This window comes from Carcharodon carcharias, chromosome 16 (genome assembly GCF_017639515.1).
Source record: "Carcharodon carcharias isolate sCarCar2 chromosome 16, sCarCar2.pri, whole genome shotgun sequence".
Taxonomy (NCBI): Eukaryota; Metazoa; Chordata; class Chondrichthyes; order Lamniformes; family Lamnidae; genus Carcharodon; species Carcharodon carcharias.
Genome location: NC_054482.1, coordinates 93,380,743 through 93,888,464, shown reverse-complemented (window position 1 = coordinate 93,888,464; position 507,722 = coordinate 93,380,743). Strand labels below are relative to the sequence as shown.

Genomic DNA, 507,722 nt, shown 5'->3' with positions numbered 1-507,722 from the left:
AAGAATGCACAGGGAAAAATGGGCTTAAAAAGCTAGCTGCAGAGCTGTGCTAGTGTGCTGTCACTCAGTTGCAAATGAAGTCTCTCCCTCTTTCCACTGGAGGTAAGGCTCAGCAAAGCCATATTGTAAAAGGAAATACAACAGCTTCTTCAACTAACCTGCAGAACCAATTATCTCCAACTGCTAAACTGACGAAGTCAGCTCTACCATAATCACCCAAATTAACAGCTGCAACATTTTGCCATCTACCCTTCACATTCAAGCCAAAGACTGATTTTGATTTTTTTTTAAACTTTTATTTGGACTCAACTTATCATTTCTGAATGTGTTGCATTTTTATTACCTTTTCTCTGGTTTTTAATAATAAACTTGCTCTTTGGGCTCAAAGCCTGGTTAAATTGATTTGCAAAAAGACATTTGGACTCTGAAAAGGTATCCAGAGGAGGAAGGGATTCCATTTAAATTAGCCTTGTTTGGTTGTAATAGTGTTGAATAAAGGTAAGTCAGCTCATTCCTCCTCCACCCAGGAGCATAAAAAACTTCCAACCCTATTTGGAATGTTAACAAATTGGGGGACCTCATCCAAGGACCAATGTGCATTTGTCTTTCTAAGTGTTGGAACATCAGATGAATAAGCTGTCCTTCAGTATTAAGCCAATGGGTTAATAAGACAAACCGCATCATGGAAATAAGTTGTAACGTAAGATATAAGACCAACCCCCAGATATGATCTAGATGAGAAGGGCACACCAATTCTGGGTTCTTGATCAATTCTGACCTACAAGGTATGGACTTGCATTCTTTAGTTAAGTCAGTTTATTAAGTGTCTCAAATGCAAATTTAATACGTAATAACAACAGCAAGACTCTGCTCTAATGCTAATGGTTCCTGCTTCTGAGCTTGGGTACATTCTTTCCTTGCTGTGTTCTGTTGACTATAGTCTGTTGTTTTCTAGATGTGTTTTAATGGTGCCTTGCAGCTCCTTTCTTTTCTCCCCATTGAGACCCTTGCTATACCATATTAGACCATAGTTTGTCCTGGCCAATAGGATTGGATCAAATTGATTACCTCATGAGCTTATCAAATACCTTTTTAATTCCCTCCAGATGCTGGGGGCATGCGTTGAAGTAGTCACAAAAGCAACTAATCTTAATTTCATTGATAGTCCATGTTGTTTTCTAGATCTGTTTCCCTATGTCCCAACACTTGCAGGTGCTTCCTGTTTCTCCAAAGGTTGTAAGATTCACATTTCTGTTAATAGCTCAATTTCTGAAATTCTGCAGTTTCACATTCATCTTACCTGCATTTCAGTTAAGGTCTCCATCTTATCTCTCCCCTTGTTCTTACGCAGCTTTGAATGGGTGTAGCCTTGAAAATCAATTTCATAATGAAGCAAGCATTAACTCAAGCTTCAACATACTGGTGCACGTAACGTGATTATTTCAATTAGTGTAACTATTCTATCTTTCAGAAGCATAAATGTTATAGACGACTGGAATGACCTGTATGAGTTGGTGTCGGGGGGGCCCTTGCATCTGCATAACTTCCTTTTTCAGGGTGAGCTACGTGCAGTTTTATATACATTTTGACAAGTTGATAGTTCAGTGACGCTAACCATCATGCTTTGCAGTCCAGCCTTGACATTACAGTTTCTTAATGTTACAGAATTATTATAGACAACCCGTAAAAATCTACTAAAACCCAGAGTGGGTAAGCTGGTAAAAGATGGATGCTAGCTGCAAACAAGAACATGGTATGTGCATACCAGATGCTAAGGTTAACTGCCTGAATAGAATGAGGTAAAAAGCATAGTCATCTGAGAAGGATACTATAATAACTAGCTCATGAGAAGCACCTATGTTTTCTAGGTTGGAAAGTATGGTTTTGGCATAGTTGCCCCGATAAGGGAGGTCAGATATCCAAAAGAAATGTGCAAGAGGTCATAAGACTGACACTTTTAAACAATTAGAGGCCTGTGTGCATGATAACTGGATGATGGCATTTTGATGGCAAGTCAGTGATTAGTTACTGGATTTGACAGTTTCTGATATACAGTAAAGATGATGAATGCTGTAGCCACCTGGTCTCTATACCTGTTTGTGTCAGATCAATTCTGTACTCTGAAGAAATAAAGGATTTTGCTTGAAATAAAGATTATTTGTGTGTGTGACTACTTCAACGCATACACTCCAGCATCTGGACGGAGTAGAAACATTAAAAAGGCATTTGATAAGTTGCATAAAGAGGTTTCCAGACAAGATGAGGCTCATCAGGTTATAGGAACATTGGCCTTGGGAACAGGAGTAGGCTATTTGGCCCTTTGAGCCTGTTCCACTACCAGTTAATAAGATCATGGCTGATCTAGTGCTGGTCTCACCTACACTATCCCTTCTGCCCCTCCCTTGCCTATCAAAAATCTGCCCAACTCTGCCTTGAATAAATTAAATGACCTAACCTCCACTGCTCTCTGGGGAAGAGAATTCCACATACAACCCCATGAGAGAAAAAAATTCTCCTAATCTCAGTTTTAAAGGGAAGACCTCTTATTCTTAAACTGTGTCCCTTAATTCCTGTCTCCCTCATGAATGGAAACATCTAACCAAGTCTGCTCAGGATCTTAAATGTTTTAATAAGATCACTTTTCATTCTTCTAAATTTCAATGGGTATAGGCCCAGCCTGTTCAACCTTTCTTCATAGGATAACCCTTCATCCCAGGCCTTTTTCAAATAAAATGGCCAAAAGTGTACACAATATTCCAGATGTGGTCTCACCAATGCCCTGTACAGTACAGCAAAACTTACCCATTTTTATGTTGTATTCTCCTTGCTATAAACAATGTTCCATTTGCCCTCCTAAATCACTGGCTGTATCTGCATACTAATTTTTTGTGACATGTACACCAGGACATCCAGATCCCTCTCTACCATCTCTTACTATTTAAATAATATACTGCTTTTCCATTCTTCCTGCCAAAGTGGACAAGTTCACATTTTCCCACATTATTCTCCATCTGCCAAATTTTTGCCCACTCACATATCTAAATCACTTCACAGACTCTCTACCTCCTCTTGACTACTTACTTTCCTACCTATCTTGGTGTCATCAGCAAATATAGCTACCAAACATTCATCCAAATCATTGATGTAGATTGTAAGCAGTTGAGACCCAGCGTTGATCCCTGTGCACTCCACTATTTGCAGCTTAGCAACTGAAAATGACCCATTTATGCTTCCTCGCTGTGTCCTGTTAGCTAACCAATCCTTTGTCCAAGATAATTTGTTACCCCGTACACTGTGTTCTTGTGTAGTAACCTTTGATGTGGGACCTTATCAAATGTGTTGGAAATCCAAGTATACCACATCTACAGATTCTCTTTCATCCACTTTGCTTGTTACTTTCTCAAAAAATATCCAATAAATTAATTAAACACGATTTCCCTTTCACAAAACCATGTTGACTCTTCTTGATCACGTTATTATTTTTAAAGTATCCTGCTATAACATTATTGATGGATTCTAGCAATTTCCTCTGACAGATATTAGACTAACCAGCCCGTAGTTTCCCGCTTTCTGTCTTCCTCCTTTCTTGAATAAGGGTGTTACATTAACTATTTCCCAATCCACTGGGACCCATGCAGAATATAAGGAATTTTGGAAGATAATAATGAATGTAACTACTATCTCTGCAGCACTCTTCTAAAATCCTAGGATGCAGGCCCACAGGTCTTGGGAACTTGTCAGCCTTTAGGTCTAATAGTTTTCCCAGCATCTTTTACCTAGTGATGGTGATTGTTTTAACTTCCTCCCTTCTGTTCACCTTTTGATTTTCAAGTATCTTTGGGAAGTTTTCTAATTCTTCTACAGTGAAGATGAACACAAAATGCACGTTCAACGCCTCTGCCATTCCACTATTTTCCATTACCAATTCCCCAGACTAAAAAACCAATACTAGCTTTAGTCACTCTTTTCCTATTTAAATACTTGTAGAAACTCTTACTATCTGTTTTTATATTACCAGCTAGTTTTCTCTCGCACTCAACTTCTCTCGCTATTATTTTTTCAGTCATTCTTTGCTGTTCTTAAAATCTGACCCATGGAGTTATACAGCACAGAAACAGGCCCTTTGGCCCATCGTGTCTGTGCCAGCCATCAAGCACCTATCTATTCTAATCCTATTTTCCAGCACTTGCCTATAGCCCTGTATACTTAGGAGTTTCATGTTAGTCCTCCCAAAATGCATCACCTCACACTTCTCAGGGTTAAATTCCATTTGCCGCTGCTCTGCCCATCTTACCAGCCCATCTATATCGTCCTGTAATCCAAAGCTTTCCTCCTCACTATTTACGACAGCACCAATTTCGTGTCATCTGCGAACTAACTGATCATACCTCCTATATTCACATCTAAATCATTAATGTACACTACAAACAGCAAGCGTCCCTGTGGTACACCACTCATGACAGGCTTCCAATTGCAAAAACAATCTTCGACCATTATCCTCTGCCTCCTGCCACTAAGCCAATTTTGGATCCAATTTGCCAAATTGCCCTGGATCCCATGGGCTCTTACCTTCTTGACCATTCTCCCAAGCAGAACCTTGTCAAAAGCCTTACTGAAGTCCATATAGACTACATCAACTGCACTACCTTCATTTACACAGCTAGTCACTTCCTTGAAAAATTCAATCAAATTTGTTAGACATGATCTCCCCCTGACAAAGCCATGCTGACTATCCCTGATTAATGCTTGCCACTCCAAGTGGAGGTTAATCCTGTCCCTCAGAATTTTTTTCCAATAGTTTCCTTACCACTGATGTTAGACTCACTGGCCTGCAATTACCTGTTTTATCCCTACCACCCTTCTTGAATAATGGTACCACATTCGCTGTCCTCCAGTCCTCTAGCACCTCTCCTGTGGCCAGAGAGGATTTGAAAATTAGTGTCAGATCCCCTGCAACCTCCTCCCTTGCCTCACATAGCAGCCTGGGATATAACTCAACTGGGCCTGGGGATTTATCCACTGTTAAGCCTGCTAAAACCACTAATACCTCCTCCCTTCTGATGCTAATTTGTTCAAGTATATCACAGTCCCCCTCCCTGATTTTACACCTACATTGTCATTGTCCAAAGTGAACACAGATGAAAAGTAATCATTTAAAACCTCACCTACGTCCTCTGGCTTCACGCACAGATTGCCACTTTGGTCCCTCGTGGGCCCTACTCTTTCCCTGGTTATCCTCTTGCCCTTAATATATTTATAAAATGCCTTGGGATTTTCCTTTATCTTGCCTGCCAGTGTTTTTTCGCTCTCCTAATTACTTTTTTAAGTATCCCCTACACTTTCTATACTCCTCCAGGGTTTCTGCTGTTTTCAGCACTCTGTATCTGCCTTTTGTTTTCCTGATCCAATCCTCTATATCCTTTGAAATCCAGGGTTCCCTAGACTTATTGGTCCTACCCTTCACCTTTACGAGAACATATTGGCCCTAAACTCTCAGTATTTCCTTTTGAATGACTCCCATTGGTCTGATGTAGGCTTTCCTACAAGTAGCTGCTCCCAGTCCACTTTGGCCAGATCCTGTCTTATTGTATTGAAATCGGCCTCCCCCATATCAGGACCTTCATTTCCAGTCCATCTTTGTCCTTTTCCATAACGACCTTAAATCTTACAGAGTTATGGTTACTATCCCCAAAATACTCCCCCACAGACACTTCTACCACTTGCCCGGCCTCATTCCCTAAGATTAGATCCAGTACTGCCCCTTCTGTTGTAGGACTTTCTACGTGCTGGCTCAAAAAGTTCTCCTGGATGTACATTAAGAATTCTGCTCCCTTTAAGCCTTTCACACTAAGACAATCCAAGTTAATATTAGGGACGTTGAAATCCCCTTATATTATTATTCGATTCTTTTTATACTTCTCTGAGATTTTCCTACATATCTGCTCCTCTATCTCCCCCTGACAGTTTGGAGGCCTTTTGTACACTCAATCTTCTAACCTACCATTAATCTTTGCAAATTTGTACAGGGTTTCTTTCATTCTGATACAACCTTTAACTTCCTTATTCAGCCACGGATGATACATCCTACTCAAAAAGTCTTTCTTTCTTACTGGGATAAATCTTTGCTGCAAGTTATTAAACATATCCTTAAGAGTTTGCCACTGCATCTCTGCTTTCCTACTTTTTAAACTAGTTTCCCAGTTCATTTTAGCTAGCTTTGCTTTCATACCCTTAAAATTGCCTTTATTCAGATTTGAAACATTAGTTTTAGACCCACACTTCACCCCTTCGAACTGAACATGAAATTCTATCATGTTATAATCTCTGTCACCTAAAGGCTCATTTACCACAAGGTTATTGATTAATCCTGTCTCATTGCTCATTACCAGGTTTAGAATAGCCTGCTCTCTGGTTGGCTCTAGAGCATATTGCTCTAAGAAATTGTCGCACATACACACTATGAACTCTTTTTCTAATTTGATTCACTCAATCTACATGTAAATTAAAGTCACCCATGATTATTGCATACCTTTCTTACATGCCCCATTTATTTCTTCCTGTATACTCTGTCCTACAGTGTAACTACTATTAGGGGGCCTATAAACCACTCCCACAAGTGACGTCTTGCCTTTCCTATTTCTTATCTCTATTCAAACCGATTCTACATCTTGCTCTTTTAAGCTAAGTTTATCTCTCACTACTGTACTAATGACATCCTTAATTAACAGAGCTACCCCACCACCTTTTCCTAGCTTCCTATCTTTTTGAAATGTCAAATACCCTTCAATATTCAGGTCACAGTCTTGCTCACCTTGCAACCATGTCTCTGTGATGGATATCAGGTTATACCTATTTATTCATCCATTTTATTATGAAATGTGTGCATTCAGATACAGAGCTTTTAACTTTGTCTTTTTACAATTTGTGTAATCTCTGGTCATATCTGCTGGTGGACTCTTAAGTTTGTACTCTGTGCCTTCCTGCCACATGCTGGTTATCTTTACCCAAATCACTGCTCCAGTGCCTCATTGTTACCTTTGATTTACCACATCTCTCACACGATTCCTTCCCCCCACTATTTATTTTAAAGCCCTCTCTACCACCCTAGTTATACAACTCACCATAACACTGGTCCCAGCAGTGTTCAGGTAAAGCCAATCCCAACGGTACATCTCCCACTTTCCCTAGTACTGGTCCCCATGAATCGAAATCCATTTCTCCCACATCAGTATCTTTGGGAAGTTTTCTAATTCTTCTACAGAAGATGGACACAAAATGCCCATTCAATGCCTCTGCCATTCTGTTGTTTTCCATTATCAATCCCCCAGACTAAAGTATTAATTTCTCGAATCTTATTTACCCTACGTCAATTTGCTCATGGCTCAGGTAATAATCCAGATATTACTATCTTTAAGGTTCACTTTTTAATTTAGCCCCTAGCTGCTCAAAATTCCTAAGCAGAACCTGTTCCTAGTCCTACCTATGTCATTGATATCAACATGGACCACAACTGGATCTTCCCCCTCCCACTGCAAGTTCCTCTCCAGCCTCGAGTAGATGTCACAAACTATGGCACCAGGCAGGTAACACAGCCATGTGGACCCATGCTCTCAACTGCAGAGAACTGTACCAATTCCACTGTCCTCTGCTACCACTGCATTCCTATTAACTCCCTGCACTTGAATGGCTTCCTGTGCCACGGTGCCATGGTGAGTTTGTTTAACCACCCTGCAGCCCCACTTTTGGCTCCACAAGCTGCAAGGATCTAGACAATTGCAAGGGGTGAGTCTCCTGCACACCTACTGTCATGATCCCCTTACCTGCCTCACTCACAGTCAAAACCCCCTGTCCCTGACCACTGACCAAATCAGAAGACCCTAACCTAAGGGGTGTGACCACCTCCTGGAACAAAACGTCCTGGTAAATTTCCCTCTTCCTGATGCATCGCAGTGTCTGCAGCTTGGCCTCCAGCTCAATGACGCTGAGCTGAAGCTCCTCAAGCCGCTGACACTTATTACAGACATATTTGACCAGGCTCACACTGGTGTCCAGGAACTCCCACATTCTGCCGTCACAATATATCACTTGCCCTGCCATCTTTATTATGTCTTAATTAATTTATTGTTAATGCCTTAATTAATTTATAATTAGTAAACCCTAGAACTCCCAAAGTTCTCTACTACTGCTAGTAAACCTTACTAATACTAATAAAACCTTATAATTACTGGAAAAAGAGACACATCTAAGCTTTTCATCTTGCACTCATTGGAACACTCACAAGAATACCAATATAAGGGGAAAACTACAATGTATGCGCAAGCAGATAGTGATGGCATGGTATCCCCTTTAGGCCCATTCTTGCAAACATCTTTGTTAGGTTCCATGAGAAACGTGTCTTCAATGGAATGACACCTAACCTCCTACCCCTCACATATTTCCGATATGTGGATGATACGATTGAAACATAGAAAATAGGAGCAGGAGTAGGCCATTCGGCCCTTCGAGCCTGCTAAGCCATTCATCATGATCATGGCTGATCATCCAGCTCAATAGCCTGCTCCTGCTTTCTCCCCATATCCCTTTAACCCCTTTTGCCCCAAGAGCTGTATCTAACTCCTTCTTGAAAACATACAATGTTTTGGCCTCAACTACTTTCTGTGGTGGTTTGGGTATATTTAAATTTGCAGCTATGTGTAACAATTTCCTTACATGTCTTAATGGGCTCCATCCTGCGCTCAAATTCACCTATGAAATGAAGTCGTTAAATAAACTCCCCTTCCTTGACATACTTGTTGAGATATCTGCCAGGAGATTCTCTACCACAGTTTACCGCAAGACTACCTTCGCTGGTCAATATACGCATTGGGATTCTCACAGTTCCACACGTTATAAGATTGGGCATTTTGGCAACCTTGTGAGTCATTTTCTCACAATGCAAGCTTGATGCTGAAATAGAATGCATCAAAGGTATCCTGCAGGATAATGGCTACCCTGATCAGATCATTTCATGCTGTATATGACAGAAAATCACGAACGGGACTAAGATTGTTACTTTCGGCCCTGAAAAGTGCCCAGTCTACCTCAGATTACCCTGGAAGGGTAAAAGTATCTCAAAAATTTGAGCAACAGGTGAAACTAGCTGTTTCATATTGTTACTATACAGTAGCAACCGAGTGGTATTGGCCACTAACAGGATGCTGCCGTCAAGCCAAAAAAATGTTCTGCTTATCACACAAATGAGTAATGTGGTATATGAATTTCAGTGCCAGTGTGATGCTAGGTATGCAGGCTGTATCTCCCAAAGACTGGCGGATCGTGTCAAACAGCAATTCCCAGCCGCTGTTCACAACATGCAGGGTACAGACTGTACCCAACCAGCCTGTGCTTGCAAAATTCAAAAACACAGTGTCCAACATTAGATGTGATTACACGATTGGACAACATTTACTAGATAATCCTCAATGTGCTAAGAATTATGCTGACAACCAATTTAAGATTGTCAGTTAGGCTCACAATGTGGCGCATTTGCATGTACTGGAAGCTACATATACTAATACACTTGCAAGAATACCAATACATGGGGAAAACAACAATGTATGCCCAAATAGATGGTGTTGCCATGGGATCCCCTCTAGGCACTATTCTTTGCAGACAGAAATAACATGGACATACGTTATGCATGTTTCAGCTAAACAAAATAACTGACAGCCATTCGCTGACTCATTCCTCAGGCAATGTCTTGATCAATCAGGGCCAAGCTGCCTGGTTTAAATTTCAAACAATGCTTGGCAGTTAACTGTCAGTCACCATCAATGATGCATGCTCCATGGCATTGCCACTTTCCAAGCAATCAGCACCTTCTTCACATACAGTATAAGTTGCTGTTTTCCCCTTACATTGGTATTTTTGCGAGTGTCCTGATGAGTGCAAGACAAAAAGCTTAGACGTCTCTTTTTCAACAATACTCAAGTTCTGTACTACCAAAGGACTATTTATAATTTCTAATAAATTACCTGAGTTTTGAAAGATAAATGGACAAATTACTCACCAATCACTTACTCGCTTCCCTCCTCCCTCACTGCATCAAATTCCCCTATTGTCAAATTCCCAAGTTCACACACTGTAACTAACTGCACTCAGTGATGAGCTGCTGTCTTTGCGCTTGCTTACTTGAGGTTAGGTGTAATAACATAGAGGATTGGTTAGAGGGCAGAAAATGAGGAATATTCCAAATGGGGTGCTAAGGATCAATGCTGAGGCCTTGGCTATTTTCAATCTGTATACTGACTTGGATAAAAGGACTGAGTACAATGTATGCATGTTTGCTGTTGATACTAGGTGGGAAGATAATTTGAGGAGGACGTCGGGCTGCAAAGGAACATATACAGCTTAAGTGAGTAGGCAAGAAGAAGGATAACATGAGGTTGTTCACTTTGGTAGGAAGAGTAGGAAAGCTTTAAACGTTGAACTATTAAATAGTGTTCAGAGGAATTTGTGTGCCCTTGTACACAATCCATTCAATATGCAGAGGCAGCAAGCAATTAAGAAAGCAAATGGTATGTTGGCTTTTATTGCAAGGAAGTTGAATGACATGATTACGGAAGTCTTCCTGCAGTTGTACAGGGTGAGACCACACCAGCAGTACCATATAATTTCAATCTCTGTACCTAAAGAAGCATATGTTTGGCTTCTAAGCAAAATTCTGTGAATGCGGGAAATCTAAAGTAAAACAAAATACAGAAAGAGAAACAAAGTTAATGTTTCAGGTTAGTGATTTTTCATCAGAATTGTGTCATTGACCTAAAACATTAACTCTGTTTCTTTCTCTCCACAGATGCTGCCAGACCTCTTGAGTATTTCCAGCTATTTTTATTTCTGTTTCCATTTTAGGTGAGTTCTCTAGCTGTCCTGGTCACTATTTAGATCTCATTGAACGTCCCTAAAACAGATTATCTCACCATTCATATCATCATCGTTTGTGGGACTTTGCTCTGCCCAAATTGAATGCTGCTCTTGCCTATAAAAATGAGTACTTCAAAAGTAATTAATTGGCTGTAAGGATTTGTTGGATATGCTAGAAAGGTGAAAAGTACAATTTAAATGCAAGCTGTCTTATTTTATTCATGTACTTTTAGATAGTGTTTAATGTAGTTTTTAAATCTATTAATGTTATTTTTTGCCAGTTCATGTTCCATGTATTTTTCCTATGTTTCTTGGCTCAGACCATGGAGGGGATGTTTATGTAAAGAGTGTAGCAGCTGAATCACTGTTGCCATTATCACAGAGAAGCTAACTGTACAGTAACTCTTTCCAAGAGCTCTGCAGATCAGGAAGATCCTTAAAGTAGATGGACTCTGTAATCTCTTGTTCACAGAGCCAATGTTCATTCTGTGCTTTTATAGCTTCTAACTGAAAAATACATCAAATGCACGTCCTTTGAAAAATTCCTATTGTCATAATAAAAAGAAAAACTTGCATTTATCGAACATTTTCACAAACCACACGAGTTGGTGGTTATGTTTGACCTCTTCAGGGTTTGACGACATTCCTAAAGTGTTTCCACTGTCCTCCTGGGAGTCTGCTGCCACGACTGAGATCCGAGTAGTTTGGGAGTCTGGTGTCAGGCATACAATCAACATGTCCTGTCCAGCTGAGCTGGTTTTCAGTGATTAGTGTCTCGATGCTGGGCATGTTGTGCCAAAAGTGTATCTCTGCTGTGTTTCAGAATTTCAGCAGGGACCCCATCTGCCCTGGAGGTCTTGTTCATTCAATTGTCGACTGGTATTTTCAACCTCGCTTGCAGCCAGAGTAGTACCAAGTCTGAGCCAGGTATGGTATTGAACATGCAAAGACACAAGAGACAGGGGCAAGAATAAACCATATGGCCCATTGAGCCTGCTCTGACATTCAATACGTTCATTGCTGATCTTGGGCTTCAACTCCACTTTCCCGCCTGCTCCCCATATACTTCGATTCTCTGAGAGATCAAAAATCTGTAGGAGGAATGGAGTTGAGGTCATTCAAGTTGAAGGCAGAATCTCTGTTGAGGAGTTCTTCAAATGTTCTTTCACTGCCCCTCTTATCCTTGATGAGCTTCCTTCCATGCTTGGCTCTCTGTAGTGTGGGCCCTTGAGTGCTTGGGTCATAGGTCATCTTGACAGCACTGAAGAAACTGCACAAGTCTATGGAATAATCCACAGGATGGAGATCAGCAGATTATTTCAGTTGCACCCAGCATGGTGCCAATTATCATAGCTGGCTGGCATGCTTACCTGGCAATGATTTTTTTTAAAAACTGGCTCTACAAACATATTCTAACTATTGCAAGGATAACTGCAGCCAACCTGAGCCAAATATTCAACCTTGGTAGGCACAAGAAAGGTTCCTAATATACTCATTGTTTCCTTCTTTGCTTTCTTACAGTGAAGCACATGAATCATTGCTGCAAAGCAATCAGTGAAACAAATAACTTCGCTTGATGTAGAAGTAGTACTGCCCATCACTGGGTGAGAAAAATGAGTTAAAGCCCCACTCCAGGACTATATTGTCTAGGCTGACGCTTCAGTTCAGTACAGAGGAAGTGCTGTGTTGTCTTTAAAACTTGACATTAACCTGAAGGCCTGATTTGGGCTATTGTAAAACATCCCATGGGTCAGAATCTTGAGGTCAACGAGGCGGGCGCAGTCATCGGGCCTGGAAGCAGCTGGGAAACAGCTCGCCACCCGCGATCGGCCCCCGACAGATTTCACGCCGGCGGGCCAATTAAGGCCCGCCCAGCATGAAACACGGCTCCTCACTGGTCGAGAAGGGGTGGGCGGGGGCAGGTGCCTGTCAGCCGCAGCGTCCAATGGCAGCCTGGTGGCCTGTTTAAAAGCGGCCCAGGCAACCCCTGGAAGGCCTCAACAGAAGAATGTCTCCTCTGCGTCTTTAACATTCAAGTTATAGAGTCGAATGCAGCTGGACACAGTAGGCTGGAGGGCAGATCGGGTGGGCACTCGGCCCCCCCGGCTTTTTGGATGAGCGCCTTGCTGTCCTGCTGGAGGAGGTGGCTGCCAGGAGGGACACCCTTGTCCCCAGAGATGGGAAGAGGAGGCCAGCGTACCTCACAAAGAGGGCAGGGGAGGAGATGGCAGGGCTAGTTAACAGCCATGACGTGGTGTGGTGCACGTGGGTGCAGTGCCAGAAGAGTTGCAATGCCCTCTGCGCTCGGGAAGGGTGAGTACCTTGTTGGCATGGGTCAGTGTGCACTAGTGTTAAGGTATGGCCATGCCCCCGTGTATCTCAGGGTGCTAGCTGACACCAGAGCTGGCCAAGGGGTGAGCCCTGATTGCTCAGACTGAGTGCCTTGAAGCTTGAGGGCCATGACTTGGATGTGCTCTGCAAAGTTTTCCTCAGCTGGTGTTGGCCAGGCTGCAATGGCGCTGCAGGTAGAGAGTGGACTAATCAATGCTCCTCTATCCTTTCAGGTGAAGACAAGCCTTAACCAGTTGGAGAGGTCATGGACAGGTGGAGGCCCGCAAAACCTGCTGTTGCTCACCAGGTTTGAACATGATGTGCTTGAGCTGGAGAGCTCGCACGCTTCATTTGGAGAGGTAGGGTTGCCAGACGAAGGTAAGAGTGCAGTGCACAGAGGTAAGAGTTTCTACTAGTTTCTAGTTTAGTGTCCTCATTGATGGGAACCTCAAAACTGGAGTCCCCATTGATCATTGAAAGACGATTGCACAGTGATGCAGATCTCCATTGTCTCACCAGGGTAGCTGGAATGCACGGACAGTGTGATGACTTTAACTAATGACATGTCCTTGTTCTCTCCTTTTGATAGACCAGCACGCACTCGCTCTCTGGACCCCGAAGGGCCACCCTTGACGCTGGAGGACCACCGGGCTTCATTTGCACCTGCTTCACACCCGTTCTCTGAGCCAGGCATCAGCACAGATACCTCGTTCGTCATTAGATCAGTGGCTAGAATGTCGGTGCACATTGTTGAGGACACTTCACACTTGCTTGAGATGCAGGCAGAGGAGCGAGTGCCCAGGGCGCCTGCAGTTGGAGGACTGCTGCAGACCAGGATGATGTTGGGTTGAAGGCAGATGAGCCTCTGGAGTCATTCATTAGGTGGCAGATGCTGGATGTCCAGCGGGATGTGCAGGAGGATCAGCGGAAATCCATGAGTGTCTCCGTGACATGGTCTCCATTGTGGAGGAGTCCATGCAGAGCATGAGCACTGAATTGACCCTCATGACCGAGCGCGCTATCTCCTCCGTTGAGAGAGTGGCGACTCTCATGGAGAGGCAGCTCCAGGGACAGAATGAGGGGGTCCTGGTGTTGCACCTAGACGTGCAAGCTCACACACAGGCAATGACCTCAAGTGGTCAGTGCCGTTGTGGGAGATGGGTGAGGCACCCAGTGTCCCAGCTAGGTGCCCGTCCATCAATGGTGAGCAGGGAAGTCCAGAATGACATCATGTTGGTGCACAAGCTGCCTGTCATCTCTGCACGCTCCCCTCAGCTCCTCCGCCAGAGGCCTCTGATGAAGCTGGGCTGACCCACTGGCGCCTTGATGGCCACATGTGTGCAGTCGATGGCACCCTGATCGTGGGGGAACTCAGCAATCGCTGCAAAGCCTCTGGCTCGCTCAGCCTGGCTGGCCTTGTCGTACGGTAAAAAATAAAGGTCAGTGCCCACCTGAACAGAGCTTCTGTCACCAGTTTGACCCAACTGTGGACAGCTGATTCGGGCACTCCACACAGATCTCCCACTAACCCCTGGAAAGATCTGGAGGTATAGAAGTTGAGGGCCACTGTGATCTTCAGAACCATTGGCATGGGGTATCCACCCACACAGTCAGAGCTGATCTCAGGCCCAATCACCTGACAAATGTATTGCACAGTCTCCCTTGAGAGGTGGAGCCTTCTTTGGCACTGTACCTCAGACATATTGAGGTAGCTGCATCTCCACCTGTAAACCCTGGCAGCAGGATAGTGGTATCTTCTGTGGCACCTTTTGCCTTGGACTACCTGCTGGCCCTGTGCCCCTTGTGCCTGCGCCCCTCCTCCCACAGCTCCCTCCCCTGGAAGCTGCATTGGGACACCTGGTCTCCTCTCCCTTCTGCCCTTCTCTTCCTCCGCAGAGGAGGTACCACCAGCAGAGACCAAAAACCTCATTACCAGGGTAAAGGAAAGCTGTCTGATACTTAGAAGGGTCCACACTGTCTGAATCCACCGGGGGCCTTACAGACACCAAAAGCCCTGAAATGAAGCCTGGAAATACTAAGAATGAAGCCCCGAACAGAGAAGAAGCTGCCAAGTACCAGCAAACTATCTCCAAAACTCCTCACTATTCACACTGGCAATGCTGCTGACCCATTTTATCCCGCCCATGGATGAGGTTTTTGAAATCGTCAGTTGCCCACCTGCCTGTTTTGCTTTTGTGACGAGCACAGGATCGCATATACAACGTAAATTATAGCTTAATTGCCTTTTTAATGGCCTTAACTGGCCTTGTAATTGATGGCGGGCGTGGCTCTGACTCCTGCTCGTGCCCAACGAGCGAAATATCGCGCTCTTTTAAGCTCGTGCATGTTAGGTGCTCGCCCGCACACCGAGTGAAAAATTCTGGCCATGGTCTTATTTGAAGAAATGAGGGGAGGTGTTATGGCCAACAGTTAATCTTCAACACTACCAAAAGTATAAATAACTGGACATGTATTTCATTCACTGTGTTTGGGCCTTAACTGTGAATATAAACAAACTAACTACAATTCACAAGTAATTAGTTGGCTGTGTAACACTTTAAATTATCCTAAGGACATCCAGGGCACTGGATGATGCATTAATCACAATAGCCAACTATTAGTGTCTGTAGTATATTCTGGCTGTAGTTTCACCAGGATAAATGAGATTACGTTAAAGTTAGAACAAGAAAAACTGCTCAGACAAACAAGGAATACAGGTATCTTGAACTTTACATTGATTAAATGACTGTACTAACTAAACTGGATCATTTGAACATTGAACAAACTTGTTGAGAGAGTCTGATGAAATCTATATGATTGTTTTTCTTTGTGTTTTTCAGGGAGTGGCAGTAGGTGCAGGCATTTGCTAACATACCACAGATGGGTGAGTTACACAGGCATTTCTTAAGGGACTTAGTTTCAGTAAGAATGAATATAAAGCCATTTGAAAAGCTTGTAGTGATAAAAAGAAACGATAGAATTTTGTTCACACCCAAGTAGAGATTAGATTGACTAGAACTCAGCAAGGAGTCACAGTGTGTCCACTCCTCTGCCACAACTGCCTGCTGTGCTGGAAATCCTCATCTTCCTTTCTCCCTTACAACTATTTTCTTAATTCTCTCATCCCTGCTCTCTCCACCCTCACATTTTCAAGAAGCTTATTTGACCTCTTTGGATGGTCTTACGCTTGATGACATTTAGCTGCCTCTGGTTCCCCTCTCTCTCAAACCCTTTCTGTTGCTCACCTAGCTAAATGTCTCTCCTACCCTAACCCTATATACCTGCAGGTGTGGGCTTTCTCTTTCATCTCCCCTCATGCCCTCTCCAAGTTTACTTTGTCCATGAGACCCAGGTGCTGCTCACTTGACCCCATTCTAATTAAGCTGGTGATGATCCAACTTTCTTTCTAGGTCCAAATTGGAAATGGTTCCCACACTTTAGGTAATCCTTCCCTTTCAAAATGATCACTGTCACTCCCGTTCTTAAAGAAAAAACATAATTTCAAACCACTGCCCCATCTTCAATCTCCCATTCCGACCCAAAATCTTTAAATGCTCATTGCTTCTCAAATCTCTACCCAGCTTTCTTGCAACTCCCTGTTTAAAGCACCAGGCAGCTCCTCCCATTGCACTGAAACTATCTTAACCAAAGTCACAAATGAAATCCTCAACTTCTTTGCAGTCTTTGACACAATGGACTACAAAGTCTTCCTGTGATGCTTGTCCTTTGTCCTGCTAAGTGGGACTACACCCATTCTTACTCATTCAATCATAGCCAGGTCATCCCTGGAATGGCTTCTCTTTTTCCCACTGCACAATCCCCCAAAGATCTGACCTTAGCTCCCTCCTTGGCCTCAACTACACACTGAGCCTTTGCAACATCATCTGGAGACATGAGGTGAGATTCTACTATTGCATTGTTGATACCCAGCTCTACCCCTCCATTGCTTCTCTCAATCCTCTACAGCCTGTATGTTATCAGACTGCTTTCCCTAACCTTATTCTTTTCCTTATTCTTTCATATGATGTGGGCATCCCTGACTGCCATTGAAACGAAGGCAGTTAAGAGTCAACCACATTGCTGTGGGTTTGGAGTCACATGTAGGCCAGACCATATAAGGATGGCAGATTTCCTTCCCTAAAGGACATTAGTGAACCAGATGGGTTTTTATGGCAATCGACAAGAGTATCATGCACCATCACTATCTTTAAATTCCATATTTATTAACTGAATTTATATTCCACCAGCTGCCATGGTGGGATTTGAACCCCTGTCCCCAGAGCATTAACCTGAGCCTCTGGATTATTAGTCCAGTGAGTGGCATTCCCACACCCTTGAACTCTCCATTCCTCTGACTCTGGCCTCTTGTGCATCCTCCTCTCTCCTTGCTTCACAATTGGTGGATCTGACTTCAGATGCATAGGTCCCAGGTTCTGAAATTCTTTCACTAAACTACTCCACCTCCCTTTCATCCTTAAACTCCATCTTTTCAAAGTTGTTGATCCTTGGAACATAAGAAATAGTAGCAGGAGTAGGCCATTCAGTCCTTCAAGCTTTATGCACTGCGATAATTTCGAACCTTCCATCTCAGCTACACCTTCCTGCACTATCCCCATATCCTTGATTACCTATCACCCCTCCTGAGGAGATATTCCTCTGTGACTCTGCAACCTGTTTAGATTATATATTTGCAAAGTGTCTTTGCAATGTTTTTCAACATTAAACATGCAATATAAATGCACATTGTGTTCTTCTTGTTTAGTCTCTGTATTTACTGCAAGTATTCAGTCTTCAACCCTCCTCAAACAGGCTCAGCAAACAGGTCCTTGCAGTCAAATTAAGGAACAATTCAGCATTAAATCTGAAAGCTGCCAACACAAACTGAACATTAAATATACAGCAAAACTTGTTTTTTGCAAAGTCAAAATGTTCAGTAAAATATTTTTTATTAGATTCAATTTATTTTAGTAATGTTCTGACCTCACGTGAGGAATTTAAAATGAAATGTAAACTAACCTGCTCACTTTGAGCACCACCTACTTTAATTCTTACAGCAGAGTGCAACAATTCCTTGTTTATCTACTCTCCAACTTTTCTATGTGATTTTTCTTCCCTCACCTCCTGTTCTGAAGGTGATGAAACACGATGCTGAATAGCTGATAGGCCATGGTAGCTTACCCAAGTGACCATTCATTGTATGGTAGTCTAGTGTGAACAGTGTCAGATAGCTATTTGACACTGGAGTCATCACAGCACCATGGTTCAGGTTGTACCGCTATTCATCAGAGCCAAACAAGACAAGAAATATTCCTCCTTCATTAGCAGTAATGTTACTTCCCTAATGGCTCAGATAGTAAATGCACTGCATGGCCTGGTGCTGAATCATACCATCAGGAAGATTTCAGATTCAAGCTCTGTTGACTTAGTTGATCTCAACTGAAATAACATCACGACCACTACAATTGACAGTACTTCGGGGACGGGTAAGCTCTGGTAGCAGTCAGGATGGATAGCTGGTTCATCTGCCAACTCATGCATAGATTAAAAAAAGCTTAGGAGGAGACTCTGAAGGTCGGGAGAGTTTATTAAGTCTGGGATGTGGTTGAACTGAGGATGGAAAGTTGCTCAAGTCAAGGAGGGCAACTCCTAGGAAGGGGTCAGGAGAGGTTATGGCAGCACAAAGGAAGTCCAGAGGAAACACTGAATATATGCAGAATCCTTGAGAATGGAGCTTTGGAACAATAGAGGTGGTGTGTTGTAGTTGACAAGACGTGCTGAACAATGGTTAGAGGTATGAGATGGGTACAAGGGTGCTTAAAAATACAGCAATTATGTCCCCGAGTGGCTCAGTATTTGTAGGGGTAGACACAATAATTTTGTTGAAGCAAAATCTGGAAGCTCTAGGGTTTCATTTGCACAGAACGTTGGTCAAATTCCATCAGGAATTTTTTTTTTATTCATTCATGAGACGTGGGCTTTGCTGGCTAGGTGAGCATTTATTGCCCATCCCTCATTGCCCTTAAGAAGGCAGTGCTGAGCTGCCTCTGCAGTCCATGTGGTGTAGGAACATGCAGAGTGCTGTTAGGGAGAGAGTTCTAGGATTTTGATCCAGCAAAAGTGAAGGAACAGCAATATATTTCCAAGTCAGGATAGTGAGAGGCTTGGAGGGGAACTTGTAGTTGGTGGTGTTCCCTTGTCCTTCTAGGTGGTAGAGATTGCAGTTTTGAAACGTGCCCTCTAAGGAACGTTGGTGAGTTCCTGCAGTGCATTTTGTTAACGATACACACTGCTGCCACTGTACATTGGTGGTGGAGTGAGTGAATGTTTGTGGCTGGGATGCCAATCAAGTAGGTTGCTTTGTCCTGGATGGTGATAAGCTTCTTGAGAGTTTTTGGAGGTGCACTCATCCAAGCAAGTGGAGAGTATTCCATCACACTCCTGACTTGTGCCTTGTAGATGGTGGACAGGCTTTGGGAAGTCAGGAGGTGAGTTATTCACCACAGGATTCCTAGCCTCTGACCTGCTGTTGTATCCACAGTAATTATATGGCTAGTCCAGCTCATTTTCTGGTCAATGGTAACCCCCAGGATACTGATAATAGGGAATTCTGTGATGGTAATGCTAATGAATGTCAATGGATGATGGTTAGCTTCTCTCTTGTTGGAGGTGGTCATTGCCTGACACTTGTGTGGCATGAATGTTGCTTGCCACTTGTCAGCCCAAGCCTGAATATTTTCCAGGTCTTGTTGCGTTTGGATATCGACTGCTTCAATATCTGAAGAGTTGCGCATAGTGCTGAACGTTGTGCAATCATTTGAGAACATCCCCAATTCTTACCTTATGATGGAAGGAAGCTCATTGAAGAAGTAGCTGAAAATGGTTGGCCCTAAGAAACTGACATGATTGACCTCCAACAACCACAACCATCTTCCTTTGTGTTAGGTAAAACTCCAACCAGTGGAGATTTTTCCCGCTGACTTCCATTGACTCTAGTTTTGCTAGGACTCCTTGCTGCCACACTCTATCTAATGTGACATTGACGTCAAGGGCAGTCACTCTCATCTCACCTTGGGAGTTCAGCTCTTTTGTCCATGTTTAAACGAAGGCTGGAATGAGGTAAGGAGCTGAGTAGCCTTGGCGGAACCCGAAGTGAGCATCAGTGAGCAGGTTATTGCTAAGCAAGTGCTGCTTGATTTCACTGTTGATTCATAGATGGCCCCTTCCATCATTTTCCTCATGATTGAGAGTAGACTGGTGGGATGGTAATCTGTCGGATTGGATTTGACCTGCTTTTTGTGTGCAAGACATAGCTGGGCAATTTTCTACATTGCTGGGCAGCCAGTGTTGAGCTGCTGTGGAAAAGGTTGACCAGGAGCACAAGTTTTCAGTCCTATTGCTGGAATATTGTCAGGGCCCATAGCCTTTGCAGTATCCAATGTCTTCAGTTGTCTCTTGATATCACGTGGAGTGAATCAAATTGGCTGAAGACTGGCACCTGTGATGCTGGGGACCTCAGAAGCAGGCTGAATGGATCATCCAAGCAGCACTTCTGGCTGAAGATTTTTATAAGCGCGTCTGCCTTATCTATTGCACTGATGTGCCGAGCTCCCCCATCATTGAGGATGGGGATATTTGTGGAGACTCCTCTCCCAGTGAATTTTTAAATTGTCCACCACAATTCATGACTGGGTGTGGCGGGACTGCAAGCTTAGATTTGATCCACTGCTTGTGGAATTGCTTAACTCTTTCAATTGCTTGCTGCTTAAGCTGTTTGGCACACATGTAGTCCTGTGTTGTAGCTTCACCAGGTTGACACCTCATTTTTGGTGTGCCTGGTGCTCTCCTTCACACTTCTTTGATCCAGAGTTGATCCCCTGGCTTGGTGGTAATTGTAGAGTGGGGGATATGCTGGGCCATGAGGTTACAGATTGTGGTTGAGTACAATTCTGCTGCTGCTGATAGCCTACAGTGCCTTATGGATGCCTAGTCTTGCGTTGCTAGATGTGTTCAAGATCTATCCCATTTAGCAAGGTGGTAGTGCCACACAACACGTCACTCCATTACTTAAGAAAGGTAGTAGAGATAAATTAGGAAATTATAAGTCTAGTATCTGTTGCCAAGAAGTTACTAGAATCTGTTATTCAAGATACTATGGACTGGGCACTCTAAACATGAACTGCTCAGAGTGTGTGTGGATTTGTAAGGGTACGTCAAATCTAAAGAATGAGTTGAATTTCTTGAGGATATAACTAACATATTGGATAAGGGAATATCTATGCATGTTATTGATATAAACTTCCAGAAGGGATTTGATAAGGTTCCAGGTAAGAGACTGTTCACAAAAATGAGAACAGACTGAATTGTAGACAATCTATTTACATGGGCTGGGAATTGGTTAAGAGGGTGGAGACAGGTTGGGAATAATGTGTATGACTTGTGTTATCCTCAGGATCTGTGCTGAGGTCTCTACTTTTCATCATATTTACAAATAAAGCTATATACCCAAGTTTACTGATGACACTAAGTTGGGTGGCACAATAAGTGGTGTAGATGGGAGCAGAAAGGACATTGATAGATTAAATGAACGGGCAAAACTGTGGTAAATGGAGTTCAATGTGGGGAAATGCAAAGTCACCCACCTTTGACCTAAGAAAACAACAAGGGCAATGTCTAAATGGTGAGAAGCTAGGAACTCTGAAGGAGCAGAGACATTCAGCTGTCCAGAATTACACCAGGGCTAAAAAGATTAAATTATAAGGACAAGTTGCATAGAGTTGTCTTTTGTTCCCTTAAATATAGAAGATTAAGTAGTTATTGAATTGAGTGCTTTAAGGTGATGAAATAATTTGATGCAGAAGATAGACAGAAAACATTTTTTTCTGACGGGAGAGTCCAGAACAAGAGGGCATAATCTTAATATTAGAGCTCCATTCAGGGGTGATATCAGGAAACACATCTTCATACAAAGGATAGTTAAAATCTGGAATTCTCTCCCCAGAAAAACTGTTCAGTCCAGGTCAATTGAATGTTAAGGGGATATGCAACCAAGGCAAATTAATGGCGATCCATCCTTATTTGGAACTATATCGCCGTACATTCACTTAGTGGAGTCAAAATCCTGGCACTCTCTCCTGTGGGTGTACCTACACCACACGAACTACAATGGTTCAAGAAACAAAAACAGGATTACCTGGAAAAACTCAGCAGGTCTGGCAGCATCAGCAAAGAAGAAATGAGTTGACGTTTCGAGTCCTCATGACCCTTCAACAGAACTGAGGTTCAAGAAGTCAGTTCACCACCACCTTCTCAAGGGCAATGAATGCTGGTTGCCAACAAAGCCCACATCCTGTGAAAGAATATATAAAAAGGATACACATTAACCGTGATCTAATTGAATGGTACAGGCTTTAAGGGCTGAGGAGGCTACTCCTTTTTCCTTCATCAGAGCATCATCCTCCTGCGATTGGTTGCCATCCTCACAGTGCACTGCTTTCCTATGCTTATTGAAAAGTAAACAGGCTCTTAATTACCCCAATTGGGTGGCACTTGACTGTCAAACAGTCTTTTAATCCCATCTCCAACATATTCCATTACTAATAAATGTTCAAAAAAATACAAGAAATACCACACAAATTATTTAAAGCACCTAGGCTTTTGTCACCATGTTTCTTGTCGCAGTGTTCTGGAGATTAATCTTTAATTGCCAAAGCCAGAACAACTCTGGAGCACTGAAAACCATAGTGAAGGATTTGAGTACAACGGAAAAGATTGGGCAAGCATGTGAGCAAATTGAAAGGATCCTGAAAGATGCCTGACCATTTTCAGCTGCTTCATCTATGACCTTCCCTCCAACATAAGGTCAGAAGTGGTACTGATGGTTACACAATCTTCAGCACTATTCACAACTCCTCAGATATTGATACAGTCCATGTCTGCACGCAGCAAGATCTGGACAACAGTGAGGCTTGGGCAGATAAGGGGCAAGTAACATTTGCGCCACACAAGTGCCAGTCAATGACCGTCTCCAACAAGGCAGAATCTAACCATCTCCCCTTGATATTAAATGGCATTACTATTGTTGAATCTCCCCACCGTCAACATCCTGGGGCTTTATATTGCCCAAAAACTTAACTGGACCAGCCATATAAATTGTGTGGCTACAACAGCAGGTGAGGGACTTGGAATTTTGCAGTGAATAACTCACCTCCTGACTTCCCAAAGCCTGTGCGTCATCTACAAGGCACAAATCAGGAGTGTGAAAGGATACTCTCTACTTGCCTGGAAGAGTGCAGCTCCAACAACACTCAAGAAGCTTAACACCATCCAGGACAAAGCAGCCTGCTTGATTGGCACCACATCCATAAACATTCACTCCTTCCACCTCCGATGTACTTTGGCAGCAGTGTGTACCATCTACAAGATGCCCTGCAGTAGCTTGCCAAGGCTCTTTTGACAGCACTGTGCAACATCGTGACCTCTGTCACCTAGAAGGGTAAGGGTAGCAGATGTATTGGAACACCACCACCTGCAAATTGCCCTCCAAGTCACTCAGCATCCTGCCTTGGAAGTATATCACCATTCCTTCATTGTTGCTGAGTCAAAACTCTGGAACTCCCTTTGTACTGTGGGTATATCTACATCAGATAGAGTGCAGCAATTCAAGAAGGAAGCTCACCCACCACCAACTTCTCAAGGGCAGTTAGGGTTGGGCAGCAAATGCTGGCCTAGCTGGCGACGCCCACACCCCAAGAATAAAAAAATGTAAGATTGCTGGGGTGGTCTGACTGTTAGAATTCCAGCAGAGCTGATTGGTGGAGCCAAAGGTAACCGGCTGCCCTGATTGCAGCAGGTTAGGACAGAGAAAACCCAGCAAGTTGGGGTTTTGTTCTCACGGATACGGAAGTAGGTCTTTTTAAGTGAATGTTTTCCATGGCTATATGAAACTGTAAGGGCAACTGAGTAAAAGTAAGTTATTTTCTTCAAAATAGTTTAATTGTTTTATGGCTTTCAATTATTACTTTTAATGACTTTTTTTTAGCTGGGTCATATTTCAACATGTCACAATTATTAACGATTTTAATTGGCCTTTTCTTACTACTTGCCAGTTGGAGATTAATGGTATCTTTTAAAGAAAGCAAAAAACAGCAACAGCACATTGTTCTGTGTTGGTCGGTACTGACTAAATCTAGCGGTTTTTCACGTTTATTTGTAGCCTTATTTCAGCTAATTTAATTTTTTTTGCTCAAAGCAAATATCTCTTTTTAAGGGTGATGTAATGATGTATGGCAGACACGAACATTTTACGAAATAGATAATTTCATACTTAGTGCTACTTTACATAGCCATTGATAACCCATCTTCTTCACTTGTTACTCCACGTGTGCGAGAGCTTTTATACATACCTTTCCAACTCTGCTGTGTTACTAGAATTGTAATGTGTGCTTGTAATAAAGTTAGTGGTTAGTAACCTTGAAGCAAACAGCTTTTGAGCTGAATCACTTCCGTACTTGAAACATGTATTTTTCTATACATACATAAGAAGCAGGAATAGACTACCCAAAGATCATGGAAATGCCGTGAATTTTAAGGAAACTACATATTTTGGTCGAGTGATGCATCTTCGAAGCGAGGGGAATATTAGGCGCTGTTACAAACTTCAGCTTAATATTGAGCTTGCTCTCTGACGAGAGAGCTCCTTGCTCTTGAGCAAACCCTTTCTTTTTTTTTGCGCGGCAGTTAGTCACAAGTTGTCGATTATCCGGTGGTTTTTTGAGGTCGGTTTCCCCCACCCTCCTTCCCTGTTAACAAATGAATGTTCGGATTGCCATCACTTCCACCTCCCCTCCTCCTGATCTCATCTCTCCATCCAACCGGCAACTCCCTGCCCTAGGCTCAGGGGCTGGCTCTCCATCAGCTGATCGAAGGGTTGGGCGAGACAAGTTAACTTTGGGGCTGTCTTCCTGTTCAGAAACTGCGGCAAGTGCAAGAGTCTCGGTGAGTGATTCTACAGTAAGAACCGAGTCCGCTTGCCTCCCCTCTCCAAGTTACACTCGGTTTCAGCCCCTCTCTTTTCCGCCGGGGTGGGGGGGGTGGTTTGGGTTGGATGTTGAGCAGGGCTTGTGTTCATTTTACTCGCTTCAAGTGTGGAGAGCCGGCCGGTTTCGCCTCGGGCCGATCAGATATTCGCCAATGAGCAACAAGTAGCGCGTTCAAAACCCTTTTTAAGAATTATTATTTCGCTCTTGCCCTTAAACTTAAGCGCGGTTGTCTGGGCTCGGTGTCGCCCCGAACTCGCCGGCCCTGTCCCAAGTCTTGAGTATGTAACTTGGGTCTTGACTTCCATGTGTTTCTTTTAGTGGACTGGACTGTCTTTTTGTCTCTCCAATGTCATTTGGAAGCATTAGGGTTTCCCGACTGGCTTCGCAGCATTTTATGTTTTATTTATCATGGGGGGACGGGGACGTCTCCACAATGGCCGAAGGGGCTTGAGGGAAACTTTTTAAAAATGTCATCTGTCATTCATTTCCGGCCTCTCCTATCCCAACAGAACTTTCTATTGAAGACACTCACTCATTCATTTCGAAGCACCCACCCTTCCTTCATGCGGCAAATATGATAAAAGACTGATCCTCGGACGTGGGATTGGCGGGGCCGCACCAGACTGGTTTGGAAATAGTGGTGTGGGGCTAGTGAGGCAAGAAATACCTCCTGTGGGGGGTGGGGAGAGAGAATATTTACAATGACAGCTTTAGCAGCCCTATCTCTATCTCTCTTTTTCACTCCCTCTCTCTTTCCCCCCTTGCTTGACAGAATTGGAGGGAGAGTTTAAAACACACTCCCCCTGCACACGCCACAAGGTTAACGATATTTGCCAAGTCGAAAACCTGGCAGAGGTTCGGGAGTTCGATCATGCAACGACTTTCTTTGCTAAAAGATCATTTGAATGCCTTGATGCTCTTGACTAATATTCCTAGATCATTGGACGCCACTAGTGTGGGATTGGGTAACAGTAGGCCTGAATGGGTTAGCAAGATGTGATGAGTGGTGTGCCACAGGGATCAGTGCTGGGGCCTCCACTCTTTACAGTTTATGTCAATGACTTGGATGAAGGGACTGAAGGTATGGTTGCTAAATTTGCTGTGACAATACAGATGAGTAGTAAAGTAAGTTGTGAGAAGGATATGAGGATTCTGCAAAGGGACATAGATAACGTAAGTCGGCAAACATTTGGCAGAAGGAGTATAATGTGGGAAAATGTGAACTTCTTGGCAGGAATAATGGAAAAGCAATATAATAAATGGAGAGAAATCACAGAACTCTATAGTATGGAGGGATCTGAGTGCCCTGGTACATGAATCACAAACTTAGTATGTAGGTACAGCAAGTGATTAGAAAGGCAAATGGAATGTTGTTTATTGCAAGGGGGATGGAATATAAAAGTAAGGATGTTTTTCCACAGTTGTATAGGGTATTGGTGAGACCACACCTGGAGTACTGTGTACACCCATTTTGGTCTCCTTATTTGAGAAGACATAGTTGCATTAGAAGGAGTTCAGAGAAGGTCCATTCAATTGATTCCTGAGATGAGGGGTTATCTTTTGAGGAAAGGTTGGGCTTTTATCCATTGGAGTTTAGCAGAATGAGAGGTGATCTCATTGAAATATATAATATCCTGAGGGGACTTGACAGGATGCTGAAAGGATGTTTTCCCCGTGTGGGAGAGATTAGAATTAGGGAGCATGGTTTAAAAATAAGGGGCCTTTCATTTAAGATGGAGATGAGGAGAAACCTGAAGGTCATTAATCTGTGGAATTCTCTTCTCTAGAAAGCAGTAGAGACAAGGTCATTGAGTACTTTAAGGTCAAGTTAGATTCTTGATTGACAAGGGAGTCAAAGGTTATGGGGGTAGACTGGAAAGTAGTGTTGAGGCCACTGCCATGATCTTATCAAATGGCAGAGTGGGCTCGAAGGGCCAAATGGCCTATCCTGCTCCTAATTCCTATTTTTGTATGTCTGGTTGATAACCAGAGAGCAGACTTAAGGTGATTGGCAAAAGAACCAGAGGTGACATGAGGAAAAACCTTTTTTTACGTGAGTGATTAGGATTTGGAATGTATGCTGCCTAATGGGGTGGTGGAGAGAGATTCAATAGTAGCCTTCAAAAGTAAATGGCACTTTTTTTCTTCTATATTTGAGGTACATGGGGAAAGAGCCCATTGTGAATGACAATAGAGCACCATCGTTGCAAAGTCCAGGCTGTAACAATTGAAACCATCTTCAGCCTGAAGTACTGAGCAGATGATCCACCTGACCCTTCCTGAGGTCCAGACCATCTTGCCTGTCTTCAGCCAATTTGTTTAACTCCTGTGATATCAAATAACCTGAGTGCACTAGGTGGAGTTATGGGTTCCCACAGCATTCTGCCTGTAGTACTGAAGACATGTGCTCCAGGACCAAGGGGAGATGATGGCATTATGGTAATATCACTGGACTAGTAATATAGAGGATCAGGCTAATTATCTGGGTACATGGATTAAAATACTATCATGGCAGCTGGTGGAATGTAAATTCAATTAATAAAATCTGGAATTGAAAGCTAGTCTCAGTAATGGTGAACCATGAGAGCCATTGTCAATTGTTGTAAAAATGCATCTGCTTCACTAATGTCCTTTAGGGAAGGAAATCTGCTGTCCTTACTCTGCCTGGCCTATGTGTGACTCCAGACCCACAGCAATGTGGTTGCTTCTTAATTGCTCTCTCAAATAGTCTAGCAAGCCACTCAGTTCAAGGGCAGTTGGGGTTGGGCAACAAATGCAGGCACTGCCCACATCCAAAGAAAGAATAAATACATTTTTTTAAAAGCTGTGCTAGCCAAGCTGTTCCAGTACCACTACACCATGACATCTATCCAACAGTGAAAAGTTACCCAGTATGTCATGTGCACAAACAGGACAAATCCAATTACCTCATCACTGTACTCAATTGTCATTGCAGGGGTCATTGACATGTTATCTTGCAGCACTTGTGCAGCAATAACTTGCTCACTGATACTCTTGTTTGTTTTGGGTTCCACCAGAACCACTTGACTAAGACTTCATTACAGCCTTGGTTTAAATCGGGACAAAGAGCTGAATTCCAGATATTGGGGAGAATGATCCTCCTTGAGGAGAAAGGAGCATTTGACAGAGTAGCATCAAGGAGCTCAATGGGAATTGGGAGAGGGTGGACCTTCTCCACTGGCTGAAATCATCATACCTAGTGCAAGGCAAGTTTGTTGGAGGTGCAACACTTCAGCCATATGTCATTGCAGGTATTCCTGGAAGAATCCTAGGCTCAGCCAGCTTCATCAATGACATTCCCTCTAATCATGAGGTCAGAATAGCGGATGTTCACTGTACAGTAGCAAATTCCATTTTCAACTCCTCAGATAATGAAGTGGTCCTTTCCTGCATGCAGTAAGACATGGAGGCTTCAGACTTGGGCTGATGTGTGGCACAAATGTTACTAGCTGCTTAACTGCTAGGTAATAACCATCTGAAATGAGTACATGTAACAGTATTGGCATTGAGTGCCCCACCATGAACATCCTGGAGTTACCATGTCCAGAACCAACCTCATAAATACTGTGGCTACAAAAGCAGGTCAGAGGTTTGGCATTCTTTGGTGAGTAACTCAACTCCTGACTCCCCAGAGCCTGTCCACCATCTACAAGGCATAAATCTGGGGTTTGATGGAATACTCTCCACTTGCCTGGATGAGTGCGGCTTCATCATCCAGAATTAAACCTGTTTGATTTGGTGCCTTAGTACACTGTGGTGGAGTGATAATTATCTACAAACTGCATAGCAACTTACCAAGGCTCCTTCTACAGCACCTTGGATACACATGTATTCTGGTCTGTTGTAGCTTGGCGTTCTTAAAAATTTGCTGCCAAATGTGGAGCAAATAGTGTTTGGATTCCATAAAAGACTGTTTGCTAAAGCACATAGAATTAAGGGCAAGTTATTGACCTATTCAGGAAATTGGCTTGAGTGGCAGGAGACAAAGTAAGGATAATGGGCAGGTAATCTAATTGCCAATGTGACAGTTGGCTTCCCACAAGGTACTGTACTCGGGCCTCAACTATTCACAGTATTTATTGACTACTTTGGATAGACAACCACATCAAATTTGATGACTCGATGTCGATGGAAGTGTTGCAGATATTATTGATTAGGTGACTGGACAAAACTGTGCTAAATTGTTTTTTGACTTGGTCAAATTAGGTTATTTCACACTTCAGATCTAAAGGATAGACTGGGGCATTTCTAAATGTTAAGCTAGAACTAATGGAGGCCCAAAGAGGTGGAATGAGGTGGTGGGGGGGAATGATGGTGGTCCAAGTATACCTCATGAACAGGTACTGAAAATATTAATCAAGGTTAATGGAAACCTGGCCTTTGCACTCTAGTCCTCTAAATACATGGAGATGGGAGTTATGCTACAGCTATACAAAGCCCTGACTTAACCACACCTGATGTATTGTGTGTGCCTGAGGCCAATATATCCTTAAGGTTTGAGGCCAAAAATTGTTCAATGTGGATTTACCAGAATACTTCTGAACTCGAGGGTTAAATTGAGGAAATACTACACTAGCTTGGGTTTTATTCCCTGGAACTTAAAAAGCCTAAGTGGTGATTTCAAGATATTGAAGGGAACTATTAGCCCTTTCTCTGATCAGGGATGCTAGGGCTATGGTCTAAAAATTATAGCCATATCTTGAAACACCTCTGGATAATGGATTATAATTTTGGAACTGAAATGACAATTGGGATATCAATTATAAATGTTAAATCTGAGATTGATGTCTTTTATAGATGTTTGTTAGCCAAAGGATATGGGGCAAAGGCAAGTTGAATGGCAAACTTCTGTTCCTATGTTCCAACGTAGAAAAAGTATGTAGGAAATGCTCAAATGGTACAGCACTCCATTATTGCACTTTGTGCCAGATTAAATAATGCACTCAAGTTGAATGGGTCTTAAACCAATAATATTCTGACTTGAGGTGTCTTGCTACTGAGCCAAGTCTGATGTTTAACTCTGGTCACCTTAAATCATTACTTTCGTGAGACCTTGTGTGTAAATTGGCTGCTGTGCTTGCCAACATAAGTGGCAAGGGCTTAAATTTTAATTAATTGGCTGTGAAATGTTTTGGAATGACCTGAAGATATATGAAGGGTGCTATACAAGTTCTCTTTTTTTTTCTCTCCACCACCCCGCCTCTGCCTCTACCCAGCAACTTCAAGCATGGCTCATGGGGGGAAAAAAAAACCATTAACATCCCACAGAGTTAAATAGGTGTCTCTGGTGGGTAGTTATAATGAGGTCACTGTTTCCCTGTGACTGAAAGTTAAATTCAATTTTTACAACATGAAGATTTTGCAGACTAAATCATGGAAAACAGTCAATTTGTTAAGGCCTACTGGTCTCATGAATATCAAATTTCACTTTATGGGATTTTTCTGGTGGGTGGGGGGTTGTATTTTAAGAATCTAAATTCTGGCAATTTTTATTTTAAACCTCCAAATTGGCAGCTTTGTCTATTAAACATCAGCTTGTCAATTCATTCTGGATATTTCGTTTGTATGCTAATCTTTGGTCTTGGCCTGTTACCAGAGAGAGTATTGCTCTGTGGTGGTATATTCCATTTGGGAAACAGTTGCTGTAGCTATTATGGTTTTACTTAGTGTGTAATGTACCTTTTTTTAAGAATAATACTTGTTAAGGAAGATCGCATGATCTGTAGTAACCAATAGCAGAATAATGTGTGCTACCTCAGCAGTCAGTTTAGAGATAGAATCGGGGTTGAAAGCACACCTGTAGTTGCTGCTGAGTACATTGTAAATAAACTTAATGTTTCCATCCAAGAAGTGTCTGCAGATCAACTCTATCATCAATAGTAGCAACTTGGTCACGCTGACAACTGTTGCGAAGCAGACTTTTGCCTCTCAGTATACCTAGCTTGAGTGATCTTTTGACAATGAATTCTCATATATTAAATATGAGTCTTTTTAGCCTATTCCATCTGTTTTCTCTGCCCCCTATGGGGGGCAATGTGGGATACATGGTAATAGGAAAGAAATTTTAATGCAGAGCCACACTTAAAAGCCCTTTTATTAGTTTCCTGAATTGATAGCAGTCTTTACCAGTCTTAAGCCTTCTCAATACTACTATCTGGGTGGCATAAGGGAGTTTGATTATAACTTAATCAAGAGGCGATCATGACAGTGTTTGCCACTTCCTTTATTTGGCAAGTCTCTTTAAAATGATGCTGATCTGCATTTGATTTCCATTCTCAAATTAGGAAGATATCCTAGTGGGTAGCTAATTTAGTGTGAATTTCACTCTTGTGAAGGTTCCCTACATTAGAGGCACTATACAAATTAAAGTTGTTGCATTACTTGCCACCTTTTTGGATTTGGAGACCCCTGTATTGGCATGTTTCAAGTGAAAAATGTTTTGTACAGTCTCTGGCGGCCTGTGTGGCCTGGTGTCTGTTCTGTTCTGCTGAACTATAATTTGGGTCAATTTTAAACATTTTTGAAAATTTATTAAAGAACTCTCACTGGGATAGAGTTGACAAACCAATATTTTCTGTGCTAAAGTCACTTTTATAACCTTATGACTTCAAAACCTGGACTATTCTGGATGTTGGTGACTCAAGTTTGTGAAGATGAGCTATTCTCTAAAGTTTGCATAGATGATATCTCTCAATTATTGGATGCTTAAGGATATTGTGTCTTGGATCTACATGTTTTCCAGCAAATGCTGGAGTTCTTGGATGACAAGGGAAATTAAAATAATGCTTGGAGGTATGTGAGTAGTCCTATGCTTGATTTAAACAAAAAAAGCGATGAGTACAAAGTGTAAACAGAATGCAAAAAAATAGAAAAGCCAGAACGGTAATGAAGAAAGACTGTTGGGGCACTTGGAAAGGAAATGACAATTAAAAATGTATAAAATATAGAATGGGGTTCCTTGGAGGTGAAAAAATGCTATAGATGTGGAATAATTTGCCTCTGTTTTCATTGTTTGCAACTGAATGAAGCATGGAAGAAGAGAGGAGGTTGGGTAATTGGAATAACTATCAGTAAGGAAGTAAAACAAAAACTTGTGGCTTAAAAATTGTGGCGGGTCAAAGAAATAGCAGAACCTCTGAAAAAGCAACTTTATCTGAAAGCAATTTGGAAGTTTATTGTCCAAGAGTAATCATTGGTATGAAGGACCAAGTAGCCTTCTATGCTACAAAATTCTAGGGTTCTTCAAAGGGATCATTGGATTGCTACTAGCCTGTATCCTTAAATTTGTCTGTGGTACATTCCAGTATTAAATTTGCAGGCTAAAGTTAATTTTTGTTTTCAAGCCAGCACTATATACATATCGTAATGTTCCAATTCATGGTTAAACAGGAAGGATAAAATTAATCCCACCAAGGATGTTAATAACAGGGCAGCAGGGTCTGATTAAAGATTTTACAATGAGAACTTCAAATCAAGCCCTTCTTGAACCAACTCCAGTTGACGTTTTGTTGAACTGCACCTCTGGAAATAGTGACTAATGTCCACTTCGTAATAGCACCAGTAACCTCCAAAAAGTGCTGTTTATTTCAGTTTTCCCTCTTTCACCTAAGAGTCATCTTTTGGGCACCTATAATTCTCCAGTGCCTCCCACAATTAGCCATTCATTCACCTGATCTGAGATCAATGTCGGCAGGCTGTGCTGAAGTGGGGAAACTCGGCATTGCCCAATTCTACTTTGACTCAACATCTGCATTTTTTTTTTGTTCAGCTGTGGAAAGCTTTATTTTGTTTGGCCATTCATTTTTCTCCACTGTGGTAGCCTCAAGCTTAAATTAAACATGGGGCAAACTTCCTGCTCTTTGTGGTGCCAATTTTGTACTTGCTGAATGTTGTTTGGGGCTGGGGAATAGGGGGATGATGGTAGTGGAATTGTAACCTGGCTGGGCTTCGGTTGTAAAGTGGGGGATGTCTTTTTAGAGTTGAATAAGAAATTCAATTCTGAATGTTAACAGCTGGCTCTTTAAATTGGCAATTTTAAACTGGCTTTTAGCTACTAGACTGGAAGTGGATGGCCAGTGCAGTAATTCCTGCTACCTATTTTTTTTTCTCTTTCGATAAATTCCTAATGACCTGAGCGCTTATCAAGGTATCTTTGGGCCTAGTCAATGCCAAGGAAATGGGAGGGATAAGTCTAAATCAGGGGTGATGTGTAGAGTTCCCACTCTTTGGGAATAGTGTCATGTTTTTTTCATTTGGAATCAGCTACTCTTATGGCTTTTTAAGTGACATTTTAATTTGAACATAATCCATGTTGGCTTTGTCCTTTACCCATGGAAGAGTCATATATTTAACAATTCACTTCATTGATTGAGCACCCTAAAAGAGCAGCACGCCTTAGTTCTGTGTCCACTGTGTAGATTTAATGTGGACTTGTGAAAATGGCTTCTTTCAAGGGTGTTTATGCATTTTCTCAGGCAGCAACGATCCATCATTGTCTTTCTAAGTTTTTTTCTAAAAAAAGCTCTGGTTCTTGTGCTTCTCTTGCTGCAACTCTCACCTGTTTTGTTACCAGCCAATTGCCAAACAGATGGGAAGCCCCATGCTTTCTTTTGCATCACACATTGCTTTCCTAAATTGTGGATCTATTGTAAACCATTTTTTCACTGCATATTGCCTGCCTTTTTACTAATCCGTACTGTGGTGAAAAATGAACTTTTGAAGCACTGCCTTATCAGCTTTGTGTGGGGTGGGGGGGAAAGAGGCTTTTGAAAAACATGAATCTACTCCATGCTTGCTGCTGAGTAGTTGTTGGGGTACAGTGGAACACTGTCAGCGCATGTAGAAATATTCAGGTTCTTGTTCTGTATGAGCAAGTGTGTAGATAGTGACTACTCAGCAGGTGGTTTTGACTTCGAGGCCTTCACATATCAGCTCGATTGTTGTGGTTATTCTGAATCTCTCACTTGCTTCTGAACGCCACACTTGCCATCTAGCTAACTGCAACTCTCCACCCAAACCGATCAATGCACCCCCCCCTTCCAGATTCAAGAAAACATGGGGGTGCAGGGAGTGAAACTGGGTTTTTACTAGTGCACAACACATTTGGTTCCCATGTCAGATCTCATCTACATATGAGATGAAGGGCTGAAAAGATTTCTATCACTGCAAAAGATGTGTGCTGAGCTGCTTCATGACAACAATACAACTAGTGCAAAGAGCTCCATTCAGCACTGTTGCATTTTGTAAACCCTGCACCTTGTCTCTGGGATCTGTAATGAAGGGCTACATGGATGTAGTTTTCTACGCTTTTTTGATCCTAACTCTGCGTTTACACTAAAATTTCAGCATCAATAAGTGCTTTATATCAATATTGTAGTTGTAGCCTAGCCTGAAATTCTCTGTCTTTAACACTGGCTATTCTGGTTTGATTTGAAATGAGATGACCAGGTACTGAATGTACTTTGAGTGCTTGGTAGTCTTCCATTGACCCGTGGAAACCTTGGCACCATTGCAGCACACATCACAAGATTGTGATAAGAATCATGAGACTTTTCAATAAACTGTGAGGAATGCAAAATATGATGTCACAGTAGCAGCAAACAGCTGGTGCTATGTTCACATAAAGTTGTATTTTAATTAACCATTCCAATTTTATTTAATTTTAAGAGGAATCTGGGCTGAGATTATCCACCCACACCCCTACCTCTGTCAAAGTCTACTCTCAACTTCTCTAACTACATTCCACGGACTAACATTTATTTTTCCTCTCGGCTGCTTGAAGATATTATCAGCAGTGTGCTCCTTTTTTATATACCTCCCACAATTTCCTATTCAAATTACTTCCATATGCTTTCTGTTCTCCCCACAGTGCTTGGCTTGCCTTGGTCAAAATTATCAGTGATTTACTTTGATTGTAGTGCATTCGTTCTCTGTAATTCTCAACTGCTCTACAGTATTGAACACAATTCATTTCATTTCACTGTGGTCTCTCTTCCATCATCCTACTGCCCCCTGTTCCAGTGTAGTTGGCTCATTTGATGGCTTTTCCTTCCATCCTTGGCTGCTCCTTTTTCCATATGTTAGCATCCATAGATGTGGAGACCAGTTTCTAATCTGCACACTGACATCAGAATCTTCCCCTCCATTATCTGCAGCCAGCACTATGCAACAAGTCCTAAGTGAACCAGCATTTTCCTCAACTGAACATGAGACTGATGCCATACTATCAAGCTCAGCAACCCTGATTGAAATTGCTCTGTTAGTGATTACCAGATTTATAGATTTCTATGGTGTGGCACCAGGGAAAATGCTCATCAAAATTGCTGGATTATTAACTGGCTAATGAACCAGGGAAAGAAAGTATACCATCCCTGCTTGAGCTGTCACAATTGATTGTAACCAGCTCTACATGGTTGGTAAAAATAAAAAAACTGCGGATGCTGGAAATCCAAAACAAAAACAGAATTACCTGGAAAAACTCAGCAGGTCTGGCAGCATCGGCGGAGAAGAAAAGAGTTGACGTTTCGAGACCTCATGACCCTTCGACAGAACTCAAGTTCTGTCGAAGGGTCATGAGGACTCGAAACGTCAACTCTTTTCTTCTCCGCCGATGCTGCCAGACCTGCTGAGTTTTTCCAGGTAATTCTGTTTTTGTTCTACATGGTTGGTGCTTGATGGCCTCTGGCCTAACAAGTCAGTACAAAGAACTGCTGTTTACCACAAGATGGTAGTGATTCCAGAAAAACATATACCAAGTCTGCAACCTTGAAAGCAATTAAGGTTGGGGAATAAAATGCAGCAGAGACCATATTTTGAGGAATGAAAACTAAACTTGGGTGCTGTGATAGCAGCACCCGAGCAAGATCAGTTGGTTCAAGAACAAAATGACAATGGCAAATTTACTTCATATTGATATTGGTCTGCTCAAGTGCACAGGAGTGTTTGTACAAGAACATTAAGTATGAGTAGACATTTCAGCCCCTTCAAGCCTGCTCAGCTATGATCTTATTGAATGGCTGATCTTCTACCTTAATCTGATCTTCCTTCACTATCCCTGTAACCATTCCCTTCTAGAAACCTGAAGCAATCTCTGTCTTAATTGATTCAATGTGCTGTATGACTAAGCATCTACAGTTTTTTTTTGGAGGGGTGGGGGGGCAGGTAGAGAATACCAAAATATTATAACCCTTTGAATGAAGAAACTTCTCTAACTGTAGTCCAGCCAGGAGAAACGTCTTCCCAACACCGACCCTTTCAAGCCCTGTGTAAGAATTTTGTTTTAATTAGTTTATTATTCTTAATTCCTCCAGGGAAATAAACCTAGTCTACTGGGATTCTCCTATGGAGGAGAGATTCTCATTCTAGGAATCAGTAGTGAATTTTTGCATGTCCTGCAAGGAAAGTATACTATGGTAAGGAGACAAAACTGTACGCAATTCCAGGTGTGGTCTCCAAGGCCCTATATAATTGGAGTATTAATAGAGGCAATGTTTAAAATATAAAAATACCTTTTTTAAGAGGAAATTGGAGACCTTGAGTGCAGAAATCATGAATTGGGGTCTCAGGCCAGCCTGGGTACCATGCATGGTCATAGTTGAGGCAGCACATAGTGATGTAGAGTTCAGCAGCCTGTATCTTTTGAAACCTCACAGTGGCTAACAAATTCACCACTTCCAAACTCATCTGAGTTCAGTTTTCTTATGAGAGTGCAGAAGGCACTGTAATAATGCAAAATTAGCAATTTTAAAGAAAATAAGACTCCAGAATCTGTTCTCCAAGGAGTAAATTCTAATATGATTTTAGTTTCAAGAATAAGACAGCACCTTATCACATCCTCTGAACATTCCAAAATAATTTGTAACCAATTCAAGAGCATTCTCTGGCTGAAAAGCAGTCAGTTGGCACATAAGTGCCCACAAACTGTAAATGAACTAACTGACCTGCTTGAGTAATATTGGCCTTGACTTATGTTCTTCAGCAGACCAATACTCAAAAGTGCTGCTTGTTTTACTCTAGGGCTGACTGATCTTGCAATGGAAGGAAGCCATTTGGTCCATTGCCCCTGTGAAGGGTCATTCAATTAGTTCCTCCTTCTGTTCTTTTCCTATCCTATATTTTTCTTCCTTAAGCATGCATCCAATTCCATCCTCCTTCTGACATTACATTCTAGATCACAATGATATGGGAACTTTTTGGGGGAAAAACAAGTTTAGTGGCATTTGTGATGAGCATGTAAATGGACCAGCACCCCTCTTGGAGTGGCAGTGTCTGTCAGGTTTGCTTCCGTTTTTAACGATGCAGATTAGGCTTGCTCGATTCTTGTCCATCAGAATACAACTTCTTCATTATGTGGACAATGGTCTAATTGTTGTAGAGACACAGCTGGCTGAGTTATTTAAAAAAACACAATAAATGGACTGAAATATTAGCAAATACAGAAATGAATACCCTTGGCATACATTTTTTACAACAGTAATAAACTGTAACACTTATTTTCCAAATAATTGTATCTCTTGTTGCTGCCTCTTGGAGCAGGTGTACTGATAAGACTCCCTCTGCCCATTGCCCTTGTCTACTCTATTCATTAATCAGGACAAGTAGACTATCTCCAATTCCTTCAGTCTTTGGGACAATCCTGGAGTGTTGGCAACCCTCTTTCCCCTCGATCTAAATAAAAAAATTCCCTCTGGGCCAAATAGGTTGTGAATTTTAGCCCAGAAATTTAACATTTTTAGTTGAAAAAAATTGTGTGTATCTTGAACAGGTTGCTTTGTTTTTTATATTTTGTTTTGTGATGTTAAGCAGAGGCCCTGTGTGGAAATAAACCATCCCATTGCATTATTTTGAAGATGCAGGTTCTCCTCAGAGGCCTGGCCTGTATTTTAGTGAAGTCTGTTCAGGGATATCTGTTAATAATATGTTATTAAATACATGTGTAACCTTGCTGTGTTCAAATTGGCTGCACTTATTATAGAAGTACTTATCTTTTTTCCGGACATCCTGATGTTGTGAAAGGTGCTACGTAAAAAATTGTCTCCTGCATTTTTTGTTGTCTGGAACCTGATATCCAAGCTGAACTCTGGTATGACATTTGGGATAGTCTGATTAGTGCATTGTGGTAAGGTACACTGGAAAAGAGCTTGAAGGATGCTGGCTAAGTATAAATTTTCATTTTCTTCAAAATTGTATTTGAAGAAAAATTTGAACTTTTACGTTTTGCCCTAATTCTACCTATAGCTTTGGTCTAATTTATGATCACTAGAAGAGCAGCATTTGTTGCTTAATGCACTCTGGTTAAGCTGAAAACATTACTTACATTCTGGAACAAAGATTTAATGGGGTGATATATCCAACCCATGATCTTCACCTGATTATCGTTTTGTATGCTTCCACATGTTGTTCCTGATTTGGCTATGTATGCAATGAGATAGGAGGTAATAAGGGACAAAAATCCTGATGGTGTGATTGCCCTAGGCTTGAAGTTGTGACTAATAATATGCAGCTAAAATTGCTTCTGCGGTTCCCTCTGATCTTCAATCAATGCACTTTTCAGAGAGCAATACAGCATGTCATGTGCTACTTTTTGAGCCATTCTTGGTCCTTTCAGTGTTTTAAAGATAGTCTACTTCCCTATGTGGCAGTACTGTATAAATATTCTATTGTTTTGCAAAATCTAATTAAGATTTGCCAATAAAGTGCTCTCTTCTTAATGGATTAAGATATTAGAACCCCACCCAAGGAGTTCCCCTTTCTGCAATGCTGACTCAGTAATTTATTAACTTTCCCCTTTATTGCCTGCTTCTCTAGGCACTGACAAAAGCATAAAAAACAAAAACAGAATTACCTGGAAAAACTCAGCAGGTCTGGCAGCATCGGCGGAGAAGAAAAGAGTTGACGTTTCGAGTCCTCATTATCCTTCAACAGAACTGTCGAAGGGTCATGAGGACTCGAAACGTCAACTCTTTTCTTCTCCGCCGATGCTGCCAGACATGCTGAGTTTTTCCAGGTAATTCTGTTTTTGTTTTGGATTTCCAGCATCTGCAGTTTTTTTGTTTTTATCTCTGACAAAAGCATAGTTTGAACCTAATGCGAGTATCTCGTTAGTCAAACTGAAATGTGCTGCCAGGCCTGCTTGAGTATTTCCAGCATTTCTTGTCTTTATTTCAGATTTCCAGTATCTGCAGTATTGTGCTTATTGTAAAAGTTTTGGACATTAGAACAGACTTCACATCAAAAGAAAATACAATGTAGTTTTCGCTCCTTGAACTGGACGAATCAACATCCATGTCTATTGGAATGTTTCCTATCAGAATGTAGTGATTAGCACTGAATCTCAACATTACAAGTGCATGAAAAATGGGAGATTTGGTGTGCTATTGAGCCCATGGAGTCACTGTGCACACAGTACTCCTCACAGTGATATGTTACTATTACAGTGTGGAAAAGATGCAATAAATTAAGAACTCCATCTGGAGCTGGGCCTGATTGTGAAGGCAGTGGAGTGGGCTTCTAGGAATGTAGAAATATGTGCATTTTGGAGAAATGCAAGGGAGGGGTAACTTCAGCATTGTTTGAAAGATTGAAAAAAACCCGAATGTTTTATTGGCAAAGCCTATATAAAACAGTGATTGAATTTGGATGGAAAAGCTGCAGGACTGACAGCCAGAAATGGTCACTGAAAGCTGTTCTTTTCCCTGGAGTGTTGCAACTTGGGGCTGTGAAAGTATAAAATACTTATGGTTTGTGGGGTCTTGCAATCCTCATCTCTGGAACCCTTCTGGATTTCTCTCAAATTCGTTTTTAAAATTCAAATAGATTTAAGAAAATTAAATCAAATTCTCTGCTCTGCACCTCCCCTTCAGTGGGCAGTGATGCTAATGGAGGGCCCTTACTTGCAAATTTGCCCTTTTTTAAAAAAATAATAAACTAGAGGTAGCATTTCAAGATAGAATTAAATTTTGCATCTTGAAATGCTACCTCTAGCTTTAAAAAAAAAGGGCAAGTTGAAAAACTAGCTCCCCACGCTGGCTTTGTGACCCTCTGTCGCTTTTAATCAGTGGCATTGATACAGGCCAGGCAGAAGCTACAATGTACAGCATAGGGGAAAGGCTTCCCAAAAATCCTTAAGCCCAGTGATATTTCTGTTCTAAAGCATGCAGAGATGACTTTATGCTGGCTAGCTGGGACGTTGTGGGTTGTAGCTGTGTGCAGGTTGGATGGAGGGGGACAAAGGTTTACTTTTCTGTTTTGGGACAGAGGCGAGTGGGTCTTTCCCTTCTAGGGAAGTGGCAGGAACTGGCGAGTGAAGAGTTTGTTGGGCATTAGTTAAATCCGGGTTCTGACATGTGGAATTAATGGGAACGAAGTTGCTGTGGCCTGACTAACCTCTGAGGGCGTGTGGCCTTTTAATATAGAAATGCCATCTGCTGGAGGTTCTTTTGATTTGCACAATTAGAACATTGTGAGAGAGATTAAAAGAAGGCTGTCCCCTTTCACCCGCCTGGCACGCTGGCTGCAGATTAGAGTAAGGGTGCACACTGTGCCTTTATCACATTCTAGACCCTACGCTGCTCTCTAATTTAAAGTGAAACTGCTCAGCTGCCTGCAGATAAGAGGTAAGGAAGCACTCGTGCTTTTTTTTTCGTATGTTTACTCAAATTTGCTGAGCTGTGGTTTAGCCTGATGGTGTCTGGAAGCTGAGTGGTACCACTTCAAAATTTGCACCTTTTCTAGTATTTCAGGAATCAAGGGTGTTCCTGAAACTCTTTTCCTGTTTCCTGCCCCCCCCCCCCAGATATTTGGGAAGCAGTATGCTGAGGTTATGGATTGCAACAATAGGTAGTCTTCTGGTTGGCATATACTGGACATTTTTTATCCTTGGGGGTTTGATGCACTTCTTAATCTCTGCAATTGTGTGTAGGAATTTTGTAGTTGTGGGAATAAGAGAAAGCTATTCAGCCACTTGAGCCTGTTGTAGCATCCTGGTAAATCGATGGCTGATTTGTAACTCAACTCTGTTTGCTAACTTTGATCCATTTTCCCCAAATACCTAACAACTGTATTAAAATACTTCAACTGATCCATCATCCACAGCCTTTGGGAGAGAATTCCTGATTTCATCCCTGAATGGTTTAGCTTGTTGAGGCCGTGGTCTGTGGAGCAGGCTTGAGGGGCTGAATGGCCTACTCCTAATTTGTATGTTTGTATACGTACCACTGGATACAGTAATTAATTTCTCTACTATATTTAAATTCTTCTGTTTTAAACACAATTTGATCACCCCTCAACCTTCCAAACTCCATGGAATATACAACAAATCTATGCAACTTGTATTTTTAAAAGAAAACATTTTTAGCTTTGATCATACATTCTTATCTGTTTGTTATTTCAAACCTTAGGGCTCTCATTTTACTTACTTTTGGTACCTTCTCCATTCTCTGCTTCACTGGCTGCCTTACTTAAAAAAAAGTGCTCTTATTTCACTCAGCACTTTTTATCCTATTGAGTTGAAGTATTCCCTCCAATAATATTCATTGGGCCTTCTGGAGGATTGTGCATGTTATAAACAACTTGTTTTATGTTTGACGTTTTTGCTGTGCTTTTCCGGTTAGTAGACGAAAATGACTGCTTCCACCTTCTCCATTAACGTCTGACAAATGAAGATGTCTTTTCATTAACTCTTACTCTGTACTTGAGTGGCTGTATAGGCTTGACACTGGAGCCGGATGACATTTAATTGATCCAATTGGGGAAATAATCATGCTACTCTTATTTCAGTCTGTATATAAAAAAAGCTGAGTGTAATGATTGAGGAGGATTTTAAAATCCTACTCAAATACATGAGATAACAGCACACCCAAGGTAAAACCTTTTTAAGCATGATGCTTGGGAGCTTTTTGAGCAGGTACAACTTGCAAGTAAAAAAAAGTTTTAAATGCTCCTTGTTGCTCAGGATACTACTTTTTACAGCAGGAACTAAAATGTTCTTTTGCTTGAACCTTCTGCTTTCTATTTGATGAACTCTTGCCTTTTTAGTTCATGTTATTATCTTATTTGTAAAGAGCTAGGAATTAATTGTTATATGAATATATATTCTGGGAAGCCACATTTCCTGTCTCACTTTGATCACGTGTTGAATAACACTCCATCAGTGTGCCAGCCATATGAAGTGCAGCAAGAAATAGTCTACAAAGCTCTGTGTGATGATAAATTTCTAACTTGTGGGAGCCAAAAGACACAACACAATCCCTCAAATGGCAGGACTGAGTACTAAATATTTTTAGATACAGGGTGTTCAGGATGGATAGAAAACAAAAATGAAGAGGGATGGCGGTAATAAGGAGAATATTACAGTGCTGGAAAGAGGATGTCATAGAGGGATCAAGGACAGAATCAATTTGGTTAGAGTTAAAGGGCAATAGGTACATTCTGTAGACCACCAACTAATCGGAAATATAGAGGAACAGTTTGCAGGGAAGTTAAAAGTGCAAGAACTACAATGTAGTGATAATGGATTTTAATTATCCTAATGTAGACTAGGATAGTAATAGTGTAAAGGACAGGGTGGGGGCAGAAATCCTGGTGTTCAGGAGAATTTTCTTGATCGGTATCTTTGCAGCCCGCAGAAGGAAACCATTGCTGGATTTTGTTCTGATGAATGGATGGATAAAGTGCAAGCAGGGGAACATTTGGTAATATGTTATAATATCATGGGTTAACCATGGAAAAGGCAATCCACAGTTTAAAAACACTGGATGAGAGAGAATTTTGGTGGGTTGAGAATAGACCTGTCCAGAATGAAAGATTGGCAGGCAAAACCATAACTGTTACATTTTTTAAAGGGATGGTTTGGGTACAGCTCAGGTACATCCTAACCTGGGGGAAAAGGGTAGGACAAACTAAAGCCTGTGCTCCCTGGATGATGAAAGACATAGTAAACTGTGTGTGTGGGGTTGGGTAGGTACAATGGAGAACCATTTTTGTTTTGTCTGGAACAGATAAATCATGGTTTTATAACAGATTTATTATTCAACATGTGTAAACACACCTACTGAAAAGATTAATTTCAGAAAGGTAGCATGTATGTATGTCTTAAAAGGCTGTGTTTTTTTGTCAAACTTGCTTTTCCCCAGGATGAAGTCTTATGCAGGCCTCTAATCCTTTATTGGTCCACTAAAGAAGAGTTGGAGGTTTTAGGAAGATGGATTTGCTGTTGATTATTGTTTGCAGTAACAGTTTACTCTTGTTCCACTCTAGTCATTGTGGAGTATTGAAACCCTGACCTGGTACTTCAGATAGAGGTCAAAGGCTAGTCCAAATTCTCTGCCTACTAGTGATTCTTAGGCAGGGTCTTATTCCTTGGCTGGTCTAGATGTTTCTCCCTTTCACTACACTGAAAATGCATTATTAAATCTCCTTATCAGAAACCTGGTTTCTCTCATGGCCAGACTATTTCTTCCCATTGTCCTCCAATGGTTTCTGAAGGCTTGGCCATTGTCAAACAATAGGGTCCAAACTTTGCCCATTCACATCATTGTGATAGAGCAGGGTTTTTATTTCCTCTCTCCCGTTCTCTGGCTTTCAACTCTGAAGCTGAAAAGACTGTAAACAGTATTGTGCAAAGTTTCTTTAATTCTTTGGAGAAGGCCAGCCGTTAACCACAGGAAAGGACAAGTCATTAAAATGTAAAAGACCAGACTACAAGGTTCTTGTAGTTCCACATGTATTGGCAGGAAAGAAAAGGCTGCCTGACCTCTCGACTCCATTTTGTTTGTGTCCATTGCAAATTTTTACCCCATAAGTCCATATTGTCTGAGCATGACATGTGAATAGTAAAAGGGTGGAAGGGGAGAAGTATGGTCAATTAGGCACTGAACTGGGGGTCTACACCTGGTGGCAGAGGGCATTACTGAGGTTCTAAAATGAGTTTTTTGTATCAGCCTTTACCAAGGAAGAAAATAATGCTGCTGGAGCCATAGTGAATGAGGACGTAGTTGAGATACTAGATGGTTAAGAATTGACAAAGAGGAGATAGTAAAGGTTGTCATTAAAGTATGTCACCTGGACTGGATGGGATGCACCCAAGAGATACTAATGGAAGGGCAGGAATTGCAGAGGTGCTGGCCATAATCTTCCAGGGTGATGCTAGAGGACTGGAGAATTGCAAATGTTAGCACCCTTCAGAAAAGGGTATAAGACTAAACCCAGAACTACCAGCCAGTTAGTGTAACCTTGCTGGTGGAAAGATTTTGGAAGCAATCTTGGACAATTGTGGATTAATTGAAGAAAGTCAGCACTAATTTCCTCAAAAGCAAATTGTATTCAGTAGGCTTGGATTTTTTTGGTGAGGGGATGTGTAACTCTTATAGAGTCAAAACAATTAAACTAAATTAACAAAATTGGGATAAATCAGGCACAGCCCCTAATTCAGGTCAGCTGTAAAACCAAGAACAAAGTTTAAAGGAAACTTACAAACTTTAAATTAAAATGTGATTTAAAGGGGTCAACAAAACACCCCAGTCCCCGCGGTGCCCATCGGGCATGGAAGGTCTCGAGAGTGCCGGCAGACACAGCGTGCTCCCTCTCCAAAGACATCCGGCCGCGAAAGTAGCCGCGGAAGAGGGATAAACAATTGGGCGGGACTCCCTCGTCGATCACCCGCTGCCTGGACCTGTTAATAGCCAACTTGGCCAGGCCCAGGAGCAGGTTCACGAGGAGGTCCTCCTCCTTCCCGACCCCCTTCTGCACCGGGTGTCCATAGATCAGGAGCGTGGGGCTGAAGTGCAAACAAAACATCAATAAAAGGTTTTCCAAATAACTAAAAAGGGTGTGCAGCCTACCACACCCTATATATGCATGGTCCACGGACTCCACAAGAGCGCAAAAAGGGCAAGTATCCTGGGAGGCCGTGAACATATTATACGATTATAGGGGACTGCTGCATGCAACATCCTCCAACCCAGGTCCCCGATTGAAAGGGGGAGGACACCTCCGTAGAGGGCCTCCCATTGGGGGCCTCCGCCGCCGGACGGCAACAAGGCACGCCAGGGCGTGTCCGGGTGGCAGACAAGGGCGAGAAAATGGAAGGTGAGCAGCAGCAGTCCGTACAAAAAGCTCCTCCGTGCCGTGCCAAATGGCACAGAGGGCATGTCCCCGAGGCAGCTCATATTGCGGGGCACCAGCACCCGAGGGAGGGTTCGGGGCTTGGGGCCAATGTGGAATTCTGTCCGAACAGGGGAACGCTCAGACAGAAGACCACCGCGCACCTGGGCCACCTCAAGACCCAAAATAACGTCGGGTCCGAGCACGACCGTTCTCAGGTCTTGGATGGCATCGGCTGCGACCTGGACACTCACAGACGTGCGACGTGCCAACTCTTGCGGGAGCATCCAGCCCAGTCCTCCGCCACCCAGCACGTCCCCGATCCTGGTCACCCCTGCAGCCACAGCCCTCCTCGAGGGGATGTTTATATGCACCTCCAAAAAGTGTTTGATAAAGTGCTCAAGTTGCCAGTGAAATTGAAGCCCGTGGATAGGGATAGTGGTAGCATGGATATAAAGTTGGCTGAGTGACTAGAAACAGATTGTAGTGATGAAGAGAAAATACTGGAAAAACTTAGGTCTGGCAGCATCTGTGGAGAGAACAGTTAATATTTCAAGTCCATAATCTACCTTCAGAGTAGTGGTGAATGGATGTTTGGACTGTGCAGTGGTGGTCCCCAGGAGTCAGTACTAATAGCCACTGCTTTTCTTGATCCATACTAATAACTTGGGTGTACAGGGCATATGAGACTGAACTTGGAAGTATTGTGAACTGAGGAGGATAGTGATAGATTTCAAGAGGGCATTATGATCCTCCTATAGACCAACCTCAGATGAATTTCTCAGTGACTGCAAAGCATTACACAAGACTTTACTGTAACAAATAAAAATTAAATCAACATTGAGTAAATGTTGCCTTTATATTTGAGTAAATGTTAGTAGGAAATTAATAGACTGAATTATAGAAAAGGTATCCCCTATTAACTTCACATAACAAAGTCCACACCACATTTGTATATTACACCACACTCTCTCGGTGGAACTTAGGTTTTTAAAATCCCAAGCTTCTCCTGGCTTTTAACAGGAGGCTTCTCCGTGCCTCACCAGGATGAATCTTTGTCCTTTTTTAAACAAAGCCCCTTTACTCAATCTTCTGGACATAATCAAATGGACATCCAGTAGCAAGGCACCTTCTGGCGACACCTTTGTCTCTAATTGTTCACAACCTTGTTTTTAGGACTCGTTATCCGTCCTCACCAGCACTCTGCTTGGTACTTAATACCAAAAGTCCATTTTTCTTCCCAGTTGTGGGTGTGGTCTTGTCCAAATCTCAGGCTGGCTGTTTGTATACAGCAAGGCTGGCTGCTGCCTCCTTTTTGTTGAGGTGTTAAAGCTTGCACCTTGGTTTCAATAACTGATTTTCTGTCACCATAACAAATAGGCCCATGGGTTTGTCTGCAGGCAGACTGCCTTAGGTAGTCACATCTCCCTCTCCCAAACTATTTTTCCCCCTCCCTTGAATTAAAGGGAACATAGTCATCTTATGAAGTCCATAACAACAATAGTCAGGTTGGTGGAATGGATGGGCACTTAGTAGATGAAACTTAATACATAAGCGTGAAATGACAGTTTGCTAAGGACAAGAAATACAAAATGGGGGTGGGGGAGAACAAGAACAGACCTAGGGGGTGAGGTGGGCGCTATATGTGCATCCTTGAAGGTGGCACAGCAGGTTGAGAAAGTGGTTTAAAAAGACATATGGAATCTTTTGGGTTTATAAATAGGTGTAAAGTATAATGGCAAGAAAATTATGATAAAATATTGGTTTAACCTCAAACTGGAGTATTGTGTCCAATTCTGGACACTGCACTTCAGGAATGATGTGAAGGCATTTGACGATGCAGAAAAGATGAGGGACTTCTGTCAGTGAAAACTGTTGCTCTCTATCCTGGCCTCGTGAATAGATGGAGAAGTTGGGGTTGCTCTCGGTGTGTGAGGGGAGATTTGATGGCAGTGCTCAATTTCATGAGGTATTGAGGCCAGAATAGAGAGCAACAGTTTCCATTGATCGAAGACACCAAATGCAGAAACTTGTGCATTGTATCTTGGAACTCCTAGGAGCAGCTGGTGTCACCTGAGGTGCATTTGTGAGGATGAGTGCTATGTGGATGGCATGTTTCAGGAGATGGTCACCCTGAAGCTTTTAAAGTGCAGGCAGAGAGGGACTGAGTGGTTGCCAGACAGACGAGGCAGGTGGTGCAGCAGTCCCCCTGAGGGCATCCAAATTATAACAGGTGCTCAGTCCTGAGTACCAATGGGGGATTGGGTTCTTCTGGAGAGAGCAGTGACAGTCATGACTAGAGCACCATGGGTGGCTCAGCTGTGCAGGGAGAGAGAAGAAAAGATAGCAGAGCAATAGTGGTAGGGGATTCTATAGTTAGGGGAATAGACGGGTGCTTCGGTGGTCGCCGATGTGATTCCAGGGTGGCCTGTTGCCTCTCTAGTGCAAAGGTCATGGATATCAAAGTGGCTGCAGGGCATTTCTGGAGGGTGAGGTGCACAGCCAGAGGTTGTGGTCCACATTGGTACCAAGAATATAGATAGATAAATCAGTAGGCTGAGTTTGGGGAGTTAGAAAAGATATTGGCAAGCAGGACCTCCAAAGGGAATAATCTCTGGATTGCACCCAAGGCCACGTGCTAGTGAGCATAGAAATAGGAGAATACACTAGATGATGCGTGGCTGGAGAGATCATGCAGGAGGGAGGGCTTCTGATTTTCTTGGGCATTGGACCAGTACTGGGGAAGGTGGGATCTGTACAAGCTGAGCAGCCTACACCTGAACAGGACTGGCACAAATCTCCTCGCAGGGAGATTTGCTAATGGTGTTGGGGAGGGTTTACATTAGATTGGCAGGGGGATGGGAACCTGAGGGCATATTCAGATTGGACAAATCTGGAGTGGGAGATGGAAAATTAGTGAGTGACTCTGCAAGACGGAAGAAATAAAGGTTTAAAAAGTGTACAGTACAGGAATTTGGCAGTTTAAAAAAGGTATGTATTTAAATGCAAGGAGTATAACAGAGCTGAGGACACATGGCAGCATGATGCCATTGCTGTAACGCAAACTTAGCTTAAAAGAGGGGCAAAATTGGCAGTTGAACATCCTGGATATAGGGTGTTCAGGCAAGACGGGGTTAAAGTGAGGGGGGGGCTGCTAGTGTTGGTGGTATTGGTTTAAAAAAATCAACTACAGTTGAGGAGGGATGTTGTACTAAATCATCAAATGAGGCCATATGGTTTCAGTTCAGCAGTGAAGAGAGGGGTAGCCACACTAATAGTAATAAAGCTTGTGACAGTCAAGTCACAAAAATTGTTAGCCTAGAGGAGAATAGAAAATACAGGGATGAGGTAAAAAATTAAAGCCAAGAGGATATGAAAAAACGTTGGCATGTAAAATCAAGGAAAACCCAAAGATGTTTTTGGTACATTAAGAACAAGGAGCTAACTTAGGCCCTACTCTTACCTTATCAGGGATGTGGAAGGTGACTGGTGCAAAAAGGATGATGCAGACTTTCTAGTTAGTGTGAAATATTAGATACAATAAGCATAGTGAGGGAAGTACTGGCTGGATGGATTCTATCCCAGGCTGTTAAAGGAAGCTAGGGAGGAAATAGTGGATGCTCTGAGGATTATTTTCCAATCCTCACGAGATACAGATAAGGTACCAGAGGATTGGAGGCCTGAATGTTGTACCATTGTTTTAAAAAGGGTGCAAGGGATAGGCCAATAATTATAGGCTGGTCAGTCTGCTGTCAGTGGTGGGCAAATTTAGTTAATTCTGAGACAGCATTAAACTGTCACTTAAGCATGGATTAGTCAGCATGCCCTTGAGGGAAAGCAGTGTCTGTCTTCCTCAAATTCAATTCTGTTAGTAACAAGAAGGATTGAGGGGAGTGCAGTGGCTGTGGCCTACATGGATTTTAGTAAGGCATTTGACAAGGTCTCACATGGCAGACTGGTCAAAAGTAAAGGCCCATGGGATACAGGGGAATGTGGCAAGTTGGATCCAAAATCTGCCCAGTGGCAGGAAGCAGAGTAATGATTGAATGTTTTGGTGAATGGAAAGTGGTTTCCAGTGGCGTTTCACAGGGTTTGGTGTTGGATCCCTTGCAGTTTATTGTGTATATTAATGATTTGGGCTTAAATGTGGGAGGTGTGATTGGGGAAACTTGCAGATGACACACATTGGCCATGTAGTTGATAGTGAAGAGGATAGCTATTGACTCAAATGATATCAATGCTTTGGTTGTGGGCAGAAAAGTAGCATATGGAATTCAATCCGGAGAAATTAGGTTTTGCATTTTGGGAAGGCAAACAAAGCAAGGGAATACTCAAACTGGAGGATATTGAGAGGGATAGAAGTAGTACACCTTGGAGTGCATGTCCACAGGCTCCTGAAGGTAGCAGGACAGATAGATAAAGTGGTAAAGTAAGCATATACAATGCTTTTTTTTATTGGACAAAGGTATAGGATGCGAAAGCAGGGACGTAATGTTGGAACTGTAAAATGTGTGGTTAGGCCACAGCTGGAGTTTTGCATGCAGTTCTCTTCACATTATACAGGAAGGACAATTTCTCTGGAGAGAGTACAAAGGAGATTAACAAGAATGTTGCAGGGTTGGAAAATTGCAGCTTTGAGGAAAGCAACCCTAACCTACCTAGAGCAGATGAGGTTGAGGGGTGACTTGAGGGACCTAGATAAGAGATGGGGAAAACTTGTTTCCTCTAGTGGAGAGGTGAATTACCAGGGGGCACAGATTTAAAATGATTGGTAGAAGGGTTCAATGGGCTATTGAGAAATAATGTTTTCACCCAAAGGCTGGTAGGTATCTAGAATTTGCTGCCTGGTTTGGTGGTTGAGGCAGAAATCTTCAATTCCTCAAAGGTACCTGGATCTGTACCTGAAGTGTTGTAACCTGCAAGGCTACAGACTGAGTGCTGGAAAGTGGGATTAGAATGGGCAGCTAGTTTTTTCAGCTGGCACAGACCTGATGGGCTGAATAGCCTCTTTCTGTGCCATAAATTTCTATGGTTCTAAGTGGAGAACCAAAGGGCACCAATTTAAGGTGTTTAAATAAAAAAAACAAGCAGGAGAAACTTATGCAGTGAGTGGTTAGGATTTGCAATGCATTGACTAACACATCACCAGCCTCTTAGCCAGAGTTGCTGTGGCAACCTGGCATTTTTCACATTCGTGTTGTAGTCTGGCACTATGGATAGTGACCGTAGAGGCTCCCAACTTTATTTCCATCATTTTGGCTGACCAGGAAAATCTCCCACTCTTGCTGTGTTTGAGAGATCTGCAGGCTGATACTCGGCCTTTTTTGGCTGTGTTATGAACACTCCTGCCTTGACCAAGTCCTGGGGCTGGACTGGAACCTGGAGCTTCTGGCTCAGAGGGGCTACCCACTGCACCGTAAGACCTCCATGAAAGTGTGGGGACAGATTCAGTTGTCGCTTTCAAAAAGAAATTTGATCTGCCTCGGAGGGAGAATTCGAAGGGCTACAGAGGAAGGGTTGGGAGTGGGAATAGGCAAAGTACTCTTGCAGAGACCTAGTGTGAACACAGGGCTGAATGGTCTCTTGTACTGTAACCATTCTTATTCTTTCAATGCTATTTTTCTTTGGAAAACTTAGCCAAATTTCACTGTCACATGATTGGGCAGTGGCCCCTTTTCTTAAAAAATTGAACAGTTTTCTAAATTCTCTGAAGAATGTTAACCATGATGGTGTAAATTTCAGTATCTTAATGTATTTGCCCCTGTTTACTCTAATGGACATGAGGCTGGATTTTAAATTGCTGGCCAGAACAGGTTTAAAAATTGCACTCCTGTGGGGTGTGTCTCTGGATCTCAGTACTTGCCAGACACACACACTCACTCTCTGATTTTTTTTCAAAGGTTGGGTGAATGGCAAACCTGATGTGCCTCCAGTTACAGCGCATTAAGCTCCTTGAGCATTTTAACAGGCCAGAGCAGGTGAGAATGTGATTTCTTTTGTCTTGCCATCTTTTCTCCCCCAGCCAAATTGGGAACCCGAACAGTCTGGCACTGGATTCTGGGCATTATCTTTTCCATCTAGCCACTTTGGCCCTTCTTGAGGCAATGCCTGCTGTCTTCTGTGAGGCAGAGACAGGCCTTGTCACCTTTGCTCACACACTAGGCAGTTCCTGGTTATGCTTGGCACCACTAATTGGGTGGTTAGTTTGGATAATAGCATTGACACCTTGGCTTTGACTAGAACTTGGCTTATGGCTAGCAACACCCTGCCCCTTACCAAAGCCTCCCCACCTGGTTATCCTTGCCATTTTACTTGGCCACCACACACAACATCTTGATCACAGACAAGAACATCTCTGCCTTCCATGTATCCATCACCCTCTTCCAAACCCTGGTGCCTTTTATAATCCTTTTTTTGGAGGGTGGGGGATGGGTGGTGTAGGGGAAGGACAAGCATTTGAGTCTTTTAAACTGCCCTTTCAAACCACTAACACCATTTTTGTTTTCAATTGTTAGTCTTTTCAATCACTCCCCTCTTTCCTTGAACCCAGTGCAACCTGCGCTTGGTCCTGTCACCATTTCTGGCTGGTTCACTAATTTCTCCTCCAATCTGCCAAAACTCCCAAGATCATCCTGGGAAGCAAAGAGCAATGAGTAGCTGTTTTCTTCACTGCCAACTATCCCTTTCTTTCTTTCCTGCTGTTTTAGCCCTGCACCCACACTTGTCCAATTTCTCTCACCATCATGCATTTCCCCCTCCCACCCCCCAAAACAAGCTAATCTTATCCACTCTTTCCTTCTCCTTCCTCCTAATTGGTTTCCTTCCATTTAACATTACCAGTGGAGAGGAACCACTTGCATTGTCCCTCTTGCAAAACCACCATTCCTTCCCTCCTTTATTTGAAAATTGTTATTGATCTCCAGACAACTTTTTTCTTAATGGAAACATTTTAACTTTATTTACAAGACGGCAGCAGCAGCTACACACGTGCATCAAACTCTAACTAAAGAAGAACTCTTGTAGAGGTTCCCTGTGCTGTTAGCACATTGGTTTATACAGATCATGTGATCTTACAACGTAGGACTGTAGCTTTAAGAATAATCCTACATTTATCCAAACTATAGCTGCATTCCTTCCCTTTACGTTTTTTCTGTACACTTTTTTTGTATTTATAAGGATATTTATCTCATGACATTACAATATTTACACAGGTCATAAATTACAAGTTCAGTCTTTCAGGTGGTTTCCTGATCTATGTGGAATGTTGCAGATTCATGACTTCAGGTTCTTTTGTAGGAACCACATTAACGTTAGGCATATGCAGTTCAGTGTCCTTGGTTGAGCAACAGAAGCCACTGGTTCAGTAATGGTTAAATATGGAATATTATTTTGTCAGGGTGTCTCTCTCTTTTCTCAAATGATCTACATTTTTACGGGTGATCTGGGCCTCCACTTCCATGTGGTATGACAATGGTCTGGTCACAGAACTCGCTTTACCAGGTAACCACTTCAGTCCTCCACTGAAATTCAAAATTCTTTACATTTACTGCTTCTCCAACAGTAAATTGTCATTCATGACTATGCAAATCATGAGTTGCTTTTTGGTTCCCTTGACTTTTCTCCACCTTCCCCTCCAAATTGGGAAGTATTAGGCTTAGTCTTTTCCAAAGACAGTGCCTCATCAGTAATTCTGGGGGGGTTGGATGTTCTGTAGTGAAATAGAAAGTGAGCAAGTTTGGTCTCCAACGAATTGCCTGTTAACTTTTTTTTTCCCATCTTAAGTTTGTACTGCCCTTTCCGCCAGACCGTTTGATGACTGATGGTACGGAACAGTCTTCACGTGGTTGACACCTGAGATGATTGCCACAGGTAATCTGTGGATGGCGAAGCTCTGACATAGTTTTTCCTTGGTAGCTTCTGACATTGGTGACTTTACTCAAACATCTAACCACTTGGAATGTGCATCTATAATCAGTAGAAATGTGGCTCCAAGGAAAGGACTGACAGTCAATGTGCAAACGTAACCAGGGCCTACCAAGCTACTCCCATTGGTGAAATCATGCTGCCACGTTTGCAGCTGTTGACATTGCATGCAGTGTTTTACCACATTTTCAATCCATCCCTGGCCACCAAAGAGAACTCCGCTATCATCTTCGTTCGGGAGATCCCTGGATGGGCACAGTGTAGCTCTACCAAAAGTGGTTCCCTTCCTTGTACAGGAACTACTACCCATGCACCCCATAATACAATACCACCTTGACTGCTCATCTCGTGTCTCCATTTGAAAAACGGCTTCAATTCATCAGAGACTGGTTCTTGGGACCAACAATGTAATACTTCGTCTCTCGCTTGACAGGACTGTATCATGATTTGTCCAGTTTCTTATCTGCCTGGCACAGACTGGTGAGGAATCTACAAAATTCATCACTAATACGAGTTCTTTGGGATTGGGACATTGTCATCATTCTCTTGCAAAGGAAGGCGACTTAGGGCATTGGCACTTACTATATGAATCCCTGGTCTACGTACAAAGGTATATTCATATGCTGCCAAAATTAGGGCCCTTCCTTGTATTCTTGAGGAGGCTATTGGATGGGGGGAGCGGTGGGGGCGGTGGGGGGTGGGGGGGGGTGGGGGGGGGGTATAGCCTTTTCCTCACTAAATGGTCCAAAAAGTGGTTTGTGGTCTGGCACTATTTTGAAATGTCGCCTGTGCACACATTAGAGGAATTATTTTTACACCAAAAATAATCACAGACCTTCCTTTTTCTATCTGATTAATATCCTTTTTCAGCTGTGGTATGTGACCTGGATATATAGGCTATCAGCCACTCTGTGCCATCTTCCATTTTGTGAGATTAGTACTGCTTCCATTCCATCGAGGGACGCACTGCAGGTTAGCACCAATTCCTTCATCTGGTCATAATGTGCTAACAAGTTTGAAGAGTGTAAAGTTTAATTTCATGAAGGCATCCTGTTGGGGTGCCTCCCAAAACCAACACTTTTTTTTTCTTAGCAGTGAATGTAGAGGACTAGAACTGTGGATAAATTTGGTAGAAATTGCCCATAATTTATCATCCCTAAAAACGATTTTAAGTTCAGACATGTTCTTGGGTGCAGGTGCCTCTTATTGCTTTAACCTTTTCTTCGACCAGGTATAACCTTTGGGCATCTACCTGGTGGCCCAAATAAATGACTTCATTTGCCTGAAAAATGCATTCTTCCCCCTTTGGGTGCACTCCTTCTAAAAATCACTTCTGGACTTCCTCTGGGTTAGCCAAGTGTTCCTTTTTCTGTGAATCCAGTTATCAGTATGTTGTCCAGGTAGATCACAACCTTAGGAGGTCCCTGTAGTAAGCTCCATTGTCCTCTGAAAAATGGTACAGGTTGAGAAAGCACCGAAGGGCATGCGTGTATACTGATATAGCCCTTTGAGGTATTTATGGTTACGAATTCCTGAGAGGTGCCCTCCAGCTCCCGTTGCTGATATGCATGACTTATGTCAAGCTTTATATACATTTATGCCAAACTAGTAGGTGGGACAGAGGCCTTCAATCTTGGGAATAGGGTACATGTCCAGTTTGGCTGCTCTGTTTGTTTATAGTCCCCACAAATCTGGATGGTCTGGTCTGGTTTAAGGACAGGAATTATGGGTGCTGCCCACTGAGAACTGAACTGCTTTTATGACACCCAGCCTGTCTAGCTGGCTCAGCTCAGCATCAACCTTCCCTTTTGGGGTGTATGGTATTAATCTTGGACCCAAAAGCAACCCCTTGCTTCTTGAAAGCATGTAAATCTTGGCCTGTAGGCCTTGGACTTTTCCCAATTCATCCTTGAAGACTTTTTTTTTAGCAGCTCTGGTAGTCCACCTGCTTGCAACTGGAAGATTTCGAACCAGTTTAGTTTAATCTCCAACCAATCACGCCATTGAAATCCTTCACCTTCTACCACCATCACTGGTAGCTGTGCCAATTTTTGGTGCCTATAATGATCAGTTGCTCTGGTGATACCATTGTACTTGGATTTCTTCGCCTGTGTACATTTCAACTTGGCAGGTGTTTTGTTCCAAATTTAATTGTCACCTTTATTTAAATATCTGAAAGTGTGTTCTGCTATTACAGTGGTGGAAAAACCTATGTCTACTTACATTTTAAGGGTTTACCATTCACACACTGTAACAAATATTGGCTTTGTCTTCTCAACTTTCATGTTGAATAATGAATAAATGTCAGAGTTGGTTGTTTCTGGCTCTTCTACACTAAATACTTCATTGGACTTCGATTGTTGTTTGGAGGCCTGTTTAAATTTAGCTTTGCACTCATTTGTGTCCACTTCTGTGACAAAAATAACATACTAATTTTTAAAATTGCCAATCGCTAGAAGACATCGATGAGAAGTTATTTTTCAATTTAATTGCTAAGCTGTTTCCCCTCTTTTTTCGGTTAGCGGGAGCTGTTCCCTGCTTGGAGTCTCAGCTTTTTGCAATACTTTTGGCTGATTATTCCACCCAACGAGGAGAACAGTGCCATTTTGTGCCCCTTGAATTGCTTTTGAATCTCTTATAGCACTTTTGGTAGTGCTATTTCTAATGCTTTCTTAAAATCAAGATTCACTTCAGCTAGCAATCTTTGCTGAATAGTGTTTTCCTGCATGCCACTTAAACTATCTCTGAGCATGTCATTCAGAGTTCCACCGAAATCGCAATATTCCATTAGTAATTCTAATTTTGCCACATAGGTAGCAATTGTCTCCCCAGACACTATGTATTCCATAAATTGAATCTGAACCTCTTGCGTTGTGACAGAGGGCTTGGGTTGGAAATGTCCCTTAACAAGGTTTATTAATTCACTAAGTTTTCAAAGCTTGACAAGACCCCTGTGCCCCAGATTTGAATTAAACTATAGGTCTTACTCCCACAAATACTCAGGAGAATCGCTCTCCTCTTTTCCTCCCTCATGATTTTGTTTGCTTGAAAGAACTCGAGATGTTCTACGTGAGAACAATCAGTCTGTGGCTGGCTCAAAGGGATTGATTCTGCCAAACTCTGGAGTTTCAGATGGATACATCTTTTTATATTTTTAATGAACTTGGATACTCACAATCGCTGGGCGAGGTACAGCACTGAATCTTATCCTCGTCGCCAGTTTGTTAGAGTTAATCTTCAGACAACTTTTCTTGGTTGACATATTTAACTTTATTTACAAGACAGCAGCAACAACTACACGTATGCATCAAATTCCATAAAAAAAACCACTTTTTTGAAGAGGTTCCCTGCACTGCTAACACATTGGTTTACACAAATCATGTGATCTTACGACACTGGATTATTCTTAAAGCTACAGTCCTATTTTTATCCAAGCTATAATTTACTACAAAAACCTTATCCAATCTCTACTCTTTTTTCCTCCCCTTGAACATGTTGCCTCTCCAATCCCTGTCCATCTTTTCCACAATTCCATGCTTGACTCTCTGCACTCCTGTTTCCAGATCTACTGAAATGGCCCATTTGTCACCAGTGATAACATCTTGTGACTCCTTTTATTTATTGATCAACAGTGAAAAAGACCTTGTTTAGTTCCACTTACCTAGCCCTTTACTGGAGAAGTTACGCTCTGCCTACAGTCTCCTTTTGACTTCTCCCTCTTCCTTTTATCTACATGCTGCACCTTGGTGATATCATTCAAATACTGTGGACAGAGTTCACATTTGTGCTGACTACACCCTGCTCTCCTTCTTTTCCACTCACTGCTTCTTACAACTTTATAGAATTTCCTTCTGTGTTCCCAGATTGCAGGTCTGACAAACCATTTCTGGGTGAGTTATTATCTACAGTTAAATTTGAAGAGACCAAAGCCACTAACTTCAGCTATTGCCACTGTCTCGAGTGTGTGCGCATGTGCATCTAAATCACTTCAGGCCACCTTGGCTTTTTATAGTTTTTTTTTGTCATCTTTCCTTTGAGTAGTGAGCTTATTGTTAGAAGACAACCAAGGTTCAATCTGTTTCAAAGTTATCACCACCTAAAGCACTCACCCATAGAGTCTTGTGAACCAAAACTGTTAGTTGAAGAATTGAACTGCTGGAATGTAATTTGGCTGCACTCTTGCCTCAGTCAAAGGGTTGGGTTCAAGCTTCTACCTGGGTCTTCAGAACATGGTCAAGGCTGATGCATCCATGCAGTAGAGCATGTTCTGATTTCCGTTAAATAAGACATTAAACGGATATGGCTTAGACCCCATGCTACAGTTCTCCCAGCATGCTAGCCAACAAATTTCTCAAATCTGCTTAACTGGTTAACTATCTTAAATTGTGGCCTTGCTGTCCAGAAAATTGGCTGGCTGTTGCATTTATCAGGTGACCTGCATTTCAAAAGGGCCATGTCTATGGTGATATGGTTTAATGCCCTGGTATGGTGGGATGTGTTTTCCCGTAGTGAATCTGGGCTTGCCAATGTCCTTTTCAAATGTTTGTTGACTGCTCTTTCACCCTCATTGGAATCTGATTGAAATCTGGTGGTGTGTGTTAAGTTCCTTTTGTCCTTTTTTATAATTATTGCCCTTTTCATCCTATCTTTCTTGTCTTCAAGGATATCTGTAAATTAGGCCATTTCTGACCATCTCCCTCATGTCATTTTGTGCACCTCCATTCCTCTACCATCTACCCAAACCTAGAAACAGATACCTCCTGCTTTTCTCCAACTCCCAGTGGCCTTTCTTCTTAGTACAAATTGCTGCCTAATTAATGGATTCAACTATCACTACGAGTGTGCATGCAGTTTATCACTGACTGCACTTGGATTAGCTTGGGTTCCTGAATGGAAAAACAAAATAGGGTGGATTAGTCACTTACAAACTTGACTATCTGGAATAGTCAATGCTTTGTACTGGAAATATTTCAAGAGTTACAAACTACGTGACCTCGATGCTTATCCTGATGCTGCTGTTCAAGGTTGTATGCCTGAGTTATTCTTGATGCTGAGAGTTATTGTCTTCTACGTGTGACTGAACTTGGTTAAATTCTCCAATCCTATTTTAAGATGGTAGAGCTGGCTAGCTCAGATGGTTGAGTGTGGTGCTTAATGGTGTTGGCAGCATGGGTTCAGTTCCCTACAATGGCTAAAGTAGTTCTTGAGTCTTGCCACTGCTCCTTGCCCATTGTGGTGATATGGTAATAATATGAAAAGACTGCTAGGCATAGAAGTGTGGAGACCTATAAGCAGCTTTGCGAACCATAATTGGCAACCTTCAGACAACCTAGGGTGCTTGGATGGGGCAAAGATGTAATGATAGGCTACTCAATATTTTTGTTTAAGCCTTTGCTCCTGGATGAATCAGGGTCATGTTGCTGTGATGTTTCCACACATACCTGAGGGCAATATGGCTCAATTCCTGATGTCAAGATATAATATCGTAGAGGCCCTTGTTGGCAAAACAAGCAGTTATTTATTGATCTTTGGCCTTTTCACAATGGTAGATATGTGACACACCCATCAAGATACTTCATTTTCTCTCCTGGGGGCATTAACTCATGCTTAATATAGTGGCATTCATTGTTCATGTAATACTTTTTGAGGTAACTTTTTTTTGTTCCATTCAGAAACATGGCCAGTGAATGATCAACAGTTGCGCATGGATAGCACCATAACTGACGGTGCTTGATCTCATATGATGTGCACATATTTCATCAGGAATGCAAATATTTGGCTGACTTTTCCTCCTTAGCCAAGGGGCTTATATCATCTGATTTTGTAAACTCGAGTCCTCCACTTGGAAGCAATTAATAGAACAGACCAGGTTTCACACTTTTTGGGACTGGGGGAGGGGGGTTTATTAAAGGAATATAATTTCCCTTTTGAAATCTGATTTTTATCATGCAGATCAAAATATGCATGGAGGTGTACACATAGGGACATGACCTTCACCTCAATTTACTTTGTTTGAATTGAATATTTTAATTGCTCATCTCGAGGAATCTGGAACTGCAAGTTTTGAGTACATCCAGGTCATCCCACTGTTACCTGAGTGGAAGAACAGTGGAAATGACACCTGCCATCAGCCCAGCTGTCCAATTGTGGGTTATTCTGAAACTTGGAATACTCCGCCATGGCGTGCATATTGTACTAGTTTGCCTGGAACCAGTTCTTCCAGAATGTACCAGTTGCAACAAAGCCACACTTTAGCAGCAGATTATATGGTAGTTTCGGGAACTGTTGCAACTATGGAATTAAAACTACTGTTTTTCTTGGGACTGCTGTAGTTGAAAAGAGGACATTTCAGTTTTAAGGTCAGATGTTTAATTATTGACAAAGGCCAGTTCTCTTTTTTTGAGAGTGGGAATGAATTATGGGTTCATGACCTTTTTTTCCAAATTTTGGAGTCAAAGTTGGTCAAAGTCAGAATTGATTTCTAACTTTTACTCATTTCTAGATTCATAGAACTCTATTGGATTATTGGGCATAGTATTCAACGTGAGAGCTCGTTTGTGATCCTCCAAGTTCTTTTGCATTAGTGTACCAAAGCTGACCTTTTTTTGGTTGCCTGCTTCTGTGAACTAGCCTGAAAGCAGGAATACACGGTCATTCTGTTCTCATTGTGATCTCCCTTGACCATCAGCGCTAAGATAAGTATCTCTAAAATGACATGCTGCCAGGGTTTCGTTATACTGCTACACAATACATTGTAGTGATGGAGTCATCCACAGTTTTGCCCCTTTCTCAAGCTAACAATCATGGAGACAAATCTGCCTGACTAAAATTGGGGGAGAGAACTGAGCTGCTAACATGTTTGTAAAATGTAGATTGCGATGAGATAGGAACTGTTTGCTGTGACTTTGACGCAACTTCTTTACAACTCTTGGAACCTCTACGTGCTAGGTTATGGAATGTTTAAGGGCAATTAATTCTGTCCTTTACATAACCAGAAATTTTGGAATTTTTGTGGGACAGCCACCGCCCCCCCCCCCCCAGCCCCCATGCGGGTTCCTAGATTAGGAATGCTGGTTCTGGAGAGGAGCCAGGTGGTAATTGGTTTAGTGGGATGGTGGCCTCAGGAGGAGCCAGGGGTGCCAGAGGAGTGGGAGTGTTTTCACACTCCTGCTGATTTTAAAAGGATATGCTCCTGAGCAGGCTCTACTCCCTCCTGGGAGTAAAATAAAAATCAATATGTGAGTGTAAATACTGGGGAATTAAGCCCATGTTTCTGCATAACAAATTCCAACAGAATAATCCCACTGGCTGTTCAGAGTCCATCCGGGTGCATCACACCTGGATTTAAACATGAGGGCTCCCCTGAACTTGCAGTGTCATTGCAGCCCTTCATTATGGCAAACTTCTCATTGTTCACCACTATTCAGGCTATTGTTTCCTTTCATCTCATTCTTGTGTGGTAGAAGTGAGTGTCCCTTGGATCCATTTTAAGCGTTGCTTGTGTGTAATTCAACTGCTTTCATTTTTGGGGATATTGTTGCCTGGTGTTCTTTTGATATCTGTTTCAAAATAGAACTGCAGAATCCAGGCATTGGGCAGCATTTCTAAATATTCAAACATTTTACAGATCCCAGAGGGTTGTTCTTTTGCTCCATTGAAACACCATTTTGAGCTGTTCAGAAACTATTTGTAGATTTTATGTTCAACTAGTTGGTACAGTGTTTACTGATTTTTGCAAAATAACATCTTGGTCAGAGTCCAGTTCAATCTTCATGCTGAAGATGCTGTAGAAATGTGTTGTGACAGGAATGGATGCCTGTTTGGACTGGGCCTGCAAAAGTGACTAACCCAGGACTGACTCCTGGCGACAAATGGGTGTGTAGGAATTGTGGATATTGGTACCATACAACGTCCAGAATTTTACTTGAATTTCAGTTGACTCCATTTAAGAGACTGTGTTTTAAGTAAATATTTCTGAAGCTAGATGTGTGAGCAATTAAAATTCTATTTTTCAGTTTGAGCACCATCCTGTTACCCAGGGCTCTGTCATAGGCACACTACAATTTGAGCTGAGGGTTGGGGAGATGGTGTCTAGTAGAGCTTTTTGGTCTTGAGACTAGTGTCTCACTTTGATTAAATTGGGGATTTAAGAACTGATCATGGTGAGAAGCAGTATCTACTTTTCTATCTACTCTCCCTTGGTTTTGGGAAATCCCTCGGTCATTGATGACTTCCGCTCTGCTTCAGTCAGTTCTGAGACGGCTGAGTCCAGTGTGTGATCTGCAGGCTCTGCTGCATGCAGGGCTGATGGGCTTGAAGGATTATGTTGATATGTTTTGGAGGCTTGTGCGCGCTTTCCAACACATTCAGGAAATCTCTGATGCCTTCCTGAATAAGACGCCTCCATTTTGGTCAGTCACAGGCCAGGGGCTTCGGTGAGTCATCAAGGATGTTTGATATCTTGAGGCAGGCTTTGAGGACATTCTAAAAGCACTTCCACCGAGCTCTTGGAAGTCTCCCTGCTGCGACCAAGTTTGGAGTCGGACATACGGCCAACTTATCCTGTCAAGTGGAGTTGGCATTGAGTGGTCCCTTTGAAGATAGGCATGAAGATAGGGAGAGGATGCTGCGGTTGGGCTGCCAACCTTGGCATTGGATTTGGAGAATCTTGCAAAGACACTTTTTAGGTCACTGCTGTAGGTTGTCCAATTCTCTGAAGTGCAGGGCTAAGTGTATAGGAGGTCCAACACTAAACCATTAAACTGCAAACCACCTTTCCATTTGCACCTATTGTATTCATGGCTGTCCAGAGAATGACTAGTCATTTAAATCTCTTGCCTCTCTTGTTTTGTCACTCTGGAAATTACTGTTTGCTTTTTTTTTTGTGGCATCACTTAAATAGGTTGCATGTCTGTAGAAACAGCAGACAAATAATCCTTTAGTGCTTTATTTAGCTGTTCAAATTCTCACTGGCAATTTTTTATGGTTCTCCTGCTTGAACACTTGCCTGTTGCATCCTTCTCTTTTTAAACTGCAGGGGTAAAATTAGCCATGTGAAAATTGTGTCGCAGATGGTCATTCGCAGCTGTCTTCTATTTCACAAGCCTTTGACTAAATTATTTAATTGCTTGAATAATATCCATACAGGATGCATATGGGTGATGAATCATGACTTCTGGTCCTGCTATTTGGTTGTAAGGCTGAAGGAGGAAGGTGTGGTGGTGTCTGGGATAATCCATTAGAGAAACTGTGTGGAGTCTTGAACTATTGCAGGAGATTCTCTGGCTGGAGAAATTGGGTGAGGGCATCCAATTAGAGAGCAGGAAAGGAGATTGGAGAGAGGTGGCTTGGGGAAGTGCAGAAGCTTGGCTTGGTGGAGAAGGGAGGGATGTGGCCTTGTGTAGCTGAAGAGCTGGTCTCAATTTTATTGGATTGTAAGGAACAGTGGGACAGAATAATTCTAGGGGACATGGTTCTTTAGTGGCAATGTCACTTGGCTAGTAATCCAGAAGCCCAGACTAATACTCTGTAGACATGGATTCAAATCCTACCATGACAGTTAAATTAATTTAAAAAAAAACTGGAATTGAAACCTAGTCTCAGTAATGGTGACCATGACAACTATCACTAATGTCTTTTTTTTTAGAGAAGGAAATTTCCCATCCTTGCCTGGCCTCCATGTGACACCAGACCCAGACTCTTAACTGCGCTATGCAATGGCACTCAGTTCAACAAATGATGGCCTTGCCAGTGATGGCCACAGCCCATGAAAGAATAAGGTTTTGGGGGGGGGGGGGGGGGGGGGGGGGGTGGAGTCGAGTCCACTAGTAGTGGCAAAAAGGAAATTGATTTTGCATTAGCAAGACAAGATTAGTAGACTTGTAGTGTGTAATCTTGCCAGAGGAGGGTAGGGTCTGATGTGGTCCAGCCATATATACTAATGGATGGTGTTACATGGCTATGCCCCTTTTTTTTTTGAAAATGCTTTTTCGGTTGACAAACTTTTTTTCAGTTTGAACTGAGACAGAAATGAAGGCTGACGTTTCCTATAATCCACACAACCATTGAAACTCATAACTGTATCAGACATTAAAAATGAATGCAAAGTGCTGGATATTAAACAATGGCTGCAGACAATTGAACAGACAGACCCACCCAACTTTTTGGAAATACACACTGGGTGAAGTATTTCCAAGCAAGGCTGCCAGCTGCTAAGAGATTGCAAGTGACATGGGTGATGTCGAAGCCCTCAGCAGAGGGAACAAGCTGAGAGCACTTTTTTTTAAAAATCAAGTGTCACCCAGTTCAAGAAGTCAACTCTACCAGAAACCTACCAGTGGACCAGGATCTCATAATAATTGCAACATCTGCATCTGACTGCATCCAAGAAACCAAGTAACCCATATCGGCAGCAGCATGGATAGAAGATTGGCTAGCTAACAGGTAACAGTGGGCATAATTGGGTCATTTTCTGGTTGGCAAGATATAATGAGCAGTGTGTCATGGATCAGTGCTGGGGCCTCACTTTATTTTTACAATTTTATATAAATGGTTTGGATGAAGGGATGGATGTTATGTTTGCTAAATTTGCCGCTGATACAAAGCGAGGAAAGTAAGTTGAGGACATTACTAATGCCCTTTGTAGTCTCTTTAAGTGAGTGGGGAAAATATGAAATTGTCCATTTTGGCAGGAAGAATAAAGAAGCATCTCTAAGTGGTGAGATATTGCAGAACGCTGAGCTGACGAGATCTGGGTATCTTGGTGCACGACTCAAGGTTAGTCAAATAATTAGGAAAGTTAATAAGATGTTATCGTTTGAGGAGTATTGAATACAGGAGCAGGGAGGTTCTGCTTCAGTTATATATGGCATTGGCGAGACCACAAATGGAGTACTGTGTATAGTACTGGCCTCCTTTTAATAGAGGAAGGATGTAAATTTGTTGGAAGCAGTTCAGAAGGCAATGAAGACTTAATAGCTGGAATGAGCTGGTTGTCTTGGGGAAAAGTTGCTAGGCTTATCTGCTGGAGTTTAGAGTAAGAGGCCACTTGATTGAAACAAAAGACCTTGAGGGGTCTTGACAGGGTGGATGTGGAAGGGATGTTTCCTCTTGTGGGAGAATCTAGAACCAGGGGTTGCCAATTTAAGACAGGAGAAATATTTTTTTTGAGGGTTGAGTTTTTGGGACTCAGCTTTAAAAATATTTTAAGGACTCTGTTTCTCAAAAGGCAGTGGAAGCAGAGTTGGATAGATCCTTGATAAGCAGGGGGGGGTGAAAGGTTATAAGCGGGTAGTTGGGAGTGTGGAGTTGAAGATGAAATTGGATCAGCCATGACCTTATTGAATGGCGCAGCAGGCTTGGGGTCGAGTGACCTCCTGCTAATTTGTTCACATGTATTTAAAATCTACACCTTGGACAATCAAAGGCGACTTAACTGCATGTTCTTTTACCCTTTTATTATTGGACTCTAACTCTCTTATTTCTGATAGCTGTGTGTGGGTCCTAATGACTGCACGAAAGCCAAATGCTTGATGCTGTGTTTTTATTGTTTTATTATTCTTCCTGGGTTAATAAACTTGCTCATTTTCTTTTCTTTGACTCAACCTTGTTTGTTTGGCTCCTTCTTGCTCACAGCTTAACGAAGTGCATTTGGATTTTAAAAGTTGTGACCAACCAATGAGGTTGAATAGAGGGGAGCCAGTTCACCCCTTTTCTCACCTAATTGTAACAATGGCTAAATCATATTGCATTAGCAAGACCAAGATTAGGACAGCTGTCCTGGCTGTAAACATGAGAATAAATGAGTCCAAGTTAAATTCAAGGTTCCCATAATGAAGTTAACTTCTAGCTTAATAAAATTGCCAGATTTGCTGAGACCGGTGCCACTATGTAAAAATGGCACTAGATATATTTATCACTTTTTTAAAAAATGAAACTTCCAGAGGGAAGAGTGCTCTGTTCAGGAGGTGATTAATATTTTGGAGGGTTTGCAGTGCAACAAATTCTACAGCTCAGTGGCACCAAGCTACTGTATTTGACAAGTTTCAGTATGTTTGAAGGTGATTTGTGGATTCATTTCTGGGCTGCATTTGATAGCTGGAAGAAGGAAAATGCATGCCAGCAAGTGGGAAATGTCACCTCACTGGCATTTACGACAAGATGCCAACTTTTGGATTTAGCAGCAGAGGCATTGTTAGTTTTAGGGGAAACTAACTTGTAGTTCAGGGCACCTCTGGCAGCAATGATGTCGTCTCTATTTATAGCACTGCTGCTGCTACATGCAACAGTGTTGTAATATAAAAGGGGCCATGAACTGAGAAACTGATTACTGCGTGCTGATTTTAAATGAGTGAAAGAGTACAGGGAATTTTGGAGTTGAATGTTTCTGAGCTGAGTAAGGAGGCGTGGTTGTGCCTTGTTGGCATCTTGGCAATTAACTGTGGCTGTCTTCGGGGGAGGGAATCCAGATGGATGAATTGTTTATGCGAAAGTGGATTTGTGCAGAGTGGAATGGGGTGGGGTGTGCCCCCCCCCCCCCCCACCCCACACTAACTGGGACTGTTTGTTTGTTTAAGAAATTTTACCACTGAATGGATGATTCATACAGGGGTGGGCCTTTTGGCACTGAGTTGTACCAGGCTCTCTAATCTTTTCTCTTTTCCTACCCACCTCCCCAGTTGCAGTCTCTGACAGGTAGTCAGGGACACGGGTTGGGGGGTCAGTTACTTAAATGCACACCAGAGGACTTCTGAAATCAGGTGAGAGCTCTCCTCCCTCTGACTTTCAGGAACTAATTGAGTGTAAAGCTGCAGGGGTCAAACAAAGGCTTTACGCTGGGAGCTGCTGCGTACTGGCAAGGAAGTCTGCTGCTTAAAAACAGGAACTGACAGCAGTGGATCAGCCTCGCAGCGGAGGGAGTGATTTAAGTTTCTCCGAAATGGGTGCTTACAGCTCCACTGCGGATATTCCTGCTGGGCTGCTTTGTTTCATACCTGATATATAAAACTTTTTAAGCTGTTTTATAATGTTGGCATCTCCAGAGAGATCTTTTGATTAGAAAGTTGTTTGGATCTGAATAACTTTGTTCTCCTCAAGAACCTTGTGTTTTATTTCATTTACATTGCTGACTCCTTTCTAGTTGGGCAGATTTCAGGCCCTTATTTTTCTGTTGATTTGGGTTGTTGTGAAGAAAGAACTTGCTTTTCCTGTCCTGCAATTCTACAGAACTGTGTCCAAACATACTTGATTGGCAGTAAAACACTTTTTGTAGAAGTTTAGCCATAGTTGTAAAGTGGATGTCAGCCAATTTGTGTACAACAAGCTCCCCAAAACAACAGTGATGACCGGATTTTTTTTTTTTTGGTTTTTTTTTGATGGTTGAGGAATAAATATTTGGCCAGGAGACTGGGAGAAAGTGCCATGGGATCCTTTATGCCTATGAAAAGCAGATCCTTGGTTTAATGTCTCAGACCAGACTGCCCAAGTGTGCAGCAATATGCTAAAGTGTCTGCCTAGATCTAATGTGGGGATTGAACCAAACTTCTGATTTCAGTGATCAGTGCCATTTGATCTAGTAGTATGTCCAGTGATGATTGTGGATTGCACGCGTGCAAGACAGAGCATTCTACACCATAAGCATTTACAAGTCAGTGACAAGTTTTTAAAAAAAATTAGCATTTTTCTTTCCACTCCATGATTCCTTGAAGACATTGGCTAGTTTTTGGGATTCCCTTTCCTCTAGTGCCATTATGGAGTTAGTTTTGCCCAGGTAACCATTATTCACTTATGGAGAGCCTATATGACATTGGGCTGACACTGCAACCGAGCCTATTTGTCATTGCATGAACTTCAGATGTGCACACTTTACAGTCACACAGGGCAGCAAACAATGGTTAATTTTACCCCTCAAATTGTGGTGCACCCTACCACTGACCTAGCTGGGGCTGGTACATATAGGCTAGGAGTTTCATCTGAGCCATTAGGGATGGCCCTGTCCCCAGAAAGAGAAAACATTAAAAACCTGGGAAAATAAGGATATTGTACCCTCTTTTTCTCTTTTTTCTCCTCACACTCTCTCTCATTTAAATAAGGCAACATATATATCGGTAATAAATGTCAACTGTGCTCTCCTCCGCCGATGCTGCCAGACCTGCTGAGTTTTTCCAGGTGTTTCTGTTTCTGTTGTGTAACATTTATATCGGTGTGGGCTTACTACCAAAGTTTCAAACAATGCCTAGTTACCCAGTTTTAAATTGCAAGGAGGTGGAGGAGTGTACCTGTATTGAGCCATTGTAGTTATTGTAGGTGGAAGGTACTATTGATTAGCCTTAACCTGTTTTTCCACATTTTGGACATTCCTCGCTCTTGGAGGTGTGTGAGGCTGGCCCCTAGTGACAAACTGAGAGATCGACAGTCTGTCTACACCTGGGCCCAAGTTGCTGGATGATGCTGAATAGGTTTGTGTCCGTCTCTAAATCTGTGTTTAGTGACTATAATGTGTCCACCACTGCTACAGATTAAGTCTTTGTCGTGTGTCTGTCTCTGTCATTGCCTTGCACTGTTCAGTAACAAGCAGGTATGTCTCGCTCCATCTCTGCCAGATGTGGTTGTATGAAGGTTGTGCTAGCTTGCCTGTAATTCTATCCTCATGATCCACTTTAAATCACTTTGACTACTCATTTGACTTAAAATTAGCTTATGTAGCTTGGAAACAGTGTGCGATTTGATCTTCAGACTGAATATGGATTAAAGGAGGCCTCTTGCTTTAAGTGATCACATGAGGCCTTCTGACTGGTGAGTTCGGGATCTGCAGGAAAGGTTTGAGTTTAACCTTCCGTTGTGAAGCTGGTGCTGGGGCAGCAATTCCTTCATAAATGCTGAACTGTGTCGTGAACCTGCTACCTCTACCACTAGGTAAAGTGTCCTCTTGGAGTGACTACAGAAGGAGAAATGTAGGGGGGTGGTGGGGAGGGGTGGGTGCTGAGGAGATATTGGAAAGAAAGGTTGAAACATTGTGGTTTTCCAAGTGAATTTAATCTCCATTTTCATAGTTGCTCTGCCACAGCATCTAAACTTTTAGCATAATGTTGCTGTCTGTGATTTTGTTTCTTAATGAAAATGCATAATGTGTTTCTGAAGTGGCAGCACACCCCTGCCTGTGATCCCCACCAAAAACTCCCTGGACAAAATTGCTGCCAATTGGGAATGTATGTAATTTGCTTTGTTACTATCCAATTTTTAAAATTCCATCCCACCCCACGCTCAATTTTTAATTTTTGTGGCTGTTCAGAGATTGCCATTCTGATACTAGTGGCTCTAACTTGTGCTCAAGACATGGCTCCACATATCATTCATGTGCCTACAAAGCCTTTATTCCTGTGTATTCAATCAAATTTGGTCCCTGCAGTGTAATGCTGGGTTTTTACACTGAAGTAGAGGGAGCACTGTCATGATCTGATCTCTCATTGGGAATATTGCAGATCTTGCATTAGATAAGCCAGGATGGAAAGACAGGTTGAGGAGATCTAATTCGTTGCCCCAGGGTAGTGAAAAAAATTTAGGTAGTTATGTTCACCAGGATTTCACCACCGAATGCTTGCTGTCTCAAGGATGGGAAAGTTGCTTTGTTTGGACAAATGATGTAACGTAGTTGTTGGGGATGCTGGTGGAAAATCCCAGGGATGTCATGAAAGCAGAGATATTGCCTCTGGAACCCTGTTCTCAAAATGGAGAGGCTTGTGGAAGTTGCACCTGCTAGATTACAAATGAATTAGCTGCCTTCTGTCCTGCTTCCAAAGGCAGACTTGCATTAAACCAAAGTTGTTCCTGAACTGCTCATGTGGCTGAGGACTGAAATACTTGAAAGGAGAAACAAAGGTGATCTTTGGTTTACTAAATGTATGACCTGAGATTTGTGAACGCACTTAGTAAAACTGTGGCACGAGAACAACCCGGCTGAGCCGCCCCCCCCCCCCACCCCCCCAAACTACATTTCCATTAAGCCTGTATCCTTGGTACACTATTGCAATGGTGAGAACTGGACAACATAAGCTAGGCAGGAGAGAAGACTGAACCATTTTCACCTTCTGCATTCTGACATTTATCCTCAGTATCTCCTTGGCAAGACCAGGTCACCAACTCTGGTCCTGGAGACTGCGAATCCACCATCATACACCTCATTAGCAACAAATGTCTGCGCTGACCCAGCACCATTTTCATCGGTTGGATGATGGCTATATACTCAAGTTGTGCAATGATCTGGCCACTGAGTCACTTTGTGGATGTACATACGTCTGCTACAAGGACACCAAATGAGATATGAAGCTGGCGAGCGAGTCTTCCAGTTGTCCATGTCAGTTGCTGACAGCCATGAACTCTACCTGTTTGTTTCCGCTCACTTTTTCAAATGCCCTTCCAAAGTTCAATGGCAGGGGGGGCCAGCAAATTTTGTAGCTGTTCAGCGCATTGTCGTTCTCTGCAGTAAATACAGCAGGGATTGCCATGCAAACACCAGGTGATGCTTATCACTGATCATATGGTGCAAACCATTGTCTTGAGATGGAAGGCTGTCGCCTCTCAGTAAAACTTCCTATAATTTGCATATGAACCATAAGAAAATGACCTCCCCAGCTAATAGCAAAAATTGTTGGAAATACTCAGGTTCGATAGCATCTGGAGAGCAAAATAAGTAACACTTTTTTTTTCTTTGGTTACTGAACTTGCATCAAAACTGGATAATGCTAAGAGATGTAACAAACTTTAAGCAAGTACTGAGGCAGAAAGAGGGGAGGAAATAACACGAGGGAAGGTCTGTAATGAGTGGCAAGGAAAAGTGGATGGTACAAGTGAAGAAATGAGATGGAGTTTTTTAAATTGCAATCTGGGTGTTTGTGATCTCTGCATCAAGACAATGGATTTCCCAACATCCTCCTAACCATTGTTCAAATTATCCTTGCTGAAGTTGTTCAATAGCAACTGCAGCTGGAGAGCTCTGCCAAAAAATCCAACTTGGTAAATGTGAGTTCACAACTCCATCAAATCTGGTCGGTCATAGCCATTTGTGATGCTAGGTGTATTTGAGCTTGCTTTCATGTTTCAATTGCTCTACTATATATGCTACAAATGGCAAGCTAGCTCATAAGCTTGTTGAGCATTATCTTTATCACTGAGTTTTTGCTTTGTGACAATGCGCAAGTTGTACTCTCTTTTGCACTAGTTTTGTGAACTGAATTTTCTGCTCTTCCTGCCTATTGCCAAATGTAAAATTGTTTTTTTTCTGTGAATTAGTGCCATCAGGTAGTATTTGACTTGTAAACTCATGCAGTTTTATTAATATAGTTGAAATGGGTTCATTTTTAATTGGTGCCTAGTCTGTCACCTGAGGTAAGTGAAATGGCAACTCCACTTTGACACTCCTGGAGATGTGATCATGTGGCAGTTGATCACATGGCATTGATCATGTGATTTTTGTCTACAGTAGTAATGAAAGAATAAAGAAACCAAACCTAATCTAATTGATGAACGTCTGCACCCATCCCTGGATGTTGCGCTTCAGTGAAATGAGGCTCTGTCCTTTGGGAGAAGCCCCAGAGCTTTCTAACTCCCGGAACAAAACACGTTGTATAATCTGTCATTCTCATTCTGTATGTGTGTGAACCATGTACACAGTACACATTTTCTCTCTAGTCTAGTAGACACCAACTCAAAGCAGGAGGGTTGGGAATCTTGGAATAAGAGTTTTATATAACATTTTTTAAAGCAATAGACTTTTACTTCCAAAGTAAATTTTAAAGATGCCCTTGCACCAAAAAATGACTTCATCTTGAGAGTCTCTTCAAAGGCCCACATGTAAGTTAGCAGAAACTTGCTTGATTAACATGATTAAATTGATTGTGGGCAGGGCCAGGTTTAAAACTGGCACAAAAATCATAAAACTTGCTTTGTCCTTGCAACTGGTTCCGACTAAATTTTATGCTGGAAATGCCAGGCCTATGATGTACATAAAGCTCTGGCAATTTTATTTCCCTGCCTTTCATTCTCTATCATTTTTGTAGCACTAGTTTTATGCTTGCCAGTAAACAGCAATGCAATCAACTGGTCTCAATCTTTGGCTTGCAATGGACTGGGATCAAAATTACTTTTTCTTCCCCCATCCTAGATCAGTAATTTTCTCCTCCAATAAGTGGCCTCTAACTGTTTCAGCCAGTTGCTTGATCTTTTGGAATTTCCAACATTTTAAGTATCTCATTACTCTGATTCAACAATCAAACAGTTGACTTTTTAAAATTATTTTTTATTTTCAAGTTTATGTCCCTCTAACTCTGTAAAGGGAAATGTATTTACTGAAAATCTTCTCTTCCCAGGCTTATCCTGGTTTGTTTTCTTATCCCTAGTGTTTGCAGAACACTCATTCTGTCATGAATGGTGTTTAGTGAGGATGGCTGGAGGTTGTAGGCTGGTACTAGTCTGTTCCCTGCACAATTTTGACTAGAATTTATTAGTGTGAGAAACTGTACATTGCATAAAATGAGCCCTCTGTCTTCTCTATTGGTATTCATACCTTGCTCTGTTAATGACTCCTTCCACATCTAGATTTCTCACTCTGTTTGATAGCCAGTGGTTTTGTTTGGGTTCTTTTTTCATGTGGCTACTGCAACAACTTTTGTGGAAGTGCAAGCTCAGTACTGCCTCACATGAATCAGGAAGGTAGACTAAGGATTTGTTTCCAGATTTTGTTTAATTTTGTTCTCTGGTGATTATAGCCAGTGTTTTGGAAGGGGACCATTTTTTTTTTGAGGTGGGCCTTCAACTGATTCTAATGTAAAATAAAAATGAAATATTACGGATACTGGAAATGTGAAATAAAAGTGGAAAATGCTGGAAAAACTCAGCAGGTCTGATGGCATCTGTGGAGAGAGAAACAGTCAACGTTTCGAGTCGATTATGACTTTTCTGGACTCGCAATGTTAACTTTTTTCTCTCTCGACAGATGCTGTCAGAACGGCTGAGTTTTTCCAGCATTTTCTGTTTCTATTTCAACCTATTCTACTCGCCTGTGAAAAGTGAAAGCACAAGAAATGCAAATTAACAATTAACACCTTTCACCCACTCATCAAACTGGCTTCCACTAGTTGGAATGTCCCAAGATCTGTCATTCATTCCTGAATTAGGAGTTTGTACACTCTGGGCACTTACTGGGTTCTCATTGTGATTTGAAGGGCTAATAATAAATTACAAGAGCAGGTAGAGTTTGCAGTATGGCCTTAACCATACGGAGTGCTATTTCTTAAGGTGAGGAAAAAATGTTGCATGAACTAAGAGCTACGTGTATATAATTTTTAAAAAAACAGGTGTTTCTGGCAATTAATACATTAATTGAACTTTGCTCCTTAGACAAACATGACTTTGGCAATTTGTTTGTAATCAGTTTGTTACTAGGGTTTCAGGATTGTATCCTAGCAATAGTATATTGGTAATGGTATTGCACTACTTCCTTTTTCTGAAAGGTTAAACCCTATTTAGCCTTAATTCCCAGACAAAGCAGTGTTCTCTCTTTTTTACTGAGCTCAAGTCCTTCGTGTTAGCTTTTCAACAGAGCTCTGATTTGGTTAAATCAACAATATTACTGCTCAACTCTTTGGAGTTGGATCTGGATTGATGGGACTCGCCTGTGGTTTTGTTACACATGCTTAACAGATTTGCAAACAAATGATGTGAAGTAAAGCCAGTCCTGGTTTGAACTTTAACCAGTTATTATGGAACTCTGTCCAACATCTTTCACCCTCTCACCCACAAAATCTTGATATGCAGCCAAAATCTTTACATTTTTCCCAAAAGAGCTATTTTAATTTTAGTTCCCTCTTGACTCATCCTCTTCCTATTTTTCTCCATTCTGATATATTGGGGATTGTAGCACTGGTGGTCTTGCAATGTTTACCATGAACAGATCTATCCTTTTTTAATCTTCCTGCTATCCCCCTGATGTTTGACTCTGTCGGTTTTTTTTTTTGACCGACTCATTGTTGTGACTCCCCCAAACCATTAAATACATGCTATTTGGGTGAGGAAGCTTCTGGTGTAAATATACGATTGCTTTTCTCCACCATCTTTTTCTCTCTCAAGGATACAGTTCCATGGGTTCCAGCAGCACTTTGTTGCTTTGACAATTCGTGATGAGAGTCTCTACAATATTGGCAAACTATCCAACTAGTGCATCGTGTGTCAAGTTTCCAGCATACCAGCAAGCTATCTGACTGGAGGGTGTCATAGCTTGCAAACTCTTTATACACTCGAATCTGCCACGTGTTGTACTTGTCCCCAGTGTTCCAGCACACCTCAATGGATAGCTGCCAGACACAGGAGTAGGATTAACCTGTCCTCTCTCAGCAGTATTATGGTAAATTGTAAGAACAGTTCTGAGAGCACTAATTTGGTAAGGGCCCAAAATTGGACTTTGACATCAAGACCAAAAAAACGTCCATTTATCTTACTGATCACTGTTTTTACCACCCATGGGTTTGTTTCAATGATGTCGACTTTGGCATATCTGAAATGTAGGGCGTGACTCACTTTTTTAAAAACTTGGTGACAAACGTAAATGATACAATCCACCCTGCATGATTTTGCTCTTCTTGTGCCCCTGTTTAATTCCCAGACTTTTTGGACTGGAGCGAACCTGTGCTTTTGTTCTGCAGAACACCACCTGCTTTAACTGCAGCTGCATTTTTTCAGATCTTGTGATGACTTGCTGGAGTTGAGCAGTAAACTGTTGCAAGTTTCCAAACTTGTTTTTTTTCCTCCCTGTTCTCATCTCATGTACTTTCTAATGCTGAAAATGGTATAAATAGTGCTTGAGAGGTTAAAGTGGCCATTTTGTGCACAAAATATCATGATTTTGGTCTTGTAGATTCATATAGAGCTGTGATTTGAGTAGTGCTTGTGGTTGCAGATTGGATTTGAAAGTGACCGTGGATACTTCTTGTGGGTCATAATTTATCCCTTCAGAACAAACTTTTTTTTTGTTCGTTCCCCATCCTTGCTGCATCTAGTATTTTTAAATGTATCCATGAGTTTTTTTTTTATCACTTGCTGTATGAAAAATCACTCGTCATCCTGAAGTTTAAACTACCAAAGGAGTAACCTGCTTTCCCTTCCCCTATTTTAATATCGCATCTCTTTTTTTTAATCTTTGCTATACCACTTCCTTTTTTGAGCTCAAGCCTTTCCTCATAACTCTGACCCTTGACACTGGGGACTAACCTTGTGTGTAACAGCAGCTGTTTGTGTTAATGTCTCCATGTGGCTGGAAGGTGGACAGTTTCTAATCTGAATGCCCAAAATTGTATTGCAGGACTGTTCTACATCTGGTAACTGATACCAAACTTGTCGAGTGAGTCCTCTTCCTCAGGAAGACTGTCAGTCAGTCACTTGAGAGTACAGAACTTGAATATAGCTGAAAAGAGACATGTTGCCAAAGTGCTTCATCTTGTGCTTATCAGGGCAAATGCACAAATGCTAAATTTCAAACGATCACAACAATTTGTACTACAAGAGAAAGTGCTGATTGGTTGACATGTTGACTCTGGCCAAGTTTTGCCATGGAGAAAACCATGGGCTCCCCAAGTTCCTGGGTAATTCAAAAATGCACAAGGCTTACGGGGGTTCCTTTGGACAGAACAGGCCCCTATTGGAATAGATGTTGCTTCTGGCATGTGTAAATGAGCTACATTGAGCTCAGGTGGTTATCTCAAATTGGTGGTCAGTGTAGCTATTAGTGCACTAAGGATTGTTCAAGTATTGCCCAATCTGAATCACACCTAACAGATACTTTGTTTTGGGTTTTGCAAGAGTAGACTAGTTGGGTACAGTTTGTACTCATGTTACATGCTTTTTTATTATCTATCAACATATGGCCTATGTAACTTGTCATTGCACTGGCACTGAAATTCATAAATGATGTTGCTCAGTTATGTGCTGGGACCTATTAGTGAAAAATACTGCTCACGTAGCCACTGCTTAGTAGCGGCATGAAACAGCTTGTTTAACCCGCCTTTCCAAAGGTAATTTGAGGTAGACAGGGCACTTTTTTCAGGTCTGAAGTGGACTTTGGTCCATTTTTGTAGAGTTTGTACAATACACTGCAAATAATGACCTGATCAGGATAGCCATTGCCCCACAGGATAGCTTTAATGCTCTGTTTCTGTGTCAAGCTTGTATGGTGAGCAAATGACTATGGCCGCAATAACAAGATTTCTGAGACCATAAGTGCATGGATCTAAGAATTTCAATGTGTACATTGAAGTGATGTCCTATTTTATCGATGAGTGGTACTGCACAGCATGAATAGGCCAAATGGTTGAGTTAATAGCAGTTTTTGGTGAGTTTTCCATTTACAGTGAACAATTCCTTCACCTTCGCAAAGACTGTTCCTGAGCTACATGTTCTTGGCATTGCCTTGTCTATGTGCTTTTTCAACATTGTAAGCTTATTTATGAGCTGCTGAAGGGAGCTATTGATACTTGGGCTATGTCACTATATCACAGATGTGCCAGCATTTCTGAAATCTATTCAATGAACTTGTGAACTTAGCAACTTGCAAAGTTGATTTTCAGTTGTAATGACTGCATGTATGCCCAAATAGATGGTGTAATCATGGGATTACCTGTAGGTCCTGTGCCCACTAACATTTTTTTTTCTTTTGGTTTCCACAAACAATGTGTTTTTGATGGAATGAACCCTAACCACTTACCTGGTGAATCCAATACAATCTGCAGCCATGTGTAAGAGTTTCCTTGCTCCCCTTTTTGATATTCTACATCGCGTGCACAAATTCATTTTTGAGCTGGAGCAGTCTAATGTGCTTTCTTTCCTTGACGGTCTAATTGAGAAACCCCCTAATGGGCTCCTGACTACTGCAAGCCTACCTTACAGGTCAATATTAATGTTGGGATTTGTATAGTTCCATGTGGTATAAGATTACCGATAGGGCCCTGTTTACAAGATTGGCCTTAATTTGCTCACCTTAGCAAGCTTGACGTAGAAGTAGCTGCTGTACTGCAGGATAGCTTTGATGTGCTATCTAGATCAGATCATTGTTCCCTGTGTAACATGCAAACTCTCAAATGGGCCAAAGGCCACCACTTTTGGACTCGAAGGGTGGGTGAAGAATGTCCGGCCTACTTCAAATTACCCTGGAATGGCAAAATACCTCCAATTTGAACAATCGGTTAAGCAAGCCATTTCACACTGCTGTGATGCAGTGCCTGTGTGAGTGGTATTTTCCATTGATCAGATGCTGCAGTCAGTGCAAAAAGATGTTTTGCCTACCCCACAATTGAGCAACATAGTGTATAAATTTCAGTGCTAGTGTGAAGCCAGGTACGTAGGCTGTACACACCATCAAATCAAACAGCGTGTTCCTTCAGTTCTTTTCTTGTAAAATCATGGGCAGAATATTGCTGTCGGCATGGGTTTGGGGGGGTGGGGGGTGAGCCTGACTGTCTGTCTCTCTCTCTCACTGTCTGTCTGTCTCTCTCTCTCACTGTCTGTCTGTCTCTCTCTCTCACTGTCTGTCTGTCTCTCTCTCTCTCACTGTCTGTCTGTCTCTCTCTCTCACTGTCTGTCTGTCTCTCTCTCTCACTGTCTGTCTGTCTCTCTCTCTCTCTCACTGTCTGTCTGTCTCTCTCTCTCTCTCACTGTCTGTCTGTCTCTCTCTCTCTCTCACTGTCTGTCTGTCTCTCTCTCTCTCACTGTCTGTCTGTCTCTCTCTCTCTCTCACTGTCTGTCTCTCTCTCTCTCTCACTGTCTGTCTCTCTCTCTCTCTCACTGTCTGTGTCTGTCTCTCTCTCTCTCTCTCTCTCTCTCTCTCTCTCACTCTCTCACTCTCTCTCTCTCACTGTGTAAAATGACGTGGGATGACGTCAGGCGTGCGTCCCGAGGTCATCGCATGTCATTTCGATATTGTGTTTGGATGCGTGCTGGATGAACTGTCAATGGCCTATTTAAAAAAAGCAATTGAACTTATTAAAAACGCTATCCATCCAACCTTAATGTTGGTGGGCAGGCGAAGAGTCCAAGTGGCCTTCGTGTTTTCCAGGAAAGCTCATCCATGGGCAGGATGAAGTTTCCTGAAGGCTTTATAAAAATTTTAAAAATTTTGTGCACTTTAGAAACATGTCCCAGCTCGTGAGGGACCTGTTTAGATAATTTATTCTTCAGAAACTTTTATCATCCACTTAATCTCCCTGAGGCAGCTCCGTGCCTCAGATGTTGCGCTCGTTTGCGCAAGTTCCAAGTCTTCCCTTTTTTCCTCTCCTCTTCACCCCCCCCCCCCCCCCCCCCCCCAATCTGCACTGGTAGCGCTGAGCTGTTATGCTGGATAGGCCTTAATTGGCCCGCCTGCAAAAAATGGCAGTGCACAGCCGATTGCGAGCAGCCTGACATAGGTAAGATTCTACTCCATAGAATCATAAAGTTTACAGCACAGAGGCTGCTTGGCACATGCCTGCGCCGGCCAAAAAAATGCCTTCCTGTATTTGGATCATAGCCTTGCAAGTTACGGCACTTGGCGGGGCACATCCAGATACTTTTTTTTAAAAGGATTTGAGGGTTTCTGCTCCTTTTTGTTTTCCAGGAAGTGAGTCCCAAACTCCCACAATCACCTAGGTGAGAATTTTTCCTCATCTTATCTCTAATTTTTCCACCGATCACTTTATGCCCCCTGGTCACTGCCTAAATAGTCCCTTTCTATCCGGGCCCCTCACAATTTTGTACATCTCAATCAAATCTCCCCCCCTGCTCCTAGGAGATTGACCCCAACCTATCCAATCTTTCCTCATGCTGCAATTTTCTGTCCTGGCAACATCCTCATAAATCTCCTGTGCCCCCTCTAATGCAACCACACCCTTTCTGTAATGAGGTGACCAAAACTGCACCCAGTACAAGTTGTGGTCTAACTAATATTTAATATAGTTCCAGCATAACCTCCCTGATCTTGTATTCTATTCCTCAGCTAATAAAAGGATTCCATATGCCTCCTTAATCACCGCTGTTATCAGCCTGTCCTGTTACCTTCAGGGACATGTGGACATTGACCCCAAGGTCTGTGTCTCCCTCAACTTTCAGTATCATCCCCCCATTTATTGTGCATTCCTTTGCCTTGTTTTTGACTCCCATCCCGCCCCCCCTGTGCTTCACCTCACTTCTCCTCTAGGTTGAATTCCATTTACCACTTTTCTGCCCACCTGACCAGTCCATTGATATCGTCTGCAGCAGTCCTCCTTGCCTCCTTGCTAGCTACCACACAGCCAATTTTTTTTTTTCATCTGCAAACTAAATAGGCAGTGAGACTATACTCAACTAGCCCATGCTTGCACTTGATCCTGAGTGCAGGAATAGCTCCACTAACAGCCAATATAAGATAACCAGTCGAGCTTCTTATGTGACTCATTTACACTTGCTAGAAGTGACTAAGCTGGGTCCTGTTCTCTGCAAACAAAAGGAATATGTTCAAGTCTTGTGCCATTTTTTAATTATCTGGGAGCTTGGAGCCTGTAGTTCTTTGTTGCTTTCTCTATAGCAGCAGCTTGGCCAATTAGAGTTGGCTTGCCAACCGATTAGCATCCCTTTTTTTTTCTGTAGTATAAATTATGATCGTTTGAAATTGGCATTCTTGCATTTTGTTCCGAGTGCAAGATGAAAAGCTTTGGCAACATGGCTCTTTTCAACAATGCTGTCATAATCCACTAAGTACATCCATTGAATAATGCTCAAAATCAGGGGTTGGGTGCAGATTGGACGGAGGGAACCAGAGGCGAGATGGGTGGTGCAAGGTCACTTTAATATACTGCATATGTGCATTACTGAATCTCCTATTTGTATTGCCTACCTGTGTATACTGGACAGCACAACAAAATAAAATTAAGCACACTGTTCTCATTTTAAGTATATTTTATTTTCCAGATTTCTAGCTCTCCACTGGTCAGGAGACAGCTGTCAGCCCCTTGAATTGTGCCCCCAGCTCCACTTTTGGTGTTTGAATCTGTGGACACAACCTTATACCTAAAAGGTTAGTACACCCTTGTTAACTGTAGATTTGAAATTCCTTCAACTGCTTAGCAAACCTGCTTTTAAATTTGTTGCTCCAGGCAAATGAAGCCCAGCTGTCTAGGGAGACTGATTTTTTTTTTGTTTTAATACGGTGGCCATGGATCACATTAAATTTAATTTCTATTTTTAAGGGAAATCTTTTGAAGTGAATGAATATAAGGCAGCAAGATTAGCTTTGGATTGTTCTAGTTATGAGCAAATTGGGCTGAATGGCCTCCTATGTTAATGTCTTTTTTTTGAGGTGGGGGTTCTAGGGCATTTATTGGAGCTTGGTGAATTGCCCCCCCGCCCCTCCTTCACATATATGCGCTCTTGCTTCAGCTGTGGCACGTACTCATTATATACTTTGTTATGGTGGCGTTTCACTTGTGCTCAAATATTCAAGTTTCAGTTTTCTGATGGATTTGGCTTTAATACAGATGGTGTTGCTGCCTCACCAAAATAACATCAATTAAAAACTTTTTTTTTTGCAGGAAATGCTTGGGTTGAGTTGGTGGTTTTCAGCACTTACCTATGTTGTTTTCTGTTCTGAGTGTTTATCTGTCTAGCCTGCTGTAGATACTATTCCTGTAAACATTCTCTTCCCAGTGTCTGTCATAGATAAGGCCATGTCTTATTATTTCCAACCTCCCTTTTTTTCTCTTTTTGCACTCTTACAAATGCATTTTAAATTTTCAACTGCCTAATCATTTGACCCTCACTCTACCATTCTGGACTGGCTCTCCTCTTTGCTCCCTTAAGCCCACGTGTTGCAGATTTGAACATCCATGTGCTGTATAAGTTTAAGTGAGTGGGAAAAGATCTGGCAACTGGAGTATAATGTGGGTAAATGTGAAATTGTCCATTTTTAGCAGGAAGAATAAAAATGCTCATTATCTAAAAGGTGAGAGATTGTAGAGCTCAGATTGAGGGATCAGGGTGTCTTAATGCATGAATCACAAAAGGCTAGTATGCATGTACAGCAAGTAATTAGCTTTCCTAATAGTGTTGTTGTTTATTGTGAGGGGGAATTGATTACAAAAGTAGGGAGGTTATGCTTCAGTTGTACAGGGCACTGGTGAGACCACATCAGAGTACTGTGTACAGTACCTGTCTCCTTTTATTTAAGGAAAGATGTAAATGTGTTGGAAGCAGTTCAGAGAAGCTTTACTAGGCTAATACCAGGAATGGGTAGGTTGTCTTATGAGGAAAGGTTGGGCAGGTTAGGCTTTTATCCACTGGATTAGAGTAAGAGGTGACTTGATTGAAACTTTAAGATCCTGATGGGGCCCTGACAGGGTGATGTTGAGTGTTTCTTTTTGTGGGAAAATCTAGAACAAGAGGTCGCTCGTTTAAGACCGATAAGGAGACATTTTTTTTGAGGGTTGAGTCTTTGCAGATCTCTTCCTCAAAAGGCAGTGGAAGCAGAATCTTTGAATATTTTTAAGGCAGAGTACGATCCTTTGACCTTTCACCATCTTGTTTATTGGGATTGGGCAGGAATGTGAGGTTGAGATTACAGTCGGATCAGCCATGATCTTATTGAATTGTGGAGCAGGCTTGAGGGTTCTAGTGGCCTACTCCTCATTCACGTGTGTTCATATGTTCTATTTATTGCTTGATCTGGCTGGACACTGAGCATCTATTGGACTTTGCTCTCCTATGCTAGAACTGTTCACCCTTTCCAGGATCATCTAAATCCAATGATAGCCCCATCTTTCTGCACTACCAGCTGTCCCCTCCGCCCTCAACTGTTTTTCTTTATTCTTTTATGGGGTATGGGCATTGGTGGCAAGGTTGGCATTTTCTGCTCATCCATAATTGCCCTTGAATTGAGTGGCTTGCTAGGCCATTTCGGAGGGTAGTTAACTAAATTGCTGTGGATCTGGTATCACATGTAAGCCAGACGAGGTAAGCGTGGTAAGACGCTTGTGAATAGATGGGTTTTTAATGACGATTAGTAGTTTTGTGGTCACTGTTAACCTTCCACTAGCTACCAACTTCTTGACCAATCTGGCTGAGCCATGCTTTTCTCAACCTCAGCATCTTATGATCCTGAGTTAAGCTTCCAACCTTGTCCTCTCCATCACATCTACCTTCATAATATTGCCTATGTCCATCTCAGCCTCTGCCTTTCCAGGCTTTTGTTGCCTTAACTTGACTATTGCAAAGCTTTCTTGGCCATTTTGCCATATTTCACCCTCTGTATATATCTGCAGCCTGTATATTAACTCCAAGTCCCGTTAATCCAATAACTCCCGTGTTCATTGACCTATATTTTTGCTTCCATTCCCTGAGCAACTCCGATACTTACCCTCGTCATCCTCTTGCCCCTCACTATCTAATGACCATTCAAATATCTAGGCCTTAAACACTCATTCCCTTCAATAAAACTCGCCTCTTTTTAATTTAATGTCTTCTTCCTTCTTTGGCTCAGTGTCCATTTTTTTTTCTGTTCTTGTTTTTATTACATTAACAGCTTTATATTATATCTTTTTTAATGTGTTTTATTTTGTCCTTTAGGCTTTGGAAGTGCCACTTCTTTGAAACATAACCATGTTGGCAGAGGTGGGGGCACAGGCTGCCCAAGTATACAAGAACCTCCTGAAAGGAGGTGAGATATTTTGGTCAATATAACCAATGTTCAATGATGGGTTTAACTTCTTACTCCAAGGATCCAGTCAAGTTGAATTTTGTTTTCTAAATTTCAGTTACCCCTTATGTTTGACATCTCAATGATTTGTTTAGCAGTATTGATGATATTTGACATTTTTGATAATTGCAACAAAGAGAATTCTTGCTGAGTTGTGCCTGATCTGACTAAGCAGATTTCTCAATCCATTAGTGATTTGCAGTGCGTAACATAATTGACATTTTTAATAAAACTAACATGCACTACTTGGTATGAAGGGATGTGACAGCTATGAAGTCAGCAATTGGAATAGTGACTACAAACTTCAAAATGCATCCCAGGGACTTTTAATAAATAGAAAAAATTTATTCTGGGCAGCTTGCCAGTGCATTAGTGGCTAAATGCACCATTAAGGTGGAATGTGGAGTAGGGCTGGGAGTTGGACCAGGTTTCATCCCAGTGCTGCATTAACTGATCCCCAATTGAGACATCAGTGTGCTTTGGGTAAAGTGTCCCTGGGGTGGGGGTGGTGGCGGAGATGGTCCTGGAGTGTAAGGATGGGTAAAGCTGTGGTTGCTTCTACCTTCCCAACCAACAGTTACAATCTAGGCCAACTTGAATGAAGCATGGAAGAGGCCTGCACAAATTCCCCAGTATGACTGCCATCTTTGGGACCAGGGAAGAAAATGGGCATGTAGAAAGAAGTTCCAGGAGCGTTTCTATTCTCTTTCCACATGACCTTCTCGTTGCCAGAATACAAAGCAAATTTGATTTCCTAACGGTGAATGTGGGGTTTATTAGTGCTTATAATTTTGCATATGTCTCTCTGCAGATCCAAGGATTGAAGAATATCCCCTAATGGTATCTCCAATCCCTATGACTACTATCCTTTTGTTCTACATATATTTTGTACTGTCGCTAGGACCCAGGCTCATGGCTGGCAGGAAGCCCTTCGACCTTAAAAAGATTATGGTTGTCTATAACTTTGCACTGGTGTTTTTCTCGATATACATAGTGTATGAGGTATGCCTGCTATTATTTGCTTTGCTTTGTTTGGATGGACAGTGCTGCTTTTGCTGTTTGAATTATCAAAGATGACAGGAAGGGTTCTTGAATGCATTGTTTTGTTTTGAACACTTTTTTTTAGTAATGCTGCATTGTAGATGAGCTCTGGAAAATAACATTGTCCTAAGATTTTACATTTACAAATACTGGAACATCTGCAATGCTGATACACAAATCAGTTTCTTGATGTTGCCCAGTAAAATGTTGAGTTACATGAGTATGATCCAAATAATTCTGTCTTAATGGTGAGTTTAGTGAATATGAACCTGCTGCAGGATATGTCTTGTGACTGCATACATAATTGCTGAAGGAAATTTTTTTTTTTTGCCCCAAGGACCGAATGCCCACTTCATTCATGATCAATGAATATTCTATTTAGTTTTATGGAAGGAATATTGCAAAGATTCACACTGCCATTATTGGAGGCTCCACACTGTAGCAGCGTATTGTGTACCATGACACACGGATATAACCAGCTGGGTCATTTTGTTTCTCAAGCTCTCCATGTACCCCAATAAATTCATTTATAACTGAGGGCTGTGCATGTGAATGAGAGCACAGGGATATTGGAAAGGTGCATTCTAGATTGGGAAGGGCATTAGGATGTTGGGGCATTCACAGGTTTGGAAGGTGCTGTTGACCTCTACAACCTAGAAGGACAAGGGTAGCAGATACATGGGAATGCCACCTGTAAGTTCCCCTCCAAGCCACATGCCATCATGACTTGGAACTCTATCACTGTTCCTTCATTGCCACTGGGCCAAAATCTTAGAGCTCTGTCCCTAACAGCATTGTGGGTGTTCCTACAACACATGGACTGTAGCAGTTTAAGAAGGTTGCTCAGCAACATCTTCTCAAGGGCAGTTGGAGATGGGCAATAAATGCTGGCCCAGTCAATGACCCCCAAAAGAATGGGCTCTGAGACAGTTGATCAAGTGAAGTTTTTAACATTGGGGTATATGGAGGATATCTGAGAGACCATGATTATATTGTGATTATTACATGCCAATTGTGACATTTTGTTCTCTGAATTAAGGGTAGATGTAATTGTAACAATTGCCATTTAAAATCTCTCCTGCTCGTTAATAGACACCTGTCATGGGAGATGGTTTTTATACTTCAGTCCTAGATGATGATTGTGATTTAAATTATTTTGGACTGCCTTGTGGATACCAGTAATTTGAATATTTAAGTATTGTGACTTTGACTTTGATATTAAACTATTCCAAGGCTCCTTTTGTAACAGTTGAAGGAAGAGTTGCTTCTCTTAATAAGTAGTGCCTCTGAATCTCAAATTACAGAGTGGAGCAGCTCTGGTTTTGAACAGTGATATTAAGAAATACATCTATGGCTGGTTTTTGTTTCTATCCAGACTGATCTGATTAAGAATGTAAGAAACCATGCAGACCCTCGGCCTGCTCAGCAATAAGACCATGGCTGATCTGTTTTGGCTTTGCTCCACTTTCCTGCCTGATCTCTATAAACACTTGACTTGCCTATAGTTGAAGAATTTATCCAGCTGCACTCTTGAATATATTGACCCAGTCTCCAGAGCTTTCAGGAATAGAGAATAACAACAATTCATAAACCTCTGAGAAGAAACTCCTCCTCATCTCCATCTTAAATGAGCGACCCCCTATATTCTCAAACTATGCCCCCAGTTCTAGATTCCCCCATGAGAGGAAACATCCTCTGCATCTACCTTGCCAAGCCCCTCAATCTAATTTTTCAATAAGATTGCCTCTTATTCTTCTAAACTGCAGTGAATGTAGGCCCAACTTTTCCTCATCTGTTCAACCCAGGAATCAGCCTAGTGAACCTTCTGACCTTCCAATGCAAATATATCCCTCATCTTTAAGATGACAAACTGTACACCATACTCTAGGTATGGTCTCATCAATGCCCTCTACAGTTGTAGCAAGTCTTCCCTACTTTAATAATGCATTTCCCCCTTCAATAAAGGCCAACATTTGCCTTCCTATTTAATTGCTGTACCTGTGATTCATGTACAAGACCCCCAGATCCCTCTGCACCGCACTCCATTTAAAAAAAACTTCTTTATTCTTGCCAAAATGCATAACTCACATTTTCTAAGATTATACTCTCTCTGCCAAATGTTTCCCCACTCTCACTTAACCTAGCTACATCCATTTTGCATACTTCATATCCTCCTCACAGCTTACTTTCCTACTCATCTTTTGTATCATCTGCAAATTAGACTATAAAATGGTTGGTCCCAGCACTGATTCCTGTGGTACTCAACTAAACTGAAAATAACCCACTTATCCCAACTATTTGCTCTCTTCATACAAATATATTACCCCCACCTCACCACTACAACATGAGTGCTTTGTGCAATAACCTTTTTTATGTAGGACCTTTTGAATGCTTTTTGGAAATCTAAGACTACACCGCACTACAACTACTGGTTCCCCTCTGTCCACCTTGCTCATTGCATCCTCAAAGAATTCTAAATTTGTCAAATGCTTTCTTCAATCAAGCAGGGTCAACATAATTTTACAATTTTCTAAACAGCCTACTACCTTTTTTTAATGGTAAATATTTAAAGTCAAAGAATTGACTTACATTGGCTTCTGACTAAGCAGTAACTACAGGGGTGATTGGGGAACAGGATTTGCTGTGTGTTAAGACATGGGGTCATCTAAAAGTCTACTGTCCAAGTTTGTTGGGGGGGTAGAGAATGGGAGGCCAGCCAGCAGCGTGTTGCAATAGTAATGTCTAGATGTAACAAAGGCATAAGTGAGGGTTTCATTAGTAAATGGGCTGGGAAAGAGATGAAATCTGGAGATGTAACACAGGTGATAGATTCTTGAACTTTAGGGGAGTCAAGTATAACCAAAAGGCAGGCCAAGATCTGGTCAGTCATTATCTTATTGGTTGGCAGAACAGGCTTTAGGGTTTGTATGGGTTTGATTCATTCTTTCTCATGTTCTTATTGAGAATGTGTAAATATTTGGTTTTTGTCTTTTTTTGGAATGTTAACCCTGATGCTAATTTTATTCTTTCCACTTCCACAGTTTTTGATGGCTGGCTGGGCTACAGGGTACACGTTCCAGTGTGATCCAGTGGATTACTCAAATAGCCCCAAAGCTCTTCGAGTAAGTGTTGAACCTCTTGCTTTTGTTTCTGGCCATTCTAATGTTCTTCAACCATCTTCATAGTCTCTAAGTCTGTGAAGAAAGCCACTGAATATTCCTCCCTACCCATCACTTTATCTCATCTGAAACCATCTCCTTCCACCTCTGTAACATCTCTCAAGTTCGCCCCTTTCTCAGCTTATGTGGTGCTAAAACCCTCCGTTTTATGCCTTTGTTACCTCTAGACTTGACTATTTCATCACTCTTCTGGCTGATCTCCCACATTCTACCCTCCATAAACTTGGTCACCCATAACTCTGGCCCTGTCTTGTCTTGCACCTTGATGTTACCTTACATTGAAGGTGCTATATAAATATAAGTTGATAGTATAACTCCTGGAAGTTCCATAGGTGCTAGTTATGCCCTGTTGCCTCCCAAGGTTTATTATTGCTGTTGGCAAAGCTGCATTTCTCTCTTTCTTGATGATGGCCTGCTTCCTTGAAATTGTGACTTTTTTTTTTGCTTGTTTTGTGCAACTAAGCAGCTTGTTTGACTACTTCAAATAAGTTGATCATGTAGGACTCAATTTTTGGGCCCTGCTGAGATCCTGCAGCAAACAAAGGTAAATAACCAAGAGCGCAATGGAACAGGTGACCTGCTGGCCACTTCTTTGAAAATTTAAGTAAAAATAGAGCAGCCAAGCCATCACTGTAGGGAGGTGGACTGGGCCTGAAGTTGAGGCCAATCGGCATGCCATGGCAGGCAAATAAGCTCATGAAGAGCCTTGTTGTTCAGGGCTAAGGGAGGTTGGTTGGTATTTTGTCATTGGTCCCCTGTTTCCCAAAAAAAGGGGTAGCAGGGGGGTGCCAGTGCTCCAGGCAGGCCTGCCCACCCCACCTCCCTACAGCGATGGCTTGGCTGCTCTATTTTTACTTAAATTTTCAAAGAAGTGGCTGACAGGTCACCTGTTGCAGTCCGCTCTTGGTTATTTCCCTTTGTTTACTGCAGGGTACTACTCAAAGCTGGAAGGCCTCTGGCTCTCTAGCTTCAAAAGCCTATCACTTGCCAATTAAGTGTTCCAATCAAAATTCCAGCTCTGTCCTCTTCCCACTGCTCCAGGTGTGGGTTTCAGACCTGGGAATAGTTCCAGCTCCTGTTTCCTGCCCCCAAAGTGAAAATTCAGCCCATAGCGTGGACTATATTTGCATGCAGGCCGGACTTGGTGGAAGGGTGTTGCACTCGGGGCTTTAATTGACAATTTGCAGCGTTTTTTGGCCTGGCGATAGCTTGAAAATAACCAATTTCACCATTTACCACAACCAGATTTGAACCCACAGCCACGTGGTAGCTCGTTTTTTGCTCTGAACCACTGCACTGCTGTATTCTCATGAACGTTGCTCATGTACAATCCTTGACAGTGGATGTTAGTTGGGTATTCTGTCTGCCCTTGCCTGATGTCCACTTTCCAACCCGAATTGTTATTTCATAGCTGGGACCTGGATGATTCCTTCCCCAATTCATCCAGTTAGGGCTGGTGGTAACTGTCTTTCAGGGACCCTGGGTGCTGTCTGGCAACTTTGCTGGCATTCTTCACCTTCCAGTTTGTGCAGCTCGGTCGTATGTTGGCTTTGCCAACTAAATCACTGAAACTCTGTATTCTTACAACACCAAATACCAGGTCGTTGATCATTTGCGTCAAAGGAAGGGAGCAATGAAAAGGCAATGTATTTTTTCTTAGATCCGAGATAATTTAAAATTTTCTATAATTTCACAATAAGGTTCATGTTTTTGTATGCTAGAGATTGCTGCATGCATAAAACTAAGGAACTGGCTTCAGTAGGGGAACGGATTTGTTTTAAGTTAGAAATAAATCCCTTGGTGACTGTGTGCATTTAATTCCAGAATTGTTTGTTAAAGGTGCTCTGAATTGATCAGAATCTCATGTCAGTGACATAACTGGTGAGCGTGGGGCCATAAAGCAGTTCATTACTAAACTGCTGTGCTCATGACTCTGGGGGTCAAACTTCTTCACCGTCTATGAATGGTTAACTTTGCCAAGAAACAGAAAATCAGTCACTAATACTGCAGCCACTAATACTACAGTCAGTCAGGATGTGCTGTTAACGGTTTATCAGTGGAATGCTGACAGCAAATAAAAACTCCTTGAGCCTTTGGCTTATGCCTGGGGAAAGCCTCCCATGACAAAGTCAAACCAATGTGCCATGTGTCCCACCACTAGCATCAAAGTCTCCAGGACGGTGGCACCTTACATTGCTTTATATGCCAATGTCGAAGCCTCAAAAAATCCCTCCAAAAATGGCAATTGACTTGTGCGCAGAGTATAGAAGTGAACTGTGGGTGGTTGCCATTTTGAAACGTCATCAGCATCCACGAGAGGGTACGGATTTAAAGTAAGAAGTAAAAGTGATGGGAGGAAAAACTTTTTCATGCAACGGGTGGTTAGGATTCAGAATGCAGCGGAAGCTCTTTCAATTGAAGCATTCAAAAGGGAATTGGATGTTATCTGAAAAGGAAGAACGTGCAGGGAAATAGAAGCAGGTGAGTTGCTCAAATGGAGAGCCGGTGCAGACATAATGGGCCACATGGCCTCCTGTGCCATAACCATTCTGTGATCTGATGCAAAGAGTGGGTGTGTCTTAAACTCCTGTCCATCTTCCCCTCATCTTCATTTCATCTCTTCATATCACCTGCCTGATCCCTTGCACCCAGCTATCAGGTACCAGTAGGCAATACATCCATTCGCGGAGTGAAAATTTGAGGCTGAACGATGAGTATATCATTTTGTAGCTGCAAAAAAAAAGGGTGGGGTGAGGGGTTGCGGTTGTCGATGTATATGCAAAAATGTTTTTGGGGCTGGAAAAATAGGGTCGACTTGTATGCCACAGCCTATGGTATTCATCAGAAAATTGAATTTGTACAGTATGTGAATGGCATGTAAAGTAAACCATTGCTATATTAAGGGAATGGAGGCACCATAGTAAAAGCTATTGCAAGAACTATCCCTATTTGATATAAATCAAGTATATATCCATGTGGTCAGTGATATTCAAACCCTGGCCTTGTCTGGCTCCTCAGGTGATTGTAAAAGAGCTCAGTTCTATTTTGAAGTAGAGCAGGAAAATGTTCAGCAGTGTCCTGGCCGATATTTAATCAACATCACTTGAAATAAATGATCAGATTTTGATTTATTACTGCTGTGGGACCTTGCTACGTGCCACTGGTAACTGCCTTCCCCTACATTTCAATAGCAAGTACAACTCCGAAGTACTTCATTGGCTGTAAAGCAATTTGGAGGCCTTGAGGTAATAAAAGATGCTGTAGAAATGAGTCTTTTTCTTGCTCCAGATACCATCAATTGAGCAACACCTAGGACAGAATTTTGCCCTTGGCAGGCGGGCTTAGCGGAGGCAGTTGGGAAGCTAACTGTCCGCGATCAGCACTGCACCATGGTTTCACGCTGGTGGGTCAACTAAGGCCCGCCCAGTGTGAAACGTGAGCGGCAGCGCTTGAGCACTACCGGTTCGGGAGAGAGGAGGAGTGCGAGCCGGCCAAGCACAAACTTCACGCATGCGCGCGGGTGAGCGCTGCATAATCTGAGGCATGGAGCTGCCTCCGGGAGATGAAGAGATATATAAAAATATGTAATAAAACATATCCCCTCATGACTCTTGTCACATGAGCAGGGACATGTTATTAATGAAAATTTTTTCTTTTATTTTTATTTGCTTTTGGAAACCTTAGCCTTTCTGTGGATGAGGTCTCGGTGGGGGGGGGTGTGGGTGGTGGTGGGGTGGGGGCGGCTGGGGGGAGGAGAAAAATGACAAAGGCTGCTTGGCCTTTTTGACTGCCCACCAACTGTTGGGTTGGATGGGCTGCGCAAAATTTAATTTAATAGGCCTTTTAATTGTTGACAGGTGTGCTGCCGGCTCCAGCATGTACCCGCTGACCAAACTATCGCTTGGCCAATGTCATCGTGTGTTATTTCATGCTCGAGCGAGTTGGGTGCGTGCCCGCCTGCCCACCGAGCAAAAAATTCTGCTCCTTGTTTCTCTTTAAACTGAGAACTAGATAAATTGCTGCTCTGTCCTAGAACACACTTCACGCAGCAGATATACAAGGAGTAGTGTATTGTAAGACCTCTCCCTATTTTTTTTTAATATATAATAAAACAAAAAGTGCCTTCTAAAACACCGTTATTTGAGCAGAAACTGCACTCCTGGAACCTTTGGTAACATTTGAAGACTGGTGCGCTTTTGCTTCACAAACTAGCTCTTGTGGCCAGGCAAGCTGCTGAGAGTGAGAGCCCCACTGGGGCCTATTCCTGCTATTCTTCTGCTCTTGATTTGGCTCTTTGTTTTAGAACTTTTATTTAATTGTGTTTTTTTTTAACTACAGTGCCCTCCTTGTCCCACCCCCAACCTGTTCAATGCAGCTTAGTTAATTTATTTCAATGTTTCTATTTCATTAATTTCAACTCCCTGGTTCAATGCCAATTTTATTAATTTATTTTGACCAAATATGTTCAGTGCCTAATTTAATTAGTTTTAACTTTGAATTAAGTAACAGTGTAGAGATTACATAATTAATTTTATCCCTATGCTCTCCATCAGTAGAGTTTATTTAATTAACTTTCATGGATGAGTGGGCAAATTTAAATTTGTGCCCCATTACCATTTCGCTGGCCAGTGATCGGCCTGATCCTGTGTCACCCTTAGCTCCTCAAACCCATTTCTCTATTCAGTGAGATCATGGATATGTGGTCTAGCTCCATTTTGCTGCCTACCATGTTATCTACAAACTTCAATTGCGACTTTTTCCAATTGGTCATCTAATTCATTAATAGTTAAATTCCAGTCACATCGTGGTTCATCTGCTCTCTGCCTCCTGTCACTCAACTAATCTTCTAATCAGATCAATAACTTGCCCTGAGTTCCTTGAACTTCAGTTTTGATTAAGTCTCTACTGAGGGGCATGGATTTTGGTATTTTTTCCCCCTAAAATAAATGAACCCCCAGAAGGCCATCAGCTCTCCCTCCCATACTTTTGCCATCTCTTTCCCCCCAAAAAATTCCAAATTAACTTTATTATAACCAATTTTTTTTATTTTGACTTCTTTTTTCCTTCCATGTTTTTTGTTTTCTGTTTCTCTCTTGGCTCATTGCCATTCTCAGTCCAAATGTGAGTACTTTGCTCCCTGGTTTTGACTTTCTTGCTGGTTCTATGCACACACACACACACCCCCCCCACCCTCCCCCCAAACCCCAGTCCGGTATCCCCTACTGAATCCCTCGCAGCTTCTTAATACACATAAAGGACAATCTATTCTGCTGCCCTTGTACTTGTGCAGTTTAATGTAGAGCTCCACTTTGACCATCAAGTATAATGTTTAAACCATGTGCTGATGTTGAGGATGAGCCTGGTGACCCTGAGCTCTGACTTTTCAGCTGTGACTCTTGCATATGATGAACTCTAACTTGAGTGCTTGGATCCTAGGGATAGTGCAGGAGAGCGCAGTGAGTCTGGCTCACCTGTGAGGGGAAAGCCCTACGGATGACAATACTTGACTTCCATTCTCCATATGTCAGAATCTGTATCGAGGATCCTTAATTTGTATCTACCAATTGTATGGTGTTGAAGCAGCAATCCTCTATACTTCTGAGCAGTGTTCCTGTGTGCTCGGTGAATAGGAAGCATTCATTGTGTTTTTCTGGAGATTGGTCTATAGTAGTTTGGAAGACCTTGTTTATGTTTTGTGTTCTGATTGGTTAAGTGAATTATGCTGTAACACACATTATTAGGTTGGATTGTACTTGCACCTGAGCAGATTATAATTTTACCCCTGTCCATGTGAGCAGAAAGTAGTTTTACAGTCCCAGCTGCAGAAATGAACAGGCAGGAAAGTGGAGATAACAGCCATGATCTTACTGAATGGCAGAGCAGACTTGATGGACCAATGGCCTACTCCTCCTATTTCTTATCATCTTTCCTACCCATTTTCCTTGGCTTTGTACTTTCTTAACTGTTAATCTTTAACATTTTCCAGTTGGACCATTGATCAGAAATTTTAAACTCCTGTTTCTGTGTCTCTCGTAATGCTGCCTGACGTGCTTGCTGTAATATGCCTTTAACGGATAGCAGCATGCCGTCACTTCAGGGGAAGTGTCATGTGATCCAGCCTCGGTTTCAATTTGACCTGGAGCAGAACACAACTGCCACAGCCCTGCTGTCCCTTTAAAAGGCATATTAAAACAGTACCGAGTGCAGTCTTTAGCATTTTGTTACTTCAGATTTTCAGCAGTTTAATTTTGTGCCACCAACTGTCTTGGCACAAACAACTTTTTTTTTTTCTATATTTACACCATCAGCGGACATTTAAATACATTTTGGCCTGTTCCGCCTCAAAGTAGAAACTATAGAAATGGGATAGCAGCAAGTATGATTTTGTGTGGTATTATGTCTATGGTAGGTGTCATATTCAACTTTAAAAGCATGAAGCAGTAAGGTATTGAGTGTTAGCAAATCCTGGTTGGAAGTATTCCAGTAAGTTTCTCACTTAACCTTACACTAGATACGTCCAGGCACTTTGGTATCTCACGACAACTGGGAAGTGAAGAGATTCTTTGTTACTGGTTGGATGGTTCTTGAGTGTTAATCAAACAACCCTTTTCCAATATTTGAAAGCTGGGATCTTCCGGGGGTGGGAAGAGAGGGAGGGTGGAATCTTTTTTAAAAAAATAAATAAATTTACTGATCCTATGACTTCCTGGTTTGTACAGCAATGTGTTGCAAATTAATCTTTTGACTCCTGAAGACTCTCTAGTAAACCAGTTCCAATTCAACTAGCTGTGTCTTATATGTACAGGCACTAAATTTTCATTTCTTTTTTCCTCCCCAGATGGTACATGTGGCATGGCTGTTTTTATTTTCCAAATTTGTTGAACTGTTCGATACGGTGAGTATGACCATTCATTCTCTCTCTCTCTCTCTCTTTTTCTCTCTCTCTCTTTCTCCAGATATTAATCTCAATCATAGAAATTTCAGCCTTTTGTCAGTACTGCTTCCAAATTGGAAGCTATCTGCTTTAATTCCATCACTCTGCCATTTAATCTCTATCTTCAGGTGGTTAACTAATTTCCTCCATTTTATGGAATACTATCCACTTCCTATTAACCTTTGCCTGGAAACATTTTCTACCTGTTTCTGCTCATTTGTGTGAAATTTTTTTTGTTAAAAAATTGCAGAATTTTTACATGCAAGTTATATTCAGTGTTAAACTTGTACCCGGTTTTTAAGAAAATATGCTAGAAATAGGCCTGCCCACAAAATCCCATTGGGATTATATGATAATTGTACTTGCTTGCAGGCCTTCAAGGAGACTCCAAAAACTTAAGCTGGAAGTTTGAGTGCATGAACCCCAATTGGCGCACACAATCATAAGCCGGGATTTTCTGGCGCCATCGCGGGGGATATTCGATGGCTCAGCCAAAAGTCCATTGACTTTCGGTGGGACGGGATGATCCCAGCTGTGGGCAGGGCCAGAAAATCCTGCCCACAGAATGGATACAGCACAGCCAGCCATTCAACCCATCATGTCTGTGCTAGTCCCAATTCTCCTTTTACTTACAGCCCCAGATGTGGTCTCACCAAGGCCCTGTACAATTGCAGCAAGCCATCTCTGTTCCTGTTCTCAAATCCTCTGGCTATGAAGGCCAACATACCATTTGCTGCCTTTACCGCCTGCTGCACCTGCATGCTTATCTTCAGCGACTGGTGTACGAGGACACCCAGGTCTTGTTGCATATTCCCCTCTCTCTCAATTTATAGCTATTCAGATAATTTGCCTTTCTGTTTTGCTACCAAAGTGGATAACCTCACATTTATCCACATTATATTGCATTTGCCCACTCTCTCTCTCAGCTTGTCCAAATCACCCTGAAGCATCTCTGCATCCTGCTCACCCTCCCACCCAGCTTTGTGTCATCTGCAAATTTGGAGGTATCACGTTTAGCTTCCTCATCTAAATCATTAATATATATTGTGAATAGCTGGGGTCCCAGCACCGATCCCTGCGATACCCCACTAGTTACTGCCTGCCATTCGGAGAAAGACCCATTTATTCCTACCCTTTGTTTCCTGTCTGCCAACCAGTTTTCTATCCATCTCAACACACTACCCCCAATCCCATGCACTTTAGTTTTACATGCCAATCTCTTACGTGGGACTTTGTCGAAAACCTTCTGAAAGTCCAAATAAACCACATCCACTAGCTCCCCCTCATCAACTTTACTTGTTACATCCTCGCAAAATTCCAGTAGATTTCTTGAGAATTATTTCCCTTTTTGTAAATCCATGCTGACTCTGCCCGATTCTGCCACGGTTTTCCAAGTGCTCAGCTATTAAATCCTTTTGAATGGACTCTAGAATTTTCCCCACTACTGACGTCAAGCTGACTGGTCAATAATTCCCTGTTTACTCTCTACCTCCCTTTTTAAATAGTGGGGTTATATTAGCTACCCTCAAATCTGTAGGAACTGTTCCAGAGTCTATAGAGTCTCGGAAGATGATTACCATCCACTATTTCTAGGGCTACTTCCTTAAGTACTCTGGGATGTAGATTATCAGGCCCTGGGGATTTTTCGGCCTTCAATCCCATCAATTTCTCCAACACCATTTCCCTACTAATACTGATTTCTTTCAGTTCCTCCCTCTCACTAAACCTTGTGTTCCCCAACATTTCTGGTATGTTATTTGTGTCCTCCTTTGTGAAGTCAGAACTAAGGTATGTTGGTCAGCCATTTCTTTGTTCCTCATTATAAATTCCCCTGTTTCAGACCTACATTTGTCTTCACCAATCTTTTTTCTCTTCACATAGCTATAGAAACTTTTACAGTCCTTTTTTTGTTTGTTCCCCACAAGCTTGCTCTCATACTCTATATTTTCCCCTTTCTTAATCAATTCCTTGATCCTCCTTTGCTGAATTCTAAAGTGCTCCCAATCTCAGGTCTTTTTTTTTCTGGCCACTTTGTATGCCTCTTCCTTAGATCTAATACTATCTCCAATTTCCCTTGTAAGTCATGGTTTGCCACCTTTCCGATTTTACTTTTGCGCCAGACAGGAAGAAACAATTGTTGCAGTTCACCCATGCGCTCTTTGAACATTTGCCATTGCCTATCCACCGTCATCCCTTTTAAGTAACGTTTCCCAATCCATCATAGCCAACTCGTGTCTCATACCATCATAGTTTCCTTTATTCCTTTATTAAGATTCAGGACCCCAGTCTCAGAATCAACTACGTCACACTCCATCTTGATGAAGAATATGAAGAATTCTATCATATTATGGTTCCTCATCCCCAAGGGGCCTCGCACAACTAGATTGCCAATTATTCCTTTCTCATTACACAACACCCAGTCTAGGATGGCCTGTTCCCTAGTTGGTTTCTCAGAAAACCATCTCGAATGCACCCTAGGAATTCCCCCTCCATGGTGTTGTTACTAATTTGATTCCCCAATCTATATGCAGATTAAAGTCACACATAATTACAGATGTTCCTTTATTGCATGCATCTCTAATTTCCTGTCTAATGCCATTCCAAACATCACCACTACAGTTTGGGGTCTATGTACAACCCCACTAATGTTTTTTGTCCCTTAGTGTTTCTCAGCTCTACCCACAGACTCCATATCGTCTGAGCTAATATATTTCCTAACAATTGCGTTAATTTCCTATTTTTAACCAGCAATGCAATTCCACCACCTTTTTTTTTTGTATGCCCTTCCTAAATACTGAATACCCCTGGATGTTCGGTTCCCATCCCTGGAACATCAATGTCTTGTGTCCCCATGTCACTAATTTCCTTGAAGTTAAATTCAAAACACTAACTTGTATGTGTTGAAGATCCAATGGGGATTAGACATTATGAATATAGTGCAAATTCTAAGTAATCCATGTATGTTCTGCTTATTTTTCCCAGCAAAGTTTTATACAAAGGAGGGGTGACCTTTTCTGTGACTAATACTGAACCTAAGCAGATATTTAAATGTTTCATTAATTTAATAAACTCTATCTCATTACATTGACACTTTGAACAGAATAAATATCATTGCTTCCTGTTTTCTTTCTGTTCAAGACATTTTGCTTGGGTTGATATGTTCTCTTGCTGTCTTTTCGTTGTCTTAGGTTTTCTTTGTCTTGCGGAAGAAAAACAGTCAGATTACCTTCCTTCACATCTTCCATCATTCAATCATGCCTTGGACCTGGTGGTGGGGAGTCAAGTTTGGACCAGGTATGGAGAGATTTTGGACTTCCACCATCCTGTAAACTTGAAGTTATCTGAAACTGTACATGCCCATGTCCGAACTCGCACAAAGTCCTGTTTACTTATTACCTCAGTGCTTGCTGAGCTACAGTGGTCCCCAGTTGAGCAATACTTGAAGAGTAATTTATATTAAAAAAATTCTCCATGTCCTCTCGGTCCTCATCCTATCTCTAATCTTCTCCAAACCCACAACTCTCTGATATCTGCACTCCAATTCTGCCCTCCTGAACATCCCTGATTTTCATTGTGCCACCATTGATGGCACCTTCAACTGCCTACGCTCTAAGCTGTGGACTTAACCTTCTCTCTCCTCCCTTAAGGCGTTTCTCAATAAAATCTACATCCTTAACCAAGTCAAAAACAGAATTACCTGGAAAAACTCAGCAGGTCTGGCAGCATCGGCGGAGAAGAAAAGAGTTGACGTTTTGAGTCCTCATGACCCTTCGACAAATCTAGTTCTGTCGAAGGGTCATGAGGACTCGAAACGTCAACTCTTTTCTTCTCCGCCGATGCTGCCAGACCTGAGTTTTTCCAGGTAATTCTGTTTTTGTTTTGGATTTCCAGCATCCGCAGTTTTTTTGTTTTTATCCTTAACCAAGTGTTTGATTATCTACCCTGATATTGTCTATGTTGCTCTGTGCCAAATGTTTTATAATACTTCCCTGAAGTGGCTTGGGATGCTTTATTTTGTTAAAGGTGCTATATAATCTGTTGCTGTATTCGTTTCATTTGGATGAATAACAATATCTGATGCACAGGCTTTGTTCTTGATGGCTGATGCTGTGTTTCTTTCAGGTGGTATGGGATCCTTCCATGCCATGGTGAACTCTATCGTCCATGTCATCATGTACTTCTATTATGGGCTATCCGCAGCTGGTCCGGCTTTTCAGAAATATCTCTGGTGGAAAAAGTATATGACAGCAATCCAGTTGGTCAGTGTCACTGTTTTTGTATTTAGGTGTTTATAGGAAGGGGTGAGGTGTGGTTTCCCTTTGTTTACTTTTAGTGCAGACCTTTTATTCTGGCATGAGGGAGTAAGAGATGCTTGAGCTTGTAGTGGTTGTTTTTGTTTTAAGACTAGGTAGTGGAAAAGTATAATATCATGGTCTAGTTTAGAGTTCCCACAAAGGGAAATATCCTTTCAGCATCCACCCAGTCAAGTACCTTCAGAATCTTACTCCAACAGATACAGGCCCAGCCTATCCAATCTTTCCTCATAAGATAATTGTCCTCCCGTCCCAGCTATCAGTCGAGTGAATCTTCTCTGAACTGCTAATGCATTTTGTAAGGAGACCAAAACTGTGTACACACTGCAGATGTGGTCTCATCTCCCTATACAACTTTTAGCAAAATGTTCCTACTTTAAATTCCATAGCCCTTGCAATAAACCAACAACATTCTAATTGCCTGCACATTAATCTTTCGTAATTTGGGTACCAGGACACACAGATCCCACTCCTGCAGAGTTCTGCAATCTGCCTATTTAAATAATGTGCTGCTTTTCTATTCTTCCTGCTAAAGTGGACAAGTTCATTTTTATGGCTTTTGGGCATCCAGAAGTACTTTGCAGCCAGTGAACTCAATTTCGAAGTATAGTCAGTCTTGTAATTAGAGAAAATACCAGCCAATTGGCGCACAAGATGCCATAATCAATGCAATAATGATAGATAATCTGTTAGTGACATTGGATAGAATCATAGGATGACACAACATAGAGGCAACCATTTGGTGAAGCTATCCAATTAGTCCCATTGCCCTATTTTTCCCTCTTTCAAATTTTACTATTGAAACTGCTTCCACCACCCTTTTCAGTGCATTCTAGAACATAACTTGCTGTCTTTTGTAAGTTTCCTCAAGTTCTTTTTGCCAATCCATAAACTAATGTCCTCTGGTTACTGAACCATCTGTCCCTGGATATGGTTTCTCCTTCTTTAGTTTTGTCAAAACCATTAATGATTTTGAACACTTCCAGACTGAGGGTAAACATTGGTCACAATAGTGGGGAGAATGCCCCTGCCATTGAAATGTCTTGGGATCTTTTTACATCCAGCTGAGAGGCAAGTTTAATATCTCACCTGAGACTGGATGTATAGGTCAAGCAGGGTAGCAACTTGATTGGCAATGTTAGTGCCAAGACAGTGGTAATCTCGGGGCTAAGATCTATTGATGTATCTGTACTCCATTCTTGCCATCATGATTATTTTCGTTGTCCCTTGAGTTGAACTGTTTACAATCCCCTCTTTCTCCTGTGATTTCCTCTGAATGGAAGTGCAGTACCTGTTGGTATTGATTTTTTTTTTTAACGTTTCTATTTTACAGGTCCAGTTTGTTGTTGTTTCACTACATGTCACCCAGTACTACTTCATGGATCACTGTGATTACCAGTTCCCCATCTTCATCCATCTCGTGTGGATGTACGGAACATTCTTTTTTGTCCTTTTCTCCAACTTCTGGTACCAGGCCTACACAAAGGGCAGGAGGCTGCCCAAAGGCAGAGAAGGAAAGCAGAAAGCAGCTATGAAGAACGGAAAGCCGGCAGCAGAGAATGGCGGGCACTTGCTGGAAAATGGGGAGGTGATGAATGGAAAAGTGAAGACAAATTAACATGAAAATAACTTTTTTAAATAAATAAAACCAATTATTGTATTTTTGTTTTTGGAAAGTTTTCAGGAGGGAGGGTGCAGCGATTTATCTGGTTTTGAACTTGACTTAAGAATTTCATGCAGTCGATTAATCATTCTGGCACCAAGTTGAAATTCAACCTGGGAAAAGCTGTCTGACTAAATGTTTTAAGGATCCTGTGTAATTAACAAATGATGGGTTTATGGTTAATCAAGTCTGGATTTTGTTTGGAATCATTGCACTTCTCTAATTGTCATTGGTTACAAGGATAAAGCAGATTGTGACATGGGAAAGCTGGACCCCATGCCTCTGACTAAGAAGGCCTGTTCAACACTAGTCTGCTTCAGGCTAATCCGTGGACTTTCTGTATCCTGAGGAGTTGAATATGTGCAATTTTCCAGTCTCTGTTATCCTACGACTACCACCAGTGTTGCATTTTAATAATATCCCAGATCTGCAAAGAACTAAAAAATGTAACGGTGTTGCCTTTTAACCCTTCCTCCGAAAACCTGCAAACAATTAAACTCATGCTGTCTATTCTAGCCACCATCACTGAGCAGTTGAAGGCCCTGTAAAATTTCCTTCAAATGGCCCACCCAGTTGGGTCTGTCTTTAGTAATTTATAATATGTAGTTACAAACTCTGTCACTATAAAATGTAACATTATACTAATATAATTAGACATTTTAGGTGTTTTTTTTTTGCTTGATTCTAGCAATGTTGCTGTATATTTTGGGAATGATGGAAACCACAATATTTAAAAAAAAAAGCTGCTAGGTGGGACAGTGTTAATGTGGTCCATACAGCAGGGAGAGAATTTTTTTTATGAATGTTTTGTGGTGGACAGGTAGAGTTGGCTTTAAACGTTCAGTACTTGCTAAATACCCTGTAGGCAATGAGTCCCATGAGTAACCCTTTTCCTCTTGATCTGTCATTACTGGGGGCTGAATAACAAGCCAGTCAAGGGGTAGTGCTCAACACCCCCTCATATTGAGTTCTAATTGGTCCCTGGAGAGTGAGATCTACTGAAATGGATACTGTGGTTGTAACCAGAATTGTCTAATCCATGTCTAGTGGAGCAGCAACCTCCAATCTACACTTTGGGAAAATAAAACTGTTTTGAGTATAGGAGCTGCTGAATTTGGAAAACACCTACTCTTTTTTTTACTCTAGTCTGAAGAGGCTTTCTCCCTTGCTCATCTGCCTTACTATCTAAAGCTGCAGGATTAATAGGACCCAGGTTGATGCTGTATGTATATACGGCTTCCCTTCAGTAGGTGCCAGCTGTATGTCGAGATGAGCATCATGTGAAGTAGCCCCAGGGCATAAACAGTCAATAGCACTCTTCATCCATCTCGAGCTCCATTAGGAGCGATTACAAAGTTTCCATACTTGGAAAGCAGTACAGCTATATCTTTAGTTCTTTGCAAATCTTTTTCTTGTTGCAGCCAAAACAGATCCCCATGAGTAAAAACAGTGAAGGAAGATCTCTGGGATTATGATATCACAGGAGCAAGTTCCAAAAGGAATTCTGACTCTGAAATAAATTCAATTTCAAAACTCGAATGTTTGGCCTGATTTTCTTAGTGTTTGTTATTATTAGCAGCTGACCAGACATTATTTCTCTCTTTATGAATTACAAATCACAAAGGAAACGCTTGTTCCTAGAGTTTAGAGTTCCTAGGTGAAATCATCCCTAATTTCTTGCCTCTGGAATTTTGCTTCACATTTATTCTATTTAAGGTGTTTATCTTCAGAATGTGTGAGCTGTTGTGTGATTGATGCGTGTTTCTTTTTGAATTTAATGGTTTTATTAATTCCCTTGTGAGGCTTCTCTTTGAGGTTAATTTGGTAATTCATTTCATATTTCGGCTAGAATTTATATAATTTTTTTCCCTTCTGGTCCTTTTTTTTTAATGGTATCACTTAACTGGGAAAATGTAAAACCTATGAACCGCATTTTTTTTTTTTACAGCCTCAAAGGTTGCCCTGAAGTGTTGAGGATAGGCATTGTGGGCATTAGTAGTGAAGCGTGAGGGATAAACACAGCCGTATTCTGGGCTTCAATGTAGTTTTCTCTCAAATTAGTGTTTGAAAGCAGGAATTCTACAATGCTCTCGCTGATCAGGACTCTTTTCTCCCTTGGGTGAGGCGGTAGTGCTTTTTGACCAGATGACAATGTGGCCCCAATGTGTCAAATGTACTGTGAATTTTGACATGACTTTTTTGAAGTCTTAAAGGCCTACTGGGGGTGGGGTGGTTAAAAACAGGTTAGCTTTATTACCAGCTCCTAACTTGCCATAATGGTTCAGATCTTTGGGGGTTTTCACTGTAGAAAAGCATAGATTGAGGTGAGTGAGAAAGTTATTCCGTTTTAAATATTGATACTTTGTTCACACTGACCTCTGGAACCAGTTACAGGTACATGCAGATTCACTTGAGCGTTCACAAGGGGGCCAAGTTCCTTGTGCCCATCAGAGCTGTTTCTGGGTGAGTATCGGATGCCTTCCTTAGTTTGGGGAGAGGAGTAAATAGTATTCATAAGCTGCTCAGTGGTGTGGAACAAGCTTCCCAGATCTGTTCTTTGCAAATTAATTTGTCTTTTCTGCTAAAAGTTTTTTTTTAAGATTGGAGTTGCACATTTTCTTCAGCCAGCATAACTTTGTCTATTGGTACGGTAGACTTGCACGCTTCACCTCTGTGGCTACAAATTAGGGGAGGAAAGTTGCACAGTTTGGCCCATCTTTGCTGGGAGTTATTGTGAAATGTCAGACTGCTTATCTGACATCCAGTATTAATGAGCAGAAATTTCCAATTTAAATTTTGGGAAGACTGAAGCCATTACTTTGTCCTCACTCCAAACTCTTCTCAAACTACCGACTTTATCCCTATCCCTGGCAATAATCAGTGACACCAAGGTTGCAGACTGGTTTATATTTGACCGAGATGAACTTCTGACCACACATCAATACTACCACTAAGACCGTCTTTTTCCACTTTTTAATAACTTTGTCCCTGTCTCAGCTCATCTGCTTCTGAAATCTTCATTCATGTCCCTCTAGACTCAACACTTTTCAAATGTACTCTAGGCTGGTTTCCCTCAACCCTCCATAAACTTGTCATCTAAAGCTCTGCTTTCATGTCTTGACTCGACAATGCTCACCGTGTACTCGCTGAGCTACGTTTTGGTTGAGTGATCTCTTGACTTTTTTCTATGATCTTACCTTGAATCTCATTTCCTCCAACACCACAACCCTCAAATGTGTTCATCTATTTCTGGCCCTGAGCATTTCTGATTTTAACTGTAGCACTGTTGGCTGAACCTTCAGTTGTCTGGCATTCCCTCCCTACCCCTCTGCTCCTTAACCAAATGTAAGGTGATGTTAGGTCATACAACCTGAGGTGGCTGTGTTTTCTTTTGCTCTTCATTAATGCTCTTGTGAAGCCTATTGGGATATTTTATTGTCTTAAAGGTGCTATGTAAATTCTCCTTTTGTGCAAATTTGTTGCAAGGATCAATCACTGCTCAGGTTAGTGAAACCAAACAGATCCCGTTATGGTCATTGGATATTAGAAAAGGGTACTGACTTTTCTCATTCCTGCCACTGCTGTTTTAGAAGTGCTTAATATTTAACAGTGCAGCTGGTTCAATAAATTAACCATTTCTTGTATTTCTTTGACTCCAACTTGCTGCTTAACCAAATACAAACAGTGCCTCCTATCATCTGATGACTGTTATTACACCATGAAGATTAAAACTTCTTCAACTTGCAGTGATGGTGTGCCAGGAAATGGGGAAACATGAATCTGCCCTCTCAGCAAGGCTCAGGCATAGTGGAGATGCTGCAGGCTCAGCTTGGGTGACTGGCCCTGGCTCAGCTTGGGTGACTGGCCCTGTCTCACCTCTGCTAGGCACTTGATCCATAGGGGGAGGAAATTGAGGAGCAGGTTCACCACACGTCCCCCTACAGTACTGACAAAAATTTGAGAGCAAATCACTTGCCTGCCTGCTTTCACGGCTTGTGTGACAAATGTTAAGGGAGGGAAGAAATCACTTCTGGTGCACCAGTGCTGTAAACATGTTTATAATGCCTCCTTTAATTATAAACAGTTTAAAACCTGTCGGCTAGGCCATGGTTTAGGGCTCTGACTAGTGGCTCCTGCAAATTAAGAGCCTGCACAGGCACAATGGATCAAATGGCTCTTTTTGTGCAGTATGATCTTATGAGCTATGGCCATAGCACATTACTGAAAGTAGGCTTTTATTGTAAAAGTTAATTATTGCTTACACTATTTGCATATTGCCCTATCTGCTGTTTTAAAGGGTTAATATCTAATAGTAATTAGAGCCATAGTCCACAAAGGCATTCATTGCCATTAAAGTTGATTGAATGAATATATATCCCACAAGCATAGGGAAACCACAGCTAATATGGGGATTCAACCAATGCCATTCAGTATCACACTGTAGCCATCTAGCCAACTGGGCTAACAGAATACTAGGATGCTGCGCATATACTGTTTGTGACTGGTTACTGATGGTATTACACAAAGAAAATAATTTGCACTAATTGAGCACACTTCACAACGTCTGGATATCCCAAAACATTTTGTAGCTAATGCAGTACTTTAGAAATATGGTCAGTTGTGATGTGGGCAAACAGCTTGCACAGCAAGGTCCCATAAATAGCAAGATACAGAACCAGATCGTGTTTGTGATGTTGGTTGAGTAATAAATATTGGATAGCACACAAGGAGAACACTCCTCTTTGAACAAATAACATGAGCTTTTATAGCCATTGGAGAGGGCAGGTGTGACCTTGTTTTAACATTTATCTAACATGGGAACTCCAACAATGTAACATGCTCTCAGCATGGAGTTATCAAACAAGATAGTGTTAAATCTCTGGAGTGGGGCTTAAACCTATGACCTTGACTCAAGCAAGTGTGCTACAACTAAGCAAAGATTTACACTTCACGTCTAGGCTATGTTGAAGTGTAGCACTTCTTTGTTCATTGGGAAACTTATCAATGTTACTTTTCCCTTGTTCTATTTTGTTTTTGCCTCAATATCTCTTCCTGGGGCTTGTAATTACCAATTCTAGGCCAGTTACCTCTGATTCATCCAATTATGATGTTTCAAAATATCCTTTCCCTTCCTGTGTGCTTGATATTGAAGTCCCGTATTATGGATTGAGATTTTTTAATATGAAGCTATTCTGTTCACTATTGTAAAGATATAAAGGTCCATAATTATGAAGAGAATTGAGCTTTCAGGTCTTTCAGCTGATGGAAGTCTTTTACATAAATCTTGTGTTTTTTTTTGTGTGTGTATCTTGTGCAAAGCAACACTGGGGCTAGTGGTTTCTGATTTCCAGTCCAGGTGTCATTTTAAAACATTCACTACATGCTTTTCTAGAGTTTGGATCTAATTCAAAAGAAGTCTTGCACCGAGCAGGGATATCATCTTTACCCTATTAATACAGATCCTAAAGTATGATTGGCCATACATAGATTCTAAGCCATTTGTCTTCATGCGATGAGTGCACCAGAGCACATGGGAAGTGTAAAAATAAATTCTTTATTAAACTAATATTTACATGCTTTGTGCAACTAAAATTGCTGGATGCTGTGGCAAAAATACTTGTTTTAATAAAAAGGAAATGAACCCAAATCAATGATAGAAGGGAAAAATATATAGACAATAACGTCTTAAATTTAAAAAATTATATTGGGGATGTGAGCATTGCTGGTAATGTCAGTATTAGTTGCTCATCTCTAATTGCCTTGAAGGTGGAGGTGAGCCACCTTTGAACTGCTGCAGTCTGGTTGGTGTAGGTGTGCTATTGGGGAATGGATTCCAGGATTTTGACACTGAAGGATTGGTGATATCAGGATGGTGTGCACCTTGGTGGGGAACTTGCAGGTGGTGGTGCACCTATGTGTTTGCTGCCTTTGTCGTGCTAAGGTGATGGAGGTCATGGTGCTCTCCAAGGAGGCTTCACAAGTTGCTGCAGTGCATCTTGCTGATAGTAGCAGTAGTGTGTACTGTGCATTGGTGGAGGAGATGTCAATCAAGCAGGCTGCTTTGCCCTGGATAGTGTTGAGCTTGAGTGTTGCTGGAGCTGCATTCATCTAGTTAAGTGGAGAGGAACCCATCACACTCTTGACTTGTGCCTTGTAGATGGTGGACAGGCTTTGGAGTCAGGTGAGTTATTGACTGGAGCATTCCCGGCATCTGACCTGTGTTTGTAACCACAGTATTTATGTAGCTGGTGCAGTTAATTTCTGGTCAATGGTAAGTTCTAAGCTGTTGATGGTAATGCCATTGAATGTTAAGAGAGAATGATTAGATTGCTTCCTGTTGGAGATGGTTGTTGCCTACTACTGTGTGACATGAATGCTACCTGCCCTTTATCAGTCTGAGCCAGAACATTATCCAGCCTTGCTGCACTGGGCCTGGACTACTTCAGTATCTGGGGAGTTGCAAATGGTATTGAACACAGTGCAATCATCAACATCCATCCCTACTTCTGCCCTTGTGATGGAGGGAAGGTCATGATGAAGCAGCTAAAGATAGTGGGAACAAGGACACTATCCTGAGGAACTAGTGCACTGATGTCCTGCACTGAGATGATTGGCCTCCAAAAAGCACAGCCATTTCACTTTGTGCTAGGAATGACTCCAACCATTGGAGAGTTTGCCCCCTAATTCCCATTGACTTCAATTGCACTAGGGTTCCTTGCTGCCACACTTGGTCAAATGTTGCTTTGATGTCAAAGGCAGTCAACTGGCAAGTATTGAGTTTACTCTCAAAACTCAATGTGTATTAGAACTTTGTTTTGAACTCCAAAATTTTGCAAGACACAGTCATTAATAAACTTTAGTAACCTTCTGGGCAAAAACATGTACCAGCTGACCATTCTGATTAACAGAAATGGTAATTCTCCGATTACAGTTCACCTACTCCAGGACACCGCTGGAAACAGATTTAGTGAACTCTAGGATGCCCCTTGTAAGAACCTAGTCAAGGGTCAAGAGCACCAGGACAATGTGATGTTACATGCAAGATCACTGAGTCATCTCAAGTGCAGTGTTATAATTATTTCAGTAAGTTTAAAAAAGTTAACATTTAAATACTGTAGAGCTCATTAGAGCACAGGCTTCTCAATTTGCCAAAAAAACAAACTTTCACCGCTGGCTGTTTCAGGCTTTACAAAAATGTCAATTTATAACAACATCCTTTTTTAAAGTTCTTTACTTGGCAGACTAACTCTCATTTGATCCAGTTCTTATTCTTGAGACTCGTAGATACTCAATTGTAACTGGTTCATCTCTGATATGGGTGCATTGATGCAGACTTGATGTTGGTTTTTATGGTGCTTGGCATCTTACCTGCAAAAAAAAAATATGAACTTTAAGTACATTCATAATCCATCATCCTTGGTAATCAAGGATCTAAATCCAGCTTGTTCTGTAATCAACAACCTTTAGTTTCTACTTCTGTGTTTCCATGTTTTTACTTTAATTGTATTTCCATGTCATCTCTAATAGTGATAACTACAAGCACTCCAGACTGAATTCTGCACAGTAAGAACAGAAGAATTTACAGCAAATCCATGCCAACTGATAAATACACCTACTGCCTTGTCACTACATTCCTCAAATTCTCTTCTGAAAGACTGAGTGTTCTTTGAAACCACTTACACTATTTGCTTCACTGTTTTGCTTAATACTTTATCCCATGGGCTGGATTGTACAACCCCCTGCCAGCGAGTTTGAAGGCAAGGGGGCATGTAAAATCCAGCAGGTGACTTGCGCACCATCTACACACCCAGCACCACCACCTCCAGAATTTTACCAGTGGCAACAGTAGCACTGGGTGGCCCATGTGCCAGTGGGGCAATTGAGGCCCTTAAGTGGACAAATAATTCCCACTTTTTTTAATCCTTCACAGATGTGGGCATTGCTGGGTCTAGGCTAGCATTAATTGCCCTTGAAGGTGGTTGTGAGCTACCTTCTTGAACCACTGCAGTCCTTGTGGTGCAGGTACACCCACAGTACTTTTAAAAAGGGGAGTTCATGGATTTTGATCCAGTGAGAGTGAAGGAATGATAATATAATTCCCAAGTCGGGATGGTATGTGGTTTGGAGAGAAGCTTGCACATGGTGGTGTTCCTATGTATCTGCTGCCCTTGTCATTCTAGATGGTAGAGGTTGTGGGTTTGGAAGGTGCTGTTGAAGGAGCTTTGGTGAGTTGCTGCAGTGCATCTTGTCGGTACACACTGCTGCTGTGCGTCAGTGGTAGAGGGAGTGAATGTTTAAGGTGGTGGATGGCATGCCAATCAAGCAGGCTGCCTTGTCCTGGATGGTGTCAAGCTGCTTGTGCAGTTGGAGCTTCACTTATCCAGGTAAGTAGAGAGTATTCCATTACGCTCTAGCATTGTACTTTGTAGATAATGAATAGGCTTTGGAGTCAGGTGGTGAGTTAGTTGCTGCAGAATTCCGAGCCTCTGACCTGCTCTTGTAGCCACAATACATATTTCAGAATCAGAATCACAGTGCAGAAGAGGCCCTTTGGCCCATCGAGTCTGCACTGACATGTGAGAAACACCTGACTAACCTACCTACCTAATCCCATTTACCAACACTTGGCCCATGGCACGTCATAACATTCAAGGCTAAGTGGTCATCCAGGTACTTTTTTAAAGGATGTGAGCAACCCGCCTCCACCACCCTCCCAGGCAGTGCATTCCAGACCATCACCACCCTCTGGGTAAAAAGGTTCCCCCCACCCCGACAAACCTCCTGCCCCTCACCTTGAACTTATGTCCCCTTATGACTGATCCTTCAACTAAGGGGAACAGCTGCTCCCTATCCACCCTGTCCATGCCCCTCATAATCTTGTACACCTCAATCAGGTTGCCCCTCAGTCTTCTCTGCTCCAATGAAAACAACCCAAGTCTCTTCATAACTTAAATGTTTCAACCCAGGCAACATCCTGATGAATCTCCTCTGCACCCCCTCCAGTGCAATCACATCCTTCCTATAATGTGGTGACCAGAACTGCACACACTACTCCAGCTGTGGCATCACCAAGGTTCTATACAACTCCAACATGGCCTCCTTACTTTTGTAATCTATGCCTCGATTGATAAAGGCAAGTGTCCCATATGCCTTTTTGACCACCACACTAACATGCCCCTCCGCCTTCAGAAATCTATGGACACACAGAACTTCCTAGTGTCATGCCGTTCATTGAATACTTCCTTGTCAAATTACTCCTTCCAAAGTGTATCACCTCACACTTTTCAGGGTTAAATCCCACCTGCCACTTATCTGTCCATTTGACCATCCCCGTCTATATCTTCCTGTAGCCCAAGACACTCAACCTCACTCTTAACCACCCAGCCAATCTATGTGTCATCTGCAAACTTACTAATCCTACCCCCCACATAGTCATCTATGTCGTTTATATAAATGACAAATAATAGGGGACACAGTACAGATCCCTGTGGTATGCCACTGGCTTCCAGTCAGTGAAGTATCGTTCTGTCATCACCATCTATCTCCTACAACTAAGCCAATTTTGAATCCACCTTATCAAATTACCCTGTATCCCATGTGCATTTGCCTTCTTTATAAGTCTCCCATGTGGGACCTTGTCAAAGGCTGGTCCAGTTCAGTTTCTGGTCAATGGTAACCCCCAGAATGTTGTTAGTGGGGGATTCAGCGATGGTAATGCCATTGAATGTCATGGGGAGATGGCTGCATTCTCTCTTGTTGGAGATGGTCATTGCTTGGCACTTGTGATGTGAATGTTACTTAAGGGCCTCATCCCACTGCTGCCAGGATTTAACTGGCAGCAGGAGATGCCTACCCTATGTGCCCAGCTCAGCAGGCTCCCTGTCTGGGTTGTTGGCAGACAGGGTGGGACCTTTAATGTCCCCTCCACCAACCTTTCTCCCTACCCCCTCACCAAGGCTGGCCAGCTTGGCACCCTACTTTACCTGCTGGACTGGATCCAGTGCAGTATGTCTCCATTCTGCCTCATCGCTGAACCAACAGTGACCACCACTCAGTGGTGCTGCTGGTACTGGAGAGCTGCCATAAAAAAAAACCCAGTCCCACAAGTGTATTCTCTCGAGTGTAGAAATATTCCACCCACTTACATTCTTTCTTTTAAATGACTCATTTTTAAACTTCCGGAACCTTTGGTATTTAAAGTATTCAGTAATTTTCACACAGGGTTTTCCCACAAACAGGAATAAGGTAGTCTGCTTTAGTAATGCCATTTGAGGAATAAATATATGATTAGTGCTTTGGATTCTTTTATGACCACCTGAAGACAGATGGGGTATTAGTTTAACATCTCATCCAAAAGATGCACCTCTGGTGGTCCAGCAATCCCTTATGTCCTGCCCTGAAGTGTCAGTCAGGATTTTGTGCTCAAGTTTCTGGAGCAGGACCTGATCTGACCTCATGATCTTTTGCCTCGGAGGCAAGAGTACTACCTCCCCGCCAAAGCTGATACCTATGATAAGTTATTATAGAAATATTTATTGTTGCACTTCATCCAGTGTTCAACTAGTGGATCTTACAAAATTGTTCTGAAAAAAACTTCCTTTGAGATCAGTGTTAAAATTATTCTTATAACCTGCAGCGTTGCATCACGTGCTAAACACAGAAAGTGTCATCCAAATATCCGAACAGGTGTGTTAAACTGAAATTGGAATTGGACTTCGCTCCACCAACTCTCAAATCTCTCAAAAACCAAATTTTGATTTGCATTACAGTGGTTACAGGTAACAAATAACTGTCAATTGTGAATTGTTCAGCTTTCAGCTATAAAACAGAATACCGATATAGTATTTGTTCCACTTACCTGGCTGGCCTTGCTGTGATGGAACCTGGCCTTGCATTCCTTGTTGGTTAGGCCCACTTTGAATTGACACCTGTGCCATGCTTGGACCCCCCTGTAGACCAGCACCTGGTACAGACTGACCCGATGAGACTGGCCCACCTTGGGGCGTTGGTCTGATCGGTTTGGACAATCCTTTCCCAAATCCAATTGCCGCCAATAAAGCATTAGTATCTGCTGGGTTAAATGTCTGCTTGTTCTGCCGCAAAGCTAAGAGAAAGAAAAATTGGGAGGTTCAAATATTGAAGTTATTATTACCATTAGGTTTCTTTACACTGAATTATGTTCTTAATTTTATGGTATGCTTGCCTTGAAGACATTTTAAACTTGACTCTATATAAATGGAAACGGTCCTTTAATGAAAGTGCCGATTACTGTTGCATTGGCTTTCTAAACCTATTAGTAATTAGATTATAATCTTTCCCTCACTCTCTCCGAACCCATTCTTTTTTTTTTGAAGTTAGAGCTTATATTGGGGTAAGGAAACTGACGGTGGTTACTCTCTGGCCATTGTTTATAAATCAGCAGGCTAAATCTGCCAGATGATTTCTCATAACTAGGCCTGAGCCTTTCCTCACCCACAAGCATCTCCAGAGTGCTCAGAAATCAGGAAATGAACACTAGTTCATTTTACCCTCCTTAGCAAGAGAACGTTCAATTGCAATGTCACCCTTCCTGGTCTATAGGCTCAGTATTACACAATACATTTATTCAGTGAACTTGATCACTATATTTATAAATTATGCTAAAGCTGCCTTTTTGTTGCACTACCCTTTTCTCCTTGATGATACCTTACCATCAGTATTAGATTTGTCAAAATTGGACAACACACTCGATGAGCTGAGCTTTAGAATCCTTATTCTAAAACTAAGTATGGCTATTTCATAAAAAAAATCTAGTGCTAGCTTATCATTTTTCAGAGATAATAGATTAGTGCCTCTTGCTGAACTCAATTATGTTAAAATGACTTATTTTATTCATTTGCTTCAGTTGCCATATCCAGGCTCATTATTACACTTCTACAACTTGTTTTTAATAATTGAATTTGACTTAAAATTTAATGAAATAATTTAAATTAAAAGTCAATGCAGGTGATTCATTAAGGCCATTAGTCTAAGGTTAACATGCATAAAAGTTTATTGCGTTTATCAGCAATGTTTTTGCTGAACCACACATACGCAGCCACACAGCAATGCGAAAAGAGCAGCACAGGCCACTTGGTAGTAGTTCCCTGTAAGATAGCATGAGTATGCAAAAATGTTAAAGATACCACGCATTGAAATTAGCAGGACATATACCACAAAGCAAATTTAGAGGGAACACTCAGACTCACTCTTCTCCCGTTCAAATTGGATGTAAAATTCAATCATATTGCACTCATCGCTACCTAGGAGTGCCTTTACCCTGAGGTCATTAATTAATCCTGTTACACTACACCACACCAAGTCTAATATAACCTGCACTCTGGTTAGCTCTAAGAAACTACCTCGAAAGCATTCTATGAACTCCTCACCCAGGCTACTATTGCCAATCTGATTTTCCTGTTTATATATTGATTAAAGTCACCCTCATGGTCACTTTATCACAAGCACCCAATGTTTCTTGTATACTTTGTCCAACATTGTGGTTACTGTTAGGGGGCCTGTAGACCACTCCCACTAGTGACTTCTTTCCCCTACTATTCCTCATCTCCACCCAAACCGATTCTACATCCTGATCTTCTGGACCAAGGTCATCTCTAACTATTGCACAAATGCCATCTTTGATTAAGAGTGCTACCCCTTCGTATTTACCTAGCTTTTTATTCTTCTTGAAGGTCATAAGCCCCTCAATATTCAGGACCCAATCCTTGTCATCCTATCATGTCTCCGTAATAGCTATCAGATTATATTTATTTATTTCAACATGCGCTATCAATTCATTTCCTTTGTGTTATAAATGCTACAACAGCAAAGAACCTACGGTGTACCTCCACTCTCGGATTCCCGCTCCTCCCGAGTGTTGTTGAGTTTGTCAAGTAGGTTGCCACACATTTTGTTCAATGCCTGGATGTGCTTCTGCAGTGAGGGAAAATAAGCAGCTTAGTAATAATGTGGAAATATTACTTTTTTCATCAGATTTTTGAATTGACTCTATAGCGGCCACTAAAGGCAAGCCTTCAGAGTTCTCATTTACAAGATATTTGAATGCTTTGCAATGTGGAAAAGTACACATTAAGCACAGCATCAGCAAAGTCAAAATAAATGGAGGTACTGGAATGAAAAACTGAAGCGATCATCAAAAAGAGTCTTGATTTCTTCTTAAAAGCAATTAAGGCAACAGGGAAGTGAGTTCTAGATGGCATAGAATTGCGAAAATAAGGAGTTTGTAGAGGATACATACAGCAGGAGATCTCAAAGTGGCTAGATTTTTTTCCTTCTTTTACTGGCTAGGCCAGCATTTATTATTCATCCCTAACTTCCCTGGAGGTGGTGGTGATGAGCCACCTTCTTGTACTGTTGCAGTCCATGTGGTGTAGGTACACACACAGTGATGTCAGGGAGGGAGTTCAGGATTTTGACAGTGAAGGAACGGCAATATAGTTCCAAGTCAGGATGGTGAGTGGCTTGGAGGGAAACTTGCAGGTGGTGGTGTTCCCATGAATCGGCAGCCCTTGTCCTTCTAAGTGGTAAAGGTCGCAGGTTTGGAAGATGCCGTCGAAGGAACCTTGCTGAGTTGCTGCAGTGCATCTTGTTGATGGTAAACACTGCTGCCTCAGAGTTTGTGGTGGAGGGAGTGAATGTTGAAGGTGGTGGATGGGGTCCCAATCAAGTGGGCTGCTTTGTCCTGGGTGATGATGTCGCGCTTATTGAGTGTTGTTGGAGCTGCACTCATCCAGGCAAGTGGAGAGTACAAAGCTTACAAAGCAGGGATGCATGCTGTGGCACAAGGAGCTGGTGGATATTGAAGAGGCTTGAAATGTTGGAAATATGTGAATTATTGTGGGGGAGAATGTGGGCTCTGAATGCTTTGGCTAGGTTTAAATATCAGTTTGAGGTAGATGAGACCAGTTTAGATGGAAATTAAGTCAGGCATGGAGGTGGGTTTCAGCAGAAGGAAGGAGATAGTTAAAACTGGTGGAAGAAAGTGGTGTTAGTAGAAACAAAGTTGTTTATCACATCCTGCAGTAAGCAAACCTTTGCTCGCTGTGGTAGTGATTGAGATTGAATCAGAGCACAAAAGCCATTTAGCCCATCGTTCCTGTGCTGGTTGTATGAAAGAGCTATTTAATTAGTCCCAATCCTTTGTTCTTTTCCCATAGCCCTGCAAATCTTCAAGTATACCATATATCCCAATTCCCTTTTGCTTCCCTTTAAGAAGTGACTATTGAATTTGCAGCCACCACCCTTGAATCAATTCAAGATACAGGGAATGGATGAATGTTAATTGAAGAATGAATTAAATACACTCAGAATCACAGAATTGTTATGGTGCAGGAGGCCATCTGGCCCATCATGTTTACACTGGCTCTCCGAATGAACAACTCATCTGGTCCCATTCTCCCGCCTTCTGCCCGCAATCCTGCACCTTCTTCCTTTTCTGATAAGTCAAATTCCATTTTGAATGCTTTAATTGAACTTGCTTCCACCACACACTCAGGCAGAGCATTCTAAACCGTGACTATTCGCTGCGCAAAAAAATGTTTCTCCTCGTATCATTTTTTTGCTTCTTTTACTAATTACTTTAAACCTGTGCCCTCATTTTTGATCCTCACACGAGTAGGAACAGTTTCTCCCTATCTACTCCGTGCAGACCCCTCATGATTTTGAATACCTCTACCAAATCTCCTCTCATCCCTTTATCTCTAAGGAAAACAGTTCTAAATCCTCCAACCTATCTTCAAAACTGAAGTTCCTCATCCCTGGAGCCGTTCTCGCAAATCTTTAAACTGCACTCCTCTAATGCCTTCACATCCTTCCAAAAGTGTGGCGCACTGAACTGAACTCTAGCTCAGGCCAAACTAGTGACTTATACAAATTCAACATAACCTCTTTGCTCTTGTGCTCAATACCCCTATTAACAAAGCCCAGGATACTGAATGCTTTATTAACTGTTCTCTCAACCTGTCCTGCCACGTTCAATGTTTTATGTACATATGCATTCAGGTCCCTCTGCTCCTACACCCCCTTTAGAGTTGTGCCCTTTATTTTATATTCTCTCTCCATGTTCTTCCTATAAAATTCAAAGTTTAAATAGAGTAAAAAAAAATTGAACAGTAAAAGCTACAATTGTCAGAATCTTTCCTACTTTTGCATACAGATGATCTATCAAGTTCCAGCCCTTTAAATTTTTCAATGCTTGGGACACGCATCCTCTGCTCCAACAATTCCCCTCCTTCACAAGCTAGGGAAAGATAGGGACTTTCATTTCTTAAATTGTACTTGCATCAAATTATCTGCAGTGGTGTTTCTGTGATCTTCATGTACCACTGTTTCTTTGATCACATTGGAATGATTATCATCACAACAGCCTGTGATTTCTTCAGGTTGTCAGCTGTCATTTCCTGCTTGCAGGTAAACCACGGCTACTTGGATTGGTTTTGATTACAAGCAAACTAATACTACCTCTAAACAGAAATGAATCCATACCTGAGCTACATCAGGCGCTAGGCGTGCTGCCTCTGCACTCAGTTGCTTCTCCTGTTCTTCTACCTCTGGATCTGGTTTAGTCCGGAGATGATCTGGAACCACCTCATGACTGAAAACAGGAACTCGACCCTCTGTTAGCTTCTATGAAAAGAAGGCAATGAATCAGAACGAAGATCACAGATGTTGAAGCATTTTTGACAACTCCCCCCAGTTCCCTAGGGTAAAAGATGCAATTTTACTTTAAAATTCAATTACTAGACTCCACCCAGATATGTGAACTGCTGTCCTGCTAGCTAACTGTATAATGTAACCTCCTCTTCCCCTGTTAATTTTTGACTTTCAGTCCATGGTCTATCTTTCAAAGAGTCCTTAACTGCTCCAACTTGATTTAACACAAAGAAAGAACGCACATTTATATAATGCTTTTCTCAACCTCAAAATGTTATGTCAATTTGCAGCAATGAACTGTTCTTAAAGTTTGATCACTATTGTTTTGTAGGTAAATATGGCAGCCAATACTCATACTGCAGGTCCCAGATGATTGACTAATACATAGAGAGAACCTCCCTTGTCGTCTTTGACTAGTGTCATGGAATTCTTTACACTGACCTGTTTAGGCGATCGGGAAGACTGCATCCCTGGCACTGTAGCACTTATAGTCTAGACTGACCAATTCATATTGAGGAAGTTTTTTTTTTTATTCATTCATGAGATGTGGGCATCTTTAGCTGGGCCAGCATTTATTGCCCATCCTAGGTTGCCCTTGAGAAGGTGGTGGTGAGCTGCCTTCTTGAACCGTTGCAATCCATGTGGTGTTGGTACACCCACCGTGCTGAGAGAGAGTTCCAGGGCTTTGACCCAGTGACAGTGAAGGAATGGTGATATATTTCCAAGTGAGGATGATGAGTGGCTTGGAGGGGAACTTGCAGGTGATGGCGTTCCTCTGTGCCTGTTGCCCTTGTCCTTCTAGATGGTAGTGGTCGTGGGTTTGGATGGTGTTGTCTAATAAGGACCTGCAGTGCATCTTACAGATGGTGAAAACTGCTGCCACTGTGCAATGGTAGTGGAGGGAGTGAATGTTTGTTTGTGGATGGGGTGCCAATCAAGAAGGCTGCTTGGTCCTGGATGGTTTCAAGCTTTGCGAGTGTTGTTGGAGCTGCACTCATCCAAGTGCAGAGTACTTCCATCACACTCCTAATCTGTACCTTGTAGAGGTGGACAGGCTTTGGGGAGTCAGGAGGTGAGTTACTCCCTGCAGAATTGCTAGCCTCTGATCTGCTCTTGTAGTCACAGCATTTATATAGCTAGTCCAGTTCAGTTTCTGGTCATTGGTAACCCCACGATGTTGATATTGAGGGTTTCAGCAATGGTAGTGTCATTGAATGTCAAGGAAGATGGTTAGATTCTCCCTTGTTGGAGATGGTCATTGCCTGGCACTTGTGTGGCACAAATGTTACTTGTCAGCCCAAGCTTGGACATTGTCCAGGTCTTGCTGCATTTGGACATGGACTGCTTCAATATCTAAGGAGTCACAAAAGGTGCTGAACATTGCGCAATCATAAGAGAATATCCCCACTTTTGAACTTATGATGGAAGGGAGGTCATTGAAGCAGCTGAAGATGCTTGGGCCTAGGACACTCCTAAAGTGATGTCCTGGAACTGAGGTGACTGACTTCCAACAACCACAACTATCTTCCTTTGTGCTAGGTATGACTCCAATCAGTGGAGAGTTTTCCCCGATTCCCATTGACTCCTTGATGTCATACTCAGTTAAATGTTAAATTCATTGAAAGTATCACAAAAGAATTATGGTAGAAGGCAACAGGATCTTTCAGAGTTCAGTTCTAATGGGATTGAAACACTACTGAAATTAATAGGAAGGTCTTGTGGCACACTGGGTAAATTCACTGCCTGAGCCAGAAGCTGTGGGTTCGAGTCCCACTCCAGAACTTGATGGCCATGGAAGGTGTGTTCGTAACGTAGCCAAACAGGCTGCATATCAGCCTGTAATTTCTTTCAATATGCCTAAGGCAGGTGGTAAGAGCCGGAGAGTCTCCTGGTCAGCCATGCTTGATGTGGAGCAGTGCTCCTCAAGCTACAGCCTCCGGCAACAGGCTAGCAGCCTGTTCCAGGAAAACCTAGTTACTTGGAAACAGATGTAAGCAGATGCTTTGTTGCCTCATGCATTTCTAGGTGTGGGAAGAGAATCAAGATTGCACTTAATAAGCATTTGCCTTCACATTACAACAGGAATTTTGTATATTATAACAAGGAATTATCACGTCTTTCAATAAGGAGTTGTGTTATTAGGAGGGTCTACAAGGAACAACTGGGAGACCAGCTAACTTATCATAATGACTACTGACATTTCTGCGATTCTGCTCAAGCATAGGAACACGTGCCAAAGTACTTCACACTGAGGGGGAAATTGGTGGATTTTAAGGAGTTGTTATAGATACATGTATTATAAATTACTACTCAATGTTTAGCGTAGTGCCTCTATAAATCATACAGTTGCAAGGAAATAATTAATTTGGTCTACATGAAGTTGGTCTGGCACTTCATATTTCCATCTTTCAAGACTTTATATATAGTCTTATATAATTTACAAAAAGCACTTTACTGCAATCAGAATGAATTATCTGACCTGGACTGTAAGTGTGCAAGGTAAAAAGCTGAAGAGATAAATATCAAATGTGTCGTTTATGGAAGCTATCATCAGGTTGATTGAATGTGAAAACCTACAATGCTAATATTACGCTGCCTGCACGCTCAGTGAATTAATGGTTTACATTCTTAACTTTGCTCACATCAGATGGTGACCAGCAAACACTCGCCTAAACCCTCACCCACACCCCCAACTACCAAAATGAACCAGGTTTAAGGCCAAGGTAACGTCTTGAGATCCCAGCAGAATCAAATCTCTCCATTCAAGTTTGAATCTTGATGAGCCATAGTTGCTGCCATGAATACAAATAAGGATAGTTTCACTCTCACCATTAGTCCAGCTGACTGTCCCATTTTCTAATCTGTTAAATTAAGTGTACTAATTGAGTGCAGGTGTTGGGCATTAACCAGGTATTTATTTATGTCCCTATAAATAGGAACAGACTGACTGGTGATTTGGACTCTGTAAATAAAAGTCTATAAACGCATGTAAAGATGGGCTCCAGCTCTATACTTCACCACCAGGCTTTCTGGAATACAATATATTGCTTTATTCTCAGATCGTTTTCCGCTATGCTGTTTTTTTAAAAATATGGAGGACACAATCCATTCCTGCAAAACAGTTGCTCAGAATTAAAGCATCCTGCTCATAAACCCAAGTCATACATGGAATCCAACTGCACCGGGAGCACTCAACTCACTGCAAATATTCTTTGATATTTTGTGGAAGACTACTCAACAGCATCTTGGCAGGTAAACATGAAAAATAGTTGGCCATATGACTTTTTGAGTCAGCTCCAGCATTTAGTACGATCATCGATAATCCATTACCTCAACTCCACTTTCCTGAACTACCCCATATCTCTTGATTCTGTTAGTATCCAAAAATTTATTGATCTTCAATGACTGAGCACCAACAAGAGTTAGAGAACTCCAAAAGATCCATAACGCCCTCAAGTGAAGAAATTTGTTCTCATATCAGTCCCAAATGACTGTACCCTTATTCTGAGACTGCAATCTCTAGTTTAAGACTTCCCAGCTAGAGAAAAAAGTGAAGAACTGAGAGTTTGATAAGTTCCAGGTCACAGTGAACTAATAAAATAGATTCTAGTTCAAGAGCAAAATACTGTGGATGCGGGAAATCTGAAATAGAAGCAGAAAATGCTGGAAAAACTCAGTAGGTCTGGTAGCATTGTTGGTGATAGAAACAGAGTCAATGTTTCTGTTCTAATGGAAGGACATTACCTCTTTCTCTCTACACAGGTACTGCCTGAGCTGCTGCATATTTCCAGCATTTTCTGTTTCAATATAGTAGCGTGAACTGCATTCATAACCTACCGTCAATTCATCATCACGGTCCGGAGAAAGTAGCAGTGGAATGATGACCTGATTTCTTAGGAGTGGTGTTTTATCATTTTTCAGGAGCTTGTTCAAGGTGTTCAGTTGCCCAGATACCAGGGCAAAGTTATCCAATACTGAGGGCCTGGAAGTGGATGCAACATAGATTAGGCAAGACAGCCACAGCAGACTTTAAGCAGCTGGGAAAAGGCAGCAATAAAGTACTGTAAGTCCATCAGAATCTGAAGAGCGAAAATTTAGGTTAATGTGTTTTTGTAAACTATTAGTCAGAACTGGAAACTTGATGCTGAAGATCCATATAGTAAGGGTGATGGAATAAGTTTTATTGGGCTTAGCCTCAAGCGAAGGCTAACAGACTAAAACATTTCTCTTGATCTCCTTTGGTACTCTGAAGTAAAATAAACTTGTACCACCCCTTTATAGGACTAAACACAGAGACAGAAAGACAAAAGGTAAGTCAGAAGTCATGCATGCAGACTCTTGTAGAGAAGCACAAAAAGTGGTTGACTGATTGAATATGCTAAAAAAGGGGTCAAGCACCTGCTTTGGAGTCCAAATTGGTTTACAAGAAAAAACTTGCCTTTCACGAGCATTGGACATCTCAAAGTGCTTTACAGCCAATGAAGTACTTTTGAAGTGTAGTTACTGTTGTATTACAGGAAACGCAGCAGCTAAGTTGCAGACAGCAAGTTCCCACAAACAGCAATGGAATAATGACCACATAGTCTATTTTTTTGTGACGTTGATTGAGGGATAAATATAGGCCAGGACACTGGGAAAACTCTCCTTTTCTTCTTCAAAATAATGCCATTGGTCTTTTTTTTTTACATCTACCCAAGAGGGCAGGTGAGGCTTTGGTTTAACCTCTCATCTGAAAGACACCCCTCAATACTGCACTGGTGTGTCAGTCTTCATTTTTGTGCTGACATCCTGAATTGGGACTTCTGACCCAGAGACAAGCGTGCTGCCAACAGAGCAATGGCTGACAGACAATGAACGCCACAGGTTTTCAGGATTTTGAGGTTGATACATGACCTAATCATAAAGGTTGTAGGCCATCACAGAAAAAGGCAAGTTTTAAGAAAAAATATGCTTACTTTAATGGGGAGCTAGAAGGAGAAGGCCACTACTTGCCCAGCTTCCAGACTCTCTTCAGATGGACACTGATCGATTTTGTTGGCCTGTGCAACTGGCGAGCTGTGTGTGAGGTGGCAACTTGCCTGTGTTAAAAACAATAAGGCCTGAAAACCAATGTGTCCGGGCCTTACCACGGGTCTTTTTGGGTTTTATTCAATTTTTAAATCAACATATTTGATGAAGGTTTTGACATTTGATAAGGTTTCCTAAATTTCTCTAATAAGTGCCACGAGAGCAAGTGTGGTTTGGTTTAGGTGCTGGATAAAATGCCTTTATTGAACCCCAACAAAAAGCTATAACCTCAATCTCTGAGGACCCCGAATGCACTAGTTCAGCAATTCTGTTTCTCTCACCAACCACCCTAGAACTTCAATCAGATCACCAATTTGGGGAAACTGTGTTAAGTTTTGTAACGTGAAGTTAATAGGAACAAGGATGAGATAGCATTATGCTCATTTTACTTCAGGTGCTAATAGACTCTTTGTTCGTCATCTTGAGCTGGACTCCAATCCAGACGCTACAAGTGAAAGATTTGGAATTTACATATTTCAACAAAAATAATGATAAACGTGCTATAGTTTATTCTTATGATAGATTGTGAAAAGCAATTTAAATTAATTAAAGACACATGACAAAAATTTAGATTGAAGTAACCGACGCAATGCCACTGAAAGAGAAATGCACTGTATTCAGAAAACTTTACATTTAAGTAGTTTTGTCACTAATAGATGTGTACCCAATGTCCCGAGTTGAGGTGTGTGCAAGTCCAGCAGTAACATGCTGGGGTTGAAATTCCTCTGTGGCATTTCGGTATAGCAGTGAATATAATTTGTATCAACTCGTGTGCAATGCGTTTCCTTAAAGTTAACCCACTGAGGAATATTAACCTCTGTAAATAGCAGTGCTTTATCCTCTTTCTGCCAGCCAATAACTGCAATATGCTAAGTGTGCTGAGTGTAAAACTTAAACATGCAATTTCAGCAGTAACTCCACCATCAGTCGTCAATACACTTCCCATACATCCTTAAATACAGACAAATTCGAGGAGATATGTGAGATCAACAGCACAGGTAATTGCACAGCATTGTACAGACAGAAGAAAGTATTTTTTGTCCCAAGAGGGGCACCTTACCAGTTCATACGTTCAAATTCATTCTCTAACTTGAAGATGAAAGCTGCCAAAGAACTTTTCAGGTCAGCCACCCGGCTGATAATCGCGTCCACAGATGCCTCCAACTGCTTTTCTTCTTGTGGCTATGGAAAGTTACCAGTGAACTTTAAAAAGATATAGCATTTTTACAAAACGATATAATCTGAACAGCACTTCCTTTAGTTATACTGATGACTGTCAAGGAATCTGTAGGAAGTGTGCTCAAAGCTTGAAATTCCGACCATCTGATTAATGAAAAATCTTAAGTGAAGGCTGCTCAGGAAATAGGAGGAGGCACATTTTAATTTTTTTTTGCCAAATTCCTTCTCTTCCTCTCCTGAAAAGGTTAGCTCATTCTTGGATGTGATTCCATAGGTGTTGCCTGCCTTGATGCATTTTACACGAATACCCCTACTTCACTTACGAAGGTTTGGTCAGTAAACACTGGCAAGCTTTTTGACATGGGGGCACCAAGTGGTTTAATCTATAACCACACATGCACTTACCACCACGGGTTACTGGATAGTGATAAGAATTGGGTACCATGGCACTGATTCTCTCTCTCAGCCCATGAGTATTAGGACCAATTATGATGACCACCAACTTGGTTAACTCAGAACAAAACCAGAATTAAACTGAAGAAGGGTCATATGGACACGAAACGTTAATTCAGATGCTGCTAGACCTGCTGAGTTTTTCCAGCATTTTCTGTTTTTGTAAAACAGTTCAGATGCAACACTTCATTCCTTACTGACAGTTCCAGAAGCATTCCAAGCCAATGCCATCCAATGGTTTTCCCTATTAGCTAATGGCCTTGTATTTTTGATGCTGTTCACTATCATATATACTACTTCCTTTAAATGTGCACAACACAACTGATTATACTTTGTTACTCTCTCAATAAGTTTAATAGTTCGTGGCCCACAAGGAATCCAAACCCAAGTAAACTTCATTGATTCCTGATATGGTTTCTAAAGATAGTGCTATATCGTGAGGTTCATTTCACTGCCACACTCATTGGAAAAAAACACTTCAAATCTCTCAAAATATAACCGACTGAAGGGAATTATTTCCTCTATATATCATTAATAATAATAACTTTGTTGATACTCCTCTGTCAAGCCTCAGAAAATCAATGAGATAGATGTTTTTGTTTAAAAATGTGAAACTTGATGCATTTTACACATACAAAGAAACAACCTTATATTGAAATGGATCAATTTCACAGTTTCTGATAAGGAGACTCATTCCTGACAACCCCTGATGTTTACTAACATCTCACACTTTTACACTTAAAACACATTTAACATGATTTGTAAAGTCTGTGTCAGCTGCAGCTCAGTGGTAGCACTCTTGCTTTTGAATCAGAAAGTGATTAATTCAAGTCCCACTCCAGACATTTGAGCACAAAATCCAGGATGACATTCCAGCACAGTACTGAGGGAGGGCCACACTAATGGAGGCGGCGTCTTTCAGATGAGACTTTAAAGCGATACCTTGTCTAGGCTACTGGGTGGGTGTAAAAGATTCCATTGAAAAAATAGCAGAGGGGCTATCCCTGGTATCCTGGCCAATATTTATCCCACAGCCAACACCAGCAAACAGATATTTTGATCATTATCACATTGCTGTATGCTATGCACGAATTGGCTGCATCATTTCCTATATTAGATTAGGGGCTGCACTTCATTTCTGATTTTCAGTATCTGCAGTATTTTTGCTATAAATTGCTGAAGAGCTATGGGGCAACCTGAGGGAGTGAAAAGGTGCTGCACAAATGCAAGTGCTTCTTCCCTTAAAAAAAACGAGACTTGCATTTATATAGCCACCCTTCCCACTCTCTCAGGACCTTCCGGAGCACCTTTATGAATACTTATGTCAAAAATGCTGGAAATAAAGGGAGGAAATGAAGTGAAGTAGTCACTGTTGTGAAGTAGAAAAGGCAGCAGCCAATTTACGCACTGCAAGATCCCACCACTTCGATAATGACTGAAAGATCTCTGAGTTGCAGGAATATGGACTGTAAACACCAGTGAAAGTGATTTCCCCCCCTTCCTCCAGGTAAAGGCCAAGTACACTGAGTGGGTGGTTTAACATTAACCCAATGTGGTTGATTCGAATCTGCCCTCTGCAATGCCTAGCAAGCCACTTAGTATAAGGGCAATTAAGGATGGGAAACAAATGCTGGCCAGTGATACCCAAATCCCATGAAAGAAGAAAGAAAAAAAAGACCCGGGATAGGCTCCTTCTCCTCTCTCTCTCCCTCGCTCTGTACCCCTCCATCTTTCTCTCCCTTGCTCTGTCCCCCTCCGTCACTCTCTCCCTCGCTCTGACCCCTCCGTCTCTCTCTCCCTCGCTCTGTCCCCCTTCGTCTCTCTCTCCCTCGTTCTGTCCCCCTCCGTCTCTCTCTCTCTCGCTCTGTCCCCCTCCGTCTTTCTCTCCCTCGCTCTGTCCCCCTCCGTCTTTCTCTCCCTCGCTCTGTCCCCCTGTCTTTCTCTCCCTCGCTCTGTCCCCATGTCCTTCCTGTCCTCCCTCTTGATCTGCCCCACCCGTCTTCCATTCTCCCTGTCTGTCTGTCTCTTTCTCACTCCCTGTCCGTCCGTCCGTCTCTTTCTCACTCCCCGTCTGTCTCTTTCTCACTCCCCGTCCGTCTCTTTCTCACTCCCCGTCCTTCTCTTTCTCACTCCCCGTCTGTCTCTTTCTCACTCCCTGTCCGTCCGTCCCTTTCTCAGTCCCTGTCCGTCCGTCTCTTTCAGTCCCTGTCCGTCCGTCTCTTTCAGTCCCTGTCCGTCCGTGACTTTCTCAGTTCCTGTCCGTCCGTCCGTCTCTTTCTCACTCCCTGTCCGTCCGTCTCTTTCTCACTCCCTGTCCGTCCGTCCGTCTCTTTCTCACTCCCTGTCCGTCCGTCCGTCTCTTTCTCACTCCCTGTCCGTCCGTCCGTCTCTTTCTCACTCCCTGTCCGTCCGTCCGTCTCTTTCTCACTCCCTGTCCGTCCGTCCGTCTCTTTCTCACTCCCTGTCTGTCCGTCTCTTTCTCACTCCCTGTCCGTCCGTCTGTCTCTTTCTCACTCCGTCTGTCGGTCTCGTTCTCACTCCCTGTCTGTCCGTCGGTCTCGTTCTCACTCCCTGTCTGTCCATTGGTCTCGTTCTCACTCCCTGCCTGTCTGTCTCTTTCTCACTCCCTTGTTTGTCTGTCCGTCTCTTTCACACACCCTTGTTCGTCCGTCCGTCTCTTTCACACACCCTTGTTCGTCCGTCCGTCTCTTTCTCAATCCCTTGTTCGTCCGTCCGTCTCTTTCACACACCCTTGTTTGTCCGTCCGTCTCTTTCTCACTCCCTGTCCGTCCGTCCTTTTCTCACTCCCTTTTTTCGTCTGTCCGTCCATCCCCTTCTCAAGTCCCTGTATGTCCATCTCTTTCTCAGTCTGCCTGGCTGCAGCTTTCCCAGTCCCTGTCTGTCTGCCTGTCTCTTTTTCAGTCCCAGTCCCTATCTGCCTGTCTCTTTCTCAGTCCCTGTCTTTCAGTCCATCTGCCTCTTTCTCAGTCCCTGTCTGCCTGTCTCAGTCCAGGCAGGGACAGGGACTGAGAAAGAGACGGACAGGCAGGGACAGGGACTGAGAAAGAGACGGACAGGCAGGGACTGGGACTGAGAAAGAGACGGACAGGCAGGGACTGGGACTGAGAAAGAGACGGACAGGCAGGGAGAGAGAGACGGAGGGGGCAGATCAAGAGGGAGGACGGGAAGAACACGGGGACAGAGCGAGGGAGAGAGAGAGAGGAGAAGGAGCCTTTCCCAGGGCTTTTTTTTCTTTATTCTTTCATGGGATTTGGGTATCACTGGCCAGCATTTGTTTCCCATCCTTAATTGCCCTTATACTGAATGGCTTGCTAGGCATTGCAGAGGGCAGATTCGAATCAACCACTTTGGGTTAATGTTAAACCACCCATTCAGTGTACTTAGCCTTTACCTGGAGGGAGGGAGGGGGAAATCACTTTCACTGGTGTTTACAGTCCATATTCCTGCAACTCAGAGATCTTTCAGTCATTATCGAAGTGGTGGGATCTTGCAGTGCGCAAATTGGCTGCTGCCTTTTCTACATCGCAACAGTGACTACTTCACTTCATTTCCTCCCTTTATTTCCAGCATTTTTGACATAAATATTCATAAAGGTGCTCCGGAAGGTCCTGAGAGAGTGGGAAGGGTGGCTATATAAATGCAAGTCTCATTTTTTTAAGGGAAGAAGCACTTGCATTTGTGCAGCACCTTTTCACTCCCTCAGGTTGCCCCATAGCTCTTCTCCAGCAATTTATGGCAAAAGCAAAAATACTGCAGATGCTGAAAATCTGTCTCTCACTCCCTGTCCCTGCCTGTCCGTCTCTTTCTCACTCCCTTGTTCATCTGTCCGTCTCTTTCTCACTTCCTGCCTGTCCGTCTCTTTCTCACTCCCTTGTTTGTCCGTCCGTCTGTCTCTGTCTCACTCCCTTGATCGTCCGTCCGTCCGTCTCTTTCTCACTCCCTTGTTCGTCCGTCCGTCTCTTTCTCACTCCCTTGTTCGTCTCTCTTTCTCACTTCCTGCCTGTCTGTCTCTTTCTCACTCCCTTGATCGTCCGTCTCTTTCTCACTCCCTTGTCCGTCTGTCTCTTTCTCACTCCCTCGTCCGTCCGTCTGTCTCTTTCTCACTCCCTTGTTCATCCGTCCGTCTCTTTCTCACTCCCTTGTTCGTCTGTCTCTTTCTCACTTCCTGCCTGTCTGTCTCTTTCTCACTCCCTTGTCCGTCCGTCTCTTTCTCACTCCCTCGTCCGTCCGTCCGTCTCTTTCTCACTCCCTCGTCCGTCCGTCCGTCTCTTTCTCACTCCCTCGTCCGTCCGTCTCTTTCTCACTCCCTCGTCCGTCCGTCCGTCTCTTTCTCACTCCCTCGTCCGTCCGTCTGTCTCTTTCTCACTCCCTCGTCCGTCTGTCCGTCTCTTTCTCACTCCCTTGTCCGTCCGTCTCTTTCTCACTCCCTTGTCCGTCCGTCTCTTTCTCACTCCCTTGTCCGTCCGTCTCTTTCTCACTCCCTTGTCCATCCGTCTCTTTCTCACTCCCTTGTTCGTCCTTCCGTCTCTTTCTCACTGCTTTGTCCGTCCATCTCTTTCTCACTCCCTTGTTCGTCCGTCCGTCTCTTTCTCACTGCTTTGTCCGTCCATCTCTTTCTCACTCCCTTGTTCGTCCATCCGTCTCTTTCTCACTGCTTTGTCCGTCCATCTCTTTCTCACTCCCTTGTTCGTCCGTCTCTTTCTCACTCCCTTGTCCGTCCGTCTCTTTCTCACTCCCTTGTCCGTCCGTCTCTTTCTCACTCCCTTGTCCGTCCGTCTCTTTCTCACTCCCTTGTCCGTCCGTCTCTTTCTCACTCCCTTGTCCGTCCGTCTCTTTCTCACTCCCTTGTCCGTCCGTCTCTTTCTCACTCCCTTGTCCGTCCGTCTCTTTCTCACTCCCTTGTCCGTCCGTCTCTTTCTCACTCCCTTGTCCGTCCGTCTCTTTCTCACTCCCTTGTCCGTCCGTCTCTTTCTCACTCCCTTGTCCGTCCGTCTCTTTCTCACTCCCTTGTCCGTCCGTCTCTTTCTCACTCCCTTGTCCGTCCGTCTCTTTCTCACTCCCTTGTTCGTCCTTCCGTCTCTTTCTCACTGCTTTGTCCGTCCATCTCTTTCTCACTCCCTTGTTCGTCCGTCCGTCTCTTTCTCACTGCTTTGTCCGTCCATCTCTTTCTCACTCCCTTGTTCGTCCATCCGTCTCTTTCTCACTGCTTTGTCCGTCCATCTCTTTCTCACTCCCTTGTTCGTCCGTCTCTTTCTCACTCCCTTGTCCGTCCGTCTCTTTCTCACTCCCTTGTCCGTCCGTCTCTTTCTCACTCCCTTGTCCGTCCGTCTCTTTCTCACTCCCTTGTCCGTCCGTCTCTTTCTCACTCCCTTGTCCGTCCGTCTCTTTCTCACTCCCTTGTCCGTCCGTCTCTTTCTCACTCCCTTGTCCGTCCGTCTCTTTCTCACTCCCTTGTCCGTCCGTCTCTTTCTCACTCCCTTGTCCGTCCGTCTCTTTCTCACTCCCTTGTCCGTCCGTCTCTTTCTCACTCCCTTGTCCGTCCGTCTCTTTCTCACTCCCTTGTCCGTCCGTCTCTTTCTCACTCCCTTGTCCGTCCGTCTCTTTCTCACTCCCTTGTTCGTCCGTCCGTCTCTTTCTCACTCCCTCGTTCGTCCGCCTCTTTCTCACTCCCTTGTTCGTCCGTCCGTCTGTCTCTTTCTCAGTCTGTCTCTTTCTCCGGCCCCATCCCTTGCTCAGACCGTCTCCGCCCCCCTCTCTGTTGCTTTCTCTGTCCCCGCCCCCCTCGCTGTTGATTTCTCCGTCCCTGCCCTCCTCTCCGTCCCTTTCTCCGTCCCCGCCCCCTCTCCGTCCCCGCCCCCCCTCTGTCGCTTTCTCCGACCCCGTTTCTCTCTTTTTCCGTTCCCGTCCCCCGTTTCTCTCTTTCTCCGTTCCCGTCCCCCCGTCTCTCTTTCTCTGTTCCCGTCCCCCCCGTCTCTCTCTTTCTCCGTTCCCGTCCCCCCGTCTCTCTCTTTCTCTGTTCCCGTCCCCCGTCTCTCTCTTTCTCCGTTCCCGTCCCCCCGTCTCTCTCTTTCTCTGTTCCCGTCCCCCCCGTCTCTCTTTCTCCGTTCCTGTCCCCCGTCTCTCTCTTTCTCCGTTCCCGTCCCCCCGTCTCTCTCTTTCTCCGTTCCCGTCCCCCCGTCTCTCTCTTTCTCCGTTCCCGTCCCCCCGTCTCTCTCTTTCTCCGTTCCCGTCCCCCCGTCTCTCTTTCTCTGTTCCCGTCCCCCCGTCTCTCTCTCTTTCTCTGTTCCCGTCCCCCCGTCTCTCTCTCTTTCTCTGTTCCCGTCCCCCCGTCTCTCTCTTTCTCTGTTCCCGTCCCCCCGTCTCTCTCTTTCTCTGTTCCCGTCCCCCCGTCTCTCTCTTTCTCTGTTCCCGTCCCCCCGTCTCTCTCTTTCTCTGTTCCCGTCCCCCCGTCTCTCTCTTTCTCCGTTCCCGTCCCCCCGTCTCTCTCTTTCTCCGTTCCCGTCCCCCCGTCTCTCTCTTTCTCCGTTCCCGTCCCCCCGTCTCTCTTTCTCTGTTCCCGTCCCCCCGTCTCTCTCTTTCTCTGTTCCCGTCCCCCCGTCTCTCTCTTTCTCCGTTCCCGTCCCCCCGTCTCTCTCTTTCTCCGTTCCCGTCCCCCCGTCTCTCTTTCTCTGTTCCCGTCCCCCCGTCTCTCTCTTTCTCTGTTCCCGTCCCCCCGTCTCTCCCTTTCTCCGTTCCCGTCCCCCCGTCTCTCTTTCTCTGTTCCCGTCCCCCCGTCTCTCTCTTTCTCTGTTCCCGTCCCCCCCGTCTCTCTCTTTCTCTGTTCCCGTCCCCCCGTCTCTCTCTTTCTCCGTTCCCGTCCCCCCGTCTCTCTCTTTCTCCGTTCCCATCCCCCCGTCTCTCTTTCTCTGTTCCCGTCCCCCCGTCTCTCTCTTTCTCTGTTCCCGTCCCCCTGTCTCTCTCTTTCTCTGTTCCCGTCCCCCCGTCTCGCTCTTTCTCCGTCCCTGTCTGTCTGTCTCTTTCATTGTCCCTGTCACTGACTGACAGACAGACACAGGGACTGAGAAAGAGGCAGACAGAGGGACAGGGACTGAGAAAGACAGACACGGACAGACTGTCTCTTTCTCAGTCACCGTCTCTTTCCCGGTGTCTGTCCCCGTCCATCTCAGTCCCTATCCGTCTGTCCCTGTCCGTTTGTCGGTCTCACTCTGGGCTCTCCAGCTCCTTACCTGCATCTCAGCCTGAGCTCGGCCTCGTCGGCTTCCGGTTCCGGGTGGGCAGAGAGGGGGAGGGGGAGGGTCGGAGGTCAGAGAGCCGGAGGGCGGGGTCAGGAGATGATCTGGGATTGAGAGCGGCGACTGTAATCGATAAGGCGGCGGAGGCGGCGGCAGCGGGCATGAGAGCGGCCAGCGAGCATGTCCGGGGGAGAGAGAGACGGCGAGGTAAAGCGGAGGCTGCGGGGTGGGGTTCGGGTTAGTGTCTGTGAAGAGTGACAAGGGTCTGAGAGAGAGAGAGAGAGAGAGGGGTACCTGCTCCTACCCCTACCCCCTGGCTCCAGGCACCGACAAGGTCTGGGCACCCTCTCTGGCTAACCTGGCTGCAGCGTTGCTCCTGTCCAACTTTACCGGGCATTTGAACAAGCGTCACTTTCTCCCTCTGGATTTTGGAGAGGCAAAATCAAGCGCCCAGCGCATAATTTGTGCCTCTCTTTGAGGCTGAAAATTGCAGTACAGTGTTTGTTTGTAACGGTGGGGGGTGGGGGGAGGGTGGTGTCCCATTTGTAAACTTCGGGTTTCATCAGCAAACCAACCTTGAAGGGAACCCATGCGACGCTCCTTTTTTTAAAAAAAAATAAATTCCTCCTGTTGTCTTCACGAAGTAAAACAGATAGTCCTGGTAAAACTCAGCCGGTCTGGCAGCATCTGTGCAAAAAGAAACGGAATTAATGTTTTGAGCCCAATTTGACTCTTTGGTTCCGAAGAGAAGAGTCTTGAAACGTTAATTCAGTTTCCGTCTCAAAGATGCTGCCAGCCAGCTGAGATCTGTTTCTATTTCAGATCTCCAGCATCTGCAGTATTTTGCTTCTATTTTAGTGTCTTCATTATGTACATTGCTGAAAGTTGCTTTCTTAGGGATGGGCAGTACATGCTGGCCTGCCCATTGATGCTCACACCCCATGAAATAATAAGCTAAAAAACTGCCTCCTCAACATTTGTTGGGGCATTCATTCTTTGTGGATGCTACCTATTGGTACAGACAAAATATGAATTGCTTCCTATGCAAGCGGAAGGCAGCTGCATGTATCACACTTCAGTAGCTTGAGATTTGCATTTTTGGGTTTTATAAACTTTAAGCCTAGTTTATAAAATTCTCCAATCTTCATAATTATGGGGTTTAACTCTAATATCGGATGATTTTTATAGTGAGATAACTATATCTAGTATACAGATACTAAGAAGGCTACATCAAAATATACAACAGATTGAAATAGGATAGCTGCAAGAGCAGGAATTAATATCTGTGGTGCAGGAATTTAAGCTACAAAAATACTGTATGTAGGCATGCTGGCAAAAATGTAGTGCTTGGGATCAGTGTAATGTTAGGGATATATAGCTGGTGGGTATGGGCTGCTTTATGTTTGGAAATTTCTAACTGGATGTTAGAAGTTTAATTTAAATAGAACTCCATTTTCCCATTAATATCACATCTTATGATGGTGAAGTGCTCCCTGCATCTAACACTGAGATTAACTGTGTCACAGTAGACCTGCAGGATAACAACTTTGATGCTTTTTGAATATTTCTTGGCTCATGCTGGAGCATGAGACATTTCACAAAATGATTGTGTTAGGCTAAAGAAAGATGCCTGGTCTAGAATATCAGGAGAAAGAATTTAAGGCAGTAAATTCTGTGTTGGGTTTAAAATGAACTCTTACTTGTAACCAACAGGGGAATGGCATACGAGAACATAACTGCATTTTGAATGGGAAGTAAACGTTATGTTTAATAGCCTCCTTCTTCTAACTGGCGATGTATAACGTAGACTTCCCTGGAGACCTTAGTTTACTTAATTTTACTATCATTTAATACAAAGACTAAAGAAAGAAAGCAAACTAAAATGAACGCATAAAAAGAAAATCATTCAAATCTCATTGCTACAAACTCATGGGGGTCCAAGTACTTAAAGTCTTATTAAGGTATGTTCTCTTATATTACCACTATTAGAGTTTCTGGTGACCTAAAGGAATTTCTCAAGTTCCAAGGTATTTACTTATATTTTTGTTTGGCAGGTGGAAGAAGCAGGCCAGGTTTTCCTACTCATGAAGAAGGAATATCGGATTTCCCGCAATGTGAGATTAGCTTGGTTTCTCAGCAAGCTCAATCAAAGCATTCGACCGATGTCAGAGTCCGAGCTTGTGAGTGAAAGGGTTGGGGGAATTGTTCTAAGACCTGTTTCTGAGTGCATGGGTGAAGTAGAGGGCCCTGCTGGAATAATGGGAACCTACGCTGGCATATTAATCTTTGTATGAAATGTAAATTGCACTCTCTGTACATTGGGAGAAAATAAGATGGTCGTGAATGTTGTTGGCACAGATCATTTATTGGTAACACAAGTGGTTTCAGGATATTTGTTGAAATATGAAAGCAACCTCCCTCACAGGGCCAATGCCACTTGCTTCAATGTTGCACTTTCACAGAGCGCTAACCCTTGTTCTGCTATTAACACATTCTGCCACTACCATCAACTTCTTTACTCCTTACCACTACCATTAGCACTCCCTTTGTTTTGTCCATGACATCTTCGTTTGTCTCTCCTTAGCTCCCACCTATCCCTGACCTTCTATCTTGCTTCACCTGCTCCACCCCTCCTAAACAGTGTAAAATCCATCGCATTTCTACTTCTCTTTAGCTCTGAAGAAGAGGCATATGTACTCAAAGCATTAACTTGGTTTCTCTCTTCAAAGATGCTGCCAGACCTGCTGAGTTTTCCAGCATTTTATGTCTTTATTTGTTGAAATAGAATGTTTCACTTAATTAATTCCATTGTCCTCTTGCCTTTCCAATCAGGAATGTGAATCATCTCACTTTTTTGTCCTTCCCCTGCCCAAGGATACTGAAGTCAATTGTCCTGCCCCTGAGGTTAACTAATACAATCTATATTGTGACCTCCTCGGTCTGCGTGGCTCAGTGTAACACTACAGAGTACTGGGTGCCACTTGTTATGGCATGGTGAATGGTAAATGCTGAGCTGTTCAAATTCCAGTGGGAAACTTTGAAACAACTGTCACATCTATTTTACAATTCGCAAAAATTGCTGGAAAAACTCAGCAGGTCTGACAGCATCTGTGGCAAGAAAGACAGGTTCTGAAGAAGAGTCATACAGACTCGAAACATTTACTCTGTCTTTCTTTTAAATCCAAATTACTCTGGTTTATCTAAAAGTGCAAGTTTTTCCTTTACACCTCACATTCTAAAACTTCAGCCATGGTTACCTATTTAACATTTCAAACCTAGCTTCTCTTCTGATACATCAAAGCCTTCAGACCAGCTGTCTTTAATTCAGTTAATCCACCCCCACACCCACACACCCACCCACATATACACACACAGTATCTTACCTTACAATAAATTTCGATAATATTATGAAAATTATTATATTTTCCTGATACCACAGATGCTGTCAGACCTGCTGAGTTTTTCCAGCAACTTTTGTTTTTGTTTCAGATTTCAAGCATCCACAGTGTTTTGCTTTTATTTTTCAATTTGTATTTATTTTGAGATGTGTGCCATGAATTCAGTAGTAATAAGATCACCGAGTCTTATAGGTTTCTTACCAAAAATAATTAAACCTTTAAAAATGATTTTAAGCACATACATAGGTTTACAAATTGCTACTATGATAACTCTTTGCTCCCCTAGTTAATCTAACTCCCAGTTACACCTGTCAAGGCAACAGTAAAACGCATAGATTTTAAAAGACCCTGGCAAAGTAACACGACACCCTGAACAGTTGATTTCAAAGTGAGTTTTCTTCACTTCAGTTCGTGTAGACAGCAACTTGAGGCTTAGAGGCTGGAGGCTTTTCACACTTGTTAGATCTTAGAATGCTCTCCTCTCACACATAACCTTATCTCCTTTATGAAGGTTTCTCCCTTTTTAATGTAAATCCCATTATCCCGATATGTCTTTTCAATCCTACTTTTCTAATAATAATCTTTCATAGTACCAATTTTATCAGTAACCTTTGGGAAAAATAAACACACTGTTCGGTTTCATCTGACTAAGTGTAACATTTCACCACCTCTTTTTAAATCCAAATTACTCTGGTTTATCTAAAAGTGCAAGTTTTTCCTTTACACCTCACATTCTAAAACTTCAGCCATGGTTACCTATTTAACATCTCAAACCTAGCTTCTCTTCTGATACATCAAAGCCTTCAGACCAGCTGTTTTTAATTCAGTTAATCCACCCCCACACCCACACACCCACCCACATATACACACACAGTATCTTACCTTACAATAAATTTCGATAATATTATGAAAATTATCATATTTTCCTGATACCACTGAGCCAACAGGCAGAGCCTCTTGATATTATCTTTGTAGTGATATAAGATTTGGTTTTGATATCTACCAAAAATGCACTGATAGTAATGGTTGCTTCTATGGCAGATCTTTTTGACTAAAGCTCTGTGTGAGTTGTGCAACAGCCAATGTTAACCTCTGCACTCTCCTGCCTTATAGCTCCAAAGGGGTTCTCTATTAATGAGAAAAATGGGGTGTATCTCAGGGTGGTATAGCTGGAAGTATGATCTATATTGCAAAGTTTTCACTTTGAGAATTAAATTTGGTGTGTCTTACAAAGAAAATTCCTAAGTGATGTTATTATGCAAGAGTGAAGGAAAGGTGGCCTTGTGTTTGTTTTGAAATGGATTAATCAAAAAATCATAGAGTGGTTACAGCACAGAAGAAGGTAATTTGGCCTGTTGAGCCCATGCTGGCTCTCTGCAATTGGAGTTTAGCTATGTCTTGTCCTTTCTCTGGAGACCTGCAAATTATTTTCCCTCCAGTGCTTATCTAATACCTTTTGAAAGCCCTGATTGAATCTGCCTCCACTACACTCTCAGGCAGTGCATTCCAGATCATTACCACCCCCTGGGGGAAAAAGAAAAAAATCTTCATGTCTTTGATTCTTTTGCTAATCTCCTTAAATTGGTGTCTTTTGCTTTTCAATCCTTCCGCCAGTGGGGACAGTTTCTCTCTATCGACTCTGCCTCGATCCTTCATGATTTTGAAAACTTCTATCAAACCTCCTCTCAACCTTCTCCTCCAAGGAGAACCACCTCAGCTACTGTAGTTTATCCAAGTAACGGAAGCCCCATGTCCCTTTATGCTTTACAGCAACTGTAATGTGTGCCATATGTGATCGGTCTTACAATTGCAATGTTTCTTCTTCTCACAGCGCAAATCCAAGAATGAACTAGATATTCTCAGTGTCCTCCCAAAGGGCTGGCAGCCAGATGAACCAGTTGTTGCTCATACCTACCAGCTGGTACCATCGACCCACATTACCTTCCTTGCTCAGCGCTACCGCTTTGTTATGGAATTGGATCTCAGTCCATCTACAGGGATTGTGGTGAGTAATTGTTACATTCAGTGGAGAGAGTGAGAGAGAGTTAAAGCTATTGAAACCAAATATCTGAGCGAATATTGTATGGTTCATCAGCAACTTTGACTAATAGCTTTCATTCATTGTGCAATATATATATATTTTTAAAATGTTTTTATTAATTTTTCTTCAGATTAAAGTTCACACATATAGTTGAGGGTGAATATAATTTAATGATGGTTTCTGAAATTTAGTTGGTTCAGGTATATGGAAGATGCCTTGTAGGATCTAGGCATTGTCATTTGTTAAATGCAAAGACATGGGGTTGGGATGGTTGCTGGCTTGGCAGCTCCACTCTGGCTCTTTGTAGTTGGTCTCAGTCTGCGTGAGTGATGTCTGGATCATGTGGATTTCCAAGATCAACTGCCTGGTATTTCCCAAGTTTCAGGCAATGCCCGTAGATCTCATTTCTGACTGGCAGATGCCCCACAGATGATTTACATGCATTAGTGCTAATAGTATTATATACTACTACTTTATTGCATGCCCTTCAACAATATAAAGAGAGATCATAAAATTTGCTGGTCTCCTTCATTCCTTCTTGTTGCTGAGTCCCTATCACCTTTCTACACCTTAGAGATACTGCTTAAAGCCTACCTCTTTGATCAAACTTTTGGTCATCTGTCCTAATATTGCCTCGTGGCTCAATGTCAAATCTTTTTGCTAACACTCCTGTGAAGTGCGTTGGGATGTTTTGCTACATTAAGGGCAGTGCAGTTGTTGCTGGCTGTGAACAGATACTTTGCTTGTAAATCCTCCTGATGTGGCTTCATGAAATCATACTGGTGTTGTTGTGAATTGATAATATTACCCTCAGCCCACTGTTCCACTCATGATATGGCAGGAGTACACCATTAAGATATTGTAAAGGGGCAATTGAAATGACCAAACCTCAGCTAAAATGTTCAAAACTTGTGAAAGGATAAGCCCAGCAATTACAGACCAGCCAATGGTTTAACTTCAGTGGTGGGCAAGATTCTAGAAACAATTATTCAGGATAGAATTAGTAGTCACATGGAAAAATATGGGTTAATAAGGAAGAGCCAGCGTGGATTTCTGAAGGAGAAATCGTGTTTTACTAACTTGCTGGAGCTTTTTGAAGAGGTAACGGAAAAGGTCAATGAGAGTAATGCTGTTGATGTGGTATACCTGGACTTTCAAAAAGCATTTGACACTGCCACACAACAGATTTGTTAGAAAAGTTATTCCATAGGCAATAAAAGGGACAGTAGCAATGCGGCTACAAAATTGGCTTCACTGTGTGTCGGTGGTGGCGGGAGTGAATGTTGAAGGTGGTGATGACGTGCCTGTCAAGCGGGTTGCTTTGTCCTGGATGGTATCGTGCATCTTGAGTGTTGTTCGAGTTGCACTCATCCTATCAAGTGGAGAGTATTCCATTACACTCCTGACTTGTGCCTTTTAGATAGTGAACAGGCTTTGGGGAGTCAGGAGGTGAGTTACGTGCCACAGAATTCCCAGCCTCTGACCTGCTCTTGTAGCCACCGTATTCATATGGCTGGTACAGTTCAGTTTCTGGCCAATGGTAACCCCTAGAATGTTGATAGTGGGGGATTCAGCAATGATAATACCATTGAATGTCATGGAGAGATCGTTGAATTCTCTCCTGTTGGAGATGGTCATTGCCTGGCACTTGTGTGGCAGCTCACCTTGTGTGGCGCAAATGCAACTGGTGGAAGGGAAAGAATGGCATTGAAAATGCCCACCTTTAATAAGTAATGTGTATTTATAGTAAACATGTATTGAACCGTAATAATTCTGCAATGTAGTTTTTCTTTGTTGTGGGCTTGTTTGCGGTTAGGTTAAGTCAGTTTGATAACACTGCTGCATCAGGGTCACCTGGTCATGGATTCAAGCTGCATTCTCATACTGAAGGAATGCTGCACTGTCAAAGTGCTGTCTTTCAGATGATCAGATGAAAGTGCAGAAGAGGGAAAGTTACCACATTTCCCATGACCAACATCAAAAATAGATTATCAGATTGATTGCCTCGTTTGCTGTTTATGGGATCTTGCAGTCTTCAGATTAGTTGCTGTTTTTGCCTATAAACAATAACTGCCAATGCTTCAAAAAATATTTAATTCGGTTCTGATGTTTGGGGTGTTCTAAGCAGGTGAAAGGTGCTTTATATAAATGCAAGCTCTTTTTTTTTAAACAGCTGTGCTTGCTGTTTTACTGCCTATCGCATGTACAGTATTTCTTTGAAACTAGATGATAGGACTTTCCCTCTTTTCCAATAGGTATTTATTATTTGTCCGGCTAAGTGATTGTTTGTGTATGCCCCACAGGACGATTCTACTGGGGAGCTGATTTTTGATGAAGTGTTTCATGCACTCTCAAAGTGTTTAATGGAATTGTTGCGGCCATTTAATGTCCCGGGTACGGATATCGTTTTTCAACCAGAGATCTACATAACCATTCTTGCTTATTCTTCCATCATAGGACTTCAATCTCACCAGGTGAGCTCTTGATCAGCCTTAAGAATTTCTCTTTCTGCTGCTGCTGATTGCTATATTGTTACCAACATAACGTTAGTGAATAAACAAAGATTTTTTTTTGCCTTATTGCACTGCCAGCCGTCCATCCCTCGCACCCCAAAAAACATAACGTAAGAAACAGGAACAGGTGTAGGCCATTCAGCCCCTCGAGCCTGCTCCGCCATTCAATAAGATCATGGCTGATCATCTTGTGTTTCGATTTCCATATTCTCGTCTAACCCCGATAACCTTTGATTCCCTTGCCTAACAAGAATCTGTCTACCTCTGCCTTAAAAATATTCAATGACCCCGTCTCCACCACCTTCTGAGGCAGGGAATTCCAAAGTCGCACAACCCTCAGAGAGAGAATTTCTCCTCACCTCTGTCCTAAAAGGGCGACCCCTAATTTTAAAACATTGCTCCCTAGTTCTGGTCTCACCTACAAGAGGAAACATCCTTTTGACGTCCACCTTGTCAAGGCCGTTCAGGATCTTGTATACTTCAATCAAATAACCCCTCACTCATCTAAACTCCAGTGGAAACAAGCCCAGTCTGTCCAACCTTTCCTCATAAGACAACCCGCTCATTCCAGTTATCAATCTAGTAAACCTCCTTTGATCTGCCTCCAATGCATTTACATCCTTCCTTAAATAAGGCGACCAAAACTGCACACAGTATTCGGTCTTACCAATGCCTGTATAACTGAAGAATAACATCTTTACTTTTATGTTCAATCCCCCTCATAATAAGAGATAGCATTCCATTAGCCTTCTTAATTACTTGCTGTACCTGCGTACTAACTTTTTGTGACTCATGTACTAGAACACCTAGATCCCTGTACACCTCAGAATTATGCAGCCGTTCTCCATTTAAGTAATATTCTGCTTTTTCTATTCTTCTTGCCAAAGTGAACAACTTCACATTTTCCCACATTAAACTCCATTTGCCTGATCTTTGCCCACTACTCAGCCTATCTATATCCACCTGGTTTTATTTCTAAAGCTGAGATTCATATGATTTATAGACGAGTGGGATTTTGTGCCTGTGCTGTACCAAGCTTGCATATGTAGGCTGTTTTTAATCTTCTATCTACGCTGTTTATCTCTTTCTCCTGCCACCATTTCTTCTTTCTACAAGTAGAGAGTCTGGCTCTGACTGCTCTTAATACTAGCCATTGTCACTGCTACTTTCATTGACAGACAAGATGGAACTTAACCCAGGAGAGCTGAGAGCCAGATAACTGAAGCATAGATCAATGACACAGCAGGGAACATCTTTTTTCAGCTCAGACCTGAGTTCAAATTCAGTGTATGAGCAGGGTGAAATTTTTTCCCTGTTGGTTGTAATAATCCCAAGTGAAAGCAAGTTTGAGTCATGAAGCTACAGGTCAAAAATTGAGAAAAAAATAATTGAGAAATGTTACTAAATGTATTTGTATCTTGTTTTTGTATTAAATGAATTGTCACAAGTCAAGGACAGACTAAGAATACACTTATTCAACAGGTGAAGTTGAATTTTTACTTGGGTTTAGAGCTATTGGCTCAAATTGATGCAAATGGATCTTTTTCCAATTTTCAATCTGTACTACATTTAAACTGGGAGTGTATGATATTGACATTGGACAGAATAGGTAGGAACGGACCATGCATCCCAATATAGATTACTTCACATTTTTCATGGACATAACACTTTCTCAAAAGTTGGTGCTTTTGCCCAAGCTGCCTATTCCTGCAGATGTATCTCCCATCTGTGATGCATATGTATTTGCTTGCATGCGCTCTTATACCTGACTTCTGATCTTCATGAGTGCCTATGCATTGTAGGTTCTAGTTCAAGGCTGTTTATTGGATCGAAACAATTTGGATACTTTCCATCAGAATATCTATCAGCAGTTACGAGCGTTTGAAAACAATGTAGCTGAGGTTCTTCAGCAGCACTACAAGCCCAAACCACAGGTCAGTATCTCAGTAAAATTGGAGGGAAAAAGTAACTCAGTCACCTGAGTAATGCATCCCAAGTGCTATTAGTACTAATTGGCCATCTCTGAGAGCTTAGTGTTAGATATAGAATTTATATTTTAGTTTAGCCGAGAACATTTGAAAGGAGCAGTTAATGCATTTGCCTTTTTTCTGATCGGACCTGAGTTCAAATTCAGTGGAGATGAGCAGGATTAAAAATTTCCCCTGTTGGTTGTAATAAGCCCAAGAGAAATAAGTTTGATTCCTTAAATAAATAAGTTTAATGCCTTCCTATTTTGTGCTACATTTGAACTGGGAGAAAAGAATGTGGCTATTACCAACTGGCCAACAGCCTGCATATTGAAGAAGTAATATTTCTGACCTGATTGTACAAGAAAATTCACCACTTGACAAAACGAAAAGTCATGTTATTATTTCTCAAGCAACTAGTAATGTATGACTTCAGCCCTTGAAATAAGCATAACGTGACAGCCTTGCCTGATGATAAACCCTGTAGATAACTGCTCCAGTATATCATGTGTAGTAGAATGGAAGGGCGTGGATGTTCCTTTTTCTTCTCCCATCCCCGTGCCACCAACACCACCCCATGCTAGGAAATTAACTTCCAATTTTCAGTTGGGATATAAGAGATGAACTAAGCATTAACCAGACACCTTCCCCTTTGGAAAGAAATTCAGAAGAGCTAATCCAGTGGGCTACAGATGCAAAAGAACCTTGATCGTAAAGATCTGTTTAACTGATCAGAATTTTAGTGTTATGCTGCTAATTGCTAATTCTGGTTTTATATCTAATCTCTTCCCTCTTAAATCACAGTCTGATAGGCCCATTTTATCCCAAGGGGATACTACTGACTTTTATGATCAGTCTTCACGGAAGATGACTTTTTCCATGGTAACACCAGATATGGGACTCGTCAACATGATCCGCAATGGCATCCTAGCACTTCAATTACTGCCATCCAACTCCAGCGCAGGTTAATACATTGTCCATAAAGTATCTTTCTAATTGGAACTTTAATCCCAAGACAATCTGATTGTTAATTTAAATTCCATTAGTAAGCCATTGTTTACTTTAGATCTCAACTGGATCAGTGTCAGGAAAATATAACAAATTTCATAATGTGATTGGAATTTATTGCAAGGTAAGAATAGTGTGTGCCTGCCTGTCTGTGTGCCTGCCTGTCTGTGGACTTAATTGAATTAAAGACAACTGGTCTGAAGGCTTTGATGTATCAAAAGAAACTAGGTTTGAAATGTTAAATAGGTAAACATGGCTGAAGTTTTAGAATGTGAGGTGTAAAGGGTAAATTTGCAATTTTAGATAAACCAGAGTAATTTGAATTTCAAAAGAGCTGGTGAAATGTTACACTTAGCCAGATGAAGCCAAATAGTGTGTTTATTTTTCCCAAAGCTTATTGATATAATTGCTACTGATGAAAGATTTTTGTTATTAGAAAAGTAGAGTTGAAAAGACATATTGGGCCAATGGGATTTACATTAAAAAGGGAGAAACCTGCATAAAGGAGATGAGGTTATGTGTGGGAGGAAGGAATTCTAAGATCTAACAAGTGTGAAAAGCCTCCAGCCTCTAAGCCTAAAGTTGCTGCCTACACGAACTGAAGTGAAGAATACTCACTTTGAATTCAGCTGTTCAGCATATCGTGTTACTTTGCTGGGGTCTTTTAAATCTGTGAGTTTTACTGTTGCCTTAATGGAGGTTTAACTGGGAGTTAGATTAACTAGGGGAGCTAGGAGTTATCAAAGTAGTAATTTGTAGACCTATTTATGCGCTTAAAATCATTAAAAAAAAATTAATAAAGGTTCAATTTAGTTTTGAAAGAAACCTGTAAGACTCAGTGGTCTTATTACTGAATTCAAGGCACACATCTCAAAATAAATACAAATTGTAAAATAGTTGCAGCAGTTTCAAGTTTCTCTCTGGGATTTGAGCTGCTCAGCATTTACCATCTGCTGTGCCTTAGCAATCAGTTGATTCCTTTTAGACAGAGAGGATGTGCTTGAGCAGTTGGGTAGTGCTTACCTTAGTTTCCCCTAGTGAGAGGAGGAATTGGAGAGTGAGGCAACTTCTTAATGGTTCATATGTCACTGGTTAAAGAATAACAGAAATCCAGTCAAGTTTCTACTTTCCCTAAGGAAGTGCATGAATGGGGGAAAGCCTGAAGAACAGAGAAAATATAATGGTTTAAAGAAATTAATGTTACACCTGGCAGAAATGCTGGGTTAAGGTCTCCACAAATCCAGTGGGCTGTGCCTTCTGTTGTCATATTCAGTCTTGCGCCCATGGGTATTACAGCACTGTGGTGCTGTAAATCAATTGTTATTTCTCTTTCAAGCAAGCAACTGAAAGATACCTGAACAGTAAGTTAGTGTTTCCTGACTGATTGTAGCCAAATCAAAATATGTTGGCTCCCAGTGAGTTCAACAATGTGAATCTGAAAAATTATCTTGTTCTGTAAGTTGCAATGAAAGGCTAAGCGGTACTTTCACCCGAACCACCTTTTATTTAATATCTTTTCAGTTTTTATATTTATAAGTGTTCAGATGGTTCGGTTGGAACATTTATCAAATTGTAAGGGTCGTGTCAACTGTAAGCCGGGAGTTGACACCAAAAGGTCACAGTTCTAAGATAATATAGAAACTCACTATTCCCCAGTGAAATTATGGGACTTAGTGTAATGCTACTGCAGTATTATTTTAAGGTTTGCACTGAATGGGCTTATTTCTCTTACAGGTATAATAATCATCACTGATGGTGTCACAAGTGTACCAGATATTGCAGTGTGTGAAACATTATTAAACCAACTACGCTGCGGCACAATTGCCTGTTCCTTTATACAGGTGACCTTATATTTTTAACTGAGGCCTTTGATTTCAATAGGCCAAGCTACTTCCATGGTTGTATAAAAGTTGGTGTGCTTCTTACAGGTTGGAGGTGTGTACTCATATGACTGCAGCTTTGGTTATGTGCCAAACCTGGAGCTGATGAAGTTCATTGCCATGGCAACATTTGGATCCTACATGTCCACGTGCCCAGAAAGTAGCCTCAATATGAATGCATACCACAAAGCTTTTCTACTGTACAGCTTCTTGAGACCTGGAGAATCTATGAACCCAGAGTATTACTGTGGCAAGTATATGGGGTGTTTCTTTATTTTATTCCGTTCAGTGTTTGGCTCTTCTATTGCTGAAATATTTGTTTTTCTGTAATTAGTGTCCCAGCACAAACTGTTCAATGAGCACCTGGTGTCTGCCAGCAGTAATCCTGCGTTGGCCATGAGGCGGAAGAAGCATGCTGAAAATGAGGTGCATGCAGACCTTACCAGTGTCGTTTCTGTACGGTTGCGTGAGGGCTACACGGTGAAGGAACTTAATATCACTAAAGGTAAATAAGTATCACTAAAGATAAATAAATACTGCTAAAATGGCAGAGCAAGCTGGTGAAGAAGCAGTAAAGAGGGTGATGGTTTGAACGCTTGCTGTGTGGTGGAGTGACATGTAGAATTGGATTAGGTAATGTTGGATGACATCAAAGGGTGGGACCCCAATAAAATTGGGTACTAGTATGATGACGATCTGTAAACTGCTACTATAGGGAGATCTTGCGCTTCAGTGGGGAGCGCCAGTACCTCTGAACCAGAAGCTTCGGGTTCAAATCCTACCTCAGAACTGGTTGACCACGGAAGGAGCATTCATGATGTGGCCAAACAGTTTGATAATCAACTTCCCTAATCCTTCCAACATTCCCAAGGCAGGCAGTAAGAGCAAGAGAGATTCCTGCTCAGCCATGCTTGATGCAGCGTGGTGCCCTTCGAGCTGTAAACACTTGTATTTTCTCTAAACAGAGAAGAGATGCCTGTGTCCCTCGTGGGCAATGGCTAACTATGGACGGATAGAAACTGCTATTACCATGGCATAACTCACTTTACCAAGAGTTTGACTTTACTAATCGCATTAGTAATTCTTAATTTTTTTCTCCTCTATTCATTCTTATTTGGAGTTCAGGTGGAACACAGTTGGAAGTGAAGCTGATGCTGCTATGGAAACACAACATGAGAATTGAATATCTTGTGGTAGCCTCGTGGCCCCTGGATGCGGCAAAACGCTTGACCTGGGTGGAGGTAACAATGGAGGGTAGCTATGATATGCTCCATGATATTAGTTGTACTATGAGGAAACCAATAACCAGCCCATATCGCACCACTGTTATTCGGCGGTTCTGGACCACTCTGCAGAGGTAAGTAGATGGAATTGCATGTGAAAGGGGAAAGTGTTGTACGATTGTAAGAGTAACGGGGCATGTTTCCTAAATGATAGTTTTGTTCTGCGACTGGAGTGAAGGAGGGAGCGGGATGTCTGTGTCTTGTGTTTAAGGGAAAAAAATGACTAAATTTTTGTATCATGTACTTCCTTAGTATTAATCAGACAGATCAGATGCTGGTTCATCTCAAATCTTTCAACACTATTCCTGAACATTACACCATCCCGGAGAGCACCAAGAACGGGGTTCCATTGTTCTACATCCCTCCAGGATCTACCACACCGGTATTGTTCAGTTAAATATTTATAAACTAATATATTTCAAAATCACAGAATGAAAAAAATATTTATTCGTGGATACCAGTAAATTTAGAGTATTCTGAACAAATTGGTAATTATGGTAATTGATTCCATGCATTTCTGTTTCCATCATCTAATTATTATAGAAAAGACTAATTTTCATGAGGTTCTACAAAAGCAGCAAAAGAAAAATTGTGTATAGTGTTTGTTTGACATAGCAAATGTTGAGGTTTTGGTGGATATTGGCTGTCTCTCTATATAAATGCAAATTCCTTCATTCTTTCTGTGTATTTGTTTTAAAATAATTTTGCTATTGGGCATTTGTATGCAGTGCCAAAAAGAATCTATAGTTTCTGTAAAAATTGCCAAGTGAGCCTGTTTTAAATTTGCTTGCTTACCATATCAGTGATCAGGGTTAGCAGAGACAAAAGGGGAAAAAAGGTGATCTTTTAAATGCCTGCCAAATTTATTTAGATTGAACAAATGTCTTCTAGATAAAATTTATAGCCCCGGTTAGAATACACTCAAACCTTTACCAATCTATTAAGTCCTAGAATTAAACATTATCTAACCAATAGTTAACCTGATGGGACATGCCTTTAACATAGGTTGTAGTTGTGATTTAAAGCATAATGAGGTATGATTAATTCTGAAGACTAGTAAGTATAAGAAGACAAAAGAGTTGTGATCCATGAGCTTTTTTAGTATTGCACAACCCGACTGTCGGCATCAGAAATTTTTTTAAATAGATTTCATACTTGATTAGTAAGATATAAATGTTAAAAATGCAATGCCATTTTGTTTACTGCAATGGCAATGCAAAAAACCTGATCTCATTCAGACTTTTGTAAAGATTAGGTGCTTCCCCATGTGATATGATACCAAAACTAAGATGAGCAGCTCAGAAATCATAAAGTTGGACAAAATATCTAAGTGGGAAGAACATTTGCAAATTAAATTAAATGTGGGCAAGTGTAAAGTGCTGCTGGCAGGAAGAAAAGAGTGGCCGCTGCATGTCTTCCATTAATATGTTGAGACAGCTAAGGATAAAAAAAAGTTGAGAGATTTTAGTAGGTTCAACAATCGATATATCCAACTAATGCAGAGTAGCGGTCAACAAAGTTGATAGGATATTGAACTATGTGGCCAAAACAGTAGAATGCACATCTTAGGAAGTCGTGATCAAACTATGCAGTCTCTCGTCAGACTGCACCTTAAGTACGGTGTCCATTGTTGATCACAGAGACACGGCATTCTAATACTGGTGCACAGTGCAAAATAAAACCATGAGGCTGATTCCCAGTTTTAAGGCCTGGGTCGTAAGAAAAGAATGAAGAGAATCTGGTTTCTCACCCTTGAACAGGGGTTTCCCTGAGGTGTCCTTTGCTAGCATATAACATGGTAAACATATGGAAAAGCTAAGGCTGGAAAACAACTTCAATCTAATTTGTAAGGGAATAACGAGATGCAAATTTAAAATAGTTAGAAGCAAATTTAGGCTTGAATTTCTTCACACAAAGAGCAATCAATGTATGGAACGTTCTTCCAAGTAAAATAATGAGGGAAAAATATAGAATCATTTAAGAAACAATTGGGTACTGCAAAGCAGGGGCTTTAGGGTTGTTCTCGATGAATAAACTAAGATTAACCACATCATAGGATGCCATTTGGCTCTTTAAAAAAGCTATCCAGTTATCTAAAAAGAACTTTACTGGATGAGTGTGAAGAGAATTTATTTGGGGAAACAGCTCCCCCCTCCAACCTTGCTGTTAAATACCATTGCAGATGAGGCACTGCTACCGTATTTTTTTCAAGAAAATTTGGCTAGTCTTTAGCTTTTGATTAAAGTATGCAGTTTGTTGAGTTTATAAGGCCAGATTGCTGCAGTTCAGATTTGTATTGTTGAATTCCACATTTTTGATGGTGGGTAAGTTTATAACCATTCACTTCCTTAGGTGCTGTCACTGCAGCATAGTGGCTCTAAGGACTCCAGCCAATCCCAGTTTGCATCTTACTGGAAGCCTATCTTATCTATGGATGCCAGCTTCTGCCAGCGGTGGCTTCACATGCATCGCATTGGCATACTACTGGAACACGATATGTAAGTTGGGACTGTATTCATCTGATTTAATTTAGTCAACGTACACTCACCCCCAGATTTTAAAGAGATCGGAAGCAGTGCTTCCCCATCTTGGACTGTTAATATTGTGGTTTTGTTCCAAGAAGATCTTTTGTATCAGCAATAAAAAAATTCAGTATGAGGAAAATATGCTTTTTTAAATTCATTTTTGGGATGTGGGCATTGCTAGCTAGGCCAGCATTTATTGTCCATTCCTAATTGCCCTTGAAAAGGTGGTGATCAGCTGCCTTCTTGAACCGCTGCAGTCCTGTAATGGGTTAATCTGTGTTTGTGGTACACAAGTTGTTACACTTAATGACTTATGACTTTTATTGTCCATGGTGCTTGTTTAACTGTGTTTCTACCCTCTTCTCTTTAGCCCAGTGCCAAAACATATCCATACACCAGGAAGTAATGGCCGCTACAGTACCATCCAGTGTCGCATCTCTCTCTCTGCACTAACTTCCCTCCTACGGGATTGGAGCAGTTTTGTGTTGGTAGAAGGATACTCCTATGTTAAGCTTCATTATAAGTAAGAATTCATTTTACTTAATATTTTTTCAGTTATAAAATTTGTGGAGCTAAAATCCCTGGTGCATAATATGGCTATGTGGCTTTGCAGAGTCCAATGAGAGTACAGTTCTGCGCATTGTTTCAGAAATGTCGATACGTAACAAATTTAAGACTAAGAACAGGCCGATTCTTCTGTAGTCAGTTGGCACTGTTAAATGCTGGGTGGGCAGTATAATTTTTTTGTAATATATGGGCTTTGGAAGTGACACTAATGTCTTATGCCCAAGAGTTTAGTCTCAGATATTGAGATTACATAAAATGTTTCTTTTGGAGCTTTTTTTATTCATTCATGGAATGTGGGTGTCACTGGCTAGGCCAGCATTTGTTACCTGTCCCTAATCGAAGGGAATTGCATCTCACTCAAGCAAAGGAATTAACTCAGCCTGTGAAGTGAATATGAGTGAGGGGGGGGGGGGGGGGGGGGGGGGGGGGGGGGGGGGGGGGGGGGGGGGGGGGGGGGGGGGGGGTGGGTGTGGGGGGGGAGGGGGGGGGAGAGTAACTTTTGTGCACTAGAGATGAGTATTTTTACTTCCAACATACTTCATCTCAAAAGCATTGCTGAATCAAAATAACATTTGTTTAATTTGTAGTGGAATGGATCAGCCGCCTGCTTCTTTTTACCTTGTCCGAGTTATTTCCAAAGCTCCATGCATGGTCCTTCGTCTGGGATTTCCTATTGGAATGCAAGCACAAGCTCGGAATAAGGTATGGCTTTGGGAGCAGGGAGGTGTGCACTGATGCAGAGAACAATTAGCTGTGCTGTTAGAGGAATGGTAGTCTCAGTCTCAAAACAGTATTTGGCTTGGGTTTGGGATATTTATATTTTCTTTTCTGAACCACCAGATTGTGACCAATTGAAAACCAGTTGGTGTTTTTTTTTTGTTGTTTCTATGGCCTTGCCCCTCCCTGTCTCTGTAATTTCCTCCAACCCCACAACTCTCTGAGATATCTGCACTCCTCCAATTCTGGCCTTATGAACAAACACAATTTTAATAGCTCCATTATTGATGTCCGTGTCTTCAGTTGTCTAAGCCGCAAACTTTGGAATTCCCTCCCTGCACCTCTCTAACTCTCGACGTAGTTTTCCTCTTATAACCTTTAAAACCTACCTCTTTGACCAAAGTTTGGTCACCTAAACCAAAACGTTAAGTAACTCAGTGTCAAATGTTATTTCTTAATGCTTCTGTGAAATGCCTTGGGCCCTTTTACTACATAGATACTGATGTAATATTGCCATTCCCTTTAATCCAAGAGCCAAAAGTTGTAATTTTGATACAACAGCACATTACTCCTGAATTAGAAATTCTAGAAGAAAGTTGCAAGTTTCTTAATTTTACAGGACTTGAAAAGTATTTTTCCCAGTTCTCTGATTATTTCATTTCCTCCTTTTTGCCCTCCCTTCCTCCTCATTCCTTTTCAGTTACAAAGTGTTAGTTCAAATAAAATAATTTAACTGCTACACTTGTAGCAATTGTTCAGATACAAGTGTAACCTTTCTGTAAAGCCATTCTGCTCTTGTCACCTCAGGAAGCACGGTATTTATATTAAAATGTTTTAGTTCTAAATTGTCACCAGTGTGAGAGATGAGATCGACTTTACTTTTTTAAAATGTTTGTTCCTAAAATAGGTTTAAGCTCTGGAAATAACCCAGAAGCTAAGTAGCACAGTGATGCAATATTTCAGAAGTGTGAGACAAATTCATGGAGTTAGTTTTCTCACAGTGCATACGGAAGTGAAACATTTTAATTGTTAATAGTAAGCTTAGACGGTTGATAAATTTTAAGGTTGGCTAGCACTTGAATACTGGTGATCAAAAGGTCACTAGCTTTGACCATTTGGGATAGTTATAGCAAATGTTAATACAACATTCAAGGCTATGGGCCAAGTGCTGGTAAATGGGATTAGGTCGGTCAGGTGTTTCTCACGTGTTGGTGCAGAATCTTCTGCACTCTGTGACTCTGTGAAATGTTAGTGGGATAAATTAGCTGAATTTCAGAAGAAGCAGCTTAAGACTTATGACGGTGGCAAAGCAAGATCAATTTTGCAGGGAGGGGGCAAGAGGAGTCAGTCCTGAGAAAATAATAATTGTATATTAACAAGATACATATCATAAACAAAGTAAGAAGCTGATATGAACACTTGGATCCAAGTTCTTGAGATAATAGAACAAACATAAAATAAATAAATGGCCCATCATATATGAAAAGATTAAAAGTTGAAGAAGTGGGTATTAAGATACAAACTAGATATGGAACTGAGTGGAGATTATGTACAATCAGTACTATATTCTGGGACAGACTTCTATAGCTTGTTGAATAATGTATTTAGGTTGCAGTTGGAGTTAAAAAGAAATCTGTACTACTTCTCCTAAGTACAGATGACTTACATGCTTTTTAATTATAATTGCAGTTACTGGGTATCCAGTTGACTTGTCCACATGGGTTGCTTCAGTGCATAATATGAAGTCTTGTGAACCACTATAAAGTTCAGAAGTATGTTCCCATTAGTTTGCTTATATAACATCCTGCAACTACTAACAGATCTTGATTCATGGATTTGGGATATATCCACCAATGAAGGAACCACTCCATAAACAGTCCTTTTCAAACTCAGAGGCCATTAATTTTCAAAAGGACAATCTGAATAGACCTGAATTGCATGTTGATTAACACGTCCCGTGGCCATAACTTGGACACACTTGCTGTAGCCATGTGAGTAAGCCTGCAGTCATGAAACAGCAAGAAGCTCCTTGATGCCCAGGAGATGATTCATTATATCTTGGACATAGCAAAGTCAGACCAAACGCCAGATTTAGTCATCAGCCTGGGGACAATTGAGAGTGAAGGTACAGGGGATGGGGATAGTCTCAGCAAAGGTGACTAGGGATTGAAAAATAATTAATATCTGGCTTGGGGCAAACGGATAGTTATTGTTAGATGAGATTTTATACAAAAGAAAGGAAACAACAAACATGGTGGGGATATTACCTTTTACTAATCTATCCAATAAGGATCTCTCTTCCAATAGTAACTTCACTTTGAGGTGGTGGTGAATTAGTGATGCACCATAGGGCTGGCTGATGATTGATGAGAATAGACTGGAGGAGGCTTGAGTGAAGTGTAGAGAGGCTGGCATGGATTGCTTGGGCTGAATGACATGGAGCCTTTTCACGTTATCTATTAAGTATGCAAAAGATTGTGATTACATGCAGCGCAGAGAATAAGGTATTTATTTTATTGTAGCCTTCTCCTTCAAGTATAAAAAAGAGCAATGTGAATAATGTAACCAGGACCCAAGGTGTAATGTGCTTGCTACCCACTTATTTAAAAGAACAAGATGCTGAGAGATTAGAAAGATTCTACATCCGTTCTCTTCATTACAAGTTGCTAAAAGATTCATGAAGTGGTGGGAGGTGGCTTTAGGCTGTATATTCTATGCAATCCTATGTTCCCCAGGCTCTGACTAGAATAGTAATCATTTCTGGAAGTCTGAAATCTCCAATAATGATAAGCTAGCAATTCCACACCTAATTAAGGAGTTATACTGGATGTTTTTTGAAGGAAGAGCAAAAGATGAGAGAGCATAAATTGTAAATAAATATGCAGGCTGGTACACATGTATTTGCAAATGCTAAAGCAACGAGGGATCAAATATGCCATGATAATTCATACTGAACTGTTTTTTATTAATATTAGCAATAGAAAGCTATTATTTTGTTTGTTAGTAAATGAAATAATGATCAGTAAGCTTAGAATTCCAGTTGAATAGCAAAATTCCAGTTTTGCTCTGAAGCATCCAAATGAGTGTGGGGGTGTTTAATATGGTATATATCTGTCACAGTAATTGATCACTCAGCCCTGCACCAAGTGCTGAATATTCTCTGTGGTTATATTGACAGATTGTCGATGAACTGCGAGATCAGATACTCTCACTCCGTTTTCCCCAGCGGGTGCAGAGCAAAGAAGGAACGCCAAAAGTCAAGAGGAAACATCAAGAGAATGCCTCTCCTTCAAAGTCTCCCCCACTTCCTGCCACACAACTGGCACTCTCTGATCGACCTTGTGTTGTGATACTGAAAAAACCATTGGAAAAGCTCCTCATCAGGTATTGGTCAGCGAACAATGAATTGGGAAACCTCTGCTATAACACCACAATCTAAATCATTGTAATTGCATAATAACATTGACTTATCAAATAAAGCATAGCGTTAAGGATGAATCAATGTATCCACATGTTAACACACCATGTAAGAAATTGTGTAGTACTGAATGTAACAGGTAGCACTATGTAATAGCATACTCGTACTAGAGAGGGGCATGTATTGTCAAAAAAAGATTAAAAAAGGAGGTACTTGTGTGTGGGGAATACCCTACTCAAAAATTATTGTATGATTTTAAATTCAATAACATTTTTATAGATGATACTTGAATTTTTTATTTAGTTTCCCTTAGCTTTTGGTGCTTGAAGATAAGAAAATATGGCAGGAATGCCTCAATTGCTTGAAGAGATTAAGAAAGATGATTTCTGGATGTTGCTCTTCTTCACCAAGTGTTATTTCATGTCTACTTCTAAGGTATGAGAAGCTCCCATCAGACTATCGAACTCCCTTTATCTTGAACTTGGACAATTGTGGACACCCAGCATCTATGTCGGGAGCTACGACATTGACAACCGCTCGCACAGCTTCCTCCACACTTGCTTCCCTGTCTCGTTATTTCTATCATCAGCGTTGGGTGTGGTCTGTGCAGCCAGGCTTGGGGCCATCAGTGCCCATCACTTCAGCGGCGCAGATACTTTCTACTCTTACTGAGTAAGAACATTATTAATAGAGTTTTGGTCTGTGGAGAAAATATCTTAAGTATGGAGGAGCACCAAACCTGTTCAGTCTATCCAGTATACTCCATAAACATATGATTTAATGCTTCAGAAAAGCTTCATGCCAAGCCTAGTTTGCAGCAGCTTCAATTAATCATGCTCTCTCATGTTTGCATCCTGAATTTGGCCCAAGATACCTCTTTACATCCTCTTAATCTATCCTTGTTATTTCAAAACCTTGATTCTTCTTCTCTTTTTAAGTTGGTGTTTTCAAACTGAGATCAGACTTTTGGGGTTCCATAAGGAGACCTGGAGATCTGCAAGTTTCATAATGTGAGATCTGGATTTCTGAAAGGTCAATATTCCATGCATAAGACTGTCCATCTGGAGGAGGTACAGTCTAAGTGTGAAATATGACTGCTCATTTATCAACAAGAATCACAAATGTTTTTCTTGTTTCTGATCAGTTGGGCAGTTTTTTTTTTGATAGCATTGATGATGTGCATTATTTCTTAAAATGTGCATGGGACAATATGCAAGGTAAGGAACATAGATGTTTGCAGGCAGGAGAAGTTTCCACCTGTTTAAAATAAAAATAGACTGTACAATGAACATTCTCATTCAGTATGGATTAACCTGGGGCCTGTGTTTGTGTGTATTTTATGCTTCATGACCTATCATCAATGTAATAATACTCACAAACCTCAGCCAGCCATTGACAATGAAAGACTCTGAACATGCTGATGAGTTGCAGGATTTTTTAAAGTCGCAAGTTGAGCGTGTCCATTTTTTCAAAGACAAACAACAAATCATCACTACTGGTCTGGAGAAGGTCTCCTGATTTTTCTTTGTGATCATGAACACAATGTTTCCCTTGCCAGTACTAATGAAACACATCTAGTGTAGTAAAAACACTGTCTATTATGAATTTACATACAAATTAGGAACAGGAGTAAGCCATTCAGCCTCTTGAGTCTGCTCCACCAATTGATAAGATCATGGCTGATCTGATTGTGGCCTCTTCTTTCCTGTCTACCACTAAACCCTTTGGCTCCCTTGTCAGTCAAGAATCTATCTAACTTTGCCTTTAACATTCAATGACTCTGCCTCCAATGTTCTCTGGGGAAGAAAATTCCACAGACTAACAACCCTCTGAGAGAAAAAAAGTTTCTCCTGATCTCCATCTTAAATGGGGGGCCCCTTATTTTTAAACAGTGCCCCTAAATCTAGTCTCTCCCACAAGGGGAATCATCCTTTCAGCTTCCACCTTGTTGAGTTCCCTCAGGGCCTTGTATGTTTCAATAAGATCACCATAACTTTTGGATTTGTAATATTTTATTGTAGAACTAGAGATCTGTGAGAGGGTGTCAGTATTTGCAGAGTTTCCCTGGACAAAGTTTTCAAGCCATTGCTACAAATCTATTATTAGATGTTTTGGACACAATGCAGACAGCAATTAGAGTATATCCTGTGCTTATTTGAACCAAACACCTAGGTTAAAAGAAGAACTGAGAGAAAATATTTATTTTCTAGACAAAAATGTAAGTTACGATTCAATATAATGTTTCCATTCACAGCAAATAAACTGTAAAGACCAATCTAATTGCCACCAACAGGGCCATAATCGCATCCTAACTGCCCTGTTTTCTCTCTTTTAATACGTAGGATTCGCCTGTCTGAAGGGTTCCGCTTTGCTGCCACTGGAGATGGCATTGTCACCATGGTGATGGAGTTACCTATGAAGGTAGGAGCAAGATGTTGCTTAGAATGCACTTGATGAAAGTTCATCTGCCCAGGTATCTGGGCATTCTTATTGAAAATGATAATCATACACTGTAAAGGAAATAAGACTCCTAGTTAGCATGCGAATCTGCCTGTTTTGATCATCACTAGTTCTCCTTCCTTAATTAACCAGACTGAGTGTATCAGATAAGCTTATAAGTATTTGGAGAGTAATGATAGGAAATTATTTTCTAAATCAATTATCCATGTTATGTGCACTGCATATTGAAACTGTTAATTCTACCTATTTGGGATTGGCAGATGTACAGTCGGAACTGTTTATTAATACAGTTTGTTTGGATGCAGGGCAATTCTAGATGTGATGATGACGAGAATGATGAACTCCACACATGCCTAGTACAGTACATTATCTTTCCACCTCACTCCACATCTACCAAAGACAGGTAAGATTCTGATATATTAAACTAATGTTAGTGGGTTTTCTGGAATCTGTATGTTAGCCGTTTTATGGCAGATTGTACAATAGTGACATTAAATAGCCATTGCTTTTTTAGGATGCCTTTTTAATCTAAATAGAGTTTGCATGAGTGATCCTAACTGTAGTTTTTAATTTTAGATTACTGAAAATGCTACTCAAGATGAGGTGTAGGAGATACACAAGAGAATATGGGAATGAATTTAACTTTATAGATTTATAAAGATTATTCATTCACTAATTACCTCTGACCAGCTGTTATGTAGCTTGCCTTTATTAAAAAATATCATTACAGGGAATTCAAGCAAGCTAGCTAGTCTGCAACCTCACCAAATATGCACGGCTGCTCAACGGTTTTGGCAGGTCGCTTTTCTGATGACCAAATAGGTAAAAAGATTGCCCAGTGAAGCATGAAGCCATATAGAACTGAAGGTTACAGTTTAATTTGCAGCCTTTGCTGCATTAGCTGTTCCTGCTGTTGCAATAATTGAGTTGCTACAATTATCCTCAGCATCTTTGGCTAGGGAGACGGAAAATCATTATCATCTGTTAACTCTTTCCAGAAAGAAGAGGATCAGGCTTAGCTGTGATGGCTCCACACTCGAATAGCCTCCCAACTTTTAATGTTTACACTGACACAAAGAATTATCATTTTGATTAAATATATTGGGTCTGCTGGTGCCTGTGGACTGGAGTGCTACAAAAGTTTTACCTTTAGAAGGGGGGAAAAGCCCATTGGCAAGCACTTTGTGGCTGCTTGAGATCAAAGTTTCTACCAGTCGTTCCTGCCTCCCATTTCAACAGGAAAGTAATAACTGGACCTTCCCGCCCTTCCAGCAAAGCACACTTACACACACACACACACACACACACACACATACACACACACACACAGACACAGACACACCAAAAACCCTTCCTGTCAGTCCTGGCGCCTCTCTTGCCCCCAACACATCTGGAGACGTCTTCCCACTCCCCACAAGTCCCAACCTCTCACGCCATCCTTCCTTCATGATTGCTGCTGTTTTCTCATTGGATTTGCGGATTAAGTTTTGTGTGTTACCTTAATGATCTATACATGCATGGTACAGACAAGAGATGAATGAACCTTCTTTCTAAAGAACAAAACATGGACTGGTAGCCAATACAACTTGACCACTCTTACTTGGAAGTGGTTGCATTTTTCAGATGCTATTTTGTTTTTTTTAGATGTTGAATGCTGTTTGTACTTTTTGAGTTCAATCACTTGCATATGTTACAGAGATCTGCTGATCTGTTTGCAATTCTCTCATAGTTTTTCCACAGATGACGATAATGACACGGAAGTTGAGGCAATTGAACTTGACACAGAGTTAAATTTGGTGACTGAATGCTGGGTGGAGCCTCAGAGTGGTCATGTGGTCACCTCTGCTGACGGCCAAAAGTACTTGAATGGATTGTCCTATTTAGACATCCCAAAAGCAGTAAGTCGCATGGGAAATTATTTCAACTCGGCTAAGAGGACTAATGCATATAGGGAGTGTGAAGATTGCAAAGTAAAAATCAGCTTCCAGATATAGTACGCACCATGTAAAACCAATTATTTGTGTGGGGTACAGAGATGCATGTGTTGTATACAGGTCAAACACAAATGTAATGCTGGACAAATGATTCCAAAATCCTTTGTCAGCAGTTTGAATTTTCTAATCACCAGTATCAGTTTGGAGCAGTATCTGTTCCAGTATCTTGTTCAGGGCATAAACAAGCTGATTTTACAGCGTACTCACTATCTGAGCGCAATGAGTCGATACCTTGTGTCTGGATTTTACTGTGTACATGTGCAGAAATGAATGCTGACGCACACAAGCAAGCCAGGTAGTCTCTGGTAAGTGGCGCGTACTGTCTGTTGCCTGTCAATAATCCAACAGTAAAGAGAAACTGAACAATCTACAAATAACGCACAAAAGGACCTGACATTCTGAAGTTTGATGCACACTGTTTTTCTATTAAAGAAGTTATAGAAAGGCCTGACCATTTCAAACTGATGTTTTAATTTTCCTGTTGAATGCAGGCCAGATGCAGTACAATGTATTTTTTAAGAGCTGCCAGCCTCTTCCCCATAGTCATGTCCTCCTTTGGGATTGCTGAACAAATCTTTCTTAAGACTGCCAGGATTCTAAACATTATAGCGGGGCTACTTTATCATTGACCTCTGAATCTTCTGTAGACGTAATGCATTAATTTCTCTCTGAAGCAGCTTTTTGTTTCATTTTGATGATAGTCTGCAAGGGTTTATGGTGTGAAGTATTCTCATGGATGTAACTTCTTTTCCTTCTAGATTTACCCAGAGGACCATGCATGTGTATCTTCCATGTTGACCTTCGAACATCTAAGTCAACTTTGTCAGAATAAGGACCACATCCTGCCAATATGGGGGTCAAGGAGCTCAGAAGGTATGGACACAAAAGGACATGAAAGCTTGGAATAGAAATTTAGAACCTAAGAAAAATATAGAAGTTTGTACACTGCAGAAGTGTCTTTGTCAAATAATGAAAAGAACAAATGTGCTGTGTAAACCCAAGTCCACCTGCAAAAAGTAGGAACATCACTCAAAAGCTGTGTTCTTCATTGAAAGGCTCCCATTGGTGCAAAGTGTGGCCCTCCCCCCTATCAGTGGAGTAGTGCTGTCGGTGCTCCAACCAGGGCCTGGAGAGCACAGTGTGGTGGTGCAGAGTGCCAGCGTCCCAGGGAGGTGATGTCTGGGGCCCCGGGGAGGTCAGGCCTGCGGTGAGGTCTGGGGCCCCAGGGAGGAAGAGGCTGGCTGTGAGGCCTAGGGCCCCGGGCAGTAGAGGTTAGCTGTGAGGTCCACAGCCCCAGGGAGGAAGAGGCTGATTGTGAGGACTGCAGCTCCGGGAAGGAGAGGTTGGTTGTGAGGTCTGGGGCCCCAAGGAGGAGAAAGTCAGGGAGTTCGCTGCTGCGGAGTTGGGCCCCACATCGTGGGCGGGGCTGACAGAGTGTGTGAGTGTGTGAGTGTGTGTGTGTGGGAATGAGAGTGAGAGTTAGCGGAGTGAGATTGTGTGAGAGTGTGTGCGCGGGGAGTGATGGCGGGGGGGTGGGACTAAGAAAGTATGTGGGAGAGAGAGTTTGTGGGAGGGAGTGAGTGTGTGTGTGTGGGAGGGAGTGAGTGTGTGTGTGTGGGAGGGAGTGAGTGTGTGTGTGTGGGAGGGAGTGAGTGTGTGTGTGTGGGAGGGAGTGAGTGTGTGTGTGTGGGAGGGAGTGAGTGTGTGTGTGTGGGAGGGAGTGAGTGTGTGTGTGTGGGAGGAAGTGAGTGTGTGTGTGTGGGAGGGAGCGAGGGAGTGTGTGTGGGAGGGAGGGAGTGTGTGTGTGTGGGAGGGAGGGAGTGTGTGTGTGTGGGAGGGAGGGAGTGTGTGTGTGTGGGAGGGAGGGAGTGTGTGTGTGTGGGAGGGAGGGAGTGTGTGTGTGTGGGAGGGAGGGAGTGTGTGTGTGTGGGAGGGAGGGAGTGTGTGTGTGTGGGAGGGAGGGAGTGTGTGTGTGTGGGAGGGAGGGAGTGTGTGTGTGTGGGAGGGAGGGAGTGTGTGTGTGTGTGGAAGGGAGGGAGTGTGTGTGTGTGGGAGGGAGGGAGTGTGTGTGTGTGTGTGGGAGTGAGTGTGTGTGTGTGGGAGGGAGTGAGTGTGTGTGTGTGGGAGGGAGTGAGTGTGTGTGTGTGGGAGGGAGTGAGTGTGTGTGTGTGGGAGGGAGTGAGTGTGTGTGTGTGGGAGGGAGTGAGTGTGTGTGTGTGGGAGGGAGTGAGTGTGTGTGTGTGTGGGAGGGAGTGAGTGTGTGTGTGTGTGGGAGGGAGTGAGTGTGTGTGTGTGTGGGAGGGAGGGAGTGTGTGTGTGTGGGAGGGAGGGAGTGTGTGTGTGTGGGAGGGAGGGAGTGAGTGTGTGTGTGTGGGAGGGAGGGAGTGAGTGTGTGTGTGGGAGGGAGTGAGTGTGTGTGTGGGAGGGAGGGAGTGTGTGTGTGTGGGAGGGAGGGAGTGTGTGTGTGTGGGAGGGAGGGAGTGTGTGTGTGTGGGAGGGAGGGAGTGTGTGTGTGTGGGAGGGAGGGAGTGTGTGTGTGTGGGAGGGAGGGAGTGTGTGTGTGTGGGAGGGAGGGAGTGTGTGTGTGTGTGGGAGGGAGGGAGTGTGTGTGTGTGTGTGGGAGGGAGGGAGTGTGTGTGTGTGTGGGAGGGAGGGAGTGTGTGTGTGTGTGTGGGATGGAGGGAGTGTGTGTGTGTGTGTGGGAGGGAGGGAGTGTGTGTGTGTGTGGGAGGGAGGGAGTGTGTGTGTGTGTGGGAGGGGGGGAGTGTGTGTGTGTGGGAGGGAGGGAGTGTGTGTGTGTGGGAGGGAGGGAGTGTGTGTGTGTGGGAGGGAGGGAGTGTGTGTGTGTGGGAGGGAGGGAGTGTGTGTGTGTGGGAGGGAGGGAGTGTGTGTGTGTGGGAGGGAGGGAGTGTGTGTGTGTGGGAGGGAGGGAGTGTGTGTGTGTGGGAGGGAGGGAGTGTGTGTGTGTGGGAGGGAGGGAGTGTGTGTGTGTGGGAGGGAGGGAGTGTGTGTGTGTGGGAGGGAGGGAGTGTGTGTGTGTGGGAGGGAGGGAGTGTGTGTGTGTGGGAGGGAGGGAGTGTGTGTGTGTGGGAGGGAGGGAGTGTGTGTGTGTGGGAGGGAGGGAGTGTGTGTGTCTGTGTGGGAGGGAGGGAGTGTGTGTGTGTGGGAGGGAGGGAGTGTGTGTGTGTGGGAGGGAGGGAGTGTGTGTGTGTGGGAGGGAGGGAGTGTGTGTGTGTGGGAGGGAGGGAGTGTGTGTGTGTGGGAGGGAGGGAGTGTGTGTGTGTGGGAGGGAGGGAGTGTGTGTGTGTGGGAGGGAGGGAGTGTGTGTGTGTGGGAGGGAGGGAGTGTGTGTGTGTGGGAGGGAGGGAGTGTGTGTGTGTGGGAGGGAGGGAGTGTGTGTGTGTGGGAGGGAGGGAGTGTGTGTGTGTGGGAGGGAGGGAGTGTGTGTGTGTGGGAGGGAGGGAGTGTGTGTGTGTGGGAGGGAGGGAGTGTGTGTGTGTGGGAGGGAGGGAGTGTGTGTGTGTGGGAGGGAGGGAGTGTGTGTGTGTGGGAGGGAGGGAGTGTGTGTGTGTGGGAGGGAGGGAGTGTGTGTGTGTGGGAGGGAGGGAGTGTGTGTGTGTGGGAGGGAGGGAGTGTGTGTGTGTGGGAGGGAGGGAGTGTGTGTGTGTGGGAGGGAGGGAGTGTGTGTGTGTGGGAGGGAGGGAGTGTGTGTGTGTGGGAGGGAGGGAGTGTGTGTGTGTGGGAGGGAGGGAGTGTGTGTGTGTGGGAGGGAGGGAGTGTGTGTGTGTGGGAGGGAGGGAGTGTGTGTGTGTGGGAGGGAGGGAGTGTGTGTGTGTGGGAGGGAGGGAGTGTGTGTGTGTGGGAGGGAGGGAGTGTGTGTGTGTGGGAGGGAGGGAGTGTGTGTGTGTGGGAGGGAGGGAGTGTGTGTGTGTGGGAGGGAGGGAGTGTGTGTGTGTGGGAGGGAGGGAGTGTGTGTGTGTGGGAGGGAGGGAGTGTGTGTGTGTGGGAGGGAGGGAGTGTGTGTGTGTGGGAGGGAGGGAGTGTGTGTGTGTGGGAGGGAGGGAGTGTGTGTGTGTGGGAGGGAGGGAGTGTGTGTGTGTGGGAGGGAGGGAGTGTGTGTGTGTGGGAGGGAGGGAGTGTGTGTGTGTGGGAGGGAGGGAGTGTGTGTGTGTGGGAGGGAGGGAGTGTGTGTGTGTGGGAGGGAGGGAGTGTGTGTGTGTGGGAGGGAGGGAGTGTGTGTGTGTGGGAGGGAGGGAGTGTGTGTGTGTGGGAGGGAGGGAGTGTGTGTGTGTGTGGGAGGGAGGGAGTGTGTGTGTGTGGGAGGGAGGGAGTGTGTGTGTGTGGGAGGGAGGGAGTGTGTGTGTGTGGGAGGGAGGGAGTGTGTGTGTGTGGGAGGGAGGGAGTGTGTGTGTGTGGGAGGGAGGGAGTGTGTGTGTGTGGGAGGGAGGGAGTGTGTGTGTGTGGGAGGGAGGGAGTGTGTGTGTGTGTGGGAGGGAGGGAGTGTGTGTGTGTGTGGGAGGGAGTGAGTGTGTGTGTGTGTGGGAGGGAGGGAGTGTGTGTGTGTGTGGGAGGGAGGGAGTGTGTGTGTGTGGGAGGGAGGGAGTGTGTGTGTGTGGGAGGGAGGGAGTGTGTGTGTGTGGGAGGGAGGGAGTGTGTGTGTGTGGGAGGGAGGGAGTGTGTGTGTGTGGGAGGGAGGGAGTGTGTGTGTGTGGGAGGGAGGGAGTGTGTGTGTGTGGGAGGGAGGGAGTGTGTGTGTGTGGGAGGGAGGGAGTGTGTGTGTGTGGGAGGGAGGGAGTGTGTGTGTGTGGGAGGGAGGGAGTGTGTGTGTGTGGGAGGGAGGGAGTGTGTGTGTGTGGGAGGGAGGGAGTGTGTGTGTGTGGGAGGGAGGGAGTGTGTGTGTGTGGGAGGGAGGGAGTGTGTGTGTGTGGGAGGGAGGGAGTGTGTGTGTGTGGGAGGGAGGGAGTGTGTGTGTGTGGGAGGGAGGGAGTGTGTGTGTGTGGGAGGGAGGGAGTGTGTGTGTGTGGGAGGGAGGGAGTGTGTGTGTGTGGGAGGGAGGGAGTGTGTGTGTGTGGGAGGGAGGGAGTGTGTGTGTGTGTGGGAGGGAGGGAGTGTGTGTGTGTGGGAGGGAGGGAGTGTGTGTGTGTGGGAGGGAGGGAGTGTGTGTGTGTGGGAGGGAGGGAGTGTGTGTGTGTGGGAGGGAGGGAGTGTGTGTGTGTGGGAGGGAGGGAGTGTGTGTGTGTGGGAGGGAGGGAGTGTGTGTGTGTGGGAGGGAGGGAGTGTGTGTGTGTGGGAGGGAGGGAGTGTGTGTGTGTGGGAGGGAGGGAGTGTGTGTGGGAGGGAGGGAGGGAGGGGTGTGTGTGTGGGAGGGAGGGAGGGAGGGGTGTGTGTGTGGGAGGGAGGGAGGGAGGGGTGTGTGTGTGGGAGGGGAGTGTGGGAGGGGTGTGTGTGTGGGAGGGGAGTGTGTGTGTGTGTGTGGGAGGGGAGTGTGTGTGTGTGTGTGGGAGGGGAGTGTGTGTGTGTGTGTGGGAGGGGAGTGTGTGTGTGTGGGTGGGAGGGGAGTGTGTGTGTGTGGGTGGGAGGGGAGTGTGTGTGTGTGGGGGGGAGGGGAGTGTGTGTGCGTGTGGGGGAGGGGTGTGTGTGCGTGTGGGGGAGGGGTGTGTGTGCGTGTGGGGGAGGGGTGTGTGTGCGTGTGGGGGAGGGGTGTGTGTGCGTGTGGGGGAGGGGTGTGTGTGCGTGTGGGGGAGGGGTGTGTGTGCGTGTGGGGGAGGGGTGTGTGTGTGTGTGTGGGGGAGGGGTGTGTGTGGGGGAGGGGTGTGTGTGTGTGTGGGAGGGGTGTGTGTGTGTGTGTGTGGGAGAGGTGTGTGTGGGAGAGGGGTGTGTGTGTGTGGGGGAGGGGTGTGTGTGTGTGGGGGGGAGGGGGGTGTGTGTGTGTGTGTGTGTGTGTGAGGGGTGTGTCTGTGTGTGAGGGGTGTGTCTGTGTGTGAGGGGTGTGTGTGTGTGTGAGGGGTGTGTGTGTGGGAGGGAGTGAGTATGTGTGTGTGTGGGAGAGAGTGAGTAGGTGTGTGTGTGGGAGGGGCGTGTGCGTGGGAGGGGCGTGTGTGCATGTGCGTGGGAGGGAGTGTGTATGTGTTTGTGTGCGTAGGAGGGGTGAGTGTGGGAGGGGAGTGTGGGAATGAGAGTGAGCGGAGTGAGTTGGTGTGAGAGTGTGTGTGTGTGGAGGGATGCCGGGGGGTTGGGGGTGGGTACTAAGAGAGTGAGTGGGAGGGAGTGATTATGAGTGTGTGTGTGTGTGGGAGGGAGTGAGTGTGTGTGGGAGGGAGCGAGGGAGGGAGTGTGTGTGTGTGGGAGGGAGTGTGTGTGTGTGGGAGGGTGTGTGTGTGTGTGGGAGGGAGTGTGTGTGGGTGGGAGGGAGTGAGTGTGTGTGTGTGGGGGAGGGAGTGAGTGTGTGTGTGTGGGGGAGGGAGTGAGTGTGTGTGTGTGGGGGAGGGAGTGAGTCTGTGTGGTGTGTGGGGGAGGGAGTGAGTGTGTGTGGTGTGTGGGGGAGGGAGTGAGTGTGTGTGGTGTGTGGGGGAGGGAGTGAGTGTGTGTGTGTGGGGGAGGGAGTGAGTGTGTGTGTGTGTGGGAGGGAGTGAGTGTGTGTGGGAGGGAGTGAGTGTGTGTGTGGGAGGGAGTGAGTGTGTGTGTGGGAGGGAGTGAGTGTGTGTGTGGGAGGGAGTGAGTGTGTGTGTGGGAGGGAGTGAGTGTGTGTGTGTGTGTGGGAGGGAGTGAGTGTGTGTGTGTGGGAGGGAGTGAGTGTGTGTGGGAGGGAGTGAGTGTGTGTGTGTGGGAGGGAGTGAGTGTGTGTGTGTGGTAGGGAGTGAGTGTGTGTGTGTGTGGGAGGGAGTGTGTGTGTGTGGGAGGGAGGGAGGGAGTGTGTGTGGGATGGAGGGAGTGTGTGTGTGTGTGGGATGGAGGGAGTGTGTGTGTGTGTGTGGGAGGGAGTGAGTGTGTGTGTGTGTGTGGGAGGGAGGGAGTGTGTGTGTGTGGGAGGGAGTGAGTGTGTGTGTGGGAGGGAGGGAGTGTGTGTGTGGGAGGGAGTGAGTGTGTGTGTGTGTGTGGGAGGGAGTGAGTGTGTGTGTGTGGGAGGGAGTGAGTGTGTGTGGGAGGGAGTGAGTGTGTGTGTGTGGGAGGGAGTGAGTGTGTGTGTGTGGTAGGGAGTGAGTGTGTGTGTGTGTGGGAGGGAGTGTGTGTGTGTGGGAGGGAGGGAGGGAGTGTGTGTGGGATGGAGGGAGTGTGTGTGTGTGTGGGATGGAGGGAGTGTGTGTGTGTGTGTGGGAGGGAGTGAGTGTGTGTGTGTGTGTGGGAGGGAGGGAGTGTGTGTGTGTGGGAGGGAGGGAGTGTGTGTGTGTGGGAGGGAGGGAGTGTGTGTGTGTGGGAGGGAGGGAGTGTGTGTATGTGGGAGGGAGGGAGTGTGTGTGTGTGGGAGGGAGGGAGTGTGTGTGTGTGGGAGGGAGGGAGTGTGTGTGTGTGGGAGGGAGGGAGTGTGTGTGTGTGGGAGGGAGGGAGTGTGTGTGTGTGGGAGGGAGGGAGAGTGTGTGTGTGGGAGGGAGGGAGGGTGTGTGTGAGGGAGGGAGGGAGGGTGTGTGTGTGGGAGGGAGGGAGGGTGTGTGTGTGGGAGGGAGGGAGGGTGTGTGTGTGGGAGGGAGGGAGGGTGTGTGTGTGGGAGGGAGGGAGGGTGTGTGTGTGGAGGGAGGGAGGGTGTGTGTGTGGGAGGGAGGGAGGGTGTGTGTGTGGGAGGGAGGGAGGGTGTGTGTGTGGGAGGGAGGGAGGGTGTGTGTGTGGGAGGGAGGGAGGGTGTGTGTGTGTGGGAGGGAGGGAGTGTGTGTGTGTGGGAGGGAGGGAGTGTGTGTGTGTGGGAGGGAGGGAGTGTGTGTGTGTGGGAGGGAGGGAGTGTGTGTGTGTGGGAGGGAGGGAGTGTGTGTGTGTGGGAGGGAGGGAGTGTGTGTGTGTGGGAGGGAGGGAGTGTGTGTGTGTGGGAGGGAGGGAGTGTGTGTGTGTGGGGGAGGGAGTGTGGGTGTGTGTGGGAGGGGAGTGTGTGTGTGTGTGTGGGAGGGGAGTGTGTGTGTGTGTGTGTGGGAGGGGAGTGTGTGTGTGTGTGTGGGAGGGGAGTGTGTGTGTGTGTGTGGGAGGGGAGTGTGTGTGTGTGTGGGAGGGGAGTGTGTGTGTGTGTGTGTGGGAGGGGAGTGTGTGTGTGTGTGGGAGGGGAGTGTGTGTGTGTGTGTGGGAGGGGAGTGTGTGTGTGTGTTTGGGAGGGGAGTGTGTGTGTGTGTGTGTGTGTGTGTGTGTGTGTGTGTGTGGGAGGGGAGTGTGTGTGTGTTTGGGAGGGGAGTGTGTGTGTGTGTGTTTGGGAGGGGAGTGTGTGTGTGTGTGTGTGGGAGGGGAGTGTGTGTGTGTGTGGGAGGGGAGTGTGTGTGTGTGTGTGGGAGGGGAGTGTGTGTGTGTGTGGGAGGGGAGTGTGTGTGTGTGTGTGGGAGGGGAGTGTGTGTGTGTGTGGGAGGGGAGTGTGTGTGTGTGTGTGTGGGAGGGGAGTGTGTGTGTGTGTGGGAGGGGAGTGTGTGTGTGTGTGGGAGGGGAGTGTGTGTGTGTGTGGGAAGGGAGTGTGTGTGTGTGTGTGTGGGAGGGGAGTGTGTGTGTGTGTGTGGGAGGGGAGTGTGTGTGTGGGAGGGGAGTGTGTGTGTGGGAGGGGAGTGTGTGTGTGTCCGGGAGGGGAGTGTGTGTGTGTGTGGGAGGGGTGTGCGTGTGTGTGTGGGAGGGGTGTGCGTGTGTGTGTGGGAGGGGTGTGCGTGTGTGTGGGAGGGGTGTGCGTGTGTGTGGGAGGGGTGTGCGTGTGTGTGGGAGGGGTGTGCGTGTGTGTGGGAGGGGTGTGTGTGTGTAGGGGAGGGATGTGTGTGTGTGTGGGGGAGGTGTGTGTGTGTGTGGGGGAGGGGTGTGTGAGTGTGGGGGAGGGGTGTGTGTGTGTGGGGGAGGGGTGTGTGTGTGTGGGGGAGGGGTGTGTGTGTGTGGGGGAGGGGTGTGTGTGTGTGGGGGAGGGGTGTGTGTGTGTGTGTGGGGGAGGGGTGTGTGTGTGTGTGTGGGGGAGGGGTGTGTGTGTGTGTGTGGGGGAGGGGTGTTTGTGTGTGTGGGGGAGGGGTGTGTGTGTGGGGGAGGGGTGTGTGTGTGTGGGGGAGGGGTGTGTGTGTGTGTGGGGGAGGGGTGTGTGTGTGTGTGTGGGGGAGGGGTGTGTGTGTGTGTGGGGGAGGGGTGTGTGTGTGTGTGGGGGAGGGGTGTGTGTGTGTGTGGGAGGGAGTGAGTGTGTGTGTGTGTGGGAGGGAGGGAGTGTGTGTGTGTGGGAGGGAGGGAGTGTGTGTGTGTGGGAGGGAGTGAGTGTGTGTGTGTGTGGGAGGGAGGGAGTGTGTGTGTGTGGGAGGGAGGGAGTGTGTGTGTGTGGGAGGGAGGGAGTGTGTGTGTGTGGGAGGGAGGGAGTGTGTGTGTGTGGGAGGGAGGGAGTGTGTGTGTGTGGGAGGGAGGGAGTGTGTGTGTGTGGGAGGGAGGGAGTGTGTGTGTGTGGGAGGGAGGGAGTGTGTGTGTGTGGGAGGGAGGGAGTGTGTGTGTGTGGGAGGGAGGGAGTGTGTGTGTGTGGGAGGGAGGGAGTGTGTGTGTGTGGGAGGGAGGGAGTGTGTGTGTGTGGGAGGGAGGGAGTGTGTGTGTGTGGGAGGGAGGGAGTGTGTGTGTGTGGGAGGGAGGGAGTGTGTGTGTGTGGGAGGGAGGGAGTGTGTGTGTGTGGGAGGGAGGGAGTGTGTGTGTGTGGGAGGGAGGGAGTGTGTGTGTGTGGGAGGGAGGGAGTGTGTGTGTGTGGGAGGGAGGGAGTGTGTGTGTGTGGGAGGGAGGGAGTGTGTGTGTGTGGGAGGGAGGGAGTGTGTGTGTGTGGGAGGGAGGGAGTGTGTGTGTGTGGGAGGGAGGGAGTGTGTGTGTGTGGGAGGGAGGGAGTGTGTGTGTGTGGGAGGGAGGGAGTGTGTGTGTGTGGGAGGGAGGGAGTGTGTGTGTGTGGGAGGGAGGGAGTGTGTGTGTGTGGGAGGGAGGGAGTGTGTGTGTGTGGGAGGGAGGGAGTGTGTGTGTGTGGGTGGGAGGGAGTGTGTGTGTGTGGGAGGGAGGGAGTGTGTGTGTGTGGGAGGGAGGGAGGGAGGGGTGTGTGTGTGGGAGGGAGGGAGGGAGGGGTGTGTGTGTGGGAGGGAGGGAGGGAGGGGTGTGTGTGTGGGAGGGGAGTGTGGGAGGGGTCTGTGTGTGGGAGGGGAGTGTGGGAGGGGTGTGTGTGTGGGAGGGGAGTGTGTGTGTGTGTGTGGGAGGGGAGTGTGTGTGTGTGTGTGGGAGGGGAGTGTGTGTGTGTGTGTGGGAGGGGAGTGTGTGTGTGTGTGTGGGAGGGGAGTGTGTGTGTGTGGGGGGGAGGGGTGTGTGTGTGTGTGGGGGGGAGGGGTGTGTGTGTGTGTGGGGGGGAGGGGTGTGTGTGCGTGTGGGGGAGGGGTGTGTGTGCGTGTGGGGGAGGGGTGTGTGTGCGTGTGGGGGAGGGGTGTGTGCGTGTGGGGGAGGGGTGTGTGTGCGTGTGGGGGAGGGGTGTGTGTGCGTGTGGGGGAGGGGTGTGTGTGCGTGTGGGGGAGGGGTGTGTGTGCGTGTGGGGGAGGGGTGTGTGTGCGTGTGGGGGAGGGGTGTGTGTGCGTGTGGGGGAGGGGTGTGTGTGTGTGTGTGGGGGAGGGGTGTGTGTGGGGGAGGGGTGTGTGTGTGTGTGGGAGGGGTGTGTGTGTGTGTGTGTGGGAGAGGTGTGTGTGGGAGAGGGGTGTGTGTGTGTGGGGGAGGGGTGTGTGTGTGTGGGGGGGAGGGGGGTGTGTGTGTGTGTGTGTGTGTGTGAGGGGTGTGTCTGTGTGTGAGGGGTGTGTCTGTGTGTGAGGGGTGTGTGTGTGTGTGAGGGGTGTGTGTGTGGGAGGGAGTGAGTATGTGTGTGTGTGGGAGAGAGTGAGTAGGTGTGTGTGTGGGAGGGGCGTGTGCGTGGGAGGGGCGTGTGTGCATGTGCGTGGGAGGGAGTGTGTATGTGTTTGTGTGCGTAGGAGGGGTGAGTGTGGGAGGGAGTGTGGGAATGAGAGTGAGCGGAGTGAGTTGGTGTGAGAGTGTGTGTGTGTGGAGGGATGCCGGGGGGTTGGGGGTGGGTACTAAGAGAGTGAGTGGGAGGGAGTGATTATGAGTGTGTGTGTGTGTGTGGGAGGGAGTGAGTGTGTGTGGGAGGGAGCGAGGGAGGGAGTGTGTGTGTGTGGGAGGGAGTGTGTGTGTGTGGGAGGGAGTGTGTGTGTGTGGGAGGGAGTGTGTGTGGGTGGGAGGGAGTGAGTGTGTGTGTGTGGGGGAGGGAGTGAGTGTGTGTGTGTGGGGGAGGGAGTGAGTGTGTGTGTGTGGGGGAGGGAGTGAGTCTGTGTGGTGTGTGGGGGAGGGAGTGAGTGTGTGTGGTGTGTGGGGGAGGGAGTGAGTGTGTGTGGTGTGTGGGGGAGGGAGTGAGTGTGTGTGTGTGTGGGAGGGAGTGAGTGTGTGTGGGAGGGAGTGAGTGTGTGTGTGGGAGGGAGTGAGTGTGTGTGTGGGAGGGAGTGAGTGTGTGTGTGTGTGTGGGAGGGAGTGAGTGTGTGTGTGTGGGAGGGAGTGAGTGTGTGTGTGTGGGAGGGAGTGAGTGTGTGTGTGTGGGAGGGAGTGAGTGTGTGTGTGTGGGAGGGAGTGAGTGTGTGTGTGTGTGGGAGGGAGTGTGTGTGTGTGGGAGGGAGGGAGGGAGTGTGTGTGGGATGGAGGGAGTGTGTGTGTGTGTGGGATGGAGGGAGTGTGTGTGTGTGGGAGGGAGGGAGTGTGTGTGTGTGGGAGGGAGGGAGTGTGTGTGTGTGGGAGGGAGGGAGTGTGTGTGTGTGGGAGGGAGGGAGTGTGTGTGTGTGGGAGGGAGGGAGTGTGTGTGTGTGGGAGGGAGGGAGTGTGTGTGTGTGGGAGGGAGGGAGGGTGTGTGGGAGGGAGGGAGGGTGTGTGTGTGGGGGAGGGAGTGAGTGTGTGTGTGTGGGGGAGGGAGTGAGTCTGTGTGGTGTGTGGGGGAGGGAGTGAGTGTGTGTGGTGTGTGGGGGAGGGAGTGAGTGTGTGTGGTGTGTGGGGGAGGGAGTGAGTGTGTGTGTGTGTGGGAGGGAGTGAGTGTGTGTGGGAGGGAGTGAGTGTGTGTGTGGGAGGGAGTGAGTGTGTGTGTGGGAGGGAGTGAGTGTGTGTGTGTGTGTGGGAGGGAGTGAGTGTGTGTGTGTGGGAGGGAGTGAGTGTGTGTGTGTGGGAGGGAGTGAGTGTGTGTGTGTGGGAGGGAGTGAGTGTGTGTGTGTGTGTGGGAGGGAGGGAGTGTGTGTGTGTGGGAGGGAGGGAGTGTGTGTGTGTGGGAGGGAGGGAGTGTGTGTGTGTGGGAGGGAGGGAGTGTGTGTATGTGGGAGGGAGGGAGTGTGTGTGTGTGGGAGGGAGGGAGTGTGTGTGTGTGGGAGGGAGGGAGTGTGTGTGTGTGGGAGGGAGGGAGTGTGTGTGTGTGGGAGGGAGGGAGTGTGTGTGTGTGGGAGGGAGGGAGGGTGTGTGGGAGCGAGGGAGGGTGTGTGTGTGGGAGGGAGGGAGGGTGTGTGTGTGGGAGGGAGGGAGGGTGTGTGTGTGGGAGGGAGGGAGGGTGTGTGTGTGGGAGGGAGGGAGGGTGTGTGTGTGGGAGGGAGGGAGGGTGTGTGTGTGGGAGGGAGGGAGGGTGTGTGTGTGGGAGGGAGGGAGGGTGTGTGTGTGGGAGGGAGGGAGGGTGTGTGTGTGGGAGGGAGGGAGGGTGTGTGTGTGTGGGAGGGAGGGAGTGTGTGTGTGTGGGAGGGAGGGAGTGTGTGTGTGTGGGAGGGAGGGAGTGTGTGTGTGTGGGAGGGAGGGAGTGTGTGTGTGTGGGGGAGGGAGTGTGGGAGGGGAGTGTGTGTGTGTGTGGGAGGGGAGTGTGTGTGTGTGTGTGGGAGGGGAGTGTGTGTGTGTGTGTGTGGGAGGGGAGTGTGTGTGTGTGTGGGAGGGGAGTGTGTGTGTGTGTGTGGGAGGGGAGTGTGTGTGTGTGTGGGAGGGGAGTGTGTGTGTGTGTGGGAGGGGAGTGTGTGTGTGTGTGTGTGTGGGAGGGGAGTGTGTGTGTGTGTGGGAGGGGAGTGTGTGTGTGTGTGTGGGAGGGGAGTGTGTGTGTGTGTTTGGGAGGGGAGTGTGTGTGTGTGTGTGTGTGTGTGTGTGTGTGTGTGTGTGTGGGAGGGGAGTGTGTGTGTGTTTGGGAGGGGAGTGTGTGTGTGTGTGTTTGGGAGGGGAGTGTGTGTGTGTGTGTTTGGGAGGGGAGTGTGTGTGTGTGTGTTTGGGAGGGGAGTGTGTGTGTGTGTGGGAGGGGAGTGTGTGTGTGTGTGGGAGGGGAGTGTGTGTGTGTGTGGGAAGGGAGTGTGTGTGTGTGTGTGTGTGTGGGAGGGGAGTGTGTGTGTGTGTGTGGGAGGGGAGTGTGTGTGTGGGAGGGGAGTGTGTGTGTGGGAGGGGAGTGTGTGTGTGTCCGGGAGGGGAGTGTGTGTGTGTGTGGGAGGGGTGTGCGTCTGTGTGTGGGAGGGGTGTGCGTGTGTGTGTGGGAGGGGTGTGCGTGTGTGTGGGAGGGGTGTGCGTGTGTGTGGGAGGGGTGTGCGTGTGTGTGGGAGGGGTGTGCGTGTGTGTGGGAGGGGTGTGTGTGTGTAGGGGAGGGATGTGTGTGTGTGTGGGGGAGGTGTGTGTGTGTGTGGGGGAGGGGTGTGTGTGTGTGGGGGAGGGGTGTGTGTGTGTGGGGGAGGGGTGTGTGTGTGTGGGGGAGGGGTGTGTGTGTGTGGGGGAGGGGTGTGTGTGTGTGGGGGAGGGGTGTGTGTGTGTGTGGGGGAGGGGTGTGTGTGTGTGTGTGGGGGAGGGGTGTGTGTGTGTGTGTGGGGGAGGGGTGTGTGTGTGTGTGGGGGAGGGGTGTTTGTGTGTGTGGGGGAGGGGTGTGTGTGTGGGGGAGGGGTGTGTGTGTGTGGGGGAGGGGTGTGTGTGTGTGTGGGGGAGGGGTGTGTGTGTGTGTGGGGGAGGGGTGTGTGTGTGTGTGGGGGAGGGGTGTGTGTGTGTGTGGGGGAGGGGTGTGTGTGTGTGTGGGGGAGGGGTGTGTGTGTGTGTGGGGGAGGGGTGTGTGTGTGTGGGGGAGGGGTGTGTGTGTGGGGGAGGGGTGTGTGTGTGGGGGAGGGAGTGGGTATGTGTGTGTGTGGGGGAGGGAGTGGGTATGTGTGTGTGGGGGAGGGAGTGGGTATGTGTGTGTGTGGGGGAGGGAGTGGGTATGTGTGTGTGTGGGGGAGGGAGTGGGTATGTGTGTGTGTGGGGGAGGGAGTGGGTATGTGTGTGTGTGGGGGAGGGAGTGGGTATGTGTGTGTGTGTGGGAGGGAGTGGGTATGTGTGTGTGTGTGGGAGGGAGTGGGTATGTGTGTGTGTGTGGGAGGGAGTGGGTATGTGTGTGTGTGTGGGAGGGAGTGGGTATGTGTGTGTGTGTGGGAGGGAGTGGGTATGTGTGTGTGTGTGGGAGGGAGTGGGTATGTGTGTGTGTGTGGGAGGGAGTGGGTATGTGTGTGTGTGTGGGAGGGAGTGGGTATGTGTGTGTGTGTGGGAGGGAGTGGGTATGTGTGTGTGTGTGGGAGGGAGTGGGTATGTGTGTGTGTGTGGGAGGGAGTGGGTATGTGTGTGTGTGTGGGAGGGAGTGGGTATGTGTGTGTGTGTGGGAGGGAGTGGGTATGTGTGTGTGTGTGGGAGGGAGTGGGTATGTGTGTGTGTGTGGGAGGGAGTGGGTATGTGTGTGTGTGTGGGAGGGAGTGGGTATGTGTGTGTGTGGGAGGGAGTGGGTATGTGTGTGTGTGTGGGAGGGAGTGGGTATGTGTGTGTGTGTGGGAGGGAGTGGGTATGTGTGTGTGTGTGGGAGGGAGTGGGTATGTGTGTGTGTGTGGGAGGGAGTGGGTATGTGTGTGTGTGTGGGAGGGAGTGGGTATGTGTGTGTGTGTGGGAGGGAGTGGGTATGTGTGTGTGTGTGGGAGGGAGTGGGTATGTGTGTGTGTGTGGGAGGGAGTGGGTATGTGTGTGTGTGTGGGAGGGAGTGGGTATGTGTGTGTGTGGGAGGGAGTGGGTATGTGTGTGTGTGTGGGAGGGAGTGGGTATGTGTGTGTGTGTGGGAGGGAGTGGGTATGTGTGTGTGTGTGGGAGGGAGTGGGTATGTGTGTGTGTGTGGGAGGGAGTGGGTATGTGTGTGTGTGGGAGGGAGTGGGTATGTGTGTGTGTGTGTGGGAGGGAGTGTGTATATGTGTGTGTGTGGGAGGGAGTGGGTATGTGTGTGTGTATGGGAGGGAGTGGGTATGTGTGTGTGTGTGTGGGAGGGAGTGGGTATGTGTGTGTGTGTGGGAGGGAGTGGGTATGTGTGTGTGTGTGGGAGGGAGTGGGTATGTGTGTGTGTGTGGGAGGGAGTGGGTATGTGTGTGTGTGTGGGAGGGAGTGGGTATGTGTGTGTGTGTGGGAGGGAGTGGGTATGTGTGTGTGTGTGGGAGGGAGTGGGTATGTGTGTGTGTGTGGGAGGGAGTGGGTATGTGTGTGTGTGTGGGAGGGAGTGGGTATGTGTGTGTGTGTGGGAGGGAGTGAGTGTGTGTGTGTGTGTGTGTGGGAGGAAGTGAGTGTGTGTGGGAGGGAGTGTGGGAGGGGTGAGTGTGTGGGGGAGGGAGTGTGTGTGTGTGTGGGAGGGAGTGTGGGAGGGGTGAGTGTGGGAGGGGTGAGTGTGGGAGGGGTGAGTGTGGGAGGGGTGAGTGTGGGAGGGGTGAGTGTGGGAGGGGTGAGTGTGGGAGGGGTGAGTGTGGGAGGGGTGAGTGTGTGGGGGAGGGAGTGTGGGAGGGGTGTGTGTGTGGGAGGGGTGTGTGTGTGTGTGGGAGGGAGTGTGTGTGTGTGGGAGGGAGTGTGTGTGTGTGGGAGGGAGTGTGTGTGTGTGGGAGGGAGTGTGTGTGTGTGTGGGAGGGGAGTGTGTGTGTGTGTGGGAGGGGAGTGTGTGTGTGTGTGGGAGGGGAGTGTGTGTGTGTGTGGGAGGGGAGTGTGTGTGTGTGTGGGAGGGGAGTGTGTGTGTGTGTGGGAGGGGAGTGTGTGTGTGTGTGGGAGGGGAGTGTGTGTGTGTGTGGGAGGGGAGTGTGTGTGTGTGTGGGAGGGGAGTGTGTGTGTGTGGGAGGGGAGTGTGTGTGTGTGTGGGAGGGGAGTGTGTGTGTGTGTGTGTGGGAGGGGAGTGTGTGTGGAAGGGGAGTGTGTGTGGAAGGGGAGTGTGTGTGGAAGGGGAGTGTGTGTGTGTGGGAGGGGAGTGTGTGTGTGTGGGAGGGGTGTGCGTGTGTGTGTGGGAGTGGTGTGCGTGTGTGTGGGGGAGGGGTGTGCGTGTGTGTGGGGGAGGGGTGTGCGTGTGTGTGGGGGAGGGGTGTGCGTGTGTGTGGGGGAGGGGTGTGCGTGTGTGTGGGGGAGGGGTGTGCGTGTGTGTGTGGGGGACCGGGGTGTGTGTGGGGGAGGGGTGTGTGTGGGGGAGGGGTGTGTGTGGGGGAGGGGTGTGTGTGTGTGTGGGAGAGGGGTGTGTGTGTGTGGGGGAGGGGTGTGTGTGTGTGGGAGAGGGGTGTGTGTGTGTGGGAGAGGGGTGTGTGTGTGTGGGGGAGGGGTGTGTGTGTGTGGGGGGAGGGGTGTGTGTGTGTGTGTGTGTGTCTGTGTGTGAGGGGTGTGTGTGTGAGGGGTGTGTGTGTGGGAGGGAGTGAATATGTGTGTGTGGGAGGGAGTGAGTATGTGTGTGTGTGTGGGAGAGAGTGAGTAGGTGTGTGTGTGGGAGGGGCGTGTGCGTGGGAGGGGCGTGTGTGCATGTGCGTGGGAGGGAGTGTGTATGTGTTTGTGTGCGTGGGAGGGGTGAGTGTGGGAATGAGAGTGAGCGGAGTGAGTTGGTGTGTGAGTGTGTGTGTGTGGAGGGATGCCGGGGGGTTGGGGGGTGGGTACTAAGAGAGTGTGTGGGAGGGAGTGATTATGAGTGTGTGTGTGTGTGGGAGGGAGTGAGTGTGTGTGGGAGGGAGCGAGGGAGGGAGTGTGTGTGTGTGGGAGGGAGTGTGTGTGTGTGGGAGGGAGTGTGTGTGTGTGGGAGGGAGTGTGTGTGTGTGGGAGGGAGTGTGTGTGTGTGGGAGGGAGTGTGTGTGGGTGGGAGGGAGTGAGTGAGTGTGTGTGGGTGGGAGGGAGTGAGTGAGTGTGTGTGGGTGGGAGGGAGTGAGTGTGTGTGTGTGGGGGAGGGAGTGAGTGTGTGTGTGTGGGGGAGGGAGTGAGTGTGTGTGGGGGAGGGAGTGTGTGTGTGTGGGGGAGGGAGTGAGTGTGTGTGTGTGGGGGAGGGAGTGAGTGTGTGTGGTGTGTGGGAGGGAGGGAGTGTGGGAGGGAGGGAGTGTGGGAGGGAGGGAGTGTGGGAGGGAGGGAGTGTGGGAGGGGTGTGTGTGTGTGGGAGGGTGTGTGGGAGGGGTGTGTGTGTGTGTGGGAGGGGTGTGTGTGTGTGTGGGAGGGGTGTGTGTGTGTGTGGGAGGGGTGTGTGTGTGTGTGGGAGGGGTGTGTGTGTGTGTGGGAGGGGTGTGTGTGTTTGGGAGGGGTGTGTGTGGGAGGGGTATGTGTGTGTGTGTGCGTGGGAGGGGTGTGCATGGGAGGGGGATGTGTGCGTGGCAGGGGGATGTGTGTGTGGGAGGGGGTGTGTGTGTGTGTGTGTGTGTGTGTGTGTGTGTGTGTGAGGGGTGTATCGGTGTGTGTGTCTGGCAATGAGAGTGAGCGGAGTGAGTTTGTGTGAGAGTGTGTGTGTGGGGAGGGATGGCGGGGGGTTACTAAGAAAGTATGTGGGAGAGAGAGTGTGTGTGTGTGGGAGGGAGTGAGTGTGTGTGTGTGGGAGGGAGTGAGTGTGCGTGTGTGGGAGGGAGTGAGTGTGTGTGTGTGGGAGGGAGTGAGTGTGTGTGTGTGGGAGGTGAGTGTGTGTGTGTGGGAGGGAGTGAGTGTGTGTGTGTGGGAGGGAGTGAGTGTGTGTATGTGGGAGGGGGAGGGAGTGTGTGTGTGTGTGTGGGAGGGAGTGAGTGAGTGTGTGTGTGTGTGGGAGGGTGTGAGTGTGTGGGGGAGGGAGTGTGTGTGTGGGAGGGAGTGTGGGAGGGGTGAGTGTGTGTGGGAGGGTGTGTGGGAGGGAGTGTGGGAGGGGTGTGTGTGTGTGTGGGAGGGAGTGTGTGTGTGGGAGGGAGTGTGTGTGTGGGAGGGGAGTGTGTGTGTGTGTGGGAGGGGAGTGTGTGTGTGTGGGAGGGGAGTGTGTGTGTGTGTGGGAGGGGAGTGTGTGTGTGTGTGGGAGGGGAGTGTGTGTGTGTGTGGGAGGGGAGTGTGTGTGTGTGTGTGTGTGTGTGTGTGTGTGTGTGGGAGGGGAGTGTGTGTGTGTGTTTGGGAGGGGTGTGTGTGTGTGTGTTTGGGAGGGGTGTGTGTGTGTGTGTGTTTGGACGTGGAGTGTGTGTGTGTGTGTGGGAGGGGAGTGTGTGTGTGTGTGGGAGGGGAGTGTGTGTGTGTGTGGGAGGGGAGTGTGTGTGTGTGTGGGAGGGGAGTGCGTGTGTGTGTGGGAGGGGAGTGCGTGTGTGTGTGGGAGGGGAGTGCGTGTGTGTGTGGGAGGGGAGTGCGTGTGTGTGTGGGAGGGGAGTGCGTGTGTGTGTGGGAGGGGAGTGCGTGTGTGTGTGGGAGGGGAGTGCGTGTGTGTGTGGGAGGGGAGTGCGTGTGTGTGTGGAGGGGTGTGCGTGTGTGTGTGTGAGGGGTGTGCGTGTGTGTGTGTGAGGGGTGTGCGTGTGTGTGTGGGAGGGGTGTGCGTGTGTGTGTGGGAGGGGTGTGCGTGTGTGTGTGGGAGGGGTGTGCGTGTGTGTGTGGGAGGGGTGTGTGTGTGTGGGAGGGGTGTGTGTGTGTGTGTGGGGAAGGGGTGTGTGTGTGTGTGGGGGAGGGGTGTGTGTGTGTGTGGGGGAGGGGTGTGTGTGTGTGTGGGGGAGGGGTGTGTGAGTGTGTGGGGGAGGGGTGTGTGTGTGTGTGGGGGAGGGGTGTGTGTGTGTGTGGGGGAGGGGTGTGTGTGTGTGTGGGGGAGGGGTGTGTGTGTGTGTGGGGGAGGGGTGTGTGTGTGTGTGGGGGAGGGGTGTGTGTGTGTGTGGGGGAGGGGTGTGTGTGTGTGGGGGAGGGGTGTGTGTGTGTGTGTGGGGGAGGGGTGTGTGTGTGTGGGGGAGGGGTGTGTGTGTGTGTGTGTGTGGGGGGGAGGGGTGTGTGTGTGTGTGTGGGGGAGGGGTGTGTGTGTGTGTGGGGGGGAGGGGTGTGTGTGTGTGTGGGGGGGAGGGGTGTGTGTGTGTGTGGGGGAGGGGTGTGTGTGTGTGTGTGGGGGAGGGGTGTGGGGGAGGGGTGTGTGTGTGTGTGAGGTGTGTGTGTGTGTGCGCGGGAGGGGTGTGTGTGCGTGGGAGGGCGTGGGAGGGGGGCGTGCGTGCAGGAGGGGGGGCGTGCGCACGGCGGGAGGGAGGGGCGCGCGTGCAGCACGGGTGGGTGGGGCGTGTGCATGCGTGGGAGGGCGGGGCGGAGTGCGTGTGCGCGCGCATGGGACGGGCGGGGTGCTTGTGCATGCGCGGGGCGGAGTGTGTGTGCGCGCGGGAGGGGCAGAGTGTGTGTGCGCGCGGGAGTGGCGGAGTGTGTATATGTGAGTGTGTGGGAGGGGTGTGTGTGTGGGAGGGGTGTATGTGTGGGAGGGGTGTATGTGTGGGAGGGGTGTGTGTGTGGGAGGGGTGTGTGTGTGGGAGGGGTGTGTGTGTGGGAGGGGTGTGTGTGTGGGAGGGGTGTGTGTGTGTGTGGGAGGGGTGTGTGTGTGTGTGTGGGAGGGGTGTGTGTGTGTGTGGGAGGGGTGTGTGTGTGTGTGGGAGGGGTGTGTGTGTGTGTGGGAGGGGTGTGTGTGTGTGTGGGAGGGGTGTGTGTGTGTGTGGGAGGGGTGTGTGTGTGTGGGAGGGGTGTGTGTGTGTGGGAGGGGTGTGTGTGTGTGGGAGGGGTGTGTGTGTGTGGGAGGGGTGTGTGTGTGTGGGAGGGGTGTGTGTGTGTGGGAGGGGTGTGTGTGTGTGTGGGAGGGGTGTGTGTGTGTGTGGGAGGGGTGTGTGTGTGTGTGGGAGGGGTGTGTGTGTGTGTGGGAGGGGTGTGTGTGTGTGGGAGGGGTGTGTGTGTGTGTGTGGGAGGGGTGTGTGTGTGTGTGTGGGAGGGGTGTGTGTGTGTGTGTGGGAGGGGTGTGTGTGTGTGTGTGGGAGGGGTGTGTGTGTGTGTGTGGGAGGGGTGTGTGTGTGTGTGTGGGAGGGGTGTGTATGTGTGTGGGAGGGGTGTGTGTGTGTGTGTGTGTGGGAGGGGTGTGTGCGTGTGTGTGTGTGTGTGTGGGAGGGGTGTGTGTGTGGGTGTGTGGGTGTGTGTGGGAGGGGTGTGTGTTTGTGGGAGGGGTGTGTGTGTGTGGGAGGGGTGTGTGGGAGGGGGGTGTGAGTGTGTGTGTGTGTGTGGAAGGGGTGTGTGGGAGTGGGAGGGGTGTATGTGTGTGGGAGGGGTGTATGTGTGTTGGAGGGGGGTGTGTGTGTGTGCGTCGGAGGGGGGTGTGCGCGTGGGTGTGGGAGGGGTGGTGTGCATGTGAGGGGACTGTATGTGCGTGGGGGGGTGTGGTCGTGGGAGGGGGTGTGCGTGTGGGCGCGGGAGGGAGGTGTGGAGTGCGTGTGCGCGCGCGGGAGGGGCGGAGAGTGTGTGCACGCGCGGGGGAGGGGCGGAGAGTGTGTGCGCGTGCACGGGAGGGGCGGAGAGTGTGCGCGCGCGCGGGAGCAGCGGAGTGTGTGTGGGAGCATGCATGTGCGTGGGGGAGCGTGTGTGTGGGAGGGAGTGTGAATGTGTGTGTGTGGGAGGGAGGGAGGGAGTGAGTATGTGTGTGAGCGTGGGAGGGAGTGAGTATGTGGGGGTGTGCGTGGTGGGGGTGCGTGCGCGTGCGAGGGGTGCGTGCGCGCGTGCTTGGGAGGGGTGGGAGTGGGAGGGGTGTGTGTGCGTGGGAAGGGTGTGTGCGTGTGTGGGATGGAGTGTGTGTGTGTGCAGTGAGTGTGGGAGGGGTGTGGGGGGGAGGGGTGGGAGGGGTGTGTGTGTGTGGGAGGGGTGTGTGGGTGTGGGAGGGGGGTGTGTGTGTGTGGGTGTGGGAGGGGTGTGTGGGTGTGTGTGTGGGGGAGGGGTGTGTGGGTGTGTGTGTGGGGGAGGGGTGTGTGGGTGTGTGTGTGGGGGAGGGGTGTTTGGGTGTGTGTGTGGGGGAGGGGTGTTTGGTTGTGTGTTGGGGGGAGGGGTGTGCGTGCGTGTGTGGGAGGGGTGCGTGCGTGTGCGTGGGAGGGGTGTGTTCGTGTGGGAGGGGTGTGTTCGTGTGGGAGGGGTGTGTTCGTGTGGGAGGGGTGTGTGCGTGTGCGTGGGAGGGGTGTGTGCATGTGCGTGGGAGGGGTGTGTGCGTGGGAGGGGTGTGTGTGTGCGTGGGAGGGGTGTGTGTGCGTGGGAGGGGTGTGTGTGCGTGGGAGGGGTGTGTGTGTGCGTGGGAGGGGTGTGTGTGTGCGTGGGAGGGGTGTGTGCGTGGGAGGGGTGTGTGCGTGGGAGGGGTGTGTGCGTGGGAGGGGTGTGTGCGTGTGCGTGGGAGGGGTGTGTGCGTGTGCGTGGGAGGGGTGTGTGCGTGTGCGTGGGAGGGGTGTGTGCGTGTGCGTGGGAGGGGTGTGTGCGTTTGCGTGGGAGGGGTGTGTGCGTGTGCGTGGGAGCGTGGGCGTGGGAGCGTGTGCGTGGGAGCGTGTGCGTGGGAGCGTGTGCGTGGGAGCGTGTGCGTGTGTGCGCGGGAGGGGTGCGTGTGTGTGCGTGGGAGGGGTGTGTGTGTGTGTGGGAGGCGTGTGTGTGTGTGCGTGGGAGGGGTGTGTGTGTGTGCGTGGGAGGGGTGTGTGTGTGTGCGTGGGAGGGGTGTGTGTGTGTGCGTGGGAGGGGTGTGTGTGTGCGTGGGAGGGGTGTGTGTGTGCGTGGGAGGGGTGTGTGTGTGCGCGTGGGAGGGGTGTGTGTGTGCGCGTGGGAGGGGTGTGTGTGTGCGCGTGGGAGGGGTGTGTGTGTGTGTGCGTGGGAGGGGTGTGTGTGTGTGCGTGGGAGGGGTGTGTGTGTGCGTGGGAGGGGTGTGTGTGTGCGTGGGAGGGGTGTGTGTGTGCGTGGGAGGGGTGTGTGTGTGCGTGGGAGGGGTGTGTGTGTGCGTGGGAGGGGTGCGTGCGCGCGTGGGAGGGGTGCGTGCGCGGGAGGGACTGAGTATATGTGTGTGTGTGGGAGCGAGTGTGTGTGTGTGTGTGGGAGCGAGTGTGTGTGTGTGTGTGGGAGCGAGTGTGTGTGTGTGTGGGAGCGAGTATGTGTGTGTGTGTGGGAGCAAGTGTGTGTGTGTGTGTGTGGGAGCGAGTGTGTGTGTGTGTGGGAGCGAGTGTGTGTGTGTGTGGGAGGGAGTGTGTGTGTGTGTGGGAGCGAGTGTGTGTGTGTGTGGGAGCGAGTGTGTGTGTGTGTGGGAGCGAGTGTGTGTGTGTGTGGGAGCGAGTGTGTGTGTGTGTGGGAGGGAGTGTGTGTGTGTGTGGGAGCGAGTGTGTGTGTGTGTGGGAGCGAGTGTGTGTGTGTGTGGGAGCGAGTGTGTGTGTGTGTGGGAGCGAGTGTGTGTGTGTGGGAGCGAGTGTGTGTGTGTGTGGGAGCGAGTGTGTGTGTGTGTGGGAGGGGTGTGTGTGGGAGGGAGTGTGTGTGTGTGTGGGAGGGAGTGTGTGTGTGTGTGGGAGGGAGTGTGTGTGTGTTTGGGAGCGTGTGTGTGTGTGTGGGAGCGTGTGTGTGTGGGCGCGAGTGTGTGTGGGAGCGAGTGTGTGTGGGAGCGAGTGTGTGTGGGAGCGAGTGTGTGTGGGAGCGAGTGTGTGTGGGCGCGAGTGTGTGTGGGCGCGAGTGTGTGTGGGAGCGAGTGTGTGTGGGAGCGAGTGTGTGTGGGAGCGAGTGTGGGCGTGGGAGCGAGTGTGGGCGTGGGAGCGAGTGTGGGCGTGGGAGCGAGTGTGGGCGTGGGAGCGAGTGTGGGCGTGGGAGCGAGTGTGGGCGTGGGAGCGAGTGTGGGCGTGGGAGCGAGTGTGGGCGTGGGAGCGAGTGTGGGCGTGGGAGCGAGTGTGGGCGTGGGAGCGAGTGTGGGCGTGTGCGCGTGGGGGAGCATGTTTGTGTGTGTGTGCATGTGTGTGTGTGTGTGCGTGGGAGCGTGTGTGTGTGTGTGTGTGTGTGTGGGAGTGTGTGTGTGTGGGAGTGTGTGTGTGTGTGTGTGTGGGAGCGAGTGTGTGTGTGGGAGCGAGTGTGTGTGTGCGTGGGAGCGAGTGTGGGCGTGTGCGCGTGGGGGAGCATGTGTGTGCGCGTGTGTGGGGGAGCATGTGTGTGCGCGTGTGTGTGGGAGCGTGTGTGTGTGGGAGCGTGTGTGTGTGGGAGCGTGTGTGTGTGGGAGCGTGTGTGTGTGGGAGCGTGTGTGTGTGGGAGCGTGTGTGTGTGGGAGCGTGTGTGTGTGGGAGCGTGTGTGTGTGGGAGCGTGTGTGTGTGTGGGAGCATGTGTGTGTGTGTGTGTGGGAGCATGTGTGTGTGTGTGTGTGGGAGCATGTGTGTGTGTGTGGGAGCATGTGTATGTGTGTGGGAGCATGTTTGTGTGTGTGTGGGAGCATGTGTGTGTGTGTGTGTGGGAGCATGTGTGTGTGTGGGAGCATGTGTGTGTGTGTGAGCGTGTGTGTGTGTGTGTGGGAGCGTGTGTGTGTGTGTGTGGGAGCGTGTGTGTGTGTGTGTGGGAGCGTGTGTGTGTGTGTATGTGTGCGTGGGAGCGTGTGCGTGTGTGCGCGGGAGGGGTGTGTGTGTGTGCGCGGGAGGGGTGTGTGTGTGTGTGCGCGGGAGGGGTGTGTGTGTGTGCGTGGGAGGGGTGTGTGTGTGTGCGTGGGAGGGGTGTGTGTGTGTGCGTGGGAGGGGTGTGTGTGTGTGCGTGGGAGGGGTGTGTGTGTGTGCGTGGGAGGGGTGTGTGTGTGCGCGTGGGAGGGGTGTGTGTGTGCGCGTGGGAGGGGTGTGTGTGTGCGCGTGGGAGGGGTGTGTGTGTGCGCGTGGGAGGGGTGTGTGTGTGCGCGTGGGAGGGGTGTGTGTGTGCGCGTGGGAGGGGTGTGTGTGTGCGCGTGGGAGGGGTGTGTGTGTGCGCGTGGGAGGGGTGTGTGTGTGCGCGTGGGAGGGGTGTGTGTGTGTGTGCGTGGGAGGGGTGTGTGTGTGTGTGCGTGGGAGGGGTGTGTGTGTGTGCGTGGGAGGGGTGTGTGTGTGTGCGTGGGAGGGGTGTGTGTGTGTGCGTGGGAGGGGTGTGTGTGTGCGTGGGAGGGGTGTGTGTGTGCGTGGGAGGGGTGTGTGTGTGCGTGGGAGGGGTGTGTGTGTGCGTGGGAGGGGTGTGTGTGTGCGTGGGAGGGGTGTGTGTGTGCGTGGGAGGGGTGTGTGTGTGCGTGGGAGGGGTGTGTGTGTGCGTGGGAGGGGTGTGTGTGTGCGTGGGAGGGGTGTGTGTGTGCGTGGGAGGGGTGTGTGTGTGCGTGGGAGGGGTGTGTGTGTGCGTGGGAGGGGTGCGTGCGTGGGAGGGACTGAGTATATGTGTGTGTGTGGGAGCGAGTGTGTGTGTGTGTGTGGGAGCGAGTGTGTGTGTGTGTGTGGGAGCGAGTGTGTGTGTGTGTGTGGGAGCGAGTGTGTGTGTGTGTGTGGGAGCGAGTGTGTGTGGGAGCGAGTGTGTGTGTGTGTGGGAGCGAGTGTGTGTGTGTGTGTGGGAGCGAGTGTGTGTGTGTGTGGGAGCGAGTGTGTGTGTGTGTGTGGGAGCGAGTGTGTGTGTGTGTGTGGGAGCGAGTGTGTGTGTGTGTGTGGGAGCGAGTGTGTGTGTGTGTGTGGGAGCGAGTGTGTGTGTGTGTGTGTGTGGGAGCGAGTGTGTGTGGGAGCGAGTGTGTGTGTGTGTGTGTGGGAGCGAGTGTGTGTGTGTGTGTGGGAGCGAGTGTGTGTGTGTGTGGGAGCGAGTGTGTGTGTGTGTGGGAGCGAGTGTGTGTGTGTGTGGGAGCGAGTGTGTGTGTGTGTGGGAGCGAGTGTGTGTGTGTGGGAGCGAGTGTGTGTGTGTGTGGAGCGAGTGTGTGTGTGGGAGCGAGTGTGTGTGTGGGAGCGAGTGTGTGTGTGTGTGTGGGAGCGAGTGTGTGTGTGTGTGTGTGTGGGAGCGAGTGTGTGTGTGTGTATGGGAGCGAGTGTGTGTGTGTGTGTGTGTGTGTGTGGGAGCGAGTGTGTGTGGGAGCGAGTGTGTGTGGGAGCGAGTGTGTGTGGGAGCGAGTGTGTGTGGGAGCGAGTGTGTGTGGGAGCGAGTGTGTGTGGGAGCGAGTGTGTGTGGGAGCGAGTGTGTGTGGGAGCGAGTGTGTGTGGGAGCGAGTGTGTGTGGTAGCGAGTGTGTGTGTGTGTGGGAGCGAGTGTGTGTGTGTGTGGGAGCGAGTGTGTGTGTGTGTGGGAGCGAGTGTGTGTGTGTGTGTGTGTAGGAGCGAGTGTGTGTGTGTGGGAGCGACTGTGTGTGTGGGAGCGACTGTGTGTGTGGGGGCGACTGTGTGTGTGTGGGCGACTGTGTGTGTGTGGGCGACTGTGTGTGTGTGGGCGACTGTGTGTGTGGGCGACTGTGTGTGTGGGCGACTGTGTGTGTGTGGGCGACTGTGTGTGTGTGGGCGACTGTGTGTGTGTGGGCGACTGTGTGTGTGTGGGCGAGTGTGTGTGTGTGGGCGAGTGGGAGCGAGTGCGCGTGTGGGAGCGAGTGCGTGTGCGGGGGAGCGAGTGTGCGCTTGTGCGGGGGAGCGAGTGTGCGCGTGTGCGGGGAACGTGTGTGCGCGTGTGCGGGGGAGCGTGTGTGCGCGTGTGCAGGGGAGCGTGTGTGCGCATGTGCGGGGGAGCGTGTGTGTGTGGGAGCATGTGTGTGTGTGTGTGTGTGGGCGCGAGTGTGTGTGGGCGCGAGTGTGTGTGGGCGCGAGTGTGTGTGGGCGCGAGTGTGTGTGGGCGCGAGTGTGTGTGGGCGCGAGTGTGTGTGGGCGCGAGTGTGTGTGGGCGCGAGTGTGTGTGGGCGCGAGTGTGTGTGGGCGCGAGTGTGTGTGGGCGCGAGTGTGTGTGGGCGCGAGTGTGTGTGGGCGCGAGTGTGTGTGGGCGCGAGTGTGTGTGGGCGCGAGTGTGTGTGGGCGCGAGTGTGTGTGGGCGCGAGTGTGTGTGGGCGCGAGTGTGTGTGGGCGCGAGTGTGTGTGGGCGCGAGTGTGTGTGGGCGCGAGTGTGTGTGGGCGCGAGTGTGTGTGGGCGCGAGTGTGTGTGGGCGCGAGTGTGTGTGGGCGCGAGTGTGTGTGGGCGCGAGTGTGTGTGGGCGCGAGTGTGTGTGGGCGCGAGTGTGTGTGGGCGCGAGTGTGTGTGGGCGCGAGTGTGTGTGGGCGCGAGTGTGTGTGGGCGCGAGTGTGTGTGGGAGCGAGTGTGTGTGGGAGCGAGTGTGTGTGGGAGCGAGTGTGGGCGTGGGAGCGAGTGTGGGCGTGGGAGCGAGTGTGGGCGTGGGAGCGAGTGTGGGCGTGTGCGCGTGGGGGAGCATGTGTGTGCGCGTGGGGGAGCATGTGTGTGCGCGTGGGGGAGCATGTTTGTGTGTGTGGGAGCGTGTGTGTGTGTGTGTGTGTGGGAGCGTGTGTGTGTGTGTGGGAGCGCGTGTGTGTGGAAGCGTGTGTGTGTGTGTGTGGGAGCGAGTGTGTGCGTGGGAGCGAGTGTGTGCGTGGGAGCGAGTGTGTGTGTACGTGGGAGCGAGTGTGTGTGTGCGTGGGAGCGAGTGTGTGTGTGCGTGGGAGCGAGTGTGTGTGTGCGTGGGAGCGAGTGTGTGTGTGCGTGGGAGCGAGTTTGTGTGTGTGGGCGAGTGTGGGCGTGGGAGCGAGTGTGGGCGTGTGCGCGTGGGGGAGCATGTGGGAGCATGTGTGTGCGCGTGTGTGTGGAAGCGCGTGTGTGTGGAAGCGCGTGTGTGTGGAAGCGCGTGTGTGTGGGAGCGCGTGTGTGTGGGAGCGCGTGTGTGTGGGAGCGCGTGTGTGTGGGAGCGCGTGTGTGTGGGAGCGCGTGTGTGTGGGAGCGTGTGTGTGTGGAAGCGTGTGTGTGTGGAAGCGTGTGTGTGTGGAAGCGTGTGTGTGTGGGAGCGTGTGTGTGTGGGAGCGTGTGTGTGTGGGAGCGTGTGTGTGTGTGGGAGCGTGTGTGTGTGTGGGAGCGTGTGTGTGTGTGGGAGCGTGTGTGTGTGGGAGCGTGTGTGTGTGGGAGCGTGTGTGTGTGGGAGCGTGTGTGTGTGGGAGCGTGTGTGTGTGGGAGCGTGTGTGTGTGGGAGCGTGTGTGTGTGGGAGCGTGTGTGTGTGGGAGCGTGTGTGTGTGGGAGCGTGTGTGTGTGGGAGCGTGTGTGTGTGGGAGCGTGTGTGTGTGGGAGCGTGTGTGTGTGGGAGCGTGTGTGTGTGGGAGCGTGTGTGTGTGGGAGCGTGTGTGTGTGGGAGCGTGTGTGTGTGGGAGCGTGTGTGTGTGGGAGCGTGTGTGTGTGGGAGCGTGTGTGTGTGGGAGCGTGTGTGTGTGGGAGCATGTGTGCGCGTGTGGGAGCATGTGTGCGCGTGTGGGAGCATGTGTGCGCGTGTGGGAGCATGTGTGCGCGTGTGGGAGCATGTGTGTGTGTGTGTGTGTGTGGGAGCATGTGTGTGTGTGTGTGTGTGTGTGTGTGTGTGTGGGAGCATGTGTGTGTGTGGGAGCATGTGTGTGTGTGGGAGCATGTGTGTGTGTGGGAGCATGTGTGTGTGTGGGAGCATGTGTGTGTGTGGGAGCGTGTGTGTGTGTGTGGGAGCGTGTGTGTGTGTGTGGGAGCGTGTGTGTGTGTGTGTGTATGTGTTTGTGGGAGCGTGTGTGTGTGAGCATGTATGTGTGTGTGTGTGGGAGCATGTGTGTGTGTGTGTGGGAGCATGTGTGTGTGTGTGTGGGAGCATGTGTGTGTGTGTGTGGGAGCATGTGTGTGTGTGGGAGCATGTGTGTGTGTGGGAGCATGTGTGTGTGTGGGAGCATGTGTGTGTGTGGGAGCGTGTGTGTGTGGGAGCGTGTGTGTGTGGGAGCGTGTGTGTGTGGGAGCGTGTGTGTGTGGGAGCGTGTGTGTGTGGGAGCGTGTGTGTGTGGGAGCGTGTGTGTGTGGGAGCGTGTGTGTGTGTGTGTGGGAGCGTGTGTGTGTGTGTGTGGGAGCGAGTGTGTGTGTGCGTGGGAGCGAGTGTGTGTGTGCGTGGGAGCGAGTGTGTGTGTGCGTGGGAGCGAGTGTGTGTGTGCGTGGGAGCGAGTGTGTGTGTGCGTGGGAGCGAGTGTGTGTGTGCGTGGGAGCGAGTGTGTGTGTGCGTGGGAGCGAGTGTGTGTGTGCGTGTGAGCGAGTTTGTGTGTGTGGGCGAGTGTGGGCGTGGGAGCGAGTGTGGGCGTGTGCGCGTGGGGGAGCATGTGGGAGCATGTGTGTGCGCGTGTGTGTGGAAGCGTGTGTGTGTGGAAGCGTGTGTGTGTGGGAGCGTGTGTGTGTGGGAGCGTGTGTGTGTGGGAGCGTGTGTGTGTGTGGGAGCGTGTGTGTGTGGGAGCGTGTGTGTGTGTGGGAGCGTGTGTGTGTGGGAGCGTGTGTGTGTGGGAGCGTGTGTGTGTGGGAGCGTGTGTGTGTGGGAGCGTGTGTGTGTGGGAGCGTGTGTGTGCGGGAGCGTGTGTGTGTGGGAGCGTGTGTGTGCGGGAGCGTGTGTGTGCGTGTGGGAGCGTGTGTGTGCGTGTGGGAGCGTGTGTGTGCGTGTGGGAGCATGTGTGTGCGTGTGGGAGCATGTGTGTGCGTGTGGGAGCATGTGTGTGCGTGTGGGAGCATGTGTGTGCGTGTGGGAGCATGTGTGTGCGTGTGGGAGCATGTGTGTGCGTGTGGGAGCATGTGTGTGCGTGTGGGAGCATGTGTGTGCGTGTGGGAGCATGTGTGTGCGTGTGGGAGCATGTGTGTGCGTGTGGGAGCATGTGTGTGCGTGTGGGAGCATGTGTGTGCGTGTGGGAGCATGTGTGTGCGTGTGGGAGCATGTGTGTGCGTGTGGGAGCATGTGTGTGCGTGTGGGAGCATGTGTGTGTGTGTGAGCGTGTGTGTGTGTGTGGGAGCGTGTGTGTGTGTGTGTGTGTATGTGTGTGTGGGAGCGTGTGTGTGTGAGCATGTATGTGTGTGTGTGTGGGAGCATGTGTGTGTGTGTGTGGGAGCGTGTGTGTGTGTGGGAGCGTGTGTGTGTGGGAGCGTGTGTGTGTGGGAGCGTGTGTGTGTGGGAGCGTGTGTGTGTGGGAGCGTGTGTGTGTGGGGGCGTGTGTGTGTGGGAGGGGGAGCATGTGTGCGCGTGTGTGTGGGAGCATGTGTGCGAGTGTGTGTGTGGGAGCATGTGTGCGCGTGTGTGTGTGGGAGCGTGTGTGTGTGTGTAGGAGCATGTGTGTGTAGGAGCATGTGTGTGTGTGGGAGCATGTGTGTGTGTGGGAGCGTGTGTGTGTGTGTGGGAGCATGTGTGTGTGTGTGTGGGAGCATGTGTGTGTGTGGGAGCATGTGTGTGTGTGTGTGGGAGCGTGTGTGTGTGTGTGTGGGAGCGTGTGTGTGTGTGTTTGGGAGCGTGTGTGTGTGTGTGGGAGCGTGTGTGTGTGTGTGGGAGCGTGTGTGTGTGGGAGCGTGTGTGTGTGGGAGCGAGTGTGTGTGGGAGCGAGTGTGTGTGGGAGCGAGTGTGTGTGGGCGCGAGTGTGTGTGGGCGCGAGTGTGTGTGGGCGCGAGTGTGTGTGGGCGCGAGTGTGTGTGGGCGCGAGTGTGTGTGGGCGCGAGTGTGTGTGGGCGCGAGTGTGTGTGGGCGCGAGTGTGTGTGGGCGCGAGTGTGTGTGGGCGCGAGTGTGTGTGGGCGCGAGTGTGTGTGGGCGCGAGTGTGTGTGGGCGCGAGTGTGTGTGGGCGCGAGTGTGTGTGGGCGCGAGTGTGTGTGGGCGCGAGTGTGTGTGGGCGCGAGTGTGTGTGGGCGCGAGTGTGTGTGGGCGCGAGTGTGTGTGGGCGCGAGTGTGTGTGGGCGCGAGTGTGTGTGGGCGCGAGTGTGTGTGGGCGCGAGTGTGTGTGGGCGCGAGTGTGTGTGGGCGCGAGTGTGTGTGGGCGCGAGTGTGTGTGGGCGCGAGTGTGTGTGGGCGCGAGTGTGTGTGGGCGCGAGTGTGTGTGGGCGCGAGTGTGTGTGGGCGCGAGTGTGTGTGGGCGCGGGAGCGTGTGTGTGCGTGTGTGGGAGCGAGTGTGTGCGTGCGTGGGAGCGAGTGTGTGCGTGCGTGGGAGCGAGTGTGTGCGTGCGTGGGAGCGAGTGTGTGCGTGCGTGGGAGCGAGTGTGTGCGTGCGTGGGAGCGAGTGTGTGCGTGCGTGGGAGCGAGTGTGTGCGTGCGTGGGAGCGAGTGCGTGCGTGGGAGCGAGTGCGTGCGTGGGAGCGAGTGCGTGCGTGGGAGCGAGTGTGGGCGTGTGCGCGTGGGGGAGCATGTGTGTGCACGTGTGTGGGGGAGCATGTGTGTGCGCGTGTGTGTGGAAGCGTGTGTGTGTGGGAGCGTGTGTGTGTGGGAGCGTGTGTGTGTGGGAGCGTGTGTGTGTGGGAGCGTGTGTGTGTGGGAGCGTGTGTGTGTGTGTGTGTGGGAGCGTGTGTGTGTGTGTGTGTGTGGGAGCGTGTGTGTGTGTGTGTGTGTGTGGGAGCGTGTGTGTGTGTGTGTGTGGGAGCGTGTGTGTGTGTGTGTGTGTGGGAGCATGTGTGTGTGTGTGGGAGCATGTGTGTGTGTGTGGGAGCATGTGTGTGTGTGTGGGAGCATGTGTGTGTGTGTGGGAGCATGTGTGTGTGTGTGGGAGCATGTGTATGTGTGTGGGAGCATGTGCGGGAGCGTGTGTGTGTATGTGCGGGAGCGTGTGTGTGTGTGTGTGCGGGAGCGTGTGTGTGTGTGTGTGCGGGAGCGAGCGGGTGTGTGCGTGTGCGGGAGCGAGCGGGTGTGTGCGTGTGCGGGAGCGAGCGGGTGTGTGCGTGTGCGGGAGCGATCGGGTGTGTGCGTGTGCGGGAGTGAGTGTGTGTGTGTGTGTGTGTGAGCGAGTATGTGTGTGTGTGTGAGCGAGTATGTGTGTGTGTGAGAGCGAGTGTGTGTGTGCGGGAGCGCGTGGGTGTGTGCGGGAGCGAGTGGGTGTGGGAGCGAGTGTGTGTGTGTGTGGGAGCGAGTGTGTGTGTGTGCGGGAGCGAGTGTGTGTGTGTGTGCGGGAGCGAGTGTGTGTGTGTGTGGGGGAGCGAGTGTGTGTGGGGGAGCGAGTGTGTGTGTGTGGGGGAGCGAGTGTGTGTGTGTGGGGGAGCGAGTGTGTGTGTGTGGGGGAGCGAGTGTGTGTGTGTGGGGGAGCGAGTGTGTGTGTGTGGGGGAGCGAGTGTGTGTGTGTGGGGGAGCGAGTGTGTGTGTGTGGGGGAGCGAGTGTGTGTGTGTGTGGGAGCGAGTGTGTGTGTGTGGGAGCGAGTGTGTGTGTGCGGGAGCGTGTGTGTGGGGGAGCGAGTGTGTGTGTGTTCAGGAGCGAGTGTGTGTGTGTGTGCGGGAGCGGGTGTGTGTGCGGGTGTGCCGGAGCGGGTGCGGGTGTGCGGGAGCGAGTGTGTGTGTGTACGCAGGAGCGAGTGTGTGTGTGCGCGCGGGAGCGAGTGTGTGTGTGCGCGCGGGAGCGATTGTGTGTGCGCGCGGGAGCGATTGTGTGTGCGCGCGGGAGCGATTGTGTGTGTGCGCGGGAGCGATTGTGTGTGTGTGCGGGAGCGAGTGTGGGTGCGGGTGTGCCGGAGCGAGTGTGGGGGAGCGAGTGTGAGTGTGTGTGTGCGGGAGCGAGTGTGAGTGTGTGTGTGCGGGAGCGAGTATGAGTGCGTGTGTTCGGGAGCGTGAGTGTGTGTGTGTGTGCGGGAGCACGTGTGTGTGCGGGACCGTGAGTGTGTGTGTGTGCGGGACTGTGAGTGTGTGTGTGTGCACGGGAGCGCGTGTGTGTGTGTGTGTGCGGGAGCGAGTGTGTGTGTGTGTGTGTGTGTGTGCGGGTGCGAGTGTGTGTTTGCGGGAGGGAGTGTGTGTGTGTGTGTGTGTGTGCGGGAGGGAGTGTCTGTGTGCGGGAGGGAGTGTCTGTGTGCGGGAGGGAGTGTGTGTGTGCGGGAGGGAGTGTGTCTGTGTGTGCAGGAGCGTGTGTGTGTGTGTGCGGGAGCGAGTGTGTGTGTGTGTGTGTGTGTGTGTGTGTGTGTGTGTGCGGGAGCGAGTGTGTGTGTGTGTGTGTGTGCGGGTGCGAGTGTGTGTGTGCGTGTGTGCGGGAGGGAGTGTGTGTGTGCGGGAGGGAGTGTGTGTGTGTGCGGGATGGAGTGTGTGTGTGCGGGAGGGAGTGTGTGTGTGCGGGAGCGCGTGTGTGTGTGTGTGTGCGGGAGCGCGTGTGTGTGTGTGTGTGCGGGAGCGCGTGTGTGTGTGTGTGTGTGCGGGAGCGCGTGTGTGTGTGTGTGTGTGTGCGGGAGCGCGTGTGTGTGTGTGTGTGTGCGGGAGCGAGTGTGTGTGTGTGTGTGTGTGTGTGCGGGTGCGAGTCTGTGTTTGCGGGAGGGAGTGTGTGTGTGTGTGTGTGTGCGGGAGGGAGTGTGTGTGTGCGGGAGGGAGTGTGTGTGTGCGGGAGGGAGTGTGTGTGTGCGGGAGGGAGTGTGTGTGTGCGGGAGGGAGTGTGTGTGTGCGGGAGGGAGTGTGTGTGTGGGGGAGGGAGTGTGTGTGTGGGGGAGGGAGTGTGTGTGTGCGGGAGGGAGTGTGTGTGTGCGGGAGGGAGTGTGTGTGTGCGGGAGGGAGTGTGTGTGTGCGGGAGGGAGTGTGTGTGTGCGGGAGGGAGTGTGTGTGTGCGGGAGGGAGTGTGTGTGTGCGGGAGGGAGTGTGTGTGTGTGTGCGGGAGGGAGTGTGTGTGTGTGTGTGCGGGAGCGAGTGTGTGTGTGTGTGTGTGTGTGTGTGTGCGGGAGCGAGTGTGTGTGTGTGTGTGTGTGTGCGGGTGCGAGTGTGTGTGTGCGGGAGGGAGTGTGTGTGTGTGTGTGTGCGGGAGGGAGTGTGTGTGTGCGGGAGGGAGTGTGTGTGTGCGGGAGGGAGTGTGTGTGTGCGGGAGGGAGTGTGTGTGTGCGGGAGGGAGTGTGTGTGTGCGGGAGGGAGTGTGTGTGTGCAGGAGCGTGAGTGTGTGTGTGCGGGAGCGCGTGTGTGTGTGTGTGTGCGGGAGCGCGTGTGTGTGTGTGTGCGCGGGAGCGCGTGTGTGTGTGTGTGCGGGAGCGCGTGTGTGTGTGTGTGTGTGTGTGCGGGAGCGTGTGTGTGTGTGTGTGTGCGGGAGCGAGTGTGTGTGTGTGTGTGCGGGTGCGAGTGTGTGTTTGCGGGAGGGAGTGTGTGTGTGTGTGTGTGTGTGCGGGAGGGAGTGTGTGTGTGCGGGAGGGAGTGTGTGTGTGCGGGAGGGAGTGTGTGTGTGCGTGTGCGGGAGCGCGTGTGTGTATGTGTGCGGGAGCGCGTGTGTGTGTGTGTGTGTGCGGGAGCGTATGCGGGAGCATGTGTGTGTGTGTGTGCGGGAGCGTATGTGTGTGTGTGCGGGAGCGAGTGTGTGTGTGCGGGAGCGAGTGTGTGTGTGCGGGAGCGAGTGTGTGTGTGCATGTGCGGGAACGAGCGAGTGTGTGCGGGAGCGAGCGAGTGTGTGTGTGCGGGAGCGAGTATGTGTGTGCGCGGGAGGGCGTGTGTGTGAGAAGCACATTCTGCTGGTAAATCCTTCACCCTAGCACTGAGGCACATTCCTCCAGAAAGAACAGTGTATTCTGCTTTTTGATTAATATCCTTTCTTCCTTTGTGTTATCACAAGCAGCAGTGAATCAGGCAATGGCTTCTATTATAGTAGGCGATGTGGCTCTCTCATTGCAAGTATTTTTGTTAAAGTGTTCACCCCTGTACTACTGGGCTACCTTTGCATGTAGTTACTGCTGTCATTGATATTATTCCAGAATGATGTTCTACTGCTGTGTTGTCCATGCTTTTTTAAAATTCTTGAGTTGGGCATCACTGGCTAGGCCAGCACTTATTGCCAATCCCTAATTGCCCTTGAGAAAGGCTATGATTACTGGGGTCTGATTTGAGACTGCTCAGATATGTTTCTTGTAAGACCCTTGCAGCCAGCAGTCAGAAGTGGCAAGTGCTGACAATTTGAGCCTAGCTTTTGCTTCAAGTACTCTGTGGCTGTAAAACATCTTTTAATTCATTGAATTGCCATGTTTTCACCTCATTTTTTTTCTGAATAAATATTTAGGTTAAATAATGCTGTGTTTGTTTATAGGATTAATTTCAGTTATTTTCACTTTTACCTTTTCAAAGTAAGTTATTCGCAAAAATTCTGCCTAACTTCCCTTCTTACTGCTAACTTCTTTGTTTTAATGCTGGGTCCCTCCTTTTTTTGAATATTTCACCAGAGTTTTACTGAATAAGCTTTGAAGCTGTTTACTATGTGTTCTTTCATACTGTGTACACAGGTGTAAGGTAGTCCTCTCCATTACACTTCAATTATTTTCAGTCTCTGTCTGTCTCCTTTTATCAGAAATCAGAGTCTTCACTGAAGTTGGCAGTCATAAGAGAAAATTGCCATCTAACTATCTACTGGAGTGATGAAGTAGAGGCTGAGTTAGCAGGAATTGGTGTTGTGCTGCTATTGGGTACATGACCTCAGAAGAATTTGTTCCATTAGAAAATAAGCCAGCCAAGTGGGAACTTAGAGAGGAAAAAAAAGTAACATATGACTAAGTCCTTCCACCTACTTTTAGCTCCAAACTGGCATTTCTAGGCCTGAAGAGTCGTCATACGGACTCGAAACGTTAACTCTGTTTCTCTCTTCACAGATGCTGTCCGACCTGAGTTTTTCCAGCATTTTCTTTTTTTATTTCATACAGTTCTAGCCATTTGTGCAGATATGTCGATGTTTCGAAACGGTACTGAACTGGATGTTAATGTTGGTAACAGTAAATGGCCATCTCTTGTGTTAATGTATTTCCCTTTTATGTCCAGTCCCTCTTCTGAAATGGGCTATATTTTGCTGGGCTTGGATTGAACAGTTTGAGTTTAGACTGGGAGCCACTGGATGATAATCTAGAGTGAGAGTCATATGTTTTGCACTCCTTAGCTTTGCAATTTGTCTCAAAACAAAGATCAAAGTCTACCAAGCAGTGGTTTTCACATCACTTCTCTATGGCTACGAGGCATGGAAAATCTACTGGCCTCGCATAAAGCAATTAGATCCGTTCCATGTTCGCTACGTAAGATCCAAATGCAACATCAAGTGGCAGGAACAAAATCCTTGACACTGAAGTTCTTGTAAAGTGCCGCATACCTGGTGTCAAGAATATGCTCGTTAGAACTCAGTTTCGGTGGGTCGGTCGTGTGGTTTGCATGGACGATTCCCCCAAATCAAAGGCAGTATTCTACAGCCAGTTGAGCATGGGAACCTGCACCATAGGGCATTCTAAACTCAGATACAAAGACATTCTGAAAGCCAACCTCAGCATGTAAGTTGGACCCTACAACGTAGGAAAAAACAACCCTGGGCAGATCCAAATGGAGAAGCCTCTGTCATCAAGCAATCTCAAGATTTGAGGAGAAGAGGATCAACTCCTGTTGCATGCCACAAGGCCAGTGCCTTCACCAACCCCTCCAACAGTGACTTCATATGTAATATTTGCAATTGGATCTACAAATCAAGAGTTGGAGTAACATCACATAGGGGACAACATCAACCTAGATGGAGAATAATTGGTCTCCTTGCTGAACACTCATCCCTAACAGCAACGGCAGAATCTATCAGCCCTGGAGTATTGTCAGCAATGCCCCAACTCTTACGCTGACTGAGATCTGCTAAGGCAGGACAGAGCTCTTGGCCTGTATGACTTTGCGCAACTTTAAGCACTGCCTTATCCATTAGTCCATTGGATGAGCACCATTATATGTACTGTCTGTGGGGTCTGTCTGATACTGCAAACCAATACAGTCTCGGCTCTCTTTTCAGTATTTTAACAAATTGATCATTGTGTAATTGCTTCTTGGCTTCTCCAGCTTTCTATTATTGTCTCAATCTCTATATAACGCAACCCTTGACTGAATTGCTTTATAATTATTCAAATTATTCTTCTTAGTACATAGCTTCCATCAGGTCTTTTCTTTTTCCAAAATAAGCTTGTTGATATATCTACTTTAAATTAAAGGGACTCTTGTCACAGCCTCTGTACTGTATTCTGCTTCTTTTTACTCCTTCGTACACCTAGATTGACTTCCCTTTTCTCTTTCAAGCAGGCAATTATGAAGGAGAAAATGATTTCATCCGAGCTGTACCATTCCAGTTTGATCTAATGAAGATTTTAACAAAGTGTCAGCAAATAGAACTATTTTTCCACATGTTGACTAAAGGTAAGGTTTCAATGTTATGCTTTCTCTGAAATGAAAGATGCCCATATTGCTTCTGTGTGATGAAGATGCATGCGTATGCAATTTTATGGAAATACAGGTGCAAACAATTTCTATATCACTTGCCTGCTGCTCTAAGATAGTACATAAGCTATATATATGGTAAGAAGGGGAACTCTGCATTATCCAAATCTGCCTAAGGAAGAGAGTGGGAAATGTAAGTCCTATGCTTAATATTTGCTTTTCCACATGGTATGAAGCAGGGGGTAATGAGTGGATAGGGAAGGACCTTTAACTGGGTTTAATTTCCATGCGCTTCTTTGTTCTTTCAATGCCCATGTATAGCATTGATGGAAAAAGTTATTTGTTCTTCAACTTAAAAATAAAAATACAGAGAAATAGATAGTGATGAAACTTGTATTTTTTCTAAATATAGTACTAGGTTGTGTTTTTAAAATGATAGTTTAACGAGGGAACAAACAATAGAACCCTTTGAACGACAGTTAGCTTATGGCTACAGGAATATAGCATTCTTTACAGGAACTGGTTACTGATATGACTATCTGAGTCTGATACACCTGTAAATTATTCCACTTGTTATTGTCCAAATTATTGTCCAAAGCTGGGTTCTTGTGAATGTTTGGACCTTATCATCTGTTGTTTCCCTTCCTTCAGCAGAGGATGATGGGAGTACAAAGGACACTACCCCTTTACCCAATGAGATCCTGTTAAATCTTTTCCATAGCTGTTTGCAACAGGATCTTGGAGATCGGGAGTTGCCGTTGGCTGATTCTGACCACATGACTTTTATGCAGCAAATTGTGCAGCGAGATCGGAATGGTCATTCCATTCCTTTTCATCTACCAACAGTTAAAGGTAAAATACCTAGATTTTGTTATATTTTGTCTATGTCAAACTCTGTATTTTAATAAATCACCAGGGTACAGTTTGACATGCATTTTTCTACACTGCTTCAGCATCTAATGTCATTTCTGAGAGTGGTGGTACACAGTCTCGTTTATGTCTCATGTGACTACTCAATTTAGGGAAAGGTGTCCTGCTTGGGTTAACATTCCTATCAACTCCCAACTAAAAGCAAATTTCTGTCAATGTAGTTCTGTGTTTTGGTACACTAAACTGGATTCATAAAAATGTTACAGTCAGAAAAAACTTTTAGCCAAACTGCAAGAAGTTAGGTGCTTTTTTTTTTGTTCTGTAGATGAGCCACTGAAAGTGACCAAGAAGTTAGAGAGACAAGATGCCATGATGTCACTGCACACCCTTGGAATTAACAAAGAGGTCCTGGGTTCAACCAGCACCTTACAGGTAAGCGAGTGTGGGAGGTACACAGAGGCTTGTAGTGCTGCTAGCACCGTATGAATCCAGTTCATATAATGGATTGCTGTTCCCACCTCCTTAAAAGCTGTTCAATGTTGCTGCAAGATCTCTATTGGAATACAGATACAGATCAGTAGAACCCATAGTGAAACAATTGAGGGCTTTAAAATGTTGATCCTGCAGAGGATCTGAAAAATCTCTCTTTTAGTTGCAGTCTATTTCCCAATGTGAATAGAATCAAAATAATTCAAATTTGACATACTTAGTAACAATTTTACAACCTTTATTAGACAAGATGAATGAATTTGGGTTTGAAGAATGGTAATACTAGGTTGGGGCCAGGACAGTCAGCATGGATTTGTCTAGGGAAGGTTGTGTCTGACCGACTTGATGGAATTTTTTTTGAGGAAGTAACAATAAGGGTCGATGAGGGTAGCGCATTTGATTTTCCAAATGGAATTTAGCAAGGCTTTTCAGAAGTGCACGCATGGTAGATTGGTCAGAAAAGTAAAAGACCATGGGATCCAAGGGCAAATGGCAAGGTGAATCCAAAATTGGTTCAATGGTAGAAAGAAAAGGGTAATGAGTTGATGGGTGTTTTTGTGACTTGAAGGCTGTTTCCCTTGGGGCTCAGCACTAGGTCTCTTATTTTTTGTAGTATTTAATAGTGATTTTGATTTAAATGTAGGAGGCAGCATTAAGAAGTTTGCAGATGATACAGAAATTGGTTGTGTGGTTGATAGTGAGGAAGAAAGCTGCAGACTTCCGGAAGATATCAATGAACTGGTCAGATGGGCCGAAAAGTGGCAAATGGAATTCAGTCCAGAGAAGTGTGAGGTGATGCTTTTGGGGAGGGCAAACAAAGCAAGAGAATACACAAAGGTAGGATACTGAGAAGTATAGAAAGACAGAGGGACCTTGGAGTGCATGTCCACAGGTGGCAGGACAGGCAGGTTAAGAAGGAACATGGGATGAGCAATAAATGCTGGATTTGCTAGCAATATTCACATCCTGTGAGTGAGTGAAAAAATGTATAAAATACTAGTTAGTCCACAGATAGAGTACTACCTATAATTCTGGTCACTGCATTACAGGAAGGATGTGATTGCACGAGAGATTTATGAGGATGTTGCCAGGAAGGGAGAATTTTAGATTTCTAGGCATCGTTTGTTTCTTTTGGAGCAGAGGAGGCTGAGGGGAGATTTCCTTGAGGTGTACAAAATGATGAGGGGCCTGTACAGAGTGGATAGGAAGAACCTATTTCGCTTATCACAAAAGCCAATAACTAGGGGAGGGATATATTTACAATAATTGGTAGGAGGATTAGAGGCCATGTAGAGGTAAGTTTTCCACCTAGAAGGTGGTGAGGATCCTGCTTGCTTGCCCTTTGAGGTGAAGATTACCATGTTAATCAACTGAGGTGTTTGTTAGGATTCCGTTGGCTTCTAAGGCTGATCTGCATCTGGAAGATTCTGCTGCTAATAGGGCAAGATACCGCAGCAATTGAGTTTTGGACAATTTGCTGGCTTGAGATTTCCTCTCCTTGCGTTTTCTCTCTGCCTCATATGCGTTTGCTTTTGAAGGAGGCCGCACTGTTTTATTTGGTTGTGACAGGTGCAGCAATCCTGTGTGAGCTTCTCCCGGGACTCGAAGTTGATATCAAAACTCTCAAATAAAGACTTCAGGGTGTCTTTGTAGCGCTCCCTTTGATTTTGAGAGTGCATCCCAGATGCAAGCTGTGCATATAAGATTTGCTTTGGTAAGTGGGTGTCAGGCATTTTGGCAGCCTAACTCAGTTGTGACTGTCTCAATATGGTGAGGATGCTTGGCATACCAGCTGGGGTAGGCAGTGCCTGGTATTTTGTCCTACTTTCCAGCTTCCAAAGGCAGCTCAAGTGAAAGTAATTGAGCTTCTTGGCATGACACTGGTACGCTGTCCAAGTCTCGCATGTGTAGAGCAGAGTGGGCAGGTCTGTGCTCTATAGACTTTCAGTTTGGTGGGTAAACTTACTCCTCTTCATTCCCAGACTGATGTTGAAAGTTTTCCAAAGTTTACACTTGCTTTTGCAATACTTGCATGTGCTTCGTCGTCAATATAGACAACTTGAGAGAGTGTGCTGCTGAGATAAGTGAACTTATCCACTGCTGACAGGTTCTGGTCATAGACTTAAACCTTGGGCTTAAGATAGGGCTTTCCTGGAGCAGGCTGGTACATTAGTTCAGTTCTCTTTGTGCTGATTGTAAGGCCGAAGTTGCCACATGCATTGGACATACAAACATAAGAATTAGGAGAACGAGTAGGCCTCTCGGCCCTGCTCTGAATTTCAATAAGATCATGGCTGATCTGATTTCAACCTCAACTCCACATTTCTGCCTATCATAATAACCTTTCCCCCCTTGCTTATCAAGAATCTATCTAGCTCTGCCGTAAACATATTTAACGACTCTGCATTCACTGCCTTTTGAGTAAGAGAATTCCAAAGACTCATAACCCTCTGAGAGAAAAAATTCTCCTCATCTCTGCCCTAAATGGGCAACCCTTTATTTTTAAACAGTGGCCCCTGTACTAGATTTTCCCACAAGAGAAAACATACTCTTCACATCAACCCCATCAAGGCCACTCAGGATCTTAAAGATTTCAATCAAGTTGCCTTTTACTCTTCTAACTTCCAGCGAATACAAGCCTAGCCTGTCCAATCTTTCCTCATAAGATAACCCACCCATTCCAGGTATTAGTTTAGTAAACCTTCTCTAAACTGCTTCCAATTCATTTACATCCTTAAATACTGTGCACAGTACTCCAGATGTGGTCTCACCAATGCCCTGTATAGCTGAAGCATAACCTCCCTGCTTTTGTATTCAATTCCCAGAATCACAGAGCTACAGAATCTTAACAACACAGAATGAGGCCATTCTCCCATCATGTCTTCACTGGCTCTCCAAATGAACATTATGACCTAGTACCATTGCTGTGCCTTTTCCCTATACCCTTGCACATTGTTTCTATTCAAATAATCATCTAACTCCCTGTTGGATGTCTCGATTGAACCTGCCTCCACCACAATTCCAGGCAGTCTATTCCAGACCCGAACCACTTGTCGTGTGAAAAAACTTTTTCCACGTCACACTTGCTTTTTTTGCAAGTCACTTTAAATTTGTACCCTCTCGTTCTTGATCCTTTTACGTGTAGGAACAGCTTCTCCCTATCTACTCTGCCCTGCCCCCTCATGATTTTGAACATCTCTACCAAATCTCCTCTCAGCCACTTTCTCTCCAAGGAGAACAGTCCCAACTTCTCCAATCTATCCTCAAAGCTGAAGTTTCTCTTCCCTGGGACCATTCTTGTAAACCCCTTCTGCACTCTCTCCAATGTGTTCACATCCTTCCTATAATATTGTACCCAGAACTGTACACAAGTAGTTCCCCTTGCAATAATTGATAACATTCTGTTAGCTTTCCTAATTATTTGCGGTACCTGCATGTTAGCCTTTTGAGATTCATGCACTTGCACACCTAATTCCCTCTGCATCTCAGAGTTCTGCCATCTCTCACCATTTATTTTTTCCTGCCAAAATGGACAACTACACACTTTTCCACATTATATTTCATTTGTCAGGTCTTTGCCCAATCATAACCTATCTATATCCCTTTGGTAGTCTCCTTTTGCCCTCTTCACATCTTACTATCCAATCTATCTTTGTGTCGTCAACAAATTTAGCAATCAAACCTTCGGTCTCTTCGCCTAAGTCATTTATATAAATTGTAAAAAGTTGGGGCCTCCTATACCATGAGCTTTTATTTTTCGCAATAATCTTTGTGACACCTTATCAAATACCTTCTGAAAATCTAAGTACTGTATAACCACTGGTTCCCCTTTATCCACAGCGTATGTTACTTCTTCAAAGAACTCCAGTAAACTGATTAAACATGATTTCCCTTTGACAAAACCATGTTGACTTTGTCTGATAATGCTGAATTTTTCCAAGTCCCCTGCCATAACATATTCAATAATAGCTTCTAACATTTTCCCTATGACAGATGTTAAGTTAACTAGCCTAGTTTCCTGCTTTCTGTCTCCCTCCCTTTTTGAATAAAGGAGTTACATTCGTTATTTTCCAAACTAATGGAACCTTCCCCGAATCTAGGGAATTCTGGAAAATTAAAACCAAAGCATCGACTATCTCACTAGCCATTTTTTTTAAGACCCCAGCATGAAGCCCATCAGGACCCGGGACTTGTTAGCCTGCAGCTCCATCAATTTGCTCAGTACCACTTCCCTGGTGAGTGTAATTTTCCGAGTTCCTCCCTCCTATTTCCTGATTTACAGCAATTTTTGGGATGTTACTCATATCTATAGTGAAGACTGAAATACCTGTTCAATTCATTTGCCACTTCCTTATTTTCCATTATTAACACCCCAGACTCACTTTCTACAGGACTAACACTCACACTGTTAACTCTTTTTAAAATAACTATAGAAACTCTTACTTCCTGTCTTTATATTTCGAGCTAGCTTTTGTACTCTAATTTTTTCTTTATCATCAATCTTTTGATCATTCTTTGCTGTTATTGATATTCTGTCCGGCCTTCTGACCTGCCACCCATCTTTGTGCAGTTATACGCTTTTCCTTTAAATTTAATACTATCTTTAACATCTTTAGTTAACCACAGATGGTGGGTTCTCCCTTGGAATTTGTCTTTCTTGTTGGAATGTATCTATTCTGTGTATTTTGAAATATCTCTTTAAATAACTATTTTGAACTATTCCTTAACCTAATTTGCCAGTTCACTTTAGCTAGCTCTGCTTTCACAACCTCATAATTACCCTTATTTAAGTTTAAAATACTAGTCTTGGACCCACTCTTCTCTCCCTCAAACTGAATGTAAAATTCAATCATATTATGATCATTGCCACCTATGGGGCACTTTCACTATGAGGTCATTAGTTAATCCTATCTCATTGCACAATACCAGGTCTATTATAGCCTGCTTTCTGGTTGGCACCAGAATGTGCCATTCTAAGAAACTATCCCAAAAGCATTCTATGAATTTCTCATCTAAGCTACCTTTGCCTCTCTGATTTTTCCAGTCTACATGTAGATTAAAATCCCCTAAGCTTATTGCTGTACCTTTTTGGCAAGCTCCCATTATCTCTTCGTTTATATTCTGTCCTATTGTGTGGTTACTGTTAAGGGGCCTATGCACCACTTGCATAAGTGACTCCTTGCCTTTTATTATTTATCATCTCTTACCCAAACCGCTTTTACATCCTGGTTTCCTGAACTTAGTTCATCCCTCTCTAATGTGCTAATACCATCATTAATTAACAGACCCACCCCTCCACCTTTTCCTAGCTTCCTGTCCTTCCTAAATGTCATGTACCCTTCAATATTCAGACCCCAATCTATGTCATCCTGCAGCTAGGTCTCTGTAATGGCTTATTTATTTATTTCTATTTGTGCTATCAGTTCATCAGTTTTATTTTGAATGCTACGTGTGTTCATGTACAAATCCTTTAGTTTTGTCCTCTTATTATTTTTGTAGCCTCAAGTGTTATCTGCTGATCTGCTCTTAGATTTGGTACTCCCTGTACTCTTTCCCTTCCTGTCACGTTCTGTCATTTCCTACATTAATAGCTTCCCTCTTGCCTTCTTTCAAATCTTTGATTTACCGCATCTTCTCAAATTTGACCCCTTGCCCCATTATTTATTTTAAAACCCTCTCTACTACCTAGTTAAGTGGCTCGCTAGAACACTGGCCCCAGTACGGGTCAGGTGTAGACCGTCCCAATGGTACAGCCCCCATTTTACCCTGTACTGGTGCCAGTGCCCCACAAACCAGAACCCACTTCTCTGACACCAGTCCTTGAGCCATGGATTCAGCTCTCTAATTTTATGTACCCTATGCCAATTTGCTTGTGGCTCAGGTAATAGTCTAGATATTATTACCTTTTTGAGGTTTCTTAATTTAATGCCAAGCTCCTCATACTCTCTATGCAGAACATCTTTCCTAGTTCCACCTATGTTATTGGCTTCTAAAGGGACCATGATAACTAGCTCCTCCCCCTTCTCCTGTTGCAAATTCCTCTGTAGCTGTGAGCAGATGTCCAGACACCTGGCACTGGGCAGGCAACACAGCCATCTGGGCTCTCGCTCTTTGCTGCAGAGAACAAGTTAAAATACTAGTCTTAAACACACTCTTCACTCCCTTAAACTGAACGTAAAATTTGGACAACAAGTGCATGCTACATTGCATGTCCAGCTCTGAACCAGCAGCTAGTACACAGTCATCAGCAAACATGAAGTATGTCCTTGGAGACCTTGGTCTTTGCCTGGAGACACCTCAGATTGAGCAGCTTTCCATCTGTGCAATAACTGATTTTGATGCCAGGAGCATCATCGTGGAAGGCATTGGATAGTGATGAAGAACATGCTGAGGAAGGTTGGTGCTAGCATGCAGCCTTGTTTAACTCCATTAGTGACTGGGAAAGGGTCAAAAGACTCACCATCATCAGGTCACGCATGAGCATGCCATCATGGAACTGTTGAACCATTGTGATGAATTTCTCGGGCAGCTGAATTTCTCCATTATTTTCCGAAGGCCCTCATGGTTTTCTGTGTGAAGGGTCTTGATCAGGTTAGCGGATGTGTGTAAAGGTCCACGTTCTGTTTTAGGTGTTTCTCCTGGAGCTGTCTAACTGCAAAGTTTAGCCCATGTCTTTCTTTGATTATTGTTGTTAATTGTTGCTAATGGCAATAAAATCTATTATTTATAAAATTTTACTGAAGTTGGAATCTAACTTAGTATGATTGGATATTTCTGCCTGAAGTTAGCATGTTGTTGATTTAGTCGTACAAATTCTGGACTGCTCTATAGTTCCGTAATATCCTAGCACATTGTGTGTCCTCTAATCTCTCTTATCCTGTAACAATGTGTTAAAACATCAAATAAGTGTCTTACAATCCAAAAGGAGAGATTGCGATGATGTTTCTGCATTGTATCATTAAAAGTACCATCATGGTGGCAACATAAGGGTGGAGTTGATGTCGCAGGTCTTAGTTTATATGTTTATCTGAGGAAGTATGTGGAATACTGATGGGACTACTGGATAGACATTATGGATACACTGTGATGAATGTTAGAATTGGGACACCTTCAGAATGTTTACGCCAGGAAGAGTTGTTTGAACTGACCACATTTTAATGTCTAGTGATAAATGTGTTTCACTTTGTTATAATTGATTAGAGTGTTGGCAATGCTGATATGACAGAGGACAACATACTCCCAGTTGAACCTGAAAGTACACCGCAATGGAGATGCTATGCCAAATCTGTGAATGCACAGCAAATCCTGCTCACCTTTTTGCCAGCCACCTTTACAGGTGAGTTTTACTGTTAAGCTCTTACTTATTTTTTGCAAAAATATACCTTATTCATAAATCTTCAACAACATTTCAAACCATTTCATAATCACCGTCACAAAAATGCAATCAGATTCAACTTTTACAACATGAATCACAAGGTGTATCAGTACAAACAATGAATATTGCAATCATTGGCAGACATTCATTTTGAGCTGTACAGCCCGAGGGGCTCTTCACAGTTCCCAGCCCCTCGGTGTACTATGGCAGAAAGGTCTCCAGAGCCTACAACCATCATTGCTGTAAGATAGCAATTAGCATCCACTTCCCTTTTACATTCAATCAACTGTCCTCCCAGTTATGTAACAATGAGATCTGCCAGCCCCTCTGTAAAATGTTCTAAAGATCCATGTAGTCCATTTTTGGAATTATTCATAGCTACCTTTCATTTTAAGCAATTACATTTTTCACTAAAATGATTACTGTTAAAACCCTAAAGGCTAATTTTTGGAAATATTTGGAAGTATTTAAAATTATTATCTTATTGTGTATATAATGTGCATTTAAATAAGAGCAATCCTGGTAATGGGTCAACTTCTTGATAAGGGAACAAGGTGTCCCATGCAATGTTCCCTTTTAAAATTTAGTTTTATGTAACTGATTTTTTTCAGTGCTTGATGTTATTAAATTTTTTTTGTGTGGCTGCACTTGCGTGTTAGTTATCATGAAGCAAAACTTCAGGCTGCTGCATAGCTGTGCACCAGTGCAGCTTAGCAGGAACGTTGGTCCAAAGGAGGATCACCTCGGGAGGTCTGAAAAATTTTATATGAAACAAGCTTAAGGAAATTCACAGTTTATAAAAAGCCTGTCCATCAAAATCTTAAAATAACTGCAGTTGATTTTCCTTCAGATTCTGCCTCTGGCCTTACCAATTTTTTAAGTTGCGGCCAGTCTTTACCTGGCATTACATTGCTTTAATTACCAGGATAGCTGTGGTATCATTCTATGTTAGCATGTTGTAATGCAATCCTGTAGACTGTTGTCGTATGTGTAAGAAATGGACTTGTTTAGTCAAGGTCAGACAACATACTGAGCAGTCTTGCCAAGCACTGATACAGCTCCTACCAGAACATTAGTAAGCAGGCATGAATGCAGACTCGTATCAGAGTCCTATTGTAATCCATGGAGATAAAGTGAATACAATTGATGATAAATAATTGCTACTTATAAAATAGGTTTTTCTTATTTGTTCATGGAATGTGTGTGTTCATTTATGGAAAGTGAATGTTGCTGGCTAGGCCAGCATTTATTGCCCATCTCTAACTGCCCTCTCAAAGGTGGTGATATGCTGCCTCTTTGTACTGCTGCAGACAATGTGGTGTAGGAACACCCATACTGCTGTTAGGAAGAGAGTTAATGATCTTGACCCAGCAGCAGTGAAGGAGTGGTGATATAGTTCCAAGTCAGGAAGGTGTGTAGCTTGGAGGGGGACATGGAGGGTCATCTTTGCATAGAACAATGGAGAGCTATGAAGTTCAATCCAAAACAGCTGAATATGTTTTAACAAAAATGGAATTTAACCTATTTGGTCAAGATAAATCCCCAATAGCCTTGGATGCTTGTGTGCAACACCATGGTAGATCCAACCATGGGGCTAGTTGTTAATAGTTCTTTAATAATCCTACTCAAAATGATAACTCTTAAACAATTTATTATCTAGCTGGTGAGGGGATTGAGAAAGAAAGTTAATCACGTTGTTGATAAAACCACTCCACATTTTCTTTCTAAAGGATTTTCTATCTGCACTTTTTTCTGTTAGATGTGCAACGACTGATGACTCCTGGGATTGATGAGAGTACAAAGCATTCTGGATTAGGAGATGAAGAAATGCTACAAGTGGAAGTGAAAGAATCAGCATTGAGTGAACAATCTGGACCATACAGTGCAGCCTCAGCAATAAAGAAATCTGAATTGCCCATCGTCAGAGAAACACTTGATGGCGCAGCTAGCCAAGTAGCAGTCAGTGTATCAAAGAATAATGGCACCAAAAGAGATTTTGTGTCAACATTGCATTCCCCCGGACAGGAAACTCATTCTGCTAGGTCCACACCACTCCTTTCTCCAACCTTGGCAAGTGGTAATGAAATGTCACCTGTTGAATCTGAAAAGGACATAATACAACCTGATACAGGTAACAGACTATTTGTAGTGATAGCACCTTTTACTTGCAAACCCTTTACGAATCTAATGAAATGGTTTGTGGTTTTGACATTGGGTTTAGGAGCTTGGGATGGATGGTTTCCTATATTTTGGATTCATCTTTTTATAGACAGGTGTGATAGATTTTCATTTTTAATTGATGATTATGTAGTTTTATGATAGATTGTTAGCTTTTGTATTGAAAATGAATTTTCCATTATGTTCTTTTAAGTGAGGAATTTCCAGACTGATTGCAAATGCTTGGCTTAATGTGGCAAAAGTGGAGAACATGACCATCAATACCTGGAATTGGACCTCGGTCCACCCTTGTTGTAATATCCATGAATGTGTGATTAGTAATCTCTTCCAGATTGTTCAAAATGTGATTATGCTGTTCTACAAAGCTGCCTTACTTTTGATAACAATTACTCCCTGGTTGATTTATCCCATACGGGTAATTGTCACTTTGTCTTTCTGCTGTTCATCTCTCAACCCTCATATAGCGAGAGTAACATAACAATATTGCTATTCAATATCCTAAAGGGCTGTCACCACAGTCCTCATTGCTGGTAACTCAGGCTTGTCCTCATATTTTATGATGAGCAGTTTATATTTCTTTATGAAAAATTTCCAAATGTGTACTTTATTTTGATCACTGTTGCCCCACAGACTTCATTTATGTGCCTTCAGAAATGATAAAGGAAAGAGTGGAGTTCAGTTTACCTCTAAAGAAAGACTATCACATCACGTTCAGCCGTCAGACTTCTCAGACTGACTTGTGTGATCCGAACCGCCTTCGATGCCCTGTCTACATATACAGCTGCTCACTGGAATCATTGAGAGAGCAACTTGTGAATTCTTGTGTTGAACGCTCTAACAAGGATATTTATTTCAGGTAGTGTACTTGTTTATGTTCACTCTGATCATAAAGATATATGTTAATCTAAATATGTCACAGAAACATTGTAATTTCTCGGCATACACCTTCTTAGTAAGGAAATGGAAGCTATATTGGTTTAGCAAATAAAATGCATGAAGAAAGTCAGCCTGAAATTTCTGCACTTGATCTGGAATGGCTTATAAATTGCTACATCTGCAAATATATTGGTTTTGGCACTATTTGCTTAACCTATCCTTATTCTTTAAATACGACGGGAAGAATAGAAGTAGTTTTTGTGCAGTACATAAACAGTAATAGGTGTGCCCCAACATGCGGATCGGCAGTTGATTATTTATACCGATGTGCACGATTATATCCTGATTTGGAGAAGGACATATTTTTTACTTATAGTAAATGAACTATTCATTGAGGACAAGCTGTGCTGAGATCTGTGTGAATGCACCTTGGTTTGTAATGTAGACACATTGGGGGGGAATTAACAGGCAAGAACGGGTGGTTGCGGGGAGCAGCCAGTAAAATTTGGTGGGGAAAAGAATCACAATCTCAACCCTGCCAAAATATTGTGTCTCACTGAGCTGCTTTTCACTGCATATACAAGCAACCTAGCTCACTGGAAATGGTGCAGTGTGGTGGGCAATGAAGATAGCATTTATGGTGATAAATGGAGCAAATGAGGGCCTTTTCACAGAATTTTAACTTTCCTTCGGATTTAACACCTGGAGCATGGGTTTCCCAGTGCTTGGGAAACTGATCAGTTAAAAAAGGAACTTTGCGAGAGTTTGCCAACTTCAGATAGCCCGAACTCAATAAGGGTTTAGTTCTTACAGCTGCTTTGATAGTTCTCTCTGATAACCATTTAGCAGAGAGCTCTTGTGACCATACAAGTAAAGGAGAACTTTTGGGGCTTTCAGAGATCAACAGGATGGGAGGTGCCTTGAATGTTTTTGACAGTACCTCTGAAGAGGAAGACCATCACCAGGCATGGCGGTGACAACATGCTATGGTGGAATCAGTAGTTGCACAGGAGAGTCACTCACCACGGTTGCAGGAGGCAATGCCCATGTAACAAGATGTACGGAGAGAGACTTAGTTTCCTTGATCTCTTGCGTAGGGTGACCACAGACTGAGGTTGTCATATCAGGTGGTCACAGGCATCTGAAGCCTCCCAGAAGACGATCTGCTATTTCGTGGGCCTGGTAAGCATGCATTGCCAGTGTCACATTGGCCTCAGCTTTTTTGCTTCTGGTTCCTTACAGGGCACTACTGGAGCCATCTCGAAGCTCTTGCAGTCTGCTGCATATAAATGCATAAGACGGGTGAGTTTTTTGCCAGGGCTGAATGTTATGTAAACTTCCCCCATGATGATAATAGCCAGAATAAACAGGCACTTGGATTTGCCATTCTGGTTGACATTCCACAGGTACAAAATGCCAACAATTGAGGTATTCCAAGCAAAATCACAGCAACCAGGAGTTTCATTATGATAAGGAGTATTCTTCCATCAATGTGCAGCTAATGTTCATCCACAAGAAGAGCTTCATGAAGGCGTGCGCCAGATTCCCTGGGAGTTGTCATGATGCTTTCAGACTGCATTATCCAGCATTCCAGACCTTTCATTTCATGAAGCAGACTTAACGGCCAGCCCTTAGAGGAAAGGGACACTTACTTTAAAGCTGTGACATGTCCCAGTGACATGAAGGAAATCATAATCTATGTAAATCAAAATTCATTTTTCTTTGCTTATTTAAAAGTGAACTTGTTGAGCCAAAAGATGGCTGCCATAAGTCATCTGATGTCTGGACTTGTAAGGCGGCCTCTAAAGCATTATATGGATTGCACTGGAGACATGCCCTGACATGTTGCTCATGGAATCTTGCACCTGGGACAGGCCATTTTCAAAAAAGGAACTATTGAAAAGAAATGGATACTATTTGCATCTTTATAAGCTTACCCTTCCAGTGGAGTCCAAGGGTCTACCAAGACAATAGCAACCCGGAACAGGATCATCAATATGGATAATGACCCTTTCAGAGGCTAATGACTGGGACATTATAAGCCACAAAACAAGAGCCAGATCCAGACACCAGATAAACACCCCTTTATGAAATCATTGTAGAGGAAGGAGGCCACATGACTCAAGTGACCATTTTGTAATCTCTTTATACAGCTGAGAACTCAGAAGCAGGGCAGTCTGCTGATTTAACTCCAACTTGCAAAGCTCTGACAGCAGGACTCCAGACTGACCAAGCAGTCTGCAATAAGCCCTCATCAAAGCCTGTTCGTAGTTGTGAAAACCCTCTTCACTATCCTCTTGCTGTGTGTGTATATTACATAAAAATGCGTGTGTGTGAAGTTTGTGATCATTTCTCCACCCGCCCCCCCCCCCCCCCAAAACCCCCCGTGTTCGAATGTGTGAATAAACTAAACTTCGATTTAATCCTGAGAGTTTGTTGCAAGTAACTTTAAAAATTGATGACACAAACAAAGGGTTTGTGGAATAAGCACCACAGCCAATTTTTTTAAAACAAGAAACACCTCTGGTAATGGACAGATGGTGAGAGAGTAAAGGAGATCAGTTTTGCCTCTTTTTCCTGTTCGACTCATGATGCATGTAAAGAATTCACCGATGAGACACAGGTATATTACAACTGGAGGTACATGATCATCTGTTGTGTAATAGAGCAAGACAGTTGAAGATGTACTTCACGGACCTACATAATCTCTTAAGGGTGCCCAGAATAATAATGGCGTGCTGTGTGTGTGCAACATTGCGCAGCAGAGAGGATTGCAGAAGGACAGGATGAAGGTTCTAATTGCTCATTTTTGAATGAGAGGAATATTGATGAGAAGAGGGAGGAGAAAAAATATGAAGATGGTACACCCCTCACCAGACCAGCTATGTACATTGCTGCACAGTATACCACAGATGACCTAATACCTCAAAGGGCTTGCTTGTGGAGAGTCATACAGAAAAACGTCCTGCTCAACCTACCACCAGCATCAACCCGTGCACCTCCCTTTGCACTAAAGAGTTCAACCACCTATTGGACACCAAATTCCCAGGGAAGGACGAAGGAAACACTTAAAAAGAACTTTGAAGTTCTCGTTGAAGCACGGCAGCCTGACTGGGAGGAGCTTGCTATCAATTGTTCAAAATGGCGACAACTTGTCCAGCAACGCGCATCATACTTTGAGTCCCAACGTCTTAATAATGAGGCAGAGAAGGAAAGAAAGGGAACCAAGTCCTAAACTCTGGAACAAAAACAGAATTACCTGGAAAAACTCAGCAGGTCTGGCAGCATCGGCGGAGAAGTAAAGAGTTGACGTTTCGAGTCCTCATGACCCTTCAACAGCTGCCAGACCTGCTGAGTTTTTCCAGGTAATTCTGTTTCTGCTTTGGATTTCCAGCATCCGCAATTTTTTGTTTTTATCTCCTAAACTCTGGATCCCACTCTCTCGTGGGACATCTTGCCAATGTGCCCAAAAATCTGTTCGTCGACAATTTACCTGTTCGATCACACACAGACTCATGGCAGAAACTCACAACCATGAGAGAAAGTCATTCTCAAATCCAGGGACAGTTGATAACATCACATCCACCCAATGGGTTGCCATTTATTGTCCTTCATCATGAAGCAAATGTAGGGGTGAGCTATCACTCGACACAGTTATTGGTAAGATGTGCATGTGGCGCTAAGCATTAAATTTTGTGTGTCATTATAAGAAAAGGTTATTCAGCAGTTCTTCAAACACCCTTGGTGAATTTCAATTTCTTGAACTTATGCCTCCTAGCACTTTTACGTGGTGCATCCTGAATGGTAAAGGCAAGCTGCTGAGAGCCCTGCCCTCAATTTTGAGATGCTTTTGGCTTAAGCCTTTGAGGTTTTGAAGCTCCTGAGGGCCCTGCCAAAGACTGCCTCTCCACCTGCATTCATTGGGAGAGAATTCAGCAAGTCAGTTACTGGCTAGTGGGCAATAAATGAGAAGTGAGAATGTTTTGAGTGAAATTCCCACTTCCGTGACCTCTTTCACTACAGTCTGTCTCCTAGATCAGCTTGACATCACTCCAACAACTGCAGACCAACTTGGTGAAGATTGACATTCAATGACATTACCATCGCTGAATCCATTGACCAGAAATTGAACTGGACCAGCCATATTAAATACTGCGGCTACAAGAGCAGGTCAAAGACTAGGAATCGTGTGACGAGTAACTCATCTCCTGACTCCCCAAAGCCTGTCCACCATCTACAAGGCACAAGTCAGCAGTGTGATGGAATACTCCCCACTTGCCTGGATGAGTACAGCTCCAACAACATTCAAGAAGCTGGACACAATCCAAGACAAAGCAGCCTGCTTGATTGGCACCCCTTCCACAAACATTCACTCCCTCCAACACTGACGACCAGTGGCAGCAGTGTGTACCATTTACAAGATGCACTGCAAGAACTCACCAAGGCTCCTTAGAAAGCACCTTCCAAAACACATGACTGCTACCATCTAGAAGGATAAGAATAGCAGATGCATGGGAACACCAGCCCCTCCATGCAATTCACCATCCTGACTTGGTAATATATCGCCGTTCCTTCACTGTCGCTGGGTCAAAATCCTGGAACTTCCTCCCTAACAGCACTGTGGTTGTACCTACACCACAAGAAAGCAGCTCACCATCTTCTCAACAGCAATTAGGGATGGACAATAAGTGCTGGCCTAGCCAGCAACGCCCACATCCCATGAATGAATTTAAAAAAAAGGTAGTATGTTGTAATGCCATGGATAAGGCGTTTTTCATCCTGTCTAAGGCAGCAGACGTGTTGGTATCCAAAATCTACGGTCATGATCATGGCTTGCAAGGTCTCATTTGAGAGTCATGCTTGAAACTTCATGGTGGCAGCCACCTCCTCCTTGGCAAATATTCTCGCAAATCCCTACACCACCAATCTACTAGTGGTCATATTGGGCACCTTCACCCTCTCCTCTATTATGAAAATTGTGTGTGGCACCTCAGTCAGTACCTGGCTAAGTTGCTGATGCACCTCTAGGATTATCCTTCTCAGTGATGTCTCCTGGGGATCACCATTTGTATACAACTGAACAGAATTTGGAGAGGACTGTGCCTCCACGTGGACTGTCCACAGCTGACCCTGCCACCAGTATCTGCTAGTGTTCACTTGTGAATTATAGATCACCAGTCAAAAACCTCAGCTAAGTGTCTTACTGGACCCACCAAAGTGCAAGTATTTGCACTGGTATGCGGCTCTGTGCTGTGACTGTGCACTCTTGAAGAATGTGGTCCTCTAAAGAATAATCCTCATGTATGTCCAGCGATACTTGTTTGAAGGCCTTGGAAGCCAAAATAAGGAGGTATGGTTTTAGTCATGACAAAGCAAAAATCTTGACAATCACCATATTCAATCTTCTCATCTCTCAATTGTTGATGAAATAAAGTCAGCATATGTATCAGACATATCCATAATTCTGGCACCAGACATCTGCGAGCTCCCAGTTGCTCCATCTTGACTTGAGAAGGTTACAGATCTGTCACTTACCTCCATGCCATCCTCCTTTGTACCTGAGAGATGGACTACTTGTGAGAGGCCCTTGTGTTTTGTGCTCTCCTCCTATAAGAGGTGATAGAACAGACCTGAGAGTGATTGAAGGTCATGATCACCTGATGGTTGCTGTGCACTTGGTGAGGGTGAGTATGAGACAGATGCATCATTTTGCTTAAAGATTGGTGGGATAAATGGGCCTGTAGGCAGCGTGCAAGAAGGTGGGGTACTGCTGAAATTCGATTCAGTGTGAAAAGTGATGTGATGGAATCTGCTTGACAAGGCAGCATGAAGTTGATGGTGCGGTGGGGTGCGGCATGGGGGAAGGTGCAGCGGAGGGGTGGGGGGTGGGGAATGAATCACAGGTGAATCAGCAAATGTACTCACTTTTCCAGACCCATTTAGGTCATTAAATTGCTTCCTGCAGTGCATCCAAGACCAGGGCACCATGTTCCTGCTGCTCATCTCAGTCACCCCCAATTATGCTGCCTTGGTTGAGCACTGCAGGTTTTTTCCTCCCATTGTTGAGGAAAAGTATGTTTCTGCTGCTCCTGACTGCAGCCAGCAGTAATTCCAGGATTGCATCATTAAACCTGGGTATTGCCCTTGGTCTCTGTGCACCCACCCTAAACATCTTTTAGCTCCTCCAAATCCCATTTCTCCACTATCCTTTTAAACAATTGAGATCATATCATGCAGGTGCGCAACAGACCCACTGTAGAGGCACAGAATCCGGAAGACAAAATTTATTGCCTCAATCAAGCAGAGATCAGAAAATCCATTGAGCTGATTTCATTTCTGGGTTTCACCCATGTAATTCCACCCCAACCCCAGCTTAGAAGTCATCTTCACTTTTTAATATCAAGGCCACTGGGACTGCCGATTGTGTATTTTTGAGTTTTTTCTGCCTCTCCATTAGCTAAGATTGATGAGGCGCTCATGCCTGGATTGAAAGAGACTGGTTTGATTGTGCATTTTTCTTTCCTCCTCTTTTGGACAATTTAGATCTCAAGACAGTGTTTCCTGGGAACTGTATCAGGATTTGAAAAACAGGTAGCAAAGCTATCAGCTTAAGCCCTGATTCCTATTCACTGCTTGCTGGACATGCTTTGATAGCTTTGGTTAACGGGTTGATTTTTGTAATAGCGGATATTCTTTTCTGCTACTGGGTGACTTGCATGTTCATGTTCCAATCCTTTTCCCATTTCAATTGACTGTTCTGTTCTCATCTATAACATTCTTATTGTGTTTCATTATCTCCTTTTCCTCTCCTCAACGTCTCCAGATACCACAATCCACCTAACAGAAAAGGCAGCAAACAATCTGATTGACTCCCTGCCACTGGTGGTGTTTTGACTGAAGGAATATTTATTTTTTTCCCTCTCCCAATCCTCTTATAATTTAACCAGCAACTTTCCCCAGCCAGGACACTGAACTAATGTTCTAAAGTGTGCAGGGGTAATACCAGCCTGCTGCTTTCTGCTGTGAAGCATTTCAAAAACCTTCAGATGTACAAGCTGAATTGCTTTGTTTTTTGTCAAGGTTGTTGAACTAAAATCTCTCAGACTGATTTGTCTGCTCCATGTCAAAAGGTTGAATCTAAACAAATAGAAACTCTAGGTGGGAGTATTTTAACCCCCAAAAAGACAGGTGTGTTTTGGTTGGATGGGAGACTGAAGTGTTAAAAATCTGAATCTTGACATCGACTTGCTTTCAACCCACCCACTGCTGGTGTTAACAAAGGTGGGATAGAGTTGAGCAACCAACCTGCTCCAAGAAGGTGGATTGGCACTCTAAGTATTAAAATGAGGCTGCGAATCACATTGTCATTCAGTATTTTGAATTGAACTGTGAGTGTCAGGTCTCGTGAGCCTTGAGAACCCAGCAGCTAAATCCAGCCAAGGGCTGTTGGATCCTGGAGAGGTGGGTGCCTTTCCAGTTACCTGCTGGATCTAGTGTGCCAGTTTGGTCAAATCCTGTGATTGGATATTCCCTTTTCTCAACCCTTCTGATCTCTCCCACTGACCATCTCATGTGGCTTCCAACCCCTGGCTTCCAATCTCCTGTCCAAATCCCCTCTGCCCCATTGAGACTTTGATCAATTTTCCACCCCCAACCTGACTGTGGGGAATAGACCTACTTTGTCCTGTGACATCCTCTGGCCTGTTCCGTGCCTGGCTGGAACAAAGCCTGTCAAGCAGCCTGGCTTCTGAGCGGGAAACCTGTCAGTGCTATCACACGCACTCAGTGGAGTTAAACGTCCTTGCTTTTGATAGGTTGGTCAGCTAAGATAAAATCCAGCCCTAGATTTCAATTTAGTCTGCCAGTGTAAAATCCTGTTTCTCCCTGTGAGCTTCAAACTTATACATTTTTGATGGCAGTGGTTTTCTTTGCTGGTACATCCATATTATCAGTTGTGAAAATTCGGTTGTACTTCCCCATAGAAAATTCGATTGTACTTCCCCATAGAAAGTGTGCTGATTTATAGGTTTTTTTTTATAGATTTTGAATTTTCAAATGTATTTCAGTGCTTTCTTTGTCCTTTTGTGCCGTCCCAGCTGGAAGCTTGAACAGAAGATCTGACACCTGGTCTCTGCCAATGTTGCTCTATAACCAGAATGTGAGCTATGGAATTGGCTGTGCTGGCAGTTTCCTTACCTTCCTCCTTGAGCTTGCTTTAGAATTGTGCTTGCAGAAATGCTACTAATGGGGAACCAGCTGGTATTGAACATAAACTTATTTTGCTGAATGGTCAGGGGAGGTTTGCTGGTGCTGGATCTAGTGTTGCCGTTTGGTGTGGAGCAAATACATTAAAGTACCCCGGTAAGCAAGCTTGGAGCACTGGAAACAACTACTGTTACTATTATAAAAACAAAAAAACTGCGGATGCTGGAAATCCAAAACAAAAACAGAATTACCTGGAAAACTCAGCAGGTCTGGCAGCATCTGCGGAGAAGAGTTGACGTTTCGAGTCCTCATGAACCTTCAACAGAACTGAGTGAATATTAGGAGAGGGGTGAAATATAAGCTGGTTTAAGGTAGGGGGGAGGGTCCCCTCTCCCTGCCCCCCCACCTTAAACCAGCTTATATTGCACCCCTCTCCTAATATTCACTCAGTTCTGTTGAAGGGTCATGAGGTCTCGAAACATCAACTCTTTTCTTCTCCGCTGATGCTGCCAGACCTGCTGAGTTTTTCCAGGTAATTCTGTTCTTGTACTGTTACTATTACCTGGTTTCAGGGAAAGAAATGAGCAGTTTAATGCAACTTTCACTCCATACATTTTGGAACTAAGATTGTGTTTTGACTTCTGGCCCACTGGAAAAGTTGTGTTTTGATAGTGTTTAAGGAACCCCTTGTACCATTAATATTCCTGTAATGAAAACAACAGTGGTAGTTGTTTAGTGTAAAGTCACCATGGCTCTTGTATGACGGCTTTAACATGAGAGCTGACAATTTTAAAATTTGTCCTATTTTGAATGTTATCTTTCAAACGTAAATATTTGTAGCTTTAATCTCAACTGGCACATTAACTGCAAATTTGAAATTCTCACAACTCTCGAGCTTCACGTGCAGCAGTTGTTTTTCCTTTATCAACCTTACTTGAGAAATCCACCCTTTTTAACCTAATACAATACAGCTGCCTGGACCACTTCTCTCAGAATCCTTACATACCTAACTATTATTATTCCATTATTGAAGTCGATTCACACTTAATACTGAAAGACTTTAAAACAAAACAGATGGTAAAAGTATGTTGTGTTACCAATAAGAATACTTGATGTCTAGTGACCTATAAGTTACTGCAAGAATTTTCCCTACATTAGTTCTGCTTTGTCTTAGATCATTTTGCTTATTTTAATTGATTGCAGCTGCTCCACAATATTTCTTATTTGTATTGAGTTTGATAGTGCTGATACGAGAGCTTCAGTTGTGAGAGCTAAATCCAAATAAAGTTGGACATGTTTAATTGCTACTAATTACATTCTAATACTGTGGTTTAAGATCGTTGTCACAGGAGCGGCCAGCAAACTCATCCTCGACGGATCCAATATCCTATCTCCACAAGAACAAGGAGCTTTCCAACTACTGCAACTTACTACAAGAGCATTATCACCAATGTTATGTAAAAGGTAATGGAAGTCATCAGGGCTTGCCAAAGGGATATAACCCTCTCATGATACATTAACTCAACACCCATTACCCACAATTCACGCCAGCAGTTTAAGATGTTGGATAGTCCAAAACTTGAACATTACTCCTCTGTGTTTATATATGTAAATGCTAATGAATAATGAATGACATGTTATAAACCATGTATATAGAAAAAATTTCAGAAATGTGTCTAGTGAGGACTTCTTATTTGTAATCTGGTGCCTGTTTACTATTTTTAAAAAATGGCAAACCTTCTGCACCCCATATAAAATTCGCATTCTTATTTATTGGCTTGTACAAGGGACCTCACTGGTTGCTTTTAGAAAAATTAGAAGCAGCTAATTGATTTTGAGACAATCCTGATAAGGTGGTGGGGTCCTATTCAAATCTCATGTGGTTTTAACATATAATCTGCCAGTTTAAGTTTGGAGAATTAAATGGTATGCTTGTTCTACACCACGCTTTTAAAGGAATCACCTTGATGGCAAAACATTTCATTTTGGAGAAGGGAAACGCAGCACAACATCTGCTTGTTATTGCCACGTAATCCTCATTTTCCCATTTTGTTGATAAAAATGTCATGGACTCTATTCAGATTTTACTAACTGATGTGGGATTACTTGGTTTGAAAAAATATGGGGCAAGTGTTTCATTCCCAAAATTGATTTCGTTCACCTTAACGAACATATATAGGCCACATAAGTTTTGGTGAGGGGGAAGATGTTTATGTTGAGTGTAATTTTATCTTTAAAATGCAATTTTCTTTTCTTCTTAAAGGTGTATTTAGGAGTTTACAGCAATCTTATTACATCAGCTCTCAGGACCTCCTTACAGCTATGGACTACTGTGAGGAATTGTTACAGGAAATCGATATCACCACTTTTCTGCAGACACTTTGTGGACACATCCGATTGTTCCGTGAAAGTCATGACTTGCAGCTTTGGAGTGATCAAGAATCTAACCCTACAACATTTGTGATTGGAGGAGTAGAACATGAGGATGAGAGGCTGCAGAGGAGTGTTCTTGCATCTACTTCAAGGTAACCTGTTTCTAGTTGTCAACTTATCTCCCGGCTAGCACATTTTTAATTTAGGTTGGACCGACAGTGGTATTTAGCAGCTGTCTGCTAATGTGGTCTGATTCAAAGGTCGCAATAACAGGTTAGCAGTATAAGGATTAAAGATCTTGCCTTGAAGTAATCCCTTACGTTTTGTGACGAAAGTATAATAATTTTCACAATATTTTTCTGGTTTAGTGTAAAATAGGTTTATGGGTGTAAGTATTGGTGGTTCTGTCTGTGTGATTTTAATTACATTTGGAGTCAAGTAGACTGCAAGCTTGAAAGCATCAAAAGAAACTAGGTGTAGAAATGTGCTTGAAATGCTAATGAGTAAACATGGATGCTGGCTTAGCATGTAAGGTGTGAAGAGAATTTGCATTTTTTGGATTTCAAAGGTATGTTCATCTATTTACAACTAACCAGATAAGCAAGGCTAAGGAGTGTGTTTATTTTTCCCAAAGGCTACTGACAATATTGGCAACATGAAAGTTTTTATATTCTGAGGAAGATACAGTTTCAAAGACATATGGAACAATAGTATTTACATATTAGAGAGAGAAAAACATGTATAAAGGAGATTGAAAGGCTATATGTGGAGAGGGACTTGTAAGATCTAACAGGAGTGTGTGAAACAGCCTCAAGCCTCCAGCCATTTGTGCATAAGCCTGCTATGTAAAGTAACTGAAGCTGGGGAAAGCCATTTGGAATTCCACTGTCAAGTGGGTGTTGTGCTAATTTGCTGATTTTGTTTTAAATCTGAAATCTATTTTGGACTGTTGCCTTAAAGGGGGTGTGTAACTGGGAGTCAGGTTAATTAGGAATTTTAGGATTTGTTATAGTAGTAAGTAATTGTAGCCTTATGTATATGCTTGAAATCTTTTACCTTGTTAATATATATTTTAATCTAATTTTTTAAATCTCTAAAGGTCTTGGTGGACTCATTACTTCTGAATTCAGTGCACACATCTTGTAACAAATACAAATTGCAAAACCGTTGTTATAGTGCGACCAAGTTTCCCTCATGAATTTGGTCCAATTGGCACACATCATCTGCCACATCTTAACAGTTCAAACTTTTTAACTTCTCTTGAGTAACAATTTACTTACTAAAATACTGTAAAAGCATGTATGTAATTTCTCTTCGCCTGTGCTGTCCAAACTATTGTAATTTCTTTTCCTATACTACTTTGATTGTTCCACTGATAGTGTCATCAGAGATATCCTAAATCAATAATTCGGCTGTAGTTAAAATATTGTGCCTAGTTTTAGGTGCCTTGCTTTAGAAATTATGTTAAAACCACGGAGAGGATATAGAAGAGATTGACTAAGAGGCTCCTGAAGTTTTAGTTATGAGGCTAGAGAAACAAAAGAGATTTAGAGGAGATCGTATAGAGATATACAAAATTATTGGAAAAATCTATTTCCACTGCTGAGTAACTAGAAGGCAAAAATTTACTATTCTCACCAAAAAATGAAGGAAGAGGTTAGGAGAATTATTTTTGGAACAACAGAATACACTATGAGAAACAGTAGTGAAGGAGGAATTAAATTGCTTTTAAAACAGGATAAATATTTGTAAAAGGAAAAACTTATAAGAATATTGAGAAAGGGCAAGAGAGTGGCTAGCTCTTTCAGAGAATTAGCAAAGCTATAATGGCCTCGCCCTGCGCAGTAAAACATTATGGTTTAGAGAGGGAGTTCCAGAGAACAAGGCTAAAGGCTCCGCCACCGTGGGAGAGAGAGGGGATAAATTAAACAGCAATTATGAGATTTGAAAGTAATTAGATATAAAGTAAGTGGATAAGAGTTGAAAAAGAATATGATGATTGAGGAGAAGAGTCAGTGAGTAATCATCATGTAATAGATTCCTCATCACTGCTAGGTATCAAGGATTATTGATTATTAATTTAAGGAAAATGTTTGATGAGTTGCAAATTTGTATTATAGGTATAATAGTAATATGTAAATATACTGAAATTTAGGCTTGTTGCTGATAAGTTCAAGTACATTGCCAATGACCATCCGCAGCAAGTAGTCTAACCATCTCCCCATGACAGCAATGACCATCATTTTGATGCAACCCATCCTGCAATAATCACTCAAGTAACATCCATGACTGAGAGATCAACCATCTCATAGCATATGCTGATAAACATCCTGATGGTTACCATTGACCAGAAATTGAACTGGACCAGCCGTATAAATACTGTGACTACAAGAGCAGGTCAGAGATTGGGAATTCTTCAAAGAATAACTCACCACCTGAGACTAGCATTTAGCATTGGATTCCTCAGTGTTGAACATAATCTGCTTTTATTGGAATCTAAGATCTAACTATAAATTTAGTAGTAAAATGTTAAGTTAAATTCGGGATTTGAACTTTTGATCATGTATTTTTAACAAGAAAAACCCATTCATTATTTAGACAGCATGCTGTCAGGTTAAAAATTTGTTTTAAGGAGTTCTGTGGCAAGTGGGAAGTAACATTTGCACTAAACAAGTGCCAGGCATCTCCAACAAGAGAAAAATTAACAATCTTCAAAGGTATTAGCATTTCTGAATCCCCAACTATCAACATCCTGGTTGTTACCATTGGCCAGAAATTTAATTGAACTAACCATATAAATACAGTGGCTAGAGGATCAGGTCAGAGGCTGAGAATTCTGTGGTGAGTAATTTACCTCATGACTCCCCAGAGCTTGTCCATCAGCTACAAGCCAGAAGTTTGATGAAATACTGGAAATCTGGAATTAAAAGTCTGATGATGACTACAAAATGATTGCCGATTGTCGTAAAGACCCTGGTTGACGAATGTCCTTTAGGAAAGGACATCTGTCATCCTTACCTTGTCTGGCCTACATGTGACTCCAGATCCACAGCAATGTGGCTGACTCTCAAAAATGCCCTATGAGCAAGGGAAATTAGTGAATGGCAATAAAAGCTGGCCTAGCCAGCGATGCCCACATCCCATGAACAAATAAAAAAAAACTCTCCACTTGCATGGAGGAGTGAGACTCCAACACTCAAAAAGCTCAGTACAATCCAAGACAAAGCAACCCACTTGATTGGCACCCCATCCACCACCTTCAACTTCATCCCTTCCACCACTGATGCAGTATGGCAGCAATGTGTACCATTTACGTGATACATTGCAGCAACTCACCAAAGCTTCTTCAAAGGCACCTTCCAAACCTGCGACCTCAACCACTTAGAAGGACAAAGGCAGCAGAGGCATGGGAACACTAGCATCTGCAAGTTACCCCCATGGCACACACCATTCTGACTTGGAAATATATTGAAGTTCCTTCACTGTCACTGGGTCAAAATCTTGGAACACCCTTTCTTAACAGCATTGTAGGTATACCTACACCAGATGGACTGCAGTGGTTCAAGAAGGCTGCTCACCATCACTCAAGGGCAATTAGGGGTGAACAAATGTTGGCCTTGTCAGCAGCATAGTTGTATCTAAAGTATCTTAGTATGTAAAAATTTATCAATGCCAGTTTTGAATTTACTTAACAACTAAGCATCCGCAACTCTCTGGAGTAGACAATTCCTAAGGTTTACAACCCTCTGAGTGAAGGCATTTATCCTCATCTCATTCCTGATTGGCGGATCCTTTGTCCTGAGACTATGACCCTTGTTCTGGACTCTCCAGCCAGGTGAAACAGCATTTACCCTGTCAAGCCGTCTAAGAATTTTATATGTCATATTTTACATGAGCAGGTTTTATACTTCCCACTTACTCTGTCAGTTTCAGTTCTTTTTCCCTGTACTGTGAACTAATTGTTGGTCACTGTACATATCCAAGTTTTTGCTCTTGGTCTCATTGTTGTTTCTTCTTGTCAATAAGCCAAGGCTCCGGCTCAGAGCAAGATCTTGTTTAGCAAAAGGGAGGTCACTTGACTTGCATGTAATCCAAACCTTTTTTTCAAATGGGCAGAGTCCCTGGATGGATTTATTTCCCTTTTACCTTCCTTGTGGTTTAGGGGAACTTTTTATTTATATATGAAGTCTAAAGTTTGGTCAAAGAATAAAGAAGATAATACTCAAAGCAATAATTTGACAAATGTACTTAAACAATAATGTTCACTTCTAATGAAGGGTGATGCAAGCAAGCCAAAAATATAACTATGGTTTTGTGGGGGTCTGTCAAGACAATTTCACTTTTATTCTTAACATTTTGTTCTTGGAAGCTCACATCAGGTGAGGTACCAGAGGATTGGAGGTCTGCAAACGTTGTACCAATATTTAAAAAGGGTGCGAGGGATAGGCCAGAAAATTATAGACCGGTCAGTCTGACTTCAGTGGTGGGCAAATTAATCAATTCTGAGAAACAGGAAGAACTGTCACTTAGAAAGGCACGGGTTGATCAGGGATAGTCAGCATGGTTTTGTTAGGGGATGATTGTGCTTTACTAACTTAATAGAATTTTTGAGGCAGTAACAAGGAAGATTGAAGAGAGTAGTGCAGTGGATGTTGTTTACATGGAATTTAGCAAGGCATTTGACAAGGTCTCACATGGCAGGCTGGTCAGAAAAATGAGATCTTATGGGATACAGGGGAAGGTGGTAAGTTGGATTCAAAATTTGCTCAATGACAGAAAACAAAGGGTAATGGTCAATGGATATTTTTGCCAGTGGAAAGCAGTTTCCAGTGGAGTTCCACAGGGCTCAGTGTTGGGGCCCTTGCTGTTTGTCATGTATATTAATAATTTGGACTTAAATATGGGGAGGCATGATTGGAAAATTTGCAGATGATGCAAAAATTGGCAGTGTAGTTGTTAGTGAAGAGAATAGCTATTGTCTGTGTGCAGTTCTGGTCACCACATTACAAGAAGGACATGATTGGTCTTGAGAAAATACAGAGGACGTTTGCAAGAATGTTGTCAAGACTTGGAAATTGCAGCTGTGAAGAAAGATTAGGTAGGCTAGGGTTGTTTTCCTTTGAATAAAGGAGGCTGAGGGATGACCTAATTGATGTGTACAAAATTATGAGGGGCCTAGTTATGGTAGACAGGAAAGACCTGTTTCCCCTAGCTGATGGGTCAGTTACCAGGGGGCATAGATTTAGCGTGATTGGTAGAAGGATTAGAGGGGTCATGAGGAGAAACTTTTTCATGTATCTGTAATTCACTGCCTTAATTGGTGGTTGAGGCTGAAACGCTCAACTCGTTTAAAAGGTACCTGAAGTAACCTGCAAGACTACGGGCCAGGTGCTGGAAAGTGGGATTGAAAATGAGCGGTTAGCCTTTTTTTTATGGCAGTCGCAATAGCCTGAATGGCCTCTTTCTGCACCGTAATTTTCTATGGTTTGATCAACACTGTCGTGCTTGAAAAATACAGTTTTAACAAAGTACCAGCTTGACATACAGCAGGTTTTTAAAATGGAAATGAATATCTTTACTCTTAGACTTTTAAATAAATTATTGCATACAAACTTCAGAGTAGTCATCATTATGAAGAGGGCAGTAGTGAAGGCCTGCAAGTAATTAAAAATCAACAATAAGTCTAAAAAGACTGTCAAGTGAAGGAACATGGTGATTATTTACCATGTGTGCTAAGGTAGCGAGTAAAAAGGAAACCTGAGGAAGCATTCAGTGGAACTTAAAATTCTATGCAACGTTCTTCTCTCTGAGTTGTAATTTGTTCCCCTTAGGATTGCTATAGAAATAGTTGGTATGGAAATATATTTTGGTCCTGAGCAATATTTCAAATAAAACCGTAGCGTTTGCCTTAAACGCTGAAAGATGACAGCATGCATTAGCATATTTAAATAGTTTGGTTATATAGAGTTACATAGATTGTACAGCACAGTAACAGGCATTCTATGCTGCCATTTATCCACATGAGCCTCTTCCCACCTCTCTCCACCTAATCCTATCAGCATGTCCTTTTATTCCTCATGTACTCATGTAGTTCCCCCTTAACTACATCTATGCTACTCACCTCAACTACTTGTTTAAGCAAGTTCCAAATTCTTACTACTCTTTGGGTCAAGAGGTTTCTCCTGAATTCCCTATTGGATTTATTGGTGACTGTTTTATATTTATGACCTCTAGGTTTGGTCTCTCCCACAAGCGGAAATCTCTATGTCTTCCCTATTTTGATGATCTTAAAAGTCTTTAATATTTCTATTAACGGGCCTGTGACTTGGTCCATCTTTCTCCACGATTTCAGTGAAATTTGCTTCTGGATCTTAGCGACCATCCAGTCTTTATAGTTTTTATGTTAAATTGTTACCAGATCAAAGTCTCCCTGCTGGCCTTGGATGTTGGCTCATGCTAATGAAACAATTTTAAATTGCCATATGTGAATTTGATTGAAGCAATAAACTGGAGAAAAAAAGGCGATGAAACTGACAGCAGCTGCTGTGATTTGAATTATACTGCATTACTGCTTCATAAATTTCAGCAGGGAGTTACATGCCCTGTGAACACTGTTCTGATCCTGAAATCTAAAAGTGATAAATGACCATTAACCAGATAATCATGCCTATTCATTAGGTTAACGTGACTGAAGTTGTTGCAGCTTTATCTTGCCTGGTAAACTGAAATTCTTAAAATTTTCTGAATCATTTTAAATGCAGATTTGCTCCACCCATCACAAGGTAGCTTTTTGAACTGGTGGGGGTACCTGTGATGACTGAGATTAAATATCTCATTGGAAATTCTCTTGGTGAGAATTTTTTTTGTCTTTGACAGATTATCATGTTGTGAGATGAAGCAGTGATTAATCATGCTGATGTTTTTCTTAGTTATTGATCCCATGTCAGTCTTGCTAAGCAATATAAGGTGGCTGTGGATATCTGAGAGGATTTTGTTATTAATGACTAGCCTTTGTCAGATTACCACAAGCAATAACTAGTATTTATATAGCACTGTTAATGTAATAAAACATTCCCAAAGCGATTCAGAAAAGCATTATAAAGCAGAAATTTGATACCAAGCTGCATGAAAGGAGAAGATGATCAAAAGCTTGGTCACAGAGGTAAATTTTAAGGAACATCTTAAAGGAGGAAAGGGTTATAGAGAAGCAGAGATGTTTACAGAGGGAATTCCAGATCTTAGGGTCTTGGTAACTGAAGGCATGGCTGCCAATGGTGGAGCAGATAATATTGAGGATGCTCAAAAAGCCAGAATTAGAGGAATGCAGATACCTCAAAGGGTTATAGGGCTGGAGGCGAATACAGAGGTAGGGAGACATGAATTAATGGACTGAAGTGAGAGTTTAAAAATTGAGACATTGCTTAACCGGGAGCCAACTTAGGTCAGTGAACACAGGAGTGATGAATGAACATGATTTAGTGTGATAAAAGCAAAATACTGCAGATGCTGCAAATCTGAAACAAAAACAGAAAATGCTGTCAGACCTGAGTTTTTCCAGCATCTGTGGAGAGAGAAACAGAGTTGATATTTCGCGTCTGTATGACCGTATAAAGTGTCATACAGACTCAAAACGCCAACTATGATTTATTGTGAGTTAGAACACAAGTAGCAGAGTTTTGGATGATCTCAAGTATCATCACTACCACCAGCGTGTATTTATATGGCAACTCTAATGGAATTAAATTTTACCGAACGTTTTACAGGTGTGAAAGCAGACACCACTGCTAGACATATGTAAAATATATAATGCACAGGAGTTTACATGGGAGAATGAGCATTTTGGAAGGATACCAAAGAAGGCATATTATTTGAGTTAGTATTTGGTAGTGACTGGAAATGTATCTGTTCTCCATGCAAAGAATCAAATAAATAATTGTAATCTTTGTCTTGTTAGATTCTAGTTACTTGATGCTTTTCTGTTCTGTTATTAGTATAGAGACTGAAGACCTCAGTGAGCAAGATTTAAAGAGCGTCCAGTCCAGTGTTGCCTCTCCAGTGACGCATGAGGAACCAAAAGCAAAGAAGATTTATCCGGAATTTTCCCTATCCCTTCTTCAGTCCAGCCAACAGTGTGAGGTCTACCCCAACTTGCACAAAATCATTCAGGTATTACAATGAGATTTAGCAGCAACTTCCGTAACGTATGTTAATACAAGGACAATAGAGCAATCATTAAAAAAGTGAGGATGGATAGGGGTGCATCACCATCCTTAAACATATAGTATTCAGAGGTAAGTTTTGAAGAAGAAAGAAAGGTGAACTGGGCATATAAAACTAAAGGGATGATATAGGATATTGGTAAGGCTTTATGTAAATAATTAGAATCTGTAAATGTAACAATGTTCAGCACTGGGCTTACTAGAGTGAAGAATTTATTAGATTTTAACCTAATTGCTTATGTTTGCCCCTGACATTGCTTAATTAATGATCCTTCACTTGGCAAATCTTTTGATGAACAGTATATTTAAAATTAAAAGCAGTAAATGTGGTTAAAATCTATATTTTCATGTAGGTCTCAGCTTTTACTTCTTTCTTGCTTTACACCTTGTCTTTTCAGGAAAAATTCCTTGAGATTGGGCGACAACATTTCAAGACAGTGCCTTCAAACCCTTATTACTTCTTTTACTGCCCTCCCTCAGCTAAGAAAGAGGCAAGTTTGCAATGACCTGAAACATGCACTGTAACTGAGATTTGAGTCAGAGGCTTTAGAAAAGAAATGATGTTAGTCTATAAATTTCTGTACTAATGAGACATGCAGATTGTCTGCACTGTAAGTCACAAATCATATTATATGGTTACAAACTATAACAATGCCCAATGAGATATGCAAATCAGCTATTTTTGTTCAGGGCATTGAGGGACAGATTGGCAACGCTGTGTGGTTATATCTTCTGAAGCCTGATTGGAAACGTTATATGTTTACAAGTGGGTTTAAACCTCAAGGGATGTGCTATTCTACCATTTTTCCCTTCAATTCAGGAAATGTTTCATGGACAATGGCAGATTCACAGTACTTAACCCATATGGCCATTCTCATTGTGAGTGTTGTGACGATGACTGCTGGCAGGGTACTTGTGCATTGGAGAGCATCATAACTGCACAAACCTGTCTTTATGTGACAACTATATGTGGATCTTCTAACACAGACTGTGGGATGGTGAAGATTATTGTGAAACTAAACTGATCTCATAAGCACCCTCCCACCTCCTGCAATAAGCCTGGAGACATTATGCATGAGTCTGTAAGACCATAAGACATAGGAGCAGAAATTAGGCCATTCGGCCCATCGAGTCTGCTCCGCTATTCAATCATGGCTGATAAGTTTCTCAACCCCATTCTCCCGCCTTCTCCTCGTAACCTTTGATCCCCTTACCAATCAAGAAGCTGTCTATCTCGGTCTTAAATACACTCAATGACCTGGCCTCCACAGCCTTCTGTGGCAATGAATTCCACAGATTCACCACTCTCTGGCTAAAGAAGTTTCTCCTCATCTCTGTTCTATAAGGTCTTCCCTTTACTCTGAGGCTGTGCCCTCGGGTCCTAGTCTCTCCTACTGATGGAAACATCTTCCCCACGTCCACTCTATCCAGGCCTTTCAGTATTCTGTAAGTTTCAATCAGATCCCCCCTCATCCTTCTAAACTCCATTGAGTATAGACCCAGAGTCCTCAAATGTTCCTCAAATGTTAAGCCTTTCATTCCTGGGATTGTTCTCGTGAACCTCCTCTGGACCCTCTCCAGGGCCAGCATACCCTTCCTGAGATATGGGGCCCAAAATTGCTCACAATATTCTAAATGTGGCCTCAGCAGCACATCCCTGCTTTTATATTCTAGTCCTCTCAAAATAAATGCCAAAATTGCATTTGCCTTCCTAACTACCGACTCAACCTGCAAGTTAACCTTAAGAGAATCCTGAACTACGACCCCCAAATCCCTTTGCACTCCAGATTTCTGAATTCTGTCCCCATTTAGAAAATAGTCTATGCCCCTATTCTTCCTACCAAAGTGCATGACCTCTCACTTTCCCACCTTGTATTCCATCTGCCATTTTGCCCATTCTCCTAACCTGTCCAAATCCTTCTGCAGCCTCCCTGCCTCCTCAATACTACCTGTCCCTCCACCTATCTTTGTATCATCTGCAAACTTAGCCAGATTGCCCTCAGTTCCTTCATCTAGATCATTAATGTATAAAGTGAAAAGTTGTGGTCCCAACACTGACCCCTGCGGAACTCCACTAGTCACCGGCCGCCATCTTGAGAAAGACTCCCTTATTCCCACTCTCTGCCTCCTATCAGACAGCCAATCTTCTATCCATGCTAGTACCTTGCCTCTAACCCCATGGGCTCTTATCTTACTGAGCAGCCTCCTGTGCGGCACCTTATCAAAGGCCTTCTGGAAGTCCAAGTAGATAGCATTCATTGGGTCTCCTTTGTCTAACCTACTCATTACCTCCTCAAAGAATTCTAACAGATTTGTCAGGCATGACTTCCCCTTGCTGACTTTGCCTGATTTTACCATGCACTTCCAAGTATTCTGAAATCTCATCCTTAATAATGGACTCTAAAATCTTACCAACGACTGAGGTCAGGCTAATCGGCCTGTAATTTCCCATCTTTTGCCTCACTCCCTTCTTAAACAGGGGGGTTACATTAGCGATTTTCCAGTCCTCTGGAACCCTCCCTGACTCCAGTGATTCCTGAAAGATCACCACTAACGCCTCCACTATCTCTTCAGCTATCTCCTTCAGAACTCTGGAGTGTAATCCATCTGGTCCAGGTGATTTATTCACCTTCAGACCTTTCAGTTTTTCTAGCACCTTCTCCTTGGTAATGGCCACTATACTCACCTCTGCCCGCACCCCCCCCGACTCTCTTGAACTTTGGTGATGTTACTTGTGTTTTCCACCGTGAAGACTGACACAAAGTACCTATTCAGTTCCTCCGCCATTTCTTGTTCCCCACTACTACTTCTCCAGCGTCATTTTCCAGCGGCCCAATGTCCACTTTTGCCTCTCTCTTACCCTTTATATATCTAAAAAAACTCTTGCAATCTTCTTTTATATTACTGGCTAGTTTACCCTCATATTTAATCTTCTCCCTCCTTATTTCTTTTTTAGTTGTCCTCTGTTTGTCTTTGTAGGCTTCCCAATCCCCTGGTTTCCCACATGCTTTCCCGCATTGTATGCTTTCTCTTTAGCTTTTATGCTGTCCCTGACTTCCCTTGTCAGCCGTGATTGCCTCGTCCTCCCTTTAGTATGTCTACTTTTCATTTTCTCCTCAAATTGCAAGCTGGCTTTCCTATTCAAGGAAAGCAGATGCCATTGAAGGAGGCAGTATGGAACTAGCCTGCATTAGATTCCTTCAGTTGGCAGTATACAAGAGTTACATAAGTTTATTGCAGTTTTCTAGATGTGCTGTGTACCGTACAATGTTAAATGGTTGGTGGGATAAGGAGGGAGAAGTACCATTTATAGGTGTTGTTCCCTATTTGTGACATTCTCAGAATCTTGATATAATCTGCTCTGCAACCACTTTGGAGAACTTTACAGCTCCTTTAACATAGTTAAACACCCAAACAGAAATAGCACCAGCCAAAACCAGGGGTTAGAAGAGACCAAACAAAAGATATGAGAAGACTTTTTAAAAGGCAGGGTAGGAAGGAGCGAGGTGGAGGGGTTTAGAGAGGGAGTTTAAAAGAATGCAGGCAGCTGCCATTTAACCAAAGATGTAGAATCATCAGAAGATAATTTCCAACCTTTTCTGCCTTTTTCTGGATATTTAATTTCCTTTTTAACCATCTTCCACAATTTTCTCCAAAATTTGTGGGACATGTTAATTCTTTTCGAAAAAGAAGATGCTGTGTTATGAGGGTGAGGTAACTATGTGCATTATTTTGCAAATGGGCTATGCCTTCTGGCTTTATCCCACTGCTTTTCTAGCATACAAGGCTGGAAATAAGATTAGGGACATGCTTTGATATTTCCCTAATTCCACCCCATTTGCTTTTCAGCAGGGCAATAAATGCTGGCCCAGCCAGCAACAGCCATGTCCCATAAATAAATGTGACAAAAGGATGGACCTGGTTATATAAAATTTGGGTTTTAGGAGATGTCATGGTAACTAGCGAAACGCCCACTACATTGAATGCTGGACATGGGCTGTCTGTTAGACAGCAGTGTTCTTTAATCAGAGAAGGACTTCAGGAGAATGATTGTGATGTGCCTTAGTAAGCATGTTTCAGTATGGCCAAGCACATACCCTATCAACAGCACAAAATTACTTTTTTTTTAAAAAAAAGCTTAGTAGCTGTTCTCTTCTTTCCACTGCAACAGGTCCCAAAGGAATATTCCCAGCCCCAAGTCAGGACCAAGGAGCTAGTCTCCAGGTTGCAAATGCTTCCAAAGCTGGGAAGTCAGCTGAAGTCCTGGGGCAGGGGTGGGGGGGGTGCATTTCTGAGAGAGCCAGAAGTCATGTTCCTCTGGATGCATCCCCATTCAGAAGGCGTAGACCAGTGGCTTGTATTTAAAGCCATGTGTCTTTTTAAAAAAAATGGAAATGCCCATCAGCATGAATGAGAAGAACTAGAACTTCTCTAATCGATATTTTCTCAATTGCGCTTTTTTCTTAAATGTATAGGAAGAAACTTATCAAGATGAAAGGGAACGAAAACAGAGTGAAGAAAATGATCTGTCCGAGTTGGAGAATGCAGGGGAGGAGGGTAAGGTGTTTGGGAATTTCATAGTACGGTGTGATTTAATTGCCAGTTGCATTCACTGATGGAATCGATGGTTTGGTTCTGAATCGGTAGTTTACAAATTAACTTGGGGAATGGAATTTATTCCAAATATTACGCCTGATCTCTGCATCTACTGCCTCCAGATTAAATGAAATGTGAGTTAGATGCCAAGTATAATTCCAAAATTGTGCCCATAATTAGATTTAATTTCAAACTCCAAACTTCTCCTGCTACATCATTATGTAATTTTCCTTTTCAAAAGCAGCCATCCTTGTGAATTGTCAGAGCAACAGTTCCAGCTTGAGCAGATTTAAGAGTTGGACTCATTGGGAATTGGTTTAAGATTTCTCAGAATTCATCCTGGGACACTCAAAATCATCAAAGAGATTGCTGATGGTCATTACAATAGTCTAGTCATAATTCCTACTCAACTCTGAGATGAAATAATAGTGTTCTAACACATGCACCACCTCTTCTTCAAAAATATTGTCATTACAGGTATGATTCCTGAATTTAGTTACTAACATTTCAGGTTTGCACCTAGAAACAGCCATTTCAGTTGGGAGCTGTCAGCATGAATTTAAAATGCTAAGCTTTGAGGTATTTGCAGGATAAATTAACTTCAATATTTACAATAATGCAACTTTACTTTCTGAACTCCAATAGGTAATACATCTGGTTGTGGTATAGTGACAGAGAGTGATCCAGATCTGGAGGTGGAATATCGGGAAAGATCTGACAAGGAGTTACAGGATGTAGACTCGCTCTCAGATACCAATACTGTGAACAGGGATGATGATTCCTTCAGTGTTCTTGGGGGAGATTCTTTAAATGAACAAGACTTTTCTGATCAGGAAATGCCACCATTATTTGTTCACCTCACTTGCTCAGTTGGCGGGAAGAAGTGCCATGGACCATTCTCGGTTGAATCCATACCGGTGGAGTCGTTGCCCACTTGCCTTGGTAAGTGAAGAGCTTAGCTTTTGAAAGAGAAACTTGGATAATAATGTATTCTTGAAGCCTATTTTTCAATTTACTTCCATTCCCTGTGGCATCTGCCATTGGAAGGATGGGCTGCAACCCTGATGGTGGGCTTTTATGTGCTATCCAGGAATTGGAGGCTGTTGGCTTTCTTCTTTCCTCTGCTCTTCTGCCATCCTGATCTCTCCTTGTGATGACATAGCATTAATGAGGAGAGGTTTAGATGCAAACCCAGGTCATATCACTCAGCACAGTAATTGTGACTCTACTTGTTACACAGTAATATTGTCTTATGTCGTGATGTGAATAGTGGCAGTCCTTTCACGTGTAACCCCGTGCATATTATTGACCAGTAATGAGTGGTGAGCACGTGCACTTTAACGCTTTGATGGAGTATGGGATCTCTTGCATTGTCCAACTGGGATTAGCTGGGGCAGATGAGTCTGAAATACTTTGGGGTTAGTAAATTATCTGTTTTTTGGCAGAGAATCAGCTGGTTAGATCTGGAACATTGCAAAGCTGTTGTTCTGCCTGGAGAATCGGCTTCCTATTCCACTGGTTATTGGTTATAAAGCAGGAAATTCTTTCTAATTGTTGCACTATCTTCATTTAGGTGAAATTATCAGCTGCCTGGAGAACTTGCCAGTCAAATCGATTGACCTAAATGATCTAGTTGTCACCTTGGACATTTTTGTGCTGACTCTTCCTTTAGAAGTTGAGATTATGCCTACCCATGTAAACCACCACAGGTAGGTCAAGGGTCCATCATCGGTTTTGCAAGTCAGAATGGTAGAGTGCATAGTGATATGAGTGCATATTGCATCTGGGAGAGGAGATTGCACCTTGTTCCTAATCTAGTGTTAGCCTATAATTATGTGCTCAAGTCTCTCAAGACCTCCTGACTCTGAGTGGAGAGTGCTACCACAGAGCCAAGGCAGACATCTTGATAAGGCTTAAGATATGACTTTTGGGTCAGGATATTAAGAACGGGCAGTGGGGCCCACTCGCTGACACGGGATGACGTCGGGCGGAACTCCTGATGTCACCCCACGTCATTTTAATTTTCAGGTTGGTGGAGGCGCAGCCGAATCAGCTGTATGCCCACAGACCTGTTGACGGCCAATTGAGGCCATTTAAAAACTAATTGAAGTAATTAATGGACCTGCCTGTCCAACCTTAATGTTGGCGGGCAGGCAGGGAGCCCTGGCGGGCTTCAGAAAAAGCATGAAACCTCATCCATGGGCGGGATGAGGTTTCATAAGGGTTTTCAAAAATGTAATAAAAATTTGAATAAAAGTGATGGAAATGTCCCAACTCCTGTGACAGTGTCACATGAGGGGACATGTCAGGGAAATTATATTTTTGTCCATTGACCGTTTTTGAATTTGGCGCCGATTTCCCTGAGGCATCACTTAGCCTCAGGGAGATGAGTGCGCTCTTTTGCGTGCATGTGCGAAAAAGCACACTCCCAGCTTAGAGAACCCTCCTCCCCGCCTGCACTTCCTGGTGGACGTCACGCTGGGCGGCCCTTAATTGGCCCGACCATGTAAAATGGCGGTGCGGCGCCGATTGGAAGCGCCGCTGCACATGCCATCCCCTGCAGCATTCCCCTACCCAACTGGGGTGGCAAAATTCTTCCCTTGGAGTAAAGCCAGGGTCACTCTTCTGAAAAACAATACAACAAATAATCCATGTGCTTTTAGTAAAAGGCATTGGAATATTATAGCACAAAATCGAGCATTTGGACCATCAAGATTTTACTGGTGCATTTCTCCATATAAACCACCTAGTTTAGTTCCAGTCTGCTTCTTGCTCCCTGTACTCTCTAATGTGCCTCTTGGTTCAAGCAATGAACTCCCTTTGAAAAAAGTGAATGGACTGTGTTCAGCAAGTTTCTAACAAAGAATTCCACAATCTAACTGCCCTCTTTATACAGGCATTTTATCCAGCTTCTCCTTAATTCTTTTTGTGATCACCTTAAATTTGTATCTCTTTGTTAATGTCCCTCAACCAGTGGAAACAACTTATTAAAAAAGTGTCCACCATGAGGGCTCACTAATCAGACTGCTGGTAATGCAACGTTGTCATTTAGCTTATGTAGGCAGGTGTGTAGAAATAAGTGGAAATCCATTTGCCCGCCCAAGCTGTGCATGAGTTATAGAGTTGTCTGAGACATGAGCAGATGTCTGTGTGAGACACTCAATTTCAGGCTACATTGACTTTGTAGTATTTTTCCCAAGGAAAGCTGTGCAATTGCAGATTATTTTAAATATGCTTTTGTGTATGTAACTCTTTGCAAATATTCTCACCATTTCCAAGGTACACATCTGAAAGCAGCAGCTCTATGAACCGATCACCAGGACAGCCATCATCATATCGATCTGATGATGAAATAATGCAAAACATGGATCGACTTGCTTCTACCACAGATGAGAGGTACAGTCTGCTGAGGACTGATTTAAAAATAATTCATCCAGTTGAGATTGTTGCTCGGTACTTTATCAGAACTTAAACAACCTATTTTAATTTGGAATTGTCAGTATGAGTAGCATACTGTTTCGAAAATGGAAAATATCGGCTTCACTTGCACCCCTTTCAATTTGGTCTACTGCACTTGCTGCTCCCAATGTGGTGTACTTTACATTGAAGAGACTAAACACTGACTGGGTGATTGCTTTGCGGAACACCTTCAGTCTGTCTGCAAGCATGACCCAGACCTTCCTGTCGCTTGCCATTTCAACACACCACCCTGCTCTCATGCCCACATGTCCATCCTTGGCCTGCTGCAATATTCCAATAAAGCTCAATGCAAGCTGGAGGAACAGCACCTCATCTTCCGATTAGGCACATTGCAGCCTTCTGGACTTAACATTGAGTTCAGCAACTTCAGACCATAAACATTCTCCTCTATCTTTTTTAATCCCTTTTTTCAAAATTAATTTTTATTTTTTATCCACTTACTTTTATTTTTAATCATTTCTATTTTTATTATTTATTCATTGTTTTATCCCCTTTGTTTATCCCCCTTTCTATCCCATTTTTGATCCTTTATTTCTGCCCCCTCCCCTCCCACCCACTCCCACAAGGGCCATCTGTTACTTGTTCATGTTCTTTTCCGAGTGCTTACCGTTGTTCTGCTATTATCACATTCTGCTTTCTTACCTTTACGGCTATCACACTTTTTTTTAGCCCTTACACTACCATTAACATTCCCTTTGTTCTTTTGTTCATGACATCTTTGTCAATCTCTCCTTCAGCTCCATCTATCGCTGGTCTTCCATCCAGCTTCACCTGTTCCACCCACCTTAAACAATATAAAGTTCATCACATTTCTACTTCTCTGTAACTGTAGGAAAAGGACATGAAACGTCAACTCTATTTCTCTCTCCACAGATGCTGTCAGACCTGAGTTTTTTTCAGCGTTTTCTATTTTCGTTTCAGATTTCCAGCATCTGCAGTATTTTGCTTTTGTCTTTTGCACTGATGTGCTGGACTCCCTATCGTTTTTGATGGGGCTATTTGTTCAGCCTCTTCCTCCAGTGAGCTGTTTAATTGTCTACCACCGTTCACAACTGGACATGGAAGGACTGCAGAGCTTAGATCTGATCCATTGGTTGTGGAATCGCTTAGCTCTGTCTACTGCTTGCTGCTTTTGCTGTTTGGCATGCCAGTAGTCCTGTGTTGTAACTTCACCAAGTTGACACTTCATTTTGCCGTATGCTTGGCACTGTTCCTGTCATGCTCTCCTGCACCCTTCATTGAACCAGGGTTGATCTCCTCGCTTGGTTGTAATGGTAGAATGCGGGATATGCTGGGCCATAAGTTTACAGATTGTGGTTGAGTATAACCGTGCTACTGCTGATTGTCCACATTGCCTCATGGGTTGTCCAGTCTTGAGTTGCTAGATCTATTCAAAATCCATTTCATTTAACATGGTGGTAGTGCCACTGATCATGATGGAGGGTATCCTCAATGTGATGACGGGACTTAGTCTCCACAAGGACTGTGCGGTGGTCACTCCTACCGATACTGTCGTGGACAGATGTATCTGTGGTAGGCAGGTGGGTGAGGACGAGGTTAAGTATGTTTTTCCCTCTTGTTGGTTCCCTCACCACCTGCCGCAGACACAGCCTAGCAGCTATGTCCTTTAGGACTCAGCCAACTCGGTCTGTAGTGGTGCTCCAAGCCACTCTTGGTGATGGACATTGAAGTTCCCCACCCAGAGTACATTCTGTGCCCTTGCCACCCTCAGTGCTTCCTCCAAGTGGTATTCGACATGAGGCGTATTGATTCATCAGCTGAGTGGGCGGTGGTGGGGGAGGCAGTACATGGCAATCAGCAGGAGGTTTCATAGGGTCAGGAGTCGATGTTGAGGACCCCCAGGGCATCTCCCTCCTGACTGTATATCATTGTGTCGCCGTCTCTGCTGGGTCTGTCCTGTCGTTGGGACAAGACATACTCAGGGATAGTGATGGTGATTATCTGTAAGGTATGATTCCGTGAGTATTACTATGTCAGGCTGTTGCTTGTCTCGTCTGTGAGACAACTCTCCTAATTTTGGCACTAGCCCCCAGATGTTAGTAAGGAGGACTTTGCTGGGTCGACAGGGCTGAGTTTACTGTTGTCGTTCCCGGTGCCTCGGTCGATGCTGGGTCGTCTGTCCGATTTCGTTCCTTTTAGAGGTTTGATGCAACTGAGTGGCTAGCTGGGCCATTTTAGAGGGCAGCTAAAAGTCAACCACATTGCTGTAGGTCTGGATTCACATGTAGGCCAGATCAGGTAAGATTTCCTTTCCCAAAAGACAGCAGATTTCCTTCCCTAAAAGGCATTAATGAACCAGATGGGTTTTTATGACAATCGATTCATGATCATCATTAGACTTTTATTGAATTTGAATTTTATTGAATTCATAAGCGCTTCACAAACCTCCTTGTTTGTCTTTCTCGGAAACCTGGGATAAATACCATTTATCCTTTAAATTCTCAGCAGGACTGGCAGCATCTGTGGAGCGAGGAACAGAGTTAACAGCTGTATTTTCGTGGAGGAGACGGGAAACTTTCTCTCTTGGCATACCCATCTTCTTTAAAAGGGCCCCACCCCGTTCTGGGGAGGTCGGCTGAAGTCGGGCTGGCCCACTTGCCACTGGATGCAGTCCAGAGCCGACCATGGAGGCATGCAAGTGCCTAGAAGGGTTGGTTAAAAGACCCATCTCTTTCAGGCCATGTTTGTCTAGTTAGTGCTTACTGGCCATAAGAATGTGCTTTTCCTGTATGTTCAGCACTATGCCTTTAAAGATGTTCCACTTCTCTTTGATGAAGAACTGCAGAACAATTTCCCTCCATTCATTACATTTAGTTGTTTCTGCACTTGATTGAATTTAACTCTTTCAAAGTTACATACCTGGCTCCTGGACATCGGCATTTCTGACAGCCAAATCATGTTAACATTTATCTTTCTGTGGGGGCTACAAAACACATCCCCTCCCCTCCTACCCTCCTCCACCACCCTAGTTGTGTTATGACTTCCTTCTCTTCTATATTTTCAGATCAAGATAAGCATTGCCTCTGTCGCATCTTCCTTGACACACTGGGTCAAGAGACAAGCGTGTACAATCTAACAACCCTCATTCCTGTGGGTTAGTACTAACCCAATGCCCCTGCAATGGATGAGGCCACATTGGGAGATTTTAAAAACCAAAATTGCAAAATATGCCTCCAACCCATTGAATATGCACCTGCTGCCATTCATATGCTGAGGAGTTGCATGTTGTGCATCCTGTCTCGGAGAGGCAAGGCACTGCATTATATTATTTAAATAATGCTCCCACAGTCCAGCTGGGGTTTTGTCCCGGGATTTGGAAACACAGCAGCTAAATGGAGATGGGAGCAGCCTGCACAAGCATGTGAGTGTTTTTCGAGTACTCCTAATAAGCTAGGAGGAGCAAGAGTGATTCCAGCACCACCCCAACCCTCAAGCAAAGCTTCTGGCTATCACACCCTCTCCTCGCTGCTGTGATAGCCAACCCGCACTCCCACCACCCCCCCCCCCCACCCCCCACCTCCCTAACCCCAATTCTGAGCCACCTGGCCTGTGATCTGCCTCCTTCCCATCCCCCCTCCAAGCACAGATCTTTCCTTCCAATTGCTAAGCTCCAACCTCCCCAATCCTACCATAAAATCCTGCTTTTCCCAAATTGGAAAAATTCCAATTAATTCTCATCCATTTATATTCCCAATTAACGCCAGCAATAAGAGACATCCATCGTGAACTTGGCAGTGCTGAATTTGTCAAATTTTAAATCTGGTGATTCGCATAAACAAGGTTTCAAGCCAGCGTTTGGAGGAAATGTGGCCTTCAGCTCCTGGCTTTCTTATCCAACAGGAACCCAGCCTGTCAATCTGTCCAGCTGTTGGTTGGGAAATGGGACAAAAAAATTGCAATGAGTTCCTGTGATAGATAATTCCTGGGATTTCTTGTCAGCATCATCTGGCAACTGTGCCCCTCGCTCCCTCATAAATATTGGGCCTTGGTTTTTCCCAGTTTATAATTAGGTTGATTAAAGTGTCCCACAAAAATACCTTTCCTGTTTTTTAACAGCCTTCCCATTTTTTCACAGTGTAAATTATCCTGCTTATTCTGCACAGGGAGTCTATAGCAGACTCATGTTTTAGCCTGGATGTTTTTTTTAGTATTCAAGGCTTCTAACCAGAGCACTTCATTTTGTAAATAACAACCTTCCGCTGGATCACTTCTTTCATCTCCAAGGTGTCCCTGAAGCAGAAGGTGACATCATCTCCCTTTTTATCAAATCTGTCCTTTTCCAAATGCTCTTAAGCCCTGGATGTGGGAAGTATAATGTGGGAAAATGTAAAATTGTTCATTTTGGCAGGAAAAATTAAAAAGAAGCATATTATCTAAATGGTGAGAGACTACAGAGCTCTGAGATGCAGAGGGATGTCCTAGTGCATGAATTGCAAAAGGCTAGTATGCAGGTGCAGCAAGTAATTAGGAAAGCTAGTAGAATGTTCTCATTTATTGTGAAGAGAATTGAATAAGAGGTTATGCTTCAGTTATACAGGGCGTTGGTGAGACCACATTTGGAGTACTGTGTGCAGTAAATGCGTTGGAAGCATTTCAGAGAAGGTTTACAACACTAATATTTGGAATTGATGGGTTGTCTTATGAAGAAAGGTTGGACAGCTAGGCTTGTATCCACTGGAGTTTACAACAGTAAGAGGTGACGTGATTGAAACACATAAAATCCTGAGGGGTCTTGACAGGGTGGATGTGCAGATTCCTCTTGTGGGGGAATCTAGAGCTAGCGGTCACTATTTAAAAATAAGGGATCACCCATTTAGGACAGGGATGAGGAGAAATTTTTTCTTTGAGTATTATGAGTGTTTGGAACCCTCTTCCTCAAAAGGCAGTAGAAGCAGAATCTTTGAATATTTTTAAGGCAGAGCTAGATAGATTCTTGATAAGCAGTGGGTGAGAGGTTATCAGGGTAGGCGGGAATGTGGAGTTGAGGTTGCAATCAGATCAGCCATGATTTTTTGATTGGCTGAGCGGCCTACTCATCCTAATTTGTATGTTATATTTATTCTCATCTTTGGTTGTTTCTGAAACTCCCACCGCTTAATAGTTCCTCACTGGCACAATTGCTTCTAGTTCTGATGCCTTATTTTTCTTTGCTGCCTTGATGTTCCTTGAAAGTATTTTTCTCCTTATTTTGTTAAATGTAGCGCCTCTCTTGTTTTTTAACCAACCTTTTTTATTCTTGAAGGATTCTAGTTATTTATGGCTGTAGTATTGCTGCACTTTCACCATACTGCCAGCTTAACCCTTGAATCTCATTGTTTGTGGGACTTTGCCTACAGTTCAATACACTTCATTGACTGTGTCTTCGGACATCCCATTATTGTGAAAGGCACTCTGTCAATCACTTGACGAGAGGGAAAATAATTGTAGGCTGCCTCAATGAGTAATCTCTATATTTATATTTTTTATTACTACCTTGCTTATGGAACACTCCTTTGGTGCATAGGGCCCTTAGGGCATGTCTTCAGTTCAAATCACCAATAGCTTATCTTCATTCTTTTACACTATTAGGGCATTTTTTTCAAAAAATAGCTCTTTAAAACTAGTTAATTGGAGGACATCATGTAGTTCTTGTGAGATAGCAGTTAAAAGACAAGTCCCCTTTGTATCTATCTCATTTGGAATTGGTCAAAGAACCTATCCTAGTGAATGCTGATGATAAATTTATATAAAAAAACTTGGGTCAATAGCCAAGGTAGGTTAGCTAACTCTATTCCAATGAACCTTGGCATATTGCTCTGGAACTTCATCTTTATACACAAGAGGAATCTATAATGTATGAATCTTTTCTGAGTTGAACCAGGTCACATATTTAAAAGGAGTATGTGACTATGCAAGGCATGAAGGGTGGAGTTTCTTGATCTTGCATCTGAGGCTAAAGGACCTCTGAAGCACTGAGATTCCAGAAGAACTGCGTAGGGTGGAGCACTTAATGAATGGATGGAAATCAGGCAGTTTTTTCTGACAGGCTTGTGCTCCTTCCCAACAGATTTTCCTGTATTCATTGTGACAAGATGGTCCAATAACCCAGGCACAGGAAATCTGCTCCTTGGTGTTTACAGGGCATGTTTTTTAACTGATCTCTGTCTTAAGTAGATCACTCCTCATCCTTGAGCTTTATGTTACTGTATTTCAGGATTGCAGAGGCTTTGTGTGATCCACTGTCCAAGCTGCCCACATTGCACAAACAAGCTGTTCTCGCTACAATGAATGAGGTACTGTCAAGAAACAGTAATTATGAAGTTGTAAGCAGCCTATTGAGTGTTTTAGTAAGGTACACACGTTCCATTAATTCCCTCTGTATCAGTACTGTGCAGAAATCATAGATCTAGGACTTTGGAGCTTCACCCAGTGTTGTAATACGATTCAGTGCAATCAGCAAAAGCTGTATAAAGTTCTCTATCCATCTGCTTTTTCTTGTATGGTACCTAACAAAAAGCAGAATTTCCTATGTGTTTCTTACTGTCCCTACTACATCTAATAAGGGTGAAAAATAAAAGCTTCCATGAGGACCAAGAAGAAATCACTGTTTCTGCTAATGTTTTCAATAGCATCCTCACTCATTGGCCTTGCTTTAGCCCTTTAAAACTAGTTAATTGGAGGAGATCATGTAATTCTTGTGAGATAACAGTTAAAAGAAAAGTGCTTTTTGTATCCAGCTTATTTGGAGTTGGTCAAAGAACCTATCCTAATGTGTGCAGATGATAAATTTATATAAAAAAAACTTGGGTCAATAACCAAGGTAAGTAAGCTAACTCTATTCCAATGAACCTTGGCATATTGCCCTGGAACCTCATCTCTGTGCACAAGAGAAGCCTATAATAAGCTGTATGAATCTTTTCTGACTTGAACCAGGTCATATATTGAAAAGGAGTGTGTGACTAGTACAAGGCATGAGGAGTGGAGTTTCCTGTTTTTGCATCATATGTAACAATAAAAGCTTGTATTTATATTGCGCCTTTATCATAGAAAAGTGTGCCAAAGCACTTCACAGAAGTATAATCAGACACAAATGATGCCAAACCAAAGGAGGTATTAGGTGAGGGCACTAAAAGCTTAGCCAAAGAGATGGATTTTACATAAAACATAAGAAGTAGGAGCAGGAATGAGCCATTCAGCTCTTCAAGCCTGCTGCACTATTCAGTAAGATCATGACTGAATTTCTGGATTCAGTCCACTTTCCTGGCCACCTTTAATTCCCTTAGTGACCAAAAAGCTCTATTAGATATGCTCATTAACTGAGCATCCAAATTCCCTAGGTAGAGAATGCCCAAGATTCACAACCTTTGACTGAAAACATTTCTCCTCAACCTGTATGACCAATCCACAGCACCACACAATGGTTACAGCACAGGAGGCCATTCAACCTATTGTGTCTGTGTTGACTCTCTGAAGGAGCAATTCACTTAGCCCCATTCCCCTGCCTTCTCCCTTTGGCCCTGCATATTCTTCCTTTTCAGATAATAATCTAATTCCCTCTTGAAAGCCTCATTGAACCTGCCTCCACCACACTCTCAGGCAGTGCATTCCAGATCCTCACCACTCACTGCACGAACATGATTTTTTCCTCATGTCACCATTGCTTCTTTTGCCAATTACCTTCAATCTGTGCCTCCTTGTTCTCGATCCTTCCACCAGTGGGAACAGTTTTTCTCTATGTACTCTATCTAGACCCCTCATGATTTTGAATACCTCTGTCAAATCTTCTCTCTTCCAAGAAAAACAGTCCCGACCTCTCCAGTCTATCTACATAACTGAAGTTCCTCATCCTTGGAACCATTCTGATGAATCTTTTCTGCAACCACTCTATTGCTTTCACTTCTATCCTAAAGTGTGGCACCCAGAGCTAGACACAGTGCTCGAATTGAGGCTGAACTAGTGTCTCCTCAAGTTCAACATAACTTACTTGCTCTTGTACTCCATGCCCCTATTAACAAAGCCCAGGATACTGTATGCTTTATTAATTGCTCTCTCAATCTGTCCTACCACCTTCAATGATTTATGCACATATGCACCCAGGTTCCCCTGCTCCCCCACCCACTTTATAGTTGTATCCTTTATTTTATATCATCTCTCTGCATTCTTCCTACCAAAATTAACCACTTCACACTTCTCTGCATTACATTTCATCTGCAACTTGTCTGCCCATTCCACAAGCCTTTTGAAGTTCTGCACTATCCTACTCACTGCTCACAATATTTCCGAGTTTTGTATCATCTGCAAATTCTTAAATTGTGTCCTGTACACCAAGGCCTAGGTCATAAATATATAGCAGGAAGAGCAGAGATCCTAACATTAGCTCCTGGGGAACTCCACTAGAAACCTTTCTGCAGTCCAAAAATCATTCTTTAGCTAGTACTCTCTGATTCCTGTCACTCAGCCAATTTCATATCCATGTTTTGCTCCATATCCATTATCCTCATACTTTGGCCCCTAGTTCTGCACTCTCCAGCCAAGGGAAACAGCATTTCTGCATCTATCCTGTCAAAACTTCTTAAAAAATATATACTTTTCAATGAGATTATGCAAGCCCATCGTCAGGTTACGATGAGAAGGAAAAGAGAGGATTTTAGCAGGTACAAGGGAAGTAAATCAGCAGAGGCATTAGTGGAGTACAGACAGTGCAGGGTGGAGCTTAAGAAAGCAATTAGGAGAGCAAAGAGGGGATATGAGAAAGCTCTGGCTGGTAAAAGTAGGGAAAATCCCAATATATTCTATAAGTCTATCAATGGGAAGAAGATAACCAGGGAAAGAGTAGGGCCCATAAGGGACCAAGGGGACAATCTATGGGTGAAGCCAGAGGACATCGCTAGAGTGTTGAATGAATACTTCACGTCCGTCTTCACCCAAGACAATAAGGATGAAGGTATCGAACTCAGGGAGAGAGACTGCGAGGTTCTTAAGCAAATTGATACAGGGAGTGACAAGGTATTGGAGGTGTTGGCAGGCTTAAAAGTGGACAATTCTTCAGGTCCAGATGATTTGTTTCCCAGACTGCTGAGGGAGGCAAGGGAGGAGATCGCAGGGGCTCTGACCTGAATTTTTTATTCCTCTCTGGCCATGGGGGATGTGCCAGAGGACTGGAGAACAGCTAATGTGGTTCTGCTATTTAAGAAGAGTTGTAGAGATAAGCCAGGGAACTACAGGCTAGTGAGGCTCATGACAGTGGTAGGGAAACTATTGGAGAAAGTTGTGAAGGAGAGTATCTATCTCCACTTGGAGAGGCAAGGTTTGATCAAGGATAGTCAGCATAGCTTTGTCAGAGGGAGGTCATGCCTAACAAATTTGATTGAATTTTTTGAGGAAGTGACCAGGTGTGTAGATGAGGGTAGTGTAGTTGATGTAGTTTATATGGATTTCAGCAAAGCCTTTGACAAGGTCCCACATGGGAGACTTATAAAGAAGGCATATGCACATGGGACACAGGGTAATTTGATAAGGTGGATTCAAAATTGGCTTAGTTGTAGCAGGCAGAGGGTGATTTCAGAAGGATGCTTTAGTGACTGGAATCCAGTGTCCAGTGACGTACTACAGGGATCTGTGCTCGGTCCCCTATTATTTGTCATTTATATAAACGACATAGATGACTATGTTGGGGGGGGCGGGGGTAGGATTAGTAAATTTGCGGATGACACAAAGATTGGCCAGGTGTTTAACAGTGAGGTTGAATGTCTTGGGCAACAGGCAGATATAGATGGGATGGTCAAATGGGCAGATAAGTGGCAGATGGAATTTAACCCTAAAAAGTGTGAGGTGATACATTTTGGAAGGGATAATTGACAAGGAAGTATTCAATGAACAGCATGGCACTAGGAAGTTCTGAGGAACAAACGGACCTTGGCATGTGTGTCCATAGATCTCTGAAGGCAGAGGAGCATGTTAGTAGGGTGGTGAGAAAGGCATAGCTTACAAAAGTAGGGAGGCCATGTTGGAATTGTATAGAACGTTGGTGAGACCACAGCTGGAGTACTGTGTACAGTTCTGGCCCCACATTATAGGAAAGATGTGATTGCACTGGAGGGGGTGCAGAGGAGATTCACCAGGATGTTGCCTGGGATGAAACATTTAAGTTATGAAGAGAGGTTGAATAGACTTGGGTTGTTTTCGTTGGAGCAGAGAAGACTGAGGGGCGACCTGATCGAGGTGTACAAGATTATGAGGGGCATGGACAGGGTGGATAGGGAGTAACTGTTCCCCTTAGTTGAAGAGTCAGTCACGAGGGGGTATAAGTTCAAGGTGAGGGGCAGGAGGTTTAGCGGGGATGCGAGAAAAAACTTTTTTACCCAGAGGGTGGTGCTGGTCTGGAATGCACTACCTGGGAGGGTGGTGGAGGCGGGTTGCCTCACATCCTTTAAAAAGTACCTGGATGAGCAGTTGGCACGTCATAACATTCAAGGCTATGGGCCAAGTGCTGTAAGTGGGATTAGATAGGTATCACATGTCGGTGCAGACTCGATGGGCCAAAGGGCCTCTTCTGCACTGTGATTCTGCGATTCTATCAAGATCTGCTCATTAGACAGCCCTCTCATCCTAGGAATCAGTTTAATGAACCTTCATTGCCCCCTCCCTAAGTCAAGGACTCTGTTAATGAGAGTAAAACTCTACACACTATTCCAGGTCTCACCAAAGTCCTATATAATTGTAGTAAAATAGTAGAAAATGTAGTTTTTAAAATTTAAATGCAAATATAATTGCTGCAAGACTTCCATACTATTACACTTCACATTGCAATAATGGGTAATGTACCATTTTCCTTCCTAATTGATTGTTGTAACTGCATGTTAACTTTGTGATTTGTCTATGAGAATCCCCAAATCCCTCTGAGTACCAGCGTTTACTAGTCTCTCACCTTTTTAAAAAAAAATTATGCCCTTCCGTTCCTCCCACTAAAGTGGATAATTCCACACTGCCCCACTAATCCACCTGCCACCTCCTTCCCCACTCACTTACTCAGCCTAAATCCCTTTTGCAGCCTCATTGTTCCCACCTTATAGCTTACTTTCCCACCTAGTTTTGTAATGTCAGCAAACCTGGGCATATTACTCTCAGCCCCCTCATCTAAGTCATTGATATAAGTTGTAAGTAGCTGAGGTCCAAGCAACAATCCTTGTGGCATTCCATTAGTGTCACCCTACCATCCTAAAAATAACTTGTTTATTCCAGCTCTCTGTTTTCCCCCCATTAGCAATCCACATTCCATGCTCGCTACTACCTCTGATCTTATGAGCCCAAATCTTGTGTAACAATCTCTTGTGTGGTATCTTATTGAATGTTTTCTGAAAATCCAAGTGCATTATATTCACTGGTTCCCCTTATCTGCCCTGCTCATTACAACCTCAAAGAGCTCTAATAGAATCGTCAAACATGACTTCCGTTTTATTAAAACCATGTTATGTTATGATTTCCTAAGTGTACTATTACCATGTCCATCCAACATTATCTAACAGAGGCTGCTAGAAAGTACGTGGTATGTCATGATCTTCTGAGTAGGATTGGATGTGGTAGTTTGAAATGGTGCACGTTTGTGCCTCTGTTTTTCTAGGTGGAGAGGGCATAGCTGTGCATCACTCTGTTGCGCCAAAAGTCAGGGCCTTCAACACTAAGTGGAAAGCCTATATTTGTAGTGTCCAAACAATGTCCTCAGAGTCATATGCACCCCACAAACCTTGATTAACCAATTTACAAAACCTTAGTAATATCCCTAGTCTCACCTGTTTGATTTCTTACTTCGTTCCTGCATGTGCATAATAAAATAATCAATAACATGGGTCAAAAGCAGGAACATTTGTTTGAATGCCACTGGGTAAATTTTAAGAAAAACTGTTGTCGAACAGTAATGAGAGATCCAGCTGTGAAGGGAGATTTCCAGGGGCTAGAGCTGGCTGTTTGACTCAAATTATCTTAACATTCCCACAGTGTGGTAGTAAGGGCACAAGACCCTTTAAAAGCATGTTTGAGGATTTTCTTCAGTGGCTCAGTTAGTAAAGATCAGTCAAGATTCATGTTCTTGGTGTTTATTAAAGTGTGCCTTTGTCTGTCGGATGAGAAAATATTGACTTTGCCTGCGATGTTCCCAGTTGTACAACCCACTAACAGTAACTCTGAGCTCACACGTGAAACATGAAAACGTGATTGAGATACCAATTAGTTGTTTTTTTTCATTGGTATTGAACTGCAGTGCAATTATTGATCAATTTTAAGGATCCATTCAGGTTCTGCACCACTATGATGGATGTTTAAGTTTCACATTACTTAAAATAGTTTGTGAATGATTAGCTTCTGCTTTTTTTAATGTACCTTTAAGAAATACAGTACTTGAATTTCATAAAGCCCTCGTAAAGTTTATCTTCTGTAATTTACACTGGTATCTGTGGTTTTCTAACTTGTTCTGTAATGCCACCTGTTCTTTAGATCCATTGGCTCCTGGAAGATGAGATTGTTTCAGCTCTGCGCCATTCAACAAATATTACTTTAGCTACCCTACAGAAAGTGTCTGATCATGTGTTAAATTCAAAGGGCAGGCCACGATGCCACAGCGAAGTTGTTCCTTTGAAGTTTGTCTTTGGTCCGGAGCAATCACTGGAGAAATTTAAAGAGGTGCGAAGAAACTTTAGGTGTGGTGGAAAAGTAGAGTGTGTTACTCTTAAAACGTAATTTATAGAGAACTGTTCTGATGAAAGGCAAAATGCAGCAAGGTGTGGCCATTATTCCTAACGTACAAACCGGCATGGGAGGGAGGAAGGGAACCGCTAAGGCACTAATTACATATTTTGAAACTACATGGGTGTTAGGCAAGAATTTTAAAAACCCTGATTTGAAGAAAATACAATTGTTACGTAACTATAATTTGTTTACTCTTCCTCAGAATAACTCTTGAAATCACTCATGAAGAAAGCCCTCTTTTAGCTATCTCAGACAGGCAGTTCTTGCTATCACTAACTCTTGACAGTGCGTGGTGTGCTAATGATTAGGAACACCCTATATCTTAGCTAATCAAAACAAATATGCTTAGTGATCAATTATCTTTCCGATGATTTTAGTTTTAACAGTTGCATTTTCCATGTTTTCATTTTAAGGAGTTTAAACGCATGAATCTTCCAGGGTACCACCTCAATGAGGAGGCAAACAATTTCTACTATCTGTCTGTGAGTCGCTTGCATGCACAAAGAATAGAAGCAGCGCAGAAACTTTCCACAGAACTCTCTCAGCATAGCCTGGAAAGTGGGTGTGCGGCAGTGGCATGCGATGAGAGTGCAGATGCAGAGGTAGCTCTGATCTGCCATCAGCGGCAGGAACACTGGAGTAAACAAATGGAAATGGTGACAGCATCATCAGTGATTGAGGGAGAGAAAAATGAAGAGAAGTCACAGGTAAATGTTTTTCTGAACAGCTGATAATCGGCTCATTAGACTGTTTGGAATTAAGGGTTTAGTTGGTTAAAATAGTAGTACAAAGAGCATTTTTTGTACGGTTGATCAATGAACTCTATTGGAGTTGGCTGTTGCTGTGACAAGTGGGTTAGAAGTTGTGCATTCCAGTGCATACTGTTAAAATTACTTTACTCAAGTCCGATAGGATTTTTGATATAATTGTAGGGCAATAGAAACATGATGTGTAGCTGTGGAGTTAGCATAGCTTCAGGTGAAAACATTCCTATTTTTAAAAAAAAATGTTCCTTTTAAGTTCTGATTGCAAATTATCATAAGCAAATTGCCTACACACCGATGGCACGTTAGTATTAATGTAAATAAGAGGTCCACTAGATTGATAATCTGTTTAAAAGTTGTTATTTACTACAATAGGCTAAGAGAATGGAGTATTTTTACTCTCAAAGTATGGACTTCAGGGAGATTTGATAAGATTCTTGATGAGCAAGGGGATGAAAGTTTATCAGGGGTAGGTGGAAATGTGGAGTTGAGGTTACAATCAGATCAGCCATTGAATGGCAAAACAGTCTCGAGGGGCCGAGTGACCTACTTTTGCTCTAATTTGTACATTTGTATGTTGATTGAGGTTTTTAAACTAATGAAGGGACTAGATTGCGTCGATGTGATAGAGTATTAGTTTAAGCCAGGGCAAACTGGGGAATGTGTATGTTATGTAAGAAGAAAACCAGGTTAGATTTCAGGAGGTATTTTTCTGGAGAGAATCATCAACATTTTGAAAAAGTTGCTGGCTTATACAGTAAGTCTATATTCACTGCAGGCATTCAAAATGGACATGGACAAGTCCCTAGCTGTGGCTGATATCATTGCATGCGGAAAAAAGGGAGGGGTCTTAGGTGATGAGTCGCATAGCTAGTGCTCTGGAACTCATTTTGATTGTCTTCAAGAGTCAGAGAGGAATTTCCTAGATTTTCTTCCCCCTAAATTGGCCTTAGGTTTTTTCCTCTAGGCTTTTCCCTCTTCTATTACATGGTGGCTGATGGGTGGGAGGGTTCTGGAGTTTGTAATGCTTATAGTTACACCGTAACCTGCAAGACCAGCTGGATCGACTTGCTTGCACTTCCCTGTCTGCCATTTTCATTTATTCATTTAATGGATTATGAATGATGCAGGTTGAATCAGTTGTTGTTCATGCCGCTCTATGGTCTCTGCTTTTAGATCTCGCAAGAGTCAACATCTGAGAGAATGGGAATAGCTGCAGTGACTAATGGAGCATATTTTGCATCAGCTGAATTAGTTGAGGAGAGCATGGATGGGAAAAGCTGCCTCCCTATCAGCCAGTCTGATCAACATGATCGCGTATTTACAGTGATCAAGCCTGAGCGATCCCTAACCAGCACACCCCTACTGCATTCAAGCCCAGGATCTGAGAAAGTACAAGTGGCAAATCTGCCATCACAGGCCTCTTCTGCTGTGAGTCTCGCCGAATCTGTGCAGTCCATTATACCTGGCAGTACAGGTGTGTCATTCTTTTTTATTTAATTCACATGCTTACTCAGTAATCAAGAGTGTTGAACTGTTAAGTAGGTGATTTCAGTTATAATCCCAGTCTTGACAAATTCTTAATCTGTGAGCTGGACACAAAAGGAATTGGAATTGAAGGATAGACTTAATGTTATTGACAGAGTTCAGTGGAAGTTTGAATATCTGCTTCTGTTATTGGGCAGCTTAATTATCCACAAGAGATTTGTGGAAGCTGGGACTATTTTTACAAAAATCACCAAAAATGCATGTTGAGTGTTTTGTTTTAAGCTTGATTTTTCACAGGCTCTTGAGTTCTTGATTCAGCAAGATAAGTAATAGATGTCCATTATTTGGTAAAATTTATTATCCGTTTAATTTTGAGGCTGTAGGACCTTTTGGGTCTAGACGTTCAGGCTGGTAGCACTTAACTATTAAAAAATTATATTTAAAAAGAACGCATTATTAAAATGGGAAAATGTGGACACTATCTTTGTATAGTGATAGATTATATAAATAGACCAATCAGAAGTTTAAAAAAGCTGTGTTAGACTAATATCCTTAATTATGTAATTGTTTTCGTTATTTGATGGGGCCCCTTCTGTTATGCTGGATAATTGATGTTCACTTTTTACTTGGCATTTTTCCCTTTCTCAATCCTCAAATCTTGTACCATTTGCTCTTTTTGACACAAGTAACGAATGAAAACTCCTTCCCCAATCAGCTTATGATCTCAAACCCCAGGCCTGCCCATCACTTGAGTTTCTGGTCTCAATTGGGAGAGTTTTGGGAGTTCTTGAGTAGATGGACTGTTAACTATAAGGAAACAGGCATTAGTTGGTTGAGCATCCTTTGGACCACATGGGAATCAAAGCCTTACAGAGCAAGACTTGCAGCAACCACAAAACCTTTGGCCAGTTCAGGGCATCGTATAGTTTTCTGTTCACTCTTTCTGTGTATGTATCTTTCTTTCATGCTCTGTTTTTTTCCTTTTCTCTTATCTTTGTTTTTCTCTCTGTGTTTGTGTAAAACTCTTGATCTCATCTTTTATTCCTGTATCTTTTAGGCTGTTGCAAGCACAGACCAAGCCGAGTACAGAGTGTGGTCTCCAGTCAGGGAAGTCTAGATTCTGATCTATTAGGTGAGGAAAGCTTTTCTGTAACTGTTTTGTTTAAAACTGCATATAATTTGTTTCATTAAAGCATGTACATGGAGCAGAAGGTACAGAAAATGTGCATAGAGTGGCTACGTGCTGCGCTAGAATGCCATTTGATTATATTGGACAAATGACTGTATTTGTACTTCTTTTGCTGTTTATAAAATGGAAGGAAGTGGATTTCATCATTCGGGCTCATCTCTGCACTACTGGAAACAAATCATAGAATCTTACAAAACAGAACGAGGCCATTCAATGCAATGCACATGTGAAAGAGCAAGCCTGAGTTGCCACTGAAAGGAACAAGCATTATTTTTTGAATGCCTTTGAGGGCTGTACTTTCCCTCACACTATAAAAGCTTCTGTTGTTCTTCCCATTGTGATAAGTGAAAGCATTCTGTATTGGTTTTTCTAGAAAAGTAGTATATCCATTAATTGTGCTGTCTTAACTTTTTAATGAACAATTTCTTTTAAGTGACTTTCTTTTGCAAATTCTGCTGCAAATACAGAAGGATGTTTATCACTGGGGGGATGCCCATAATCTCCAGCATCTCTCATCCTGGTATGGTATAGTACTATATCCATTGCACTACCCTGGCTGGATTTCTATCACCTTCCTGCTGAAAACATGTTGCATGCATTTTTTTCTTTGACATCCTTAATTTTATGCTCGTGTCTCCAGTCACTGAGTTCTGCACCCAACAGAAGAACCTTTTCGGATCTAATTTCTCCAGGCCTTCGGAAAATTTTAAGAATCTACATCAAGTCTCAACTATTCTCTTCATAAAAAGTAAATTACCAGAGTAGATGATCATTCCTCATAACCCACTCATCTGAGTTGAGGGATTAACTTCATAGCCCTCCTTTGGATTCCCTCCAATAACTCCCCATCCTTTCTATAATAGGGAGCACAAAATTGAATACAGTACTCCAGATGTATTCTTATCAAAGCCACATACAACATAAAAGGTTACCAGCTCTATGTACCACCATTTTATTTGCTTTATGACCACCAGTGAGCACAGAACAAATGGATTTAGTGACCAATCTACAAAAAACCCCAGATCTAATGTGCTTTCCCTTGTGATGCCAAGGATTTTCAGTCTACTTCAGAACTTGATTCTGAAGAAGTCATATTGAACACAAAGTGTTAACTCTGTTTCTCTCTTCACTGATGCTGTCAGACCTGAGTTTTTCCAGCACTTTCTGTTTTTATTTCAGATCACCCTCAAAAGCATTCAAAAATAATGTTCCTTTCAGTGGCAACTCAGGCATGCTCTCTCATTCAAGTTGTTCTTTGTTTCTTTACAGTTAAATGGCTACAAATTAATGATGCAGCAATCTTGCTATCTCCCTGTTCCTCAGGCATTATCTTCTCACTGCCACTGTTAAACGTTCCAACGTCCGTCTGTACCCTTCTCTTGATTCTGATGTGCTCAAAGAACATTTTGCCTTTTATGTGTTATATTCTACTCATACTCCCTCCTACCAATTTCTTGGCATTCTCAGCTTGATTTGATAGTTCTCTCCATTCCTGTTGCTCCTCATCAGATATTTATATGCCCAGAATATTGACACGTAATGGCAGTCAAGAGAAGCAAGCTTCTGGGCAGTATTTCTCACACAAATGTGTACAGTTGGTGACCTAGCCACCTTGCTTAAGCCTAGGTCAGTAATCTCCAAGAAACACAAAACAACTTCAGCTCTTGTTTCTGAACATTTCGATTCTAATTGATAAGGGAAGTTTTGAGTTATTCTGACACTGTGTATGCACAGATCTGAATATATGCCAATTCGCTTACATTTTGCAGTAAGTTTCTTTTCACCTTATCAGCAAAAAAAATTGCAATGGCCGGGATTTTCCAGCCCTATTGTGGGTGGGACTCGCCGCGGGCGAGGCAGTACCCCAGCCAGAAGTCCATTCGCTTGCAGCGGGACCGGAAGATCGCGGCGGTGGGCAGGTGCAGAAAATCCCACCGATTGGATTTAAACTTCCCGGGCTGTGTCACTTCCTGCAAAACAAACTTCAGGTTAATGTTTTGGCTCCAACCTACCAGAAATAGTTACCTGTCTTTTTTATCTTTTATAGATGCTGACTGACTGACTGTGTAGTTCCAGCATTTCTATTGTTCTTTCAGTTTTATTAGTTCGTTCTACTATTTGCAGTATGGAAGCTGGAAGGACTCTGCCTCTTTGTAATATTTGATTGTCTCTTATTTTTTAGAGTGTTAGAGGGGGGGAAGGTGTTGAATCATAGCCTGGTCAACAAGCAACAAAGATACATGCCTCTCAGTGCTGCAGGTGTTGGATGGTGGGCTGCAAACTAGCCACTAGCCTATGAGAGCCAGTGCTTTCTGACCGAGGAATTACAAATAAAGCAAAGGGTTATTCTGTCTGTACTGTGGCTGCATCCTGAGTCAACACAAAGATTTCTTCCAGCTGTACGTAAGGGGTGGCCTGAAGTAATTTGTATGCTTTTCACAAAGCATTACTGTCTTGATGTAATTGTAGACAAACTTGTTGGAGCGTTTATCCTTCAGGCTCGCCTACAAATAAAGTATTAAGAGTTGCTCATCTCCATTATTATGCTGTGTTGGTATGAACTTCAGCAAAGGCATTACAACCTGGCTAGGATCAAGTCTTACATATCTAATATGCAAATAATCTTAATGAGGCAGCATCCTATGACTTGCTCATTGAATAAACGACTATCCATTTGTAAGTCATTGCTAAACACCATGCAGTTTCAAAATTTTTCTTAGCTTTCTTTAACTTTACTCTTCATGATGGAGACCTTTCATGCTTTGATGAAGTTCTATAAGCAATAGCCACAATATTTTAACTCATTGCAGTGGTTATCATTCATGTCTGAGCCTGAGTAATATCTGCAGAGAAGACGTTCATGCAAATATAGATCATTGGATGGTCAACACTGACAGAAACCCCATGGCCGACTTCTCCCTTTTTACCCCAGGTTTACTAAGACCAACTAAAACTTCAGCTGAGATCTACTAGCCGGCCCCTCCCAAATTCAGGATTAGACCTGTGACTTCCTTGGCTCCTTTGGCTCAGCACTGCATTTCCACTTCAAGATATTTGGGGATAGGGCTGCTCCTGACCTCTGAATTGAGAGATTTGAGTTTTGATATTTTGGCTAGTATAGAAGAGGCTAGCAGATTGTAATAGACTGCTTATTTCTTAAGCAACTTCAGGCCATGATATTGGTCAGATCTGAAGCAGCTTGGACTATGATTCTCTTTTCTGGGTCACATGCAGGTTATGATGGAGGTAGCAGTGATTCGGAGTGCGAAGGTGCCACCATGAATGAACAGGATCCCAAATGCCCACTGATGCCTGAGTTTTGGCTGATCATCAGAATTCACCATGATCGAGTTGAAGTTTACTCTCACACACGGTGAGTATAAGATGGTAGTCAAATTTATAATTGTAAATAATGACATACTTACTGTACATTTAAGTGTGTGAAAGGTCCAAATTGTATTGTGTACTAAGCATTAAAGGGAATAATGCCAATGGTTTTCATTTGTATTTGGAGGTTGAACTGCAGTTGTATAATGAAGAGGGTAGAAGTCTGCATTTCAATATTCTGTGATTTTTTTTTTTAAGATATGAACTTGACAAATATTCTGCGAATCTGCTATCATCTTTCAATAAATTTGCAATGAAATATATGGCTTTTTAATATTGACAACCATCTAATCTCCTTTCATGGTTCAAAGTGGCTGTGCAAAAGAATGGTAAATGCAAAGGAATGATAAAAATTCAGCAATTAAAAAACATCTTTTGTCCTTTTCTAGAAACCTTATTGGGATAAAAGAGGAATCTGCGGTTGAAGAAGAGGGAGAACTGGAATATTTGCGTCTCTATAAAACAGCAATTCAAAAAATTGGCGAGATTTGCCGTGTAGTCAACCAGGTAATCATGAACATGAGGCTGAGCATTGGTTTAAACTTTTGGAATAGAAATGGCCTCAATGATGATCTGAAGGCAGTTACTGGAGAGGGCTAGTGGGTAGTGGCGGGCTCTGGAATTTTGTGGACAAATCCTAGATGTCAACTCAACAGGCTGAAATCAGCAATCATGACTGGTTTGAAGCCATTAATTTTGACTTCTGATTTTCGGGCATCCAAGCTGCATAGCAGGTATGTTGCGCACCGGCATGATTGTTTAGTTCAAAGGGGCAGGGGTCATATTTTGCTACATGAGCCAACACCAGGTGAACCTTCACAATATCTTGGGCCTCCAAAGAAGCAATGTAAGCGACTGATCAGACATGTAACAATTTGCCAATTCTTCCACCATTTTGTTCAGGATCCTTAGATCTGTTCCATCAGATCAGGTACTAGGTCCTCCTTTAGTTTAATTGGCTTCTCTAGTGCTCTGTTCTTTATTACAATATCTCTCATCTCACTTTTAACCAATTCTGGATTTATTTCCTTCCTGGTGTGCTTCTGTTTTGTAAACACTGAGGCAAAATACTTGTTAAATATCCAGGCACATTTTCGCTTATTCTTTAGCAGTTGTCTAGGAAGAATTCTAAGTGAAATTAATGTTGGCGGAGTCCCAGTGTAAATAGATATGAATCAATTTCTTTTTATTAGACACCACTTTAAGCTTGCCATTGCCAAATTGACTGATCTTTGCCTTTTTGACTGAACTTGTCTTTGGCAATATATAATGCGTGATAATGTTTGGCCTGTAAATTGTTGGTAACTTGCGTCATTGCATATTCTGGCCAATAGTCTTTACTACTTGTCTCCTCCATTTGTCACAGCGCCTGCTACTTCAGGACCTGCATGACAGTCATGTGTGTAATTCATTGCTTGTCGCTGAGAGTGAAGAGGACATCTGGAAGAATGAAGCCCCCTACCCTTCATATCGTCCGCGAGCTACAGCTACTGATGGTATGAAGCCACATTCCTAATTACCCAAATTTATATTTAACTCTTATGCTCATTTTCATGGCTTGTTTCAGGTTTTGTTCAATGATGTAAGAATGCCAAGTAATCTGTAGGAGGAAAGTATAGAATCAAAAATTTCTAAATACTTTCCAAAGTTAATATCCTCAATTTAATTCCTTGTATCAGTCCTTTATTATATACCTTTGTGCCATTATGATGTTAGACAACTTTTCAGAGCTCCTTTTAGTATTCGGCTTTCTTTTTGAGAGGAGCTAGTCAGGTTCACACGGTAAATGCAAAAATATTTAGGCACAGTGTTAAACATTAGATTATCATCAAGAACACTCGGTCCTTGCTGCCAATCTCAAGAGTAGAAGTTCAGGAGTCAAAAGGGTTGCTAAGTAAAGTTAGAGAAGGAAAGATAGTCATGTACTGACATCGGGAATGAAGATCCCACAGCCTTGTTCTGGCACCAATTGAAGGAGAAATTGAGGGTAAAAACAGAAGAGGAAGGAGAAAAATCAGATGGGTGGATAACATTGAGCCGTGGACTCAGGAACATTTGAAGAAAGCCAAAGAAGTAGCAAGATGATGACAATAGCTCCACTAAGACTATGGTGAAAATGAACGAATTACCAAATTAATTACATTACCATTGACATATCTTTAGAATTTGCATGCCATTTGATGGATTATGGATTATCGTGCCCAGGTTCAACAACAAACTCCTAATTGTAGTAAACACTTACTGGAGAATTAATGGGGTGCCTAACATATTTTCCAATTATCTCTGAAAGTGAAAAATAATATGTTACCAACCCAATACATTACCTGGTGTAGACACGATGGGCCAAATGGCCTCCTTGGCTCTATATCCCTTAGTAGCTTCAGCTAGCAAAAATCTTTTGGTCTCAGATTTAAAATGATTAATTGAGCTAATATCTGCTGTTTTTTGTATGAGAGAATTCCACACTTCTGTCACCCTTTGTGTGAAGCAGTGTAACCTTCTCTCCTGAATGGCCGGCCAATCAATAATTTGCCTTCAATTCTATAAGATTTAATTTTATCAAATGGTTTCTTATATTGAATCTTCTTGACTGCTTTCTGGAAGTCTATATAAACTATATCTGTATAATTCTCCTCTCTATTACTTTAGTTACTTCCTCAAAAGCATCAATTAGGTTTGTTGCAAATGACCTCCACTTTACAAATCCATGTTGTCTCTCTAATCAGCTCAAATTTCTTTGAAATGCTCAGTCTCATTGTCCTTAATTATAAATTCCAGTAACTTACCCCCCAGGAAGATGTTGGACTATAATTTGCTGGTTGCTCTTTCTCACCTTTCTTAAACTGACCATGTTTGTAGGTGAAGTAAAGCAAAGCAAAAAGTCATGGCAAGATACTTAGCAGTACAATACTTCAGAAAGCAAACAATTGAACTAAAATTAGTCTAAAAAAAGTTAACCTATCCTTTCCAGCTAAGTGTATCTTACTAATTGATGAGCAACAGTTGAGCTTATTTATTTTGTGGACCACCAAAGTTTGGTTATGTACAGAGATCATTCCTAGTATCAGAACAAAGCAGCCTGTGATTATAACCCATTGATCCTTTGACATGTTGCAGTCACTGTGTTTGAAATAAATATATCAAACCCAACAGATTAAGGAATTAGCAGATGCATATCTCTGAGCTAGAAGATGCAGTTTCTTCTGAGTTTTACATCTTGTAATGAGTTTCCCAAATAGCTCAGTAATCATATAGCTTGTATATCACTGTCTGAAAACACCATGTATTAGCATTTCTCATATACTGTTCCTATTTCAAAGTAATTGATTTAATTGGTTCCTGAACTGAGGAAGACTGTTTCCATGTGACCCTACATATTAGGTTAACACAATCAAATGCACAATCTATCTTAAATTCAATAGATTTGCTGTTTTTTGAAGATGTTATTGTTTCATACTTTGTTCCATTCACTCACAGATTATTCAGCAGATGATAACTATCAGTCAAGGGATTACTTGGCTGCCACAATGCATTTTATACCAGGATATTTTTCCTGTGAAGTGGTGTGGAAGACCATCATACATATCCATCCTCGACTCAAGATGGGACCCAACATGGGTGTTGCAAGAGGTATGCTAAATTTTGGGGTTTTTTTACACTATATATTTAATTGGTTTTGATGCCATTGCACCCTCCCATAAGTCATCCCCATGAAATAGAGTGAATCTTTACCTGCTCAATATCTAGGTAATTATAGCATGACCTATGGATTGAACAGAGGACCTTTACTATTGCTGAAAAAGATATTTTGTCTGAAGCTTTTCATCTTGCACTCGTCAGAACAATCGCAAGAATATCAATGTAATGGCAACACCTCTACCAATCAGAGTCCACTTGCCAACCAATCAGCCCTCTCTTCTCATACAATATAAAGTTGTTGCTTCCCCTGAAGTTGGTATTCTTGCAATTGTCCTGATGAGTGCAAGACAAAAAGCTTTGACAAAATGTTTTTTTCAGCAATACTCATGTTCTATACTACCAGAGGACCTTTGTTAATGCATTCTGGCCTACTGGAATATATCACAGACTGCCATATGATCTCCTTGTCTTTACTAAGGTGAAAGAATATGTACTCTGTCAGTCTCTGCCATAGGATACTAGATAAAATTATTAAACTTTGAACAGGTAAATAAACAGTATTATTGACAGTAATTATAAACTTTACTAGTCTCCTTCAAATGTCAAAAATAACATAGCTTGTCTTAACATTCAATATAAAACTGACCCTTGGAGGACAGTCACTTAACTCTAATGTGACTATCTGCTTTCTTGAAGTCTCTGATTACCTTCATATTCCTGCTGACCTGGACTGAATAGTTGCAATATTTATCATGATATAGCTTCACGTTCCTTTCACGATGTTCCGAAGCAAAACTATATTCGCAATAGCACCTGCCGTAATTAGAGGGAAAAAATAAAATGCTGCAGGTGATGGAAGTCTGAAACAAAACCGAAAGATGGTGGAAACACCCAACAAGCCAATCATAGCAACTGGGTTGTGATGAAGAGCGGCATCTGAAATATTAACTTTGTAACTTTTTTCCACTGATGCTTTCCTGGCTTCCAGGATGTTTTCAGCATTTTTCAATCTTATTTCTTTCATAATTAGATTACAAAGGCCAAATACTAGTTCAACCCCAGCTGTAGTGTTGTGTTCAGCTCTGGGCACCAGACTTTAGGAAGGGTGTGAAGGCTTTGCAGAAGATACAAAAACAATTTACTAGAATGGTTATAGGAATGGGGGAAATTATGTAGTTATACAGACAGGCTAAAGAAGCTGAAGTTGCTCTCCTTAGAGTAGAGAATACTAAGGAGATTTGATACAAGTTTAAAATCGTGAAGGGCTTTGATAGAGTAAGTTATTAGAAACTCTTTCCAATGGCTGAAGGATCAATAATCAGAGGACAAAGAATTAAGGTGATTGGCAAAAGAACCACTGGGGACATGAGGAAAAACTTTTATTTATGCAATGAATGGTTAATATTTGGAATGTGGTACCTGATGGGGTGGTGGATGCAGATTCAATAGCAGCATTCAACAAGGAATTGGATAAATATTTGAAGGAGAAAAAAATTACAAGGAAATGAGGAAAGGGCTAACATCCCAAGTATATTTAAAAAATCAGCCACCACAGTCAATGGGTCACCCTCTGTCATTTCTGGCAGCTTGAAGCCACTACCAAACACATCACCCCCATCTCCCCCACCCATCCTTTCAGCATTCCAAAGAGACTGTTCCCTTGCAACATAAACAGCCACATAACTAACTTGTATTTGAATTGAATGGCTAGATCTATTGCTTTATTCCAAACACTTGAACAAGAACACTCAAACCAAAGGAAGGTAATTAAACAAAGGTCTTTAAGTAGGGATTGGATAAATACTTGAGGGAGAAAAAAATACAGGGATTATGGAGAATGAGTGAGGAGTGGGCTAGCTGGATTCCTCTTTGAAAGAAACAGCACACTCAATGGGCTAACTGGATTGCTTTTCAAAAGAGTTGGCACTGACTTAATGGGCTGAATGGCCTTCCTCTGTGCTGTACAATTCTGTGATTAGTTGATTCTTTAGGTTGTCAGATATTAACAACATTCAAAGCAGTTTCACCCATACAAGTACAGCTGCCAAACAAATGTGTTCCACCCAATCTACCAATGTGCAGTTCCAACAACACTCAAGAAGCTTGACACTATCCAGGACAAAGCAGCTTGATTGGCACCCCAACCGCAAACATTCATTCCCTCTACCAGTGATGCACAGTGGCAGCAGTGTGTACCATCTACAAGATGCACTACAGGAACTCACCAAGCCTCCTTCAACAGCACCTTCTAAGCCCGCGACCACTACATCTAGAAGCACAGTGGCAGCAAACACATGGGAATACCACCACTTGGAAGTTCCCCTCCAAACTGCCCACCATCCTGACTTAGAAATATGTTGCCATTCTTTAATCTTTGCTGGGTTGAAATCCTGGATTCCCTCCCTAACAGCACTGTGGGTACACAATAGCACATCAACAGCATCGGTTCAAGAAGGCAATTCACCGCCACCACCTCAAGGGCAATTAGGGATGGGCAATAAATTTTGGTCTAGCCAGCGACGTCTACATCCCAAGAATATTTTAAAAAATCAGCCACCACAGTCAATGGATCACCCTCTGTCATTTCTGGCAGCTTGAAGCCACTACCATACACATCACCCCCATCTCCGCCACCCATCCTTTCAGCATTCCAAAAAAGACTGTTCCCTTGCAACATAAACAGCCACATAACAACTTGTATTTGAATTGAATGGCTAGATCTATTGATCTGTTCCAAACACTTGAACAAGAACAGTCAAACCAAAGGAAGGTAATTAAACAAAGGTCTTTAAGTAGGGATTGGATAAATACTTGAGGGAGAAAAAAATACAGGGATTATGGAGAATGAGTGAGGAGTGAGCTAGCTGGATTCTTCTTTGAAAGAAACAGCACACTCAATGGGCTAAATGACCTCTTTTGCTGTATGATTCTCTGCTTGAAACATCTATAGCTAATACAGCATTATTGGATTTATCCTTTGTTTTTAACAATGAGCTTAACCTCCCTCACCCATGGTCCTGCATTGCTGTATGTAAGTACCCTTCCTGATGCTGTGTGACTTATAGTTTCTCTCCTAATATTGTGCATATTTTAAATACTTAACATGTAGCTTGTTTATTTATTTTTTTCAGCTATTCAGGCCCTGAGATCTGTTTTAAATGCTTTTTCGGTTGTGAACAGGAAAAACATGTTTGTGTACCAAGAAAGGGCCACAAAGTCTGTATTTTACCTCAGGTAAGGAAGCAACCCAAAGGACACTGCCCATACTGTTGCAGCAATTGGTACTAGATTGGCAATGTACACCACAACCATATGACTGGGATAATGCATGAGAAACAGGAAAGATTACATTGATGTCACAAGGGGTTGAAATGAAAAAATTTGGGGCCATTAAAAAAAATCTAAGGAGGCGTAACCCATATCTGAATGTGACATATACCTGAACTTGGGAGTATTTGTTACTGGATGCCAGAAGTGGAGAAATGTTCAGCTTACCCTCTTGGTGTTACTTTCCTTTAGGAACATTAAAAAATCAGTCAAAAGTCATTTTTTTAAAGGAATGACAGTAATTCTGTACAGTGTGTTTGGGTAGCATTCTGAAATGGCTAGCAAAGCTTGGGAGGTGATTTACGTTTCGAAATCATTCCAAGGTGTCTTTATCTTCATATAACATACTGATTAATCTCTTATTACATGGCTTGCAAGCAGAAATGCTAAATGGAATGTATTCAATGCTATACTGTCGCCCTGTTATTTATATTTTCTTTCTCATTTTTAAAATTTCACTTATCTGATGTTTAACTTGCAATCATCAGCTTACTTTTGTGCTTACTATAGTTATCTTCCTTTTGTGGTTTTTGAAATATGTTTACTTCTGCAGTATGTATATTTTGGTCCTTGGGAGTGCCTATTAAACATTCAGTGGAAATAATCCTTTCTCAGCTGAGCTCTTGTGGGGCATATCAGCATATGCCAATACTGATATCAGCATCTTAGTTATGTGAAAGCGTTACACTATTTTTTCTTTTAACTTAAATAAATAATCCAGAATGAGAGAGCATAATGTTTCAATTAGAACTAGGTTCCTTGAAGTAAAATTGGGAAGCACTTTCTTACAGCAAGAGTAGTGTAAATCTGGAACTTGTTGCCCTGAAAGTGGCTGCTGAATTTGTGAAGATTGAGATCGATAGATGTTTGTTAGTTAAAGGTGTTGAGACATATGTTCAAAGGCAATTAAATGTTGAAGTACAGCCAGGCATCATCTATTTAAATGGTGGAACAAGCTCGAGGGGCTGTGTGGCTCACTACTGTTAGGTGTTTCTACTAGTCCTTAATTGTGATTTTTCTCATTTCACTGCAGCAATGACAAAGCAGTTTAGTCATTTGTTTCCTTTCAACTAATCTAAAAAAGCCAAACCATGAATACAAGTATCTCTCTCTCTCTTTTCATGAGCAATCTTTTCTACTTCTGCCACATCTCATTAATTTGTTTCGCCGAAAAAATTGAACTCTTTGTAGAAGGACAAAAACAGAAAATAAATAGCTTTCTAAAAAAAAAATCCATGTACAATTACAACTGATACAGCACTAGCATGGTTCATTATGCTCTCCTAAACTCTAACTTTGCTTGCAAGCTTCACCAAGGTCTTGCTTATTTTGTCTGATTTGAAGATAAATCATGTGTTTTAACATTAGCAGAAGAAGATGGTATGCACACACAGTTCAGAGGCCATCATATCTTTGATTTAACCACACATTGAGCTGCAGCTTCAGCTGAGAAATTTAAGGAAGTAACAGCATCTGAATTCAGTATTCCCATGCGGATAGTAAATTTTCCAGAGTGTTCTCCATCTATCAGACCCTGAAAAGCATTGACTGGTATTACTGGCATTATAGAATCATAGAATGGTTACAGCACAGAAGCAGGCCATTTGGCCCATAGTGTCTGTGCCAGCTCTGTGCAAGAGCAACTCATCAGCCCCATTCTCCCCCCTTTCACTTCAGCTGCTTATCCAATTCCCTTTTCCTCCACTATCAGGATTCAGCAATGATAATGTCATTGAATGTCAAGGGGAGATGGTTGGATTCTCTCTTCTTGGCGATCGTCATTGCTCGGGCCTGGAGTGGCATGGATGTTACTTGCCACTTGTCAGCCCAAACTTGAATGTTGCCCAGGTCTTCCTGTATATGGGCACAGACTGCTTCAGTATCTGAAGAGTTGCAAATGGTGCTGAAGATTGTGTAATCATCAACAAACATTCCCACTTGTGACCTTATGATGGAGAGAAGATGAAGCAGCTGTAGATGGTTGGGCCTCAGACACTACCTTGAGGAACTCCTGCAGTGATGTCCTGGAACTGAAATGATTGATCTCTCACAACCACAACCACTTTCCTTTGTGCTAGGTATGTCTCCAACCAGTGGAGAGTTTTTTTCCCTTATTCCCATTGACTCCAATTTTGCTAGGGCTCCTTGATGCCATTCTCAGTCAAATGCTGCCTTGATGCAAGGGGCAGCCATCGTCACCTCACCTCTGGAGTTCAGCTCTTTTGTCCGGAGCAATGTCGTCAGGGCCCAGAGCCTTTACAGTATCCAGTACCTACAGCCGATTCTTGGTATCAAGCGGTGTGAATCGAATTAACTGAAGACTGTTATCTGTGATGCTGGGAACCTCAGGATGAGGGATAGATGGATCATCCATTCAGCACTTCTGGTTGAAGGTGGTTGCAAATGTTTCAGCCTTGTCTTTTGCCCTGATGGCTCCCCCATCATTGATGATGGGGTACTTGTGGAGCCTCTTCCTCCAGGTAGTTGTTTAATTGCCCACCACTATTCGTGACTGGATGTGGTAGGACTGCAGAGCTTAGATCTGATCTGTTGGCTCTGGGATCACTTAGCTAAATCTACCATATACAGCTTCTACTGTTTGGCATGCAAGTAATCCTGTGTTGTGGCTTCTCCAGGTTGATACCTCATTTTGATGTATCCCTGGTGTTGCTTCTGGCATGCTCTCCTGCACTCTTCATTGATCTGTGATTTGATGCTAGTGGTAGAGTGGGGGATTTGCAGGGCCATGAGGTTACAGATTGTGGTTGTATACAATTCCGCTGTTGATGGCCCACAGTGCCTCATGGATTCCCAGTTTTGAATTTCTCGATCTGCTCAAAATCCATCCCATTGAGCATGGTGGTATTGTCGCACAACACAGTAGAGGGTATCCTCAATGTGAAGGTGGGACTTCGTCTCCACAAAGACTGTGCTGTGGTCATTCCTACCAATTGTGTCATCGACATGCATCTACAACATGTAGATTAGTGAGGATGAGGTCAAGTAGGTTTTCCCCTTTTGGTTCTCTCTCTACCTGCTGCAGACCCAGTCTCGCAGCTATGCCCTTTAGGACTTGACCAGCTTGGTCTGCGGTGGTGCTGCCAAGCTACTCTTGGTGATGAACATTGAAGTCCCCCACTCAGACTACATTCTATGCCCTTGCCACCCTCCATGCTTCCTCAGATTGGTATCAACATGGAGGAATACTGATTCATCACCTAAGTGGAGAGGGTGTGGGTGTGGATGGCAATAGGTGGTAACCAGCAGGAGGTTTCCTGCAAGTGTTTGACCTGATGCCGTGAGACTTCATGGGGCCCAAAGTCGATGTTGTGGACTCCCAAGGCAACTCCCTCTTGACTGTATACCACTGTGCCACCACCTCTGGTGGGTCTGTCCCTGTTCTCTCAGTGGGACAGGAGATACCCAGGAATGGTGATGGTGGTATCTGGGACATTATCTGTAAGATATGATTCTGTGAGTATGACTGCATCAGGCTGTTGCTTGATTAGTCTGTGGGACAGCTCTCCGAATTTTGGCACAAGCCTCCAGATCTTAGTTTGGAGGACTTTGCAGGGTTGATAGGGCTCTTTGGACAGTTGTCATTTCCGGCGCATAGGTCAATGCCAGGTGGTCCGTCCAGTTTCATTCCCTTTAGACTTCACTGCAGTTAGACACAACGGAGTAGCTTGCTAGGACATTTCGTAGTGCATTTAAGAGTCAACCACATTTCTGTTTGTCTGGAGTCACTTGTAGGCCAGACCAGGTAAGGATGGCAGTTTTCCTTCCCTAAAGGACTTTAGTGAACCTCGTTGGTTTTTACGACAATCGACAGTGGTTTCATGGTCAGTATTACTGAGTCTAGTTTTTAATTCCAGATTTATGAATTGTATTTAAATTCCACCAGCTGTAGTGGTGAAATTTGAACCCATGTCCCCAGAGCATTAACCTGGGTGTTCTGGATTGCTAATCCAGTGACATTACCACTATGCTACAGCCTACCCGGTGACCTTGCTTGGTCATTACCTGATTAGGCCAGGATTGATATAGGCATTGTAGACTATTAGAATTGATGTTGACTTTACTCACCAAAATTCAAAAGAATTATGCCATAATAGTGTTGTAATGCAATATTAAGCAAAAGATTTTTGTCATTATATTTCTCACTCACATCGCATGTAGCCTAATATTTGATCTGTAATAACTGTATCCCCTCTTCACTGTTTGTCCATTCTTACAGACTGTCTGAAACAACATGCAGTGGAAATACACCAGACTCGGATAGGGAGGTTCAGCCCATGCTGTCTTCCCGTTCACTGGCTTTAGCACGCAGTCAGGAACCCATACTTGTGGATGAGCTTGGGGTAAAATCAAAGTGATCTTTATTGTATCCCTCATTCTTATCTGAGTTGATTTGGACTTTGCTCATAATTTCTGTTCTTTCATGTTTAATCCAGAGTTCCAGACCCTACGTAGATTCTACACCCTCCCGAAGTGCAGAGTCAGCACGACCCGTTGGACAAGTAGATAAGCACATTCTGTTGATGGTACATGGTGTAGGGCAGGCAGGTAAGTTTGCAACTTCTAGTAAAGTTGAAACATCCTGGCAATGTGGGATTAAAAGTGCTGTAAATTTAGGAAAATGTATCCTGGAACAACAAGTGAAATTACAATATGATGAGCAATCAAACTTCCAAAATGGTAATTTAGCTGTGAAAGCCTGGCTCGTAATATTAAGGAAGCACTTTTAATCAAAATCTTTTGTAACACTCTTATTCTAGTCACTGATTGAAATGTCATCTACACTATCAGCCAAGGTTGAGGTCTAGCTTATGCAATCAGCTAACCTAACAAATTTATACACGCTCTGTCTCTCTCAAATTCAGTTTTTGCCTCTTTCTCATTTCCCATTTCAAGTGAAATTCTGCACCAGAAAGTATCAAATGGCACTGCTTATATCTCCAAGTCCCTACCCCTTAAAAATCTGTAGCAAAGAAGAAAGACCTGCATTTCTATAGCACCTTGCACTACTTTCAAGAGTTTTACAGCCCATTAAGCACGTTGTGAAATGTAATCTTTTTTGTTATGTAGGGAGCATTGCAGGCAATTTTGTGCATAAACGGAAATGTTATAATGACCAGATAATCTGTTTTAAGGGTGTTGGTTGTGGGATGAATGTTGGGCAGGAGACTAAAAAGCACTCCCCAGCTCTTCTTGGAATAATGCCATAGGATCTTTTACATCCACCTGAGAAGGCACTGGGGCATCAGGTTAATGTCTCATCCAAAGATAGCACCTCTGACCATGCAGCACTAATACCTCTGAAACCTCTGGAGTGGGATTGGAACCCAGAACCTTTTAACTCAGATGAAATAGTCTCCTGACTGAGCTATGGCTGTATTTGCTGTTTCAGTGGTAACAAATTACAAACTTTGAGAATGAGCATACAATTGGGAAATGAATTTCAACATGGATAAATGTGACATTTACATTTCGGTAAGAAAAAAAAGGAAATTACATTTTATTTGCAAAATAAAAATCTAAATGTCATAGAGGAGCCGGGAGCCTGGGAATACAAATACACAAATCACCAGAAAGATCAGTGCAGGTTAATAAGGCCATGACAAACTCAAGCCAAGCACTAGGGTTTATTTCTAGAGGGATTGAATTGAAAAGTAGAGAAGTTATGCTAAACTTGTATTAAACATTAGTTATGCCACATTTGAAGTAATGTATTTCAGTTCTGGCCGTCGTATGATAAAAAGGATATAGAAGTACTGGAGACGATACACAAAAGATTTACAAGGATGATACCAGACCTACGAGATTATACCTATCAGGAAAGGATCAACAGGCATGGCTATGTTTCCTCTTGGAGAGAGGAGGCTGAGGGGTTGACCTATTGGAGGTCTTAAAAATTATGAAAGGTTTTGATAGAGTGGACACAAAGAGAACGTTTCTCCTTGTAGGGAAAAGCAAAACTTGAGACCATCAATAAGGTAGTCACCAGGAAATAAATAGGGAATTCAGAGGAAGTTCTTTTCCCAGAGTAGAGAGAATGTGCAACTCACTACTACGGAGTAGTTGAAGTCAATAGTATAGATTTATTTAAGGGCAAGTTAGATAAGCAACAAGGGAGTAGGCAATAGAGGGTTATGCTGATAGATAGATGAGGAAGGATGAGAGGAGGCTTGAGCATAAAAGCAGACATGGGCAGCTTGGGCCAAATGGGCTACTTGTGCTGTATATTCTGTGTGATAATAATAGTTAGTGGTAATTGTAGGGTTACTGCAATATTCAACCCAGTTGAAGCATTTGTAGCAAAGTCCAAAGCAAAACACTTGTTATTACCAGTGTTTTCCCTAATAGTTAATTATATTTGGTCCACATCTTAGTCTGATTTGCACTTCATAATAATATTGCTTCATTCATAGATTGTTTAAACAGTATTACTTTGTTTTCAGGACCTGAAATCACAGATGAATTGGTGAAGGTCCTTCGAAGGCGATTGGACGAGGCAACACTTGATATTATCACGGTCATGCTGGTCAGAAACTGCAAGCTGACTCCTGCTGATGTAGAGGTATTTGAAACATTAAAATGTAACTTAAAATGAGGAAATAGCTGGGCGCACTCGTGCTATCCATCACTCTGCTGTCTTATTAGTTGAAAGTATGAAGTAGAATTTCGATATTACTAAGTTTAAGCTGCGTTTACTTAAGTGATATGACGGCAGATGCCTGGAACCATATATGGTCTATTGTCCATTGTTGAGGCAGCAGCAGAGACCCTTTTATCTTGTGAACAGATTTACCAGCTCCAACTCTGGCTGATGAGTGATCTCAAGTGAAAGTACAAAGTGCCACACCCCCAAAAACAGCTGTCATGTAAAAGCACCATTAGTCAACAAAGATATTTATGGTAATCACTTTTATGTAAGGAGCATCATTAAAGAAATAGTAAGATAAAAGCAAAAGAATGTGGGTGCTGGAAATCCAAAACAAAAATAAAAATACCGGGAAAAACTCAGCAGGTTTGACAGCATCTGCAGAGAGGAACTCAGTTAACGTTTTGAGTCTGTATGACTCTTGAACAGAATTGTTCTGTTGAAGAGTCATACGGACTCAACATTAACGGTGTTCCTCTCCGCAGATGCTGTCAGACCTGCTGAGTTTTTCCAGGTATTTTTGTTTTTATTTATTAAAGAAATAGTGTTGGTTGATTCTAATTGGGTTGTAATACTACAAAAGAAGCCCACAGGATGGCAGTAGTGGATCGTTACAGTAGCAGAGGGTGTTTGTGATTTTCTTTTCAAAGTTGAAAACCATGATTTTAAACCTTAATGTGATTGCAAGGAATTTAAAAGAAACTCTTCTACTGTTTTATTTACTTGATTCTAAAATTTTTAGATAGTTATTGAGGCTTTCGTTTAGAGCCACAGTAGTAAAACCTGTCCTGTCATTTCTCCCAAAGTCATTGCCCCATATGACTTGTCCTTAGCACATGCCTTTATAATCCATTCAGATTGTTGTTCACAGTGAAAATCAGCAATTTGAAACCTGTTTTTGGTGGTCAGCACCATTATACAAGGCACATAACTTGTATGGCAACAATGTATTGCAGTACATTCCTAAGGTGTGTATTGGATTATAAACTTTATTCAAATTGGACATTAGGGAAATGTTTGACCAATTGCTTTTTGAAAACTACTTTTTTCTCTTTGCAGTTTATACAGCCACCTGGCACACCACCGACTGAAGTGGTGCAGTTCACAATCCCGCACTGCTATCTACCTTGGCTGTACGCTGTTGCATATTACCTGCGTCAGAACCTGCTGATTTTCCTACATACTCCAAAATACACAGACAGTAATGTAGAACATCACTTCCAGGTAATTTTTGGGATAGAGGGCGGCAACTGGCTGAAGATGTTGCTTATCCCTAAAAGCATAATACACATTTGTTCTACTAAGTAAGGTATGGTGGGATAATGCACTTCATATCTGTGTGTCTTGTTTTCTTTAAACCTAGCTGTAACTATCTCTGACTGCCTGCAGTTTTGTCATATGGGTTCTATAGTTTTTCTTTTGTGTGTCATAAGAATATAAGAAATAGGAACAGGAGTAGACCATTCGGCCCCTCGAGCCTGCTCCGCCATTCAATAAGATCATGGCTGATGATCTGTTGCTATTTCCACATTCCCATCTACCCCGATAACCTCTGATTCCCTTGCCTAACAAGAATCTATCTACCTCAGCCTTAAAAAATTCAATGACCCTGCCTCCTTCTGAGGCAGAGAGTTCCAAAGTCACACAACCCTCTGAGAGAAAAAAATTTTCCTTATCTCTACCCTAAAAGGGCAACCCCTAATTTTAAAACAGCGCCCCCTAGTTCTGGACTCACCCACAAGAGGAAACATCCTTTCTAAGTCCACCTTGTCAAGGCCATTCAGGATCTTGTATACTTCAATCAAATCACCTCTCACTCTTCTAGACTCCAGTGGAAACAAGCTCATCCTGTCCAACCTTTCCTCATAAGACATCCCACTCATTCCAAGTATCAATCTAGTAAACTTCCTGTGCACTGCCTCCAATGCATTTACAGCCTTCCTAAGTAAGGAGACCAGAACTGCATACAGTACTCGAGCTGTGGTCTCACCAATGCCCTGTATAACTGAAGCATAACATGTTTACTTTTATGTTCAACCTTTCTCATAATAAAGGATAGCATTCCATTAACCTTCTTAATTACTTGCTGTACCTGCATACTAACTTTTTGTGATTCATGTACTACTACGCCTAGATCCCTCTGCAGCTCAGAATTATGCTGCTGTTCTCCATTTAAGTAGTACTCTGCTTTTTGTACTTCCTGCCAAAGTAAACAGCTTCACATTTTCCCACGTTAAACTCCATTTGTCAGATCTTTACCCACTCACTCAACCTATCTATATCCACCTGCAACCACCTTGTGTCCTATTCACAACATACTTTCCTGAAAATTTAGCTACCATGCCTTCACTCCCCTTATCTAAGACATTGATGTAAGTCGTAAAAAGTTGAGGCCCCAGGCCGCTGTGGAACTCCACTCGTCACATCCTGCCAATCCGAAAAAGACCAGTTTATGCATTCTCTCTGCTTTCTGCCAGCCAGCCAATCTTCTCTCCATGCTAAAATATTACCCCTACACCATGCGCTTTTATTTTCTGTAATAAACTTTGTTGTGGCACCTTATCAATGCCTTCTGGAAATCCAAGCACCCTATGTCTACAGGCGATACAGTGCGTCTACAGGTTTGTGATCTCAGCCTGATTTTTAAAGGGCTAACTCAGGACGTAGCTTGCATGACAAGTTTTACCACACACCCTTAAGAATGATTAAGATTTATCATTTTTCCCAGGTCCAAAATCGAAAAATGGGATATGCTTTGAATTTTAATATGCTGATAATTATTACAATTCATTAAAAATTCCATATCATTAACAGAAATAAGTGGGAAGACAAAGTCTGTTCCTTCAATTTACATTTTAGAAATTGTGAACGTACTCAAAAACCGGACAGCCTTTTCTATAGGGAGATGTACTTGTTAATGTTGTATTACATGGGAGATATATCGGGCCTGATCTTTTAGGCTGCACCGGGACCAGAAACTGAAGCGAGCCGGCAATAAAAATAGCGCCACTGGCCGACATGACAGTTTCCTGGCTCCATCCCACCTCCAGGGCTGTTTTCCTGGAGGCATGATGAGGCAGGGGGTGGCAGGGCCTGTTAAGGACTTTTAACAGAGGCTGACTGGGATTTCCCTGCAGGTGGGAGCAGCTAATTTAACTGCCTGGAGGCACCTCCATTTTGAAGCACTGTTGCCTTTACCTACCCGCCGTCATAGCCTGCTGCTCCTTTCAAGCTGGAAAGTGTCCGTTTGACCCTTTAGCTTCAAGAGTCCACCTCTGTCCCCAATTGGCTGCCTTGGGGAAATTCCCAGTGAAGGACTGTTTCCCCACACAGCCTTGCCCTCTGACTCTGTTTGAGGCTGATGGCAGGGCTCAGAAGCCCAGAAGGAAAATCCTGCCCATTGTCGTGGTAAGGTTACTGTCTCTACCTGACATATTCCATGAATATCTGCTTGCCATCTAATCAAATAACTGTTTGTGAAGTGAAAGTAAATCTACTCACTGTTCACGCTGCAGCTGGAGGAAATGACGCAAAGCATGGGGTTCTAAATATTCGTGAATTGTTCCCTTTTTCTTAGTGTTTACTCCTGCATGTGTAGATGTTGACGGATCAGCAAACTAGCCATGGTATGCAGTTATGAGTAAAGTGCTCTCTTTTATCTACTGTGCACGATACGTGTGCAGGTGCCATTCTTTTTAACCTGAAAATTGTACAAAAGGTGGGATTTGGTGAATATTTTACGAGAACTAATTGGGGATTGGTTTTAATGGTGGACTAATTGCCCTTGTTGTGATTTTTTTGTCTACAGCACTACACTCATGGAAAAAGTGTTTCCGACGCAGATATCTACCTCTACAATAAACCTGGTGGCCAAGGGACTGGTGGGAAAGGTAACATGAAGCTTTCTTTACAGCAGATGATAAAATATGCATCAGTTTTATTTTAATAGGGCACTTTGCTTCCATTTTCTTTTATAAAAAGATGAGCAAACAACCACATCAGACTTTTATCATTCATCAACCTCAACTTACAAATGGGATATTCTACCATTGGTATAGGGCGAGGCTGTTGTCTCTTTAAATCTTAATGCAAACTCGGGGTCATTGTTCTTCTCAGTTGTGCATCTAGCTTCACTCTGGAACACATTCACTGTGATTAGGGTATATCAAATGTCTTAGCCCAGTTTATGGACCTGTCTATTATTTTTTTTCAAATTCTCAAAAGTTAGAGGCCTAGAAAAAATATTTTCTGCAGTTTTTTGCACTTTTTGCCAAAAATTCTAAAGTTTGCTATTTTCACATAGCTTGGCATCTGGTTCATGCAGATTGTATTGAATACCTTGGTACCTTCTCTTCATTGGGCCTATTGTCACTGTCTTCCTGTCATTATGTGACCTCCAAAGAGCTGACCCTGATGCAGTATCAGTGGAAGAGATTGTTTTCACTATCACATTCAGTTCAAGATGAATTTGACTTGGGGTCATGCTACATTGCTCCTCAGGCTAAGATTGTAAATGCTGCATCCTCAAGGAAATAGTCTCCTGGCTCCAGGTCACTAAGGAATTGCCTGGAGAACAGGATCACTTGCTATCCAAAGATTTATGAACTTAAATAGTGGACAGTAAAACCTGGTATATCTGGAAGAAGTCATTAATATTGGCTTCTATCTAGTAAGCATCAGTAAGAAAGCTGGTAAACATAAGGGCTGATCAGGTCTAGATTTTACTAACCCTGGTTATGGGCATATGATCGGCACATCAAGATGTTCATTTAAATTATTGTGGCAGCATTGGTGGCGTTCAGACCCAACAGGGACTCTTTTAGACTGTCAACACTGGAAGTTGTGTTTGTTCAAATATCCACTGCAGGATCCTCAGTGGTCTTCAGGTTCAAACAATATATGCCAAGTGTCACATGCAATTAAGTGTGACAGTATGTCTAAAAATGGCCCAAATATTTAGACTCCTGGGATGGATGTGAATATAATGAAGGAACACTGCAAATATATATAGCATCCTGTTAGGCACTGGCTCAAATTTATTTGCATGGGAAAAATTTGAACAGGTAGCTGCACACTAAAGGTGCCAGGCTTACAACAGAAACTGGCCAGCATTGCACACAGCATAATTGCCAGCGAATCCGCTACTAAATTTCTTCTCAAGGCACTGCTATGCAGCTAAATCAGGATCTTACTTCAGATTTCTGAACAAATTATTAGCTCTTTCCATGCTGAAGGCTGCTTTGGAGACAAGTAAAGGCTACCTGTAATCATAAGACCGTAAGACATAGAAGCAGAAGTAGGCCATTCGGCCCATCGAGTCTGCTCCGCCATTTAATGAGATCATAGCTAATCTGATAACCCTCAACTCTACTTTCTTGCCTTTTCTCCATAACCCTTGATTCCCTTACTGGTTAAAAATCAGTCTATCTCAGCCTTGAATATACTAGCCTCCACAGCCCTCTGCGGTAAAGAATTCTACAGATTGACTACCCTCTGAGAGAAGAAATTCCTCCTCATCTCTCTTTTAAGTGGGTGCCCCCTTATTCTGAGATTATGCCCTCTGGTCCTAGACTCTCCCATAAGGGAAAACAACCTCTCAGCATCTACCCTGTCAAGCCCCTTAAGAATCTTATACGTTTCAATAAGGTCACCTCTCATTCTTCTAAATTCCAGTGAGTACAGGCCCAACCTACTCAACCTTTCCTCATAAGAAAATCCCTCCATATCCCAGGATCAACCTAGTGAACATTCTCTGAACAGCCTCCAATGCCAGTATATCTTCCTTTAGACAAGGGGACCAAAATTGTTCACAGTATTCTAGGTATGGTCTAACTAGTGCCTTGTATAGTTTTAGCAAGACTTCCCTATTTTTAAACTCCATGCCCTTTGAAATAATGGCCAACATTCCATTTGCCTTCCCTATTACCTGTTGAACTTGTATGTTAGCTCTTTGGGATTCATGCACAAGGACTTTCAAATCCTTCTGTGCTACAGCCTTCTGCAGTCTTTCTCCATTTAAGTAATATTCAGCTTCTCTATTCTTCCTGCCGAAGTGCATAACCTCTCATTTTCCCACATTATATTCTACCTGCCAAGTTTTTTCCCACTTACTTAACCTGTTATATCCCTCTGTAGACTCCTTGTGTCATCCTCACCACTTGCCTTCCCACCTAGTTTTGTGTCAACCGCAAACTTGGCGATAGTACATTCACTTCCCTCATCTAAGTCATTAATATATATTGTAAATAATTGAGGCCCCAACACTGATCCCTGTGGCACTCCACTAGTTACAGGTGGCCATCCAGAAAATCCCCCCTTTATCCCAACTCTGTCTTCTATTAGTTAGCCAATCCTCTATCCATGTTAATATACTACTCCGAACATCATGGGCTCTTATCTTATTAAGTAGCCTTATGTGCGGTGTCTTATTGAACACCTTTTGAAAATCCAAATATATTACGTTTACTGTTTTCCCCTTTATCTATCCTGCTTGTTAACTCCTCAAAGAATTCTAATAAATTTGTTAAGCCTGATTTCCCCTTCATGAAGCCATGCTGACTCTGCTTGACTAGATTTAATATTTCTAAGTGCTCTACTATTAAGCAGAATTGGCTATTCCTGGCATGATTTCCAGGATCCTATCAGAAGAGGTTCCTTATTAGTAAGATCTAACAAGCAAAGACAACAACACTTCTAGACAAAAAAAAGTCTTTCGCTAGAAATTCCATGATGCCACGCCTGTATAATATTTTTCAATTTAAATGAGGCTTATTACCTGAAAGACCAATGGTTAAATTTTCTTTGGCACAAAATATTTTTACCCCATTGTGTTTTGGGAAATCAGATTTAAGTTGGACGGTGTCATTTTCCATTGAGTTGTATTTATTGAGGAACAATATTGAAGTACCAAGCCTCAATGTAGGATGACACCAAGTTTGAAAAGAATAAAAAGGAAGATTAGCTAAATTGTCAGGAAGATCAACTAAATTGTCAAATAGCAATTTGAAGACACTGGAGTTGGTTTTAAAAACATAAGATTATGGGAGAAAAGAAAAACAAATAGTGCTTTGGTATATTCCTATTAGTTTATGGATATTGGTGATCAAAGAAGAGTGTTAACTTACTATAAGTGCAGATTCATTATTCTTTGAACACAATACAGTCCCCACAAGTCAAATTTCCTCCCTGCTAATTTCGCTCTTTCAGCTATTAGCTGGAATCGTTAGATTTTAAAATTTTACTAGTTGCTGATGTAGGGTCTCAGGACTCAAGGGCTGATACTTCTGGTTGGAAGGAATTCAAGATGTGTTCCAAAGTGAGGATAGATATCTGATTGAAGTTGGAATCCAAGATTTACAGTGATGTTTAATAGGACTGTGGCCTTGGTGTCTTTCCCCATTATGAATGACACAGATTATTGCTTTTATAACCCAATTATAACAACGGCTTTATTGTATAGGTTCACAAAACTACGCTGCAACCTATAATCAAAGTAGGAATTGAAAAAAGTGAATTATTAGAATTTTAAACAAAACTTTGAATGATTCTCTTGTTTATAGCGGAATTTGTCTCTTGCTGAGCAAGGCTTTATCAAATTATGTCATTCTTTGTCAAGCATTAAGCATTTCCAGCATAGTGTAGCTAGCTCCTTTTACTTTGCTGCAATTTTAGAAGAGTATGCATTACTGCAGCTATGTGAATTTCTTACTTCTTACACAAGCTGTATTTTGATGTCTCTAATCAAAGTAAAGGCTCTGGCCCACAGTCAGTAGAAGGGATAATATTGCCTGATTTCACAGATGACGTTTACAGGCATATACCAGAGAAACAAAGAAACATAGAAAATAGAAGCAGGAGTAGGTCATTTGGCCCTTTGGGCTTTCTCTGCCATTCAATATGATCATGGCTGATCCTCTATCGCAGCCCAATACTCCCGCTCTCTCCCCATACTCCTTAATGTCTTTAGAGCCTATAAATCTATCTATTTCCTTCTTAAATATATTCAGTGACTTGGCCTCCACAGCCTTCTTTGGTAGAGAATTCCAAAGGTTCACCACCCTCTGAATGAAGAAGTTTCCCCTCATCTCAGTCCTAAATGGTCTACCCCGTATATTGAGACTGTGACCCCTTGTTCTATGTTCCCCCAGCCAGAGGAAACATCAACTCTGCATCCAGCCTTGTCAGAATTTTATATGTTTCAATGAGATCTCTTCTCATTCTTCTAAACTCCAGTGAATACAAGCCTAGACGTCCCAATCTTTCCTCATATGACAATCCTGCCAACCCAGTAATCAGTCTGGTGAACCTTCACTGCACTCCCTCTGTGGCAAGCATATCCTTTCTTAGGTAAGGAAACCAAAACTGCACACAATACTCCAGGTGTGGTCTCACCAAGGCCCTGTACAGCTGCAGTTAGACATCTTTACTCCTGTATTCAAATCTTCTCGCAATGAAGGCCAACATACCATTTGCTTTCTTAACTGCTTCCTGTACCTGCATGCTTGCTTTTAGTGATTGGTGTGCAAGGACATCCAGGTCCCTTTGTATGTCAACATTTCCCAATCTACCACCATTTAAGTAATGCCCTGCCATTCTGTTTTTCTTACCAAAGTGGATAACTTCTCACTTATCCACGTTATACTGCATTTATCGGCTTTCAATCCCATTATGTTCTCCAACACTGCTTTTTTAGCAATACTAATTTCCTTCAATTCCTCCTCCGCACTAGACTCTCGCTTCCCTAGTATTTCTTGGAAGTTATTTGTGCCTTCCTCCATGAAGACAGAATTAAAGTAGTTGTTTAATTGCTCTGCCGTTTCCTTGTTCTCTATTATAAATTCTCTCGTTTCGCAGAGAATTTCATCTCAAAAGTATTGTCTGGGTTTGAATCCAAGGTTAAAAGGCCTGTGTGACATTGTGTATTTGAAAATTGCTTCTATTGGATAATGGCTGTGGCACTATAATGGGGAGGGACAGATGAAGTGGATGGGAAATTATATAACTGCAGGAGAAGGGGTAGGGGGAAGGAAACTGATCCTGCTGTGGGTTAAATAGTGGAGTGGTGCTTCTTCTGAGGATGGGATTGGAAGTTGAAATGGTGCTGCTGTGGAGCAGGCGAAACAGAACAGTGATGCCATACAGCGTGAAGACAGAACAAGAGTTTGTGCTGCCAAAATACATGAGAGGTAAAGGAATATACGTCGGAGAAGGTAAAACAAAGCAGTCAAAGGTGGAAAGCAAAGGGCATAGGAAGGACGATGTTACGCGGCACAAAGGGAAGCAAGACAAAGGGAGATGAGATGAGGAGCCAGAAATAAGTCATGGTGCTGCGGGAACTGAGGTTTTATGTGAGCTAATACATTTGTGGGCATTGGGAGGAAAGTGGGAAATATAATTACTGCTGCAATGAAGGAGAAAGGTGACGAGGGGAACCAATGCTGTCATAAGGGGAAGGAAGGAAATAAGGAGAAAGTATGACTATTGTAGGGAAATAAGCAGAGCAAAGTAACAATTTTGGAAGAAACTTTGGGTGAAAAACAATGCTGATTTGGGCATGGATAGGAGATAGGGTAGTGAAAGAAAACTGCCACAGTTCTGCAGCATTCAAATCCCTCTTTTGAAAAATAGCTGATAATAATAATTTAAATTGTACTTAACAAAATCTAAAGCCAGATTAAAATTCCTGCTTGGGTGAATCTGGCATGTCAATGTTTGTTAAACTCAAAGGAATTTTTTTTTTAATGATCAGTCTTCACACTGAATTACATGAGGGTTACTGCACATTGCTCACCATGGTAACCATAAGCTGACAATGTTATGAATTTTCCAGTTGGTGAAAAAGGACCTTGTTACTGCATTTTAATGATGGTCTTGATTGCTTTTAAAATTCACTAATACAAGTAATACATTTTCTGCTGCACATCACTCTACCAACTTAATGGGCAAAAAGTACTCTGCTTCCAGTTATTTTGCTGTGCCACTGCAGATTGTCATTGAGATTCACTCAGCAGTAACTGAGCACCCTGTTTTTGCCCATATCCTTCTCTATGAGGAATGCTAATGCCTTGCAACCTTTCACCGCACAATGGTACGCTAGCCTAGGCAACCTGCCGATATCACTAAGCCTAGACACTTACATCTTTTGATTCCGATTTTTCTAAGGGGCGCTGAATCCCCAGTCACTCATCGTCATGCTCAGGAACAGGATTAGGCCACTCAGCTCTTCCTGCCAGTTCAATTAGATCAAGGCTGATTTGTTTCTCATTTCCATTTATCTCATTTGTTTCATGTTCCTTGATATCCTAACCCCCAAAAAATCTATTAATCTCAGTCTCAATAATTTCAACAGCATTTCAAATACACAGTACTCCATGTATGAAAAAAATGTTTCCTAATTCACTCCTAAATGGCTTTAATTTTAAGATTATTTCCTCCTGCTCTGGATTTCCTCACCAAAAGAAATGGTTTCTCTGTATCTATCCTACCAAATTCCTTTATGATTTTAATCTCCTTGGTTAGACCATCCCTCAACTTTGTAAACTCAAGGCCATACAAGCCAAGCTTATGCAATCTATCTTCGTAACCTAACCTTTTACTTACTCTCTAGTTTCCTTCTCATGATTGTTTACTGTACTCATGCCAAGGATAGTACATCTTTCCAGGGATTCAGTACCAAGACTGAGAACAGTACTCCAGATAGCATCTGATGAAAACTGTGTATAACTGTGTACATCACTTCCTTGCCTTTGTATTCCAACTCCCTTTTGATAAAGGCTAGCATTCTGTTAGCCTTTTCAATTAATGTTTGTACTTGTGCACTCGCTTTTTTGTTGATTTCTGTATCTAACACCTAAATTTCAAGCATTAAGCATTTCCAGTATAGAGCAGCTAACTCCCTTTATTTTGTTGCAATACATTAAACAATCCTCTAATCCAAGAAACTTGAAATGGAAAAATGGTCCTCTACAGCTTCTCTACAGAAAATCATATTATCAGTGAGAATGATGACTAAAGACCACCACCTACCTGTAGTGCAAATTAAAAATGCAAAGAACATTTTAAAACTATGTACAGCCACTCGGATGTTGTTGTTTCAATCCAATATCTAATCCATAAATCCATATGACCCAAATTAAGAAAATATTCTGAGTTGTCTTTCTCTGATCCAAAGGAATGTCCTCAGAGTTCCCCACATTGAACTCCATCTGCCATTGTTTAATGCCCCTTTCTAACTTTCTACTTCCATCCACACAACTTGCTGTGCTCCTTAAAATGGCATCATAAACAGATTGATACTAAGAAGTCAGGGAGCAGCTTATTCTCAAGGTTCCAGTTGTGCTGTGAGGGGCTGGCAGTTAGAAAATGTAAACTCACCTAGGTGCAACACTTCCCCATCCACAGTTCATGGTGAAGTATCTGTGCTTTTTGACAGATTCTTCCACAATATCACAGTTGAAAACAAGACATTGGCAGCTTGGGAGATCAAACTTGCCCTGCACCACTTTCTCTTTGTTGGATAGTTTTTTTTCTTGTGGATCGTTTCTTTTGCACTTTTTCTTTTCCAGTTTCTTGGATTAGTGGATTTTTTTTAATGAATTGCAGTTAGATTTGAGTATCACTATTTAAGTGGATAATTAAGGAGATCACATTGTCTCAAACGCCTATTTTTCCTTGCTATCCAACAGGTAGCAATGGTGCTCTACCTTCTCTGATATTTACTTATTGGTGGAAGGGGAGGTAGTGGCATGGTGATATTATCACTGGGCTAGTATTCCAGGTAATGCTCAGGGGACCCGGATTCAAATCCCACTATGGCAGAAATTTGAATTCAATAAAAATCTGAAATTAAAAATCTAGCGATGACCACAAAATCATTGCTGATTGTCGTAAAACCCATCTAGTTCCCTAATGTCTTTTAGGGAAGCAAATTTTCCATCCTTATCTGGTCTGGCCTACAGACCCACAGCAATGTGGTTGACGCTTAAATGCCCTCTGAACAAGGCAATTAGAGGTGTCCTAGCCAGCGATGCCCACATCCCATGAGCAAATATATATATAAAAGAAAGCAAAATTTTCTTTTGGGCAAAACATTCCTTCCACAGTTTTGCCAGTTTTTTGTGAAGCAGTGGTGTTTTAAAATGCTGAATCTTGCTGTTCTCTCACAAATAGCTTGAACTGTGGCATGTGCAGGGCACGACCCCAGCAGTGTATTTTCTCTATGTTCGGAAGTATAAAATTATTTTACTGTTCTATATGGGCACCAATGGACCGGATGTGCCTGCATGCCTTTTTTCTAGTTTGTGCCTCGTTCTCTCTCACACTAGGGCAGTGGCTAGTAAGTCCTTATCATGTGCAATTGTCTTTTTTGTAGTTATTTTTCCATCCTAGAGTTTGTTCAGCATGTGTAGAGCCTCTCCTTTATTAATTATTGGTGTTGAAGGTGTTTTAGGTGAACAAGCTATCTATGAATGTTCTTTCATTGATGTAGGTACCATGGTGGAACTTGTGCAGCATCTATTTCCACCCTCCCAATTCCAAGGTATTTCTTAATTTGTAGATACAGCAGTGTGCTATTAAAACCCTTCCTCACTGCTTTCTTTTTTTAGTTTTTGTCTTCCCCAAACTTCTCAATCCTATTTCGTTTCCATTCTTGTTTTGTCATCTTGGCTGAGTGTTTTAGTACACTATTAGTATGAAATCAAATGCTATAATTATTTTAGTGTGTAAACTTTTGAGCAGGGTGGGGAAATAGTGTTATGATATCACTGCATGTTCTGCTATTGCTCTCTGCTGCATGTTTTACATTAGAATATTGATATTCTTTAGACTGTTTGATAATATACATCCTGATAATTGTTGTTCATTATGACTCTCCCAGACCATTGAATTTGGCACCCCACTTGTTTACAAAGCTGGTATTTCCCTTGCTTTCAAAAGCTAAACTTCAGCTTCGAAGGTGATGACTCGCACAGTGGTCAGCATTGGTTTAATGGCTTCCAAAGCCCCAATGGAATTGCTTTGAACTTTGGGTATTTAACATTAAAATAATTGAGATCATTGTCGAATTTAAGTAGAAGTGGTCCAAATTTAACTATTTGGTTAGACATCTTCCCAGTATGTAGTCATGTAGTAAATCACCCACCCATATAGGTCGTAGGTAACTTCAGGAATAGGATCTGAATGGGAGTACCTGGGTAGTCAGTGGTTAATGAACCACAAACTTTTTGTTTGTGTGGCCCAGTGGAACGCTCCTACTCCCCCTGGCTCTCACAAAGGAAAGGTTTAAGCTTGTTTGAAAGGCCCCCTGATCTTCAGATCTGGTGATAATTGTCAGCCCAGCCCCTTCTGGTGCTTTGCTCTCTTTGGCCCGATTGGCATATTTGTTTTAACATAAATGTATGAGATTCCCTTCTGAATTAGGTGTGCATTTCAGCCTGCTCAAAAATCAGGCATTTTAAAATCAGAATAGAGTGGATATTGGGCTATGTGAAGTAGAAAGATGTTCAATTCTTCTACAACAAAAACAGAATGCTGGAAAAACTCAGCAGGCCTGACAGCATCTGTGGAGAGAGAAACAGAGTTAACATTTCGAGTCCGTATGACCCTTCTTCAGTTATTTCAGTTCTTCTAGTCTGATACTGTCATCTTGGTGACCTTAACATTTTGAGCTTAGGGGAAAAATAAGCTTCATAACTATAGTTAGAACCTGTTCAAATTTTTGAGAGAGTTTGCCTTTCCAGAGCAATGTGAAGTAGAGTGGGAACCTTTCAGGTCTGAAACCGGCAGACTTTGGCCCGTTTGCAAGTTTCTGCGATGCACAGCAAACATGATCTGATCAGGATAGCCATTGTCTGGAAGGATAGCTTTGATAAGTCTATTTTTGTGTCAAGCCATCAAGGTGAGCAAATGGCTAGGGCCTTATTTACAAGATTGCTGATAAGATCTTAAAGGGCCTTCGGAGCTAAAAAGTGTCTGGTCTACCTCAAATTACCCTCGAAAGGCAAAGTATCTCAAAAATTTGAACAACAGATAGAGCAAGCATTTTCATGCTGCTTTTATGCAGTGGCTACATGAGTGGTATTTTCCACTAGCAGGATGCTGCCTTCAGTCCAAAAAGGTATTCTTCCTACCTCACAGTTGAGTAACGTTATGTATGAAATTCAGTGCCAATGTGATGCCAGGTATGTCGGTCGTCTGTCCCAGCAATTGGCTGATTGTATCAAACAGCATGTTCCTTCAGTTCATAATAAGCAGAATACAGACCGTACTTAACCAGCCCACACTTGCAAAATCCAAAACAAAATGTCTGCTGTGGATGTGATTTCATGATTGGGCAGCACTTCCTGAACAATCCTGGGTAGCTAATAGCTGCACTAACAATCGATTTAAGATAATCAGTCGGGATCATAACATGGCTCATTTACACATGCTAGAAGCAATATACATTCATATGCAGAGCCCTGTTCTCTGTAAATAAAAGGAATATGTTCAAGTCTTGTGCCTTTTTTGAATTACCTAGAAACTTAGGGAGCCTATAGTTCCCCGTTGCTTTCTCCGTGACAATGCCTTGGCCAATCAGAGTTTTCTTGCCAACCAACCTTTTTCTTCTGTATAATAAATCATTGTAATCATTTGAAATTTGGCATTCTTGCATTTGTCCTGATGAGTGCAAGATGAAAAGCTTCAGTAACATGTCTCTCTTTTCAGCAACATAAAAATTCAATGCCAGGTGACGTTGATGGCTGCAGGCAGGGGACTGCAATGGGAGCCATGAGGCTTCAGGTCATTGTGAACCAGAGCACATATGTCTGAGACCAACTGCCTGAACAGGTGCAGTCTCCTGCAGCACTGGTGCTCTGTCATTTGCAGGTAGCTAACTCTTAAATAGTGCACCGATATCTTGGGTCGTGCTTGCCCCAGCGGCAATTGAAAATCCAGTCCCAAGCTTCCTGGGACTCTGGAATCCCAGCAGGTAAAAGAAGGCAAGAAGTGTTTCTGAAATATTCTTGGAACAGGGTAAAATTTTTGACCATTATGGTTTTAGGTTTTCCAATACTACATTGAAGGACAATTTAAATAGTTTAATGCCATTTTATAGACTCTTGTTGAGTTACTCATGATTTTCATTTGCATTTTGAAATAAATATTTTTGATATAAAGCTTCAGAAAAAGTTCAGTGTACAATGAACACTATTATTATGCAGGATTATCGAGCTGTGTTCTGAGTGAGCTTGGATATCGATCCTGCATTCAGAAATTAGCAAGGTGAATATAAACATGCCCACTGCCACATTGCTCTTCCACCTTTCCATAATATTTTTCTTGTAAGATTTAACATCACTTACTATATGATGTGATTATGAGATTGTATATATATAATTCTATCCAATGCTGTTTTGAGGACAAAATTGCAATTTGCATTTTCCTGAATAAAGACAGTTAGTATTTGCAGTGTGTTTGTGAGGTTAGTTCTTAATAAGGGTATTGACATGATGACAGCATTGCTACTTCCATAACTGACACACTGAGTTCACTTCGGTGATTAAATTTGGTTCATTTAGATCTTCTGCGTGTGCTGAAAATCCCTTGGTAGCAAACCTCAATATTTTATAACCCCACATTGATCATTCCTTAACACTAATATTTGGAAATGGAGCAATGCATTTCTACGCTTGCTGGTTCAGCGTATGTTTCTCATGGAATCCAATCTTTGAAGTAAAGACAAATAAAAAGGCAAAATGAGCGCTCTCCAAATTGAAGCGTCACCCAAGCACCAAAGTTTGCAGTATTTGTCTGTGTGTACTGATTTTGACAGTCTCTTGTGTCCAGATTCTTTGGAAAATTTGGGATGAGCTAATACCATACATTTGAATGGCCAAGAAAGAGCTATGTACAAAGCAAAGTTATAAAGTTTAGGTGACAATGGTATAGTCGAGAGATAGTTTGATTTGATGAATTAGTGTGGAATTTCAGGTAACGGACTTGTTTTAATACCACTTTCTGAGTTTTAAGCATGTGCCATGTACTGATCAGAATCATTTTATTTGGTCTGTGTTTACCCCAGGCATTGCCTGTATCGCCTTATCTGTTGTGGATCAGCATGGAAACTCCATACCAACAGTGCAACAGCAAGAGCAAACTGACCCTTCCAAACTATGCTTTTCAATGGATCTTATTCAGGAGGCAGACTTCAACAAGCTGACCAGTGTATCCAGATATGAGAGCAGCTCTAACGGAAAAACATCGGGTAACTGCCATTGTGTTTTCAAATAGATATATATCTAGTTGATCCTTAATGTCCTGACGATAAAAGGGATGGGAATTAAATGTTTCCTTATGAGTATCATTAGCATGCCCAAGAATACATTTTCTTAATACTATGAGTATAAATGTAGTTGTAGAGGAAAATCCACTCCATTATGATGAAACTTTTATCACTGCTGAAGGATGGAATAATGAAGCTGCACAATTAAACTAGAAGCAGTCTGTTTTAGCTTTAGATGTTTATTTAACTTGTTTTATTTCACCGTGTCACAGTTTATTGATGGTTAGGGGCCGTTGGGAGACTGAGGTGTGAGAATTTTTTAATCTGTTCTTTGGCATGTGGATAAAGTGGGCAAGTTTGCATATAGTGTCCGTTCCTGCTAGCCATGCAAAGATAATGTTTCTTGAGCTGCTGCACTCCTGGGTGATGATGGTGGTCTCACGATGTTGAATAGTGGAGAATTCAAAGACTTCCATTGGCAATGAAGAAAATGTGATATTTCCAGGTCAGGATGGCATCTGACTTGGGGAGAACATTGTAGAGTTGGTGTTCTCATGGCCTTCTGCTCTTTGCAATAGAGATCACAGGGGAGGAAGCTGCTGTTAAAGTGAGTTGCTGTAGTGCGTTCTGTACATTGTACATACTGTGCCCATATGAATTGATGATGGGAGTGTGCAGGAGCGGAGGGATGTGAATGTTGAGTGCAGTGGCAGGAGCACATTGTCTTGAATGATGATGAGTTTCTTGAATGTTCTTTTGCCAGCTCTGTGGTGAATCTTCCATCATACCTCTGAATTGAAGCTTGTAGATGGATAGGTTTGATGGGTTAGGAGTTGAGTCATACATGGCAGAGTACACAGCCATTGCTCTGTTTTGTAACCACACTGCTGATATGGCTGTTCCGGTTCAGCTCCTCTAAGATGTTGATGATGAGGAACTTGATTGATGGTGTTGTTATTCAAAGTTCCACTTTGTATTCCGTAGAATCTTGTATGCTTCAATGAAAAGTCAAATTATTCCAACATTTCTTTGTAATGTAGTACTCTGAGGCATTCCCTGCATTCCATCCAGGGTTTGGATGTTTCCCTTGTCTTTTTTTAAGAAAACCATTAACTTATGTATTCAGTGGATGTGGTTGTCACTGGCAATAGGGGCATTTATTGGCCGCTTCTCCTTGCCTTTTAGAAAGGGATGGTAAGCCGCCTTCAATGCTGCTTCAGTCTGTGTGATGAATGTACTCCCATAGTACTGTTAAGGAGAGTGTTCCAGGATTTTGACCCAGTGTTAATGGAGGAACAGTGTTATATGTCGAAGTCAGGATAGTGTGGGACTCGGAGGGAACTTGAAGATGGTGTTTTTCCCATGTGCCTGCTGCCCTTGTTCTTCTAGGTGGAGGTCACTGGTTTGGGAGATGTCATTGAAGAAACCTTGGAGAGTTGCTGCAGAGCTTCTTGTAAATGGCACACACTGTGGCCAACGTCCGCTGGTGATGGAGAGAGTGAATGTTTACGGTAATGGATGTGGTGCTGATCAAGTGGACTGCTTTGATCTGGATGGTGCCAAACCTTTTGAGTGTTGTTGGAGCTGCACTCATCCATACAAGAATTCCAACATACTCCTGACTTGTGGCCTGTAGGTGGTGGAAAGTCGTCAGAAGATGAGTTACTTGCCGAATATCCTGCCCCTGACCTAATCTTGTAGCTACATGATTTATATGGCTGCTCCAGTTATATTTCTGTTCAGTGCTGACCTGCAGGATGATGATGGTGAGGGAGTCAATAGTGGATGTTTCAATACATTCAAGCACTATATAAATGCAGATTGTTGTTTTTGGTAATTTCACTGAAGGTCAATTGGACATAGTAGACACTTTTGGAGATGTGGCTGGGAATGAGAGGTAGGAAGTTTTCCAGGCATCATGAGCGTGGGGCAGACCAGCTCCTCCTTTCCTCTGCATCATTTTCATATGTTCATATAGTGCTCTGCAGAGTTAACACCTTGATTAGTGTGGCCTCAGCAGAGCAATATATACATTTAGAATGACAGATCAGCTGTACACTCCACTGATTTGATGGCATCGCTCGGCTCTGTTTGCATTGTGATTGCTGCTCCAAAGTCTACATCACTCTTGGATCTATTTCAACATTCCTGTTTGCCAGTTTTGACACAGTTCCTGGAAATATGTATGCTGCCCTCTTCTATCAATATGTAACATTTCATCTGCATTTGTCCACTTGAAAATTTTGATTAAGTCCTCCTTGAGCTAATTGACTGTTCCCCTAATTTAATGTGCTCTGTCATTTTTACAAACTTAATGCTGCATTTCTAAATCCAAGTAACATAAAATTACATCAACATTACAACACAGGAGTGGGCTGCTTTGCTCAAAAGTCCACGTTGTTCTTTATTCTCCAAGTGAGGTCCAGTAAATGCTAATGCTGCGTGTCCACCTTTGTACCTTCATTTCCCTTCCCTTCTACCACCTATCTAACCTGCTGTTAAGTGATGATGCAGCCTCTGTTTCAATCATTAACTCCACTAATGCATTCCACAGCCTCACTATCCTTTGTGTAAAAATAGCATTTCCTACTCTCATAAATTTCTTATGTTCCTGTCCTTTTCTTCTAGAGTCTTCAGCCACTGCAAACAGTCTGTTTCTATTTAGTCTGTCCCGTCCCTTTATAATTTTAATTTAGTTTAGCTTTGACTTTAGCACATCTACTTTGTACACCACCCCTACTGACATTCCACTAATTAGTACCTACTGCATCCTACCTTGCACCAATTTCTTACCACTTGCAAAGTTTAACCAGGGTGGATACTACGTTCAGTTTGATTAGCACACTAGTCATGGAGAATTTTATCAAAAATTTGCTGGATGGTGAGGTACACTACATCATAAGGTTTTCCAATGTCCACTAGAAAGTCACTACCATAAAGGTCAAGCAGCTTGGTCAGGAAACATTTTGAAACCAACCTGGCTACCATTTTTTATTTGTTACTAATTTTCATTTCATTATTTTGTTTGTCAATGATGGAAGACTAATAGGTCCATAATTGACTGATTTTGTCCTTTCCCTTTTCTTTTGGCTTGTTTCCACTTCAGGTGTGACCAGCTCTTCACATAACATAAGAACAGTTAACACTTGTTAAATTTCATCCCTGGTCTCATGTGCATGGAGTGTAATGTGGTATCTGCACAGCAATGTGATGCAACGTGTATTCTTTGAGCATTCAGGTGTAACCTCTCACCCAAGGTGTCACTGAACAGTATATAGACACATACAGGTGCACATGATAGAATGTGGGTAGAACCTATCATCCTGAGATAGATTGTACAGCTGAACCACTTAACTGCAGAGTTTAATCACTGTGTTATCTCTTTAGACCCAAACACCCTTATACGCTTTGATATCTGGGAACAGGGAAACATCAGCCTATTGCAACTTACTGACAAACTTCAGAATGGTCTCCGTCATGCTCTTTGTGATGTTGTAATGGAATTTCGAATGCTTCAGTGCCCACTCTGTGTGGAATCCTACTGTCCAGTCATGGCCACACCAGACAGTGATACAAATGGTAAGAGTTTAAAATTCACTCACTCATTCAGAAAAGCGGACGAATGTTGTTATAAACAATAACGATGTATTCCAGGCTATTTTTGCAGATCTGTGGGATTACTTATTGATTTGAGAAAGGTGTTGTGTTACACTTTTAAGTGGGATGGATTGAGCTCCAGCTCATCCAAAACTCTACTGCTTAGACCCTGTTCCACATAAGATCCTGTCATCCCTGTCCTTGCTGACCTGCATTGGCTCCTGATACACAAATGCTTCCAATTTCAAAGTTTGATCCCTATGTTTAGAATGCTTCACGGTCTTCCCTGTCCTTAACTCTATAACCCCCTGCAGCCCCATAATCCCTCAGAACTTTCTGAACTCCTGATTCTGGTCTTGTGCGTCCCTGCCCTCCCTTCATCACTGATGGCACCTATTCTCCACGTTCTAGAATCCCTCCTTAAACCCCTCCATCTCCACTTGTTTTCTTCACTCCCAACGCTGGCAGTTGTAAAGTTAACCACCTGTTCCCCATGTCCTGGAATGCCTTCCCTAAACCCTCCACCTCCACTTCCCACATCTCCTTTAAGAAGCTCTTTGATTAAGGTTTAGGTCATGCCTCCCAATATTTTCTTTTTCTCAGTATCCGTTTTTGTCTGATTACACATCTGTGAGATGCCTTGAGATGTTTTTCTACATTATAGGTGCTTTTTGAATGCAAATATTGTTGTTGATAAATGATACAATGTCTCCTTTTAGAGTACTTCACAGGTTTCCCTCAACTTTCAGTGCCAATGTATTTTTTAAAAGCCTTTCACATTGCAAGCATTTCTTAACATTTTTTTTTTCCGAATGGCCAGGCCGATTCAGCAGGTCAGGGTCAGAGATTAAGGAAGCAACCATCCTTTCTGGCAATAATATTGGAAGTAAAAGCAGTCCTGTACCTGTGCAAGTTGTACCTGTTTCAAGCTCCACCTCAAGTAACTCAGAATCCACCACTCCAACAAGCAAAACTGGTCGACGTAGTTTCTGGGATATGCTGGTGAGTGTAGAAACATGGAGGCCTACAATGTTACGTCCAAAGCATGAAATGTTACTGCAACAGAGTGAACCATATGCACACACACCATTACTATAAATGTGGTGGCAAGGCCACTCTGTGTTGCAGAGCCAGATGGACAGTCTTCCTTGAGGTGAAAAGTGAATGGGAATCTTTATATTTTTCAGAGTAAGACTGATTTCTCTGACACTAGCACCCCCAAGACTACGGACGACATTGTTTTGGAAAGAACTGACGACAGTCGCATTCGTCGCAGACACAAAACAGAACATTTGAAGCAGTCTTCAAGTCACGACCGAGCATCGACAATGGAACTAGAGCAAACACAGAGGCAGGCTGCTTCAAGAAGGTACAAGCCTCCACCACTTAGACCATCCTTGTTAGTTGGCTATACCGAGTGAAAGGCGCTAACCATTTCCCATACTGTAGGCATCAATTACAAAAACAGCATTTAAACTGTATTAGGTGGGCTGGCTATTTCGGGCAGTTCAATCAGATGCTTGGTTACCTTACATTCACCCCGCAATACTATTTTAATGTATTTCAGTCACCCACTTAGTAAATATTAATTTCTGAAATTTGCTGGAGCGGCGCAACTCACAGTAAATGCTGTGAAAGAAATTTGTTCCTGATGCTTCCGATTGGATTACTTCTACGATGTAAATTGCTGGAAATCCAAATTGATATTGGTGCGGCAAGGTATGAACAGCAGATCCAATGGTTTATCTCCTTAATTAATGAAATTTAAGGATAGTGAGAAAAGCAGAACGAATAACAAAGGAGGAAATAGAACGAATTTGAGTCAAATTTGATATCGAAAGAGAAATAATGGGCTGGATCTGGCAGTTGGGAAGGGGTGTTGAGGGCAAACTGGACTACGCTTGCCATCATTTCCCCTCAGAAACTGACCGCAACTTCAGGACATTAGACTTGTGCAGATTAGCACAGAAATCCTGAAGTTGTGACATATCACTCAGGGCTCTGACAACAAGCTGCACAGGACAGTTTCATCTTAGTTATTTATTGTGATTTTGCTGAGCGAAATTAGAACCATGCAGTCTGTATTGGTGTAAATATTACATGGCCTGGAGGAAGCAGCAGCAACTCGATCTTTATGGGCTTTTAGAGGACTTAACTTTTGACCTGTACACTCGCTCACTTTTCCAGAACCACCTCATCCAATTCAGGGTCGCGGGGTGTCGGAGCCTATCCCAACAATCAGTGAGCGCTAGGCAGGATACACCCAGGACAGGGGGCCAGTTCATCACAGGGCGCACGCACGCATGCATACACTAGGGGACAATTTACCATAGCCAGTTCACCTTACCAGGACGTCTTTGGACGGTGTGAGGAAACTGGAACACCCGGCTGAAGCACAGACAGACAAGGGGAGAATGTGCAAACTCCACACAGTTGACCTGTACGATTTTTAACATTATTATCACTGCCACGTTTACCAGTCATTGCATGTAATGGGCAAACCACATAAGCACGAATGTGGTCGCTATAAGCAGTGGAGACTATGACCACTGCCATTGTGGTTTTTATTTAGCGGTGTGCATAGAGGCCAGTAAGAGCAATATCAGCAAATTGAAACCATAGCTGACTTGTTACAACTTGAGATGCTTATCCAGGAATTGGGAGTAAAAATTACCAATGCTACGCTTGAGACATGTAATCCCAAGGTGAACCCATTTCTGCTGTCAACAAGCTAGTGTTCTTGTTTTCTCTCTAGGAATCCACCTACTGATCTGCCCCCGGGCTGGGTATATGGGAATATACACTTGGGTGTGCCTTGATTGGCCAAGTGATTTAAATCAGGAGACGCTATTTACAGCCGAAGAGGACAGTGAAGAAATTCACTTTTAAAATACTTATCATCCAAATTAATTAATTAAATAGAGTAGAGATGGCTGGGCAGGCAATGTGTTGCAGTTGTAGTATGTGGGAGTTGGCGGACGCCGGTGCGATCCACGGTGACCACATCTGCAGCAAGTGTTGGCTGCTCAAGGAACTTTGGCCCAGATTTGTTGAGCTAGAGTCCGAGCTGCGGACACTGAGACACGTTAGGGAGGGGGAGAGTTACCTGGACACTGTGTTTCAGGATGCAGTCACACCCCTTAGATAATCAAGTTTGGTCAATGGCCAGGGACAGGAGAGTGTGACTGTGAGTGAGGCCGGTATGGGGATTCAGGATTTTGCTTTGGAGGAGCCTCAGCTGGTGCCCTTGTCCAATAGGTACGAGGTTCTTGCTCCCGCTGTGGACAAGGGCAAAGACTGCAGGGAGGATGAGTGAACTGACCACAGCACTGTAGTACAGAACGCTATTCAAGTCGGGGGAGAAAAGAGAAATGTAGTAGAAATAGGGGATAGCATAGTTCGGGGAATAGATGCTGTTCTCTGCAGCAAAGACAGAGACTCCCGAAGGCTGTGTTGCCCACCTGGTGCCAAGGTTAAGGACATCTCTTTTGGACTGGAGAAGAACTTGGAGTAGGAGGGGAAGGATCCACTTGTCTTGGTCCACCTAGGTACCAACGACATAGGCAGGACTAGGAAAAAGGTTCTGCTGAGGAACTACAAGCAGATTGGGGCTAAATTAAAAAGCAGAACCGCAAAAGTAATAACCTCAGGACTACTACCTGAGCCAGGTGCAAATTGGCGTAGAGTAAATGAGATTAGAGAGGTAAATGCCTGGCTCAAAGATTGGTGTGAGAGAAATGGGTTCCAATTCATGGGGCACTGGTACCAGTATTGGGGAAGGAGAGAGCTGTTCCATTGGGGCGGGCTTCATTTCATGCTGGGACCAGTGTCCTGGCGAATCGTATAACTAGGGTTATAGAGAGGACTTTAAACTAATTAGTGGGGGGAGGGTTCAATTGAAGGGAAGTTAAAAAAATCAAAAATAAACGAGAGAGCAGAGGTGCAGAATGAAGAGGCGAACGATAATCAAAGTGTGACAGGAAGGGGCAGAAAATATAAGTAGAAGAGTGCAGCAGAAATTCAAAACAGAATGAGTAATAATGGTAAAAAGTTGAAACTTAAGGCTCTTCATTTGAATGCACGCAGCATTTGTAACAAGATAGATGAGTTGACGGCACAAATAGAAATATATTGATATGACTTGAAAGCTATTATAGAGTTGTGGTTGCAGGGTGACCAAGACTGGGAACTTAATATTCAAGGGTATTGGGTGTTCCAGAAGAATAGGCAGAAAGAAAAAGGAGGTGGGGCAGCTTTATTAATAAAGGAAGTTATCAGTGCGGTGGTGAGTAGTGATATAGGTGCCATAGATCGTGATGTGATGTGGACTCAGTTTGGGTAGAAATAAGGAATAGCAGGGGGAAGAAGTCATGGGTGGAAGTCATCTATAGGCCCCTGAAGAGTTACCTCAGGGTAGGACAAAGTATAAATCAGGAAATTATATAGGCATGTAAGAGGGGTGCTACAATTGTCATGGGTGATTTTAATCTGTATGTTGACTGGACAAATCAGATTGGCGGAGGTAACATGGAAGAGGAATTTGTAGAGTGCATCAGGGATTGTTTCTTAGAGCAATATATTGCAGAACCTACCCAGGAACAGGCTATTTTAGACCTAGTAATGTGTAATGAGATAGGATTAATAAAAGATCTTGTAGTTAAGGATCCCTTAGGGGGTAGTGATCACAACATGGGAGAGTTTCAAATTCAGTTTGAGGGTGAGCAACTCTGGTCTCAAACCAGTGTCCTCAACTTAAATAAGGGCAATTACAGAGCTATGAAGAAAGAGGCGTCTAAAGCGGGCTGGGAAAATAGACAAAGGGGAATGTCAGTGGATGAGCAGTGGCAGACATTTAAACAGATATTTCATAATGCTCAGCAAAAATTTATCCTGGTCAAAAAGAAGGACTTGATGCGAAGGATGAACCACCCGTGGTTAACAAAAGCAGCTTAAAGAGAGCATACAATCAAAAACTAAGGCATACTAAGTGGTGAAAACGAGTGATAGGCCAGAGGATTGGGAATTTTTTAGGAATCAGCAGCGGTGACTAAAAAGCTAATAAAATGGGAGAAAATTGATCATGAAAGTAAATTGGCAAGAAATATAAAAACAAACAGCAATAGCTTCTACGGGTATATAAAAAGAGAGTAGCTAAAGTGAGCGTAGGACCCTTGGAGGATGCAACTTGGGAATTGATAACCGGGAACAGGGAAATGGCACATAATTTAAACCAATATTTTGCATTGGTCTTCATGGTGGAGGCCACAAAAACATTCAATGATATCAGATAAGGAAGGAGCTAATGGGAGGAAAGATCATGGCCTGAATTTTCCTGTTGGCGATTTGGGGGCGGGGCCTGCTCGCTGATGGGAAAATGATGCAGGATGACATCGGGAGAAACCCCCGACATCATCCCAGCCCCTTTAAGTTTTCAGGAAGGCGGGCGGACAGCGAAATCAGCTGTCCGCCCGCCGACGTCAAAGGCCAATTAAGGCCATTGACAGGCTAATTAAGATAATTAAAGACCTGTCCATCCAACCTTAAGGCTGGCGGGCAGGCCAGAGGCCCTAGCGGGCTTCTGATAAAGCATGAAACCTCATCCACTGGCGGGATGAGGTTTCATGTCCGTTTTTAAAAAGCCTAATAAAGTTTATGTCATTTTTATTAACATGTCCCATCTTGTGTGAAATTGTCACATGAGGGGGACATGTTAATAATTTTTTAATTTTTCTATTTTTTGACTTTTCTTACCTGTCACTAATCTCCTGAGGCAGGACTTTGCCTCAGGGAGATGTGCGCTCTTTAGTGCGCATGCGCGAAAGAGCACACTTTGACAGCTGGGGACTCCCTCCCCCCCTGCACAGGAAGCACATAGCGCTTCCTGTTGGGCAGCTCGCTTGGCGGGCCTTAATTGGCCTGTCCACTCAAAATGGCGGCAGGGGTCGGCTGCCTGCCTGCCGTTGAGCCGGTGGGGCCCGCCTGCCATCCGAAGGCAAAATTCTGCCCCATGTAACTGTTTCTTATCACAAAGGACTAAGTATTTGACAAATTAATGGGACTAAAGGCAGACAAGTCACCAGGACCTGATGGCCTGCATCCAAGGGTTTTAAACGAAGTGGCTGCAGAGGAGAGAGTGGAGGCATTGGTCGAAATATTGCAGAATTCACTGGATTCCGGGAGAGTCCCAGGGGATTGGAAAACTGCTAATATGACACCCCTTTTCAAGAAGGGAGGGAGACAAAAAGTAGAAAACTATAGGCCAGTCAGCCTAACATCTATAGTTGGGAAAATGCTGGAGTCCATTATTAAGGAAGAAATAGCAGCACATTTAGAAAAGCTTAATGCAATCAAACAGAGTCAACATGGTTTTGTGTATAAAACACTGGTGAAATTGCATAAAACACTGGCGAGGCCACAACTAGAGTATTGTGTGCAGTTCTGGTCACCACATTACCGGAAGGATATAATAGCTCTGGAGAGGGTGCAGAGGAGGTTTACGAGAATGTTGGCAGGGTTGGAAAAGTGTAGCTACAAGGAGAGATTGGATAGGTTGGGGTTATTTTCCTTAGAACAAAGAAGGCTGAAGGGTGACTTGATTGAGGTGTACAAAATTATGAGGGGAATAGATAGAGTGCACAGGATAAAATTGTTTCCCTTGGTGAAGAATTCTAGAACCAGGGGACACAGATTCAAGGTAAGTGGCAGAAGATGTGGGGGGGGACATGAGGAAGAACTTTTTTACCCACAGGGTAGTGGGTGTCTGGAATTCGCTGCCCAAGTTGGTGGTAGAGGCAGAAACTCTAAACTCTTTTAAAAAATACCTGGATCTGCACCTTAAGTGCTGTAAGCTGTAGGGCTATGGGCCGGGTGCAGGAAGGTGGGATTAGAAAGTGCACCTGGGTGTCCTCGGGCTGACATGGACAAGATGGGCCAAATGGCCTCCTTCTGTGCTGTAACTTTTCTATGGTTCTATGGAAATCATGTTTGAAAAATTTGCTAGAGTTCTTTGAGGATATAACAAGCAGAGTTGATAAGGGGGAACTGGTAGATGTAGTCTATTTGGATTTCTAGAAGGCATTCAATAAGGTGCCAGATAAAAGGTTATTGCACAAAATAGGAGATCACGGTGTTGGGGATAATGTATTAGCATGGATTGAGGATAGGCTAACACAGAAGACAGAGAGTTAGGATTAATGGGTCTTTTTTAGGTTGGAAAGAAGTAACTAGTGGAGGATGAATCCCAGGGCCTCAATTATTTACTATTTATGTATCAATGACAGAGGAGGGGGCAGAGTGTAATGTATCTAAATTCGCTGATGATATAAAAATAGGCTGTGACGAGAACATAAGGAACCTGCAAGGGGATATAGACAGGTTGAGTGAGTGGGCAAAAACTTGGCAGATGGAGCTTAATGTAGGAAAGCGTGAGGTCATATACTTTGATAGGAAAAATCAAAGGGCGGACTATTATTTAAATAGAGAGACACTCCAGAAAAGTGCAGCACAGAGGGACCTGGGTGTCCTTGTGCATAAAACACAAAAAGTTAGCATGCAGATGCAGCAAGTAATTAAGAAGGCAAATGGAATTTTGGCCTATATTGCTAGGGGGTTGGAGTTTAAAAATAGGGAAGTCTTGTTACAACTGTACAGGGTGTTGATGAGGCTGCATCTGGACTGCTGTGTACAGTTTTGGTTCCCGTTTTTAAAAAGGATATACTGGCATTGGAGGCAGTTCAAAAGAGATTCACTCGGCTGATTCCTGGGATGAAGGGATTGACTTATCAAGAATGGCTAAACAAATTAGGTCTTTATTCATTACAGTTTAGAAGAACGAGGGGTGACCTTATTGAAACGTATAAGATTCTGAGGGGGCTTAACAGACTAGATGTTGAGAAGATGCTTCCAATAGTGGAGGAATCTCGAATTAGGGGACATAGTTACAGAATAAGAGGGTACTCATCTAAACCTGAGATGCGAAGGAATTTCTTCTCTCACAGGGTATCGAATGTCTGGAATTCTCTACCCCAGAGAGTTGTGGAGGCTAGATCACTGAAAGTATTTAAAGAGGAGGTAGATAGATTTTTGAAATATCGGGGAGTTGAAGGTCACAAGGAGCTGGCACGAAAGAGGAGCTGAGGCCTGGGGCAGATCAGCTTATTGAATGGCGGGAAGGCTTGAAGGGCCAAAACAAAAACAGAATTACCTGGAAAAACTCAGCAGGTCTGGCAGCAGAGGCGGAGAAGAAAAGAGTTGACGTTTCGAGTCCTCATGACCCTTCGACAGAACATATCAGTCTACATTGTTGCTGCACTGGTACATAATGTTCATTAGGTTTTCAGCAGTTTTTTAAAAGTAGGAATGGGATTACTAATCAATATGCTGTGTCTCACTGGGTTTCCCTCTGCTAAGTATAGGTGATATGGTCATTATTTATAAAAATACCCAAGTATGTTGAGATCCAGTGCTGTGAATCAATCGCTTTGATCTTCACTCTTGTGTACACCCTCCTTTTTATCTGACTTTTATTCTCTAATTTGAGATTTTCATGCAACTGCTTAGGAGGTTTTATTGTTAAAGTATTTATTTCTATGAGAGAAGATAGTATTTAATAGTTCTCAATTATAGTGAAAATTAAGCATCTGTTCTAGTTCTAATTTACATAGACAAGTTAGAACTGACTCCTTGTAGAGCTCCAGCATGTGCATATTGCTTTGATATATCAGGTGAATACGTTGTAATAAGTAAAAAAAGGTCATTGCTATTGCCTGCTAATACTCTGCAGGAAACGGACTGGCCAGCTGGAGGAAGGAGACCTGGGATCTCTACACCCGCTCTTCCATGTCACATGTCAGCAATGGATGGCATTCATGGGTAGACTGGGTGAGTACATATTCTGGATTCTTTATATGATCCTGAACGATGGCTGAATTTGGACATGATGCACATTTTTTTATATCCAAAACTGAGCAACCCTGATAAATTAATAATAAGTTTGTCTTTTCAGAACTGTTCGTAGTTTACTCTGTGAAATGAAACATGAAACACTAGGTGTCAGCTGTGCTCAGTAGCAGCACTCTTGCCTCTGAGTCAAAACGTTGTGAGTTCAAGCCTGAACTTGAGCACATATTCTAGGCTAAAAGCAAAAAACTGCGGATGCTGGAAATCCAAAACAAAAATACCTGGAAAAACTCAGCAGATCTGGCAGCATCTGTGGAGAGGAGCACAGTTAACGTTTCGAGTCTGTTCTGTTGAAGGGTCATTTGGACTCAAAATGTTAACATAATCTAGGCTGTTCTTTGTGCAGCACAGACTCCAGGATGGTACGCTGTCTCCCTGGTGCCAGGGTCAAAGATGTCACAAAGCGGCTGCAGGACATTCTTGTGGGGGAGGGTGAACAGCTCAGAGGTCGCGGTCCACATTGGGACCAATGATGTAGGTAGAAAACGGGATGAGGTCTTGAAAGGGAATCTCAAGGTTTTCTATAAGCATATAAATAATAAAAGTGTGGTGAAAGAAAGAGTAGGACTGATTAAGGACAAAAAATGGGAACTTCCATGTGGAGGCAGGAGAAAGCAGATTTTAGGGCAATAGAAAAGGAATTATAAAGCAAGACCTCAAGAGCAGTAATCTCAGGATTACTCCCAGTGCCATGTGCTAGTGAGCATCAGAATAGGAAGATTGAGCAGTTCAACTCGTGGCTGGAGAAATGAGTTAGGAGGGAGGGCTTTAGAATTCTGAGGCATTAGAACCTTTACAAGAAGGATAGGTTATACGGGGAGGTTTGCAAGTGCTATTGGGGAGGATTTAAACTAGATTGGCAGGGGGGTGGGAGCCTGAGGGAAAATTCAGAGTGGAGAGGAAAAAAAACTGGCAGTGGGAAGGAGAGAAGTATTAACTGATGAGGATATATCAGAGAATAGGATCAAGGTAAATAGAATACTTTGAGAGTATGATAGAATTAGAGTAGGTTATAGTAAGTCAGATGGGGTCAGAGTAAGAGGGAAAGTAAAAAAGCCTAAATCAGGATTAATGTGCATGTATGCGAATGCATGGAGTGTGGTTAGTAAGATTGGTGAACGACAGGAATAAAAACAAAAATGCAGGAAAAACTCAGCAGATGCTGCCAGACCTGCTGAGTTTTACCAGCATTTTTTTAATTTCAGATTTCCAGCATCTGCAGTATTTTGCTTTCATCTTGGTGAACTACAGGCGCAGGTTGACAAATGGAACTATGATACTATTGCTATAACAGAGACCTGGTTCAAAAAAGGGCAGGACTGGATGTTAAATATTCCTGGGTGCAAGGTGTTTAGGAGAGACAGGGAAGGAAGAAAAGGGAGGTGGAGTGACAGTATTGATTAAAGGTGGCATTACAGTACTGGAGAGAGAGGATGTTCCAGAGGGGTCAAAGATGAAATCTCTCTGGCTATAGGTAAGTAATGAAAAAGATGCAATAATGTTGATCAGTGTAGGATATAGACCACCAACTAGTGGAAGGGATGTAGGGAACAAATTTGCAAAGAAATTACAAAGAAGTGCAAGAATTATAGAGTAATTATTATGGGGCACTTCAATTATCCAAAAATAGACTGGAATAAGAACAGTGCAAAGGGACAAGAGAGCTGAGAGTTCCTGAGAGTTCAAGATCATTTTCTGCAGCAGTATGTTTCTGGTCCAACAAGAGGGCAGGCACTGTTGGACCTGGTTTTAGGGAATGCGTTGGCCCAAGTGGATCAAATATTATTGGGAGAGCATTTAGAGGACATTGACCATTGTATCGTAAGGCTTAGGTTGTCCATGGAAAAGGACAAGGAACAATCCAGAGCAGGGATAATTAATTGGGGGAAAGCCAACTGGTTGGGATGAGACTGCATCCGAGTTAAGTAAGTTGAAATCAACTATTGGCAGAAAACATGGTGGCTGAATAATGGGCCATCTTCAAAGAAACAGTATTGCAAGCAATGTTAAGGTATATTCCCTTGAAAGGGAAAGGAAGGACAAATGAATCCAGAGTGTCCTGGATGACTAGAGAGATAGAGGCGAAGATGAAAAGGAAGAAGTGTACGTACAACAGATATCATGTAGCAAATACAATGGAGAATCGGGCTGAGTACAGAAAGATGAGAGGGAAAGTGAAAAAATAAAAGCAAGGAAAGAGCTAACATGAAAGGGAATCTCAAGGTTTTCTATAAGCATATAAGTAATAAAAGTGGGTAAAAGAAAGAGTAGGACCGATTAGGGACAAAAAAAGGGAACTTCCATGTGGAGGCAGGAGAAATAACGGAGGTATTAAATGAGTACTTTGCATCTGTCTTTACCAAGGAAGAAGGTGCTACCGAGGTTGAGGTGCGAGAGGAGGTAACTGTTACCAGAAGAATTTACAATTGAGAAGGAGGAGTTGTTAGAAAGGCTATCTTTACATAAAATAGATAAGGTACCAGGACCAGATGAGATGCATCCAAGGCTACCGAGGGAAGTGAGAATGGAAATTACATAGGCAGTAGTGATAACCTTCCAGTTTTCATAGACATAGGGGTGATGCCAGATGTCTGGGGAATTGCAAAGTCAAAAAGGGGTGCAAGGATAAAGCCAGCAACTACAGACCAGTCAGTTTGACTTCACTGGTAAGGAAACTTCTGGAAACGATAGTTTGGGAAAAAATCAATAGTCACTTAGACAAACGCAGGGTATTTAAGGAAAACCAGCATGGATTCATTAAGGGAAAATCATGTTTAACAAACTTGCTGGCATTTTTTGGGGAGGCAATAGCAAAGGTTGATAAGGGCAATGCTGTTGATGAGGTTTATATGGATTTTCAAAAGGCATTTGATGTGGTGCCACACTACAGACCTGCAAGCAGAATTCCAGTTCATGGAATAAAATGGAAAGTAGGCACTTGGATGAGAAATTGGCTGAGTGACAGGAAACAGAGAGTAGTGATAAATGGTTGTTTTTCAGATTGGAGGTAGGTTTGTAATGGAGTTCCCCAGGGGTCACTGTTGGGACCCTTGCTCTTCCTGATATATATTAATGACCTAGACTGTAGTGTTCAGACATAATTTCAAAATTTGAAGCTGATATGAAGATTGGAAACATTTTCAACTGTGATGAGGATAACTGGGAACTTCAAAAGGACATAGATATGTTGGCGAATTGGGCAGGCGAGTGCTAGATGAAGCTCATTGCAGAGAAGTGTGAGGTCATTCATTTTGACAGGAAGAATATGGAGAGAGTATAAAAGAAAGGGAGAAATTGTAAAGGAAGTACATGAACAGGGGGACCTCTGTGTATATGTACATAAGGCATTGGAAATGGCAGGACATGTTGAGAAAGCTGTTAGTAAAGCATATAGTATCTTAGGCTTTATTAATAGGGGCATTGAGTGCTTTATTAATAGCGGCATTGAGTGCAAGAATAAGGAGGTCATGGTGAACTTGTATAACACACTAGTTAGGCCTCATTTGGAGTACTGGGTCCAGTTCTGGATGCCATACTTGAGGAAGGATGTGAAGACAGAGGAGATTCACAAGAATGATTCCAGGGATAAAGAACTATTGCCATGAGGATAGATTGGAGAGGTTGGGACTGTGCTCCCCTTGGAGAAAAGAAGGCTGAGAAGCGACTTGATAGAGTATGGACAAGGTAAATAGTGAGAAACTGTTCCCACTCAAGAGAGCATTAAGAACGAGAGGGCACAGATTCAAAATAATTGGCAAAAGGAGTAAATGTGATGTGAGGAAAATTTTTTTGACCCAGAGGGTGGTTGGAGTCTCGAACGAACTTCCTGAGAGGGTGGTGGAGGCAGGTTTGAATGAGGTATTCAAAAGGGAATTAGATGGCTAACTGGAAAGAATGAATGTGCAAGATTATGGGGATAAGGCAGGAGAGTGGGACAAGGTGGAATGCTCTCAGAGCCAGTGCAGAATCGATGGTCTGAATGGCCTCCTTCTGGACGGTAAAGATTCTGTGATACTGAGGAGTGCTGCGCTGTCTTTCAGAAGTAACATTAAGACAAGGCCCTGTATTCCCCCCTTCCCTTCAGGTGGATATGGAAGATTCCATGGCACTGTTTCAAAGAAGAGCAGGGAAGTTTCTCTAGGTTTCATGGCCAACGTTTCTCTCTCAGATAGTCTCATGGATGTTTACAGCACAGAAGGAGGCCATTTGCCCATCGTGTCCATGCCAGTCAACAAAGATCTGACTACACTAATCCCATTTTCCAGCACTTGGCCCATAGCCCTGGAGACTATGGCAAAGCAAGTGAATATCTAAATAGTTCTCAAATGTTACAAGAGTTTTTGACTCAACCACCCTTTCAGGCAGTGAGTTCCAGTCTCCCACCACCCTCTGTGTAAAAAAATTTCTCCCCAACTCCCCTCTTAGCCTTCTACCTCTTACCTTAAATCTATGCCCCCTGGTCATTGACCCTCTACTAATAAAAAAAAGTGCCTTTGTATCCATCCTACCTATGCCCCTCGTAATATTATACACCTCTATCAGGTCCCCTCTCAACCTTCGATGCTCCAAGGAAAACAACCCCAGCCTATCGAACCTTTCCTCATAGCTCAGACCCTCCAGCCCAGGCAGCATCCTGGTAAATCTCCTCTGCACCCTCTCCAGTACAATCACACCCTTCCTATAATGTGGTGACCAGAACTGCACTGAGTACTCCAGCTGTGGCTTAACCAGCATTTTATTACAATTCCAGCATAATCTCCCTGCTCTCATATTCTATGCCTTGGCTAGTAAAGGCAAGTATCCCATATGTCTTAACCACCTTATCTACCTGCCCTGCTACCTTCAGGGATCTGTGGAAATGCACACCATCTGATCGTCAGTACTTTCCAGGGTCCTACCATTCATAGTGTAAATCCTTGCCTTGTTAGACCTCCCCAAGTGCGTTACGTCACACTTTTCTGGGTTGAATTCCATTTGCCACTGCTCTGCCCACCTGACCAATCCATTGATCTCCTCCTGCAGTTTACGACTATCTTCCTCACTATTTACCACCCTACCAATTTTCGTGTCATCCGCGAACTTCTTGATCATACCCCCTACTATTAAGACTCAATCATTTATGTGCACCACAAACAGCAAGGGCCCCAGCACTGAGCCCTGTGGAACCCCACTGGAAACACAGAATTCCAGTCACAAAAACATCCCTCTACAATCACCCTCTGCTTCCTGCCTCTCAGCCAATTTTGGATCCAACTTGCCACTTTGCCTTGGATCCCATGGGCTCTTACTTTCTTGACCAGTTTGCCATGAGGGACCTTATCAAAAGCCTTGCTAAAGTCAATGTAGACCATGTCAACTGCATTACCCTCATCAATGCTCCTGGTTACCACCTCAAAAAATTCAATCAAATTTGTCAAACACAACCTTCCCTTAACAAATCCATGCTGAATATCCCTGATTAATCCGTGACTCGCCAATTGCAGATATTTCCTGTCCCTCAGAATACTTTCTAGTAACTTCCCCACCACCGAGGTTAGGCTGTAATTTCCTGGTCTCTCCCTTTTTTAATAATGGGATAAAGTTAGCAGTCCTCCGGTCCTCTGGCACCTCACCTGTGGCCAGAGAGGATTTAAAAATTACTGCCAGGGCCCCTGATATCTCTTCCTTTGCTTCCCTTGACAGCCTGGGATACATTTGGGCCTGCGGATTTATCCACCTTTAAGGCCGCTAAATGCACTAGTACCTCCTCTCTCTCTATGTTAATTTCCTCTAATGTTTCACAGTCCTCCATCCTGATGTTTATACCTGCGTTGTCCTTTTCCATTGTGAAGACTGATGCATGGTCATTTATTTAATTCCTGTTTGTGAGTGCTTGCTGTTTGCAAATTGGCTGTCTCACTTCCTACACTTCTTTGGCTGGGAAGCACTTTTGGATGTCCTGAGCATGTGATGAGGCACCACATAAATGCAAGTTTGTTCCTTCAAAGATTAAAGGTAAACGACATTATTCTTTGTAGATGAGCTGAAATGCCAAACTGATTTATTTATTATTGTGATAAGGGCTGTGGGACCTAGGCATAAGTGTAGAAAATGAAAGTCAATGGCATTTCCCTGTCTGTGATGCTTCTGGGACCACGATACATTTAGATGTATAAAGATGGGCATTTAATTAATGTTTACTGGGTCTTGGATGCACAGCTTAATGGTACTCATCCATCTTTTTGTCCACTAACAGAACATGTTGGTAAAATTGTAGGCCTGAATTGGTTAGAATCCATTCATCTCCCCTTCAATTACTTCAATTAAAATACAAATCTTTTCAAGTCCGGCTGTGTGGAGCTGCAGGTGCAATAAACTACAGCTGACTCAGTGATGTTTATGACCGCAGTGATTGCATTAGTCTCTCTTCAACACTGATTATCCAGCTTTAGCAAGGATGAACCTCAGCTGTGGAATAATCGACATGCACCAGTGTCTGGAGATCTGGTTAATACTTAACCAATAACCTACAGACTTGTTCTCAAGTTTTTCTTTTTGCTAACCTCGCTGCCCTCTAAATGCCGTTAAGCCATTGTTCTGTTGTTTAATCAAGAAAGGGTGAAATTGGTCTGTCTTTGTGAGTGAAGCACATGTAGAGGAAGTTCAATGAAATTCTAAAATAGTTTGCAATTAACAGGCATGAGTAAACTTTCAAAGGTTGTTGAACAGTGGCCTAGATCTATATCATAATTTGCTCCATCATCTTAGATACCTCATGGTGGTCCGAAACAAAAACAGAATTACCTGGAAAAACTCAGCAGGTCTGGCAGCATTGGCGGAGAAGAAAAGAGTTGACGTTTCGAGTCCTCATGACCCTTCAGTTTATACCTAGTGGTGGTGTTTAATTTGTGTCCCAGTTTAAACAACTAATGCTTTTTGGGGAGTGAATCCTTATGGCAAAACAAAAACAGAATTACCTGGAAAAACTCAGCAGGTCTGGCAGCATCGGCGGAGAAGAAAAGAGTTGACGTTTCGAGTCCTCATGACCCTTCGACAGAGTTCTGTCGAAGTTTTTCCAGGTAATTCTGTTTTTGTTTTGGATTTCCAGCATCCGCAATTTTTTGTTTTAATCCTTATGGCAGACTGGTTATTGCAGGGAGAAAACTGTTAGGGTGATTTAGTATATCAGCTCATTTGGTTGTGATCTTTCTTGATTTACTGGAAGTTGTTAACTTGTGGGCTCGACTGTGAACATCCCAGAAGCAGGGGCTTTTTAAAGTTGTATGTACCATCTGTGAGAAACTTAACAGGCAAGGTGACCCCTTCTGAAATGAAAGGACAGAAAGATGCAACCTACCAATATATAATGAAGTAAGAGATGAAGAAGCCTAGAAAGCTCTCTGATGTTGGCTTTAATAGAATCCTTACCTGTTGTCGTTGCACACTCATTCAGATTATCTGAAGTAGCACCCTATGATATGTCAAGAGTATGTCTAATGACTTGTTCTGATAGTTTGAGTAGGATTCAGAGGGAGCTGTTAATAATTATTGGTGTGGTGACAGCGCAATCAACTGCAATCCAAATGCATTATGACTATCGATAATCTATAGATAAATACAACTCTTGCATTACTACAACTTGCTAATAAAAGGAACTTAAAAGCTGGTTTACTGATTTAATTTCATTTGAAGTTGATAGTTATTTATAGAAGTGCTTTAAGATCGAATAATATTGTGGCCTGCAGCTCTTAAGCGTACAGTCTTGATAAAGTTGTTTGATGATTGCTTATGCACACAGGGTGCCAAAAAGTTTACGGAGCTTTGCATGGCTTCATCCATATTTTAAGGATACTCTTGTTGTGTCCCCAACCCCACAATTCCAGGAGTGGTAGGCAAGTAACCTGCCTATGTGCTCTTGAACCAACTGCTAGGATGGGTGCTAGAGTGGCTTAAGTTTCCCAATTTTCTTGTGAGAAAATATTTTACTTTCAATTGACACTTCTTCACAATGATACAGCAAAAGTCTTGGAACGTGTCATATTGGGGAGTTCCTGGCTTGCATCTAATCTTACAGCTCCCATGAGCTGCACCACCATTTCACTTTACTGTGTTATCCTTGATGCTTTGAAATGACTCAGTCCTAGTATTGGCTTATCATGTGCCTCATTTTCTCTTGCAGGGTGTCCCTCCGTTCAGCAGTGTTCAGTTGATATTGGCTCCCGATTTCTACTCAGCTCCATTCTCACCGAGATTGTGAATTTGACCAGCAGTCTTGCCACTGACACCACTGTCAAAATCTTTGAAAAAATTAGGTAAGTTTCAGTTGATTTATGGTATCGGCTGTAGGAAGTTATTATGTTTTGGGACTCTGTGCACTCATCTCTGTTTGAATTCAAGTCAAAGTAATACAGAAATAGTGCTAATCTTTTGTATTCTGAATAGATAGAGCAGCCAAAAGACACTTTGTGTGAAGGTTTTCTCTGCATGCTTTGTATTGTTCGTGCTCTAGGCTTCGCTTGCTGTGGGCCTGTCACTCTTGCCAACTTGAGGTTTGTTGCATGTATGAATGCGCATCATTGTAAATGGGTCCCTATCTCTCTGCCTTTCTCTTCTGCTTCTACCCACCCAAGCAGAATGCAACCTATAGTTATCAGTGGAAATTAAATTATGCCCACAATCTCTCAGAATTTGAAACAGATGTATGCAGCTAAGATGTCAGAGACTTGCCTGGCTAAAGTGCTTTTCAAGTGCTGCAGCACCGAGTGTGTGCATTCTGCTGCAAAAGTGTTACAGAATTCTGCAATTAATTATGCTTTGCTTGGGTTTGGATAATGGGTGCTACGTTTTTCTGTTTTCATATGGAGTAGTATAGGCTGGTCGTTGTGGCTTCAAATTAATTGCCAGCTTCATAAGGATGAGGGCATAGCTTGAGTGAGAAATTCCATCCCCCCAACTACCCCCTTTCTTAGTGGCTGTGCCTTCAATCTCCTGGGCCTCAACTCTGGGATTTCATTCCTTAACCTCTATACCTCCAAACCCCTCACACCCTTAAGACCCTCCTCAAAATCCACTACCCGAACAAAGCTTTTGGTCACCTGTTCTATAATTTAAAAGTTGTTGTCATCATTGTTCCAGAAAGACTGTAGGAGATTACAGCCACAAGATTGTTAATTCTTCAGAGGTTATGCATTTTCTGAATCAAACTTTGTCTGTTTTCTCCCTTTCTTTGTTATTGTAGTTCTCCACATGGTTCCACTTTCCTGCCATATTCTCTCAGTCAACACTCGAGTACCCGTCCTGGTTCTGCTAGACAGTTCATTCTAATTGGGCGAAATTTCCACCAGTGGCGTTACAGTACAGAACAAGGTATGGATGTGTTGTAAATAGTATTGGTTTGGTTTGGGCCTCCTTTTGCAAATCAAGTTAGCAGGTGACAACAAAGTACAACTCCAGATTAATCTTTGCACTGATCTGTTTGGCAGACAGAATTTAGTCGTAGTCAGATGTTAAATGAAGCTGATCACTTCATACCTTCAGATTCACTCGCTGAGATAAACTATAAGATTTGGGTTTTCATACTTAAATACCATGGGAGAGGTTGACTAGTTGGAATGCAGTCAATACTGACAAAATTAGAATCCCAGCCAACTGCTGGCAGTGTTTTAAAGAGGAAAATAATGCACATTAAGCATTGCCTTTGCACAACTGGAACCAAGGTTCCTGAAGGAGGGATGATCATTTTGCCCTGGGAACTGAGCAGTTTTGCATGTTGCTTTTGTCACTGGAACAAAGATTTGAACCCAGACGTGTGGAGATGAAAGTCTCCTTGCTTTCTGGTGACTGTTAATTATGACGTGTGGCAGAGGGCGAAGGAAAAGAAAGTCATTATAAATGTATCGGAATGTCCAATTTGAAATTTAAAAATACATAGTTAGGATCCTTGGAATATTTAAATTGAATAATTATGTTAGCTTTTCGTGCTGAGAAGTCAGAATTTTTCTTATGCATAATAAATTGCATCCCAGTGAATGGCTTTGAGCACACTGTGAGAAATTACCTTGTCCCAGACTGTCTCGATGTCTCATTCTAAAATAAAGTTTAATAATAGATATATCATGGACCATTTTCAAACGTAGTGCTCATAAAAAAGTGTCTAATTGAAGCAATCAATCAATTTGGTATGGATTGTAACACAATAGGGGTAATAAATTACAGAAGATAAGATCTTGTGCATTAAATCAACTTACTTACCTATCCGTTTGCTGAGTGAATTCTCTTCTTTCGTATTGAAACCTCTTTGTCCCCTAGTGAGTGCCAAGTACTTGAGTGTCATGACTGTTTTTCTCTGTCATGCCCTGCTGTGCTGTGCCTGCTCATATTTAATGTGCCTACAGTTGACTGTGATGGTGATGAGAGCAGACCTTTGGTAAATAATGTCAAACGTAAGTTTCACCAGATGTTTTTTATGGTGATTATGGTGGTGGGTTAGACCATAAGACCATAAGACATAGGAGCAGAAATTAGGCCAATCGGCCCATCGAGTCTGTTAGGCTTTTTAAAGAATATCAGAATGTTATGCTGTTCAGGCTAGGTAATTAGGCACAGTCTACGAAGGACCATAAACATCTCTCAATTAGAGACAATTGGTCATATAGTTTGAGTGGCACCACTCTACATCAAACATAGAACAATGCAAGGAGGCAGGCCTCCATGAACTACCACAGCCAGCAAAGATATTGAACCAGCACTTTTGGTGTCACTCTGCACTACACTACAGCCATCTAGCCAACTGAGCTAACCTACTGCTGCTCTTGTTAAGACAGTTTATAATTTGTATATCTCACTGAGGCCACAATGTGGGAGTGTAACAAATTGGAATGTCATATTTGTGCACTAGAAGATATGCCGCTGAGATTAAGAACATAAGATATCGGAGAAGGCATAGGTCATTCGGCCTTTGGAGCCTGCTTCAATACTACCATGTCTGATCTTCTACCTCAGCTCCACTTTCCTGCCCACTCCCCATAGCCCTTGATTTCCTAAGACCAAAAGTAGATTGAGTTTGGTCTTAAATATACTCAAGATCGCAACGTATGTCATACACTTAATATTATTGCTCATTTTCCCATTGAAAATGACCATATGTATATAGAGCGGCAACAGAAATCACCCCAAGTATATTTGATTCACCAAACATTGTGGAGAAGTGATAACTTCCACATGTCTCCATGCAGCTATAATTATTTTGCACTGTTCCTGTTTCTGTTCGTGTTATTGTTTGCATCATGGAAGTGCAGCACTGAAAAGCTACAGTTTTATTAGTGAACAACAGCTCACTAAGGCTAGTGAGGCTAGAATAAGGCTAGAATTGTCCTACGTCCCTTCTCTGCTAAGCAATTTTTCTTTGCTAACGGGATTTTAGAACCAAATGTGTAATGTGGAAGGCTATGAGCTCCGACACCAACCCGGCTGAGTTGCTGAAGACCTGTGCTCCAGAACGAGCCACGTCCCTAGCTAACCTGTTCCTGTAGAGCTACAACACTGCCATCTATATGGTAATACAAAAAATTGCGCAGCTGTATCCTGCCGGTAAAAAACTGAACAAATCTAACCAGACCCTGTTAACTCACTTCCGTTCATTAGGGAAGAGATGGAATGAGTAGTCAACTATGCCATGAAGCAGCATTTATTCACAAAAAACTTGCTCACTCGTGTTCAGTTTGGGTTCTGTCAGGTCCACTCGGCTTCAGACCTTGTTGCTGTCTAGGCCCAAACATGGACTTGCGTTAAATTCCAGAGATGAGTTATGAGTGACTGTCCTTGAAATCAAGACCGAGGTTAACTGAATGGAGCACTGAGGAGACTTAGTAAAACTGAAATCAGTAGGAATTGGGGAAAAACTCTCCGGTTGCTGGATTCATACCTAGCACAAAGGAACTTGGTTGTGTTCGTTGGAGGCCAATTATCTCAGTCCCAGGACATCGCTACATGAGTTTCCCTGGGCTGCAGCTTAGAGCCCAGCTAGCTTCAGCTGCATCATCAATGAATTCCTTCATTCATAAGGTCAGGATTAGAACCGTACTTTGAGTGCACATAATACAGCTCCATTCGTAATTCCTTGGAAAATGAAGCAGTTCGTGCAACAATATCCGGACAACATCTGGGGTTAAGCTAATAAGTAGCAACTAACTTTTGTACCACACAACTGCCAGTCATTGACCATCTTCAACATGAGTATAACTACCATTCATTTTTATTCAATGGCATAAAAGTGCCTCATCACCCTGGGGTCACCAAAGCGAAATAAATATCATGGCTACAAGAGCATGCCAGAGGGTGGGTATTTTGTGTCCAGCGATTTCCTCAAATCAGTGAAGTTTGTTTGTGATTTAATTCAGGCTTTTTTCTTTCTTCACCTTTGTCAGTGAGTTGTCTACATTGCCCACCATTCGAAAGCAAGATGTCAGGCAGGTGATCTATTCCTTTGGCCCTCCCTATTCTGTCAAACGCCTGACTTCATGGAAATGAGTTGGAGTGTCCATCTGATTTTTTTTTTTAAAACATCCCTTGCAGTGATTTATACTTGTCTTTCACCCTGATGCTTCCACATGATGAAATAGCTAAAATAGGTAACTATCCTTCTGGGAAATCAAAAGTGCAATCCAGTTTACCGCTCTGCAATGACAGGTTGGAATTCCAATATGTTGTAATGCCTGATTTGCTTTTCTAGTTTTAAGGATATGAAGGTGCTAGTTCTGCAAATCAAATTTGAATTGTTCTTTTTGTTAATTACTTGAAAATCCAGTCTATGTAAAAAAAAGATGAGCTTCTTACAGTTTTGTAGTGTTCTAACAATGTTACTTTTCTCTCTCTCACACAAAATAAAATATAAAGCTCACAAGGGGTTTCAGAGGTTTGAGGCTGTGGAGTTCAGTACTGCTGAGAAATCAAGCGACCCCTCAAGTCCAGGAATTAGTGGGAAGGGTATGGTCCCCCGGCAGCGATTCCTCATAATTGACATCATTGATAAGAAGGTATTCAAGCATGAAGCTCGTTAAGTTCCTTTACCGCTACAGTAAGATTATGATGTTGAAACTCCTCTTGGTGATTAAATTTCCCAGAAATGTAACTAAGTACAAAACAAGATTTCTTGTTCAATTCTTGTGTCAATTTTTAAAAATAAAATTGACGGCAGGAATTTCACCTTGTATATCTCCTAAAATATAACTACCGTATATTAATATAATTTTTATTTATAATTCATGTTTCGGTTTACATTATAAGAGAAATAAGAAATGCTGCAAAGGCACAGTAATTCTATCAATGCTTGTAAAAAGGAAAGACCGGTTCCCATTTTAGGTGTAAACCCTATGCCCCAAAGTGATAAATCTATCTTTTTACTTTTCACTATGTTAATGGTCCTGCTGTGTATTTCCGGTATTTAAGTGTCTTCCCTTAAAATGTTTTTATTTATTGTTTTACCCCCTTTTTTGAGAATTCTCCCTCTATTTACTGTATGCATTGTTTTTGTATGCTGATGTGCTCTCACTTTTCCAGTTAATCTTGTACACCTATAACTGGTCAGTGGATCTGGGAGTTTCATTGAATCGAGGATTGATTCGTCTTATTCAGTGGCAGAATGCACGCTCTCACGTGGTACACTGCCTGCTCAGTCAAAAAATGGGGCTCTTCCATCACTACTGTTTTGCTGACACACCTGTATATGATGACTCTAAACAGGTAATGTACTTCACAGCCATCATAATGAATGTTATCTTACAAGCCTGTAGAATGTAGGTTATCAGTTTTATAAATCACTTTCATCAGTAATTGATGCCATCATCTTCAAATATGACCTTATGCTTTTTTCTGTTGGAAATAAAGGATATATGTTGTCTGAGTATAATAGGAGGAAGAGGAAAACAGAGTGTGAATGTAACAGGAGCAAAAATGTAATGAATGTAGAAGTGACGTATTTTGTGAACACTTGAGTGAAAGGATAACCTGTGTAGTGGAATGTCTGGAATGAATGTAAGATGGGAAACTGATATGTCTGTTAAAAGCATGTCAAAGCATACTTTCTGGCTTGATTAGTGCAGATAGAAATAAATAAATACAATTTGATAGCCATTACAGAGACATGGCTACAGCATGACATAGATTGGAACCTGATTATTGAAGGGTATGTGACATTTAGGAAGGACAGGAAGTTGGTAAAAGGAGGAAGGGTGGCTCTGTTAATTGATGATGTTATTAGCACATTAGCGAGGGATGACCTAAGTTCAGGAAACCAGGATGTAGAAGCATTTTGGGTTGGGATAAGGAATGATAAAGGCAAGAAGTCACTTGTGGGAGTGGTGTACAGGCTTCTTAATTGTAACTAAAGAGTAGGACAGAGTATAAAAGAAGAGATAATGGGAGCTTGCCAGAAAGGTACAGCAATAAACATGGGGGATTTTAATCTACATATAGACTGGAAAAACCAGATGGGCAAAGGTAGCATAGTTGGAGTTTTTTTGGGACAGTTTCTTACAGCAGCACGCCTGGAGCCAATCAGAGAGCAGGCTATACTAGACCTGGCATTGAGCAGTGAGATAAGATCAATTGATAACCTCCTAGTAAAGGCACCCCTAGTTAGCAGCGATCATAATATGATTGAATTTTACATTCATTTTGAGGGAGAAATGTGTGTCCAAAACTAGAATTTACAACAAGTGTACTAGAATACGAGCACCACGTTTGTAAACTTAGTAAGTGAATAACTGTTCATTGAATAAACTGTTGTTAACCAGTAGCAAAAGAAAGAAATATGAACTGCTAATTTCTGAAACTATAACTTAAACTCTACCCCCTTCTTAAGTCCCTATTCACATACTTACAAGACACATAAGGCACACAAAAACATGGATTTTAAGGGTGGGATAAAACAGTACAATAGCATCCATTCCGGAGTACAGGATTCGATGGATTGATTTTGATCTATGTCTTCCAAATTCCTTTCAGTTCTTGTTGATGACACGAGATGGTCATCCAGCATTTTCAGTATTTAGTTCACTGGTTCACTTGCCTTTCGATGTCTCTAACAGTGATTTTCTCCTTTGCCTCTTGACAGGGGTTTTCAGAGGGAGGGCAGTTTATAGAGATATGAAGAGAAAAAGCCAGCTGGCTATTACTGTAGAATTACTGGAATTTTCCACACACAGGAGAAAGAGGTTTTAGGTCTTGTTCCTTTCTACTAGGAGCTATTCAGCTGCCCTGCTCTCGTGCAAAACCTGGTTACCTGGTCTGGAGCCAATTAAAACATTGTTTCCAGGCAACTCCTTTGGTCCAGGACTCCTTTCCAACATCATCCTGTCTTTCATGACACACACTGTTCCAGGACTGCAACATTGTACATATCTCTCATCCTGTTACAGTGGACATGTCTTTCATCCTGCTGCCATTGGCCAACAGAATGGTCCAACAGAAAATAAAAAGATATGTTCCTTACATACCTCCACCCTTAAAAGAGATGAAACGCCATTTCAAAAATGTGTTTCATCACAGGGTATATGACACATGGACAACAAAACATGAGACTTACTTTCATTCATCCTTCCTCCCCCTAATACAATCTTCAGCATTTCTTACCCCTTTAACTTATTTCACTATATACCCAGGACAATGCATGAGCCATCACATTATTTTTACCGGCAATTTGAACAATTTTTACATTGAATGGCTGAAAGAATAGATTCCATCTAAACAGTTTCTCATTTCGAGTTTTAAACTTTTCAATGAACGCCAGCGGATTGTGATCAGTGTACATTAGTGTTGTTTTGTTATCATGTCGGTCATAAACTTCAAAGTGTTGAAAAAACAACAACAATGCTAGAGTTATTTTCTGCTGCAGAATACTCCCTCTGAATATAAGAACACAGTGTCTAACTGTCCCAGTATTGTTGTATTGGCTAGTCAAATTGTAGGAGGTTTGCTTTGGGCACTGTCTACTTCTCCTTCTACCTTGTCCTTACTATCTGTCTCATCCTCCACTACTCCTACCACCTGGCACGCTTGCTCTGTCTTATCATCTTCTCTGCGATGATATTTCCTTCAACTTGTTTATGTGACATAACTGTTGTTTCTTCCTACGCTTAAGAGTTATCTTATCAGATAAGTCACTTTACTAACTCTCCTAACGATCTTGTAGGGGCCACTGAATTTTGCTTTCAGGGGTTCACCCTGCAAAGGTAATAATACCAATACTTCATCTCCTGCTTGGAACGTCGTTGTTTGTCTGCCATTCTTTCATTTTAGCTTGGGAAATTTTTAAGTGCTCTCGCGCTACTTTGCATGCTCCTGTGAGTCTTTCTAGAAACATGGACATGTAATCTAACGTGGAGGATTTATCTTTCTGCCTTAGGAACTTTTCTTTAATCACTTTTAATGGACCTCTTATTTCATGACCATAGATCAATTCGAGTAGACTAAATCCAGTAGATTCATTCGGAGAATCTCTGGTAGCAAATAGTAAGAAATCTAATCCTTTGCCCCGATCCTTTGGGTATTCATGGCAATAGGGCTTAATCATGGTTTTGAGACTCTGATGGTATCTCTCTAAAGCTCCCTGTGTCTGTGTGTGATAGGCGGTAGACTTTAGTTGTTTGATACCTAAATTGCTGATTATGTGCTGGAAAATTTTAGACATGAAGTTAGAACCATGGTCAGATTGTATTTCAAATGGTAGGCCATAACAAGTGAAAAACTGAATTAACTTTTCCACTACCATTTCAGCTGTAATTGCCCTTAAAGGAATAGCTTCTGGAAATCAGGTTGTCATGTCCTTGATTGTAAGGGTATACTGATGTCCTGGTTTCGTTTTGGGTAATGGTCCTACACAATCTGCTAATACCCGACTGAATGGCTCTTCAAAAACGGGTATGGGTATTAAAGGTGCTGGTTTGATTACATGTTGACGTTTACCTACTATCTAACACGTAAGACACCTTTTACAAAATTGCACTACACCCATATGAAGCATTGGCCAGGTAAAATGCCTGTTTATTGATGCTTGGGTTTTCCGTATTCTTAAATGTCCTGCCATAGGGATTTCATGTGCTACTTGCAGTATCTCCTTATAATATTTGGGCGGTACTACTATCTGATGAACAACTGCCCATTCTTCATCTGCAGTTCTGCGAGGGTGTCTCTGCTTCCTCATCAGAACTCCATTTCTAATGTAATAGCACTCCGGAACTCCTTCCGCGTCAGCTTTAGTGTGAGCTGACTGTGCTAACTTGTTTAACTCTGAATCTGCTTTCTGAGCCTCATCAATGAAGATATGCCAAACACATCCTTTGAATTATCTTCGTCCTTAAAGAAAGTTTCAGCTACTCTAACATCTGCTCATGATATTACTTTGACCTCTGTAATGAACTTTGTTTAGCCATTGCTGTGGTCACCACACATGATGGAAAAATGCCAGGAACTTGTTTTTGTAACTGCTCCGTCTCTTTAGCCTCCCTCAGACTTTTCACAATTATGGGCAAAGTTATAATCTTCATTCCTGCCAAATCATTCCCCAGGAGTAAATCAACTCCATCCACGGGTAATTTCTTAAATGCTCCTACAACCACCGATTCAGACAACAAATCACACTCCAATTGCACTTTGTACAATGGAACTGGATATACTCTCCACTTATCCTGTTTACCATTACTTTAGCTTTCATTAAACTCTCTGGAGGGAAAACTAGATCCTTCTCCAGCAAAGGAGTTTGAGTAGCTTCTGAGTCCCTTAATATAGTTATGGGTTAGCTGCATCATTTGATGAAAAAGGGGTTATCTTTCCTTTAGACAAAAACCCTTTATATCTCTCATCTACCTTATTCATTTCACCTGCATTCACAGCAGTGTTTACCTCCAGACCCTAATTGTAGTTAAAGTTACAACTTGGTCCGTGGCATTTTCTTTTTGAGTTCCCTTTTCGGATGAACTCTTATGAATTCCAGTATGCCCCATGGCTTCCCTCGCAACTTCCAGCATTCTGAATGAATGTGTCCCTCTTTATTACAATGGAAACACGTAGGCATTTGAGTTTCACCTCCACCATCAGTATCTTCCTTCCTGATCTGGGGAGGAGATCTCAAGGTATTCCCAGCTATCTATTCTTTACCCTGGCTACTTGCCTTCCTTTCACTCTCCCACTTTTTATCCTTTTCAAATTTATGGGGGTGATGGAAAAAAGGTTTTGTTTTGAGGATCAGCTTATAATTGTCAGTCATTACTGCTACCTGTCTAGCAGTTACAACCCTTTGGTCTTCAACATGGTTTCTTATTGCAGAAGGTAGGGAGTTTTAACATTTTTCCAAGAGAATGGCCTCTCTGAGAACTTCATAGGTAGTTTCAACTCTTAATGGTCATATCCACCTGTCAAAACTACTTTGCTTAATCCTTTCAAATTCAATGTAAGTTTGCCTAGGCTGTTTCCTTAAATTTCGAAACTTTTGCCTGAATGCTTCAGGGACCAACTCATATGCACTCAAAATGGCCTTTTTCAACACATCATAATTCCTAGAAACCTCCTCTGACGGTGAAGCATAAATTTCCTATGCTCTACCTGTCAGTTCTCTGCATGGGCAATGTCCAGTTTTCCTTTGACCAGTTCATCTGTTTAGTTATCTCCTCAAATGAAATAAAGATTGCTTCAACATCTCTTTCCTCAAATTTTGGAAGAGCTTGTACAAATTTAAACTTCTCCCCACTGGGTTCTGATCTGGAAATAAGTCCTGCCTCACCCACTGATGTCTCTTTTTTTAACTGTCAGCATTTTTAGCTGGAATTCTCTTTTTTCTCTTTCCTTCTTTTCCAACTTTGCCATTTCTAACTCCCTTTGAAATGTCCTTTCTCTTTCCTTTTCTGCTGCCTCTAGTTCCAATTTTTTTTATTCGCAGCTGAATTTGAGCCCACTCCAATGAACCGCCCCTTGGCGAACTCGGTCTCTCAGGTATTCCTCCCAGTTTTAAATTGTGTGCCATCTCTTCAATTATCCCTGCCAATCCTAGCTTTGGCAGGCGATCCTACTCTTAATTTACTTGCCAATTTGCTTAACCTGTCTTTTGGGATCCCTTGTGAAATCGTCAGGGACATCTCTTCCGCTTGCAGGAAAGCCTTAGCAGTTTCCAGTGCCACCTTATTTTTGACAGTACAAGCGTGGTGTTTCCTTTTAGCTTTTATTCCTTACTAAATCTACACCCAAATCGTTGTTGTCTTCTGTTCCAAAATATCTCGGTCGAGCCCCAAACTTTGTCACAACTCACTGGAGATAGTGTGCTGTAATATCAAGCCCCACTGATCCCCAAGCCACGACAAATGTGAAAAGTTTGATCAAATCACCAGATTGCCTCAATTCTACCTAACTGTTTAATTTAGGTTAACAGAATATGAGCACCAGGTTTGTAAACTTAATAAGTTAATAAATAACTTTATTGACAAACTTGTCGTTAATCAGTGGCAAAAGAAAACAATATGAACTGCTAATTTCTAACACAACTTAAACCATGCCCCCTTCTTAAGGGAGAGGGTGGAGGTGGGGGGGGGGGGGTGTCGGACATTCAGGGGGCTGGGAGATTGGAATTTCGGGGGTGTGGGTCAGACATAAGGGGGGTGGGGGAGGGGGGTGGTGGTCAGGTCCGGTGGGTAAGAGCCGGGCCTGTGGAGGGGAGGTGTCGGGTGAGGAGTCCTGTGCGGGTTGTGGGAATCCCATGGGGCGTTGGTGGGCAGGGAATATTGTTGGTGGGTGGGGCGGGGTGTCGGGAGCGGTAGTTAGGCAGGGTTGGGGGAGTCCCCAGGGGCCGGGGACGTGGGGGAAGTCAGGTGGAGAGATCGGACTGGGCCTTTACAATAGTTACCCAGAAATTAGAAGAAGTTTTAATTCTTCTACCTTTTGCTGGGTAACTATTGGTATAATCCTAGCGGAACCATTTGAAGTTTGCAATTTAAACCGCATTTTTGGATGGTTCCCAGCACAGCACAATTGTCCAGAGGAAGTGTGCACTTCTGGGCAATTGCTATGCAAACCCTTACCTGGGATTCCCAGAGGGATTCCCCAGTGCATCTTTGGTGTACCCCCCAGATCCAACGTTGGGGAGCTTGGAGGTTACGGCCCATTATCTAAATTAGAGATTGTAGAGCTCTGAGATTCAGAGGGATCTGGGTGTCCTAGCGAATGGATCACAAAAGTGTTAGTATGCGGGTACAGCAGGTAATTAGGAAAGCTAATAGAATGTTTTCATTTATTGTGAGGGGAATTGATTACAAAAGTAGGGAGGTTATGCTTCAGTTGTACAGAGATTGGTGAGACCGCATCTGGAGTATTGTGTACAGTACTGGTCTCCTTATTTAAAGAGTAATGTAGATGCATTAGAAGCAATTCAGAGGAGGTTTACTAGATTAATATCAGGAATGAGCAGGTTGTCTTATGAGGAAAAGCTGGATGGGTTAGGCTTGTATCCTCTGGAACTTAGAAGAATAAGGGGCGACTTAATTGAAACCTTTAAGATCCTGAGGGGTCTTGACGGGGTGGATGTGGAGAGGATGTTTCCTCTTGTTTGAAAATAAGGGATCGCTCATTTAAGACAAAGATGAGGAGAAGTTTTTTTCCCTCTTCCCAAAGAGGGTAGCCTTTGAAACTCTTCTTCAAAAGACAGTGGAAGCAGAGCCTTTGAATATTTTTAAGGCAGAGCTAGATAGATTCTTTATTAACAAGGGGGTGAAAGGTTATCAGGGGTAGGCAGGAATATAGGATTGAGGTTACATTCAGATCAGCCATTATCTTATTGAATGGCAGAACAGGTTAGAGGGGCCAAGTGGCCTACTCCTCCTAATTCGTATGTATGTATGATAGGTATTGGACCATGAATTATTTGGAATATGTTAGCCCAGCAAATTTGAATGAACTGAGTAGTCCCCTGCTCTCTAGAGATTATATCAGTTGAGTAGTGGAGAGAATGGAAAGGAAAATTCTCACAATTTAAATGGCTCCTGAATACAGCAAAAATTAAAACTAGAATTTTTTTTTGGCAACTCAAAAATTAAGACTAAATGGGAGAATGAACTGTCATCAGAATGTCTCAAAACACATTGCAGCCAATGGTTTATTGTTGAACTGCAGTCACTTATTATGTAGGCAATTCCAGCAGCCAACTTGCACAAAGCACGATCCCACAAATAGCTAATGATCAGTTAATTGGTTTTAATGGTGTTGGCTGAGTGGAGAATGTTGACCAGGAGTTCTTCTTCAAATAGTGCAATGGGATCTGCATCTAACTCTTATTCAAAAGAATAAACCTCCAATAGTGCAGCATTGCCTCAACATTGTATAAAAGCTTAAGAGCAAATTATTCATTGAAGTCTTTGGTTGAATGCTACTGAGACTGAGTAACAAGGCTGCAATCAGCTGAGGCACGACTATGACCCTTCTTTCAAATCTTTGACTGTTTTTCAGCTTACAGCACAAGAGTGCCTCAATATCAGAACTAGCTGACACTAATTTGGTACAATGACCCAATGAGGTGGAAAGAATTAATTGGAAAATGTCAAATGTCATACTGGCACCATGTGGGAGTAGACTGTGTGCAATTGTGAAGTGCTAGGATTACTGTTTTTAAGATATGGTCTGTTATGCACGGGACTGAACTTCTACCTGTCTTTGGAATGTTCAACGTTGAAAATTTGACAACTTTTGTAACATTACCATCCCTGTAGCTGAGTACATGGGCTCTGGATTGGCAATTTGTATAAAACTCCTAACTACCACTATGTTCTTCTGCTTATATTTGGAAAAGTAATTGAAATCATGAAGTAATCCTGTTGGGGAATGGAATTGAAACGTGATTATTAGTTAATTTGCATCAAGACTGTTTTAAGTTACAGTAAACTTCTCTGAACTGTGAGCCATAACGATGTGCTGGAACAGATGGCATGCTTTTTGAAGCGTGTAATTTTGATATTAATTTAATAGTATGTTGTACAAAGGAACTGTGTTGCTTTATAAAATTGTTCAGAATTCTGCAGGTATTTGCCCTGAAGGGGATGGCAGGGCAACTGAGCATGCTGATAACTGCCATTGCTTTGCATGGGCACCTCAAGCATTGATCAATGTGACAGTAACATGTCATGGCAACCAGCTGTTTGGCGCTGTCAGCGTACATTAGGGACGGTCTCTGAATGTTAACAGGTAAATGGGAAAAATACTTGCCATAGTGACCGCCTGTTCAGAAATGTTGGTGCCTCTCAGGGACACAGGCTGAAAAACAACAAGAACCCACGATCATGACCTTGCCAGTCTATGACATTCTGCACCAAACCATAATACTATATCAGAGACCTTCCCCACACTCAAGCCCGTGACACCAGATTCACAAGTGTATGGCTTGAACAGAATGACCAGCAAGACACGTTTCTTCTGATAATTTACCATTGCTTTATTGAATCACCAACAACCCCTCAGTACAAAACCCAAAATTTAAAACAACCCATTCCCAGTACCCAACATGAAGTCACCATGACTCGGGTTTAAACTTACAAAAGCACAGGCAAAATACCATGCCTTGTCCTGAAACTTTAAGAAAAAACCCTCAGACCAATATCACTAAGATATGGTTGAAACAAGTTACAACGTACCGGCAAAAAAAAATGCACCAAGTTTTTTCCCCAAGCCTTCACAAAACCCTCAGACCAATATCACTACGATTTGGCTGAAACTCACAATCCCCAAGACGGCTGGTCTGTCTGGTGTTGACAGTAGGCCTGAGTCAAGGTGACCAAACTCAACCATTTCGACTGCAGGCCAATGTCACCACGATATGGCTAAAAACGCTTGCAGTCCCCAACATGGCTGGTTTGTCTAGTGTAGAATGTAGACCTGAGTCAAGGTGACCAGTCTTGACCCTCCTTCCAACTGCAACCCAGATACTCAGACCTGCTCTTCTTTTGTAATAATTTAACTCAGAAATGTCAAAATGTATTTCCTGTTGTTCCAGTGCCCATTTAGCAAAGACCAGACAGATGTCCCCAGCTCCTGCTGGTTTTCTGGGTTTTCCATGAAAGCTGTATCCAGGCGAATATTATCAGTTCTCATTGTATGGGCAATTCTCCTGCTGTTTGAGGTGGCACAGTAACAGCACCTGGCTCCAAAGTTAATGAGGATTTGAATGACCCTATTTCCAGTACTATTGTTTGTGGTGCAGACCTCAGTTGCATAATTCCTTGAGTGTATTGTGTTGATGATATATCCTCTGTGCCATTGTATTGAGTAATCAGACTTTTTGATTGCCCAGGCCCTTTTGATGAGTCTGTTTTTTTATTAAATGTCCGAATTAACCCCTTGCTGCCCAGCCCTCTACTGCTGAGTGCAGTTTATCTTTTGTAACTATAGTTTCAATCATGAAGTCAAAACATGTCGGAGGGTTTGAAATTATGTTCCATAAATTTCACAGTTGGAGGGGATTCCAATCCTACACCTTTTGGCATACTTGTATAATTTTTATCATGCATGCTTAAACAAATCTTTTTTCAGCTAAAAGCCACAGCATTTTTATTCTGTATTGTTAGCCAATTTATCACCGACATGTAGTTCATTCAATATTATTTGTGTGAACTGGCCACTTACATAGCAAGAATCCAGTTGAATACCGAAGTTAAGTACGAGAGAGGCTCTCAGGAGCCCAGTTTCGCATATTTTTGATGCTCCACAATAAAGGTGCCTTGTCGGAAACACAATCAGAGGAGGAGGTGTTTTAGAATTCACTGCTGCATTGTAAACTATGCTGAGCTTACTGGTTTGTACCAGATTTTCCTGCCAGAATCCTTGTGCAGTCCTTCCTGAAGGATCATTGTTTGGACATCTCTTTGACTGTGAGCAATTGAATGCCTGCTTTAAATTTTGTGCAGATTACAAGAAACTCCCAACAACTCAAAGTTTCAAAATGTGTGTCTTTGCAAATTTTGAGAGTTATTAGTCAATGGACAAAGAAGCAGATACTAGAATCTTTGAACACTGTGAACATATATGACTGTTGCAAACTCAAGAGCAGAAGCAGGATAATAGATGCGGACAAGAAGCATCTCCTCTCCTCAACTAAGCTCAAGAAATATCTCATTTGCTCCAAGAACCAGGAATCCCACTTATAAGTTGCCGAAGGATCTCTTCGAACAGAAACAATTCTTTAATTTCTTCCGCCCCTTCTTGCCACGGCTGAAGAAATTTGCCCAGGTGAAAGTCAGACGAGTCTGAGCACCTTATAGGCTGGAAAAACTCTGGGTTTCAGAATTCCTGATGCTCCTGAAGGTACAGCCTCTCAGAAGGTTGAAATGTTATCTCAAAAATGAAGAAATGATAGAACTTGACTGTCCGAAGTACCATAGAAAAGTTACGCTGCAGAAAGAGGCCATTCAGCCCATTGTGTATGTGCAGGTTATAGAAAGAGCAAAAAAAAGCTAATCGCTCATTTTTAATCCTACTTTTCCAGCACCTGGTCCATAGCCTTGCAGGTTACAGCACTTCAGGTGCATATCCAGGTACCTTTTAAATGAGTTGAGCATTTCAGCCTCAACCACCAATTTAGGCAGTGAATTCCAGATAAATGAAAAAGATTCTCCTCATGTCCCCTCTAATCCTTCTACCAGTCACCTTAACTTTATGCCTCCTGGTAATTGACGCCTCAGCTAGGGAGAAACCAGTCTTCCCTGTCTACCCTATTTTGGCCCCTCATAATTTTGTACACCTCAGTTAGGTCACCCCACAATCTTCTCTGTTCTAAGGAAAACAACCATAGCCTATCCAGTCTTTCTTCCTAGCTGCAATTTTCAAGCCCTGGCAACATTCTTTTAAATCTCCTCTGTACTCTATCCAGAGCAATTATGTCCTTTAATGTAGTGATCAGAACTGTACACAAAATTCCAGCTGTGGTCCTAACCAGCATCTGATACAGTTTCAGCATTACACCCCTGCTTTTGTATTCAATACCTTGTCCATTAAAGGAAAGCATTCCATATGCTTTCTTTACCACCTTACCCATCTGTCTGCCACCTTCAGGGACCTGTGGACATGCACTCCAACATCTCTCACTTCCTCAACCCCTCTCAATATCCTCTCATTTATTGAGTATTCCCTTGCTTTATTTGCCCTCCCCAAATGCATTACCTCACACTTCTCTGGATTGAATTCCATTTACCACTAATTCTGGAGACAATAGCTACCCTGTTCACTATCAACTACGTGGCCAATTTTTGTGTCATCTGCAAATTTCCCAATCAAGCCTCCCACATTTATGTCCAAATCATTAATGTATATAGCAAAGAGCAAGGGCCCCAACATTGAATCCTGTGAAACACAGCTGGAAATCACTTTCCACTCGCAAAAACGTTTCATCGATCAGTGTACCATTGGAGGACTAGGCTGGCTGCACCAAAGCAGTGCTTGCTTCAGCTGGGGTTGCTGACTGAAATGCCTAGAAACTATAAAACATAAGCAAGCCCAAAAGTACATTTTTAAAAAAAATACAAGCCCACTAACTAGGAAATCACTAATACAACACATCTTGCAAGTCACTCACACCAAACTGTGAGTGCTAAATATTTATATTATGCTGTCAGTATCTGCATGTGAGCCTCAGCATTCTTAAAATAACACAACTGCGAGATTTCTTGTGACACTGTACAGTTGCTGACTGTGCCCTTAGTTGCCTGGGCCCAAAGCGCTGGAATTCCCACCTTAAACCTCTCTACCACTCTTTTCTCTTTTAAGACACTCCTCAAAACCTACACGTTTGACCAAACTTTTGGTCATCTTCCCAAATGTCTCCTTACCTTGCTGTGTGTCAAACTTTATTTGATAACACTCCTGTGAAGTGCCTTTGGATATTTTACTATGTTAAAGGTGCTATCTAAATCCAGTTGTTGGAGGGAATGGGAGAGGTAAGGAGGTCTTTGATAGGATAGCTGCAATTTTTTTTGTTTCACAATTTGAGCAGATTGTTGTTAGAATAACTCAGTGATTCCAGACTATGCAAAGCCTGTATAGGGTGTGTGCTTGGAAGTCTCTTAAGGAGTGACAAATACACAGGTGGTTGGCCTGCCTTTTAATTCACCCGATTGAACTGCATGCACAAGTTATTGATAAGTGTTACGGTGGAGTCATCCCTACCCTATCAGGTATGAATGATCTAGGACATGAGTGGGTAGAAGTTAGTTATGATTGTGATACTCAGGCAGGTTACGCCCCCAGCAGAGGCTCACCCAAATTCAGGCCTTTGGGCTCAGGCCCGATTTCTGTAATTTAAGTAAACTGCTGGCTCCTGTGTTGCCTCAAGAGGCAGCTTCTCCATTTCCTATTGGACAATGGCGGGCCACTTACCTCATTGTCAGTGGCCTTTAGATAAGTTCTGGGCAGTGGAGGATAGAGAAGGGGAAAGGTTCAATTAAGGTCCTTGGGAATGCTGTGGAACCAGAAGGACTGCTGTTCCTTCCAGCTCCACATCAAACATTAATTTATTTTAACATAATCTTTTAATGACAGCCTCCTGCTCGGCTGTACCTATGCCAGAAAAACCTGAATGGAGCTGTGGAAAGGCCCATTTTCCCTGATGAAAGCAAATGAAAGGGGTTGAACACGAGTATTGTCCCCAAGAGAGTTGCTTATATTGCATTATGTTGCTGGCCACCGCAGAGACAAATCTGTTTCCAATTTGCTGTAACCCAGATCGTGCACACAAAGTAGGTTGTAAGGGTTAAAAAGCAGGGCAATTCTTTAGCTTCTATGCTCAGCGATCCATTCGGTAGAAAACATGTGTATTACTGCTGGCTTATATGAAGCAGTATTGAGTTACGCAGTTTATATTTAGGTGGAATAAGCGAAGGGATACTTAAAGCAATAGTCGTGTATCATGAAACAGTTTTAACCTTAAAGTTATGTACTAACATTTGTATATGCGCTTAATGTTCGTGCATGGGCTTTTCAATGAGAACCAGTTATTTTCTAAGATGACTAACCAAATCTTTCCTGTTTGCATAAATTTGCCATAGGTTGCAATTTTCAAAGAAACAAATTTTAGAAAGAATGATCATATCTGAATGCTTATAAAGTGTTTAGTTAGTCTACCTGTGAAAGACACATGAATAATAGTGCTGATTTTATGATGTTTTTTCTTTCTATTTTGAATGTTTGTATCCCTTGCTAGGATCCCAGTGGTGGCTCTTGCTGTCAACTCCAGCTGGAAGATGTACATTGCTACCAATCTGTGGTTAGTTGGTTGGAATTCTGGGGCTAGATTGGTTCAGTCCTCTTTTCCTCCTCGTTGAAGTAGAGGAGTTTGCTGTCTTAGATTGATCCATTCAGGAGCTTGGCTAAGAGTTGGTTGAACCTTTCTCTCATTAACTGACATACATGGAGTTGGCACATGAGCCACAATATTATTTATAATGAAGTTTTCAATAAATTAAATGTATTTTTGACCATCTGTTATTGGCTTTACAATTACAGCTGAGAAAAATTACTTATCCACATTATAAAAGGTGAACTACATTATTTATTTCTGCTGAAATATAATTCTCAGTGTAAGACTGGAACCATTTCTCCCTTTCATTCCTCATCACCTCTCTATCCACGCAGGAACCAAATCCATTCCTTCACTCTACATTGGAAACTGATGCACTGATCAAGAGCCCAACCCCGCCACCAAGTAAGGAACAGGGGCGGCTGAGCTCTTCAAACCGAAGTCTTCCACCTCTTCACTTCTCGCCGGAGATTGTTCCGTTTGATGAGGCACTGCGTGACATCACTGTGCCTAAAGCGATGCGACAGTCGCACGATGTGGGACTGTCTGACCCTGTCTCCCGTCACGGCACACAGTTCCTAGAAATCAAAAACCTGGAGCGGAGAGGTGAGGGAGACATGAAGAAATGCATATTTTGTCTAACATTGCTAATTTATGCAGATTGCTTGCAGCTGCTCTGCAATCAGTTTAACATATTGCATAATTACACAACTGTTTTTGTATGTGAGAAACTACGAGAAGCACTTTCTTTTTAAATTAGTGAGACTGATCTGATAACCTGCAGCCAAGTTGTACTTTTTCATGTAAATAAAAAGTGTGCATTCAGAAGTCATCCACTTCATACAATGAATAGTCATTAAACTCTAAAAGGTGTTGGAGCCTATTGAAAAAAATTTTTTTAAAGTTTTGAGTCACTCAGGCATGACAGTCACTCCTGTTTGCTCCCGTGTGTGTCTGAGTGATAAGTGTTTGTCTGTGTGTATACATGTAATGTTTTATTCCAAGTGTGTCATTTTATTTCCTCAAGTCGTTCACAATAGCCTCATTGTTTTCAGCACACCAGAAAAGAAGCTGCGGAAATATTGTTTTACCTGAGTTATGTGACCTTTCCATGAGGGTTTTTTTTTTTTGCAAAATCTTTTTATGTTTTCCTGCAAGATTCAAACTTTGCAACATCTATGGCACCCTGCTTGAAGTCCTGAAATATTCTTGCCATTTGTTCAGGTTCGCTTCAGAGGGTAAGCTCCGTAGTTGGAGCTTTTATCAGATGTTACACTTTTATGCCTACCTTAAGCTACATGTTTAACTCAGCAGAGCTTATTTTTGAGTATGACACAGAGTGACTTTTAGCAAGTGCAAACACTTTAATGTAGTTAGGGCTGCTCATAAGCAAGAACTCATTTACAGAGTAGGTAACCTAATCCTGACTATGCTATCTCTACCTGATTGGTTTTGTAAATTTAATTTAATGAACTTGTGTCAATGCCACCAAGGTGTACATTATGTTAATTTGTTCATATTTGTGTGGTACTGCTTGGCTGGGTAGTGCATGAGTGAGCCTTGCTGATATGTGAGCAAGTACTCTGTATACTATACATGCCGAGCCGCGTACTGTGTTAAGCAAGTTCTCCACAGGATACTGCAAACATCAATTCAGATTTCATGAATTAAGCCAAAGGTGTGGTCTGATATTTCTTTTTCAGAGATGGAGAAACAGATGAAAATTGAAAATCTATTTGTGACATGGCAGCAACGTTCTGCCCAGTCCAACATGCCCATTACAGTAAGTAACCTCCTGGCCTACTTGGGAAAATGTCTTATTAACCTCATTATTGCACTTCAAAGTGAATTTAAAGCCCAACCCCTATCAGATTTAATAGAGCAGCTTTTAGGTGAGCATATATTCAATAGTGTTGTAACTTGTACAGCTTCATTTGTTTGTGATACAACAGAAAAAGGCACGCAAGTTAAATAAAGCTATACAACACTACACAAGTATATGTTTCCTTGTACACTTGTCAAGTCGTAAGCAATTAAGCTGTGAGCTAGGAAGTAAATGTAACCTTCCAATGTTTTTCTGGTTCAGCTTGGTGACCTGGATACCCTGAAACAGTCTTCACGTCTGGTTCACTACTGTGCCACTCCACTGCTGTTTGACCCCATCTTCAGGCAACAAATCCAGGCAGAGCAGCAAGTTGGATCTGAGGGAAAGGTAGGCTGATGATGTATGTGATTTAAACAGGAGGGTGACATTTAGGGCAATTAGAACCTGAGCTGGTGACCAATTCAAATTTGGCCTGAAATGAATGGTAACTTGGAAAATACATACAGCTCATACCAATAGCTGTGGAAGGCAGATCAGAAAAGGAATCCGAAACAGGGAGGCAGTACAAGATAATAGGATAAATAAATGATGTGGAGCAAAGAGAAGTGTGAGGCATCGGGTGGGAAGTCTCAGGAACAAAACAGGAAAACTATAACTGGATAGTGAGTGTTAGAATAGTGCAGTGGGGGAGGCTCAGTGTGCTGTACAACATTTTTGAAAAACTGACCTTGTCTGGGTAAATGAGTTAATTGTGCACAAGAGGTCAGTCATGTCATGCCTAAGAAGAAGCCACCATCTGTTTGAAATCAGCAGTGTGTTGGAGCAAAACATTATAAGCCTCGAGCACTGCAGAGAGGGAATGAGCATCTGCCAATGCATAAGTTCCATCTGAAAATAAACAGATCCAGGCGCGCTCCAGCTAAGGAAGCCATGTTAGTTTAACCTATCCTATATCATTAATTCTTATGAAGGACCGAAGGAGAAAGCCTCAACCTTGAACCAAACTGGACATCATTAACTTGCTGTGAGTTTAGAAATTCTTCAGAGATTCTAAATGTTTCTTTAATTATTCCATATTCATCCAATGTCTACAAACAAATAAAATTATTGGAGGAGTCCCCTTTGAGAAATTTCCTGAAAGAAATATCTGGTCATCTGTAGCTAATACGGTATGACCATTCTCCCCCACCTCAAGTAATAATCATCTTAAAATTCCACACTCTGAAAGCTATTGGACTTTATTTTGAATGTGTCCAGACCGAGGAGATGAAAGCTGCGCCTATCTACTGACTGTAAATGTCTTTAATTTAGCATTCTCACTTAGGCCACAAGGATAGCTGCTGTGGGAAATGGAGACGGTGACATAGTGGCAGTGTCACTGGAAGAGTAATCCAGAGGTACAGGCTAATGCTTAGGGGGGCACTTGGTTCAAATAGCACCACGGGAGCTGGAGCAATTTAAATTCAATTAATAAATCTGGAATTCAAAGCCATTGACCATGAAAATAGTAACCATGAAACTATCGTCCATTGTCATAAAAGACGCATCTAGTTCCAGTCCTTAAGCCTTTAGGGAAGGAAATCTGCCATCCTTAAATGGTCTGGCCTACATGTGACTCCAGACCCACAGCAATGAGGTTGACTTTTAACTGCCCTCTGAAATGGCCTAGCAAGCCATTCAGTTCAAGGGCAATTAGGGATGGGCAATAAAAGCTGTCATTACCAGCAATGGCCACATCCCACGAAAGAATAAATAATTAAGATTTATAGAAACGTAGGACTGAATTTTGCTGACAGAAAGCAGGGAGTGGGACCTGCTCGCCGACGCGTAAAATGATGCAGGATGGCGTTGGGGGAACCCTTGACGTCATCCTGCCCCATTTAAATTTTCAGGAAGGCGGGGGTGCAGCAAAATCGTCTGCGGGCCCACCGACCTGTCAACGGCCAATTGAGACCATTGACAGGATCATTTAAACAATTAAAGGACCTGCCCGTCCGATCTTAAGGTTGGTGGACAAGCCAGGAGCCCCGGCGGGAAGTAGAAAAACATGAAAACTCATCCACCGGCAGGATGAGATTTCATGTAGGGATTTAAAAAGTTTAATAAAGTTTTTAGTGTAATTTATGAACATGTCCCATCTCATGTGACATTGTCACATGAGGGGGACATGTTAAGGATTTTTTTTTCTTCTATTTTTAACGTTTTTAAAACTGTCAGCGATCTCCCTGAGGCAGCACTTAGCCTCAGGGAGATGTGCGCTCTTTGGCTTTTGGGGAATCCCCCTCCCACCCGCACAGGAAGTGCATAGCGCTTCCCGGCGGACGTCACACTGGGCAGGCCTTAATTGGCCCACCCACGTAAGATGGTGGCGGGGCCCGCTTCTCCGGCAGGGATCGGCTTCCTGCCCGCCGGAGATTGGGTCGGGCCCACCCACCTGACAGGCAGAAAATTCTGCCCATAGAAAATAGGAGCAGAAGTAGGCCATTCGGCCCTTCAAGCCTGCTCCGCCATTCATTATGATCATGGCTGACCATCCAACTCAGTAGCCTGCTCCCGCTTTCTCCCCATATCATTGATCGTTTCCGACCCAAGAGCTATATCCTTCTATCCTTCTTGAAAGCATCCAATGTTTTGGCCTCAACTAAATGCTGAGGTAACGAATTCCACAGGCTCACCACTCTCTGGGTGAAGAAATTTCCCTCATCTCAGTCCTAAATGGCCTACCCCATATCCTCAGACTGTGACCCCTGGTTCTGGACTACCCCACCATCAGGAATTTGTTCTTCTGAGTTTCTGCTAAAGCATGTTGCTGGGATAAAGCAGAAGGGATTAACTATGCAGCTGGCTGTATAATAAACCTGATCTATCTGGGTGTGTTTGGTGTTGGTTCAGTGTACCTGGAATGAAATGTTCCACTCCCCTGTTCTAATACTGCTTACCTTGATGAACACAAGGAGCTCACCACAATTGGCACATGTTGGTCTTATCCATGCTTTTGGGGTTGGTGAACATTATGCTTTGGTGGTGTCCAAAGCCTTTGTCTAAAGTTATATCTGATTCAACAGTTAATGTTGCCAGAATTTTACCCTCACCTGCTTGCTTCCTCTCTGCAGGAAATGTATGTTTTGGTTTGTTTGCTTCTAAAGCTTTGGCTTTCTATATACATGTAATGAATCAGGCAGCCTTTTATTTTATAAGTTTCCTGAATTGTTACTGAATTGACATGAAAACTCAGAAAAGTTTGCTGCTGCACCTTCACTGCAAATTGACTTCAAGTCACATTATTTCTTCTGTAATTTTGGTATGATGAATTTTTTTTATGAAGATTCAATATGCTCAGGTTTACTTTTTAGTCCTCTGCATTCTTCCCTTGTGGTTTAACCTTTATGTATAGAGTTTCCTTCAGATTGCCACCTGAAACCACAATTCTTTTTGACCTGACACCTACTCTTGATGTGCAATCTTAGAAAATATTAGTCACTCTCGCTCTTCATCTACTACAAAAGTAGCGTGCTATACAGTTAAGATTACATAGATTGTTTTTGTCATCTCCCAAACAATGTTCTTTAAGGATACTGTAAGGCAGTACTCTCTCCTAGGAACTGTCTCTATTCTTTCGTTCCCTACCTCTGTTCAATTTAGTTGTCAGTATACTCATTTGAACTTACACAGTTTGGTTTGGAGTTATCTAGCGTTTTATTTACTACATTGTAAGCACAGAAACACTTTGCAAATATTAGCACGCACACAGAAACACCCTGCAAGCATTATTACAATGCACAAAACAGCCTAAGAATTGCTGAAGAAATCCCCTGCCCCATCCACCCTTACCTCCATTAACAAGTGCAAGCAGCTCATTATCACTGAGATTGAGACCATCTGCCCTGCTACTTCATCTTGTCCCAGATTTTCCCCCGACTGTACCTGCACCTTTTGTCTAGTGTTCCCCCGCTTTCTCACCTCGTGACCTCTGAGTTGGCCTTGACCATTAGATCTACCAGCTGCTGCTTTGCCGTAACTTTTCTATGGCTCTATGATTAAAAATAAGAACCTGTTGCCTATGTACCAATATTCAGAGCATCAACAGGAATTATGAGACAAGCATCATCAGAGCACCTGGACACGATGTGGATAGTTATCCAAGTAAGAGTTGTTCGTACAAAGCCCTGCTCAGCCGCCAATACTGTCCTTGCTGACCTTCTTTAGCCCAGATCTTCCTCCCCCAATGCCAGCGAACACTGAGAAATTCACTGCTATTGAGGGATGCAGTAGAACCACAAGTTCCAGAAGCCGACTTGCATTTGAACCCAGAACTTGCAATTTGGCAGAAATAGCTCCACGGAAGGCCACGCAGATGGTCCCACCGGGACTTGTCAGTGCATAAATTTGGAGAGATTGCTCGTTGCTTACACCCCTGGATCTGCCCCCTGCAGCCCCCCAGCATTGAGTACTTGCAGTCCCACATCCTTGGCATAGCTCACCTCCCCTCCCACACCCCAGCTCACCATCCCACCCAGATTTCCTGGTTCCATGGTCATGCCAATGCCAGAGCCGTGCCAGGGGTGTTGGGAGGGTGATGAGCAGAGCCAGGGGTGCGGGAGGAGAGTTGAGCAATGCTGGAGGTTGTGGAAGCAGGGGGTGAGCAGAGACAGCAGTGCAGGATGGGGGGTGAGCAATGATGGGAGTGCGGTGAGCAGAGCGGGTGCAGGGGGACAGGCGTAAGCAGAGCTGGGGATGTTGCGGGGGGTACGGTGGGGGTTGGTATAGTGAGGTGAGCAGAGCTGTTGTGAGTGTGTGTGAGAGCAAAGCCAGGGGTGGGGGTGCTAGAATTAAAAATTGGTGCTAGACAAGTTAAAAAGACTGAAAGTCACTGAACTGAAGGCAGAGCTCAAGGAACGTGTCTTCATTTTGTGATGTGAAAGGGGGTTTTGCATCACTGCAATCATGCCTTGCCCCGAAGGCTCACTACTTACCTCGCCAATAGATGCAAGCTGCAGCGAGAGGAGGAAGTTCCTGCTGCAGCCTACGAACATGATAAGAATGTAATTTAAAATGCAACCCAGCAGCATAAGCCACAGTCTCGCCACTCTCAGGAATATCAATGGCAGTATCTCTCCGATCCCGATGCCACCAATTTAAATTCTTAAGATTTCTTTAAGATCTTAATGTTTAAGTGTCTTTAGGACCTGACCACTTCCATCCCTTTAACTTCCTCCTGTCTCAACACCTGCCTCAAGTACCTTCAGCTCCCCCCCAGCTCCTTACTCTTGTCAAACCCCGCCATTATTTTTCCCATCATTGGAAGCTATGTCTTCAGCCATCTACACCCTGTGCTTTGGAATTCCCTCTATAAACCCCCCAATCTCTTTCCCCCCTGCTCTCTTTTCTTCCTTTATAGACCATCTTTAAAACCATGACTCGACTAATATTTCTTTATTTTGGCTTGTCATCTGTTTTTTGCCTGACTATTGAAGTATCTTAGGATGTTTTTCCTTCTTAAAAGGTGTTCAATGAATGCAAACTATTATTGCATAATTGACCACAGTTCTCATGAATATCTCAGTTTCCTTTTTTATTCAATTTCTTATCCAGCTTCAGATACTATATGAATTTTAACCTAATTAATGGTCCCTTCAGTGAGGCCTTATCAACGAGTTTGTGGAAGCCAAAATTCCATGATCCACTTTATTTGTAGCATCCTCAAATAAGTCGAGAAAGTTTGTCGAGGACAGCCGAGGACAAAATTGGTTTTGACATTTCCTTTATTAAATTATTGCCATGAGTATATCTCACTTCTTTATGGTTTTGATTACTTAACCTGCTACTGATAGAGTACAATTGATGTTAAGCTAATGGACCTGCAGTTTTCTGGGTAAGATTTGACATTTTGAAATATATAGGTTAATCATAATACTTCAGTAATTGTACAGTAAGCCAGTATTTTCCTCCTGACTGAATACTTCTGGAAAATAGTCATTATCAGTGCTTAAACATTTAATGGAAATCAATGTTTTCTTTTAAGTGCCCTGATGAGTCAAAAGGAACAGGCTCTTAATACCATAAAATGAGTTTTTGTCTACGTTTGATATTCATTTGTGAGGTAAAATAACTTAAATAGGTTTCAAATCAGGACCAGTCTTTCCTCGAGTCTTTAGAAACAGGTCCTGTGCAAAAGAAGGTAGGAAAAATTCAAAAGGGGGAAATGGATTGGATACGAAGTTGTAACTTTTGTTAACTGGTTTGCGTCTAGATTAAATAATATTGGATTAAATTTAGAAAGACATATGGGCCAATCAGAGATAATTATTATGGCTTTATAAAGGCAGGTTATGATTGTTTTGTCATTTTTTTTTAAGAAAATTCAATGTACATAGTTGAAGAAAATAAACAACTTCAATGTATATAGAGGTTTTCACATCTTTAGGGAAGCACTCCATAACCAATGAAATGCTTTTGAAATGTGGTCCAGCGGGCTGATGTAAACATAAATTTTCAGAGGATCTATGATGGGGTGCATTTCCAAGTAAGAGACTTGTAAAAATTAAGGTTAGTGATGTTGAAAAGAATGTAGCTGCATAAATAGAGAATTGTTTAGGGGATGGAAAGTACTAATTAGAAGTAAATTGATTATTTTTGGATTGACTGGATTCAGGTAATGCTTTCCTGTTGGAAATTCTTTTGTTTTCCATCAATGTGACCAATTTGAACATAGACACATGAATTTTATTAAGGTTTGCTGTTTAGTTAGAATGAAGATTGCAGAAGGATGTAGACTGTTTAATGGAGCAACCATATATGTGACAGAATGCAGTTCAATGTAGAGAAATGTGGAATAGTGCATTTTGGATGTCAGACTTGGCTCAGTGCTGGCAATCTCACCCCTAAATCAGAAGGTCGGACATTCAAGCCACGTTCTAGATGTCTAGATTGGGTAGATTGTCTAGGCTAATGGTTCAGTGCGGTACTGATGTAGTAATGTACTGTCAGAGATGCTGCATTTCAGATGCCTACTACCTCAGGTCGACATAAAAGATCAACAGCACTATTTGTAGAAAAGCTGGAGCGTTTTCCTGGTTTTATTCTTGCAACAACATCCCTAAAGTGGATTATTTGGCCATTAATTTTATTGATGATTGTAGGACCTTGCTATGTGCAAATTTACTGGTGTCTTCCCCTATATTAAAACAGTGACTACATTTCTAAATACTTCATTGGATGCGAAGTGCTGTGGCACATACTGTAGTTGTTTTCATTTTACTGCAGAGATGAACTGCAATCATCTTTCTTGTTTTCACATTTTCTGATTTCTTATTACTTCTGACCTTCTCTCCCCAGAAGCGTCATCGTTCTAATGACTCAACTACATCAGGAAGAGACCGGAGTCACAGCTGTGATTCTGTGGAAACAATGCCTTTTAAACTGAAGGAGGAGCAGTGGCTGGGTGAAATCTCCAATGCGTTCATGCAGCAGTACATCCAGTACCTACAGAGCATGGGTTTTATCCTAGTGCAGGTTCGCCCACCTTCTCCTACAAGAAGGTAAGAAGAACAGCTTAAAGCAAGGTAGCAGAATTGGCACCTGCACTTTTCTGTACAAGTCATGCAATTGAAACAGTGCATTTACTACTCAATCATATTACTCTGTGAGCCATATAGCTCAGGCTGATATACTTTTGTTTTCCCATGATACTAATATAATCTTTAAATGGAAGCAAGAGAATGAAATTCCTTGTAGTATGCCACACTGGTGCTGTGAAGTAGCTTAATCAATAATGTATCTACTTACACAATATATAGAAGTTACTGAGCATCTTCTCACTGTATTGCACTAAAATAACCCCAGTAATTTATCTAAAAAAATAATGTTTGGGCAATTCAGTAAAGCAGGTGGCATGGTAAATATCGTCAGGGCAAACTGAAAGCTTTTTTCACTGGCCCTTCCAGTTTCTTCTTCTTATTTTCATCACACGTTGGAAATGCAAGCTAAATATCAAATGTAGATCATTCACCAATAACATTAAAATGGGCTGCTTGGTGTGGAACGTAGAAATCTTGTTTGGGAAGGCAGATGATTGTGGGAACAAATCAACTGACTTGCTTTGAAAAATATTTTCAGCCCATCTATATACAAAATAACAACCACCAGATTCTAAGAATAGTAAAAGCTAGGGGGCATAAGCTCAAGGTGAGGGGCAGGAGGTTTATGGGGAATGTGAGGAAAAACTTTTTTTTACCCAGAAGGTGGTGATGGTCTGGAATGCGCTGCCTGGGAGGGTGGTGGTGGTGGGTTGCCTCACATCCTTTAAAAAGTACCTGGATGAGCACTTGGCATCTCATAACATTCAAGGTTATGGGGCCAAGTGCTGGTAAATGGGATTAGGTAGGTAGGTCAGGGTTTCTCATGTGTCGGTGCAGACTCAGTGGACCGAAGGGCCTCTTCTGCACTGTGATTCTGTGATTATAGACCTCATTTTAAATACAGAATTGCAAGTCTAGATTGCAACACAATGCCAAAATAGCGTTTCTGTCATTTCAACCCCAAAGTGCTATTAGCAAAACTGTTTCTACTATATACCACCTATTGTAAAATTGTATATGTGTATCCTGTACTGCACATTCTGTAACATATGGTAATATCCTCAAACTATACAGACAGGACTTTATATATTAATATCTCTGGGTTTTTGAATTGAAATAACTGCTGCCAAATAGAGAAGAAGATTTTTACTAGACTTTACCATGTATGTTTTCAAGCTACCTTCTTAAAAGTATGAATAAGTTTACTTTAGTCTATATAAGTAGAGGTGGAATTCACAATATGTCCACTGATGTTCTGCAAAAGTTGATGTGGTTCCCAAATAAGCCTTTTGATTCTGATTTACTGGACCAGGAGACTCTCAGGATACTTAGTTTTTGACCAATGGTTCTGTTGCCTTATCATAGCATTCAAACCCCTTTCCTGATAGTCACAATGCACTGTCCCCCACACAGTGGCAAGTCAGAACATCAAGCAAGGCTCTTTCCTACCACACTATCTAATGCTTCTCTTTGGCCCCCTTCTAACCAATGTTAAGCTGTGCTATAATGAGACACACTGCACAGTTGCTTATAAACCAAACTCTGTCTTATTGCAGCAGTTTAACATGCCCCTGTTGCAAGCCAGTTACTTTTCCTTATACTTATCTTCCACTGTTATTATTCAGAAAATCTGGCACTGTTGGACCGCAGTTTCCTGTTCCACTGATCACTTTGTTGCAACATTCATAACCTGCTATATTTGTGGATTTATTTCTTTCAGTTTGGGTCGGACACGGCCATTGGACTCACGATCTATATCTATTCACAAGCAGAAAAGCGATGACAGTCCAAAGGTGAGCAGCCAAGAGTGTTTAGAGACTGGCTCATGGTGAAAATTTGAGTCTTTGTCCATGCAATCCAAAAATTATTATTGCAATTAGCGAGTGAATGCTCAAAGAGCGTTTTTGACATTGTCAATGACATTTCAAAGCAGGTGCTCAGCTTTTTATTATATACAGGTTAAAAATTCTAGTAAAATAACAGACAGAAAAATAGTATAACAGCTCTTAAAATGCTGATTTGCTAATATTGTCAAGTAATCTTTAGGCTTATGTGCAATCTTTAAAATAACTTTCAGTTATTTGATTCCCAGATACTTTGTGGATCATCAGTTTGATTTTTGTGAAACAGATCATGGAAATCTGAAATAAAAACAGAAAATACTGGAAATACTCAGTTTATGGCAGCATCTATGGAGAGAGAGAGAAGAGTTAACATTTCACATCTGTGATCTTTCATCAGAAAGTTCTGAAGGCCTATATGTGACTGTAGACCCATAGCTTGTGGTTATCTCTTAACTGCCCTCTGAAGTGGCTTTCCAATCAATTCAATGGTGTCCAAGAAGGTGGCTCACCACTACCATTTCAAGGGCAGTCAAAGTGGGCCATATATGCTGTTGGCCTTGCCAATGCTGCCCACATTCTGTGAATGAATTTTAAAAAAACTGTCCTCTTAGGCCAACCTAGGGCTCATGTTAAAACAAGAATAATGTATGCAAATTAATGGGAAAACTGAATGTAATTGAGGCATTTACAACACTTCAGTAGAACAAAAAGCACTTAAAATTGAAATGGCATGAAAAGAGATTCTTACAATGCCAACATTCACTGTAGCTTGAGAAGTAACGCGACATCTAATTGCAAATTGCAGAGTTCTGTCATGTTCGTAGTATTATTAAAATTAATTGATGGTTGGTTTCAATATATATTTCTGATTGGACATGCCAGAGAGATAAGCAAGTACCAGAAGTGGACTGCCTGCAGCTGCCATTACGCTACCAACTATATAGGCACATCCTGGCAATTTACCTGGCAAGGACCAAAGGATAGTTGTAAAAATATATATATATATATATATATACTCTGCAGACTCCATGCAGCAGAGGCCAGTTGCAAAGCTGTGCCATCTGCTGCATGGAAATCCACAGTTAACCTGCACTGTAGTGATTGCACTACCAGTGACAGCCAGGATCATATCCTCCCTCAATTTCCTACTTTCGACTCCTAAGTTAGCCTAGGGTGGTCTGCAGTATTAGCCAATGTGCTTCCCGCGTATGTATCAAGTAGTTGCCTAAAAGATAAGTGAACATGTCAATGTTCACCTGTCCCAGTGAATGTTGCCAAATTGCTGCAGCTAGTATCCTTAAGTTGTTCCACTATGTGCAGTATGACAAACCGGTGCCACTGTCACCAGCATGCTCTTGGACGTGCACAGCTGTCTTGGTGCTTACAAACATGTTTGAAAGAGATGTGGGGTGCTGTGAAGTACTGTCTTGTTCTGAGTTGATGGCTCTTTCAAGCCACTGACTAGTAAGAAAAACCTTTTCAATATGCAGAAATGTTTTAGAATTTAGCTGCTAAAGACAGTTTTAAAAGGAGCTTGCATTGCAACATGGTGCATGTGACACTTCTATGGTTCTGTATATGCCTGTGTGGTAACAAGTGACAATGGGAACCAGATGTAGGAGCTAGATAATACTTACAGTGAAGACACTGCATTCTTGCTCTTAAATATGCTTAAATATGAGGATATTTATTATGTTGTCTTTGGAAAATCAAGTACTTAGAAGTTCTGAGCTTTTCTCTGATCCTTGTTCTGCTATTAACACATTCTGCTATCTTAGCTTTATGCCACTCTCAGCATCTTCTCTAGTCTTTAACACCACCATTAACAATCCTTTTGTCCTGTGTCCATCACTTTGTCAAATTCCTCCTTAGCTCCCACCTATTCCTGACCTTCTCTTTTGTTCCACCTGCTCCACCCCCTTTTAAACAGTATAAAATCCATCACATTTCTACTTCTCTTCAGCTCTGAAGAAAAGTCATACGGACTCGAAACGTTAACTCTGTTTCTCTCTCCACAGATGCTGAATTTTTCCAGCATGTTCTCATTTTTCTCCAGTTTATATTTGTTCCCCTGTAATGTATAATATTACTAGGAAAACAAAGTCTTGACACAAACATTATTTACTTTTTATAATTTTTCTACCCATCAAAATTAGGCATTTTACGTCTGAAATTTTGGCACTTGGTATTATGAATGTGAGCACACTGATTCTATATAACCTTGGGCAGAGCATTTCATTTTTATGGGTTGTTTTTTATATCTTAAAATCATTCTAGTCTTAAGGAAAATACAGCTGAAGTCTTGCCTTGCTTAGAAAAACAGTGCAGCTGTTCTTTTGGCAAAGTGACAAAAAATGCACACTTAGATTGATTTTAAAATACACTTCAATTTATTTTCACATTGCTGTGTGGGTGTTTACTACTGCTGACCAACCTTTGATTTTCATCAAGCACCCACAGGAACATATAATCATTCATCACTTACTGCTTAACACTTATGGAGTTAGAAGCCCACCTTCAAGAAACCCTCCAAAATAAGCCTCAAGATAATGCAGCCTAGACACAGAAACAAACAGTGATGCCATTTGTAATACTACTCCCAGGATAAATTTGAGATTGTCTTTGTAAGTTACTCTGTAAATCATGCTTCACAGTGTCTTCATTGTTTGATGTGTGCATGGAGTCTTTGAGCTATCTGAGTCTTCAGATAGATTTATGAGTTTTATCCAATCATAGTTGCTGAATTCATTGAACTAGATGATCCATTCAGCAAGTTTTTTTTACTCATTCACAGGATGTTGGCTTCGCTGGCTGGGCCAGCATTTTTGTCCATCCCTAGTTGCCCTTGAGAAGGTGGTGGTGAGCTGCCTTCTTGAACCGCTGCAGTCCATATGGTGTAGGTACACCCAAAGTGCTGTTAGGAAGGGAGTTCCAGGATTTTGACCCAGCAACATTGATGGAACGGTGATATATCTCCAAGTCAGGATGGTTAGTCACTTGGGAGGGAAACTTCCAGGTAGTGGTGTTTCCATCTGTCTGCTGCCCTTGTCCTTCTAGATGGTAGTGGTCGTGAGTTTGGAAGGTGCTGTCTAAGGAGCTTGGTGAATTCCTACAGCACATCTAGTAGATGGCACACACTGCTGCTACTGTACATCAGTGGTGGAGGGAGTGGATGTGGATGTGGTGGCAATCAAGCAGACTACTTTGTTCTGGGCTATGTGAAGCTTCTTACTGTTGTGGGAGCTGCACTCATCCAGGCAAGTGGAGAGTATTCCATCACACTCCTGACTTGTGCCTTGTAGATGGTGGACAGCCTTTGGAGAGTCAGGAGGTGAGTTACTCATTGCAGGATTCCTAGCCTCTGACCTGCTTTTGTAGCCACAGTATTTATATGGCTTGTCCAGTTCAGTTTCTGGGCAATGGTGACGTCCAGGATATTGATATTGAGGGATTCAGCAATGGTAATGCCATTGAACGTCAAGGGGTGATGGTTGGATTCTCTCTTGTTGGAGATGGTCATTGACTGGCATTTGTGTGGCATGGATATTACTTTCCCCTTGTCAGCCCAAGCCTAGATATTGTCCAGGTGGCGAAAGAGGCATATTTTGTGGAAGGGAAAAAATGAGTTTGTCACCACAGAAACACTCTGTGATGATATCTCTGCAGTTTTTATTAAACTGATACTGTGTAACACTGGTACCAAGCCTGAGGCACATGGTGAAAAGTTGTAATAATCACAGTAACTGAATTATTTGATGTATCTATGGAAATCTATTACAGAGCACAGATGGCTCCGGTGTAATGACCTACCATCTTCAAAGGGCTCTGCCAGGTGGAATTGTACTCATGGAGCTTGCTTTCCAGGTAAGAATGATGTGCTGTGCTTGCAAAGATATCAAACATCTTTCATTATCTCAGTTAACAAATGTATCTTATTTTGTGCATAATTACATTGTCTTACAGAAGTGAAAGATAAATGTTTGGTGAATGGTAGTATACAGAATGATCTGCTGAGCGATATCTGACCATATAACTCATGAGTGAGTGCAGTCAGTTAGATAACCCTCAGGACAAATAGATCAGTTTGCATGTCCTGTTGATCTGAGGTAGTTCATTACATTTCCATAAATGTGGAAATGAGGTGAAAAAGGTTGCTTAAAAGTGCCTCATATATGTCGACTATGCAAATATCTGGCATTATGGATTAGTTTTTGGTGGTATAACACCTCCTTGTCTTGTGCTTGGTGATGTATTGATATACATTTTAATTGTGCTGAAAAACAGGTCAGAAAGATATAGTCATAAACTGAAGTGTTTCTCTAGGCAATAAAAGATTCTAATTTCAATGGTTTTACAAGGGCTGGCTGTCACAGACTGTGGGTTTCCGATTGATTGCCCCTCCAACATCCAGTTTTGAATGGATAGTAATGTCCTACAGCTCAACATCGGGAAGACCAAAGCCACAGGGAAGACCGTGCAATTCCCCTGCCACAAACTCTTCTCCGTTCCATTTATTACCTTCTATTCTCCAGCCAGTGTCTCAGACTGAATCAGACTGATGACAAGCTTGGTTTGATTCTGAACTGCGTTTCAGATTCCATATTTTTCTATCAAGAACACTTACTTCCACCTTAGCAGCAGCATCTGCTTCTGATCCTTTGCCTCTCTGCTACTGAAACCTTCACACGTGCTTTTCAGCCTCAACTACTCATTGCTAAGCCTTCTGTCCCATACCTTCCATAAGTTCCAACTGATGCAAAACTCTACCCTGCATATCCTGTCTCCCTCTCTCACCATTCCCACTCTCCCTGTTTTCTTCTGGTGGGGTAACTTAAAACCCTGGACCAGAATTTCCAGTGGTCTTCTGGCACATTCCTGCTATAAGTCTGGCAGTGATGCAGCAGAAGGCCCAGAAATTAGCCCAAGACAGGTATGCTGGATCCTGGCCTTCTCTGCTAATTTCTGCGGTACCTTGTTATGGAATGGAACATGTGTCAGCATGATTGCTGTGACATCTGGAATCTCAATACAGCAGTTAGTGGGATACTGTGACATTCTGGAATCTCATTCGACCAGACAGTATGGTACTGGGTGACACTCTAGAATCTCAATATAGCAGTCAGTGTGACTCAGTGAACAGACTGGAATCTCAGTACAGCAGTCAGTTTGATACTGTGACCCTCAGATCTCAGTACAGCAGTTTTTATTTCTCTGATGGGCTAGCATATTTCACACACAATTCAAACAGCGCATTGGCATCAGATTCATCTGTCGAGTCTCGTGTAAATCACTTGTTTGCTTGCTGTCCTGTACAGGAGAGTAGTCAGTATAATGGTGTGACTGACTCCCATCACTAGGTGGCATCAGTGCCCTTTTTCAGGATTCAATTTCAGTTCAGTTGCCTGCTGTAGATTTGGTTCTAAAGCAACTAGAATATTTGCACCAATGTGTCCATTGAATTTTTTGCGATTGACAAATAGGATGTATGCGGCACCCTGAGGAACTGTATTTCATTAAACTGGGAGAACCCATTCTCTTTTAGAGCTACGATGACCTCTTTTGTGAAAGATCCAGGCCTTGTGGATATTTAAGAATTTTCTGTATTTTTGTGTGACAATTACACATGCATACTTCGGCTGAATTAGTGAACTGTTCACCAAATGATACAGTTTTACTCATTAAAAAGTGTCGAAGGAGCCTTTTATTACAGGTGAAAAATGATTTCCTGAATTTGTTGCTGATGTCTAAGTTGCCTTGCAGTGATTTGCTGCAAAGTAGCATGTAATTAATAATCATTTTAATTCAAGTCCATTAAATATCAATGACAAGTACAAAAAGAGGAGAATATATATCCCTTAATTTCTACTCTTTCCAATTTCTAGGGCTGTTACTTCTGTGTGAAACAGTATGCGCTTGAGTGTTCCCGAATTCCAATGGGACAGTCTGTCAATTCTCAGGTAACTTTAAATCTGTTAGAGAAATAGGGGATCGTATTTCTATATCGACATGCTTAAAATTAAAGACAGATCATTCAGTTTAACTAACCTATGATAAAACATTAAAAAAATCAAGGCTACACAGCACAACTCAAAATGGTTAAAAAAATACCTGTTTAAATTTTCTGTGAAAAGTGTAGATGCTGCAACCCCCTATCTGCTTCATTTTAAAACAACAACGTAACTAGCCATTGCTTAATTAAACAATGCTGCTGAACTAAAAGAATGGAAATGGGCAGTCTGATGGGGTGGGAATACTATCATTAGAAATTGAACAGCCAGTTGTAACAACGCTGTTGGAGCAGAAAAAGACCATTCAACCCATTCAATTTGCTCATTATTTCTTCATCTCTGACACCTTTGTTCAAATGCGCATTTGGCCTAGTTGAAAAAATAGGCTGATTGCTCTAAACAGTTGAGAAACATTAAGAACAGCTATGAAGTCATACCGTGTGTTGTTCCACTTAGCCGTAAGATGAGGCTACCCTTAGACCAAACATAAGGATGTTAGCCAAGGAACAAAAATAAATTGTGATTAATAAACTGGTTTAGCTCAGTTGTAATCAGTCTTGTTGTCCCTTCCTTCCCATATTAATGAGTCATTTCAAAATATAGCAGCTAATTGCTTTTGACATTTACTTGTGTCATAGAAGTCAAACAGTTTTTATTGGACCATTGTGCCACAGCCCTTTGACACCTTTACTTTAAAACTACCTAAGTTGTTGTCTTTGAATATTTGCCACCTGGTGTCAGTAGCCCCCTTCATAAAATGATGTATCTGGTTCAGTCTCACCAGACTACTTAATTTATATTTCACCATATGTTGAGAATATGTTGTGTAGATTCAATTTTTCTGATGATTCTGAGTGATTCATTTTTAAGTTTGCATTGTAGTACAGAATCTGTTTCAAATGACATTTGCGGATCTTCACTTGATTTTTAAAAATGGCTTGCATGATCTTATATATTTGTAAATAATTTGTAATCTCTTAGCCTTTATGTTCAGTTATTCACAACATTTGGTCAAGGCATTGCCACCTAATGAGTTAAATTATACACAATACTGTCCTTTGTTAATCAGATTTGGGTTTTGCATTATCAGCAAGTTCTGAAAGAATAAAACTAAAAGTGCAGAATTTCCTGTTGATCCCTAAACTGTCAAAATGGAGATTCTGAGGAACTGCGGCAAACCTGACCCTTGACCTCTGTCAAGCAATCATGCCTGTAGGGGGAGTGTCACAATGGGTTCCTGTATGGCAGTAATAGGTTTGAAAATCAAGGCCAGGATTTTTGGCCCTGCCACAGCATGTCCCCCCCCCACCACCGGCGGATGCGGGGAGCCATTTAAATCTCCATTCAGTTCGGCATGACTGTAATATCCCACTAGGTGGGAGGGGCTGTAAAATTCTGGCCAAAGTTTGCTTTGACCAGTGGGAAGTTAGTAGGATCACCTAATTTCCTTCACTGTATAAGTGCCCTGTGTGTGAGAAATAGTGGAAAGACACACAGAATCTCAAAATTGAGTGGCTTGGCTCCCACGTCAAAACCTCAACAATCTCTTATTTTTCTGAAAGCTGCCTTAATATTCATTTCTGGGTTAGCCCACTCCTTAACATTTGAAGTGTTTGAAAACAAGAGGAACCTTTGTGCAACTGAACCTTGTCCCGCTCAAGATGCTCTTGGCATATTGCATACCATGTAAGCTATTAGCACAGAAAGTGAAGAATAAAGAATTCTGGTGACAATAATACCATATGACATTCTAGCGCAAAACCAGGCTGAGCATGCCATTCTTTACCGATTGTAAAGATCATCTTTTGTTTGATGTATCTCAACATGGTTCACAAAACTATTTGAAACTTTAAATTGTAAATTACAAATTGGCTTGTAGCTAGGGCTCCACATTATGGGGAAAAACTTCCTGGAGAAGGCAACCCATCTTTACAAAGGAAGCATTAGTCATCAGGCAGAGGGATGATAATGTAGATTTAGTTGCAAATATTTCATGATCTCAACACCAGTGACAACAAAGATTAATCCATGAAACAATGTTTTGGGGGATTTAGTTCCAACCACCTTAAGAGTCTGCATTAGAAATCATAGAAAAGGACCTAGAACTAGCTTTGACCCTTAATAGACACGGTGGACAGAATTTAAGCCATCCCAGCCAGCCATGTGGCCACGGGAGTGACCTAGGATGGAGGGGGTGTTGTTTAATCATGCAGGAAGGTGTGGGGTGGAGAGCCTGTCACCTTCTCGACACCCCTCCTAATTAAGTCAAGGGAGGGGATGGTCAAGGTCAGCCAATGCCCTGGCAGCCTGCCTGTGGGTTCAAGGTAGGGAACCTCCTAATCGGGCAGCTTGAGTCCCTTGGAGAGCTCTTTCAGTAGCAGAGGCTGCCCCCCACTGAAAGCCCCATCCCTGTCCTCCACATCCCTGTCCTCCACATCTACCACCTCCAAGTTGGGGAAGGGCCCCCACCCTCGCTGGAGCCTGCCTGGTGACTGCACCAAAATGTCACCTAACTTTGAAATATTTTTGAGTGGTTTGCACAATACATCCAGACTAAGCTGGTACTGAGCAGTTTATGACGGCAGATTTTCAACTGCATTTCCTCATGGGTGTCAGATATGCTGCGTTGGCACTGATCAAGACATTGGAGGAAGTGGAACTACTGTAGATTAAAATTGTCTCCAATATAAACATGGCATTTCACACACTGAAATAAATCAGGTGAGGAGTCTATTTTTGCAAAAGAGATGCCACTTCTTAATTGTACTTTTTTTCAAAGTGGCTGCTATTGCTGCTAGCTATTGGAAACATGTGATTTGGAAAGGAACAGTGCTGTGTTCATTTAAAATCTGGGTGAATAACAAGTTTGGTGACCGTTCAATTATTAGGCTGCTGTCACAATGTTTTATGATTAATTTTGGCCTGTGGCAATGCCTCACTTTAATGTACTGTACATAGAATAGAAACTGCACAATGTGTGTCTGTTGAGTGCCATATCCATCTCCATTCCTGTCTCCCATTAGGGCTCCCTAGTGTCCAAACTCTAGAGGCCTTGCTCTCATACACTTTCTCTCCTTCCTCACCTCACACCGATTCTCTTTTTGCTAATCTTGCTCACTTTCTGTTTTTCTCCCCCTTACTCTGTGACTCTGAACATTAGTCATTCTAAAGGAATGGTTTAGGTGTTGCTTAGATTATGCTCTTTTTCAATTCATAGACATTTATTGTGTGCACTGTTCAGAGATTACTTGCACCTGATATTTGACGAAGTACTGGAAGAATTGGAAGTGTCCATGCCCACTATTCCTTCCTCTTTCATCTGTATGTTCCTCATTCATTCAGCCTGCAAGCATTAAATTAAAATTGCTGTCCTTCCATGCAAGCAGAAAAATAATCACCCTTTGAAAAATGGCACAGGCACTGCCTTTCAATTGGGTGATCTTTTCAATCCCTTCTACTTTGTATTAAAGGCCATGTTATGGTGTTTTGACTACTTTACTGACCAAAATCCTCATGCACAAGGAACAACAACAACTTGCATATCTACATCACTTATTAAGTCCAAAAACATCATAACACTGCTTCACAGACTCATAAGTATTGGAGGGTGAAAAAGGTGGGTTTTAATGAGGTTACTAAAGGAGAAGGAGGAGTTAGAAGAATGTAGTGAGGGAATTCCAGAGCATAGGGCCTAGATGGCTGAAGGTATGGCCGCCAATGCTGGGACAAATAGAGGGAGGGTGCATAGGAGGCTAGAGTTGGAGGAAAGGAAAGACCTGGGGGTGCTATTGAAGGTTAGTGAATTAAGGAAGGGGAAGGCCATGATGAGATTTAAACACAAGGATGAAGATTTTAAGTTTCACATATTGGAAAACTGGGAATTAATATAAGTCGGAGGTGGGGAGAGGTCAAGGTTGATAGATGAGTTGGACTTTTTGTGGGATAGGATAGGGAAAGCAGTGTTTTTAAATGGCTGAAGTTTGTAGAGGGCTGAGGATAGGAGTTTGACGGGGAGATCATTGGAGTTGTCAAGACTGGAGGTAATAAAGGCATAAATGAGCATTTCAGCAATAGATGGATTAGGTTAATGGTGATGGCAGGCGATCTTACAGGAGTGGGGGAGTGAACTTATGTCTGCAGTTCATACCAAAGGGTCATATGGATGGGGAAATGGATAGGGACAAAGATAGATAAGGGGAGGATGGGAAGAGAGCCCATTGTTGATGCTCTAACGACAAAATGTTACTTAAAAGTCAAGCTAGATGAGGATAGTTGGAGAATAGAAGAACAGCATAGGATAAAGATGGCCTATTTGACTGTGTCTTGGAAGTTGAGATGAGGGAGCAGAGATGGGGGTCACACTAAGAGGAACAACTGGAGTGGGAAAGAGTAAAGGTTTTGTTAGGCTTATTCATAATTAAAAACAAAAAACTGCGGATGCTGGAAATCCAAAACAATAACAGAATTACCTGGAAAAACTCAGTAGGTCTGGCAGCATCAATGGAGAAGAAAAGAGTTGACGTTTCAAGTCCTCATGACCCTTCAACAGAACTAGGTGAATCCAAGGAGAGGGGTGAAATATAAGCTGGTTTATGGTGGGGAGGGGGTGGTTGGGCGGAGGGAGAGAAGTGGAGGGGGGGTGGTGTGGTTGTAGGGATAAGCAAGCAGTGATAGCAGATAATCAAAAGATGTCACAGACAAAAGAACACAGGTGTTGAAGGTAGTGATATTATCTAAATGAATATGCTAATTAAGAATGGATGGTAGGGTACTCAAGGTACAGCTCTAGTGGGGGTGGGGTGGAAAGGCTAGCAGGGCATAAAAGATTTAAAAATAATGGAAATAGGTGGGAAAAGAAAAATCTATATAAATTATTGGAAAAAAACAAAAGGAAGGGGAAAGAAACGGAAAGGGGGTGGGGATGGAGGAGGGAGTTCAAGATCTAAAGTTGTTGAATTCAATATTCAGTCCGGAAGGCTGTAAAGTGCCTAGTCGGAAGATGAGGTGCTGTTCCTCCAGTTTGTGATGGGCTTCACTGGAACAATGCAGCAAGCCAAGGACAGACATGTGGGCAAGAGAGCAGGGTGGAGTGTTAAAATGGCAAGTGACAGGGAGGTTTGGGTCATTCTTGCGGACAGACCGCAGGTGTTCTGCAAAGTGGTCGCCCAGTTTACGTTTGGTCTCTCCAATGTAGAGGAGACCACATTGGGAGCAATGAATGCAGTAGACTAAGTTGGGGCAAATGCAAGTGAAATGCTGCTTCACTTGAAAGGAGTGTTTGGGCCCTTGGACGGTGAGGAGAGAGGAAGTGAAAGGGCAGGTGTTGCATCTTTTGTGTGGGCATGGGGAGATGCCATAGGTGGGGGTTGAGGAGTAGGATGTGATGGAAGAGTGGACCAGGGTGTCCCGGAGGGAACGATCCCTACGGAATGCCGCCGGGGGGGTGAAGGGAAGATGTGTTTGGTGGTGGCATCATGCTGGAGTTGGCGGAAATGGCGGAGGATGATCCTTTGAATGCGGAGGCTGGTGGGGTGATAAGTGAGGACAAGGGGGACCCTATCATGTTTCTGGGAGGGAGGAGAAGGCGTGAGGGCGGATGCGCGGGAGATGGGCTGGACACGGTTGAGGGCCCTGTCAACGACCGTGGGCGGAAAACCTCAGTTAAGGAAGAAGGAGGACATGTCAGAGGAACTGTTTTTGAAGGTAGCATTATCAGAACATGCGACGGAGGCGAAGGAACTGAGAGAATGGGATGGAGTCCTTACAAGAAGCGGGGTGTGAGGAGCTGTAGTCGAGGTAGCTGTGGGAGTCGGCAGGCTTGTAATGGATATTGGTGGACAGTCTATCATCAGAAATTGAGACAGAGAGGTCAATGAAGAGAAGGGAAGTGTCAGAGTTGGACCACGTTGCCATTTCCGCCAACTCCTTTCAAGTGAAGCAGCATTTCACTTGCATTTGCCCCAACTTAGTCTACTGCATTCATTGCTCCCAATGCGGTCTCCTCTACATTGGAGAGACCAAACGTAAACTGGGTGACCGCTTTGCAGAACACCTGCGGTCTGTCCGCAAGAATGACCCAAACCTCCCTGTCGCTTGCCATTTTAACCATCCACCCTGCTCTCTTGCCCACATGTCTGTCCTTGGCTTGCTGCATTGTTCCAGTGAAACCCAACGCAAGCTGGAGGAACAGCACCTCATCTTCCGACAAGGCACTTTACAGCCTTCCGGACTGAATATTGAATTCAACAACTTTAGATCTTGAGCTCCCTCCTCCATCCCCACCCCCTTTCCGTTTCTTCCCCCTTCCTTTTGTTTTTTCCAATAATTTATATAGATTTTTCTTTTCCCACCTATTTCCATTATTTTTAAATCTTTTATGCCCTGCTAGCCTTTCCACCCCACCCCCACTGGAGCTGTACCTTGAGTGCCCTACCATCCATTCTTAATTAGCACATTTGTTTAGATAATATCACCAATTTCAACACCTCTGTGTTCTTTTGTCTGTGACATCTTTTGATTATCTGCTCCTATCACTGCTTGCTTGTCCCTACAACCACACCACCCTCCTCCACTTCCCCCCGCAACCCCCCCCCCCCCACCATAAACCAGCTTATATTTCAGCCCTCTCCTTCGATTCACCAAGTTCTGTTGAAGGGTCATGCGGACTTGAAACGTCAACTCTTTTCTTCTCTGCCGATGCTGCCAGACCTGCTGAGTTTTTCCAGGTAATTCTATTTTTGTTTTTATTCCTAATTAATCCTATTCTAGTCTACATCTAAATATAATGTTAAATATAACTCCTCGGAGAGATAGTAACTGCAAATTTTGTGGTACCTAATACAACGCTTATCATGAGGCCTTTACAACCACATTGTTTTGCACAGTGGTCACTGCCACATTGTCTCTTATTCAGAGAAGCCACTAATGGCCAAGCAACATTCATATCTCTAATAAGTGGTCTCGAGGGATGAGCATTTCTGCTGCATTGTAACCGCGGTTTCTTCCCTTATCTGGGCCCTACTGACTGATGTCTTTATAGATGATTTGAACCACAATGTGATTCCTAGGACAAAAGCAATTTGTACTTCATAAAGTCAAGTTTGCTTTGTTATTTCAAATAGCTTGTCTGCAAAAGCTCAGAGAAGATAGTGACATGCAACAGTACAGTTGTTAGGTACATAAAGAAGCACGGAAGAATACTATTCCACTTGCTTTCCCTTTGTGTTATGAAAACCTGGCATTGTTACCGTTAAAATATATCAGGCTTCTCCACTAAACAGCTCTGTACGTTGTACCAGACAGCCTGCAGAGGAATCAAAAATGCATTCATAACATAGGGTTACTCAATGATACATCTAATGCAACCTTCCAAACCAGAGATAGAGTGAATCTGTTGCCTGAAACAAAACAGGATAACAGATGCCCTCGAGGCTTGTTGATTCTTGGGGAATCAATGTGGGGACAGCAATTTTCTTTGAATGTTGAGTTTTCATTGTTAACACCTTACCCAAGTAATAAATATCAGTAAACAATTTGGAGAAATGCTTGTTTTAGATACAGACAGCGCAACCAGATGGATATCAGAGGAAATGTTGGTAGGGTGTAATGGTGCTTTTATGAGAGTTACATCACTCTAAAGGAATGTTCCTGTGGACATTCAGGCATTATGGATGGTCAATTTTTGGGCTTTTGTGTTCAATATTATTGCTTTTATGAGCTTTAAGTCAGCTGACTTCCTATTGTGGTGAGTAGATTGTACAACTCATTCTATTTATAACTGACAAAATAGAGTGAGAGTACTACATATCTATTCCAGTGTGTTGTCTAAAATCAGGGCATTTCTTATACTAGGGAGTTATATTCTCAAATGTTGAATCCGGTGATAAGAAACGTGACTGCTGCAAAACAATTCCAATCTTTAAAACATTGTTCTGAATTCCCCTAGAACAAAGATAAACCTGGGCCCAGATTTTTGCTCCTGGGTCAAGCGCTCAGAGATGGGAGAATTCTCAGCTCCATGAACATGGCCTTTAAAAATGGCTGCCTGGACATTGGATTTTTGGTCTATGGGGGACAGGCTAGAGTAGGAGTCGGGGCAGGTGATCTGGGAAGAAGTGAGGAGGCTACCGCGTGTGGAGGTGAGCTAGGCAGAAAGCCTGCCTTGGAGCACTGGCACTGTGTTCAAAAATAAAAAAATAAAGATTAAAACATCCCTCCTGTCCCCACCCACTCACCCCCCCCCGCCAAACACTCCCCACACACCATCCATGCCAGCCCAAGCTACCTCATGCCCTGTACCCATCCCTGTGGTCCTTTTGCCACTGACATGGCACCTCAAGCCCTCCATGTCCAAGTACTCACCCTCTTTGCCCTTTATAGCCACTATACCAAATTAGTGTCAACTCATGCCAGCCCATGCCACCACACCCACTACCTTTTGCACCTGCACTTACACCTGCCCTACCAACTCACCTAGTTTCCACCACAGGCAGACGTCAGGACCAATGCAGAGATGAGGTAAAATAAGTGCCTGTTGTTGACTTAACTGTGTTGAAAAAAATGCACATTCACAAAAGCTTATTTGCTACATTTACAGTCCTTTAACTAAATAAAGCATTATAACAACAAGCATTACATTCAGGTGCACAATCTCTTATAACAACAAGCATTGGAATTCATAGCCCCACATCAAAGAGTCTATAATCACTTGTAGCTGTCAATCAAACTCTGAAATGCCTTTTTTCCATGCCCTCATTATCTCCTGATTTATTCTGCTCCCTTAGGGGAGGTAAGATGCCCTTTGGTGAAAGTCAGGTGTCCATTGAAAGCATTAAAAGTAGGCATTAATGTGCATAAAAAGTGTGTAAACTCATTACGTCAAGCTCATTGGAACTATCAATGCACCTGTCAAAATTAGTTGTCAAAACAGTCAGAAGCACCTCTCAAAGGAAGCTGGCAAGGCATTTGAAAGTCCAGCTCTTCAAATCTTTTTAAAAATGGTCTGGAGTGTTAAAAAAAATTGCTTGCTATCTCACTCTGTCTGTTGACATAAGCCTGAGGGTTTCCATTACTGGATTGCTGTTGCGTGACTGATATCACACCCATCTATTATGCACTTTGGCAGGAAGAATAAAGGAGCTGAATATTATTTAAATGGAGAAAGCTGCAGAAGGCTGCAGCACAGAGGGATTTGAGAGTCCTTATGCATGAATTCCAAAAAGCTAACATACAAGTTCAACAGGTAATAGGGAAGGCAAATGGAATGTTGGCCTTCATTTCAAAGGGAATGGAGTATAAAAATAGGGAAGTCTTTCTAAAATTGTATAAGGCACTAGTTAGACCACACCTAGAATACCGTGAATAGTTTTGGTCCCCTTATCTAAAGTTGATCCCGGATATGGGGGATTTTCTTATGAGGAGAGTTTGAGTAGGTTGGGCCTGTACTCATTGGAATTAAGAATGAGAGGCCACCTTATTGAAACATATAAGGTTCTTAGGGGGCTTGACAGGGTAGATACTGCAAGGTTGTTTCCCCTTGTGGGAGAGTTGAGGACCAGAGGGCGCAATCTCAGAGTAAGGGGTCGCCCATTTAAAACAGAGATGAGGAGGAATTTCTTCTCAGAGGGTAGTCAAACTGTGGACTTCTTTATCACAGAGGGCTGTAGAGACTGGGTCGTTAAGTATGTTCAAGGCTGAGATAGACAGATTTTTAATCAGGGATTTTTAAGGGAATCAATGGTTATGGGGAAAAGACAGGAAAGGGGAATTGAGGATTATCAGATCAGTCATGATCTCATTGAATGGCAGAGCAGAGTCAATGGGCTGAATGGCCTACTTGTGCTCCTCTGCCTTATAGTCTTATGGCAGATCAAAAGGGGTACCTTACCTCTCCAAAGGGCTACCCTGGCTGTCAAAAGGAGCCCACAAAGCTTAGAACTGCCTCATTTAATCTGCATACTTCAGGCTTCACACACCTGGCCTACCAAAATCTCATTTCAATGGAAGCAGCTGACAATTTAAATGACCAACTGCCTCCATAGGTTGTTCATGCACAAAATGTGCCCCCATAAAAATTGGAAGGGCCCCGTTCGGGGCGGGACTTCCAATTTTTGGGCAATTTTGTTATTTTCATCATGACAGGGAGCCCCTCTGTTGTGACAGAAGTCTGGGCCCTGATGTCTATTTGATATAACTGTATTGCCTAACAGCAATGTGAGGCAATGATTTTTGATTTAAGGGGTGACATTTTAAAACTTCAAATTTATTTTGCAAGTAAGGAAGTTCTTTCTAAGGACTAAACTAATAGAAGTTTAATAAAGCTGCATTTTATTGGTGTGGGCTTGCAGACTGTTGAGAACTCATTATTCCATAGATCTGATTATTGTTGAAAGTACTCAGCTAGCAATGGTGAATGGATGTGACAGGATCCAAATAAATGCATAGTGTGCTGGTCTGATCTGGCTCAGCTGTTTTGTAGTATCTCATTTTCTTTTTCATCTTATAACTATCTCCAACATTATCCCAGAATATTCTGTCAAGCTTTTACTTGTCCACAATCAGCACTGCTCTGATCTGTTTTTTTTCCTTTCACAGCAGTGAAGAAAGGTTGAATCAGGCAAAGTTATTTTACCTTCACTTCCATTTTCCATTCACCTGAGACAAGTAAATCTAAATGGGTATCCCTAAATTAGGCTCATAATCTCAGGTTATTCAAGCACTTCTGGCCATACTTTACTAATTTAAACTATTAGGGCATTCTAAGAAGTTTCTACTTCAACCTATCAGCTGTAGCTTAAAAGCATTAAGATCCAAAAGTCTTTAAATCAAATGGTAGGTTGTGGTTAATGGTGAGTTTAGACTGAACAAATGTATGTTTAATATTGCACAGAATATATCTGGGGAACCAAAACTGAGAAAAAAAATTCTTGGGTCGAGGGAGGAGGCGCTACCTAATATTTAAAATCACTATGAGAATTGGTGGAACCTAGAAGATGTTTTTTTGCTTAGGTTCTGAAGCCAGAATTCTGGATTTGATTATTTGCAATTGGATTATTGCTACAGAGTGCCCTTTTCCTATTTAAAAGCTGTTAACTTTTTGAATGGCTTCCATCTGGTACAGAAAATCCTGGCTCAGTTTAAATGTTCAGGCCAGATGAGAAACACAAATGACCTTTAGTGATAGGACTTGAATGGGCCGAATGGACTTTCTACTCTGACCTAGTTATCTTTTAATTAAGGCAGCCTTAGCATTTAAGGCTAGTTGAAAATGCAGTCATTTCTGCTTCTTGCACAAACAGTTCAGTCTTGACTTGGAGGAAAAGAGAAATTTCTTCCAACTTCAGATGGTACCAATAAAACACTAAAAAATACAGCAGGTTTGGTGGGGAGGGGTGTGTGTTTAGTACAGATCTCAGCTTCACAGAGGAAGATAAGTTTTTTCAGCAGTTCTAAGATTATAAGTTGCCAGCTTTTCTCTTTCATCTTTTCCAAATATTTCAGATTTGCTTTCAATTGTGTTTTCCCATTGTCTTATTTGAATAAGAGTAATGCTCAAAATGTGTCAGAAACACCTGAAATATTAGGAAATCAGAATAATCATCGGGGTCAAAAGCATAGCAGCTTTGAATGTATCATCAATGGAGTCAGATGACCAATTATGACTCTAAAGACTACCTCTTGTCTTTGGTCATTGTGGTCATTCTGAATGCTCTATTCATGATAACATTTATACAGCCATAATAATTATAGTACTTCATATTTAGAATCTGACAGTTGGTGGGTTCCTCATTTAAGCTTAGTTCTCAAATTCCTGAATTTTGTCATGTCTTTACTTTTAATACCAGAATAAGTATTATTCCATCTTTTCTTTAAGGTGATGTTGCCATGAGTTGAGCAATTAATATCAAGCCCAAGATTCAATCCATGATGTTAGTTGAACAATAGAATTGAGAATAGCATGAGGCACTGCCATTTTTCAAAATTGCAATATTCAATGTTTTGAACATTACAATTGTAATAAGGGATGCATTATAGTAAAAAAATCTATTTGTTGAACTTCAAGTAAAGGGAAATTTAATTGAACTTAGCAAGCTATAACCCAAGAGTAGGGTGAATGTAATCCATAGTTACCTATTGTCTCTATCCTGGCAGCTGTCAATGTTGTTCACAGAGGAGTGTGACAAGGTGCGGGACCTGATGCACGTTCACTCCTTTAGTTACGATTTTCACCTGCGCGTCATTCATCAGTATCTAGTCGGCCGTCAGATGACTCTGAGGCAGGGCTACCACTTGACTAGCTTCCTAGAAGATTTTATCAGTCACCATCCAGATATTCCAAAATATGGAAGAAACCACATCTTTGAAGGTATGAGAACTGTAACTTTGAAAAGTTTATGTTTATATTGTGCTTTTAACTTCATAAAATGTACCAAAGCACCTCTCAGGAACATCATGAAGCAAAATTAGACTCCGAGCCAAATAAGCAACATTAGGATAGATGTTCAAAAGCTTAGTCAAAGAAGTAAGTTTTAAGGAACATCGTAAAGGAGAAAAGAGAGGTGGAGAGGTTTAGGGAGGGAATTCCAGAGCTTTAAGGTTTAGGCTGCTGAAGGTACAGCCACCAGTGGTGGAGCTATTAAAATCTGGAAGGTCAAGACCACAATAAGATGAGGTGAGCAGGTATCTCAGAAGGTTGTGGAGTTGGATAAGATTACAGAGCTAGGGAGGGGTGAGGCCATGGAGATATTTGAAAAAGAATGGTTACATGATCAATATTTACTAATCCAAATCTCTCGATCATTTCCTATTGGTTAAATCTACAGCACTTTGTATTTCATTCCAATGTAACATCAATTTATTGCACTCAGAATATATGCCAGTTATAGGCCATGTAGATTAATAGTGTGTGCAATTATTTTATGAGTGAGGAGGACGTCACAGTGCATGGGTAAACTTTAGAAGTGATTGTTAATATTTCATTCATGGGACGAGGGTGAGAAAATAAATTCATATTCACTGTAACTCCACTTTCTTTTGATTTATACTGTAAATACACCTATTGCCAGTAAATGTAATTTATGATTTTTCGGCATCTCGGGACTCCAGTCTGATGTACCACAGAGTGATAAGGTGTTATTCCATGGCTAGTCACCTTATAAGGTGCTGACTTTAGATCTGCTGTATTGAAAAAAAGAAACGGGAGTTGATTCAAGCTATTTTCACATAGTATCTAGCTTTTTATTGCAATACAAAATGCATGGAATAGTTCAGCTGCCAAAATTGCAATATGCAAGGAGACCAAAAGAGAAAAAAAGTGGAAGAAAATATTTTTTAATAAAAAGTTATGGTGCAATGCCACATTGTGGATAGTTCAGTTGGTATCCCTGATTTGGGGATGGGAAAGATCAGCAGGGTTGCTATTACTGTTTATTCATCAGTGACCTCCAATACAAAGTGCTGAGATTAGTTAAGGACAGAATTGGCCTCGGCAATGACTTTGATTATTGTAAGGCCATTTGAACAATATTTCACCTTAAAAAAATGTGACTGATGCATTTCGAGTTGAAAAACATGCCAGTTGTGAAATATAAGCAAAGTATTAAGAAAAACATGCTGATTGATGCCCACAACTGTGATCAGTTTTTGAAATTCCATCTTTCTTTTAGGGACTATAGCCCTCTCCACAAACATGACAACAGCTCACCAACTGTATAACTATATCACAGACCACGCCAGCACATACGGAATGAAACCGCTGCGCATGTCGAGAACAGCAATGAGTATGGATGGCAGAAAGGGGACCCAGAACACAGAAATGCATGAGTATGCATTAGTGGCTCTTTGGAATAGGTAAGTGCAAAGCCACATGTGTATATATAACATAGTGCTGTAATGCATATCTACTTCTGTTTAGCTGCCTCCAATTCCATTGCCAATTGACATCTAACTCTTCTATGAAGAAGCTAACTGACACATAGTCAACTGTTTTGCTGGTTACTTGGTCTAAAAACGACAACAACATGCATTTATACAGTGCCTTTCATATAGCAAAACACTCCAAGAAATCTCAAAGGAGCATTATCAAACAAAATTTGACACTGTACCACGTGTGAGATATAGGGCAGGTGCACAACAGCTTGACTGAAGTGTTGGATTTAAGAAACATCTAAAGGAAGAGAGAGAGGCCGAGTGGCTTAGGAAGAGGTTTCTAGAGCCTCAGGCCCAGGCAGCTGAAGGTACAATGTCGATGGTGTAGCAATGAAAATCATTGATACAGAAGAGATCAGAATTGGGAGGTGCGATCTTGGGAGCTTTGTAGGTCTGGAGGAGATTAGAGATAGGGAGAACAAGGTCATGGAGGAAAACAAGGATGAGAATTTTAAAATCGTGTCGTAGCTGGCCTGGGAGCCAACAAAGGCAACAAACAAATGCTAGGTGAACGGGCTTGGTGTGAGTTATGACATTGGCCGCAGAGTTTTGGATGAGGTTGGAAGATGTGAAGCTGGCCAGAAGAGCATTGGAATAGCCAGGTATAGAGACAACAAAGGCATAGATGGATATTCACCTTGGGGTCAAATAGGACATTGAGATTAGAAATTATCTGGTTTAACTTCAGTGACCAAACAGAGGAATGGAACAAAGTTTACGGAGGGATTGAGACCAAAGATAATGGTTTAGGTCTTCCTAATATTTATCTGGAGGAAATCTCTACTCATTTAGGACTGGAAGTCAAACAAGCAATATGACAAATCAGAGACAGTGGAGGGGTCAAGAGTGATGGTTGTGAGGTAGAGCTGGGTGTCATCAACATGTGAAATCCGGCATTATGTTTTCAGAAGAGGTTGCCAAGGGAAAGAATGTGGGTGTGAAATAGGATGGACCTCCCCCATGTCCCTCAACGATTTAAAGATCAGATCATGTCTCTCTCAGTATGCCTCCAGTGAAAGCAAGTTCAGCTGTGTAAATCACCCTGATAATTTTGTACCCTACATCCTAGAACCATCCTTGTTGCATTTGTCTGAACCCACTCCACATCATCAGTGTCCTTTTGACAATTCAGTGCCCCATACTGCACAAACTACTCCAAATCTGCCTTCTCTAACAAGCTGATCAAGATTTAAAAAACTTTTCTTTTTAACTTATAAGGTGGATTTTAGATGTAATCAGAGCATAATTGCAAGAGCAAGTATGGGCAGAGATTAGTTATGTTTGTTCTCCACAACATGAATGATAATAAATATTGAATTGTCAGCTTGTTTTTGGAGTATTACCTGGGATGTCATTATAATAGTTTAGAAAAATAATGTATTAGAATCATTTTTTGGTATTAATGAAAAGACTTGCAGGAATTTCTTCAATGTTTTTAACATCCAGATCTGGATCATATAAAGATTCTGAAGGAATCAGACACCATGATGAGTTTGACGTGTCCTTGTTGGTGTGTCATAGTGCAGGCCCTTTTGAAGAACAACCAGAAACAGAACGCAACATGCTACGGTAGGATTTTCATAGGATTATCTCTTATTTTCTTTGACTCGTTTTAGTGGCCTTGTTTTGTCCACCTGGAGTTTTAAATATAGGAAACATATAACCTCCAAGTCACCCTCTCGATTATTTGTATCTCTAGGTTCAATGTTCTCTCCTTCACAGTGTAATAATCCCTACATCGTTCTATGCTACTGCGGTGAGAAATGTTTACAAAAGCTGTGTACCTGTGCAAAGTTTATAGTCGGGATTTTCCGGTCCTGCCCATCGCGGGCCTGGAAGTTCTCGCATGAAGTCAAAGGACCTTTGGCTGGTCCATCAAATTTTCTGTCCTACCCGGAATGATTCCTGCTGCAGCAGGACCAGAAAATCCTGGCCCATGTGCCTGTGATGCTTATGTCAAATCTCAAGGCTGGAATCTTGTGGATCCTTGATAAATTTGGCATCTGGGCTTGTTACATTGGGAGGGGGTGAAGCCTGTAATTACATTGTGGCGTACACTTCACTACTAAGCTTTCCTCCCCAAATATATTTTTGAGCCTTGGAGTTACGAATGATATTTCTAGAGTAAGTTGGACAGTTATTGTACTGAATAGTTGTTATACTGATTAATGTCACATACCACATTCAGTCTAACACTCTATGATAAATCCTGTGCTTTTCCTGTAAACATATTTTCTTGACTTAATGCTGTGAAGTCTAGTATATATTTCCAAAATACACTGCGTTGTAATGGTATGCTCTCAGCATAGTGGGCAATAATATGGCCCTGATATTTTCTGCTTTTGGTGTATTTTTGCCTTTGTTCCACCTAGATTTTGACACTCAGTTGATTTGATGTTACAGTTTACCTTCAGATATGATCTCGGTAATTATGTATAAATGAAGGGTTTAAGTTTGTCTACATAAACTGTAGTGATTTCAAGAATTTTCAATTTGTAAAGTGAGAATCAATTAACAATATATAGTCAAAATTTAAACTAGCCTTTCCAACATAAATCTTCCCCTGATCTGTTGTTTCTACACAAACCTAATTAGTAAGTATAGACCTGTTTGACACAAACCTCAAATACAAGTAGAACTACTTGTTAATTATCCTTTTGGTCGATTTGTCTATAAATTGTAATTTGAAGTCATTTCTGAAGGCTTTCTGGTTCATCAAGCTATGGAGCTATGGCTGAATCTGATCACTATTATTACACTCCATTAACTGCCTTGTACTACAATCAATATCAGAGCCATAGCAGAGGGATGTTTGAAGCATTGATGCACAAGGAGAACAGATTTCTTTTTAGCAAACCACACTACAGGTACAGGCATGGTTAAAAGGGTCTTATTGCAATAGGTAGGGTTAAGAAAACTTAAGGAAGACTAATTTAGGTTTGTTGGCAAACCTCAACCCAGGATTATATATTCTGCAGTCCATAAACTATGTGCACCTTAAAAACCTTGTCTTCCTAATTTGTTTACTTTCTGGTTATAAGAAGATATAGCTAAAGATTTACAAAATGATTTATGCTGATTTACAATGCTTCTGACAAATGAAAATTAACACTGATGAATACAAAGTACGACAGGTGGGTCTAAAATATGGATCAACAGTACAAGTAAGTAGCATTAAACAGATTTATGATTAATAGGTTGAACATTTGTTTCAGTATCCAGAATGTTTGGCAGAGAAATTAAGAAAATTAACAGAATATTGGGATTATAAATGTAACTGAAACAATAAAATAGAAGTCTTCAGAAACTATGTGATGGCTTTACAATACACTTCAAACTATTATGTTTATTATGAGGTAAACATAAGTGGAAAAGTTATAGAATGATAACAACACTGAATCTAAGTATAAAATGGATCAGTATGAGAAATGATTAGGACACTTCAACAAAGTTGTTTAATTAAATAATAAAGATAAAGTAATCCCAGATTATCACTTGAAATGAGTCAGTAAAATAGGACTAGAGGATTTACCTGGTTCTTAGTTTAAAAAAAAACATGCAGTTAGTACTGATTTGTGTAAGAACCTCTTTACTTGGTGTGAAATATGCGGAGGGATCTGCTAGTCAGCACAATAGAGCCAAAAACAGTTATTTTGATTTTGATCAATGCTGCAATGCGAGAGGGTACCAGAGATCTGAGGTTCAGTGGATCAAAAAGCCATTTCTCATCTCTTAAGTGTTTATGGAACAAAATAGGCCAGTATTCAGGAGGAACATCATAGCCCTTTTAAGCCTTTCAGTCTTGGAGTAACTGCTGACCATGTGATCTTCTCAAGCAATTCCTGCAGCTTAGATCATATTTTGATTTAATTGTCTATTTTTGAGGCACTGTACCTCACCTTCCACCTTTTCACATCCAAAGCTGATTTTTTCCATCCTCTGAATACAGTTCTGAGATAAAGATCCAAGATGAGGATTTCATTAGGTTTCTGGGTGATCGAGCAGCTGCTAACAAGATCATAGTGTCCAGTGATTATTTTGCTTTGAATGACTGCATTTGCACGTGGATAATGATATTCAGACAATGCTGAATTTATCTACTGAATTTCAGTAGCTAAGCTGTGTGTCCCGCACGCCTGTCTTTAAGTGACTGTAGGAACATAGGAACAGGAGGAGGCCATTCAGCCCATCGAGCCTGCTCTGCCATTCAATACAATCATGGCTGATCGAACACTTCAATGCCTTTTACCCACATTATCCCCATAATCCTTTACGTTATTGTTAATCAGAAATCTATCAATCTCTACCTTAAACATATTCAATGACTGAGCTTCCACGACCCTTTGGGGTAGAGAATTCCAAAGATTCGCAACCCTCTGAGTAAAGAAATTTTTCCTCATCTCGATCCTAAGTTTCCCCCTTCTTTTGAAATTGTGTCCTCTTGTTCTAGACTCCTCGACCAGGGGAAACACCCGACCTGCATCTACCCTGTCTATTCCTTTAAGTATTTTGTAGGTTTCAATGAGATCATCTCTCATTCTTCAAAACTCTAGAAAATACAGGCCCAGTTTAACCAATCTCTCTTCATAAGACAGTACCATCATCCCTGGAACAAGTCTGGTGAACTTTTGTTGCACTCCCTCTATGGCAATAATATCCTTTTTGAGGCAAGTGGACCACAGTACTCCAGGTGCGGTCTAACCAAACATCTATGCAATTGAAGCAAGACTTCACTACTCCTGTACTCAAATCCTTGTGTGATAAAGGCTAGCGTTCCATTAGCCTTCCTAATTACCTGCTGCACCTGCATATTAGCTTTCAATGACCTATGGACAAGGACACGCAGGTCCCTTTGTACATCTACACGTTCCAATCTCTTACCATTTGGGAAATACTTTGCACATCTGTTCCTTCTACCAAAGTGGATAACCTCACATTTCTCCACATTGTATTCCATCTGCCTTGTTCTTGCCCACTCACATGGTCTGTAGATATCCTCCTGTAGCTGCTTTACATCTTCCTCACAACACATGTTCCCGCCTAGCTTTGTATCATTAGTGAACTTGGAAATATTACATTTGGTTCCCACATCCAAATCATTGATATATATTGTGAACAGCTGGGGCCCAAGTACTGATCCTTGCGGTACCCCACTAGTCACAGCCTTCCAATGCAAGAATGACCCGTTTAGTCCTTCTCTGTTTTCTACCTGTTAGCCTAATCCATGCCAGTATATTGCCTCCTATCCCATGTGCTTTTAATTTGCTAATCAATCTCCGGTGGGGGACTTTATCAAAAGCCTTCTGAAAATCCAAGTGTACTTCGTCCATTGACTCTCCTTTATCAATTTGTTAGTAATATTCTCAAAAAACTCCAACAGGTTCGTCAAACATGATTCCCCATTCACCAATCCATGCTGACTATGCCCAGTCAGATCATGATTATCCAAGCGTCCATTTATCACAACCTTTATAATAGATTCTAGCATTTTCCCTTCTACTAATGTAAGGCTAACAGGTCTATAGTTCCCTGTTTTCTTTCTCTCTCCCTTCTTAAATAGTGGGATGACATTTGCTATCTTTCAATCTTCAGGAACCATTCCAGAATCTATAGGATTTTGGAAAATGATCCCCAGTGCATCCACTATCTCTACAACAACCTCTTTCAACACTCTGGGATACAGAATATCAAGTCTTGGGACTTATCAGCTTTCAGTCCCATTAATTTCTCCAATACAACCTTCTTACTTAAACTAATTTCCTTCAACTCGTCATTCTCCCTAGCCCTTGGATCTCTAAATTTGGGAGATTTCCTGTATCTTCCTCAGTGAAAATAGACACAAAGGTATCATTTAGCTTCTCTGCCATTTCTCTATTCCCCATTATGAATTCTCCTGACTCTGCCTGTAATGGACCCACATTTGACTTAGTCAAACGCTTCCTTTTTACATACCTATAGAAGCTTTAACAGTCCGTTTTTATGTTTTTTACTAGATTGCATTCATATTCTATTCTCCCTTTTTTTTTTACCAGTTTCTTGGTCTTCCTTTGATATATTCTAAAAACCTCCCAGTCCTCAGGTTTATTACTACTTCTGGCAACTTTATAAGCCTTTTCTTTTAATCGTATACAATCCTTAATTTTCTTTGTCAGCCCACAATTGACTGTCTTTTTTGGGTTTTTGCACCTTGAAGGAATGTATAGGTTCTGTAAGCTACATCATAGTTCTTTGAAGACAACCCTTTGCCTATGTACAGTCATACCTTTTAATGTATTTTCCCAATCCACCTCAGCCAATTTGTCCCTCATACCGTCATAATTTCCTTTATTCAACTTTAACCACCCTTGCCTCAGAGTGAACGACCTCACTTTCAAATATAATGTAAAATTCTATCATATTGTGGTCACTCATCCCTAAAGGGTCTTTTACAACAAGATTATTGCTTAGCCTTTTCTCATTACATAATACTAGTTCTAAAAAAGCCTATCATCTAGTCGGCTCCTCAACATACTGCCCTAGAAAACCATCCCTATCACACTCCAGAAACTCATCTTCCACAGCATTAGTGCTCAATTGGTTTATCCTGTCTATATGCAGATTGAAGTCACCCATGATTATTGTATTGCCCTTGCTACATGCTTCTCTCATCTCCTCATTAATACCATGCCCCACCTTACCACTACTGTTTGGTGGCCTATAAACAACTCCAACCAATGCCTGCTGCCCTTTGCTGTTTCTTAGTTCCACCCAAATAGATTCCACACATTGTTCTTCTGATCTGAGATCCTCCCTTACTAATGCCCTGATCCCATCCCTTATTATCAGCACAACTCCATCTCCTTTTCCTTCTTATCTGTCCTTTCTAAACATCGAATATCCTTCAATATTCAGTTCCCAGCCTTGGTCACCATGCAGCCATGTTTCCGTAATGGCAATTATATCATACCCATCTAACTCTATTTGTGGCTTTAGATCATCTACCTTATTGTGAATGCTAAGTGCATTCAGGTAGAGTGCCCTTTTTGACATAATTCCACATTCAAAGCATACTCAATGCTTTGCTTTGTTCCTCCTGCCTTCTAGTCTCACTACTATTTCTGAACTGTGTATGTCTCAAACTGGAATTCTATCTTGACTGTATAGCTGGATACTTTACAGGGACTATAAGCAGCCTTCTCCTAGTTTATTATGTGATATTCCTGTGTGATAAAAGATTTCAAAATAAAGATTAAATCAAATTCAAAATTATACAGTACATTGGCCATGTTCGACAATGGATTAGGCATGCACTGTTACACTGTATACGTCTGCAGTAAGATTTCAATGCCTGTAAACTTTCCACTCCCAGTTTGCCCCAAAATAATACAATACTATATAACCTTCCCTCAAATCACACTTAGTTATGCAATATTATAAATTTTCTATGACTTTAAAAAAAATGAATTTTCCTTCCGCCACCCCCCCCATCAGTGGTTCCATCATTGCTAAATGTATCTAGGGTGCTGGGTGTCCTTCTGGACCCTGATCAAGTAGATATTATTCATGCATGAGACTTAACAGTAATGTCAGTAGTATATTTGACTTAGGAGGTATTAGACTTAAGAAATGACCTGTTTTCACCTGCCTGCCATACACCCATTTCCAGCAGGAGGTGCTGGATTTCAGTAGGAACCAGGAATCCTGGTAGATTTTTCTTTCTTAATAGGGATGTATGGAGCCAAATGTAACACTATGACCATGAGCCCAGCTGAGATTGCTTAACTTGGCACAGTTAAAATATGTTAAGCAATCTGATGCCTAAAAATAGGCTGCTCTTTCTCACCCAAGATTCCCAACAATGCAAGTTCTTGATCCCAGGTGTGGTTGAGACAAGCAGCCCCCACAGAATGGGGAACTTGATGCATCAACCTATACCAATGTGGTAAAGCTTAGCAATGGCTGATTCAAGAGTAGCCCTGGGGAAACTGAGAAAATAGGGATAACTTTATCTTTTGGGATGAGAAATGAGGTACAAAGATTGTGAAACTGAGATGGAAACATAAATAATTCACATATTGGTGATGGGTGAAGAGATTAAAATAATGTACCTATCAAGCCCCTTTCCTTTGGATATTTTAATTGGCACAATTAGGGTAGACCATCTACATGGAAAATTTACCATACAGAAGGCGGCCATTTGCTGGCCAAAAGAAGACCTATCCAGTTCAATCCCACTTTCCAGCTCTTGGCACATTATCCTGTAGGTTACAACACTTCAATATCATGTCCAAGTACTTTTTCAGTGTGATGAGGGTTTCTGCCTCCACCACCATTTCAAACAGTGAGATCCAGACCCCTACCGCTCTCTGGGTGAAAGATTTCTCAACTTTCCTGTAATGCTTCTGTCAGTTACTTCAAATCTAAGACCCTTGGTTATTGACTTTTCCTAGGTTATCCCTTTTCTCTAGGTTTTTGGTTCAGGACAGCTCATACTGATGATCTTCTCCATTGGTAAGATCCTAAGTGCAGTCAATTAGAGCATTTGCAGCATAAGGTTTTAATTTAGCACAATAAGCAAAATTGACAATATCACTCAAAGCCGAAAAGGCCGGTGTGTGACATGGGAAAATACACATGAAATTTTTCGAGAATTAAGACACATTTGGAATGTTGTGCAATGCTAATGCACTTCAAAATAAACATGTTAAGGCCTTTAAATGGTGGGGAAAAGGCATTTCATTACTAATTATGCAGTGCAACTTTCAGTCTACTGGGTAAGTTGAGCTTTACTCTGCACCTGCAAATTGTATATCTGAGCAGATAGCAGCACTGGATTCGAAAATGCCAATGTTCAATTCTTTATTTAGAAAATCAAATATGTCAAAAGACACAGCTACCAGCGAATCTGCATCTACAGGAAATACTAGGTTTTATAGCTCTCCCTGCGTAAGAAGTTAGTAATAAAAAAAAATTCAAACACATATAAATTTTCTGCCTGATCACAAGATGAAACATTTTTATCTTTCTCCTTGCTGAATTCGTACCCCAGCGATTCCAGTTGTATCTCTATTATATGCATTTTTTGCAACTTCAAGAATGACTCAAACCCATTCCTTGCTATAGGCACAAATACAAAAGTCAATTTTTAAAGTTTATTCTCTTTTTTTTAAAGATTGCGTTTCTATGTGATCATGACGAGCTGCAGGGAGCTCTTCCCAAGACTAACTGCTGATATGAGACGCTTTAAGAAATTACCGCAAACTCGTAGGGACTCTTTGGACTTTGCTAGAGATTCCTCATTGTCAGAAAAATATGAACCCGAAAGAAGAGAGACTGACCCAGATGGGTGGGATGAGACAAATGATTCCCGTGAGTTTTACTCACATAGGAAACCAGTGAAGATGGCGCCAGAGCTATTCTACTCCTCTCCACTCTTCCCTTTGCTGGCTTCAGAGGTAGCAACAGCCCAAGAACAAATTGCAATGATGGTTCAACAAGCAAAGTCCCACTGTCGTCGTGATGTTCTCTGGCAGCGCCTTTTCCTGGGAGAGCATCTGTCTTCAGACAAACACAAAATGAGCAAGCTGTCCTTTGCTGAGCTGGAAGAGTTACTTGGTGCTGTGCATAGCAAATCCATTTCTGAAATTGACCCACAACTGGTGAGAGATAGAATATTCTGTAGTTATCAGTTGAATATTATTTTCAATCTAGCCTGTGTTGTGATGAGAGTTCCTTACAACTGGTGTTGACAGGTGACTCAGGTACTTTTCCCCAGATACCCTGCCTTATTTATTGATACACATTCGGTAGAAGCCTGTAGAATCAATTCCTGACATACCCAAAACTCATGTCAATGCACTTGTCTAATGGGCATTGATTCCACAGAGAATCCACTGCACAGAGGTCCAGGATTTACCTGTATATTAATAGGGAGGCAACAGAGTAACCAAAGGCAGATAGTGATTGTGTATTTTAAAACCTCTCCCAATATAGCCATAACCAACACTGATAGAGTGTTGGTTAAGGATATATTCTCTGGTTGAAAAGCCTTCATGGGGCTGAAAATTGAAGAGTTATGAAGTTGTGCTTTCTGTGTTATAGGCTGGGGAATACTTTATGTTGAAGGTTCTCCTCAAAATCATTTACCTGTATCACTGCATATTATACTTTGAACTGTGAGATGCGTCACAGTTTATGCCATTACATTGATTTCCATATCCCTATATTGTATTGAGATTAAAACAGATAGAAGGCATGCATGATAGCTGTAACAAATACAATATAAAAGTATTTCAGGAGAAAGCTACAAGTGAAATACACAGATATAACTTTTTCAAAGTCTCATTTGAATCCTGAGAAGTGCAATCAGAAGCTTAACTTCTTCTCCAATCATTGAGAATGATATCTGAAACGGCAAAGTATGTGTTCTTGTTATTATGAATCAGACTGTCATCAAAAATAGGAAATGTTAGTGTAGAAGAATGAGCACTTCTCTTCAACAGACAGTATAGCATAGTGCATCTGCAAAGTAAGGATTGACTAATCTGCTTCAGCAATAGGCCCTATTTATATCTCTAACACAAGGAAGATTATGCATGAAGAAAACAAAACAATTAGTATCACTGTTTTGGAATTCGTTCCTCATGGACCTTTTTTGGATTTGTTTCTCCCAACCCTATTCACCTTCTTCCAATTTCATGAATATTCTTTCTAGCCTATTGCCTCCTCTATTTATTGTTGCTCTGCTCTCTCTTGTACCAGGATTGCTTCCTGTCAATGAGTACCAGCTGGTATCAGAGCCTGATCAAGGTTTTACTCAACCGATTCTGCCAGAGTTGCCGTCACTTTGTAGATGCAGATAGAGGAATCCAATACCTGGTAAGTTAAAACTCAGAATCTAACCCATTTATATCCATTGCCTGTTTTAAGTCACAGGTGGGTACATTACAGAAAATGAGTTTCCAGACTTGCCAACAAACTTCTTCACTAAAACTTGCAGATGATCTATGGCTTATAGATAAGTTATTTCCTCCTTTCTAACATAACATCATTGGGGAAACTGATTTAAGATGATTGAATGATTTAAACTGCAATTTTATAGCACAGCACATATTGGTGGTATTTTCACTCCACAATTTTGTGTGTATTTGTGTGGAAGTCAAAATCATTGGCCTTCCTGACGATAATTATACACCCACTTATTTGTATCTCTTACCGAGATACATAAGATTATATGGAAGATGTTTCGGGATGCTCGTAGTCAGGAGGCAGGTTGGAGCTAGGGCCTGGTTAGGTATTGTAGGAAGTGCAGCTTTGGTGTGTGGGGGCAGCAAGAAGGAAATGAAGGACACTAACAGAAGCAGATGGGTGCTGGGGAGTGGGAGTAGTTGGGGCCTGTTCTGATTGTTGGCTAGTGTGTATGGTTGTGGCAGTTGAATGTGGATGGATGGAGGTGTGGTTTTGGGCAATGGGTTATGGCAGCACTTAAGATTCAGATCAATTTGGAATCAGAAATAATTGAGTATGCTCTAGTAGAAGGAACGTTTCAAAATTGATCATGTTTCCATTCGCAAAAGTGTCCAAGGATCAATGTAAAAAAGCAGTAGTTACCAAAATATGGTTAGTGTTTTGCCTTCATATCACCTTCCAACTATCAGTAACTTTCCCCAAGATTATTACACTTGCATTTCTACTCCTAGTTAAGACAGCTGGGTCAGCTAAAAAACAAGGAGAGTTCTCCATCTTTAATAAAGCTATAGGATCCATGTGTGTTAAATTAATAGCAATGGAAATCATAAAATCAAAAGGAGACTACAGTAAATCTTGGTTTAACATTCTTCCATTTAACATTGTTTTGCTTTAACATCAGTAAGTTAATGGGGCCTATAATCTTGTTGAGTATCGCAAGATTCATTTGTACATCGTTTTCCACGTGACCCAATTGGCACCATTTTGGAGTGACCGCTTCTGCTGTCTAACTCTCCGACTTGTGCCCGACCCGCCCTTTTGCTGTACCTCCCACCCCCTGACTCAACCGCTCACCGCTTCCCTCTCCTGGAACAGCATACCTGTTCAAGATCCAGATTCAATCCAAAGCTCCAGGGTTGTGAAAGTGCAAGTTCCAGTGGTGCCGAAGTGCTGGGATGGGGCTATTATAAGCCATGTTTTTTGTAAATGACTCGAAGCTGCTCCTCCTGCCTCATTGCTCACCTCCAGAGCCCTCGCTCACAGCAAGGTTTCAGGAGAGGGAAGCAGTGAGCAGAAGCGTTTTTAAAAAATGTTGGATTAAAACAGCCCCAGCTCAGCACTTCTCTACTATTTGCACATCCTACCCCACCGCCCTCAGGACATTGTCCCTTTTCTGGAGTCATAGGGAAAGATGCTGTGGTGGTTTGACTAGTCTGCCAGATCGTGTTCTTGTTTTCTGTGGGAGAGGGTGAGGAACACAATGTTCTTATGGATGGGCCTGTGAATCATCCAGTAAATTGGCCGAGTTGTCTTCTGGGTTGCCAGGGTGGCCATTCCACTCCTGTAGAGGCTGTCTACTGGTAGATACCAGAGTGGATCTGTTTTGCCGAAGGACTCCGTGCTTAGCGTGCTTAGGTAAGAGCGTGGATGAATGGACTGACTCAAAACCTGGCCAGGCCAGTTCTGGTCTTGAACCCAGACAGACTGTCCTGGTGAGAGTGTTGGTAAATCCTGCACTTTGTGGCGACTGTTGTATGTTAGGTTTTGGTATGCCTGCTGGTGGTGCTCTTTTCCTTGTACTTTTTCAATCTCTGTTGCTTTGAGGCATGGTCGAAGGGTATGTGGGAGACTTGGGGACTGTGTATGTAATCTCCTACCCATTAAGAATCTCGGAGCCAGACCCTTCTGCAGTTGTGTAGACTGGTAGCACAGGTAGGCTAGGCTGACGTTGTCATTTTTCTTCAAAGGTTTAACAGTACGGACCCCTTTTTCGGTCTCACCATTTGCCTGTGGATACCTTGGCAAGCTGGTGATGTGGATTGTCCCTGTTTGTTTGTGGCCTGATAAGCTGGACTGAGGGTTGGCTTCTGCCCATGTTGGATTCTTTCCCCTTAAGATTGTCTTATGCTACTTGCGGAGTTCAAACAGTCTATCTGGATTGCCTTATGCAGGGTTATATCTTCTTTAGCTTGTAGGAGGTCAGAGACTACCATCTGTTACATCCACCACTATCCTGTTTCTGATGAGTTCAGACTTTAAATTTCGTATTCACACCTCTCTGCCATCTGTAGAGATCATTTATGAAGAAGTCGACACGTTCCCCGGCAGTTGGACTCTCTTATTGAATTTAGCTCTCTACAGTATTTTATTGGTTTGCAAGTTAAAATAAATATCAAAAGATTTTAAAACCTCTTTAAATTTAATGGATGACTCATTAGTACCCTGTCTTACAATGATGTTATCCGTAATCGGGCCTATAGAGTAAAGCAGCGTGTTTACCTGCTCTTCTTCTGACTTTTCATTCAAACCAGAAGTGATGTTGTATCTTTAAAATCTTTTCCTCCAAATACCCCAATTTGGGACTGTTTGGGCCTTGGGTTAGTCCAGACTGAGTAGCAAGTGTTGAATTGAGATCCATGTTTAAAAAACTTTAAATTGTGAGCAGCTTTAAGAACTTGCAGGCTTTAAAGATGCTGTTCACTGTTGACTCAGAGACAAAGGGATTTCCTACACTTGCTGGTTTTGGCAGGTTCTGCTGAATGACTATGGCATGCTTCTTGAAGAAGACTGTTAATAAGCGTTGCCTGGATTGGCTGTGTGCCAACTTCTTTCGTTCCACGATTTGCTAGGACAAGTAAAGATGCATTTGAATTTAAAGTTATACTTGCTGTTTTCCGAGCTGGACAGTTATGACATTTGTGAGAGATTTAAATAATTAATTCTTTTTATGATTTTATGAGCTTGGAGGCCATGTGCTGGGACTCTGACTGGAGGGAATCGAGCTTTAGCGATGGGCTTTCCTTCAGTGGCGTCTCAGATACTGAAGTAGGGAAAGGGTTCTCAGGGCTGGCTACAGCTCGGAACTTTAAAAGTTTTAGCTCAGCCTTGTAGGCTCTGTGGACTCTGTGCTCTGAAGCTGGACTTCCATGGGAGATTCTCTGGTGTCTTTTGCTGCAGTAAAGCTCTCTGCCTTCAGCTTCCAGGCCTTTTCTCTGGAGCATTTTTTGGCAAAGTTTCTCAGCATCTTCAACTTCTGTTGGGAACATCTCTCAGATCAGAATTTTCCTTGAGATTTTTTCTTAGTCTTTCAGCATCTTGGCTTGTTTCAGCATTTTAGCGATGTTGAGAGTTTTTGATCCCCGGTTGGGAGGGTATTGGTTATAGAAGTCTTTGTAGTCTTCAGTAGGATAACTGTAAGTCTTTATTAACAAGAAGAACTATTTACGCATACAGTAAAGGTACAGGCCAGGAGCTATCTCCATGTTTAGTTCCTAACCCTTCTCTGCTCAACACCACACTGACCCTGGGTCTGGGTCATGTGCCTTCTTACGTCACTCTGCTGCACTCAGTCCCACATTAACCTGGTATGTGCTAGCCCCTTATACTACAATCATGTCCAAACTCCAGATGGTTTTGGTAGAAGGGAGCTGGAAACCAGGCTGTTGCAAACTAGTGAACATTTGTTGACTATTTACTCTATTTATAGAGACTTCAGCAGGACTCCATTAGAACCTCTTCTCTCAGATTCCAGTTACATGTGATCTGACATCATTATAATGCACTCTAGCTATTAGCATAACAGCTATTGATCCTTTATACTTGAAAGCGAGCAGGAGGTACTGTAAGTGGAAAGTTACATTTTTCTTTCAAATTTTTAAATTTATTTTAAAAGTTATTTCATGTACCAATGTAGGAATTTAGCAATGTAAAATAGTTCAACTTTCAAGGTATAATACTTTAATGTTTTTTTCCTTTTGGGAAATGTCCTACAGGACCTAACACCAATTTTAACATTGATTCCTATGGAATTGATTTTCACTTAAAGTTGTTTCCCTTATAGCCATGATTTCCAGGAATGCAACCACAACTTTAAGTTCTTGTTGGAGTAATTCAAAACTGATTCAATTTCTGTGCTCTCTTTCCTAGTTGCCTTGTATCTTCTCTGGCCTCAAATATTTATCTGCTTTTCCCTTGCATCAACCACATCCTGTGACATCCTAGTATGTAAAAAGAAAAAGATTAGTCTGAAATGGGAGAATTTATAATAGAGAACAATGAAATCGTGGAGCAATTAAACAACTACTTTAGCTCTGTCTTCACGGAGGAAGATACAAATAACTTCCCAGAAATACTAGGGAACCAAGGGCCTAGTGAGAAGGAGGAATTGAAGGAATTTAGTATTACTAAAACAATAGTGCTGGAGAAATTAATGGCCCTGAAAGCCAATAAATCCCCAGGGTCCGATAATCTACTTCCCAAGGTACTAAAGAAGATGGCCATGGAAATAATGGATGCATTGGTTGTCATCTTCCAAAATTCTATAGATTCTGGAACAGTCCTGGCAGATTGGAGGGTGGCAAATGTAACCCCACTATTTAAAAAAAGGAGGGAGGGAGAAAACAGTGAATTACAGACCAATTAGCCTAATCTCAGTAGTAGGGAAAATGCTAGACCCTATTATAAAGGATGTGATAACAGGACACTTAGAAAATATCAATGAGATTAGACAAAGTCAACATGGATTTATGAAAGGGAAATCATGTTTGACAAACCTTACTGGAGTTTTTTTGAGGACATAACTAGCAGAATAGATGAGGGAGAACCAGTGATGTGGTGTAATTGGATTTTCAGAAAGCTTTTGATAAAGTCCCACATAAGAGGTTAGTGTGTAAAATTAAAGCACATAGGATTGGGGGTAATATATTGGCATGGATTGAGAATTGGTTAGCAGACAGGAAACAGAGAGCAGGAATAAATGGATCTTTTTCAGAGTGGCAGGCAGTGACTAGTGGGGTACTGCATGGATCAGTGCCTGGGCCCCAAGCTATTCACAATATATATCAATGATTTGGATGAGGAAACCAAATGTAATATTTCCAAGTTTGCTGACAACACAAAACTTGGTGGGAATGTGAGCGATGAGGAGGGTGTTAAGAGGCTTCACGGTGATTTAGACAGGTTGAGTGAGTGGGCAAATACTTGGCAAATGCAGTATAACATGGATAAGTGTGACGTTTATCCACTTTGGTAGGAAAAACAGAATGGCAGAGTATTATTTAAATGGTGATAGATTGGGAAACGTTGATGTACAAAGGGACCTGGGTGGCCTTGTACACCAATCACTGAAAGCAAGCATGCAGATACAGGAAGCAGTTAAGAAGGCAAATGGTATGTTGGCCTTCATTGCGAGAAGACTTGCGTACAAGAGGAAGGATGTCTGACTGCAGCTATACAGGGCCTTGGTGAGATCACACCTGGAGCGTTGTGTGCGGTTTTGGTCTCCTTACCTAAGAAAGAATATACTTACCGTGGATGGAGTGCAGCGAAGCTTCACTAGTCTGATTACTGGATGGCAGGATTGTCATACGAGGAGAGATTTGGTCAACTAGGCCTGTATTCACTGGAGTTTAGAAGAATGAGAGGAGACCTCACTGAAACATAAAATTTTGACAGGGATGGATGGACTGGATACAGGGATGATATTTTCTCTGGCTGGGGAGCGGGGAAGGTCTAGAACAAGTGGTCACAGCCTCAGGATGCAGGATAGATCATTTAGGACTGAGATGAGGAGAAACCTCTTCACTCAGAAGGTGCTGAACCTGTGGAATTCTCTACCACAGAAGGCTGTGGAGGCCAAGTCACTGAATATATTTAAGAGGGAGATAGATTTCCGGACTCTAAATGCGTCAAGGGATATGGGGAGAGCACAGGAGTACGGTGTTGAGTTGGATGATCACATTGAGTGGTGGAGCAGGCTCGAAGGGCCGAATGACCTACTCCTCCTATTTTCTATGTTTCTACTCCACAAATACTCTCCTCAGTCTCCTAGTGAAAATTCTAAACTCATAATCCATCGTGAGTGACTCCCTAATCAGGGAAATAGTCTTTCCTAAGTCACTCAATCAGAAATCTTCAAAACTTAAAAAGGAAAATAAGTCTCCTCATGGTCCTTTCAGCTGTAGTGAAAATAATTACTGGAACCTCTAGTCTCCTCTCATAATGATAGTTCCCCTTTCCTGGTGAATCTACACTGAGTTCTCTCTGACTTTAATGCCTTTTTCCTATGATAGGAGGTGCCCAAAATGGCACACAGCACTCAAAATGTGGTCTAACCATTACTTTGAAAAGGGTGCGGAGAGTGGCGGGGACTTCAGTTTGCAAAGCGTGCGGCGAGTGGAAGAGACCTCAGTCTGAAAAGGGTGTGGAGAGCGGGAGAGACTTCAGTTTTAATAGGGTACAGAGAGCAGGAGAGACTTCAGACCGAAAAGGGTGCGGAGAGCGGGATAGACTTGTCTGAAAAGGGTGCGGAGAGCGGGAGAGACTTGTCTGAAAAGGATGCGGAGAGCGGGAGAGACTTGTCTGAAAAGGGTGCGGAGAGCGGGATAGACTTGTCTGAAAAGGGTGCGGAGAGCGGGAGAGACTTGTCTGAAAAGGGTGCGGAGAGCGGGAGAGACTTGTCTGATAAGGGCGTGGAGAGCGGGAGAGACTTGTCTGATAAGGGTGCGGAGAGCGGGAGAGATTTATCTGAAAAGGGCACGGAGAGCGGGAGTTTTAAAAGGACACAGTCCGGGAAAGAGGAAAAAAGCAACTGTGATGTCACGGGCGGCTAGTAAGTGCTCAGCCTAGGGTACAGTGTATAAGAAACCAGCTTAGGACAGGCAAGTTAAGGTAGATCTATAAATAAAAAGATCTAAAGCTTTAAAATAAAAACACAAAATTTGAAAATTTTAAAATTAAAATCAAACTATAAAGATAAAAATAACAGTAAAAATAAAGTAATTTAAACAAACATCTAAAACACATACCTTGCAGTTAAGCATATAACCTTTGGTTGTCAGTGGTACTAGCATTCAATAAACACAGTAAATTCCAGCATACATAGGAAGAAAGTCATTAAATTAAATTAACTAAATAACAAGTTAGAATGGCAGGACAGGTGTTATGTTGCAGCTGTGAGATGTGGGAGCTTTTGGATGTCAAGGCAATCCATGACAAACACGTTTGCAGGAAGTGTAAGCAGCTTGAGGAATTCCAGGTGAGGATTATTGATCTGGAAGCCAAAATGCAGACACTGCACAGGAGGAAGGGGGAGAAGTACCTGGATACTTTGTTACAGATGATAGTCACACCTCTTAGAAGAAGCTCATCTGTTTTGGACAGCAGTGAGGGACAGGAGGATGTGACTATCAGTGAGGTAGGTAATGGGACTGAGCAGACAGTAGGGGAGGAACTTCAGGCTTCGTGATTGTCAAACAGGTTTGAGGTGCTCACAGCCTATATGGATGAAAATAAAGTCTGCAAGGTGGATAAGCTGACTGGCCATGGCACTGTGGTACAGGAAGCTGTTCAAGCAGGGGGGAGCAAAAAGGAGTGTAGTGGTAGTAGGGGATAGTATAGTGAGGGGGATTGACGCTGTTCTCTGCAGTAAAGAGCGAGAGTCCAGGTGACTATGTTGCCTGCCTGGTGCCAGGATTCGGGACAGCTGCTCAGGGCTGGAGAGGAACTTGCAGTGGGAGGGGGAGGATCCAGTTGTCGTGGTCCATGTAGGTACCAATGATATAGGTAGAACTAGGAAAGAGGTTCTGCAAAGTCAGTATGAGGAGCTAGGTACCAAATTAAGAAGCAGAACCTCAAAGGTGATAATCTCTGAATTATTACCTGAGTCACGTGCAAATTGGCTTAGGACAAATAAGATTAGAGAGACAAATGTGTGGCTCAAAGACTGGTGTGGGAGAAGTGGTTTCCAGTTTGTTGGGCACTGGCATCAATACTGGGGAAAGTGGAGGCTGTACTGTTGGGATGGTTTACACCTGAATCATGTTGGGACAAGTGTCTTCGCAAATCGCATAACTAGGGAAGTAGAGAGGGCTTTAAACTAAACAGGAGGGGTGAGGGATCAAGCTTGGGTAGAGGTAGCAATTCAAGGCATAGATTGAAGACAGGAAAACAAAATAGTAGTTTGAGAATTGAGGGTCTGAGAATGGCAGGAAGGGGCAGAGAGAAAAAAACCTAAGAATATATCAACAGTCAAGACTAGATGTTACAAAAGTAACAAAAAGACAAAACTAAAGGCTCTGTATCTGAATACACGTAGCATTCGTAACAAAATAAATGAATTGATGACCCACATCAAAGTGAATAAATATGATCTGATAGCAATTACGGAGACGTGGCTGCAGGCCGACAATGATTGAGTCCTTAATATTGAAGAGTACACAACATTCAAAAAGAATGGGAAGCTAGGTAAAGGTGGAGCAGTAACATTGTTAATCAAGGAGGGCATTGGTGCAACAGTTAGAGATGACCTTGGCTCAGGAGATCAGGATGTAGAATCGCTTTGGGTGGAGATGAGGAATAGTAGGGGGAAAAAGTCATTAGTGGGAGTGGTCTACAGTACAGGACAAAGTATTGAAGAGAAAATATTGTGTGCTTGTAATAAAGGGACGGCAATAATCATGAGTGATTTTAATAAATACATAAAATGGGAAAATCAGATTGGAAGTATTAACCTGGATGAGAAGTTATTGGAATGCTTTTGAAATAGCCTCTTAGAGCAACATGTTCTAGAACCAACCAGAGAGCAGGTTATATTAGATTTGGTATTGTGTAACGTGACAGGATTAATTAATGACCTCAGAGTAAAGGCACCCCTATGTAGCAGCGACCACAATATGATTGAATTTTACATCCAGTTTGAAAGGGAGAAGAGTGGGTCTAAGACTAGTATCTTAAACTTAAATAAGGGCAACTATGTGGGAATGAAAGCTGAGCTAGCTGAAGTGAACTGGGAAACTAGTCTAGAGGATAGATCAATAGAGAAGCAGTGGCAGACATTTAAGTGGATATTTCAGAGTATTCAGAATAAGTACATTCCTACGATAAAGAAAATTCTAAGGGGAATTCTAAAAATTCTAACCACCATTCGTGGTTAACTAGAGATGTTAAGGAAAGTGTCAGACTTGAGGAAAAAGCATGCATTTATTCAATGATAAAAACAAAAAAACTGCGGATGCTGGAAATCCAAAACAAAAACAGAATTACCTGGAAAAACTCAGCAGGTCTGGCAGCATCGGCGGAGAAGAAAAGAGTTGACGTTTCGAGTCCTCATGACCCTTCGACAGAACTGGTTCTGTCGAAGGGTCATGAGGACTCGAAACGTCAACTCTTTTCTTCTCCGCCGATGCTGCCAGACCTGCTGAGTTTTTCCAGGTAATTCTGTTTTTGTTTTGCATCTATTCAGTGATGGGCAGCAAGACAGATGATTGGACATAACATAAAGAACGGCAGAGAATGACTAAAAGGTTAACCAGGAGAAAGAAATTAGCTTTCGAGAGGAAGCTAGCCAGAAGTGTAAAAATGGATAGCAAGAGTTTCTACTGGTATTTAAAAAGGAAAAGAGTAAGTAAAGTGACTGTTGGTCCTCTAGAGAGTGACAGTGGGGAGCTAATAGCAGTTATTAAGGAAATGGCGGAAGAAATGAGCAAATATTTTGCTCCTGTGTTCACTATAGAGGACACAAATAACATTCCAGTAATAGCTGCAAATCAGGAGGTGAACAGGAGAAAGGAAACTGGTGAAATTGAAATCAATAGGGAAATAGTACCTATAGGCAAATTGATGGAGCTGCAGGCTGGCAAGTCTCTGGGTCCCAATGGACTACATCCTAGGGTCTTAAAAGAGGTGGCTAATGAGGCAGTCGATCGCTGGTGTTAATTTTCCAAAATTGGCTAGATCCTGGAAAGGTTCCATCAGATTGGAAAGTAGCAAATATAACCCCTCTATTCAAGAAGGGAGGGAGGCAGAAAACAGGAAACTATAGGATAGCTAGCCTGATGTCTGTCATGGGCAAGTTATTAGAATCGATCATTAAGGAGGTTAAAGCTAGGCACTTAGAAGAGCTCTAGGCAGCTGGGAAGAGTCAGCATGGTTTTGTGAAAGGAAAATCATGTTTAACCTATTTATTGGAGTTTATTGAAGGAGCAACATGTGCAGTGGATAAAGGGGAACCTGTAGACGTACTGTACTTGGATTTCCAGAAGGCATTTGCTAAGGTGTCACATCAAAGATTATTATGGAAAATAAAAACTCATGGTGTAGTGGGTAACATATTAGGTTAGAAGATTGGCTGGCTGGCAGAAAGCAGAGTGTTTGCATAAATGGGTCTTTTTCTGATTGGCAGGATGTGACGAGTGGCGTCCCACAGGGGTCTGTACTGGGGCCTCAACTTTTTACAATTTACATCAATGACTTAGATGAGGGGAGTGAAGACATGGTAGCTAAATTTACAGGTGACACAAAGATAGGTAGGAAAGTATGTTGTGAAGAGGACATGAGGTTGCAGATGGATATAGATAGGTTGAGTGAATGGGCAAAGATCTGGCAACTGGATTTTAATGTGGGAAAATGTGAAGTTCACTTTGGCAGGAAGAACAAAAAAGCAGAGTACTACTTAAATGGAGGAACGGCTGCATAATTCTGAGGCGCAGAGGGATCTAGGTGTTCTAGTACGAGTCACAAAAAGTTAGTATGTAGGTACAGCAAGTAATTAAGAAGGCTAATGGACTGCTATAATTTATTATGAGAGGGAATGAACATAAAAGTAAGGATGCTATGTTTCAGTTATACAGGGCATTAGTGAGACCGCACCTTGAATACTGTGTGTAGTTTTGGTCTCCTTATTTAGGGAAGGATGTAAATGCACTGAAGGCAGTTCAAAGGAGATTTACTAGATTGATACCTGGAACGAGTGGGTTGTCTTATGAGGAAAGGTTGGACAGACTGGAGGTTAGAAGAGTGAGGGGGTGATTTGATTGAAGAATACAAGATCCTGATTGGCCTTGACAAGGTGGACTTGGAAAGGCTGTTTTCTCTTGTGGGTCAGTCCAGAATTAAGGGGCACTGTTTTAAAATTAGGGGTTGCTGTTTTAGGACAGAAATGAGGAGAATTTTTTTCTGAGGGTTTTGGGACTTTGGAATTTTCTACTTCAGAAGGTGATAGAGGCAAGGTCATTGAATATTTTTAAGGCAGAGGTAGGTAGATTCTAGCAGGTTCAAGGGGCCGATTGGTCTACTCCTGTTCCTATTTCTTAAGTTCTTATACAATTTATGCTTCTATTTATAGAACTCAAAATACTATTGGTATTCTTTGTGGCTTTATCCATATAAATTTGTATTTCAGTGAATGAGTTATTTAAACCTTTAGATCTCTTCATTATAATCATTAACATTTTTTCAGAGTGTACATTTCCGTTCCTATTTCCTCCCAAAATTATTACCTCACATACCTACACTAAGTCTGCCACCTGCCTGTCCACTCCTCTAATCTGCTGTTTAGTTTATGTTTTACAATCCTTCTCACTGTTTGCCAAACCCCCTTACTTTTGTGTTATCAGCAAATTTCAAAATTGTATTCTTAAACTCATTTCAATTATCAAAGTACAGCGAACACCATCTTCTGTGGTATAGTACTTCCAACTTTTTTCTAATCTAAATAACACCCTTAGCTTTTGTTTCTTGAGCCAACTTTCTATCCATGCTGCCACATTTCCTCTTATACCATATGCCTGTGTCCTCTAGGAAGTGGTCTCTCCCTAACCCATTCTCTTTCAAAATACTAAGCCTGATGACTGAACCATTTTTATGGTTCTCAATGCACAGCATTTCACCTGACCTTCTCAGCACTGGGTCTCCAGGTATTTTAACTTCATGAAAGGTGCTGGTTCACATAACCTCTATTGCTGCACTGATTTAACAGTGCTTGGGTCAAAGCATTTTGCAGTCTTGACCTACACACTAACATAAGAACTAGGAGCAGGGTAGACCATATGGCCCCTCGAGCCTCCTCTGCCATTTGATAAGATCATGGCCTTTACTTTCCTGCCTGTCCCCGATACCCTTAGATTCTTGACTGTCAAGGGAGTCCATTTAACTCAGCCTTAAAAACATTCAATCATCCAGCCTCCACTGCTCTCTGTGGAAGAGAATTCCACATACTAATAACCCTCAGAGATAAAATGCCCCCTCATCCCCATAATAAATGGGGAAGAAGCCATATTTTTAAACTGTATCCCCTAGTATCTCCCACAAGGGAAACATCCTTTCAGCATCCACCCTGGCAAGTCCTCTCAGGATCTTATATGTTTCAATAAGATCGCCTCTCATTTTTCTAAACTTCAATAGTTTAGAACCTGTCCAACCTTTCCTCATAAAACAATCCCTTCAACCCAGGAATTAGTCGAAGGAACCTTCTCTGCACTGCATCTAATGCATTTGTATCCTTTCTTAAATAAGGAGAGTAAAACTGTACACAGTACTCCAAATGTGGCCTCGCCAACGCCCTGTACAACTGTAGCAAAACATCCCTACTTTTATATTCCATTCCCCTTGCAATAAAAAAACATTCCATTTTTCTTCCTAATCACTTGCTGTACCTGCATACTAACTTTCTGTGATTCGTGTACAATGATACCCAGATCCCTCTGCACCTCAGAGTTCTGCAATCTCTCTCCATTTAAATAATATGCTTCATTTCAATTCTTCCTGACTTTTCTTAACCCCAAGCTGTTCTCAAGCACGAAATGCATATTTGTAGGATAAATACATTTGAAACATTGAGAGAGACCAAAAGATCACTAGTGAAGCACGAGCAGAGTATTAACATTATTCATTACCAAAAAAAACATTCTTATTTACTGAATGGTCTTGTAATAAGCTAAGAATTTGGGGACAAATGTATCTTTTAAAAATTGTATTTAAAATCCTAATTTTTTCTGTGCATTATTGGATGACCGCCATGGTCATATTTTGATCTTGTGCATCACTATGTGCCTATCATGTAGTTAGGGTTGCATTCACTTATATTGGGTAACAGGAGGGGCTATGGTGATCTTCAACTTGTCTATAATACTGTGATGTAACTTCCTTTACAGGCGGTGTTGAATCAGAAGTTTATCGACTGTTTTGTTCTCATCTTTCTTGATTCACAGTCTGCAAAGACGGTAAGATCTCAAAAGAGCTTCTGATGTAGAGAATCACAAAGTGTCTGAGTATGATACTGTGTATGATATAGATAAGATGATACATTGTTTGTATAAAACTGCAAGTCTCATAGCATGGGGCTCCACAAAGCACTTGTATGACTAAAGGCATAAGAGTATTTTCTTTCTCCACAGAGGGGAAGGTGAGTGACACCACTATATAAAGAAAATAAGAAACGAATGTGTGGCAGTGCACCAGTTGCAAAATATTACAATGAACTATTTACTGTTGACATGCAACTTTGACCCAGTAAACACAGAGTGAGCCACTGATCTTAATGATGCAGTTCGGGTAGGGTGAGCAGTGAGAAGATTAGGAGGAAATAGTCAATATTACCCTGGGTTGCTCTTACATTTCTATTAGTGACATTGCCAGTTGATGTAAGGAGGCACAGATGAACAATCTAGTGGCTGCTTATCGTAGTTGACTATATCAGATGATGAGTCATTCTGAAGCCACACTTATCCTACTGGCAGCTCAGAGCAATGGAAGTTTCTGAACATACGACCATACGAATTAGGAGCAGGAGTAGGCCACTCAGCCCTTTGAGTCTGCTCTGCCATTCAATGATATCATGGTTAATCTGATTTTAACCTCAACCACACATTCCTGCCTACCCCCAATAACTATTCACCCCTTGTTTATCAAGAATCCACCGAGATCTGCCTTAAAATGTTCAAAGGCTCTGCCTCTACTACCTTCTTAGGAAGAGAATTCCAAAGACACTCAACCCTCAGAGAAATAATTTTTCCTCATCTCTGAGAAGGATGCACTTTTGCCTCATTGTGCATTTATAGAGGCTGATGGAACTAGCAATTTACACTGTTTCTATATAATGTGGCTATGCATTTCCACCAACCTATTCCAATATTAGAAGCTGCTTTCTCTTTTTCAGAATCTAAAAGTTGTATTCCGAGAGCCACTTCCTGCACAGCCACAGAACAGTGACAGTCCACTACCTCAGCTTGTCTCCATGTACTATCATCTGGAGTCTGTCATCAACACCGCATGCTTCAACCTGTGGACTGGCATGCTACAGTAACAGACATCAAGCCCACCTGCATTGACTTTTGGACTAATCTGCTTTATTGCATTGGCTTATGTATTCACATTTGTTACTTTTCAGTTGCTCAAGGCAAGAAACTGTGGTGTAGTATATTCCGCACAGAGAGAGAAGTATTGATTTTAATATGATTCAATCTTCTTATCCCTGTACGTTCACTTGTTTTGAATGCAGAAGCTGTTGGGGCATGCTTCAACAGACCTGTAGGCGCCTTGCAAAAGTCAGACAGTCCAACTTTATTAGATGTTTGCATTTATTAATTTATTTTTATTTACTGAATTTATAGCTTATTGTGCTACTTTAATATATGTCATCACATTTTTCTTCAAACCCTCTTCTTCCTTTTCCCTCGTCACCTGATTGTTTCACTCTGCAGTATGCCAATTCAGGAAGGTGGAACAACTGTCTACGGTTTGAACTGAAAATATTGCTTATCCTGTAGTAAGACAGACCTTTAGCTATGGGGCAAGGTACATGAAAAGTCTTTCCTTCCCTTCTTTTCCTCCCTCCTTGATCAAAGTGATGAACTGACAAAACTCATCACAATGTTATGGATAGATTAAGCAACTAGGCCCAGTGGGAATGAGAATCGGTGACTGTCTGGCTGAACAGCAAGTTCCCTGGGCTTTTGAATCTGAACCTTTTAAAGATTTTATTTCATTAGGGTGTCTACATTATCACAAACTTACATGCACTGGAAAACAATTGAAAATAATTTTCTGTTAGATTTACAGGTATCATAGTCTTTTTAAAATGCAGGCATATTTTCAGCTTTTAAAAAAAATATGGAACAAAATCCTCATTTCTGCATTACACTCATTTTGTGTGTTCCTGCACCAGTGGCACTATTTCCATACATGGCCTGGTAGATGTGTTGCTTTGAGCATGGCTTCCTGACCACTCCTACATTGAAATAAAGGTGACGCCGCACTTATGAATGCTTGGAGCGCATAAGAAGTACCTTTGGTTTTAAAGCACATTCCTTTGTAGAATTTCAACAGTCAACTATAGACTTAGTTGCAGCTGCACAATGTCTCCTTGCTTGGGGACAATTAATTATAAGTGAATATATTTGATGTACATTTTGTATATAACAAAAATGGCGGAATTATTATTGTAAAATAATAAAGTTCTATTAATCATTTCCTGTGTACACAAAGTGTTTCTCTGTACTATCTAAATGTTTTCTAGTCTATAGACTAGTGAGTTTTTATTCACTTTCAATATTCTGTTTTGTTCCTCCATCAATATTTTCATCTCCTCTTCCTCATCTTCATGGCTTGATATTTTTGGATGACTCCGGGAAAATGGGCACAATTTGGAATATAATTCTCAAAAGTCCAGGAAAATCATGTAGTTTCATATCTTAAAAACAAAATTTGACTTATTCTGTCATCATATACCAATAATTGTAAAAACATGAAATCGCAGAATGTAATTCCAAAACACAAATCATGGAATCTGATCTAGTAAAATTTGATTGCTCTAGCCATTGAATAACACCAGCCGTGGTGATGCTTGTAAATGTTGGTAGTTAATCTGGGAAAGTTGTCTGTAATATTTAACTTCTCATTCTATCAAAGCTAAAGCTGCAAAATAAGACACCAAATCTATCAGGTTTCTGCAGCTGTTTAATTCCCTTTCCTCTCATTCTCGTCATTGGAACATTAGTCGTGTTATGACTAAAGAAACAGAATGAAGCATTAATACAAAGTGAACAACACATCACAGCCTGCAAACTAATGCACTGAGTTAAAAGCAGTACTGGAACATAATGTGATTTTTTGAGTATCTTCCGTAATTCCTCACTTGGTGAGGCAATTACTGCAGGGGGACAGGTGAGGTACACCAACTTCTACATCTCCTTACATCTGGTTCAAGAACAGGATTGCAGAGGAGTGATACTAGTTTATCTACCCCTCTTTGATACTGGTGCATATTTGCAGGGTTACCTTCAATGAAGATAAAAGACAACTTGTAAAAGACATTGTGAAAAATTTGCCTGCATTTGTAACCATTCTTGATGAGTTTTTTTTTAGTGTTGTGTTGAGGGATTTGCCTGCAGAAATTAACAACAGTTTTTGTCTATAGATGCAGGAAACCAGTTTCCTCCCAGGAGAACGTTTACACAGGATGCATACCCTATTCATTTTAATGCAGAGCTTACCTCAGTTAAGAAAGAGAACTGCTCCAAATATCTTTCTGCCTAAGCATCAGGAAGAAGCTTTTAATAACTCAACATCAAAAGAATTTCTGCAGAGGTATGCTTCGACACTGGTCAATGGTATGATAGGATTGATGGCTATTTTCCATTTCTTTTTTGTTTTAATTAAGTCAACATTCTAGTCTAAAATAAAAGCAAAATATTGTTGATGCTGGAAATCTGAAGTAAAAACAAAATGCTGGAAAAACTCAGCAGGTCTGGCAGCACATGTGGAGAGAGAAACAGAGTTCACGTTTCCAGTCCAATTTGACTCTGCTTCATTCTGAAGAACAGTCATATTGGACTTGGAAAAGTTAACTCTGTCTCTCTCTTGACAGATGCTGCCAGATCTGCTGAATTTTTCCAGCACTTTGTTTTTATTTCAATATTCTAGTTGTCTGGCTGGAACTCTACAAAGCCATTTGGTTACGTAATCAGTGAGATTGAATGTTATCAACTAATGATGAATTGCAATCCAGCGCCATTAAATGAAGCAGTCAAATGAAATATATCTCGAGCTCAGTAGCTAATCCAACCATGTATTACAATGCTTATTGTGTATTCATTCCAAAAAAACCCTTTACAAGTATTAAGGTCAATATGCAAAGACTACACAGAGAACATTTAATGTTATAATCTGTAGAAATCAATAACCTTTAGAAACAAATTCAAACTTCCAGTGAATGGCCAAAAGGATCATGCAACAAGATCCCAAGTTTTAGATCTTTTTAATGTAACACACAAACTAAAAGCAAGATTGACTAATCACGATTTCAGCAGGCAACTTATTAAACCGCAGAAAAGATTCCCCATTTCACATTTAAAGTGACTGTAAATCTCTCTCAAGAGAGATTATTCTGTCCCTTAAGTAGACATTTCACTCTCCAGGAAGCAGTCCAAAGTGATTTTAACCTGCTTTTCTCTTTTCCAGCTGGATAATTTCCAATCCCCAAACTGACTTTCACTGTGTGGGTTACTCTGGAGATCCCTCCCTCTAGCCAAAGCTAGGCAAATATTACAACTTTGTTTAAACTCTCACGACCTTGGTCTTTTCAATCCGAGCATGAGCTCCCACCCGCATTTTGCGTGGTGAACAATTGAGATTTGCTGCCTCTATCTCTCTGCTCCGTTTCTCTCTTACTCTCAGATTCTTGCAGACTGACCTTGTCTGTGAGCTTCAGTGATATTTTTAGGAAAACCTGTAACTCAGTCGTACAATGGCTTCCTAAGGACCCTTCCCCTCAAAGTCCATCTCAATGGCAATGTGTATCACATGGTTCTTGTATCCAGGTAGAAATGCTAATTAGCTATCCTCTAGAACCTCCAACTCTATTCCATCTTGGAAGTAAATAGATTAAAGCATAACCGTTTACAGAACCTGACATTCCTAATACCTCCCTGGGGGCTTGGAGACTAACAGTCTCTCCACCATCAGCAAAGCCATTCTGGCCATTGTTTACAGGTGTGAATATGTTTCACTTTCTTCCCAGTAAACAACCTGGGTCTTCCTATAACCTTTAACAACCAAGCCACCCAGACTTACTGTCAGCAGAATTCAGGCAGGTCACATGAACCCCTTTATTTTTCCATTTTAGCCTAAATTAAAGACACAGACCCAAAACATAACAATCTTATAAAACCTCACATCTGTAACAACTGTTGCAAAACTGAAATGAAATGTAAATAGCCAATAGTCATGTTAATAGTCAGGAGAACAAGAATGTGCACCCAATTATACTGTACACAGTATAATCATCATATCACTAAGTGAATCTATGAAACAAAGTTCCATTGTGTTAATTAATCTTAATATAAAAATCTTTTATCAACCTTTCTGTTTCTTCCTCACTGAGGCCAAATGTACTGATCCATACTGGCTGACATAACTGCCTCAACGATGACCAAGGGACAAATCTGAGACCTTCCTTGTCTAGATAATGATGGGTCTGGTGCAAGTCTTTTCCAGAGCATCTATACACAGTTCAAGCTTTGAGAAGAACAGGCTCTTAATTTTTTAAATATTATTTCATGGGATTTGAATTGCTGCCAAGGCCAGCATTTGCTGCCCATCCCCAGTTGTCCTTGAAATGTGATAGACTGCAGAAGCCTGCTTGCTATCTGGTGCAGATATACTATTGTGCTGTTAGGGAGGGAGTGCCTGGATCTGAACCCAGCGACTATGAAGGAATGGTGATATATTTTCAATTCAGGATGCTCTGTAGCTTGTAGGGGAACCTCTAATTGATGGTGTTCTCATATGTCTGCTGCCCTTGCCCTAGGTGGTAGAAGTTGTGTGTTTGGGATGTGCTGTTGAAGAAAACTTGGCAAATTTTATGAGTGCATCTTGTATGGGGTACACATTGCTGTCACTGATCAGTGGTGGAGAGAGTGAATGTTTAAGATGGTGGATGGGGTGCCGATTAAATGGGCATCTTTGTCCTGGATGTTGTCGAGCTTCTTGAGTGTAATTGGAATTGCACTCATCCAGGCAAGTGGAGAGTATTCCATCGCACTCCTAACTTGTGCCTTGAAGATGGTGAACAGGGATAGGCTTTGGGAGTCAGGAGGTGAGTTACTCCCACTAGAATTCCCAGCCTCTGACCTGTTCTTGTTGCCGCAGTATTTATATGGCTGGCCCAGTTAAGTATTAGTTAATGGTAACCCCCAGGTTGTTGACTGGGAGATATTCAGCAATGGTAATGCCATCGAATGTCAAGGGGAAATGGTCATTGCCTGGCACTGGTGTGGTGCAAATGTTACTTGCTACTTATCAACCCAAGCCTGAATGTTGTACAGCTCGTGTATCTGGACACAGACTGCATCAGTATCTGAGGAGTTACAAATGGCCCTGAACACTATGCAATCATCAGCAAACATCCCACTTCTGACCTTATGAAAAAGGGAAGCTCATTGATGAAGCAAATGATAAAGATGGGTTGGACCTTGGACACTACCCTGAGAAACTCCTGCAGAGATGCCCTGGGACTGAGATGATCGATCTGCAACAACCACAACTATCTCCTTTTGTGTTAGGTATGATCCCAACCAGTAGAGAGTCTTCCCCCTGATTCCCATTGTCAGGAAGTTATTGGAATTTATTGTAGAGTAATAGTGAGGTCTGGGTCTGTGTGTGTGAGAGGCTGAATTGAATTAAAGGCAGCTAGTCCGAAGGTATTGATGTAACAGGAGATAAATTAGGTTTGAAATGTTAAGTATGTAAACATAGTTATAAAGGAAATATTTGCATTTTTAAATAGACCAAACTAGATTGATTTCAAAGGTGGGGTGAAATGTTTCACCTAGCCAGGGGAAGTTAAGAAAATGTGAATTTTTTTCTACCAGATTACTGGTAAAATTGGTACTAAGAGAAATTTTTATTATTAGAAAGGTAAAGTCTGAAGACATAGTGAAACAATAGGAATTTGCATTCAAAGGGGAAAAATATGGATAAAGGAGAGAAGGCTGTGTGCAAGGGAAGGAATTCTAAGATCTAAAACAAGTGTGAAAAAGCCTCCAGCATCTACGCCTCAAGCTACAAAGAACTGAAGTTAAGAAAACTCAATTTGAATTAGATTGTTCAGGGTACCATGTTTCTTTTCCTGGGTCTTTTAAAATCTGTGTGTCTTACTGTTGTCTTAACGAAAGCATAACTGGGAGTTAGATTAACTAGGGGATTTAGAAGTTATCATAGTAGTAATTTGTAGATCTATGTGTGCTTAAAATCATTTCTTCTATTAATAAAGGTTTAATTTAGTTTTGTAAGAAACCTATAAGCCTCGATGGTCGTATTACTATTGAATTCAAGGCATGCATCTCAAAATTTATACAAGTTGCAAAACTGTTGTTGCAGTTGTTTCAAATTTCCCTTTGGGATTTGAGCAGCTCAGCATTTACCATCAGCTGTGCCATAACACCATCAACTTCAATGTTTCTAGGGCTCCTTGATGCCACACTTGGTCAAATGCTGCTTTGATATCAAGGGCAGTCAATCTCATCTCACCTCTTGGGTTCAGCTTCTTTGTCCATGTTTGGACTAAGACTATAATGAGCTCTGGAGCCAGGTGGAAGCCAAAATGAGCATCAGTGAGCAAGTTATTGAAGTTTAAGCATCACTTCATAGGACTATTTATAACATCTTCCATTGCTTTCCTAATAATTGAGATCAGACTGATGAGGCAGTAATTGGCTGGGTTGGATTTGTCCTGCTTTTTGTGGGCAGGACATGATTGGGCAATTTTAAATTTTGTCCGTTAGATACCCATGTTGCAGCTGTACTGGAGGCACAGCTGGTTCTGCAGCACAAGTCTACAGTACCGCAGGAGCTCATCAAGGCTCCTTAGACAGCACCTTCCAAACCAACTACAGCTACCATCTAGGAGGACAAGCACAGCAGACACATGGGAACGCCACCACCAGGAAGCTCTCCTCCAAGCCACTCACCATCCTGACATGGAAATATATTGTCTTTCCTTTACTGTTGCTGGGTCAAAATCCTGGAACTCCCTCCCTAATAGCACTGTGGGTGTACCTACACCACATAGCCTGCATTGGTTCAAGAAGGCAACTCACCACCACCTTCTCAAGGGCAATAAATGCTGGCCTAGCCAGCAATGCACACATCCTATGAATGAAAATAAATACTGCTGGGACCCATAGCCTTTGTTGTATCCAGTGCCTTCAGCTATTTCTTGATGTCATGTGGAGTGAATCAATTTGGCTGTAGAATCTGCGATGTTGGGGACACCAGGAGTAGGCCAGGATGAGTCTTAAGAGAAGGCATTGAACACATTGTTTAGCATTCAGAAGATAATTCACAACTGAGGCTTCCAATACTAAGGAGAAAAAGGTTTATTTCATGGCTTTGTGATTATTGTTACCATAATTTTCTGTTATCTGATGCAAAGTACATACTTTGTACAGTACAGCTGGGCGCACATTTTTGTTCCTTTGTTTTATTTGCATTGCATGCTTGATCAAAGTCTCAAAGCGAATTAGTTTCTTTAGCAGGCATTGTATCATTCTGTCCATTGTAAATGGAAAAATTGACAGCAAAATAGATAGTGTTAAGGTTCATTAAAAAGTGTGGAATGTTAGGCATCTCATTCAATATTGTGGGATTTTAATCTTATTCTCTGATCTTAACCTGGTTCTCCTTCTAAACTTATTTTATGATCTTTAGTTTCTAGTGCTTAAAAAAAATCACATTTAAACCAATGAGTTTCAGGCTTTTGTAGTATTTGGCATTTGCCCAACCTAAGGGGGAAATACAGGCAAGCTGGGTGAGAATTAAACTGGTGGGACCAGAATAAAAATTTCACTTAGGGGCACGGCACAATGATCTCAGCAGACCGCGTTTTGCATATTTATCAGAAGGCACCGCCATATCCATTGTCTGGGCGAAAGACATTTTTGGTTTTGTCCCCTTCCAAGAATACACAAGAAAAGGGTTAAAATGTCAGCTGCAAACCTGATCAGTGTTTTCTAGTTCTGGGGTGTGAGTGTGTGTGGTGAAGATCACAACAGAGGAACAGCAACTAGACATCCCTGCAGCTTGCAACTTGTAAAAGTCTTCTCTCTCTGGCTGGAGGCAAGTCCACAAAGTCACAGTCAAAAAGGAAACAGGACAACAACTTCAGCTAACTTGCAGAACCAAGTGTCTCCAAACCAACTGCTCAATTAACAAAGTCAGCTCTACCGGAATCACTCAACAGCCGAAACATTTCACCATCTATACCTCACGAACAAGCCAAAGACTGATTCATATATCTTTTTTAACTTTTATTTTTGGACTGAGCTTCTCATTTTTGATCTGTGTACGTGTGTTGTGTTTTTATTATTTATTCTCAGATTTTTAGTAACTAATAAACTTACTATTTCTTTGACTCAAGAAAACCTGATTAAATTGGCTCATTGTAAAACATAAATACATTTGGACTGGGATAAGGTATCCAGAAGGGAAGGAATCCTTTTTAAAATTAACCTTGTTGTGACCAACCATGGGGGTTGGATAAAGAAGGGGGAAGCCAGATCATTCCTCCTCACCCCGGGAGCATAACAAAATTGCGGTCCTATTTGGGAAGTTAACAATTTGGAGTATCTTGTCTGGGACCATAGCAAATTTGGGGGGGGGGGGGGGGGGGGTGGCTCGCCTAAGGACCGGTTGTGACACCAAGCAGGTGTCTTTGCTGTCGTCTTAGAGGAGTAGATTAAAAGAGATGACATCAGGCAAGTCACCCAATGGATTTTAGCTGCCCACCTGCCCATTTTGCACTGGGAGGATAGATTTCAAATGGTCCTTAAAGTTCAACTGAATATTCTTGAAAATAGATATTGCAAGACAATTGTTAAGAAATGTGAACAGCAGGAGTGCCATTAAAGACCATCAGGAACTCTACCAGTCACAGCTACCCAATTATCTAGCTGAAAGTCTTACCATCAGTATTGATGCTGTTTCCCATTATCTAACCAATTAATTTAATTTGCAACTTCCTCCTGGACCTCCATACGCCTTTTTATCTATGAATCCCTAGTGAGAGACCTGAATAAATAAATAAATCAATGTATTGCACATCTGCATTCTCATTTACTTAGCCAGTTGCAACACCAGTGAAATCTGTGAGCTGTAACCCAGTGTTGATAACCATCTTTTATTTCATGCTAAATGTTCAGCATTTTTTAAAAAAAAACATAAGATACCACTCACATCTACGTTTTTAAGTTATATCTTATGGTGTGTTTCCTTGCTCAAAGGTGAGGGTGTTGTTACATACGAACATACGAATTAGAAGCAGGAGTCAGCCATGTGCCCCCTCGAGCCTGCTCCACCATTCAATAAGATCATGGCTGATCTGATTGTAACCTCTCTTCTACCCCCAATAACCTTTCACCCTGTTGCTTATCAAGAATCTATCTACCTCTGCCTTTAAAATATTCAAAGTCTCTGCTTCCACCACCTTTTGAGGAAGAATGTTGTAAATACTCACTACCCTCAGAATAAAACTTTCTCCTCATCACTGTCTTAAATGGGTGACCCCCCTTTTTATAGAACAGTGGCCCCTAGTACTAGATTCTCCCAAAAGAGGAAACATCCTCTCCACATCCACCCTGTCAAGACCCCTCAGGATCTTAAAGGTGCCAATCAAATCACCTCTTACTCTTCTAAACTCCACTGGATACAATTACGCCTAGCCTGTCCAACCTTTCCTCATAAGAGAACGTTGTTGATGAGGAATGGTACAACTATCACTCATCATGAGCAGCAGTAAGAACTCCTAAGATCAGGAGTGTGGCTTTCAGTGGGTTCCCCACTTCCTGACGCTGGCTCCCCCAATCATGCACTTTGAACAAGGGTCCCCTCCAGGACATGCCAGGATTTGCTTGTTGTTCTCCATTCATGGCGAGACCTCCACCTGCTACTGGGTTAATACCAGCAGCAATGGAATGAGGCCCTTAAGTGGATAGTAACTGGTCACGTAAAGGGCCTCAAATGGTGGCAGGGCAGGAGGGCCATCCACGCACCTTGCACCCATGGACTTAATTGGGGGCAGAGGCAGGAAGACGACAGGATTCCCTCCCACCCAATTAAATGCCCTGCAATCAAACTTACAATGGGGGTGGGGGGAGGGGGACAAGATTCCATCCTTTAAGATCTCAGTGTTTGTTAGCAATTTTACTGGTGACCACTATTCTTATCTCCCTTATCCTTGAGGGAATCATCTTTTATTTGTTACTTCAAATCAAACTTTGCCCTAAATTCAATTGTGATTTCCATGTGTTATTTTCATTATGTGTGGATTACAATTCGAGCATCTTTTTCGCATGTTTTCTAATTTTCCTTGTCACCTCCAATGATTTTGACATTTTTCATATTCTTACCTCTATGTACCTGCTTAGCATTATATTTCACTGATATCCTAATCCTGTTTTATCATTTACACCTTTTCCTGCCTATCTATCCACCAAAATATTTATTTTTTTCCCTGGCCAACAAGCCCTGGAGATTTTTATTTCCAAGTATTTCTGCCCAAGTTCTCTTCTGATTGCCTTAAAACCAAAAAAACAGGTATTTGTATTTTATATCCCCTTGCTTCAAACTCAACTGTAAAGTTAATGTAACTGTCAGTGGTACTCAACTGTTACCAAAAATTCACTCTCTCAGATTCTTTAATAAATGTTAGAGAACAGCCTTATACTCCCCAAAGTTTTATGCTGAGCGATCCTGACCAGTTTCCTGAATTTATTCTCCCTGTTCAAAAAAAACCTTCTCATTCTTGTACTGCTTAACTATTAGATGAGTCAAATCTCCCACAATCAGCACTCTTCCTTTCTCTAATGCTTTTTAAAAATTTGAATAATTCCATCGCAATTTCTCATCCTTGCCCTATGATTCCAAAGTATTAACTTATTTCCCTTGATATTACATGTTCCCACCCAATTGACAGTCTGCTTCCCCTTATCTGCAGCTGATATGTCCCTCTTGAATAGTGTCAGGTCCTTTTAGCAACATTACTCTTTCCTAGTGTTTTTACCTTCTCTTATGAATCCCACTGTATAGAGCTCATGTTTGTCTTAAGGCTTTAACTATATTTTTGGTATGCCAATTATCTTTGCTTCCTTTCATCTACAACCTTAAATTATATCTTGTTCATTATTGTAGCATGATCTTGCACAAGGGTTGAAAGGTAAACAGCTGGTTCAAGGAGGCAGATGGTAGAAAGCAGTGGGATTGGGCATCTAATTTCACCAAACTGTTTCATTAGAAGTATCAATTTTTTACCTGATTCTTCATTTGGATGCATAGCTACTTGCACATTTTAACGAAGATCCAGTTTTGCAGTACATGGCGCAATGATGATAGACTTCAGCCCACTACTGTTCTCCTATGCTGGCAGAACAGATGCAGGCCAGTGGAAGCCATGAAAATGAAGTAGCAAGGCCATTAGGGTGCTTCTAGCTAACATGGCTATAAGAACACTGGAGCAGGCACCTAAAAACAAAGGCACCAAAAGAAATTGGCAGTAAGCCAATTGTGCCTGGGCTCCCTCTTGCCTTTCCCCTTGGATTGGCAGAATCTGAAAGGGGCCGGTAACCAGGTCAAGAAGGCTCAGAAAGGTAAATTGTACTTTTTTTCACTCCCAGTGTTGGCTACAGCCACTTGTCAATGTGTGGTCCTTCAACGGGGGAATAGACCACTCTACTGCGGGGGCTTGCCCCACTCTTGGGGTTATTGAGTTAATGAGGATGACTTTGAAGTTGAGCTCACAGCAGGCAGACCACACCAGCTAAGCCCTGCTTAATCTGGGCACAAGCAGGTGGGTGAGGGAAGTTTGGGGTTCTCCTATATATTAGTACTCTCCCACACAGGCACTTTAATATAAATGTACTGATGAGGGTAAATGCATAGTACTCTTACAGTCAGCAGCATTTTTCACAAAGGACTGAATGTTATCAACTCCTGACAGCATTGGAGACCCACAGAGTTATGTGTCTTGTGAACTGTTGTTGAATTAGACACTTCCTGTGCTCAGCTGCCAGTGGTGCAGATTTAGTTTTGTGTATCTGTGTGCCTGACAGTTCCCTGTCGATTCCTATACTTCCTCTTTGTGAGTTTCACTGATTTTTTTTTCGCACTGAACCATTGTGAAATTGACTTAATAAGGATGTTTCTCTTTTGTTTTTCCTGTTATCTCCACTGACATTCCTGCATCAGAGTGTAGCACTGTGTTAAATATAAAACCACAATGATGTGTAGTTCCAGCAGCAATGTCACGATCAGATCAAACAGATCGGCAACAAGGTAAAAGTCAGATTGAGGTTGGATCCACCTGAGGTTTATTTTTTCAAAATTGTCCTTGCTTGGTTAGTTAATCTGCTCTATATGGGTTTGCACAGCATTCCTGTGTTTTTTTATGAACTGTCACTTGCTGAACAATTGTGGGCTGGCACAGCAGCGTTTAGTACTTAGATTGTACCATCTCCCCAGCTGAAAAGGGATTTGTGACAATGGGGTATCTGGAGATCTAGATTATCAGAATGAGTTTTGTTAAACTTATTCAGTTTCCTTTCATCAAAAGATGGGATATTATTTTTAGAACATTTTTTTTTCTGTTTTTGAGGCCCTGTCGCCATTCAGCACCCCCTCAAGCAACAAGTATTTGCAGAGTAAGCTCCATGCACACGGCCTCACCAACATTTTTTAACCCTAACGTAAAAGGAGTAACTTACGCTATATCAGGGCAGCATTCCCATTTCTCGTAGCAGCCAGCTTGGCTGGGTAAAGTTAATGATTGTTAGACAATGGCCAAATGTGCTTCAATCTTTTCAACTGGCAAACAACAACTTGATTTAAGTTCTGCTCCGCAGAGTTAAAACAATGGTTTGATGACCCACTAAACCAACAACATATGTAGTCATCAAAACACCCTTCTACCATAAACTTAATGCTCCCCTCAACATTGGTGCCACCTTAGGTATGATGAACACCCACTGCTATCAACAACTAGAACACCAACTTATATTTTTTATATACAATATTCCAACATGCACAAAAAAGGGATGCTAAACCAGAGAATTAGGTATTGTGAGAGGTGATCAAGTCCTCTCATTGTTTATTTTTAAATGTGACAATCCCTCGATTCATTGGATAATAAGTTATCAGGAGCAGTGTTATGGTCCCTAAATTGAGATAGGAAATCATCCTGGTTATAACTTGATATGTAGGTAGGGCAGGCAAAGATGGTGCAAAACAAAGAGAAAATACTTTAAGTAATTCCATTCACTTAACAGGAATATTGCCTCATCAGACAAATGACTAAAACTTGGACTAGCCTGTCATTGTGTTTATTTTATAATGAGACTCGTGGAATGAGTGACAATTAAGCCAGCTGGATTGAAAAGTGACTTGGCAACGTGAAGGCAAAGGCGGTGATAAAATGGAAAAATCACTGCCTGGATGACAGTGAGCAACAGCATGGCACATGGATCTGTGTCAGCTCCCTACTGTTCACATGATTCATAAATAACCCGGAGGAATGTACTTACGTCAAATGTGATGATGATTTCAAGCTAAGTGGCTAGGTAATAAACCTAAGGTAGATAAACAACATTCAAAGCCCCAGACCAATTAAGTCTACTGGCTAAGGAGCTATACATAGATTTTAACTCAGGGAATGCATAATTGTGAAAGAAACAGCAAATGTGTAGATAATGAAGAAATACTATATTGTATAATTAAAAACTAACCAGAAACAGCAAGGATCAAGCTGCTTCTGAGATATCCAAGGGAAACAGCTTTATTTTTGTCCTGCAATAAAGCTGGGGAAGGAAATTAATCTGGGTGTGCTTACTGATCATTCAAAAAGTTTGTAATCACTATGAAGTTTTTTTAATTTGTTTTTGGGATGTGTGTTGCTGGCAAGGCCAGCACTTATTGCCCATCCCTACCTGCCCTTGAGACAAATCTAATTAAATCCTGGGATACGGCTTGATGACATTTAACACAAGTTATTCTAAACTTGTACCAGTGACTATAGTTGCTGAGATCAGATTTGGAACAGTTGCATGTTTTGGTACTTTCCAAAAAGTCATTGCTATATCAAAGAAGCTTCAGAGAACAGTGACAGGAATTATTCTGGGATTTAGAGGATCTAAGTTATGAAGAGAAATGTGCAGAACTGCGCTTGCTTCTGTCAAAATGTAGGGAGAGCGAGGAAGAGAAATGATTCAAAGTTTTTAAAATATTGGGGCATGTCAATTATGCAGAAAGAAGCAGGTTATTTGAATTTAACTGGAAGATACAGGGCTTTAAAAATTAATTAGCCTCAAGTGAGACTCGGGATTAGAAAAAATGTCATGATGTTCATTCAGTAGTGGTAATGTGGAACAGACTACCAGCATATAAAATATAAATTATTTTAAAAAAGAAGAATTGGTAAGCAGCCGATTGTGAATGTTGTTATGATGGTTAACCAAGTACTGTCTTGCTATGCTGTTGAGATGGGGTGAAATGGTATTTTTCAACAATGGTAAACAACACTTCATCATTGAATGTGGATGATGAGGGCGATTAAATAGAATTCTGTTTTATTATCCTTAGGGATCAAGAAATCTTTCTGCAGAACTTTTGCTGAGGAGATTAAGTGAATAAACTGGATTGTGATTGAGTCAAACATTTTTAATTCCACACTTTTTTATATTCTAACTGGTTTTCAACCTCTGAAGGGTGCTTTATGAATGGTTGCGCAAATGACCATCCCATAAATTCAGTCTGAATTAGAATCTGATTTCATAGAAATGCAACTGTTGTTACTCAAGTAGGAGATTCGGCAAATTACTCCTCATCTCCATTACTGACATTCAGTTACATCAGCCAGCTTATTGGTGCCTTGTTTGGTCCAGTAGCTCCTCAACCAGCCAAGACCATCCACAGTGTTGCCTGTTTAAATAAAAAAAAAGAGAAAAAAATTAAATCCACATTTTAACAATTAATGGTGGCCATGCCCTATACGCTGGAGCTCCCTGTATGACCTTATTGTTTTAGGGTGTTCACCTTATGCCTTAAAAGAAATTGTTTTGATCTTATTGTGGACAAAAGTAAACAGCAAACCCCCCAAAAAATGAGGAGCTTTTTTTAAAAAATAGAATGTTAAATTGTTCCAGAACCCGCTTACTGAATATTTCTGTTTATGGACAGACTACAATAGATTGCCTAGCACCTTGTAAATTTGTCATACAGCTGAAAAACACTGATTTATTGTAAAAGGTAGAATCAACAGATTATTTCTTACTTGCCCAGTAAATGTATGAGCCACCAGGTAAAAATTCAGATTCCCCTGTAAGCAAACTGTTGCATCCTTTTCTCATTGTATATGCTGGGCTTGAATATACAAAGCCACACAGTTGCTTTGATTTTAATTTCTTTTTATTGTTCATGCTCAGTTTCATAAACCCAATGACAATAGTTAAGACTTAAAAACTTAATGGACAGTGCACTTTTTAAAACTTAACTGGATGTGGATGAAGCTAGCTTGATTTGTTGAGTCACTACTTTTTGTGATATCCAACTCTCACACAAATATATAAATAATAAAAGGCTATTCAAAGGAAGGTTGGACCCAATTGGGTACCAAAAAGGAGACCTTGTGGAGGCAGAGGGCATGGTTGAAGTAGTAAATTAGTCTTCACTCAAGAAGAGCATGCTGCCTATATCACAGTAAAGGAGGAAATAGTAGAGAAATTGGAAAGGATAAAAACAGATAAAGAGGTGTTAAAGGATGGCAGTGCTCAATGTAGAAAGATCACCCAGTCTGGGATGGGATGCACCCTAGATTACTGAGGGAAGTGAGGGTGGATATTGTGGATGTTCTTTTTTAAAAAATTCTTTCACAGATGTGGGCATCACTGACCAGGCCAGCATTTATTGCCCATCCCTAGTTGCCCTTGAGAAGGTGGTGGTGAGAAGCCTTCTTGAACCGCTGCAGTCCAAGTGGTGTAGGTACACCCACAGTACTGTTTGGGAGGGAGTTCCAGGATTTTGACCCAGCGACAGTGAAGGAACGGCGATATATTTCCAAGTCAGGATGGTGAGTGGCTTGGAGGGGAACATCCAGGGTGGTGGTGTTCCCATGTGTCTCCTGCCCTTGTCCTTCTAGATGGTAGCAGTCATGGATTTGGAAGGTGCTGTCTAAGGAGCCTTGGCGAGTTTCTGCAGTGCATCTTGTAGATGGTACACAATGCTGCTACTGTGCATCAATGGTGGATGGAGTGAATGTTTGTGGATGGGATGCCAATCCAGGGGGCTGCTTTGTCCTGGTTGGTGTGAAGCTTCTTGAGTGTTGTTGGAGCTGCACTCATCCAGGCAAGTGGAGAGTATTCCATAAAACTCCTGACTTTGCCTTGTAGATGGTGGGCAGGTTTTGGGGAGTCAGGAGAATCCACAGTCTCTGACCTGTTCTTGCAGCCACAGTAATTATATAGCTGGCTCTGTTCAGTTTCTGGTCAATGGTAACTCCCCCAGGATGTTGATAGTGGAGGATTCAGTGATGGTAATACTATTGAACAGCAAGGGGCAATGGTTAGCTTCTCTCTTGTTGGAGATGGTCATTGCCTGACACTTGTGTGGCGTGAATGTTACTTGCCGCATTCAGCCCAAGCCTGAATGTTGTCTAGGTCTTGCTGCATATAGGCATGGACTGCTTCAGTATCTGAGGAGTCGTAAGTGGTGCTGAACATTGCACAATCATCAGTGAACATCCCCACTTCTGACCTTATTATGGAAGGAAGATCATTGATGAAGCAGCTGAAGATGGTTGGGCCTAGGACACTACCCTGAGGAACTCCTGCAGTGATGTCCTGGGACTGAAATGACTGACCTCCAACAACCACAACCATCTTCCTTTGTGCTAGGTATGACTCCAACCAGTGGAGAGTTTCCCCCCCCCGCCCCCGAATCCCATTGACTCCAGTTTTACATGGGCTCCTTGATGCCACACTCGCTCAAATGCTGCCTTGATGTCAAGGGCAGTCACTCTTAACTCACCTCTGGAGTTCATCTCTTTCGTCCATGCTTGAATCAAAACTGTAATGAAGTCAGAAACTGAGTGGTCCCGGCAGAACCTAAACTAAGCATCAGTGAGGAGGTTATTGCTGAGTAAGTGCTGCTTGATAGCACTGTTGATGACCCCTTGCATCACTTTACTGATGATTGAGAGCAGACTCATGGGGCAGTAGTTTACCGGGTTGGATTTATCCTGCTTTTTGTGTACAGGATGTACCTGGGCTATTTTCCACATTGCCAGGTAGATGCCAGTGTTGTAGCTGTACTGGAACCACTTGGCTAGGGGTGTAGCAAGTTCTGGAGCACAAGTCTTCAGAACTACTGCCAGAACATTGTCAGGGCCCATAGCCTTTGTAGAATCCATTGTCCTCAGCCATGTCTTGATATCATGTGGAGTGAATCAAATTGGCAGAAAACTGGCACCTACGATCATCCACTTGGCACTCCTGGCTGAAGATGGTTGCAAATGCTTCAGCCTTTTCTTTTGCACTGATATGCTGGGCTCCTCCATCATTGAGGAAGGGGATATTTGTTGAGCCTCTTCCTCCTGCGAGTTGTTTAATTGTCCATCACCATTCACGACTGGATGTGGCAGAACTGCAGAGTTTAAATTTGTTCCATTGGTTGTGGGATCGCTCAGCTCTGTCTATCACATGCTGTTTTGTATGCAATAGTCCTCTGTTGTAGCTTCATCAGATTGAGACTTCATTTTTAGGTAATCCTGGTGCTGCTCCTGAAATGCCCTCCTGCACTCTTCATTGAACCAGGGTTGATCCCCCAACTTGATAGTAATGGTAGAGTGGGGGATATGCCGAGCCGTGATGTTATAGATTGAGGTTGTATACAATTCTGCCGCTGCTGAGGTTCCACAATGCCTCATGAATGTTCAGTTTTGAGTTGCTAGATCTGTTCAAAATCTATCCCATTTAGCACGGCGATAGTGCCACACAATACGATGGAGGGTATCCTCAATGTGAAGACAGGAATTTGTCTCCACAAGCACTCCTACCAATACTGTTATGGACAGATGCATCTGTGACAGATAGGTTGGTGAGGATGAGGTCAGAAATTTTTTCCGTTTTGCTGGTTCCCTCACCACTTGCCGCAGACCCAGTCTTGCAGCTATGTCCTTTAGGTCTCGACTGGCTCAGTCAGTAGTGGTGTTACTGAGCCAGTCTTGGTGAAGGATATTGAAGTACCCCACCCAGAGTACATTCTGTGCCCTTGCCAGCCTCAGTGCTTCGTCCAAATGGTGTTCAACATGGAGGAATATTGAGGAGGCAGGGTAAGTAGTTACCAGCAAGGGGTTTCCCATCCATGTTTGGCCTGATGTCATGAGACTTCATGGGGTCCAGAGTCAATGCTGAGTACTCCCAGGGCAACTCCCTCCCGACTGTATACCACTGTACCGCCACCTCTGCTGGGTCTGTCCTGCCGGTGGGCCAAGACCTACCCACGGATGGTGATGGTGGTGTCTGGGGCATTGTCTATAAGGTATAATTCTGTCAGTATGACTATGTCAGGCTGTTGCTTGACTAGTCTGGGACAGCTCTCCCAAATTGGACACAAGCCCCCAGATGTTAGTAAGGAGGAATTTGTAGGGTTGACAGGGCTGGCTGTGCCGTTGTCATTTCCAGTGCCCAGATCGATACCGGGCAGCCCATCGAGTTTCATTCCTTTTAGGCTTCATAGCAGTTTGATACAACTGGGTAGCTTACTAGGCCGTTTTGGAGGGCATTTAAGAGTAAACCACATTGCTGTGAGTCTAGAGTCACATGTAGGCCAGACCAGGTAAGGACATTAGTAAACCAGGTGGGTTTTTACGACAATCGACAATGGTTTCATGGTCACTATTACCAAAACTAGCTTTTAATTCCAGATTTATTAACTGGATTCAAATTCCACCAGCTGCTGTGCTGGGATTTGAACTGTATCCCAACAACATTGACCTGGCCCTCTGGATTACTAATCTAGTGACATTACCACTATGACACCCGCTTCCCAACTGACCACAATCTTCCAATTTTCCTTAGAAATTGGAGTGGTGCCAGAGGACTGGAGGATGAAAAAAGTTACACCCCTGTTCAAAAGAAGGGAAGGGGGCTAAACTTGGCAATTCAGAACAATCGGCTTATCATCTGTGGTGAGGAAACTTTTAGAGATATGAATCAGTGACAAAATGAACTGACGCTTGGAAAAGTATGGGTTAATAAGTGCAAGGCAGCATGGATTTGTTAAAAGCAAATCATGCTTGGCTCACTTGATTGAGTTCTCTAGTGAAGTAACGGAACGAATTGATGAGGGTAGTGCAGTTGGTGTTATGTATATGGGTTTTCAGAAATGTTTGATAACCACTGGAGTGACCGGTGGCTTGATTGAAGTATATAAGATCCTAAATTGTATTGACAAGGTGGACATGGAAAGGATGTTTCCTCTTGTGGGTGAGTCCAGAGCTAGGGGACATTATTTTAAAGTTAGGGATTGCCCTTTTAGGACAGAGATGAGGAGAATTTTCTTCCCTCAGGGGGCTGTGCGACTTTGGAACTCTCTGCCTCAGAAGATGGTGGAGACGGGGTCATTGAATATTTTTAAGGCAGAGGTAGATAGATTCTTGTTAGTCGAGGGAATCAAAGGTTATCAGGGGTAGATGGGAAGGTGGACCTTGAAATACAAATAGATCAGCCATGATCTTAATGAATGGCAGAGCAGGCTCAAGGTGCTGAATGGCCTACTTCTGCTCCTATTTCGTACGTTCATATGTAATAAAATTGTTAGCAAAATTGAAGCCCCTGGAATTGAAGGGACAATGGCTGCATGGATACAAATTGGTTCAGGGAAAGAAAGAATTGCGTAGTGGTGAACAGTTGTTTTTCAGATAGGAATGATATGTGCGGTGTTGTCCCCCCAAGAGATGGTGCTCTTTTTTACAAATAAAAATAACCAGGGCTTGAGTGTACTGGTAACGCTTTCAAAACTTGCAGATGACATGAAAGCTGGAAATGTAGTGAATAGTGAGGAGGACTGTAACAGACTTCAGGAGGACATGGACAGTCTGGTAAAATGGGAAGGTACATGGCAGGTAGAATCTAATGCAAAAAAATGCGATGTGATTCATTTTGGCAGGAAAAATGAAAAGAGGCAAAAAAACAAAATTATATAATTTTAGAGTTTTAGTGTAACCTAGGGGTACACATACACAAGTCTTTGATGGTGGCAGGACTAATTGAGAAAGTTATTTAAAAGGCATATGAGTTCTTTGGCTTTACAAATAGATGCATAGGTACACTGGTTAGGCCTCAGCTGGAGTATTGTGCTGAATTCTGGGCAGCACACTTCAGGAATAATGTCAAGGCCTTGGAGAGGCTGCTGAGGAGATTTACAAGAATGGTAATAGGGATGAGAAACTTCAGTTACATGGACAGACTAGAGAAAGTGGGATTGTTCTCCTTAGAGCAGAGATGATTAACGGGAAGTTTGACAGAGGGGTTCAAAATCTTGAAATATTTTAATAGAGTAAACAAGGAAAAATTGTTTCCAGTAGCAAAAAGACACCAGAGGACACAGGTTTAAGACGGTTGACAAAAGAACCAGAGGCGACATGAGGAAACATCTTTTTTATGCAGCAAGTTGTTCTCATCTGAAATGTATTGCCTGTTGGAGACAGATTAAATAATAACTTTCAGTGGGGAGCTGGATAAATACTTGAAAAGGAAGAAGCATGTTGAGCCATGGGTCAAAAGCAGAACATTAAAAGAACTTTCCAAATAATCCCAATGTCCAGCTTTTGAGCTGGCACAGGCATGTGGGCCAAATGGCCTCCTCCTGTCTGTGTGACTCTGCGATCACAAACGTACACTCCCAAATTTCAGTACTGTGTCTATAGTATCTAAAGAAAGAAGAGTGTGAAGGAAATGCAATTCTGGGTAACCCACCTTTTGGAGTATATTCGCAGCCTATAAAACCTTGATATTCCAATTTCTCCAGCAGGCCGTATATGTAGCTGTAGTTGATCTCTCCGGGACTATCTGGTTCATTCCGGTTAGGAGCTTGTGCGATTTGGACATGACCTGATGGTAGAAGACACAACACATCAGAGCAGCAATGCAGTACATCCTTCAGGGATCTTAACCAAACAACATGTAAAGTAGGACTCAGGATTAAAAGCGCAATTATCTCTGACAGGAGATCTCTGCACGGAATTCACTGACAGCCATGTATGCCATTGAGCTTGGTGAACTGAATATTTTTTAATGAAAAACACCATTCTTAATTATGTTTCTGGGAATGACAGCTTTAGCAGTGTATTGATGGTGGCTGGTTCATTCAATGTAATATCTCATCAGCCTAGGCAAAACTTCAGTGTCCTCTGCAAATTAACAGACTTTAATGATGTGCCAGTCTCAAATTTGATTGCAATATAATACCCTTTCTGCTGATCAGCACTACACAACTCCAGGTGCTGCTTAGTGTGATTGAATCATCGGGGAATTAAACTACCCAATACAATCATCAGTTGAACTTCAAGCAGGAACAGGTCATTCAGTACTGGACAAATGAGCACAGAACAATTCTACTTGTACATTCCATGCACAATCCTGTTGTATATGCCCGAGGACTCTTCCACTCGGTACCTTGATTATGAGACATAAGCCGTGAAATGATGGAGCTTGCAGCTTTAGTAATTCTTGGAGTGTTTTTAACTGCAAGGAAAATGCAATTCTTAAAATTTAATTTTAATTCTAATTTCAGAAATGGGGCTGCTGAACCACTCCAATTAACTTCATATAATTTAACATTCTTTCCCACAGCAGCAACGTTTTTGTATGCACTTTTATCCCTAGTTCCTGAAGGCTAGGGTACCCAAATAACGCCCAGTGAAGATTATCTTGGCATTTTCATTACAGCCATTGTCAGCTGGTAGCACTCTCACCTCCAGAGTCAAATAATTATGCAGAATATACTGTACCAAAACAGGCCATTCAGCCCAACCTATCCATGCAGATGTTTATGTGCTGCTTGAGCCTCCTCCCATCCTTCTGTATCTAACTCTTAACAACGTAAACATCTATTCACTTCTCCCTCATATGCATCCCCTTAAATGCATCCGTACTATTCAGTTCAACTGCTCCCTGTGCTGGCGAGTTCCACATTTTAAGCAATGTTCTTCTGAATTTTGTGTTCAATACCTTTGTGACTATCTTATATTCATGGCCTCTAGTTTTGTTCCACCCCATGAATAGGAACAATCTGTCTGTGGCAACTCTATCAAAACCTTTAATAATTTTAACCATCTGAATTAGGAGAAAGGAATAAGGTTAACATTTCAGATTGATGACTTTTCAAACTACCCCACCTTCCATGCTAATGCTTCCAATATGTTTTCCTTTCCCCTTAGCTGAGGATATCCCTCCATTGTGGTCCACAGGGACCTCAATTGTGTCCATCCCACTTCCCGCACATCTGCTCTAACCCCTTCCCCTTCCTCCCAGAACCAAAATAGGGTTCCCCTGGTCCTTGCTCTGCATCCCACCAGCTTCCACATTCAATGGATTATCCTTTGCTATTTCTGCCACCTCTAGCACAATGTCACCACCAAACACACCTTCCCCTCCCAACATTCTGAAGGGACAATTCCCTCCATGAAACCCTGGCCCACCTCCAATTGCACCCCCTTCCCATGACAACTTCCGATGGAAACAGAAAATATGCTTTTTACCTCCCCACTTCTCACCCTTCAGGGCCCCAAAACACACCTTCCAGGTGATGCAGCAATTATTTGTACCTCTTTCAATTTAGTCCTGCTCATGCTGTGGTCTCCCCTACACTGGGGAGACTAAATGCAGGCTGGATGATTGCTTTGGAGAACACCTCGGTTTAGTCCATAATCGTAACCTTGATTACTGGTCAACAGTCACTACCACTCTGATCTCTCTCTCCTCGGCTTCCTACACTGATACAATGAAACTCAATAGAAGCTGGAGCAACAGCATCTCATTTTTTGATTAGGCCCTTTACAAGCTTCTGGACTCAACATTGGGTTTAAGGGTTTTAGATCTTAACCACTGTTTCCATTTTTCAAACAGCAGCTGTTGGTAATGATTCTACTATTCCCATTTACAACTCCCCAAGACCCACCTTCTGTTTCTTTACTACTGTTACCATCCCCTTTTGCCTTGCACCATCATCCCTTTTGTCATTTAATTTCTCTTGCCTACCTCCCTATCACAGACCTTCCCTTTGTTCTTTCCTCCCCTCCCTTTTTCCCTGCCTCTGTAACTTGCTTAAAACCTATTACATATCCTATGTGCTCCAATTTTGATGAAACGTGAATTTTGCTTCATGCTGCAGATGCTGCCTGAATTGCTGAGTATTTCCAACATTTTGTGTTTCAATTTATTTATAATAGGTTTAGATTCTGCAAATGTCATCTCTACAGCACAGATGACAAGCAGCACCCACTGTCCAAGCAGCACAACACACAGACACATTGTTATCCACGTCCACACATACATGTCGATCCTCCAAACCCGCCGGAAAATTAGCTAGCACCATGTATAATGACTTTCCTAGTACATTGGGAGAACAATGGATACAAACCCTCTAAAACGCATACATGTAGACTGAAAAGAAGTACTTGCCTATCAGAGGGAAGTAGTTGGCAATGTTCTGAGTGAGATTCCCATCCATTATCTGGCAGTGAAACAAGTCCTGCAAACACAATTCAGTTAATGCAGAAACAGCAACAGTCTCTGCACAGAAAACCTCTATGCATTACCTCAGTATGAGATATCAAATACACACAGAACAATCTTGTACAAATACAATGTCTGATCATGTAACAAAAATAGAATGAGATCGAGAATCACATCCCACATTCAGTCAGAGGGTAGGTTTATAGAATTGTACAACAGAGAAAGAGGCCTAACAGTTCTATCCAGGGTATTTAGTTCCACACAAGCTTCCTCCCACCTTACATCATCTCGGCACAGCCTTCTATTCCTTGCTCCCTCAATTATTTACTTAGCTTCCTCTTAAATGCATCTATGCTAATTGCTTCAACTATTCGATATGGTAGCAAGTTCCACATTCTAACCACTCTTGAGTAAAGAAGTTTCTCCCGAGCTCTTTATTGGATTTATTAGTGACCATCTTGACCTTGCCCAGTGAGGCAATGTTATCACTCAAACAATTCAATTTCACTGAGAAAGGTCCATTAGTAAATATTAAGAGAGGAATTTTTCAAAGTGTCACGACACCAGCGATGCCTCACACACAACAGAAGACAAGAAAATCATTGGCATACTGCCCACAATGTTTTCTTTTTGTCCTTGCATGCAACATTGCAGGCAGTGAACTAATGATTTTCTGAAAAGCTGCTTGCTGTTTGTGAGGCTGACTTGTGGCAAGAGGTTTCACAAATGCTGCCCTATCATTATAGAAATTACTGTTGGTGGTAACAGCACATGGATGCTTAATGTGTTGGCATGACAATCCTCTGTACACTATAACAGGGCATTAACTCCATCATTGCAAACAGAAATTTCTAACCTACAGTTTTCAAACTAGATCTCTAAGTGCATTTTACAGAGAATAACTGGAGCGCTTAGAAGGAAACCCCCACTGATGATAAGACCATAAGATATAGGAGCAGAAATTAGGCCATTCGGCCCATCAAGTCTGCTCCGCCATTCAATCATGGCTGATAAGTTTCTCAACCCCATTCTCCCGCCTTCTCCCTGTAACCTTTGATCCCCTTACCAATCAAGAACCTATCTATCTCGGTCTTAAATACACTCAATGACCTGGTCTCCACAGCCTTCTGTGGCAATGAATTCCATAGATTCACCACTCTCTGGCTAAAGAAGTTTCTCCTCATCTCTGTTCTAAAAGGTCTGAGGCTGTGCCCTCAGGTCCTAGTCTCTCCTACTAATGGAAACATCTTCCCCACGTCCACTCTATCCAGGCCGTTCAGTAGTCTGTAAGTTTCAATCAGATCCCCCCTCATCCTTCTAAACTCCATCGAGTATAGACCCAGAGTCCTCAAACATTCCTCATATGTTAAGCCCTTCATTCCTGGGATTGTTCTCGTGAACCTCCTCTGGACCCTCTCCAGGGCCAGAACATCCTTCCTGAGATACGGGGCCCAAAATTGCTCACAATATTCTAAATGTGGTCTGACCAGAGCCTTATAAAGCCTCAGCAGCACATCCCTGCTTTTATATTCTAGTCCTCTTGAAATAAATGCCAACATTGCATTTGCCTTCCTAACTACCGACTCAAACTGCAAGTTAACCTTAAGAGAATCCTGATCACAACAGCGAATCCCTCAAATGATAAAAACAAAAAACTGCGGATGCTGGAAATCCAAAACAAAAACAGAATTACCTGCAAAAACTTAGCAGGTCTGGCAGCATTGGCAGAGAAGAAAAGAGTTGACGTTTCGAGTCCTCATGACCCTTCAACAGAACTAGGTGAATCCAAGGAAAGGGGTGAAATATAAGCTGGTTTAAGGTGGGGGGGTTGGGTGGGGGGAGAGAAGTGGAGGGGGGGTGGTGTGGTTGTAGGGACAAGCAAGCAGTGCTAGAAGCAGATCATCAAAAGATGACACAGACAAAAGAACAAAAGAACACATAGGTGTTGAAGTTGGTGATATTATCTAAACGAATGTGCTAATTAAGAATGGATGGTGGGGCACTCAAGATATAGCTCTAGTGGGGGTGGGGGGAGCATAAAAGATTTAAAAATATTTAAAAATAATGGAAATAGGTGGGAAAAGAAAAATCTATATAATTTATTGGAAAAAAACCAAAGGAAGGGGGAAGAAACAGAAAGGGGGTGGGGATGGAGGAGGGAGTTCAAGATCTAAAGTTGTTGAATTCAATATTCAGTCTGGAGGGCTGTAAAGTGCCTAGTCAGAAGATGAGGTGCTCTTCCTCCAGTTTGCGTTGGGCTTCACTGGAACAATGCAGCAAGCCAAGGACAGACATGTGGGCAAGAGAGCAGGGTGGAGTGTTAAAATGGCAAGTGACAGGGAGGTTTGGGTCATTCTTGTGGACAGACCACAGGTATTCTGCAAAGTGGTCGCCCAGTTTACGTTTGGTCTCTCCAATGTAGAGGAGATCGCATTGGGGGCAACGAATACAGTAGACTAAGTAGACTAAATGCTGCTTCACTTGAAAGGAGTGTTTGGGCCCTTGGACAGTGAGGAGAGAGGAAGTGAAGGGGCAGGTGTTACATCTTTTGCGTGGGCATGGGGAGGTGCCATAGGTGGGGGTTGAGGAGTAGGGGATGATGGAGGAGTGGACCAGGGTGTCCCAGAGGGAATGATCCCTATGGAATGCTGACAGGGGGGGATGAAGGGAAGATGTGTTTGGTGGTGGCATCATGCTGGAGTTGGCGGAAATGGCGGAGGATGATCCTTTGAATGCGGAGGCTGGTGGGGTGATAAGTGAGGACAAGGGGGACCCAATCATGTTTCTGGGAGGGAGGAGAAGGCGTGAGGGTGGATGCGTGGAAGATGGGCCGGACACGGTTGAGGGCCCTGTCAACGACCGTGGGTGGAAAACCTCGGTTACGGAAGGAGGAGGACATGTCAGAGGAACTGTTTTTGAAGGTAGCATCATCAGAACAGATGCGACGGAGGCGAAGGAACTGAGAGAATGGGATGGAGTCCTTACAGGAAGTGGGGTGTGAGGAGCTGTAGTCGAGGTAGCTGTGGGAGTTGGTAGGCTTGTAATGGATATTGGTGGACAGTCTATCACCAGAGATTGAGACAGAGAGGTCAAGGAAGGGGAGGGAAGTGTCAGAGATGGACCACGTGAAAATGATGGAGGGGTGGAGATTGGAAGCAAAATTAATAAATTTTTCCAAGTCCCAACGAGAGCATGAAGCAGCACCAAAGTAATCATCGACGTACCGGAGAAGGAGTTGTGGAAGGGGGCCGGAGTAGGACTGGAACAAGGAATGTTCCACATACCCCACAAAGAGACAGGCATAGCTGGGGCCCATGCGGGTACCCATAGCCACACCTTTTATTTGGAGGAAGTGAGAGGAGTTGAAGGAGACATTGTTCAGTGCGAGAACAAGTTCAGCCAGACGGAGGAGAGTAGTGGTGGATAGGGATTGTTCGGGCCTCTGTTCGAGGAAGAAGCTAAGGGCCCTCAGACCATCCTGGTAGGGGATGGAGGTGTAGAGGGTTTGGACGACCATGGTGAAGAGGAAGCGGTTGGGGCCAGGGAACTGGAAATTGTTGATGTGATGTAAGGTGTCAGAGGAATCACGGATGTAGGTGGGAAGGGACTGGACAAATGGAGAGAGAAGGGAGTCAAGATAATGAGAAATGAGTTCCGTGGGACAGGAGTAAGCTGACACGATCGGTCTACCGGGACAGTTCTGTTTGTGGATTTTGGGTAGGAGGTAGAAGCGGGCCGTCCGAGATTGGGCGACTATCAGGTTGAAAGCTGTGGGAGGAAGATCCCCAGAGGAGATGAGGTCAGTGACAGTCCTGGAAACAATGGCTTGATGTTCAATGGTGGGGTCATGGTCTAGGGAGAGGTAGGAGGAAGTGTCTGCGAGTTGACGCTCAGCCTACGCGAGGGCCCCAGCTATGCCTGTCTCTTTATGGGGTAGGTGGAACATTCCTTATTCCAGTCCTAATCCGGCCCCCTTCCACAACTCTTCCTCCGGTACATCGATGATTACTTTGGTGCTGCTTCATGCACTCGTCCGGACTTGGAAATATTTATTAATTTTGCTTCCAATCTCCACCCCTCCATCATTTTCACGTGGTCCATTTCTGACACTTCCCTCCCCTTCCTTGACCTCTCTGTCTCAATCTCTGGTGATAGACTGTCCACCAATATCCATTACAAGCCTACCAACTCCCACAGCTACCTCGACTACAGCTCCTCACAGCCCGCTTCCTGTAAGGACTCCATCCCATTCTCTCAGTTCCTTCGCCTCCGTCGCATCTGTTCCGATGATGCTACCTTCAAAAACATTTCCTCTGACATGTCCTCCTTCTTCCTTAACCGAGGTTTTCCACCCACGCTCGTTGACAGGGCCCTCAAACATGTCTGGCCCATCTCCCGTGCATCCGCCCTCACGCCTTCTCCTCCCTCCCAGAAACATGATAGGGTCCCCCTTGTCCTCACTTATCACCCCATCACCCTCCACATTCAAAGGATTATCCTCCGCCATTTCTGCCAACTCCAGCATGATGCCACCATCAAACACATCTTCCCTTCACCACCACCCCCCCACCGTCGGCATTCCATAGGGATCATTCCCTCTGGGACACCCTGGTCCACTCCTCCATCACCCCCTACTCTTCAACCCCCACCTATGGCACCTCCCCATGCCCACGCAAAAGATGTAACACCTGCCCCTTCACTTCCTCTCTCCTCACCGTCCAAGGGCCCAAACACTCCTTTCAAGTGAAGCAGCATTTCACTTGCATTTCCCCCAACTTAGTCTACTGTATTTGTTGCTCCCAATGCAGTCTCCTCTACATTGGAGAGACCAAACGTAAACTGGGCGACCGCTTTGCAGAACACCTATGGTCTGTCCGCAAGAATGACCCAAACCTCCCTGTCGCTTGCCATTTTAACACTCCACCCTGCTCTCTTGCCCACATGTCTGTCCTTGGCTTGCTGCGTTGTTCCAGTGAAGCCCAACGCAAACTGGAGGAAGAGCACCTCATCTTCTGACTAGGCACTTTACAGCCTTCCAGACTGAATATTGAATTCAACAACTTTAGGTCTTGAACTCCCTCCTCCATCCCCAGCCCCTTTCTGTTTCTTCCCCCTTCCTTTTGTTTTTTCCAATAAATTATATAGATTTTTCTTTTCCCACCTATTTCCATTATTTTTAAATCTTTTATGCTCCCCCCACCCCCACTAGAGCTATACCTTGAGTGCCCTACCATCCATTCTTAATTAGCACATTCGTTTAGATAATATCACCAACTGCAACACCTATGTGCTCTTTTGTTCTTTTATCCATGACATCTTTTGATGATCTGCTACTATCACTGCTTGCCTGTCTCTACAACCACACCACCCTCTCCACTTCTCTCCCCCCACCCAACGCCACCACCACCCCCCCACCTTAAACCAGCTTATATTTCACCCCTTTCCTTGGATTCACCTAGTTCTGTTGAAGGGTCATGAGGACTCGAAACGTCAACTCTTTTCTTCTCCGCCGATGCTGCCAGACCTGCTGAGTTTTTCCAGGTACTTCTGTTTTGTAGCAAATCCTTCAATATTGCCAGTTAGTCTCATTGTGATCACTGCCACCTGCTTTTATTAGTTATTCATAACATCTAAAGCAGAGATAATATTAATAATGAAATTAACTGTGAGATAGTTTGAAGGCCATCACAGATATGCTTATTGCTGACACCTCTAGCCAAGATAAGGCACTCACTGAATGGTTAAGATTTCTGTCATGATAACTACAAGATCAGTAGAAGTGTACCTGAGGTGGATTGCTGAGAAATATTTCTGCCCATATTACAAAGCAGCAATTGGACATGGGTGTGATATTAACATTCTGAGTGAACATGAATACGCTGGCTGCTGTGCCTCATCAAAAGAGATTTGATTACTGATTCATCAGGTTTTCTGTTCCCTGTCCTCCTCCCAGTCAAAGCTGCTCTCCATTATTCTTACATAACCTAAATCATTGGCAGCTTGGGAAGTTGGGGAATTATTTTCTATTTACAGTATCACTCACCAATTGGAGTTTCAGGTTGGGCCTATCCACTTGCTGCAGAATCCCCGCAGCTGAAATAAACAGTATATCTGTTATTAAACAGCATACAGTGGATGCAAGGGAAACAGCTGTTAACCAGCAGATTAAACCACTCAAATTCCATCACCATTTTAAACCACATTATGACTAATTTTATTATTGTGCAGTCTTTAAAAGCTTCATAAGATAGTGGTTTTATTCTATTGGGACCTAGTGTAGCAGAAGACTGCTGCATTCTGTATGTCAGACATGCTGTATCACAGGTGGCAATTGTGAACTTTGTTGGGAGACAGGCAGACTCGTATGTACATCATGAGTGATTGAAGGCAGAAATTAATATAACCTCCCTGACAAGTGTTTATTTTAGCAAAATAAATAATGGTGGAATCATACAGCAAAGAATGTGTTCATTCAGCCAATCATGCCTGTGCCAGCTCTTTGGAAAATCTAATTAATCCCAGTCCCCTGCTTTTTACCCATAGCCCTGCAAATGTTTCCTTTTCTTTTAAAATATAGGTCCAATTCCATTTTGGAAGTTGGACCTGCTTCTACCATCCCTTCAAGTAGTGCATTCCAGATTATAACAACTCTTCACATAAAATAATCTCGTCCTCTCTTCCCTGGTTCTTTTGCCAATTATTTTAAATCTGTATCCTTTTGTTACTGAGCCTCCTGTCAATGACAACAGTTTCTCCCCATCGACTCGTATCAAAACCCTTTATAATTTTGAATGCCTCTAGCTAATATCCCTTTAACCTTGTCTGCTCTATGGAGAACAATCCCAGCTTCTCCAGTCTCCCCACATGACTGAGGTCCCTTGGCACTGGGTACCAGCTGCTAAATCCCCTCTGCATCCTCTCCAAATAATTGTAACTGATAGAACATGCTGTGCAAGGGAGTGTCACTTTAAAAAAGCGGCTGGCACTGTGTGCACTTGCTGCCACATGGTGTATAGCATAGGAGCTAAGAGTGCAGCATTGAAATATAATCCACAGTAAATAAAACACAGAGCTGTGTCCATGTGGTTTCAATCCCAGGTAAACATAATTCCCCAAAGGGCATTATCACAAAACTCACAAACGCAGTTATAGAATATGGTCTACTCCTGAGAATTTAATATGTAATTTTGGCTTTAAAAAGACTTGATTTCAGTACCTTTCAGTTAAGAGTAAACTGTAATAAAAATGGCAATAAAATACCTAGATATCAATTAAAAAATAGATTCTAATGGAAGCTACAATTTTATGATGTTAGTATATATTCACCATTTCAATGATTCTACTTTTTATCTCAAGACTTGGTTTATTGTATGCTGCATGTGTACTACACCTGAGAGGCTGATGTCATCATCCACCTCATCCGAGATGAGTTACAACTTGGTGTCATCATTCAGTATTGTCTGGATGGGAAGCTCTTCAACCTTGGTCACCTCTGGGCAAAAACAAAACTCACCACCACAGACATCCATGACCTTCAGTTTGCGGATGACTGCTACCTGATGGCTCATTCTGCACAGGACATGCAAAGGACGCTTGACCTCTTCAACACCTTGTATAAGAGGCTTGGCCTGTCCTTAAACATCGCCAAGTCGAAGGTCCTTCACCAACCTGCCCCGGGCCAGTTGAGCATCCCCCACGCCATCCACATAGATGGAGTGGCTCTGGGGTATGTGCAGCACTTCCCTTATCTCTGCAGCTGCCTCTCATAAGGGACTACCATCGATGAGGAGGTCTAACACTGAGTCAACCGTGCCAGTGCTGCCTTCTTTAAACTGCGCCATGTCTTTGACAACAGGGACCTTTGCAAGTCAATAAACGTTCTGGTTTATAAGGCTGCTATGTTGACCACCCTCTATCATGACACAGCCAATGGTAAAGGCTGAGTTGTTCAGATCCCAGAAGGAAACTTGAAACAACTGTCATAACCTATTTTTGCAATTTGTATGTTTCGAGATGCAGGTTTTGAATTCAGACCACCGAGTCTCAGGCGGTTTTTTTATAAAACTAAATTTAAGATTTATTAATACAAGAAAGATTGTAAGCACATACATATGTCTACAAAATTGCTACTGTAATAACTACAAAAATCCCCTAATTAATCTGACTCTCAGTTAGACCCCTGGTAAGGCAACAGTAAAGCACAGGTTTAAACAGACCCCTGGCAAAGCACAACCTGGACAGTTGTATTCAAAATCAGTTTCTTTCAGCTCTGGGTCCTTGCAGACAGACTTAAGGCTTACAGGCTGGAGGCTTTAGATCTTAGAATCCATCCTCCTTTTACCAACACTCTTCTCTTACTTTATATATATTTTCCTCTTTGAATGCAAATTCTCATTGTCATTAGGATTTTTTAAACTTTAAATCTCCTAACAATAATACCTTTTCATAATATCCACTTCACTAGTAAGCTTTTAAAAAAATAAACACGTTGTTTCTGAGCTTCACCTCATTAGGTTTAACATTTCACCTGCACTTTTGAATGGTCTATTTAAAAATACAAATTGCCCCCTTTACACTTCACCTTTTATTTCCCAATGATAAAAGCAAAATACTGCAGATGCTGGAAACCTGGAACAAAAACAGAAAATGCTGACAAAACTCAGCAGGTCTGACAGCATCTGTGGGGAGAAAAACTGAGTTAATACTTTGAGTCCATATGACTCTACGTCAGAGCTAAAGAAAAGTAAAAATGTGATGAAATTTATATTGTTTAAGGGGGGGTGGAGCAGGTGAAGCTGGATAGAAAGCCAGCGATAGTTGGGGGCTAAGGAGGGATTGACAAAGATGTCATGGACAAAAGGACAAAGGGGTGTTATTGGTTATGGTACTGGCTAAAGGAGGTGCTGATGGTGGCATTAAGGTAGGAAAGCAGAATGTGATAATAGCAGAACAAGGGTAAGCACCCTGGAAAGAACGACATGAACAAGTGACAGATGGTCCCTGTGAGGGTGGGGGGAGGGGACAGTGGTGGGAAAAAAGATCGAAAATAGGATAAAAGGTGGGGATAAAACAATGAATAAAAATGAAAATAAATCAAAATAAAAATTAAAGTAAGTGGATGAAAAAATATAAAAATAAAAATGAATATTGAGAAAAGGGGATAAAAAGGGGTGAGGATGGAGGAGAGAGTTCATGTTCTGAAGTTGTTGAACTTAATGTTAAGTCAGGAAGGCTGTAAAGTGCCTAATTAGATGATGAGGTGCTGTTCCTCCAGTTTGCGTTGGGCATGAGAGCAGGATGGTGTGTTGAAATGGCAAGCGACAGGGAGGTCTGGGTCATGCTTGCGGACAGACCGAAGGTGTTCTGCAAAGCATGGCCCAGACCCAAGTCTGCGTTTGGTCTCTCCAATGTAAAGGAAACTGCATTGGGGGCAGCGAATATAGTAGACCACAAGGAGGTGCAAGTGAAGTGCTGCTTCACCTGAAAGGAGTGTTTAGGCCCTTGGATGGTGAGGAGGGAGGTGGTAAAGGGGGAGGTGTTGCACCTTCTGTGATTGCATGGGAAGGTGCTATGGGAAGGGGGTGAGGTGTTGGAGGAATGGACCAGGGTGTTCCACAGGGAACAGTCCCTATGGAATGTTGACGGGGTGGGGGGTGAAGGGAAGGTGTGTTTTGTGGTGGCATTATGCTGGAGTTGGCGGAAATGGCGGAGGATGATCCTTTGAATGTGGAGGTTGGTGGTGTGAAAAGTGAGGACAAGGGGGACCCTATCACAGTTCTGGGAGGGAGCGGAAAGTGTGAGGGCAGAGGCACAGGTGATGGGTCGGACACGGTTGAGGGCCCCGTCAACCACAGTGGGTGGGAACCTTCAGTTAAGGAAGAAGGAAGAAATGTCAGAGAAACTGTTTTGGAAGGTGGCATCATCGAAACAGATGCGACGGAACTGAGAGAATGGGATGGAGTCCTTACAGGAAGCAGGGTGTGAGGAGCTGTAGTCGAGGTAGCTAAGGGAGTGGGTGGGCTTGTAATGAATATTGGGGATCACCAGAAATGGAGACAGAGAGGTCAAGGAAGGGAAGGGAAGTGTCAGAGATGGACCATGTAAAGGTGATGGAGGGGTGGAAATTGGAAGAAAAATTGATAAATTTTTTCAGGTCCAGACGAGAACATGTAGCGGCACTGAAACAGTCATCAATATATCGAGAAAAAAATTGTGGGAGGGGACTTGAGTAGGACTGGAACAAGGAATGTTCCACATAGTCATTAAAGAGACAGGCATAACCGGGGCCCATGTGATGACTGTTTTGGTTCATTGTTTTAGCCCCATCTTTTATCCTATTTTCGATCTTTTATCCCACCACTGTCTCCTCCCCAACTCCATCCCCACAAGGGCCATCTGTCACTTGTTCATGTTGTTCTTTCCAGAGCGCTTACCCTTGTTCTGCTATTATCACATTCTGCTTTCTTATCTTAATGCCACCATCAGCACCTCCTTTAGCCAGAACCACTACCAATAACACCCCTTTGTCCTTTTGTTAATGACATCTTTGGCAATCTCTCCTTTGCCTCCAACTATCACTGGCCTTCTATCCAGTTTCACCTGCACCACCCCACTTAAACAGTATAAATTTCAGCACATTTTTACTTCTCTTTAGGTCTGAAGAAGTCATAAGAACTCAATGTTATCTCTGTTTTTCTCTCCACAGATGCTGTTAGACCAGCTGAGTTTTTCCAGCATTTTCTGTTTTTGTTTTTATTTCCCTATGTTTATCTAATTACCATTTCAAACATACTTCCCTTCTACACATCAAAGCCTCTAGACCAGCTGGCTTTAATCCAAATAAGTCATACAAATACACACACATAGACACAGACACCACTAAACTCTATTTTAAAATAATTTCCAAAATCATTATAGATATTATATCTTCTTGACCCCCTTCTCTACTGCAGCGAAACATGGACTATCTACCCACACCACATTAAGATCTTTGAGAGCTTCCATCAGTGGTGCTTGTGTCGAATCCTGGGAATCAAACGGAAGGACTGCCGGACTAAAGTGGATGTCCTGCACAACGCTGCATCCACCAGCATTGAAGCCCTGCTCCTGCAGAACCAACTCCTATGGATGGGCCATTACGTCCAGATGCCCGAAAACTGCCTCCCTCGCTAATTTCTCTTCTCACAGCTCTCCATTGGCCAGTGCTTAAAGGGTGGCCAAAGGAAAAGGCATAAGGATATACTCAAGGTCGCCCTAAAGTATTAACACCACCGACTGGGAGGAGAATGCTGCCGATCACTCAGCAATGCATCACCTGGTCCATCAAGGCGCAAGCCAATTCGAGGCTCAGCGACTCGACAGCGAGGCGGAACAGTGGCACCAGAGGAAGGTGAAGGAAGCCAACCCGAGGCCGTGATTTCCACTCCCCTGTACAAAAATGTGCCCCCACTGCGGAAGAACATGTGGATCCATAATTGGGCTCCTCAATCATCTGAAGTCTCACCAAGCCTGATGGACGTCATCCATGATTCTGAGGGACTGCCAACGATATATTCACCATTTAAATGATTCTACTTTTTATCTCAAGACTGTTGATTTACTGTATGCTGTTTGTGTGACAGCTGAGAGACAGATATCATTTACTCCTTTTAAATGCACTAAACATGATTTTTAAAACATCTGTTGCTAGGATGTGGGTGCCACTGGTTAGGCCAGCATTCACTGCCCATTTCTAATTGAACTTCAGAAGGTGGTGGTGAGCCACCTTCTTGAACTGCTGCAACCTTGTAATGTAGGTACATCCAAAGTGCCGTTAGGAAGGGAGTTCCAGGATTTTAACCTAGTGACAGTGAAATAACAGCAACACAGTTCCAAGTCAGGAAGGTGTGTGACTTGAGAGTGGAACATACAGCTGTGGTAGAGGTTGCAGGTTTTGAAGGTGCTATCAAAGAAGCCTTGGCAAGTTGCTGCTGTGCATCTTGTAGATGGCTTGCACTGTGTGCCAGTGGTGGGGGGAATGAATTTTGAAAGTGGTGGATTGATGCTAATATTTGGGTTCCTTTGTCCTGGATGGTGTTGAGCTTCTTATGAGGGGCATTGTCAGGGTGGATAGGGAGCAGCTGTTCCCCTTAGTTGAAGGGTCAGTCATGAGGGAACACAAGTTCAAGGTGAGGGGCAGGAGGTTTAGGGGGGATGTGAAGAAAAACTTTTTTACCCAGAGGGTGGTGATGGTCTGGAATGCGCTGCCTGGGAGGGTGGTGGAGGCGGGTTGCCTCACTTCCTTGAAAAAGTACCTGGATGAGCACTTAACATATCATAACATTCAAGGCTATGGGCCAAGAGCTGGCAAATGGGATTAGGAAGGTAGGTCAGGTGTTTCTCACATGTCAGTGCAGACTTGATGGGCCGAAGGGCCTCTTCTGCACTGTGTGATTCTTGAGTGTTGTCGGGGCTGTACTCACCCAGATGAGTGGAGAGTAATCCATCACACTCCTGATCTGTGCCTTGTGGATGGTGGACAGGCTTTGGGGAGTCAGGAGGTAAGTCACTCACGGAAGATTACCCAGCTTGTGACCCATTCTTCTAGCCACAGTATTTATATGGCTAATCCAGTTCAGCTGGTCAATGGTAACCCCCAGGATGATGGAGGATTCAGTAATGGTAATGCCACTGGGGAAAAATCTTCCATAATAATGCTGTTGAACATCAAGGGGTGACAGTTGTACTCTCACCTGTTGGAGGTGGTCACTGCTTGGAACTTGTGTGGCATGAAAGTTAACTTAATGTAATGAATGCATCAAAAACCACACATAAATGCTTAATTTCTCAATTTTACAACTATACTGGTTGATATAGAGTAGAATTTTGTAGATATACCTAGATAGTAGATAAACAGATCCTACGGAGACTGTGGGTGGAATGGTCCCAGATATGCGTTAAGTGCGGTAGTGTGCAGGAACAAGGATGTTTTACATGCTGGCTGCAATGGCGTATTTTCACGCCACATCATCCCAATCCTGCCTCATTAATCATGCATTCCCGTGAAACGTGACCTCTCATTCGCCCACCAACTCGCCGCTTCCTCACGCCGAGCGCCATATTTAAAGTGCAGCCATGCAGACACCTCTCAGTGCTTCCAGCCCCAGGGCTGCTGCACAGAAGACATGGCCCCGAAAGGCAAGAAGACTGCAGCCCCCCTGATTCAGTGATGTGTCCCTGGGACGTCTTCTGGACACTGTTGGAGCCCGCCATGATGTCCCCTACCCCTGCTCTGGCCGCAAGAGTCCCATCAGTGTCAACCCTCCAGCTTGGGAGGTGGTGGCAGAGGTGGTCAGTGCCAACCCTGCACAAAAGAAGTTCACCATCCAGTGCCGAAGGAGGATGAATGATCCCATCCGTGCCGCCATGGAAGGCAACCATCTCATCACCCTAAACTCTCACACTCACAAGCCCATCGCACATTCACTGACATCTCATTCACTGCCAGCTCAAGAGCATTCACACCCTCACATGTCCATTTGTCCTCATCTCCTCTGGAGACTGCCTCCTCAGCCCTCACCATCTTGAAGCCACTTGCACAGATCAACATGTGCTTCCACGGATACCTCCCACTCTTCCCCAGTAATGCCCCAGCCTTGCAGCCTCTTCCCTTGCCTGAGGACACTTCTCCCTCTTCCCCAAGCGAGCCATAGCTCTGCAGCCAGTTGAAAAGCCACCCCCGCCTACAGCTGGTCTCGTAAGTAGAGACCTGTCCACGAGTGCCCCTAAAAGCGATGTGGTGCTGCCTGCGGAGACTGGGTTGTTGACTGTGAGTGCTGCCCAAAGCAAGGTGGGTAAAGAAGCCTCAAAGTCCTGAGTGAAGTGCATCTCGCCAGGTGCATGTCGCTTATGTTCAGTTGTGAAACATGTCGGCATGATTGCTTGGATTATCCAGCGTGACAGATATGCAGATTTATTTAAACGATGTTCCCGATGTTCCAGCAATGGGAAATGTGGCCCGCTATTGACAGGCAGAGCGTGCGGTCACAAGCTGGTTTCATGATGGCGTGAAACCGATTTTTGGCCTTCCCGCCATTTTGTCTGCTCACATCCGCCATGACACCCACGCCCAAGGGGACAGAAAATTCTGCCCTGTATTTTTCATGCCCAAGATCTTTCACTCAAGAGGAACACTCCTGTTCTGTATTTACTTTGTATAATACTTAGACTTTATATGATAATTTATCATTAGAAAAACTTACAGCAATTTGGGAAATGGAGAAACAAGTGTTGTGAAGTAGAAAAGTTTTTTTGGAAAACAGGCTAAGGAGTGGGAAGACAGAAAAATGAGGATCGACAGTGCCGCCACTGGCAGGACGGCACAATTACAGTGTGACAGATTTACATAGGAATTTTCCATCATAAATATGGAAATAGGAAATGTGGACAAAAGTATTCACAGACATAAGCTTTTTAATATATTAATAAGTGGCTTATTGTTTCCAAATTCATTTATTGTCCACCAATAAGTGGCCTCATATGAAAGGCAGCCAGAGGTGATCATATTGTGTGACATTTGTGTCTCCATTCCTCACGCTCGGCACCTGAGTAAATTTAAACTCAATTTTTTACACTTCTTAATGAGTAAGCTGACTCCCTGGGGTATTTTACAGACCCCCAGTGCAGCTGTCTACAGTCAAGATTCACTCTTACCTTGGTGTGGAGTATTCAGGAAGTAACAAGGATCTGTGATTCGAGTGTTAATAGGTTCAATCAACCCTAGAAGCCCTTCCTGAATAAAGGGACACATTTAGAGTTAAGTTCAGGTGCTTAGGCTGAGGGAAGGATGAAAAGAAGAGAATTACATATTTTTGGGAGGTTGAGAGAATACAGTACCAACCAGCCCTCCATCAAGAAGTCAGTATAGTACAGCCCACTGTAAAAGGGCACTGGGGCACATAGGGGAAAGCCTGTGTACTCCAGATACAACTGTGCAGGGAAGGACAAAAGAGGGGAAAATAACAAAAACAGATTTAAAGATCAAAATTTTAAGTTAGGGACACTAGCTCAATAGTGCTAAGTGCAATTACTAATGTCTAATCTTACTAACCACCAACATCAATAACGTTTAGGGCCGTTACCAGCAGCCAATCTCAATAACTATATTCATAGATAGCACAGAAGCAGTTCCCAGTATTTCTCTCTCCATAGATACTGCCTGATCTGCTGGATATTTCCAGCATTTACTGCTTTTATTTCAATAGTGCTAAGTTTGTTACCAATGTCTAATCTCATCAGCTACAGTAACAACCCCAGGCCAATTGCTTTTACCATTAACTACACAGGCACAGTCCTACTGGGACAGGTTCTTAAATTTGAACTTAATTCAGTGAACTGCAGAGACTGAGATGTACTCTGGATTAAAGGCGCTTCTTCAGAACAGATTTATAGTGAAGGAGAGGGGAGGAGGAGTGTCCATTAATAGTCACTCCGCACAACAGATATCACCACGCTTCACAGAATCATTAGTTTTTGTCTTTGTACTGTTCTGTTAGACTGCTACCTTTGAGAGGATGTCGGCAGCATACTTCAGATTTTCTATAAATGTGGCCTCCATCGCCTTGGTAACAGATGCTCTGTCTAGGCCCACTGGAACACGTCCTGCCATCAAATGGATCCTTGAACAGAAAGAATTTCAGTGCTGCTTAAAAAATATTCTCACTGATATTACACTTCATCACTTCAAAATTTACCTTTCAGACTGCAGTAATGTCTTAAATTCATTCTCAGGATATGGAAGTCGCTGGCATGGATAGTATTTACTGCATATCCCTAGTTGCCCTGATTTGATACAACTGAGCGGCTTAATTGTTAGTCCACTTTCATTGGGAAGTTAAGAGTTGACCAAGATGATGTGGGAATGAAATCACATATAGGCCTGACCGGTGAGGATGGCAGATTTCCTTCTTTAGGGGGCATGAGTGAACCAGATGGATTCTAACAACAATGCAATCGCTTCATCGTCACTTTTCTGACTAATACTCTGGGTACAGGGGAGGTGGAGGCATAGTGGTTTTGTCAGTAGGCCAGTATTCCAGAGACCCAGGGTAATCCTCTGGGGACCTGGGTTCAAATCCCACCACGGCAGATGGTGAAGTTTGGATTAAATAAAAATCTGGAATTAAACAAGTCTGATGCTGACCATGAAACCTAACTGGGTCACTAATTCATTAAGGTCTCCACTAATGCCCTTTAGGGGAGGAAATCTGCTGTCCCTACCTGGTCCGGCCTATGTGTGACTCCAGACCCACAGCAATGTGGTTGTCTCTTTAAAAAATGCCCTCTGAACAAGGAGGGATGGGCAATAAATGCTGGCCTAGCCAGCAATGCCCACATCCCATGAACGAATAAAAAAGTTCCATGTTTTAAACTGAATTTTTTAAATTTGCAAACTATCACTTTTTTTTTTCTCACATTTCAACTCACATTTCCTGGATTGGTAGTCCAGGTCAGGAGTTCACTAGGAGTGTAGGAACTGCCTGTACAAAAAAACAACCAAAGTTCATTTAGTTTGTCTCCTACCATCCTGGTAGTCATATGATATAACAATAATGAAGTTGCTGACTAATCACAGCAATTAGTCTTTTCCAGTTGATCTACAGTAGTCCTGGCAAAAGGTAAGGAAAATTGATGGAGAGCTATGGGTCTAAACTTATCTAATCCAGCCAAGCATGTGACATTTAGCACATTATCATGTCTCTGTATCCCAACTTTGCATTCTCTGAAAGAAGTCTATCTAATGTGCACTTAAATAAACCAATACCATCTGCTTCCACCATCTCCTTATAGGGAGCCTATTCCATCGAGTTACCGCACGTTCGCAAAAATATTGTTACCGCAGGTTAGTTTTGAATTTAAATCCCTTTCAAGCTCAAGCCATCTTCTCTGGTTCTAATGTTCTGCACCAGGTGAAACAGTTTGCCATGTTTGACATCGTATCCATTTCCAAATCAGGAAAACAGCAACCTGGGCCAGAAATTCCATGGAGTGGCAATCACAGTCGGAGTGGCACTCTGCTCCTTCAATAGCTGCATTTTTCACACCTGGACCTCTGTCCCAGGCCTGGTGAGAAATGTCCAGCAGACCTGGTTCCCAAGTCCTTCCAGTGCAGGGCAGCATCGTTGGGGGAAGGGAAGCCTTTTAACAGCACTAGCTGCCGTAAACCAGGTAAATTTAAAGACAGGGAGAAGTTAAGTGTATAAGGTAAATGGGTAAAGGAGTGGGGGTAAGTCTGGGGAGTTGGCGTCTGGGGAGTTGGGGTCAGGGGGATTGGGTGGGTCAGGGTTGGAAGGGTGTATGAGGAGGCTAGTCGTGGGGTGGAGTAGGGGGGTAGTCGGGTAGGACTGGGGAGTAGTTGGGGTGTCAGGGAGGCAGTCAGGGTGCTGGGAGGATAGTTGGAGTTTCTGGGGGATAGTCAGGGGGTTGGGAAGAGAATCGGAGGGTGTGGAGTAGTTGGGGGGTCTGGAGGGTATTTGGGTGGTAGGGGGTATTCGGGGTGGGGGACCGTGAGGGTAGTTGGGGGTGGGAGGGATAGTTGGGGGTGTGGGAAGGGTAGTCTGCGGGTCAGGAGAGTAATCGGTGGGCGGGTCAGGGGAGTCGTTGGGGTTATTCAGGGATGAGGTTAGGGAGGGAAGGTTGTCAGAGGTTTGAGGGGCAGTCAGAGATTGTGGAGGGGTAGTCAGGGGGTGTGGAGGAGTGGTCAAAGGGTGTAGTCAGGGGTTTCAGTGAAGCATGGGGGGAAGGTGCGGTGGGTCAGTAGCATAGTTACCCAGGAGTTAGAAGTAGTTTTAATCCTTTTAACTTTTCCTGGGTAACAATTCTGCTGAGGGAGTCGGAACCATCTGAAGCCTCTGATTTAAATCGGAGTATTATACGGCTCCAGGAACATGGTAATTGTCCATCAGATGTTTAAACTTCCTGGACAATTCACATGCAGTCCTCACATGGGGACTTCTAAGGAGGTCCACCAGCACTTCCTTTGAGATCCCTCCAGGGTACGACCCCCGGGGAAATTAGTGACTAGTCCTGCTGGTACATAGATAAACGCAGTAAGCATTGTTTTATAATTCAGTTATGTTGCTCTGTGAAGGAACATGTAGAGAATACACTGAACTATTAATCACAAGGAGTATGTTACTGAACCTGCACTCTGGCACTCTCCCTCTCTCTCCCCGGTCTTGCACAAGGTCTTTCCCTCTCTTTGTGCTGCTCTAGTTTCTCTCTGACTCCTTGGTCCTAATCTGCAGTTTTCCCCTCTCTCCCTGACCCTGCTCTGTTCTCTTCCTCTCTTCTCTATCCTGCTCTTCCCTCTCCTTGTTCTAGGCTTGCTCAAAGCCACGCTCAGTTAACTACATCTGTATGCATCAGTTGCCAAAGTGCCTATTAAAAGAGTATCTTAATGACACTCACTGTTTGCAGCCCACAGTTTTAGCATATTTCACTGCGAGATCCAGTCCTGTTCGGAATTCAGCCTGTTGCATTGGGAGTGCTCCAAGCCCAAGTTCTCCTCTTGCTTTATTTCCTGGAAATGAGAAAGACAACACAGAAAAATCCAAAGGAATTCGAGTGAGCTGCGTGATGGAAGGACAATAAGAATACCCAGAGAGCATCAGCTGGGTGACATGGCAAAACCCAAGACATGAATCTGATAGGGTGATAAGGTGGGCTGGCCTATCCTGTGGACCTTGGTCTCCTGATCATCCTGAATTGCGCAAACCCAATGCTCTATCATCTTGGACATTCATAGCTCTTCCAATGAGCGTAACATCCCAGTTGCAAACAAGGACAGTAGCTTAAATTCAATAAATATTGATTTTGAAGATGCTTCCAAAGCCAATGGACTAATTGGACATAACATTAGTAGAGTCACTACCCAGGTATTTATGATTGAATTTAAATGTTACATCAGGGGTTGATTACCTCGCCTCCATGCTTTCTCCACCCTAATCATTCACTTTGTTGGACATGCAATGTGGGTATGATATTAATTCAGTATATGTTTACCTGGTGGGGTATTAATCAGTATAATCTCCACTCCATTCTTCTCTAAAGCTTTCCTTAACTCTGTCGCTTCAGTATCGTACGGCCATGCCACCTCCACTGCCTTGAATCCAGCTTGGGCAGCTGCCTCTACCCGATGGGTCAGATTAACCAACTCTGGGAAAAGCCAGGAAAGGTTGGCAGCGAAGTGTAGAGAACACAACATTGAGACTGCAAACTAAATGTAAGGAAAAGTGTCAGCAAAAAGCTTTGAAATATTCAAAGATGAAACCTCATCCTCAAAAGGTCACTGAGCACAGGTAGATAAAGATGCTAAAATTGCTCTGTGCATTACCATTACCGCACAGCTATTACATATAATGAAGGATATGACTGAATTACTATGATTCACCATTGCCACATAGAATTTGTGCTCATATTTAATGAATCATTCTATATTGTTTTAAACACCAGGAAGCCAGTATAATGAAGATATGTTGGACTGCTATTTTTCAATGGCCTATTAAACAATTTTAACAGAGAATAAAAATCTTCTCTTTTGGATGATATTCATTAATCAACAAGTATTCCACAATTTTTCTGCTAAATATAAATTCATTTGAGAATTCTGTTATGGAACTTTATTATCCTTCACAGTGGGTAATCCACTGTGATTATTTCAATGTACCAACTGAGTTACACCATTTTGTGCACTTATTTTAAAGGGCACTAATAGTTTAAAATTTGCTAGGAGACAAACCATCTTCTACATAAATTTGTCCATCTTTTGTTCAGGCTTTAGTAGTGAAGGTTAATGAATCATGAAAATTCCCAATAGATATTTCTTCAGAACAGCCACAAAAATCCCCAGGTGCAGAGTTAAAGCCTTGTGGATTTATTGTTAAACTCGTACTTGCAAAAAGTCAGTCTAACTAATTTAAAGCTATTTTTAAATGCAAATTGGACTCACTAGAAGGAACTTCACAGGAGTCAGTCTCTGACACATCACCTATGTGAGAGGATACATGAGAGAGGATACATGCTAACTGACTAACTAATGTTAGAGAGAAATGCACTCACTGGGTGGAATTTTCCATGCCTACTGCCGTTGGCTATACTTGGTGGAGTGAGCAGACAATATGACGAGAAAGCCAGAAATCAGCTTCACGACATTGTGAAACTAGTTTGTAATCATCCACTCAGCCTGTCGATGGTGGCCTGTGTTTCCCACCACCGGACATTGGGAAGCTCATTGTAATATATCTGCATATCATTATAAGGCCAGCCTGCCGGAATCATCCCGCACCCCAACACCCACCCCCACTGGATCGTCCCCCCATGTCGGCGTGATTGTACGTTGGTGCAGAACAGGTCTTGACAACCGTGAGGTGCAGAAGTTGTGACTTACCACATGCTCACATCGCAGACATCCGAGGAGCAGGAGATGCTGAAGCCCAACAGCAGTGGTACACTGGAGGAGCGTCCGAGGCATGTTGGGTGGATTCTCATGGATATGGCTCCGCTGCGAAGCAGCTCACGGAAGTTGGAACGTCACCGTTGGGGATCTGCTCACAATGGATGATGTTTGTCGAGGGGGATGGAGAGGAAGGTCCAGCTGTGTTTGGGAGAGGGAGATGTACCGGGAGGTCTAGGATTGAATGGGAGAGGAAGAGGTGTCGATGGCAGGTGGGGGAAGTGATTTTGGGAGGGGTGGAACAAAGGTGTCGGCGGTGGAGGTTGGGAGGGGGTTAAGGAGTGCTGGGGAGGTAACAAGGGAAGAGGACAGTAACTGGGAAGGTAGTTATAAGGGGAGGGGGGTAAGGTGTAAGGGAAGGAGTTCAGAGGGAGGGAAGGAGTGTGTAGAGGGGAGGGAGTCCAGGGGGAGAAATGAGTGTTGAGAGGGACATGAGTCCAGGGGGTGGAAGGAGTGTGGGGAGGGGAGAGAGTCTGGGGGGAGGAAAGAGTCGGGAAGGAGGAAGGAGTAAGGCTGGAGGAAAGAGTCGGGAGCAAGGAAGGAATAAAGGTGGCGGAAGTAGTAAGGTGTCTGAAGGAGTCAGGAAGGAGGAAGGACTGATCTGGAGGGTTGGGTGGGGGGGAATGGTGAAGAAGGAGTTCCAAGCGGGGAGGGGGGGTGGTCCAGAGGGGGTGGGATGTTTAGGTGAACGAGCAAGGGAGGGTTTTGATGAGTCCATGACTGCTTCCTGGGGAGTGAAGTGAGGGCGGGCATGGAACAAAGGAATGCTGAGAATGAGGCAGAGTGAGGCAGTAGGGTGGGGGGTGGGGAGGGTTTGACAATATCGGTAGAAGGGATGGAGAGGGTGGTTGGTAGGGACTTGGTGGCAGACACGGACCCTGGGAAGGAGGAGGTCAGGGATGGGTTGGGATTTTTGGGAAGGAAGGGAACGTGCATGTTCACCTGGACATCCCTGAAGGAAAATGGTTGTGGCTGGTAAGTCACGGAGGGGAGTTGGAAGGTGATGGCTGGAGGGTCAACTGTGATGGGGAAAAGGAAATGGGTGACTGGAAAAGACGGGGGCGGGGGGTGGTGGGGGTGGGGGTTGTGGGTGGGTGAATGAAAAACTATATCACCACCATGCTGGGTAAGATCAGGTGCAGAATGGGAGTGTGATCAGTGGGTGGGTGGAGGTGCAGGTCAGCTCAGATGGACAACTGAAAGCGAACCCCCAGCAGACAGCATTGAAAATGCTCAGGCCTTTGAGGCGAGTGTGATACGTGCATGGGAGAGAGGCTGCACGAGTTTCCGAAAGGCCCTGCCGCACACACACACACACACCCTTCTCCCTCCAGAATCACTTGTGGGCCAGCTGCTCCCTCTGGAGTGACAGTGGATGAGGTTGAGGGGGTCACAGGCAAAGGGGACTCGGAGGGAGAGGACAGCCTCTGAGATTACTGAGCGGATGTCCCGGGGTGTCCAGCTGCCATTCCTCCTCCCTTCGGTTACCCGGGAGCTCCGGCCTGACTCCTTGAAGGGCAGGAGAACCTGGAGGGATGTCAAGGTGCTTTGTTTCCCCTCTTGTATTGCCACTGTAGGAATTCAACCACGAATCCCATGATGGAGCAGGTCTGCACACAACTCCGTGTCCTACTGGACCATGGTCTCCATAGCATCCTCTATCCTCCCCATGGAGACCTTCATGTGCACAGGTGTGGGTACCACTTTATCAGAGAGCAGGTGGGCGCACTCATCTGACGCACGAGCCACTCTGTTGTGGGCTTCCGACAGCTCTGTGTGATGTTCCCATGTCTTCTGCTGACTCTCTAGGATGAGTTGGAAGGCCAAATCCAGAGGTTCATCATCTGACTCAGGCCTCACAGATGCCTCTCCCCCAGCAGCCCTCCAAGTGCCGGGGTGCTCAGCTGAACCAGCCTCCTTATGTGGCGGACACGTGTCCATGTAGTGACCACCAGATTGTGAACTTGAGCCTGCTTTAGGTCTAGATCCCACTGAGGTGTGTGTCTCTGTGCTGGTGCAGGGTGTGGGTAAGCGCTGTGATGGGTCTTCCAGGCTGCTTACTTCCAGCTCTTCAATGGAGGATGAGTCCTCTTGACTGGAGGTGAGGACGTGGATGGAGCTGAGGGACTGGCTGACTGAGGGTGTCGGTCACTTGGCTGAGCTCCCTGTGAACCAAAGTAGAAATAATTAGTGCATGTCAGCAGAGTCAAAAGCAGGAGAGAGAGCACTTACAGTTGCTTTGAGAGAGGGATGTTGTGGTGCAGGATCCTCACGAGGGTGTGCACTGCTGACCTCACTGTCACCACGGGCACAGTCCACGTCCTCACCAGTCAGCACAATGGCACGCTCCTCAAAATGAGTGAGGGGCCTAATGTGGGCCATTCCACCCTCAGTCTGGGACCTCTCTCTGCTGATGTGAGCAGGTTTCGCCTGGAAACAGATGGAGAGAGTGTGAGCAGGACATATGGCACTGCGTGGAATGTTTGTGTGTGGTGAGTGGAACCATGGACAGGATGAGGATGCGAGCTCCAGAGGATATGAGCCTGATGGAGATGTGAGGGCGTGTGTGAGAGTTCGTGTCCCTTCAGGATATGAGATCTCTGTGGATGTGTGATGGGTTTGTGAGTGTGAGTTGAGAGTGATGAAAAGAGTGACTTACCCTGTAGCAGCACTGGGTAGTTGTACTCTTATGCAGGGCATTGGCGCTGACCACTGCTGCTACCTCCTCCCATGCTGGATTGGTGATGCTGCTGCCCCCCCTGTGGCCAGAGCAGGGGTAGAGGTGGGCCTCCATGGCATCGAAAAGGTGCTTGAGGGGCATGTCATTAAACCAGGGGGCAGCTGTCTTTTTTTGTCTTTTGGGGCCACCCTGTCTTCTGTGCAGCACTCCTGGGCTGGGAGCACTGAGTGGTGAGTGAGCGGCTGCACTATTAAATGTGGTGCCTGGAGTGATGAAGCAGTAAGGTGATGGCGCGGTGGGCGAATGAGAGCCTGCCTGCCATCGAAACAGTGTGTTTCCTGGGAACGCATAATTAATGCGGTGGGTTTGGGGCGATACAGTGAGAGAAGCTGCTATTGCAGCCATTGGATAAAACGGAATTAGTGCAAACCTGGGACGATTCCACCCACTCTCTTTTAACTTGGAGAAAGACGGATCGCACTGGATTAGAAATGAATTATGGCTCCATTTTTGGGTCACCAGAGCCCACTTTCCAACCAGGAGCCCCAAACTTGCCTGATAATTGAGCTGATTTGTTTAGTTCGGGCGAGCTGCCAGTGCCATTATCGCACTTCTGCATGCAGCTTTTACCCTTTGCCTATACGACCGCTAAGGCCATAGGCCTCACCAGCAGTGGTGGCCAGGAGGTAATTCCCAGAAGGTGGAGGGCGTAGAGGTGGTGAATATGTGCAGCCAGGGTGGACACTCCTGCTGCTCCTGGCTCCACACAGAGCAACCTTTATCTAACCTTCTGTTGGCAGCAGCTGCTGAGGCTGCATCAGCGCAGGCCTGATGCAGACTGCTTTCTGTGACAGAGCCCACACTAGGGGTGTAGGGCAGTGGTCCCCAACTTTGGGCTGTGTTGCGCCTGTTTTATGCCCATAAAATGGGCGCAAAGAGGACCAACTTCCACCTCACCAAATCACCTGCCTGCCAGTGGGAGAGAAAAAAATTGCAGCAAATCAGCCTCGAATGACAGCTTGCAGACGTTATTACCTATAACAATAGCAGGAGAGGAAGTATGAGACTAAACGCTGCATAACTAACCCAGCACTGCCACAGACAGAGCCTAGAAGATAATGAATCCTACAATCATTAACTTTTATAGTTAATTATTAAATTTTATTCCATCAATGAGAATTAAAATACTAGAGTTCTGGAACTTGGCAGTTGATTTATTATTGATATTTTTGTTCTCCCTTTTGCATATAAATTGACTTAAATGAATCAACCCCATACTGGTTTTAAATTAAGTCATTCTAGTAAAAGACCTTAGGGCCAATCATCCTGCTGCATAAAAAAAACCTGCTTGGGTTTCCATAACAACAAAGCACTTAGAGAGAAAAGAGAGCCAGAGGAACTGAGAGATGCAGAGAAATGGTGAGAGAACATTAATGACAACTGTTAGAGATGTTTACAATTAGATGAAAAGACATAAATTTAGAAAATATGTACAACTCACCGATTAAATTCGCCAATCTGAGTTAGGGATCCTTCAGTGTGCAATTGAGGGGGAGTGAGTTTAAAATCAATGGAAGTTGTTTTCCACGTGTTTGCCGCAGAGGATGTGAGGCTGAACAAAGTGACATCAGACAAAAAACAAAAACAGACACAATCATGGCCTGTTCAAACTTAAATTCAGGAAACAACCATTCATTCAGATTACAATTTTAAGGACAGAAGCAAGGAAGGAAAACTTACATTTATAAAGCACTTTTCATGACCACTGGACATCTCAAAGCGTTTTACCAATGAAGCACTTTTGAAATGTCGCCACTATTATGATGTAGGGAATGTAAGCACATAAGCGAGTGAAAATTCACACAATCTGGCTGGGAGAAGGGATTTGATCAGGGATCCATTTCTTCTGGGTCACCAACTCTTTGCAAATGCAATGAAAAATTGTGACATGGCCTTTGGACGTGGGTACTTCCTTCCCCTGGTCCTGATAGGATTATAAGAGGCAGGAGAGATGGGCTGACACCCTAACTAGAAATCATATTTCTACCTATCCTGCGGCGGTGTAAGTGGATTCACACCGCCGTGTCCTGAGGGTGATCAATCTACGACTGATTGATTGCACTTAGAAAAGTAGGAAGAATGATTTCTTATGTCTTAGGCCTCAACTGACTGCCAATGGAACAGAAGGATGCTGCAATTCCTAGCTGCCTTCCTGTCGAGGGGGACACCTAGTGTGTACCATGAATTCACGGGCACTTCTTCCATGTACGTAATGACAACTTGCATTTATAAAGTGCCTTTAATGTAATAAGGGGGTGGATTTTCATTTGAGAGGCAGGTAGAGGATGGGTCAGGAAATTTCCTGGTTTGGCATGCCCGCCTCAGGAGAAAGTGCCTCAAAAGGCACGATTTTTATTCTGGGGTGGGGGATTGTGGGGGGGGGGGGGGGGGGGGGGGGGGGGTGGTGTCTGTGTACTGGAGTTGGGCCCACCACCCCCCAGAAACCGTTCGGAAGTGGCTTTAGGGGCTGCTGAGTGCTGAGGCAAGCTGGTTAAAAGGCCTGCCTTGCTTCTCTGGGACCATGGCCCAGTTATGTCATTCAATATTAGGCCCTCCTCACGTTCCCTCACCCCTCCACACAGTCCCCATGCTCCTCATATCCTCCGTGCCAAGCCAAACCTCTCTTCCTACTGTCAATGACCTCACACCCTCCATGCCAACTCATAGCACTTCCATGCCCATTCACCCAGTATACACTCCATACAGAACCAGTGAACCCTATAGTAACAATAGCACACGTGGAAAAACTTAAAAAACAGCCATGCATAACTTCTGTAAAAGCTTGCTGTTTAGAGTATCTCCCTAGTCCTCCATGCCCTCAAAGGGCATTGGCAACGGTGGATTTTCATTGGACTGGTCTATGATTATGCTTGGCAAAGTAGTGCAGTGGTTTGCCATTGCCTGCTGCCTCCTGGATGACCAGGAAACTCTCCTGCTTTTTACTGCCTGCCATCAGGTATTTTAGAAGGATTTACAGGGTGATAATCAATCTGGTTGGCCACATTATGCACACACCTTCCACGGCCATCAAGTCCTGAATTGGGACTTAAACCTGGAGCTTCTGGCCCAGAAGTAGGGGCACTAACACTGCACCACAAGACCTTCATCCCCCAGTCCTGGCGTTCCCCTAATTAATTGATCATTTACCTCATTACATTTCCTTCATTATAACGGTGATTTCACTTCCAAAGTTTTTCATTGAATGTAAATTACTTTGGGATGTCCTAAGGTCATAAAAAGCACAAAAAATTCTAGTCATTCATTACTGTTTGGGATCTTACTATGTGCAAAAATGGTTGCATGTTTGTCTTTAATACAGTCACTATGCAGTATGTACGTGAAACACTTTGAGGTGTGATAACACCTAAATGCAAATCTTCTTATGAAATAACACTGTTTAGTGTTAAATTATCCAGTTAATACAGCCTTCATTACAATAGCATCCACTACATTTTTCCCTATTTAGTAGCTCCTGAACTTACACAGCCTTAAGCTGGAGACTCCACATCGCCACATTCATTTGCAATCAATTCATTACCCCAGTGACTTCAAGTTTTCCTGTTTCCCAGTTCATGAAGTATTCCTTTGCTGACAGGTTTAAAATTGTTCTTTCCCCTTTGCAATTCCTTTCCCAGGTAGCCTTGAATTCCCCTAGCCTCAGTCCCCACCCATTGCATTTTTAGGGTGAACTTTCCCACTGCTTCCCTTGTATTTTGAACACCAAGTGGAAGAGAATGCATAATGAGGCTTGGTTGAAAGTCCAGACTTCCACTAGTTTGGTGAAACAGATGAACACAAGGGAAAACCTTGCTTGATTGACAGCTATCTTTCTTAGACGTATTTTGTCAATGGTTCAACGTTTATTTACACAAGATAAAGAGGTGTCAAGTACTTATAGTTTCTACTGTTGATAATTTAAAGGTATGGTTGATTGACACTTTTATGGTGTTGTAGCAACAGCAGGTTTTTAAGGAAAGTTATGAATGGCCATTTTTTAAAGACTTTCCACACATGCCATTGTTAGCTGGTTCTGTCTAGAGTTTATATTGGGTGAATGGGCATGGAAGTGCTATGAGGGTATGGAGGCATTGAGTGGCATGGAGGGTATGGGAACCATTGGGGTGGGTGGAGGGCATGTGTTGGCATAGAGGGTATGAGGGGTCATTGGTGGTGGATGGGGAGCATGTGGTGGCACTGGAATATGAGGGGCCTTTGGGGGTGGATGGAGGTGTATAGATTGGTATGGAGCTGGATGGGGGGCATGAGTTGGCACTGGGGGCATGGGGTATCACCTTTTGAAGTTAACAAAAGGCTCCCACATCTAGACTATGGTTCAAGACACCTTTGAGGGACTGTGAACCATGAGTCCTTGAGAACCTGGCCCAATTCCAACGAAAATTGGTGGGGTCTAACAGATGCAATGGAGCTGGCCAGGTCGGGAGTGCAGGGTGCCATCTCACTGCCCGCACCCTTCTCCCCACTAGTAAAAACTGGGGGTGTTGGGAATGGGGGCAGAAACCCCAGAATCGGGTCCCCTCTGCCATTTTCAAAGCTTCGTGAAGTCTCTCTGACTCTGCAAAAATCCAACCCAAAATATCTCAAAAAGTTTCGCAGGAACATTACCAATTAGAATTTGGCACCAAACCCTTAAGGAAATATGAGTACAAATGACCAAAAGCTAGGTGAAAGCTTTAAGGAGCAACTTAAAGGAGGAGAGAGAGACTGAGGCAGCAAGGGGATTTTGGGAGGGAATTCCAAAGCTTCAGGCTGAAGACATGGCCATCCATGGTAGAGCAATTAAAATTGAAGATTTTCAAGAGGCCAGAGTCAGAGGTGCAGGGCTCCTGGAATTTTGTACGGCTGTTGGAGGTTATAAAAATAGAGAGGGGGGAGATGAGGCTGTGGATGGATTTGAACACAAGGTGAGAATATTGAGGTGTTGTTGGACCGGTAGTCAATATACGTCAGTGAACAGTTGACCTGCTGATGCAGGGGCTGACTAGGGCCAATGTAACACATTGTTCAAAAACGGAGGGAGACAAAGAAAACAGGTAACTAGAGGCCCATTAGTTTAACAACTGTCATTGGGAAAATGTTAGAGTCTATTATAAAGGATGTGGTAGAAGAGCATTTAGAAATACATAATATAATCAAGCGGAATCAGCATGGCTTCATGAAAGGGAAATCATGCCTGACAATTTTATTAGAATTCTTTGAGGAGGTAACAAGCAGGATAGATAAAAGGGGAACCAGTAGATGTAATATATTTGGATTTCCAAAAGATGTTCGATAAGGCAAAAGATTGGTGAAGACAAATGTCTTACAGTCAGAAACAGAGGAACAAAGAAATGGCTGACCAACTAAATACATAGTTTAGTTCTGGTTTCACAAAGAAGGACACAAATAACATACCAGAAATGTTGGGGAACACAGGGTTTAGTGAGAGGGAGGAACTGAAAGAAATCAGTATTAGTAGGGAAATGGTGTTGGTGAAATTGATGGGATTGAAGACTGATAAATCCCCAGGGCTTGATAATCTACATCACAGAGCATTTAAGGAACTGGCCCTGGACATTCTGGATGCATTGGTGGTCATCTTCCAAGATTCTATAGACTTTGGAACAGTTCCTACAGATTGGAGGGTAGCTAATGTAACCCCACTATTTAAAAAGGGAGGAAGAGAGAAAACAGGGAATTATAGACCAGTCAGCCTGATGTCAATAGTGGGGAAAATTCTAGAGTCCATTATAAAAGATTTAATAGCTGAGAACTTGGAAAGCAATGGCAGAATCGGACAGAGTCAGCATGGATTTACGAAAGGGAAATCATGCTTGACAAATCTACTGGAATTTTTCAAGGATGTAACTAGTAGAGTTGATGAGGGGGAGCCAGTGGATGTGGTTTATTTGGATATTCAGAAGGCTTTCGATAAAGACCCACATAAGAGATTAGCGTATAAAGTTAAAGCACATGGGATTGGGGGTAGTGTACTGAGATGGATAGAAAACTGATTAGCAGACAGGAAACGAAGAGTAGGAATCAACAGGTCTTTTTCCAAATGGCAGGCAGTGACTAGTGGGGTACCGCAGGGATCAGTGCTGGGACCCCAGCTATTCACAATATATATTAATGATTTAGATGAGGGAACTAAATGTAATATCTCCAAATTTGCAGATGACACAAGCTGAGTGGGAGGGTGAGCTGTGGGGAGGATGCAGAGATGCTTCAGTGTGATTGGGACAAGCTGAGTGAGTGGGCAAATGCATGGCAGATGCAGTATAATGTGGATAAATGTGAGGTTATCCACTTTGGAATCAAAAACAGGAAGGCAGGTTATTATCTGAATGCCTATATATTGAGAGAAAGGAATGTGCAACGAGACCTGGGTGTCCTTGTACACCAGTCGCTGAAGGTAAGCACGCAGGTGCAGCAGGCGGTAAAGAAGGCAAATGGTATGTTGGCCTTCATAGCGAGAGGATAAGAGTACAGGAGCAGGGATGTCTTCCTGCAATTATACAGGACCTTGGTGAGACCACACCTGGAATATTGTGTGCAGTTTTGGTCTCCTTATCTGAAGAAGGATATTCTTGCTATAGAGGGAGTGCAGCGAAGGTTTACCAGACCGATTCCTGGGATGGCGGGACTGACATATGAGGAGAGATTGAGTCGGCTGGGATTATATTCGCTGGAGTTCAGAAGAATGAGGGGGGATCTCATAGAAACCTATAAAATTCTAAGAGGGCTAGAAAGAATAGATGCAGGAAAGCTGTTCCCGTTGGTGGGGTGTCCAGAACTAGGGGTCACAGTCTGAGGATACAGGGTAGACCATTTAGGACTGAGATGAGGAGAAATTTCTTCACCCAGAGAGTGGTGAGCCTGTGGAATTCGTTACCACAGAAAGTAGTAGAGGTCAAAACATTGCATGTTTTCAAGAAGGAGTTAGATATAGCTCTTGGGACGAAAAGGATCAAAGGGTATGAGGAGAAAGCAGAAGCAGGTTATTGAGTTGGATGATCAGCCATGATCATAATGAATGGCAGAGCAGGCTCGAAGGGCCAAATGGCCAACTCCTGCTCCTATTTTCTATGTTTCTATGTACCGCACGTAAGGCTACTTAATAAGATAAGAGCCCATGACGTTGGAGGTAGTATATTAGCGTGGATAAAGGATTGGCTAACTAATAGAAGACAGAGAGTTGCGATAAGGGGGGCATTTTCAGGATGGCAACCTGGTTGCTAATATACTACCCTCAACACCAGGGCCTCTATCTAATTAAGTAGCCTTATGTGCGGCAACCTGTAACTTGTGGAGTGCCACAGGGATCAGTGCTGGGCCGCCAATTATTTACAACATATATTAATGACTTGGATGAGGTAGGTGAATGTACTATCTCCAAGTTTGCAGATGACACAAAAATAGATGGGAAGGCAAGTGGTGAGGATGGCACAAAGAGTCTACAGAGGGATATAGACAGGTTGAATGAGTGGGCAAAAACTTGGCAGATGGAATATTATGTGGGAAAATGTGAGGTTATGTACTTTGGCAGGAGAATAGAGGAACTGAATATTATTTAAATGAGAAAGACTGCAGAAAGCTGCAGAACAGAGAGATTTGGGGGTCCTCATGCATGAATCACGAAAAGCTAACATACAAGTTCAACAGATAATAGGGAAGACAAAAGTTCTGTCGAAGGGTCATGAGGACTCGAAACGTCAACTCTTTTCTTCTCCGCCGATGCTGCCAGACCTGCTGAGTTTTTCCAGGTAATTCTGTTTTTGTTTTGGATTTCCAGCATTCGCAGTTTTTTTGTTTTTAAGACAAATGGAATGTTGGCCTTTATTTCAAAGGGAGTGGAGTATAAAAATAGGGATGTCTTGCTAAAACTATACAAGGCATTAGTTAGACCACACCTAGAATACTGTGAACAGTTCCGGTCCCCTTATCTAAAGGAAGATATACTGGCATTGGAGGTTGTTCAGAGAAGGTTCACTAGATTGATCCTGGATATGGAGGGGTTTTCTTATGAGGAAAGGTTGAGTAGGTTGGGCCTGTACTCATTGGAGTTTAGAAGAATGACCTTATTGAAACATATACAATTCTTCGAGGGCTTGACAGGGTAGATGCTGAGAACTTGTTTCCCCTTGTGGGAGAGTCTAGAACCAGAAGGCACAATCCCAAAGTAAGGGGTCACCCATTTAAGACAGAGATGCGGAGGAATTTCTTCTCTCACAGGGTAGTGAATCTGTGGAATTCTTTACCGCAGAGGGCTACAGAAGCTGGGTTGTTAAGAATATTCAAGGCTGAGATAGACAGATTTTTAATCAGTAAGGGCATCAAGGGTTATTGGGGAAAAGACAGGAAAATGGAGTTGGGGATTATCAAGTCAGCCATGATCTCATTGAATGACAGAGCAGACTCAATGGGCCGAATGGCCTACTTCTGCCACTATGTCTCATGGACTAGCAGTGCACTTCATGCAGTGGGCAGTCAGGAGTTTCTGGGCTATAGTTGATATCATGCAGGGATCAACCATTGAAAACTTCTGGTTAAAAGAAAATCTTGCATTTATACAACGCATTTAATTGGCAACCAGACATTTCACAGCACTTTACAGCAAATTAAGTATTTTTGAACTGTAGACACTGTTGTAATGTAGTTAACTGGCAGGCACTGCATACCAGAGCTCTTGGATTACCTTAGCATCTCATTTACAAACAGAGTACGTTTTGAAAGTGAATTCACGAGGGGGCTTTTTAAAATGTATTTGAGCAGATCTTACATGGCATTGCTCACAGCTATGCTTGAGTACAGTTACTATATGCAGCTGCTAAGACAGGGTTTGTCTCTTTGTGGCTCCTGTTCAGGTACATTCTGTCATGAAGCAGTTTAAATAGGCAGATGCTGAAGTGCATCAGAGGCTAATTGGTGAAGGAAGTTCCTATAAATTGGAAGTTACTTATAAATTCCAGCTCCTAACTAGGGAGAAAGGCCATGTTAATAAGATTAGAATATCCAACGGGAACTGAGCATCTTGCTATTGTGCTTAAAAAAATGAATGTTTTTCTATTAAATCCTGAAGTGTGACAGGTGTGTATTTTATGCAGTCTCAGATCTCTCATGATACTGTAAGTGAGTAATTAAGGACGCCAGTGTATTCTGTGTAAAACATGATATATTATTCAGATGGAGCTGTTGGTCTTTACACTGCAATATTTAATTGTTAAGTAAACAGGGAGTGAGAACAATCAGATTAATTGTTGTTTGATCAGGGAATGTGGCAGATTGGAAGGTGCATGTCTGTTTCAAGCTGCAGTTAGATGTTACCAATATTTATGACAATCTTGTATTTGCAACAAAGTGTAATTTGTATGTGCATTGGATGAAACATTTTAAGGATCAGAAAATCGATATACAGGGACAGAGATTTCTGAGCCATACTAAGTAATCTTGAATCTTACCAAATTAGATCCTTGTCTCTGAGTGATAATAATCTGGGTAAGAGACAAACACATTGAAGGTGTTTCTTCATGCTCAAACTATTTTCTACAATAGTTCTGTTTGAGTAAAGTTTTATTTGTGTTCTTGATCCCCTGTCAACATCAATATGGCTCAATGCAACCACTGCACATCTTGTATCAAATTCTCCTTCCTTGCTTGCATAGTTCCAACTGATTCACTCCAGGTGTATCCTCCATCTTCTTTCTCATTTACACAGGCCATCTCTTGGCATCATTATTCACAAATCACAGGCCACTTGTACATATGTAATAACAACTTCAACAACCTGCATTCACACAGCAGTCATATAGCAGTAGCAAAACATCCATTATCAGCTAAACTTTGACACCAAAAGCCACATAAAGAGACAGGAGGGCAGTTTGGTCAAAAAGGTCAATTTTAAGTAGCATTTGAAAGGAGAGAAACGTGGAGAAGTTTGGCTGGGTAGGACGGGGCGAGTTCCAGAGCTTAGGGCTTAGGCAGCTGGAGACAGGGCTTCCAGTGTTGAAGTGAAGAAAATCGAGCATTCACACGAGGATGAAACTACAGGAGTACAGAGATCTTGGAGGTTTGTAGGGATGGAGAAGTTTACATAGTTGGTAAGGGGTCAATCTATACTTTCTCCAACGTGGTTGAAATTTTTAATTGTCCATCTGATATTAACTCCTAGTTAAACATTTCCTTCAGATCAATGTCACCAAAATACAGGAGTTACATGACTCTGGCTCCATCAAACTCTTTTGAGCAGCCACTAAGACTAAATCTGGTGATGTATAATCTTAGCTCAGCTTTTTACTCCACATCTGGGCAATCAACAAGGCTCTGTTCTTCCATCTCTATAAGACTCTCAACCAGCCACACCTTCCAGTCCACAACTCTATCTGCCCTGGATTCACTGCTGGTTCCCTCACCCTGCTTTCTGAAATGTTCTTCCAAAACCTTATCTGCTTCAGAACCCCTCTCTCTGCCTAAAGCCATCTGAAAACAACCATCTTTCACCACGTCTCTGATCTTCACTCCACCCACCTGCTGCCTTTCCTGCTCCATACGCCTGCCTGCCTCCTCCTTTTTAAAGTACTCGGGGACATTTCTTTTCCATTAGAAGTGCTACACAATTGCAACTTGTGTCTGTTTGTTTGTTCACTGAATTCCCAAACTGTGACAAAAAATAATTACAGGAATACTTTAATTGCATCAGTCACCTATTTATCGAAAGAATCTGGTGTCAGGCAATGAACATAACCCCTCCAGCCACCTGAGACATTATTATGAACAAGTGAGTCCCTAGAATTTACAGAATAGAGTTCACAGAATCACAGAAAATTTACAGTCAAGAGCCATCAAATATTTTTAAAGACGAGCTGCATAAAGTTCACCGGATATTTATCCACATAAATACCAATTCTTAGGATCTAATCTGTCAAACCCACAGATTTGCAATGTGTAAAGTAGGCCTTGGTTTCCAGCAGTCTAAATTTGAAAACTACCCCAGTAACAGCACTTTGTGAACAGGATAGTTTGCGAATAAAGCTGGAGGAAGTACTAAGGCCTATAATAGGTTCTGTTAACATGCAGAGCACATTTAACCACAGACATCTTTTGTGAAAAAACAGCTCCTGAAAAAACAAGAATACGTTTGAAGGAATTTTTTTATCTGAAAAATACCTTTTCAAAAGTGTAATAATTCATTCCACCCTAAACTGCTGCTCATTCACCTTCCACTGAGTGCAAACATTGACCCAGCAAAGCGATACGCTCCATAGCACCGCTCAGTGGCTCATACTGAACTTGTTATATTCCCTGTCAGGAGTTCCAGTCAAATCGAGACAAAGTCTTGTCATAACTATATTAGTTAGTTGTTTTATAATCTGGACTGTGTGTAACAATCGGGTTAACTCATTAGCGCATTAAATGAAAGGTAATTTTTACTCCTACTTGCTGCATTTAAGTGTCAGTGTGCTTATTTTGCTTTCTATGACATCAGACACAATGGGCAGAATTTAATGCCCTCCCCTGAGGTGGGTTTAGAGGCGGGGGCAATAAATCAGGCTAGATGGTGCAGGGTGGGGAACATGCGGTCTTCCTGCCTCTGCCCGATTAAATCCAGTGTGGGAAGGCTGGTGGATGGCCTTCCCTTACTGATGCCAATTAAAGGCTTCAACTCGCCTATGCTGGGTGGGCAGGGCAGTTGCCACTCAGGGAGACCAAAAATCAAAACCTGACCCCCTACCCCTGCCCCTAGACACTGACCCTCACCCCCATGATCCCCATTTTGCCCACACTCACATGGCCTGGTTTCCGCTCTGATCCTGAGCTTTTGGTCCATTGCTGGCAACAGACACTGCTCCGCTCCTGGTGGTGCTGCCTGCAATGGAGAGCTGCCAGCCAATTAGACACCTCTGATTGGCTGGCAGCTCTTGGGTGGGATTTCTGCCAGCCGCTGGCCACTTAAGTGCTTGAAAGGCACTTAATATGGCGGGTCTTCCCCAAAGGAGGCAACATCGGGCTCTCTCCGGCTCTCCAGCTAGCAGGCAAGACCCCCGTCACCTCAATTAAATTCTCCCCATTTTAGCTAGTGTACAACTGAGATGTCAATTTGGACAAAACTGCCATAAAGTTGTTGAGTCATCTGTTAAGCTTTCAATTTACAGAACTCAAACTTGCAAAGAACCTCCAGCATTTTTGGATTGAATGATGCTGGAAAATGGAGCATGTTCACAGGGACATAATGCATAAACCTCTAGATAAAGGGGGAAAGAATGTACCCAACATTGACCTCAGCCTGATGGCCATTTTGTGCGTGGCTGCATCAAGCTGTGCGTAGACCCTCGGTACACCAAGATCAAGTGTCACTAGGTTCTGAGGTTCTACCTGTCCCTGGTGTTGTGAAGGATGGGTCTGGCCACACTGCCGTGGAACCATCCAAGTAGTTTGACCAGGCCGTTCCACCTGTCCTTCGTGGAAAAATTTATGTCAAGAAACACCTTTGACCATAAGTCCATTAGGCAGTGGTCGGCACACAATGTCCTAGAGGCCCTGAGGGAAAAGGAGAGGGTGGAACCTGTCGGACGGTTCCCCGAGCAGACTGTCAAAGTCATTTGGCAGAATGCCTCATCACCAGAACTTTCCAACAGGCACCAAGAGGTTGCTTGGCTGGTGGTGAAAAAGGCCCTCCCCATCAGATCCTTCCAACACACCATGAGTCTCACCCCCTCCACATGCTGCCCTCGAGGTGGCTGTGGCAGGGAAGAGACTGTTGTCCACCTCTTTGTGGAATGTGCCTTTGCAAAGAAGGTCTGGAGGGAGATGTGGTGGTTTTTGTCGAGGTTCATGCCGAGCAGTTGTGTGACACAGGACTCTGTGCTCTACGGGCTGTTCCCAGGGACACACACTGAAACAAACATCAACTGCAGCTGGAGGATCATCAACTCGGTGACAGATGCTCTTTGGTCTGCCCGAAACCTGTTGGTTTTCCAGTGCATAGAGTTGTCCCTGACTGAGTGTTGCAGACCGGCACATTCCAAGGTCCAGGACTACATGCTGAGGGATGCACTAAAGCTTGGGGCAGCTACTGCAAAGGTGCAATGGGGCTTGGTCACTAAGACCTTTCTGCTGTAGTGCACCAAGGGGCTGGCAATTGTATGGACCCCTCAGGCTGTATGACTCACATTGAATGTATGCAGTGAATATTATATGTATCACAATTGTATTCAAGCACCTCAGAGTGCAACATGATCAATGTAGACAAATTAAATACCATTGCACTGTCTGACCATTATGATCATTTTGAAATGTCTGTAATGTTTCTTTGATTGTATTGAAGCACCTCAGAATGAGACATGATCTATGTAGAAAGCTTGAATGTTATTGTACTTTTTGTGATGGCAATTTTGAAATGTTTTGTGATGTACTTTCAGATATGTATTATGAATAAAGTATATTTTTGCAAAAAAAGGGAACTTGTAGGTGGAGGTATTCCCATGAGTCTGCCTCACTTGTCCTTCTAGATAATAGTGGTCGTGGGTTTGGAAGGTGCTGTCTAAGGAGCCTTGGTGATTTCCTGCGGTGCATCTTGTAGATGGTACAGCATGTACATTGGTGGTAGGGGTTGCCAGTTACCAGTGACCAGAAACTGAACTGAACTAGCCGTATAAATATCGTGTCTACAGGGGCAGGTCAGAGGCTAGGAATCCTGTGGTGAGTAACTCACCTCCTGACTCCCCAGCCTGTCCACCATTATAAAGGCACAAGTCAGGAGTGTGATGGAATACTCTCCACTTAGCTGGATGAGTGCAGCTCCAACAACACTCAAGAAGCTCAACATCATCCAGGACAAAGCAACCCACTTGACTGGCATCCCATCTACAAACATTCACTCTCTCCACCACTGATGCACAATGGCAGTTTGCACCATCTCGCTGCGGGAGCACCTTTCAAACCCATGACCACTACTATCTAGAGGATAATGGCAGCAGACCCATGGGAACACCAGCACCTCCAAGTCACTCACCTTGGAAATTTATCACGTTCCTTCATTGTCGATGGGTCAAAATCCTGGAACTCCTTCCCTAACATCACTGTGGGTGTACCTATGCCACATGGACTGCAGCAGTTCATGAAGGGAGCTCACCACCACCTTCTCAAGGGTGATTTAGAATGGGCAATAAATGCTGACCTAGCCAGGGAAGCCTGCATCCCATGAGTCAATAAAAAAAAGGAAGCTGATTTGTGGGGCAGAGTGGGTGTGCTGTAAATTACCCCTTGTATAGTGAGTGCCATCTCAGTCTGCCAGTTACTTGAACCAGTTGAAGGACGAGTTGCATTTGTGTCATAAAGTGAGATCAATCATGATCTTTTAGCTTGTATTCTCGTTGGGGCTTGTACTGGAGGATTATAGTTTATCTTGTGTTTTTTTAATTTTTATGTTGTGCACTACTGAATTTTGCTGACAATCTTTTCTACATTAAGTGTGTTATGGACAAGAGAGAGATAGGTAAACCGTACTTATTTCTTCTCACCAACCATCTGAAACAGAAAGTGTTTTGAATTATTTTTAAAGTAGCGGTGACATGCTTTCCTAAACCCTCAGTTTGCATAATCCAATTTACTAATAACTTGCAGCAAACTCATGTTATGATTAACTCAGAAGGCAGAATTTCCCGGTCGGCATGCGGGTTCGGGACCTGCATGCCAATGTGTAAAATGACGCGGGGTGAATTCGGGCACGCATCCCGACATCACCCCGCGTCATTCAGACTTACAGTTCAGCTGGCGCGCAGCCTCACCGAACTGTCAAAGGCCTGTTAAGGCCTGTTAATTACCTAATTGAGGTTGTCAGGGCTGCCCATCCAACCTTACAGTTGGCGGGCAGGCCAGGAGCCCAGGCGGGCTTCCGAAAAAACATGAAACCTCATCCGCGGGCGGGATGATGTTTCACGAGGGTTTTAAAAATGTTTATTAAGTTTTAACATTCAAGTAATTGACATGTCCCAGCTCATGTTTTTAAAGTTGAAGTGACCTCCCTGAGGCAGCACTTTGCCTCAGGGAGATCTGTGGGTTCTTCTGTGCATGCGCGAAAGAGCGCCCAGACCTGCTCAGGGAATCCTCCTCCACCTGCACAGGGAGCGCACAGCACTTCAGGGCGGACATCACGCTGGACGTGCCTTAATTGGCCCGCCCACATAAAATGGCGGTGCGTGCCCCACCAGGAGTGCCACTCAGGAACCCATCCGCCCGCGAAATTGCCCGCACAACCCCTCCGACAGGAAGAAAATTCTGCCCAGAAGGTTAGTTTATTCCACCTTCAAAACCGAGGAGCATTTGCAACTTCTCACTCCACTACATACACACACAGTAAGATTGGGGTGGAGGGGATTGAAAAAAGAGTTTTACAACTATGGATTGTAACAGTAGAAGAACCACAAAAATGAATATTAGTTCCCATGATTTCCAGAGTCCAAGAAGCCAAAGCCCAGAGGGTATTTTCTTTGTGACTGTGTTCAGTCCTGATGAGTTTCAGGTTAGAGACGACAACATGAAAATCCTTGAAACAAATAATACTGCAGCATGAAAGGCTTTTATTAAACCACTTTGCAGGCATTGATCAGAGACTTTTAAAATCCAGCAGGCTTTGTGGAGTTAAGAGATGGTAATGGACAGCTTGCTCAGCCGGGCTGTTGGAGTCCTTTCCAGTTGATGTTATAACAACAGTCTGCCTGTGAGGCCAAAGATGTAATGTTCAAACTGTTCAAAAGTGCAGAGGCTTGATCATGTGACATGGACCATTTATGGTTAATTGGACCTTATCAGTCAGTTTATGTGTTTTTGGCCAGAATTCCATTGTTCCTCCTTAGGAGAGAAACAAGATGGTTATTAGCATCTCTTCCATTATAATGAGTTTCGATCCCTCTCTTTTGTGGTAGTTCAGGTTGGGGAACAAACTCGTCTGCACTTCCTCTGGCAAACATGGCAAAAGAATAATGTTTTGGATTTCTTTTCATGTCATGTGGAACCAACAATTGAATTTATTTAACTAATCATTTGATGGTGCAGCACTTGAGTATTGCTGAAAAAAGATACAAGCTATCAAAGCTTTTCATCTTGCAATCATCAGGAGATTTGTGAGAATACCAAATTTCAAAGGGAACAACAATTTATACCACATGAGAAAAGGGTGCTGTTGGTTGGCAAGTGGACTCTGATTGGTCAAGGTATTGCCATGAGGAATACAAGAAATTGTTCACAGTGCCTTTGCTTAATTGCAAAAGTTATAATGCTTGAACATATTCTTTCTGTTTGCAGAGGACAAGGCTCTGCATATGAATATATGTTACTTCTAGCAAGCATAAGTGAGCCACAGTAAGTCCTGTCCAATCACAGTATTACATCTAATGTTGGACACTATGTTCTGAGTTTTGCAAGCATGGGTTGGTTGAGTGCAGTCAGTACTTTGCCTGTTGCAAACAGCCAAAGGGACATGATCCTTGATGTGATCATTCAGTCATTGGGACAACTTGGCATCACACTGGCACTGAAATTTATATACAACTTTACTCATTTGTGTGGTAGGCAGAATGTCTTTTTGGGTTGACAGCAGCATCCTGTTAATGAGGAATACCACTCATGTTGCTACTGCATAGCTGTAGTGTGAAACGGCTAGCTTCACCTGTTGTTCAAATTTTTGAGACACTTTACCCTTCCAGGATAAGTTAAGGTGGACTGGGCACTTTTCATGACCAGAAAGTGGCGACCCTTGGCCTATTTAGGAGTTGCGGAATATACAGCGAGCAACGATCTGATCCGGGTAGCCTTTATCCCACAGGATAGCTTTGAAGCACCCTATTTCATCATCAAGCTTGCCTGGCAAGTGGCTTGGGTCTTATATATGAGGTTGCCAATAAGGCCACCCTTATAGCGTGTGGAGCTGCAGAAACACCAACATATATGTTGACCTGTGAAAGTAGGCTCACCGTGGACAGTAGTCGAGAACCTATTGATGGATTTCTCAACCAGCACATCAAGGAAAGGGAATTTGTTAGACTGCTCCATTTCAAAGGAGAAGTTGAGCGCGGGATGGAGCCCATCAAGGTATGTAAGGAAATTCTTACATGCAACTTTAAAGAGAGCAAACATATTACCCACATATCGGAAATATGCAAGGGTTGAAGGTTAGGCATCGAAGATGCGTTTTTTGTGGAAACTGATGAAAATATTAGCAACAGCTGGGCCTAGAGGGGATCCCATGACAACACCATCTATTTGGGAATACATGATGTTGTTAAAACTGAATTCAGTAGCATGAGTTGCCAAGTTCATAAGTTCAATGAATACAGATTCAAACAATGGTGGTGTGCCTAGATTGCCATGATATAGTGATGCAGTGCAAATGTCTATGGCTTCTTTGAGTGGTACATTAGTGAACAGGCTCGCAAAGTCATATGAGCACGCGGCATTGGTATTGATATGCTTGTCTTGTTTAAATGTTTGTTGTGACCTTTGTTTTGTGTTTTAGGCCTCTGGGCTTAACATAAATGAGTCATGTTGCTGGCAATTGGGGAAAACTCAAAGAACTTTCAGCTTCTGTCCCCCAGACTTCACCACATTCACTGATTCAAAGGACAATGTGCTAAACGCAAAAAAAGCTGACAATGTGCTGCTCACTGCTGTGCAGCTGAATATTGTTATTTTGAAGCTCAAACTAACTATTTAAGGGGGAGAAAGAAGCAAACACACTAAAGGCTGAATGTTAGCCCTTTCTCCACAGATGTTGCTGATTCTACCCAACATTTTATGTTTTTATAATTACGAAGGATCTATCTTCAGAATAAGTGGGATCGATAAAATTTTGTGGAGGAAAGATGAACAGCACTTTGCTTTTTAATGTGTTGAGGAGCTTCAGGTTTACAGTCTAGAGCAGTTAAACAGGCTCACTTTGTTATATTAAATATTAAATGGTGTAGATAAGGTAAACTTAGATGACTACCTAAAAGTCCAGAAAATAGAATCAGGGGACATGAATGGAAATTAGTACAAAGTACATTTAAAATAGATATTGGAAGCATCTAAAGGATGGTAAATGTTTGAAATAATCCACCAAGCCAGGCAAAAGCATTCTTAATATATGTTGGATTAAATGATGTGGGGTTAAAGTACGAGAGGAACGAGTCCTAAAACTCTTTTTTCTTTCTGAGTTTTGATTCTGTGCAAGCAGAGTAACCTTTCCTTTCAGGATGTCATGGTCCTTGTATTATACCTGTGTTTTGAATCAAGCTGTGTGTAATGCTGGATGCTGGGGGTCCGAAAAAAAAACCTTATATAGCGCTTCTCAAAACCACTGGACATCTCAAAGTGCTTTAAGCCAACAAAGTACTTTGGAAGTATTGTCACTGTTGTAATGGAGGAAATGTGGCAGCCAATTTTGTACATGGCAAACTCCCACCAACAACATTGTGATAATGACCACATAAACTGTTTTATTGCAATGTTAATTGAGGGATAAACATTGACCAGGACACTGGGGATAACTCCCTTGCTCTTTGAAATATTGCCATGGGATTTTTACATCCACCTGAGCAGGCAGATGGGAGCTTGGTATAACGCCTACTCATCCAAAAGACAGCACCGCACTCCCTCAGTAATGCACTGGATTATCAGCCTTGATTTTTTTGCTCAAGCCCTGGAGCAGGACTTGAACCCAGAACCCTGTGACTTGGAGGCCAGAGTGCCATCAACTGAGCCACAGCCAACAGCATTTGTCACAGAATAGCCTCAGCAGAGATGTGGAACTTGGTCACCAACCTGGCCTTTTTGATGAAAGATTAGTGCTTGTCTCATGTGCACTGAGAAATCTCATCATTCGATCTGAAAGGTTTGGATGATCCTGAGAACATAAGCAAAGCCCTGCTCGGCACATCCTTTACCTTTTCCTACCATTGCCCAGCAAGTCTTGCTACAGCTGGGGAACCTGTCTAGGGTATATGCCGTACATTCAAACAAACCTGACTTTGGCGGTAGATTACTGCAGAGCTCTGTGTATAATTGAAGTAGAAGTGGGATGGGGCATGTTGCAGGCTGAATAGATGATGAGCCTTATTGAGGTTGTCAGTCAGCTGCTCTACAGGGACCAGAACTGTCAAAAAGATTTGCAGGAATATCCGAGGAGTGTTGATTCTACGTAAGGATTGTGTGTTTATTGTTATCGGCATCAATGAGTCAATAAAGATCTGCAAAAGCTCCCTTTGATGCTTACAAGATTGCAAGTAGGGATGAAAAAACACCAGTAAAGCTAAAATAAGCAGTATGTTCTTCTGAGAAAAAAAGGAATTATTTCACCTGGAATTTCAGAATTTCTTGCGTTGTAGTATTAGTGTAGTCCATAAGTGTGTTGAAGCTGGAATCCCAATGGCATAGCTGCATTGGATAGTTTAGTTAAATATCGATGAGGCGTGAGCAGTAACCCTTTGAGGACCACGTTCGGCCTATTAGCACTTCAACATGCGTCCTGCACTAAATCTGTTAGAACTTTCACTCCTCAATGATCCTCTATTGGTTCGAAATACTAAATAATCAACCATTCTTCCAGATTAACTTGCTGCCATGACAGATTAAAAAGGAAACTTGTATTTCTGCTTATCTTTAAAAGACACTATCAAACTGTTTGTCTTTCCTTTTACTCAATATCTCTCACTGCATTTGTAACATACATCCAGCAATTGCCTTCATGGAATAACTCAGGGGCAAAAGGTGAAAAACATGTTTCAGTGCAAAATGTGCTCTTTTGTGTGTGGCTTGGTTTACACGTTGGTGATGCTAGCTCGAGTCTCCTAAAGAGGGCGCTGTTTTACCTCATCAGTATCAGCACTGAGGAAATGCCAATCGTGAGTTCTTCTATACACATCACCAGTATCGCAGTGAGATTTAACCTCAACGTCTCTGCTGGCCTTTGAATTGGAAACACCTTTCATGAGGAATATGTGAAAAGTCTAAAAAGATCAACATATGTTTGGATAAAAAAAATCACGGCAAAACAGGAGTCATTGGTGAATCATTTGAAACAATTTGATTTGTGCCTATCTTCTGATGCTTTTAACATATCATTAAGCAGCATAGGAGGTTCATGTGGAGACAATCTCACCACCCACAGGTTGTTAAATGCTTTTTTCAATTTTTTTCTTTTTTTCCAAAAATATACTTTATTCATAAAATATGTAAAGGTACAACACATAACAGTTCAAATTTGACATTACATAAAGTGCAATACAGTGCAATTTAATTTATTTTAATATAATGGGCAGAATTTTCTGCCTATCGGGTGGGCGGGGAGCCGATCCCCGCCAGAGAAGTGGGCCCTGCCCCCATTTTCCGTGGGCAGGCTAATTACGGCCTGCCCAGCGTGATGTCCGGCGGGAAGCGCTATGCGATTCCTGTGTGGGTGGGGGTGATTCCCCAAAAGCGAGAGTGCATTCTTTCACACATGCGCACGAAGGAGCGCACATCTCCCTGTGGCTAAGTACTGCCTCAGGGAGATCGCTGACACTTTTAAAAACATTAAAAATAGAAACATAAATCCTTAACACATCCTCCTCATGGCAATGTCACATGAGATGGGACATGTTCATAAATTACAGTAAAACTTTATTAAACTTTTTAGAACCCTGCATGAAACTTCATCCCGCTGGTGGATGAGGTTTCATGTTTTTTCTAGTTGCCGCCGGGGCTTCTGGCCTGCCCGCCAACCTTAAGGTTGGACATGCAGGTCCTTTAATTGTTTAAATGATCCTGTCCTTGCCTCAATTGGCCATATTGACAGGTCGGCCGGCCCATAGCTGATTTGGCTGCGCCCCCACCTTCCTGAAAATTTAAATGGGTTGGGATGATATCGGGGGTTCCGCCCAACGCCATCCCACGTCATTTTACGCATCGGCGAGCGGGCCCTGCCCCCTGCTCTGAAGTGCCTCACGACATCTATAATTACAGGTTATATATGCAATATACTTGTACATTTCATGTCAGACATTCTCTGGTGGGTTCCAGCCCCTCTGTGTACAATGGTGGAAGAGCCTTAGACTGTGGCATTTCATCTTTGATCCTTTGTGGTGGCTGCCCAAATGATTTAGTGCGCCTCTCAGCACACAGCCCTGGACTTTGGAATATGCCCGATTGCAACATTTGGTGATGAACAGCTCTTTGCACTGGGAGACAAACAGGTTTTGGCCAGACCAAAGTGTATCTCTCACTGAGTTAATGGTCCTTCAACAGTAGTTGTTGTTTGTCTCAGTGTGTGTCCCTGAGCAAAGTGCATCAAGTACAGAGTCCTGCATGGCGGATTGTGATAGGAACATAGGAGTATGCCATTCAGTCCTTCAAGTCTGCCCCTCCATTCAAAAAGGTCATGGCTGATCTGGTTGTGGTCTCAACTCCACTTTTCTGACTGCACCCCCACCCCCCCCCCACCACCCCCCAATCCCCATAACCCTTGACTCCCTTGCTATCAAAAAAATCTGCCTAATTCAGCCTTGATTGCTGTCTGATGATTCCTCCTGGTTTCCAGATGAGGCCGGGATTGGGTTCATTAAATAACATGGCTATATCTACAGTTTACAGTTGGATAAGGTAGGGGAAGTTGAGTGGCAGCTAAGAATTGTCATTCAGCATTAATCTTCCCAGGGAAGGGAAAGAAGACTATGAGAAAGGGAACAAAAATAGAATGACTTACCAAAAATAAATCAATTCAAGATCTACAGCAGTATTAAATATTATCACTCCTGTAGTCAGAGTAAACCTATCATGGTCGGCCCAATCATCAGAACTTACACTAGACTGAGCCTATCATATCATTATGACGAAACTGTTCCAGAATCCTAAATTCTTCAGATTTGCTTTATAGATCATAATCACCCATCCACCTGTTCCTCTTACAGTGCATACTTCAACCATCTGTGATCCTGATTCCATACTGGTTTCCATCTCATGGTCATTAGCCATCTTGTGCTTCCTTTGCTTTAATTGTGGTTGCAGAGAGAGATGATGGGAAAACAGTATTATTTTTCATGGCTGATATTGATTGGTTGAAATATTTGATGTTCCTGCCTCACTAAAACAGCCATTTTCTATTTTTAAAATGAAACTTCTGCATAAAAGGTGTCCCTAAAATCCATTCTTTCCACAGTTCTGATGAAGGGTCATCGACCTGAAACATTTACTTTATTTCTCTCCACAGATGCTGCCTGACCTGCTGAGCATTTCCAGCAATTTTTGTTTTTATACCTAAAATCTACCAGCTTTCTCTAAATGAGGTGTGATCCTTCATCTCAATTCAATCCTCATGAGTATCTGGGCAACTAATTTAAATCTTGATAGTGTCACTCCCATCATTGCAAAGAGAGCTCCATTATTGCCAATCTGTGACCAGCAGCCATTACTTGATGGCAATAGTGATAGATTGAACTGGTCTGGGGACAGTCCAGTCTAAATCCTGCTTGGCTCATCATTGTGGAGGGTAGTTCAGTTGCTCATCTCGATTCATCTTCATTCACAGGCAGAGTGAATTGTAGTAACGCTGATTGCTCACAAGAGGTCTTAGACTTCCAGTAACACATGCAGCACAAAAGATGGAACTGGTGCCAGAACACTTAGCTGGGAAACACAATACAACATCCATCATCATAGCTCTGAACCAACATGCCAAGATTCCAGACTTCATATTTTTCTAATATTTAATCTCCTGTGTCTAATTATATTGTCACTAGAAAGATTTGCCTACATTTAAGAGTACCTGCTGGAGATCTTCAGGATATTATTGAAACCTTTCTTATTGGTAGTTTCCACTGATTAGAAAACGGCTTGGGAGATCTCCGAACTGTTTTGTGAGCATGATTTGGTTCGTCATTTTAGGATTCCAGAAGCAGATGAATTAAAAAATGCCTTTCATTGTTTGTACAAGCATTAGAAATCCTAAATTTTCACCCACTGTTTTAGTGAGGCCTGAATGGATGAGTTGCTCTTATCTATTTGTCCATCCGTCTACCTTGAGCATAAAATAGTCAGCAGTCCATATCTGTTTATCAGCTGCCTGACCGTGCAATAGTATATTTGCTGCATGAACTTTTACAGCTATCGGGGAGCTCAAGGCAAACAATGTTTATTAGAATTCAATGTTGAAATATCAGTGCAGCTGTGTTGCATGTTAGATACCTCCATAGGTGGATACACAGAGTGGTAGGAGACCTGTGAGGTTTCATTCTGCTCTGCCTCATGGAGCATTTCTTGACAGCAATGAGGGGGAATTAGCTGACCCCACCAGGTTGCCCTAGGTGTGACAACTGGTTAAGCGCACCATTAAAAGTGGCTTGGGAGCATGCTAAACATCCGCTCATTTGGCTGCAGAATATATGTCGGCTGGGTAATTTGCAAATGGGCAAAAGAGAGAAGAAAGATTTTTTAGGAGATTAAGATATGCTAAAAGTAAAAAAAAACTTCTCAGTTTCTAGGAAGATTGAGAAATTTAGGAACAGTAATATTTGATTTAACAGGCCCTGCCCTTTTGTGGTTGATCTCAATCCCATCTTCCTGCCAACATTAACAGCCTACATTCCCCCTAGTGCCTGCACATCATGCTAAGATACTTTGATGGTTGTTTGGGATACACTACCTGGTTAATCAATGGCTCATAGCTGAAATGTGGTATCTGGTTTCTAATTGGTGTTTGCCACAATCGGCATATTTCACAATAACGTGGCAGACATGGTTACCACAAAACATATGGTTCCCAAGTGATTCCCATGGTGGTTGCCATGGAAACTTAACAATTCCCTCCTTGGCTTGCTTGTGCCTGATGTGCAGGAATTTTTTTTTTTACTGAAATTGAGGCACTTGAACACTAGGTTTTGGAACCAGCAGATGTGGATTTGTATTTTACTGTTACCACAGGTAAGCTGAAAATATTGTCAATGCCGCCCCAAAGTACAATCTTACAGCACTGAATCTAAAATGTTTTGGATTTCCACAGGAAAAAAATCAGTGTCAACTGTTGTCACATGCTGCTCGTGGGGTTAATTTGATTTGGCTGCTATGTGCAATGATATCATCAATAGGTTCTTTTTAAATGCACTTCTAATGATGCTACCCTTCGTAGTGACCAAAGGAATTTTTATTCCCCATTTCAGACATAGGTCTGGTAACCTGCTCCTGCTGAAATTCCAGAACCAAGAGCAATCTAGTCAATACTTTTTACCCTGATCTACTTCATCAAAACAAACATCCTTGTTGCAAACTTCCTTCCAATGAAACCCAATAAAGCTGGGGCCTGTTCTGAAACTTTTGCCGATTTTTTTTTGTCCAGGAAATGTTTTATAAGTTATGTTACAGTAAATGCAACTTTTCTCAGTCAGATGGACCCTCAGGATCTTGGCCTTCTTAGTATTTTATTTTTCTAATACACTTCGTTGCTGTAGAGTAAAAATCAATCAAGAATAAAGAATCCTGGAGCCTAGCATCTAGTTCAAATACTCCCATCAATACCAAAGCTAATGAAGTTTGGTCATTATACTAAGGAATGTCAGCTCGCAAAACCTTCATTCTTTTTGCTTTTGGAGCCAGTAACAGCATCCAGTATTTCCAGAACTAGCATCACACAGACTATTCCATCTTGCATTGTGCTTCAAACTGAATCTTTCAATATCCACATTTGTTATTTGCACATTTTAAATGACAGGAACAAAGACCAATCCCTTGGTAATCAACTTATAACCACTTTTTTGCTTAAGTATTTCCATTTAAAGCCATCCTATTGCCTGATTTTAAGTCATATTTTATCTTTACCACCGTTGTTAATCTCCAGCGTGAAACTTGCTGAAAGTTTTGTAAAAAGCCAAATGTATAATAATCACTGAATGCCTCTCCACTGTGTCGGTAATCTCTTCAAAAAACCTTGTTATTTCAGCATCATTTTCCTTCTGAAAACTAGTTTTCATCAAGCTGTTCTTTATCTTACATTTAATGTCAAACTGACTAGTCTGTAGCTTCAAGATATGTCATCTGGGTGTTTTTTTTAACAACTGGAGTAATATTTTGGCACTTACAAATCTTTTTTCCCCCAAATCTAGTGAACTTAAAAAAAAAAATTAAAATCAATTAAAACCTCATTAGCTTCTATACTGTCCCCCTATAGGGGGTAGATGGCGGCAGAGTGGGAATATCACTGGCCTAGTGGCCCAGGGTAATGCTCTGGAGACATGGGTCAGTAATGGTAAAGATGAAGCTGTCATTGATTGTTACAAAAATCCTTCTGGTTCACTAATGCCCATATCCCATATAAAAAATATAATGGTGGGATTTTCCATACCCACCTGCTGCTGCAATCTTCCAGGTCCCACCACAAGTCAATGGACTTTTGGCTGGGACGGGTCCCGCCTGGGACAGGGCTGGAAAATCCTGGCCTAGGACTCACTTTTACTTGTCTTTTTGAGGGCATCTAAGCTTCTTAATAACCATTGCTATCCTTATCTCCACACTGCCAGCTCCTCCCCCACTGGTGGCCCTAAAAATCCGATTTGTGATTTATGTAAATCCTGAGTTATATTTCAATCAAGATTTCATAAACAGAATTACTAGCCTTGGCTATAAATTAAACATTTTCCCAACTTCTTTTCTCATGTGAATAGCTTGTCAGCCCCCATCAAATAGAAGTCTCCCTTGAGCTAAAGTATGTGTCTTTATTTTCACCTTCTTTGACTTAACTTTGCTCATATCTAACAACTAACTTGTTAAAAGTTACAGTAATTTCTAGGCTGGTCAGCATTCAGGATGCAAACTATTTCTCATTTCAATCCTTATAATGGCAGACATTATGCCGTTAGTCAATTTACATGGTATTTCCAGCACAAAAACAGGCCATTCAATTCAACAGGCCCATGCTAATAATATTTCATATCTGTAAAACTATATGTATTTATAAAGAAATGATTCACAGAAGCAAAAATCACGGGCAAAATATTAAGGCCATAAGACCATAAGACATAGTAGCAGAAATTAGGCCATTCGGCCCATCAAGTCTGCTCTGCCATTCAATCATGGCTGATAAGTTTCCCAACCCCATTCTCCTGCCTTCTCCCCATAACCTTTCATCCTCTTACCAATCAAGAACCTATCTATCTCGGTCTTAAATACACTCAATGACCTGGCCTCCACAGCCTTCTGTGGCAATGAATTCCATAGATTCACAACTCTCTGGCTAAAGAAGTTTCTCCTCATCTCTGTTTTAAAAGGTCTTCCCTTTACTCTGAGGCTGTGCCCTCGGATCCTAGTCTCTCCTACTAATGGAAACATCTTCCCCACATCCACTCTATCCGGGCCTTTCAGTATTCTGTAAGTTTCCATCAGATCACCCCTCATCCTTCTAAACTCCATTGAGTATAGATCCAGAGTCCTCAAACGTTCCTCATATGTTAAGCCTTTCATTCCTGGGATCGTTCTCGTGAACCTCCTCTGGACCCTCTCCAGGGCCAGAACATCCTTCCTGAGATACAGGGCCCAAAATTGCTCACAATATTCTAAATGTGGTTTGACCAGAGCCTTATAAAGCCTCAGCAGCACATCTCTGCTTTTATATCCTAGTCCTCTCGAAATAAATGCCAACATTGCACTTGCCTTCCTAACTACCGACTCAACCTGCAAGTTAACCTTAAGAGAATCCTGGACTAGGACTCCCAAGTCCCTTTGCACTCTAGATTTCTGAATTCTCTCCCCATTTAGCATATAGTCTATGCCTCTATTCTTCCTACCAAAGTGCATGACCTCACATTTCTCCACGTTGTATTCCATCTGCCACTTCTTTGCCCATTCTCCTAACCTGTCCCAATCCTTCTGCAGCCTCCCTGCCTCCTCAATACTACCTGTCCCTCCTCCTATCTTTGTTACATCTGCAAACTTAGCCAGGATGCCCTCAGTCCCTTCATCTAGATCATTAACGTATAAAGTGAAAAGTTGTGGTCCCAACACTGAACCCTGCGGAACTCCACTAGTCACCGGCTGCCATCCTGAGAAGGATCCCCTTATCCCCACTCTCTGCCTCCTGCCAGACAGCCAATCTTCTATCCATGCTTGTACCATGCCTCTAACACCATGGGCTCTTATCTTACTGAGCAGCCTCCTGTGTGGCATCTTGTCAAAGGCCTTCTGGAAGTCCAAGTAGATAACATCCATTGACTCCTTTGTCTAACCTACTCATTACCTCCTCAAAGAATTCTAACAGATTTGTCAGGCATGACCTCCCCTTTATGAAACCATGCTGACTTTGCCCTATTTTACCATGCACTTCCAAGTATTCTGAAATCTCATCCTTAATAATGGACTCTAAAATCTTACCAACGATCAAGGTCAGGCTAAGCGGCCTGTAATTTCCCGTCTTTTGCCTCACTCCCTTCTTAAACAGGGGGGTTACATTAGCGATTTTCCAGTCCTCTGGGACCTTCCCTGCCTCCAGTAATTCCTGAAAGATCACCACTAACGCCTCCACTATCTCTTCAGCTATCTCCTTCAGAACTCTGGGGTGTAATCCATCTGGCCCAGGTGATTTATCCACCTTCAGACCTTTCAGTTTTCCTAACACCTTCTCCTTGGTAATGGCCACCATACTCACCTCTGCCCCCCCGACTCTCTTGAACTTTGGTGATGTTACTCGTGTCTTCCACCGTGAAGACTGACGCAAGGTACCTATTCAGTTCCTCCGCCATTTCTTTGTCCACCACTACTACTTCTCCAGCATCATTTTCCAGTGGCTCAATGTCCACTTTTGCCTCTCTCTTACCCTTTATATCTAAAAAAACTCTTGCAATCTTCTTTTATATTACTGGCTAATTTACCCTCATACTTAATCTTCTCTCTCCTTATTTCTTTTTTAGTTGTCCTCTGTTGGTCTTTGTAGACTTCCCAATCCCCTGGTTTCCTACTGCTCTTCACTGCTTTGTATGCTTTCTCTTTAGCTTTTATGCTGTCCCTGACTTCCTTTGTCAGCCATGGTTGCCTCGTCCTCCCTTTAATGTGTTTCTTCTTCCTAGGGATGAATTTTTGCTGTGTTTCCCAAATTACTCCCAGAAACTCATGCCATTGTTGTTCCACTGTCTTTCCTGCTAGGCTCATCTCCCTGTCAATTCTGGCCAGCTCCTCCCTCATGCCTCTGTAGTTACCTTTATTCAACTGTAATACCGTTAGATCTGATTCCAGCTTTTTCCTCTCAAATTGCAGGGTAAATTCTATCATATTATGGTCACTTCCTCCTAAGGGTTCCTTCACCTTAAGCTCTCTTATCAAATCTGCCTCATTACACATCACTAAATCTAGAATTGCCTGTTCCCTAGTGGGCTCCACCACAAGCTGCTCCAAAAAGCCATCTCGTAGACATTCCACAAATTCCTTTTCTTGGGATCCACTACCAACCTGATTTTCCCAGTCTACCCGCATATAGAAATCCCCCATGATCACTGTAACCTTGCCTTCCTTACACGCCTTTTCTATCTGCTGCTGTATCTTGTGCCCCACATCCTGACTACTGTTCGGAGACCTGTACATAACTCCCATTATGGTTTTTAACCTTTGCGGTTCCTCAACTCTACCCACACAGATTCTACATCATCTGACCCTACGTCATTTCTTGCTATCGATTTAATTTCATTTCTTACTAACAAATATTGAATGTAATGGCATGTGAGGGAACTGGAAATCTGTCCACAAAGGGTTAACATACCATTTCCAGAAAGTTACCTGTTCACAGATTCTGGGAATGTAACAGTTCTTTGAGACAAATCAATGGAGGCTTTCCTTTGCTTCATACACAACCTGCAGTCCCTAAGTGTATCTTTTGGGATAAGAGATTACTTGTAGAATGCATGAACTTTCAACTCTCATGCCAGTCCTTGCTGGGAATAAGTAGCCGAAATATGAATATTTATCTAGACTCACTTTGCTTTGAAGCTTTTTAAGCAATCTATGTAACAAATAGACTTTGTACCATTGTTAACAACATAATAAGGGGCCTGCATTTTCCATAATTAGCAATGACGCCTGGATTCTCCTCTCAGTGACATTGCTACTGCAGGTTGTGACTTTTAGCCCACTCCTCCAAAACTGCTGGAATCCTGACCTAATTTCCTGGGCCAGGAGGCAGGTCAGACTGCCATCGGCTGCCTGCCCTCAGATGGGACTCTAATGCTTTGGAGAATATCAGCTGAAACTAGGGGTGAAATCGTTCCAGATTTGCACTAAGTGCGGCAGTGGGTGGGTACAATGATATTTAACCCGCCGGCCCCAATGGCGGGTTTTCACGCCGTATCGTCCCAAACCTGCCATATTATTTATGCACTCCTGGGAAACGTACCCTTTCCATGGCGAATGAGCTCTCATTTGCGCCCTCCCCCCCACCATGCTGTCACTTTGCCGCTTCATCACGCAGGGCGCCATGTTTTAAAGTCCAGCCACACGCACACACCACAGTTCTTCCAGCCCATGACTGCTGCAGGGAAAATGTCCATGAAAGGCAAAAAGACTGCAGCCCCCAGGTTTAATGATGTGTCAGTGGAATGCCATTTGAACGCCTTAGAGGCCTGCCATGATGTCCTCTACCTCTGCTCTGGCCGCAGGACAGGCAGCGGCATCACCAATCAAGCATGGCAGGCCATGGCAGTGGTGATCAGTGTCAATGCTGCATAGAAGATGTTGGCCATCCAATGCAGATAGAGGATGAATGATCTCATCTGTGCCGCCAGGGTAAGGCAACCATCTCATCACTCTAAACACACACTCAAGCTCATCACACATTCACTGGCATCTCACTCACTGCCAGCTCCAGGGACATCACCACCTATTCTCACACACTTACCCTCACATGTCCATCTGGCCTTATCCCCTCTGGAGACTGCCTCCTCAGCCCTCACCATCTTGAGGCCACTTGCACAGATCAACATGTGCCCCCACAAACACCCTGTGATACCCTCCTTCCCCAGTAGAGTCCTTGTCCTGCAGCCTCTTCCCTTGCCTGAGGCCACCTCTTCCCCTTTCCCAAGCAAGACCTTGCCCTGCAGCCATTGAAAAGCCACCCACATATGGCTGATCTGAAAGGTAGAGATCTACCCAAGAGCCCCCCTAAAAGTGATGTGGTGCTGTCTGTGAAGCCTGGCGCTGATGACTATGAGTGCTGACCGAAGCAAGGTAGGCAAACAAACCTCGAAGTCCCGAGTGGGTTGCAGCCCATCAGGTGCACATCGCGTATGTTTTGTTGTGGAACATGTTGGTGTGTTTTCCCACCGATATTGGTGAACAATCCAGGGGCGTGGGCGGGATGAGTTCCCCTGGCTGGCCTTATAATGATAGGCTGATGCATTATAATGAGGTTCCCGATGCCTGATGGCAGGAAATTCAGCTCTCACCACTGAACACGCCCAATGCTGGCGGGCACAGAAAATCCCAGCCTAGACCTTCCACAGGCATATGTTTGTGGGGAGGAAGGAAGAGGAAGTTATAACAAGGCCTGTTCTCTCCATGTAGGCACCACAGCACTGTTACCTCTGCATACCAGCAGCTTCATCATAACACCTGCTGTATCTCACTTGAACCTTACCCCCTTAGCATTGTTTCCACAAAATCGGCACGGAAGTAGTTTGGGTGGTGAGGTAGTGACAGGCCTCGTCCACTAAATTTTCTCTCAAAATCAGGAGCACTGAGAAGAATCCAGCTCCACATATTTTTACTAATTCCTGATCAAAAGGAATTTCCCATTTCTCATAGTCTGTCTGTCTCCTGCCTGCCATTTCATCTGTGGTGAAAACAGCCTTATTTTAAATGTGTATTACTTAAAAACATGTCAAATTGAAGGAACCTCAGGTCATTCCAAAGGGCTCACAGTCAACCAATTACTTTTGAAGTGTAGTTGCTGTTCTTTGTAAGCAAACATGGCAAACATGGGTTCTGCCAGGCTCCAAACCTCTTTACAGCCTTTGTCTAAACATAGACAAAAGAGCTGAACTCCAGAGATGAGATGAGAGTGACTGGCCTTGACATCAAGGCCGTATTTGACCATCATGGCATCAAGGAGCCCAAGTAAAATTGAAGTTGACTGGGACCAGGGGGAAAATTCCCCACTGGCTGGAATCATACCTAACACAAAATAAGAGTTGTGGTTGCTGAATGTTAACCACCTCAGTCCCAGGATATCACTGCAGGAGTTCTTCAGGGTAGTGTCTGAGGTCCAACCTCCTTTAGCTGCTTCATCAATGACCTTCCCTCCAACGTAAGATCAGAAGTGGGGATGTTCGTTGATGATTGCGCAATGTTCAACACCATTCATGAATCCTCAGACACTGAAGCAGTCCATGTCCAAACGTAGCAAGACCTGGACTAAATCCAGGCTTGCACTAATAAGTGGCAACATTACTAACACTGAATCCCCCACCATGAACATATTGGGGGTTAAAACTGACCAGAAACTGAACTGGGCCTGCTACAAAAATACTGTGGTTAAATGAACAGGCCAGAATCTTGGTATTCTATAGTGAATAACTCACCTCCTGACTCCCCAATGTCTGTCCACCACCTACAAGGCACAAGTCAGGGGTGTAATGGAATACTCCCGACTTGCCTGGACCAGTGCAGCTCCAACAACACTCAAGAAGCTCAACACCATCCATAACAAAGCAGCCAGCTTGATTGGCACCCCACCCACCAGCTCAAACATTTACTCTCTCCACTACCAGCACACAGTGGCAGCAGCATTCACCATCTATAAGATGCGCTGCAGCAACTCGCCAAGCCTCCTTCAACTGCATCTTCCCAAATTGTGACCTCTACCACCAAGATGAACAAGGGCAAGAGGTACATAGGAACACCATCGCCTGCAAGTTCCCCTCCAAGCCACCCGCCATCCTGACTTGGAACTATATCGCTGTTCCTTCAGTGTCGCTGAGTCAAAATCCTGGAACTCTCTTCCTATAGGAACTGTGGGTGTACCTAAACCAAATGAACTTCAGTGGTTCAAGAAGGCAGCTCATCACATTCCCAGGGGCAATTAGGGATGGGCAATAAATTCGCCTTGTCAGCGAAGCTCACATTCCATGAACAAATATGAAAAAAAGACAATTAGTTATCAGTAAGATCCCACAAATAGTAAATGATCAGATAATCTATTTTAGTTATGTGTTGGTTAAGGGGTTAATATCGACCAGGGCACCTAATCTTATTGAATAGTTTCATGGAATGTTTTATTTCTGCTTGAACAGGCAGAGGAGGCCTCAGTTTAGTGCTTTGTTCAAAAGACAACAGATCTTCACTCAACACTGCTTCACCTCTTCAGTGCTGAATTGAAGTGCCAGCCTAGATTGTGATGCTCAAGTCCTGGGGACACATTTTAACCCATGACCTTCTGACTGTAATGAGAGAGACTGAACTAACATGACACCGAATACTGGAATTCTTATTCTTGTCACATTTTCTTCGATTTACATTTTCACCTCAGCTGCAAATTCTCCTATTTTTCTACAATCATGCATAAATGGTACCTAAAGCCTTTGTATGCAACATGAAATGAAATTATACTAATGATTTCCAAAACTAGTAGTAGGAGGATGGCATCAGATTGGTGGAAAGGACTGAGCGTTGCACCATGTTTGGGGGCAGGCGGTGGTAGGGAGGGGAGAGTGCAGTGCTTGGATCCTTGTTTTTTTTAACACATAGGTGTCCTTGGATACAGAAATTAATTGCACATTTGCAGCTGACTTGTAAAAAGCATGCAGTAGGAATGGGTGATGCAATTAATGTTTTGCAGAAAGCCTCAAATCTGTTTGCAATTGGGTAGGCAAATGGCAAAACAGAATGAATACTGACAAATGCAAAGCACTGCTCATTGGAAGAAAGATGGAGCAACATAGATATAGAATAGGGGGAACAGAATTAGCACAAGGAGACTTTGAAAGGGGTATGAGAGTACTTTCAATGTCAAGACAATGTGGAAAAGCAATTTAAAAGACAAATGGAATTTTGGGACACGTAGCCAGACAGTGGAGTTTTGCTGACGCTTTATAAAGCACGGGTTAGACCTTAGTTACACATTGTATGGAACCTGATTTCTACACTTCAAAAGGAACACACATGTATTGGGCAGGGTGCAGAGAACTGAACCATAAAGGGGATAAGCTGTGAGAAAAGATTAAAAAAGCTGAAGCTCAGCTGTCTAGAAGGAAGGAGGTTAAGATGACTTCATTGAAGGTACGTAAAGTATTAAATGACATAGATAAGGTAAACTCAGTTTATTACTTTTACTTCATGCTGTAGACAACGGATTTTAAATTTAAATTTGCAAAAAGCAAGTTTTAAATAGATTGACTTTAAGAGTGACACACCAGCTGGAGTCTTACTAAGAAGGTTTTAGAGAATTACATACAGTGAGGATTTAATTGGGGTTCATTTACATCCAGAAGAGATAATTGGGTAAAGGGATTTTCTCTGATTAATGAATTTCTTGATATGGTTCTGGCAGAAATCATTCAATGTAAGAGTCCCTATTCAACAGTTTAATTTTCCATTATCTTATACCATTTAATCCCCACAAGTAAATCATGGAATCATTGAATCATACAGCACAGAAGGAGACCATTCAGCCCATTGTGCTATCTAATTAACCCAACTCCACTGCTCTTTCACCATAGCAATTTTTTTCTATTTGAGGTATTTATCTAGTTCAATTTTCAAATTTATCACTGAATCTATATTGACCACCCTTTCAATAAGTGAATTCCAGATTATAACAACTTACTGCATAAAAATATTTTTCCTCACCTAGTTCTTTTGCTTATTAAGATTACTGTAATTCCTGTCGCTGACTAAAAGGCTTCAGGACCAGTTGCACATGTACACTTGGCCCACACTGCGGCTGCTGGCACATGTGCAAGAGCTCCTGACACCTTTCTGGTCAGTGGCAGGAGTTTGGATCAGCATCAATTTCACTGTAGCACATAGAAGAACATAATTTGCCAGCAACAATTCATCCCAGTTCCCAATCTGCGATGGGATCTCAATCTCAATGAGATTTTATGTGAGTGCCACTTCTTTAAGCTAGACCCTGTGTGTTAAGGCTTTGTATAAGGAGCTTGTATGTAGCTCAGCTGGTAGATAATGGGACTCTTAACCTTCAGGTTATTGTTTCAAGCCCTACATTGGGGAATGAATTTTTTCTATTTAGTCAAAAATACTTTTTATTGATTTTTAACAAAATATGTCCTTAAACTAAATATTACAGTGAATTCTCCTCATTGGAAGCTGAGTATTTCATTTACTGAAATGTGCTGATTATATATCCTCATCTTTTACTGAATAGTCAGAAACATGTTTTGCGGAGGAAATGGTTGATAAATGATACAAGATTGGTCAAAGATTGCACAAGCATAAAAATAGGGAACCTGAACTTTATTGTTAGTGTGCATCAAGCAGCTTGTTTGTTTTAATTCTCACAGCTGACATTCTGACACTGACACTGAAACTGCAACTGCGCAAGGGCAGGAAGTACTCCCCCTACTGTTGTGCCACAAATAAACACAGACTTTTTGCAAAACAAAAACAGAATTACCTGGAAAAACTCAGCAGGTCTGGCAGCATCGGCGGAGAAGAAAAGAGTTGACGTTTCGAGTCCTCATGACCCTTCGACAGAACTTGCGTTCGAGTCCAAGAAAGAGTTGAAATATAAGCTGGTTTAAGGTGTGTGTGTGGGGGGCAGAGAGATCTCTCCACCCCCCACACACACACCTTAAACCAGCTTATATTTCAACTCTTTCTTGGACTCGAACGCAAGTTCTGTCGAAGGGTCATGAGGACTCGAAACGTCAACTCTTTTCTTCTCCGCCGATGCTGCCAGACCTGCTGAGTTTTTCAAGGTAATTCTGTTTTTGTTTTGGATTTCCAGCATCCGCAGTTTTTTTGTTTTTATCTACAGACTTTTTGCAACTGTTCCTATACATTCTTTGGCTCAGGTTTTGTCTGATAGCCTAGAGATTTCCAAGATGCCATCCATTGCGCAAGAATTTATATTGATTGGGCTTAATTGTGGCTTTCTTAACTTTCTATAACTTGATTGTGAAGTCCGTATTTTTTATTTATATACCAACTGTCTTCATCAGGTGCTCGATCTCTGGAGAACAGAATCCACTTAACCCGAGTACCCTAAGTAACCGGTTGCTGTCAGTTCCATGGCTGACATTATACAGTCACAGCATTGCCTGGATCAGCAGAAAGAGATCGCCGTTGCTATTTATTTTGAAAACCAGCAATTTATTTGTTTTCCAGGTCGTTCAAAAGCAAAGTGTAAGAAGGAAATGTCACCTGCACAAGCAGCAGCTTCACTGAAAGGCAATCACACTTTAACATGTCAGCGCACTTTACCATCTGCTAGTCACTACAAATTTCTTTCTCGGAATGATCTGCTACAAGGTACAGTTCCTTGTCACTGGAGAGCACCCTTCTAATCCAAACTTAGGCAGCCTGTTCAGCCAGTGAAGGTCTGTCTATTTTATTTCTGTAGGATGTCAGATATATTTTGCATTATAACTGAGACCTGCATGTTATATTGAAACTGTACTAGGCATAAAATGAATGATGCAGAATTTTAAATCTTTTAACTTAACACATTCATCTATCTGTATGTTTTACAGACACAAGCTGACTTTGTTATGGACGCAAATAATTATTTTGTGAAAAAAAAACTGAGAAACGAGAAAGGCAGTAATTTAATTTGGTTTTCTAACCTTGAGAAAGAGGCAGGAATTTACCAGCGTTTGTCAATCTACAAAGAAACAATGATCCTCTATTTACATAATCCTACATATCCTCTAATTACCTATTCACAACAATTAAACTTTATGCTCCACTTTAGCAATAGAACAATACATTGCTTGTTATGCACTGTGATGCTCCTGTCCATATAATAAAAGAGTGTCCTCCAAATTACCATGAGCAAACACTTCTAGTTTTCTATTACATATTTGTACAGTCAGTGTACAGTTTGCACACATGACTTAACAGACGACATATTGACACTTTGACAGTATGTTTACACATCCAATGGAAACAACATATTAATAAGGGTAAAGATAATTTATGACAATCCCTGATGATTAACTGGGTCGCAAACTACCATAGGTCCTGTCTATATAATGAAGAGCCTTTATTGGGTCGTGCATTGCACTTTGTTGGTTGTTAGCTTGTGATCCATTCTGAATTTGATGGCAGGTGGACTGGGGATGTGTGAGAGGTCTCAAGTCAAATAAGTTTCCAGCAAAGAACTCCAGATTAGCTAAGCACTGGCAATAATTATGAACATAGGGTTAAATGTAATTTAATATTCACAAACTGAGTTATTTTATGGTCTCAATGAATTATCATTTGGCAAACTTGGGTGTCTCAACAGACTATGTCACAGATGTTAATTCTTGGTAACTTATACCATCTTGTTCAATTACAACAGTGTACCTTAAGCAAAAACAAAAATAGCTGGAAAAACTCAGCAGGTCTGACAGCATCTGAGGAGAGGCACACAGTTAACATTTCGAATCCATATGATTCTTCATCAGAACTAAAGAAAAATAGAAATGAGGTGAAATATAAGCTGCTTGAGGGGGGTGGGACAGGTAGAGCTGGATAGAGGGCCAGTGATAGGTGGAGACAAAGAAGAGATTGCCATAGATGTCATAGACAAAAGGACAAAGGGGTGTTGACTGTGGTGATATTAGCTAAGGAATGTGCTAATTGTGACATAAAGAGTAGAAAGCAGGCCGAGCAAGTGACAGATGGCCTAGTGGGGGTGGGGTAGGGGGAAGGGATCGAAATAGGCTAAAAGGTGGAGATAAAACAATGGATGGAAATAAATTTTTAAAATAATGGAAATAGGTGGGAAAAGAAAAATATTTTAAAAAAAAATTATAATTAGCACATTCCTTAGCTAATATCACCACCGTCAACACTCCTTTGCCCTTTTGTCTATGACATCTTTGGCAATCTTTTCTTTGCTCTACCTGTCCCACCCTCCTCAAACAGCTTATATTTCACCTCATTTCTATTTTTCTTTAGTTCTGATGAAGAGTCTTACGGACTCGAAACATTAACTGTATTCCTCTCCGCAGATGCTGTCAGGCCTGCTGAGTTTTTCCAGCTATTTTTGTTTTTGTTTCAAATTTCCAGCATCCGCAGTATTTTGCTTTTATCTTAGTGTCACTTAAGGAGTGGCAAGCATGCATCCATTCTACTCTTCAAAAATCCTGCACTGTTTGTGGTTACAGTTATAGTTAATGAAGCTCTTCTTGAAACAAATAATCTAATTAAAATGGAGATTTTAACTGATTCTCTATTTTATGTCAGCCAAGTGTATAAATGTGTGCCAGGAGCTGCCGAGGTCCTCACTATCATTGATGTTCATATCTAGCCAATGCAGTTCACCTACAAGACATTAAAACACAACTGAGTGGACTAGATGCAGTGATGACTTTAGGTTCTGATAAAATCCAAATTTATTGCTGAAGACCCACTCACCAGAGGTAGTTGTTCCCTAGTCAAGTTATTGCAGTACAGCTATGACATTGGCATCTATTTGACAATTTGGAAGATTGCAATTATCCTATCCAAAAAAAGCAGAAGCAATCTAATCCAGCCAACTATTGCTCTATCAGCCTCATCCCAGTCATCAGTAAAGTTAAGAAGTCATAAATAGTACAAAAGTAAGATCTGCTCAACAATAATCTCCTCACTGGGCCCCTACTGCAGGCTTAATTAACCCAGATCCATTCAGCTCCAGACTGGAAAACGACCTTATTTCAGACATGGACTCAAAATCTAAGAGAAGGAAGTGAGAGTGGCTCTCCCCAACATTAAGGCAGCATTTAACCAAGTATAGCACCTAGGACAAGGATACTTTTTCTTTACTAAATTTGAAATCAATAAAAGGGCCTCCATTGATTGTAATCACAAAGAAGGATGGTCATTGTTGTTGGAGGCAAACAGGCACCGCTGCTTGGTTTTGCTTAGGAGTTCTTCAGTGAAATGTCCTGAGTTCAATATTTTCCAACAGCGCCAACCCTTTATTATAGGGTTGGGAATGAAGCTATTCACTGGTCCCTGCTCTTTACCTGGTACATCTATGGCTTAGTTTGGGGTGGACAGAGACTCTGATTCCAATGGAGCATCTCAGAAACTTCAGTACTTTAGAATCTGGCATATCCAGATCACCAACCAAAGTTGCAGCCCTTCCAGCAGACTTCCACTGAAGCTCTGATAGGAGTGCACCAGAAAGCCCATCAGTGTTTTGGGATCATGTGCCCCTTGCACCTTCAAAATGTCGAATAATTTGGAAATCATGTTTGACAAACCTTACTGGAGTTTTTTGAGGGTGTAACTAGCAGAATAGATGAGGGAGAACCAGTGGATATGGTGTATTTGGACTTTCAGAAAACTTTTGATAAAGTCCCACATCAGAGGTTAATGTGTAAAATTAAAGCACATGGGATTGGGGGTAATATATTGGCATGGATTGAGAATTAGTTAGCAGGTAGGAAAAAGAGAGTAGGAATAAATGGGGCTTTTTCAGAATGGCAGGCAGTGACTAGTGGGGTACTACAGGGATCACTGCTTAGGCCCCAGCTATTCACAATATATAGCAATGATTTAGATGAAGAAACCAGATGTAATCTTTTCAAGTTTGCTGACAACACAAAACTAGGTGAGAATGTGAGTGGTGAGGAAGATGTAAAGAGGCTTCAAGACTATTTAGACAAGTTGAGTGAGTGGACAAATTCATGGCAGATGCAGTATAAAGTGGATAAGTGTAAAGCTATTCACTTCAGTGGGAAAAACAGAATGGCGGAGTATTATTTAAATGGTGATAGATTGGGAAATGTTGATGTACAAAGGGACTTGGATGCCCTTGTACACCAATCACTGAAAGCAAGCCTGCAGGTGCAACAAGCAGTTAAAAAGGCAAATTCATTGCGAGAGAACTTGAGTACAGGAGCCTTAGAGAGACAACACCTGCAGTACTGTGTGTAGTTTGGTCTCCTTACCTAAGAAATTATATACTTACCATAGAGGGAGTGCAGTGAAGGTTCACCAGACTGATTCCTGGGATGGCAGGATTGTTGTGCACGGAGAGATTGGGTCAACTAGGCCTGTATTCACTGGAGTTTAAAGAATGAGAGGAGATCTCATTGAAACATATAAAATTCTGACAGGGCTGGACAAGCTGAATGCAGGGATGATGTTTCCCCTGGCTGGGGGGTCTAGAACAAGAGGTTACAATCTCAGGATATGGGGTAGGCCATTCGGGACTGAGATGAGGAGAAATTTCTTCATTCAGAGGATGGTGAACCTGTGGAATTCTCTACCACAAAGGGTTGTGGAGGTCAAGTCACTGAATATCGTTAAGAAGGAAATAGTTAGATTTCTAGGCACTAAAGGCATCAAGGGGTAGGGAAGAGAGATGGAGTATGACTTTGAGATAGAGGATCAGCCATGATCATATTGAATGGCGGAGCCAAATGACCTACTCCTGCTCCTATTTTCTATGTTTCTATGTAAAATTTCAATTATGTCACATGGGACCAACCCCCTCTCCTCCCATTTTTATGGCCGTCACACATTGAGGAGTATTTCAGGCAGGTCTGATTTCAGTACAAATCAGATTTCCTACAAATTTTCTCCAAAGTAGAACCCATATCGTATTAAATTCAGTACAGATAGGACGACTGGAAAACGAACAGGTTGGTGATGTGAAATGGCTTATTAAGTGTATTTGGCTTGTGACTACATTCGTCACAATAAGATGGATACTAGACAGCGCAAATATATTGAGAAATGAGCCCACCTTGGCTGGTTTTGTTAAACATAACATATCTTTTAGAAATAGTTTCTTCTTTTGAGGCTCTGCTTATCGAACCGGGAAATTGAAAAAGGCTGCAACATTTATTGTGCGTTGTTCCTAATAAGTTCTGTCATACAGTGACAGAAACATACATAGTTATTGATTTCTACTTGGCATACACCTTGTAGGGAGTCTTTCATCCAATGATTATGAACAGTTAGCAACAAAAGACAGGGACGGGTCCTTTTAAAAATGGCTGAATGTCCTGTGATCTGAGTGATCGAATATTATAATAAAATAACTACTGTGGTGAGCTTGTCTGATGACCTTAGACCAAGCTAATGTGAATGGTATCCCCCTCACTGTGTCCCAGTGCTCAACTATAACAAATCAAAAAATTTGCAGGTCGGAGTGATTGCACCAATTTCCAATGGTCAGTGATCACAGCTGGTGATAGAGAGACTTGCATTTATATAGCACCTGATCTCATGTATCAGAAATGCCTCATGTATTACTTTGACGTGCAGCATCTATTGCACAGCAAAATCCCACCAATAGCAAAGTGTTTAAAGATTGATGTGATTGCTTTTGGTTGAAAGAGGAATAATGGGCCTCCTGTTGTTTGAATGACACCTCAGGGTTTCTCATATCAGCTAAAACCAGTGGAACAGGAAAACAGACTCTCAGTTTAACGTCTCGTCAAAAGGACAGTGGGGTGAATTGTCCTGCTGAGTGGACGTCCGATAGCTCGCTGGTCACTTGATTGGGGAGGTCCAGTACATTTTGTGAGCCAGGCCTCATTAGCATCAGGGCAGCGAGCTTCAGTCAGAGTTTGAGTGCCTCGGGCAGCCTGCCGACCCTGGGGTCGTGCAGTACTGGGCGGTTCTGCTGCTCTCTGACCCTGAGGAAATGGTGGGGGGGGGGGATGGAATGAAGGGGCAAGAGAGAGGAACGGGCCTGATGTCGGGAGGGTGGGTGAGTCATGGCAACACTGGTCAAACCTGGTTTTCTGCAGCCCGCAGGAACACTCCTACTCCGTTCCACCCTCTTGTAAATAAAAGGGAACTTTTGGGGGATCCTCCAAAGCCAGATTGTCAGCTAATGCTGGCCGGAGTGTGCGAGGTGCATGCTCGACCAATTTCAGTCCAAATATGACAACCGGGATCCTGTGTTTGTTACTTTAAATAGACCTAACATCTGTTTTCAGGGGCAGTTAGTCCCTCCAGCACAAGGCCCAGGGGTGAGTTGGGGGGAGGGGGGCATTGCCACTGTATGTCATTGCCCATCAATTTGGTGGCATTACCACCACATTGCCTCCGGCAAACTCAGGCCAATGTAGCCCATAATTCAGCAAAAGAGCTCCAGTCTTCTTTTTGTGCTCAAAAATCCTGCACTGGGCTTGAACCCACAGCCTTCCGTGTGTTACTAACTGAGCCAAGCTAATACTGGGGCGATGACGGCATTGTGGTAATGTTCCTGGACCAGTAATCCAGAGACCCAGGGGCCATGGGTTTAATGCGCTGGTGACATGGATTCAAAACCCATCACATTAGCTGGTGGATTTTAAATTTATATTCCTGGAAGATAAAGCTAATGTAATTAATGATGACCATGAAACCATCATCAATTATTGTAAAGTCCATCTGGTTCGCTAATGTCTTTTAGGGAAGGAAAACTGCCGTCCTTACCTAGTCTGGTCTACCTGTGACTCCAGACCCACATCAATGTGGTTGACTCTTAACTGCCCTCTGGAATGGCCGAGCAAGCGACTGTACAAGGGCAATCAGGGATCGGCAACAAATCCTGGCCTAGCCAGTGACACCCACATCCCATGGAAAAGTAAACAAAAGAATACAAAGAAGCTCAATATATGGTGCAGAGGGGAAGAGATGCTCTTTGCATTTTTTCCTTGTTATCCAACTACTTAAATCTTCAGTGCATGGTCTTGCCCTGCTGCAGCAGTAGAGGCTACAATGGACAGGAATCACGGGTAAGGTTGGGTAAGTATTTACTACTTTAATCACTTATAGTTTAAGATCTTTTTGTAATTTATAGTTTATATATTCTATAATAATGAGGATCAAGAAAGAAGGGCCCTAGAGTAATTGATTTTGAAGGTTTAGTTTAAAGGGATAAGTCATGGCAGGAGAGCTCAAAGCCATGGTATGCTTCTTGTGCTCCTTGTGGGAAGCCAGGGACATTTCCAGTGCCCAAGACGAGCTTGTGTGCAGGAAGTATGTCCAGCTGCAGCTCTTGGAAGCTTGGGTTTCAGAGCTGGAATGGCGGCTGGGGACACTGTGAGCATCTGCGAGTCTGAGATCATCATGGATAGCACGTTTTAGAGAGGTGGTCACATCACAGATGAAGGGACTTGAGGAAGAAAGGGAACGTGTGACCACCAGGCAGTCCAACAGAAACAGGCAGGTAGTTCAGGAGTCCCCTGGCGTTCTGCTCGCAAATCGGTATTCCATTTTGGAGGCTGATGAGGGAGTGCAGACAGAGCCAAGCTTCTGGCAGCACAAACAGCATGTCTGTACAGGAGGGGAGGAAGAGAGGAAGAGCAATAGTAAGAGGGGATTCTATAGTCGGGGAACAGATAGGTGCTACTATGGCCATCAATGTGACTCCAGGATGGCATGTTGCCTCCCTAGTGCCAGGGTCCGGGATGTCACTGAATGGCTGCAGGGTATCCTTAAGGGGGAGGGTGATAAGGCAGAGGTCATGGTACATGTTGGTACCAATGACATAGGTAGAAAGAGGGATGAAGTCTTGCATCAAGAATTCAAGGAGTTAGGCAGTAGACTAAAAGGCAAGACCTCTCGGGTTGTGATCTCTGGATTACTCCCAGTGCCACGTGCTAGCGAGCTCAGAAATAGGAGAATAGCACAGATGAAAACTGGCTTAAGAGTTGGTGCAGGAGGGAGGGTTTTAGATTCCTGGATCACTGGGACCGTTTCTGGGGAAGGTGGGACCTGTACAAGCAGGACACTCTACATCTGAACCAAAGCAGGGCTAACATCCTTGCAGGTGGGTTTGCTAGTGCTGTTGGGAGGAGTTTAACCAAATTTGGCAGGGGAAGGGGATACAGAATGTTAGCAGAAAGGGACACATCATAATACAGAAAAACAATCAAGTCAGAGGGAGTACAGCTGCATTAGGTTTCAAGGGAGTAAGGCAAGGCTGGATGGCCTCTACTTTAATGCCTGGAGTATTACAGGAAAACGGATGAGTTAAGGGTGAGGATTGACATGTGGAATTGTGAAATAGTAGCCATCATTGAGACGTGGTTGAGGGAGGGGCAGAATTGGCAGCTCAACATTCTGGGATGTAGAATCTTCAGGTGAGACAGGAGAGGGGGTAAAAGAGGAGGAAGCATTGCATTATTGGTTAAGGAGTCAGTTACTGCAGTAAGGAGGGATGATATCTTGGAGGGAGCATTGAATGAAGCTTTGTGGGTATAGCTTAGGAATAAAAGAGGCAGCCACATTGTTAGGTGTTTATTTAGGACTTTCCCAGATAGTCAGTGCGAAATTGAGGAGCAAATATATGCACAATTTGTGGAGATGTGTAAAAACAATAACATTAGGGTAATTATATTAGGTGATTTCAACTTTCCCAACATTAATTGGGATAGAAATAGTGGGCTTGGATGGAGTGGATTTCTTGAAATGTGTAAGGAGAACTTTTTAGTTCAATAGGTAGAGGGCCCAACAAGGGACGAGGCATTGCTGGACCTAATCCTGGGGAATGAAGCTGGACAGGTGGGTGAGGTGGTGGTGGGTGAGCATTTTAGCGATAGCGACCACAACATGGTACAGTTCAAGTTTGTTATGGACAAAGAAATAGACAAATTGGAAAAAAAATGTTTTGGATTGGGGGAGGGTGGATTTTAGTAAAATAAGGCAGGATCTGGCCAAAGTAGACTGGGAACAGCTACTTGTGGGGAAATCTACAGAGGAGCAGTCGGGGTGGGGGGTTGGGGGGGTGTGGGGGTTGGTGGTGGGGAAGAGATGGTGGTGGTGGTGGTGGTGGGGTGGGATGGGGGGGTTCTAAAAGGAAATGGGAAGGCTCAACATTTTCCCTCTAGGGTGATAGGAATGAGTAACAAGCGCAGAGAACCATGGATGACCAGAGAGATATGATGAGAAGGAAAAGAGAGGCTTATAGCAGATACAAGGGAAGCAAATCAGCGGAGGCATTAGTGGAGTACAGAAAGTGTAGGATGGAACTTAAGAAAGCAATTAGGAGAGCAAAGAGGGGATATGAGAAAGCTCTGGCTGGTAAAAGTAGGGAAAATCCCAAGATGTTCTATAAGTATATCATTGGGAAGAGAATAACCAGGGAAAGAGTAGGGTCCATAAGGGACCAAGGGGGCAATCTATGGATGGAGCCAGAGGACATCAGTATAGTGTTGAATGAATACTTCACATCTGTCTTCACCCAAGACAATGAGGATGAAGGTATCGAACTTGCGGGAGGGGAGAGACTGCGAGGTTCTTAAACAAATTGATATAGGGAGTGACAAGGTATTGAAGGTTTTGGCATGCTTAAAAGTGGGCAAATTTCTAGGTCCAGATGATTTGTGTCCCAGACTGCTGAGGGAGGCAAGGGAGGAGATCGCAGAGGCTCTGAACCGAATTTTTAATTCTTCTCTGGCCACGATGGGAGGTGCCAGAGGACTGGAGAACAGCTAATGTGGTTCCACTATTTAAGAAGGGTTGTAGAGAGAAGCCAGGGAACTACAGACCAGTGAGTCTCACGTCAGTAGTAGGGAAACTATTGGAGAAAATTCTGAAGGAGAGAATCTATCTCCACTTGGAGAGATAAGGTTTGATCAGGGGTAGTCAGCATGGCTTTGTCAGAGGGAGGTCATGCCTAACAAATTTGATTGAATTTTTTGAGGAGGTGACCAGGTGTGTACGTGAGGGTAGTGCAGTTGATGTAGTTTATATGGATTTCAGCAAAGCCTTTGACAAGGTCCCACATGGGAGACTTATAAAGAAGGCAAATGCACATGAGATACAGGGTAATTTGATAAGGTGGATTCAAAATTGGCTTAGTTGTAGGAGACAGAGAGTGATGTCAGAAGGATGCTTTAGTGACTGGAAGCCAGTGTCCAGAGGCGTACCTCAGGGATCTGTGCTGGGTCCCCTATTATTTGTCATTTATATAAATTACATAGATGACAATGTGGGGGGTAGGATTAGTAAGTTTGCGGTTGACACAATGATTGGCCGGATGATTACCAGTGAGGTTGAGTGTCTTGGGCTACAGGAAGATATAGACGGGATGGTCAAATGGGCAGATAAGTGGCAGATAGAATTTAACCCTGAAAAGTGTGAGGTGATACACTTTGGAAGGAGTTATTTGACAAGGAAGTATTCAATGAACAGCATGACACTAGGAAGTTCTGAGGAACAAATGGACCTTGGCGTGTGTGTCCATAGATCTCTGAAGATGGAGGAGCATGTTAGTGGGATGGTGAAAAAGGCATATGGGACACTTGCCTTTATCAGTCGAGGCATAGATTACAAAAGTAGGGAGGTCATGTTGGAGTTGTCTAGAACCTTAGTGAGGCCACAGCTGGAGTACTGTGTGCAGTTCTGGTCGCCACATTATAGGAAGGATGTGATTGCACTGGAGGGGGTGCAGAGGAGATTCACCAGGACGTTGCCTGGGGTGAAACATTTAAGTTACGAAGAGAGGTTGGATAGGTTTGGGTTGTTTTCATTGGAGCAGAGAAGACTGAGGGGTGACCTGATCGAGGTGTACAAGATTATGAGGGGCATAGACAGGGTGGATAGGGAGCAGCTTAGTTGAAGGGTCAGTCACGAGGGGACACAAGTTCAAAGTGAGGGGCAGGAGGTTTAGGGGGGATGTGAGGAAAACCTTTTTAACCCAGAGAGTGGTGATGGTCTGGAATGCTCTGCCTGGGAGGGTGGTGGAGGCGGGTTGCCTCACATCCTTTAAAAAGTATCTGGATGAGCACTTGGCATGTCATAACATTCAATGCTATGGGCCAAGTGCTAGTAAATGGGATTAGGTAATTAGGTCAGGTGTTTCTCATGTGTCGGTGCAGACTCAATGGGCCGAAGGGCCTCTTCTGCACTGTGTGATTCTGTGATTCTGCGACGGGTCGGAATTTTCCACCGTTGTGAAACCTGTTTGCGATCATCAGCTCCACCTGTCAACGGTGGTCCGCCTTCTTGACACCACACATTGGGAATGTCATTTTAATACATTTACATTTAAGTATAAATCCTGCCCGCTGGAATTATCCTCCCACATCAAATTTACCATCCACATTGGTGTGGCTTCAGAATGGTGTTCTTCATGACTGCCTTTAAAAGGCGTCCACCTGGCAACCTGAACTTTGAGGGGAACTGGGAGGTGAGTGCACTCAACCTTACACAACGCTCGCGAGCATCACCCATAGGACATCAAGGAAGAGGCATCGCGCATTCATGGGGGGGCACAGGCAAGTTGCTCTTTCCCAGCTGGCTTGCAGTGTGGTGCCAGGGAAAGGGCCCTGTGTGGGTGAGCCTGGGTTGGGAGGGGGGTGAGGGGTGGGGGTTGTTAGGGGAGGGGAAAGCAGCACAGACTGAAGGAAACACTCAAGCACATGCCGGGGGCATCTTGGGAGTGGGTGTTGAGGAAAGTGGCCACACCCTTGCAAAAACCTGTCAAAAGTGAGCATTCTTCCATAGCTAAGAACATTCACATACACAGAATCACAGAATTACATTGCAGAAGAGGCCCTTCGGCCCATTGAGTCTGCACCGACACGTGAGAAACACCTGACCTACTTATCTAATCCCATTTACCAGCACTTGGCCCATAGCCTTGAATGTTATGACGTGCCAAGTGCTCATCCAGGTACTTTTTAAAGAATGTGAGGCAACCCGCTTCCACCACCCTCCCAGGCAGAGCATTCCAGACTGTCACCACCCTTTGGGTAAAAAAGCTTTTCCTCACATCCCCCCTAAACCTCTTGCCCCTCACCTTGAACTTATGCCCCCTTGTGACTGACCCTTCAACTAAGGGGAACAGCTGCTCCCTATCCACCCTGTCCATGCCCCTCATAATCTTGTATACCTCGATCAGGTCACCCCTCAGTCTTCCCTGTTCCAACAAAAACAACCCAAGTCTATCCAACCTCTCTTCATAACTTAAATGTTTCATCCCAGGCAACATCCTGGTGAATCTCCTCTGCACCCTCTCCAGTGCAATCACATACTTCCTATAATGTGGTGACCAGAACTGCACACAGTACTCCAGCTGTGGCCTCACCAAGGTTCTATACAACTCCAACATGGCCTCCCTACTTTTGTAATCTATGCCTTGATTGATAAAGGCAAGTGTCCCATATGCCTTTTTCACCACCCCACTAACATGTCCCTCTGCCTTCAGAGATCTATGGACACACACGCCTAGGTCCCTTTGTTCCTCAGAACTTCCTATTGCCATGTCGGTCATTGAATATTTCCTTGTCAAATTACTCCTTCAGCTGCAGCTCCATTTACATGCCTCTGAAGTCGGGCCTCTGAAGATTTTCTGCCCACTCAAGCAACGCAAAAGCATGAAAGTGCCACCAAATGCTCCAGAACCTTTCACGCCTTGGGCAAATTAATGTGCATTTTAGGGGGCAGCAGAGTAATTGATTGACTGGGCAAGTTGTACCTTGCAAAAGGTGGCCATGGCACAGTTATTGGTAGAGGCGCGCAGAGCCCCTTGTAATTATTACGGTTTGGACCAGTATCCCTCATGGTTCAAGCTAACAGCGCTGCCTTGCAGAGCTGAGAGCGCAGCATGCAGTCCGATGGCTGAGGCTGCCGCCAATCAGTCAAGTGGAGTGGAGTAGAAGTGGGTGGGGTTTCAGTCAGCCAATGAGTGCACTACACACTGGCCATCCAAGTGGTGGCCAGCACTCTCCTGCACGCGTGAAGAGGCCTTCAGACTTAAACAGGAGAGGTTCTTAGGACACCCATGCTAACTCATGCATCTTTCTCTTTGATCCTGCAGGAGGAAAACATCAGGATCATGGAGCCTGGTGATTTAGAGATATGCCTCATGGCTTACAGAGACCAGAGAGGAAGAAGAAGAGAACGGCGGGGGCATCTGGCTCGACAAAGGAATGAGCACCTCCCTCAAGATGAAGGGGAGCAGGGCCTGCTGCACATGCAGCTGGTCCACAGCGGGCTATCACTTGTAGGCACCTCACTAGACCCAGGGTCTATAGACGGCGCCTGTTATTCCAGCGAATAATCGAGAATCAGTGTAGCTGAAGACTCTACATATCTAGGGAACAAAATAAGTGGCAGCCATTCGCTGACTCATTCCTCGAGGCAATGTCTTGACCAATCAGGGTCAAGCTGCCTGGTTTAAATTTCAAACAATGCTTGGCAGTTAACTGTCAGTCACCATCACAGGTATATTCTCTATGGCAATGCCTCTATCAGCGTCCACTTGCTGACCAAACAGCACTCTCTTCACATACAGTATAAATTCTTGTTTTCCCTTTTATATTGGTATTCTTGCAAAATGTCCTGATGAGGAGGAAATTGTCTCTTTTTTCACAAAGGCTCCTACATCCTTGCCAGTTCTCAGAAGCCTGGCATCTTCCAGGATCCAGAAAGGCTGCAGTTTTCACTCATTGGGGACAAGGGCTACCCACAGATTTTTTTATTGAATTCAAATTTCACCATCTGCCATGGTGGGTTTTGAACCCAAGTTCCCAGGGAATTACCCTGGGTCTTCTGGAATACTAGTCCAGTTACAATACCACTATGCCATCACCTGCTCCAAAGGGCCAAAGCAGTGGATATTAGACTACTTGGTCAAAGTGTTAGCCTTTAAGGAGAGTTTTAAAGGAGGAGAGAGAGAGAGAGTTATAAGACAGAGAGGTTTATAGAGGGAATTGCAGAGTTCTGGGCCTAGCCTGTTCAAGGCACAGAGGCCAATGGTGGGATGAAGGAAGCAGGGGGGAGCACAGAATTCTCAGAGTGTTGTAGGAATGGAGGAAGACACAGAGATAAGGATGGGTGAGACCTTGAAGGAAATTGTACGCAAGGATTAAATTTTAAAATTGAAACATTGATGGATCAGGAATCAATGTAGATCACAGAGAACAGGGCTGATGTGTGAGTGGAGTTTGGCTAAGGCCAAGAGAATTTTGGGTGAGTTCTAGTTGAGTGAAGGTGGGAGGCTTATCAGGAGAACATTGGAATAACTAAGTCTGAATATAACAGCATTAAGCAAAATGTATCTTTAAGATTGCATGTGGAGGAGGAAGTGATGCTTTTGGCACACCTGTATTTATTTCAAATACAGTTTGGTAACTAGATATATTGCCCTCTATGTCCTAATGATATGATCTTATTACTGTAAAGCCGATGGAGCTGTACACCAATGCCCTAATAGACAGATTCAATGTGTGAGAAATAACATGAGAGCAGCTGTGGAATCCATTATAAATAAAAATAGAAAATGCTGGAAACATTCAGCAGGTCTGGCAACATCTGTGATGAGAGAAACAGAGCTAACATTTCAGCTTGATGCATTTTTGTCAGGTTTCCAGTATCTGCAGGATATTATTGTTGCTTTAGTGTGGGATCCATTCATCTGTTGTGCATAGTGGATGACTTTAAAGTGCAGGAGAGAGCAAAAACACTGAAATATCACAAGTGAAAGTAACTGGAAAGCTCTTTCAATAACATACATAATAGATGTAGCTGTGAGAGAAATGAGAGCTCTCACTACAGCTTATCTAACAAATGTGCATTTTACTTTGCTTTGTTGAAATAAGGAGCTGAAGTACATATGTTCACCTAAAGACAAATTCCAAAATAGATTTTGAGCATTTTGAGCTAAAAAGCAGATGCTGTAAGTCAGTTTTGAAATCTATCACAGTACTGTTGTGAGGATTGCGTTAGCCTTTGGAAGGGCAATGGCATTTCAGTGTAAAACAGCTGGAGGCTGCAATTTAATTGCCTTGATCTGCTTATACTGCATCTTTCACTTACAGTTTCTAGTGTTAAAGCATCCTCCGGTGGTTAGAATTTCAGTCCTTTCCTGATAAGCTGACATGGCTTTTACCAAATTTACCATGACATTTCTGTAGCTAGAGATCTGCTCAAGCACAATCTCACCTCCACCTTTGATGCCCTCATTCCAATTAAAGCCATTTCTCTCTCAGCCTGGCTGCTCCCCAGTATGGCTCTCATCTCCTCTCCCTAAGTCCATAATTATAATATATAATTACAAGTTATTGTTATTGTTGACTGTCACATTGCAGAAAGGGCCGTACTGCTCCCATTTGTGAATAAATGGCGTCTGCTGTTCATTATGCTTATACTTGCCTAGACTTTCTAGGAGCTTTTGCCTGGAACTTATCATAAGTTAGAAAGACTTTTCAGCCCCCACCCTCCCCCCAGCAGGGGCTCCAGGACCTCTATGAGCTGGACAAGCTACTGTGTAACTTCTCAACCAATTAAATTTGAAGCTGAGCTGTGAAGTAAGAATTTGAATTCAATATCAAATCAGGTATAGAAAGTAAAGTAGAGGGAGGACAAGAAAGATTGGAGAAAGAGAGAGAGATAGATAAAAGACAAGAAAAGAAAAGTGTGGTATATGAGGAATCTATACCTCACCAAGAAAGTCACAGATGAGTTCTGTCATCTGGAGCAGGGTCAGGAGCCAAGGAGCAACGTTAGCATAAGTACTAATCTGTTAAATTGATGATGGTAGTCAACTTCCTTCAGCTACAGGTTCTGTTCAGACAATGACTGGAATATGAACAAGACATAAACATGGTCACAATCATTTTCAAGGGCAATTAGGCATGGGCAATAACTACTGGCCTAGCCAGAGACAGCCACATCCCATGAAAGAATAAACACAAAACCATTGCCCTGCTTTGACATGACAGTGACAGTAATGAATTCTGGGTCGCAGGAATATGGAAGATTTTTTGAAAGATATGTCATTCCTTGGGCACAGAGTTTCAAAATTAGGCTGTCTAGATTGTTGTTTACCAAATAAGTATGTCCTAATGATATGGTCTCAACCACTTATTGACAACCTCTTCCACCTGTTCATTGGTACTCTGTGCAAAGTAATACAGTATTCCCAAGTGAGTGGCCTAAATTTGCCACGCACCTTCTTGTCCTGGTGCTTAAAATGTCAGATAAGGTTGAAGCATTTGCAACAACCTTCAGCCAGAAGTGCCGAGTGGATGATCCATCTTCGCCTCCTCTGAAGGTCCCCAGCATCACAGCTGCCATGTGATATCAAGAAATGGCAGAAGACACTGCATACTACAAAGGCTATGGGACCTGATAATATTCTGGCAATAGTATGGAAGACTTCTGCTCCAGAACTTGCTGTGCCCCTAGCCAAGCTGATCCAGTACAACACTGGCATCTACCCAGCAATATGGAAAATTGCCCAAGTATGCCCTGTACACAAAAAGCAGGACAAATCCAACCCAGCTAATTACCGCCCCATCAGTCTACCCTTGATCATCAGTAAAGTGATGGAAGATGTCATCAACAATGCTATCAAGCAGCACTTGCTTAGCAATAACCTGCTCACTGACTTTCAGTTTGGGTTCTGCCATGGGCCACTTAGTTCTTGACCTCATTAGAGCCTTTGTTCAAACATGGACAAAAGAGTTGAACTCCTGAGGTGAGGTGACAGTGACTGTGACTGCCTTTGATATCAAGGCAGCATTTGACCGAACGTAGCATCAAGGAGCCCTAGCAAAACTGGAGTCAATGGGAATCTGGGGGGAAACTCTCCACTGGTTGAAGTGATACCTAGCACAAAGGAAGGTGGTTGTGGTTGATGGAGGTCAATCATCTTAGTTCTGGTATATCACTGCAGGAGTTTCTCAGGGTAGTGTCCTCAGCCCAACCATCTTCAGCTGCTTCACCAATGACCTTCCTTCCATTATAAGGTCAGAATTCAGGATGTTCACTGATGATTGCACTATTTGCGACTCCTCAGATACTGAAGCAGTCCCTGATCAAATGTAGCAAGACCTGGACAATATCCAGGCTTGGGCTAACAAGTGGCAAATAACATTCGTGGCACACAAATGCCAGGAAATGACCATCTCCAACAGGAGACAATCTAACCATCGCCCCTTGACATCCAATGGCATTACCATCATTGAACTCCACCACCCACACACCCCCCCCCTCCCCCCCACTATCAACACCCTGGAAGTTACTATTGACCAGAAGCAAAACTGGACTAGCCGTATAAATACTATGGCTACAAGAGCGGGTCAGAGGCTAGGAATCCTGCAGCGAGTAACTAACCTGACTCCCCAAAGCCTTTTCACCATCTACAAGGCACCAGTTAAGAGTGTGATGGAATATTCTCTACTTGCCTGGATGAGTGCAGCTCCAACAACACTCAAGAAGGTTGACACCATCCAGGACAAAGCAGCCTGCTTGATTGACACCCTATCCACAAACAATCACTCTCTCCACTCCCGACGAACAGTGGCAGCAGTGTGTACCATCTACAAGATGCGCTGCAGGGGTGACTGTCCAGTTTAGCAACTTTATTAACCGTCAATCTGTAATCTCCACAAATTCAAATGCTTTGGCTGGGTTTAAGAATGGGGACTATTGGTGCTGCCCCTTCGGAGAACTGCACAGGACGTATGTCTCCCCATTTCTCTAATCTGTCCAGTTTGGTGTGGATCTTTTCCCGGAGTGCATAAGGTACTAGTCTTGCCTTCATGAATCGCGGGGTTGCCTCTGGATCCACATGAATTTTTGCTTGCAGCTCCTGGATCATCCCAAGTTCATCCTTGAAGACTGAGGTGTACTTTTGTAGTAGCTTTAGTCTCAGCTGGAAAATTTCAGCCCAATCTAACTTAATCTCCTTTAGCCAGTTTCGTCCAGGGAGGCTAGGCCCCTCGCCTGCTACCACCATCAAGGGTAGTTTTACTGATTGGCTTCCCTAATGAACAGTAACTCTGCTTATGCCTTTGACTTGGATGTCTTCTCCCATGTAAGTTTTTAATTTTGTTTTTAGTTTCTTCCAAATTTAATTTATGTTCACTGTAATCCAGGTATTTGAACGGCATGTTCACCAATTACTACAGTGGAAGCTCTTGTGTCCACTTCCATTCTAATTGGTCTGTCATTTACCTTCACTGTTACATATATTGGTTTTGTTTTCCTAACCTTCAAGTTTTACAATGAATAAATATCTGAATCTGTTACTTCAGGCTCTTCTATATTATAGATTGCATGGGGTTTTTTCTTTTGTTTGAAAGTCTGCCTGATTCTTTCCTTGCACTGTCTTATTAGTTCATTTCGGTGACAATAAAAACATTTCACTTTTTTAAACTGCCAATCATTATAAGCTTATCTGTTTCCATCTCTGTTGCCATTATTCCATGTTTTTGCTGCTAAGTCACGTCTTATTTGTTTGTTAGCAGTGGCTGTTTTCCACTTATCAGAGTCTTGCATTTTCGCATCCATTTTGGCTGGGGCTTCCCACCCAACATGGAGGGCAGCACTATTTTTGTGCTCCCTGGATGGCTTTCAAATCCCTTACTGTGCTTTTCATGGCCAGTTTTTCTCTAGCACCTTCTTAAAATCCAAATTTGTTTTAGACAGTATCCCTTCTGAATCGTGTCCTCATTTACACTGCACACTAAACGATCTCTAAGCATATCATTTAAAGATGTACCAAACTCACAATCTTCTGTTAAATGTTTCAAACTTGTCACATAACAAGCGCCTGACTCCCCTGGGGCTCTATTTCTTAAGTTAAATTTGAACTGTTGAATTGTTACTGAGGGCTTTGGCTGGCAATGATCTTTTACGAGGTCCACCAGTTCCTCAAAACTTTTTGAACCCTGGGCACTGGGTGTCATCAAACTTCGAATCAATCCATAGGTTTTACTCCCACGCATGGATAAGAGGATTGCTCGCCTCTTCTCTTCCCCCACAATGTTGTTTGCTTCGAAAAAGAACGTGAGGTATTCAATATAATGAGACCAATCATCCATGGTTAGCTCAAAAGGATCAATTCTTCTGAATTGCGGCATTCTGTGAGGGGATTGCTTCAATGATTAGGATGGAAATTCTACTTACAATTACCGTGCGAGGTACAGTCCGATTTTGTTTCTCTTGATTTCTTTCATTAACATGTTATATTCTTGAAGCCAGTTTATTGTATCTTTGCTGTTTCCTCGATTTTTCTTGCTTTTTCCTCGTCAGCAGTTTGTTGGACCCTTGGTCACCAATTTATTGAGACTTATGGATCCGGATTGTACACTTGTTGTGGGATGGCTGAGTTGGTACAATTGGCAGTGTAGGTCAGCAGACAGTTCTTAGGCGGAGCACATTCTGTTTATTTACAAAGGTATTCAGCAACTACACTTGTGTGCTTTCAACTCAAACTCTGTCTCTACACTACAGACTCTAACTATAGACTACTGACTACTGAGGTAGCCCATGCTATTCTTCTATTGGAAACTAAGATCTTGTGATTTTCCATTATAACATTGTTCTTAAAGGTATTTAACACACCAGATTACCACAAAAATGTACCAGAGTCACTAGTCACTCACTGTGAGTAATTTTAATTTTGGACGATATTGCAAACCAGCTGGATCAGTTGTATACCTTCTTCCATTTCCCTTTCCATTGACATCAGTGGGAATAAAACTGGTGAGAGGCATCTGATGGATGGCTAGCTAGTCCAAAACCTGATTTATATTATTGCCAAAGTCAAAATGAACCCCTATCTCTTTGCCACAAGAAATTTACAAGGTGACAAGAGGTATGATAAGAAGCAATAAAGCTGCAAATCTCCAGATTTCTCTCCAGTACTGTTTCTAACAATAGGCTTTGGTCTAATTCCTGAAAAATCAGTAAAGACCAAGTTTTATATATATATATATATATATATATATATATTTGCGCACACTGTGAAACATAAGTTATGAAAGATGTCTACATATTCAGTGAGACACGCATACATATAAAATGAGTCACACACATATACAGTAAGACAACAAATTCACATGAGTTGCACACACATTGGTCTGAATTTTACCTTTGGTGGGTGTGCCCAATCGGTGGGCCCAGGAGCGGTCGGGAAACGGACCGCCGGCCGCGATCATCCCCTGACCGTGATTTCACGTTGGCTGGCTAATTAATTAAATGTGCTGCCGGGTGGGGGTGGGAAGAGGGTGATGACATTTCTGTGGATGCGGTGAGTGCTGTGAGAAAGCTCCCTGAAGGCAGACAGCTGCCTCCGGGCACTGCAGATCTGAAAAAGCTGAAATAAAGGTTTTAAAAGCTGAAAAAAGTGTCCATGCATCATAATCAATCACCTGAAAATATAACTGATAAAAATGCTGTCCACAGAAATTTATTTTTATTTTATTTCATCACGGAAATTTTATCCCGCCCTTGGATGAGGTTTGATGAAAAATGCCAAGGCTGCCTGGCCAGTTTGCCCGTCCGCCAACCATGAGGTTGGACAGGCAATGGAAAATCAGAGTCAATTGCACTGCTTAATTGCCCTCTTAATTGTCGGTGGGCGTGCTTCTGACTTTTGGGTGCCCCCGGCCGAGTGAAATATCGCGCGAGTGCACAATGACGTCGGGACGCTCGCCTGACATCTGCTTGTATGATTTTACGCTCGATCAGGTCGTGAGGGCGCCTGCCCGCAGGATGTAAAATTCTGCCCATACAGTGAGTTACAGATACATGTACAGTGAGCTACAGTGGCTTGAAAGGATATTGGAAAGGGAGGGGGAGGATCCAGTCATTGTGATCCATGTTGGGATCAAAACATAGGGAAAAGTAGACAAGAGACCCTATTTAGGGAGTGCCAGGAACTTGGAGCTAAGTTAAAGAACAGAATCTCAATGGTTATAATCTCTGAATTATTATCCAGGGCATGGGCAAATTGGCACAGGGATAAGCGTATTAGACAGGTGAACATGTAATTGAAGGAGTGGTGTGGGAAAGAGTGATTCCATTTCAAAGTACCAGTATTGGGACATGGAGGAATCATTGGGATAGGCTCTACCTAAATCAGGCTGGAACCAGGGTCCAAACAGACAAGGTAAATAGGATGGCCATGAGGACTTTAAACTAGTACACCAGGATGGAGGAAGAGAGGGCTGAGGTGGAAAATATCATTTAAATAATGGTTATAAAACAAACAAAAGGGAAGAGAGTAGAATAACAGTCAGAAATTGTGCTTTTGACACTGCAGATAAAAAGAAAATTTAAAGCAGGAAAGAGAAATAAGAAACATATGAGTAAAACATTACAGCAGGAAGACAGGGTGTTAGGCTATGTGGCTCAAATATGTGTTCTTCATACAAACACACAGGGTCAAATTGAATCAGTGCTGGCATAAATAATTTGGAAGATATAATATGATAGCATTTACTGAGACATGGCTGTAAAATGGCCAGGTCTGAGAACTAAATATGTGAACTTATTAGGTCTATAGGAAAAATAGGGAAAATGGTAAAGGGGGAGGAGTGGCCTCAGTGATTAAGGATAATTGAGGGTTAAAAAGTGATAAACCAGTAGTGGTAGAATTAAGAAATAGAAACAGATTTAAGACTGTAGTAGGAGTTGCATATAGAACCCCTAGTAGCATCTGTGAAGGATTTTAACCTTCTTATAGATCGGGAGGAGGAGGCTAGATCACATTAGCAAGGTAATGAATTTCTTAGAAACATAGAAATATAGATAAGTTGTAGCACAGAAGGAGGCCATTCTGTCTATCGTGTCTGTGTCATCTGAAAAAGCTATCCAGCTTAATCCCACCTCCTAGCTCTTGGTCCATAACTCTGTAGGGTATGGTCGTTCAAGTACATGACCAAGCACTTTTCAAATATGATGAGGGTTTCTGTCTCGAACACTTTTTCAGGCAATGAGCTCCAGACCCTCAAATCCCCTTTTTGAGTTTGTCTAGGGAAGCTTATGCAACAATGAAGGGAGGGGAATCTTGCAAGATCCACCAAGGGGGAGGCGGGGGCATGGAGAAATTTAGGAAATTACATGTCGGGTTGGCTGCCTGGCAATGTCCTGCCTCCTGGCAAGTTCCCAGCAGTGGGCTACCACGGGAATTGGCAAACCGCTCCAATTAGGCAATTAAGGCTCCACTCATGGGCCTTTTTCAGAGGCCGCTGGTATTTTCCCGGCGGTAGACCAGCTGAGTTTGGAGGCTGACAGCTATTTGGAGATGGCTTCCCGACGGCAGCCTCAGCCCTTCTGAGCCTCAACTCAATGGCCCAGTGAAGGAATTTAAGGATAAAAGACCATGACCATGACCACAATAAATCCTTTGGAGGGTTTATTTATATAGGCTTCCAGAAGGTATTTGATAAAGTCCCTCTTTACAGACTGTTAGGTAAAATTGAGTTGGAGTTGAAGGCATATTATTGACATGGTTAGGAAATTGGTTGAGTGGTGGGAGACAGGGAGTAAGAAAAATGGGTAAGTATATTAATTAGAAAAGTGTAACTATTGTTGTTCTGTAAAGGATTTGTGTTCGGGTTCTACCATTCATAGTATTTATTAATAACTGAGATAATGGGATAGAAAACTACATATCCAGGTTTGTGGATGCCTTAAAGGTTATGTGGCATTGTAAGCAGAGCAGATGGAGACATACAACTACAAAGAGATATTGACAGATTAAGTGCATGGGCAAAATTGCAGTAAATAAATTTAATTGTTGGCAATCGTGAGTTATCCAATTTGGAACTAAAAAAGATAGAACTAGTTACTTTCTAAATGGTGAAAAGCGAGAAATGGTGGAGGTGCAAAGAGACATGGGGGAGGACTTTCCCCTCATTGGGCGGGTGGGCCTGGGAGCGGCCATGCAATGATTCGCCGCTTGCGATCAGGCCCCGACTGCAATTTCACACTGGCTGGCCAATTAACGGCCAGCCAGTGCGTTTCGCATGCTGAAACACTCAGTGCTGCTTGAGTGGGGATGGGGAGTGGAGGGCGAGTGCAGCAGCCAGTGCATTTGTGCGGTGCGCGCACAGAAAGCTCCCTAAGGCACAAAGCTGCTTCAGGGAGCTGAAGAATCCCAACGTTAAAAATAAAGAGTTGAAAAATAAGGAAAACATGTGCCCTCTGTCACATGAGCAGGGACATGTTAAAAATGAGTTTTAAAAGTTTTTCTTTTAATCACTGGTCAAAACCTCATCCCGCCCATGGATGAGGTGTAGCAAAAAATGCAAAGGCTGCTTGGCCCATTCGCCCATCCACCAACCAAATGGTTGGACGGGCAGCGAAAAATTCGATTTAATTAATTGATTAAGGGTGTTAATAGGCCTCTTAATTGTCGGCGGGCGCACTGCCACCTCTCGTGCATGCCCGCCGAGCGAAATATCGTGTAAGTGTGCGATGACATCAGGACACTCGCTTGATGTCATTCCGCACTATTTTGCTCCCGTTCGTGTTGGGCACGCATCCACTGACGAGGAAGAAATTCTGCCCATGGTGTTCCAGGTATATGGATCATTAAACTGTCACGAACAGGGACATAAAATAATCAGAAAGGCTAATGGAATGCTGGCCTTTATATCTAAAATACAAGGGGGAAGACATCATTCTTCCACTATACAAAACCTTGGTTAGACCAACCTGGAATATTTTGAGCAGTTCCGGACACCACACCTTAGGGAGAATATATTGGCTTTGGATGGAGTGCAGTGTAGATCTACCAGAATCATACCTGGACTCCAAGGGTTATATTTTGAGGACAGCTACAGAAACTTGGGCTATATTCCTTGGAATTTAAAAGGTTAAGTGTTAATTCAGTCCAAGGTTTCAAGATATTAAGGGAAACAAATAGGGTAGATAGAGAGAAAGTATTCCTGCTGGCTCGGGAGTCTAGAACTGGGGGCATAGTCTAAAAATCAGAACCAGACATTTCAGGGTGAAATTAGGAAACACTTCTATAGCAAAAGGGTGGTAGAGGTTCGGAACTCTATTCTGAAAATGGCAATTGCTGCAAGATCTCTTGTTAATTTTAAAGCTGCATCATGGCCAGAATGTATTTGCTCTCTTACTGCCCATAATCAGTATATTAATGAAAGAGGTGTGTCTTATCTTACCTTAGGAGTGCGTATTGCAGTGAATGATTTTCTATCTCATTATCTCAGCTATTAATAAATACTATGAATGGTTGAACACCAATGGTTGAACACCAATGAAATAATTCAGTAGCAAGCTTTCATGAGTTTTAAATTAAGAAAGTTATTTATTCTCACATACTTAAGCTGAATTAACTCAACATCACACACTTGGAGCACAATTTTACATTCAGTGTGTGGGCACGTGCCCAATACACCGGAACATAAAATGATGCATGATGATGTCAGGCGTGCCTCCCAACGTCTCCGCTTGCCGCCGTGATATTTCGCTAGGCGGGTGCGCTATGAGGATGGGGGCGCATCCGCCATTAATTAATGGGCCAGTTAAAGCCCTTGAAGCACCAATTGTCTGTGATTTAGCGCAGCCCATGTGATTTTCAGGGCGTCGCATGGGCGCAACAGGCAGGCGTGTAGACCACATTTTCAAAAGTCCACAGGCGGGATTAGAGGGGTGAGTGGGCTTGCTAATGCGCGTTGTTAGTGCTCTGGCAGCAGACGATGAGTCCAGTAATGAGTCTGGGGACGAGTATGGTCAGGAGAATGCTGCGGGGATAGACGCTGACTTGGATTACCTCCAGGGAGGCAGGGACACTCGGGAGCCTTTGATCCAAAGCTCCTTCAGCTAGCCTACCAAAGATTGACCACCACCACATGCCAGGGCTGCAGGCTCCATACTCGACACCTGACAGGAACATTTGCTTGGTGAACAACATGCACTATGTGCCATTTCAATAAAACTCAATGGCAAACAAGTCACTCATGACATCATGGGTTACCCTGCGCCCACAGAACTAATGAAGCACCCAGAGGCTTGTTGAATATAAAACACATTTAATGGTGTGGTCCCTGATGTACATAAAACAAATTAAATGGAAAGGTGTTCTCCATCATACCTAATAATAATTAACATAAAAGTGGGGAAAAAGAATATCACCAGTGTTAAGCCCATGTTGATCTTAAGGCGCTATAAATTTTTGTTTGTGGGTGCTATGTCTAGGTGCTCCCCCCTCGCTGGGACTGGTATTTGAGACAGCCTGCTCACTCTGCTGTCCTATTGGCCTTGATGACCTTGGCGGGCATCCTCTGGCCCATGGAGCCTGTGCTGGCCCTGCCTGGGAGGGAGCGGCCAGTGCCACGGCTGGCATCTCCCCAGTCATCGCAGCCTCACCCGATGCTATGGTCACTGGGAGAGGGGCGGAGGAGCTGCCACCCTCATCCAGAGTGCCCTGAGAGGAGCCCGCAGAGACGACAAGCAGCTCATGCGCCAACGTCAGGTCAATTTGGACCTCCCTGCTCACAACTGATCGATAGGCACCGAGCTGGGATACTGTGTGCCCAATCCATCTTCCACACTGAGGTTATTGCCAGTGTGAGGGCTTGCAGGTTCGAGCGCATCTCCAGGAACCCATGATTCAGCTCCTGGGGGAGCCTCTTCATGGGAGTCGCCACTCTCTCCATGGAGGAGGCAGTGAGCTCGGCCGTGCGGGTCATTGCATTGCTCATGCTCCGCATGAATTCCTCCACAACGGAAACCATGGCACGCATTCCCTCATGTATCTCCGCCAGATCCTCCCGCACACCCTGCTGGACTTCCAGCATCTGCTGCCTCAGGGGCGACTCCAGAGGTAAATCATCAGCAACCGACTGAGCACGTTCCTGGTCCCCAGCAGTCCTCTGACTGCTGGGGCCTTGGGCACTCTCTGACTCCGCCTGAACCTTAAGTGCATGTGAAGGGCCCTCACCACTGCTCACTGAGATACTACCCGATGATCTAATGCCCACTGAGGTGCTGGCATCTGCGCTGGTGCCTGCCTGGCTGAGGGAGTGTGATGCAGGTGCATTTCTATGGTCGCTGTCTTCTGGAGTGAGCAATGGACCTTCAGGCTCCCCACCTCGACGGGCTTCTGGTAAGCCTGAAAGGAAGAACAAGGACATGTCATCAGTAGAAGTCATTACACTGTTACTGTGCATGCCTGGCACCCGGATCAGGGTGCCCTCGTCTTTCCCTTATGAATGGGGATTCCATGTTCAAGTCTCACATCAATATCGAGACTACAGTGGAATGGTTGCTATTACAGACATTCTGACAACAGTGCACTACAATCTTACCTCACTGTGGCACCCCAACCTCACGGCGGCCGGTTGACCTAGGGGCATGGTGCCTCTCCAGCTCCAGGGCCTCCTGCTCGTATCTGGGCAGAATTAGAAGGTGGGGTGGTCCTTCACTGCTCCGCAACCTTTCTGCATTGTTAGGTGATGTCTTCTCCTGAAAGGAGAGAGCAGCATTGATTAGTCCACTCTGTGGCTGCATTGCCTTTGCAGCCTGGCCAACCCCACCTAAGGACCACCTCGCAGGACTCAGCTGATTTGGGACCCTGGTGCTGCAAGACACTCATTCCAAGCAGCCAGGGCTCACTCCCTTGCCCAGATACTGCCTCATTGACACTTGCCATTCACGCTCTAGAACTCTGAGGTCCAGGGGGTGAGGGGACGGGGGAGGGGGCACTCCTAACTGCTAAGTGACCCCTGCCAACATGGTGCTCACCCTTCCCGATCGCAGGCGATCATTGAGCCGCTTATGGCACTGCACCCATGTGCGCCTCACCATGTCGTGGCTGCTGACCCTGGATGAAACCTCCTCCCAGGCATTTTTGGTGAGGTGGGGGTCCTCCTCCTCCTGTCCCTGGGGACAAGGATCTCTCTCCTGGCTGCCACCTCCTCCGGGAGGGCAGCGAGACACTCATCAGAAAATCGCAGGGCCCACTGCCCCACAGACCTGCCCTCCCACCTGCCCTGTTCTGCACTGAGGTTCTCCATACGAGGTTCCTCCGAGTCACTGGCAGCCTTCGCATGGCTCCTGCGGCTGCTTTTGTATAGGCAGCCTGGTCACCATTGGACCCGGCGGACATTGAGCTCCCGCCCCCACCCACCCCTTCTCGCTGATGCTGCTGTTGCGTAATACGCTGGGCAGGCCTTAATTGGCCCGTCTGCGTAAAATGGCGGTGTAGAGCCAATTGCGGGCGGCGGTTGGGTTCCTGACCGACCCTGCCTGCTTCCGCCGAGCCCGCCCGACGAATGTAAAATCCTGGCCTTGGTTATACACACACACACACACACACACACACACAGACACACACACAGACACAAATACACAAACACACACGCAAAGATTGAATTGGATACAGGTAAAGATAGTGCACTTTTACAGATTATAGTTAATTCAGTCCCTGATTTACAATTTCTGTAATCCCACATGGGCGGTCTGTGGTTTCTTGAATGGATTCGATGATTTAAAGTTGAAGTGAGGGTCTAATAAAGCAAAGGCTTCACAGCAGGTTTTGAGGTTTCTTGTAGCCTAATATCTAAGAGGTTAGTTCTCAAGTGAACTTTGAAACAGGAACAGGTTTAGTGCTTTGGCTGCTTACAAAAATACAAACATATGAACCAGGAGCAGGAGTAGGCCACTCGGGTGTTCAAGCCTGCTCCACCATTCAATAAGGTCATGGCTGACCTGATTGTAACCTCCGACCTACCCCCGATAACCTTTCACTTCCTTGTTAATCAAGAATCTATCTAGCTCTTCCTTAAAAATATTCAAAGACCCTACTTTCACCGCCTTTTGAGAACGAGAGTTCCAAAGACTCACAACCTTCTGGGAGAAAAAAAATCTCCTCATCTCTGTCTTAAATGAGCAACCCCCTATTTTTAAACCTTGACTCCTAGTCCTATATTCTCCCATAAGAAGAAATATCCTCTCCACATCCACTCTGTCAAGACCCCTCAGGATCTTAAAGGCTTTGACCAAGTCACATCTTACTCTTCTAAACTCCAGTGGGTACAAGCCTAACCTGTCAAACCTTTCCTCATAAGACAACCTGCCCATTACTGGTATTAGCTTAGTAAATCTTCTCTGGATTGCTTCTAATGCATTTACATCTTTCATTTAATAAGGAGACCAAAGCTGTACACAGTACTCCAGATGCAGTCTCACCAGTGCCCTATACAACTGAAGCGTAACTGTCCTACTTTTGTATCTAATTCCCCTCACAATCAACAATAAAATTCTATTAGCTTTCTGAATTATTTGCTATACCTGCATGCTAGCCTTTTATGATTCATGCACTAGGACACCCAGATCCCTCTGAATCTCAAAGCTCTGCAATCTCTCATGCTTGATGACTTGCAGCTAGCTTCAAAGTCTGGTTCTCAGACTGGCTAACAACTGATGGTTCTGATAATCTGTTGCATCTTGGGGTAATAAGGGTGCCATCCCCAAAACCACCTTCAATAACATGAGCACTTGGTTAACATTTCTGAGGCTGACTCAGTCTTGTTTGGAAGTGGGTGGCGGGGGGTGGGGGGGGGGGTGGCGGGGGGGTTGGTGGTGGTGGTGGTGGTGGTGATGGGGGGGGGGTGGGTGCGGGTGTTGGGGGGGGTGTTGTGGGAGGGGCTGGTGGTGGTGGGGCATTGTTACAATGGGAAGGTGATAGTAGCCATGAGTTTTAATATTCCCTTTTGTCCAACATGAAACATGGAGACAGGCAGTCTTGAAAATCCATAGTCTTCAGGTATTGGCCCATCCTTAAACAATGAAATATGTGAGTTCCACAGATGGCTGTGAGGTATTCTCACCTATGTCCATATTTAATTAGGTATTCACATGAGACTTGATACTGCTTGTAGTCCAAGTGCCAAATGTCACATGATTTGTGATAGCCATCTCAATAGCTTTTTTGTGTCCAATTTTTAAAAGTATTGACTGAAAATTCTTAGTATGATGTGCCTATAGTGTGCATGACACGCAGGGAAAAAAAATCAAGTTTTGATTACATTTTTTTACATTACTTTCCTGGAAAAGCAAAAGAAATAGGATGACACATTCAGCACTCATTCTACCATCCATACATTAATCTTATACTGTGATTGTTTGTACCAATTTTCTTTTAAAGCTTAGGTTCCTCATCATCTCTCTTGGGAAGGGGCTCAAATGTAATTGAATTTTCATTAGGTGTTAAGAGTCTGGCTTGAAGAAGGCTTATATTCAGGGCTCTAGTGCCTTCTATCACCTTTTCTCTTTTAAATATTCCTAGTTATGTTTTGTCTAGTAGGCTAGGATTTTTATTAACTTTAGGCTGCAGTGCTTGGGAAACTTTACTACCAGCAGACATATGACTTCACATGATCTCTGGGGTTAGTGGACTTTCAAGTATATTTTTGCAGTTTTGGAAAGAATTGGATTTCACAGGCTGTTGAAGGACAATCCTCATGCTATGCAAATTCCTGTTACTGCATAGCTGTCCTGCTTGTACATGCCTTAACTCTTTTATGGCTGTTTCTACAAACCATGGGTTAGTAATTGTGTTTCCTGTACCTTGATAAATCTTATTTCTAAGGTGATTGTGGGTGGGAACTGGTTTTAAACCCTGGTAGGATGCCTAGATTTGGCTCCTGTACTTTGTCTTCACTGGGTTCTAAAGTTGAATTGCTGGGTTTGGTGATATTTAAATTTTTCACTTGGCCATTTGGTCCTATAGTGGATCATTCCACACAGACTGCATTTGCATTTCTCTTGTGGTTTTTACAAACATTGTTTGTTCTAAGGCGCATGCTCTTCTCTTTTCCATTTAGTTCAGGGAGGGATTCTTCCCCAATCTGTCCCATGTCTTCAGAACATTACTGCCCACAGATGGCAACCCAGCTTCTGATGCACTCCCCTGTGGCACTTTGACTAAGTGAGGTATCTCCCTTGCTTTCTGTCTACTTGCCTGGGAGTTCTCTTGGACCTTATTTAAATCCCGGAAGAAGGTTTCTGCTAACTATATCTTGGGTGTGTTTCCTACAACTTTTGCTGCTATTATCCAAATACTTTTGCTCTCTTCTGGCCCTAGTTTGTCCCTTTTAAATTCAATAGGACCTACTCAGGCTTCTGTAAATTTGGCTGCTTTAAATTCTATGGAGTCTAACCCAGCCCCTGTAAATTTAGCTGGCTTTTCTTTAGCCACTTTAGTCCTTACTGGCTGTATCATCCCCTATAGGATTTTAGGTGTTTCCTCAGCTCTCTGCAGCAGAGCAGCATTTTGCTTGTTCCAATCATTTTACCCAATCTCCTTGGATTGCCTGTACCCTCTTGACACAAGGCTGCACTTTTAACTAAGTCACTGCCTAGCAATAGGTCTGCCCCTTACATTGGAAAGCTTGGTATTACCCCGACTGTCACTACTCCACTAACTAACTTACTCTACAGGTAAATTTTAATTAAGGGAACTTTAAAGCATTTGCCAGTAAGCCCTTTTTTTATCAACAATGCAGCATTTGTTCTGCTTTCAGGAGCATCTCTGCAGGCTTTGCTACAAGTTGGGTTTTGAAAACAGCGAGTGTCCCTGAGGATAGTTATGTCGTTTCTCGGGGCCTGGGAAACAAAAGGAAAATTCTCCCTTTGTATAAAAAACTCTGTAGGTATCCTGGTCCTCCCCAGTTACAGTTGAGCTCAAATCCACTCCCCTCATGGCTACATGTACTGTCCTGACTGCTGTGTGCCCTGTTTGTTTTTTTTTGCAAGCCAACAATTTTCTTTAATATTCCCAGGTTTCCCACACTGAAAACACACAGGACAGCCTCTTGCTGATTTACCATCTAGGTTCTGTGTTTGAAAAGTAGCAGACTGATCCTTCTTTTCCTTCTCTTCTCTTCTTTTCTCTGGAGCTTGTTTCTGTCTTATCTACTTCCAGCATATCTCTTCCTAGCTTCTAACAGTTACTAAACCCAGGTTTACTCTGAGTTAGAGGTTTGTGGGTCAATCCATAGTCACCTGCTATGATAGCTGTGTTTTGGAAACTTGTTGTTCCTCCACATGAGTTTTAAGGTTGTACAAGAGGAAGTTTTTGAACTCCTCTAACAGGATTATTTCCCTTAATCAAAACAAAAACAAAAATAAAATACCTGGAAAAACTCAGCAGGTCTGACAGCATCTGCGGAGAGGAATACAGTTAACATTTCGAGTCCGTATTACCCTTCAACAGAACTAAGGAAAAATAGAAGAGAGGTGAAATATAAGCTGGTTTAAGTAAGGTTGGGACAGGTAGAGCTGGATAGAGGGCCAGTGATAGGTGGAGATAACCAAAAGATGTCATAGACAAAAGGACAAAGAGGTGTTCAAGGTGGTGATATTAGCTAAGAAATGTGCTAATAGGTGACATTAAATGTAGAAAGTAGGATGAGCAAGGTACAGATAGCCCTAGTGGGGTGGGGTGGGGGGAAGGGATCGAAATAGGCTAAAAGGTAGTGATAAAACAATGGATGGAAATACATTTAAAAATAATGGAAATAGGTGGGAAAAGAAAAATATATATTAGAAAAAAGGGGGATCGGAAAGGGGGTGGGGATGGAGGAGAGAGTTCATGATCTAAAGTAGTTGAACTCAATATTCAGTCTGGAAGGCTGTAAAGTGCCTAGTTGGAAGATGAGGTGCTGTTCCTCCAGTTTGCGTTGAGCTTCACTGGAACAATGCAGCAGGCCAAGGACGGACATGTGGGCATGAGAGCAGGGTGGTGTGTTGAAATGGCAAACGACAGGGTGGTCTGGGTCATGCTTGCGGACTGACCGAAGGTGTTCTGCAAAGCGGTCATCCAGTCTGCGTTTGGTCTCTCCAATGCAGAGGAAACTACATTGGGAGCAGCAAATGCAGTAGACTAAATTGAGGGAAGTATAAGTGAAATGCTGCTTCACTTGAAAGGAATGTTTGGGCCCTTGGATGGTGAGGAGGGTGGAAGTAAAGGGACAGGTGTTGCACCTTCTGTGGTTGCATGGGAAGGTGCCGTGGGAGGGGGCTGAGGTGTAGGGGGTGATGGAGGGGTGGATCAGGGTGTCCCAGAGGGAACGATCCTGTGAAGGGAAGATGTTTGGTGGTGGCATCATGCTGGAGTTGGCAGAAATGGAGGAGGATGATCCTTTGAATGCGGAGGCTGGTGGGGTGATAAGTGAGGGCAAGGGGGACCCTATCATGGTTCTGGGAGGGAGAGGAAGGTGTGAGGCTGGATGTGCAGGAGATGGGCCGGACACGGTTGAGGTTGTACAACCACCGTGGGTGGAAAACCTCGGTTAAGGAAGAAGGAAGACATGTCAGAGGAACTATTTTTTGAAAGTGGCATCATCAGAACAGATGTTCTTTTTCTCTCACCACTTTCTCAGTCCTCTGTCTTTCTCTTTTTCCTGAATCTCCCTTACTGCCTTTCATTCCCCTCTCTCTTGCTCGTTTTCCTGAAATTCTAAATCGAGCCACTGTTATTCTGGGTGAAGTTGTATCAAGGTAATCTGGTCTAGTTCAGGTTTTGCATCCTCTACCTGCTCTGATTCTGGGGTGAGGGAGAAATGCTCAGCCAGCACTTTCAACATCTCAGGCTTCCATGTTTAATGACGTATATTAAGTTCTACCTGCTTATCAACGCCTTTTATTTGTACTATGGTTAGGGGCACTAATGTAGCCCTATTTAAGTCCTCATGTTGCATAAATGCTTTTATGTTGAAGCCAGCCATCTTACGTTCTACTGTTAGTGCTCACAGAGCTTACTGCTGTAATCTCTTTTGTTTTTGCTTCAACAACTTTGGCTATGTCAGTTTTCCCTTCTACTTCAAATTTTCTTTTAAAGCCAGATTTGGCTCATTCACTCCAATATATTTAAATCCTGGATGAACCCCCCAGTACTGTCATGGATAGAATGCATTTGCTCTCTTACTACCCATAATCAGCATGTTTTGTATGGAAAGATCTGTGTCTTTTCTTACCCTGGAGCATGTATTCAATTAAATAATTCAGCATCAAGCTTTCAAGAGTTTAAATTAAATAACGTTATTTGTTCTCACACACATACCCTGAATTAATGCAGCATCACACATTTGGTCACACACACACACACACACACACACACACACACACACACACACACACAGATTGCAAACAGATAAAGATAGTGGACTTCTACAGATTATGGTTACTTCATTCTCTGAATTATGATTTCTGGTGCGCCATGTTGGAGGCCTATGGTTTCTTGAATGGTTTTGATAATTTAAAGTTGAAGTGAGGGCCTTGTCAAGCGAATGATTCACAGAGGTATCTTATGGTTGAATATCTAAGAGGTTGGTTCTCAGGTGAGCCAGATGAAACTGGAATAGATTAAGTACTTCAGCTGCTTGGAGATTTTCAGCTAGCTACAGGGTTTGGTTCTCAGACTAGCTGGTGACTGATGGTTTTGATGATTTGTTGGGTCCTGGGGTAATAAGGGTAAAGTCCCCATTTTTGATCACATGATCGCTGTGTTCATACTCCTGAGGCCCACCCAGTCTGGTTTGGATGGGGGAGGCCATCGTGATGCAATGGAAAGTTGATAGTGTCCATTGAGTTTTAATCTTCCCTTTTGTCCAGTAAGAAACATGGAGACAGGCAGTCTGGAAACTAGTCTCTAGGTGTTGGCCCATCCTTAAACAATGACTTTGTGTGAATTCCACTGACGGCTGTGAGGTACCCTCACCTATGTTCACATATAATTAGGTATTCACCGGAGACTCTGCGCTCTAAGTGTCAAAAGTCACATGACTTGTGACAGTCATCTTAATAGCTTACTAGTGTCCAATTTTTAAAGCATTGACTGAAAGTTCATAATATGACATGCCTGTGCTGGGCATGACACCTGTTATTAATTGATTTTTGTTAAGAAATAGTATTAAGGGATATGGGGCATAATGCAGGCATATGGAGTTAGTCAGAGATCAGCCACAATCTAATTGAACAGTGCAACATGCTCACCCATGCTCCTGAGTTCCTCTGTGGACACAATATGCAGTGAGAGACATACATATATTCAGTGAGATGCAAGCATACAGCAAGACAGGCACACATATAAAATGCGACACACATGCACTGTCATTAGGATAAATTGAAAAATGCTCACACTGCTAGTTACAGGCCTATAGGTTAGAATTCTCTTATATACAATCATGCATTCAGCATATTAAACTGAAAAAAAGTACTGCAAATCACTTGATTATAACAGGGTTAGAGTTACAGGCTGACTGAGCTTTCAGAAGAAGCATAAGATACTGAATTTAATTACAGTAAAATAACCAAAAAAGTCAATCATGAAGCAAAATGGGAACACCTTTGAAGTACCAAGTGTATTGAGTTGTTCACCATTTCCTGTAGGCTGGTGGAGGTTTAATAAGCAAACAAATGAATCCCCACATTTTCCAACAATCACTATAAAACAGCCCCTCCACAGCAGAAGAATATGGAGCACAAAAACCACTTTCAAGAATCTTTCGTTACTTGAAAGATATATTCCCTCAATGGCTCTAAGCAGCTCCCTCTTCACCAATTAAATTTATTGATTTTTTTCAGCACCTAGGCCAAAAACTCTTGTTAGAAGCAATGCTGTTCCATTGGAGAGAAAGAAGGAGACTCACAGCTTTATTGGTCCCTATCATATCCCATGTCATTTTTCTAAATGAATTTTTTCAAAAAAAAAGTGAGTGGCTCATTCACTGCAAGTGACTCTGGCATTTTTCATTTGTTTCACCACAAATTGTTTTTTTCTTCAAAGTTCACATAAAAATATGCAATGGAGTGAAATTCCTTCACAGTTCGAAGTCTGTATAAGATGAAGCAAAGTCAACTTCAGATCAACTGAACACCAATGCACCTTAGGTAGCACCAACAGGAACAACATTTGTTCCTAGTTTCTGCAGTGTCATTTGTCAAGTGCATAGGATATCGTACAACACAGCCAAGGTTAAGTGGTTTTCAATCAAAATATCACAGCAACATAGAGCACAGAAGGAAGCCATTGTGTCTGCGCCAGTTCTTTGAACGAGCTATCCAGTTAGTTCTACTTGACTGTAATTTTTCCCTTTATGAGTATGTATCCAATTCCCTTTTGTAAGTTAATATTGAGTAGAGTTGGTTATTTAAAAGTGTAACCACTAGCCTCCTTTATCAAACCCCATGATGTATTGAAAAAGCTACCACTGAAAAATTAAACAAACACCAGGGTAATCCTCAGAGCTGATCCCACTACTTACGCTGGAGTTTAATCAGTTGAACTATAATCTAGATTTCTCCCTTCTTCTCCTGAAGATGCTCACTCAAAGTGGGGCGTAGCCTATGGATGTCAAAGGCACCTTAATACCTCACCCAAATGACCATTACTCATGTATTAATCTAGGCAGCCCCCTTTTCTAAGCCTTTTGTTTTAGGTACAATTGATACTAAAATGAAGAAACACTGCCAGTTATCAAAGCTAACCTGAACTCTGGGGCATTGGTATTAACACTTGATTTCCTTTATCCTTGACTCCTGCTCTGCCTGCCAAAAATCTGTCCTTGCTTTACAGATCCTTGTATGATAAGTATGCAGTATGCAACATTCACTCTCGCCTCCTCAAGTTTGGACTACAAGGCAAGCACCCTTCTTTGAAATACAAGATCTCCAAAATCGGTCCAGGAGTTTCTTAGAAAAGGATAGGTGCCTTCTGTCACTCTGGACAGCAATGATGCTCTCCTCACAAATACTTTTCCATCCTCTTCACCAGTTGCACCCGTACCGCACCAGTGATCTGTTCTCACTAAGTAAACCTTTGTAGCAAGTATCACTGGACTGATGTTTGCAAAAACAGTGACACAGTGATTGAGTTGAACTTGGCAGAAAAGGAGAATGAAAGGCCTCTTTCTTATGGCAGCTGCTCTTCATAATGTGAGAAGCTAGCCTGGGTTTCATAAACCAAAATACTGGAAGTATTTTCCAAACAATTTGAAGAGTATCAGTCTGACAGTCACTTATGCTGGAGATCACAATTGAATGGCAGCAACCGAAGACACCTCACCAAAGACATTACTGACCAACCTGTAGCAGCCATGTTCTCTCCTATTTGTCCAACTTCAGTAGCTTCCCCCACCTGCTGTCCCAACAGCTCAAGAGGTTCAAAGAATCATAAGGTGACACAGCACAGAAGGAGGCCATTTGGCCCATCGTGTCTGTGCTGGTAAAGGTCAGGGCAGCTCAATCAGAGGGTCCTCCCTGAGCCTCCATCTGGTATCTTATTCAGTCTTCTCCTCCAAGAGGATGTTGCAGAATGCGAATGCATGTTTGTCGGTCATTCAATAGGAGTGCAACTCATGTGTTAATGAGGATTCCTTAATGGGGGTGATGAGGTATCAGTGAGATAGCTCTAGGAAGCAGCAGTAATTCGATCATAAACAATGAAAATCTACCAAGGTCCCAGCCCTTTGTCCCAGCTGGCATTTGTATATCAGTTGCAGGCATATGTCAGAGGCAGAGTTTTGGGGAGAGAGGGCACTAGTATGGTGGCAATTGTTCTTACCAACTACGTGTTCTGTTATTCTGTGCCACAATCATGGAACAAATTCTTCCCTTGGTGCAACACACTGGGAGACTAAGGCTGATGGTCTTGGTACTCATTCATTCAGCTTTAATGTGGAAAATGATGAATACTTGACATCTCACTTTGGCTGACCTGGTGAGGTTACTATACATTTTACAACATTTATTTGCTATGTGAGTGATGCTGGAGGTGCTAATAACAATCTCTGGCACCTGGACTATGCAATTTGTTGGTTTCCTCTCCAGGTTCCAAAAAGACTGTATGAGGTTTTCCTTATTGGACTCATTTTTAATTGGCTTTGTTCTAATTTTAAGAACAGGTCCCTTGGTTTTGGATTCCTCTACTAAAAATCATAATCAATTTTACAAAGTTGTGCACTTCATTGCTTATAGAGTTGTTAAGTGCTACAGGTCTGTGATTAGAAGTGGATGAAAACCTGAGATGAAAACAAATCAAACCGCAGTATATGTTTGTTTTGTGTCCATCTTTCTTTGCACTGTGTGAGTCTGTTTATCTCTGTTTTATCAGGCCATGTCTCTTTCTTCCCTGTTTGCTGTTGATTACTCCAGCATGTGAAGGACTATGTTATTCATCCGTGCTTTTCTTCCTTTTGTGGGTCTGTTTGTCATTCATCATGTCAGTCATGTCTCTCTGAGCATGTGAGTTCTTGTAGGCCTGTCCTGCTTGTAACATAAACATGTAAGGCCCTGTCTCTCTGCCATTTGGTGTGTGTTGATCACTGAATTATGCTCCCCCTCCACAATGATGGCCTGGCAGCTAAGGCCAGAGTATATGTTGTACCGTTTACAAGTCTTTAGACTTGAGGTGCCCTCACAGTTGCCCACCTACAGCAGCAATGTCCACCTCTCCTGGTGGGCCTGCTGGCCGCCCGGAATTCCCATTAGCCCCTCCCAGTTATGGAATCTGCCCACTGTCCTTATTTGGACAGAGCTCCTGGAGATGGTCCGTAAATTGGCCACAAGCTTGAAAACCTCCTGCTGGGATTTCCGACCTGAAATTCAGCCTGGCATTGGGATTGGGACTCTGGAACTAAAATTCAGCCCATTGAACTAGAAATTGTTTAAGATCTGTTTTCAAGCACATAGTCAGACAGCATGTTCCCAAAGCAGAAGGTCTAAAGTCTGCCCAAAATTGGGCATCAATCCTTACATTGTTTGGACAAGCTGCTCTCCAACTTTATTGTTGATTTTTGGATCTCATATCTCACTGACATGGTCCCTTGGTGCATTGTGGGAAGAAAGGTGTGGAGTGGTAATTGTGGGGAGGTGGGGGTAATTGTGAGTACAGTAGAGTAGGGGAGTGCAGTCCACCAAACTGCTCCTGGCTCCATAGTGAGCGACAATTTTGATTTCTTTGTTCATCCATTTTGGAGACTATTTTGCATATAGTCGTCACGTACAAGTTGAACATTATAATTTTAAAAGAAAGAGCTTGCATATGTCTCAGAGTACTTTCCAACCAATGGATCAATTCTGAAGTGTAGTAAGTGTTGTTATGTAGGCAAGCGTGGCAATTGATTTATGCACAGGAAGATCCCATAAACAGCAAAAGAGTGAATGGTCAGATAATCAATGTGTTTATAATTTTGGCTGCAATACCGTGCCTATCATTAACTTGGCAGTGAAATTTCAGATAGCCATATTTGCCCAAACTTTTAGAGGGGGCTTTTCTAAGGGTCTATCTGTCCTGCAGCTTTCTCTGCAAGGTTCCCATTTTCTCCCTATAATGCCATCCCTTCCTTAATTTAATATCGAAACCAAATCCCTTGAGCGTTCTTTACAGTCAATCTTGTTTGAAGAAGTTTATATTTGTCTTAAAACTGTCAATTATGAATGCCTTGGGGCTCTGGGCATGGTTCTGCTTCGCCTTTACAATGTCAGTGCAAAAAGTACATACAATCTCATTTTCATATTGTCTTATAAAGCAGAAAGCTCTTTGCAGTGAGTGAGTGTGTTTCTAAACCTGCTTAGTCCCCTGTGAATTGCTCTTTTTAAATCAATTCACCTTCCTAAAGCAGGGATTTTCACATCAAAGTCCACGTCTTTGGAATTTTGAAATGCTCCCTTCATTTTGCAGAACAGATGCCACCATCAAACGCCTTTGTGTTGTTTACTCACTTCCTTTGGGTTATATTCAAGTTATGTGTTGCCTCATCATTTCATGGCGATTGAGAATTAAAATTCAAACCGTCTACTTGAATTAGAATAACTGCAATTCAATTCTTTTCTTTTTGCTTGCACTGATCTGGCTCTTTCTGTCAGCGAAGAATGTATTTACTAAATGCAGAGATGGTCATAGCCATTGTCCTGCAGTTTCACAGATCTCACCTCTGTGTGCAACTGATGCTTCAGCGAAATAATTATTAGTATACAGCTGCAGCCAATGGAACAGCACAGTAAGATGAAGGGTTATTAAGTGCCGCAGTGTGTTAATGGTCTTTCTCATTTACAGTTTGACCCTGAATTGTGCCGTGCAATTTTCTCCGGCACTGGGAGACTGGTATAAATCATATGGGAAGAGTGTCTAATGGAAGGAACTTTCTGACCTCCATTTTTTCACTTGAGTGTTCTTTTCAGCTGATGTAATTAGACTCGTGATATCCACAATCCCAGTAGAGAGCCACAAGTGCTTTTATTGTAATAATGAAAGAAATGTTGGCCTATTCTAGATGCACAAAAATGTGGATGAATTGTAAATCCTCTCAGGAGGGCGGTATATGCTGGTGATTTTGTTTTGGTGTGGGGAAGTGATTTGAAGTTTGATAATGTCAGATACAGCTGCAAACTCCTTCAGGAAATGTATTTGCAAAAACAACTTAAATAGTTCTCCTCTGCCCATTCTCCTTTCCAATGGTGACTCAAGCACAGGAGGCCTGAGACTCAATATGATACGGATATACATATGAACATTTGAATTAGGAGCAGGAGTAGGTCACATGGCCCCTCGAACCTGCTCCTCCATTCAATAAGATCATGGCTGACCTGATTTCTCCACATTCCCGCCTACCCCCTATAAACTTTCGCCCCCCCTCACTTATCACAAATTTATCTACCTCTGCCTTAGAAATATTCAAAGACTCTGCTTCCACTGCCTTTGGAGGAAAAGAGTTCCAAAGGCTCACGTATCTTTGTGAGAGAAAAAATTCTCCTCATCTCTGTCTTAAATGAGCAACCCCTTATTGTTAAACAGTGACCCCTGGATCTAGATTTTCCCACAAGAGAAAACATCCTCTCCATGTCCACCCTGTCAAGACCCCTCAAGATCTTATATGTTTCAATCAAGTCGCGTCTTACTCTTCTAAACTCTAGCGGATACAAGCCTAACCTGTCCAACCTTTCCTCATAAAGATGCATCGGATTTGCTATTTTGACACATTCCTTTCCAGCAGTGATAATATCATAATGCCACTGCCATCGAGCACAGTCTCCAGGCTCCATTCAGGCACAGATTGGACTACTAAGAACTGATTGGATGGAGTGGATTTTGATGGTAAACTATAAGTTTTCGCTATCATTATTCCTCTGAAATGGACCACAGCTCCGGGGTTTAGTGCAAGGGCAGACTGGCATGGAAATCCTGAAGTTGTGGACCAATCCCCACCAGAACCTGCAATCAGTCAAATCAATTGATGCAGTGAGAACTTGCCCCCTCCTGCTCTTAAATCGCTGCTAGACAACCCATGAAAAGTTACCCCTCGTTCAGTCAGTTGTAATTGGGTTTTGAATAGAGGTGTGATTTTTAACTAGTGCTGAACTACATTTCTGGCGCTGAAAAATAATATATTTGTGGAGGGATGTTCAATATCTCCATTATGATTACTCAACTTTTTAAAACTAAATTTTTTTCAGGTATTTAAAATAAAAATCATGTTATTTTAGCTTCTATCTTCACTCCAGTTTTCATTTTGCTCTATGTAACTCTTTAAAAAAGTGACTTGACTATTAGAGCTTTTCATTTCCTGGTTGTCTATGAGAGTTCTTTAATGTGATTGGCTGTTTGGACAGCTGCTGACAACATTGTAGCTCCATGCTGAGAATCCCCATTAAATAATGCTACAATCAATTTCATGTTGATTTACAGGATTCACCGCAGACATTGCTAGATCTCTCAGTGGACCTTTCTTCAAGGTCAGCACTGAGCATCCTAGCTTTGCATTATCCAGGCCAACAATAATGCCATGGTGGTTTTATGGTATGGAGAGGACTATATAATAATGATAATAATAATTTATATTTAAATGCCTTGCATATAATTCATCATGCATTAAATTTGAATGAGGCCACAATTAATCTGCCTCTGATTTATCATGATGTTTATCCAACATGCACTGTTGGCATGAGCAAATATTTCTTCCAGTTAAATATTGGGAAGACTGACACCATTATTGTTGGTCCTTGCCACAGATCTGCTCGCTTAGTCTCATCTCCTCATCTTAAGATCATCTCCTTCCCTGGCACTGTTTGAAGTTGCAGCTTGCAATCTCAGCATCCTATTCAATCCTGAACTGAACTATCTGACAACATGTTCTCTGCATCACTAAGACTGCCAACATCTACCTCTATAACATTGCCTGCTTCCAACCCAGCTTCAGCCCATCTGTTAACCATGCCTTTACTTTCTCCAGATTAGATTATTCCATTGCTCTGCCAGATTCCACCTTTGAGTGCCCAGTGCACACTCACCCCTGTGCTCCCTGGCTGGCAACATCTCAATTTTAAATTCCTCATTCTTGTTTTCAAATGGTTTTCCCCTCCCTATCTCTGTAACCTCCCCCAGATCTACAACCTTCCAAGATCTCTGTCCTCCTCCTATTTTTCCCTCTTACACATGCTCAAGTTTCTACACGCCAATATTGGTGGTCATGCTTTCAGCTGACTAGACCCTAAGTTTTGGAATTTCCTTTCTAAACCTCTCCACTTTACTACATTTTTCCTTAAGGTCATTGTTTAAAACCTATATCTTTGACCAAACATTTGGTCACTGGTCCTAATACTTCCTTTTGTTGCTTTCTCTCAAACCATGTCTGTTAATGCATTTGTGAAGCACCTGGGAGGGATTATGATGTCGAAGGTGCTATATTAATGCAAGTTATATGTCTATGGCATTGGAACAAAACAAAGTGTTATTCTCATTGGCTGAAATAAGCAACCTAACCTACTGATTTGCTGAGATATAATTCAGCAACGATCACAGATGTCCAGAGTTTCCTATTTTACACATTCATTATAGTTAACCTTAACCCACAGAGGTAGTGGTGGTGTCCCTATCTTTGAGCCAGAAGCTCTGGGTTGAAGTCTCTCTTCAGGACATGATGGCCACAGAGGCACATTCATAATGTGACCAAACAGGTTGAGTATCCTTTGAAAATGCCTGATGGCAGGTGGTAGGAGTGGGAGAGCTTCCAGGACAGCTGTACTGCAGAAGGCAATGGCAAACCACTGCAATAATTATTGGCCAATCCAATTGAAGCCTATTGGTTGCCAATGCCCTCTTAGGGAGGAGGAATCTTTACTCCTCCCTTTCTGCTCTAATGGAAATATCTCTACTCCACCTGACCCCTCTGTATTTATTAGAACCAATATGGTTAAGATAATGGGCGGAATTTTCCCATCCCGCCCACAGCGGATTTTGCGGTGGGCGGGAGCGGAGAACCCAGTGGTAGTCAAAAAGTTGGCTTACACCTCTGGTGTAAAAAGAGCTTGCAATTCTCCTGATGGCGGATTAATGGTGGGTTGGTTATCCCATCAACTAGTGGCATGAACGCCATTTGCATTCATTAGCATCCTATGAATGCTCATTAAAACAGCTGCTCACCGGAAACTTGCCACGCCTTCCAATCTTGCGTCACACCAGAGAGAAGTGACTTCAGCCTCAAACCCTTTTGAAAAGAGGTGGCATGCACAAGTTGGACCTCAGTTCGCTGGTAACTTTAAGGTGGGTACAACATCCGTAGCCTACCTGCCGTAGTGCTGCGTTGGTCTTGCTGTGATGAGCACCCAGCTGCTGGGGCTGTAGGGTTAGTCTGCTCCTGCTCTTTGCCTACATTGTCCTGAGGAACACCACTGTGCTGTGATACTTATGCAGGCCTCCACTTTCCGAAATTAGCACTTCATCCGGGGGTGGGCTGTGAGGTAAGGTTGGGATTGATGAACACAAGATGGGCAATGGGGGAAGAAGACTGAGGAATGGCAGTGAGAGGAAGGGCGAACACAAGGGGGATTTCTGGGGCTGTCCTTTAACTTCTTGTTGCCACAGGAATGAGCAAGAGTCTGTTTAGAAAGAAAGGAGGAAGACCTCCTTGCAACAAAAGCCACTGAAAGCTTCATTAGCACTGTTAAAAGGCTACTCAGAACTCAGTGGCTTCACATCACAGTCATTGCATCTCAATAGTAACACATAGGAATGTAGAATTTGGGAATGCAGGCAATAGTGAAGGAGACAGCTGTATCATATATGGCATTCCATCAGTGAAGGCCTGTCACATGTTCACCAGAATTGACACTTCTAATGGGCCAAAGGGCATCCACTCACAGCAGATACATGGGAATACCAGCACCTGGAAGTTCCCCTCCAAGTCACTCACTATCCTGACTTGGAAATATATCGCTGTTCCTTCACTGTCGCTGGGCCAAAATCCTGGGACTTCCTCCCTAGCAGCACTGTGGGTGTACCTACACCACAGGGACTGCAGCGGTTCAAGAAGGCAGCTCACCACCACCTTCTCAAGGGCAACTAGGGATGGGTAATAAATGCTGGCTCAGCCAGCAACACTCACAACCAATAAATAAATTTTAAAAATCTGATTGGTCATTAATATGCCACATCAGAGGTTGGAGCACAGAACTAAGTTGGGTCACTCATCTCAGTTAAACTTTAGCATCCCACAAAGGCTCAAGATGTTACATATTTGCAATGCCATCTTGGTCACCTCGATGTGTGTGCTAATATCTCAGAAACAAGGCAGAGTCAGCCACCATGCAAGTAGGGCAGGAAAAACTATGGACCCTTACAGTTTCCAAATCTGTCATTTTCTGAGCTTCACTTTCTTTCCCCTTGAATCATTAATGTTTTCAATGTTTCCTTTCAGAGCAGATATGGATCCAGGGCTCAATGCTGCCTTTGTCAGGGTCCTAATTCAATGGAGGAGGTGAAGGAGGGAGGGGCGACTCTGCACGCAGTTCCAGCAGGAGCGACATGGTCAAGTGGAGGCAGAACATGAACAGGAGGGTCAGCAGCAGAGGCCCAGACAACAGGGTGACTCGCCAAACCCAGGGTTTATTATAGAAGACTCTCTTATTTACAAATAAGTGAGAGGCAATGCTGTGCACGTCTGAGCAATGCTACATCACATTCTTCATGAAGACCTGACACCACATGGAGTTGGAGGCTATGCTGTGCCAGTGGCTTTGAAGGTGACTGTAGCACTCAATTTCTTTGCCTCTGGTCCTTTCCAGGGAACAACAGGGGGCCTGTACAGCACCTCACAGTCCACAACACAGCGATGCATAAAGGAGATCAGAGATGCCCTTTACAGAAAGGCCATTCATTATGTCAGGTTTGCTCTGGTCAAAGATAGCCAGGCTGCGAGATTCACTGGCTTCATCACGATCTCAGGCTTCCCAAAAGTGAAGTGTGCAATAGACTGCATCCATGTGGCTATACGGGCTCCAGGGCAGCAGGCCCTAATGTTTATAAACCGCAAGGGCTGTCATTCCATCAATGTACAACTGGTGTGTGATCACCGGAAGCACATAGTGCACGTTTATGCATGGTACCCTGGGAGTTGCCAAGACTCCTACATCCTGAGTCACTCCCAGGTGCCTGAGATTTTTGAGGGGCCATTACCTCTGCAGGATGGCTGCTTGGGGACAATGCTGATATGCTGGCTGATAACATCAGTGCATCGCCCTCAGAGTTGTTCCGAGGAAAGATACATCTCCGCAGGCTCCATTATAGAGCAGACCATAGGGCTTCTGAAATGTGCTTCAGATGCTTGGACCGCTCAGGTGGCTCACTCCAATACACTCCCGATAGGGTTTCCCGCACCATCGCAGTGTGTTCCACTCTTCACAATCTGGCAATGCAAAGAGATGACCCCTTGCCAGCGAATGAACTGGAGGAAAATGAGAGCTCAGTGTGAGCGCATCATGCCAAGGAGGAAGGAAGACGTGGGTATCTGCCCGTGGTATTTTAATTACTGACAGGTTCCAAGGAGAGTAAAGTTAAGTGTGATGGAATACTCCCCAGTTGCCTGGATGAGTGCCGCTCTCACAACAGTCAAGAAGCTTGACATTGTCCAGGACAAAGCAGCCTGCTTGATTGGCATCACATCCACAAACATTTACTCCCTCCACCACCATTACAGAGTAGCAGCATTGTGTACCATCTACAAGAGATGATGGTTGGATTCTGTCTTGTTGGAGATGGTCATTACCTGGCACTTTTGTGGTGCGACTATTACTTGCCACTTGTCAGTCCAAGCCTGGATATTGTCCAGGTCTTGCTGCATTTGGACGTGGATTGCTTCAGTATCTGAGGAGTCGTGAATGGTGCTGAACATTGTGCAATCGTCAGTGAACATTCCCACTTCTGACCTTATGATGGAAGGAAGATCATTGATGAAGCAGCTGAAGATGGTGGGGCCGAGGACACTACCCTGAGGAACTCCTGCATTGATGTCCTGGAGCTGAGATGACTGACCTCCAACAACCACAATCATCTTTCTTTGTGCTAGGTATGACTCCAACCAGCGGAGACTTTTCCTCCGATTCCCTTGACTCCAGTTTTGCTTGGGCTTCTTGATGCCACACTTAGTCAAATGCTGCCTTGATGTCAAGGGCAGCCACTCTCACCTCACCTTGGGAGTTCAGCTCTTTTGCTTGGGGGGCCCTGTGAGTGAGCTCACTCTGGGAATTGAGAATCCACTGAGGAACAAGAGTGATGCGAGAGAAGACTTGAAGTCTTCGCTGTCATCTAATGATGCAAACTCTGCTGCGTCTGAGATATGGACATGCCTAGGGATTTCATGTCTTTTCTTCTGCAACTACCACTGAAGAGACACAAATGTCACTAGAATATCAATGCTGATGAGCTTCCCTCACTCAATGGTTATTCTTGAGGAAGAGGAGTTAGAAATGCTTACATCACACACTTCAGATAAAGATCTCCCTGACACATCTCCCTGGTATCACACTAGGTGTGGAGACTAGTTCAACTGAGGTTGACATCACAGGAATGTGAATCTCACAATGGGATATTTTAACTGAGTGGGAACATGGCTAAACCTTGACATAAGAGGATTCCAATGTACAAATTCACAATGCCTTTAGTTACCCAAAACATTCACATAACCATCAAATGTATTCACAAAAGTGCAATTTATTTACATGTCTAGCACACCTGTGAACCAAAAGTGACATCAATTTTTCTTAATTTTCCTAAATCTACTGTTACATCTGGGTAAAGACCTGATATCTGCAGGAGAAGTGGAAGCAGTCTGCTGAGCACTATGTGCTGATGTCTACGATGACCTTGGCAGATGTCCTCTGGTGGCCTGAGGCCTGGAGGGCCCCTGCGTGAAAAAGATCACCTGCTCAGGGGCAGAAGTGCCCTCAGTGGCCTGAGCAGCTGGAGTAGATGGGGTCACAGGCAGAGGGGGCTGTGAGCAGCTGCACACCCTTGGAATGTCCTGAGAGGAGGCCTCTGGGGTATCTGGTTGATGCTCATCCTCCCTGTGGGTGCCCAAGGGCCCCATCCTGACTCTTGCAGGAGATGGTGCACCTGGAGGGAGGTCAAGGTGCCTCAGCCTCATGTCACCTATATTTCAGTTAATGAGCATAAGCTAGATAAGACTGCATGTGACTCACTGTGATTGTCAGGGTTTGATGAGGTGATGAAGCTGTGATCCATACATAGTTTCTCGGAGAGGCTGATCCCCCTTCCCCACAGGAGCAATCCCTGACATCCCTAGCCAGCTCGACTAGAATCTCCTCAAACTCAGAGAGGACAATGATCTTGGCCATCCCTCCCCTGGTCTGTGATCTCTCGCGCCTGTTGTGTACTAGCTTGACCCGTATGAAGGAAAAAGAAAGGCATATGATAAGAAGGGATGGAGCAGACGTTGGATGAGATGCATGTCCCCTGTGTGTGGTGGGGCCTCCCCAGGAGGGCCAGAGGATGGAGTGTGAGCAACATGATAGATGGGATGATGGTGATGTGAAAGTCTCGGTGAGAGAAAGAACGTTGATTTGTGTGGTCCACTAATGGTTGTGTGAGACCCCTCAAGAGAGTAGCCATTTGAGAGCATGATGCCATGATGACAGTTTGATATCGGAGGGAATTGAAGGATGAATTACCCTGGTGGAGCGGATGAGATCATTCATCCTCTTCCTGCACCGGATGGCATTTAGGGCATGGTTGACAGCTGCACTGACCTCCCTGTTAGGAGAGGTAACGCTGTTGCGCTTCCTGCAGCCACCACTGGGATACAGGACATCCCTGTGCACCCGCACTCCTCTTCAAGGTCTGGAGGGCCTGGTGGGTGAAGTGGGGTTCTGCCGTCTTCTTGAGGTTCCTGGCTTTATTCCTCTGGCTGCAGGGCATCTCAGCACATATCCACAAGATAGGTGGGCTGGAGAGAGTGAGATTATGTGTTGGACTGGCCTTTAATTGTGGCGCCCGGGCCTTCGACCCCGCCAGCTGATGACGGGCAGACAGATCAGCTCCTGACTCTCCAGGTGATTCAGCCCGATACTCGCTTGTGCATAATTAATGCCCCTCCAAGTGCGGAGTCGGGCACGAGTTCCCACCATTCCGGCCAGTGGAGGATGAGGGGAGGGGTGGTGAAACTGAAACTGCCCACTACCGCACTTAGTCTCATAAGTGGAAAATTCCACCCATGTTTGAAGTTCCTGTTCCAAAACCGGTGTTGATACTCCGCACAGCTACTGTGCAGTTTAATTCTATCAGATTGCAATTTATATCTGGCAGCCTGATATCCCAATTTCCTTTGTGATTGTCGATGTATTCTTTATAAATGTGTTTTACTGTTTCACTACATCCAGCACAGAGAGGAAAACTCCCTGATCTCCCACTGCAGTGAGCTTACTGCAATTTGCTGCAGAAACAGCTCTGAATTGGCTGTGAAATCTCACCTCATAAGCATAGTGTCAAGTCACAGGCTCATCTCTGCTGTCCCAGCTATGCTGCTGCTGAAGATCACGGGAAAAAGGTGGACACATTAATTAGAAAACAGTTTATCATTTCTGGCACCATGTTCCCAATGTAATTGCGCTTACTGCACAAAGTTCAGCCAATGTTACCTGTTTAAGTGACTGGGCAGTCTCTGTAGGAATGTAGAAAGAGACTGAAACACGAGGCTATAGCTCAAATAGTTAGCATCTTGTCACACTGCACAATGATTCAAATTCCTCAATATCTTTTAACAAGCCTCTTACAATTCAGTTAATAAAATTGAATTGCATTCTTTACTGCTGCTCATGAAAAATGCTGGCTTCAACAAAAATATGTGATATAATCCATAAAGTGGCAAAGCAAAAAAAAATCATAAATCGTCAGAGATTTTCAAAACACATACATTAGTGGGATTAATACATTGAAATTGTGCTATATGGTCTTAGTGTTAACGCTTTTTAATAAAATGCTTAGTGCATTACTGTTGGATCCAGTGCTCTGGTTGGTTGGGGCTAAAGGATCTGTGTTGTACGCTTGTTTTGGGGTGATCCACTGGGCACCAAGATAGGGAAGATCTGTAGACCGTTCTTAGAAGAAATGCATTCTGTTTATTTATAAAAGGAACTCAGCAGCTACACTTGTGTGCTTACAACTCAAAACTCTATCTTTACTCTTCAGACTCTAACTCAAGACTACTGACGACAGAGGTAGTCCATGCTACTCTGATATTGGGTATCAAGATCATGTGACCTTACATTACAACATTTGTCTTAAAGGTATACTACAGATCAGATTACTACAATTACTTTAAAAAAAACAAAATGGTTAATTCATTTTAGACAGGTTAGCAGGCTCTGGGATTGGATTAAAAATACAACATATACATTGAATATGGAGCAGCAATCAAACCAATAGAATATTGAACCATTTAGCTAAAACTATAGAATATAAAATTATGATTAAACTGTGTGCGCTCTGGTCAGACTGTACCTTAAGTATTGTGGCCAGCTTAGCAAGAAACAGAGAAGGCAATCAAGTCCTGAAGGAAATGCAGAGAAAACTAGTATGGCTGAAATCAGGAACTTCTTTTTCACATAGGGGAGAATTTTAACATGGATGACAGTGTTTGGGGTTTGGGGTGTTAGTTAGGGGTTAAATGGAGAAAAGTTCTGAGTGTGACAGGAAACTGACTGCAATTCCTTGACTTTTTGGTTTTCAGGAATTGGGAAAAGGGAGTGATCCCAGGAGGCAGGTTGGCATTTTAAATATGTTAATGACTTAAATGACTTATAGTCTCTGATTTATCAGAGCTGCAGATTTCAACCTGGGCAGCCAGGTTTCCCACAGGCTTCGACAAACCTGACAGCTCTGCAGCAAAGCAAGGACAGCGTCGGGGAGAAGTTAAATGTCTTTACAGCACTCTTTAGTGGACCAGGAAGAGCATGAGTGCTTCACCAGGGTCTGGGAGGTGGGAGTGCTAATCGTGCCTCTAGGGGCCTCAGGCTCATTGGCCAAATAGCCTGTCAATCAGGATGCTCAGTGTCCAAAGCAGCCAATCCAACACATAGACCATCTTGATTGACAGGCTACTTGGCTAATTATTGCTATGCTCTGAACAACAGCAGTTATTGGCCAAGTAGGATGTGCCAGATTCCCCAGTCCTACCTTTCTTGACTCATATCAGGATTATGCTGATGGAGCTTCATTTCAGACCTGGCGTGCAAGATAAAGGAAAGAAAAGCACCTAATTGCCCCACCTTTAACCCCAGAAAGCCTTTCCCGATCTCCTCCTACTCGATGGTGTGTGGCCCTCGACCTGGCCCTTTACAACCCCATTGCCTGCATCCGCCCAACAGTGTGCATAATCCCCATGAGCCCCCCAGCCCCCACTACCAACCTCTCCAATCCCCAGCCCCATTCACTGAATTCCTGGATGGTCCCTGGATGGTCCATGCATCACGCACAGTTTTCCTGTAAAATTTGTTTGAAGAACAACTGGCCTCAGAGCCACAGAGTCCAAGTAATGAGGCTGTGTAACACTAAACAGATTAATAGAGGTTATTGGAGCTGAAGAATCTGGATGTCCCAGACTATACTCTGTGGCTGCGGGTGGTGTGATCTGTTTTGGGCCGTGTCTCTGGTTTCAGTTTAGAAAATATGGGTACGCTACTTCAGACACATCGGCAGTAATGCAGCCATGCTGATTGCAAAATATCCAATTTAGATCTCAGAAGACCATGAAGGCAAGGTGTATGGAGGTAGACATCATTGGTGAGGTGGGTGATCGTCTTCAGCATGAGAATCTGGTTGTTCCCCCAGGGCTTCCAATTCACATCCCAGTAAACAGGTCAAAAGGAAATAAGTTTGATGCTCAATTTAGAAAACAGTTTAATGGTATCATGGAGACAAGGAAACATTGTGTTTAACTGACAGGTGAGAAAAAAAGAGGGAAGTTGCAGCTACTGAAAACTCTGTTGGGGCACACGGGGACTATGGTCACAGGGTTTACTTTGGAGAATGGAGTGTGAGAGAGTCTGAATGTGTGAAACCTGAAAGTGGAAGTGAGCTGGACACACACAGACACACGCACGCACATGAATCCACTGTGGCCAGCACTGAGTGTGCATCACCGGAGTCGAATGCAGAGTCAGTGTTGGTTAAATCCAACTCCTTATCTTGGCCTCTGTACCCCTCCCCCTTCCCTGGTGACCAGGACTTGGGG

At 43.3% G+C, this 507,722-nt stretch overlaps 4 protein-coding genes across 17 annotated transcripts; 2 read left to right on the top strand and 2 right to left on the bottom strand.

The window, feature by feature from the left end:
• Positions 1–24,176: 24,176 nt before the first annotated feature.
• On the top strand, positions 24,177–100,716 carry LOC121289089 (elongation of very long chain fatty acids protein 1-like). Of its 5 annotated transcripts, none has more exons than XM_041208115.1 (9): positions 24,177–24,198; positions 79,275–79,380; positions 81,924–82,014; positions 82,865–83,055; positions 86,136–86,216; positions 93,112–93,168; positions 96,396–96,501; positions 97,330–97,466; positions 98,854–100,716. In XM_041208115.1, the coding sequence occupies exons 3-9, from the start codon at positions 81,957–81,959 to the stop codon at positions 99,136–99,138; spliced, it is 915 nt and encodes a 304-aa protein (XP_041064049.1). In that variant the 5' UTR covers positions 24,177–24,198; positions 79,275–79,380; positions 81,924–81,956; the 3' UTR covers positions 99,139–100,716. The 5 variants fall into 5 exon arrangements, with proteins under 5 accessions (XP_041064049.1, XP_041064047.1, XP_041064052.1 ...); XM_041208113.1 differs by lacking the exon at positions 24,177–24,198 and adding an exon at positions 24,898–25,227; XM_041208117.1 differs by lacking the exon at positions 24,177–24,198 and adding an exon at positions 59,652–59,674.
• A 5,305-nt stretch (positions 100,717–106,021) lies between these two features.
• med8 (mediator complex subunit 8) lies at positions 106,022–129,237 on the bottom strand. Of its 2 annotated transcripts, none has more exons than XM_041208826.1 (7): positions 129,184–129,237; positions 121,001–121,122; positions 118,711–118,855; positions 114,706–114,846; positions 112,047–112,134; positions 110,042–110,287; positions 106,022–106,551 (listed from the first exon to the last, which is right to left on the bottom strand). In XM_041208826.1, exons 1-7 carry the CDS (start codon positions 129,220–129,222, stop codon positions 106,487–106,489), a joined length of 846 nt encoding a protein of 281 aa, XP_041064760.1. In that variant the 5' UTR covers positions 129,223–129,237; the 3' UTR covers positions 106,022–106,486. The 2 variants fall into 2 exon arrangements, with proteins under 2 accessions (XP_041064760.1, XP_041064761.1); XM_041208827.1 differs by lacking the exon at positions 129,184–129,237 and adding an exon at positions 128,820–129,005.
• szt2 (SZT2 subunit of KICSTOR complex) lies at positions 128,900–376,816 on the top strand. Of its 9 annotated transcripts, none has more exons than XM_041208817.1 (74): positions 128,900–129,032; positions 130,880–131,005; positions 134,055–134,228; positions 136,568–136,738; positions 138,580–138,711; positions 139,549–139,708; positions 141,487–141,593; positions 141,681–141,882; positions 141,967–142,137; positions 142,758–142,989; positions 143,168–143,297; positions 145,268–145,413; positions 145,811–145,963; positions 146,595–146,709; positions 149,903–150,108; positions 150,578–150,814; positions 152,485–152,563; positions 152,908–153,005; positions 154,332–154,500; positions 155,355–155,469; positions 191,120–191,233; positions 191,906–192,106; positions 192,450–192,556; positions 199,814–199,949; positions 201,748–202,119; positions 202,797–203,022; positions 209,586–209,633; positions 212,584–212,711; positions 213,511–213,772; positions 221,612–221,786; positions 222,238–222,330; positions 226,315–226,396; positions 227,081–227,377; positions 228,009–228,144; positions 229,715–229,831; positions 236,130–236,208; positions 242,405–242,590; positions 243,070–243,363; positions 244,597–244,897; positions 245,966–246,040; positions 249,332–249,470; positions 249,874–249,991; positions 250,851–250,980; positions 252,962–253,114; positions 256,255–256,357; positions 260,688–260,811; positions 260,905–261,016; positions 262,912–263,030; positions 264,174–264,338; positions 266,923–267,004; positions 275,602–275,652; positions 279,178–279,360; positions 282,766–282,957; positions 283,796–283,977; positions 284,163–284,344; positions 291,758–291,855; positions 300,092–300,224; positions 301,151–301,278; positions 304,807–304,946; positions 305,470–305,652; positions 319,561–319,831; positions 320,929–321,008; positions 321,312–321,437; positions 328,386–328,588; positions 330,348–330,420; positions 334,252–334,335; positions 336,354–336,428; positions 348,630–348,843; positions 350,144–350,327; positions 351,852–351,974; positions 359,557–360,043; positions 361,146–361,262; positions 374,501–374,569; positions 375,505–376,816. In XM_041208817.1, exons 1-74 carry the CDS (start codon positions 129,006–129,008, stop codon positions 375,649–375,651), a joined length of 11,349 nt encoding a protein of 3,782 aa, XP_041064751.1. In that variant the 5' UTR covers positions 128,900–129,005; the 3' UTR covers positions 375,652–376,816. The 9 variants fall into 9 exon arrangements, with proteins under 9 accessions (XP_041064751.1, XP_041064752.1, XP_041064754.1 ...); XM_041208818.1 differs by having other exon boundaries at positions 191,117–191,233; positions 191,909–192,106; XM_041208820.1 differs by having other exon boundaries at positions 191,117–191,233; positions 202,818–203,022.
• Positions 376,817–388,445: 11,629 nt separating this feature from the next.
• On the bottom strand, positions 388,446–433,645 carry hyi (hydroxypyruvate isomerase). The gene is made up of 10 exons (XM_041208538.1): positions 433,516–433,645; positions 423,794–423,904; positions 418,163–418,376; positions 417,569–417,680; positions 414,663–414,777; positions 413,813–413,891; positions 405,165–405,214; positions 399,068–399,137; positions 396,362–396,496; positions 388,446–390,308 (listed from the first exon to the last, which is right to left on the bottom strand). Exons 3-10 carry the CDS (start codon positions 418,362–418,364, stop codon positions 390,220–390,222), a joined length of 852 nt encoding a protein of 283 aa, XP_041064472.1. The 5' UTR covers positions 418,365–418,376; positions 423,794–423,904; positions 433,516–433,645; the 3' UTR covers positions 388,446–390,219.
• Positions 433,646–507,722: the final 74,077 nt, after the last annotated feature.

Bases quoted from the DNA above. Each gene is read 5' to 3' on its own strand.
- LOC121289089 (XM_041208115.1), top strand. From the start codon at position 81,957: ATGTTGGCAGAGGTGGGGGCACAGGCTGCCCAAGTATACAAGAACCTC. The intron at 86,217-93,111 runs GTAAGTGTTGAA...TTTCCTCCCCAG, and splicing joins ATAGCCCCAAAGCTCTTCGA to ATGGTACATGTGGCATGGCT. The intron at 97,467-98,853 runs GTCAGTGTCACT...TCTATTTTACAG, and splicing joins ATATGACAGCAATCCAGTTG to GTCCAGTTTGTTGTTGTTTC.
- szt2 (XM_041208816.1), top strand. From the start codon at position 129,006: ATGTCCGGGGGAGAGAGAGACGGCGAG. The intron at 131,006-134,054 runs GTGAGTGAAAGG...TTCTTCTCACAG, and splicing joins CGATGTCAGAGTCCGAGCTT to CGCAAATCCAAGAATGAACT. The intron at 282,958-283,795 runs GTAAGAGTTTAA...CCGAATGGCCAG, and splicing joins ACCAGACAGTGATACAAATG to GCCGATTCAGCAGGTCAGGG.
- med8 (XM_041208826.1), bottom strand. From the start codon at position 129,222: ATGCCCGGTAAAGTTGGACAGGAGCAACGCTGCAGCCAG. The intron at 118,856-121,000 runs GTAAGGTGCCCC...ATCCACTTCCAG, and splicing joins GAATTTGAACGTATGAACTG to GCCCTCAGTATTGGATAACT. The intron at 114,847-118,710 runs GTAGGTTATGAA...TTCTTTTCATAG, and splicing joins ACCGTGATGATGAATTGACG to AAGCTAACAGAGGGTCGAGT.
- hyi (XM_041208538.1), bottom strand. From the start codon at position 418,364: ATGTTGTGTTCTCTACACTTCGCTGCCAACCTTTCCTGGCTTTTCCCA. The intron at 414,778-417,568 runs GTGAGTGTCATT...TTTCTGTTCAAG, and splicing joins AAAACTGTGGGCTGCAAACA to GATCCATTTGATGGCAGGAC. The intron at 405,215-413,812 runs GTAAGAGTGAAT...TGTTTATTTCAG, and splicing joins CCTGAATACTCCACACCAAG to CTGCGGGGATTCTGCAGCAA.